The sequence below is a fragment of the Dama dama genome, chromosome 24 (genome assembly GCF_033118175.1).
Source record: "Dama dama isolate Ldn47 chromosome 24, ASM3311817v1, whole genome shotgun sequence".
NCBI lineage: Eukaryota > Metazoa > Chordata > Mammalia > Artiodactyla > Cervidae > Dama > Dama dama.
This window is the reverse complement of record NC_083704.1, coordinates 47,856,616-48,274,147: the sequence shown is the minus strand read 5'-3', so window position 1 is coordinate 48,274,147 and position 417,532 is coordinate 47,856,616. Positions and strand designations below refer to the sequence as shown.

Here is a 417,532-nt window from a genome sequence, read left to right as displayed (position 1 = left end):
TATATTCTTTAGGGTTCTCTCTTAGGGCTGCTTCTCAGTAGCCAATTCTTCATTTCTCCAATCTCTTGCTATAGTTAATAATACTTTATATTAACCTTTCCCTGTTCAAGTAACTTGTGGTTTCTGTCTCCTAGTTGGACCCAACTAGTCTTCACATAAAATAGTTTCAGATTTGCTAACTCATCTCCTTTTAAAAATCATAGAAAGAAATACTCAGTAATTAAACTATGATCTTCATGTACAGTTCTTTTCATCCTTAGTCTCATAGTATTCAGTCAAAATATTGTTTTTCAGAGTTACTTATGTTAGTCTTTTCTTCCCTAGTCTTCCTGAGGTCATATTATTTACTTGTAATACATTTAGATTCCTTACTGCCAGTGTTCCATTTGGAATTCTCTTCTCATCCTGGTTGATGTGAATGACCAACTTATTCTTGGACTATATGAACCATTACCCTGGTTCTATAAAAGGGTATAGGTATACTCCTATAGGGGGTTTCCCAGGTGGCACTAGTGGTGAAGAATCTGCCCACCAATGTAGGAGATGCAAGAGATGTGAGTTTGATCCCTGGGTCGGGAAGATACCCTGGAGGAGGGCATGGCAACCCACTCCAGTATTCTTGCCTGGAGAAACCCATGAACAGAGAAGCCTGGCAGAATACAGTACATGGGGTTGCACAGAGTCAGACATGATTAAAGTAACTTAGCATGCACAGAAGCAAACTTCTGTGAGGGTTGTGGTACCCTCTACCCATTTCCATTTCTTCCTTTCCATCCAGTTCACATCCACACACTTTCTATAAGCATCCAGTCTTTTCAGCTTCTGATTTAACCTTCTTGGAATTCTTTTGCCAGATGATATATGGGGGACTATAGATGAGTCTCAGCCTCTCTAGAGGGCAAAGACTTAGTTTCGTATTCCTCCTGTCTTTGCTTTGTTTGGAGGCTAAGGGGAGCTCATCCCAAAGCTTAATAAAAAGAAATATTTGCTGAAGCTTACCACTGAAAGTCATGTTGGAGTGCAAATTGGTCATTTTTATTAAAATATATTAATTTCTAGGGACTTCTCTGGTGGTCCTGTGGCTAAGATTCCAGCCTCCCAGTGCAGGAGACCTGGGGTTCAATCCCTGGTCAGGGACTTGAACCTGGTCAGGGAATATGGTCAGATCCCTTATTCCACAACTAAAGATCCTTCATGCCACAACAAAGACCCGGCACAGTCAAATAAATAAATAAATATTTTTTAAAAATGAATTTCTCATCTCTACCACATTGCCATTCCACTTCTCAATATTTAACCTTAGAGAAAAAAATCACATTTGTGCACAGGTAGATGTGTACAGACTTATTTTCTGCAACATTATTTTTCATGACAAAAAACCAAACCAGAAAAACCCTTAGTATCTATCAATAGAGACTTGGTTAAAAACATACAATAGGGATAGCCAACCTGGCACAGTATACGATGCCATGGGTTTGTTTGTTTTAACAAAGTAGAGTATGAGAAGCTTAGAAAAAGCTCTAAGACATACTGATCAGTGAAGGGAGGAACTAATTACAGGAAAATAAATACGGTAGAGTATCATTTATGAAAGCCAACAGATAAATAAAACAATACCACATATTTTAAGTGGGTACATATATATATATGTATACAAATCTGTAAGAAAAAGATTTAGAAGCATGCATTTCAAACTGAAAAAGTGATTTAATTTGGCAGGGGCTGCAATAGAGGGACTGGAGATTCAGAGGACAGGATTTCAAAAGGAACTTTGATCTGTATTGTGCTTTTTCAATAGTAATGTGTTCATGTGTTATTTGTATCATTAAAAACAAACAAAATGCTGACTACAGTAACTAAATCACAAAACCCTTGAAAAGGGCCTACAATCTACAGTAGAAACAGATGGCACAGTTACACAGTCAGTATCTGCCCTTCTATAGAAAAGTCTGGAAAATGACAAGGAGCTACCTCTCTCTCTCCCATAAAATATAAATTCTTTTCTAAAAGTTGCCTGAAACTAATGTTTGCTGTCTGCTAAAGCAAGTAATGTGAGTAATACAATAACTTAGAATCTACATGCACAGTGAGTACCATATACCACCCCCCACCTGTATTCTATAGTTAACATCTGACCAGACCTACTCTATCACATTACATCACTAAAGTGTTCAGTTCAGTTCAGTTCAGTCGCTCAGTCGTGTCCGACTCTTTGCGACCCCATGAATCGCAGCATGCCAGGCCTCTCTGTCCATCACCAACTCCCGGAGTTTACACAAACTCATGTCCATCGAGTCAGTGATGCCATCCAGCCATTTCATCCTCTGTCGTCCCCTTCTCCTCCTGCCCCCAATCCCTCCCAGCATCAGGGTCTTTTCCAACGAGTCAACTCTTCGCATGAGGTGGCCAAAGTATTGGAGTTTCAGCTTCAGCATCAGTCCTTCCAGGACTGATCTCCTTTAGGAGATCTCCTTCCAGAACACCCAGGACTGATCTCCTTTAGGATGGACTGGTTGGATCTCCTTGCAGTCCAAGGGACTCTCAAGAATCTTCTCCAACACCACAGTTCAAAAGCATCAATTCTTTGGCGCTCAGCTTTCTTCACAGTCCAACTCTCACATCCATACATGACCACTGGAAAAACCATAGCCTTGACTAGATGGACCTTTGTTGGCAAAGTAATGTCTCTGCTTTTTAATAGGTTGGTCATAACTTTCCTTTCAAGGAGTAAGCGTCTTTTAATTTCATGGCTGCAATCACCATCTGCAGTGATTTTGGAGCACAAGAAAATAAAGTCTGACACTGTTTCCCCACCTATTCCCTATGCAGTGATGGGACCAGATGCCATGATCTTCGTTTTCTGAATGTTGAACTTGAAGCCAACTATTTCACTCTCCTCTTTCACTTTCATCAAAATCCCAGAATACCCTGCTGCTTTGATTCTTTTCTCTGCTGAGCTGTAGGATGGATATTTGACCTGAGGAAAACAACTAATAGTTGAGGACAGAGTCCAGGTACCGCAAGGCATATGCTTTCTATTTCAACCATTTGATGACAGGTGAGAAAGGACACAGCCGCTCTGTATCAAGGTTGCTAAATGCATAACTAAAGACCCTGGTGGCTCAGACGGTAAAGAATCCATCCGCCTGCAACGTGGGAGACCTGCGTTCAATCCCTGGGTTGGGAAGATGCCCTGGAACAGGAAATGGCAACCCACTCCAGTATTCTTGCCTGGAGAATCCCCATGGACAGAGGAGCCTAGTGGGCTATAGTCTATGGGGTTGCAAAGAGTTGGACACAACTGAGCAAGAAAGCATACAGCAGAGCACACAGCACAAAGAGTATATAAAATACCTTCAGGTTTGTATTTATTTTCCTATGGGAAAAAACAAAAAAAAAATAAAAATAAAACTAGAGTCTTAGCCTTATTACATTAAAGGGAAAAAAAGATTAAGATGATAATGAGCCAGAAAGCTAAGTCACTAATCAAAGACAGAGACACAGATACAATTAGTGTTTTGGGCAAGTTGTTCTGAGGATTCTTGGCTAATCCTGAGACTTCCAGAGGCTTCGCATGGGGAGCTACATTTCAGCCGGGACACAGAAAGGCACTTCCTGCCACTGCTCTCTGGTTTTTTGTGTAGCTTGACTTAAGACCGTGCAAAATAAACAATGGAATTTTGCCCAGGCGTCACATTCCCTTCTGGGAGGAAATTACTACACTGGTGTTTCAGCTTCTCTGTTTTGGAGTATATTTTCTGGTATTTTAATTTTTAAATCCCCTAGTCCTTCTCCTGCCTTTTAGGAAAATTACTTGTGTTTTCTAACTTTATAGACTCAAAGCTGTACCTTTTGAAAGCCTCTCTTTGACTTAGAAAAGCTGCACAAACAGCAGAGAAATCAGGCCAAGAGAGATTCAACTCCCCCATCGAATGCACATTATCTAAGCACCTGGAATCATGCTTTTTATGCACAGGGAAAAGCACATTATAAAGCAGAGTGCATGGTGTGATTCTACTTGTGCAAAGAGCCTGTTATTCATGTGGAGAATGTCTGGAAGGAGAGGAGTATCTCGGGGCGGTGGGATGGCTGGCAATTAATTTCTTCTCTGTACTTTCTTTCCTGTATGGTTAACAGTTTAAATATTGAGAATATATAATTTTTATAATTAAAAAGAATATTTTCATTTTGAGGCAATAAAAATGGAGGGTAGGCAATATAATAACTGGAATAGAAGAAAATGCAAGTAGGAACAACAGGATGCAGTCGGACTGAGGTTCGTACTCAGAATCCTCACAGCCTCAGTTGCTGTTCTTTTCCTTATCCATCCCCTGCCAGACCACCATGCCTTCTGGCCTGCACCCTCCTCCAGGAGACTTCTGTCTCATCCTCCTGCCTTTTAAAAATCTGTTCTCCAGCATGTATACTATCTATGGTGAAACAGATCACCAGCCCAGGTGGGATGCATGAGACAAGTGCTTAGGCCTGGTGCACTGGGAAGACCCAGAGGAATCGGGTGGAGAGGGAGGTGGGAGGGGGGATCGGGATGGGGAATACGTGTAAATCTATGGCTGATTCATATCAATGTATGACAAAACCCACTGAAATGTTGTGAAGTAATTAGCCTCCAACTAATAAAAAAAATAAATAAAATAAAAATCTGTTCTCTAAAGAACAGCCAGAGTTATGTCCTTAAAGTGAAAATCTGATCTGTAGTTCCCCCCAACTTAAAACCTGCAGTGGTCTCCAGTCACACTAGCCAAAAACCCAATCTTGTTACAACCTTGAGGTCCTGACTGTTCTGGCCTTTTGCCCCTTGTCCTCTTGCTCACTTTGTTGATAGTTCCCGGAGCACTCTTTTGTGCCTCAGGGCCTCTGCATTTGATCATCCCTAGTCAAGGCTATGGTTTTTCCAGTGGTCACATATGGATGTGAGAGCTGGACTACAAAGAAAGCTAAGCGCAGAAGAATTGATGCTTTTGAACTGTGGTGTTGGAGGAGACTCTTGAGAGTCCCTTGGACTGCAAGGAGATCCAACCAGTCCATCCTAAAGGAGGTCAGTCCTAAGTGTTCACTGGAAGGACTGATGTCAAAGCTGAAACTCCAATACTTTGGCCACCTGATGCGGAGAGCTGACTCATTTGAAAAGACCCTGATGCCGGGAAAGACTGAAGGCGGGAGGAGAAGGGGACGACAGAGGATGAGATGGTTGGAGGGCATCACTGACTCAATGGACATGAGTCTGAGTAAACTCCGGGAGTTGGTGATGGAAAGGGAAGCCTGGCGTGCTGCAGTGCATGGGGTCGCAGAGTCGGACACAACTGAGCGACTGAACTGAACTGAAGTGATGCTGAGACAACTCTTCCCTAAGCTCCACACATGGTCAAGCCCTGCTCCCCAGGGTCTCTGGGAGTGGGGCCAGAAGTCTGCAATTTAAATATGTACTTCAGGGAATTCTCATGCACACTTATGGCTTCCCAGGTGGTGGCAGCGGCAAAGAACCTGCCTGCCAATGGAGGAGACATACGAGATGTGGGTTCGACTGGGTTGGGGAGATCCCCTGGAGGACGAAATGGCAACCTGCTCCAGTAGCCTAGCCTCCGTATTCTCATTACTTCCACTCTGTTCTTGCCTGGAGAGTCCCATGGACAGAGGAGCCTGGCAGGCTACAGTCCACGGGGTTGTAAAGAATCTGACATGACTGAAGCAACTTTGTATGCAGACACATTCAAAATTTCTGGCTTTTGATGAGCATTCAAGTGACAGGGAACTGAAGAACAAATTTCTGACACACACCTGGAGTACAGCCAGACTCTCTCTGCCCCTTGTGAGGCCACGAGGGTTGTCTGGGCTCAGATATTCCTCAAGAAGGACCTGGGTGTGTCTACTCACAGAAGGATGGGACTTTAGGGCCTCAAAGTACTTCCAGCTAAAGCTATTATGGCCAGAATTATAGCTAGGAAGATTCTGCAGTGGTGACTGTTACTCATCAATTAGTAAATTAAACATAAAGTATCTACAATAAAGTCACTTAAGGTAGGCTTGGAGATGGAGCCAGGAAGAGTTCTGAAGCAAATCCATTCAGACATCTGCCTCAGACACTTACTACCTGAGAACTAAAACTAGGACTCTGGAGGGCCCATGGAGGAAAAACCCTCAGAAGGTACTGGGAAAATTAAACAAATGCTCTCTGAGTTTATACTTAGGACAAGTTCCTGAGACAGGCTCAGTATGTGGTGAGGACATCACAGGAAGATGTGTCCAGGTCTGCCCAACCCACCTAAGAGGGCTTACAGCCCCTCAGAGGAGCTTATCATGGTGCAAAGTGGTTAGGGTTGTTTTTTTTTTTTTTCTCCAAGGAATTTACCTAGTCCTACCTAGCAGGCATAAACAGAAATCAGAACTTTACAAGGAGGCTGTGGCAGGAAAAGGAATGGAGAGTCATTACTTTGCTGGCCTCTTCTCTCTGTGCGTCCTTTGGGAACCCTCTCCCACCTACCCTGTGGTTCAAGGGTTGCTCGTCAAGGTGGTCCTGTCTCTCCCTGGGCCTTCTTGCCAAAGTCTTTGAGGGCAGGTGCTCTTTTCACTGGGCTTGCTAACCTGGCCCAAGATGAGCCTTGTGCTGGGAATTCCCTGTTGGCCCAGAAGTTAAGACTCTGTGCTTCCAATGCAGGGGGTGTGGGTTCTATCTCTGCTCAGGGAGCCAAGAACCCATGTGCTGTGCTGCACAGTCAGAAATATTTTAAAAAATAATTTTTTTAAAATGACTCCTGAAGCTATCTTGTTTCATTATGGCACCCAGCAGAGAAAGCCTAGGTGGTGAAGAGAAAGTGTCCTAGTGATATCATACAAGCCTCTAGATCCAGGCAGACCTGAAGCTGGATCCACTCCTAGTCTTCCCACCATAGGCACTAATCAATCTCCTTATTGCTTCAATTAGTTTGAGCTCAGTCTCTTCTCTTCTAATAGAAAGAGGCCTGACTCAGGCACTCACAGGCCTTTGTTTCTTTTGTTATTGTTCCAAGTCTCCAAATAAAAAATGTGCTATTGGCAGAAAACTGTCTTTGTAATGTGATAGTGAAAGCCAGTCTCCGAACATAGATGGGCAATGTTAACAATCCTACAGAGTGGGGGCGTCTGTAAATACCGGGCCAAGCACAACCCTCCCATTAGCAGCTCTCCGAGGCTGGTCTCCTGTGGGGGAGTGTTGCTGGCTCTTTTGACCAAACACTCTGCTCTCCAACTCTCTAACTCAACACCACAGAACTCATCATTCCAGCTTTCCTCCTTTCCATAATTGTAACTCCTTTCCCCAAGAGTGGGAAACCCAGCTCCCATTATCCTCAATATACTTACTTCCTTAAACCTGTAATGCACAAAAAATAGTTTCAGAATTGCTAATTCACACAACCTCAAAAAGCAAGTGTACTAACTAGATTCAATATTTGCTTATAATTTGTTGTCAATAGTCTGAGGGGATGTAGTCAGAACAGAGTGTGCGAAAAGTCATAATGGTATGCTCAGGCAAGCACAATTCCTGCTCTCATTCCTTCCACTCTGTTCTTATGCGCCCATCCCCTCCAGCCACCCCTACTCTCCGAAGGTAACCAATCTCATTTCCTGGATTATCCTTCCTGTGTTTCTTTTTTTAAAAATAAGTAGATACATCTGTGTTTTCTTATTTTTTCTTTTCACACTATAGATACTCCTTAGCACTTTTCTTTGTTCATAGTATGTATTAATTATTGTATAATAATTAATATTGTATATACATATAGTAATATGTATAATATCACTTAATAATATATATCCTGGACATAATTCATCAGATCATAGAGATATTTGATCTTTTTTTACAACTGTGTAGTATTCCACTACGTCTGCATACTACGTACATTATTCAACCATGCTCCCACGTATGGGCATTTAGGTGGCTTTCAATATTTTGCAATTACAAACAGTGTTTCAAAGAATAATCTTATGCATACGGATTTTTATGTTGTTGGAAATGTTTCTGGAGAGTAAATCCCTAGAAGTTGCATAGATGCATCAAATGTTAAACAATTATGTAATTTTCTTAGATGCTGTTAAGAGTTCCCTTTATATGGATTCTACTAATTTACACACTTTCCAGCAACATATGAAAGTGCCTATTTCCTCTAGCCTTGTCACCAGAATGCTGTGTCAAACTTTAAAATTTTTGCTAATCTGACAAGGAAGAAATTTTATCTCAGCAGAATTTCTTAAAAAACAATCTATTTAGTAAAAAAAAAAAATTCTGGTATATAATTCCATGAACTTTAACATATGTATAGATTTGTTTAACCACCGTCAGGATATAGAACACTTCCCAAATTCCCTCACGTTGTCCCTTTTTGGTCAAACACTCTCCCCACTCATAAATTCCAGACATCACTAACCTGCTTTCCATACCTGCAGTTGTGACTTGTCCACATGTTATAAATACACATTGTCATAAAGAGTCATAGAGTATATAACCTTGCGAGATTTACTTTTCGCTCTACATGATGTCTTTGAGATTCATCCATGTCACTGTGTGCACCAATAGTCTGTTTTTTGTTGCATCCTAATGTATGGATGCACCACAATTGGCTTATCCATTTATCCACTGAGAGACTTGGATTGTTTCCAATTTTTGCAGATTATGAATAAAACTGCTATAAATAAGTACTTTTTTAGGAAAATACTTAGAAATGGGATAGCTGAACCATAGAGTAAATATAATGTTTAAGAAACTGAAACTATAAAACTCCTAGAAGAAAACACAGTTGGTAAGCCCCTTTATCAGAGAAGGCAATGGCACCCCACTCCAGTACTCTTGCCTGGAAAATCCCATGGACGGAGGAGCCTGGTAGGCTACAGTCCATGGGGTCGCGAAGAGTCGGACACGACTGAGCGACTTCACTTTCACTTTCATGCGCTGGAGAAGGAGATGGCAGCCCACTCCAGTATTCTTGCCTGGAGAATCCCAGGGACGGGAGCCTGGTGGGCTGCCGTCTATGGGGTCACACAGAGTTGGACACGACTGACGTGACTTAGCAGCAGCAGCAGCAAGCTCCTTTATACTGGTGTTGATGATAACATTTTGGATTTGCCACCAAAAACAAAAGCAACAAAAGCAAACCTAAATAAGTGAGAATTCAACTAGAAAAAGCTTCAGGACAGCAAAGGAAACCCTCAACAAAATGAAAAGACCACCTACTAAATAGGGTAAAATATTTGCAAATCATATATCTGATAAGGGGTTAATATTAAAAATATATAAACAATTCATACAACTCAATAGCAAAATAAATAAATAAATAAAATGAACAATCTGATTTAAAAAATGGACAGAGAAAGTGAGTAGATATTTTCCTAAGAGGATATACAGAAGGCAAAGGAAGTAATCATTTTAAAAATTTTATTTTTGCAGTAATAGTGCAAAGAACCAATGTCATTTTTAAAGGTACTTACAGGGGATTTCCTTGGTAGTCCAGTGTTTAAGAATCCGTCTGCTGATTTAGGAGACATGAGTTCAATCCCTGCTCTGGGAAGATTCAATATGCCACAAAGAAATTAATCCTGTGCACCTGAGCTACTGAGCCTGAGCTCTAGAGCCTGCGAGCCACAACTACTGAGCCCACAAGCCACAACAAATGAAGCCCACGTGCCCCAGAGCAGGAAAGAACCCACTCCTGCAGCAAGAGAAGCCACTGCAACAAGAAGCCAAAGCGTGGCAACTAGAGAAAGCCTGCATGCAGCAATGAAGCTCATCGCAGCCAAAAACTAACAAAATATTAAAACAAAATTTAAAAAAATAAAGGTACTTAAAAGCTTTGTTATTAAATTTCTGAACATAGTTTGAAGTTTTGAGATAATTCATCAAAAAAGTAAAATTTTCCCTAAATTTCAATTTCCAAACTTACAAATACACACACACACACACACACACACACGTACACACACAACCATTTTGGATTTCATTTAACTTTGCAGGAATTTTTTACCTCGTTAAAATAGCTCTAAGATTTTTCTCTATCGTTCATCTCTTAGTAAGAATGGTTTTCAAATGTTTTAAAGCTTTGGTACCCTCTTGGAAAGCTAGGGCACAGTGGGAAAATGATGAAGCAATCAAAGAAGTGTAGATTATGAAAAAAACCTGTTAGCGGACCTATTGTTATTACTCATAGGATGATTATTACTTGCAAAACTATTATTTGCAGGGATTACTTTGCAAATTGCTAAGAAAAAGATGTTTTCATAACACTGGCAGTAACAGTAGGTAAGTCAAGTTCCTTGCCTAAGTGCCTAAGTTGCGGGCTAAATATGATCTGGTTCTCGCATATTTAGTAATCTTCAAACATTCCAAAGTTTACAGCACTTTCAATTCACTCTCCTCTCCTTTGCCCCATTCTATAATCTCCCTCTCTCTGTTCATCTCCACTTGCCCCCACTCTCACCCAGGCCCTCAACTTCAAAAGCACATACTGCACCTATAGATAGGTTGATTCCCTCAATCCAGCTGTTTTTTTTTTTTTAAAACCTGTGTCCTGCTTCTATCATCCTAAGCCAAGCTGCAACCCTAATTCTAGAGCCAAACATGGCTCACAATTTACCGCCATATCAAATTGAACTTCCTTGGGCTTTTTCTGTATCTACCCTCAACAAGCAGGACTGGCTACAAAATTTTAGGGGCTCAGTGAAAAATGAAAATGTGGCACCTCTTGGTCAAAGAACGTCAGCAGCAGAGCATTAAACCAAAGGCAGGGAGGGCCCTGTGTAACTGCATGGGGTTGCATGGCCCTGAAGTTGTCCCCGTCCACCCTAAGGAGGCCACTGTTCGTGCTGCCCAGCTTTAGAGTCTTCTCACATGTTGTTCCCTCACCTGGAACATCCTTCCAGCAGCATCCAGCTCCTTCCCACATTAAGCCTTACCCTTTTCCCATCGCATCCATGTTGGGCAACAAGTTGAGGACTAATCTTTACACATCTCTCTGGTTCTTCCCCTCCTAAAACCTACAGTAGTCCTAACCATTTACATACATATTTTGTCCCTAATTATATACTTCCCTGTGTTATTTTCTATGCCGTTCATTCACCATCTATTGTGGGCCAACTATTTGCCTTGACTGGGCACTCTCTCTCCCCCACCCTCCCTCCTCAACTGCACTAGGTACTGGGTATACTAAATCCCCAAACAGTGGAGATCTTGTTTGACTTGTTCATCACTCCAACCCTAGAGATTCACATAGTGGCTTGATGGCTCAAGGCAGACAGATACTGAACAAATATTTATTAAATAATAGTTGAATAGTCTTTTCTCTCCACCACATGGTGAGTTCCTAGAGACTAAGAAATGTTTTCATTTGTTCTAGACTGTTGATTGAGAACCTACTATGTGCCATACATTGTTCCAGACATGAAGAGACAGTTCCAGACAACTTCATTTATTCTATATTCCCTAGCATATTATCTCCAGCACATTATTATAACAAGAGCCAACATTTACTGAGTATTTTATATGCACCAGGCATTAGTCTAAGTTTTACCTATTATCTCACTTAATTCCCCCAATGATTCTATGAAATAGGTCCCATTATTATCCCCATTTTATAGATGAGGAAACTGAGGCCTGAAGAGATTGACTAACTGGTCCGAAGTCAAACAGCTGCTGTGGTTTGAAGTCAGATGACCAGACAGTATTCCAATTTCTTGACTACATGGCTATGCTGCCTCCAGTGAGTATGTTTTGACTGACTGACTTGATGGAACTAGAGATCAAGGAACAGCAGGGCTGGTGGCACCACAAATCCATAAATAACCATCAAAGGGGTTGGGCTTTATGAAAAACAACAACTCATTATACAACTCCTTGACCAACACCAGCTGTAATAGGTGCATTAATTTTGCAAACTTATGATACAGTAATAGAATATAAACTATGATATCATTTATTTCACTGAAATCACTCAGTCATAAAGTGCTAAGTAAGGGAGATAGCCCAGTAAGCCACCCATGGAGACCTGGAGGAAAAGAACACTAAGTTCCTAAATGTTGGTAACTCTTTACTAGACTGAAGGTAAGCAATAAACATATTTATTGGACTCAATAAAGCCTGTTGACACCAACAAGCTTACCAAGGCATTAGCAGGGAAAAAGGAAAAGGATGGAAATGAGAAAATAGGAGGGCAGAAAATGGAAAAGGTGAGTCTAATGGGATGCTGGGAGCCCCCAAGAGCTGCCTTGGCTGCTCTGCTGCTGTGGGTTCTTGCCCCAAGAGAAGGCAGAACAGTCAAACTAAGCATTAAATTTAGCCAAAAACACGTGGAGGAACTTTTAGTCCAATGGGGCTCAGTGAAATGGAGTCAGCAAGTCACTATCTGTCACACTTTGATTTGGATTCCACATCAAGTAAAGGGGCTAGCATACTAAAATTGGACTAAAACACAAGGCCCAGGTTGATTCTGTGTTGTGTTGTGTTTGGGAGATTTATGCCACTCATAAGTGTGTGATAAGATGCAAGGGGTGAAAGCAGCTATTAACACTGATTAACTCAAAAGCTGACCACCAGCACACACAGCCATTGTTTCCACCAGCACTCGTTAGTGATGGGCTTTGGCTGGCTGGCTTCACAAGAGACAAATGCCATTACAGGAGACGGAATAACCTTATTTAAGCAGTCAACAGATAATAGAGACGCTCCAGGTATTAGCCTGACTGCATTAGTTTGATTTGTTACTACTGTTCACCTTGTCCTGGCATTAATGGAGACAAAGGCTTGGAATTACTAGGAGCAGAGTTAAGCTATGGATTAGAGAGAGCCTGCGTGTTTTGAGGAAAAGATAATTTTATCTTGGGTTTTCATTTCCATTTTCATCTTGCTTGATTTTTCCTCAAAGTTAGTTTTCCTCCTGAATATCATCATACTCTCTCCAATATACTGACAATTAATTGCTAAAAAAGAAATTACCAACACATTATTTCCTTTAACAAGATCAGCCTTTATCTTTTAGGTTTTTGGAAATGATTTTAGGGGAAATATACTAGTTACTGTGTATATTATCTTATCTCTTGAATATTCTCACATATTATGAACTCACTTCACAATATTTTATTATAGTCTGTTATTAGTATCTGAAAATATAAAAGTATGCACATATTACATTCAGAGTTATTTCTTCAATATGACAATTTCTGTATTTATTTTTTTCTGACTTCTGAATGCTACTTGTTTCAGTTAAAAGTGCATAATTTCTATTATAAACAATTTCATTTATAAATATGTAACTTTGGTTAACATAATTTATTTCAATTATACACAAAATTGAATTTTAAAAGCACATAAATCTGTTATATTAAACTGTCACTAAGAAATACTGTTTCTTTCCTCACCAGACTTTTTTTAGTTATAAGTTCATATAAGTAAAAAGTAATTTAAGTACATTATTAGTTGTTTATCAAAGTTTGTGATGCTGTTTCATTTTTTTCTAAAGTCTGTAAGTTTATAAAGAATCCTCACACTTCTCGGTCTTGGGGGTTAGGTTTAATCTTCGATAAATTCTACGTAAACTATGATTACTCCTTGAAAACTCTCAATGTGTGAAAAGCTCTAGTTCAAAAATACTTAAAATATTAACATTGTGAAATAGTTATACATAGGACTTGCTAAGCCAAGCAAAGATTAAGAACAAAAGAGAACTATATGTCTGAAATTGCAAGATGTTGGAAAGATGCACAGACTGTCAACTGTGATGACATTTAAAAAATAACAGCAAAAACAACAAATACATATACGAGTGTATATATATGTATACATATACACATGCTTTTATATACAAAAAGGTGTATAAAAATGTTTAATGATCGTTATCTGTGAAGGAGGAGATTTGAGGGAGGTTTAACTCTACTTCTACACTACTTGAATTGTTTACAATATGTAAATATGACCTTAGTGATTAAATTAAATGGCTATTTGAAAAAGCTTACCCATCACATGACCCTTTCCCCTCCAACCCACTCCTGATGACTTCTAGTCCTCCACCTTAATATAATCTCATAGGAACCTATGAAGAGCAAAGAAGTACCCGGTGGATAAACTGTGACTATAACATATTTCATAAATAGGGGTCCTAATCTTATATTACCGAAAGCAATTCTTTATGTCAGAAAAAGCGGCTCCACAGTCTGACAGCAGAGACTTCTTCGGAAAACATTTAATGTCTCTGTTCTCCCCTTTACTTCCCTGCTGCCCTTCTCTTCCTCCTCGCTCTCCATCCAGCAACAGTGAAACAGGATAATCACAGCTTACTGCTGACACAGAGCTTACTGGGACACAGAGCGGTCTTTCCTCCAAATTGTTCTCAGTAAATGATTTTTTAAAAGCTCTAAAATCTGAGTCATGCTACTTTTCCTCATCAGGAAATGCAAACTCCTCTGATCTTTCTCATGCAATTAAAAAATGAAAGAAAAAAATATATAAAACAAGCATAGATACAGTAATTCAACAAGAACCTTCTACTCTGGTCCTTACCAGGAGAGAAAAGAAGAGCAGAGGAAAGAAAAGGTAAAAGGTAGAAAAGAAAAGGGAAGCAAGGGAGAATTCAACTCAAATGCGTTAAGTTGGAATACAGCTTCCAGGAAACAAAGTCAGCGTCCTCCAGCTTATATTAAACAGAACATCCACTCTGGCCTTCCATTAATTAAACGGAAAACAAATCCCCAGTTTCCCAGTAGGACTCCCTTGTGATGCATCTTATTCTATTCCTGTCTTTAACTGACGGGAACCATGGCAAACGCAAAGAAAATACAGTTTTTGTCCCAGAAAGTGCCCTGGTTATTTCCAGTGATAATGTCAGAACAGTTATCCTACCTCCTCAGTCAACGTATTGTTTGTAACAAAACATACAGGTGATTAACTGGAAACAGATATAAGTCAGATGATCATTCTCATTTTGATGAATGAAAGTAAAGCATGATATTGAGTGGACTAGAAAAATAACTACAACTTGCATTTATTTGTAGCTCAATTCTTTTGTGCAATCCAATACTAATGGCATGAATAAGACGATTGATGATTTTACATCTCTACTTTGGCATAATAACTTTGCTGAATAAAAAACTTGAAACTAGAGTGCTATAAGGATTTGTATTGATATATGGTGAGAAAATCTCACTGCTTTATGCCAGAAATAAAGAGAAACAAAAGATTCATGAATAAATCATATGCTATATTAAGTATAATCACATTTCAAAATGCATTTTGAACTTATTGAAATGAATCACATCTTTGTGCCATTCTTCAGACTATTTGACTTGAATTATTTTGTAAATGGAATCCAGTTGTAGAGTCAATTAGCTATGAGTTTACTGATTTCAACAAATTAATTTATTTGATTAAATTTGTTCACCAAAAATAACTGGCTTTTTCTGCAAATGTTTATTAAAATATATAGGAAAGGCCTTTATTATAACTAACAGTGCCCAAGTATAACAGGTACCATGTTATAACAGTAAGTATTTACAATATATTTTCCAATTAAAATGACAATACTCAGATTAAACACAGAAAACATAACATTTTCAACACTTGATATTTCCATTAATTCTTCATGTTCTGCAACTGGAAGATAATTCCACATGTTTAGTCTTCTATTTATTCCAGGAGATCTGTGTTGAAATTTTTTTTTGCCATTAGAAACTGTGATTCTCTATGGGACCTTTTCAGCTTTGCACGCCGATTTTGGAACCAGATCTAAAATTAAGGGAAGATAAAACAGACCTCAGAAATGTTATTTTATTATTAACATTTTCATTGCCAGAAGTAATAACTAAGTTTGAAAATTTACCTGGATTCTGTCCTCCTCTAGGTTCAGTTTTCGAGCTAAGTCTTCTCTGATATCAATGCCAGGATAGCAGTTTACTCTAAAGACATTTTCTAACACTTCAATCTAAGAATAAGGAAATAATTATTTAAAATGTTGATCTTTGGTCTGTCATCATAAAATAGACTTTAATTTGTATAGCAAAATAACTGCATTCAAATCTTGGGCAATCAATATGTAAGCTTTTTTTTTTTCAATGACTATCCAGAAACTGTTAAAGGAGAGAGAGAGAGAGAAAGAGAGATACGGTCTATTGTTTCATTAATAAGGCTTCTAAACTGAGATCCCAAAGTGGATGGGCTTTTTGCCGAACAGGGCACCAGTTAAAGCCTTTGTATTAAGATTATTGGCTGAAAAAACTTCCTACCTGGTTTTGAGTAAAAGCAGTTCTGGGTCTTCGGCCTCTATACCAACTCAACTCTCTTTTCAAAGAAAGTCTCTCTGAGGGTGAAAAGTAATCTTCGTATTTCAAAACACTTTCTTCCTGCACCGAGTGATCCACAGTTTGAGGTAATGAGATCCCATTGGGAAGAGTGGGGACATGTAGACATAGGTTAACTTCTTTCTCTAAAAAGAGAAAAAATAAATCCCATTTTAGGTGCCCAATTCTATATTCTACAAAGTTGTATAAGAAGTAATCTCAGAAACTTGTCTCTCACTTTCCTAGTAGAATTCTTCTAGGTTTCACAGAAGACCAAAATCCAAAAAGCAAACAAAAATGAGAGCCCTGTCTTGCTGACAGAGAACACATTCTGGCCTCTGAGTGTCATTGATTCTTCAGTGAGAAGATTTAGAATATATGATATGGCAAATAAACCCAGAGCTCTTCTGAAGTAAATGAAGGCTCCTGGCATTTCTCGTGAGTGCACTTCATACCTACTTGGATCTAAGGCCAATGTTCTTTTTATTTCCCATAACACTCAGATGGAGGCATTAAAAGTGCTAGATATTTCAATTATGTACTTGGATGAAAGTAAAGCTTTTCTCGAAGTCTATGTAATATGAAAAAAAGAAAAAAGGCCAAATTAAACACTTTAAACAAATTAACAAAGAAATTTAAAAATTAAGTTGTGGCATACCTGAAGAGCTGCAGGTGTCAGCCCAGGGCCTGTGGGGTTTCGTGGATGGAACACAGTCTTTCTTCTGGTCCAGTCCTAAGATACTCTCAATTGAAAAGGGGCAGGGTGAGGGTTTGCCTTCCCCAAGTCGAACACCTTCCTGAAGGCTAGGAGACATCCTTGCGTGGGCTGCACAGAGCAACAGCTCCAAGCCTCCCTGGCTGGCTCTGCCCCACGTGTCCGGGGCTGGACCTTCCTGCAGTTCACCTTATTGCTCCGCTGACAAGGGGGCTGGATTTAGAACGTCACTAATTAAAATCCTGTTTCAGAAAGTTTTAGCATGTCAATGCACACTGGCCCAGCCAGCAGCTCCAGGAGTTAATTGTTTATTTGTTTGCAAGTAATTAGCAACTAATGGCTACACCGCGGGGGCCACCTACAGGGACAAAAAGTGTTATCTCTCCTAAACAGAATGCGGACTTAACTTTCTCAAAAGAAATGATGCACACAGACTAGCACTCCTCTTTTATTTGAAATCATCAATGTATAAAATCATGCTTTTTATTCTGAAGTTTATACTTTCATGGACTCCAGTTACCTAACATACAGGCAAGACAGAAGAGCAGTCAAGTAATAAATAATCTAATTTAAGTGAATTTTCTCCCAAATAAATTGGAAAAATAATAATCTCTTAATGCTATTACAGTAATTCTGATGAAAATGCCTGTTTTTCACATGCATATGTAATAGTGACTGTTGTCAGTGAAAACACAATAGTATTTGGAGAGCAGAATACTGGAAAAGGTTGGCAATGTTATTAACACTGAGTGTAATTTTCTTCCAAGTGCCTGGATTAACTCACAAGGAACAGTTGCACCAAGTATTATAAATAATTAATGAGTTAATTCTCTTCTTTCATCTTTTATTTTAAATGAGATACAAGTTAATATGAAGATTCATATATAACTACCTCCAATCAACTTAAAAGTATGACTATTCAAACTAAAGGAAGAATTTCTCTCCCATCAGTTGTTTCAAAGAAAAATACATTGTTTATCTTTTAAAGAAAAAATTTTGTTGATATTTTGAGAGACTGGATGGTTCTCATGAGGACAAGAAGACTTGTGAAAAATAACCAAGAACAAAATATTTTCATTTCATCATCCTAAGAAAATGTGAAATTACAAGAGAAATATAGCTGCTAAATGAGAAGATTCTGAAGTGGCCACTTCTCACCAAAATTCTAACACTTTTAGTTCTTGTACTCTTTTGCTCCTCTTCTTTTAATACCTTCTTAATGATAAATTTAAGTGTTCAGTTTTATCCAGCATTCAAACAACTACTGGGCTTTCCTTGTGGGAAGAAGAAAAGTAGTGTGTCCTCAAGGAGGAAATAGCCTCTACAGGACGGAGTGGAACTTTATCAAATTTTGCCCTATCGTGATGTCACTTCCTATCACAATGTCATAAATATCAAGCTAAATTCCTCCTTACATGAGCTCCGGTGTGAACAAAGGATTCACATACAAAACATAACATGCACACAAGATGGAGTTATAAATATACAAGTAAAGCCATTCTGACAATGAATGAACTAGTAAACATATATACCTCATGGAGGTTTTGCCTATAGTGTCTTGGAAGGTAAACAGTGCAATGGTGGGGGTTCCCCTACTCTGGAGAGACCTGGAGAAAGAGATTGATTCAGGACCTTCCAGATTCTTTCCTTTCCTTTGAAACATTCACTCACTGATTCATCCCACAAACGGAAGAACATGTACTGCGTACCCAAAAACCCAAATAGGATCCTTGCCTTCATGTGCCCACAAAGCTCACGGTGGTGGCGGGGGGGGGGGCAGTGAGACAGGTGACAAACAATGATTGTAAATATTAATAAATAAATTATCTTGTACATTAACCAGTGATGAGGATAGAAAAAGAAGAAAGATGAGCCAGGAAAGCTGGTGAGTTAGAAGGCAGCCTTACTGAGACCTTGGACCCCACAGACTAGGGCCCTAGAGGCACACACTGCAGGATGCCACAACACAGGCTGAAGCAACTCCAGTCCCCAATTTCTTCTTTATCAACACAGACACTACAATATTTTTATTTATCCTGAGTTGATTTTATGTGGACTTAATACCATCTGACATCTGGATGAATATATGAAAATAAAAGATAGCAAAGAGTTTCTTTAAAAATGTGGAGGCAATGTTTTCTCATATATATCCACTCAACAGACTTTTACAGAGCACTTAACATGTGTCAGACACCATTCTAGGATTAGGAATGAACAAAAGCAAGGTAATTTCAGAGAGCGATAAACTCACTGAAAGGAATAAGCAAGGTGGTGGTGATGAAACATAATGGGGGCGGAGGTGGAGTGAGAAGAGGGTCTTTAAGGATTGATGGTCCAGGAGGCCTCTCTAAGGAGGTGACATTTTAGCTGAGGATAAGAGAATGCTAGCATGCCAAGATCTTGAGAAAGCGCATTCCAGTCAGAAGGAACAGCAAGTACAAAGGTCTTGCAGCTGAAAGGTATTGGAATATTTGAGGAGGAAAAGGGCAGTTAGCCAGAGAGCAGTGAGTGGTACCAGATGCTAGTGTTTGGAAAGCCAGGCCTGGCTGGATAACGGATGGCTTTATAAAGACCTATAAAGACCGTGGTAAGGAGTTCAAGGGCAAAGGGAACCCGGGGCAGGGTTTTAAGCTGGGATTAATATGATAGTCTGAGTTGTTTTTATTCACAACATTTCTGACACCCAATGTATATGGGCTTTTCCACACCAGCGATTCTCCAGTTCTCTGTAGACATCAACAGGGTATCCTACAATTCAATTCTGACCCTAACTACCCCACAGGTTAAGGGCTCAGTCCACCAAGACTATAGATACCACTCACAAGTCCCAGGTGGCCACTTGTACTTTTGACTCCGTTCAGTTCAGTTCAGTCGCTCAGTCATGTCTGACTCTTTGCGACCCCATGAATCGCAGCACGCCAGGCCTCCCCGTCCATCACCAACTCCCAAAGTTTACTCAAACCCATGTCCATCAAGTCGGTGATGCCATCCAACCATCTCATCCTCTGTCATTCCCTTCTCCTCCTGCCCCCAATCCCTCCCAGCATCAGGGTCTTTTCCAGTGAGTCAACTCTTCGCATGAGGTGGCCAAAGTACTGGAGTTTCAGCCTCAGCATCAGTCCGTCCAACGAACACCCAGGACTGATCTCCTTTAGGATGGACTGGTTGGATCTCCTTGCAGTTCAAGGGACTCTCAAGAGTCTTCTCCAACACCATAGTTCAAAAGCATCAACTTTTTGGCACTCAGCTTTCTTCACCATCCAAATCTCACATCCATACGTGACCACTGGAAAAACCATAGCCTTGACCAGACGGACCTTTGTTGGCAAAGTAATGTCTCTGCTTTTTAATATGCTATCTAAGTTGGTCATAACTTTCCTTCCAAGGAATAGGTGTCTTTTAATTTCATGGCTGCAATCACCATCTGCAGTGATTTTGGAGCCCCCCAAAATAAAGTCTGACACTGTTTCCACTGTCTCCCCGTCTATTGCCCATGAAGTGATGGGACCAGATGCCATGATCTTAGTTTTCTGAATGTTGAACTTTAAACCAACTTTTTCACTTTCCTCTTTTTTTTTTTGGAAAAAAAAAAAGTTTTTGAAAAACTTTCACTTTTTCCTCTTTCACTTTCATCAAGAGGCTTTTTAGTTCCTGTTCACTTTCTGCCATAAGGGTGGTGTCATCTGCCTATCTGAGGTTATGGATATTTCTCCCGGCAATCTTGATTCCAGCTTGTGCTTCTTCCAGTCCGGCATTTCTCATGATGTACCCTGCATATAAGTTAAATAAGCAGGGTGACAATATACAGCCTTGACGTACTTCTTTTCCTATTTGGAAACAGTCTGTTGTTCCATGTCCAGTTCTAACTGTTGCTCCTGACCTGTATACAGGTTTCTCAAGAGGCAGGTCAGGTGGTCTGGTATTCCCATCTTTTGAAGAATTTTCCACAGTTTATTGTGATCCACAAGTCAAAGGCTTTGGCATAGTCAATAAAGCAGAAATAGATGTTTTTCTGGAACTCTCTTGCTTTTTTGATGATTCAGCAGATGTTGGCAATTTGATCTCTGGTTCTTCTGCCTTTTCTAAAACCAGTTGAATATCTGGAAGTTCACGGTTCACGTATTGCTGAAGCCTGGCTTGGAGAATTTTGAGCATTACTTTACTAGCGTGTGAGATGAGTGCAATTGTGCAGTAGTTTGAGCATTCTTTGGGATGGCCTTTCTTAGGGACTGGAATGTAAACTGACCTTTTCCAGTCCTGTGGCCACTGCTGAGTTTTCCAAATTTGCTGGCATATTGAGTGCAACACTTTCAAAGCATCATCTTTCAGGATTTGAAATAGCTCAACTGGAATTCCATCACATCCACTAGCTTTGTTCGTACTGATGCTTTCTAAGGCCAACTTGACTTCACATTCCACTTCTGACTAACCAACAGTAAATTCAGAGTTCCCCTTCACAGGTTCAATTATTTGCTAGAACTCACACAACTCAAGAAGGCATGCTGTTTACATTTACTAGAAAAGATACAATTCAGGAACAGATGGAAGAGATGTGTAGGGCAAGGTGTGGGGGAAGGGGCACAGAGGTTCCACGCCCTCTCTGGGCACACCACCATCCCAGCACTTCAATGTGTTTGCCAACCTGGAAGCTCTCAGAATCCTGATCTTTTTTCAGTGTTTTTTTTTTTTTTTTCCCCAGTGGGTTTTTTTTATGGAGTTTCACACTTGATCTTAGCCAAAAGGCCGAGAAGCGATTATGGAGTTTCATCACATACACAAGATTGATTAATCATTGGCTACTGGTGACTGACCTCAATCTCTAGTCCCTTTCCCCTCCCCTGAGGTTGGGAGGTGTGGCTGAAAGTTACAAGCCTCTAATCTAGGTATGGTCTTTCCTGTGACCAGCCCACATCTTGAAGCTATTGAGAAGCCCACCAAGAGTCATGTCATTAGAATGAAAGATGCTCCTATCACTCTTATTACTCAGGAAATTCCAAGAAATTTAGTAGCTGTGTGTCTGGAACCAGGGACAGAGACCAGATAAATTTCTCTTTATAGCACAGATAGGATTTACAGTTTTAAAATCCCATCCTGGCTGCTACATAGAAAGAGACTGAAGAGTGATGAGTGTAACCAGTGAAATTGAAGATCAGCTGGGAGTTGTTTATTCACTACATTCTTACTGAGCATATACTAATACAAGGCATTGTTCTAGGTATGATGAGAAGAGAGATAACTGTCCCTGGGCAAGAGATGATGGCTAACAGTGGATCTGGGAAGTGGTACAATTCTTTAGGAGGCTGTGGGAGATGAAGTAATTGGATAATTAGTTCCAATTCTTTCATCCCCACAATATATTATATAGCTATCCCCTTGCTGTGGCCTCATTGTGGATACCGTGTACTTCCCAACCCTCAGCTTTGGGCTTGTCCATGTGTCTTGCTTCAATCAACGGCAAGTGTTGTAACTAGAAGCCTGAAATATGACTGGTTTGCCCTCCTGAGCTTCTGACATCACTGTGTGGTCATCCGTGGGGCAGCTGCTACCTCTCAGCCTAAGCCCTAGAATGAACACACGTGAAGGAGACCCCACCCCATCCTGCAGCCTGCAGCAGGCCAAGAGCAGGCAAACTCAGCCAAACACCAACTGACCTGCAGTTTCATGGGTGAGAAAAATAAATATTCATTGTTTATTAAGCTACTGAGATTTCTGAGGTTATCTGACATACAGCATTGTGGAGGAAACAGCTCCTTCATGTGGGAACAGAAAAACACATCTTGCTGGTGGATTGGTAGAAATGAAGGAAAGAGGCATTAAGGATGACTGTTTCTTGGCTTGAGCAAATGTAGTGTCATTTATTGGGGTGTGGAAGCCTGGACTAGGGGAGGAAAGGTTTGGGGAGAAATGAAGAGTTTCAGTTTGGATAGCAAATGGGCTACTGGATTTATGAGTTTGAGCTCAGGGTTGAATCTCTAAGTTTGTGCATCACTAGCACAAATCATATGTATTAAAACCATTAAAAGCCAGAGGTTTGTATGAGATCACCCAGCAAATGGCCTTAGACACAAGAAGGATCTTAAGACCAAGTCTGATGTATTTCAATATTTAGAAATTGGAGAAGATTGCTGGAGAAGGAACTAGAGAAGGAAACAGGTAGTATAAGCCAAGGGAAAAATCTGGAGATATGATAATCGACCCAAGAGAGGGAAAAAGGATCAAGGAGAAAGATGGCTATAACAATATCTAAGTGGTCTCACTGTGTCCATCTTTGATCCCTTATGGTTTTCTATCAACACAGTAGCCAGCAAGAGGGATTATTTAAAAACATATCCGTTCATGTCACAATTCTGATCAAAAAATGGCTTCCCATCTCAGTAAAAGTCAGTCTTTATAGTGTTATACAGGGTGTCACATGATCTGCCAGCTCCCCTTCCTGATCTGATCTTATGTTTCATCACATCTCCCATGCTGACTTTGTTCTGGCCACACCTCTTCCTGAAAACACAGATACAGTTCTGCCTCAGGCCTGTACACTGGCTGTTTTCACTCCCTAGAATGTTCTTCCCTCACATATTCTCACAGTTTACTTACTCTGTTACCTCCTTCAAGTATTTCCTTAAATACAGTTTTTTTCCAATAAGGCTTACTCTTTCAGTCCCTTAAAAAATTTCAGGAGTCTTGATGCCCTCTCTCCTGCCCTTTGTCTTATTATATATTTATCTTGTTTTCTGTTTATTGCCTGTTTCTTATCTTTAGAATTTTTGTTTGTTCTGTTTGTTCCAGCATCCACAACTGTGCTCAGCTAAAACTAGATGAAATAATAAGTGAATGATCAGCTGTGTCAATGCTGCTAAGAGGCTGGGTAAAAAGAAGACAGAAATGTATCCACAGATTTGTTAACAAGGGAGTTACTGTCAACTTTGGCAAGCTGGAAGGGTACAGAAAAAAAGTCAAATTTGAAGTAAACTGGAGAATGAATGAGATATTTCTGTTACAGCAATACGCTGGGCCATATTCCTTGAAAGACTCCTTCACTACAAAACAATTAGATCTTGTATAAAATATATCTCCACATGCAATGCTGAGATCTGAACAAGTAAGGGAAATTTTGTTTCCTCCCCACACGAAACAGTAAAAACCCAACAACCAAGAATTGAACTCAGAACTGGGAGCAGCGATCAGCAGACAAATGATAAATAAGAGGTAACCCACAAGGGCAAAAATCCTTAGCATCACTGAAACCAGGATTCTAACCCTCAGGCTAGTAGTAGGTAGGGGAATTGAACAGAAGATTCTCACTTGAGGTCACTTTAATATTGGTTCCCAGCAAAAGCAGACCAAACGCTCTCTGGGAGAAAGCCTCTTTAATTTAGGTCACAAAATTCCCACAGATTAAAACTAAGCAAATATAATCTCACAATCAAAGAGAAGCAAGCACATGCGGGCAGCCACCATGATAGGTATAGAGGCCAACATGGAGAGGAATTGAAGTTTCCTGTCAACAGTCAACATCCACTTGCCAGCTATGTGAATATGCCACTTGGCAAGTCAATCTTCCAGCCCCATTCAAGCCTTCAGATGACTAAAGCCCCAAATGACATCTGACCACAATCTTAATGGAGACTACAAGACAGGACTGGGTATCCAAGTTACACCTGAATTCTTGACATAGAGAAACAGTGAGAGGTATTAAATGAACACTACTGTTTTAAACCACTAAGTTTTGGGTGATTTACGCAGCACTAGATAATTTATCTAAAAAGCTCCATCATAGAAAACTGAGAAGGGGGAACGCGTAGGGAGACAAGAACAAAAGATAGAACACAAATTACGAATATTAGGAATAAAGAGGTGATACCACTATAGAGACTATATCAACATTAAAAAAAGAAGAATATAATAAACAACTTTATACCAGTAAATTCAGTAGTTTACATGAAATAGGCAAGAATGTTAAAAAAATATATGATTACAAAAACTGAAACAACATGAAATGGAAAATATGACTAGCTACATATCTACTAAAGAAACAGAATTGGCTATCAAATTCTTTCCCACAGAGAAAACTTCGGGCCAAGATAACTTCACTGGTGAAGTTTATCAAACATCTAAAGAAAATCTGACACAAATACCAATCTTAAACAAACTCTTTCAGAAAATGGAAGGGGAAAGACCCTTCTAAGTTTGTTTTATGAGGTCTGAATAACCCTGATAACAAAAAATTAAAAAAAAAAAATCATAGACAAATACCTCTCATGAACACTGACACAAAAACTTTAAAATATTAGCAAACTGAAGGTTGACACATATAAAAAGGATAATACATTATGGCTAATTAATGGCCACTATAACATCTTTACCAATGATTTCAAAATATAAACATCAAAATATACCAATCAAGAAAAGGGTTGTGAAACCTTCCATATAATCAATGCTCAATATCTTTCAACATTTATTTTGAAATAAGAAACAAAAGCCTGACACACTGACATTGAAAAGAGATTATAGGAATTGTAAAATTGGAAGTCTATATTTTAAACATCTGTATGTACAAGATGAAGTAAAAATGAAACGTTTATGTTTTATTTTGCTCTAGTAACTTGTAAATCAACTCAGGCTTTGCTAACATTTTCTAAGTATGTATTTCAACTAAATCTCAAATCATTAACCATCAGGAAAAATGCCCAATGTCTTAGATGTTTTGACAGAGTTTTCAAAAAACCAGTCATAGCACAATAAGAAAGAAAACCAGCCTGTGAGTATAATAAGAAAGAAAACCAGGCTGTGAGCATAAGAAAGAAATGCAATTAGCAACGCTTCATGACGTTAGCCTCTTACTTCTGCATAAGAAAAAACACTGTTCTATTTGAGACCCTCAGAATTTTTAAATGTGTTTTCTAAAGTATATAAAAGACTTTAGATTTTACTGTTAACATCTTCAGTATCCCCTAGAAAAGTGCCAAAGTAGATATTCAATTAATATTTGTTAAATGAATAAACAGATGGATGGATAGATGAGACTAGGAGGAGGAGACACTTGTAAATACACGTGAATGTTGTGTGTTTGCTATTGTTGCCATTGCTTCTTAATGTGTAAGCGTATTCCTAGTTTTCTATGAACTACTTATATATCACTCCAGGGTAATCCACAGATTAGACATTATGACATTCTGTAACTATAATTCAATAAAAGTGAGATGGGGGATTCCTTATTTTAAATTGGGGTATAAGAGTTGGACTATAAAGAAAGCTGAGTGCCAAAGAATTGATGCTTTTGAACTGTGGTGTTGGAGAAGACTCTTGAGAGTCCCTTGGACTGCAAGGAGATCCAACCAGTCCATCATAAAGGAGATCAATCCTGGGTGTTCATTGGAAGGACTGATGTTGAAGCTGAAACTCCAATACTTTGGCCACCTGATGTGAAGAGCTGACTCAATGGAAAAGACCCTGATGCTGGGAAAGATTGAGGGCAGGAGGAGAAAGGGATGACAGAGGATGAGATGGTTGGATGGCATCACTGACTCAATGGACATGGGTTTGGGTGGATTCCGGGAGTTGGTGATGGACAGGGAGGCCCGGCGTGCTGCAGTCCATGGGGTTGCAAAGAGTCAGACACAACTGAGCAACTGAACTGAACTGATAGGTGTTTTACAATGTTCTGTTAGTTTCTGCAGTACAGCAAAGTGAATCAGCTATATGCACGCATATATCCCCTCCCTCCTGAAACTCCCTCCCATCCATCCCATCCATCTAGGTCAACACAGAACACCAAGATGAGCTCCCTGTGCTATACAGTAGGCTCCCACTAGCTACTTGTGGGGGATTCATTTAAAATCTGACCTTAAAATTTTAAAATCCTGAGGCACAATTCATGTCTGTGATACTCTGTCATTCCTAAGGCAATTAGCCTTTGCTATTACTTGAAAAACATCGTATAATCCTCAGTGGTTACAAGGTTTAAAAGAAGAATAAGCTTTAGCCGCTTAATCGTGTCCTATTCTTTGTGACCCCATGGACTGCAGCCCGCCAGGCTCCTCTGTCCATGGGATCCTCCAGGCAAGAATACTTGAGTGTGTTGCCCTTCCCTACTCCAGGGGATCTTCCCGACCCAGGGATCAAACTCGGGTCTCCTGCACTGCAGGTGGATTCTACCATCTGAGCCACCAGGGAGTTGGCATTATTTCACACATACTTCTGTCCCTCCTGGCAACCATCACAGTACTCATCAAATAGAAGATATTAAATAAAGATTTGTAGAAAAGTTCACTCTATTTATATCATTTAGAAAACATTTTGGGCTTTTCTCAATCTCAAAAGATTATAGTTTCACATTTGTACATTTTCAAACCAGTCAAAATTGTTTTCTGTACAGTGCCTCTTGTATATATCAAGTTCTTGGTTTTAAAAATTTGATATAAAATTATCTAAAACATTGATGCCTTTTGATTTTAAAAAATTCATTTAATATTTACTATGGTACATAGAGTAAAATGATAGTTTCCTTCAATTCTATCCCATTTTTACTGTCCAACCCACTGGCCACCACTATTAACAGTTTAGTGCTCCTTCCTATCTTTTAGAATGCCTTGACATAAATAGGTAACTGCACACACATTTTTATCCACATGGTGCCAGACACACACTGACATGACATAAGCACATATAGCTCTATCTCATGCTTCAACAGCTGCCTGATGCTACAGTAAGTGGAAGAATCATAATTTATTGAACTCTTCCCTTGATAATGGCACTTGGGTGTCTCCAATTTTTTAAACTCTAACAAACAATGAATACCTTCTTAGCACATAGGCAGGAGTATTTCCATGAAAGTTTCTTTGAAGAATATATTTTGTCACCCAAAAATAAACCAGAATTTATTGTGAAGAAAAAAAGAATATGCTTTTTGTGAATTCTGCCATATTTCATTCCAAGAAATCTTTACCAATGAACACTCCCACCCACTATAGCCCCTGTCTTTATGTCTTCCCCAGATTGACATTGAGGACAAGAAAATTCAGTTCTAGGTTAAATTAGACTCAGGATTTCCCTAGACTCAGTAATCAAAGATAAAATAGTTCAGGATTTAAGGCTTCCAGGGGCTCAGGCCTACACGTTAGTGTCACTTAATCTAATCATTGTAGATTAAATTAGAGTTGTCAGTTAACTTGAGAACCTGATTGTCAGCTATAACATTGTTTCTGGAGGATAAATGCCATGGTTTTCTTATCAACTTAAAAACAAACGTTTAAGTCACAACAAACATTTATTAAACTCCAGTATGTACAAGGATGTACTAGGTAGCCAGGAGATGAAATGATTTCTGCCCTCAAGAAACTCATGATTAAGAAGGTAGTAATTAACATTAATTTTGTTAGGTGTCATGATGTGATTATGGTTACATTTACTAAAAGTCCTCTAAAAGATTCTACTTAAATATTTATAGGTGAAATTTCAGAATGTCTGGGTTTTAGTTTAAAATGCTTCAGATGGGCTTTGCTGGCGGTCCAGTGGTTAGAGTTTGCCTTGCAATGCAGGGGACACTGGTTTGATCCTTGGCCTGGGACAATCCCACATGCTATAGAGTAACTAAGCCCATGTGCCACAACTGCTGAAGCCCGCACACCTGGAGCCTGTGCTCTGCAACAAGAGAAGTCATCGCAAGGAGAAACCTGACCACCACAGGAAGAACAGCCCCCACTCGCCCCAACTAGAGAAAGCCCACACATTGCAATGAAGACCCAGCACAGCCCAAAATAACTAATAAAATACTTCAGAAAAACAAGAAAGAAAAGAAAGATAATTGAAGCAAGTGTTGTAAAATGTTGGTAAGGGCTGAATTGGAGTGATGGGTATATGTGGATTCATTGTCTCTAATGAATAAAAATATAATATCATGGGTTCATCATTTTCTCTACTTTTGTAAATACAAGTAGCACAATTCTCTTATTCTTCTAGGAACATCAATAAATAAATACAAAATTTCAATATAAGAAAATAATAAAGATGTATGCACAAGTTATGCATGGGAGCAAAAAGTGGCCCAAATCAGCTTGAGTGAAACTGAACAGGACTGATGAGTGCTAAGAGCCCAACTCTGGTGTCATACTACCTGGGTCCAAATTCCAGCACTGCCTCTTTTTAACTATTTGACCTTGGGTATGTAACTTAGCCTCTCTGTGCCTGTTTCCTCTATAATTAAATGGGGTATAATTGAGGATCAAATGAGATCAATCCTTGCAAAGCCCTTGAAATAATCCCTGACACATAGTAAATGCTATGTAAATTATTTGCTATCATTTATTACCATTATCAATGTTAACAGAAGGCTTTTCAGAGATGTCTTCAGGTAGAGATGTTTCAAAAAAAGGTCAGAGAAAAGCAACATAATGAAGGCCAATTAGGTGTAGGTATAGGGGTGTGTGTGTGTGTGTGTGTGTGTCTGTTTGTTGAGGGGAGTAAGAGGGAGAAAGTGATTGTGATTCCCACATTTCTAGTTTCTGTGACCAAATGGATAATGATATCAGCTGCCTGCCAGTGTAGAAGACACAAGAAATGGGGGTTTAATCCCTGGGTCAGGAAGATCCCCTGGAGGAGGGAATGGCAACTCACTCCAGTATTCTTGCCTAGAGAATCCCATGAATAGAGAAACCTGGCAGACCAGAGCCCATAGGATCGCAAAAAGTTGGACACAACTGAAGTGATTTAGCATGCACTCACACATCATTAACAGAAGGAGAAGAGGTGAAAGAGAGTTTACCACTTGAAAATTGTGTTTCTAATCATATAAACAAATGACAAAGTATTTAGCAAACTGAATTACCTCAGTGAAAATAGAGTTCCCCAGACTGAGAAGGTAAAAAACTAATGAAAATTGGCAGCATGCAATTTAAATAATAAAGGTTCTAAAAACACTGTAGGATAATTTATCTGGATTTGTAAACATTATTGCTATACAGTTCACACATATAACCTGTTCATGTTCACATATAACATGAACAAATGAGCTCATTTTACCACTAGAAGATAACTGGAAATAACATTTCCACAATCTAGCAACTCAGATATTAGTGGAATTGACTTAAAGTAAATATATATTTGTAAATGGTTATAATTTTAAAAGGCAGCTGTCATTTCATCAGTGTTTTCAGTAGTTCTTCAGTTAGGGTTTGTTTCATGTTTCCTTGTGATCTCTGAGGGGATGACACAGAACTGATGCTGTATTCTCATTATTTCCTATCAGGTAGCATATAATTTTGATTAGTCTCATTATTGGTAATTTTAACTTTCAGCATTTGATTAAGATGGTGTCTGCCGGGTTTTCCCACTAGAAAGTTACTCTTTCCCCCTTTATAATGTAGTATTTTTTTTGGTGAGGTTATTTCTAAGCCTATGCAAATACTTTGCAACAAATGGTTTTATTCATTTATTTATATCAATATGAACTCATGGTTTTCTATTGTATTTATGGAGTTATAATCGCATGACTTATTGTGATGCTGAAATTTCCCCTGATTTGGCTAATGGAAGCCCCCTTCAAGCGGACTTGTGTTCTTTCCACACATCATTTTTTGATGTGGGCCATTTCTAAAGTCTTTGCTGAATCCGCTACAACGTGACTTCTGTTTCATGCTTTGGTTTTTTGGCTGTGAGGCACGTGGGATCTCCCTGACCAGGGACTGAACCCGCACCGCCTGCACTGGAAGGGGAAGTCTTAACCACTGGACTGCCAGGGGAGTCCCTTGACACATCATTTTTGAGCACTTTCTACCTCCTAGCAGAAGGTGTCTCAAGTATATCTTATTCTTTTCTTGCTCCAGACCTAGAGTCAGCCATTTCTCCGAGGAGTCCTATTTCTTTTTAATGAACAATGGTGTTTGGAAGCCAAGATACGGACTCAGATGTGCATCCACTGTTATTGGGGCATCTCTGCTCAAAGGCCTTCTCAATGAAAAAGGTAGGGAATAAATGCAGGTATGTGACATATACACACTTTATATCCAGTTTACCCCTATACATGTATTGAAACCTGTGAGTTCACATGTGCTGTACTTAGTCACTCAGTCATGTCCGACTCTTTACGACCCCTTGGACCGTAGCCTGCCAGGCTCCTCTGTCCATGGGGATTCTCCAGACAAGAATACTGGAGTGGGTTGCCATGCCCTTCTCCAGGGGATCTTCCAACACAGGGTTCAAACCCAGATCTCTCTCACTGCAGGCAGATTCTTTACCATCTGAGCCACCAGGGAAGCCCATGGATACCTCTAATTCCAATCTAGCACTAGAGGGCCCATTCTAACTTTCCCCCCTCACATACAGTATTTGTAATTCCCTTCTCTGACAGTGAGAAACCTGGCTTTTATTATCCTCAATATATTTACCTATTGCATGTATCCCCCTACGTAACCCAACTGCCACTGCCACCATCCCTTCCCCACAGAGATGCAGCCAGCTCTCAGCCTGCACAAAAGCCCTCACCAAGCCTGAACACCAAACAGCCCTCTCAGGTGCCCTCACCCCATGTTTGTTCCAAAATCCTATTGCATGGGGGTTGTCTCCCCACCAACATGCCATTTTTGCCCATCTTTTGCTCTGACACCCTGCACAAGTTCTGGCACTGTACGCCAGGGCACTCCTTTGTGGGGATGCCCTCCCCTGCTTGCTGGATCCAGCACCTAATTCTGGGCCCCCGTGTCTCACCACCCTGCATAGACTCCTACTTTATTTGGTTCCATCTAATGGCTTTAAGGGCTTTCCTAAAGCCCCTAAAGTGGTAAAAAAAAAAAAATCTGCCTGCCAATACAGGAGACAGGAGACACAGGATCAATCCCCGGGTTGGGAAGGTCCCCTGGAGGAGGAAATGGCAACCCCCTCCAGTATTCTTGCCTGGACAATCCCATGGACAGAGGAGCCTGGTGGGCTATAGACCATGAGGTCACAAAGAGCTGGATGTGACTGGGCAACTGGGTATGCACACAATGGCTTTAGGGCTGAATTATTCAGAAAGGGAAGAGGAAAAACCATACACTTGTTTTTATATGAACTCACTGTCTTCTGTTATTAAGACATTATTTTTGACCCTATATTATTTTGATCATGACTTAGCTAAATCACTCATATAATTTTTCCTTTAAATCAGTATATTTCATAAAGTACTGAGTTTACTTAAGACAATGTTAATTTGTGCATAATTTATGATATCTCATATCAGTAGTTTATCTAGCTTCTCCAACATTTGTTTCAAATCACAACCTCAAATAAAAGTGTTTTTATCCAAAATCAGGGTAGAAGTCAAAATCCTCACTTAGGCCATTAGGCTTTACATGATGTTATCTCCTCTTCCTCCTCCCCAGCAGATTCCTCCACCCTGGCTCAGCCCTTTCCTGCCACTCTGATCTCTATGCAATCCTTCAAATAGAAAGGCCACTCCTGTCTTAGGGCATAGGGCCTCTACCCCGCTTTGTTTCTCTTCCTGAAACACTTTATCCTCAGATGTCCCCATCGCTGATTCCAGTGACTCCTTCACATTTTTGTTCAGATGCCACCTTTTCAATGAAGTCCACTCTGACAAGCTTATTTAAAATTGAAACTGCTCTTCACCTCATTTTCCCTGTTTTCCATAGCACTCCCCACTTTCTAATATACTATATTTCTTATATTGCATATTACGTTTATATTTCATTGTCCTTCTTCCTACCATCGCCACTAAACTGCAGCTCCACAAGGGCAGAGATTTTTAACATTTTGTTCATTACCTAATATTTATTGAATGAAGACATCCATCTCCCAGTTTAAAATCCCAAAACCAAATTTAGGGCACCATCTAGTGTTCTTGGAAGGATGTGCTGATTTACTGTGAGACCTAACTACATTGATGGTGGTTTAGTCGCTAAGTCAGGTCTGATTCTTGCGACCCCACGGACAGTAGCCTGCCAGGCTCCTCCGTCCATGGGATTCTCCAGGCAAGAGTACTGGAGTGGGTTGCCATTTCCTTCTCCAGGGGATCTTCCCAACTCAGGAATCAAACCGAGGTCTCCTGCATTGCAGACAGTACCAACTGAGCTACGAATAGTACTGGTATACTCAATTCTCAGTAACTCTTTTTCCTGCCCTCTATAAAAAGTTCTATAAAAAGTTAAAAAACAAACAGTAAAATGATTTCAATACTTTACCAGTCATGGGAAATAGATGGGGAGACAGTGGAAACAGGGTGAGACTTCATTTTTTGGGGCTCCAAAATCACTGCAGATGGTGATTGCAGCCATGAAATTAAAAGACGCTTACTCCTTGGAAGGAAAGTTATGACCAACCTAAATAGCATATTAAAAAGCAGAGACATTACTTTGCCAACAAAGGTCCATCTGGTCAAGGTTATGGTTTTTCCAGTGGTCATGTATGGATGTGAGAGTTGGATGGAGAAGAAAGCTGAACGCCGAAGAATTGATGCTTTTGAACTATGGTGTTGGAGAAGACTCTTGAGAGTCCCTTGGACTGCAAGGAGATCCAACCAGTCCATCCTGAAGGAGATCAGTCCTGGGTGTTCACTGGAAGGACTGATGCTGAAGCTGAAACTTCAGTACTTTGGCCACCTCATGTGAAGAGTTGACTCATTGGAAAAGACCCTGATGCTGGGAGGGATTGGGGGCAGGAGGAGAAGGGGATGACAGAGGATGAGATGGTTGGATGGCATCGCCGACTCGATGGGCATGAGTTTGAGTAAACTCCGGGAGTTTGTGATGGACAGGGAGGCCTGGCGTGCTGCGATTCATGGGGTCGCAAAGAGTCAGACACGACTGAGCGACTGAACTGAACTGAACTGAACCAGTCATGGGACTTACTGGCTTCTCTAACAGCAGTCTCTTCTCCAATGACTTGCCTATTGCTCCTGACAACTTCTGGGGAGTAGTAATGTCATAAAGGCCTATGTCTTTTAACTTTTGGGAATCTCCCCTCTCCCCACTACCAAAAAACAAAGACCAAAAAACAGAGTAATAGCCTCTGCTGGTTTTGTACCTACACCGTTTCTCCAGAATAACACAATATATATTGATTGATTAATTTTTTTTTTTTTTTTTGGCTGCAAAAGTCTCTAAATCAAAGTGATAAAACACTAGAAAGGATACGGTAATATTATTTAAAATACTATCCAGATTCTCTACAACAATGAGGAAAGTCTTCTGATTTAGAAAACAATGGTTTCTTTAGTTATGTTAAAGAGGGGGAAATGAAGAAAATGAAAGCTGCTTTAAAAGCATTAAAACATTTAAAATTTAACAGTTAAATAATAAAAAGAATACTTAGCTTATTCTTACTGAAAACTTATTGTGCCCAGCACTATACTGAAAGCTCATTAAACATCTTCTGGACTCTACCAAGTAGGTTCTCTACATTAAGCCCCACTTTTCAGATGACAAAATGGAGACACAGAGAAATTACATAACTTGCCTAAAGTCACAAAACTAGTAAAGACTGAAGCTAAGATTTCAAGTCAGCTAGGTTTGCTCCACAGTCCATGTCCATGAGCTCATGCTCATATTTTTATTCACCTCCCCAAAGAAACAGGAATAATGCTTCTTGGTTTCAAGGTTCTCAGATTGGTGAAAAAAATTAGTTTACAATGTCCTCATCTTCCAAAAATGAATCAAGGCGACCATAAAAGAAACAGCCATATACAATTATCCTAGAAATAAAGTTTCATTCTTTTCAGAGTTAAGAAGTAGAAGCTATAGAACTTGCCTTTCTAAGGATTTATGCTTTAGTCATATATATACAATCTAAGGCTGTGGCAAACAGCAAAAACAACAATAGTATTAATATTAAGATCAAAGGCCAGAGGGTGGCTTGCACTGGCACAATGAAGAATCTGATAGTCCTGGTTGCCCACCCACCTCTTTTTACAACACATTCCTCAGAACATTTTATTCTACTCCCAACTGCCCAAAGCTTTTCCCACCTCTACCACTGGTTCAAATGTTTTAGAGTAGATGGAAGTGACTCAGGATCCCCAATTACCAATTAATATACTCTTGAATTTTGTTCAACTCAGTTGGATGTAAGAAAAAAACCTGAATTATCTGTTAAAGTGAGTCTCATTAAGGAGTGATTTATTAGGTAACATCTAGAATTATTTGCAGTATACATTATGCTCTTAAAAGGAGTATGAATTACCCCAGAATTTGAGATTGATGGAGTCTTTCAGGAGATATTTTTAAGAAGTAGGATTCCCAAGCTCTCTAGATGATTCTGGAAATGGTGCCCCTCTTACCACCCTCAGCTAGAACTAAAGACTCTTTCCTAAATATTTACTTGACTCTTTAATAGTCTAAAATACACAGTTATTTGGATAAGGAAAATGGTTATCTTCCATTCTGCAGAGAAATTTTCAACATGCGGTTTGAGGATGAGCTGCTTTGGACTCACCTGCAAGATTCCCAGCCCTACCTCTGACCAAGGGCATCAGATTCTTCTGCTAGGCTGAAGATAGCATAATCTGTATTCTAACAACCTCCCCCAGATGACTTTTATGTGTGCGTAAGTTTGGTAACCACTAACCTAGGGGAATCATTTTAAAAAATAAAACACCACTGTCATTTTGGTTATTGGATCTTTTCCTATTATATAATACCACAGACCAGAACTCCAAGAAGTATCATGTAAAAACCTAATTATAAGAAGATCAAATATAATTTTAAGAGACTAATAATTAACAAGTCTACTTACCAAACTGTACATCTTTTTGTTGTAAATTATATGTGTGAAACGTCTCAGTGAATTCTTTGGCGGATGTCGTTTAATCCTGCCTCACCTTCCATAAAATTAACTAGCTGGCCAAAGTTTTTTTGCTATGCTACCCACACCTGAGTCTCTAGGAACCCCTGAGGCATACTCTGAACAAGCCTCATTTCCTCTATAAAAGAAATCGAGTTTGATCAACTGCACAGAACTTAGGCTGATTAAACTTATAATAGCTATCAAAGGAAACTGCAATCTTGCAACTTTAGCCGTGTTTTAAAATAGGAAATACAATTATTTTTCTGGATGAGCAGACTGAACAGTAGCCTAAAGCTACAGAATCCAAGTAGAAAGCCTTTTAAGAGTCTTTCTAGTTTTATAATTTGACTGAACTGCCTCTCCACACAACTGAATAGTCAACTTGTTTTTGTTTGCTTTTTAATCAGTTGAACCCAGGCAGAATTCCTTGACCCTCTCTGATAATATAATAGCCTCTTGAGAACCCTTTACAAAAATACAGTTTAGAAGCATGGAACATACAAAAAAGGAAACCATTTAACTTGACGATAATACCCCACCCAGGTAATTCAGATACCTGAGATAATTTTTCATTGGAATTATTTGGTTTGGCCAAGTTAACAGGTCAAACTTTAGTTATACCGTATAATTACTCTTCTTTCTTACACTTTGTTTTCATTTGTCACTTACTCCTGATTCTTATCAACTGTCACTAACTTTCTTTTCCTTCACTTACAATCTAATCACAGTTCAACCAAGAATTCACTTACTGTGAAAGTCTTCTTAATTCAGAGTCAGATTGCATGCCACTATGCTGATAGAGTAGACAAGAAATGTCCAAGGCCAGAGTTGTGTTGCTGAGATCTGTACCATGCCGCTGCCCGGTACATTCAAGGAGCTGGCAACCGGTAACACTGTAGGAACTGATTCCAAACCACCTTTCAGAAACTAAAGAGCTCATATACAGGGTGACTCATTCATAAACAATTTAAGGGGAGAGCTCTTACTGAAAGTTATTGAAAGCTATGAATAATCCCGTGAAACTACACTGCAAGTCTACTTGGGAAAACTTTAAAAATTTGATCTTATTTTTCCTTTAAGAGATCCTGGGAAAATCTAGTATTTTAGTTTAAAGTAAGTAACTTCCATTCCAGTTATTATATTTGGATTTGTTCCACCATACCTGGATTCATTCCAATTTATCTGTGGAACTGGGCAACTAATAGTCTTTATTCGACATTTCTTATATTTCTTGAATGAAAATGGGATGGACTAGTGGGATTAATGGCTGGGTCATGGGGTCATAAAGAGTTGGACACGACTGAGCGACTGAACTGAACTGATTTAGAAGACACTAGTAATTCTGCCATTTTCTCTGTATAAAGTTTCTTCCATGAAGAATCTGGACACAAAGATGGACAAAAGAGACAGCTCTAATCCAGATCAAGTTCTAGAAGTAGAGCTCACCTTATCTCTCTTATTAAAAAAAAAAAAAGATGCTGAAGAAGCTAAATATTCTTCCAAAACTTTAACGGAAATGCTAATCAGTTACTAACATAATAAATCAGTGTACCTGACTTTAAAAATATATTTTCACTTACGATTAATAAGAAATATGGAAGTCTGAATTGTGGCATGTCAGTCTCTCAAGAACAGGTAAGAACTGATGAAGTGGCAGCAAAGTCGGATTTTTAAATGAATATATTGATACCCAACTGCTCAGAAAAAATTCTTTTCGAGTCTACTATCCACGAATTTACCAGAAAGCCAAGTAAATAACACAACTAATCTCGCAGACATCTGAGTCAGCCAGCACCATTTTGCTGGAGAGGGGAGACTGGACGCTGCGGGCAGTTGGGAAGGTTATAATCTGAGGAAACTAAAGGCGCCTGCAGAGAGGCCTCTTTAGTGGTCTCTGACGAAAAATGTTGAGGGAGAAGTAAAACCGCCCCAATTTCCCCAGAACGGTCCTCACTCGAAGCTCTGGTTCCAGGAGACGCACGCTTTGCTGAGGTTAGACGGTCCCCTACGATTTATAGCCAATCGCTCGCAAAGGGTAGGTCTCTAGGTGCGCAAAGAAAGCCGCCTCAGCCGCCTTCGCCTCCTCCAAGTCCCTATCTCTCAGCCGAGTCGGGAGCAGCGAAAGGAACCTCCGGGCCAGCCCCGCTGCGCTGACTGGCGTCGTCGCGAGCTAATGAGCGCGCAGAGAGGCGGAGCAGGCAGGCCGGCGGGGCGGGATTTCCCGCGCAATCGCGCGGCCGCTCGGCCCCCGGCGAGGGCGGTGGAGCCAGCGAGAGAGGGCGGGTCGGGGTCAGCTGCTGCAGGCGGGCGGGTGCGGAGAGCTGTGGGCGGCCGCCTCGTCTCTTGCCACCGCCCTCCGTTTGCCACGATGCCGGGGATCGACAAGCTGCCCATCGAAGAGACGCTGGAGGACAGCCCACAGGTTAGGCGGCGGGAGGCGAGGGAAGGAGCGGGGCTGGCCGACTCCAGGCCTGGCGCGGCCGTGGCCGCAGGTGCCCGCCCTGGCCCAGGTGGGCGCCGCCCCCCAGTATCCCTGCCGGTCGCGGGCGGCGCCCGGAGCTGCCGAGGCCGGGCCGCCCTCCCGAGGCCCGCGTGGGACTGTGTCGCTGGGCCGAAAGCCGCGCTCGGGGTCTGGGAGTCGGCGGGCGGCGACCGAACCGACGCCGCCGTGGCTGGTGGGCCCCGGCGGTCGCTACGCGCGCGGGGCTCCCTTGTATTTGACAAAAGATGCTTTTTAATTGCTGTGATGTGAGGTGATAAATCCAGATCCTGGAATTTTCTTTTCGAAAACCTCTTCGGAGGAAATGCAGGAGGAGAAAAGACCCTGTAGACTCAATGATTTCTGACCAGGCTAGGAAAGGACATGGACAATTTTGGGGGGGAAATACTGAAAGTCTGTTGATTAGCTCGTGCGGAAAGCCCTCGGCGAAGCCCGTCACAGATCCCAGAGCCTCCGGGCCGAGTGTCGTGACCCTGAGTGCAACCGCTGTCACTCGGGCCGTGCACGCCGAGAGGTGGATGGCGCCTTTGCGGCTCCACGACTGCTGCGCCCGGGTTGCAGACTCGGCTCTAGTAAACTCATCAAAATAAAAGCCCCGTGTTTTGTGCATTGGGGATGATGCTGGGGTGGTTGCTGTAGCTTAAGACAGTCTCTTCCTTAAGACAGGAAGACGTAACAGGGACTTATGTTTTCAGTGCTGAAGAATGAAATCAGCTATGTTAAGAAAAACATGCTGGTGGGGGCTGGAACTTGGGCTGAGAAACTTCATCCCTAGGCCTGTCCTCTTACACAGTAAGGGATTCGAGACGATGTTGCTGTTGGGCTACCACTTAGAATGAAGATAGTTTTCCGAAATGTTCGTTTAGAACTACAGTTACACATATTTCATGTGTCTTGATGGTTTAATATGACTCCAGAAGAACAGGAGGGAGAGGCTAGATCCCACTTTCCTGTATGTCTTATCTGCCATGGATATGGTGCCAGTTTTGACTGCCAAGTTGGAGTTGGGCTCTGATTGTAGAATTGATTGGGTTTTTTTTTCACGCTGAAAGTTATCTTCACAGGCCTGATCCCTGCTGGTAATGTACTCTTATCAGCCTATACTGACACAAAGAGAGACCGACTTCTTGGCTTATTTTGACTGCCAGAATAATAGCCAGTTCACATATTTAATGACTTCTGTAGTATAAAGTTATAAGCTACATTTGTTTCAGATGTTTAGCAAAAATTTTCTGGGATGTATTGGTCAGGTACACTTTGTCATTTTATTTTTTTTATAAGACTCAACAGGCTGCCTTACCTTTCTTCTCTTACCTGGCCTGGCTTTTACAGCTGCTCATAAAGACTGCTCAGAATGGGTTACACAGTGCCCTTAGCCATGACTTACGAGGAGGGTATAATCTATTAACTTATCTAATTTCTTGAGTTTTCACACAGTAAGTTTACAACTTGAGCATTAGTTTTGTTTTGTTTTGTTTTTCTGTTTTTTACAAGCATGTGCCATATTAGTATTAATTTTTAATGAAATAGCCACATTGATAGTCTTTCAATTTCTAGAAGTAATAAATCTGAACTAGTTAATATTTATGTGGGAAAGTTAATTGGGACAACTGAGATTTAGAAAGGGAAGACATTGGGAAGCAATTCTAGGGGAAAACTTGTGGCAAGAAAGAAAGCCCTGGATTTGGGATTTAGGATATAAGGGTTTTAATCTTTACTGCCAGTTGGTACCTTCTACTTTATGGCAAGTCACTTAACTCTCTAAATTTCACCTGTTATAGATAGTGAAAGTTTTAATCTTTGTACTTGATTATAAAAATAATAGTTGTTTGCTTCAGAAAAATTAAAGTTACGGAAAGCACAGTTACCTGTCTAGTATTCAGCAGCAAACTCTGTTAATAGTTTGCTTTCTTTTTTGTAGATTTTTTTCTTTCTCTTACACCTTTTAATGTGATTGAGATTATATTGTGCATAATGATTTTTATTTGGCTTTAACTACACATCATAACTTAAGTATCTTCACACATTATTACATACTGAATAAACAACTCAAAGGTTGCGTGTTTCCTTGACTGACTTAATATGGTTGTCCTGTTGTTGGACTTTTGTAGTTTTATATAGAGAGCCGAAATTAATGCTTTGGGACATAAATTTTTGTTCTTATCTGGACTGTTTATCTAACATCAGTTCAGTTCAGTCCCTCAGTCATGTTGAACTCTTTGCGACCCCAGGGACTACAGCATGCCAGGCCTCCCTGTCCATCGCCAACTCCCGGAGTTTACTCAAGCTCATGTCTATTGAGTCAGTAATGCCGTCCAACCATCTCATCTTCTGACGTCCCCTTCTCCTCCCGCCTTCAATCTTTCTTAGCATCAGGGTCTTTTCAAATGAGTCAGCTTGTCGCATCAGGTGGCCAAAGTATTGGAGTTTCAGCTTCAACATCAGTCCTTCCAGTGAACACCCAGGACTGATCTCCTTTAGGATGGACTGGTTGGATCTCCTTGAAGTCCAAGGGACTCTCAAGAGTCTTCTCCAATACCACAGTTCAAAAGCATCAATTCTTCGGCGCTCAGCTTTCTTTATAGTTCAACTCTCACATCCATACATGACCACTGGAGAAACCATAGCCTTGACTAGACGAACCTTTGTTGGCAAAGTAATGTCTCTGCTTTTTTAATATACTGTCTAGGTTGGTCATAACTTTCCTTCCAAGGAGTAAGCGTCTTTTACTTTCATGGCAGCAGTCACCATCTGCAGTGATTTTGGAGCCCCCAAAAAGAAAGTTTTCCACTGTTTCCCCATCTATTTGCCATGAAGTGATGGGACCAGATGCCATGATCTTAGTTTTCTGAATGTTGAGCTGTAAGCCAACTTTTTCACTCTCTTCTTTCACTTTCATCAAGAGGCTCTTTAGTTCTTCTTCGATTTCTGCCATAAGGGTGGTGTCACCTGCATATCTGAGGTTATGGATATTTCTCCCAACAATCTTGATTCCAGCTTGTGCTTCATCTAGCCCAGTGTTTCTCATGATATACTCTGCATATAAGTTAAATAAGTAGGGTGACAATATACAGCCTTGATGTACTCCTTTCCCAATTTGGAACCAGTCTGTTGTTCCATGTCCAGTTCTAACTTGCTTCCTGACCTGTATACAGGTTTCTCAAGAGGCAGGTCAAGTGGTCTGGTATTCCCATCTCTTAAAGAATTTTCCACAGTTTATTGTGATCCACACAGTCAAAGGCTTTGGCATAGTCAGTAAAGCAGAAATAGATGTTTTTCTGGAACTCTCTTGCTTTTTTGATGATCCAGCAGATGTTGGCAATTTGATCTGTAGTTCCTCTGCCTTTTCTAAAACCAGCTTGAACATCTGGAAGTTCACGGTTCATGTATTGTTGAAGCCTGGCTTGGAGAATTTTGAGCATTACTTTGGTAGCGTGTGAGATGAGTGCAATTGTTCAGTAGTTTGAGCATTCTTTGGCATTGCCTTTCTTTGGTACTGGAATGAAAACTGCCCTTTTCCAATCCTGTGGTCACTGCTGAGTTTTCCAAATTTGCTGACATAAAGAGTGCAGCACTTTAGCAGCATCATCTTTTAGGATTTGAAATAGCTCACCTGGAATTCCATGACCTCCACTAGATCCGTTCATAATGATGCTTCCTAAGGCCCACTTAACTTCACATTCCAGGATGTCTGGCTCTAGGTAAGTGATCAAACCATCATGATTATCTGGGACGTGAAGATCTTTTTTGTACAGTTCTGTGTATTCTTGCTACCACTTCTTAGTATCTTCTGCTTCTGTTAGGTCCATCGCATTTCTGTCCTTTATTGAGCCCATCTTTGCATGAAATGTTCTCTTGGTATCTCTAATTTTCTTGAAGAGTACTTTAGTCTTTCCCATTCTATTGTTTTCCTCTATTTCTTTGCATTGGTCACGGAGGAAGGCCTTCTTATCTCTCCTTGCTATTCTTTGGAACTCTGCATTCACATGGGTATATCTTTCCTTTTCTCCCTTGCTTTTCACCTCTCTTCTTTTCACAGCTATTTGTAAGGCCTCCTCAGACAGCCATTTTGCTTTTTTGCATTTCTTTTTCTTGGGGGTGGTATTGATCCCTGTCTCCTGTACAATGTCATTGTACAGGATTTATCTAGCATATAGTCTAAGAAGTTGATAATAGAAAGGAGGAAAACTTTTAAAGCTCCTGATATAGATGTATTTATTAGATTATTTAATCCTAATCAAACGTGGCCTGCCAACTGCTATATAAAATAGAACTTGGAAGTTGTGAAAGACTACCCTGAATTACAGTTATTTTTAGTTTTGTTGTGTGCGCCAAGTTGGTTTAGTCATCTCCAACTCTTTGCGACCCTGTGGACTGTAGCCTGCCAGGCTTCTCTGTGCATGGATTCTTCAGGCAAGAATTCTAGAGTGGGCTGCCACCTTGGGGTTCTTCCCAACCCAGGGATCAAACCTTGGTCTCTTACGTCTCTTGCGTTGGCAGGTGGGTTCTTTACCACTAGCACCACCTGGGAAGCCCCTCTTTTTAGTTTTACTTTACAGTAACTAAGTATTAAAACAGAGGTATGTTTGCAAGTCCAAATCCAGATAATTGAACAAAAACATTTTTAGCTTTTATCTTGCTCAAACTGTACTATTCTGCAAAAGATATCATTTGTTGAAGTAGGAAATCTGAAGCCTATACTAGATACCTTATCCATGTTTATATATTGTTTTTAAGTGAGAAACTTTCTGTTTAGTAAGAACAGAAGTGAAGTGAAGTCTCTCAGTCATGTCCGACTCTTTGTGACCCCATCTTCTGTAGCCTACCAGGCTTCTCTGTCCATGGGATTTTCCAGGCAAGAATACTGGAGTGGGTTGCCATTTCCTTCTCCAGGCAATCTTCCCCACCCAGGGATCCAACCCAGGTCTCCCACATTATAGACAGACGCTTTACCGCCTGAGCCACCAGGGAAGTCTCAGTAAGAACAGAGATGATCTTTAAAAAATAATTGATTTGATGTGTAGATAAATATCAATGATTCACCCAAGCTAGAACTGGGAAGACAAACTTCAGTCTCAAATGGAGGCTTTTCTCTTTGGCATAATGTGAAATACTCATAAAATATGAGGCGTACTTTTTAAAATTCACATTTTTATATCTCTTATATTGAGATGCCTCTTATACTTGATGTTGTTTTACTTGTAATTGCCTGCAAATGTACACACTTGGTTATTTCTCCTAGTCACATGGCTGACCAAGTGCAACTTTTCAATGTTGAGCCAACAAATCAATTTAACAACCACTTGAAGGATTATCAGTCTTGTTTTTTGTCTGAAAATATTTCTTTGACAGCTGGTAAAATGAAGCAAGTGTTGCCATCAAAACTTGCTGACTGGATATCAATAGTTTGGAAGAAAATACTGAAGATAAAAGTGGAGCGCTTCTAAGAAATATTTGTCACCTGCTTGTGGTACAGAATAATACTGGATGTGAAAACATGGCTAGTGATGACTCTTTTTTTTTTTTTTTAGTGATGACTCTTATGTCAAAAAAATACAAGAGTTGAAATTACAGGGACTTCCATGGTGGTCCAGTGGTTAAGACTCTGTACTTCCAATGCAGGGAGCACAGGTTCAGTTCCTGGTCAGGGAAAGAAACATGCAGCATGGTGCAGCCAAAAAAATAAATAAAGTTGAAATTTTAGAGCTGTATTAATTTAGGCAACTTGTGTTTTCTTTTTTTGTGTTTACGTGAGAGTTACATATAAAATTCTGCCAAAGATCTGTTCCCATGAATATAAAGTAAAAACTTCAAAACATAAGAAAATCTGAATTCATAGCTTAATTGCCAGCATTATTTTGTTTGTTATACGTGCATGCTCAGTTGCTCAATCATGTCCACCCCATGGACTGGGGCCCATCAGGCTCCTCTGTCCATGGTGTTCTCCAGGCAAGAATACTGGAGTGGGTTGCCATTTCCTACTTCAGGGGATCTTCCCAACCTAGGGATCGAACCTGGGTCTCCTGCATTGCAGGCAGATACTTTACTGTCTGAGCCACCATAAAACTGGTGCAGCTCATAGTGGATGTCATCATCGATTCTATGAAATGGTACCATATTGATTGCATTTGTGTAAGCTACTAACTTTAAACAGTCATTATACAATTTTGAACTTGATATTATGAACTTAAAAACACAGGGAAGCTATTTCAACACTGTTTGAGGCTAAGAACATCTTTTTAAGTTTACTACCTGTTTTTGCATAATGTTTTATTCCTTGAATTAGAATGATCATTTTTTGAAGATAAAAAGAAAAACCTAAGTGGCAGATTTTTCTTAGGAATGGAATTACCTAAACAAGATTTCATGACATTTTCTTTTTTACATCTTAAAATAGCACTTGGGGAATGGGAGTAGGGCACTAGAGCTAAAAAGAAAAAAAAAAAATTCTGTCAGACTTAAGTCTCTGAAGCATAATTTGGTTTCTTTTCAGATCGTATAAATTTTTTTCATTTTTAAATCTCGGGGGCATTGGGAAGTACCGGACTGAGATAAGCTGGATTCATATACGGGCAGGATTTTGTGCTGCTTTTTTTTTTCTTCAATCATAGTGACTTAGCTGCTGCTTCTGAAAATAGGAAGCTAAGAAAGAAGTTGATTTTTAAAAACCAATTTCTAAGGCTAAGGTGTAAATGAACTAATTGTACAATAAAAGTAGACCCTGATGCTGGGAAAGATTGAAGGCAGGAGGAGAAGGGGATGACAGAGGATCAGATGGTTGGATGGTATCACCAACTCCATGGACATGAGTTTGGGCAAGTTCCGGAAGTTGGTGATGGACAGGGAAGTCTGGTGTGCTGCAGTCCGTGGGGTCGCAAGGAGTTGAACATGACTGAGCGACTGAACTGACTGACAATAAAAGTACAAAGTTGCTTTTTAGATTTTAAGCTGTAATTATCTCAATAATTGTTGAAATTTAATTCTTTGCCTGCCTATAAGATATAAAAAGGTGATCATAGTTTGCCTTAATATGCTGTTTCCTTATATCTAACAGTCTTAACATTTACTGACTGACAAGTTTTTACTCTGAAAGTGCAGGTAACTTTTACATGCCCATGCTCATTGTGCAAAAAAAAAAAAAAAAAAGCCTAACACTATAGAAATGTATAAAGAAGAAGAAAAAGTAACCCCAAAGTCTGCACTCAGAAAAAATCTTGTTAGCATTTTATAGGCCATGTTGGGGATGGAAAGGGGCATTGTGGTGTGATTTTGGATTGCGGTGGGGAGGGGTTTGATATCAATACAACTAGAAGAGACTGGAAAAAGAGAAATAATCATACTAAATTATCCTGAGAAAAGATATTTAAAATATTTATACATGCAGTACTGTTAATTTAGTCTTATCTGAGTCTGTAGATTTAGTCTTAGTTTAATTGCAAACTTTCTAATTCATAAAAATATACCTTTGTGGTTCTTTCTAAGGTTTCGTGACATAGTTGGAAAATCTCTCTGTTTTAATGAAGTGAAATTGAGAATAAAGAACTCCGACATCTTGGCATTTCTATCAAAAAAGAGAAAATAGATTAAAACTCAGAACTGTTAAAAGTTCTAGTATCCTATGATTTTTTCCTTCCTTTAGGGGAAAAAAAAAGATTTCCACTTGATTTATATAATGGTTAACATAAACTTACTGCTTTTATTTTATACAGACAAGGTCTTTACTGGGAGTATTTGAAGAAGATGCCACAGCTATTTCCAACTATATGAACCAGTTGTATCAGGCTATGCATCGGATTTATGATGCACAGGTAAAGAACTAAAGGCTGACTCAGTGCATTTATAAAGTGAATCTTGAAGTCCATGGAGACAGAAATAGTATGTCTCTTATTTACTGGTGTTTAGCCCTGTCTGTGTTGCAGAGTAATAAACATTTGTTGAATAGATGAAGGAAGATTCAGTATTTTGTGTTACAGAGCTCACATTTCCATTACTGGTGTATAGTTTGTAGCACTACAAAAGTGATGAAGCATCTGCTCCTCTTCCCCAAACACAGTAAGGACTTTCTTAGCGAAACTCATTGATGGTGATCTTTGCCTAAGATTTGACTGAAAATCCCATATTGTCACCAGTATTTTCTCTAATCATGTTTTTAATCTTATGTGATACTTCCCCTTTTTGAGCAGAGAACTTATAAGTAGCTAGCCTCTATCTAGTTAGAAGGTAATAAAGATTAGATATAGCTCCCAGGTATCAGAAGATGAATTTTAAAAGAAGGCAACTAGATTTTTTAGTTGAACAGACAAAAGATTTGAGGCTGTGTTTATGCACCTTAATTATAAGCTTTAACAGCAACCTGGGTCCTATGATAAACTCTCCTTGGGATTAATTAAGAGCACCAGTTTCTTTTTTTTTTCTCCTTAATTTCTCTTCTTTCTGAACTCAAACGTTCATTAGGTACTTTAAAGTTACTGTGATAGCTATTTATTTTTCTTAGTGATAGGTCTCTCAAGAATTTGATTTCTGACTACACAGATTAATGTGTAAAAGAAAAATTACATTTGTCATTATACTCATCACTGAAAAAAGTCTTTAAAAAAAAGTATTACCTTCCTATGGTTGTGTTGCTGAACTACATGACTAGGTTGACCACACTTTGGTTGTATGTTATTAAATGCTTCATGGTCTAGTCTCAGCATGTAGAGAACAGGGATAATCAGTCAACACTGTAGACTAACTTAAGATTTTGCAAAATAACATTATATATAGCTTACTTCTAGCTTTAACTATTAGTTTTTATTAGCTGAAAAGAAAAAGCACACGTCTGAAATACTGCTAAATTCCTTGATGGTATCTATTTCATGGTTTGAGTCTCCCTTTAAAGTGCTTTAGTTGTAGTTCCCTTTCCAGTTATTTAAGAGAACATGTTGTACAGTATTTAAGTGATGAATAAAAGTGGCGTAGGTATCTTCAATTAAAACTTATTTCTTTATCTGTACTGTTGTGTTAATTTGAATGTGCATGTTTTCCAGAATGAATTAAGTGCGGCAACACACCTGACTTCAAAACTTTTAAAAGAATATGAAAAACAGGTACTGTCTATGAAAGTTTTAAAAATATGATTTAAAATGTGTAGTGATACAGTATCTATATAGATAAACAGAATTTCTTTTCAGTAATCCTAAGCATTTTAGAACTCATAGAAGGTAATTTTGATACGCCATTGAAATTCCATTATGCACTTATGTCTAATTTTAATGACTTTATGTTAGAGACAGAGGTTATCTGATTTGCTTCTTTTTTCAAATGAAGAAACTGAGGCTTGCTCAAGGTTACACAGCTGGCTAGCAGAGGAACTGGAGCTAATTTTAAATCTCTGAATTCCTAGTGTGGTGTGCATTCCTATATATCATGTTGATTGGTTACTTAGCAGACATTTTAATTAATGTGTACTACTTCTATGAATTACACTGTTTTATAAAAATGATGTTTTTAGAGCTTATTCAAAATTTGTGAAGTTTTCTGAAGTTATTTAAAAATGAAAATTACAGTACCAGTCACAAAAGACAGAGCATTGGACCTTTACTTCATCTCTGTTTCTCACTTCTCAGCGTTTTCCACTGGGAGGTGATGATGAAGTTATGAGTTCTACTTTGCAGCAATTTTCAAAAGTTATAGATGAGGTAAATACTTACTTTATTTTGCTTGGATAAGTGATCTTATAATTAAGTTACTCAAGTTGTTTAGCTTTTATTGGGAACTTTTATTATGATTTTTATGAGTAAATCTCAATTATAAAAGATTACTATTTAAAGAAGGACCTTGTTTCCAAATCTTGGTGACTGTCTTATAAAAATAACACTATATATGTCTGATTAAAGCAAATTGTTTTCTTTTTTTTTTTTTGATTAAAGCAAATTGTTTTCAAGGAATAAATGTATAATTGTGCTCTCTTGACTCTCATGTAACATTCAGCCTTTCATTGTGTTGTTTGATGTAGGCAGGGAGAGAAGAGTTAAGCTGTTAACTGATCACAGGACTGCCAGGGAATTCCCTGCCTGTTTTTTAATTGGGTTGTGTTTTAGTACTATGTTTAGGAGTTCCTCATTCTAAAGAATACATGTCCCCTATCAGATACGTGACTGGTAAATATTTGCTGCTATTCTGTGGGTTGTTTTTCTGTGTTCTTGACCGTATCCTTTGATGCATGAAAGTCAATTCTGATGAAGTCCAGTTTCTGTTTTCTTTGGTTGCTTGTGCTTTTGTGTCATTGCTAAATCCAAGGTTATCACATGCTTTCTTCTGAGAGTTTTTAATGGAATATTTTTGACTATCACAAAATTATGTGATATTAGTGTTCCCTTTTTATGTACATGTTATCAACATCTTTTTTTTTTTTTTTTAAACTGCACTTCCACTACAGGGCAAGTGGGATCTTAGTTCCCCAACCAGGGATCAAATCTGTGACCCCTGTAGTGGATGCGCAGACTCTAAACTGCTGGATGCCATAGAAGTCCTTGTATCAACACCTTCTTACTAGATTTTGTGTAATTTCCATAATGCTGGTTGATTGTCTCTTTTTAGTTATTTGGGTTTTTTGATCTTTCTTTTACCAGCTTAGCTCTTGTCATGCGGTACTTTCAACACAGCTTGCTGATGCCATGATGTTCCCCATTACCCAGTTTAAAGAAAGAGATCTGAAAGGTATTGAACTAAAGCTTATGTTTACTTTCATTAGCTGTCAGAAGATCACTGCTTATAAAATATGTATTACTGTACACCTTAACCATTTATGACTGTAGCAAGTGTCACTTTTACTTCAGTTGTTAAACATTTATAGGGGCTCCTGCTAGATGTTAAGCTATATACTGAGGAGTACTGATATGAGTAAGATGCCACTTCCCTTGAAAAAGCTCAGAGAAAGAGATGGGTAAACATAATTATGGTACTCTGTCTCTTGTAATTTGGGATGAGCATGGTGCTGTGAAGGCTGGCTCAGAGGAGGGTATCAGGAAGGCTTCACCACAGATGTAACATGAGCATTAAACAATGAAGAAGAATTTGCCAAGAGAAGAGAGTCATTGTTTTATTAGAGGGACCAGAAAGCACAAAGTTACGGGTTGTAGAAATATATGGCTTGCTTTGAGAAATCCAGTGTGGCTGCAGTGTTGGATGTGTTGAGGCATGGTGGGGGACACCTCTAGAAATAGATTAGATCATGCTAAAGATGTTGAGCTTATAAGTAAAGAGAAGACAATGGAGGTCTTTAAGAAGTGGACCTATTCTAACTGTTTTTGGAGGGTGCTAGGAGGATGGACCTAGAAGTTGTGAAAGTGGAGTGAGGTGTGACCAAGGCCTCAGCTGGGACAGTGGCATAGGAGATGAGCTATGTGGGTGGGTTGGAGTGATGGGACGTATGGGGGCTGGCCCCTCTAACACTTCATGTCTCAGTAGCTTGTGGTGGGTTTTCCCCCCCCCATTTAGTATTATCAGGTGATAAAATGAGAGCTTTATAGACTTAACTTTGCTTTCTTACAATATACAATCTCAGACAGTCATACAGACTTACCTACACAATATGCAGATAGAATAAAAATATTGAGCTAATGTATCAGTGATGATAAAGTATTTAATGATACATGGAATAAAGATGTATTTTAGAGATGGAATTAAAATGTCTTTGTAATCTTCAAGAATAATCTTTTCCAAGGTCAAGAAACAAGACCTCTTTTCTCAGTCTAAGGGGACTGAATATCAAAATCTTGTCAATAAAATGTTTCTCATTCAGCATTTGAACTTATTAGAGTCACTATCAGAAGATCAGTAAGCTGGATTCTGGTACTAAATCAGGATATTTGTATATTTGAGAATTTGAAGTAGTTTTAAAATTTATTTTTCTGTCATTATAATTTGTGGCAAGTACAATTTCTGTGGTGGTGTAACAGTTGCTAATGAAAGTAAATGTTCCCTAGGGCTAGTTGAAACACAGTAACTTTTTCACTTTAAATGTTGAAGTTTGAAATGTTACTTGGAGTTTTAATTATAGCTTAAATTTCTAAACATAATTTAAGATAGTTCAGAAATATGCTAAACTTATTCTTGAACTTTTCCAGAAATATTGACATTAAAGGAAGTGTTTCAGATTGCCAGTAATGGTAAGCTCTGATTACTTTGTACAGTTATTTCTTGCAGTGGCCCAAATGATGCATTTCCTTATCAACATAAACCTGTAGCTAGATTTTATGTAATAATCAAACAGAAATGAACCGAATTAAAAACTTAAGTGAATATTATTTAAATCTGTTGTTATTTAAGTTGCACTGTTTGTCCTAGAAGAAAAATTTCAAAGGAAGTTAAATCTTGTGGTTTGTTACCTTCATGATACCTGAGAAGGTGGTATATATTTTTCCTTCTTTATTTTCCTGTATATTTCAAATTTTCTTTAGTGAGCATTTGCTGTTTTTGTACTAAAAATACTTAAAAAAAACTTTTAGTAGACTACTGTTTCCTTGAAGTTAAATGTTTTTACTAATTTAATAAATAGAAACACACTTTAGGGTGTTTCTGTGTGGCTGTGAGGAACATAAGGGTTCATTGATCACATAGTAGAGAATTCTTATTTTGCTTCAGTATATCTGTTGAAAGATGGACACGTGAAACCCATTAAAGCACTTATAAGTTTTGCAAAGTATTATTACATTGTTGTTGATAGTCATTTCTGTTTTCCAGATCATGATGCTGCAATTAACAGATATAGCAGATTGTCCAAAAAAAGAGAAAATGACAAGGTTTGGTACATATTACTCCTTCAGTATCACAGTTAACGGGCTTCCCTGGCCGCTCAGTGGTTAAGAACCTGTGTGATGACACAGGAGATGTGGGTTCAATCCCTGGGTTGGGAAGATTCCCCGGAGAAGGAAATGGCAACCCACTCTGTTATTCTTGCCTGGGAAATCCCATGGACAGAGGAGCCTGGTGGGCTACAGACCATGGGGTCACAAAGAGGTAGACACAACTTAGTAACTAAACAACAACAACACATCGCAATTAACAACTGTTTCATGAGATGGTCTACTTTTCCAGTTTAAAAATGCAGTTTGCCAGCAGTAACTTAGTGCATTTTGCTGTATTACTCTTAGTTTATTCTTTCCTGCAGTTACTTTAGAGCCTTTCTGTTAACTGTTAATTATCAGAGAATTATTAGTTGTCTTTTTAAACAAAATATTTTTCTGTTGATAGAATTTAATAAGTAAACATAACTATTCCAAAAGTGTAATTGATGCCCAGGTATAACATCATCCCCTTTCTCTTTGTATTTTGATCACATTGCATTTGTTTTGTTAAATATATGTACTCAAAAGTGGGTTCTGAGATACTGTGGTGGAAACGTTGAACTGTTCCATACTCAACTGAATGAAATTCTGCCACGAGGCCCTCCTCCTTTACAGAGAATATGTGTGTTATGTGTGGATGGATGGATGGATGGATAGATGTAGGCCTCCACCAGATATTTGTGAGGGAGGTAGCCTCTGTGCTGGGGAATTGTATCTGCAGCCTGGCCTGCATCTGCTGGTAGGAGCACAGTGACCACTTGTGGGGATCCACGGTTAGGTATGATGGACAGTGACGCAGCCGCTGTGACACAGAAAGCGGGTATTCTCTCCCAGAATCAGTACACAGGCTTGCTTTCTTTGACTACTCAATTTTGTGCAGATATTAATAAAATATATACATTTTAAGATCTACATTCGTCTGTTATTTTGACACAAAAAGGTAATTAAAGACTCTGAGGATGAATTTTATTTTACATTGCCTCTGGCTGTTACAGGTAATTTTTAAAAAATATTTCCACTAATTTACTTGAAAAATTTGTTGAGCACCTACTACATAATGGTGACTGTGGGGGAAACAATGTGAATAGGCTCCACTTCTGTCTTCAATGAGTGGATAATCCACATTTATTAAAGGCTTCCTGTATGAAGGCATACAGCGAGAGCAGCTGCCAGAATACAGGGATTAACACGGAGTTAAGTGCAGTAAAGAAGTCTTAACAAAATGCTGGGAGAGCACAGACAGGGCAGCGTATCTTCTGATTGGTAACTTGGGAAAGGTTATACTTTTAGCAGGTGCCATTTGCACTGAAGAGGAGCAGACACCAGTGGTTTGGGATTAGGGGAGAGGGCATTTCTAGAAGAAAAACAGCCTCTGCAGAAGCACATGGTAGAGTCTGGAGAGTGTAAAAGTTAAGAGCACTGGCTCTGGAGTCACACTGCTTGGGCACTAATCTCAGCTCTGTGGCTTATTTGCCTGAGGTCATACACTAGTTAGTTAATTTCCCTCTCAAAAAACTCAGTAGTGGTGAAGATGAAAGAGAATACATATAGATCACCTGGCTTTTAACAATTATTATTATTTCTTGCAATAATTATAATAATGGAAAGGTAATCATTTCAGTGCATCTGGAGCACAGGATGTATCGGGAGGAGGTATGACTAAACAGAAAGAAAGTAGTCATTTGGGGCCAGGTTCCTATGCTAATGACTGAAATATGTGTTATCGAGAGTAGGCAGCCACCAAAGGATTTTAAGCGAATGAGTAACAGCATGCAATTGTGTTAACAGAATTAAAATACTAATGGAAATATGAAGGGGACAAAGCTAGAGGGAATCCAAAGAAAAGGTACTGGAATAGTTTGCAGAGGTATTAGAAGAACCTCAGATAAGGTTGCGATTGAAAGTGGAGAGAAAGGAATACTTTTCAAAGATACTTTGTAAGTAGAATTGACAAGACTTACGGTAGGAGGAGGAATAAAAAATGAGTCCTAAAATTCTTGGATGATGGATGGATCCAGGAAAAATTAAAAGAGCTAAGTAGAGGAGCAAGTTTTATAGGGAGGATACTGTCTTCAGTTGTGTACATTTTCAGCACACACACACACACACACACACACATAAAGAACCTCCCTGGAGATCTGCTTCCTCTAACAACTGGGAGAATGAGGGGCAGGATATAAAAACTGGGGAGTCATTGGTGCATTGGAATATTCTTGGTACTTGATTTGGTATTCTAAGGAAAGCAGGAAAAGAGAAGAGACAGAATGTATTATGTAACAGGTGCTCAGTGAGTATTTATCATCTGAGTACAAGAGACATGGTTTAAGTGTGGGCGAAGGAAAACAAATATAAGAAAAGAGGCGCAGTAGGGAGAGAATGGTATGCTGTGAACTCAGAAAGGTCAAAGATTAACGGCTAAGCTAAAACCAGACTGTTGTTTGCTTTTCCTCCAGGCTTTAGTTCAGGCACTATACCATTCTCAGTTATTTGCAGAATTCTGCTTTTAATGTGCATTTTAAAAAGAAAGTGGTTGGTAGTAAAACAGGAAAACTATCTTATCCAATATTCTGCAGGATTTTTATCTCAGAAAATAAGAAAGCTATGTACAATTGCGGGCAATGCACTTTTTTCCTTGGATAGTCTCTTCCCCTTGGCCACTACTAAAGGTAACTTAAAATCAAATAAATAATTGTATTTTTATAAATAATTGTATTTTTAATTTTTTCACTCAAAGGTGAAGTATGAAGTAACAGAAGATGTCTACACTTCCAGAAAAAAACAACACCAGACCATGATGCATTATTTTTGTGCGTTAAATACTCTTCAGTACAAAAAGAAAATAGCATTGTTAGAACCTCTACTTGGGTATATGCAAGCTCAGGTGAATACTGTACTGTGTTTTGGTTTGTAACTGTCCTAAGAACTTTTTTTAAAGTTTGATTTTTATGTTAAATGTAAAGATATTACAAACTAAGGTCAAAATACTCACTTTTGTCTGTTTTTAAAGCATTTTTTAAAATGTCATCAGTGTGCTATCTTAAGGAAGTTAGGGAGAAGGGTTTTGCTTGCAAATGAAGATTTCACATATTTTTAAGGTAAATGAAACACACCTACCTTAGATTTAGACCGTGTCCGTCTCAGTTGAGGACAGGGAACAGAAAGCTAAGGGAACTCCGAGATGCTCCTATTGCTCAAGCTTCCACTCACTCTTGTTTTATAATAAATCTGAAAGAGAATGGACATGCTTGAGTTTGTCTCATGTTCCCTGCATACCTCCTGAGTTAAAATTAATGGATAAACTCCAGAGTATTCCAAGAGTTGTACATCAGAAAATTAAGTTTGAGTAACATAAGAAAAAATGGCAGTGCCCTAAAAGGAGGAGTTTATGAAATTTGAATATTCCTTTGAAAATGAGTGCTTATTATTCCTCTGATATAAAATGTATCTTTGTAGTAAACATAAAATAGTTTATCTATATGACTTACTTGAAATGTTTTAAAATATCTTTTCTAATTTTAAAAACTTACTTACCATATGTATGTGTTACTGTATAAGAGGATGCATGGTGAAATTTAAGTGTAGTTTCTTCAGTGACTCGATGCTCAGTAAAAATCATTGTAAACTACAACCTATTTTTACACAAATGGGAATAACCCTTTTTTACTTAACTATGTATCTTGGCAATTGTGTATATGATTCACTCTAAGTATTTTGTGTGTGTGTGTGTGTTTTTGTTGTTAACCCTCCCACTTCCACACCCTCTTGCCCCAGATAAGTTTCTTTAAGATGGGTTCTGAAAATCTCAATGACCAACTGGAAGAATTCTTAACTAATATTGGAACAAGTGTACAGAAGTAAGTATTTTCTTCCTTAAAACTGAAAATGAAGTTATGAGAATAAGCTAACCGCTAAATACCATAATCTAAAAATATTTAGCACTTAATTTCAGATGGACTGTTTTCCCTGCCATGGGAGTGTTTCTTGAGTGGCTTGTGGATGCTTCTTGGTTTTCTCACCATCTTTACCATAGCATTTGAACTCTGAATTTCATAACAGTGTCAAATCGGATGGTATTTTTATTGATTTGAAACTAGGTTTTGTGTCTGAATATAACAGGCACCTAATAGTAATTATCCATAAGTGAATTATCTTCACAATTATCTAAATTACAGAGTATGGATGGGAGATTATTAAATAAATCTTGCTTCCCAAGCCATGAAAGATTAGAGAGAGAAAGCAGTTCTAATCAGCTTCAAAATCTGAGCAGTCATGTGGTTAATCTGTGATATGGAAAGAGATGAAAATGATTACTGTTTAAAGGTATAGAACAGAGCAGTTTGAAAATTCCTCCAAAGTGAGTCATTTGGTGTGGATTCATTAGTTTTGGAATTTGGTATTGTTTTCAAAATATCTAAAGTTACAAAACGTAAAGCTGCTTTATAGCATGCTACTTTAACCAGCCATGCTACTGCAGTTCTTTAGGAAAACGTACAGAACAAATATACAGAGAAATGAGATAGGTGAGGTGTCCTTTGTTGTGGTTGGTAGTAAATAATCTGTTCTCTGTGTTAGTGTTCGCAGGGAAATGGACAGTGATGTAGAGACCATGCAGCAGACAATAGAGGACTTGGAAGTAGCCAGTGACCCCTTATACCTGCCTGACCCAGACCCCACAAAATTTCCTGTTCATCGAAACTTAACCCGAAAGGCTGGATACCTTAATGCTAGGAAGTAAGAAAACTATTGTTATTTTCATATAATGTGTATCAATTAAGGCAAGAGCAAGTCAATATACTATACAGTTGATATCTCCAAATTGTTTTGATTTTACTAAATATAGAATATTTTTACTAATACCACAGTTAGTATTTATGTCAACTTTTTGACAGATGAGGTACATGAGTAATTTTCAGAAGTAAAATTCTATTTAGATTTTTACCAAATAATTTAGAATTATTTTAAACAGTGAAACCAATTAGAGTTTAAATAAATGGCATACCAAGTGATTGTTATGATAATCATTATCATAATTTAAAATATATGCAATCACACCATCAAGTCAAATGTTAGATTTTACCTGAAGAAAGGATAAAGGAAGTTAACTCGCGAAGTAAAATAAATTCTTTTGTTTTGAATTTATTCCCTTGAATGTTGAACTATATTTTATGGAGCATCATTATAATAGCTATAATTTGATCATTTCCAATCTTGTTTTGGAAATATATACATGCTCACTCACATAAGGGGGTCAGCATATGTGAATTTATGACTGAAAAACTGATGTTTATGTTTTTTAGGCACCTTGGTGCCTTTTTGCCTGCAAAGTCTTTGTGATGGGCTTTATCTTGTGTCTGGCTTATGATGAGATTTTAGGTGTGTTGTTATTAAAGAATAAATGTACTTTCTTCATTTAGTAAAACAGGCTTGGTGTCATCTTCCTGGGACAGACAGTTTTACTTCACGCAGGGTGGAAACCTGATGAGTCAGGCCCGTGGGGACGTAGCAGGAGGCCTGGCCATGGACATAGACAACTGCTCAGTGATGGCTGTGGACTGTGAAGACAGGCGGTACTGTTTTCAGATCACTTCTTTTGATGGCAAAAAGTTAGTATGTTTCTCTACTATTAAAAAAAACTGTCATAGCTTAAACTACTGAAATGTGGGATAATTCCTTTGCATTTGGACAGTGTGTAGATCTTTTAGAATTGTTATGTATTAGGATTATTTCCTTTTTAATTTTGTAGAAATTAGTTGAATTTTCCTTTTTGACTTGCATAAATGATGTCTTAATATTTTGAGGCTGTCAAAGCAAGTTTATGTTGTAAAGACATGTGATTTCGTGTTAAGAGACTGGTTACTGAAAGTCCAGGTGTAGGGAAGTCAGCACAAGTTAGTATGAGGAGTTTCAACATGGGGTCAGAAAGTTTGAATTCTGAATCCACCAGCTACTTTGTAGTCTTAGACAAGTTATCTAACCTCTCTAAGCTTCATTTTTCTACTTGTAAAATGGGAGGTGGGAGGGTCTTCATTTCTATTTTATAAATTGTTATGAAGACTAGAAATCTAACATATGTAATGTGCCCATGTGTAGTAGGTACTATTAATAATATTTCAAAATGTTAATCATACATTTCTGATTATATTAATTATTTAGGCCATTTATGGTTATATGCCATTTTTAAAACTTCTGTTACCTTTGCATTAAACAAGACTCCCATAAAATAACTTTTAAAACAAATTTTTGAGAAGCTCAGAAAAAATATAAAAGGGAGTTAAAAAAAATATAAAAGGGAGTATGAAAAAACCTCACTAACCAGAAGCAACAATTAACTTCTTGGTTATTGCCTTACAGTTTTTGTATTTTATTCTAAGTACATTTTTTAAATAGTTGAGAAAATACTGAATGTTTATTTCATAGTCCTTCTGTAAACATATAATGGATGTCAGTTACAGTATGCCACTATGACACTAGATGTTGGGAGTCCCTCTGTTCCTTTGTCCAAATAACCTAACTGTTAATGTTACTGGATGTATTTATGTTTTTATATTTTCAGTTTTCTGCTAATGCTTAACATGATTTCCCATTTCATATTCCCAGTGTGATGCAAAATTAGCAAAAACAATTTTTTTCCTAACTCTTAAAATATTAACCTCTATAGATGAACCTAGCACCTATAATACAGAGTGAAGTAAGCCAGAAAGAGAAAGACAAATACTGTATATTAACGCATGCATGTGGAATAAAGATGGTACTGGTGAACCTGCAGGGCAGCGATGGCAACGCAACACAGAGAACAGGCGTGTGGACGCAGTGGGGGAGGAGAGGGTGGCATGGATTGAGAGAACAGCATGGAAACACATACATGACCACATGTCAAATAGACAGCCCGTAGGCATTTGTGACACAGGGAGCTCAGCCCAGTGCTCTGTGCAGTCTAGAGCGATGGGATGGGGTGGTGGGAGATGAGGGGGAGGTTCAGGAGGGAGGGGACATATGTGTGCCTGAGGCTGATTCACGTTGATATATGGCAGAGGCCAACACAATATTGTAAGGCAATTATCCTCCAAAAAAAAAGAAGAAAATATAAACCTCTGTAGAAACGCTGTATCTCCTTATGTTAGTGATTAATATATTGAAAAGTTTTACTTAATAATATTCAAGGAAAAATAGTAAATAAAGAAGTAAAATGAGTGTTTTCTATTAAGACTACTGACTTGTATTTGAAATATATGTGGTGAGTGTCAGAAAGTTGAAATGCGTTGTCTTAGTGTCGGTGTCCCTTTTCTGTACTCTGCCTGCTGAAAACCAGCACATTTCTTTTTTGGTACCTCTTGGCATAGACAGACAAAGTGAAGAGTTGTTAAAATCTAAGTCTGATACCTCTGGTAGTTAGTCTCCTTGGTTACATATTTTCTGTAGTGTTTTGTTTGTTGATACTGATTGGTTTTATGTGTATCTTTAAAGGTAAAAATTTCTCATTCATGTTAAAAGTACTTCAGAAAAAGTTGAATGTAAGACTTTCTTGGTTTTTTTTTTTTTTTCTTTTCAGGTCTTCAATTTTGCAAGCAGAGAGTAAAAAAGACCATGAAGAGGTAAAATTTTATCTATTCATATTTGATTTCTTTAGCACCACCTTAAGCAATTTTTCTGATGACAAGACATGTTGATGTGTTCATTTTAGAAATTTGGGAAATCCTGGTTAATTTTTTCATAAAGGTCAATTGTCCCTCAAGCAACATTCTTAAGTTTCACGTGGAATTTTGTAAGTGGACCTATAAGGAGAGACCTTAGAGATCATTGTTTGCTGTCCTTTTAGAAGCTCAGATTCAGAAATAGCCTTGTGACTGCTGCTCTCTGGCAGGCTGTTAGTATCATGAGGCTAGAGTTAGTTTATTCCCTTCTCTTACTAGCCCTCTGAGACAGTATTTGCTGCATTAAGAACATAGTAGCAGCAGATGTAGCATGGCAGTAAGCAACTAAGGCTTAAAACCTTGGGGAAATGAAAGAAAGAAAAACAAAAATCTGGGAGTGTTTATTCTTCCTCGTGACTCTTTTGTTTTTGGCTCCACTTTTACTTATAGTACACCAAATATGGAAGGTAAGTTACTACTAAGAACTGACAGTTGAAAAACTGTGTCTTGAGAAATCTTCAATGAAAATATACTCTTTAGTTGATTCTGAGCCATTTTATCTGGTATTACATAATTGTCTTGGTAGAAGACAATGTTGGAAATTACATAGAGATCAACTTTTATTTACTTCTTATAGAAAAGAGTAGGTATTAAAGCCTGCTTTTGATCCCTGAGGAATACAAATATATGTCTGCTCTTTGCAGGGTTTTTACCAAACAGAATAAATATTAGGTTAGTTTTATGAGGCTCCTTATGTACCAGAATCCTTGAGAGTGAAGCAGAGGATGTGGGGCGAGTGTTTTCTGTGTTATTTATAAACCTGAATGGGAAGTATGTAAAATACATTCACAAGGAATATATTTAGCTCTTAACTTTTTTTACATTGGTATTAATCATGATATCTGAGTCCAGACTGTTTTATTTGGTTGGGATTGGAGGAGGATGTGATATTAAAAAGATAATTACAGACTACTAAATTATAATTTAATATGATGGCTATATTTTTAATGAAATAAATATGGGATTTAAAAATAACAAATCTCTTCAGTGTTCTGTTATACCTTCAAGTATTATACATATATATGCTTTTGTATATAGGAAGGTATCTTATAAGAAAGATTATATGTTACTTCTACTAAAACTTCTATGTTAGTTAAATATTGAATGCTCTCTTTTAGAAGGGAAGCTCTGTAGAAAAAAATACTAATCATATTTTTCTGTTTTTTCCTCTTGGCAGTGGATCTGTACAATAAATAACATATCTAAACAAATATATTTAAGTGAAAACCCAGAGGTAATATTTTTATTTTATGGTATCCAGATCTAGCAAAATTTAGTAATTTGGTGGCTTATATGGCTTTTATTACATTTTCTCAAGTTCTGTAATCTTTTAACTTGCTCCTGAATGTTTTATAATGATCTTATGAATTTAAGAAAATCAGTGCTAACTGTAGAGGAGTCTTTTGCTTTTACTAACTTGATCTCCTGCCAATCTAGATTTTTCTTTCTGTTATGTCACTTGGAAACAACAAAAAATTAAAATGCAAATAGGATGATTTGTTTATTAACAAGGAAATTATTAACTAGGGACTACAAAGGGAATACAGAGTTTGGATTTGAATAATTCAGACTTACTGTACTTTTATCAGAAGTCAAAGTTTTAATATTTTTGAACTTATCCAGAATTATTTATGAGAGAAGAAATATTTAATAACTTTGTGATAGTGTGTTCATATTTTTGCCTAACTATAAGACACAGAAGTGCAAAAATGTTTTGTGATTATTTTTTCTAGTGTACATACTATTTTATTTAGCTCGTGTTTTAAATAAGTTTTAAATTATTTAATAAGTTTTAAAATATTTCTTATGGAAACTTTTTTCAAATCTAGCCTGAAAATATCCATATTAACTTTATCAGTAAATACACAGATATTTCTGAGCATAAATACATTCTGTAAAATTATGTAAACTTCAGCATCATAGTCATATACTTAATATTTTGTGATTATTTCTTACTCCTTTTAAATTTCTATACTTAGCAAGTTTGAGTGCACATATGCTAGGCACTGTACTAGGTGCTAGCAATACAAACCGTAATCTTAAAAAGTCTGGGAGTTAAAAATTTAAAGAAAAAACAATATTTCCTATTATGTATATTAATAGAAAAAAAATCAGGTTTTTCCCTTAGATTTATAGGAAGTAAGAGGAAACTTAAGTTATAATGTTGTGAAGTTAATCATACATATATCTTAATACTAAGGCTAGAAAATGTGGAACTACTTTAGTAACTTTTACAAAAGTACAATTTAAGTCAAGACCACTCTGAGAATTCAGAGTTATATTTAAACTGTTGGTTTTCTTGCTTTACTAACTAGTCGTTTTTTACAAAAACAGGAAATCGCTGCCCGAGTAAATCAGTCAGCTCTGGAAGCTGTCACCCCTTCCCCATCCTTCCAGCAGAGGCATGAGAGCCTGAGGCCGGCGGGGTGAGCTACCAGACCGTGGGTTATTTAAAGAGCTATATGGGCTGTTGAAAGTGTTAGCAAACACTTGGATTTTAGCAGTGCTAGTTACATTAGTACAAAATAGTTCTAGAAAATGTATTTTCAAATTGGTGAATTCACCAGCAAGAGCACTAAATAATAAGGATTCCAAATTTCCTTAGTGTTCATCCCTAGGTTAATGTGATTTATGTTTCTGAATTTAGTAATTGGAAGGAAATCTTTTGATAAAGTAGCTGTGATTTGGGATTGTACTTATTAAAATTTGTTGTCATCGCTTTATAAAATTATATTTTTTTTCTCATGGTTTCAGTGTTTAATGTCCAAGAGAAAACTAAATGTAATACCTTCTTGTTTTCTTCTCTGCTTAGACAATCTCGGCCACCCACAGCTCGAACCAGTAGTTCAGGATCCTTAGGATCTGAGTCCACAAATTTGGCTGCCCTCTCTCTAGATTCTCTTGTTGCCCCAGATACCCCAATACAGTTTGACATCATTTCTCCTGTGTGTGAAGATCAGTCTGGCCAGGCAAAAGCCTCTGGCCAGGGAGGCAGGTGGGTGATAGGTCTGTAAAGCTGTAAGGCTTATGAGTCCATTTCTGCAGTTGAGAGCCATCTCTCACATATCTTGTGCACCAGCTATGTTTTTCTTTCTGTAATTACCTAACAGAATTTTGATAGTTGAAGAAGAATCATGAAGGCTTTTCTCTGTTTTTGCCTCAGTTAAATGAGTTCAGATAATTTAGTTTTAGAAATACTCAATTCTGAATAGTTTATCAGACCTACTTCTAAGGTATTTACTCTTAAAATTACAGAAGAAAGGTGACAGTCCTGTGACAATAAGGTTGATATCATGACAATATTTTAATGTATGAGAGTAATATATATGTGCCATAGGTTTATTGGAAAATGTTATCTTGTGTTAGAATAAGAAATCTCCAGCAAGGTACTGAGACATTGTCATGCTGTGAATTATTAATGAATTATCTTTATTTATGTAATGATAAAACCTTGTCAAAGTAGTTAAAATATGTCTTTGGTTATGGATGAGGGAAATATGGCTTAAGGCAAATCATTAAGTAGGTTGGACACTTAATAAATTAATAATGTAGTAATTTGGGTATACATGACTGAGGCAAAGAAAGAATAATTTACATTTGCTCATAGGAATATACTTAGCATTTGATATAATAGGTCAGACACATATTAGGGAGATCAATTTCATGTTATCTGAAAGCCAGTGTTATCTTAGAACCACTCAGCTCTCTGTTTGCTTGTAAATCCCACTTTGGATTGTACTTTTCTTCCTTTATTGTGGGTGTGTCATGAGCCCAGCACACTTAGGAAGGAAGTTGCTTCCATCTCTGGTTAGCTGTTCTTGCATTCTGTTACGTGTGCCTTGAGAAATCAGGTCTAATACTAGAGAATGTTCAAATTATTGTAGTTAATTTGCATCATGTACTTAGAGGACATAACAGGTTTTTGGGTTTTTTTTCCCCCACAATCCAAGGAAATTTCTGGCATTTTTCTCATGTAACTAAAGTTGAAGCTAAATCAGCCATTTCTCTGTCCTAGTTTATTTAAATTCAGGAACTTTTGCAACATGGTTTATTTTGATGTTGATTTTTGTATGTCTGTGACTAAACATCCTATCTGTCTACATTTTCTGAAATATAGCAACTTTGAGTTCAGCCTATTAGTGTGAGGGCAGGGGCCTTCGTCACAAGTAAGTTGGTCATCAGTAGTGTTCTTAACAGGAAGGGGTATTTTTGAGCTTTTAAAAATGTGTGTACAAGGTTTCCTGACTTTTAGTTTTTAACTCTGGGTTCAGTGATTGAGATTGCTTCCCTGTGGCTCATGGTGACTGACCACTGGATCATAATTTTTTAAAATACTTTTCAGGCGTACAAATCCATTTGGAGAATCTGGAGGAGGTACAAAGTCTGAAACTGAAGGTAAAATAAGTGTAGTATTCTTATATTTTAGAGATTCTCAGAGCAGTAAACTGCAAGAAGAATTTGTTGTTTACATTTGTTCTGCTGTATGTTTTAACGGTATCTTTACTTCACAGTTTTTTCTTTTTATTCATAGTGCACTTAAAGCAACAGAACTTACTAAGACTTAAGATTTCATTATTCACACAGAATTATAGAATATCATACTTTTGACCTCATAGTCAGATTCTCATTGTATAAGATATCCTCTGACCTTTCCTAACAGCTGTTTTCTTCTGGTTCTGGAGCATAATTTTTTTTTTTCCTTTTTCCCATACTTATTTACTTCGATATAATTTCAAACTAACAGTAAAGCTGTCAGAATAGTAAAAGGAATTCTTTTAACTCAGAACCACCAGTTGCTGAAGCATAATCTTTTGCTGTAGGAATTTGAGATCTTACTTTTCTTGTAACATGAACACTGTAGTTAGGAGTTATTTCTGAGTGCTTCTGCTAGATTGAATATTTCATTGGAAAACCTAAAGAAGGCAGTGTATTTAATTTCCTAGGAAAAGACATGTGGGATTTAAAATTACATGATGTACCTTGTTTTGTTGTAGAGTCTATACTTCATCAGTTGTTTATTGTCCGATTCCTTGGTTCTATGGAGGTGAAATCAGATGACAATCCAGATGTTGTTTATGAAACAATGCGCCAAATTTTAGCTGCCCGGGCCATCCATAACATCTTTCGTATGACAGAATCACATCTATTAGTCACTTGTGATTGTTTAAAGTAAGTAGTAACCTGTCCCTCAAAAGACTGTGGGAATAAATATTTACTTAATTTTAGCATAATTAACATTTTTCCCTACATTTTATTTATTATTATAGGTTAATTGATCCACAGACACAAGTTACAAGGCTCACGGTGAGTTCTGCATGTTTAAAGCTTTAAGGCTCTTTGTACATATACACAATTTCCATCTGATAATCCTAATTCTGTATATTTGGATATGGAAGCATAAATTATGATTGATTATTTTAGATGGTTATAATTGAGTTTACGACCATGTCACCAAAAAATGTTGTAACATTCCCTGTAGTTGAAAGAATCAGTGCAGTCTGGTGTGATATTTAGTATTTATGTTTATCCATTTATATTTAGTATTATGTAGGGAGCATACAGCATACACTAAAGAAGGTAGCTCAGATAGTAAAGCGTCTGCCTACAATGCAGGAGACCCAGGTTTGATCCGTGGATCAGGAAGATCCCTTGGTCAGGAAGATCCCCTGGAGAAGGAACTGGCAACCCACTCCAGTATCCTTGCCTGGAAAATCCCAGACAGAGGAGACAGAGGAGCCTAGTGGGCTACTGTCCATGGGGTCACAAAGAGTTGGACACGACTGAGAGACTTACAAAGAAACTAACAAATTAAGGAATTAAAAGGCCAACATGGTTGAGTTTATTTTAAAATTATCTATTTTGAAATGGCTGCAGGTGTGTGCTTCTGTTTAATCATTTAATAACAGAAACCATATTTGTTACTGAATTTGACTTTGTAAAATGTGTTAATGACTAATAAATTCAGTATTCAACAACCTTTTAATGTTCCTGGCAATCCAAACCAAATGTGAGATTGTTTGTTCTTGGATTACCATTCCGTTAAGAGAAATGATTGACTCTAATGTTCTGTTTATGCTATTTAATAACTAAGTACATGAGTTTGTCATATATAGAAGCGCTGTTATAATGGTCTGAAAAACTCTTATGTTTGCTTCTGATGTTTTCCGTGCAGTTTCCATTACCCAATGTAGTTCTGTATGCTACACATCAGGAAAATAAGAGGCTTTTTGGATTTGTTCTTCGGACATCAGGAGGGAGAAGTGAAAGTAATTTGTCATCAGTCTGTTATATATTTGAATCAAACAACGAGGGTGAAAAGGTACATGGCTTTTCAAGATGTGTTTCTATTGTGAAATATGTGTCAAAGTTCTTACTAAGATTTTTGGATAAAACTCCCAAACTTTGTCTAGTCCAACTGAGTTGCTTCACCAAAGCCTATTGTTTTGAAGAGAGCTGAGCTGATGGGTTAGGCTATCTGACTCCACAGACCTGTGTCTTCCTGGCCATTGAGAGCTGGTGCAATCTTCTGGCTTCATTAACTTATCTTGGAAATGCAAAATATTCCCATGATCAGCCATTTCCAAATGTCTCCAGCTTAGAATAGCAGCTTAGAGTAGCTTAGAATAGCTGCTTGCTTTTGTTCTTTGCAGCTTTACCATCTTAGTGATGAATCTGAGATAACAAGAAATGAGGGACTTGAAAGATGTGAGAGCCAATGGTAGGAGCTCACAGACTGAAGAAAATACAGAGGCTTGGTTTTGGAGCTGGAACATTCTTAAATCAACTTTTGTTTGAAAAAGTGTATTATAATGACTTATGAAACTAGTTACATCAGCCATTTGGAGACTTGAAATTATCACTTTGATGTATGAACTGTCTGAGTTTTTCTTACTTTTTCCCCCTTTAGATTTGTGATTCTGTTGGATTGGCAAAACAGATAGCATTGCATGCAGAACTGGTAAGAATCTAAGATACTTAATTTTCCAAGAATATTAACTCAAGTAATATAAGATCTTTCATATTAACAAGTAAATAAAAATGATTTTGCTATACAAAGTTAACAATAGATGCTATTGCTGATATATAGCATTTAGAATTTGGATAAATGGCTAACATTAGGATGTAAATTTTTGGTGTGCTTTCTCATATAAATGCAAATAATAATTTGAAAAGGTTACAAAGGTAATATTAATTGAAAAGTTAGTTATTTCATATTTAATTCATTAGTTGTATTCATCTATTCTTCAGGATCGCAGGGCATCAGAAAAACAAAAAGAAATAGAGAGAGTAAAAGAGAAGCAACAGAAAGAACTCAGTAAACAAAAACAAATTGAGAAGGTATGCAGTCCTAATGTCTAGATCTTCTCTGACCAGATACGATGTTTACAAAGAGTTTCCTAAATTCAGCACTGTGACTTTCATATTGGAATTTTCAAGTGAAGGTTCCATTTCCATTCGCTTAGCTGCGTCATAAACCGATGATTCACAGCATAGCAGAAAAGGATGACATCTGTCTTCTTGGCTTCACTGCTCAGCTTGTGGGATCTTAGTTCCCCCACCATGAATGGACCCAGGCCCTCAGCTGTGAGAGCACAGAGTCCCAACCACTGGACCACCAGGGAATTCCTGACATCGGTCTTGTGATACAATGTTTACATTATAGTTGTATTGACATGTAGTGTGACTTCTTGTTCAGTCGCTAAGTCATGTCCCACTCTCTGCAACCTCACAGACTGCAGCACGCCTGGCTTCCCTGTCCTTCACTATCTCCCGGAGTTTGCTCAAACTCATGTCCATTAAGTCAGTGATGCCATCCAACCACCTCATCCTCTGTTGCCCTCTTCTAGTGTGACTTGCTATCTAGCAAGCAAACTAACATTCCAGTGAAGGTTGGAAGGTTGTCTCCTCAAAATAGGTCTTTTGAGAGGAGATATGTATGGCTTTCATCAATGGCAATTAAGTGTGTATGTCTGTATATACTTTCTCTAGTTTATAGTGAGAGATAATAATGGCCTGAATGTAAGTTGTTAACCGTAAAAATGCAGATGATGAAATGTTGACTTTGATAGGATTTCTAGAATGGTGTCAAAATATACTTCGGTGTTAACATTGGTTTGTGTAGTCTTTGTTTTCAGTGAATTGCCAGAATTATGCATACATATTTATGACAAAAGTATGGAAGTTGCTCTCAAGTATGTATGTAACTGCTTAGTTTTCCATTTGATTGCATAAAAATTAACTCAGTTTCTTTTCTGTCTTTTCCAATAGGACTTAGAAGAACAAAGTCGGTTGATAGCTGCTTCCAGTAGACCAAACCAAGCCAGTAGCGAGGGGCAGTTTGTTGTCCTTAGCAGTAGCCAGTCAGAAGAGAGTGATTTGGGAGAAGAAGGAAAGAAGAGAGAGTCAGAAGCATAAACTTATCCTTGCTTTTTGGTTGATATTTCTCCCCCCTTGGAATTTGTTGACAATTTCTGTGGTAAAATGGCACAAGGTAACAACAATGTTGAACTATCAAGGAGGAGACTAAAATCTGTATTTGCTTGTTTAACTTCATTTTTTAAACTAATATTGACCTTGATAATTTAGGTTTGCTTTGATTCTTTTTTTTTCCCTTAGAAATAATATACTATGCAGTAACTTTAAATTCCACATGTCTGAAAGAAACCTGTTCATATCCCTGAAGTAGATGGCTGAGGAATTACAGTTGCTCAAGCCTTTTCTTCCTTCCAATTGTGAACTTAGTACCTGGCATTGTAATTGGCTATGACCATAAGAAATCATTTATTCTTCAGCTTCAGATATTCATGGATATGCTCCCTCTCTTTCATTAGGAACATTTTGCTGGCAGTGAGGAAGCTTTTGACTGAATAGGTTTAAAATCCTTATATAGAGAATTTTTCAAGTTTGCCAATATTTTAACAATGTTAAATGTGCAATAGAACTTTTACAAAATAGAGGTTTTAGACTTAAAAGTTTCAAATTGTGGCAGGTGGTACTGTAGATTTCAGGGCATTTTCTTGGATTGCTCGCATTTCTCTGATGCCAGTGGGAAAGAAGCTTAAGTGTCTTCATTTCAAGATTGCTACAGCCCTTGGCATTTATTATCACATTCTTAGTTCTCAGGTTGGGACTTGAATTATTGCTGCAGAGCAGTAATGGTTAAAATAAGATTTTGGAATTTACTAAAAGGGAATTTTTTTTTGTTGTTCAAATAAGTTTTAGATTAGGATTCAACATGTAAAGATTGTTACAGGATAAATACATTGTATTTTCTGCATTGTGTGAAATAATTTTTATTGAAAATCAAGGGACATTTAGAAAGAAGTTCTATAGCAATTATGTTTCCTGCTTAAAGTAAAAATTCCTAGAATTTAGTTTAAAAATGTAATCTTTTAAATTTCAGACTGATACCCACAGTATTTTCATAATTCCATGTTTTTATAAAATACTGATCACCACTTTATATCCATGTAGGCAAATAATATGTGAGCAGAGAATAATTTGCACTAATTATTGTAAATACTTATCCTCTTCAAATGAGTATAGTAAAAGGTCTAATTCCATGAAAGACTGAAAAACAGTTGAGTGCTTGGTTGAGGAGAGTCAACCCAGGAAGGATTTTAACCTGGTGCCAAGGTTAAAATGACACTTCTCTACTGCCTAATTCTATGACAGAACTTGATTTTTTTTTTTAAACTTGGATTTTTAACATTGCTGATAGAAATTATGTTCCTGTGTTTCACATGTAAAAATACATATAGCCACATTAAATATATTGAATAAAATATTTTACATAGTCATATATTTAAAATTTTCAAGAGATTAGCCACTAATTTTACAAGGAAAAAAACCTTTTGTTATTTGACATATAGTTTTTTCTTCTTAGTTCTGATTTAGAAATGGCATATAGTTCTCAGCTGTTTCACAACGTATATACACTGTTTTCTGTAGGAATGGAATAGGTAAATTATATATAGGATTGTGGTGTTTTTTTAGCCATGTACCAAATGGGAATAATGATTACTTAATAATCATTATTTTGAAGCCTTATGTTACCAAAACATATAGTAAAAAAGTAGAAATTTATGGAATACTTTTTGAAAAGAGTTTATTTTGTCCTTGCTAAAGGGAATGCTTTCACAGTAGTTTGTGCATCATTCCTTTTTGTAGAAATTGAAATTTCTTCTGTGATCAGCATTTGGTTAGCCATGGCATATCCTGCTTTTAAGACCTTTTTGAGGATTAGTAAGCTTTCTGTCTCAGTAAGTCTTTTGTTTATACTATAAGGTTGCCACCTCACTTAGTTCAGGAGTAACTTGTCAGCCACCATGCAAGGAAGGTGGTCAGCATTAGGAGACAGTGTTAGCCAGGCTGGTGCTTTGCATGGTAGCAAAGCCTGCCCTTGGTGAGCGCTCTCGGTCAAAATGTAGATGAAAGGTAACGGTACTGAGACTTAGGGATGCTGGACAAATTTGTGGCTTTTCTTAAGTCATATCTTGTTAGGAATTTCCACAATAATACACTGGTGCCCGTAGCTCAGACCAGAGCGCATTCCAATGCCAAACAGGTCATGTGTGGGCTTAACAATGTTAGATGATTTAACTTCTGTTTCGTTACTGTAGAACCATGTGAACTATTCCATTACAGCAGATACTTAACCATCAACTTTAATAAATTTTGTGTTTTGTTTAAAGAAGGCTCCCCATGGATTTTTGCATAACATTCAAGCTGATCTTTGTTCCCCTTTGAAATCTCTTCAAGCTTTTGGATGCTCCGGTGGTAACGGCATTAGATTTTGGGATATCTCTCTGAGATTCAAACTTGCATTTAATGGATTAGACATTAGACATTAACAAAACTGATTCTTTAAAAGGAAAAGAATTTAAAAAAAAAAAAGGAAAGAATTAAGTCTACCTAATTCTGCTAGGTACTCATGCTCCCTGTGTCAACAGTACTTTTATAACTATGATAATAAAGTCAATAGATAGCAAACTAATTATTCCTTCCCCCTTGTAAAATTGAGAAAACTTGCTAACAAGGAACTGAAACTGTTACCTTGAACATAGTCCCCAGTCTAGTTTTTGCCATGACTATAATGATTACCTTGTGTTTAATTTCAAAGGAATTCTCAGATTCCACAGTATAAAGGTGGTAAATTTATGTTACTTTTATGCTTGAGAAAAGGGTATTAGGGTGTTCATACCATTCTATGTCACATGTCATCATGTGTGGTAAAGGCATCTGAGTTCATTTTGAGTTATATATAGGAATTGCAAGTATTTGAGTTGAATCCTCTTATACATGCTGACAGACTAAGAGCCTATGTTTTGCAAAATCTGTCACCCAAATTAATAAAATAAAAATATTAACATTGACTTTGATAACAGTCTCCAAGCATTCAAACTGTACTTTAAATATTCAAACACACTGATTGTAGCAAGCAAGTCTTTGACTTTATTTTTAGCAAGTTTGGCCTACTCTTCTTTCATGAGATTTTTTTTTTCTTCCATAGTAATTAATAATACATAAAAAATTGAAACTGGAACTATATTATACTTTTTAACTAATCTCTTGTGGCTGTACTCATATGTAATTTACTTAGGTTAATATGAGAACCAGGGAGTAAGTTATAACTAATGTGCAAAACCGCTTTGTATATTTGGTGATTTTGTAATGTAAGTGAATTGGTTAATTCTTATTTCACTGATACTGTTAATCATGTATATGCAATTAAAAATTATGCTACATTTCTCTTTAGAATTAAATTTGAAGAACCAGACTTTATGTAATGGTGGTATACATGTAGAGTGGAGAACTTATTTTTTCATTATGTCAAAATAAGTATTCCTGATAAGGCTTCAGGAAATATGCTGTTAGGAGATTTTTAATGTATAATAAAGTCCATGATTTTTTATAGTCTTTTTTGTATGAAATATCTGGTATATACTCTGAATTTTATTTTATTGCTCCAAGTAATTTCAAATGATGCTTATAAAACAAATGGACTTTTTCTTAATCTTTTATGATACTATTACACATCTATCTCTATTGCAATCCCATAACAACTAAAATGGGGGAAAAAATGTCACTCATGGGGAAATAGTACTAATTCATATCTAGTGACTTTTTTCCTTTTAGAAACATTACATTTCAGTAATTACCCTAGACACGTTACAGTGTATACTTGCTCTGCTTGGTCCTATTCAAAGGAATTCCTGTAGTTTAAAGGACCAGGTTATTGTGTACGTCAGCTTACGTGGGTTGGGCCTGTAGTTGTAATACTAATGAATATTCATCCGCTGTCCTCTCTGTGGTTCCCTATAACATTTACCAAGTTCTGTTCTACTGGCAGTTTCTGTTTTGTTTTGAATTTTATGACATGTATACATTCGTAGGAGGTCCAGGGAGCAGATGAAATTAACTTTAGAATTATATAATTTATCTAGGTGCATGTATATCCTAAATATATTTGTATATGAACATACATATAATCTAGCACTCATTTATAAACAGACACCACACTTTGATTAAAAAAATAAAAACTATTCATGCCAGCTAGTTTTGCAAAGTTTCTATGTGAAAACTGTATTATAAAAGTAATTTTAAGTCTGTACTTACTGAAATAGTCTATATAGCCACGAATCCCTACATCAGAAAATAATCATATAGCTTCAGTTTCCTTAAGAAGGACTATATTATGCCAAAAAGAAAAAAATGTATGCTAAGACTGAACACATAAACATCAAGCTGTAACTGACTAGGCCTGTGGCCATAATCCTGCCCCTCTGTTCTCTGTGTTGATGTGCCATATCATGGTACACAGGTGTGGCTGAATGAATGTCTTCTCAGTTTCTTTCCTCAGTTCCACATCCAGAAACCTGTATTTAAATGCAAGGTAGAATATATAGAAACAAAATTGTAAACTAATATTTATAACTGCTTCTATCAGTGAGCCATTCCTGTCTGTCTACTGGACTGGACTCAGTGTAGAAATCATAAACCATCATCCCTTTGAAACCAGTTTTTATTCCAGTGATCACGTGAACCAATAAATGGTAACCGTTAGCCAGGGTTTTGTGGAAAGAAGGAATCCATGTATCCCGTTAATGATGAAACTGCAATTGAAGGTTCTCTTTCAGCTGAATTACCTCAGGACTGCACTCTACACATAAACAGACACTAAGCTATTCTTGGGACTTCTGTATAGGAACAGCTAATTTCTAGGACCATGTACTTGGGTCAGCACTTTATTCATTGTCGTAACTAAGGCGTTTTATATATGTATTTCTCTATGAAAAGTATTACTATTAAGAATTATCTTGCATTATCAGAGGTGGCATTTATTATTTTGGGCATATAAAAATATGAATTCATACATTTAATGTAACATCAATTTAGCATTAGAACTGATAAGCTCAGTTAACTGAAATTTTTACTTTGGGTTTTATTTTTATAAAACTGCCTTTCATAAGGCTAGCCATCTATTGAGAGACTATGTTCAGAGTGACTCTCTGAAGAACCTAGACTGCATTGAGATTTTAGTCGCCAGGTAAAGTGAGAAATACAAGTCAGATTTTAAGAAAGAAATCTGCAGATCTGTACCTTTTCATCCAGAATAGTTTGATTACCAGGTTCCTGTGAAAATTCCTTGTTCATAAAGGTCGTACTCTTTGTAAAGGACATACGCCTTTAGACGGTTGGGTAATGGAAGAAATGACATGAAGACGGGGCAGCGCAGACGTAAACGTCCCATACACTTCCGGATCTTGAGGCGGCACAAATGTTTAAGAGAGCGAGGGTTTGCTAAAATGCAAAACAGGCACGTTATCCAAAAGGAGTGAGAATTGATTGATTTTTCCATGATCTTAGCAAATGCATTTTATACTTAAGCCACCAAGATTTTCCTTTGTTGTGACTAAATTGGGAAGTAGCTTTTCACTCTCATTGCAAATCTTGTAGCTATGGTCTCAGACCACGTCATGTTAGAGTCCAAAGACTGGCATCAATTGTAGGTCTGGCCTGTGAGACCTAAAGCTCCTACATCTACATGTATTAACCCCCTGTCCTGCCCCTCGGGGTCAGGCTAAAAACTAAAGATTCCGTTGGGAAATTAGATAAAAGAAATTCTTCTTAGTTTGACTTAGGTGCTGCTGTGAAACAATTTTGTTTGAAGGGGCATTTACTATCCTTTAGAGTCTTAGATCTTAGCATTGTCTCATCCCTGTTTTTAGTGCCATTTCATAGTTGTTGTCTTTTTAAAATATTTATTTGTTTATTTGCTTGCATTGAGTCTTTTTTGCGACTATCAGGATCTTCATTTTGTTGTAGCACAGTAGTGCGGCATATCGGTATGTGGGATCTTTGTTCCCTGACCAGGGATTAAACTCATGTCCCCTGCAATGACAAGCTGATTCTTAACCACTGGACCATCAGGGAAGCCCCATTTCATAGTTTTTAATTCCTGTGTCTAAGGTGTTCCATAGGATCAAGAGAAAATTATTATCTACATTTATAATAAATAATTATGTAACAGATTTCATCTATTGGGAAATGGTTAATAAGTACACATTAAGTATATACAATAACATTTTTTAGGTAGGAATAGTCTTTTTCTTGGTTTCTTTAGGTCAAGCTTTTAACTGAAGAGAACAATGTTCTGCAAAACAAGAGTTCAATTAGTATTTTTTGGTAAGAATGTTCAAGAAAGATACTTACTCAAGATAAAATGGATTTCTGACCAGAGCCCCTGTTTTTGGAGCACAGCTTTCAACTTTGAACAGATCCTAACTTGGTCAACATAATCAAGCATCACTCGAACAACCTTCCCAGAGAGATGCTGCAGCCATGACAAAGTTATTACTTCACAGAACTGAGGAAGAAAATCAGAACCATGAAAGTAAATGGAAAACTTACATATCTATGTTTTAACATAGTCATCAAAAGAACACTAAACTCAAAGTCAGGAACCAAAGGTTTCAGGTTCTTCATTTACAAACGAAGGTGTTGAACAAGAAAATATCTCTTGACTCTTAACAGTGGGAAAATGCATACATGCGTGCTGTCATTTCAGTTGTGTCCAGCTCTTTGCAACCCTACACACTATAGCCCTCTAGGCTTCTCTGTTCCTGGGATTCTCCAGGCAAGAATACTGGATTGGGTTGCCATTTCCTCTTCCAGGGGATCACTGGGAAAAATATTTACTACTAACTCCTGAACTTTGTAAGATGCAATGAGGATTTAAAAGAGACTGTTAGATAATATTTGTTACCCTCTTTGTTTGCCCACACTGCTGTCTGGAATAAAGATTACCTTTCCAGCTTCACCTGCATCTAGATGTGGCCACCTGACTATGTCCTAGCCAGTGGGATGTCAGTGGAAGTGTGAGCAACTCCCAGAATACTGTTAGAGAAGAGCGAAGTGTGCACTCCTCCCTGCCCGCCATCCTGCTCACCAGTGTGGGTGTGAGTTTCTCCTGTGAGTCATGGAACTGTCCAGTTAGAATGCTATTTACATTTGCCTTTATTTCATGAAAGGGGAATAAGCCATCTTATTAGAGCCACCTTTATGTGGGGTTTTCTATCATTCATAACATAGTCCCACCCTGATACTTGAAGCATAAGATGGTTTCTACCTTTAAGTGATTTACACGTCCTTAGACAAGATAAGATGCCCATGTAAGAATGCAAAGAATACTATATGAAAAGTCAGGAAGCCATACAAGATGACATATTACCTAAATTAACCAAGTTGTTCATTAATTATAACCTAAAAATAACATAAAATATTAAAATATTTGCTTTTTACTTTTCAGAATTGATCCCAAGTTTTTTTCCATTTTATTTATATATTCAGATTTTAACAATATGAATTCAAGTATTTATAGTACATCTACTCTGAGCATAGATCTATAAGCTGATGAACGTGGTGAACAAAAGCTTATATTCATGTATTTGTAGGGAAGACAGATAATCAGTAAAATATTAAAGAATTTCAGAAACTGGTAAAAGTTTATAAAAGCATTAAAGACAATGATTAGGAAGCAGAACCACCGTAAATAAGATGGGTAGGGAAGGGCCTCTCTGAAGAGGTAGCACTTGAGATAACCTTGTGCAGATGTTGCTTCATTTGTGAAATGCCCTGAGTAGAGTTAAATCACTTTTTCCTCTAAACTGTTTCTGTACTTTTTTCATCTTTCTGTCATCAGGTTTATCATGTACTTATCATATTAAAATCTTTCCAACCAGAGCTTCTGGGAAGAATGGAATTTTACCTGTTGCTGTAGTTCGGGGCCACCGATAATGACGACACAGGGCGACGGCTGCTGTGGTGTGTACTCACCATAGTGTCTTTGATGACTGTAGATGTCCAGCCTTCAAAGGCGTAGAAAGGATGACCTTTGTCTCCGTGAGGACAATCGAAGCATCGCTCGGTGTCATACCCGTAATTCAGCAGCATCCTCAGCATGACTTCGTCTTTCAGGGTATATTGCAGCGCCGATGGGAAATGTAAAGGGTTGACTCTGCAGAAGTAATTAACGTTGGCCCCGTGCCGTAGCAGCAGACTCACCAGCTCATAGTTGCCCATCCTGAGGGCTATCTGGAGGCAGTTAACTGGGTCTTGATTAGGCATAGCTCCAGCACTCAGAAGCAGTTTAACTGAAGAGAGGTCACCATTTGATACAGCGAAATACAGAGCCGACTTCCTGTGGTCATCGTAGTGTTTGCGGATTCTCTGGTCGAGCATGAAATTCACGTCAAATCCCTCCTGGATGAGAAGTTCCAGGCATTTGGGGTGTGCTCCTGCTGCTGCACAGTGAACTGGACTGATGCCACTCCTCTTGATGGCAGCAAAATCAGTAACTGGAACCAAAATCTTCAGAGCTCTGAGAATTTCAAAGTGCATTAAATTTTTTTTTGTTAAGATGCAGCATTGACCTGTTTGTAATTGCTTTATACTAGCACTGGGTGGCATTAGTATCAGGTAATATTTAGACCCCCCAACCAAAAAAAGAAAAAAAAAAAAAGGGGGGCATAGTTCCTGCATGCAAAATCTCAGATACCAGGTAAAGTTACAGGTCTAAATAAAAAACTCAGAATTATCCCAGTCAGTGAGACCCAAGGCTCCCTGCATTGCCAAATGACCTGATAATAAGATAGTTTTATGTCTCTTCGGTGGCTACAGAGGATATCTGAATTTACCAATTCCTAGCTGGTCCAGAGTTTCTTAATTTAAAAGGGGGTGTTGAAGTTGGAGGATCAGAGATGAAGAATATCAAGTTCCCAGAAACCACCCCCCAATCCCATAGCTATTAACTATTTCTGTTTGCAATAGTGTGGTTGAACTTACAAAAAGTGACCTCTGTCAGCTGCTACATGAATGGGCAGGTGACCTGAATTCTTAGGGACGTTGGCATCAGCTCCATACTCTAGCAAGAGAGTCACAGAGTCTGGATTTCCTCCGCTAGCGGCTTCAAGTAAGATGGAAGAAGAGTCAGAGGCCTGACCAAGAGCATTAGCTCCTAGGAGGAGAAAGAGTGATGTTATGCAGAGAGTCTTTTCACTGTATTGCTTAAGTATTCTTAAGTATAAATACATGTGTTGGCTTTCAGAGTAATTTCATAAGCAACGGTTTCTAACTTAAGAATCCCAGGAGAAATAAGTTTATAGGTTTTATTTTCAGACCTGCATACAAAAGCTTGCTTACCTCATAACACACATATAAGATGGCACTAACCGTCCTGTTGAACTATGTCACCATGAATCTAATGAAGATCTTATGGTGGAAAGGGTATTTGTTCTGTTTTAACTTGTTGCTAGGAGACTGTGCATACTAAGAGACACTAGCTGTTCTTAGTTGAAGTTGGAGACTGCTGATAGTTAAAAGTGCCCTGTGAATGGTATGGGTAATAAGGGCATAGACGCAGGCTGTCTTCTTGAAGATCTCAGGGCTGGGTCTGTGAGTGGGGCTGGGGTTGTGAGTGGGACTAGGAAGTGAAGGAAGGAGAGAGGAACTTTGGGTCAGTTTTGGAAGGCCTCTGAGTAAAATGGGCTTTCAACAAAGAGTAGCATTTGAATGGACAAAAGAAAAGGACACTCTGGTCCCCTTCACAGCTCATGTAAAAAAAGCCATGGTGACTTTAATTTAGTGTGGACTCCATAATCATTAGAATATAAAATGGCTGCCCCAGAACCCCGGCTCTAGAATGCTTTAAGAAGTGTCTAAGAACCCCCATGTATGAGTACTCACTATGTGCTAGTTCCTTTATGTACATAGTAATTTCTCAACTTCACAACAACCCTAGGAAGTAGATGCTAACGTCTTCATTTTAAAGATGAAGATACTGAGCTTCACTGAGATTAAATTACTTCACCAGAGATGCACATCTAGTCAGCAAGGTAGTCAGGATTCGTGCCAGGCGGGCCAGACCCAGGGCCTATTTCTATGATGATGCTATGTTACCAGTCTAGCAATGCAGGCTGGTAAACTAATGTGATTTGGAACGAGACAGTTGTGGGGTCAAAGCCTGGCTCTGTTCTTTAGTAGCCATGTGCAAATGACTGTACAGGGTCTTACCTAAGGGAGATGCCCCCTCACTGAGGTCAACCCATACTGGGTTTCTCTTTTTAAAGTTTAAGGATTTAAAATCTGTTGCTTCTCTTGTTTCTTTACATTTTAATCAATGATCTACACAAAAGGTTGCTCTTTTTGTGCAGATGAAGGATCCAGTGTTTACTTTGTTTTTCCAGCTGATGACCTGAGCCATCACTGACAGCACTCATAACATTTTACTTGAAATGTTTTATGGCCATTGATTGGGAACTAGCCTCTCCTTATATGATAGGAATGATTTTAGGTAAGTCTAAAAAGCAGAAAGTTGTTCTGTGCAGTCTAGAAAATTGGAAACCAGGACCATCTCTTGTTAGAGAAAGAAATAAGGCTTCTGGACACACATGGGGAGGAGAATAAGAAGATAATTATAATATTGGGACTTTATGAAATCTTGGGAAAGGTTTGCTTCTTTGAACAAAAGCTTTAGATAATACACTGCTTCTCACAGTGTCATCAATGGGGCATCTCCTCAAAGACAGTAAATGCCAAAGTTCTCTGAGCCAGGGTTTCTGCGAGTTAAACCGGGATCTAAGATGTCCATAGCTACAGCACTGGTGGCAGGAAAGGATGTGTTAAAGGGAAGTCCTGCAACTGGTACCATCGCTGAGCCTCACTTTCCTCAAGGGTAAAATGAGGATAATGCCTGCCTCACAGGGTTTGCAGAAGACTGTCTGAGGTAAAATAAGCAGCTTAATACCTGGTGCTGAGAAAGTAGTCAACATATGTAAGTTGCCTTCTTTCCCCTTCTCTCAAGAGTTTTGTTTATTACTAGAGAGGAGAACCGGGACTCACAAAGAAGAAATCAGGAAGACTTTCCTAATAATTCATCTGGTAACAGATTGGACTGCCTCATCACTTAGCTCAAGCAGAGAAAACATGTAGAGGTAGCTCAAGCAGAGAAAACATATAGAGGATTTTGTGAAGTCTTTCATTCTATGAATCTAAAAAAGAGTAGTAACACACAAAAATTAAACAGAGAGCAACCATCCTCTTAACGTGGTCAGGGAACATTAAGTAAAAGAGTAATCTGCAGCCTAGTAATTTCAGGGAATCTACTTCGAGCAAGTAAGAAGTATTCAATCCCTATTTTAGTTTTTTTTTCAGTAGCTAATATATTAACATGTACTTCCATGAAATATTAAATTAGCTTAAATGAAATGTTAACTTCTATTACTCTGAAGCTCTCAGTGAAGAGGTGAACACTTTGGTCATGTTACCCTGTAGTAAAAGTGTGCCGACGGTAAAGGAAAACCTTGCCTTTCTGCAGTAAGAGTTGCATGATTTCAGTGTGACCGTTTTGGGCAGCAAGAGCGAGAGGAGTGAATCCATAGGAGCTCTGTGGGTCGGGGTGTGCCCCGGAAGCCAGCAGGAGTGCCACTATGTCCCGTCTGCCCAGCTTGGCTGCTTCGTGGAGCGCTGTCCTCTTGTTGGCACACAACAGGTTGACGTTGGCTCCATGGCTGATCAGCAAGGAGGCCATGTCATAGGAGTCCTGTAGAACGGCTGGGAAAGTGGGAGTGAGGGAGGTGTCATGTTCAACAGGAAATTCAGGCCAGAGTATCTGATCAGCTAGTTTCCCTCAGGCTTCTTAAGGAGCTCTTCCTACCTGCCCCCCATGTGCCAACAACTTGTGCTAAGGAAAAAAATGAGTCACATATCAAGCAATATTAATAGTGTTTTACATCAATAGGACTACTTGCTTTTAAGTCATGACCAATTATTCATTATCTATTGGCTACTTATGGGCTGAAAAACAAGGTTTTCACATATCATCTTTATGTTCTCAAGAAAATAGGAAAAGAGACACAGATGTATAGGACAGACTTTTGGACTCTGTGGGAGAAGGCGAGGGTGGGATGATCTGAGAGAATAGCATTGAAACATGTATATTATCAAGTGTGAAACAGATCGCCAGCCCGGGTTGGATGCATGAGACAAGTGCTCAGGGCTGGTGCACTGGAAAGACCCAGAGGGATGGGATGGAGAGGGAGGTGGGAGTGGGGATCAGGATGGGGAACACATGTAAATCCATGTCTGATTCATGTCAATGTATGGCAAAAACCATTACAATATTGTAAAGTAATTAGCCTCCAACTAATAAAAATAAATGAAAAAAAAAAAAAAAGAAAATAGGAACTTAAGTATCCAGTACAGCCCCAGGAATGTTTGTAGTTGCTTTACTTAAAGAAAAACAAAAAAAGGCTATAATTAGGAAATCATTTTTAACCTCACACTTTGTAAACCAAATTCTCTAGCTGGTATTTCTGCATTTATGCTGTTAATTCACATTTGGATGATAATCTTTAGTCCGTTAAGATTCTAGAACTTAATTTATCCATCTTCCTATCCATTCACTAATTGTTGGCACCAACTGTGTCTGAGGAATCTTGCTAGGTGTCAGACACTGAATCAGGATGAATTCTGCTCACCGCTGTTTATAATGTGCCATATAAAGAGCTATAATTGCTCTAAGACTAGAAATATGAAGAACCCAAGGGTATTGGGTTTTTTTTAATTCATGGAGTTGGCACTTTCTGCTCTTTCATTCTAGAAACACATGTCCTTTGTTTTAGGAAATAACTTTCTTGACTTGTTTCATTGATGACATACTGCCTCCATCTTGTGTGTTCTCTTTCTACTATTTCTGTTATTCACATGTTACCCTTCTTCAATTGTCATCCTAGTTCTCTTATTTTTCTTTCCTATTCATTTCTTTTCTTCTTTTCAGTTATGTAAGGTAAAGCTTACATAACTTTATCTCATAGCATTTTAAAAAATTTCTACTATATTTTTAATTTTCAAGAGTGTTTTTTTGTTCTTTTTTTTTAGTAGTGTCCTGATATTTTAATAATTTTCATTGATTTTTCTGAGAAAATTAATGATAACTTTCCCTTACATTTTATTTTCCCTAAATAATCTGTTTCTTCCAAGTTGTTTATCTTTGCTTGTTGGAGAATTTTCTCAGATAGTCCTTGGATATCTGTTCATGATTAAGAATTGGAAACTAAAAATCTGGTTGGAAATTCTAAACACTGAGTCAACTGAAGGTTGATATGCCTGGGCCATTTGTTGGGCAACTTCCAATTGCACTATCTTTAGTTCTTTCTCCTTAAGCTGATCAGAGAAGCCTTCTCTTGGAGGGTGAAGATCTAGCTGTCAGCTTTCTAGAATTTGGTGGAGGAGAGCTAGGAGATCTCAGCTGTGTTTAATTCCTCCAGTGTTTTGAATCCAGTATTCCTGCCCTTACCTTATTGTCTCCAGTCCTGAGAACCTTTGCTCACACTATTCAGAGAATAAACCTCCAAAATTTTGCTGGGGTGGGGGAGGAATCTGACCCAGCAGGGTAGATTGGGAGAAGTAATCTAGATACCTGAGTACTGGTTTCTTCATAGTTTTCAAACCATTTTTCTATTTTAGCTGCTTGTTCTCCCTGTGTTGCAGGAGGTAACTATAGCCAACAGTTTCCAGGCCTTCTGATACAACTGCACTGGTTTTTGGCTTTCGCTGCTCCAGTTTAAGATTTAGCTTTCTTGTCACTTATTACTCATTGATCTATCTGCTCTTCTGGTTTTTAAAAATTATGTTACTGTTGTCTCCTCTTACAGTCTTCCATTCTTCTGCCTCTTAACCCTTTAAAACATTAAATGAACTGTACTTCTCCTGAAGACTCAGGAGGCAGCAAAATTAGTCATTCATATTTAATCTGCCGACTTTACCCAAACACTGGATGCTTCTTCCTATTCTGCTCCTCTTCTATATTTCTCATACCAAGATTAACTTGTTCAGCTGGGGTATCAGGCTAAACAACCAGCTCATAATTGGCAGACACTTTGCCTCACCTCGTAAGCCAGTTTATACAAAGCTTCTTGGGAGACAGATAACACATGTGGTCAGTTGGGACTAGTAACAGTGCTGCAACTATGCACCAAAAAACTGCCTGTGAAGCCCCTGGGTCTAGAGGAGACACAGGGCCACAGACTGTTCTCCAGAGCCAAGGTGTTAATTTACCTGTAAGAAGAGGTGAATTGCCTTCGACATTCTTGGTATTTGGATTGCAGCCATTGAGAAGGAGAAAACTAACGTTTTCTAAGAGGCAACTGCTGACAGCCAAAAACAGTGGCGTTTCACCATTGTGGGTCGTTTGCTCCCACACACTGAGTTTTGAGGCTGAAATAAATCCATTAGACCACACAGATTAAAATATGAAAATAAACTTTAAACTTATTTCTCAGAAGCTTCAAGAAGAATTGTAAAGGGAGTTTACCTTTCAGGGTGATTTCCAAAATGTTCTTATTTAATTGTACTGCAGCCTTATGGAGAGGAAGCCAGCCTATCTCATCCGCTTCATCAAAAGCTGAATGGTACTTGGTCAACTGAGACAACACATCTTCCTTACCTATTAGTATGTCAAATGAGGACATGTTCACATTTAGCACACGTACAAGGCAGCCCATACTGCTTCTGAATTCCATCATCAAGGTTAGTGCATGAGAAAAGGAAATTCTGGCACCACCTTTTATGAAAGACAAATGTAAATCACATAGGGCAAATAAGGGCTTCCCTGGTGGCTCAGACAATAAAGAATTTGCCTGCAATGCAGGAAATCTGGGTTCAATCCCTGGGTACAGAAGATCCCCTGAAGAAGGAAATGTCAACCCACCCCAGTATTCTTGCCTGGGAAATTCCATGGACTGAGGAGCCTGGCAGTCTATAGTCCATGGGGTCACAAGAGGTTGGACATGACTAGGCGACTAACACACATGCAGGGAAATAAGCGGTAAGGTCTTTAATCCAGCGTTCCATACCACCTGGGCCTGTGAATACCTGTCATCTTATTACACATAGAAAACAGTTCTGTTCACCGAGGAGCCCAGGAGCTCTTTACTAAGTTGTGGCTGAAGTAGTTTCTCTCAGGGAATGCCATGTCAGACTCCTGACAATCAGCTGTGGACTCCATAGTGTTCAGCATTTGGGAGATCCTGTTTCTAGGCTGCCTGAACTCAGACAGAAAATGCTGCTAGTTGTCACCATCACATCTTACCACGAGTTGAAGGGGATAGAATAAGAAGAGTACTTAACTGTCTCTATTGTTTCAACTATCTTCTTATAGTAAGCACTCAAAAAGCTGCAGGGGAAAAAAATATACATGAAATTCCAAAACTGAGGGAAAAAGTTAAGGATATAAAGCAAAAGGAAAGGGTAAAGGCAAAAGTAGTTACGAACTTATAATGAGGCCATAACTGAGGGATAATAAAATACTTCAAAATGTAGTATAACCCTTTATGTACTCCAGAGAAACTCCTCTCTCATATGTCTTCCTATCAGTTTCTTTAGGGCAAGAACTGTGAGAACCCAGATCACAGTTGGCCCTCAATTGATACTTGCTGAACTGAATCAAACCTGTCTAGGACTGAAATGTCATATTATCACATTAAAATTTAAATGGCCACTCTATAGTGTCACTGATTTTAGCATAAATTATTTTTTTAAAAAGTAAACATTTATGGTATAAGGTTTTTTTAAAATATTCATGGTCAGAATCTGTGCTCAAAAAACACTATTAGCAGTTTTTGTTTTAAGTAATATTTTTACTAAAATATTTAAAGTTTTAAAGAACAATTTATGGATCTTACATTATTTTTTAAATCTAGTAAATAATGATTGTCACCTTTCCATTTTTCTTTGATTATTCAATGAACCTAGCTTGAAGAAAATAAATTCCCTTAGACAATCTGTCCTGATTACAATCTGGTCAATCAAATTCTCTTAAACATTTAAAACTATACTTACTGATTTAGCATTGTATTAGTTTTCTATAACAGCTGTGTGAAATTACCACACACTGAGTGGCTTAAAATAAGACAAATTTATTATGTTCTGCAGTTCAGAGGGACAGAATGGGTCTTACTGGACCAAGATCAATGTGTTGGTAGTGTTGTGTTCCTTCGGAAGGCTCTACGGAAGAATCCACTTCTTTGCTTTTTCCAGCTTCTACAGGCCACCCACATTTCTTAGTTCACTGACCCCTTCTTCCATCATCAAAGCTAACAATGTTGGGCCATGTCCTTCTACCCAGCCATCTCTCAGGATCTCTTTCTTCTGCCTCTCTCTTCCACTTTTAAAGACCCTTGTGATTACATTGGGCCTGTCTGGATAACCTAGGATAATCTCCCTATCCTAACGTCAACTGATCAGCAATCTTAATTCCATCTGCAACCTTAATTCTCCATTGCCATGTAAGGTTACATAGTCATAAATTCTGGGGATTAGGACTGGACATCTTTCTGTTGGGGGCGGGAGGAGCGCTTTATTCCTCCTGTCTCAAGTATATGCTTGTTTCCTAATTCCTTCAAGTACCTGATCAAATCAGCAAACCTTGCTAAGTATCATACAATTCTTTCAAATCTAATAACTGAAATTTATAACTATAGTCAATTTTAATTTCTTTGAAACATTTCAATACTCTTGATTAAAATCTCTTTTACCTTTCAATGTAAAATCATGACTTCAAAGCTAATCACAAGGTTAATATAACAGGTAATCCAATGAAATCCAATTTCTTTATAAAACTTCTAACTATTTAAAGATTATTTTAAAGATTGTTTCTAAATTTAACACAAAAGTGTAGGAATAGTGTGATAAAGAACAAAGACTCTGAAGCCAGGCTGTCTGGCTCTTTACTTACTAGCTCTGTGACTTTGGGTTAGGTGCTTAACTTCTCTATGCCTAAGTTTCCTCACCTCTAAATGGGGATAATAATAGTACCTACCACATAGAGAGGTAATGAGAATTAAAATTTAAATGAGTTAATATTTATGAAATGCTCAAAAGTGTGGCACACAATCACTCCAAGTGAGTGTTACTTTAAAAAGTTTTTAAAAACCCAACTGTAGGTTTGATAAACTTCAACATCTCTACATTTAATTTTAAAATCTCTTGGAGTTAAAACACATTTATCCCATTTTACCTCCAGCAGGCAAATAGAGGTCACCATCCCAAGCAAACAGTTTATCACCCCTGATAACTACTCAGGGGCTTGAAGCTGCTGACCAGCCAGAAGCATTTGACTAGGTATGCTTGGCTGCAGAGCCAAGGGAAATATTCAGGGCAATTCTCTAGTTCTTGCCATCACATCTCACCACAAGTTGAAAGGGATAGATTAAGAAGAGGGGTCTATGGAGTCCTTTTCTAGTGCTGGCATGCCAGAATCTGAATCTGCACCCTTCCAAAAGGGTAGTCTCTTCTGGGCTTAAGTTTACACAATTATTCCTTCTGATTTGAATAAATACTTAACCCTATCCCACCCGCCCCACTAAGACTAACAACTTTCTGTGTCTTGGTGGATTTATACATTTTCTTGGCTCCCCAAAGACAAGATGCATTAGGGTTTTCTAGCCCTTCAAATTCTCATCTGTTTCTCCTTTTTGATTTCCAGTATGCCTCTCCTCACCCATATTTGTAACTAACCTCCTCCGACTATTTTCTCTACTGCCTAATTGAATTCTGAATTATTTTCTCATTTCTCTTGTCTGGTCAGACACCGTCTCATAGATACTATTTAAATGATGTCTCCTTGGATTCTGACTCTCTCTTCTGTTTTTGTCATTAACACTAGCACCATGCTTATGACAAGTCTCAACTGTTGAGTACCTATAATGCACTGCCAAAGAGATACCGTTACCTCTCATCCTCAGGTGACTGCTGTGTAGTTCCTGACTTGTGACTATCCTGTAAACTCTGCTGAATGATGAGCTGGGTGTCAAAGTCATCATCGATGTCTTCATCACTGGTGTAATTGTCCATGCGGAATGCAGACAGATTTACCTTAAAATCAAAATGAATCAAAAATATTTTTCCAGTTGTGGAAACAGATTATCAACTGATAAAAATTATAAATGGAATTCAAAAAACTAAAATAAATCATAGGATTGATAAATGAAAAAATGCAAAATTTAGAACACAAAATATTCATTTACAAATTTTTCAAAAACTCCAAAGAGTTTTCTGACCTGCCACAGATTCAACATAAATCAGAAATTTTCTATGAGTAACCATCTACTTAATAGCTTACTCAGGAAAAACAAGTTTTCACATAAAACTTAAGTTAGTGCCATTGTAACTATGAAAATGTTCATACTGATCTATTTTAAACTTAGCTTATGAGTTTTTCTGTTATTGTAGCATTCACTCAAAAGAATATCTTTCCTACATGCAGTGAGTATTATGCTAAAAATATTTTAGTAAATATTAAAAATAAACATGTTATAGGAATAAATGTGCTCTCATAACATTTGACTGGAATAGTGGGGGGAAAGCCCCAGTATATTTTATTAGGCAATATCTCAATGGCTTTAAAAGAACACTTCAGGTTTAACATAGAATAGGTTTGATCACACACCAAAGACGTTTTACCTTTTGTTATATCCTCTAGGACAGCACTGAAGTTTTCACTGTTAAGGATTAGCACGTCAGAATTTTCATTTATATTTAGGATCTCCACTCCCCAGCAGTGACTATTCCATTAATAGCTTTACTATAAATACTTGATCATAAGACAGTCTGGCACATTCCCCTTGTTTTTTACATGTGGTTTGGCTCTGTTTGGAAACATGGTCTCTTTTCTTCACTGCTGTATTCATGAAATTTAAAAGATGAAACATTTCATTCCTGGAAAAAAGTGCTTTTGCAGGAGGCTGACCATGTGAGGTGAACTCTTCCTCTGAGGACTCATGCACATAGCCATGGCAAACCAGAATCAATTTTTCATGTGAGAGAGGCCAAACATTTTGCTTTGACTGAATTATCAAAAATGACTGTCCCTATGGTCGTGATTCACTGGGAAGCTGCACCTACATTTTCTTTGGATTATAGAGCTGCAGCCTAGAATATCCAGAGAATCTTAAGGAAGGAATTAACTCCACACAAGATAATAAAATTCTGACTATAATTTTGTTTTGTTGAAATGTTTAAAAATGGATAATGCACCCTAGTATTATGAATGTGTACTAAATAATAAGAATAATAACTATTAAAAATAACAGAGCCCACCTGGCATTTCCAATTAAAAGTGAAGAAAATGCCAAGCAGCATGATACCACGTCCCGTGTGCAGGGTCTCCCTCCAGTCGTCCTACCGCCTCCGCATGTCAGCCTCAGTGCTTTGAGTTTCCTCTCCTTGTCACAGGGGTACTGTGAGAAAAACGCATCTGACGTTTTAAGAGTCAGACAGAAGGGGTTTAGTTCCGAAATTGTTTCAGTGTTTTCCTTATTTACAATTTATGTATTTTAAATGTCTGTGTGTAATCACAATAGTTGAGTAGAAAGTAAATTATTACTGAAGCTGATGAAATGACTTAACACTTGTGAAAAAGATAATTTTTGATATTAGTCAAAATTTTATCCAGCTAGTCTTCCCATATCTGTTTTTCACATATATATCAAACTAAAAAAAGGAACTAAATAAGTTTCAAAGATTTTCCATATGACTCCAATACACATTTCATGTTTTTCTTCACAGTTGTCTGTGGTCTCAAGAATCCGTCTGGAGGGCTGTACTCCAATCGAGAGTGGTATATCAGGGAGGAGAACAATGTAAAGACCATTCACAAAGATCACCTAAAAGAATTACACCAAGATACTTGGGTTTTATAATGCATATATTTTCAAGTAAGCAGAGGCAATATTTTTTGTAACTTCTTTCAGATGTTTTATTAAGATGTCCAATTTAGTCATCTAACTGACAAAGCAAAGCAACCCCACGTTTGATCCAGTGTTGAGTAGGTTGGTCTGTTTTCAACAACATTGCAATGACAAAGTTAGTAGAATGTCCTGTGGTGGAAAGAGTTCCTTTACGTTCACTTGTCTTGTAAAGAGGGCAGACATAGGCATTCGACTTCACGATCTTAGACTTTACAGCTTGAAGAAAAGGAAATACAGTCATTTGGTAAAGGAAAAACAGTCACTGGTACTAAAAGAACAACTATTTATCTTGTAATAAAATCTCAGATCATGATTATGATATTTGAATATTTTAAAGTTATTGTGTTGGTTTTTCTTTTTTATAGTTGGCATATAATTATGGTTGTGAAACAAGGTAAGTGATTTCAATATGGTACGTGATTTTACAGACCTGATCACTTAGCAAGTATGAAAACACTGGAGGACTTGAGAGATAAGGAGAAACAAAACATGGCATAGGGAGACGCAAAAAGAGAAACAGTTGCTTAGAGTTCTAATACAAGAAATCCACAAATTAGAAGAAACTGAAGTTACTATTAGTTTTCACCAGGTTATTACTTGGAAAACTACACTCACTCACAAAAAGAATCTCTACACAATCCTTGCAAAGCCAGATATGAGATATTAGGAATCTTTCTAAACTGAGGCCACATCATAGTTATAAATGAACTGCTTTAGAAATAAAAACACTTACTAGGTTGAGTGGTAATTGGGTGATTTGTAAATGTTTTCATTTACAGTTATTTGAGAATTTAGAAAAAATAGAGAGGAAGGACAAAAGAATGAGCCTCAATTGTTCACATTTGGTGGGAAAACGATGATGGCAAAAAGGAGGAAGCAAGTAGGTTTTACAAGGGGGCAAAGCTGGTGTCCACCCCTAGCGGCTTGGGTCACCTGGCTGGTTCCTAGGCCTAGGAGTTTCTTATAGTCAGAAAACTCTAGTCAATAACTGGAGACTATGTGTCAAACCTGTTTGTGCCTCTAAGATGTGTACAAAGGCACTTCAGAATCAAAATATTGATGGGAAGCTCTCAACTTGGAAAAAGGAGAAGTGAAGGGGAGGGGCAAAGAAAATGTTATATCCCATGTGATAAGAGCAAAAAGAGGCAAAATAATAGTCACAAAATAATAAAAACACAACACAAAAAGGGGGAACAATATATTTCCAATATAAACATTAAATCAGTATTTATTGTAATTGAACAAATTCTAATAGGTCTGAGCAGAGACTTATTTGGAAAGCAGTTAAAAATATCTATCATTATGCTCCATAAAACTCTACAAGTTTTGTTAGAAATATATTTACTTGGTTTTATCCATATGATGGGCATCAGGTCAAACAGAAGTTTGGGGTACTGTTCAGCAAGCAATCCACTGTGAAGAGAAATTGATAGATGTTAATTAGAAGTAAAACAAAATTTGCATCTTAGAAATTGTGACTTAGCCATTGGCTTTTAATACAAGAGAGGACCAGAGATATGCAGGGAAAAAATGTCAAAACAAAACCAAGTAAAAGGCAATGAAAAATTGAGAAAAACAGAAGACAATTATGGAAAGGTAATGTGTTAAATAGTGGACAAATATCAATTACTGCCACTTTAAAAGTAATGTCCATGAGGCAGACACTGTGCTGTTATATTTGACCTTCACAATCGTCTTGGCCCCATTCCAATTCCTATTTCACAGATGAAGAGTGGAGACTCAGAGAGGCTGAGTACTTTTCTCACAGTTACAGAGTTCTTAAGTGCCGGTGTCAGGATTCAAACATAGAGGTTTCCACCTAGAAAATGTAGTTTATCTCTCCTATGTTACACTGCATATTTGTCTGCTTGCAAGATGGAAAGAAGAATGAAATGAAAAGATGAATACATATATAAGAAAAAGTAAGTTAAGAGAAACGTCATGAGAATGAAGAAAATGAAAAGAGAGAAATAATGACATCAGCTATGTGCAGCTAACTCTCTTCATATCCCTGTCTTAGAACCATCTCTGTAGAACCACCTTCATGCTCCTTTTTTTAAAATTTATTTATTTTAATTGGAGGCTAATTACTTTACAATATTGCAGTGGGTTTTGCCATACACTGACATGAATCAGCCATGGGTGTACATGTGTTTCCCATCCTGAAGCCCCTCCCACCTCCCTCCCTATCCCATCCCTCAGGGTCATCCCAGTGCACCAGCCCTGAGCACCCTGTCTCATGCATCGAACCTGGACTGGCGATCTGTTTCACATATGATAATATACATGTTTCAATGCTATTCTCTCAGATCATCCCACCCTCGCCTTCTCCCACAGAATCCAAAAGACTGTTCTATACATCTGTGTCTCTTTTGCTGTCTCGCATACAGGGTCATCGTTACCATCTTTCTAAATTCCACATATATGCGTTCGTATACTGTAGTGGTGTTTTTCTTTCTGGCTTACTTCACTCTGTATAATGGGCTCCAGTTTCATCCACCTCATTAGAACTGGTTCAAATGTATTCTTTTTAATGGCTAAGTAATATTCCATTGTGTATATGTATCACAGCTTCCTTATCCATTTGTCTGCTGATGGACATCTAGGTTGCTTCCATGTCCTGGCTGTTGTAAATAGTGCTGCGATGAACATTGGGGTGCACGTGTCTCTTTCAGATCTGGTTTCCTCAGTGTGTATGCCCAGCAGTGGGATTGCTGGGTCATATGGCAGTTCTATTTCCAGTTTTTTAAGAAATCTCCACACTGTTCTCCATAGTGGCTGTACTAGTTTGCATTCCCACCAACAGTGTAAGAGGGTTCCCTTTTCTCCACACCCTCTCCAGCATTTATTGTTTGTAGATTTTTGGATAGCAGCCATTCAGACTGGCGTGAGATGGCACCTCATTGTGGTTTTGATTTGCATTTCTCTGATAATGAGTGATGTTGACTTCCTGCTCCTTCTTAAGCAACTTTCCCTGCCTTGACTTTTAACCCTTCCTTGACAGGAAAGTCTAACCCTGACTCTGGAAATAGAATATTATGCTAAGTAATGGATTGTTAAAGAACAGGGCTCCAAGGGAAATAATCTTTCCCTTTCTCTCTTATCTATCTGTCTGTCTACATAAACACACACACACACACACACACACACACACACCAAAGCATTGATTAGTTTCCTATGCTGAAAATTCAGTATTTATTTATTTTGGCTGTGCTACATGTCTTGTGGGATCTTAGTTCCCCAACCAGGGATTGAACCTGGGCCACTGCAGTGTAAGCGCCAAGTTCTAACCACTGGACAGCCAGGGTATTCCCTCATATTTATTCTAAATATTTATTTATTATGTCATCAAAATATAAGAAAAAGTTTTCCATTCACCAGTAGAAATGGGAACTTTACTATAACTGTAAATTATTTAAAAGTGAGGTGCTCCGACATATTACAAAACAGAAGGTAACTCATAAAACAGAAGAAGGAAAATAAATTCAACTAACTTTTCTACTGGTAAGTCCATTGAAATATTAACTCAAAATTGTTCAGAACCTAAAACCACTCACTTACTAATTGCTGCAGCCTGAATAATGATTTATGGCAAGAATTCTAATATTACTTATTACTTGTCATATTCTCTAGAAGAAGCCTTTTGGCTGTGGAGGATGGCAGGGATGAAGGGCAACAGACAGCTTATCTCACCTATGATTCAGCTACCACTGGAGAGTCTTTGCAATTGAAACCACTCACCTTGTTCTGTCCCAGCGGGCTCCATCAAGATACAATCCGTGGATATAAACGCCATCTTCTGGTGCTTCCTCAGAGGTATCAGAAGGAATAACCTGGAGGCAGAAACAAATGCTAGCAGAGATTTTCTCCCTAGGTAAATGTCTCATAAAGAAAGTATTACCTAAATTTTCAGAACACATTCAGAGAAGCTTGTCCATATAATAGCTTCTTAAACTATACTTTTTTCTCAGTGAAATGTAATTATAAAATAATACAGTTCTTTTAAAAGTATTTTATCTGGTTTTACTGTACATCATATTGATTTCCACTAAAATAGAAAAGCAGTGTTGAATTATCTGAATTGAATATTGAGATGTATAAAAATTCTCTCATGGAGACAGCAAGGCAAATACTATATACTTTCTTCATAAATACAAAGAATGGAAAGAAGAAGAATTATTTGCAGTGGGCAATAAAAATATGAATTCTTCATGTCCTCCTTGCTTAAATACATGCCTTTGATGTAATGATATGCTCTGGAATTTAAGGAGTTTACTGTACCTCAAATTCATATCCCAGTAAGTCAATAGGGATGGTATATTTTCTGGCATAATTCTGCATTGCTCCAGTTAAAAAGGCTTGGGTAAAAAAGAAGCCTGAGAGCCAAAACACACAAGGTTTTCCTGAATTATACCAGTCCTATAAAGGAAAAACAAACATTATTTATTATATCATTTATTTATAACATAATATAGTATAATATATATAATACTATATATTATTTTATTATATATTATTTATTATAGAATATTTTATATTATAAATATTATAATGTATATTATAAATATAATATTTATTATATAATATTTTATTATATATTTTATTTATATATTATATATAATATTATATATAATATGTAGTACAAATAATATAATATATATAATTATAATAATAGAATAGAATATGTAATATATAAATTATATATAAATTTATAAAATTTATATATAAAATAAATATATAAATATATTATATATAAATATATATTATATATAAATAAAAATAAATATAAATATTATATAAATAAATATAAAATATAAATATATATTTATATATATTATAATATATATTTATATATAAATTATAATATATAATAATATATAATATTAGATATAATATTATATAATAAATATAACAAATATATTTATTATATTACTCGAGAATTACCTGACATACAATTACTGATTCTGGTTTCTGTGTATGCTGCCCACACTTTCCATCACAGGACTCTCTTTCCTGACACCAAACATACAACCTGTGTTGGCCCTCCTACCTTTTATCCCTTCTAGTTACTCTTCTTGGGAAATTCAAACTAATTTTAACATTAACCTGAATAAAACAAACTTTATTTGTTGTGAAAGATTAAAATCTTCTGTAAAAAGACAAATGTAAGGTATTTGAGGGGTTACTATATTACTTAATCCCACTCAAAAGCAGCCGTCTTTAGAAATCCTATATATTGTCTAACTATAGCCCTCATGTGTTGATTCCAATTCCTTGATCCTCTTAACCTCCCTGCCTCCACACCATGATTCTGGCTCCACTTTAGATATACCGGTCTTCTTTCTGAATCACGTGGACCTCTTTTTGTTTCGTCCGTCTCTCTGCTCAATACATCTATAATGATGCTGCCAGAGTACACCTCTCCACTCATGGTTTGGATCAGGCTCAACATCTCATATAATACTTCAGTGATCTACTACTACCCTACCAAAGTAAAGCCCAAAACACCTCAAGTCTCCCATTCAAGAAACTTCATAAGCTGGTCCCAAATTGTATTTATATATCTATCCCTTTTAGTTCCCCTTTAAACATCTGACATTTTGATCAAATGGTGGCCTCTTCTCTGCACTTGGTAAACTTCTGTTGTTTTTTCTGTTTATCTTAAAGTGGCATGACTCTTATAACCCTCTATGGGATGAACCCCTCCTAACATTTCAATTGAAACACCACTCTGGTGGTGGAGCTCCACCTTCTGGAGTGGGCATGTGATTCATGCCACGCTGATCATACTCTAGTCATAGTGACTGATTCGGGAATGGACATGTGACCCAATCAAAGCCAGAGATGTACAGACTCTTGCTGGGACTTCTGGGGAAAAAGGTTCACTCTAAACAGTTTTGTGGATATGAGGTCAGAGCTTCTATTGCTATCCTGTTGCCATCAAACAAGAACATAGAGTGGAGTTAACCCATAGAGACTGAAGCCAAGCAATGAAGTGCAAGATGCCAGGATTTGGTAACTGCATTTGCACTCTAGGTCAAAAGCTGCCTGGAGTCACTTTACTCCCTGGATTTTTCAGTTACATGAGGGAATGAACTTAATTTTTGCTCTCACCAAAAATTTTACAGAAGCATCAGTCCTAAATGATATACTGTCTTTCATCCTACAGGTGTCTCTAAGCCCTCTTCCTTTATTTGCAGTGTCCAAAACCATTCATCCTTTAGACCAGCTCACATGCTACCTCATCCAAAAACCAACTGCTTTCTTATGTTAAAAAAACTCTCTCCCTTTTTTGAATTCCCAGAGCATTTTACATGTTGGTCTTTTATGACATATCCCTTACTATACTGAATTAACTTTTTCTTAGATACATAGGTTATCCTCTGAGGGCTATTGGCAAAATGAAGGCAACCTGGCAACTCTGTCTAACGACAAGATGCTTTTGACAAAGTGAGTCTCAATTCACATTTGAATGAACAGATGAATCAATAAAATGAACTTTGTCTCTGAGTGAGCAGCACACTATGGGAAGGAGTCAGCTTTGCTTCCTGGGAAGAAGAGAACAAACCACTGCCGGAGGTGTTGCAACTATACCAGCTGCCAGATCAAGAAGAGGTAAAGAAGGAGGTGGAGCTCAGTAAGGGTACAAGCCAGGCAGAACGAGCACCACGCAGGGAAAGCTGTAAGAACCCAGAAAGCAAGTACATAGAACATTCCTTTGCTCACTTCAGGTCTTCATTTAGCCAAGAATGTCACGAATGTCTGGGTCAGCTACTTACATATCCATAAAATCTCTGGATTAGCTACCATTTACTGAGTGTTTAGTGCATGCCAGGAGCTAGCTGATTTACATGCATCACCTCATTTAGTCCATAATTCAGTGAATTAGGTATTATTCCTCCCTCATTTAGTTCATAATTCAGTGAATTAGGTATTATTCCTCCCATTTTGCCAATGAGGAAATCAGGGTGCAAAAAGATGAGTATCTTCTTCAAAGTCACATACATACTAAATGTTGGATCCTGGATTTAATCTGAGATGCCAGCCAGTGTGCAAAAAGCTTTAAAAAAAAAAAAAAAGGCATAGGCTGGAGGAAGGGAAGATAAGCAAGGTGAACGGTGAGAGAGAAATGAGAAAAGGGGGGAAAAAATCTCCAGACCACTCATTTGTTTAATTTGTTAATTCTACAAATCATTAGGAGGTGAAAAGACAGTGTCTTCAATAAGTGTTACTGGGAAAACTGGACAGCCACATGTAAAAGAATGCGATTAGAACATTCTTTAACACCATATAGAAAAATAAACTCAATATGCATTAAAGACCTAAATGTAAGACCACACAGTATAAAACTCCTAGAGGAAACACAGGCAGAACATGCTTGCACATAAATCACAGCAGTATTTTTTTGAATCTGTCTCCTAAAGTAAAAGAAATAAAAGCAAAAATAAACAAATGGGACCTAATTAAACTTAAAAGTTTTTGCATAGCAAAGGAAACTATCAACAAAATGAAAAAACAACCTATTGAATGGGAGAAAATATTTGCAAATGATACGACCAATAGGAGATTAGTACCCAACATATGTAAGTAGTTCATACACCTCAACATCAAACAAACAGCCTAATTAAAGCATGGGCAGAAGAACTGAACAGACATTTTTCCAAACAGCAGATGCAGATGCTCAACAGGTACATGAAAAGATGCTCAACATCACTAATCATCACAGAAATGCAAGTTCAAAACCACAATGAGATACCACCTTGCACCTGTCAGAATGGCTATCACCAAAATGAACATAAATAACAAATGTTGGCAAAGATGTGAAGAAAAGGGAACCCTTGTACACAGTTGATTGGAATGTAAATTGATGCAGGCATATGGAAAACAGTATGGAGGTTTCTCAAGTAACTAAAAAGAGAGCTAACATATGACCCAGAAACTCCACTCTAGGATATATACTGGGGGGGGGGGGGGGGGGAAACACACTAATTTGAAAAGATTCATGCACCTCAATGTTCATAGCAGCATTATTTACAATTGCTAATATGTGGAAGCAGCCTAAAGTGTCCATCAATAGATGAATGGATAAAGAAGAGAGGCTATATATAAAAAAGAAGAAGAAGAAGACAGGCTATACACATATGATGGAATGCTACTTGACCATTAAAAAGAATAAAATTTTGCCATTTGAAGCAACAAAGATGGACTTGAAATACGTTATGCTAAGTGAAATAAGTCAGACAAAGAAAGACAAATACTGTATGATATTACTTATATATGGAATCTAAAAAATACAACAAACTAAGTAAATATAGCAAAAAAAAAAGCAGACACAAAAATAGAGAACTAGTGGTTGCCAGCTGGGGGGATGGGCAGCAATATAGGGATGGGCGAGTGGGAAGCACAAACTATTGGGTGGCAAGACAGGCTCAAGGATATTGGTACAACATGGACAATAAAGCTAGTATTTGGTAATAACTGTAAATGGAAAGTGACCTTTAACATTTTTATAAAAAGAAACAAAAATAGTCCAATGAAAAATTGATCAAGGAGATGAATAGCAATTCACAGGAGAAAATACTAATACAAATGGCAAGTACACTTACAAAAAGCAGCACAGACTCACTAAAAATCAAAGAAACTCAAATTGAAACAATAAGCTACGATTGACCTATCAGATTGGCAAATATTAAAAAGGGATGTTTATGAGAAAGCCTCTCTATCCACATCTTCACAAATTAGGCTGTTTTATTACTAGCTTCTGTAGTAAAACAAATAGAGATTTCATATAATAAAGGGGCAACTGAAAAATCATACATATAAACTTCTAAAATGTATTCTGGGGGCTCTCCCCACCAACTACCCCCATGTAAGCATCAACCACAGGATGGGGAGAAGCAGAGGAGTTGTGGAGGAAAACAGTGTGCTGCCTACATATGCTTCACCTGTGAGTTTGTGGGGTGAAGGGTTTAGAGATTTCAGAGCACTCACCTTTTCCCTGGCTTTATGAGATAAGAGATAAGATGCACTGATTTCTATATAATGGCTAATTATTGATTGATCCAAGCCTCAGGCTCTTTTTGTGATTTAGTGTCAGCATCAAAATCATAAGACCAAGTTGTGGTCACAGAAACCACAAACAGAATCTTCAGAAATATAACTGTCACGTATTACTTGAGTTTGGGTAACATAAAATTTTAATTTTCTACTTAGCACTTTGGAATACATATACTTCTCAATACTCTAAAATTTCAGTTAGATTACCATGAAACTACTTATCCATTTCATCTAACTCAGAGACATTCAAGTGACCACGGACAGTTTCTAGTATCTCTTCAGACAAGCAGAAAAATGAAATAGTATGTATAAATTATATATAACTTTTAACCTGTAAAAAGTTCAACCGGGCTAGAAAATCTGTGATGTAACTTCCTAGGGGTTTAAGACTTGGGTATGAGCGTTGCACCCATATTTCTGGAACCTTGCCAACAAGCAGACTGCCAGACAGTGCCTCTAACGCAGAATCCATCACGACCACACCCCTAATAGCTTTTTCAAGGTCCTGTAGAGTGTTGCGTATAGTTTTAATTAAGCTGCAAGGAAAGCAATTGTGTCATCATCATATATATGATAATAAATATCAATATACAGTCTATCCAGAAGAAAGAGCAGGATATCTTTCACGGCTTTATGGGAGTATTTCCCAAAATGTGGTCACCTCCCCCTTCATAATGTAAGGTAATTTTAGGTGATACTTGGATGAACATTTTTCATTTTAATTATTACATATGCATTTTTAAATATAGAAAATAATATAACTTGCATATCAAAATTGCCTTCTGGGTATTATCACTTAAGACCAGGCTAATTTAAACAGAGAATGATTTAAAGAAAAATATCAGGTAAATAATGTTGCAGGTGACGTGCAAATATGGGAAAAGTTATAAAGGGGCAATGCAATGGTTGAAACTTTGGAAACACTGCATAAAAATCTAAAGTGTATGTTCATTCATACCCTTATAAGTACTTTGCTTCCCACTTAGGCCCCAAATTCTAAGAACATCATAAATATACCTCAAGTGAGGGTTTTAGGCTATAAGCCTAAACGACTGAGAGACAATATGTTATTATGTACAAACACACATGGTCTTTGTATTGTTGTTACTGTTTAGTCGCTCAATCGTGTCTGATTCTTTGCGATCTCACGGACTGTAGCCTGCCAGGCTCTTCTGTCCATGGGATCTGCCAGGGAAGAATACTGGAGTGGGTTGCCATTTTCTTCTCCAGGGGGGTTCTTCCTGACCCAGGGGTCAAACCCATGTCTCCCACATTGGCAGGCAGATTCTTTACAAGTGAGCCACCAGGCAAGTCTAGATGGTCTTTGTATAAGAGATACTAAATTCATTAAGGCACTATAGGGTTTTAATATGTTTTATTTTAAAAAGTCAGTAAGTCTGGAAAGTTAAACTTGGAAACAGTAGAAAATTCATAACTAAAACAATTCTTCATTCCTTAAGCCAATATTGAGCTTTAGAAAATTCAATTTAAAAATTCAAAGCAAATAATCTGCTTGCTATTTTAGGGTACCTAACCAATCTAGATTAGATTTAGGAAGAAAGTGGGCAGAAAAATGACTAAATATGTATCTACATATAGGCTTAGATAATGGTCATTCCAGCTTTATTTCCTGAGGAGAAGAGCAATGGATGGATGAAAAATTATGATTAATGAATATTTTTAACCAGTAAGCAGATCTCTTTTTTCATTGTCATTTTTACATTAGAGATTTCTTAAAAAACTGGAAATAGAACTGCCATATGACCCAGCAATCCCACTTCTGGGCATACACACTGAGGAAACCAGATCTGAAAGAGACACGTGCACCCCAATGTTCATCACAGCACTGTTTATAATAGCCAGGACATGGAAGCAACCTAGATGCCCATCAGCAGATGAATGGATAAGGAAGCTGTGGTATATATACACCATGGAATATTACTCAGCTGTTAAAAAGAATTCATTTGAATCAGTTCTAATGAGATGGATGAAACTGGAGCCCATTATACAGAGTGAAGTAAGCCAGAAAGATAAAGAACATTACAGCATACTAACAGATATATATGGAATTTAGAAAGATGGTAACGATAACCCTATACGCAAAACAGAAAAAGAGACACAGAAGTACAGAACAGACTTTTGAACTCTGTGGGAGAAGGTGAGGGTGGGATGTTTCGAAAGAACAGCATGTATATTATCTATGGTGAAACAGATCACCAGCCCAGGTGGGATGCATAAGACAAGTGCTCGGGCCTGGTGCACTGGGAAGACCCAGAGGAATCGGGTGGAGAGGGAGGTGGGAGGGGGGATCGGGATGGGGAATATGTGTAACTCTATGGCTGATTCATATCAATGTATGACAAAACCCACTGAAATGTTGTGAAGTAATTAGCCTCCAACCAATAAAAAATAAAAAATTTAAAAAAAAAATAAAAATAAAACAACAAGAACAAAAATAAATAAATAAAATGAGGAAAAAAAAAAAAAAAGATATGCTCCCTTCTGGGGCAGTATGCAACTGGAGACAAAGGAGACAAATTCTAATGAAATGGCAAGTTTTGATAATTTTTTCTTAAAATTTTGATTCAACACTGGTGTATCTTTTTATCAGCTTTGGCTGGTAGCTTTCTGAATCACTGGGTGTGGAGCTCCTTACTTGTTAAATCTCTCCATCTCTTGTACTAGCACCGTGTTCATGCTCTCTTCGTATCTCACAGGATACTTGAGCAGTGCTGGCTCAATGTCAAAGTCACTTGGTAGCTAAGAGAATAAAATTTGAAGATCACATATTACTCTCAAAATGAACAGTTTCATTCAGCTATAATATCAGTAATAGTTGACATCAGGCACTTACTATGTGCCAAGAATTATGCCAGGTGCTTTCCGAATATTATGTAATCCTTGCCATACAGTTTCAGGTGGCCATAATTATCTCCATTTTACAGATGAGAACATTTAAGTACACAGAGGTGAAATAAATGCCTAAAGGTACACAATTCAGAGGCAGTCCGTTTAAATCCATAGGTCTCTAACACTAAGTCCCATGCTCTTTCCTGTAGGATATAGCACTGAGTAGAAGATATACATTTCTAAAAAGTTGTGTCATTTTCTTTTGTAAATTGGATTTTATTTTCCATTAATAAAACTGATATATCATTTCACAACTGTTTCATATTTATTTCAATAAATTATCAACAGGCTCAAAATAGCTTTGTTTACACCACAACCAAATAATTAGTGTGTAAGCGTAGCAAGGTTCCAGGGCTTAGGGAGAAAGAAAGTCATTGAGTATCTGATTTTAATGATGCATCTCAGAGATGGTTGAGAAGAAGTGATAACGAGGATTTTGGGGCTGTGAGCAAGCCCTGTGACACTGGCATTTGCACTCTTAAAGGAATTTCCCTATGAGAAATTTCCCTATGAGGGAGGTGCCAAACTAAAAAGTTGAGCACCCAGACTGTCCCCAAGTGATGGCCCTTGGTGGTGCAAAAGAATTCTAAGTCACACTAGGTGGCATCATTCAAAGTATGACACCAATGGTTGGTCGGCATAACCATTCTACCCCAATTAAGTCCCATGTGCCACTGCGAGGTAACTTCCTATTGGGGTCTTATAAGAGCCAGCCTTTTGGGAGGACAAGAACCTTTCCCCAAAGAGATAAATCACACAAGCAGAAGGGTCTGGGGGTGAGAGGTAGCAGTCCACAGGTAGAGGCAGGAGAACGTCAGTTTGCTTTCACCCTAGGGCAGCAGGCAGTGCTGCTCACTACTTGTCTCCAGTGGCCACAGCCAGACTAAGCTTCCAATTCTGAGTAGGCTCTGCTTCAGGAGTGGCGTAAGGCAAGGGTACCAACTGGGAGAGCAGACTCGGTGCCATCCGTGGACTTACAAGGCAGATGGAGCAAGGTGAGGCTGCACTCTTTCAGAGTGCCTGATGCTGAAATACGGGGATAATTATAGTACTCATCCTGGAGAAGAGTTGTGAAGATCTGTGCTTGGGGCTACAAAGTCCTCTTGCCGCTGCTGCTGCCAAGTCGCTTCAGTCGTGTCCGACTCTGGGCGACCCCACAGATGGCAGCCCACCAGGCTCTGCCGTCCCTGGGATTCTCCAGGCAAGAACACTGGGGTGGGTTGCCACTTCCTTCTTAGTAATTCTTTATTCAGTTTAAGGCAGAAAAAAGTGAGAAAAGAGAGCACCGTTCCATTCTACCAGGGCAAAATACACTGGAATGCAGTATGGTGGCGGGGGGCGGGGTAGCTGTAGCTGCTAATTTAGTGCTGCTCTTACCTCCCTGTGCCTCCTCGCTTCTGAAGGTATAGATTAAAAAGCATTCCATTCTTGAACCAGCAAGTGCAGAGTTTCCCCCATTTAAAAAAAGAGTAGGTCCACCATTTTTATTTAGAAATGATAAGAAATCATATATTCAGTAGCTCCACAACTCTAGTTACTAGGAACTCAATATTTGCCAGGCATTATGCAAAGTGCTTCAAATTAATGATACCCTGAATGTTCACAAGAACCTTACACAGGTGGTGCTATTATCACCACTTTTCCAGTTTGGAAACTAATGTTCAGAAAAGCAAAGTATCTCACTCAGGCACAACATTGCTACCTGGAGTTTTCAGATTGACATTTCAGTCCCGCTTTGATTTATGTTATATTCCAAGTAAGACATTTTAAGCTAAGTGTTACCTTGTTGAGAATATCTTTGGTAATTTCTAGTAGAATCTGGTCAGTGCTTCCTGAAGATCCTGTTTGCTTGGAGCCTCCTTGGGTGAGGAGCAAGGACTCAAAGAGGGTTTTCGTTTGCTGGAGATCTTTGGAGATATCAACATTTTCATGTAATCCAAATATCTCAGGGTGTTGAGTAAAAGGAAGTTTCTACCGGAAAATAAATTCAACAAGCATTACAGTTTAATTGGGTACTTTAATTCATAAGGTAGACACGTGCAGACTGAAAAGGGTTAATAATCAACTAAACATCAAACAACAGAGGGATCAAACTTTTCCAGTTTTCAGTAACTACTAGAAACAAAAACACTGTATTGAAAGCTGATTGTACCTAATACTTGTCTAATTCTATACATTATGGGGGACTACTTCACTATTTGCTTTTAAGAAAATCACACTTGAATCTAACCCTATTTTCAGTGATATCAGTTACCTTGATGAATTCAATGTAGTCATTATAAGTGCCTTTGGGAGGGGCAAAATAGTTTCCGCTAGGAGAAAACTTATAATGAGAGTTTTCGATTATGTGTGGGTTATAAAAGTCAGCCAGCATGGTTAAGAGGAGACGTCTGTCCCAGTCATCCGTCACTCTTCCTCCATAGTTACACTCTCCAGTCAGGTAAGAGATCGCTTCAAACGGAATTGTATCATATTCATTGATAAATAACTGAAACAAAGCAAAAATGAAATGAGAAAAACCATAGTGTGTTTCACTTCATTTCCATTTTAACATGGCTTTAAATACCTATCAATCAATCAATCAATCAATCAATCACTGATCAATCTATACACATGGAAGTGGGGCTGGAAGAACTATCATCAAGGTTGTTTTAAAGCCTCATGTTAAGGCCCTTATCACAGCAGAGAGGCAGAATATACATATCCTCTGGTTCTCTAGTTGGATTGATATGGTTGGTAAAACATGACAGAAATGATGGGAAAGTACTGGAGTTGGACAGACTTGAGGTTCAAATCCTACCTCAATGGGTAAATTTACTTCTTAGCTTTGGTTTTCTCCAAAACAGGGATAATACCCACCAGACAGTGTTGCTGTGAGGATTAGAATTCATGCAGATAATGTAAGTAATGTGCCTAGTTCAAAGTCTGAGTGAGTAGGAACTTATTGCGGACATTTGTTCTTTTATTTGTTTGTCGGAGGATGCTGACCAGCTCATGCATCTCATGTTTCACTGCAAGTCTACAGAAACTGAAAAAAAACTGGTCACTCACTTTCTCAATCTCCTTATCGCTAAAGCCTAGGCCTGTGGCCTGGGCTTGGAATCTCAGATGCAGCCATGCCGGACTGGAGTTCAGTGTGCAGAGAATCAGGGACAGCAAAAGATCTTTTTTGATGACATCAGAGAATGTGCAGCAGATGAAAGTCTCAGTGGCACCTAGGAGAGCTGCAGTGGCTAATATGTAACAGGGGTAGAAGCAACGCTCTTACCAGACATGGTATGATTCTAGATATGACACTGGATGCCATGGCTGTCCAGCCATCTTAGTGATTCTGTGACCTGCACAAAATTCTTTCAATAAATTCCTTTCTACTGTTTTTGTTGACTGATAGAGGTAAATTGTAGATCTGACTGAGAGGAAGCTAAGAGGAGAGTATAGTGAGGACCTATACAAAGCCAACACTAAGGAGGGCACCGCCAAAAGAAAGAACTAGGGTCTTTGATAGCAACACTTTTGTTGAAAAACCCACTCCAGAGTCTGTCTGTCCTCTGCAACTCTTTTTCACGTAGGATAAAAAGTTTCATTATGGATTAAGCCAGTTTGAATCAGGGTTCCCATTATTTGTGGCAGAAAAACTCAGATGGAAAAATATCTTTTATAAGCCAAAATTATAATTATTACTGCCATCCAGCCAACTATTCGTGTTGTTGGGAGAAGTGAATAAATTATTCTAAGCAAAGCGAATTGCCTAGGGCCTGGTACACAGTGATCCCCCATCAATATCAGTCTTTCTCCTTTTACCTGGAGTTGTCGAATACTGATGCGTAAGTCGGATTCATTAAATCCATATGGAATATTCCATCCAAGAGGACCAAATTTCTTTCGCTCCTGCACAAGGGCATGAAAAAAGCAAACTCCAAACAGCAACTTTTCCCAAGCCTTTAAGACAAAAATATGCAACAAGAAAAAAATTCTGATCAGATTTCCATTATTAAAATGGCGGGGGGGGAGCTGATGACCTTTCATTGTGAGATTCTATGATCATATATCTCTACAAACTTTTATTTAGAAAGACTATCTAAAACAACGCTTACTATAAAAAATATCAATCTCATGACTTCTACATCTTGTACCAACACGTATGCATTGCCCTTAGTCTGCCTTTGTACACTGACAGTTTGGAAGGCTGCGGATAGAGGCCTAAGCAGACCTCACTGCTGTGTCCACACAGCAAACGGCTCCCACACAGCCTCAGCGCCCCCTACATCAGCCCCAGACACAAACCCTGCTGAAACAGACTCCATGTTTTAAGAACTACTGTGGATCTCACCACAGCTGACTGGGTACAGGGCCACCAAAGGCAAGAGAGTGTCTGCTTGGAGCCATTCGCCAGAGGGGACAGAGAAAAGAATGAACAAGGCCTAAAATTACCAGGGGCTTGTAATCTGGCAGGAAAACTAGCCGGGTGGGCAAGGATCACACAGAATCTGATCAGGACTGTGGCCCTGAAAAGAATGAGTATTTGTGCTTTCAGGGAACAGTCCAGGGGGAAGAAGCCAGAATGTTAATAGTGGGCACTTTATATTAAAACAAACAAACAAAAATCTTATGACTTAACAAAACCCTCCAAAGCTAGACAAACTTCAATAACATTCCACATTATTAAAATGCAATAGTGCTGGAGAGACATGCCAAGATGGCAGAATACAAAGACCCTGAACTCATCTCCTTCCTGGACACACCAAAATTACCACTACTTACAGAGCAGCTATCTATGAGAACCTGAAGAATAGCAGAAAAGATTTTCCACAACTAAAGACATAAAGAAGCAATCAGAAGATGGGTAGGAGGATCACCATACTACCTTCTCCACTCTACTAAGTCCTCTTTCCAGCTAAACCCACAGCTAAACCTCCCTTTGTCCCAGAGTTACAAACAAAATTATTGCTCAGAACTGGGGTCACACAGAAAGCATCACCAAGCAGAAAGAAATGAGCTGGCTTCCAAAGAATTCGACCCTTTATCTGCAATATCATTCTTTTTCCAGTTCAAATAGGCAAATATGATAAATATCATAGTATGCGTTGTGTGTAAAAGGAGAGGATGGTTTTCTCTTAGTACTGATGCTTCCTTCCATGTAGGGAAACCTCAATTAATGTGACACTCCTGGATTTTCTATGTTCTTAAACTCACTGGTAGAGAGAGGAGTACCTATCTAATGGGTAAATTTGGGAAAAGTTAAGCAAAAAGATTTGCTCAGCTTTTCCCTTTTCTTTCTTAGATGTGAGCTTCCTGCTGGGAAGAAAGTTTTGCTCTGTTTTTCTAGGTAGACAAATCTGCTTCATTCTGGGTTCTGTAATATTCAGTTCATTTGTTCACAGGTATAAGCCAAATCTTCCAACCTAGTCTGTATCAGTAATCAAGGTTGTGATTTGGTTCCCATATATTTATACTTTTTTCCTGTTTCTTAACTGGTAAGAATTTGGGCAGAGAAGAGGAGTGCTACTTATTGGAACTGCTACTGTCCTCAATACCATGTGCAAAACTGTTTCACAAACAGATACACTGAAGAAGATAAAGAAGGCTGAGCGCCTAAGGTTGTATGTTTTACACACAGATACACTGAAGAAGATAAATAAAAGAAGGCTGAGCAAGAGAGCTCCAGAAAAACATCTACTTCTGCTTTATTGACTACACCAAAGCCTGTGATTGTGTGGATCACAACAAAACGTGGAAAATTCTTCAAGAGGTGGGAACACCAGACCACCTGACGTGCCTCCTGAGAAACCTGTATGCAGGTCAAGAAGCAACAGTTAGAACCAGACATGGAACAACTGACTGGTTCCAAATTGGGAAAGGAGTACGTCAAGGCTGTATATTGTCACCCTGCTTATTTAACTTACTTGCAGAGTACATCACCTGAAAAGCCAGGCTGGATGAAGCACAAGCTGGAATCAAGATTTCTGGGAGAAATATCAATAACCTCAAATATGCAGATGACACCACCCTTACGGCAGAAAGCAAACAGGAACTGAAGAACCTCTTGATAAAAGTGAAAGAGGAGAGTGAAAAAGCTGGCTTGAAACTCAACATTCAAAAAACGAAGATCATGGCATTTGGTCTCATCACTTCATGGCAAATAAATGGGGAAACCATGGAAACAGTGACAGACTTGATTATTTTGGGCTTCCAAATCACTGCAGATGGTGACTGCAGCCATGAAATTAAAAGACGCTTGCTCCTTAGAAGAAAAACTATGATCAATCTAGACAGCATATTAAAAAGCAGGGACATTATTTTGCCAACAAAGGTGCGTCTAGTCAAGGCTGTGGTTTTTCCAGTGGTCATGTATGGATGTGAGAGATGAACTATAAAGAAAGCTAAGCGCTGAAGAATTGATGCTTTTGAACTGTGGTGTTGGAGAAGACTCTTGAGAGTTCCTTGGACTGCAAGGAGATCCAACCAATACATCCTAAAGGAGATCAGTCCTGGGTGTTCACTGGAAGGACTGATGTTGAAGCTGAAGCTCCAATACTTTGGCCACCTGATGTGGAGAGCTGACTCACTTGAAAACACCCTGATGCTGGGAAAGATTGAAGGCGGGAGGAGAAGGGGATGACAGAGGATGAGATGGTTGGACGGCATCACCAGCTCGATGGATGTAAGTCTGAACAAGTTCCAGGAGTTGCTGATGGACAGGGAAGTCTGGAGTCCTGCAGTCCATGAGGTCACAAAGAGTTGGACAAAATTGAGCGACTGAACTGAACTGAGTGCCAAAGAATTGATGCCTTTGAACTGTGCTGTTGGAGAAGACTCTTCAGAGTACCTTGGACAGTTAGGAGATCAAACCAGTCAATCCTAAAGGAAATCAACCCTGAATATTCATTGGAAGGACTGGTACTGAAGCTGAAGCTGCAATTCTTTGGCCACCTGATGCAAAGAACGTACTCGTTGGAAAAGACCCTGATGCTAAGAAAGATTGAGGACAGGAGGATAAGGGGGTGAGAGAGAATGAGATGGTTGGATGGCATCACTGTCTCAACGGTCATGAGTTTGAGCAAACTTAGGGAGATAGTGAAGGACAGAGAAGTTTGGCATGCTGCAGTTTAAGGTGTCACAAACAGTCAGACATGACTTAGTGACTGAACAAACACTGAAGAGTGTTATTAATATGCCAAAACATTATTATTAGAATTTCCATGAAGATAGATTTTTTTTTTGGTGGTGAGGGTGTCTATTTTATTCTCACTGCCTTATATCTAGTACCTAACACACATATTGTTGAAACAATAAAAAATAATGTGAAAATAGATTGCTAAAGGCACTGCTGGACTTCTGTACAAACTAAGATATATTCATTCACTCAGTTCAGTTCAGTCGCTCAGTTGTGTCTGACTCTTTGTGACCCCATGAACCACAGCACACCAGGCCTACCTGTCTGTCACCAACTGCCGGAGTCTACCTAAACCCATGTCCATTGAGTTGGTGATGCCATCCAACCATCTCATCCTCTGTTGTCCCATTCTCCTCCTGCCCTCAATCTTTCCCAGCATCAGGGTCTTTTCAAATGAGTCAGCTCTCTGCATCAGGTGGCCAAAGTATTGGAGCTTCAGCTTCAGCATCAGTCCTTCCAATGAACACCCAGGACTGATCTCCTTTAGGATGGACTGGTTGGATCTCCTTGCAGTCCAAGAGACTCTCAAGAGTCCTCTCCAACACCACAGTTCAAAAGCATCAATTCTTCAGCGCTCAGCTTTCTTTATAGTCCAACTCTCACATCCATATATGACTACTGGAAAAACCATAGCCTTGACTAGACGGACCTTTGTTGACAAAGTAATGTCTCTGCTTTTTAATATGCTGTCTAGGTTGGTCATAACTTTCCTTCCAAGGAGTATGCATCGTTTAATTTCATGGCTGCAGTCACCACCTGCAGTGATTTTGGAGCCCCCCAAAATAAAGTCAGCCACTGTTTCCCCATCTATTTGCCATGAAGTGATGGGACTAGATTCCATGATCTTAGTTTTCTGAATGTTGAGCTTTAAGCCAACTTTTTCACTTTCATCAAGAGGCTCTTCAGTTCCTCTTTGCTTTCTGCCATAAGGGTGGTGTCATCTGCATATCCAAGGTTATTGATATTTCTCCCGGCAATCTTGATTCCAGCTTGTGCTTCCTCCAGCCCAGGGTTTCTCATGATGTACTCTGCAAGTAAGTTAAATAAGCAGGGTGATAATATACAGCCTTGATGTACTCCTTTTCCTATCTGGAACCACTTGTTGTTCCAAACTGTTGTTCCATGTCTGGTTCTAACTGTTGCTTCCTGACCTGCATATGGGTTTCTCAAGAGGCACATCAGCTGGTCTGGTATTCCCATCTCCTTCAGAATTTTCCACAGTTAATTTACTCAATAAATATTTATTTGAATATCTACTACATGCAAAGAACACAAACTGTTGGGAATAAAATGATGAACAAGATAGGTACAATTTCTGTCTTCTTAGGAAATGTGTAAAGTTCAATATTAAATAAAATATTTATGTTCTCATATTTTTCACTGTAAAACACATTTTAAAAGTTCCAGAGGCTGAATATTACCAGTTCCTTTCCTTCGCATCCACTGAAAAACTCAGGATCAGAAACTGGATCAGTGAGGTAAGATTGGAGGAGATTTAGCCGAAGACCAGTAGGAGGTTCATTAGTCATTTTGACTCCATTCTGTAGAATTGTTACTGGGAACTGAGACAAAACAAAGAGCATTACTCTACATAACCAACTCAAGTCTTAAAAATGCATACAGTAGTGGATTAAAAGTAGGTATAAGAGAGGACTCCAGGAATATTTTTAAAATCTCTTAAGGTTAAGCATTTAAGATATACAATGAAATAGTTAACCAAATATACATACTAAAATCCATAAGAAATAAACATACTTTTGGAGATGGGTAACTTGTGAGCCAAAGCCTAAAGGATGAGTTACAGACTTCAGGAGAAAAATCTTCACATATTTTTTCTAACATGGGCATCCAGGAGACAGCAAGGTGACAATTCTGTAGGCAAACCCAAGTTCCTTCCTCTATTGCTGCTTTAATCATCTTTGTTGCAATGGGTCCTTGTCCCTGTCCCAGTGAAATAGCTTGAAATTTATTTCCAGACATAGCTTTATCATTTGCAAATTTTAGCAGGCCTAAGAGGGCATAAAAATAAATGGTTTCACTGCTTATTCTAAAATTATAAAATATGCTTTATGTTTCAGTATATACAAGTATTTAACTGTGAAAAACTCTAGTTATTACTTCTCCTTATATATACCAAATTTACTAAGTGATTTATAATTATCCAGGAAATAGATACTGAACAAGATGATTTATTCATAATTTCTTAAAGTTGGCAGTAGGCTTTCCTGGTGTCTCAGTTGTAAAGAGTCCGCCTGCCAACACAGGAGACATAGGTTTGATCCCTGAGTCAGAACATCCCCTGGAAAAGGAACTTGCAATCCACTCCAGTATTCTTTCCTGGAAAAATTCCATGGACAGAGGAGCCTGGCAGGCTACAGTACATTGGGTCACAAAAGAATCAAACACAGCTTAGTGACTAAACAACAACAAAAGTTGATAGTATATGCACTTACTGGCCATGGGATCTGCTCCTGGAGACAACACAAAAATTAAGGGAATGGTGCAATTTGAATCCAAATAACTCTTTGTCAAATCAAATGGTGGAGGCTCTACAAACTTTTTCCCTAGTTTGTCAGTTACATAGTTAGTTATAGCTGGAGTTATCTGTTGAAGAGAGAAAAAATACAATCTTTAGAGTAATTTTTACTTCACAAAACAACTTTTTTTCCTGAAAACTGACAAAGAGCAAACTATGAGTCTAATGGACAAGAAAAACATGCAGTATATATCATAGACGAAGTACTAGTTTTCCTAATATATAAAAAGCACCTATAAAGTAATGGACAAGACTAACAATCCAAGAGAAAATGGGCAAAGAAGATAAACAGTTTATAGAAATGAATCTTAAACATGTGAAAGGAGGCTCAATCTCATTCAGTATAGCAGAAAGTGCAAACTGTCCCATTCTGTGTCTCCTTTGGGTAATAGAATCCCAAGTTCTCCCAGCCTTTCATGCAGCTAGATGTGGCCACGTGACCAAGTTTTGGTCAGAGAAATACAAATAGAAATTATATACAAAGCTTCCAGATCCTATTTTTATAAGGAAACTGTTTGCCTTCAACACTCTACTCTGTTCTATAGACGTGGTGTTTATGAGCTAGCTTCAATTTTGCTGACAAGGACCAAACTTCAGGAGACTTCTCTAGCATGAGAAAAGAAACTTGAGTCTCTGGATGATCTTAAGAACCTCTGTACCCTGCCAGCCCTCAAGCATTTGCTTAGGGCTGTTAGGAAAGATAGAAATTAACTTCTGTTTCATTTACGCTACTGTATTTTAGGTCTCTTTGTTACAGGAGCTTAGTCTATACCATAATACTTAAAAATAAGAAAAATACAGATTATAATTATATTAGATACCATTTTTCTCCTACCAGTGAAAGTGTTATTTGCTCAGTTGCGTCTGACTCTTTGCAACCCCACAGATTGTAACCCATCAGGCTCCTCTGTTCATGGGATTCTTCAGGCAACAATACTAGAGTGGGTAACCATTCCCTTCTCCAGGGGATCTTCCTAATCCAGGGACTGAACCCGGCACTCCCACATTGCAGGAAAGATTCTCTACCATCTGAGCCATCCTTATCAGATGGTTAAATAAATGGGACAACAATAGCCTCTGTGTACTCATCCCTAGATTGTTTATTTTTCACGGTAGGCTAAAACCTGTTAGCTCAAAAGTCCATTGGCACCAAATTCAAAATATTACATATTCAACTGTTTTAAACATAGCCTAAATAAGCAGATTTTTAGCCATTTAGAGCTTGTCTACTTTGCAACAGACAAAGGATGAGGTGGTTGGATGGCATCACTGACTCAATGGACATGAGTTTGAGCAAACTCAGGGAGACAGTGAAGGACAAGGAAGCCTGGTGTGCTACAGTTCATAGGATCGCGAAGAGTCGGACACAACTTAGCGAATGAACAACAATAGCAGATTCGACACTACAAAAGAAGAAATCACCACATTTAAAGACAACAATAGGAACTGTCCAACTGAGGCAAAGTGATACAAAAAAATTTTAAGTAATTAACAGAGTATCAGACACCTGTGGTATAATATCAAGTAGTATGCATGCTAAGTTCCTTCTCGTGTCGGACTCTGTATGACCCTATGGACTGTAGGGCCCCAGGTTCCTCTGTCCATGGGGATTCTCCAGGCAAGAATACTGGAGTGGGTTGCCATGCCCTCCTCATCAAGCAGTGTAATGTATATTTAATCGAAATCATGGGCAAAAAATATTTGAAGAAATAATAACCAAAGTTTTTCTCAAGTTGAAGAAAACTATAAACCTACAGGTCCAAGGACCTCAGTGAACCCATCTGAGCATCTGAAATGAAGGTTAAAGTACCAAATAATAGTAACTTTAAGCCTAGTGTTTTATAAGTGGCAGATTATCTAGGTTCCAAATAGAACCCATTTGTTTTTTACCTTATCAGGTCTTAAGCACCGAAGAATGATTATTTTCTGTAGCTCATTTAGCCTTGTATCCATTGGTGCTGGAAATTTAGCATTGTGTGGCTCCTTACTGTCATAGATCTCCCGCCATTCAGACAGATTGTCATAAAAATGATCCCTAATGGAAAGAAAAGCTTAACAATTATCCTTTCACTGAGAAACACTGAAAGAGATCATTGAATGAGGAGATGAATCAAGACAGTTTTAGAACTGTTTTTTAAAGATCACTAGATTACAGATTTACCCATCACCATTCGGTGCTAAGTCATCATGTTTAAACAAGTACCTGAGTCCTCTGAAGGCAGGAAATTCACTTGCACGACAAATTTCCTCCCAGCTTTTATCCTGTAGCCAAGTTGGATCAGGATTTTTCTCAGCACTCTTAAGACTTACTCCTCCAGTTAAAAGAAACATCAGTTCCTGGTATTCAATCTCTTTCTTTGCCCTGTGTTCCCAAAATAAGGACTGCTGTAAATTGTTTTAACATTAAATGAAGTCAATTTCTGCTTCTATAGTGTGGATAAAATAATCAGAACTGACTTATACTACTGCTGTTAACAACTAGAAAAAACAGAAAAAAAAAGTCAAAGAATCAATTATTTTTAGAAATTATAATAGCCAATGAAGGATTGTGGAACCTGAAAAACAGGGAGACAAGGTGATCCCTATGATTGCCTCAGCTATCTGCCTGGAGGCACTTTTCAGACTATAAAGCGAGCGGAGGGGGAAATCAAAGTCAGAAACTAGGAGTATCGTGGAGTTGAAAAGAAAGAGGTCAGAGGTAAGGAAGGCTGAGGTGACTGGAATTTGTGGGCAGAGTACCAGAGGGAGGGAAATTCATGGAAAAGGAGCTCCGGAAATCTGCATACACATCCTCTTGATTCTTTCATTAAATGCCAAGTTATGTATGTGGACGGTAAAACTCCAAGAACCCAGGCAAAGAATATCTAAGGAGCTGTAAACTAAGTAGCTATCAAAACTCACACAGGACTTAAGGTATGAGTTATTGCCAACTAGACTTGAATCTTGATTAAACACCAGGACAATTCAGTGGTGACACTGGCGGGATTATACCTTAGTAGTGAAGCTAACCTAGCTGTAGAATAAAGTCTATTCTAAAACTGCTGTAAGAAAGTGTAAAAAAGGGGGGGGAGGGCTTGAAAAAGTTCAACGATTCAGTATAATTTAAGTATATGCAAAGTAAAGTCTAGAGCAAAGTCTAGAGCTCTTAAAGAAATTAAAAAACAAACAAAAAAACAAAAAAACCACCAGCATTTACCAAAGTAAAACTCACAGCATCCATAACCAGGAGAAAAATCAGTATGTAGATACAGACATAGAAGTGGTAGAGATGATATGAGAAGCAGACAAGAATGTTGAAAGAGCTATTATAAATACGCTGAAGGAGTGAAAGTGAAACATGAACATGATGAAGAGAGAAGTGGGCAACATAAAGAAAATAATCAATGAAACTTCCAGAGATAAAGAATTAAAATCCGAAAGAAAAATTCACTGAATTTTTCTCAGGTTTATAAAAGCTGAAAGTATCCATTACCAGAAGACTTATACCATACGAAATGCTAAAGGAAGCTTCAAGGAGATGCAAATTTGAATCAACAAAAAAGAATAAAGAGCATCAGGAATAGTTAACTAGTAGATAAAGATAAAAGTTATTTTCCTATAATTTGTCTCTTTAAAAAAATAATTGACTATTTAGAGCAAAAGAGCAATGTGCTGCAGACTTTATAACATATGTACAAGTGAAATATAAAACAATAAAACAAAAGCTATAAGGGAGAGATGAAAGTATATTGTTTCAAGGTCTTTTATATATATATAATATATAATATATATATGTATACACACACATAAATATATATATACTTTTCTCTCTCTCCCCTTATACCTTTTACCTTATACCTGTCACATATATATGCAAATCAAAAGATATACTGTGACCCTAACAAATCACTAAGATAATAAAACATAAAATTATAGCTAACAAATGAACAAAGGAGATAAACTGGAACCACAAAAATACTCAAAGAAAAACAAAAAATGAGGAAATGCAATAAAGAACAGATCAGCAAAACAGAAAATAAAATCATAAGATGGTAGATTTAAATATAACTCTATTATCTCATTGAATATAAATAGTCTATAAACGACTTTATTAAGGGTAGTGATTATCAGATTGGATAAAACAAGTAAGCCCCAACTACATGCTATCTACAAATATAGTTTAAATATAAAACAAATAGGTTAAAAGTAAAAGTATGGAAAAATATATACGATGCTAACAGTACTCAAAAGAAAGCTGGAGGGTCTACAATAATATCATACAAAGTAGATTTCAGAGCAATGGTATTACTAGGGATTTTAAAAGGTCAAATCAATTTATCAGATGAACCTAACAGTCCTAATCATTTACACATCTACTAACAAAATGTCAAAACACAAAGTAGTATTGATGGAACGGCAGGAGAAATCTCTGCAGAGATTCCAAATCTCCCTCAATAATTGAACAAATAGAAAAGCAATAAGAATATAGAAGATATATAGACCATCTTAACCTTCTTGACTTTTTTTAGAACATTCCACCCAAGAACAGCAAAATTACACAGTCTTTTCAAGAGCACACAGAACATTTACAAAGACAGATCATATTCTGGACCATCTAATGTCTCATTCATAAAATTTCTGGACTAGGAATAACTATGGAGACAGAAAGCAGATGAGTGTTACTGGGGCTGGTAGTAGGAGCAAGAATTGATGAAATTGCCACAAGGAAACTTGTGGGGATGATAGAAGTACCATAAAACTGGATTTTGGTGATGGTTGCACAATTGTATAAGTGTACAAAAAAATCATCTAACTGTATTCTTATAATGGCGAGACTGCATGATATGTCAATAATATCTAATAAAGCTGAAAAAACAAAAGGGTATCTCTATTGAGTAAGAACATTAACAGTGTATTCCCTTTGTGTAAGAAAGGAAAATAAGAAAAACATATACAAATTATGTAGATACAGATATACATATATGCTTCACAAAAATTTATTTGAAATGGATCATAGACCTAAATGTAAAATGCAAACCTATGAAATTCCTAGAACATAGGAAAAAATCTAGGAGGCTTTAGGTATGGCAATAACTTTCTAGATACAATACAAAAGGCATGATCCATGAAAGAAAGAATTGATAAGATGGGCTTCATTAAACTTTACAACATTTGCTCTGCGAAAGACAGTCAAAAGAATGAGAAAGCAGGCCACACGCTGGGAGAAAACACTTCCCAAAGATGTATTTGATAAAGGACTGTCATCCAACTCAACAATAAAAAATGAACAATCAAACCGATTAATAAATGGACAAAAGCCCGTACAGACACCTCACCAAAAAGATATAAAGATAGCAAATAAGCAAACTTCATTATCATATATCATTAGTGAACTGAAATTTAAAACAAGACAACACTCCACATCTATTAGAATGGTGAAATCCAGAACACTGACAAGACCAAATGCTAGTAAGGTTGTGAAGCAACAGGAAATCTCATTCACTGCTGATAGAAAGCAAAGGATTACGAGATGTACACTATATGCTTGTTGGGTCTCTTCTGGGACCTGTTATGTAAAATGGGCTTAAACTTCCACTTAGGACCCATTTTCAAAGTAATTTTCACAGAGAAAATATGAATCAAGAAGGAAAATCTTTTAATAATTTAACGGTCCCATAAATAAGAAAGTAAATTACTCCTCTAGCACTTTATTCTGCTCAATATGTGCTGGCTTCTGAGTTCCTGCTTCTTTCAGAATGTGGGTCAGTATCAACATTCAGGACCCCAAGGACCACAAAGCCAAGATTCCTAAAAAGCTGAGGTGCCACGTGGAATATCTTGGAAGACAGTCTCTTACAAAACTAAATACAGCAAATGCCCATCGGCCATCTGTTTTACATATGGTAATGTAAGTTTCCACGTTACTCTCTCCACACTCAGGGAACTCAAACAGGGGCTCTGTATCATCCTAGAGGGCTAGGATGGGGAGAGAGAGAGGAGGGAGGTTCAAGAAGGGGGAGACATATGTATACCTATGGCTGATTCATACTGATGTCTGACAGAAAACAACAAAATTCTGTAAAATAATTATCCTTCAATTAAATAATAATTTTTAAAAACTTAATATGCTTATTCACGATCCAGCAATCACACTTAGTATTTAACTAAATAAGCTAAAACATACATGTATCCAAACACCTGTTCACAAATGGTTCCAGCAGTTTTATTCATACTTTTCAAAACTTGTAAGCAACCAAGATGTCCTTCAGTAGGTGAACAGATAAACCGTAGTATATGCAGACAATGAAATGTTACTCAGTGCTAAAAAGAAATGAATCATCAAGCCATGAAAAGACACAGAGAACCTTAAGTGCATATTAAGTGAAAGAAGCCAATCTAAAAACCCTATTTTTTTTTTTTCTTTTGGCCATGCCACACACCACGCAGTGGTATCTTAGTTCTCTGACTGGGACCAGCAGTGAAAGTGCCACACTGGAACACCAAGGAATTCCCTGAAAAAAACTATTTCTTGATATGAATGGTAGTTACACAGATTTTTGCTTTTTAGGAATTTACTAGACTGTCGAACATTTTTTGAGTTCTTTTGTATAACTCAAATTTTAAAAGTCGAAAATAAAAACACCAACACTGCTAGAGAGAAATGAACAACTAAATTCAGGACTAAAAAACAGAGTAAAAAAAACATGATATCCTTATGTGAGAAGCCACTGATTAGGTTTTCCAGGTAGGTTTTTAAAATAAAGAAAAAGCAAGTAACTTACAAAAGAAGATTGGCACACAATAAAAAGGAAAACAACAGCTTGTCCTTCTCGAATAGTGATCGGCATATATTACAGTATAAGTTGTATGTAAAGTGGTCATTTAAATATCTCAGGCGCTTTTCCAAAATTTTGGATTTGTTACTGAAAGGTTAAAAAAAAGGAAAATACACTGAGTCAAGTAAAGCTAAGAAAAAATAAGTTACACATGAATTAACATACAAGTTTTATTTGATCAAAATAACCACTGTTAAAAACATGAAACTACACACACACACATACATACACATGAATGCATATCAAAAAATGGTGAAATCTGAATAAGCTCTCTGGATTGTACCAATGTAAATTTTCTGGTTGTGATACTGTACTATAGGTATAGAAGGTGTTATCATTGGAAGGGAACCCTCATGCACTATTGGTGGAAATGTAAATTGGTACAGCCATTATGAAAAACAGTACAGAGGTTTCTCAAAAAAATTAAAAATAAAACTACCATACAATCCAGCAATTCCACTTCTGAGTATTAACCCCTAAAAAACTCCAAAAAACACAAACTCAAAAGATACGTGTGCCCCTATGTATACTGCAGCATTATTGTTTTTCTAACTGAAGTATAGTTGATATACAACACCGTAATTCAGATATATACACTTCTAAAAATGTTTCCAAAGTGGATGCACTATATTACAAGAGGGTTCTGATGACTTCACATCCTCACTGATTTGCTATTGACATTAATGTCAATTCTTCAGCTTGAATATCCGCCAGCATGTAGGGTGAGTTAACTCAAATTCCAAATCCCAGCTGGGAAAGCTTAGGGATTTCAATCACTCAGGAAAGACTGTTCTACCAAGATCCCATGTAGAACACACACGCTAGGCTCAAATCATATTTTCCTTCTACTTAACAAGTTACTTAATGCCAGACATTGTTAAAAATACTTTACAAATATTATCTTTTAATTCTCAAAACAATTCTTAAAGGTAGATACTATTATTATCCCTATTTTACAGATAAGGAAAATTGAGGCAATTACAGAAAAGTTAATTGTCTTGACTGTATTCATGTAGCTATTATGTGGCAGAACTGAAATTTAATCCCTTACTCCAGTCTAATTCCAAGATCTGTGTACATTCATTAAGTGGTTAAAGTGAAAACATCTAGCAAATGATTAAAAATGTGGAGCTGAAACTTCTTAGGGACCTCAAGGCTGGAGGAAGATAAACTGGAGTTGCTAGCAAAGATAGGTTATTGCCTTGGCAAAATATTTAAAAGAAAGGTGGGGAAAGGACTAAAGCTAATCCCTCTATGCTTAAATCTCGAGTAGGAGTGAAATAAAACTTAGAAGAGAGGTCTGCTTGCTTGCTTTCTCCTTCTTTCTTTCCTTCCTTCCTCCCTCCCTTCCTCCCTTTCTTCCTCCTTTCCTTTCCATCCTTCCTTCTTTCTTTCCGTCACTTCTTCCTACATTCCTTCACTTTCCCATATTTTGTAATGATCAACAATGAATATGTATTATATAAATAATAAGAAAAGTTATATATTTTAAATGGAAAGGATGGTGAAAATACAACCTAGAGAGAATGAATGATGCTAGAGAATGTTTACCTGTCATGAATAGAGTTGATATAAAGGTTCACAAACCAGATGAGAGAGTACTGGTACATGGGATCAATATTAGCCAGGTCTGCAATGCTAAAGAATAACACTGATGAATGTTTAGCAATGGGTCTATAACCTTCTCGAGACTCTGCTATTTTGAGTTCTGTTTTTTCTGCAATCTGCAAGAAGAGAAAAATCAAAATGAAGAAATAGGACATGTGTTTTAATTATGTATTTTTCATACAATGAAATTTATATTAAAAATATCCCCTAAGTTAATGACAAAATTATAGGGGCATGGATTACATGAAAGGGCTTTATTATGCTAACATCTATAAAGAAAGGGAAAGAAAGGAAGTAAGGAACTAGGGAGAGAGGGAAGAGAATGAAGACAGAGTGGAAAGAAGGAAGGTAAAAGAAAGAAAAATATCTTTACAGATCAAATGTGTAACTACCCATCTATTATCTCTTTCTTATTTGAGGAAGACAAAGCTGTCAATCTTTGCTTATTCTTTGCCTCAATCTGACATGTATCTACTGTTGTCACTCACCCTCTTTCAAACCTAGACAGCATACTATAAAGCAGAGACATCACTTTGCCAACAAAGTTCCGTATAGTCAAAAATATTATTTTTCTAGTAATCACATATGGGTGGCAGAGGTGGACCATAAAGAAGGCTGAATGTCGAAGAACTGATGCTTTCAAATTGTGGTGCTGGAAAAGATTCTTGAGAGTCCCTTGGACAGCTAGGAGATAAAACCTGTCAATCCTAAAGAAAATCAACCCTGAATCTTTGGAAGGACTGTTGCTGAAGCTGAAGCACCAGTGCTTAGGCCATCTGATGTAAAGAGTTGACTCATTAGAAAAGACCCTGATGCTGTGAAAGATTGAGGATGGGAGAAGAAGAGGGTGACAGAGGATGAGATGGTTGAATGGCATCACCAACTTAATGGACATGAGTTTGAGCAAACTCAGGGAGATAGGGAAGGACAGGGAAGCATGGTGTGCTACAGTCTACGTGTTGCAAAGAGTCCAGCATGACTTAGTGACCCTCTTTTATTTTAATAGGTCAGAGACAGAGGGAGAAGGAGAGAGAGAGAAAGTGTTGTATGCATGTATGGTTTAAGGCATCACTACAAACAAAGCTAGTGAAGGTGACGGAATTCCAGATGAGCTATTTCAAGTCCTGAAAGATGGTGCTGTTCAAGTGCTGCACTCACTATGCCAGCAAATTTGGAAAACTCAGCAGTGGCCACAGGATCAGAAAACGTCAGTTTTCACTCCAATCCCAAAGAAAGGCAATGCCAAAGAATGTTCAAACTACTGCACAATTGCACTCATCTCACACACTAGCAAAGTAATGTTCAAAATTCTCCAAGCCAGGCTTCAACAGCATGTGAATTGAGAACTTCCAGATGCTCAAGCTGAATTTAGAAAAGAAAGGAATCAGAGATAAAAATGAAAACATCGTTGGATCATCAAAAAAGCAAAAATGTTCCAGAAAAACATCTGCTTTATTGACTATGCCAAAGCCTTTGATTGTGTGGATCACATCAAAATGCGGAAAATTCCTAAAGAGATGGGAATACCAGACTGCCTGACCTGCCTCCTAAGGAGTCTGTATGCAGGTCAGGAAGCAACAGTTAGAAGTGGACATGGAACAACAGACTAGTTCCAAATAGGAAAAAGAGTACATCAAGGCTGTATATTGTCACCCTGCTTATTTAACTTATATGCAGAGTACATCATGAGAAATGCTGGGCTGGATGAAGCACAAGCTGGGATCAAGATTTCGGGGAGAGATATCCATAACCTCAGATATGCAGATGACACCACCCTTACGGCAGAAAACGAAGAACTAAAGAGCCTCTTGATGAAAATGAAAGAGGAGAGTGAAAAAGTTGGCTTAAAACTCAACATTCAGAAAACTAAGATCATGGCATCCGGTCCCATCACTTCATGGGAAATAGATGGGGAAACAGTGGAAACTGGCTGACTTTATTTTTTTGGGCTCCAAAATCACTGCAGATGGTGACTGCAGCCATGAAATTAAAAGATGCTTACTCCTTGGAAGGAAAGTTATGACCAACCTAGACAGCATATTAAAAAGCAGAGACATTACTTTGCCAACAAAGGTCCATCTAGTCAAAGCTATGGTTTTTCCAGTAGTCATGTATGGATGTGAGAGTTGGACTATAGGTGAAGCTGAGCACCGAAGAATTGATGCTTTTGAACTATGGTGTTGGAGAAGACTCTTGAGGGTCCCTTGGACTACAAGGAGATCCAACCAGTCCATCCTAAAGGAAATCAGTTCTGAATATTCATTGGAAGGACTGATGCTAAAGCTAGAACGTCAATACTTTGGGCACCTGATGGGAAGAACTGTCTCATGGAAAAGACCCTGATGCTGGGAAAGATTGAAGGCAGGAGGAGAAGGGGACGTCAGAGGATGAGATGGCTGGATGGAATCACCGATTCAAAGCACATGAGTTTGAGTAAACTCCGGGACTTGGCGACGGACAGAGAGGCATGGCATGCTGCAGTCCATGGGGTCGCAAAGAGTCGGACATGACTGAGCTACCGAACTGAACTGAACTGAACCATTTACCATTAATGGCAACAACAAGCAAAAACATTTAGCAAATATTGTTATTATTTTTAAAGAGTAAATAATAATTTAACTCAGGTTTCCAAGGCTTGCTCTATAGTATATTTATAAATAGCATTATATTTACATATACTTGAACCCTTAGTATGAACACATACAGATTTTTTTTATTAATTATCATTAATAACCTAAAATCAAACAATTTGTTGTTTTCTAACAAATAAACATTGTGAGCATATGATGTTAAAAAACTGAAGTGTAAAATTTGCTAAGAGGAGAATTTATTATCTGTAAAAATTTCCTGATATTTATATAGTAATATTTATATATATATTATACTTTCCTAGAATCCACCAGACTATATTTCAATCATGATGGCTTTTGTGGGGGGAAACTCTGAAACCTACAGAACAAATCCTTAAAGTTTCACTTGTGTTGTTTGATCTTATGGTTTGGGATAAAAAGGAAAGCTGGGTTTTAGACTATGTGCAAAGACTTGCTGTGAAGATGTGTTTTCTGACATTGAGTGGGTGGAATAGAAGTCATGGCCAGATACAGAGCAAGTTTTGAATCAAAATATATAGTGATTTCTAAATTATGTTTGACCTAGTCAAAAAGACATGATTAAATTTCTCTCTCTTTGTAAGATAAAGTATTTGAACAAATAAATATTGATATCTACTTTCCTCTTTGAGCCTAATAGAAAATAAGCTGATAAATGCTTCCTGTCTTTCCTTTCCCTTTGAAAAAACATGTGGTGAGAGCAAAGTGAGGAATGGGTTCTGTTGGGAAGGCAGACATTATCGAATATCTCAGCCACGGTCCCTAGATGAGAGGCTACTCTAAGACACTACTCCTTTTGGCTCTCTTGAAATGAAAAACACAAGCACAAAGCAATACAGTACACCCAAAGAGAGTCATTTCCATCACATTCACATAAAACTAAACCGATCCCAAAGGCAAGTCCTCTACCCCAAAACTGGGGTGAGTAAGGTAGGGTGCAAACTGAAGGATGCCGAGCAATTAGTGAAATTTCTACTTAGGATTCTTTTTATTTTTTAATTATCCCAATACTAAAAATATGTTTAGTTCATTGGGTGGGCCAAAGAGGATAGAAGGGTCTGAAAATCATTAAAGTAAGCCTTCTGAAGTCAGTCTGTATTATCATTTCATTGTGTAAACTTGGGGCTTAACTACTTTTTCTGGGCCCTACTTTTCTCAACTATGAAATGCTAAAATGACTAATAGCTAAGGCCCCTTTAACCTGTAACACTAGGATTATATTTTTTTTAAGACAATATAAAAATACCATTTAAAAAAATTTTTTAAATAAAAATACCATTTGGCTGCATTAGATTAACTTGCAACAAGTATGCTATTGTGCGAGTCTTCCTTCCTCTCCCTGCCACTCCCAACTCTCACACCTCCTCCCTCTCAGAGAGATGACGAGGCAACACCGGAAGAACATCCTCATCAGCTCCTAGAACCACTTACTGTCCAATTAATCGGCAATGACCTCATACATCTTAAGTTCCAACCAGGAACAGAGGCAAGCCAAGTTCTCAAACTGAGGTTTTAGGTGAGGAGTCAATCAAAACTTGAATGAACCTGACTCGCTTACCCTACCTATGGAACAACAAAAATTATACTAAAACTTTTTTTCACTCCAAATTTATTTCTTCTATTTATAGGTACCACATAGATGAAAAAACAGGTTTTGAATGATTCAACACTAAGAATCTTTAAAACTAGTTTAAGTGCTGTGGTGTTTTATGAATTATTTTCCTCTTCCCATAAGCCTACTACAGCACTTTACACAGGAAGTGGGAGCAAACTGGACTCCAAAGAATCAAAAACTTTTCTAGGATTCTTTTTTTTACCTGTTGTTTCTTGGTTATCTCGTTGGACATCAATTTAGCAGAGTCTAAGATTTTAATCGCACTTTCATCCTCTAAAATGTTTCCTTCTGAAGATGATAATGTTTCTAAAATTTTTTTCTCTATATCTTTCAGCTGTTTCTTATTAGCTGCAGACTGCAGAATCAGAGCATTTCGTTCCTCTTCTAACTCCGGTCTAAAAAGATGAAAACATCTCACCTAAATGTGTAGTATTTTATGTAAAGATTAGACATCACAATTTTGTAGGCATTTAAATATAACAATTTTGCAGACACATAACACAAATTAAGATGATTAACCTCTTTATCTTAAGGAAAAAAATATTTCCATGAAAATGATAATTTGAGAAATTCAAGCCAAAAAAAGCATTAATTATAAATATGTAAAATGCAGCAATAATATATACTATAATAAGTCTAAAAACATGTTAGGTTTATCCTTATGGCTTAGCTCATTGTGTGAGAATAAGAGCTGGAAAGACACTAAGAATATGAAACTTCTATTCTTTGGCTTAATCATATTCAGTCTCATTTTCAACATCTCTTCTACAATAGCAGACACAGAAAAGATGACTCATCATAAAAAAGATAATACAAAAGATGACTCATCATACTGGCTCAAAGTAAAAGACAGAACTGGCACTTAATACCTTAACAAAGACGGTATGAAACTTCAAACAACATAGTTCATGTTATAGACTATGTTATGACATGGTTCTGTCTTAGATATTATGCAAGTGGGATAAATACTGAAAATAACTAAAGTACTTCATGGTACATATTTTCACTTATAATTTGATTTCATTTAATTGACTACTTGATAATGTTATATTAAGCTTCAAGTTGAGTCAAAGATTTCCTTCAGGAAGCAATTCTTTTTTTTTTTTAATAGTTATTTAGTTGGGTGTGCTAGGTCTTAGTTGCAGCATGTGGGATCTAGTTCCCTGACCAGGGATAAACGATGGGCCTGCATTGGGAGCTTACAGTCTTAGCCACTTGAAGGGAAATCCCAGGAAGCAATTCTTTACTAGTAGCCCTTCCAGGGATCATAATATTTTTTTCTCATTTAAAAAAAATAACACATGCTAGTAATGGAAAAATACATAAAGAAAATAATGAGTTATCCATAATCTTACCATTCCTAAGGATTATCACTATTAATATTCTGGTGTATTCTTTCTCAATCTTTTTTTCATATATATGGATATCCATTCATGTATTAACTTTTGAAAAACAAATTATCCCTACCATATATAGTTTTATATCCTGCTTTTTCATTCTTGTCCTAAGTATTTTCTTATTTCATTAATGTTCTGTATATGTCTTTGAACACACTTCTGATTTTGTCCAAAACATACATTTCAAGAAACAAAATTTTTTGTTTCAAACAATCATATACAAATCAAAAGCCATAGCGCATCACCTAAATCCTATTACCCATACTAAAAGCCCAATATAACATGGTTGGCTTACAACTTATTTGTTATAGAATGATTGTTTTAAAGAATTCTATATTTGTTTAATCTATAATGACAAAGGAGATCAAACCAGTCCATCCTAAAGGAAATCAATCCTGAATATTCACTGGAAGGACTGATGCTGAAGCTAACGCGCCAGTACTTTGGCCACCAGATGTGAAGAGTCAACTCATTAGAAAAGACCCTGGTGCTGGGAAAGACTGAAGGCAAGGGAGAAGAGGGCAGCAGAGAATGAGTTAGTTAGACAGCATCACTGACTCAGTGGAAATGAATTTGAGCAAACTCCAGGAGATAGTGAAGGACAGGCAAGCCTGGCGTGCTGCAGTTCATGGGACTGCGAAGAGTGGGACACAACTTAGTGACTGAACAGCAACAATAAAATTTAGACAAGGTTTCGGAATAATCACATAACAAAAGTATTCAGTTCAGTTCAGTTCAGTTCAGTCGCTCAGTCATGTCCGACTCTTTGCGACCCCATGGACTACAGCACGCCAGGCCTCCCTGTCCATCACCAACTCCTGGAGTTTACTAAAACTCATGTCCATTGAGTCAGAGATGCCATCCAGCCATCTCATCCTCTGTTGCCCCTTCTCCTCCTGCCTTCAATCTTTACCAGCATCAGGGCTTTTCCAAGGAGTCAGTTCTTCACATCAGGTGGCCAAAGTATTGGAGTTTCAGCTTCAGCATGTCCTTCCAGTGAATATTCAGGACTGATTTCCTTTAGGATGGACTGGTTGGATCTCCTTGCTGTCCAAGGGACTCTCAAGAGTCTTCTCCAACACCATAGTTCAAAAGCATCAAATCCTGGGTGCTCAGCTTTCTTTATAGTCCAACTCTCACATCCATACATGACTACTGGAAAAACCATAGCTTTGACTAGATGGACCTTTGTTGGCAAAGTAATATCTCTGCTTTTTAATATGCTGTCTAGGTTGGTCATAACTTTTCTTCCAAGGAGCAAGCATCCTTTAATTTCATGACTGCAGTTAACATCCGCAGTGATTTTGGAACCCCCCCCAAAATAAAGTCTGTCACTGTTTCCACTGTCTCCCCATCTATTTGCCATGAAATGATGGGACCAGATGCCATGATCTTAGTTTTCTGAATGTTGAGCCTCAAGCCAACTTTATGGCCGACAAATATTCTTTTCTAGAGTATCTGAAAGTATCTAAGAAAATACATACCTCTCCTTTGCAACAACAATACCAAGTAATTGATCTTCAAGTCCTTCTGGAGTTATCATGAAATTGAGCAAAGATACCTTTGTAGCCAGCTCTGGCATATAATGTGGATTTCTCAACTTTGTGGTGATATAAAACTTGAAATCAAAGGAATACTCAATAATGACCTCACCAAGTCTGATGCAATCAATGCCACCTGTATTTCAGAGAAAAATGCATAATAAATCAGCCAAAGTTACATAGCCCTTCCCCTTCTGTTAAAACCCATCCTAGGTTACAAGTGAAACATCATAAAGTAATTTCAAATAGAATACAAGTGTTGCAAAAGTCACAGATACAGAGGCAAGTAAGCAATTATACAGCATGAATCATTAATTCTGGGGTAATATATTTTTTCTGGTTGTCATGGAGCCTTCTAAATTAAGATTCCTTTTGATCTTACTTCCTCTATTAATTTTCAATAATGGTTCCAAAATTATTTATATATGACTAAAGCTCTTTGTTGGAGAAGACTCTTGAGAGTCCCTTGGACTGCAAGGAGATCCAACCAGTCCATCCTAAAGGAGATCAGTCCTGGGTGTTCATTGGAAGGACTGATGCTGAAGCTGAAACTCCAGTACTTTGGCCACCTCATGCAAAGAGTTGACTCATTGGAAAAGACCCTGATGCTGGGAAAGATTGAAGGCAGGAGGACAAGGGGACGACAGAGGATGAGATGGTTGGATGGCATCACCAACTCGATGGACTTGGGTTTGAGTAAACTCCGGCAGTTGGTGATGGACAGGGAGGCCTGGTGCGCTGCGATTCATGGGGTCTTAAAGAGTCAGACACGACTGAGCGACTGAACTGAACTGAACTGAAAGCTCTTAAAAGACTAGAGTTTGACAGAGAAAAAATTTTATAAGCAGAAAGATATACAAGGTGGACAATGTTTACCTAAGGTTAACTCTGGTCCACATTAACCATTATTATTTGTAGTAATGGACTTTGTGTGGTCCTTGGTCATAAGATAAAGGAATTTCAGGCTGGATTCAACTTCCGTGTGTTCTCTACTGAACAACAATCTAAATAACAGTGACTAAGGCAATCAAAGGAAGGCAAGGTATTTATTTTAGAATATCTGATACTTGTTCAAATTTCTTTTCATGCATAACAATGACACAGAAGTTCTGCATCATTAAGATTATTATTAAAATTATGTAGTAGTTTTCTTCCCTCAAAGATAATCCAATCATCTTTCAGTTCTAGCAACTAATACCAATTGACTTCTACCTTGTTTAAAAGTTTGTCTAAGTAGTAACGGTTCCAATGATGGATCCAGTTCTTCACCAACATTTTCTAATAGAAGTGGAGTTCCAAATTGAATACAGTTTTCCAGTGTTCTCATATAGTCTGCATCTGATAGCTTAATAACACTAAGCTGATTTTCTTTCTCAGAGTTTTTGATCCACTTATTGGCTTGACCCTGGGGATCAATCATTAAAGGCCTAAAATATAATAAGAAAAATTTTGAGGGGACTAAATAGATGTTGAGATTTATCTAAAATTATATAATTTAAATAATAAACATCACCATCAATCTATACAAAGTGTTTCACATACATTATCAGGATAAATCTTCACAAAAGTTCTGTGAGGAAAAGGAAAAAGGCATTTCATTCTCATTTATTTTTGAAATGAAGAAATTAAGTATTTTGCCCAAGGTTTTAAGGTTAAGAAACCAGTTTAATGTCAGAAGTAGGATCTCATGAATGTATAAGCTGTGCTCTTTCCAGTTTAACACATGGTCTTCATAGTAATTATAACACATGTTCATCTGTTAACATAATATGAAAAATAATCCTATGTATCTGATAAGAATTTAAAATAAAAGATCTACTGGGCTATAACGGATTTCCTTAGGTTATGAGGAGAACCATAAACTAAGTTTCCAAGGTAAGTCTAGTATATATTTGAGATCTATTTAGGAAATTTTTTCTATGTAAGTATGGTAAAAGACTTTGTGTTTAAGAACATACAATTCAAAAAAAAAAAAAGAACACACAATTCATAGTTTCAGAGAATCAATATATTAGGTGCTTTCCTCTTCCTCAGTGATGATACTGACTGTCCTGGGTTCCTTTTGTATTCAGTACAATGCATTAAAATATTTTTTAAAATATTAACACAGAAAGGGGAATTTTCACTTCATATTACTTTGGCTTTCCCAGACATTCTCCTTCTATTTCAACAGTTTCTAGGGATAAAAATCCCATTCCCCTTAGCCTAAAAATAAGTTCTTTAATCAACTAATCCCAGATATCTCTTTTCTTTTATTTTCTTTCCTTTCCAAAAGACAAAACAATTCAACAACAGCTGTATGGTTGATTTCTTTCTCCACTCAAATTGTGCTGAAATCCTATTGAAAACACAAGAAGTCCAGATATCAGTTAAAAGTTACTTTGCTATTACAGCAAACAGATGAAAAGTGTTCTGGAAATGAGAAAGTTACTTTGCACACAATTGTTTAAAAGTTGCTAGTAGTTAGACTAGATGCTTTTAGTACCTTTCAAAGTCCTGTTTAAAGGGACATTTTTTCCCCCTCCTTTTTTTTTAAATTTTTTATTTTAATTTTTATTTATTTTTTTAAAATTAGGCTAATTACTTTACAATATTGTAGTGATTTTTGCCATACATTGATATAACTTTATTATTGGAAAAAATATGGTATTGTTCATTCCCCTACAAAAAGTAATAATTTCTGTAAATTAAGTTTTTCTAATGTTTATGTTCAACTCAATGGACATGAGTTTGAGTGGACTCTAGGAGTTGGTGATGGACAGCGAGGCCTGGTGTGCTGCAGTCCATGGGGTCGCAAAGAGTCAGACATGACTGAGGGACTGAACTGAACTGACTGAATGCTTATCTTGGTAATACCTAAATCAATCAGTGTTCTCAGTAATGCAATAATTGGAGATCTTGGTTTTCTAAAAGAAATCCAACTCCTACTTAATACAGTTTTATGTGAGTATTACAAATACAATTGGAAAACTGAGTTGTGTGTCTATCTGAAAAATAAGGCCATGCAGGGTTTTGTATCCCATGTGTACCTGACTGTAGGTATGAGAGTAATACTCAACTACGTTTGAGATCCAAAAGCAGGGCAGTCTAAAGAAAAAATCATTACTGATTTATGCTTCTAACAGCGGTAGTAATTTTGGGGAAAACATAGCTTTGCTGTTAAGTAGCCAGTGTTGTACTAGTAAAAAATAATAAAGAAGAAACAGTAAGCATTTTCTTTGTGGTTAAAAAGTAAGCAAAGTCAGAATTTGAAATATAGATACTAAAATGAGGTATTTGAAGAAAATAATTATTTTTAAAAACTAACAGTTATTGAGCACTTATCACATGCTAAGCACTTTCTTAGGCTTCCCTGGTGGCTCAGATGGTAAAGTGTCTGCCTGCAACGTGGAAGACCTGGGTTCGATCCCTGGGTCAGGAAGATCCCTTGGAGAAGGAAATGGCAACCTACTCCAGTACTCTTGCCTGGAAAATTCCATGGACCTACAGTCCATGGGGTCGCAAAGAGTTGGACATGACGGAACAACTTCACTTTCTTTCTCAAGCACTTTCTTAAAATTTACAATGAGTTTGGAGCAACTATTTATCCCCATTTACAGATGGGGCACTATTTACTCTCATTTCAAGAGAGAAAATGAGAGAGAAATATTTGACTCCAAATATCCTGATAGCAGAGTCTACACTACCCTCAACCACTGTGTAATATTATAAACAGACAAACCTTTAGAAATTATGAGCAAGCACAAGAAGAATTAGTAATCAACTATAGTTCCAGCAGCATGAGTAGCTAAGTAACCAATAGAATTCCTTCTGCTACCAAGTACTGGTGGATAAAATATGACATTTCAAAAATACATAGGTGACATACATTTGAACTAAACATACATAAGGAAGAAAAACACAGGTGCCAGGAAAATATCCTTGTATGTGTGAGCTGAAATGACAGCTAGCCCTGGGGAGAGTGTCAGTACTAATAACAAGGGCTCCTTGAACCCATATGTAGCAGGAAAGTAAAACTGAAATCCCTGTATTAAGCTTAAACCCACAGACGTCTTCGTGAATCATAGAAAAAAATCCAACTCTATTCATAAGGAGACAAGAAAGAAGTGTTCTGATTCTTGTCTCATCTTCAGCTTGGAAAAAGTTCTCTGAGAACCCATAACCATGGGTCAATAGTTTATGCAGGTTCAAGGGGCAAGTTTATACTATGTACATGATACAGGAAATTCCAGCTGGGAAACTTACATATATTGAGCCAATAACACTGGTATGAATCCTGGAAGAAGTAAGGACAAAATATACATTGTAGCTGGGGCAAGAGCAAAAGAAAAACTCAACCCTTGGAGGAGAGGTAGAAAAATGTCTTTGGCTAAAACATACCTTTACCAACCTTCACTAAGCAGAAATCCCTTAACTCTAGGAGGGGGTGTGAAACTCCTGTTCAAGATCAGCCAAGGCAGAATGCAAACTAAGCTGTCACAGGGAGGAGGGCCAGCAGGCTGAAAATATCCTACACTGAAGGCCCAATATGCACAGTGCCTTCGTAAGACTAGGACATCAGAGTAACAGACAACTCTCACTTTGCCCCCAAAAGAGCCTAACATGGAGTACTGAGCAAAAGCAATCTACCCCTAGGGGAACAACAAAAATAGAAAGAGACCCTGTCTGTGTCATGGGCATTCAGGAACAGTTGAAAGTTGAAGGTAAAACTCTTAACACAGAAAAACACTCCAGAAAGCTATCCCTCATTCTCAGCATAGACCCATGGTTAGATTAAGTTGACACCACTGGTCCCCTGAACTTTACCGGAGTAACAACAAATTGTGCAACTCAATTCAAACCTAGTTCAACTGATGGTTAGACTGACTCAAACCTCTGTACTAATGGAGCGACAGAAGAAGAGGCATGCCCATTTCCAGGAGTTAATATAATGCTCAGTTCCTACTGTTAGACTGAAAATACCTTGCATTCAATCAAATATTATGAGATATTTAGATAAGCATGGGAAAAAAACTCAAAGAATTCTCAAGAGACAAAAGAAACTAACAGAAACAGCCTCAAAGATGACACAAACATTGGAAATATTAGATTTGTAGTTTTTTAAATAACTGTGTTTAAAATGTAAAACAGCCAGTGAAAAAACTGGACGACATGCCTCAAGAGACAATCATCAGCAGAGGTGAACTATAAGGAAGAGTTAAATGGAAATACTAGAAATAAAAAATACGTAAACTCTATAGAATTTATTTCATGGGCTGCATAGACCCAATACAACTAAGGAGACAGTCAGTTAATACAGTTATGAACTTGAAGATAGTTTTATAGAAATTATCCAATCTGAAACTCAAAAAGAAAAAAAAGAGTGGTAAAAAAAAAAAAAAGAGTGGTTAAAAGCAGAAAAGGGCATCTGAAAGTTTTGGGTCATACCAAAAAGACTCACAAATGTAAGTTTTCTTCCCAGAAAGAGAAAAGGGATAAAATGAAGTAGATCTCAGAAGCTCAAAGAACCTCAGTCAGGAGAACTACAAAGATGAACACACACACATTCCAATATACTCATACATCACAATCAAACTGCAGGCAACTAAAAACAGAAAGAAAAAAAAAAAAAACTGAAGGCTGTCAGAGGAAAAAAGTTACAGAAAAAGGAACTAAAATTACAGCAGGCTTATCAGAAACTATGCAGTCTAAAAACAATGGGGTGACACCGTCAAAGGAAAAAAAGCAAAACCAGAAGAATCCAAAAACTGTCAACTCAGAATTCTAAACCCAGCAAAAAATATCTTTCAAAATGAAGATGAAATAAAGAAATAAAAAAGCTGACTGAATTAATTGCAATAGATCTATACACTGAAAATGTTGAAAGATACTTGTCAGGCAGAAAAAATATGAAATCAGATAGAAACATAAAGAAATAAATAAGTCTAAGGGAATTTCCTGGAGGTTCAGTAGTTAGGACTTGGAGTTTCACTGTTGTGACCTAGGTTCAATTCATGGTTGGGGAACTGAGTGACTGCAAGCCATGAAGTGCAACCGAAAAAAAAGAAACAACTCAAACTAAAATGGGAAAAAAAAAGGAAATAAACATAAAAGACATTTTCTTATATTTAATCACTCTACTATAATTACTGTCTAAAGTAAAAATAGTAACAATGTGTTATGGGATTCACGGCATGAAAAGTTTCCAAAGTAAGGTTTCCGAAGAATATAAACAAACAATACCTCAAACTTTCAGAATATAAGATACCTTTCTATCTTTACCATATCTTATATCCCAAAAGAAGACTGAAACTTCCAATACAGTTTTAAAGGTAGTAAATGTGATATCCCATTCCACATTTCACTTAACATACTAAGTAAGAATTAGGATTTGGAAGTTAAGTTGCCTGGGTTCAAATTCTGATTACACCATTTATTAGCTCAGTTATCTCACTAAATTTCAAATTATTAATTTATTCTGGGCCTCAGCTGTCTCATTTATAAAATGGAATAATAAGAAGAACTAACTCATAGGAATTTGTGAAGATATAAGGCATTTAAAATAGTATCTCATGAATATAAGAACTCAATATTATCCATCATAGTTTGTTTGGCATAAGGTCAAGAAAAGACTTTTATATTAGATGGCAGTATGACTAGATAACTATTTACAGGAAAGTATCTCTCAGATGAGAATAATTTCCCAAGTTTCCAAAAGTGATATAAATAAAAAGATAATAAAAACCATCTGCAAAGCTCATACAGTTATCCCACTATGATAGCAGCTATAAAAGATTTACATGAAATTGCATAAATCATTGTTACAGTATCATGAAAATGAGTAGAAATACCTAGCTAAAATCAATACACTGAATAGCTAAGAACTGGAAACAGCCCAAGTGTCCATCAACAGGAAAATACATAAACAATTATAGAGTCATGTAACTGAATAATACTCAGCAACAAAAATTAGTAAGATTATGCTGTGTGGAAAAAGCCTTACACCCAAGAGGGCATACAGTATGATTCCATTTATATGAAGTTCTAGAATAGGCAAAACTAACCTATGATGGAAAATAATCAGAATAATAATTTCCTACGGGGTGAAGGAGGGAATTTACTGGGATGGGACAAAAAAGACTGTGTTATACCCTGACTCAAACCCTTGCACAGGTGCATACTTTTGTTAGAACTCACAAGTTTGTGTATTTTTGTATATTTGTACTAAATTTTATATATTTCATTGTATGTAAATTTTACCTCGAAAGAAAAAAAATATTGAACTTTACTTAATGATATGCATGCTGAAGTATTTGGGAGGAAGTACATCCATGTCTGCAACATATGTAGAAATACATAAAAAAGGATGAGTTGATGGATGGATAGAGGGATGGACAAGAATAATGAAATGTTAACTGCAGGATCTAGGCGGTAGTAGCTATATGGGTGCCTACTCTGAAATCCTTTCAACTTTTCTCTATGTTCAAAAAGTTGCAAATAAAATAATTGAAAAATAAACACTTAATCTTCCTTACCAGCGCCTGGAGTTGTTAACAATCACTCCATTGTCTACAGAGAAAGTATCTGTAGGCAATCCAGCAATATTCCAGGCTCTGATTTTTACTGGATCACCCAAGGTCTTACTCAGTGAGAACTCCTCTGAACACGGGATTTTTTTCTCCTGTTAGAAATACACAGATTTATTTTTGACATTTTCTCTTATCTTGTTGATTAAAATATTTTTAATTAATATATTATATGTTGTTAGACAGTATTTAATAATTTTAAAGAACTGAAAAAACTGAATGAAAAATTAGACTATGGAAATATTTTACTGATCAAATAAGAAGAAAAAAAACTTCATATTTTCAGTCATTTCTTTCTTTCTCTATTTTTATTATCATCCTTTCCCCCCAAATACCCCAACATATACTTTAAATGTTCTAAAAAGAAACTCTTAAGAAAATATAAAACCACTACCTTGCACAGCATGCTCCAGTCCTCTGTACATGTCTGTCGAAAGCCAGAAGTGAAAGCACCAAGGTAGGCTATCACTCCTGCTGATACTAAGACATCACCAGTCAGATTTTCATATACTATCTGAAGGTCATCTGCAGCCTGAGACCATCTGGGAAACCAATCAAAGGCAAAACAGCCTCACCAAAGAGAATGATTAAAGACAGTAATGAAATGGCCAGGGGTTTCTAGTCCAAATTCTATAACAAAATGCCATGAAAAGTTGGGCACTTGCTTCTCTATAAAATGAGGAGGTTAGGTCCCTTCTAGCTCTAATATGCTATAATATACATTTATGTTTTACAAACAATAATTCACTTTTCATTATTAGAATATTATGCATTTCTTATAGGACTTGTTCCTTCAGGATAGGAAAACAGAAACAAACAAAAAAAAATCACCAGAATTTTGTCTAATAATTTTATTCAGGATGATTTGGCCTAGTGGCCCTGCTATTCGTTTCTGAAAAACAAAGGGACATTTGTAATTCATTACCAAAAACTACATTTAAGTTGTATAGCAGTTGGCATACTATAGCTAAGGTTGGTATCTTTTTCCATTTAATGAAACTTTTACCGAAAAAAGTTCATTTCAAAACCATCTAATTTGCACTATGAAGTATTGTCAAAAGTATGCTACTTTATCATGCTATTCATTCAACAAATTCAATTAATAGCTATGATAGTTGGCTGACTAGTATAAATAGATTAGAATAAAGCTAACTGGCTTTGTTATATCAAGTCAGTTATTTAAAATAAATTTAACAAAATGAACCATATATTCACTACTCCCTTCCAAACACTTTATTACAAAACATTTGAACATAAAATTGGAAAGAACTGCACAATGATCATCCACATACTCACCACTAAGATTAAAACTTATCTCTGGCCTTATTTGCCTCTTTCTCTCTCTCTTTTAACATTTGAAAGCAAGTTGCAAACACTATCCTTGACACTGAAATTCTGTTAGGAGAAGCCTAGCCAGGTGCTTTACAGAAAGTCCCACATTCTCAACCAGCCATTTAAAAATCAGTAATCAAAATAAACAACTCACTCCAATATTCTTGGTTGAAAAATCCCATGGACAGAGAAGCCTGGCAGGCTACAGTCCATGAGGTCACAAAGAGTCGGATACGACTGGAGCAACTGGGCATGGCATGGCATGGCAATCATAATAAATACCCAAAGAGAGTTGCATATTCAAGCCGGACATTTTAAATCATTGTTAAAATGAGTAGAAATCTGACCTCGATTTTTCTCCACCTAGCCCTCCAATTAGTCTGGAGGCTCTTTCAAGTTTCTTAGCACAAAGTTCCACCTGGTCTTCTAAACGAGCTTTTTCCTCAGTTTTCTCAAGAAATACTCTTTCTAAATTTTCCAAATGATGTTCTACTTCTGCTAGTTCTGCTCTCTTCTGATTCAAAAGCTCCATCGTCTCAGCTAAGGACTGCTGAGCTTCTGTTAAGCGGGCTTTCTTAGGAGCCACTACCTGTTTGGGAACAGTACACGCAGCTATTAACATGTACTATGTAACACTGACAATCAATATTATCCTTTCTAGATATCGTGAATTTTAAACATTTATTTATGATTAGAAATACACTTATTACTTATAAAAATAAATCATGCAAATTTAAAATGCCTTAAATCTTATATTTTCATATGCAAATAAAGTAAAATACATTTCTATATCTTATAAAATATATAAAATCATCCTGGACCAGCAAACTTCATCTATAAAATAGGCAAGTTACTCTAATAATTTTTCACAATATGTAGCAAAACAGCATGATATGTAGCAAAATATCTCAATACAATCAGGAGTTGCCTTTGAACTGTCCCAAAACAGAAAAACATGTAACAGAAATGACAAATGCTTAACAATACAAGAACGTGCTGCTTTTTTTTTTTTTTTTTTTTGGCATTTCTAAGGTTTTGATTTCTTTCCCAGTCAGCTGAGGATTACATTTGCCTTGAGGAGATTAAGACAGTAGCAGTAATACATAGAGAAATAAAGACTTGGTATTTAGCTTCACTACCAAAATTGAATTTCCCTCAACAAATTGTGAAAACTGATGCTTTGTTGAGAGAAAAACAATTTTCTAAAGTTTTTATTTTATTATGCTCAACAGTATATGAAGAATGGGGTATGGCAAACTTGGTTAGAGTGTACTATAATATGTTTCAAATAGACAGTATATGTCCATTTGAAAGAAGGGAGACCTAAGTCTACTGACACATTGCCATGAGTGAGCTGAAGGCTAAGAGGAAGACTGAAGCAAAGAATCAGATACTATTGACCTGCTTTCTCTCCTCGGGGCAGAAATCCTGAAGGGAGAATGTGTTAAATAAAAATTAGGAAGCTCTTGTTCCTACTTTGGACTTTAGAGAAGAGCTTGCTGGATATCTCCCTTCAACCTTTGCATAACAACACGAGGCAGGAGCATTGGAATTAAAATAGTGTGGAGGTACAGGGTGGGAAGTCAGAAAAGAACCTGAATACCTTAGATTCTCTGCTTTATAGAAAGAATCCAGAATATTCCACATGTCTTGTGGGACATGCAGAAACAGGCTGAGTTGACAGCTTGCAGACCTGCTGGGATTACTATGGGGAGGGACAAGATGTTCAAATGGAAGAACATTCAGATAGAATTCATTTTATTTCTTTAACAGGGGTATACTGGTCTACTCCTCTGAAATGAACAAAGTCCATACCTCTCTACAAGCATGTATGCCTCATTAGGAATATCTTTTCAATTGCTACAGCCTGATTACTCATTCTATACTCTAAAGTTTTTCTAAACACATAATATCATGTATTTCCATGGGCATTTTTATTTATATTTTCTGCTCCCCTTGGTAGAATTTTGCAAGTTACAGAGGGCAAGGCCAGTGCTTCCTTGGTCCTTTGCTAGTCAAATCTGCAAAGTGCTCTTTTTTTTAATTTATTTATTTTTAATTGAAGGATAATTGTTTTATAATATTGGTTTCTGCCATATATCAATATGAATCAGCCATAGGTATACATATGTCCCCTCTCTCTTGAAGCTTTCTCCCACCCCATGCAAAATGTTGTTAACCATTCTCTGCTCTCCTGTAATTTGGCCCCAGGAAGTACTCCAAAAAAACTCCCTATCACTGCTTGAGTCCATGCTTCTCCTCTTAACCCTACTGGAATTTCTTACTTCTGACCTCTGCATTAAGATTTTCATCTGCCACTTGGCCTTTGATGTTTTGGATTTTTCTTTGCTTCTGCTGCCTCCCCATAAAACTTAATGCTCTTTTGCCCCAGGTCCCTGTAACTATAGGTCAGTCTGGCCAGTTCTGTTATCTCCCTGCTCTCCTGTATACTGGTCCCAACTGGTTATGTCACATGTAAGCATTCTCTTCATCCACTAGACACTCAACTAACGTCTGATTATGCTGTCCACGGGGTGGCAAAGAGTCGGACACGACTGAGCGAGTGAACTGAACTGATTATGCTGGAGCAGGACAAATTCTCTGTGGGATCACTTTTAGAAACTTCTGAACTAGTAAATAAGGGCATAGATCTTTTATTATGAAAAAATTTATTTCAATGTTCCTTTTTTCACCAAATATTCATTAATACAATGAATTCAAAACACCCCTTTTTTTTACAACTGAAGAAAGAACTTCAATCCTAAAATGACAGATTAAAAAAAAAAAACCATTTAAAATCACAAACCATTTTATTAAATATGAGGGGAAATGAGTTAGGCTGAACTCAACAGAAGCTAACCTTAGAGTTTTCAAAGGCATTGGTTGGTTTAGTCTCTATGTTGTGTCCGACTCTTGTGACCCCATGGACAGTAGTCTGCCAGGCTCCTCTGCCCATGGGATTCTCCAGGAAAGGAGAGGAGCAGGTTGCCATTTCCTTCTCCATTTCAAAGGCATAGATTTTAGTTTATGGGAATATTTCAATAGAAAATGGATGTGCTGATCCGCAAAATACCTTTGCAACTCTGTCATACACTTCCATAGCCATGATCCACTTACACAGACCCTCAGCTGCAGAGGAAGCTTTAGCAACCTTAGGAGGATCAAATTCAGGGTTTGTTAAGTATTCACCACGAATCTTCTGCATAATAGTCACCTGGGAAACAAAGATTTAGATCTTAAAATTTCAACATATACCACACAATCATTAGATGAAAAATTGATCATACATAGTTTAAAAAAGAGTATATAAAACAGTTATGTTGTCTTTAAAAACCAAAGTCAGTACTTTGAGATATTTTTAAAATAAGCATAATTGCAGCAAATTTATTACAGGTAGACAAGATACGTCTTCTGAAAAAATTAAAAGACCTTTGCAGTTCGGGAAAACATATGTATGTAAACAAGGAAAAAGAACAACTAAACATAAATAAATAGAAGTTTGGATGAAAAATTATATACTTTTTATCTCAGAAATTTGTGTATCCAATTTATTAAGAAATAAACTATTATAAGAAGACACTTCGAGAACTCTTTCATGTCAATAATACACTAAAACAGTTAATTTATTCAATAACTTTGGATGGTCTGAAAGAGGAGTGGTTTTATGCATTATGAGAATTCATAATATAGTCATTAATAAATATCCCTTTACTATTTTAATTCTACTGACACTCTATTTGCTTACATTTTATATAATATTGAAAAATGTTAAAGATTTTATATATCTTGGCAAAATTACATTTATAGAAAAAAATCCAGTGAAACTCACCGGAATATTGTCCTTGTCATATTCTCTCAAATCTCTTAAGAAATTCATATCTCCCAGAAGTTTTTTGCTAGGTCCCCAATAATCTAATATCTATAAATAAAATTTACAGAAACATCATACGTACAATTAAATGTTTGATATAAAACTTTTCTTCTTGAGGTTTAAGGTATACTAATCCAGAGAAACTATACACTGAACTTTCAAAATATCTACTTACATGTCCTTGGAAATGAAATGAAGAGACTCCTCTCTCTGAGAACATGTTAAGTATAACAAAGGTTTAAAATAAGCATATGAATTTATATATTAAACTTATTATTAAAAATTAAATATTGAGGGTTTCCCTGGTGGTCCAGTGGTTAAGAGTCCATCTTGCAATGCAGAGGACAGGGGTTAGATCCCTGGTTCGGGAGGATCCCACATGCCACAGAACAACTAGGTCCGTGTACCACGACACGAGTACTGAGCCTACGCTCTAAAGCCCTTGTTCCACTAGAAGAAAAGCCACTGCAACGAGAAGCCTGTGCACCACAACTAGAGAAAACCTGTGCATAGCAACAAAGACCCAGCACAGCCCAAAAAAATTACTAAAATTTTAAAAAGTTTAATTAAAAAAAAAAAAACACTGACAGGCAAAAAAATATGATCACTTCTTTTTAGAAAACTTAAGAAAAGCAGCTGGTACAAATACTATCAAAATTTCATCTAAGAAAAAACATTTTTATTATTTCAACTTTTATTTTCCTTTAACTTGACTTTCAAATCATAAAGGTAGTGCTATAAACTGAAAGTCTGTGTCCTCTCCCCAGATTCCTATGCTAAAACCTACTTCCCAGTATAATAGTACTTGGAGGTGGGGTCTTAGGAACGTGATTAAGTCACGGATGTAATCAGTCCCCTTATAAAATAGAGGGCAGGGAGCTCCCTCCTATTCCACCATGTGACAACACCACAAGCGGACAGTACTCTATAAACCGCAACTTGTACCCTCACCTGACACTGAACCTACTGCAGGCTTGATTTTGGAGTTACCAGCCTCTAGAAGTGTGAGAAATAAATGTTTGTTGTTGATAAGCGACCCCAATCTATGGTAATTTGTTAGAGTAGCCCAAATGGACTAGGACAGGTAGCAAACATTTTTCTTACAGAAAATCCCCTCACCTACCTAGATTTTCCCAAGTGGAATACAGAAAAGAAAGCGGTAAGACAAAGATTACACACTGCTCACTCAGTTATAAGATAAAGAGCACGGTGCTCATGCTCATAAAATAAAAAACGTTAAATAACTAGCTGAACATTCTTCTTCTTAATTTCAGAAGCTTGATAGGGGTGTGTGTGGGTGTGTGTGTGTATGTGTGTGTGTGTGTGTGTGTATGAGAATAACTTGATAAGGTAAGAGCCTATTTTTAAATTTTTATTATCTCAATGGAGGACAGAATAGGCCCCCCACAAAAATCCCAATTCTCCAATTCAGGGATTTAAACCTAGGTATTGTAAAAACTTGAAAAGAAAAAGACAAAACCCTGAAAAGAAAATAAGTCTATAAATTTAGTTCAGGATAGATGTTATGCCTTCCTTTTTAAGGGATATACCTTTGAATAACAATTGTAATAATAACAGCTAACGTTTACTAATAAATGTGTAGCATTTATTATCACAGACAGCTTACTGTGTGAAAGGCCTTATACGTTAAGAGCTTGGTATGTAGTAACTAATCCAATCCTCACGTTAACTTTGTGAAGAAAGTACTATGACAATGCTCCTTTTACAGAGTTCCACAGAGGTTAAGCATCTTCCCCAGGGTCACACTGCTAGGAGGGTCAGGATTTCTGAATACAGACATTCTGGCTCCCAAGCACGTAGTTTTAATGACATCACAGTACTAGTTACCTCAGCAGAATTTCTTGAATGCTTGGAAACAACACCTGTATAACTATGTCACATTCTTGAGGCTCTTATCAAGAAAATCACAGCTATCTCCCTGTTCATTCAACCCCACCCCAGCAGAGTGGCGAATCCTGCATAGCCAGAAAAGGAGGTGGAAGCAACCGGGACTACATTTCTCTGATACTATACTGCCTTTGGGCTTCTGTGGTGGCTCAGAAGGTAAAGAATCCACCAGCAACGTGGGAGACCTGGGTTCAATCCCTGGGTTGGGAAGATCCCCTGGAGGAGGGAGAGGCAACCCACTCCAGTATTCTTGCCTGGAGAATCCCCACGGACAGAGGAACCTGGAGGTCTATAGTTCATGGGGTTGCAAAGAGTCGGACACGACTGAGCGACCAAACAGCACAGCATACCGCCTTCACTTTACCCTGGAATACATATACAATGTGTCTTCCTTGGACTGGGTACTATTGACATTTAATTTGATAATAGTTGTTGTAAAGTGTTCTGTATATTCATGAATGTGATATAAATCTGTGTCTAGTTATTACCTTGCCTCCAGTTCCTGAAGGATCCGAAATTTTTTCTGGTTTTATATCTTTCATAACACAAACAGCAGCCATAACTAGTTTAACACCAGATGGAGGATTCTTCATTGACTTCACGATTGTAATATCAGCTGGCTAAATCAAAAGAAAACAGGATGCCTTTAGGTCAGCCTACTTGTAAATAATGACTGTTATTTTATAATGTTGGAGAGTAATAATACCACTGATTTTCATGTGAAACTATAATTGTCTTTTGCTCTGTGTGGTTATAAAAAAAAGGTAACAAAAAATTGAAGCACAGTAAATCAATGTTTCTCAAGTGTTTGAGAGTTCTCAGATCCTTATGAGAATGTGATGTCAACTAAGAACATTTCTAATAAAATATTTTTGCACACATACACAAAATTTTTATACAACGATATACCAAGCCCATGCATGGAATCCATCTTAAGATAAAGGCTTAATTCCATATTTGCTTACATATTAGTTTTACCCACCAAAAATGAAAGAAGAGGTACTTTCCATTTCCAAGTTTATTGTCTAAAAAGGCATATATTGTTATGACAGACACAATAGATCCATTTATTTACCATCCTCTCTAATATCCTCTGACTTCCCTTGCAATTGCTAGAAAGCTAACAACAATAGATCTTAGTTTCCTACACTGTTGGAGCTGCAGGAGGTCATTAGGTTCTACCATCAGATCACTTCAGTGATTCTGCAAGATACTGAACTACTGACAGGTTGAGCTTATCATTTTGTCAGGTATTTTACATGAAAGTTAGGGCACTGATTAGGAAAAAAGGAGTAGAGTGGGGACTGGATCTCCTGAACTCCCATACTACACTGGGTCTCCCTAGCTAATAGAAGCTCATCTCTCTGATCTGTTTGGTAAGATTATTCTGGTTTTGCCTAAGGACCCTGTAAAGAGAAATATGCAACAGTCTAATGCAGACAGGTGCAACCCACGTCTACATTGGGAATGATCTTTAGGTTTTTCTGTACATGCATGACCAGAAGGCTGCAGAGAGGTGACTCCATATTCTATTTAACAAATGCCTCCTGGCTCATGTACAGAACCACTTTGGCCTCTTGGAGATTGTTCCATTTCCACTGGAATATCCTGAATGAAAATTATAAATAAATATACGAAAAGCAAAAGCATAAGATAACAATATATCAAAGAGGAATTGTTAAGAGTCAAATTTAATTCGACTGGACGATAACTATATAATAGCACCCATTGAAAATGAACTACACGGAATTAACCAAGTCTCTGTTATACAGTTACAGTTGCTGATAAAACACAAGCTCATTCCAACACTTGCCTTTAGTGTATCCAGTGCAGACAGGGCTGCTTCCAAGGCTGGAATCGCCTCAGCTAGATCACTTTCACATTCATTCTTCAGAGCTTGGGCTTCCTCAGCTTTTCCACTGGCTACCTCTTCATCAAATTTCACAAACTTTCTTTTTGCTTCCACTTGTGCAGATTCTATCTCGATAATCTAAGCAAAAGAGAAAAAAAAAAGAAAGACATTTGCTTAAACATCCTATTGTTTTCTCTATCCTAGAGACAAAAGAATATTTGAAAACTAGGACACCAAACATAATTTTGAAGGATAAAATGAGGAGAAATGTAAATATATGTGATCTATTTTAGTGAGGGGCTTCTTATCTTTCTTCAAAAACAACAGAACCCACAAGGAACCCAGTGAATCAACTGAAAAGAGTAACGTCCCAAAGATCTTGTCATAAATGACTTAAGGCTTATTATCAAAGCTGAATTTATGTATTTCAATTGTCTTTTGTCATCAATTTTTTAAAAATTCAGGACACTTTACCTGCATCATATTTGCATTTTCAACTTTTGCTTCCTCTAATTTGGGCTGTAATTGGACAAGTTCTGTTTTCATTTCACCAACCTAAATAGACAATCTGTCATTAGTTTTCATAACTACAATAGCTATGGAAGCCAAGCAGAGAAAACTGAAACTTAAAATCTGGGCCAGAAAAGCTTAACTTTTTTTTTTTCAGTTCTTTACATGATAAACAAAGCCATGAGAGTGTGGCCAGTTTTCTTCACAAAAGACTTTATTCTTTCTTAAGTATGACAGGGCAATGGAAGAATGCAGTTGTCATGGAAGAAAAGTCAGATAGAAAAATGGTAGCAGCTCTGGGTATCCCCATTATATTATGTGTATGGTGTACAATTCATTCAGACCACCTGCTCTGCTGCTTATATTAAAATAATGCTAATAAGTATTACTTGACTTATTTGGAAAAAAGTCTTATATTTAACCAGTTATTATAATAAAAAGTCAACCCTGACAGTGTACTTTCTCCAAATGTCAAAAACTTAAGAATAAAATTGGATGTATCTGAGTCTGTGCAGTCTGAGTGAACTTCTCTAAAATTCTAAAATTCACTTTACTCATCTGTAACATGAGGATCATAAAAGCGTCTACCTTATGGAGTTATTATGAGGAATAATTAAAGGAATGCAAATGAGGTACATAACATAGTACCTGGCACATAACATATTCTCAATAAATTGTATCTCATATTTCTTATATTTCCACTTGAGCAGCTCCTCAAATTTACCTGAGACTCAGCAAAAGCTAATTTGTCAAGTCCATTCACATAGCGCTGTTTTGCTTCCATTACAGCTTGTCGCCTCTTAGTCAACAGTTGTCGAAATGAGGCAATGAGTTCAAGGTAAGAAGTAGCAGTGACATAGTTATGTCGTCCTAACTCTTGCAAGAACCTAAAAGAGAGGCAGACAGCATTACAATAAACAATGGGTTTTACAAAGTAAGAAGTAAATTCAACATAGCATTAACAACAAATGTTTAAGAATAAAGGTTGATTTTATTCAGAAGCTGCTGAGTACTTAACTTTACACAGAACCACATCCTAATTTCTAGTCTGCAAAATATTAGTATCAAATAGCAATGATGTAGTATAAAAGCACAAATCAACAAAGATTTGTCTGAAGAGAGAACGATAGCAAGAAAGATAGAGGCCTTTTTATATGTTTCATATGCCAGGAGGATCTAACCCTGTAACAGACCCAAGATACTGTAGACAAGGAAAGAGGACCACAGGTAGGACAGCAAGAACAAGTCATCATTCCTTGCACATGTCACGTGTTGGTTAAATGGAGCTCGGCCAGAAATATAAGACTACTACTCATAACATAAAAACAATGGCTGCAATGATGATTCTTGGTGAGTACGTAGACTAGAGCCCCCTTCATGGTGTACCTGCCCAGGCCAAACATGCTAGCTGGCTGTAAAACTCTGGATAGGCAATATACCATGAGCACCTATGACATGAAGATCTCAGAGATGAACAGATGTAAAACTGATACTTTTAAGGTATCCACAGCCTACCAACCATCTTCCTTCTTGTCTAAGAACGTCCAACTAGTGCCCCAGCAGCAATGTTTGTTCTATGAAGCCTGCCACACTACACACAGCAGATCAGGCCAGGACTGGGCACTGGCCACAAAGAAGGCCAAATCACATTTTGGAATGAACTCGGACTAGAAAGCTGGAAAGAGCTAATGAGCTGGAACTGCAAGAAGTAAACTTGAGAATTGAGAGGCAGACAGTTTTCCTCCATATACACTGGAAAGTAGAAAATACAGCCTAAAAGAGAAAAGATTAGAAAGCAGATGCCACAAGAGAAACATGAATGAGAAACAGAGAAAAAGAATTCCTGGGTTTCTGGTGGCTTCTTAACTCGTGCTTCTAGTGATTTCTAAGACCCAACTATATTCTTTCCCTTAAGATACCCTGCTCTTTTGTAAACCTAGATCAAGTAGCTTTCTAATACTTAAAAGCCATAACTAATTAAGTGATTAAAGAGAATGATAAGGCATAGAAATCCTATTAAAATTTGCAGTTTCTCACAAAAGAGACACTTTAACATACAAGGCACTACTGTCATTTTAAAATTTATTAATATTAACCTTTCTGAAAGTCCCATAATGGAAGTGTGAAAATGTTTGCAGATTGGAACTATCTCTCGTCGTTCAACATCAGTGAGCTCCAGTGTTTCTAAGAATTTCACAGCTACACGTTCAAGAGCATCTTCAGGCCATGGCTAAAAATAAGAAAAAGAAAAACAAGTGAAATTTAAAATGATCAGTCACACTCAAATTATATAAATTGTCTTCCTATGAGAGAAGAACTTGGGGTTGAGAAAATTAAAATCTTAATAGGGAAAACAGAATTAGAGAGACTAAGGTCACAAGTAAATCAATGAAAGATATAAGTATTTTATACATTAAAATTAAAGATAACTCAATATAGGAAAGGTCAATAATACTTTACATATCAAAGATAGATCATACTGTTTCCCTATCTCTTCCACTTGGATGGCTAGTAGGCATCCCAAATTTAGTGTGACAATGGTACAGGCTGCTTTGTGGCCCTCTTAATACTTATCAGCCCCCTTTCCTTAAGATTCCAAATTTATTCTAGATAGCAATATCCCCAGCTATAATACTACATTTCCTAGACTCGTTTGCAATTCAGAGTGGATAATGACATATGAGCATCTATTGGGTGGGGACATCAGAGAAAGCTCTCTGGAGAGTTACACAGAGCTGGCATGGGTCTTTGTGCCCTACTTTCTATTATTCTACTTCTTGCCTGGAACACAGATGTGAAAGTTGGAGTTCTAGCAGCTACATTAGGCCGTATGATGACTCTGAAGATGGAAACGACATGCTGAGGATAATAAAGAAGAAAGAATATGGGATTCTGATAACTTTGTTAAATCACAAAAGTTCCGGTCTTCAGATTTTTCTTCTGTATGAGAGAGGGAAAAAACCCCTATGTGTTTAGTTTAGGCTTCTGTTACTAGTGGGCTTCCCTTGTGGCTCAGCTGGTAAAGACTCCGCCTGCAGCATGGGAGACCTGGGTTTAATCCCTGGGTTGGGAAGATCCCCTGGAGAAGAGAAAGGCTACCCACTGCAGTATTCTGGCCTGGAGAATTCCATGGATTGTATAGTCCATGGAGTCACAAAGAGATGGACATGACTGAGCGACTTTCACTTTCTGTTACCAGCAGCTCATCATAATTCCTACTGGTTACAACATCAAAAGTTGAACATTTCATTTTCTTCCTCACAAATTCACTTTTCTTCAGTACTCACCACTTCAGTGAGATGGTTCCTTTGCTTTTCGTGGCATACACCAAGGGTGCTTCTGGCCCTGGGTCTTTGGATTTGCTGTTCCTCTGACTAGAACCCTCCTAATCTAGATCTCCATGTGGTTCAACTCTCTCACATCTCTGTGCAAATGCAAATTTACCAGGTAGGTCTGCCCAAAGCACTCTTTCTAAAACAGCGTTCCTCCCCTCATTACTCTTTCCCTTATCTTGGATTTTTTCTTAGCACTTACCAATATTTGACAAATATTTATTCATTTGTTTCTGTCTGTCTCACCGACACACCACTAAAATGTAAAATCCACAAAAGCAAGGACTCCTACCTCACTGCTGTTACCGTCAGTGCTTACACAGTTCTTGTCGGTAAATATTTGAAATATTTACTCAATGAAATAATTTATGTTAAATGAGTACTTAATCTTCACTTGCTCAATAGAGTATTCCCAAACTTCATTCCATTTAGATTCAACAAGATGCCTGTAATTTTTTTCCTTTATAGTAGACAATATGCATTTTAAGATCAATTTTTTTCAGTGTTTGGCCCTCTACTCTAGTAAAAATCAAGCTTTTTGATAAAATATTCCATTAGTTATTTAAAAAAAGTGTTAAGCACGCATTACCAGTATATACACATTTATTAATTATATTCATATGTATTACTATACTAATATATTTTTAAACCCCAAAAAAGGCCTCTAAAGATTTGTTATTAACATAAACGAATTTTTGTAAAATATCAAGATAAGAACCATTTTCTGATCACATAACTCTTTTTATTCTGAAAAGCTTCTCCCCAAAGCTCCCTGGCAGACTTTAAATCCAGATCCACCGGTAAGGAACAGGTTACGAAAAGGCTCATGTGTAAAACAGTCAACAGTAAGAGGAGAGAGAGCACCAATGCTGACTTAGGCCAACCAGGAATGAACCCCTATTAGACTTTGCCTACTTGGGTAGCAATTTCCCAAACAAAACCAGAATTCTGTCAACAAAGATGGAGTGGGTAGAAAATGGCTGCTGATAGGTAACCATGACATCATAAGCTAATATTGCAAGTCATGACACATCATGGGAATAAACTTTATTATTTAAACAGTTGATACAAATCCATATTCTGAGTGAAAGTGAAGTCACTCAGTCGTGTCCAACTCTGCAACTCCATGGACTGTAGCCTGCCAGGCTCCTCTGTCCATCGAATTTTCCAGGCAAGGATACTGAAGTGGGTTGCCATTTCCTTCTCCAGGGGATGTTCCTGACACAGGGATCAAACCCGGGTCTCCCGCACTGCAGGTAGACTCTTTACCATCTGAGCCACCAGAGTTTTAACTAATGTCTCACCAGATCTTGTTAAATTGTCATCATTTGGGGTCTTAAGATGTAGCTGGCACAGAGCTTGAGCTAGCTCCTGCTAGTTTTAAGACAGTTTTTTACTGTCCACTTATAACTGCATTGTATATCTTCAATTTTCAGTTCATTGCAAGAATCCCTGAGGGTCCCTTGCATACTATCTATGATGTATGGCCATCTGACACACAAACTGAGTGGAAAAGGGAAGTAAAAGTGCAAGCTGCTCAGTTGTGTCCAACTCTTTGTAACTCCATGGACTACAGCCCGCCAGGCTCCTCTGTCCACGGAATTCTCCAGGCAAGAGCTGTGGAGTGGGTTGCCATTCCCTTCTCCGGGGGCTCTTCCCAACCCAGGGATCAGACCTGGGTGTCCTGCATTGCAGGCAGATTCTTTACCACCTGAGACACCGGAGGAAGCAATGCCAATTCACAGGAGATATTTCAGACACAAGGGAGTATTTCAGTCAATTCTACCCTTATCTGCTGAACTATTTCGGCACCTCTGCTAAGTTTACACCCTATTTCGGAGAACAGAGATCTATCCCAAAAGTCAGTGACTTCTCAACTATGTGACACATAGTAGATCACACTCACTTCCCATCATTAAAAGACGCAGGCCTCAAACAATGCCATCAGTGCCGCTGACACAGTTTCTGTATCCCCACTGTTTCACTGTAAAGTCTCGGTTCCTCTCTGTTATCCATTTAACTTCCCTTATCTATTTGTAACTCCTAGTTCTTTCTTTCTTAAAATTTCCCCCAGTAAGTATGAATCACATACGACAGAACAGGAAGTCTCATAGTTATAAAAAACATATTCAGAAATAGAATTGTACTTATAAGATTTCACAAAAGAAAAACTTTTAACTGGACAGGCTTTGTTTGGTTTTGGTTTGGGGCTACTTAATGAAAGCAATATTAAGATACAGTTTGCATAAAGGAAAACTGTTTCACATGACTTTTATTCCTGTATAAATTCTAAAACATCCACTAGCTGAAACACACTGCAGTCCTCAAAAGGGCAGAATTACTGTTTTTCAAATATACAATTGATAAAGATGAAAGAGAATAAAATGCATTAGTATTAGAAAATTATTTTTAAAAGAAACTATCCAGGGTCAAGCTATAGTCCACAATACATTAGGCATAAGACAAAAAAACCAATAGAAGGCACCATGAGTTACCCTTCTCAAGAACATAAATACTGAATGGTTTTACATGGGCAGTGATGATTTGCCCTGTTTAAATGAGGTTATAGCCTGTATCATTTGCTGCTGGCATGACTGAAACTGTCACCCAGCTAGTCTTCCTGTCTCTTGTTTTGCCCGAATCCGAATCATCCACCATAAAGCTTCCAAGAGTTTTGGGTTATTCCTAAAATGTAGATTAGCTAAATACATGTTAATGGCCCTGCAATGTCTTTGGTATAAAACCAAATTCCTAGGCACATTTACACATTCCTTTATAGCCTGGCACCCACTCAAAGCTCCAACTTAACTCCTGTTGCCCTCATTGCTAGTCAGCCACACCAAACTATTTAACTATTTGCCCAAATGAGCCACACTCTCCCCACTGTTGCTCCTCTGCATGTGCTATCTTCTTATGATGGTTAATTTTATGTGTGCCTATATATTTGGTCTAACATTATTCTAGTTGTTTCTGTGAGGTGCATTTTGGATGGGTTCAAAATTTAAATGAATAGACTGAATAAAGCAGACTGCTCTCCCTAATGTAAGTGGGCCTCATCCAATCAGTTGAAGGCCTGAATAGAACAAAAAGTCTGAACCTCCCTCAAATAAGGGGGAGTTCCTCCTGCATGATAGCCTTTGAGTGAGGACATTAGTTTTTTTCCTGCCTTTGAACTCAAGCAGAACACCTTTTCCTAGGTCTCAAGCCTGCTGGCCTTCAAACTGGAATGACACCATTAGCTCTCGTGGGTCTCCAGCTTGCCAACTGCAAATCTTGAAAATCATCAGCCTCCATAAAGATGTAAGCCAACTCCTTATAATAAATATATGTATAAATAGATAAAGATATATCTATTTCTAAATATATCTTTATACATATACATATGGATGTGTATATATATGTATACATGTACACACACACACACACACACACATATATATATAAGATACATTCTACTGGTTCCTTATACAAACCTCCTCTATGTAATTAATTCATTTTCATGCTTCAGAGACACACTGTGTTAAATTGCACGCTGAGACTATGGCTCTTTTATGTAACTGACTGCTCATTTGCTGGCTGTCTTTTTTGTCTTCCAGTCTAGTATATGAGATCATTTTGGGGATCATGGAATCTTCCAAGTCCCTGGTGCTGCCATTAGAGTAAGTAACCAAAAAACACTTGATAAATGCATATTAATAGAAGTTGAGTAAGATTTCTGTAAGAGTCCAAAAGATTTAGTTATCTCTGATGGCCCAGATGGTAAAGAATCTGCCTGCAATGCAGGACACCCAGGTTTGATTCCTGGGTTGGGAAGAGCCCCTGGAGAAGGGAATGGCAACCCACTCCAGTATTCTTGCCTGGAGAATCCCATGGACAGAGAAGCCTGGCGGGATACCACCCACGGGGTTGCAAAGAGTCGGATACAACTGAACAATTCACACACACACACACACACACACACACACTGCAAATTACAAACCTGAAACCAGTCAATGGTACAGCAATTGATTAGAGATGGGAACTGCCTCAAGCGATTTCGAAAGGCATCTCCAATGGGGCTAAAGGCCACTACGACATGAAGATTTTCTTTGCAGCGATTCACAAAGAAAGCAAACAGGGCTAAGGGACTGAGTTCACCGTGTTTATTGCCAGCCTGAGCCACAGGACGAACACCCTAGGGAATACCAGAAAAAGCCTCGTAAATAAAAACACATAAGCTGATAAAAAGATTAGTAGATATCGAAATATTAAGAATTTTTATTACTCCTCTTATAAATACCTTAAAATTTTTGTTTTTATATCAATATAATGGCTTTGATATAGCCTGTGTTATTAGAAGACTACTTTCAATTCCATAATTCTATAATTTAAAAATAAGTATGTGTCAAAAATTTAACTTATAAAAGTAGTCACAAAAAGTTCACCAAGATATACATATGGGACACTATAATTCAACATTGGTTTTAAGAGGAAAAAATTGAAACAACTAAAGCATCCAGTTAAAAACATTATAAAACATCCATACACTGTAATTTTAAACAACTGTTAAAGATAATGAGATACATCAACATGTGCTATGGCAAGATCAGCAAGAAAAAATAAATGCAAGGCCAAATTGTGCAAGAGTATGCATAATATGATCCTTTTTGTTAAATTAAAAAATACATAGGTGCATATTTGTAAACATACACTTTTTTATGGAAGCAAACACAAAGAACTATTAACAGTGGTTCCTTTGGGTGAGATGGACTTAAAGGAGAATGAAAGAGGGGATTTCATGTTTATTTTGGATATTCTTCTTGGCTTATATCATTTTTTTCACTTTGGACATTCTTTCACTATTTGAGCTATCTGACTTTATTCTTATAATGTTTGTATTTTTTGAAATGATAATAGAGTTTGGTAATGAGATTACTTCACTTGGTCATGTATGACTCTTTGTGACCCCATGGACTATGCTTGCCAGGTTCCTCTGCCTATGGAATTCTCCAGGCAAGAATACTGGAGTGGGTAACCATTCCCTTCTCCAAGGGATCTTCCCAACCCAGGGATGGAACCCAATGCATATCCTGCATTGGTAGGTGGATTCTTTACCAATTCTTTAGCCACCAGTGAAGCCCAATGAGATTATACATTACTGTTAATTTTTTTCCTTTATGTTGGATTGACCAAAAGTTCTTTCAGGCTTTTCCATAACAGTGCACAAAAAACCCAAATGAACTTTTTGGCCAACCTATTAATATCTCTACATGAAAAAGGCATCTTACACGAGATCTGGCATAATGGCTTTAGAACCAAACTTCTTGAATTCAAATTCCAGCTTGCAGCTGATTATCTATGTGACCTTGAGGCAAGTTACTTAATCTCTCTGTTATTTAGTTTCCTTATCCATAAAATGGGGGAAAGAGTACTTATCAATATATCAACGGGTTGTTGAGTGATCAAAGAGTTATTACATGTGAACACTTAAAACAGTTCTTGTCTCATAGGTACTTTTCAGCTTTTTATATCCTAACTTTCTCCTTCTTCAAAGTAGAAAAGGTTTCATACTCAATAAATTATCTTATAAACAGATTTTTAAAAGAAAATAAAATTTTAAAAGGTAGATTTACATTTTTTTCAATAGCAAATTTAGGAAGTGGTCACAATGATCATACAATTTCCAGTGTGATGACAGTGAATTTATTTCTAAAAGAACTCTCTACTCTAGATATGTGACAGATATAGATCTATGGGAAACTGTAAATCAACTTTGTTTATTCATCCTGACAGTAATTCTCAAATTAAGATTAGTATGATCAGTGTCAACCTGTGAAATTATGTTCGAGTTGTCTACCTCCATTACCTCTTGAGTTAACAGGGGGACATTCAGATACAGAAAGGTAAGGCATGGGTGTAACTGTAGAACAAGAGTCAAGAAAGGGCCAAGATGGTGACATAAACATAGGCATTATTTACACAGAAATAATAGTTAATGTAGTCTTCCCTGATGGCTCCCTGGTAAAGAGTCCACATGCTGATGCAGGAGATGCGGGCTCGACCTCTGGGTCAGAAAGATCCCCTGAAGGAGGAAGTGACAACCCACTCCAGTGTTCCTGCCTGGGAAATCACATGGACAGAGGAGCCTGGTGGGCTATAGTTTACGGGGTCACAAAGAATCGGACACGACTCAGCAACTAAACAACAACAATAACAAAGGTCAATGCTTCTAGAGTAGAAGTAGGGAATAACATCTACATGCACATAGAAATACTGATACTTCGGGAGCACAGCTGATTCTGGGAGCAAGAAAAAGAGTAGTTATTGAAGCAGACAGGAAACAAACTGAGGGATCTTTCACAGCAGTCAAAGAAAAACATTTTAAAAGAGGAATGATGAGTTATTTCAGAGATGAATGATAATTTTAAAAGAGAACTGAGAAAATATCACTAAATATGGTAAACAAGTCACTGTAAAATTGAGAAAAACTTTGCAGCAATTTAATTCTGCAAGAAGTGTGAACAGAACAGTGGAAAAGTAGCCTGGAAACGGAAGGCTGAAGCTACAATTGTAAAGCTGACATCAGAGACTGTGCTGAGTCTATAAGAGGTGATCAGTAGGCAGGACCAGGCCCAAGCTCTATAGATCAGTTATCATGAGGTTTCAAGTAAAATCTGTGTCAGATGGATGAAATAAGCAAAGTCGAAGACCTGGTCTTCAAAGTGCAGGGTATGCAAAGAAATTTATATAACTTATCTTGTATACCTTTTATATTTTTAAATATTAGTATAAAGCAACCAAAAAAAAAGAAAAATGGATGCACTTTGGTACATGTGAGTTCTGACCATGGCTATTTCCTTGTGGATAAATTGATATGGTGTTCCTAGGTTTGGGTGGAATATGAAGGGAATAAGTTCTTCAGGCTATTCTTGGATCATACCATAAAATAATAAGGCCACGGAAAAGCTTTGTAGCAATGCGATGAGAAGAAAGACAAACAACCATTAAAGTGAGCAGAAAAGACTTGCAAAGTTTAGAAAATCCCATTCTCCAAAGGGTCCCATTCCCTGGAAAGGAGTGTAGGGAATATATTTTTCCTATGGATTAGGAGAATCACCATTCTTAGGAACTTTTAGCCACAACCTTGATGCTACCCAGATACAAGTAGAGAACTTGGTTTTTTTTTTTTTCCTTTCTCCTTCCCCACTCCAGGCCATGAACTGGTGATGCATCACATTTACTGAGGGCTTTCTAAGTGCCTGACATTCCATAACTACCTCATTTCATTTGATGATGCTGTGTAGGAGGAACTATTTTGTGTATATAATACTTTCATTCCATAGATGAGAAAAGCAGGGTGCTTGAACTACCGGGGGAATCCGTTTTACTCCAGATGCTATCACTGGAGGCTGGAATGAAGCATCCTGGTATGAGTGCTATATTCTGTGGGTAAAAGTAGTTATGATAACAGGAAAGGGGAAACTATTAGCTGAAATCTTGTATGGGAAGATCTGAGAAATGGTGGTCGAAGGTCAGGACATCTGAAGTAGGAGTGGGTGCATCAAAAATGTATTTTTTTCTTTGTCAACTAAATCACAAAGCATGATTCCCAGATGTACCAGAATCAATACAAGTAGTTTTATTAATCTTTGAAGATTTTACTAACTAGTGGCAAACTATAAAAGTGAATCAGGTAGTGTTTGAAACCTATATTTTCTCATATCACTGTAACCGTAAGACATGATTGTATTTTATTTTTTGACATATACATACTACTCTGTACAATGAGAACCTACTGTATAGCACAGGGAACTCTACTCCATGCTCTGAGGTGACTTAAATGAGAAGGAAATTCAAAAAAGAGGGAATATATGTATATGTATGACTGACTGACTTTGCTATACAGCAGAAACTGACACAGCAGTATAAAGCACCTAATCTCCAGGTAAGAAAAAAAGACATGATTTTAAATCTCTAATCACTCATAAAACATGCTAAATAAGATCAAATGGATGAAACACTGTCATCATTATGGAAAAAGCTGAGTTAAAATAATTAAAATTCTGTCTCGTAATTATATTTCTACAGTTATAACTATTTACAAGTCACCAAAATGTACTAAAATATACATTAAGTTTATATTTATATATAAATATAATATATATAATATATATTACATAATACATATTATATAAATATATAAATATTTATATTTATATCCAAAATTCTCTGCACAAGCCATATTTATACTAAAGAACAGAAAAGTTTCAAGGTAACATTTCTGAGTTGGGAGCAGCACTCCCTGAAAAGCATTTACCTCCATCACTTCTTGTTTTTCATCTGCTGCAAAAATATTAGGTACTTCTCCAGTGTTGAGCACACTGTCGATGTCCTCTAGAAAAGCTTCCTCTTTAATCTGAGTGTCCGTGATTAGGAAGACTGTCTTCTGGCCCTTCAGGCCCACATTCCTTAAAAGGGCCTTAAAATAAAAATGTACTTAGAATCAGAATCTGGTGGAAATCCATTTTTTTTTTTTTTTTTGCTTTCCTTCCCCTTTCCTTTCTTTTGATAACAACATCTCGCCCTTTCCGGCGGTGACGACCTCCTCATGAGAACATGCCTCTCACAAAGGATCTTCTTCTTCCCTCTCCAGAAGAGGAGAAGAGGAAACACAAGAAGAAGCGCCTGGTGCAGACCCCCGATTCCTATTTCATGGATGTAAAATGCCCAGGTTGCTGTAAAATCACCACCGTCGTTAGCCATGCACAGACAGTAGTTTTGTGTGTTGGCTGCACTGCTGTCCTCTGCCACCCTACAGGAGGAAAAGCAAGGCTTACAGAAGGATGGTCTTTCAGATGGAAGCAGCACTAAAAGTACCCTGTATCAAGATGAATGGGAAACCATCCCAGAAGACACGTTTTGGATAAAAAAAAAATCTCAGTTTTACAGTAGTACCTCTCCCATTGGGGCTTCCCTTGTGGCTCAGCTGGTAAAGAATCTACCTGCAATGCGGGAGACCTGGGTTCAATCCCTGGGTTGGGAAGATCTCCTGGAGAAGGGAACAGCTACCCACTCCAGTATTCTGGCCTAGAGAATTCCATGGACTGTCATCCATGGGGTCACGAAGATTCAGACACGACTAAGCAACTTTCACTTTCACTTCTCTCATTCTGGTGGCACTGTCAATCTGGGCCTCCATTTTACCCATCCCTCCCGTGGGAGACTCCAACTGGCCAGTTTTCCAAGCCCCAAGGCACAGTCATTGATTCAGAGGTGGGCTTATGATTTAAGAGGGCCCATTCACAGTCTCACTTCAGGAACTAAGACGGATTTGAAAAAAGAAAGAATCTGTCCGTCTAAGAATGGAGATATAAAAGCCAGTTCTCCACACTCACTTTTAAGATGTAGACTAACTTAGTACACGAAGGTCAGAAAAAGTTTAAAAAGTCCAGCAAAGTCTCTCTTGTTTTGTTCCACTTTGGGTCATCTCTCTTCCAGGGCCAGCAGAATCACAGGCACATGTGTGTGAAGCCCCAAGTATGCCCTCTACTGTTCTATTGCTGACTGGAACAGCAGCACAGCTCTAAACTATTAAGATTTGACAACTTTGATGACATTGTCATCACCACTGAAGTTTATATCTAACAGTCTACTGAAAAAACACATTTGTCTGAAATAAGGCCTTTCTGAACTAGAATAAAGATAGAATCAGCAGCAGCATGGTAAGAATGCAGTGGATAAGCCTTAAGTTATAAATCCCACTCTGCGGTGCATACCTGTTCTCAACTTCAGTTTCCCCATCAGTAAAACACAGAGACAACCATACCTGCTACACTGAATTGTCATACTTGTAGAAAGAAAGCACATAGGTAAAGCACTTCAAACAGTGCTCAGCACATGCAGTAACTGCCTAGGGATAGTATTATCATCACCATTATCACCACTGCATTCAGCACACAGATAGCTATACAGGATGGCTCTCTCTTTACAGATAAAAGAATGCACGGATGTTATTTTAGACACTAGATTTCCTCATGATTTTACCTTCAGGTCCTCTCTCCACTCATTCATACCATAACTCTTTGAAATTTCTGGTTGGAAAATCTGCATTTTTGCCATGGATGTAGCCAGACGAGTCAAAGATTGACGACCACTTCCTCCAAGTCCGACAAGCAAAGCATTTCCACCAGACTGCTTCAGAATCCGACATATTCGTGATAAATGTTCCAATACATACCTATGACATATAAATATTATTATATTTGAAAATACGAATGTAAATGTTTATTTACCCATAACTACCGCTTTACTTTCCTAGAAGGATGGACTTTGCTGTCCCATATGTTACTATCTCAATTTTAAAGATGTAATCATGAATAAGTGTGGTATTTCAAATGCAGTTACAATTTGACCATTTGATGTAAAGGAAAACTATTTTAAGTACAAATTCACGAACTGTAATATATGTAAGTTACAAAAATAAAATGAAATTGTTAACTATCTGTACTGGAGTATATTATTTTTATTTAAAAGATTTCTTCAGAAATTCCCTTGTGGTCCACTAGTTGGGACTCTGGACTTTCACTGTCAAGGGCCAGGGTTCAATCCCTGGTTAGGGAACTAAGATATCACAAGCATGGCAAAAAAAAGAAAAAATTTATTCAACATTTTAATACTAGGATTTCTATGTGAGAAATAGAAAGTCAGTTATATACAAAATAATACATTCAAGAAAGGTATCCACACTAGTAATCAGGGAAATTAAAACTAAAAACACAGTGTGATACTGACAAAACTAACCAAATCAGGCAATCCTAAGTGTTGGCAAGGGTGAAAAACAATGGAAGTTCTTAAAAACAATGATCATTTCTGAAGATACTTTGGCAAAACTTAGTAAAGTAGAAGACGCTAACATATCATGACATAGTAATTCCACTTCTAAGAATATAGCCTAGAGAAATCCTTACACAGGTAACCAAGGAGACATGAATATTCAAACCTTTTTCATAATTACAGAAACTAGAAGTTACCTAGTTTAAAGTACTTAGTATCTGAAACAGAAGTCTATCTCAGAAGAATGATTCCATTGTGTTAAAATTATACACTGGAATGCAATACAGTAGTAAGAATTTGTTTTTTGTGAATTTCACAGTCTGGAATAAACCAACTTGCAAAGGACTATGCACAGTATGATAGCACTTATATGATTTTTAAACATGCGAAATAAGACTGCCTGCATGTTTAGGAACATACATGTGTGCATGCTCAGACACTAACTGTCTGACTCTTTGTGACCCCATGGGCTGTAGCCCACCAGGCTCCTCTGTCCATGGGATTCCCCAGGCAAGAATACTTGAGAGGGTTGCCATTTCCTCCTCCAGGGGACCTTCCCAGCCCAGGGATTGAACTTCTGCTTCCTGCATTGGTAGGTGGATTCTTTACCACTGAGCAACCTGGGGAAGCCCTTAGGAACACACACATGTAGTAAAAATCTAAAGAAACACATGAGTTTCTTTTTACCCCTGCAAAGTACAATGAGAATGCAGTGAGGGAGGGTTGGCTACACTAAAGATTTCAAATAAATTGCTAGAGATTTCAAATAAATTAATTTAAATAAATATTCAAATAAATTCAAATTTTAAAAATCTTTTTCTACATTCTAAACATTTCACAATAAAATTTTACAAATAGTAATTTTAAGCATCAATACCAAATACAGGTACCTAAAAATGACAAGATTCATTCTTGTTTTGTGAGTTTGATTATACTCATCTAAACACTGGTCCACAACGTCACTAAAATGATGAATATTTGGAATTTCAATATAAACTCTGTCATCTCCTTCAAGGTCAGGATTCAAATAGTCACCAAACATGAGATTTCTTAGGTCCTCTTCAGTTATCTATAAAATGGAAATCAATGAATTACAAAAGTTAAAATTTTTTCTAAAATAAACTTAATTCTTTTAAACATTCGGGTAATAACTAATATAGTTGTACAATTAACACCTGAAACTACATTATATCCTGAGGAAATAAAAAGAACTTTTTTCTATCATGTAAGTTTCCCCCTCCCCCCAACCCCAGAAGCTGGAAAAGTCATTCTAAGCACCCACTTAGCGAGTCGTTACTAAGGGACAGTCACCATGCTGAGCACCTTATATCTACTATTATCATTCAATCCCTAACATATAACTTCTATGTTATATATATAACTATTCTGAAATCAAATCTTTTCAAGCTAAACATCAATCTATGAGGAAAGTTAAAAAGAACATGATCGTGAAGGAGTAATAGCATTCTTTTAAAGATAAGTTGACTGTAATAATTCCTGCTATTAGACTGTTTTAACTTGTTTTTAAACACTAAATATACTCACTGGTGTATTCCCTTTCCTCAAATGTGAGAAGATACTATCAAATGATTCTTTAAAATGGTCCTTTACAACATTTTTGGTTAAAGTGAACAGCCAGAATCGGTCGCTGTCATTAACGAGGCGATCATAAAACACTCGGAGAACCTCGTGCACAAACAGACGGATCATGGTGTGCTTGCCCTCCACAGCCTCTCTCTCAATGAGCAAACAGCCCTGGATGACACGTGAAAAATCCCGCAAGTTGAAAGTGTAATGAGATTTTGTGGGAGTGGGCAAAAGATTTTCCATGGATTGTTTATATATCTGAATATGAAAAAAGCAAAAAATCAAATGCTTATAATCAGCAAAGCCAAAAACACTGTACTATAAAGTCAACAACAACATAATATGCTATAACAAAGAGTATATTATATAAAATATTTTATTTATCCTATCAGATTATATTGGCTTGGAAAATTGTATACTTCTGAGCCTAGCATGGCATATACCTATATATTTTGCTTTACAGCACTTGACCGGGAATTATAAAATTGAGGGAATTTAATATCATCTGATTCCATCCATGCCCAAAAAAGTGACAATGCTCTTATTTCCCAGTAATTATAGTTGTTCCATTTAAAGGTGAATGACCTGGGATTAAACAGTGAACAAAAATTTCTGTAGAAAGTGACATCAGACAATGTATTCTGAAGCACTCAAAATGAAGATGATGATGAAACAATTTTCTTTGACCACCACTGACTTCAAATCAACATATTCTCTCCCTTCACTTCTCTCTCTTGTTTTCTCTCTCCCTTCTCTTCCTTCTATCTTAATTGGCTATAATATCAAAATGAAGTATATTTTTACTACATGCTGAATTCATTTAGCTTATCATTCTCTTGAAGAAAGATAAATTAAATCTTTGATAATATAGAAAAAGATCCAAATAAAATTATTTTTTAATTTATAAATTTACTTAATTTACATCTTCTCTAATTCATCTCCCACCCCTAAACTCTATACATGGTAGGTGTTATCAAGTGTATCAAAGACAGAAAAAAAACAACAACAGAGGATCCTTTCTGTATTCTATTCTGCCTAACCAACTCCCTTCCCTTTACAGGATATATAAATACATAATACAAATATCATATTTTATAAATAGAAATACAAATATATTTTATAAAGAGAAGCACTTTTCTGTATCAGAATAAGTATAGTAATTACAATGGACTATCTTTTTGCTATTTTAGTTTCTCTATTTTAACAACACACTATTCCACCAGAACAGGGGCAGAAGAACTTTAGAAAGACCCAATGCTTTTGGAACTGATGGCATAATTCTAGGGGCTTTTTGCTTCTGGTTGCAGTGACCTCAACTTCCAGAAAGCCTAGTTCAATGAGATTATCACTAAACTACCTTAAATACATTTTTCCCCCCTTTTACCATCAGCTACGAGGCTGGCTCTGGTCTCTGAGCAGACGCAGGTAACACACATGGAATCAGCTAAGGGCTACTCTTTGTTTTCTAGTCCCACCCTTGTGTCCCACCTTTTTTTTTTTTTTTTCACTTCCACCGCTAAGTTATGCAGTCTGGCAAAAATAAGGTATTCATAAGCTGCTTAAGTTTCTTTCTTCTTCTTTTTTTTTACATATAACATGAAGAAAGAGAAGAGAGAGAAGGGAAATTTAATAAATACTAGAGTAGGAACCCAACAATTAAGGCAACACCTACAATGTGGTGGATACTAGTTATGGATGATTTCCTTATAACAACCTTTGTGAAATAGATATCAGCTCCCATTTTAGTGATTAAAAAACTAAGGTGAAGTTGCTTACGCAAGGCTAGATAGCTAAGAAATAGTAGTCAAGACTCAAATCCAGCTAGATTCCCCAATTTCAAAGCCTACAATGTTCCTGTTTTCAAACCTTCCTGACAGCGAAGACAAAAAAGTAGATGGCTAAGGGAGAAAAGAAGAAAAAAATACAAAAACCAACGGATCAAATGCAGATATGTGTAATATTAAAGACTTTGTTCTGCATTCGTTGCTCACCTCCATAGTCCCACTGACAATCTGGTTCCCAACTAAAAAGTACTCAGGAGGAAAGTCACGAGTCCTCAAGTAGAATGCTACAATTGATGAGAAGATTCGAACCATAGTTTCATCACTGAAAGTATTAATGGTGCAGATGTTGAAATGCCGAATAAAACGGGGAGTGACTGGATTTCTTCCACCACCTGGAGGGCCCATGGCAGCAATCAGCTGTATGTCAACCAGTACGATTTTACTTGTGTCCTTCAGGTCATACCTTGAAAGCACATAAAAATCCCAAAACAGTCAGTAATAAAGCCAACGAGATGGGCTGAAAAGTAGAGCTCCTTTGAAACTTTATCTGATTTTAGCTTTTCTAAAAGGAAGAAGATTAGACATTACTTGGAGTAAAAGAGAAGTTTTTTTAAGGATTCCTATAATTTTTACTTCTTTTTTTTTATTGAGGTATAATTGACATAACATTAGTTTCCGTGTACTACATAATGATTCGATATTTGCACATATTGCAAGATGTTCACCACAATAAGTTCAGTTAACATTTGTCACCAGATACAGTTACAAAAATTTTTTTCTTGTGATAACTTTCACGATTCATCCTCTGAGCTCTTCTCAAATATGTGATACAGTATTATTAAACTATAGTCAACAAGATGTACATTGTAGCCCCCTGACTTACTTGACCCCCTTTACCTATTTTGCTCTGCCCCACCTCAGGCAACCAATAATCTGTGGAGAAAACTTGTTTTAAAGCAGCACTCTGCTTTTCCTTTCACTGACACTGATAACGCTGTCCAGATTCTGGGTATCTAGAATGTCCCTTCCTCTTGTTCTTGCCTTTTTTTTTTTCCCAATTCTTCTTTCCATTTAACTCTCTGCTGTGTCTTACACTCCAAATCCAGAAATATGGATAAGAGATCAATCTTTTTTGTAGCCGTTTATAGGCAAGATGACTATATGTCCCACTTTGTCTAAGAAAATTCTTGTTTGTGCCTATCCTGTAGTAACTATTAACAGCCTCCCTTTTCTCTCAGAAATGTCCCTATTTAGACAATAAGCTATATACTTACTCTACTTACAGCTAGTTCTGATTCCTTTTTCTCATCTCAACTCTTATCTTCAGAGCACAGAAGGATATATAAAAAGAACCTATATATTTTTGTTACCTAAATAGACACCCACTAGGGAATATAAAAAAGGGTATAAAAATGACTCAATTTAGTTGGAACTGCTCAGAGTGAAAAGGTGCCTATTTCAAATAGATCATAAAGTTCTTTAACATTGAAGTTCTTGCAAAAAAGGGGGATGATGGTGGGAGAAATCTATACAGCCAGTGTTTAGTCTAAAAGCACCACAGAAAGTATGAAAATATGACCTTGTCTTTGGCAACTCTAATAACTGTCAATAAGGGACTGGTTAAATAAATTATAGTAAGATTCACAAAACTAAATAGTATTAAAAGCCCATAAAATAAATGAGATAGACAAATAATATGGATGCCTGTGTGTGTATGTTAGTTGCTCAGTCGTGTCTGACTCTTTGTGACCCCATAAACCACAGGCCGCCAGGCTCCTCTGTCCATGGAATTCTCCAGGCAAGAATGCTGGAGTGGGTTGCCATTTCCTTCTCCAGGGGATCTTTCCAACCCAGGGATTGAACCCGGGTCTCCTGCATTGCAGGCAGACGCTTTACCATCTGAGCTACTAGGGAAGCCCAATAATATGGATAGGTGAATGAAACATATAAATAATTTAGTTAAATATACTAAGTGCAAATAAGTTATAAAACATTATGTGCAACATGGATCTTTTTAAAAATAAAAATATATTTATATAGAAAAAAAACTCAGAAGAATAGAGAATACACTATTAACAGCGGTTATCTCCTGAAAGCAAGATTCCAGGGCATGCAATAACAAAAAAATATATAATCCCAAAATATGATTTAGTTTCATAAGTAATCTATCCTTGCCTTGAGATAAAGATTATAGCATATTAGGGATTAGGAAAATATTTTAATAGGAGGAAATGCAGAATTATTAATCCTAACTAAAATATACAATGTCATATGTGTTGGAAACTAATCATATTATTGTAAAATAGGGTGGAAGGAGTGGAAGAGTTATTCATGAAATTGCTGTCAAAACCAAGCCATCTCAAAGATATGGTAGTACCAAATAATCATAGATAATATAAGGAATTTAAAATGGTGGAAACATAGAGTGCTGGTTATGGTTACTTAGGTTGGAGACCATCCATAAATTCTCAGTGCTGGGTGATAGTAAAAGATATAATTGGTAAATTATTTTTAATAACTGAAAGTAGTAGCTTAAAAGGGCAAAAACTAATACATTATTAAATAAATATATTTGTGGATTATTCTTCCATGATATAAAAAAGTATAGGAAGGTATTCCAAAATTTTCCCTATAAGAAAATCTGAACAACCATTTTGTCCCATTAAGTAATTTGCAAAATTGTATTATTTTGACGTGAAAAAATAAAAACAGAAAAAGAGAACAAGAAGTTACTTCAACATGGCTACTTAAGACTTCAGGTAAATACTTACCAATTCCCACAGTCAAAAAATTGTCGTAATAATTCAATAGGAGGTTGAGCTCCATATTTCTCCAATGCAGGCATATTCATGTCATCTATAAAAATTATACACTTCTTTCCCATAGGTGGTCCAAAAACTCCTTTGCGTCTTTTATCCAATCTAGCCATAATAATGTTCTAAAATATAAAGAAGAAAGTGTAGTATATTTAAAGCCATACTAAACACCAGAAAAAAATTAACAGTTTAATTATGTAAGGTAATAATGTCAAGCATTACCATGTTATCCATTTAAATTTATTCATTTTCAGGGCTATATGAAACTTCATATTCAACATTATTCAAAGAGCATATAATGAAACCCTTCTTTGTGCTCAGAATTGTTAGGTACACACCTATATTTACATTGTACACACATGCACACACAGAACTTTTTCCACAACAGACACCCCAACATATCTATTAACTTTAACTTAAATAAAAGCACTAAACTTGTAGTATTTTGAAATTAGAGAATTATATAAGCTTATAACAAAGAAAATGAGCACCACAGGTCAGAAGACAATGGACAGATATAATTCTAGGAATGGAAGATAAAAATGGTAATTAGAAAAGATCTCATGCAGTACTTTCATCTTGGCACCTCTAGGAGTAAAAGGTGGGTCACACAATAAAAAGTCTATGGTTTGAAAGATCTTTCACTGACAGAACTTCAGTAAGCAGCAAATGCCTCTAAAGCCCATCTGGGAGAGTACTGAAAGAACAAGTTAAAAACCTCTCTCTCTACTTCCCTCCCTCCCTCCCTTTTCTTATACTTCATACTTCTCCAGTTAAGAAATCAACTGTTGCTTCTTGGGCTTGGGGAGAAAAAAAGCTGACAAAGCTCAACAATTCAGTATTAATGCAAAAATGTTCTCTTGAAATTTGTCCTTAAAATTTAATTTTTAAAAATTAAAGCCAAAAATAAGATGTTTGAAGTTTTATTTAAATTCATAGAAGATTTACTAAAATACAGTTTTATTATTCACCTTGCTGTAATTAACACAACACTGTTAATCAACTATACACCAATAAAAAAATTTTTAAACTACCAAGCTGTTTATAAAGAAAAAAATACAGTTTTAAATGCTAATCAAATAAGGAAAAAAAGTAAAAATGATAGATCCATATTTCTAACTTTGAACTAACCTGAACCTGGTTGGCACTGGTCCGTGCAGAGAAATTAACATAAAAAGGAAAGTACAGGTCTTTTTCCAAGTGATTCATCAGCTTATCCTTCACATACACAGATTTTCCTGTACCCGTTGGACCCACAAAAAGTAGTGGCCTTAATGAAACAATTAACATATCATCAGAAGGAGAAAAAGTCAGAATACATTTATTTCAACTAGAGAAGGCTGGAGTTAGTTGAAAACATAAATAATAATCAAATCATCTTCACCCAAAAACTCACATTTTAACTTATCATTGTCATTTCATAAAAGACGGATAAAAGTAACAACTAGCACACATTTTTGCTTACTTTCAAAACTTAAATAGTAACACTATTATTTGGACAGGTGTAACATTGTTATATGCTAAAACAAGTAGTCACATGCTTAACTTTTCAGAAAAAAAAAAAAATAAAGCCAGCGTTTGTCTCCTCAGAAAGTGCTAGCTATATTTGTACTTTTTAAATCGAGATACAGGTGAGTGTGGAATATTAGGATGATGACAAAGAGAGAGGTTGAAGCTGTTGTGCAGTTATCTCAATACCACAAGGTTTCTGGTAAGAAAGTAAATGGCAGTGAATTCTAAAAAGCAACAGCTGTATCTACCCGTCAATAGCATTTTTGAATCAAGTCAGTGTTACTAACTGAAAATACCCATCTAAAAGCAAACTCTAAGGAATTCTCTATTCTAATAGCTTCAAGTAGGGTTTCTCATTTTTGAGTAGTCTGAACTAATTTAAAGGGAAAAAACTCCTGAGTTTATGTTCACAGAAACCTGGAGAACTCCAGTTTGAGACATACTGAAATAAAAATTAAATACCATCACTTTTAAGTGATAACTTGGCACCACACACTACATGAAGACAAACACAAAGCCTGGCATTAAAACTGAACAGCGGTATTCAGTATGCAAAAAGTAATCTGTATGACCAAAATTATGATAATATTAATTTTAAAAATTATCATTGAAGTATAAACATGAAATCAATGCTACAAACAAAAAAACAGATCATTTAGAATTATAGTGATGCCTGAGAATTCATCTACACTTTCCAGTCTGAGTAACACTCAGTGTTCCGAAAAACTACTTATTAAAATAATTTACGAAATAAAAAACCTTTCTTAACTTAGGGTCCATGAGCCAAACTGAAGAAATTCTTACAGTATTCAGAACTTAGAGGACATAAAGGCTGTATCTTTACTTTCACTACCCTTCACGAAAATGGAGCAACTTATAATAGTACCTGTGTGCTTGTCATCAACAGACATTACAGATGTTATACTAAATATAATTGTTAGATATCTCAAAAGTATCACTTACGCCTATTACTTCTTCAAAATTATGATCCATCATCAGACTCACTGCTAGATCTTATTATTTAACATGTTAATAAAGAAGCACACATATTACAACTGGAATTCAAATTTTTCAATATGTTAATAAATGTATTTTAATATGTGGTTTCCTTTATATCCTATGTTTTTACTTATTCATTTGAAAGCACTATTCTGACAACTGGTTCATGGAACAAAAGAATTCCTATACTAGTAACTCCTGAGAATTGACAAATACGTAACATGCCTAAAGTAAAAGTGCAAGTCGCTCAGTTGTATCCCACTCTTTGCAACCCCATGGACTATACAGTTCATGGAATTCTCCAGGCCAGAATACTGGAGTGGGTAGCCTATCCCTTCTCCAGCAGATCTTTCCGACCCAGGAATCAAACTGGGGTCTCTGCATTGCAGGTGGATTCTTTACCAGCTGAGCTACCAAGGAAGCCCAACATGTCTAAGGAAGACTTTAATCAGTTCAGTTCAGTTGTTCAGTCGTATCTGACTCTTTGTGACCCCATGGACTGCAGCACACCAGGCTTCCCTGTCCATCACCAACTCCTGGAGCTTGCTCCAACTCATGTCCACTGAATCGGTGATGTCATCCAACCATCTCATCCTCTGTCATCCCCTTCTCTTCCTGCCTCCAATCTTTCCCAGCATTAGGGTCTTTTCAAATGAGTCAGCTCTTTGCATCAGGTGGCCAAAGTATTGGAGTTTCAAGCTCCAGCACCAGTCCTTCCAATGAATATTGAGGACTGATTTCCTTTAAGATTGACTGGTTCGATCTCCCTGCAGTCCAAGGGACTCTCAAGAGTCTTCTCCAACACCACAGGTCAAAAGCATCAATTCTTTGGTGCTGTTAATATTTTAAGATTTTAATATTAGCCTCTAAATGTAAAAATGCAACCATGGGACAAAATAGGGACAAAATAATGTTTCTATTTCATTCATAAAGTTGACGGTTGGTCCATAAAGAAGACTGAGTGCCAAAGAATTGATGCTTTTGAATTATGGTCCAAGGGACTGCAAGGAGACAGACCAGTCAACCTGAAGGAAATCAACCCTGAATAGTCATTGGAAGGACTGTTGATGAAGCTGAACCTCCAATATTTAGGCCACCTGATGCAAAGAGATGACTCATTGAAAAAGACTCTGATGCTGGAAAAGATTAAAGGCAAAGGAGGAGGAGGTAGCAGAAGATGAGATGGTTAGATAGCATCACTGATTCAATGGACATGAATCTGAGCAAACTCTGGAAGATAGTGGAGGACAGAGGAGCTTGGTGTGGTACAGTCCATGGGTCACCAAGAGTTGGACACAACTTAGCAACTGAACAACTATGCTCCCTCATAAGCTATTTTTCTTTCTTTTTTTTTAAATAACACAAGATAAAACTGTCATAAATTTCACTCAGAAACAGGTTCTTCATCAAAAACAAACAAATCATGACATTCATGCATATTATGTAAGCTTGTCTAACTCAAACATTATAAAATTAACGATAAATTATGCCAATGTTTTAAGAGAAACATAACTGTGAAAGTGTTATTAAGGAAATTGGTATGGATACGCCTATGGTATGTGCTAGGCTGTTCATCTTTTTTGATGTGCTCTTCTGATTTAAGTCTGAGTCTTTTATGTTCATCTTAAATGATGAAGAACCGGCACAGGACATATTTGAATAATGCCAAACGAGAGAATCATTGTTAGTCTGATTCCTAAGGAGAATGGTGAGCCTGTGAGTAGAATGGTTTTTTAAGAGTAACATTGTAACTGACTTTTAGTCCACAATTACAAATAAGAGAAATAAAATATGGCTTATGAGGCAACAAAGTAGGATGGCAAAGATTTGGAGCCAGTGACAGGAAGTCTGGATTTCAGATTTATAAGAGTATCAGATGTCACTATGGAAATGTTGGTGGGTAGCTCAGTGTCTCAGTTATCTGAAAATGGATTCTGAAGTTCACTTAAAAAATCCTACGATCCTATAAGAAAGGTACTGCAATATTCAAAATGCATGTTATAACAGTTTCTTACTTTGCATAGGTAATACTCAAATCCATTAGAAATGTATATCTAATTGTATCCATGGTAGGGACTATGATATCTTGAATCTTGACACGTTTATTTCCTAAACTAATACTTTTAATTAGTTCATTCCAGTGGATCCAGCGACCTCGGTTTTTCAACTATAAGAGAACATAAGTTTCAAAATATTATAACCATACACTTGCTATCTAACAGGCTCTTTTTAACATAGTTATCATCAATGGTTTTTAAAACTTTATTTAGTCTTTTCCTCCTTTTTATTGTGAAATATTAGATTCATCCAAAATAATGTATACAATGTATTTAATTCATGAAGCAGACTGACAAGCACCCATGAATCCACCATCCAATGTAAGAAATACACGTTTAGTTTTAGTTTTCCTTTTCAACGATAACCTGAAGAACTTAATGAAACCTAGTTATCACAAATTCAACATATATAAAATTTCAGATATTTTTGCCTCTATGTCCTCTTAACACTCTAATTTTTCCAAAATGCCTTGAAGATGTCCTTGTGCATATATCAAGAATTGATCTGACAGCCACTCTGATGTGGCTGAAGTTACAATTAATAGGACTTTGGCTTGATGTTTTCATATTTTAAAGCAAATGGGCAATAATCTCAAGAGAAACAAAATATCAAATAAACTCATTATATTTGTTTCTCTAAAATTATTCTGTTTGGCATACTGATCCAGGCTGATATCCAGCCAGGACATATTAGAAAGGCTGAACCAACTGACACATGATTGAACTTCTGAACCATGGGCTGAAGATCTGCTGTCTTAACACTCTGAGTGATCCTGATTAGGGAATCCACGCTCCCCCACTCAGATATCTTCCTCTCCAGGTTGTCCTGCACTTCCCTGGAGGTCCTAAATGTCTCTCACCGACTTCTCACCTTTCATCAAGCAACAAAAGAGTTAACACCTGGCAAAAAAGGAGGTCTCTTAGGCCCTGTTCCAGGGCTATGGCAAGCATCTAAGAATTTTTAAATATTTTCTAACAAATTGTATATGTATATGTATCTGGATTGTGGTAATTTTGCAAGTTTGAGTGAACGATTCTTTAGTAATCCATGTTCTTAATTTCTGAGGTTTTATCTTTTATTTTTATCAAAGCTATAGATGCACGTATTTTAGAGTCCAAGTTTACAAGGTTAAGGAAAAAGAGCAGTTTCCCGGTTATTTTCTCCTCTCCAACAGCCACTTACCTTTGCCTCTTTCAGCTAGATATTGTGATATTTACCTTCAACTGTTTTTTTTTTTTTTTTTTTACATGCAACTCTTAAAGAATATGCTTGGGTTATCATCTCTTGATTTTTTAGTTTTAAACGTTATTTCCTTGACTTCTCACTGTGACTAATGTGAATGAAACTATCTTTCCGGTCTTCTTCTTAAAATTCCGTGTTAGCATGGTTTTAGAGAGACCTTTCTTCACTGGCAATCAGGAGAGTTGGGTTCAAGTCCCAGCTGTGCTACCCAGTAGCCTTTCTAGATTTGCTTTTTCATCTACAGACTTTGAGATTCAGGTAAAATTGTAATAAGGCTCTATCAGACCTTATGGCTTTGTGAAGTAAAATCTGCATGAATCAATTACGTAAATTCTAGCTGTTTAAAATAATCTTTTTGTGAATTCTTTTTTAAATAAGAGAAAACAGATTTAACATAAATCTGAAATTATAAAATATACTTCAAGCAAGTGGATCTATACTGTCCACAAGTTATCAGTACATTAGTCGCTCAGTCGTGTCCGACTCTTTGCGACCCTGTGTGCTGTAGCCCGCCAGGCTCCTCTGTCCATGGGATTTTCCAGGCAAGAATACTGGAGTGGGTTGCCATTTCCTTCTAGGGGGGATCTTCCCAACCCAGGAATTGAACCCAGGTCTCCTGTATTGCAGGCAGATTCTTTACTCTCTGAGCCATTGGGAAAGCCCAGAAGTTATAGGAGGAGAAACGAAAGAGAAGGGACTAAAATGCTAACCACAGGAGTCAGTAACTCTAGGATGGGAACCCAGTTTTGACCACTGATCTAAGACTTTGTGTTCTATGGTTTATCATAACAAGCGTCTTACATCATACCTCATACATGTAGTCATAGACTAGGCCTTTTTCATCAAAGTTGCATTCCCATTTACCCACAGATTCAGGTATTGGGTTGTTTTCATCTTTTCCCGTTAGGGCTATTCGTATGAAAACATCAAAAACGATGCGACCATCTGTATCACAGCTTCCTCCAATGGACCATATCAAAGAAAATATAAAGCAAGCCTGTTTGTTTAAAAAGGAAAAAGTTTAATTTAAACTAATTATTTAAAAGAGACTTTTAACAGATTGAAATTTAATATATTGAGTTCTACTTAACCTACTTGGAAAAAATTAGATTTACAAATAATGTGGAATGGAGCACATCTCAGTCACATAAAAAATCATTCCTCTGGCAATATTTAAAATGCTGTCTAAATTTAAAATGCTCATGACAAATGACCTAGGGGTTTCTCTTTTAGTGGGTTTATCTTCAAATATATTCCTTCTGGTTAAAATGATAAATGTACAAGAATATTTACTGCAGCACTGTTTGTGGTAGCAAAATATCTGAAGCAACACAAATAGAGATCAACTTAACTGGAATAAGCTACATACAGTGGAATATGTATAGCTGTTTAGGGGGAAAAAGGTACCACAATACCCATATGGAAAGATCTCCAAAATATATAGTGAGAAAAAATGTAAATCAGAATGCATAGTATGTTAACATGTATAAAAAATGTGTGTGTGTGTGTTAGTTGTAGTCGTGTCTGACTCTTTGTGTCCCCATGGACTGTAGCCCACCAGGCTCCTCTGTTCATGGAATTCTCCAGGCAAGAATACTGGAGTGGATAGCCATTCCTTTCTCTAGGGGATTTTCCTGACCCAGGGATCTGACCTGGGTCTCTTGCATTGCAGGCAGACTATTTACCATCTGAGCTACTGTAAAAGAGGGTATGTATCAAGTATCTCTAGCAGGTTACATGAGGCGCTGGTAATAGTGGTTGCCTGAAGGGTGGCTGGGGGACTGGTATGGATGGAAAACCTACTTTTGTCTTGATTTTTGCTCTAGGTACATGCCTTCTCTAGATAGAGAAGTGTATCAAATATGTTTTAAGAGAAAATTTTCTGTGGCAACAAAGTAAAGGGAAAACAATGAGAGGGAAGTGCTATTATCAGAGTAGAAGAGTAGACAGATTGCATAGAGGAAGTTAAGGAATCTGAGAAAAGGTGGTGGACAGGAAAGTGGCATAGATCAGGGGAGAGAATAGAACACCTCTTTCGTTTGGCTTCTGGAGAGCCTGATTCTCTGGCATTCTCTGATAGGCATTAACTAACCCAGACCACTGACTCCTTCCTACCTATATGCTCTCCGAATTCTGCCTGCAATGCGCCACCCAGCTGGTTGGATGCCTGCTCCTAGTCTTTTGTAGTCACTCTGTTACAGCTTACACTCTAGCTTAACATTGAGACAAGATCAATTTACCTAAAGTCCATATTGGTTTAATATTAAGTCACTCCATTGTTTATCAAATTGTGATCTTTCATAAATAATAGGGCATTTTTATTTATTCTGATGTATTTAACTTTCTCTAAATTGTCTTATAAATTAGAATATCAGATCAGGGCAACTTTAACGTCTTCTGGTATTCTTTTGGTGCTCACCAAAAAATAGCTCTGGGTCTTGTAATGTCTTTCTCAAGACAAGCAACATTTGCCAGAGGCACTTTTTATTCTATAACTTAAAAAACACAATAAATATAAAACCAACCATAATCCAAATACGAATGTGCTTGCTGGTAGGATCATTCTCTACCACGTTACAGAGCAGTACTTCAAAGAGGCGTGTGAGAGAGACAACCACATTGCTATCGCTTGTTGGAATCAGTTCCTTCAAAGTGAAAAGAATAAGATACTTTACTTTCATCTTATATACATAATGAAAGAAAATAAGTGTTTCACTTAAAAAAAATACCTTTCACAGTCTCTATAAAAGTTAAAGAATTTAAATTGTAGGAATGATAAAAATCTCTCAAATATTTTAATCTAGCATAATACATTACACAATTGTGTGAAACATATTCCTATTTTGAATTCTCTGAAAAATGAAAATTAGTAAGAGAATAAACAGTGCTCTAGAGATAGTAGAAATGAAGCTTATAACAGTTATTTATTCATCTATTTATTCAACAAACATTTATCAAAAATACAATCTACCTGTATATCAAGCTAGGAGACATGAAAATAAAACAAATGATCTCTGGCAAGAAGTGATATTGAAATTAAAGACAACATACTAATGGTCCAGAGGTATATGAAAAGTCAGTTAACCTCACTAATCAATAAGGAAATGCAAATCAAAACCACAATGATATATCACCTCACACCTGTTAGGATGGACATTATCAAAAAGATAAAAGATAACTAGTGTTAGCGAGAATGTGGAGAAAAACAATCCGTGTGCACTGGCTGTGGGAAGGTAAATTAGTCCAGTCATTATTAGTGTAAAGGTATGCAGGGTCCTCAAAAAACTAAAAATAGAATTACTGTATGATCCAGCAATCCCCCTTCTAGGTATACACTCAAAGGAAATAAAATAAGTTCCTTAAGGAGATATCTGCGCTCCCATATTCACTGAAGCATTATTCACAGCAGCCAAGATATGGAAACACCTAACTGTCCACTGGCAGATGAATGGATAAAGATATTGTGGTACATATGTAATGGAATAATATTCATTCTTAAAAAAGAAAATCCTGCCATTTGCAACAACATAGACAAAACTTGAGGACACTATGCTAAGAGAAATAAGCCAGATACAGAAAGGAAAAAACTGCATGATCTCACTTATATGCATGATCTAAAAGTTGAATACATAAAAAGAAGCAGAGTAAAACAGAGGTAACAAGTGGGGAGGAGGTGGGAGAAATGGGGAGATGGGCGAACAGTACAAAGTTATAGTTATGCAGGATGAATAAGTCTAGAGATCTAATGGACAGCATGATAACTACAGTTAGTAATACTGTACAATTTGTATCAATACTGAAGATTTGCTAAGAGATAGATTTAGGTGTTCTCATCACACACACACACACACACACACACACACACACATACACACATATGTGTTAACTATTTGAGGAGATATGGTAATTATCCTGACTGTGATAATCATTTCACTCTCCAGGCAAGAGTACGGGAGTGGGTAACCATTCCCTTCTCCAGGGGATCTTCCCGATCCAGGAATCAAACCAGGGTCTCCTGAATTACAGGAGGATTCTTTACCAGCTGAGTTACGAGGGAAGCCCATTCATTTCATTACATATATGTATATCAAATCATCTTGTACACTTTAAGCATACATATTAAAATTAAAAACAAGTAAATGCCGATGGACAAATGCATGCACATGAATACAGACACATACACACAGAGAGACACATGAGTACAAGGATAACTAGGGAAATGTAAATAAGATCAGTAGATGTTATCAATGTCAATATCCTTGTTGTGATATAATAATACAGTCTTGCAAAATGTTGCCATGGGGGAAAATCAGGTGAAGTGTATATGGGATCTCTCTGTATTATTTCTTACAACTACATATGAATCATGGATGGTCATAATCAATCTTTTGATTTTTTTTAAAGTGGATATTATATGTCTAAGTAGAAAAGATTTATTTATCCTACCATTCTGACTTTAAACTTAGTCAAGTTGAATGGAAAGTAAAGAAATTAGAGTAGATAAGAGAATTATAATGTTACCTTGCACTTTTTCTTACGGAGGTTTAAAGTGGGCTCTATTAACCAGTCAAAAAGTCCTCTCAGAAGAGCTTGGTGATCTGGTTCCTGCAGAGGTCCTTTCAGTGAATTCAACCATGAAGACACAAGTGGTTTCCATCCCAACTGTGAGGGCTCCAAATAAATCATGCCACAGCGGCTTACAGTGGCAGGCTAGAGGAAAAAAAACAAATTTTCATCTTCCAATCTGCTAGTTATTAAAGAATTGTTTGCATCACTTATAAGGTCCTTCATGATCTGGCTCCTGTCTTCCTCCATAGCATCACATACACTAGATGAAACTATCTGCAGTTACTGATCCCCAGATATGTCATGGCTCCAAGTCTTTTCAAGACATCTTGTCATGATTTGGAGTGCCAAGCCCCAACCAATCTCCACGGAAAAGTCTTACCCCTCAAAACCAGATCAAACACTCAAACATTTTCCCACATCCTCTTCCTCTACCCATTCCTCGCTTGGGCACTTGCCCCCTCCATATCCTTAGAGCACTAACATGTACCTCTATATCAGGATACACACACACACATATATATTATATATTAGTATGCTTCTCATCCTCTCTAAATGAGCATACACTGTCTTATTCATCTTTGTATTTTTTGCGCCTAACTCATTTTCTGACACATAGTAAAAATGACTTATTCCTGAAACTAACACAACACTGTAAATCAACTACACTCCAATAATTTAAGACTTAATAAAGAAACAAACAATACATAAAAAAAAGACTTATGACCCAGTGAACAGATGAATAAACTACTATTATATCAAATTATAAACTTACTGAGGCCTGGGAAAGGTCCATTGCTTCAAAGATGAGGCTCATTTGAGGGGACATCTGAATGATTTCTCCACTCATAAGGCAAAGCTGAAAGCAACAATTTTTCAAAAGTTTATTTTAAAAAATCTCAAACTTCTCAGAAGTTTATTCTATTTATTAAAGTACCTCTTAGGATATAATAGGATAAGTCTTAGGATGGAAGCCAGAAAATCTTAAATCTAAATTCTAAGTCTAGCTCTGTCCTCTCTCATATAAGGAGGGGAGACAGGAACTACATGATATATTGAAAAAACTATAAAATCCTATACTAATGTCAGTTTTTGTTATTAAAAAATTACATGAAATACCACAGATTTTATAGTTGTAAGACTTTTTTATTAATAAAAAAGAAATAGAAAAAATAGAGAATACTATGAATATTCATATACTTATCTTCTAGAGTTAACCAATGGTAACATTTTGCCATATTTGCTTTGTCTTTTTAAAAAGTATTTTAAAGATCATTACAAATATCACATTTCACATCCAAATAAGTCAATATTAATCTTTTAAAATAAGGACTTCCCTGTATAACCACAATAACATTATCACATCTAACACAATTACCAATAATTCCTTAATATCATCTAATACTCAGCCAATACTCAAATATTCTCAGTTGTATCAGGAATGTCTTTTCAACTGATTTATTCAGATCAAAATTCAATCAACGACCATGCATTGGATTTGCAGTCTCCTCTGGGTCTCTTTTAATCTAAAACATTCCTCTTTAATCAAATACGTAAAAAACTGAATTTATCAACTGTGTCTTTTCTGCCAAATAACTATCTTATTATTATTAAAGCTATTCTATTTTCTCAATCTCCTTGGCTTCCACGTTTGTAATTGTCATTAACTTCTAATAATGTCTCCTATCTATACAGCTCTCTCACTCGTTGACTCCTACTAAATTTGCTCTTCATTTTCACAGAGATTTTCATTCCCCTGTTGTTTTCACTTCTTTCATTAGGTAGCTTCTCTTCTATGATCCAGCATTTCTAGCATTCTCCTGTCAGTATACTTAAAGTTTTTCTGTATTTCCAGTCTAGCCACCTGAGCTACACCCACATCTAAAGTGCTTGACTGGTAGAGAAAATCTCACAGAGGCAGACCTTGGCACTAAACTTAGAATTCATGGTCTTCAAGTCTATCAGGTTCTCCGTAACACCCAGATATGCTTCTTCGTTTTCCTAGGCAGCTCTCTTTTCCATTTTTCTTGATGGCTAATTTAAACCTTCCCCTTTCTCGTGTGTACAAAGAACCACCGTCTACCGCTTCACGAAGAAAAAAATAAATCGCCAAAAGGATTTGCCAAATCTTCCAAGACGTCGGCAATTCAGGTTGCCGCGGTGTCGGGGGCCACACCCGGGCTTCCTGCCTCTCCCACCCCAGCCAGCCTGTGGCCACCGGGCCCCTTTGGCCCCATCCAGAGGCCGGGGGCAGCCCTGGGCTGCCAGCGCGATGTCGCCAGTCGAACCACGGTGGTTTGCACCCCAGCCACATTACTACCCCGAACTCCCTCCCAGCCCCCGGCCCCACCCACCTTCCTTCCCTCCTCGACCTGGCGCAGAGCCATCCCCCTGCCTCTGTCTGGCTGTCTCTCCTCCCCTTTCTTTCTCAAACAGACATCTTTGTACCGCAGCCCCCAGGACCCCTGCGCCCCTCCCCAGACCATGGACTGTTCCGCAGGCCACTGATGCTGCCCGCAGTGAGGGGGCCGAGACGGCAGCGCTATCAAGGTACCAAGAGACAGGTTCGCCTTCCTGTGACTGGGGGAACCCCAGATCTAATGAGAAGATGTCAGCAACTCAGGTTTCCTGGCCGTCCCATACAGACTATATTGCCAAGTACAACTTTCACGCGCTACCAAGAAAGACCCTCCCTTTGGCAAAGAAGACGTGCTCACCAAGTGGCCGTCACCAAGGACCCCAACTGGTACAAAGCCAAGAACAAGGTGAGCCACAAGGGCATCGCCCCAGCCAACTACGTCCAGAAGCCGGAGGGCGTGAAGGCAGAGGCATGGAACTCAGCTTCGCCGCCTGGTTCCACGGCCAGACCGCGCGGAGCAGGCGGAGCGGCCGCTGTGACCACCAGACAGGCCCGTCCTGGTGCGGGAGACCGCCGGCTAGGCCGGGGACGCCAGCGCATCCTGGACCAAGCCAGCAAACTCAGCACCCACGAGGACCTCAGGCAGCTGGAGGAGCACTGCACGTCAGATCAGACGGCCAGGCCAAACGTCACGGAGGGCACCGAGGCGCTGAAGGGCCTGAAGGGCCTGAAGCTGGTGCAGGCCACTGGGAACGGAGAGTGTGGAGGCATGATGCTGGGCAACTACCGAGGGAACGAACAAAGTCGCCGTTAAGAAGGACGCTCCCGTCCGGCCCTTCCTGGCTGAAGCCTCGGTCCCGACGCAACTTCAGCGGACACCTGTGCAGCTTCTGGGCCTGACCCGAGAGGAGGAGGCTGGCCTACATCGTCGCCGAGAACACGGCTGAGGGGGCCTTGGGGACTACGGGCGATGGCTCAGTCGGTACCGGGAGGAGACTGTCTCCTCCGTTCTTCCTAGACGTCAGCGCGGCCGTGGGACGCCTGGCGGTGCTGGTGTCTGAGGGACCAACCACGTGGCCCGGGGCAGCGGCTCTGGCCTCAGCGAGGAGGCCTCCAGCACCCAGGGCACCCGCAAGCTGCCGGTCCAGGGGGAGGCGCCCGAGGCCCTGACAGAGAGGAAGTTCTCCACCGAGTAGCACGCGTGGCGTTTCGAGATCCTTCTCTGGGAAATCCACTCTTCCGGGCGAGTGTCTTACCCAAGAATCCACCCCTGAAGGACGTCGCCCCGCGGCTGGAAAGGGCTACCAGACGGACAGTCGCCCCCGACGGCCACCCGGACGCCCTCGCACGGCCCTCCTCCCCGCATTTCCGAGGGCGGCGGGAGCGCATCAAACCCACGAGCTGCACCTGGGGCTGCCGGCCTCTGCTGGGGCCCAGACCTGCGGGGGCTGAGCCCAGAGAGACCGCACAGCTGGCGCCCCCGCTCGCTGGGCCCAAACCCGAACTGAACCCAGCAGCAGGCCACTGGGCCTCTTTCCTGTGGCTCCCGGAGACCCCGCCGAGGCCCCGCACCTTCTCTCAGGGACCCACCAGTGGGGCTTTGGGAGCCCGGCCCCGGACCAAGAAGGGAGGAGGCTGAGGCGCAGGGGGCAGACGCCCTAGCCCTACCGTGGTCAGGCTCCCCCTAGCCTCCCATCTCTCGCCTTCTTACGGTTTTATTCCTTTCTTTTCTTTTGAGATTTTTTTTCCCCGTGTTTTTTTATTATTTTTCAAGATAAGGAGAAAGAAAGTACCCAGCAAATAGGCGTTTATGAGACGTTTGAGTCTTATTTTTCCTCTTCTGCCTATGAGGGTTGGGGAGACTAGGCCCGTCTTTACGGATCCATCACCCCAGCCTCGTTCCTTGCCCCACGTTCTGTGTCCAGGTCGCCTCTGTAGCCCCACGTCTGCCCTTGACCAAGTGCACGGTTGGCATGCTCCACATGCAAACGGTTGGTCAGGGGCTGGGAGTCACTGCAACTGCCACCCACCTACTGCCTTGTGAGATGGAATCCTAATATATCACTCCATGAGGACATCAAGAAAAAAACAATTTGCCTTCAAAAATTTCCACTATTAAAGCCACACATTCACCTTTCCTGCTCCCCTCTCATCTGATATGAAACAATCCTTCCACCAGGCTCTGAGTCCTTCACTTCAGTTCAGTCGCTCAGTCGTGTCTGACTTTGCAACCCCATGGACTGCAGCACACCAGGCCTCCCTGCCCATCACCAACTCCCAGAGTTTATGCAAACTCACGTCCATTGAGTCGGTGATGCCATCCAACCATCTCATCCTCTGTTGTCCCCTTCTCCTGCTGCCTTCAATCTTTCCCAGCATCAGGATCTTTTCAAATGAGTCAACTGTTCGCGTCAGGTGGCCAAAGTATTGGAGTTTCAGCTTCAACATCAGTCCTTCCAATGAACACCCAGGACTGATCTCCTTTAGGATGGACTGGTTGGATCTCCTTGCAGTCCAAGGGACTCTCAAGAGTTCAAGAGCATTAATTCTTCAGCACTCAGCTTTCTTTATAGTCCAACTCTCACATCCATACATGACTACTGGAAAAACCATAGCCTTGCCTAGATGGACTTTTGTTGACAAAGTAATGTCTCTGCTTTTTAATATGCTGTCTAGGTTGGTCATAACTTTCCTTCCAAGGAGTAAGAGTCTTTTAATTTCATGGCTGCAGTCACCACCTGCAGTGATTTTGGAGCCCCCAAAATAAAGTCAGCCACTGTTTCCATTGTTTCCCCATCTATTTGCCATGAAGTGATGGGACTGGATGCCATGATCTTAGTTTTCTGAATGTTGAGCTTTAAGCCAACTTTTTCACTCTTCTCTTTCACTTTCATCCAGAGGCTCTTTAGTGCTTCACTTTCTGCCATAAGGATGGTATCATCTGCATATCTGAGATTATTGATATTTCTCCTGGCAATCTTGATTCCAGCTTGTGCTGCATCCAGTCCAGCGTTTCTTATGGTGTACTTTGCACATAAGTTAAGTAAAAAGGGTGACAATATACAACTTGAATGTACTCCTTTCCCGATTTGGACCCAGTCTGTTGTTCCATGTCCAGTTCTAACCATTGCTTTCCTGACCTGCATACAGATTTCTCAAGAGGCAGGTCAGGAGGTCTGGTATTCCCATCTTTTGAAGAATTTCCCACAGTTTCTTGTGATCCACACAGTCAAAGGCTTTGGCATAGTCAATAAAGCAGAAATAGATGTTTTTCTGGAACTCTCTTGCTTTTTCAATGATTCAGCAGATGTTGGAAATTTGATCTCTGGTTCCTCTGCCTTTTCTAAAACCAGCTTGAACATCTGGAACTTCACAGTTCACGTATTGCTGAAGCCTGGCTTGGAGAATTTTGGGCATTACTTTATTAGCGTGTGAGATGAGTGCAGTTGTGCAATAGTTTGAGCATTCTTTGGCATTGCCTTTCTTAGGGATTGGAATGAAAACTGACCTTTTCCAGTTCTGTGGCCGCTGTTGAGTTTTCCAAATTTGCTGGCATATTGAGTGTAGCACTTTTATAGCATCATTTTTTAGGATTTGAAATAGCTCAACTGGAATTCCATCATCTCCACTAGCTTTGTTTGTAGTGATGCTTCCTAAGGCCCACTTGACTTCACATTCCAGGATATCTGGCTCTAGGTGAGTAAGCACACCATCGTGATTATCTGGGTCATGAAGATCTTTTTTGTACAGTTCTTCTGTGTATTCTTGCCATCTCTTCTTAATATCTTCTGCTTCTGTTTGGTCCATACCATTTCTGTCCTTTATAGAGCCCATATTTGCATGAAATGTTCCCTTGGTATCTCTAATTTTCTTGAAGAGATCTCTAGTCTTTCCCATTCTATAGTCTTCCTCTATTTCTTTGCACTGATCACCGAGGAAGGCTTTCTTATCTCTCCTTGCTATTCTTTGGAACTCTGCATTCAAATGGATATGTCTTTCCTTTTCTCCTTTGCTTTTAGCTTCTCTTCTTTTCACAGCTATTTGTAAGGCCTCCTTAGACAGCCATTTTGCTTTTTTGCATTCCTTTTTCTTGGGGATGGTCTTGATCCCTGTCTCCTGTACATCAGGCACTCTTATCAGATTAGTCCCTTAAGTCTATTTCTCACTTCCACTGTATAATCATAAGGGTTAGATTGGTTATGAATGGCCTAGTGGTTTTCCCTACTTTCTTCCATTTAAGTCTGAATTTGGTAATAAGGAGTTCACGATCTGGGCCACAGTCAGCTCCCGGTCTTATTTTTGCTGACTGTATAGAGTTTCTCCATCTTTGGCTGCAAAGAATATAATCAATCTGATTTTGGTATTGACCATCTGGTGATGTCCATGTGTAGAGTCTTCTCTTGTGTTGTTGGAAGAGGGTGTTTGCTATAACCAGTGCATTCTCTTGGCAAAACTCTATTAACCTTTGCCCTGCTTCATTCTGTACTCCCAAGGCCAAGTTTGCCTGTTACTCCAGGTGTTTCTTGACTTCCTACTTTTGCATTCCATTCCCCTATAATGAAAAGGACATCTTTTTGGGGCGTTAATTCTGAAAGGTCTTGCAGGTCTTCATAGAACTGTTCAACTTCAGCTTCTTCAGCATTACTGGTCCGGGCATAGACTTAGATTACTGTGATATTGAGTGGTTTGCCTTGGAAACGAACAGAGATCATTCTGTCGTTTTTGAGATTGCATACAAGTACTGCATTTCAGACTCTTTTGTTGATTATGATGGCTCCTCCATTTCTTCTAAGGGATTCCTGCCCACAGTAGTAGAAATAATGGTCATCTAAGTTAAATTCACCCATTCCAGTCCATTTTAGTCCTCTGATCCCTAAAATGTCGACATTCACTCTTGCCATCTCCTGTTTGACCATTTCCAATTTGCCTTGATTCATAGACCTAATGTTCCAGGTTCCTATGCAATATTGCTCTTTATAGCATCAGACCTTGCTTCTATCACCAGTCACATCCACAACTGGGTGTTGTTTTTGCTTTGGCTCCATCTCTTCATTCTTTCTGGAGTTATTTCTCCACTGATCTCCAGTGGCATATTAGGCACCTATCCACCTGGGGAGTTCATCTTTCAGTGTCCTATCTTTTTGCCTTTTCATTCTGTTCACGGGGTTCTCAAGGCAAGAATACTGAAGTGGTTTGCCATTCCCTTCTCCAGTGGACCACATTTTGTCAGAACTCTCCACCGTGACCCATCCATCTTGGGTGGCCCTACATGGCATAGCTTAGTTTCACTGAGTTAGACAAGGCTGTGGTCTGTGTGATTAGATTGGTTAGTTTTCTGTGATTGTGGTTTCAGTCTGTCTGCCCTCTGATGCCCTCTCTCAGTGCATACCGTCTTAGTGGGGTTTCTCTTACCTTAGACTTGACTAAACTGATTAACCCTGTCTTCTGAATCATCACTATTTCTTGTCTGTTTGCTTTCCCCCTTAGTCCAATCAATATGACTGAATAATGAAAAAAAAAATAAACAACTAACCACTTATGATAAAGTACTGGAGTATATGTTTGAATGTTAATTAAACTAGTTTGCTTACTTAGTAGTATAATTATTTCATTTAGATATAAAAATAAATTGTGGTATATTGATACAGTAGAATACTAATACAGATATTAAAAGAATAATAAAGAAATAAAATGGAACTACAATATTAATATCATAGGTTGTTGTATTGACCAAAAGAAAGAAAACATTATATGGTATGATTCTATTTACATGAAGTTCAAGAACTGGCAAAACTAGTTTATCACAGCACAAGTTAGAATAATGATTGTGCCTTTGGGAAGACGTACAGATTGCATAGGGACTTAAGTGAACCTTGTAGGAAACAATAAATTTAAGGTATTTTTATTTATAATTTGGTCATCTGGGTGTATGTGTATGTAAAAAAATACATAAGACTCTAAACTTTGGTATGCATTTTATACTTTACATATGTTATCTCTCAGTTAAAATAAATATAAGACTTCCATTTTCTTATTTTTTTAAATCTCACAGGTTCTAAGGTTATGTACCACATATAAGCACTGAAGCAGTCTATGTTTTCAAAAAAGAAGGGTTTTTGTTTTCTTCTGAAATACTAAATTTCTATAAGAAACCTTAAGAGTATAGTCACATAACTTATTATCACATTACTATACCTTCCTGCTAATGCAGTAATTTTAATATACTTGTATTTTAATTTAAAAAAAAACTAAGCAAAGAATTTACCACAGCATAGTTTTCATTGAAAAGATAACATAAACTTTTTCAATTTGCGGCATCCTTCATTTTAAATATTGGGATTTAGTTGTTGGACATATAACATGCTTAAGCATGTCTGTATCTGCTTTGTTTTTTTTAATTGTGGTAAAAAAAAAATAACATAAATTTACCATGTTAACCATTTTAGGTTTGCAGCTCAGTAGCGTTAAGTATACTCATACTGTGCATCTGTTTTGCTTTTAATCATGATGGTTTACCTTTTTATTATCATCCAGTACTGTGTTCATGCTCTCTATCCACAAAGTGTCAATGGGACCATCAAACACAACCCATTTCCGGTCAGGTGTTTCTGATAAGGCAAATTCTCTAAAAGTGTTAGCCACAATGCCATCAGTCCACTGAGGAGGAAAAAAGGAAGAGTTGGAAAGCTTCCTTTAAAAAAACTATAAAGTGATAACATAAAAATATTTCAAATGTCTTGGCTTAATGTGCATTGTCAATAAGAGTAGAGAATGTTTCTACTGTGGATTACCTCGTGGGACACTGGGTCAAATTGTCCAAAAAGTTGGCCCATAGTAATGGATTTGGGGTTTACAGTCCTATAAATGACTTTTTCTTCCTCTCCATAGCCACGTTCATTCATAAGAGTTAGAGTATCAGCCAGCATATGCAGAACTTTTGTTTTAGCAGCAAAAGGCTCTCCTACTAACATAAAACTATGAAGGAAAAGGTCATTATACAATAAGATTCTCAAAAATAATGGTAAGTTAAATTTTTTACCTATATACTTGTATATAAACTTTCACCTTATGATAATTACTACATATAATTTTTGAAATTATATTACTTTGTCTTGGATATAAGGTGGTTACATTTAACTGACCTCTAAATCAAGTTCTCAATATTAAAACCTTTATCTACAAAAGAGAATAAAAATTTTCCAAATGATGAAAAAAAAAATTTCCAAATGAAAATGGAAACAACTGCATACTTAAGAAAAAAAAAATTAATGACTTGAGGTTTCCTAAGCAGGGAGGTGGAGAGGATTCACTTTTCCTCATTTTCACTGACTACAGTGCTCTTTGCCAAATACTCTGAATCTCCTCTCTGCTGGAACATAGTAGCGTTCCTTGCTCTCTTTCAGGACTACTAGGTGACTAAGGAATAATAAATGGAAATGATGAGTGTTACTTGGTAGAGGAGAGATAATTGCCCATAAGGGACCCTACAGAGCTCTCTCTTTTCCCTCTAGCAAGCTGTGACCCACAATGTTGAGACGGTGGCTGCTCCAACAGCCTGGGACCTGAATAATTATGATGAGCAGAACCTCCAAGTTAAATTATACTGAAAACAGTATGATTGAGAAATACACCTTTGTTCTCAAGTCACTAAGATTTGGGTACAGATTGTTTCTCTGGAATAACCTAGTCCGTTCTTACTGATAGAAATTGGTACCTAGAAGGGAGAAAGGTATTCTTGCCATGATAAAAAAAAAAAAAAAAGAGAGAGAGAGAGACTAAAATAAGGGGCACTGGCTTAGAGGCTAAGTTGTGGGTGGCAAATTAACTGTTAACAGAGGCTAAAGGATTGGGAATTAATGCTATGCTGTGGAAAATTCTGAAAGAGATGGGAATACCAGACCACCCGACCTGCCTCTTGAGAAACCTGTATGCAGGTCAGGAAGCAACAGTTAGAACTGGGCATGGAACAACAGACTGGTTCCATATAGGAAAAGGAGTACGTCAAGGTTGTATATTGTCACCCTGCTTATTTAACTTATATGCAGAGTACATCATGAGACACGCTGGACTGGATGAAGCACAAGCTGGAATCAAGATTGCTGGGAGAAATATCCATAACCTCAGATATGCAGATGATACCACCCTTATGGCAGAAAGTGAAGAAGAACTAAAGAGCCTCTTGATGAAAGTGAATGAGGAGAGTGAAAAAGTTGGCTTAAAGCTCAACATTCAGAAAACTAAGATCATGACATCCAGTCCCATCACTTCATGGCAAATAGATGGGGAAACAATGGAAACAGTGGCTGACTTTATTTTGGGGGTTCCAAAATCACTGCAGGTGGTGACTGCAGCCATGAAATTAAAAGACGCTTGCTCCTTGGAAGGAAAGTTATGACCAACCTAGACAGCATATTAAAAAGCAGAGACATTACTTTGCCAACAAAGGTCCGTCTAGTCAAACCTGTTTTTCCAGTAGTCATGTATGGATGTGAGAGTTGGACTATAAGGAAAGCTGAGCGCCAAAGAATTGATGCTTTTGAACTGTGGTGTTGGAGAAGATTCTTGAGAGTCCCTTGTACTGCAAGGAGATCCAACCAATCCATCCTAAAGGAGATCAGTCCTGGGTGTTCATTGGAAGGACTGATGTTGAAGCTAAAACTCCAATACTTTGGCCACCTGATGCAAAGAGTTGACTCATTGGAAAAGACCCTGATGCTGGGAAAGATTGAGGGCAGGAGCAGGGGATGACAGAGGATGAGACGGTTGGATGGCATCATCGACTCAATGGACATGAGTTTGCATAAACTCTGGGAGTTGATGATGGACAGGGAGGCCTGGCATGCTGCGTTCATGAGGTTGCAAAGAGTCGGACATGACTGAGGGACTGATCAAACATTTGGTAAATTTATTCCTTGAGATAATCTGGGAGATAGATGATAAATCTATTGAAATTGTGGTTTTAGGGGGAAAAGATAGTAAACAGAGAATTATTAGTATATATTGGTGGCTAAGGGATGCATTTAACAAGGAACTACAAAAAGAAATGAGCTCAGGAAAATATGGCCACTTTGCAAGCAGGAATGAAAGTAGAGAAAGCTGAGAAATAGAGACTTGAGATGATTCATGAATGAGGTGATTTATTCTCATCTGCAATCAGTAAGAGATAAGTTGAGAAAAATCTTTGAACAACAAAGATCAACTTAGCCTAGTATATAAGTTGAGAAAATCTTTGAACAACAAAGATCAGCTTAGCCTAGTAGCAAAGACCAAATCAAGAGCAGGGCCACTGTATCACTTCATTATAAGATATGCAAGGTTAATATGGTTCCCAGCAATCATTTCCAGATGGTGAAATAATTAGGGAAAACAGATTAAGGATATGGGCCTACCAACTAAGCCAGATAGGTTCAAGGATACTACAAGGACGTTTAGAAAGGTGTGACTTAATAAGGACTACTCTGGTGGTTCCTGGCACACCTGGAATCAAATGGAAAAAAAGTTTATTAAGTTTCTGAGAGAGTTAACTGACAAAGAAATCATGAGTCTAGGCTAAAACACAATGTGAATGTTTAAGATGTAAAAAAGACTCTTAGTTACTGAATGCATGAGGGTTGACTGTACTAATTCCCTCTATTTTTACATATGTTTGAAAATTTATATAATACAAAGAGCTTAAAAAAAAAACCTGCCTTTAAAAAATCATGACCTTTGAGACATCAACTTTGTATAGGTAGAGAGCCAGCTGAAAACATTTTTCAGCTCTCAAGGAAATTTTCTCTATTATCCACCTCACATGTGACCAGGGAAGAAAATGAAGAGGGGAGACCCCTCACAAGGTTGAACCAAAGTCCACAGAGGACAGGTTCCTGGAAAACCCCTCTTGGGTAGCAACGTCAAACAGAAGTATACCCAGGTTTTATGGGGATCTCAGTTTATACAATTGGTAGGGGAGGCTGTCTCAGGAGGGGGGAAAAAAAAAAAAAATATATATATATATATATAATTATGAATATAAAATGGCCAGAGCCACTTAATGATACCCTTTACAATAAATTATGTATAAAATGACTCTGACTCCCTGGAAGGGCCTGTACAAACTACTGAGGTACTTTCACAGTCAGTCTGGCTCTGGAATTAGGGTCCAAAAGCCCTGCTGAATTTCAGAACTGCTACTGACAAGTACCGGCTTTGTCTCTTCAGTTTCTGAATGTGAGTATTTGCTCTGGTAATCATGTTCTGGTAAACCCACTATTATAATGCTGGATGTGTGCAGGGCAGATAACTTGTTTTTCTATTTTTAGATCTCTGGAGCAAGAGAAACAGCTTTCAAATCTGATACACAGACTATCACATATCATCTAGAGATTCTAGACTTTGAGTCTGGTTCCTTGGTTGGAACTTTCGGGTTGCCTCCTTGGGAGAGTAAAAGTGTATTTAATGTTCATGAAGTAGAACAAATAACGTATTTGATGATCAAAGGGGCAAATTGTGGAGGGTCATTAGTGCTACATCACTGAATGAGCACTCCTTTCCAATCTTCTTTGGACATGTAGCGTGAGAGAAATACAGCATTGTTTTTAAGTCACTGGAATGGAGATTGGTTGGGGTAGAGTGGGGATGGAGGGTTGCTCCCTACTGCACCTAGGAAAATTTGCTGACTCTTTGGTTTATAAATTTTAGTTGTTTTAATAGTTTAACTTAAAAAAATAACAGCTAACTATGGCATCTAACTATCTATAATCTTACCCGTGTCTAACGATCATCATCTCATATGTCTGAATCATTTTTTCAAGAAAAAATTTAACAGGCTGAAGATTATGTACTTTGCAGGCTTCATGAGCACATTCTAAAAATTCCTAAAATAAAAGAAAAATGGAATGCATTTCTACAAAATGCTATTGTAAATCATATCATTCATGTCTTATAAACATAAATTTTTCAAGAAATAATAAAATTGTGTCTTCTTACATTTGTAAACTATTTCTTAAACCTTTTTTTTTTTAACTTAAGAAAGGAAGAAATGGAATTAAAATACTTTAAAAAATTAGTGTTTCCCATTATAAGTTATCAGTGATCATGGCACCATAGCATTGGGTGTATGCTGCATGAAAACAACTTGTCTTATTAGTTTTTCCAGAACTCCACTTTTGATTAGGATATAGAAGGACATGCTAAACAATCCTTCACACTATGGTAAATAGAAACACACAGAGGTTACAAAAATCATAAAAACTGTAAACACACAGGAGCATTTTGGATACACAAAAGTCTAAAGGAACTAAATTTCAGAAATGGCAAACCATTCCAATATTCCTGCCTAGAAAATAACACTGACAGAGAAGCCTGCTGGGCTACAGTCCAAGGGGTTGCAACAAGTTGCTCAGTTGGCCACAACTGAGCAACCGAACATTGAGTACAAGCCTAAAGGAACTAAATTTCAGAAAGGGATGAGCCTTTCACACAGACCAGCTGCTAGTTTTACTTCTAGAAGCAAGTAAAGACAGGTAGGCATTGGACTGACCTGCTATACTGCAGAGGGAGTTTGCTGAAGTAAGGAGAAATTGACAGTATTTTAATGACTGTGTAGGCTCCTGTGACATATAAATCTGGAGGAGTTTCAAACATAAAGCTGGTTTTTCCACTGCGTGTGCTTTTGCTGAGTGTGAAGTGACACAAGAAATCAAGGGCTTAGCTACAAGCCCCCACAGAAAGAGATCTTCTTAGTCTTCGGAATGCTAGAGGAAGGAACCTATCAGAGACTAGGACAACTCTCACTCTAAAGACATTTGAAATCAGAGATAAACTAATGATCGATACTTGTGCAACGAGACTCTGGCTCAGGTCAACTCCTGGTTGAAAAGATCAGCAGCTCAACCTAGCTATCTTACAAAGAAAAAAACATGGTTTCCTACAGAAAAATACAACCAGTTCACCCTCTTATTTTCTACTCAATTTTTAACAGACATAAGAAAAAACAGCTGTTGATCAGCAGGGGGGAAAAAACATAGTAAATAAAATAACTCACAGATGACTCAGATGTTGTAATTAGCTGACAAAAAAATAAAATGACTTTTATAAATGTATAAAAGAACATAGACAATATTACAAAAATAGATGAAAAGATGAAGAATTTAAGCAAAGAAATGAGACCTCTTAATAAAATCAAAGTGGATAAAATAAAGCTGAAAAAAATAAAGTAGATAAAATTAGCAGTTCATTGGAGAGGCTTATTGGTAGACCGAACAAAACCAAAGAAAGGATCATGAATCTTAAAGACAAGTCAATAAAAGTATCCAAACTAAAGCACAGATAATAAAAACAATGAAAAACAAAACAGAAACAGATCATAAGAGACATGTGAGACAATATAAAATGGTCAGAAATATTAATTCATGTAACTGGAGCCCCAGAAGGACAGGGGAGAGAAAACTGGGTAGAAAAAATACTTTAAAAGATAATAAGAATTTTCTGGAGAAAGAAAGTAATACACAGATAGCAGAAGTGCAGCAAATACCAAGCAGGATAAGTATAAAATAAACAAAATTTGGCACAGAGTCAAGAACGGAAACAGAGAAAACATTTAAAACAACCAGAGGAGAAAGAACACAGGACATTCAGCAGACACAAATAAGGAAAAATAGTGGACTTCTAACCACAACAATTCCCCTGGGACCTGGCCCAACCCTAGACCTGAGCGGACTCAGCTCCCATCGCAGACTGGGGTGGGATTGAGGCTGCTCAGGAGGCCGTGCCAGCAAACGAGCCCCGCTTCCATCAGAACTTGGCGGGGGTGCCCCCTGAATGAAACCACCACCGAGGATACAGGTGGGCCCTTTCCACCTAAGCCGAGCCTCAAGCCGCCAAAGGACGGTGAAGAGGCGCGCCTGGAAGAGCTCCAAGAGGCGTAGGGCTCCAGGGCTCCCGGGGCTGTGGTCCCTGATTACAGCCAGCTTGCTTACAGTCGCCCCAACAACTGACACTCAGGACCCTCGGCATAACACTTTTGCAGGGCTTGGGGTTTGACTGAGGTGGTCGGGAGGAGGCGAAAGGGTAGAGGAAGGGGGCAGAGGTAAAGAGACACAAGCCCATGGGCACCTTCCACTCTCCTTGACAACCCAGGAAGGATGGCCCAGTGAACATAGTGGTGCATGGAGAAGTGCTGCCGCCTTGTGGACATCTTCTGGAACTGCAACGAGAAGACTGATGGCAGAGTACTTAAAGGTTCACAGGAATGGGGATGCAGATGACCTTCCCCACCAAGAAAGGTCCATGGCGGCACCTAATGGAAACCTAACTCAAAATACAGCCGACTCTCCACATGCATATTTCAACAGCCACATTTTATTCATAGTCTTTGTCACAGAGAAAAATCATCTGAAACGAAAATGCTTAGGATCTCTGAGGAGGAGAAAGACCCCAAGACAAAGACACCCAGGGATCCTCTGGCAGCAATCATTACAAAATCAACACTTCAAAAAAGGCTCCCTGGGTCTGGGGAGTGGGGTGGGGGAATAGGGAACTCTCCAGTGCTGAGGTGGGACTATAAACTGGCAATAGTCACTCTGGAGAATAGTCTGGATGTTCATTTAAGAAAAGAAAAACGGAGCTACCAAAGATAGTGTATCTCTTCCTGGAAGGATACCCAGAGAAAAGCATCCTTGCAAAAGTCACAGGCACTGTATTGGTCGTGTCTGCATTATTTACAATAGCCAAGGCAGAGGAATGACCCAAGTGTGAGGACAGATGAACAGAGAAAGAAGGCATGCCACCCATACCAGTGGACAGTGACTCAGCCCCAAACACAATGAAATCATGCTGTTTTAAGCAACTCACTGGGCCAGGAGAGGCTCACACTAAGCCCAGTGAGGCAGACAGAACACAAGTATGACTGATTTCACTTACAGGTGATAGCTAAAACATGATTGAAACCCAGCAGTGTCCCACACAAAAATCAGGCTCACAGGCTTGCACATGAAACATACCACTGCCAAGGCATAGATGGGGAGGTTGGCAGGGGGACGCAGGGAGCAGGATCAATGAGGAGGCCCCAAACTACTGGAAATGCACATAAAAATATATCATAGCCGAAGACCCACAGAAGAGCCCAGGAAATTTGACTCAACACTGCAATACCATCATGGGATGAGAATCTGCAAAACTATAGGTACAGGCCTATGTAGAAGTGAATCAGGGAGCTGAAGAACTCAAACAAAGAGAACGATGCATGTCAACTCCACTGCAATAGAATATCCAAAACAGAAAAGAAAGTAAATGAAACAGTCATAAGAGCAAAAAATGTCTACTCTATTCTCCTGGACCCGAGTCACCTAGGCTGGCTTCTTATCCTTAGACCTGAGTAGACTCGGCTCCCAAAGCATGAGTGGTGTGAGTTTGAGGCTGCTCAGGAGGTCGTGCCAGCAAATGATTCCCACTTCTATCAGAAGTGCCGGGTCCCCTCAAATAAAACCACTGCTTCGGCATGCAGGTGGGCCCTTCTCAAGTCAGCCAAGACTCGTGCCTCCAAAGGACAGTGGAGCGGCACGCCAGGAAGATCTCTGAGAATCTTCGCGCTCCAGAGCGCCCCGTGGTGTGGTCCCAGGAAAAGCCAGTTTGCTTAGAGCCACCCTAGCTACTGACCCTCAATACTCTTGGCAAAACGCTTTTGGAGGGCTCGGGCTTTGGCTGAGGGGTGTGGAAGGAGGCAAATAGGTAAGGAAGGGGGGCAGAGGTAAAGAGACATAAGCCCTTGGGTCTTTGTTCTCCCCCCGCCGTCCCCACCCTGTTCCGTTCTCATTTACCATCAGGAACACAACTTTGTCTAAAAAGGCTCCAATTCTATTTTCCAGATTGGGAATGGGAAAGTACCCCCATCTTGTGGCCATTTCTCATAACAGCAACTTGACTCCCTGCTGTTATCATAGTTAACATCCACAAGATTTGTATTGCTGCAAATATATAATACCTGCCCCTGAAGAAATGTCCTCACAAAGATCATGGATAAAGAATTTTTGAATGGGCTGGATTTCAAGAAGAAAATTCAAGAGGTACATTTTATTTATACTGTTGTTAAGAAAAAAGCCAATGATAAGCCAATTATTGCTGCTGCTAAATCGCTTCAGTCGTGTCCAACTGTGTGCGACCCCATAGATGGCAGCCCACCAGGCTCCCCTGTCCCTGGGATTTTCCAGGCAAGAACACTGGAGTGGGTTGCCATTTCCTTCTCTAATGCATGAAAGTGAAAAGTGAAAGTGAAGTCGCTCAGTCATGTCCGACTCTTAGCAACCCCATGGACTGAAGCCTACCAGGCCCCTCCGTCCATGGGATTTTCCAGGCAAGAGTACTGGAGTGGGGTGCCATTTCCTTTTCCAAGCCAATTATTAGACAGTTGCAAATTAGAATCTGCGACGAGTTATCAACTGACTCCAGTTAGAATGGCCATCATCAGCAAGTTTCCAAACAGCAAATGCTGAAGAGGGCATGGAGAATATGCAACCTTTGTACACTGCTGGAAGGAATGCAAATTGGTAGTGCTGTAAAGTACAGTATTTTGGTTCCTTCAAGCAGGAAAAACAAAGCTATCATTTGATCTGGCAATCCCACTTCTGGGAGAATACCCTGAGAAGACCATAGTTCAAAAAGGTACACACAGGGGGAGGAGCCAAGATGGTGGAGGAATAGGACGGGGAGACCACTTTCTCCCCTACAAATTCATCGAAAGAACAATTGAACGCAGAGCAAACTTCACAAAACAACTTCTGATCGCTAGCTGAAGACATCAGGAGCCCAGAAAAGCAGCCCATTGTCTTCGAAAGGAGGTAGGACAAAATATAAAAGATAAAAAGAGAGACAAAAGAGCTAGGAACGGAGACCTGTCCCGGGAAGGGAGTCTTAATAGAGGAAGTTTCCAAACACCAGGAAAACCTCACACTGGCGGGTCTGGGGGAAATTTTCGAATCTCGGAAGGCAACCTAACTGGGAGGGAAAAATAAATAAAACCCACAGATTATGTGCCTAAAAGCAACTCCCAGTAGAAAAGTACCCCAGACGCCCACATCCGCCACCAGCAAGTGGGGGCGGAACAGAGAGGAGCCGGCGGCATTGCTTAGGGTAAGGACCGGGCCTGAGTGCCCTGAGGGCAATCGGAGGGGGCTTTTGTGAGATTCCAACTTAAACTGTGGGATAGCAAAAGAGAGAGAGAAAATTAACCGCCCGAACACACTGCCGGCGTTCACAGAACAAAGGGTCTGAGCAAGTCCAGAAAAGAGCTAGCCTATGGCGGACCGGCCCAGCCCCGCCAGAGGCAGGAGGCAGGGGGGAGGGGAAGGGGGAAAACTCAGCCCCAAAGACAGCACCCCCTACCACACTGCAAACAGGCCTCCAGTTTCTAACCAAAGACTTCCTGAGATTCTGGATGGTCGACATCCCCCAGGAGGGTCGCGGCTAAACTCAAGGTGCACGCACAGAAACTGAGGCTGGGGCCGCGGAGGGGAGAAGGCGCACCGCACCCGGGGAGAGTGCACCCGCCAAGCTCCTGGCTGTCTGAGCTGCTCGGGCCGGGGAAGGCACAAAACGCAGGCGCAACTGAGTCCGCGCTTTTGTGGAATACCTGAAAACTGGAACCGCACGCAATGCAGGGCATGCTCCATATAGAGCAGCCAGGAGCCTGAACAGCGTAGACTGGGAAAACAGCGCCCCCCACCTCCCCGCAGCATGACGGAACTAGCGAACCTGAGCAAGAGACCACCTCCGCCTGCCTGTGTCAGGGTGGAAATTAGGTACTGAAGAGGCCGGCAAACACAAGCCAAATAAACAAACGGAACCGCTTCAGAAGGGACCGGTGCAACAGATTAAAATCCCTGTAGGTAACACCGACTACACCGGAAGGGGCCTCTAGATATCGAGAAGTGTAAGCTGGAACGAGGAGCTATCTGAAACTGAACCAAACCCACACTGACTGCAACAGCGCCAGAGAAATTCCTAGATATATTTTTACTTTTTTTTTTTTAATTAAAAAAATTTTTTTTCTTTTCTTTTCTTTTTTATTTTTTTCTCTTTTATTTTCTTTTAAAATTCCCTATTACTCCCCCACTACTCCTTAACTTTCATTTTCATATATTTTTACGATTTTTTTAATTAGGAAAAAAAATTTTTTGTTGTTTTTTTTTTCTTTTTTTTCTTTTTCTCTTATTTTCTTTTAAAGTCCTCTATTACTCCTCTACTATTCCTTAATTTTCATTTTCATTTCACTTTATCCTTGCAAAAAAAAAAAAGAGAGAGAAGCCCTATTGTTAAACTGAACTTCATATACATCTCTAAAATTTTTTGTTTTCATTTTTAATATTGTATCTTTAAGAGTCTAACCTCTACCCTAGATTTTTAATTTTTGTTTTTCAGTATGTGATATAAATTTTGGACATTTAAGAATCCAATATTCAGTTCCCATTTTTATTCACGAGTGTGTTGATTATTCTCTCCCAATCTTGACTCTCTGTTTTCTACCTCAGAACACCTCTATTTCCTCCTTTCCCCTTCTCTTCCCAATCCAATTCTATGAATCTTTGTGGGTGTCTGGGCTACAGAGAACACTCTGGGAACAGACAGCTGCGTAGATCTGTCTCTCTCCTCTTGAGTCCCCCTTTTTCTCCTCCTGCTCATCTCTATCTCCCTCCTCCCTCTCCTCTCCTTCATGTAACTCTGTGAATCTCTCTGGGTGTCCCTCATGGTGGAGAATCTTTTCACCATTAACCTAGAAGTTTTATTATCAGTGCTGTATAGTTGGAGAAGTCTTGAGACTACTGGAAGAATAAAACTGAAATCCAGAGGCAGGAGACTTAAGCCCAAAACCTGAGAACACCAGAAAACTCCTGACTACATGGAACATTAAGTAATAAGAGACCATCCAAAAGCTCCATACCTACACTGAAACCAACCACCACCCAAGAGCCAGTAAATTTCAGAGCAAGACATACCACACAAATTCTCCAGCAACGCAGGAACATAGCCCTGAGCGTCAACATACAGGCTGCCCAAAGTCACACCTAACACATAGACCCATCTCAAAACTCATTACTGGGCACTCCATTGCACTCCAGAGAGAAGAAATCCAGTTCCACGCACCAGAACACCGACGCAAGCTTCCCTAATCAGGAAACCTTGACAAGCCAATCGTCCAACCCCACCCACTGGGTAAAACCTCCACAATAAAAAGGAACCACAGACCTCCAGAATACAGAAAGCCCACTCCAGACACAGCAATCTAAACAAGATGAAAAGGCAGAGAAATACCCAACAGGTAAAGGAACATGAAAAATGCCCACCAAGTCAAACAAAAGAGGAGGAGATGGGGAATCTACCTGAAAAAGAATTTAGAATAATGATAATAAAAATGATCCAAAATCTTGAAAACAAAATGGAGTTACAGATAAATAGCCTGGAGACAAAGATTGAGAAGATGCAAGAAATGTTTAATAAAGACCTAGAAGAAATAAAAAAGTCAATTAAAAATGAATAATGCAATGAATGAGATCAAAAACACTCTGGAGGGAACCAAGAGTAGAATAATGGAGACAGAAGATAGGATAAGTGAGGTAGAAGATAAAATGGTGGAAATAAATGAAGCAGAGAGGAAAAAAGAAAAAAGAATCAAAAGAAATGAGGACAACCTCAGGGACCTCTGGGACAATGTGAAATGCCCCAACATTTGAATCATAGGAGTCCCAGAAGAAGAAGACACAAAGAAAGGCCATGAGAAAGTACTAGAGGAGATAATAGCTGAAAACTTCCCTAAAATGGGGAAGGAAATAGCCACCCAAGTCCAAGAAACCCAGAGAGTCCCAAACAGGATAAACCCAAGGCGAAACACCCCAAGACACATATTAATCAAATTAACAAAGATCAAACACAAAGAACAAATCTTAAAAGCAGTAAGGGAGAAACAACAAATAACACAAAAGGAATTCCCATAAGGATAACAGCTGATCTATCAATAGAAACCCTTCAGGCCAGAAGGGAATGGCAGGACATACTTAAAGTAATGAAAGAGAATAACCTACAACCTAGATTACTGTACCCAGCAAGGATCTCATTCAGATATGAAGGAGAATTCAAAAGCTTTACAGACAAGCAAAAGCTGAGTGAATTCAGCACCACTAAACCAGCTTTTCAACAAATGCTAAAGGATCTTCTCTAGACAGGAAACACAGAAAGGTTGTATAAACGTGAACCCAAAACAACAAAGTAAATGGCAACGGGACCATACCTATCAATAATTACCTTAAATGTAAATGGGTTGAATGCCCCAACCAAAAGACAAAGATTGGCTGAATGGATACAAAAACAAGACCCCTATATATGCTGTCTACAAGAGACCCACCTCAAAACAAGAGACACATACAGACTAAAAGTGAAGGGCTGGAAAAAAATATTTCACACAAACGGAGAACAAAAGAAAGCAGGAGTCGCAATACTCATATCAGAGAAAATAGACTTTCAAATAAAGGCTGTGAAAAGAGACAAAGAGGGACACTACATAATGATCAAAGGATCAATCCAAGAAGAAGATATAACTATTATAAAAATATATGCACCCAACATAGGAGCACCACAATATGTAAGGCAAATGCTAATGAGTATGAAAGAGGAAATTAATAGTAACACAATAATAGTGGGAGACTTTAATACCCCACTCACAACTATGGATAGATCAACTAAACAGAAAATTAACAAGGAAACACAAACTTTAAATGATACAATGGACCAGCTAGACCTAATTGATATCTATAGGACATTTCACCCCAAAACAATCAACTTCACCTTTTTCTCAAGTGCACACGGAACCTTCTCCAGAATAGCTCACATCCTGGGCCATAAATCTAGTCTTGGTAAATTTAAAAAAATTGAAATCATTCCAGTCATCTTTTCTGACCACAGTGCAGTAAGATTAGATCTCAATTACAGGAAAAAAATGGTTAAAAATTCAAACATATGGAGGCTAAACAACACGCTTCTGAATAACCAATAAATCATAGAAGAAATCAAAAAAGAAATCAAAATATCCATAGAAATGAATGAAAATGAAAACACAACAACCCAAAACCTATGGGACACTGTAAAAGCAGTGCTAAGGGGAAGGTTCATAGCATTACAGGCTTACATCAAGAAACAAGAAAAAAGCCAAATAAATAACCTAACTCTACCCCTAAAGCAACTAGAGAAGGAAGAAATGAGGAACCCCAGGGTTAGTAGAAGAAAAGAAATCTTAAAAATTAGGGCAGAAATAAATGCAAAAGAAACTAAAGAGACCATAGCAAAAATCAACAAAGCTAAAAGTTGGGGTTTTTTTTTTTTGTTTTTTTTTTTTAAAGTTGGTTTTTTGAAAAAATAAACAAAATTGACAAACCATTAGCAAGACTCATTAAGAAACAAAGGGAGAAGAACCAAACTAACAAAATTAGAAATGAAAATGGAGAGATCACAACAGACAACACTGAAATACAAAGGATCATAAGAGACTACTACCAGCAGCTCTATGCCAATAAAATGGACAACTTGGAAGAAATGGACAAATTCTTAGAAAAGTATAACTTTCCAAAACTGAACCAGGAAGAAATAGAAGATCTTAACAGACCCATCACAAGCAAGGAAATTGAAACTGTAATCAGAAATCTTCCAGCAAACAAAAGCCCAGGACCAGATGGCTTCACAGCTGAAGTCTACCAAAAATTTAGAGAAGAGCTAATATCTATCTTACTGAAACTCTTCCAGAGAATTGCAGAAGAAGGTAAACTTCCAAACTCATTCTATGAGGCCACCATCACCCTAATTCCAAAACTGGACAAAGATGCCACAAAAAAAGAAAACTAGAGGCCAATATCACTGATGAACATAGATGCAAAAATCCTTAACAAAATTCTAGCAAACAGAATCCAACAACATATTAAAAAAATCATACACCATGACCAAGTGGGCTTTATCCCAGGAATGCAAGGATTCTTTAATATCCACAAATCAATCAATGTAATACACCACATTAACAAATTGAAAGATAAAAACCATATGATTTTCTCAATAGATGCAGAGAAAGCCTTTGACAAAATTCAACCCCCATTTATGATTAAAACTCTCCAGAAAGCAGGAATAGAAGGAACATACCTCAACATAATAAAAGCTATATCTGACAAACCCACAGCAAGCATTACTCTCAATGGTGAAAAATTGAAAGCATTTCCCCTAAAATCAGGAACAAGACAAGGGTGCCCACTCTCACCACTACTATTCAACATAGCTTTGGAAGTTTTGGCCACAGCAATCAGAGCAGAAAAAGAACTAAAAGGAATCCAGATAGGAAAAGAAGAAGTGAAACTCTCGTTGTTTGCAGATGACATGATCCTCTACATAGAAAATCCTAAAGACTCTACCAGAAAATTACTACAGCTAATCAATGAATATAGTAAAGTTGCAGGATATAAAATTAACACACAGAAATCCCTTGCATTCCTATACACTAACAATGAGAAAACAGAAAGAGAAATTAAGGAAACAATACCATTCACCATTGCAACAAAAAGAATAAAATACTTAGGAGTATATCTACCTAAAGAAACAAAAGACCTATACATAGAAAACTATAAAACACTGATGAAAGAAATCGAAGAGGACACAAACAGATGGAGAAACATACCGTGTTCATGGATTGGAAGAATCAATATTGTCAAAATGGCTATACTACCCAAAGCAATCTATAGATTCAATGCAATCCCTATTAAGCTACCAACAGTATTTTTCAGAGAACTAGAACAAATAATTTCACAATTTGTATGAAAATACAAAAAACCTCAAATAGCCAAAGTAATCTTGAGAAAGAAGAATGGAACTGGAGGAATCAACCTGCCTGACTTCAGACCCTACTACAATGCCACAGTCATCAAGACAGTATGGTACTGGCACAAAGACAGAAATATAGATCAATGGAACAGAATAGAAAGCCCAGAGATAAATTCATGAACCTATGGACACCTTATCTTCAACAAAGGAGGCAAGGATATACAATGGAAAAAAGACAACCTCTTTAACAAGTGGTGCTGGGAAAACTGGTCAACCACTTGTAAAAGAATGAAACTAGAACACTTTCTAACACCATACACAAAAATAAACTGAAAATGGATTAAAGATCTAAATGTAAGACCAGAAACTATAAAACTCCTAGAGGAGAACATAGGCAAAACACTCTCTGACATAAATCACAGCAGGATCCTCTATGACCCACCTCCCAGAATATTGGAAATAAAAGCAAAAATAAACAAATGGGGCCTAATGAAACTTAAAAGCTTTTGCACTACAAAGGAAACTATAAGCAAGGTGAAAAGACAGCCCTCAGATTGGAAGAAAATAATAGCAAATGAAGAAACAGACAAAGGATTAATCTCAAAAATATACAAGCAACTCCTGAAGCTCAATTCCAGAAAAATAAATGACCCAATCAAAAAATGGGCCAAAGAACTAAACAGACATTTCTCCAAAGAAGACATACAGATGGCTAACGAACACATGAAAAGATGCTCAACATCACTCATTATCAGAGAAATGCAAATCAAAACCACAATGAGGTACCATTACACACCAGTCAGGATGGCTGCTATCCAAAAGTCAATGAGCAATAAATGCTGGAGAGGGTGTGGAGAAAAGGGAACCCTCTTACACTGTTGGTGGGAATGCAAACTAGTACAGTCGCTATGGAGAACAGTGTGGAGATTTCTTAAAAAACTGGAAATAAAAAAAAAACAAAAAAAACTGGAAATAGAACTGCCATATGACCCAGCAATCCCACTCCTGGGCATACACACCGAGGAAACCAGATCTGAAAGAGACACATGCACCCCAATGTTCATCGCAGCACTGTTTATAATAGCCAGGACATGGAAGCAACCTAGATGCCCATCAGCAGACGAATGGATAAGGAAGCTGTGGTACATATACACCATGGAATATTACTCAGCCATTAAAAAGAATTCATTTGAATCAGTTCTAATGAGATGGATGAAATTGGAGCCCATTATACAGAGTGAAGTAAGCCAGAAAGATAAAGAACATTACAGCATACTAACACATACATATTGGATTTAGAAAGATGGTAATGATAACCCTATATGCAAAACAGAAAAAGAGACACAGATGTAGAGAACAGACTTTTGGACTCTGTGGGAGAAGGTGAAGGTGGGATGTTTCGAGAGAACAGCATCGAAACATGTATATTATCTATGGTGAAACAGATCACCAGCCCAGGTTGGATGCATGAGACAAGTGCTCGGGCCTGGTGCACTGGGAAGACCCAGAGGGATTGGGTAGAGAGGGAGGTGGGAGGGGGGATCGGGATGGGGAATACATGTAAAACCATGGCTGATTCAAGTCAATGTATAACAAAACCCACTACAATATTGTAAAGTAATTAGCCTCCAACTAATAAAAATAAATAGAAAAAAAAAAAAGGTACACACACCCCAAAACTCACTGCAGCACTATGTAGAATAACCAAGACACCAAACAGCTTAAATGTCTACCAAACTCTGAATGGATAAAGAAGATGTGGTCCATATACTTAATGGAATATTATTTGGCCTTAAAAAAAGAATGAAATTATGTCATTGCCCCAACATGGAAGGACATAGAGATGGTCACACTTGGTGAAGGAGAATGGCAAATATCAGACAGGGAATGGCAAATATCACATGATATCTCTTTTATGTGGATCCTTCAAAAAAGTGCATGATAGAAATCAACTTCTTTGCAAAATAACAACAGAGTCACAGACTTGGAAAGTAGACTTGTGGTTTCAAGGGGCAGGTGAGAGAGACACGTGGAGGTGAGAGATCATTTAGGACTTGTGAATTAACTTTAGACACTACTTTAGATGAGCAAGAGAGACCTACTGATAGCACAGGGATCTCTCCTCAATATTCTGTAATAAAGTATACGGGAAATGACTCTGAAAAAGAATGGATATATGTTTCCATATTTAACTGAATCACTTAGCTGTATATACGCATGCTAAGTCACTTCAGTTGCATCTGACTCCTTGAGACCCTATGGACTGTAGTCCGCCAGGCTCCTCTGTCCATGGGATTCTCCAGGCAAGAATACTGGAGTGGGTTGCCATTTCCTTCTCCAGGGGACCTTCCAGACCCAGGACTTGAACCTGCATCTCCTGTGTCTCCCGCATTGGCACAGGGGTTCTTCACCACTAGCAGCACGTGGGAAGCCTGAGTTGTACATCGGAACCTAATGCAACAGTGTAAATCAACTATACTCCAGGATAAAATTAAATGACAGAAGAAACAAGTCTGAGTGAGTCTTGTTTGTATTAAGCCTCTATTTCTGTGTTGCCCCCAAAAGATTTGGAGCTAGAGCTTCTCATGGACTCCCTCTTTCAAACTCCATTTCTTTTTCTCACCATCTTCTTCAGCTTTTGCTCCCTCAACTTACCCTGTCAAAATAGAAACCCCCAAATCAGTTACCCCAGTAGGATGCCATGCCCTTCTCCAGGGAAATTTTAGTACTTTATGTTATATGATACCAGGGTTAACAAGCACCATTGCTTTCCCCAATAGTGCTCCAATCAGGTGCAAAGTTAGCCCCCACTTTTCCCCAACCAGGCTTTCACCCTCTCTGGGAGGTAACTGATGGGAACAGAGGGATTACTGGAGAACATGTCCCCTTCTCACGGGGGTGCCTCAAAACCTACAAGGAGAAATTTGGCAGTTTTCCAGAGAACCCTGAAAAACTAAGGGACACATTTATCAGGTTGAGATTGACATTCTGTTAGTTGCTCAGTCATGTCCAATTCTTTGCAACCCCATGGACTGTAGCCCTACAGGTTTCTCTGTCCATGCAATTCTCCAGGCAAAAATACTGGAGTGGGGAGCCATTCCCTTCTCCAGGGAATCTTCCTGACCCAGGGATCGAACCCGGGTCTCCTGCATTGCAGGCAGATTCTTTACAATCTGAGCCACCAGGGGGAGTATATTTAGTAGTAAATATTATAAATCACAAGGTAGAATGTAGGAAATAAAATGTGTTCTCTTATGGTAACATTATCTTTGACCTGAAACTTGTTAACCCTGGTATCACATAACATAAAGTACTAAAATTTCCCTGAAGAAGGGCATGGCATTGTATTTCAGTACTGTTGCCTGGGAAATCCCATGGACAGAGGAGCATGGCAGGCTATAATCCATGGGGTTGCAAAGAGTCAGACACGACTGAACAACTAGGTACACACACTAAAATGTACTCTTCCTTATTAATCAGAGTGGCCAAAATAGAGGTTTATCTTCCTAACAGAATAATTCACTCATTTAATGAAACTCAAAAAACTACTGAGTCACCAGATGCATTTATTTGAAGAACAAGTCATTCTCAGAGGTTTACTTACATTATAGTCAGCTTCAGGAAGTTTAACACCAGGAAATAAGTCACTAGTTATTCCATTAAATAAGGGTATATCATGTGACAAAAACTTTGGTTCATTTACATCTTTAATTGATCGAAGAAGCTAAAAATCAATCAAAAAGTGCAATACAGATTAATTGCCAGTATTGGCCCTCCTCTTGCCCCTACCTCACCAAAGTCAAAGTTTGTTTTATATTATTTCATGGAATCCCTATACTAAAAAGCCAGTACTACACTTATCAAACAGAAAGGTCCTTGGATTCCTATAAATTATAATGAAAACCAGAATCTCAAAACTGTCATTTCAACCCTACATAAAAAGGCTCAAAGCAATAACTCTTATCTGCCTATCTATAGTTCACAATCAACCTTGCTGAAAAAAATAATCTTTTTATGGAAACTTACACAACGTATATATTTAATACTTACAAGTATATCTTCATTTTCATTTGGAAATTTTAGTTTTAGGTTTCCAGCGGCTATTAAAACTGCTTTTACTGCTCGCATTCCATAGTCATAATGAAACTGTGATGAGAGCTGCTCCGAGCAGAGCCTATAGGTCATTACTATCTTCACAGACAGAGGTTTTGCATTCAGAAATCCATAGGAGTAGAGGGAGATTTCTGCTATGAGGGCATAGTTTGGAACCATCATAGCCACTGTTCTGAAAAGAACCTGAAGCATAAAACAAGTGAAATATATTATTTGCATAAAGGAAACAGGTTTTAAAGCCAAGCACAATCACCCAAAGATAAAGGGCTGACAGTCAAGTTTACTCCCCCCATGCAGCAACTTTTTCATTAGCTCTTTAATTTGTTCAGTAGCATTTCAGCAGTTTTATGTACTCTAACATTCAAATATTTTTTTAGACATTAAAAAAAATCTTTACAGGTTTATCTTAGAGCAAATGGAAAAGGTAAAAGGGAGATTACAAATACATGTGAGAAAACTGTACCATTTTGAGCAGATTATGCTGATTACCGAATTTACACTCTTTAGAAAATATATATTACCTTAAGATTATCTGGTAATTCAGAACGTCCTGCATAGCCGGGATTCATGGTAATAGCTACAAAACAGTTTGGATTGAGCTTAAGTTCTGTCCCTTCAAAAGTGAACACTTCCAGCTTCTGCTGAATGGCTCTCTGAATGCAAAGGATCTGTTGCGCTACCACTGACAGCACTTCCAACTCAATTCGATTAAATTCATCGAAGCAAGCCCAAGCACCAGAAGAAGCCAGTCCTTTAAAAAACTAAGGACAAGAAAAACCATGATTTTCATAGGAAAGCGCATCTTTTTAACCTTTTAAGTCAAAATTGAAGTGTGAGTGTTAGTTGCTCAGTTACGTCTGACTCTCGGCGAGTCGACTGTACTGTCCGTGGAATACTCCAGGCAAGAATACAGGAGAGCATTGCCATTTCCACCTACAGGGGATCTTCCCAACCCAGGGATCGAACTCTGGTCTCCCACATTTCAGGAAGATTCTTTACTGTGTGAGAAACCTGCAAAGCTTTTAAGTCAAAACTGAAAGTTAAGCTCAATAAAAACCCCAAAGGGATAAAAACAATGCCTTTACCCGTTAAAAAAAAAAAAAGAGTTCAAACAATGCATAAACCACAATCAGTGTTTAAAATATGAATTTGCTTCAGCTTATGCAGTTAGACCTTACAATAAACTACTTGTAATATTTGACGTGTAACTTTACCTTTCCCATTGCTAGGTAATCGAGCCCGTCTGAGCAGTTGAACACCACACACTGTACGGCAAGAGCTTTAGCCAAGTCCTTGGTGGTTTCCGTTTTCCCTGTACCTGCTGGCCCTTCTGGAGCGCCTCCAAGGTTTAAATAGAAGGCACCTATCTGAAAAGAAAAATAAATGTGAAAAGAAATCCATGCTTAACTGCAAACAAACAAAAACCCTATCATAGGACAATTGCGTATATGAATAAAATGGACTCAGTCTTATTTGTAGCTTCAGAGGCAGTAATGCAATTACACACATCATTGGTTTTTAGAACTCATTTCTGTAGCTGCACCAAGAAAAAGTGGTTTAAAGGATCTAAAAAAAAGTTAAAATGTATGAGAATCTCCTTATCGTCTAATACTTCATATGTATTCCATTTGCCTTTTTAAAAACAAAGAGAATCCAGCCTTGAAGTGTTAACATTTGATCAGAAAAGTTTAATTAAAAGTGCTTATGGGGGGCTTCCCTGGTGGCTCAACGGTAAAGAATCTGCCTGCTAATGCAGGAGGCACGGGGGTGATTCCTGATCTGGCAAAATTCCACATGCTTCGGAGCAAGTAAGCCCATGCACCACAACTACAGCTTGTGTTCTAGAGCTCGGGAGCCTCAGCTTCTCAAGCCTGAGTGCCCTCGAGCCTCTCTGCAGCAAGAGAAGCCAACGCCAGTGGGAAGCTGGTGTACCGCAGCTAGAGAGTAGCCCCCACTTGCCACAACTTGCCTGTGCAGCACACCAAAAATAAAGAAATAAACATTAAAAATAACATGTCACTTAAAAAAAAAAAAGTGCTTCCAGAAATGGTTGTAGAGACCAATTATGACAATCTTGATAGCTAGCTGCAAAGAGAGAAAACACCAAAAACGGAGGGTAATGCATGGAGGCCCACTAGTGGGAAAATAAAGAGATGCCCTACTATATACTTTTGTCTATGATTCACCCTGGTAATCATTCCACTCTTGGTATGTTCTTCATTTTCTCCATCCCCAGAACACCTCTCTGTATTCTCTAACCAATAGTATCACCTTCATTGTGAAACTAGTTACCAGTTATCCACTGATGCATGGTAAACTGTGACCTGCCTTTGCCTATGGACTCCACTTTTATTGTTTTCCCATAAGCTGGCGTATCCTCCAAGCGTAGCCTGGGCACTGGGGTGGTCACCCAAGCTGTTTTTTACACATCTGGAGTCTTCTGTGTCAAATCAAGCTTGAGCTGATTCAGAGGGTTAAGACCACCCATCCTCCATCTAGACAGGGGCAAGTGTCAGCTCAGTGACCTTTTGATGTCAGAGGCCAAAAACTCCACCCTCAGAGCAAGCTAACTCCACTCCTTTCTGAGCTTTGCAGCTATGAAAACGCCTGTGGCCTGGCTGCATGCGAGCAGAGAGACAACGGCCTCCCCATGCTTCCCATACCTCAGCTTTATCCCATGAATACCCTGAGCCCTGAGCCTTCAAGGGGGGAGATCTAAGTTGTTTTCCTGTCTCCTTGCTTGGTTGCTCTGTGAATAAACACTTTCTCTGCTGCAAACCTCAGCATTTCAGCGTTTGGCTTGCTGTGATGAGTTAGGCAAATGAACGTAGTTCAGTAACACTCACATTACAGTTAACTAAATACATTTTTCCCCCTCTCAATTAGTTTTTAAGTTCCTTAAGAGTAACATCAGCAGTATCTGAATTCTTTCTGAGTCCGCACAATGACTATAACAATGGGTGGAAATCCTTAGAAGCGTACAAGTTACAGTCAACTCTCTCTAACTGTGAAGTTTGTTTCATGAAAAACTCTATGAGAGTTTGTGAAACTTAACTACTTTTAGATAAAATAGGGTTAAAGGGCCAAGACTGTATATATGGCGGGATAGGGAGTATACGGGAACTCTCTATTCCTTCTGCTTAATTTTTCTGTGAACCTAAAACTGCTCTAAGAAACTAAACATTTTAAAAAATAATGAATAGACCTATGAAAACCTTAAATATTTTTCACATTTACAAAAATCAAACAACAGAGACAGCTTATTAAATAAATGCAATATCAATGATACTTTACCCATCATACATTTGTAGTAAATGCTATACTGTTAATGTCCATTAATGTGACTGCTAAAAACCTCAGTCTCTCCTTTCTTTATAAAAATTTCCCCAAAATGCTTATAAATGTGTTCCCTTTATTATGGATATTAACTACAGTAGGAGATTTTTCCAGTGTTTAGTGTTGTATACAAGTGTTAAATGTGATTTTGATTTTATGCCTCAAAGTTGCTAGGGTCCACCTTACAAATATTCACAGCTCACTTCAGTGAGCTCTGAGATAGGACACAGCAGCTTGAGATTCATTTACTCAACAAATCCTAGGGAGTAACTTATGTACTTGTCCATCACTAGAGTAGAGGACAAGACAGACACAGTCCGGCCTTCAGGTAGCTTCTTGAGAAAGAGGATTTGGTGAAATATTTTATCACAGATGCACTACAACTGTACTCAGATTCTTTTACTGGTCATTGCTTCCGTCCTTCCGATTGCTGTGGGTGTCATCTACAAGTAGCTCACAACTGTCCTTGTCTCCTGAGATTTGCCCTCAGTCAGGAGTTCCCTCATTCACAAACATCTGAATGCTTATTCACACCCCTAGCCTCAGGAGGGACCCATAGCTGGTGACAATAAAGGGATAGAAAAGTTAGACCTCTTTGCCTTAAAGTGAAGTATGTCTGTGATGCCATTCATGCTCCAAAGCTCCCCGTGAGATTAGGCTAGGCTGTACATCCACAGAAACCACATCCTTGCTTAGCTTCCCCCTCTGCTTTCTTCATTTTCTTACAGGCTTTTACTGAGAACATTCCCTAGACAATCATTTGCCCAATAATCCCCGTTTTATCTCTGCTTACAGACAACTCAAAGACTTTAACTTACAAGTGGATTGATGTGTCTTTTTTTGTTAATGGAAGGATAATTGCTTTACAATATTTTGTTGATTTCTGCCATACCCCAACATGAATCAGTCACAGGTATACATACATCCCTTCCCTCTTGAACCTCCCACCCCATCCTGCCCCTTTAGGTTGTTTCTTGAGTCTCCCCCTCAATTCCCGGATAGGGTTGCCAGGTTTAGCAAATAAAAATACAGGATGCCCAGTTAAATTTGAAAATCAGATAAACAATGGATAATCTGTTAGTATAAGTATGCCCATGTAATAATTAGAACATACTTCTACTAACAAATTTTTCACTGTTGATTGGAAATTCAAATTAACCTGGAAGTCTTGTATTTTATCTAACAACACAATTCCCAGAGGTGTTTTGTTTGTTTGTTTTGTAGTCATGGCTTTATCTTCCATAGCTTCCCAACAAGGGCAGCCCTCAATATCACCTGCTTACATTCAGCTCTCCCTCTCCTATTCAACAACACTAACTTGGAGTTCTAAGGCTCAAATATCCTTCCTTCATCTTGTCATCTCTCCCAGAACTCCACTGATGGAGAGATGGGAGAACTCCATCCATCCCAGAACTGATGTCATTTTCTGAAGCTCTGGCTTTTTCTTTAAATCTCCAGTACCTTCCTTTTTCTAATTACCCCCAAAGGGAGTGTGGCTCATGATTTTCAAACATTAGAATTCAAACACACTCATATTCTACCAAAGCACTCAGAAGTAAATATTCATTATTATAACTTCACATAAAGGGAATTTGAGATTAGGAAAGGAAGCTATCCTTCCTTTGACTATAGCTATAGTCTACTATACAGATAAGAGAATGAAATTAGGATAGCCATGTTAAATTTGGACAAGAAAATATGACACCAAATCAAATAGCAATCTTTAATGCGTAAATTAAAATAATTTAAACACATACCAATGTTCTGTAACATCTGTCAGTTAGAGGAGTAATGACAAGTCGAGGTGAGTTACCAAGATATTCATAAGCATATTTTACGTTGCAATTAATGATACGAACTCGAGCGTTTTCATACTCCCAATAATACCGGAGCTGAGCAAGCCACTGGAAATCTGTATCGTGTGAGACGCCTGGAAGGAATAAAGTAAAACAAGACACATAATCCTGAAATGGAAATAATTTGAAAACTAGATATTTTATCATTGTTTACAAAAGTATTAACATTAAAATAATTCACATTTTCTAATTTGTAGAAAAGATCATATAAAATAAATTCTGCTGAAAAAGAAAAAGACATATAAGTTCTTGTTTCTAGAAACTATCAATATTTTATCTTCAATATTAAGAAGAAGTCACATACCCATATCAATCATGTCCATGACCACATCTCTAGCATGGACATCGATAGTAACCAAAGCCCCCAGAGTAATCCTGGTCTGCTTCGATAGTTTTCCTCTTACCAGCTCCACAATATCATTTAGTTGATTCTGAAGCTCCTTATAGTACTTCTTTAATCCCTACAAAATAAAAAAGCAATTAAACTAACATTATATAGTAGCAAAAGTGTGCATTTTATACATCTACTCTCTAACAATATGATTCTGACTTCACAATGTAGCTCAGTATAAAAATGAATTCTAGAACAGAATAACTTTTGTCTATGCATAATAAAAATTAAGAACAAATTTTTAAGTAATTGTGCCATTTTAATGCTACACATAAAAAGTGAGGGAAGACTGCCCTTGAAAATGATAAATAAGCTAACTAAAAATTTTTTAAAAAGCATAGCGTGTAGAAAAGAATGCTATTTAAAATAATGCTTTACCTCCGTTCCACCACTTATAACTTCCTGTGTCTCAGAGGTCCAGAACATTTGAGAAACACAAAGTACCACTTGGCCAGGCCACTCTCGAACCCAGTCTCTTCTTGCAGATTCTGGATAAGCCTGGATAATTAAAGTGTATTTCTAAGTTTAAAAGGTGACAAGAGGAAAAAAGCTTAATGATTAACAATAAGTAAGTATGGTATCGGTTACATTTGTAGGCTAGAATATATTCATGAAAAATTTTAGAAGACTATTTAAAAGATCTGAAATTTTTTTACAAGTCATATTTTTAAAATATTTGTTTATTGATAAAAGAATAGAAAGATGAGCACCTATATGTCAATAATCAGTTATCTCTGGAAGAATCTGTCGATTCTTTGGAAAGCTATTTTCCATAGGATTTTTATGTTTCTTTGCTGTGGGGAGTTGTCAGTTTTCTACATAATATACACATTACTTCTATTATAATGAGATATGAGGGTTTATTAAACTTAAAAAATAAATCAGTCTAGCAATTTACATATATTGATGCCAAGATTTAACTGAAAAGAAGACTACACCATCTTGTAGCTAGACTGACTTAGTAGCTAGAACCCTTGTATTATTTATCCATAGTTTTTATAAAAACTTGTATGACCAGTGTATATAATTTGAACAATTACATATTTGTCCAGTTATACACAATTGAACAATCTATGCTATGAGTTCAAAGTATACTTTCATTTCTTCCAAAATGTCTTATGTTCAAAATGCATTTAAATGGATTTATTGGAGGGGTAGTCTTTTTAAAAATAACTTGTGCCGCCTGGTGCCCTGTGATGACCTAGAGCAGTGGGATGGGAGGAGGGGAGAGAGGCTCAAGAGGAAGGAGATACAAATATAATTATGACTGACTCATGTTGTCGTACAGCACAAACCAACACATCTTAAGGCAATTTTCCACCAATTAAAAAATAAAAATAAATAAAATTTTTAAAATAACTTGTTTCAAAAGTAAATGATAATAGAACTAAATTAAAAGCTGGAAAAAAATGCAAAGTATAAAGTTGATACTAATGGAATTTATATCCATGTGAATACACATTATTTATCTATTTATATGCTGTGTTGCATAGCTTGTGGGATCTTAGTTCCTTGACCAAGGATTGAACCCAGGGCACGGCAGTGAAAGCACCACGTCCTAACCCCTGGACCACCAGGGAATTCTCCGGAAACTATATTTGTAATACAATGACACCATCTTGGATATAAGAATATTAAGCATAAGGATGAAAGTGAAAGTGAAGTCGCTCAGTTGTGTCCGATTCTTTGTGACCCGATGGACTACACAGACCATGGAATTCTCCAGGCCAGAATTCTGGAGTGAGTTGCCATTTCCTCCTCCAGGGGATCTTCTCAACCCAGGGACTGAACCCAGGTCTCCCGCACTGCAGGCAGATTCTTTACCAGCTGAGCCACAAAGGAAGCATAAGGATATAAATATTAACTATTAAAATGCATTTTTAGTAATATTTATGAAAAAAGTGAAAGTGTTAGTTGCTGTCTTGTCTGACTCTTTGTGATACCATAGACTGTAGCCTGTCAGGCTTCTCTCGCCATGGAATTCTCCAACCAAGAATACTGGAGTGGGTAGTCATGCCCTTCTCCAGGGAATCTTCCCAACCCAGGTCATTCTTTACTATCTGAGCCACACTAAGGAAGTCCATGACATTTTAAAAATACCAAACATTTATAATATTTATAAATATTAATGAATAAATGCAAATAACAAACTAACCTAGGTTTCAAAGAAGGTTAAGTTTCAAAGAATGGATGAGCCATTGCTAGGTACACAGAAGGTAAGTTTCTATATGGATTAAGGAAATACTTTCATGGATAATGTTGATTTTTTTCCTTTGTGCTTTGGAATCAGAGATAGAAAATGGAGAGAAAAAGTCAAGATTTATCTGCAGGAACTTTGAAACTGAACAGAATAGACACTATAAGATGATTCTCATAGGGCTCTTAGTGAAGGAAAAAGGAAAAAGGATTCTTACTCAAAGTGAGTTGTTGGATACAAGGCTGCAATGCCTTTTTTTTTTTTTTAAACATATATTTATTTGGCTGAGCCAGGACTTAAGTTGCAGCTTGTAAGACTGCATGTGGGATCTAGTTTCCTGCCCAGGGATTAAACCCAGGCCCCCTGCACTGGTAGCTCAGAGTCCTAGCCACAGACCCACAAGGGAAGGCCCTGCAATGCCTTTTAAATGGTATTTTTACTGTACAACTGTTCCTTTGTGGCCCTAGAGGAAGAAACATGCTGAAATTTATTATCATTCAAGTATGGTTAATTGAATTAGCCTAAGTGAGGTGCATGTAGTGCCTACGTGCTATATTTCTCTCAAATATTATAGATTCTCCTTTAATGTTTGTTTATCTCATTTTGAGTTTTTAAGTAATTGTCTGAGATTCTTTCTGACCCTAGGGCCTTCCCACAGGATACCCTAGATGGTCTTCCATTTGCTCTCTATTTGGTTAATTCCTACTTACCCTTTGGGTCTTGGTTTCAATTTTACTTTCTCTAAGAGCCTATCACTAGTAACCTACCTTCTCCACTCCAAATTAGATACACCTTATTATTCTTTCTCATAGCACCTTTTTTTTTTGGAGCACCTAATCGCACATTATTATAAATTCTTACTACCATTATTACTTTAATAATAATGTTAGGAACAGAGTAAAAAAAAAAACAAACAATAAATGGCTTAAAAGAGTAAGACCCTTAAGTGTTAATTTACTGGTACTCATTCAAAAATCTCCTAAAAAAAAAAAAAGGAGAATTACAGAATATAGGATATACATTAAATTCTAGGAAACACACCAGCCTGGCTGCAGCAATCACATCATGAATACTTCGAAGCATCAAATCTTCTACTTGAATGAGCCACTTTTCCACGGCACCTCGAGCTGCAGACGTGGAAATTAGTGCAATCAGCTCCACTCGCTCACCTTCAGAGCTATACATGGCCTTAATATCCAAATTGGGAAGGAACTCCAATTTGGCGATGCCTTCAAAGCATTTTTTCAAGTGAGGCTGAACTCTAAGTGGATCTTTGGTCTCTGACAGAATCTCTAGCATTTCATCATTAGATAAGAAGAAAAAACTAGGGAAAACCATGCAAAGACAAAAGCTTTAGTTATAATTCATTGCACCTCAGAAAATGCTTTAATGATAGCACAATTGATTATTCATCATACCGAGGGAAGAAAAGTCGTTTTTTTTCAAGATATGCGTTAAGGCCTTTCATAATTTTCTCCAAAAGTTCATTGCAGTTCTGCAGTTTTTCCAGTAAACCTGTTAAAGAAGTAGCAGCAAGAACCTAAAAGAGACCCATTCATTCAGGTCAGAACTTATATACTAGATATAATGATAAGATCTCAACATTAACTTACACCTCAAAAATGTTAAGATGTCAAAAGACTTATGAAAATTGCCAGGAAGTTTTTCATAATGTAAAACTATTAAAATTCAGTAAATCACAAGTATTCTTACCCAAAGTTGATAGTTGTAAATGAGAAATTATGATTGTCATACATATTTTCATTCTTCCTGTATTCTTTTGAATGATAGGGGAAGAATATGCTAGTTTTGTTTGTGATTTAATTTTTACATTTACAACTGTCAACTATAAACATTCTATTTTTACACTTTTAAAAGGTTCAATAAATTAAAAGAAGAAAACCATCTCATGGCACATGAAAATGTCAGTGTCCACAAACAGTTACATTATTGCATGGACACATCCATTCAGTTACATACTGTCTTTGGCCGCTTTCTTGCTACAACAGCAGAATTGAGTAGTTATAAAAAACACAGTAGGTCTCATAAAGCCTCAAGTATTTACCATGCAACCCTTAGCAGAAAAAAAAAAAAACAACTGATTTCAGTTCTCTAAGAAATAATGTCTTAGAAAGGTTCTAAAATCAACACGTAAGGGAAATCTTTCAAACATAAATTTTAGTACTATTGACTCTCAAAAGCCCAGCACAGCTATTTTTTCATCCAGTATTGAAATAAAATGCTATTTATTAAGTTGGGTACCAGATTTTTTTTGTATATATATATATCTATGTGTATGAAAAATACCCGGTCTGCCTTTCAGCATTAAAATCACATTCAACAGGGTACTATACTCACTAGGAGAGACACATAGCAAGTGAGACCAGCTGAAAGAACTGCTGACTCTTTTTCCCATCACTGCAAGCATATAGAGTCATGGAGTAGAACGTCAGTTGAATCACCTGCATGACTCACATCCATTCATATTCATTCTCTCTCTCTCTTTCCCTCTCTCTCCCCCACCCTCTTGCTTTCTTCATTTTATTTTACTATTTATTTTACAAGAGGAAGCATGGAGTATACACTCTAGAAGCCAAGTAAGTTAAAGGCACATTTGAAGCAGCTCCACTATGCATACTAAAGGATTATGAACAGTGTATCTTAAGAACTGAAAAGTAAAGTTACTTATGCTCCCTTTTATTTTCCTGAGTTTTCCAGTTTGTACACAATGAGTAGGTTTTATTTCTGTAGTTGGAAAAAAAGTTAAATGCCTTTTCTAATAGCCAGAAATAAAGGTTTCCTCTTTATTTGAAAGAGAGAAAACAAATGCTTCACCTTTGGATCTTTCGCACAAAACTTCATGATATCCCTCCAGTGTCTGTCTACCGTCTGAAACTGACGCCCTTCTTCTGGCATCTGTTGCATGATATCCTCAGAGCAAAAAATGGGCTCCAAGTATAGCCAGTGAGCTTGTACCTTTAACCATTCATCAATCGTTTCTTGTATTCGAATCAAACGGTCTTCCCAGGCCTTAAAGGAAAGCATATTATATTGAATTCCAGTTATTAAAGGAAACCTATAAATTATAACAAAGGCTATGCATTTTAAATTCACTGTTATTTTTGAATCAGTGCAAAACAGCTCAAAGTCACTTGTGGGTGTCTCACACTGGCTTTGAAAAACTAGGAGGTCTGAAGATTTCCTAAATCATTGAAACTCATAACTGTAAATGACTATAGTTATTTAGACCAATTTCCTAATTCCTAGGTGAACTGTCTCAACTTTAAAAAGCATCCAGAAATATATCCTGCCCCACACCAGTGGTTATCAACCTAGGGGCTATTTTGCCCTCACCCCAAAGGACATTTCACAATGTCTGGAGGCATTTTCATTTGTCACAACTAGTGGGGTGAGGGTTCTACTTATATCAAGTGGACAAAGGTCATGGATGCTGCTAAATACAGGACAACTTCCACAACAAAGAATTATTTACCCCAAAATGTCATTAGTGCCACGCTGAGAAATGTCAACACAATTTGCTCTACGTCAACACTATTTGGAGGGGGGAGTCTTATTACCACACATTTCCAAGAATCCATTAGATATTTCATTAGCCAAGCATCATGTATATAATCTCTCTTTGATTCTTAAATCTATGGCTTGAGATCCTATATATCAAGAGGTTGGCCTCACATTTTTGTTTGAAAACCTCTAAGAGAGCTTTCAAATTTGTCTTATAAATTCTCCCTTGTCAAAGAAGAAGTACTTGCAAAAAACATCTTATCAGGAAAGGGTTAAATCAGCTTGAATCAAGGCAAGATGTGCAGTGTTATGGCCTTTTAGAAGAACATAACTCTTTGTCTTCTCCAAATATTCAAAGCTAAGGTGCCCCATAACAACACTATGCCTAAATTAAAACCAGACTGCTTTATTTTGAATTTCAGCTTTGTCATTTTTAGCTGTGTGAACTTGGGTAAATTTTCTATCCTTGGTTTCCTCATCTATGAATACTGATAATAATGTGCTCTGCGGATTAAATGAGTTAATAAATGTAAAGCTCCTAGTGTAGTACCTGGCACATATTTAGAAGTCAATACATACTAGGGAGAAAATCCAGTTGTTGTTGATCTTTTCTCCCCTTTATATAGTCTCCAGTTAGAATATTGATACCAAAGCTCCTAGTTATTATAATTTATTTGCTTTCTGTATTTACCCACATAAACTATAAGGTCATGACATTAAATAATCTTACAGTCTCAAATATCACTTGTTTTCTTAAGTGGAAAATAATTCATTAATTATTCTAAAGGGTTCTCAAGCTAGTTCTCAAATACAAAGTACTATATATAGAACTTCACTACAAGTTACAAGAATATACTGAAACAGGGCCTAGGCTATCTAAAGTTAGATTAAATAATACCAACTGTTTTCCTCCCAAATCTATCACTGTCATTGGAGAAGATTTTTCTTAATAAAATATTATTTGTTTTAATGATTTTTCTTAATAAAACATCATTTTCAAAATCACTAATGTCTCATCTGTTCTATATATTTTCACATTAATTTTAATGTAGATATCTGTTCCTGTACTTCGACAAAGCTATCCAACAAATTTACTTATTCCCATGAGAGTAAATATGTAATAAATTTCAATCTTTATAAATGACCAGGAGTTGATTATCACATTTAACAAACCTTGATCTCCTTTTCAAATGGTTTGATGAATGGTGAGCCTCTCATTGTCTGAGTTTTTATAATTTGATCATCAAGGAGAGCCTGAATCTCATCTACTGAAGAAAGAATACAGACTCCAGTATCACGATATAAACTTATATGAAAAGTAATACCATCCCAAGTTTCCATCATTGTATGCATGGCTTTCTCTAATGAAAATTCCTAAACAGGATAAAAAAGAAAGAATGGGATGATGAATAAGGAATCTTATTTACTATATGTATGGACTTTCCCTAGTGAATTTAGTAAGCATTTGGTGCATTTTTGTAAGATATTCTGCAACTGTCTTTAAGTTAGAAAAGGTTTTAAACAACTATACAATTCCTACGGTGAATGACAATGTAGTTTTAAAAAATTCACTCGTTTTCAAAGCTGTCAGTATCAAAACAGACAACAGTATGAAAGACCTGCTGGATTTTCCCTGAGGTGCCTTTTTTCAGTCTACAGTCCGAAGATGTTTTCAGTGTATTCAAGAAGACTACAGGGCCATACTTACTCTGCCTAGAATACATACATATCACATGCCACATACACAGGCATCCATTTCCATTCTTAACGGGAAAAAATACATATCAAGATTAGCATATCATCCATGCATATCAGAATGTGGCAGAATTAAGAAGAGGTCAAAGGAACCATTTCTACTCCAGATTCAGGACAAGGGAATCATACAGAAGTACAGACTTTGTGGGGGAAAAATATGAATGGCCTTCTACCACTTTTCCCCAGGTTCTCTCACTGCTATCCCAAACTATACATTCAACTACAACTAAAACTACGATTATTTAATTAACAAACTCATCAAATAAGGTATTTCAGTTGATCTGCATATTTACCTTGCTTGCACCTGCACTTATCACTTCAAATTTGTCCAAGTATGGTGCAAGGTTTAATTTTAAAACTTTCTTCAGTGTAGTTCCAGAGTCTGGAGTTAAGTCATAGCCTACAATTTCTGATAACTGCTTCCAATGACGTGCTCTCATTCCTGGATTGCAAAGGATAGAGACAGTAGGGATGTAATCCTAATGATGAAAATAGAAACAATAATGAGTCACTCACCTGACTTTCATACTCATAAACTTGAAATTATGTAATATATTTAATGAGCCCATTTAATATTTAATGAGTTAGATTCAGGAGGGGAGAGAAACTAACAAAATTATTCTAAAGTTCATCTGCACAAATAAACATGTAGAAATAGCCAAGAAAACTATAAGGGTGAAAAAAGGAGGGGTGGTGGTAAATGTTCTGTAAGATATTAAAGTATATGCTAGAACTATAATAATTAAAATTATCACAGTATTATAGAAATACAAAGTCATGTTTATTCTATAATTATATGGAGAAATATGTAGCATAACATAATATATATATATATACACACATACAAGGCATAAATGGGAAAAAAGCTTGCACCAAAACATCAAAATATAACCATCTGGAAATAAAAAAATACTCAACAAAAACTCTTGATTCATCACTTTTGATACTGATATTAAAACATTTCCTTTACAATCAGGAACAAATAAGCACACCCGTAATACTTCTAATCAACACTGTAGTGAGTCTCTCAGGCACTGAGGTAATATAAATAAATAAAAGCTACAGAGCAGGAGTGGGATCAAGATGGCAGCGTAGGAAGGCCCTGAACTCACCTCCTCCGATGGGCAAAGAAGGAATGACAATGAAATAGGCAGATGGGGTGGAGATGCAGTCTGGTCAGAAACCAAACCCCGGGTCAGTGACACACAGTGAAAGGAACATGACCGCTGCAGAGCTCCTCTCCAAGGGGCACGGGGTCCAAGGCCCACTTTGGCCCCCGCTGCCTGGAGGTCTGGCCCTGGGAAGACAAGCCTCCAGAATGTTTGGCTTTGGAAGCCAGTTGGGCTTCCATTCAGGAGAGACAGAGGGTTACAGGAAACAAAGACTAAGCTCTTAAAGGGTACAGGCAGAAGCCCACATGGTCCACGTTCCAGCAAAGATGCAGAAATTTGAGAGGCACCTGTGTCAGACCCACTTGCTGATTTTGGAGAGCCTATCGGAGAGGCAGGAGGCCTCCAGGACTTGCCCTGGGGACAGAGATGCAGGTGGCAGCCATTGTGAGGATCACCAGCAGGTACCACTTAGGAATTCTCCCTCGAGCCTGTTAGTGCTGGGCGCTTGCCCTGGCCACTGGAGGGCCCACAGCAACTGTGCACCACCAGGCTACACCGTCAACACAGAGAGAGGCTGCCCCACCCACAATGAGCCTGAAGCAGGGGCACTGCCCAGCGCACGTCAGCCTCACCAAGAGACGGCCATGCCCACCAGGGCACTGACAGCAACTGCATGAGTCACAGCACTGCAGCCAGACAGGCCAAGGGCCAGCCCCACTTATACCCTCAACAATCTTCCACAACATAAGGAAGCATGTGGTATGAACAGGAGACACCCCTGGAGCAGACAGGTCTAGGCCAGAACGGAGTGTGCTGCTGGGCCATATAGGATGTCTCCTGTATAATGTCACTTCTCCAAGATCAAGAGACCTAACAGTCCTAGTCAATATACAAACATGACCACAGGGAATTAGGCAAAATGAGGAGACAAGAGGAATATGTTCCAAGCAAAGTAACAAGACAAAATCTCAGAAGAAGAGCTATATTAAATGCAAATAAGCCATCTACCCAATATAGAGTTCAAGGTAATATACAGATGCCCAATGAACTTAGAAGAAGAATGGACAAACACAGAATTTCAACTAAGAGTTAGAAAATATAAAGAAGAACCAGTCAGAGCTGAAGAATATATTAACTGAAATGAAAAACATACTAGAAAGTATCAACAGTAGACAGGATAATACAGAAGGACAGATCAGTGATTTGGAAGATGGAGTAGCAGATATCACCCAAGCTAAGCAGGAAAAAAGAAAAAAAGGATTTTAAAAAACAATGATAGTTTGAGAGACTTCTGAGACAATATCAAGTGTACTCACTTTCATGTTATAGGGGCCCCAGAAGGAGAAAATTGAGAGAAAGGAGGGGAGACTTCTTTGAGGAAATATTAGCTGAAAACTTCCCTAATGTAAAGAAGGAAATAAATATCCTCCTCTAGGAAGCACAGAGACTCTCAAACAAGATGAACCCAAACAGGTCCACACCAAGACACATTATAATTAAAATGACAAAAATTAAAGAGAGAATCTTAAAAGCAACAAGAGAAAAGCAACTAGTTATGTATTGTACAAGGGAACTCCCATAAGACCTTAAGCAGACTTTTCAGCAGGAACTCTGCAGAAGGAAGTGGAACAATATATTCAAAATGATGAAAGGAAAAAACTACAACCAAGAAAACTTTACCTGGCAAGGTTATTTTTCAGATATATCTTTATCTCTGAAGAAGAGACAAAGACTTTCACAGACAAGCAAAAAGCTAAAAGAGTTTATTACCACCAAACAGATCTTACAACAAACGTTAAAAGAAATAAGTATAAATAAACAAAACTGTAAAAGGAAAAATCTCACTGGTAAAGGCAAACCTGGAGAAAAAGTAGTTAATTAACCAGTCATAAAGCTAGGAGGAAAGTTAAAAGACAAAAGCAGTAAAAATCATCTCTATCTGCAATAGCAGTTAAGGCAAAAATTAACACATGTAAAAATGATAAAACATTTGGAGAGGTTAGTAAAAATGTAAGGTATTCAAACTTAAGAAATCATCCACTTAAAATAGACATCTATAATAGGTTGTTATAAATGAACCTCCTGGTAACTACAAACTAAAACCATGTAACAGTTACCACAAAAAGAGAGAGTCAGTGTATCACTGAAAACCTCAAACAGGAAATTTTAAAATACCATGAGACAAATGAAAATGAAAACATAATATTCCAAAATCTATGGGACACAGTAAAAGCAGTTCTAAGAGGAAATTTTACAGCAAACAAGTCCACCTCAGGAAATAAGAAAATTCTCAGTCTAACCTTAACCTGAAGGAACTAGGAAAAGAAGAACAAACAAAACCCAAAGAGAATAGAGGGAAGGAAATAATGAAGACCAGAGTGGAAATAAATAAAATAGAAACTAAAAAGAAAAAAGAAAAAGATCAATGAAGCTAAGAGCTAGTTCTTTTAAAAGATAAAATTGATAAACCTTTTACCAAACTCATTAAGAAAAAAAAAGAGAGCCCAAATAAATAAAATCAGAAATGAAAGAGAGGTTACAACTGATACCACAGAAATACAAAGGATCATAAGAAACTACTGCAAATAATTATACACCATAAAATAGAAAACCTAGAAAAAGTTAATAAATTCCTAGAAACATAAAATCTTCCAAGACTGAATAAGGAAGAAATAGAAAATATGAACAGACTATCAGTAATGAAATTGCATTAGTAATTAAAAAATGCCTAAAGAAAAGCCCACGCAAGATGGCTTCACAGGTGAATTCTGCCAAACAATTAAAGAAGGGTTAACACTTTTCCTGAAACTATTTCAAAAAATTGCAGAGAAAGGAATGCTTCCAAATTCATTCTACAAGACCAGTTACCACATGGATACCAAAACCAAAGACAACACACACACACACAAAAATTACAGGCAAACATCACTGATGAACATAGATGCAAAAATCCTCAACAAAATATTAACAAATTCAACAATTAATTAAAAGAATCATACATCATGATCAAGTGGGATTTATCCCAGAGATACATGGATGATTCAATATCTGCAAAGTAATCAATTTAACCACATTAAAGAATAAAAATCATATGACCATCTCAATAGATACAGAAAAAACTTTTGACAAAATTCAATATCCATTTATAATAATAAAAAAAACCTCTCAACAAAGTGAGTATAGAGGGATCATATCTCAATATATTAAAGGCCATATATGACAAGCCCACAGCTATCATCAAACTCAATGGTGAAGAGCTGAAAACATTTCCTCTAAGTTCAGGAATAAGACAAAGCTGCTCACTCTAACCATTTTTATTCAATATAGTATTAGAAGTTCTAGTGACAACAGGGAGCGCAAGTTTGATTCCTGGTTGAATAACTAAGATCACACATGCCCCAGCCAAAAATAAAGAAAGAAAATAGCAGGGAAAAAAATTATTGATACTACTAGTGGTATGGGACAATTCATCTTCCATCTCAAGCTGACTTTCAGAGATTATGGTGGTGCACTGCTATGAAGACAGGAATAATGGATGCTGCTGCTAAGAAAGGAAAAGAGGAATATCATCTGGATAAATTTAAAACATGACCAAAGGCTTAAATGCTGACAATAAACTATAACTAAAATCTAACTGAAGAAAAAAGAGAGAAAATAAAAATTACTAATATTTGGAATGAAAAAGGAATTACTCCTAAAGATTCCACAAACATTAAAAGATGATAAATAAATGTTATGAGTAACTTAATGGCAATAAATTTAATAGCTTTCAAAAATGGAAGATTTCCTTGAAAATTACAATTTACTAAAACTGACATAAAATTAACACAAAACCTGAATATTCCCATATCTATTTTGAAAAAATAAAACCACTTTCAAAATCCTCCCCATAAAGTTCCAAGTCAATGGTATCACTGGCATATGCTTCTCCAAAATATTTTTAAAAGAAATAATAACAATTTTATTTGAATCTCTTTTGGAAAATAGATAGAATTTCCCATTTGTTTCATAAGGTCAACATAATCCTGATAACAAAACTTGACAAAGATATTACAAGAAAATTAAGACCAACATCTCTCCTGAATATAATCTCAAAAATTCTCAAAAAATATTAACATACAAAGCCTAGTCTTCCTAGTCCTGTTTCCAGACTGATTATGTCCTGGAAATCAGTAAGAAAAAGACCAACTATTAAATAAAAAAATGGACAATGATAAGACCAAATAGTTCACAAGCAAAGAAATAAAAAATATTCTTAAATATATTAACTTATGCTTAATACTTTATGTAATAAGAAAAATGTAATTCTTCTAGTAGGTTACCAAAAACCCAAGTATGATGACACTCTGTTATCAAGGTTGGTGCAAATATATATTGGTAAAACCCATACAGAAGGTAATTCAACTATAGACTTGAACCTGAAATTTACTCTTTGGCAATTTACCTTGCAGTTCTCACTTCATACTTAGAAATTTTTACACCAATGTATAATATTTATAGGTGTAAAAAATAATGAAAAAACTCTATATACAACAAGAGAAGATCTCTAGGATAAATTAACCAAAACAATGGGGGATATAATACATACAGTATGTTAATTTTATGTAAAAAGATAGGAGGTTTAGAAAATATATTCATATCGTTATATGTGTTAAAAAAAAATTTAAGTATACAAAAGAAAGTAATAACATGGCAAGGAGATTGTTCAGGTGTAACTTTTTTATATTTTTAAGCCATGTATATTTATTAATTATTAAAAATAATTTTAAGTAGTTTAAAGTTTTTTTCAGGCAGCTATGCTGAAGATCCCATGACAGTTTGCACTCTGAGCATACTGATGGTGGAAACGTTGGCATTACCACTAGACTAGAACCACTGCCACTCTGCCTTGGGAAGCTGGATGCATTATTTACTGCCACAAAAACTGTTATTATCCTCTCTTTATGAGTGAGGTGACTGAGACATGAGCGGGTAAATATCTTACACAAGTGGCATATTGCCATTACGAAGCACAGAATTGTGATGTAAACCTAGGCAGTATGACCTCAAAGCCTTCTCAGGTAACTGGTACTCTGCGCTGCTGCTCATAGCATAGGCTAACTTGTTTACTCAGTAATTTTTTTATTCTCTTCATATCAGTGTACCTGGTCATTATAGTCTTCTCTATTTGTCAAGCATGTTCTGGCATGTTCTGTGAAGGGACTGATTATGACGGCTTCCTCAGGACAGAATGAGGCATGTATTAAGAAATAGATCAAGTTTTCTGGATTTAGCTTTGGTTTTGCTTTCCGGTGTTTCCATTTCTCTTCATTAGCACTTGCTGCAAACAGCTCCAGCAGGGCTTTCTAAAATGCCATTAAACATGTTCCTACCTTAAAAACTTTTATCTGCTCCATTACCGTAGTGCACATAGTAATGGTCGGATTCTCTTTTGGTTCTTCTTCAAGTTTCTCTTCTTCCAGAGATCGTCTTTTTGCTGCTTTTCTTTTTTCCTGTAATTCCTTCTTCTGTTTTGTTTGGAAAAATTTCAAAGTCTTAAAAATTTCCCGGGAAAATTCCTCTACATCAGTTTCCATGGCTTCCCCATTAAGGTCCAAAAACCCTCCATCCATCCACCTGAAAAAAAAGTAATATTAAACTCAGAGACTTTTGGTGTGTTAAGAGGCCTTAGGCTAGGTCCTTCATTGTGTAATTGAAACAAAAGCAGTCAACCACTTTTCTCAGTCACACAGAGCTGATGACAGAAATAATACTAAATCCACCCCTTGAGCTATGCTGCATGTGCTAAAATATCAATCAGATTGTCAGTGGACAACTAATGGTACCCAAATAAAATGCTGATTTGACTCCATACTTCTAATTTTTGGTGTTAAGCATGAGTCAAATCAAGTAACTGCATTAAAAATGAAATCAAATCTGGAAAACCCAAATGAGACTTAGATATTATATTAATAAGGTTAGGTGGTACCCTAGCAACACTTGACGCTTCTCCTATATGATATTTGGTTTTTCCATCAAATGGACCAGTAAGTCCTACTTTTAAACACTTAGCCAACAACAACAGCAATAAAAATCAACATACGTTTTATAAATCTTTTTATATCTTTGCTGAACTGTTTATTACATTACAGAAATTACCGTTTTTCTGTTCGTTGCCACTTCAAAACTAAATTAAAAAACTTCTGATAGGGCTCAATGTTAACTTTTAATTTATCCAGTTCAGGATATTTTGTCAGTTCCCATTTGAAAAGTTCCTCTTCTTTATTAATAAACTGAACTGCTTCTTCAGATTCCTGAATACGTTTTTGCAGTTGTCTTACATCTGTCACATACTGAAAGCAAAGCATTTTTTATTTCAAGAAATACCCAAGAAAAGTTATAAAAATAAGATTAAACAATACTTCATAGGCTATGTCCTTGCATATATATATATATATATATATATATATATAGCACTTTATATATCAACTTCACAGCAATACTATGACAGAAAGCAAAAAATGGCTATGTCTACTTAACAAAAAGAAAACTAACCCACAAAAAAGATTATATAATTAGCAGCAGTTCCAGGCCTACAAGTCAGGCCCCTTTTTGCCTAAGTAAGCACATGCTTTTCTATATTATACAAACATGCCTGCTAGCGTGCTAAGTCGCCTCAATCGTGTTTGACTCTTAGCGACTCTGTGGACTGTACCCTGCCAGGCTCCTCTGTCCATAAGATTCTCCAGACGAGTAGACTGGAGTGGGTTGTCATGCCCTCCTCCAGAGGATCTTCCCGACCCCGGGATCAAACATAAGAGGATCTCTTATGTCTCCTGCATTGGCCAGACAGGTTCTTTACCACTGGTGCCACCTGGGAAACCCTATACAAACATGTCCTATACTTATCTACCAGCCTGCCACAGCTACTGTCTATATTTATCAGACCTGTTGCATGCGGTCCAATTCTGCAAATTCTGCAAACTCTTCCATGCGCCGTGATTCCTTTTCTATTTCCAAAATCAGTTTCTCTCTCTTTGCTATTAGTTCATTTTCTTTTCTATGTTTAGCATTCTCAATGAGCTTTAAAAGAAAACAATGAAATCATGTTAATTATTTTTCTACAAAGCAAAGAATGATCAAATGAGAAGTCTGAATGCTTTGTACAGTAACAAAAAAAAATCAGCAAAGTAAAAGTAAAACATTATACAAAAATAAAACATTGACTGATATGAAAGGAAAAGAATAATAAATTACACAGAAAACATCTTCTGTATCGCCAGAGCGACCATAATAATTCTTATTTTAAATAGGTATTTTAACTGTTTAACAGATTCTGGGAAAATAATAAAACCTACCATATATCAAGCATTTCTTATGTCAAGAATTATTAAACACTTTACCTACATTACCACAAGTATTATATCCTCATTTCAGAGATGAAGAAATTTAAGCATAGGGATTAAGAGGCATGGCCAATGTCACAAGATCATGAAAGTCAAAATCTGGATTAGAACGTTGGCTTATCTGACTGAAGTGAATGCTTTTCATTTCTATACCATCTCACTTCCCAATTTAGGAAAAGCTAGCTTAAATTAGGGCTTTTTCAAAATTTGAACTATATTCAGTATCATATAAAATCCTGAATCTGTAACTTCCTCCTGGGAAAGTTACTTAACTTCTCTGAGACTCCAATTTTCTCAGCTATGAAATGGGGGAAATAAGAGCACCTGGGATTTTTGTCAGTATTAAATGATTTAATAAATGGAAAGTACTGAGCACAGTGCTTATGATTATTATCCTTTTAGTAATTTCCTTTTTTAAAATTTATTTATTTTGGCTGTGCTGGGTCCTCATTGTGGCTCAAGGGATCTTCCCTGGGGCATGCAAACTTCTTAGTTGTAGCTTAAGAACTCTTAGTTATGGCATGTGGGATCAAACCTTGGCCAGGGATCAAACCAGGGTCCCCTGCATTGGGAGCATGGAGCCCTAGCCACTGGATGACCAGGAACCCCCCTATTATTAATTTGATAGTAGTTCTAACTTTTTAATGTCAGTCCCACTTTTTAAAACCTTGTGGGTTAAGCCAGTCTTAAGCCTGCTTTATTGACTACGCCAAAGCCTTCTACTGTGTGGATCACAATAAACTGTGGAAAATTCTGAAAGAGATGGGAATACCAGATCACATGACCGGCCTCTTGAGAAACCTGTATGCAGGTCAGGAAGCAACAGTTAGAACTGGACATGGAACAACAGACTGGTTCCAAATAGGAAAAGGAGTACGTCAAGGCTGTATATTGTCACCCTGCTTATTTAACTTATATGCAGAGTACATCATGAGAACCGCTGGGCTGGAAGAAGCACAAGCTGGAATCAAGATTGCCAGGAGAAATATCAATAACCTCAGATATGCAGATGACACCACCCTTATGGCAGAAAGTGAAGAGGAACTAAAAAGCCTCTTGATGAAAGTGAAAGAGGAGAGTGAAAAAGTTGGCTTAAAGCCCAACATTCAGAAAACTAAGATCATGGCATCTGGTCCCATCACTTCATGGGAAATAGATGAGGGAGACAGTGGAAACAGTGTCAGACTTTATTTTTGAGGGCTCCAAAATCACTGCAGATGGTGATTGCAGCCATGAAATTAAAAGACGCTTACTCCTTGGAAGGAAAGTTATGACCAACCTAGATAGCGTATTAAAAAGCAGAGACATTACTTTGCCAACAAAGGTCCGTCTGGTCAAGGCTGTGATTTTTCCAGTGGCCATGTATGGATGTGAGAGTCGGACTGAGAAGAAAGCTGAGCACCGAAAAGTTGATGCTTTTGAACTATGGTGTTGGAGAAGACTCTTGAGAGTCCCTTGGACTGCAAGGAGATCCAACCAATTCATCCTAAAGGAGATCAGTCCTGGGTGTTCATTGGAAGGACTGATGCTGAAGCTGAAACTCCAATACTTTGGCCACCTCATGCAAAGAGTTGACTCATTGGAAAAGACCCTGATGCTGGGAGGGATTGGGGACAGGGGGAGAAGGGGACGACAGAGGATGAGATGGCTGGATGGCATCACCGACTCGATGGGCATGAGTTTGAGTAAACTCCGGGAGTTGGTGATGGATAGGGCGGCCTGGTGTGCTGCGATTCATGGGGTCGCAAAGAGTCGGACACGACTGAGCAACCGAACTGAACTGAACTGAAGCCTGCAGGGCCATAAATGTTGCTAATCCCAAAATCATACTGACACATGAAGTTACTTTTTAAAAGTAGATGGCAAGGGACTCCCCTGGTGGCACAGTGGATGGGAGTTTACCTGCCAGGAGATGTGGGTTTGATCCCCGGTCTGGGAAGATTCTGCACGCCTCAGAGCAACTAATCCTGTGCCACAACTACTGAAGCCTGTGAGCCCTACAGACTATGCTCCACAGCAAGAGAAGCCAAAGGAGAAGCCACCACAACTAGAAAGTAGCCCCCACTTTCTGCAACTAGAGAAAGCCTACATGCAGCCAAAAATAAATAAATATAGCAGTGTGTATATGTCAAAAAAAAAAGTAGATGGCAAGTATGTATCAAAATGAAATGAACCTTGTACTTAAAATATCAGAATACAAAAATACATAAGGAAAAATATATTTACCTCATCATTTTCATCAAAGATGGGATTAATTTTCCAAGGCCACATAAGAACAGCTGAATTTAAAGCTAAGTCTTCTGGAGGAAATAGAAATACATCTAAAAAGTAACTCATCCGGCGTTTGGATTCCTACAGAAGAAACTCCAGATATATTAAACCATGTAGAAAATCTAAGTGAGTTAAAGTGAAAGTCGCTCAGTCATGTCCGACTCATTGCAACCCCATGGACTATACAGTCCATGGAATTCTCCAGGCCAGAATACTGGAGTGGGTAGCCATTCCTTTCTCCAGGGGATCTTCCCAACCCAGTCTCCCGCACTGCAGGCGGATTCTTTACCAGCTGAGCCACAAGGGAAGCCCTAAAGCATTATGAAAAAGAGAAACAACAATTTCTAATACTTTTTCAAATTTCAATCTGACTCAGATTATTAACTGATATTTCATATCACCCAAATCACATGGGTATTTCAATAACCATAGGATTATTTATCTGGCTTCATAGCACACAATTGAAGACGTTTATAGCAAGAGCATTTAGTTTGCCCCCTGGTGGCTCAGATGGTATAAAGAATCTGCCTGCAATGCAGGAGATCCAGATTTGACCCCTGGATTGGGAAGATCCCCTGAAAAAGGGAATGGCAACCCACTCCAGTGTTCTTCCCTAGAGAATATAATAGACAGAGAAGCCTGGCAAGCTACCGTCCATGGGGTCACAAAGAGTCGGACACGACTGGAGGACTAACACACACACAAACACATACCAAAATAAAAGCTTTTTAATAGATTTCACTTGCAATTGACTTAAGATAAAAGTACTTGATTATCCATGTATATGACTGAAATTGGTGATCAAATATGCGGCTTTTTTCCAGCAACCCTGTTTTTTTTTTTAAGGATTTTACAGTTTTATTCTTATGTATTTAATTTTTGAATCTTTGGTGACAAAGATTTTAATATCTTTAATTTTGTTTTGCATCTTCAATAACAGTACCACTTCTTTTGTCTACCATTAGCATATAGCAATTGTCCAGAAAGAGTTTAGGAGTGACTGGCAAAAAAAAAAAAAAATTCTTTAAAACCAATAGATTTACCTGAATAAGACATTAAATATCTTTACTCCTTATAACTTGCATTGATCTGTACACTGTGCTGTAATTTTTAAGAACTGAAATATAGATTCAAAGGCTAATTTAAGAGTTTTTGTTTGAGATACACATAGGATGTACATGTATATAATTTATGTAATGTTCAGAATGCATTATATATGTATTATATTGCACATAGAAATTAACCCAATAAAACCTGATTCATATAACTAGCTGTATTAATAGATTAAAGGAGAAAATGCATAAGATCATACCAATAGATGCAAAAAATAAAATTCAACATCCAATCATAATAATGCTTTAAAATTAATTTTTATTGGAGTATAGTTGATTTATCATATTGTGTTAGTCTCCTGTGTACAGCAAGCCTGTATACCACTGGATCACCAGGGAGGCCCCTGCATCTCACATTTTTAAACAAAAATTAGAGTATAATATAGGTGAATAGGTATATAACCTTGTGTTGGGGAAGGCATGAGCATATGTACTACTAAATGTAGAAACTATAGTATATGTGCTGCCGAAGCGAACACTAATGGAGAAACTATAAAAGAAAATATTTTTTAAACCTTTGTTAAGGATGCACGTATGGAGGAACTAAAGGAAAAAAATGATTACTGTAGAAACCTGGTTGACACCTCTAGGAGGTGGAGAAAAGGAAGTAATTATGGTCAGAAAGTCATATGCAAAGGATTTCTAGGGTGCTGGCAATAACCTATTTCTTCACCTGGGTGGTGGCAACATAGGTGTTCACTTTATAACTTTGTTTAACCATATGTTTTATTCATTTTCAATATGTGTACCATATTTCACAATGAAAAAAAAATTTAATATGTAAATTAAAAAATTCCTACCTTGATCCGTGACACCAACTCCTGAATTCCTACAGTTCGGGCTTTTTCTACATAAGATATAAGCTCCATCATTTCCTCTGTTGTCTCAGGAACTTTTAATGCATGCTCTTTAACTGCTTCAAATTCACTGCAAATACTGACATAATACCTTGCTTTATTATAGGTACAGTAATTAATGCTATATTACACTCAATTATGATTACTATAAAATAGGAACTGTGACCCTAAAAACAATCGGTTAGGTATCTTAAAATATTTAAGTATAACTTAACTGACACAACTCAGGATACACCATAGATTTATAAAATCCATAAAATTGAGACAACATTTTCAGTGTGAAATAGAGCATGCTTTGGATCGATCAGGCAGCTCTATATCTAAATCCTGCCTCAGCTGCTACTAGCTTTGAGTAATTACGTGAATTTCATAGGCTTAATTTCCACACTTGTAAAATGAAGTTATTAAATTCATCTTGTGGGACTGTTGTAATACAATAATGAATAATGAATGCAAAAGAGCCCAGCACATAGTACACTCTCAGTTACTGGTAACTATAATGTCGGTATAATCATCAGCTTAATTATCACTAGTAGTAGTAATGTCCCTTGTGAAATATGGCAACTGAAAAGATCAAATCCCTGCGTACATTTTAAAATCCGTGATTCTTTCAGAAAGTCTATGTTTGTATGAATCTATTAATAGATACCCTATACCTATACCCATTATTTAACTAAGATATATTTCATAGAATTTTTCCCTATGCTTTGCAGTATCAGTATTGTCATGCCATTGCTAGAAATATCGGAGAAACTCCTTGCAAAAACAAAGTACAAAAGAGGTAAGTGATTTTAAAAATAAATTTTGGTTCATGCAGGTATTTCATTTATATTATGTGATTATACTTATTCAGTCATTTAATAAATAATTGAATACCTACAGTATGCTAACCAAAGTTTTAAGCATTGGAGATATAACACCAAATAGATCAAGTCCCTACCATCATAAAGCTTACATTCAAATTGATGAGAGAGACAAAAAATACATAAATACATAACACAGTGTTAGGTAGTAAAAAGTTCTATGAAAAAAAAAAGTAAAGGGTTATAAAGAATGATGGAGTATAGAGAAGGAACCAGTATTTTATATAAAGTGACCAGGAATGATCTCTCTAGAGAGGTGATAATTCAAAATGAGAGAAAGAAAAAAAGAGTCATACAAATATCACGGAAAAAGCTTTCAAGGAAGAAAAATAACAAAGATAAAAGCCTGAGGTAGCAAAAACCTTCAAATAGTTTAGGAATGGCAAGCAGAGCAGTGTGAATACAAAAGAGAGGATAGAACATGAAGTTGTAGAGATGAACAGAAATCAGATCACATAGGGCTTGATAGCATTTTTTTAAAGCTTTTTTTTTTTGTGAATCATTTTTCAAGTCTTTATTGAATTTGTTACAATATTACTTCTGCTTTACCTTTTGGTTTTTTGGCCATGAGGCATGTAGGATCTTAGCTCCCTCACCAAGAATCCAACCCACACCCCCTGCATGGGAAGGCAAATTCTTAACCATTGGATCACCAAGGAAGTCTGACAGTTAATTTTTGATTATCAATATTTTAGGAGTAGCTTCTGCTGGGAGTCCACCTGCCAATGCAGAGGACATGAGTTCGATCCCTGGTCCAGGAAGATCCCACATGCCAGGTGGCAACCAAGCCAATGCGCCACAACTACTGAGCCTGAGCTCTAGAGCCTGTGCTCTGCAACAAGAGAAGCTACCACAGTAAGAAGCCCGCTCACTGCAAGGAGGAGTAGTACCCTCTCGGTGCAATATAGAAAGCCTGTGTACAGTAACAAAGACTCAGCACAGCCAAAAAAAATATTAATAAATCCTTAAAATTATTTAGAAAAATAGTTTTTTAGAAGGATGTATTAATGTTGTGAGCAACAGTTAGAACTGGACATGGAACAACAGACTGGTTCCAAATAAGAAAAGGAGTATGTCAAGGCTGTATATTGTCACCCTGCTTATTTAACTTCTATGCAGAGTACATCATGAGAAACGCTGGGCTGGAAGAAGCACAAGCTGGAATCAAGATTGCTGGGGAAAATATCAATAACCTCAGATATGCAGATGACACCACCCTTATGGCAGAAAGTGAAGAGGAACTAAAAAGCCTCTTGATGAAAGTGAAAGAGGAGAGTGAAAAGGTTGGCTTAAAGCTCAACATTCAGAAAACTAAGATCATGGCATCTGGTCCCATCACTTCATGGGAAATAGATGGGGAAACAGTGGAAACAGTGTCAGACTTTATTTTTTGGGGCTCCAAAATCACTGCAGATGGTGATTGCAGCCGTGAAATTAAAAGACGCTTACTCCTTGGAAGGAAAGTTATGACCAACCTAGATAGCGTATTAAAAAGCAGAGACATTACTTTGCCAACAAAGGTCCGTCTGGTCAAGGCTGTGATTTTTCCAGTGGCCATGTATGGATGTGAGAGTCGGACTGAGAAGAAAGCTGAGCACCGAAAAGTTGATGCTTTTGAACTATGGTGTTGGAGAAGACTCTTGAGAGTCCCTTGGACTGCAAGGAGATCCAACCAGTCCATCCTAAAGGAGATCAGTCCTGGGTGTTCATTGGAAGGACTGATGCTGAAGCTGAAACTCCAATACTTTGGCCACCTCATGTGAAGAGTTGACTCATTGGAAAAGACCCTGATGCTGGGAGGGATTGGGGGCAGGAGGAGAAGGGGACAACAGAGGATGAGATGGCTGGATGGCATCACCAACTCAATGGGCATGAGTTTGAGTAAACTCCGGGAGTTGGTGATGGACAGGGCGGCCTGGTGTGCTGCGATTCATGGGGTCGCAAAGAGTCGGACACGACTGAGCAACTGAACTGAACTGATTAATGTTGATGATGCAAAAAATGGACAGATGATTCTACTGTGGTTGCTTTCTTCTTACTAGAGCAGAATCTGAGTCCCTTTGGAGTAACAATACAATTAAAAGAAAAGGAGGTGGAAGTTCCATGGCAGTCCAACGGCTAGGACTGCGTGCTTCCACTGCAGGAGGCACGGGCTCGATCCCTGGTCAGGGAACTAAGATCCCCCATGCTCTGTGGCACGGCCAAAAGCAAAACAGAAAAGGAAAGAAGGCAAACAAGATTAGTGAGAGCAAGTTTGCCCAAGCAGATACTAAACCAAACCGTGAAGTAAGAAAACTTCTCTTTAATAATTATTCATTTATTTAATAAATTATGCTTAACATAGTGGTACACATTTCCTCCTTTTAAAGAAAACTATTTATTTATTTGGCCACACCTGGTCTTAGTCGTGGTATGCGGGATCTTTCATTTGTGGCATGTGGGATCTAGTACCCTGACCAGGGATCAAACCTGGGCCCCCTGCATTGGAAACAGAGAGTCTTAGCAACTGGACCACCAGGGAAGTTCCCATTTCCTTCTTTTGATGTTATCTAATTCACATATGGAACTTAGGAAGAAACCAAAGCATGAACAAGGCAGAGGAAAATGGAAAACTTTTCAACTGCTCTTCTGCCATGAGTTTATAATAAGACAGTTACTTATTGAAAGTAATAAAATTTTCTAGAAAAGTGACCAATATTACAAAAATAAACACCAAAAAGTCGTGTCAAACATAAATCATTTTTAAAATTAACTATGGTATTGTAACTCAATGGGATTATTAGAAAGGAAATATCTAATACTTTACCATCTTCAACATCATTGTGTAATAAAATTTTATACAAAATATGGCTAACCAATACTCAACTTTCTGACAGTCATATTTTTTTATTGACTTGAAAATATTTATTGATGTGAAACCTCCCTTTCTTGGGTACCTATTCTCTGCCAAGCATGGGGCTAAATCCTTTACAAATGTTATCTGTGATCCTAACATCAGTTCTGCAAGGCAAGGTATTATTTTCCATAACCGGCACAGCAGGAAATTGAGGCTCAGGGAAATTAAGTAACTTGCCTAGAGTCATAGAACTATTTCATGGTAGAGCCAGGATTCAAATCCAGGTCTCTGATTTCAAAGCATATAATTTTCTCACATTGCTTCTGGGAAAATAAACAGCTAACATTTCTTGAGTACAGTGTTCTAGGCACTGTGCTAAGTGCTTTATATAAATATTAGTTTTAATCCTTATTGAAGTTGGAGAAAAAACATTATAAGCACTTATATTTTAATCTTATATTTTTAAACAAGAATTGCTATTAGCAAACTATTTGGTTGGCCAAAAATTCATTTGGGTTTTCCTATAAGAAGGCCAGTGGAATTTTTTTTTTTTTGACAACCCAATATCTCTTTTACCCTAAAATTCTGAGTTTTACAAGTGATTCTACTTACCTTTCATTTTCTTTCCTATGTTTTGAAGCTATATCATTTAGCAAAATGTTTGCAAAGGCTCTTGCTTTGTTTGTTAGGCCTGTCTTCAAATCTTCACAATCCAAACGCACCATAGGGAAATGAACCCACTGAGGTAAAAGCATTATTTCTGAAGCAAAATTGAAAATTTTTCCTATAAGCTTTAAAAAAGGATTTAAAACAAAAATGATTAGAATTTTCAAATTCATCTGTGATTTGACAGTACAGTATTATGGTGAAATTCTTAATTATATGCTATAAGTATAAATCCATTTATTTTTGCTAAGGGATTAAATGTCTTTCCATTGTTGCGCCAACTTCTCCCCCTCCCCGTCTTTTCATTAAGGAATTTACCAATTTAACAGTAAATATCCAATACAATACCATTTATAGCATCAAAAATATCTGGACATGTCACAAGGTGAAAATCCCCTCAGTAACTATTAAAAAGAATATGATCAAAGCCACCTATCTTTCAGTTTAAAAGCAAATTTTTATCATGTGACAATTTGTGTAGCTCACTAATACTTGCTTGGGCCATTACTAATACCTCACTGAAAATTCTAGTTCAATCTTCAGGAAAATAAATATAAGAAACTTTTTGGTGTTGGTCAAAATAATCCAGGAGAGAAACACTGTGCCCTGCTGTTACCAAAGTTCCAAGATATTGCAATTTATACAAATTCTTAATACCTAGACACACTGGGATAATTTTTCTTATTTAAGCAAAGTAGTGTGGAAGAAAACCTGACAAGTTATATTGTGACAAGCTTTATGGAAAGTGAAACGTATGTCTCAACTTTGGGCAACTTTGACTTAATTTCACAAACCATCTTTAATGTTGCCTCTTTACTTTCCTCCTCCCCTCACCTCCACCCCCAACCAAAATGCCTCATATTCCTTTTACTCTTCCCTAAGGAGACTTTTTCTTCATTTTCCTCTCTCTGAAAGCTACTTTATTTTTCTAGTCTCCAGTATTTAGTTGACTGTGCTTAAAAATTTCAATGTTTAAGGGAACTGAAGATATTAATTAATTGGTTCAAAGCCTACACAGAGTAGTCTTGGTTCTTGGTTAAAAATATACCAAGTAGTCAGTTGAACTGACTGCACCAGAATAAGGAGAACAGATTCTTTTTTATCCTCAAGGGCCATCACCCATTTTTTCTGGGATGTAATTAACAGATATGGAAAATAAAAGGTCTAGATCAAAGAAAACATGACACGTTGGAAACAATGCAAATGTCTGAATGACTTCAGGAACCTTTGCAGTAATATTAAACAGTCTAAAATACATAAAACTAGAATTCCAGAAATGAGGGAAGGAGACAAATTTTTTAAAATGAAGCAATAATGTGTGAATATTTTCCAAGTTTGATAAGAACTATACAGAACTAAGAATCCCAATATTCTCAAGGGGAAGGAGTACAAAAGAAACAACAAAAAAAGCACTTCACAGTCAAACAGCTGAGAAGCAACAAAAAAGAGAACATCTTAAAAGAAGTCTTATTTTAAAAACTACAGAAAGAAACCCAGAGAAGACTTCCAACATGACAACGTAAGGAGTTCTGTGGACCTGGTCCCCAGTAAAAGTGGTGAATATTAAAATGTGTTAATTGCTCAGTTGTGTCCAACTCTTTGCAACCCCATGGACTATAGCTCTCCAGGCTCCTCTGTCCATGGAATTCTCTAAGCCAGAATACTGGAGTGGATTGCCATTCCCTTCTCCAGGGGATCTTCCTGACCCAGGGATCAAACCCAAGTCTTTCGCATTGCAGGCAGATTCTTTTCCATCTGAGTCACCAGGGAAGATCCTCTGGAGAAGGGAATGGCTACTCCCTCTAGTATTCTGGCCTGGAGAATTCCATGGACAGAGGAGGCTGGGGGGCTACAGTCCATGAGACTGCAAAGAGTCGGACGCGACTGAGTGACTAACACATTATTTTGAAAACAAGGATTTAGGAGAAGGAAATGGCAACCCACTCCAGTATTCTTGCCTGGAAAATCCCACGGACGGAGGAGCCTGGTGGTCTACAGTCCATAGGGTCGCAAGAGTCGGACACAGCAACTAAACCAGCACCACCAATTTGTTTTTTAGAACTAAAAGTGTCCATCAAAGTGACAACACTTCAAAGATTTAATTGGAAAGTGTTTTAAATTGGCTTTTTTAAATGATGAAGAGAGAGAGACAGAGAGACAGAAGGCTCCATCAGTAAGTCTCACCTAATGGGCAATGGAGGTTTTCTGGGCAAAGTCTCTGTAAATAGTAGCTTCATTTGTTACCTAAAATACCATTGCATTTAGTGGTGTAAAGACTGTATTTTGTTTTCAACTTAATATAGTTAATGACTAGAACTAATATTAACAATTGACATTAAATATTTTTCTGGAATTTAAAGAATGCCACTGTTAGAAGAATAGTCTATTAATTGGTTTTCAATATTTAACCAAAGACTTAAAACAAATCTAGATGAAGGCAAAAAAAAAAACAAAACAAGGATTTAATTTAAAACCGCTGAAAACAGTCATAAGAGTATACAGAAAATGAAGAAACATCTATTGGTGAAACTTCATGAAAATTTAGAAAGAAAAGTGAGACTCTGTGGTATTTAAACCTGGATTTCTCCCTCCCTCCCTGCTGCCAGCTCAGAATGTGGAAACTCCACTCCAGACAAGTGCAGTCAAGAACAGAGGGCTCCCTCACCACCCAGGTTTCAGTTGGATGGCTTAACTAGTTTTGTTAAAACTAGGTTCTTGGTGAATGTAATTGGAAGGTGGGAACTCCCTTGTACCACACAAATACCACTCATGGAAGGGAGGGTCTATCTTGGTCATGGTACCACTGAGAATATGGAGACACCAATCCCACTTGCCCTCGCTGGGAAGGTGGCAGCTCCATAGCAGAAAAGAGACAAGGCTAACCTCAGGTTAGTACTCTCTACTCCACTGAGCCTGGGCTTCCCAGGTGGCCCTAGTGGTAAAGAACCTGCCTCCAATACAGGAGACACAGGAAATGTGAGTGCAATTCCCTGGGTTGGGAAGATCCCCTGGAGAATGGCATGGCAACCCACTCCAGTGTTCTTGTCTGGAAAATCCCACGGACAGAGGAGCCTGGCAGACTACAGTCCATACGGTCACAGAGTCAGACATGACTGAAGTGAATTAGATTGCATGCACTCTATTGAGTGCTCAACTTCTTCAGTGGGATTATCACTGAGAGACGTCTATCACTATCCCCATTCCCAGCTCCAAGGCCTTGGCTCAGACATTTTGCCTGGAAGCGAAGGAGAAGCATGTCATAAAATAGATACCTCCTAATCTTTTCCCAAAGGAATTGACTTCAGTTGCAATAGAACATGGAAAAATTCAAGCCTAACTGCCCTCAAAAACAGTGGAGGTTTTGGTAGGGAGAAACTGTAAGGAAGATTCAGTGATTTGGTGAAGATTCAGGCTAAATCATAGACCAGCTAGCTTGAGACAAAGAGCCAAGGAAGGAGACTGTTGGTAAGATCCCTCCCGTGGTAGAATAACTATCAAACACTGACTCTGGAAACTGCTTTTTCAAGAGAGTCTGAATTTGATTACAGTAGAGCAACTTATACCTCTATGGAACTGTTGAAAACAATACAGCAATTAACCAGCAGTAAGTGAAGACTAACAGCAATGTATAGCCAGAGTAAGAGAGAACAAAGACATTTGAAACTGTGGCCTTTCCAGGATGACTTTTGGCATACCCAACACTGTGGCTCCCTGAGGAGCAACACTTGGTACTTCAGAGGGTGTGGGGAGCGAAACAGACTTCACTAAAATAATCTGCCCAGTCTCTAAACAAATAAACAAGCAAATAAAAATAGCAAACTGGAAGGGAGACCAATGTCTAGAGTTGCTACAGTATATTACCTAAAATGTCTGGATTCCAACAGAAAATTATGAGACATACAAAGAAACAAGAAAGCAGGACCCATTCACTGGTAAAACAAAACAAAATTAAAAAAAAAAAAACACAGTCAGGGACTTCCCTAGCATTCCAGTGGTTAAAACCTGAGTTTCCAATGTAGAGGCCATGAAAGATCCCCACAGGATGCAATGAAGATCCCGCGTGCCACAGCTAATGCCCAAAGCAGCCAAATAAATAAAAATAAATATTTTTTAAAGTATTAATGGAATTTTTCACAGAACTAGAACACAATTATTCTAAAATTTGTACAGAAACACAAAATACCCTAGATATTGTATTCCTAACTACCTATTCTTCAGCTGTACATGTGTACTCACTCACTCAGTTGTGTCCAACTCTTTCCCAACCCATGAAATATAGCCCCACCAGGCTCCTCTGCTCATTCTTCAGCCATATGGGGTCTATTCAACGCTCTCTGAACACCTCTAAATACTTTTGTCCCTGTCTTATGTTACATTTCCTCTCTTCTTCACCTATAAACATCTATTTCAAAGCCCAGTCCGCTTTTCACTTTTTCTAGAAATCTTCATAAATATACCGATGCAAAAGTAGCCATTCCTTCTTCTGAAGTTCCATACCACTTTGTCCCTTTCTCCATTCTAGTACTAATTTCAATATATTACAGCTTGGCTTCCCTGATAGCTCAGTTAGTAAATCCTCCAGCAGTATAGGAGACTCCAGTTCGATTACTGGATCGGGAAAATCCCCTGGAGAAGGGCTAGGCTACCCACTCCAGTATTCTTGGGCTTCCCTTGTGGCTCATCTCGTAAAGAATCCGCCTGCAATGAGGAAACCTGGGTTCAAACTCTGGGTTGGGAAAATCCCCTGCAGAAGGGATAGGCTACCCACTCTGGTATTCTGGATTGGAAAATTCCATGGACTCTGTAGTCCAGGGGGTGGCAAAGAGACAGACACGACTAAGCAACTTTCACTTTCACAGTTGTTATTTCTATGTCTGGTTTCCATGTCCAATATAAGCTTTTGAGGATAATGTTTATATATTATTTACTTTTGTATAACCAAAATATTGTTATGTGTCTGAATGTGATGAAAAGTATTTTTGTTGAATCAATGAATGAGCTAAATGAATAAGGGAATTATTAGATGAACATATGAGTTTACTAGAATGATGTTTTGAATAAGAAATTCTATTAACTCAGACTGACGCATTTATTTTTTAGAATAAAAAATCTTAATTTTAAAAATAAATTTAAAAAAGTATTAATGAAAAACAGAATTAACACATACCTCTGTGTATTCATCAAAAGTATGATCCTCTGCCTGAAAAGTCTCCATCAGCTTAACAGCAGTCCCATCAATGAGCCAATTGTACTTTTCAACTGAAAATCAATAATCTAATTTAAATCTCAATAACACCCTTTTAAAAAGATAAAGTGCTTTTTATATAGTCATAGACTAGAGCAGCCTATTTAATTAAATATCATTAATAAACTAATAACATACATTAACAGGAATAGATGTAATAACATAAAATAAACCTAACAAGCAAACCAGATTAAAAGTAAACTTTTAAAATAAAAACAATAGTTTATATAAAATAACTTAGAGGTACAGATAAAGCTTCCTTGGTGACTCAGACAATAAAGAATCTGCCTGTATTGTGGGAGACCTGGGTTCGATCCTTGGGTTGGGAAGATCCCTTGGAGAAGGGAATGACTACCTACTCCAGTATTCTTGCCTGGAGAATTCCATGGACAAAGAAGCCTGAGCCTGGGGGGCTACAGTCCATGGGGTCACTAACAGTCACACACAGCTGAGTGACTAACATTTTCAACACTACTCTGAACTAATGCTTTTAAGAGCTTCCCAGATGGTGCAGTATTTAAGAATCTGCCTGCCAATGCAGGAGATGTGGGTTCAATCCCTGGGTCAGGAAGATCCCCTGGAGCAAAAAATGGGAACCCACTTCATTATTCTTGCCTGGATAATTCCATGGACAGAGGAGCCTGGAGAGCTACAGTTCATGGGATTGCAAAGAGTCGGACATGACTGAGCGACTAACTTTTTCACAGATAAGCCAGTTAATAAAAGGTTTTGGTTAACAGAATGTCAAATAACAACTATTTATCCTGACCCCATAACATACTTCAAGAGATGATTAAGCTGAAATTGTTAGAAATTACCTTGTTTTTGCCCTTGATTTAATTTTTTCCTTATATCAACATCCTTTCTCTCTGTGTTTTGATTTTATGGCCCTGCTCCAGTTAATATTCACCCTTTGGACTGAATAATAGAATTCAAGTTTCTTGGGTTTGATTCATGACTCTGTCAAAAGCCATGCCTATGCTCACTTCTTGCTCTCTCTGGTCTTTCATTACAGATCCAGATAACCAAATATCTGACAAAATTCCAGTAAAAATAAAATGGCATTCTTTTATCACAAAAAAAGAGATATATTTGTGTCATATATACCGTATGTCTCATAATGTTTTCTTGCGCCTTCTAAGTTACGATGTACTGCCACCTTCAGCGTATCAAGAGCCCATTGTAACACGTGTTCAGGAAGTTCTGTGTCAAGATTCACAGGTGTTGAAGTTCCTGATAGCCAAGAGGGTACTGTTTGGACATTCTAACAGATATAAAATGACAATTCATGAAATAAATATCTGTACAGTTGATCTATATGTAGATCTTATATTATACTTAAATTCATTTCAGGTTTCAATGGTTCAGGAAAAGATAACTTGATGCAAAATAATGATTTAAAATATAAAACCTTAGTTGGCTTAGTTTTTTATCATTCAACAAATATCTATAAGGAATTATAATGTTGAAGTGGTTATATCAGAAAGCTCTAGAAAGAATACACATCACTTGGATCTTGCCTTTAAGAAGTTCACAACTCAGTAGGGAACATGAAACACATAAAATATCAATTGGTAAATATATATATATTCATAACTACATAATAAAAATTAACATACATATAGATAAATTCATAACTACAATAAAAGTTCTAAAAAGAAAAATGTCATCTCAAGCCAGGAAACCTTCTCAAAGAGAAAGCACTTTTAACTTACAAAAATTTGGAGGATGAAAAGAAAACAAGTTAAGTACATATACATTTTATAGAGCTTATATTCAACTAAAAAGTTTTTAAAAGAGCCATATGACATCACCTTTATGACAGAAAGCAAAGAACTAAAGAGCCTCTTGATGAAAGTGAAAGAGGAGAGTGAAAAAGCTTGCTTAAAACTCAATATTCAAAAAACTAAGATCATGGCATCCAGTCCCATCACTTCATGGCAAATAGATGGGGGAAACAATGGAAACAGTGACAGACTTTACTGTTTTGGGCTCCAAAATCACTGCAGATGGTGACTGCAGCCATGAAATTAAAAGACATTTGCTCCTTGGAAGAAAAGCTATGACCAGCCTAGACAGCATATTTAAAAGAAGAGACAATAGTTTGCCAACAGAGGTCCATCTAGTCAAAGCTATGGTTTTTCCAGTAGTCATGTATGAATGTAAGAGTTAGACTATAAAGAAAGCTGAGTGCCGAAGAACTGATGCTTTTGAACTGAAGTGTTGAAGAAGACTCTTGAGAGTCCCTTGGACTGCAAGGAGAGCCAACCAGTCAATTCTAAAGGAAATCAGTCCTGAATATTCACTGGAAGCACTGATGCTGAAGCTGAAGTTCTAAAACTTTGGCCACCTGATGCGAAGAATTGACTCATTGGAAAAAACCCTGATGCTGGGGAAGATTGAAGGCAGGAGGAGAAGGGGACGATCAAGGATGAGATTGCTGGATGGCATCACCAACTCGATGGACATGAGTTTGAGCAACCTCTGGGAGTTGATGGACAGGGAAGTGGTGTGCTGCAGTCCACAGGGTCGCAAAATGTTTTACACGAAAGAGCAACTGAACTGAACTGAAAGAAATCTGATGAGTAGAGTCACAGATGTAGAAAAAAACCTTTTGGCTACTACAGGGTAAGGGGGTAGAGGGATAAATTGAGAGGTTGGGATTGACATATACACACTAATACATATACGTATGTATATGCATATATATATAACTAATGAGGACCTCTGTATAGCACAGGGAACTCTACTCAGTGCTCTGTAATGCTCTGTAATGCTCTATAGTGCTCTGTAATGATACACATGGAGAAAGAATCTTAAAAAAAAAACAAGTGGATATACATATATGTATAACTGATTCATTTTGCTGTACATTTGAAATTAACAACACTGTAAATCAACTATACTCCAATAAAAAAATTTTTTAAAAAGAAACCCAATGAATAAGGATAAAGACTTACCTGCAGAGCTTCAGCTATTCGCTCAACCAAACCAAAGACAACATCTTCCAAATCTTGAAAAGTAGGATAAAATTCCATTTTATCATCATCAAAGGTCAATTCCATCTTAAATATGGGTAGCCCTCGTTGATCTTCTGGGTCAAAGAGTTTTACAAATCCTTCTACAGTTCTCTTTAAGAGATCTTTTAGCTGCATGATACCGTAAGTTATTACTACTTTAGAAAGTAGAAAGCTTTAACTAAAAGTTTAGATCAGTGAGCTAATGCTTATAATTAATTCATTTTACCAATTCATTTAGTCCTGAAAATTATCTTCATTCATATGTTCTTAATACAGTTTAAAATAGAACAATACATGCAAACTTTAATTTTTCTATAGAATATCAACAGTCTTAAATGTCAACTTAGAATCTTCCACATTCTTTAGTAATTTTGTCCCTGGTACAGAAAAAGTTCCAGAAGACCCAACAGCATGGTAAAGACTGAGGGGTGGAGAGGCCTGAAACCCAGTTTGGGGGGTGTCATGAGGTGACGGGCTTCCCTTGTGGCTCAGCTAGCAGAGAATCCGTCTGCAAGGCAGGAGACCTGGGTTCGATCTCCAGGTTGGGAAGATCCCCTGCAGAAGGGAAAAGCTACCCACTCCAGGATTCTGGCCTGGAGAATTCCATGGAATTCACAAAGAATCAGAGAGGACTGAGCAACTTTCACTTTTCACTTTTACTTTCAAGAGGTGATATGTATTTGGGGCAAGTGAGGGTGATGTACTAAAGCTAGCTCCTACAATTACAAGAGCTAATTGTTAAACATTCAAGAATTCTGTGAGCCAGATACTAAACTCTTGGATGCCTGAAAATCACCATGGTAGGAATATTTATACCATGGAAATTGGCAACACTACACATCAGGATTTTTTCTCCTGGAGCATCAGATTTCCAGCATATCATTACTTGAGAGTGAAGCCACTGGAACTTAGAAATGTGCACTGTAAATTACCAAAGGATGAATAATACTTTCTTATGTATAACCAATTATTAGAAACGTAAACAAAGTAGACAAACATAGATTTAAATAAACTTCACAACATTTTTCATCTCTTAACTTATCATATAATCATAGTCCTCTTAAGAGGATAAAGGCAAAAAGGAAATCATGTATATTTATTACAGTGTTACATATCAGATTTATATATATATGTATACACATATATATTACCTTTAAAAAGGCAAACTTTATGGAATCTTTGGAGATCTTTACAAAAAGGAAAACTTTTTATTCAAAATTATTTTTCTAGGGCTATATTTTTCCAATAGTAAAAATTCAAGGAGCCAATAAAATAATTGTATAAAATTCATATCCTCTGTCATTTAAAAATGATCAATAACATTTCAAATCAAGATTTTACTAAGAACAAAATGATAATCAATTAACTTGGAATTTCATAAGTTCAAAAATACATTCTCTAGGATAGTCCTTTTATTAATTTACTTTAATAAAGCTATAGATAATTAGCTTATAGCCCTTAAGCATGAGTCCAGTAATCACTCATAATATTGACACATACTTGTAGAGTTACCTCTCATTTTATACTGCTTCCAGAAATGAAGTATTGCTCAGCTAAACTAGTAAAAGTCTCTCTTACTTTATTTCAAAATAATTACATAGCACTATACCTCATAAAATATTAAATTAACTTTAATAACATTATCATTTAAAATATACAAAATCTGTTTACCTGATTTGACATAAGTGTGGAAACGCAGTTATAAAATGCATCGAGTTTCTCAGGTTTAATGCCTTCTAGTGCCTCCTTCTTGGTGAAGAGATTTATAACCTTTGGGTACCAAGTGTTCATTATCTTCTCTTCTGCCTTTCTAGCTTGTATTGATAAATCATTTCTTAGTGATTCACAATCAATTGGGCCTTTACCTCTATTTATGAGAAAAAGAATGATTTAAAGCAAACAAATTGGTCATGATACAAAATGAGTGAAGCAAGTAAGATAAGCTAAAAATTTTTTAATGTAAAAACTCCTAAATATTTATCAGTTATAAAAATTATGTAGTCAAAAATATAAAGACTCAAGCAGAAGACATTCAAATTTCAAATGTTAATTAATAAATATGGGATTTTACCTAATTCCAGTTAAGTCTAGCAAAACTGTATTGGCAAATGTTGTATAACCAAGGTCCAGTAACATTTTCATGGTTGGATGAACAATGTGCAAATTAGCTAATATTTGGTTTCTTGTCTGCAGATAGTTAGAATGCCAAGGCTTAGAATAATCCAGGCCTCTGGAAAAGCAAAACACTGCATCAAAACAGGATTCAAATGACACATTCTAAATTTCAGTAAGTAATATTTATGGCATAGAAATAGTATCAAAGTGAGAAGACTGGGGAATGAGAAGAGAGAAATGTGGTCAGCAATGGGAAACTCAGTAGATAAGCATGTAACAAAAATACATCAAGATCTTGAGAGTTCATTATCTTCAGAGAGAATAAAGAGATCATTGGTGCATAAGGAAGGCTGATGGGCCATGCATGAGTTCCTTAACTTCCCCTGTGCTCTGGCTCAGTTACCCTATATAAACAAACTTGGTCTGTAGGACTGGGAAGAAGAGATGGAAAAATCTGTCTGGCATACTCCAAAGCTTACTTATAAAAAACCAAGTTGAGTTATACATCCATAAAGTTTCTCATAAGTGTATAGTCAACAACTAGGTAAGTCCAATGTAGAGGATACATTTAGGGGAGGAAAAAAACAGTATTACAATTCTTTTACATGTTTTCAAAACACTTTGAACTTCATAATTTTAGCCTTGACTGTAAGATCGATCAGTTTATTTTCAGTCTATTATCAAAACCTAGATGCAGTACTGCTTTTTAAAAGATTTACTCACACAGGGGATTCAGGTAAAGGGCCACCTTCATCTTCAAGCCAATTAATATCAGGTTTCACAAGAACACTCCTCACTGAAAAAAAAAAGACAGACAGTATTTTATAGATAGATAAATACTTCTTGAAAATCTTTGCAAGAACTAACTGAAATCAAAGTTTCAACTTTTGATAATGAGTAGTATAGTTTAATATACATCAAAATGAGTATAAGAAAAAAGTCCCTTGCTTGAAAGAAAATTAAGCTTTTGGTACTATTTTGGCCCTACTTTGAAAGTGAATTTAAATACAGTAAAGCTTTAATAAGTCCTCAACTATTTTCATCTTATCTATACCAAGGTCACTGGCATAATAACTTAAAAAATTAATCCAATTAAAAATTTCAAAGGTTATTTCTCTAATAAATCTCCCCAAACACACTAATATTTTCTTACAATCCTATAAGTAGCATAACTACAACCATAAAGACAAAGTAAAAAGTTTAAAAAGTATTAGTTAATAAGCACATTAAAAATCACAAAAAGTGCCCTTAAAAACGGTGCCCATAAAAAAAAAAAAAAAGAAATGGTGCCCATGAATTACAAAGATTTGATTAGATTATAGGCTCAAAATAAAAACTCTAAAAATACATACAGCTAAACATATAATGTTTATTACTTATATTTCTGCTTTTGATTGGGATAGGCAGGGGAACAAGCAAGCTTGGTGTGTGTTAAATGCAACTTACCCAAATATCTCTTCATGCTTTTTTCAAAATCACTTGACACTTCGTTTATGAGACTTTGAACAAGTTTTTCTCGTTCTTTCCCTTCCTTCAAAGACTCAGGTACCAGCATTAACATGTGATCCAGCCATTCCTGCTGAATAGGTACTATCGGACTACTCTCTACACATTGCTTCAAATAAATATAGTTGAACTGAGAATATAATAAGAAAAAAATAAATGTTCTAAATAGTGTAGCCTTTCAATGATATATGTGCAAATGTAGCACTTCGGAATAAAAATATTATAAAAAATAACATGCCTTTAGAATAAAAATATTTTACCCCAAAGTATGACCTAAAAAGAAACTATTTTATATATTTATTTATGAGTTCTCTCCAAACTAATGTTTTTAGTATACTCCTCACGTTCTCAAGGCAAAACAAAGATCCTTTGTCTAACTTACTATTCCTTCATTTAACAAATACTCATTAATTCAACAAATATAAAGGTATTGTTCCAAATGCTCAGGATTTAGTAGTAAACAAAGCCCCAATCTCTTGGAGATAATATTCTGGTACAATAGCATCATAATATGATTTCATAAATTCTCCTATAACAAAGAGTAGTCTGACAAAAATAGACATAAACAAATGGAAAAATAGTACCTGAGCTTGGTAAAGATGTTTTAACATCACAAAAATTTTAATTTGTCCCCCAATCAATTTAATGCAATACCAATAAAAGTACACATATTTTTAAGGAACTGGACAAGTTGAGCCTAAAGTTCAAGTGGAAAAATAAACATGTGAGAATAGCCAAGAAATCCCTGAGAAAGAAAATTTACAAAGAAGAACTTGTCTTAGGAGACATTAAAACATACTATAAAGTCTCCCTAATGAGAATAGTGTGATGTAGGTACATGAATAGACAGACCACTGTGAAAAAAACAAACAAAAAAAAGAAAGTCCAGAAATAGATACAATACATAGGAAAATGTAGCATATAATAAATGTAGCATCCCAATCACTGAAGCAAAGATGAAGATTTTAATAAATATTTCTGGGACAACTGGTCAGCCATTTGGAAAAAGATTAATTTAACAGATATCTTCCAACATACAGAAGAATAAATTCCACATAGATTAGGAATTAACTGAAATAATAAAACTATACAAGGCCTAGAAAAAATTGATAAAATTCTTCTATGTTTGAGTGTAGGGGAAAACTTTATAACTATGATTCAAACTCCAGGTGTAGAAAAGAAAAAAGTAATTAACAAATTCTGACTGCATAAAATTAAAATGCTTGCATGGCAAAAACCCATCATAATAAAAGAGGTCAAAAGATAGCTGACAATCTGGGAGAAAATATTTGCAACATATATCTCAAATAAAATGGAAAGAATGCTTAAAAATTTAGGAGATGAGTAAAACTTGAGGACATTATGCTAAATGAAATAAGCCAATGACAAAAAATACCTTATGATTTTACATACATGAGGTATTTAGAGTAGTTAAGTACATAAAACAAAAAATAGAATGGTACTTGGCAGGGACTAGGGGGAGAAGGAAATGGGGAATGTTTAATGAGTGTAGAGTATCAGTTTTGCAAGATGAAAATATTCTGGAGATTGGTTGCACAACCATGTGAAAATACTTAATACCACTGAACAGTATACTTTAAAATAGTTAAGATGGTAAATTTTATGTTATGTGTATTTTACTACAATTTTTTTTAAGTTTTAAATAAAAGGGTGAAATAAATAGAAAAATGAACAGGAGAAATGAACCACAATTTCGCAATAAAAATATTAACAAAAATGGCTCTTAACCATATGAAAAGGTGTTTGATCTTCATAATTAGAGAAAGCAAATTTAAACTACATTGAGATACTATTTGTCATCTTTCAGACTGACAAAAAATTAAAAATATGACCTCTATAATCTGTGGTAAGACTATGGTGAATCAAGCACTCTCACCAGTTGCAAATAGGAACACAAACTGGCACAAACCTTGAGAGAAACTTTGCCGTTTCTAACTACACTACATGTTGATCCAGAAGTCCCACTCCTAGAAATTGAAAATGTACCTCCAACAATATGAAAACACACTTACATGAGGTTATTCATTGCAACAGAATGCTAGAAATATTTGAGAGTGGCTGAATAAATAACTCACTGGTGTGTTCTGTGCAGCAGTAAAAAAGAACGAGGAAATCAAGTGAGCACATCTTAAGCCTTAAACTTACACAATGTTATACGTTGATTACATCTCACTGAAGCTGGGAGAAAATGTAGATCTCTATAAATGTACATGGGGTGATTTCTGGGGTGTACTGTGAAGTTAAAAAGCAAAAGAATATAGTATGGTGCATTTTGTGTAAGATAAAAAGGAAAATAAGAACATTTATCTACTTCTTCATGAAATATTAAACGCAGAAAGGATAAACCAGAAATCAATGTCATCAGTTATTTAAGAGGGAGTGGGTATTAACAGACAGAAAGCACTGGGTGGAGAAACAGGGTAGAAGGGAGGAAGGATGTGTCTCTGAGTACAGATTTGGATGCAGTTCTGACTTTAAAATATGCTAGTGTTTCACATGCTCAAAAACATGAATAAAGAAAATCAGTAAGGATGAGAGTAAAAAGCCAAAATGATAAAGAAAGAAACAAATGAACCTAAATGGATTTCAAATTAAAAACATAATCACATCGAAAGGAGTGTAGAACTAACCAAACTAATTTTTGAACACAGTATTTTGACATACGCCTTCAAGCTAAGTACATAAAACTATAGACAAATATTGAACTACAGTGAGTAGATTTCTCACATGAGTTGGCAATTTAAAAACTGTTTACATGTATTATAGAATTTAGTAAAATAAGTAAACATATTATGGTTCATAAAATTCATGTTTCTGAATGTGACAGAAGGGAGTAACAAACGAAGAGGGAAAGGCTAGAACTTTCCCTGCAAAGAGGGACGGCTAGAATTCTATGATTTTGAATTGGAATAGGAGGCATCAGCATAAACTCAAGGCTTTCAAGATAGACAAATGACAGAGGGAAGGACGGATGGGTAGATATGTAGATAAATAATTCCCTGCCTCTTTCTGCTGAAGGAACCAAGAAGCAACTACATCTCAGTTACATAGTTTACACTTATGCCCCAATTTCTAAATGCCATTCTCTACTAAAAAAGATTCAAGAATCCTTGGAGAAATGACGATTTCAGGATTAGAACAGGAAAAGTACCGTATAAGGCTGGAACATCTTATTGTGTTGATGGGATAAGCTAAAAAGAACATAAGAGGCAACTTGATGTGCTCCCAGCGGCCAAATTTGGGGCAGCTGAACATCAAAACAGACCACAATAACAACACATTAAATTCAATAGCTAAAATAAGACTCCATAGCCCAGGCATGCTAAGTTGCTTCAGTTGTGTCCAACTCTTTTCAACCCTTTGGACTGTAGCCACCAGGCTCCTCTATCCATGCAATTCTCCAGGCAAGAATACTGGAGTGGGTAGTCATTGCCTTCTCCAGATCTTCCCAACCCAGGTATTGAACCCACGTCTCTTACATCCCCTGCATTGGCAGGCAGGTTCTTTACCATTAGCGCCACCTGGGAAACCCATAGCCCATATACTGTTATATAAATGAATGAGTGAAGAAAGAAAAAAGACCAAGTTCTTCCTTAATACAAAATTCCAACTAAAAAATATACAAAGAATGGTGAGAAAACTACTATCTGGCAACCACCATAGTAATCATTGTTGCAGGCAAGAATATTACTATTATGAGAACAAGTGAATATACAGGAGAATACTTTGTACTCATTGTGCAATTTTTTATAAGTCTGAATTATTTCAAAATAATAAGTTTTTAAGGAATGGCCTGGTTGGACATTTTTTCATCTAATTGACAAACTATTTTTCAATTAGTTGCTTGCTCAAAAATTTTTCTAGAGGGTTATTTTCTATGTCTATTCCACTAATACACTGCTTGATCTTAAAGGTCTTGTGGTGGTCCCCAATCTCTTAACAGACTGACTCTGTCTAGTTATGAACCTGATCTTCTCTTCACTCTTTCTCTTTCCTCTCTCCCTAGGTGATTCCACCTAGTCTCATGACCATAAATATAAGCTATATATGTTGATGTGTTCTAAATCTTTATCTCTAGAACTCAGTTCTTTCTGAAATATTCAGCATAATCAAAAGACATCCCTTGATCTCCTAGCTTCTAATCAGATTAGAAAATAGATCAGAAACTCAGTTTTCTGATCTGAGTCTCAGCCATCTCAATAAACAGCACCAATTACCCCATTATATATATATATATATATATATATATATATATATACACACGTATATTTGACGCTTACAACTGGAATATACATTCTTCCTTCAGCAAAGAGATACCGATTTTTCTAAGTGAAACCACATGCTTCAAAGTGTCTTTTGAAAACTTCCTACTTTAGGTCCCCACTATAGTCTCTTCATACTTCTGTCACAATACTTGTTGTATTTAACTGAATATAATTATTTATATTTTTTAATTCAACAAGCATTTATTGAGTATCCACTATTGGTACTCAATAATATAGTTGTTAAAGACACAAAGATGTTCAAACAGAAGCAATTCCTAGCCTCAAAACTAGAAAACAGAGCACTGTAATGCATAAAAAGATCAAGGGAATATCTAAAACAATGTGCTAAGTAAAATAATAAAAATAAGCAGTGTATTAACATAATAGGAGCAAATAAGAATAAGTTTCTTCTTACGGAAGAAACTGATAAGTTCATTTTTTCTGACATGTTGAATTTGAGGTATTTGTGCATCAAAATCTATGGGAGTCATCAAAATATGAAAGGTACTTGAAATCAGAAGAGAATCATCCAGGAAGATCCAAGGAAAGAATAGCAAGCCACAGTCAGACAAGGAAGAGAAACCCATGAAGATGACAGAGAACAATATTTAGAGAACCAGAAATATAAGTATAAGGGCATTTAAAAGAAACGAATATTGAGCAGTGTCAAAAGTCAGCTAGAATTTTCACTATTTCTTTTTTAGCCATTCTAATGGGTATGTAGTGATTAACTTGTCATAATTTTAATTTACATTTCCCTAATAGTTAATGATATTGAGCATTTGGTGTGCTTATTTGCCATCCATATATCCTCTTTGGTTAAAATGTCTATCCATGTCTTTTACTCATTTTCTAATTGAATTATCTTTATACTGTTGAGTTTTGAGAGTTCTTACATATTTTAAATTCAAATCCTTTGTTGGATATGTGATTTGTCAAAAAGTTATTGCAGTATGTAGCATGTTTTTTCATCTTCTTAACAGAGTCTTTCACGTAGAATAGTTTTTAATTTTGATGACAGATGTTGATGTTGTTTTAGTCACTAAGTCATGTCCAACTCTTCATGACCCCACGGACTGTAACCCACCAGGCTCATCTGTCCATGGAATTCTCCAGGCAAGAACACTGGAGTGGGTTACCATTTTCTTCTCCATGATGACATATAATTTAGTGGTTTTTCCATGCATTGTGCTATTTAAAACTGAGGTACAATTGATTTATAATATATATTAATTTCAGATGTACAACATAATGATTAAAATTTTTATAGATTACACTCCATTTAAAGTTTTTAATAAAATATTAGCAACATTCCCTGTGTTGTACAATGTATCCTTATAGCTTTTTTATACACAGTACTTTGTACCTCTTATCTTATCTACCCCTCTTTTCTACCCCTATCTTGCTCCTCCTTCCTTTCCTTTCCCCACTGGCAACCACTAGTTTGTTCTCTATATCTGTGAGTCTGTTTCTGCTTTGTTATGTTCCTTCATTTGTTTTATTTCTTTAGATTGCACATGTAAGTGAAAACTACAATATTTATCTTTCTCTGCTTGACTTATTTCACTTGGTGTTGTAAAAGGAAATTATTCATTCTTTTACATGGCTATCATAAATAATACTATTGTGAACATTAGAGTGCATTTATCTTTTTGACTTAGTGTTTTTGTTTTCTCTAGCTATATACTCAGAAATGGAATTGCTGGGTCATATGGTAGTTCTATTTTTAGTTTTTTGAAGAACCGTCACAGTTTCCCATAGTGGCCACACCAATTTATGTTCCCACCAGCAGTGTACAAATGTTCCCTTTTCTCTACATCCTCACCAACACTGGTTGGCTGTGGTCTTTTTAATGACAGCCATTCTGACAGGTATGACGTGATATCTCATTGTGGTTTTCATTTATATTTCTCTGATGAGTGAATGATGAACAAATGTTGAGCATGTTTTCATGTGCCTACTGGCCATATGTATGTCTTCTTCGGAAAAAAACGTCTATTCAGGTCTTCTGCCCATTTTTTAATCAGGTTTTTTAAAATATTTATTTATTTGGTGGCATCAGGTCTTAGCTGTGGCATGGGGGCTTAGTTGCCCCACTGCATGTGGGACTTAGTTCTTGGCCCAGGGATTGAACTCATGTTCCCTGCATTGGAAAGCAGATTCTTAACCACTGGACCAACAGGGAAGTCCCAGGCTGTTTGTTTTTTTTATATCGAGTTGTATGAGCTGTTTATATACATTATCAGTCATATAATTTGCAAATATTTTCTCCCATTCAGTAGGAATATTTCATTTTGTTGATGGTTTTGCTGTGTAAAAGTTTTTAAGTTTAATTAGGACCTATTTGTTTATTTTTGCTTTTGCTTTCTTTGCCTTAAGAGACAGATCCTAAAAAATAGTGATGTTATTTATATTAATGAGTGTTCTGCCTATATTATCTTCTAGGAGTTTTATGGTTTCCAGTTTTACATTTAGATCCTTAATATGAATTGTGCTTTTAATGTTATGTCTAAGAATTCTTTGCCTACTCCTAGATATTCTTCTAAAAGTTTTCTTAATAGTTTTGTTTTACATTTAAATCTATGATCAATTTTTAGTTAATTTTTGTTCAAGGTGCAAAGTTTAGGCTGAGGTTTGAAGGTTTTTGTTGTTTATTTCTCTTATTGTTTTTTTAATGAGTGTCCAATTGCTCCACTCCATTTGTTGAAAAGATTATCCTTTTTCCATTGAACTGATTTTTTGCACTTCTGTCAGAAACAACTGTTTATAGCTGTGTGTGTATATTTCTGAGTCATTATTCTGTTACACTGATAACAGGTATTCAATTATGTAAAAATAAAAGGTTTTAACAAGTTACCTGGAGGTCTAGGGAGAGAAATATTGGAAAAACATCCTTTCGTTTGGCAACTAGTGGTCATTAGTGAAATCAGTGATGAAGTGGTGAAGTTCCTAGAAGCCAGATTGCCAAGAGCAGTGGCATTAAGCGTGAATGATTATTTTATACCCAGCTACCTACTTTGGATTGTAAGTCAGTAAAGGCAAAAACTGTAGAGGAAAAAATGAGGATGCTAAACACATACACCCAAAAATAACTTGCCATTCACCCAGCCTCACATTAAATATTTATAAATGTTTTGGGGTTGTTTTTACTAGGGTTCTTAAACCTAATAAAGGGACAGATCCACAGCCAAAGTCTCTAGAAAAGCTGGGAGGCAGAGGGAGGAGAAGAAAACTTTAAAAGACAGAAAAACTTGGAATAGCTAAAATGAGGTTCTTCCAAAGATATGCAGTCGGTAGAAAGGTACACTTAGTCCTCTATCCCGAGAGGGAAATTGAGGGATTTAGAAAGCCTGCAGCCCCATTTGGGAATATGCTTCATATATTCCTCTTTTGTGTAACCAGCTCCATAACTTTCCACATCCTTTACTGCTAAATAAGTTTTACATGTTATCACCTTTCCAACAAGCACATCACGGTTCCACTTTGTCACCCATGCAGTCAGTGTCTTTTTTTTTAATTTCTATCATCTAGCATGTGTAGCACACAACAGATTCTAAATAAGCAGACATCCTTACATCAGTATCAGCACGATAAAAATGGAAATGCATTTCCTTTATGACTACCACTTTGAATATTTTTTTCTTTGGGATAAGAACAAAAAAAATATTTACAATTAATCCTCAAATAATGAATGGCGACAGGAATGTAACTTGTAAAACCTGCACTGTCATCATGACATGCTTGTTCCCTTAGGCAGAGGAAATAATCTGCTTCTAAATTTCTTCTCTAGGATGGAATATAGCAGGTGGTCTTAGAAGGAACTACTTTGTAACAGCTTGAACATTTTCAAAACAAGAAATATAAAAAATTCAACTCACTCCTTTCTTTTTAATTTCACTGGTCATCTGTCAAAAGCAAACAAATAAGATATAATTAAATCAAGAAAGTTTTTAAAGTAATTTTACTATTTTTAATACAGTTTTAAATATACACATTATTCTTTAAAAACACTAGTTATATTGAGATTGACTTAAAACAATAGTTAAAATAGTATATCATTATAGTTTTTAAAGAGAAAATATAAACCTACAGTTGGAGGATAATCTGGCTCTGGTGATGGAGATGTTCTTTTACCCAGTGTTCTGTCTAAATTCCTTTTGGCTCCTTCAATTCTGAAATTTACAGTTAGAAAAATGTATGACTCTCTTGAATATAACATTAAGATATATTAAAACATTATTATTTGAATATTTTTTCAATTATACTTGAGAGATATTCAAGAGTTCTTTATCTGACTTAATTTTCTATAAGAAATAAATCTTAATTACCATTATCAATGAGTCGTTAATTTTCATATTATTCATGTGTAATGTAAAAGGAGACTATAAATAATAGCCCATAATTTTCAATTATAACATCACAATTTTTAAGTTAATCTGATATGGGCCCTTATATGTATTATCTCTATTCAAACGTCACCCTGTCAGAGATTTCCCTTACCCTTTATACTAAGTAGCACATCCTTCACTATCCATCCCTTTTATCCTCACTTTCCCTGCTTTGTACTACTTAGCACCATTTGACGTATTATGTTTTATTATTATGTGTACTATACATTCCCTTAACCTCAATACCCAGAATAGTATCTGCACATAATCAGTCAGTTCAGTCGCTCAGTCATGTCCGACTCTCTGCGATCCCATGGAATGCAGCACGTCAGGCCTCCCTGTCCCATCACCAACTCCTGGAGTTTACTCAAACTCATGTCCATTGAATCGGTGATGCCTTCCAACCATCTCATCCTCTGTCATCCCCTTCTCCTCCTGCCTTCAATCTTTCCCAGCATCAGGGTCTTTTCAAATGAGTCAGTTCTTCGCATCAGGTGGTCAAAATATTGGAGTTTCAGCTTCAGCATCAGTCCTTCCAATGAATATTCAGGACTAATTTCCTTTAGATTTGACTGGTTGGATCTCCTTGCAGTCCAAGGGACTCTCAAGAGTCTTCTCTAACACTACAGTTCAAAAGCATCAATTCTTCGGTGCTCAGCTTTCTTTATAATCCAATCTCACATCCATAGATGATTACTGGAAAAACTAGAGCATTGACTAGACAGACCTTTGTTCGCAAAGTAATGTCTCTGCTTTTTAATATGCTGTCTAGGTTGGTCATAACTTTTCTTCCAAGGAACAAGCATCTTTTAATTTCATGGCTGTGGTCTCACCATCTGCAGTGATTTGGGAGCCCCCAAAAATAGTCTGTAGCTATTTCCCCATCTATTTGCCATGAAGTGATGGAACCAGATGCCATGATCTTAGTTTTCTGAATGTTGAACTTTAAGCCAACTTTTTCACTCTCCCCTTTCACTTTCATCAAGAGGCTCTTGAGTTCTTCCTTGCTTTCTGCCATGAGGGTGGTGTCATCTGCATATCTGAGGTTATTGATATTTCTCCTGGCAATCTTGATTCCAGTTTGTGCTTCATCCAGCCTGGCTTTTTGCGTGATATACTCTGCATGTAAGTTAAATATGCAGGGTGACAATATACAGCCTTGACGTACTCCTTTCCCTATTTGGAACTAGTCTGTTGCTTCATGTCCAGTTCTAACTGTTGCTTCCTGACCTGCATACAGATTCCTCAGGAGGCAGGTCTGGTATTCCCATCTCTTGAAGAATTTTCCACAGTTTATTGTGATCCACACAGTCAAAGGCTTTGGCAGAGTCAACAAAACAGAAGTAGATGTTTTTCTGGAACTCTCTTGCTTTTTCAATGATTCAATGGATGTCGGCAATTTGATCTCTGATTCCTCTGCCTTTTCTAAATCCAGCTTGAATATCTGGAAGTTCACGGTTCATGAACTGCTGAAGCCTGGCTTGGAGAATTTTGAGCAATACTTTGCTAGCATGTGAGGTGAGTGCAATTGTGCAGTAGTTTGAACATTCTCTGGCATTGCCTTTCTTTGGGTTTGGAATGAAAACTGACTTTTTCCAGTCCGGTGGCCACTGCTGAGTTTTCCAAATTTGCTGGCATATTGAGTGTAACACTTTCACAACATCATCTTTTAGGATTTGAAATAGCTCAACTGGAATTCCATCACCTCCACTAGCTTTGTTTGGAGTGATGCTTCCTAAGGCCTACTTGACTTCACATTCCAGGATGTCTTGTTCTAAGTGAGTGATCATACCATCGTGATTATCTGGGTCATGAAGATCTTTTTTGTATAGATCTTTTGTGTATTCTTACCACCTCTTCTTAATATCTTCTGCTTCTGTTAGGTCCCTACCATTTCTGTCCTTCATTGTGCCCATCTTTGCATGGAACATTCCCTTTGTATTTTTAATTTTCTTGAAGAGAGCTCTCGTCTTTCCCATTCTATTGTTTTCCTCTATTTCTTTGCACTGATCACTGAGGAAGGCTTTCTTATCTCTCCTTGCTATTCTTTGGAACTCTGCATTCAAATGGGTATATCTTTCCTTTTCTCCTTTGCCTTTTGCTTCTCTTCTTTTCACAGCTATTTGTAAGGCCTCTCAGACAACCATTTTGCCTTTTTGCATTTCTTTTTCTTGAAGATGGTCTTGATCCCTGGCACATAATAGGTGCTCAATAAATAGTTTTGAATGTAATAATTTATTATTCATAAAATATAACTTCTTTAAATGAAATTATATTATCATATAATCCATTCATCTGTCACCAAACAGATACTTACTGAATGTTTATATATGCAAGATATCCTACTAGGCCTTATTAAAATATTGCAGTGAGAAATTTCAAGAAATTTACAAGCTGAAAGGGTGGGAGGATAAAATCAGGACACCATATAAAAAGTATGAGCGGGGGGGAGGTATGAGACACTGATGGTTCAGAGGAGGGACAAGTTCATTCTACCAGAAGGCATCTATGAGGGTTATGTGAACCAGTTAGCATTTGCTATAAGCTTGAAATGAAGAAGAGGATCATAGGTGATGCAGTTTTCTTGGGCAGGTAGATCTGAGCAGACAAAGACCCTAAGAAACAGGGAGACAAGGCATCAATCAAAGGCAAAAGCTGAGAATAAGGAGTTGTCCAATCTGCCCAGAAGTTATGGAACAGATGGAGATAAGTTTGCAGAAGTGGATTGGAATATCGAGCTAAGAGTATCAAATAGCAAGCTTTTTAATTTAGTAGGCAATGGGGAGTTACTGAGATTTTTTTTTTAAAGCATCGGAACATATTTAGGAAGACAAATCTACCAGTTTATAAAGGCTAAATACACTAGAAGAGAGGGCCAAAGCAGAAAGTATATGAGGAAAAGAAAAGAGACCCAAGTAAGAAGACTGGGGGATGTCAAGCATGACAGGAATGATGAAGAACAAGTCAAGATGGCAACGCAGTCATGGTCAGAGGCAAAAGGAGAACCAGAAATTGAAGCAAAGGATGACCACCAGAACCACATAAGCCAAAACTAGTAAATGCCATAGACAAATATCTTTTCTGTTCATGGCTCTATCCACACCACTTAGTGTCCATCAAGGTCAATAAATACCTGTTGAATGGATGATCAGAATAGTGGATTTGGGAAAGATTCCACATGTCTAGTTCAGTACCTTATTTGCTGTGTGAATACTCTCAAAAATATCAAACTGTACCCCAGGATGATTGAAGGGAGATGATAGTCATCATTTTCTAAGGTAGCCCAACTTATTGCCATATTCTTAGAAACAAATTTCTTGTATTTAGCTGTATGCTTTTAACTTCTGTACTCTGGAGCTATATATACAAAAAAAAAAACCCACATTCCTCTTCTATATTACCCCTCCAAAACTTAGTGACACCTATTCAGTTCCTTTGACCATTCCTGTCAATAAGTTACCATTTATGATGAGTTTATCACATCCTAGGCATTGGCTTCATTGACTGTGCTAAAGCCTTTAACTGTGTGGATCACCACTAACTATGGAAAATTCTTAAAGAGATGGGAATACCAGACCACCATACCTGCCTCCTGAGAAACCTGTATACAGATCAAGAAGCAACAGTTAAAACCAGACATGGAACAAAGGACTGGTTCAAAGCTGGGAAAGGAGTACATCAAGGCTGTATATCGTCACCCTGATTATTTAACTTATATACAGAGTATATCATGTGAAATGCCAGGTTGGATAAATCACAAGCTGGAACCAAGATTTCTGAGGAAATGTCAACAACCTCAGATACGCAGATGGTACTACTCTCATGGCAGAAAGTGAAGAGGAACTAAAGAGCGTCGTGATGAGGGTGAAAGAGGTGAGTGAAAAAGATGGATTAAGAAAACTAATATCACGGCATCCAGTCCCATCACTTCATGGCAAATAGATGGGGAAAAAGTAGAAACAGTGACAGATTTCATTTTCTTGGGCTCCAAAATCACTGACAGTGACTGCAGCCATGAAATTAAAAGACGCTTGCTCCTTGGAAAAAGAGCTATGACAAACCTAGACAGCATATTAAAGCAGAGGCATCACTTTGCTGACAGAGGTCTGTATAGTCAAAGCTATGGTTTTTCCAGTTGTCATGTACGGATGTGACAGTTGGACCATAAAGAAGTCTGTGTGCTGAAGAATTGATGCTTTCAAATTTTGGTGCTGGAGAAGTCTCCTGAGAGTTCCTAGGACAGAAAGGAGATCAAACCAGTCAAACCTAAATGCAATCAACCCTGATTATTCATTGGAAGGGCTGATGCTGAAGCTGAAGCTCCAATACTTTGGTCACCTGATGTGAAGAGCCGACTCACTGGAAAAGACTCTGATGCTGGGAAAGATTGAAGGCAAAAGAAGAGGGTGGCACAGGATGAGATGGTTAGATAGCATCACCAACTCATGAATTTGAGCAAACTTGGAGGCAGTGAAGGACAGGGAAGCCTGGCATGCTGCAGTCCGTGGGGCCGCAAAAAAGTCGGACACAACCTAGCGACTGAACAACAACAGGCCCTGACTTAAGATCTTTATAAGAGTGGATCTCATTTAACTCTCAAAGAAACCCTACAAGACAACCACTATATTCCCATCTTACAGATAGGAGGAATAAGATAAGTAAAGTTACTGACTTGCCAAATTTACATTGCTAATAAGCTGCGGAGATGGGATATGAATTCAGGCCTGTCTAATGCCAGAGTCTATACTCTTCCCCACTAAACAAGTCAGTTCCCTTCAAATTAGGCAGTTTCAAGACTTCTCACTCTCCTCAGTAGCTATAATGGTTTATCAATGTCCCTCTTAAAATATAAGCCAAGAATTCAAGATGTTGCTTGACCAGTGCAGAGTGAAAATTTTTCTTTTCCACATTCTAGACATTCTTCATTTATTAAAACAGTGTAAAACTGAATTAGATTTCTTGAGTAGCTTCATTTCCCTGTTGAGTCTTATGAAGCCTGACTAAATTAAATTCCAAAGGCTTTCTCACATGGAGTAGAAAACATACTTGGAATACCCTTCTTCCTATTTTCTTTGTTAATTGTCAAGGCTCAGGCCAGACTTACCTTTATCTGTCACTATCTCCCTGAGCAGCCTTGCTCTCAGTAATCAATACTTCCAGGGAATTTGCCTTATCCTTTGATATGCCAGTTGGCACTAGCTACCTTGCACTGTAACAATCTCAACATAAATATGTCTAACTTCCTTGAGCTCTTTATATATAAATACCACTCTTTAATATAGCAATAATTTTCTGGAGTATGTTTTCTCCTTCTGCTATAAATAATCAATAAAAAAGAGCTGAGAAGAATACAAGAAGGAGCCTTTTCACTCCCTGTTTTTCCTTTTTGTGTTAACAATCAAAAGCAGATAAATAAAACTGGATTATTTCAAAGGACTGTGTGAGAGACTATGTGTGGTAAAGAAGAGAAAGGTTGGTCTGAATCAAGAGGGAGGCGGTGGCCAAGGAAGAAGTGGCTCATCCCTGGGAAATCTGGAAAGCTACAAAATAATTTTCTATCTTTGCTCAGTCAAGTGTTCCCAGGACCTGCTCCCAGCAGGGGGCCCAGTTCTGCCCAGGACTCCGTATATCCCATTTTATTCCTGGAACTCTATCCACAGATCTCACCTGATTTCTACTCCTCCCCAGGTCCCTGATACTCTAGTGCCACTGACAATCTGTCAGTTCTTAAAACACACTGAAATCATTCCCATTTCAGGGCTTTCATGCTTGCTATCCCCTTTGCTGGAGTGGTGTTCCCATGTTTATTTAAATGACAAGCTTCTTACTCTTTAAATCTCTAAATATCATGCCCACAGGAGTTACCTGCAATGTTCCTAGAAACACCTTCTCTATCCCACTGTTTTATTTCTTCACAGTATCTATCACCATCTAAAGGGTTAATATAATCTTTCTATTTTTTGCTTTTATTGTGTTTACTATCTGCCTCCTCCCACCAGAATATAAGCTTCTGAAAAGACCACAGTCCTTTATGTTGTGTTCTCGATGGCCTTTCTAGTAACAAGAACAGTGTCTGTGAAACAGTAAATACTTAATATCTGTTAAACATATGTAAGAGAAATATGTATTATAGAAAGGGTTAAAGCTGCACAAAAAGGATTAGGAGAAGGATTTCCAGAGAAGGTAATTCAAAACCTAAGCCTTGAATAAACAGTATAAGTATTCAGGCAGAAAAATAATCTCCAGTGAATAAAATGTGAGGAAGCACCTGTGAAATTCTTTTTTCACTAAATGTAAAATATATAATATTATTCATGGAACTTCAAGTGGTTCAATATGACACTCTCGAGATTATGAAAGGTTCTGGAGCAAGAACAACATGTAACTCCTAAGGAACTCCTTTTTTCTCTAGTCTAAGTCTACTGAAACATTGATCAGGGTCTTAGAAATGAAAGGGGTAAAAGGTATCTAACAAATCTATACTACCATTAATATACCTTACACATTTGGATTTAAATATGACTAGAAGGTTGACTGACTAATAAAAATGTAATTCTAAAGAAGTTATATGACTAACGGCAGTGGTGGTTTGGTTGCTAAGTTGTGTTCAACTCTAGTACCATCGGCTGTAGCCCACTCTTGCACCATGGACTGTAACCCACCAGGCTCCTCCGTCCATGGGATTTTCCTGGCAAGAATACTGGAGTGAGTTGCCATGCCCTCCTCCAGGGGATCTTCCAGACCCAGGGATCAAACTTGAGCCTTCTGTGTCTTCTGTGCTGCAGGCGGATTCTTTATCTGTTAAGCCGTCAGGGAAGCCCCTAACTTATTTTAACTAGCAACAAAATGATCATAACAATAACAGAGAGAAAAAACGTAGTCAGTTGTGAAAATATATATAAAGGAGTCAGACCAAAAAGGGAAAGAGAACTCAGAAGGATAAGCAGAAATCCACCAGAGAGAAATTCCCTGTTTTATAGTTCAGTGTTAAGCTCAAATGTGACAGGTGAGTTCAACGACTTTTTCTTTTTATTTATTCCCAGAGCCCAGCAGAGTCAGGTACCTAGGGAATTCTCAGTAAACGCTGAATTGGCTGAACCATCCTTATCACAGCCTTTGGTAGCTGGTGCCTACATTAGATGTGTTTTTTGTTAGTTTGTTTTTTGGCTGCGCTGGGTCTTCGTTGCCATGCCCAAGTTTTCTCTAGTTGTGGTACATGAGCTTCTCATTGTGGTGGCTTCTCTTGTTAAAGAGAAGAGCTCGTGGGCTTCACTAGTTTTGGTGAGTGGGCTTAGTACTTGTGGCACACAGGCCTAGTTGCCCGGCAACATGTGAAATCTTCCCAGACTAGGGATCAAACCCATGTCCTCTGCATTGGCAGGCGAATTCTCAACCACTGGAAGACCAGAGAAATCCCTAAACTAGTTTTAATTTCCACTAAATTGGAGGGGAAAGGGCAGGATTTTAGACTCTATTTTCTTCTGTATAGAAAAAAATGTTAAGTACAAGTAGTTTCAACATTTTTTACTAAGTGTTTGCTCAAGGGCAATGCTATTTGTAGAGGCCCAGTTACTTGTTTTTACTTTCAGGGACCAGTATGATTATCATATATCATGAGGAGGAATAGTGTGGTGTTCAAAGTATGTGAACTCTTGGAGAAGGAAATGGCAACCCACTCCAGTATTCTTGCCTAGAGAATCCCATGGACAGAGGAGCCTGGCGGAATGTAGTCCATGGGGTCACAAAAGAGTCGGACAGGACTGAAGCGACTCAGCAGCAGCAGGGATCACGCTTCTGAGTGTTCCCACCCCTCCCTGGGTAGATCCCATAAGCAAGAGCACCCCCTGCTCTGCCCGCAGCCCCAGGGCACCAGGGGAGGAAGTTCTAGGCTCTGTGCACTAAGTTCTGGGTACCACACCACTACCAGACACGTGTCACCTGCACGGGCGACAGCCACTCTGCCCTTTTCATTTGGTCCCAGTGATACGTCCAGAAATGACATAAAAAAAAAAAAAAAAAAAGTATGTGAACTCTAGGACTAGACTGTCTGGGTCCAAACCCAAGTTGTGAGGCCTTCGGGCAAGTTACTTCTCTGCACCTCGGTTCACTCATCTACAAATAGCGGTAACAACAGTACCCGTCTTATAGGGCTGTTGTGAGAAGTATAAGTAAAACAATAAAAACAATGCTTAGAATAAACACTGTAAGCACTGTACAACATTCATGCTCATTACTATTACTTTTTCAATTGTTTTCCTAATTGAATTTGATAATGGTATTTTGCTCATGAACAACCTAAATAGTTAAGACGTTTTATGAGTGTGCAAACACTGATTATTTCACTCAAATTCCAAATAAGGATTATTTACTAATATGCTACTTACACTAACTGATTAATTGTCTTCTGCTGCTCCTTGGATCTTCTGTAACTCAGCAACTTACTTTGTGCTGGTGTGTCAACACCTATGTCTTCAGAGGGACGAACAATGGGAGGTAACTTCAAGTTCAGAGCCTCTTTTTCTGCTGCAATGGCAGCTTTCTTTGGATCTGACATCTTGGTCCCCTAAAGATTAAAATACTCTGTACTGTGAAGAGAAAAAGTCCATAAAGCCATTATTGTAAAAGCTAGTCTCGATCTATTTATTACATATCTTACATATCACTCTCAAAAGTTCTAGGTCTCTTTATATCTTCCTCCCAAGAATGGCAGTTGAGATAAATGGGTAGAGATTCCTGTTAGAGTCCTACCATTCCCTGCTGTAAAGAAATGAAGCTTTCACTTGCTGTGAGTGAGGGCTTCCTCATGGATGAAATTAGGGAACTGGATTAGATGCTCTCTAAATACCCTTACAGTTCTGAAATTTTGAGTTCAAATTTTCCCTAAAATGCAAATCACAGCAACAAAATCCAGCAGTCGAGGTATAATCCCTTTCCCCCAAAAGCTGACACTTTACATCGTTAATATTTTTAAACATCAGTATTTTATCTTAGCTTTTCCTCCTTCCTAGAAAGCAACACTATGATCAAGCAAAATATAGGCATACTAAATGCCTAAGAAATCGGAAATGTCATATAAGTGCTGAACAATGAACTGTGATAGCAACTGCATTTGCCGAGGATGCCCACAAAACTCGGGGAATCCTGCCTTGAAAAAGAGACGATTTGGGCGGGTATCCAATTCAAAATCTCCTGCCCTGGGAGGAGGGTGAAGAGAAAAGTTGAGGACAAGAAAGTACCTGTCTGATTGCTTTCACTTCTTCCGGCTGTTCGGGTAAGAGGGAAACGTTCAGAGAATTTCTCCAATGGTGAAAGGAAAAAAGAAAACGATGGGTGAAACGTCCGGAACCCCACAGGCTCCTGCCGAGCTGGGCAGTCGCCGCGTAGAAACAAAGTTGTCGCCATGGAAACCGTCGCGGTCGCAACTGGATAGAAGGGTAAATGTTGCCTGGAGAGGCAGTTGCTGAGCTGCGACAGATTAGGATTATCATAACAATAATTCATTACTCGAGTAAATGGAGGGTGGGTGAATGAGATTTTTTACTTAACTGCCTTCCCTTGGAAGGGGCGGTGGAATTGCTGGAAAACAGATTTATGTAAAACACTCACTGTCAAGGAGGAGCAAGTCTTCAAGTGTCCCATAGCGACTTCCCTGTAAATATTATAACTAATCAAGAATTTAATTTATCTTCTTTCTCTATTTGCTAAGACCGCACTTTTCCTTCAGGAAATTCTTGGCAGAAAAAGTGTGCACATTATTTGAATATGCGTGCAGACAGAAACGTGAAACGTTGCTATTTGAGACTGCACAATGGATATTCCATCTAAGTGATGATAGCCTACACAAATACCACGAGGATAAATAAAATCGGTAGATGAATAAAATATAGTGGTGTATTGATGGCATAGTCATTCAATAAATATTTGAGCATCTTCTATGTGCCAGTGAGCATGTAAAGAATTTCATTTTTTAAATGAGAGTACAGCCTATACTGGCACACAATAGTTCCTCTAAAAAGCATCATTTGAGTCAGTGAATGAACAAATTGAAATTCCTCAGACCTTGTAAAAGCAGCCTATCTTTTTGTAGAAAACAAAACACTTGGGTTTTTCTTGTCACAGTCTTTTTAAAAATTTTATAATGAAATATAGTTGATTTACAATGTTGTGTTAGTTTCAAGTGTACAGCAAACTGATTCAGTTATATATCTGAATATATTTTTTTAAATATTTTTCCATTATGGGTTATTAAAAGATAATGAGTACAGTTTCCTGTGCTATACAATAGGTCCTTGTTGATTGTCTATTTTATATATAGTAAATGTGTATATTTTAATCAAACTCCTAATCCATCCTACCCCTTTACCTTTTGGTAAGTGTAAGCTTGTTTTCTGTATGTGTGAGTCTATTTCTATTTTGTTAAGTTCATTTGTATCATCTTTCAGATTCCACATACAAGCACTATCATATGATATATGTATTTTTTTTTAACAAAAACTTGGTTAATTTCATGTGGTTTTTCAGTTGGGAAAGACTTCTTTTTTTTATCAGTATTGGTTTTATTATTATTCTTATTTATTTTGCTGCTCAGGGTTTTAGTTGGGGCATGCAGGATTTTTAGCTGCAGCATGCAGGATCCAGTTCTCTGACCAGGGATCAAACCCACTCCCTCTGCATTGGGAGCACAGAATCTTAGCCACTAGACCATCAGGGAAGTCCCCTCTGTGATGGTTTTTTGACATGTCATCTGGTTAGGGTAAACTACAAGGACTGAAAGGAGGACAGTAGCTTTTTATATTCTGCACACACCTTCGTCCAGTTATTCAAACACTAATCTACTGCTGTGATGCAGAGATTTTCCAGATGTGATTCAAGTCCCTGACGTTACACGAGGGAGATTATGAGGGCCTCACTCAATCAGTGGAAGTTCTTTTAAAAACTTTTAGACATGCCCTGAGTTAGACTCCAAACAGCAGCTTGGTCTACAATCACTCTCCCCTCTCTGGCTCTCCTCTTCCTGACAGCCTATCCCTACAGATCTTGGACTTGCTTCACTAGCCCCCAAAGTTGCATAAGCCAGTTAGTTTCCTGTAATAAACCACATATATAAACATACAAATACTGGATATGTATAAGGCATATATATAATCTACTTGTTCTGCCTCCCTCATTAAATCTTGACTAATACAATGCATATCTTTTTTCAAACAGCTTCTTATAGGTATAATTTAAATACTATAAAATTCACCACTTTAAAGTATATAATTCAATGGATATTTTTAGTGTATTTATAGTTGTGAAACCATTAACAGGATCCAGTTCTAGAACATTTCTATCACTGCAAAAAGTTCCCTTCAGCTCATATGCAGTCAATCCTCACTCCCACCTCCAGTCTTAGGCAACCACTGATTTGCTTTTGGTTTCTATTGGTTTACAATTTCTGAAAAATTTCATATATATGGAATCTTATGTGTTTTTTTGTGTCTGGCTTTTTTCACTTAATGATGTGCTTGAGGTTCATCCATATGTAGTATGTGACAGAAATTCACTCCTTTTTATCGCTGAATAGTCTTCCATTACCTGGAGGAGGAAATGGCAACCCACTCCAGAATTCTTGCCTGGGAAATCCCATGGACACAGGAGCCTGGTGGGCTATAGTCCACGGAGTCAAAAAAGAGTCGGACACAACTTAGCAGCTAGCCAAACAACAACAGTCTTCCATTAAATGAGGATATCACATTTGGTTTATTCATTCAGAAGCTGACGGACATTTGGATGGTTTCCTCTTTAGGGCTACTATGAATAATCCTCCCATGAACATTTGTGAACAAATCTTTGGATGAAATACACTTTTATTTCTCATTGGTAGGAATTCCTGGGATAAATAATAAGCCTATTTGATCTTTTAAGAAAATGTCCAACTGTTTTCCAAAGTGGCTGAAAGATTTTACTTATCAAAAAAAAAAAAAAAACCCAATGATTCTAATTCCTCCACTTTCCTTGTCAACATTTGATATTGTCTGTCTATTTTATTACAAATATTGGAATGGGCATACAGTGGTATCTCATTATGGCTTTAATTTACATTTCTCTAAACACAAATAATGTTGAATATCTTTTCATGTGCTTATTATCCATTAACATATTTTTTTATGAAATGTCTATTTAAATCTTTTATCCATTTTTAAGTTGGGCTATTTAGCTTTTCATCATGAAACTGTAAGAGTTCTTTATATTCTGGATACACATTATCAGATATTTTGCAAATATATTCTCTCGGTCTGTAGCTTGTCTTTTCATTTTCTTAATTGTGTCTTTTGAAGAGTAAAATTTTTTCATTTGTATAAAGTCAAACAAGATATTTTTTCTTTAACAGATTATGACTTTTAGGTTGTTATCTATGAAAGATAGGTAAGATCATGAGGATTTTCTGTGTCTTCTAGTTTTTGGTTTTACATTTAGGTCTATGATACATTTAGAGTCAATTTCTGTATGTGGTAAGAGAGGCAGATTCAAGGTTTTTTTTGCATATAGATATACAGTTGTTCCAGTACCCTTTGTTGAAAACGCTGTCCTTTTCTTACTGAATCGCCTTGACATCTTTATTGAAAAATCAATTTACCATAATGTAAAGGTTTATTTCTGGACAATCAATTCTGTTCCTTTGTTCTATGTGTCTATCTTTATTTCAGTACTACAATGTCTTGGAAAAATGGTTATACAGTTGACTCTTAAACAAGACAGTTTTGAAAAAAAAAAAAAAAAACAAGACAGTTTTGAACTATCCAGTTATATACAGATTTTTTTCACTAAATGTATGTTACAGTACTATGCACAATCATTGGTTGACTGAATCAGCAGATGCTAAACAGGATCTGGAGAACTGACTATAAAGTTATACACGGATTTTCATCTGTAACAGGGTATGGAATTAACGGTGCCCTTAATTCCACATGTTGTTCAGGGGTCAACTATAGTTTTAAATTTGAATAGTGTTAGTCTTCCAACTTTGTTCTTCTTTTACAAAAAGTAGTAATTTGGACTATTCTAGATACTTTGTATTTCCATATAAAATTTAAGATGAGCCTATCAATTTCTGCAAAAGGTAAATCTGGAATTTTATTACATATTTTGCTTTGAAAGAAAGGAAAAAACATGTTCATTATCTAAACATATTTAATTTGCAGCTTAAAATGCTTCCTTTAAAGGCTCTATTTCTGAGTCTAAGGCTTAGAACTATTATTTATAACCAGATAATTATATTTCACAAAACCTTAATTATTTAAAAGCACCAATGTAATGACACTAAAATGTGATTCTCCAATACTACACAAAAAAATTTTTTTCTGTTTCTTAATAGAAATGTTGGCGATGCTAAGAGAACTTATGAAACTTACTATGAGTCTAACTTATGAGACTTACTTATGAGACTTAACTTACTTTAACCTATGTGTTGTTCATTTCAAAATTTAAAATGGGTGTGCAGGAAAAAGAAAAGAGTCTATATGCTGAAGAGTTCTTTATGGAGCTAAACTGTGTTGTTTTACATAAGTTCTTTGATTTTTCCCTTCAAAATAAGTTTTTCTTTACTGTTACATTAAGATTAGTTATACTTATATTAGGGGCTTCCCTGGTGGCTCAGACAGTAAAGAATCTGCCTGCAACGTGGAAGACCCAGGTTTGATCCCTGGGTTGGGAAGATCCCCTGGGGAAGGGAATGACTACCTATCCCAATATTCTTGCCTGGAGAATTCCATGAACAGAGGAATCTGGCGGACTATAGTCTGTGGGGTCTCAAAGAGTCAGGCACAACTGAATGACTATCACTTTCACTTTTACTATACTTACATTAATTGATATAGCTGCATCTCAATTTTAAAAATGAAAAAAAGATACAGCCGTATTATGTATTATACATACTATGCTGTACAGTATTATTAATATATAATATAATAAGTTACACTAAATATTTTTTAAAAATAGCATTGTTGGTGGGAATGTAAAGTGATACAGCCACTCTGGAAAACAGTACAGAAATAAAAGTTACTCCAAAAATTAAAAGAACTACCGATTCAGCATTCTACTTCCAGGTATATATACCCACAAAGGAAACAAAATCAAGATCCTAAAAAGGTATCTGCATGTTTAGTGTCTAGTGCAGCATTATTTGGGCTTACCAGGTGGCGCTAGTAGTAAAGAACCCACCTGCCAATGCAGGAGACATGAGAGACCCTAGGTCAATCCCTAGGTCAGGAAGATCCTCTGGAGGAGAGTGTGGCAACCCGCTCCAGTATTCTTGCCTGGGGAATTCCCATGGACAGAGGAGTCTGGCAAGCTACAGTCCATAGAGTCGAAAAGAGTTGGACATGACTTGAATTAACTTAGCATATATGCCCGCAGCATTATTTACAATAGCCAACACATGGAAACAACCTAAATGTTAAGTATCCATCAATGGATGAGTGGGTAAAGGAAATGCCAGATATGTAGATATGATATTGATGTATAGATATATTTAACAGATACATAATATAGTATTATTTTTCAACCATAAAAAAGGAAATCCTGCCATTGTGACAACAAAGGATAGACTTCGAGGGCATTATGCTGAGTGAAATAAGTCAAACAAAGCCAAATACTATATGATTTCAATTATATGTGGGCTCTAAAAAAATTTGATTCACAGATACAGAGAACAGATGGAGGGGGCTGGATGAAGAAAATGGGTGAAGGTGATCAAAAAGGTAAAAAGTTCCAGTTGTAAGATAAGCAAGTTCTGGGATGGAATGGACTGTACAGCATGGTGACTACAGTATACGTGAAAATTATAAAAGAACAGACCTTAAAAATTCCCATTACAAGAAAAAGTTGTAACTACTGAGGTAATGAATGTTAAACTTACTGTGGTAATCACTTGGCAATATACACATATGTCAAATCATTATGTTGTACATCTTGGACTAATACCATCTTATATATCCATTATATCTCAAAACTCAAAAAAATTTTAAAAGAAACAAATAGAAATTGACCCGTTAGAAAGCAAATAGGAACTATTAAAATTTGAATATATAAGAAAATAGATTATCATGTAGTGATTATCACCAAGTACTACTCAAAATTTCTGAGTGCTATCACTCAAAACTACAGTTTCATGTTGATCTTAAGTTTCTAAAAAATACAAATATATTAATGATTTATGCCAATTTATTAACTGAAGGTAATGACAAGAAACTGTCTTCACATGCTAATCTCTGCAGATATATTTATAAGTAACAAAAATAATTCCATCAACCATAGCTTTTGATTAGTAAAAGTTAGCTTGTGTTTCTTGGTCTGAATTGAGAACGTATGAATAAAATGTTATTTTTTACACTTCTTTTGGTATCAGGGAAAACAATATTGGTTCAGTCTTCCAATCTCAAATTTCAATTATGTAATTATAACTATGCTACCATTTAGCCTCATAAAAATTTAGCTTCAAACACACAACTTATTATTTTTAAGTCTTTTGAGTTCAAATTAAACTTTCTATGTGAATTCGAGACACTTACAGGAAACTTGCAGAAACTTTCTCTTGAAAGAAATAACAGCAGATAATGAAAAGCGAAGATACTGAACGATGGGTATACTACATTCCTTTAGTGTAAAAAAATTGGGGGAAAGGGTATAAATTCATAAATGCTTGCATATGTATAGGAGTCAGAGTGGGAATATCACCATTTTTCACCGCGGCTAAGTTTTTACTCTATGAAAAATGTTTTTTAACTCAAAAAACAAAAAAAAAACCCTGAAAGTATGACACTTCAAAGTATCTGTCTCAAACTGGGATTAACACTCTGCTACAGAGTTAAAATAGATCAGATTACTCTAAGGAAAGTCACATTTTCAAATAGGGTTTTTGTTTCGGGGTTATTTTGTTGTTGTTGTTTTTGGCGCACCTCACAGCTAGCAAGACCTTAGTTCCCTCATCAGGGATTGAATTCAGGCCCTCAGCCGTTAAGGACTACCCTGGTGGCTCAGACGGTAAAGCGTCTGCTTACAATGCGGGTTCAATCCCTGGGTCGGGAAGATGTCCTGGAGAAGGAAATGGCAACCCACTCCAGTATTCTTGCATGGAAAATCCCATGGACGGAGGAGCCTGGTAGGCTATACAGTCCATGGGGTCGCAAAAAGTCGGACACGACTGAGCGACTTCACTTTCACTTTCAGCAGTTAAAGTGTGGACTCCTAACCACTGGACTGCCAGGGATTTCCACATTTTCTAACAGGGCTCTTTCTTTAAATAGACTTGATATTCTTTACATGTCTTTAAGGTTGACTGAGTTCTGCAAAGTTGCATGAACAAAAATGCCAGTTCAAAGTTTGTATTTGCTAATGTGGGTGCTACGAACTGGAGTACTGAGACTTTCTTCAGGTAGTCAGCTGATATAATGTAATGACTTTTATCCTTTCAGTGTAGCCCCACATTACATACCATCAGGTATCCAGTCACCTTGGCAAATGCTTGCTGCCTTGGGAGAGGGGAGGACCAGAAAATAAATTTCAAACTACTGCAAAATTCATACTTCTTTTAGGAAAAAGTCTTATTTTCCTCACTGTAAGCCAGGGGGAAAAGAGTATGGCTTATTATTAGACACTCAATAAACATTCTAGTTTGTAGGAGACGGGAAAGTGGATGCAAACAAATCCTTTGCCGTGACGAGAGAATTCTCAATTTCGTCTTTGAATCATGAGTTGTTTTTTTTTTCCCCTTCATCACTTAATTATATTTAACACAAAATTTGTCCCTTGAAATACTTTTTTTCATGTGGTTTTCAAAGAAACTGCATATTTCTCATTTCCTTTTACTCACTGGCTATTCTGTCTCCTGTCATTCATTCAGCAACGCCTCTTTGGTCTTGAGCACATAACTTAATCTCTTTGGACCTCATATCTGTATGTTTTCAGCACAGTCACTGCTCCCTAATTGGGAGCTATTATGTACCGTTCGTAGTTACTACCACAAAAGCTCTGCTTCGCGCGTCGGCGCTGGCTCGGTCAGAGGCGAACCCACCACACCTCAGAAGAGGGTGAGCAACGTTGGGAATGCTGCTGAGAACTAAGCAACATTTTCCACACCTGAACACACGCTGGCAATGGGTAGAGTTCCCTACGCCCTAGCACAAGGCAGCACCAGAGAGCACCAGAAGACAAGCGGTTAAAACCCAGGGACCACGCCTATCTCCTCCCGGGAAGCGAAACCCGTGACATCACCCCCACCACTTCCGGTTTGAGCGCGCCTTCTCTTCTGCCTGCCAACTGCACTTTCGATAAAATCGTGGAGTCTAATATTTCCTTCTGGAACCTCTATATTTTCTTCTTTTTTTCCATCCTTATGACTCTAGTTAAAGATAAAATTAAGCCAGATGGATTCGAAAAAAGCGTGGCTGTGGAGAAAAGGAGCAGGTGAGCTGCCCTGGCGAAAGTGCGTGGCAGGAGCTCAGTGGGCCTTCTCTTCGCCGGCCGGAAGTTGAGGGACTGAATGGATCCCGGAACCGGCGGCTGCGGCTTCTCCGTCTTTACTTGACACTTGGCGGTTGCTTAGCCGCAGGTCTTGACAGCCGCTGGGCCGCCAGGTTCATGTGGAGGCTCCCAGGCGTCCGCGCCGCGCTTCGTGGGGTCCGCACGGCGGTGGAGCGGCGCAGTCGGACCGAGGCGGCGTCTGAGACCTCGGTGGGCGCGATGGAGCGCGCTGTGGTGCGCTGTGTGCCTTCCGAGCCTAAGCTAAGCCTGTCATTCGCGCTGGCCGACGGCAGCCACAAGAACATGCAGCGCGACCAGAGCGAGCCGCTGGGTCGGGCTCTCAGCCGGATCGCTACCAATGCCCTGAAAGGCCACGCTAAGGCAGCCGCCGCCAAGAAGATCAGGAAGAACCGGGCAAACGCAAGCAGTGGCGTGGCCTGTGCTGGGCCTGGGCCTGAGCCGGCTGCAGCCTGCGAGCCCGTGGTGAAGCTGTACTACCGGGAGGAGGCAGTAGCTGAAGACGTGCTCAATGTGGACGCCTGGCAGGACGGTGCGGTGCTGCAGATTGGTGATGTCAAGTACAAGGTGGAGCGCAACCCACCCACCTTCACCGAGCTACAGTTGCCGCGCTACATCATGGCCGGCTTCCCGGTATGCCCCAAGCTCGGCGTCGAATTTGGGGATCCCACCGGCTCCCTCTTTCGCTGGTACAAGGAAACCAAACCCAGAGCGGCGGAGCCTGAGGGCGGAGGCCCCTCGTCATCGTCTCCCTCTTCGCTGTCTCCTGGTTGGACCGAGACGGGTGTGGACGAACGCGTCTACACCCCGTCTAATGCCGACATCGGGCTACGGCTCAAGCTTCATTGCACTCCGGGCAATGGGCAGCGCTTCGGGCCAAGCCGGGAGTTGGAAAGTGTGTGTCCAGTGGAGGCTGGGCCCGGCACCTGCACCTTTGACCACCGGCATCTCTACACAAAGAAGGTGACGGACGACGCTCTCATCCGCACAGTCTCCTACAACATTCTGGCTGACACATACGCCCAGACTGAGTTCTCGCGGACGGTCCTGTACCCATACTGTGCCCCTTACGCTCTGGAACTCGACTACCGCCAGAATCTTATCCAAAAGGAGCTCACGGGCTACAACGCCGACCTCATCTGTTTGCAGGAAGTTGACCGCTGCGTGTTTACAGACAGCTTGGTGCCGGCCCTCGAGGCCTTTGGGCTGGAGGGCGTGTTCCGAATCAAGCAGCATGAAGGCCTGGCTACTTTCTACCGAAAGTCCAAGTTCAGCCTCCTTAGCCAGCATGACATTGCTTTCCATGAAGCCCTGCAGTCCGACCCACTTCATAAAGAACTGCTGGAGAAACTAGCTTTGTATCCAGCAGCTCAAGAAAGGGTGCTCCAGAGGTCTTCTGTCGTTCAGGTAAAGTGACTCCGCCAGTCTCTGTACATACTCGTTCTGGAAGGGGTGCCAGGGGTGGGGGTGCATATAATAGAGATGAAACTAGACCAGACTCTACTGAAAAGTGTTTGCTCTTGAATCTTAAGCACGTCATTTAGCCTTCATTCATTCATTCATTGAGCAAATACTGAGTACTTGAAATGCGCCCTGCGCACTTCACGTTATCTGGAAAAAAGACGTGCTTACGGTTTCGTGTATCTAGCTAAATAAGATAATTTGGTAGCTAATATTTTCTTATTGGAGAAGGCAATGGCAACCCACTCCAGTGTTCTTGCCTGGAGAATCCCAGAGACGGAGGAGCCTGGTAGGCTGCCGTCTATGGGGTCGCACAGTCGGACACGACTGAAGCGACTTAGCAGCAGCAGCATTTTCTTATTACTTACCAAACACTGTGGTGACACATTTTGAAGAACTTTAAATTTAAGTCTCCAGCATCTTTTACGAAGAGCTCCATAAATATTAGCTTTTAATTTTGGCTCATAGTAATCCTGCTGTTCCTGTTTTATAGATGTTACTCTACAACTCTGTCCATTTATTAGGTAACTGGTTTTGTTCATATTAAGAAGAGTAGCTTCCATTTTTTGGTACACACTGTGTACCATGCACCTCTGAGTAAGCTCATTTAACTGAATTCACACAATGAAATGTTCTCTTTGAAGTGGATGATATTGCTTCTTTTTCGCTCATGATGAAGCTGGTTTAGGAAAAAGAAATGTCACTTTCCAGGTCACACTGCTATAAATGGTACAGTGGGTATTCAAAGCTACTTCTGCCTGACTCCTATGCCTACACTTACCACTTAAAAACACCGTCTCCAACCTTAGTGTTACCATCTGAACTGTATTCATGCTACCTCTATATGTTGGGTTGTTATTAAAATATTATAATATGATATATAATATCAATATATAAAAATATGAACCCATTCATGTATATTCCAAAATTTTAAAGTTAAGTTTCATACTTTCGATCATACTTCATCAGCAGGGAAGGATTTGGAATAAAATGTCAGTTCATCATATAGTCTTAGATTTTTTAAAAAAAATTTTCAGAACAGGAAACAGAAACTGAAGTCAGCATTTTCTGTTTATCTTAGGTTTCTGTTCTTCAGTCTACAACAGACTCTTCTAGAAAGATATGTGTTGCTAATACCCATCTCTACTGGCACCCCAAAGGTAGGTTTTGTTGATTTTCACAAGTGGCTTGAACATGGTAACTTAAAGTTAGTAAAAGCTGTTTTACACAAATACATCTTTTTTTTTTTCTTTGTTTTGTCAAAATATAGTTTACACACAGTGCTGTACAATTTCAGGTATATGGCATAATGACTTATGTGTATTGCAAAATGATTATCACAATAAGTTAACATCCATAACCTCATATAAACACCCCAAAAAAGTTGTTTTCCCTTGTGATGAGAACTTCCGGGATTTACTCCCTTAGTAGCTTTCAAATATACCATACAGTGGTATTAATTATAGCCATCATGTTGTGTATTAATTACCCAATATCATTAATCTTGAAACTTGAAATTTTACATTTAACCACCTTCCTCCAGTTCCTCCCCACACATACAAATAAATATCCTGAATGTTACCCAGATATTTGTAGGTTTTTAATTTTTTTAAAAGGCAGGTTAACATTAGTGTTTTTTATATTCCTAGGTGGGTACATTCGTCTCATTCAAATGGCAGTAGCCTTGGCTCACATTAGACATGTCTCTTGTGATCTGTATCCTGGCATACCAGTTATATTTTGTGGGGACTTTAATAGTACCCCATCAACAGGAATGTATCACTTTGTCATCAATGGCAGCATTGCAGAGGATCATGAAGACTGGACTTCCAATGGGGAAGAGGAACGATGCAACATGTCTCTTAGCCATTTCTTCAAACTGAAAAGTGCTTGTGGTGAACCTGCTTACACAAATTATGTTGGTGGCTTTCATGGATGTCTGGATTATATTTTCATTGACTTAAATGCTTTAGAGGTTGAACAGGTGATTCCATTACCTAGTCATGAAGAAGTTACCACCCACCAAGCCTTACCTAGTGTTTCCCATCCCTCTGATCACATAGCACTTGTATGTGATTTAAAATGGAAATAGATTTGTGTCTAATAGAATTTATGAATCAGAGTTTATGTATAACTTTCAAAGAGGAAAATTAGACACTAAGGTAAAATATTCTTATCCTATTAGTTATGTTCTAGTGTCTTCATTACATGACTATCATAATGTTTGCATAATAGTTTCTCTACCCTTTTTTCCTACACTTGGAGGAAAAACAAAAATATTTATGGCTAGTAGGAAGAACACTGTGTACATTTTATAAGTACTTTTTTTTTTTTTGCTAATTAAGAATTTTGTAAAGAAAAAAAAACCTGAATAATCTTGTAATTTTTCTATCATAACACACTTCAGATTAAATGATGTATATATAATTAGGGGGAGAGCACATACAAGTAGAAGTGAGAGGACTAAGTTCTAACACAAGGAAGGAATAACATTAGGGCCTATCTCTACCTCAGTTTGGATGGCAATTTCATACAACTTCAGAGCTTTAACAAAAAAGTACACCATAACCAATTCCTATTGGTTTTCATCTTTTGTTTTTCAATTAACATAAGGTATTTTCACTGTCTTATTTTTAGGATTTAGTTTTTAGGGTATGGCATAAATGGACATACTTATGGTCCCATCCTTACTGCAGCTTATCTTAACTTTTAGGATGCAAGCACAGTTTAGTATTCAAAGTGAACAGTAACATTATCAACTTGATCGTATTGTCTGTAACACTCTTACCCATGGAAAATGTTCATAAATCAACAGGGTATTTGACCCTATCATATTAGGTATTAGGAGAATAGCACAATGCATTACTTTTGAAAAACTGCCTACTGATATGGGCTTGAAATAGTGGATGAACCATGGAGTATTTCTGTGCTGCAAGTATTATTGAAATTCTTGGTTTTTCTAAATAGGAGAAGGGAGAGTAGTAATGGGGTTTTTGAGCATCTCTGGAATAAACTTATAGACTTGAACATTATATTATAGCTTGAGTTACAGGAAAACATTGTATATGTAATTTATATACTGTAAAATTTTTTAAAAATATGAAGCCAAATTCTTGAAAATTACAAATTATAGTTTTACTGATTAGAGTCTAGCTGATTAGTAACTAAGTTTTTCTAACTCAGTTATCACCATACTTTATTTGTAATGCTTTAGCTGCAGCCTCATGTTCAGGATAACCATAATGTCATCTTGTATTTCTGCATTTAACTTAGACAGCTAGAGCTTACTTCAACCAGAGCTCTGATTTTCCAGTCATGAAGCCCTTTGTTCCACCTTCTTTAATCTCTAAGCCTGGTAAGAACTTTCCTCTTTTGATGAAGTAGCCTGCATTTTCATATTCTGCTCACTATCCAGTGTATTGTTTACTCTTAGTAATTTTGAAAATGAGAGGGTTTTACCTGCACTTCAGATTGAACCTTGAAGTGCTTAAAAGTACTTGAAGCAAAAAGTTAAGGTGGCAGTTTTTGGGGATCTTGTTTAGAAAAAGCTATAAATGAGAAATTGAAGCTACCAAATTGTGCCTTCCTAAATAGCATTTTAAAAGCATTTTAACATCAATTTACAGATACACAATATATTGAAGCCAGAATCTGATTTTTTTGCAATTTTTTTTTCCGTTTAAAATTTGGTTTTGATTTCGTTTCAAACAAACATATTGACAGGACTTTGACAGTAAGCTGAGAAAACAAAAAGCTGAGAAACATAAAGTGTAATATGACGTCCTCATGCCCATGAGAAAAACATACAAGTCCTGTATTATTAATAACACTACAGCTAGCTATATTGAACTCTGGTCACAAAAATTCTACATACTATTAAACATCCACATCCTGATTCTTCAAATTTGGTATTTGCTGACTAGACAATGATCATGCAGGCATTTCAGAATATTAGAATATAGAGTATTATTTTGAAGTGCCATATACTCTGGTCAAATCTCTAGTACACAGCTACATTCATACGGTTACTCCAAAGTTGTGCTGTCACGGTGGTGTCCCACTCTGACCCCCATGGACAGGCTCTTCTGTCCATGGAATTTTCCAGGCACTACTACTGGATTGGATTGCCATTTCCTTTTCCACGGTATCTTCCTGGCCCAGGAATCAAACCTGCATCTCCTTCATTGGCAAGTGGATTCTTTACCACTGTGCCACCTGGGAAGCCCAAAGTTAGGGAACGCTAAGAAAACTGTATAAATAGCATACCAAAATGTCCTTGTATATGAGTTAGAATAAAGTGTTATTTCAGAAATTTTTTAAGTGTTTAAAGCCATCTCTGTGATTGAATTTTTCTATTACATTTGGGTTTTTTAGTACATGTAATTAAATATGAAAAGTTGAGCGATTCTGGTGAATCAGATTGTACTATGTAACCAGCAAGGTACAATGTACTAGCAAGAACTTGTTTTTGCTATAGGACTTAATGTTTTGAAATTTTATATTATTGATTACAAACTATAATACTTAAGAACACTATAGAATACATTATTCCTGTTAAATGAATTCGTAAACAGTTGCCACTCAGACATACAAACTGGTAGTTTATAATTTGTTAGCAAACAAACCATTTCTGACTATAATGTGATGTTCTTTAAATTCTAGAAACTAAAATCAGTTGTTAAAAATTGTCAAGAGTTTTACTCATTGGTGACTTTTTTGAGTCATCAAAATGTGGTTTCAGCTCAAGGTGGATCTCTGAGGAATAGAACTCAATTTAGAGAAGTCCAAAGAACGCTACTGTGGGGAAAGCTCCCTGGGGGAAACTGATAGCTTTAGATCTCGTATTTTCCAGCTATGAAATGCAGGCAGAAATTTCTTACAAACTAGTCTGAGAAAAAACCAAAACCCATATATAATGAAAAACAGAAGTTTGCACTATTAGTTTATTGTTAAGACCCACATGACAACTGAATAGGGAAAATCTTTTCTCTAAACAAGAGCCAACTAGTTTTCCAAACGTAATACAAAATTTAAATCCCCACCTTTAAGTGTGGGAATTTGCTGGTGGTCCAGTGGTTAGGACTCTGGGTTTTCACTGCTGAGGGCCTGGGTTCTAGCCCTGGTCAGGGAACTAAAATCTCGCAAGCCAGGCAATAAAAAGAAAAAAAATGGAAAGTTTCGAAAATTTTAACATTTTGCTCAGTATAATACTATAGAAATGCAATTTAGATTTCATTTCGGAAGGGGAAACAATATTAAGAGGTTTAACTGATTTTGGTAATATTCAAATTCTGTTGTCCCACTTTATGAGAAAGTACATGCTTTAACATTGAAGGTTTAAGAGCTATTATTAACTTGGGTGATTTTTTTAGACACTAACTTCAAAATAACAGTACTACATTCTGAGATGATAATACCAGAACATTTTTTAAACTGAGGTGAAATTCATGTAAGACTAACCATTTTAAAGTATATAATTCCATTGTATTGAGTACATTCACGATGTTGTGTGGCTACCATCTGTTAACTACTTTCAAAACATTTTCATCACCCCCAAAAGAAATCCCATACCCATTAATTTACTCTTACGCTCTAACCCCTGGCACATACTAATCTGCTTCCTGCCTCACTGGACTTCCCTATTCTGGATATTTCATATAAATGGAATCATATGTTACATGACTTTTTGTCTGGCTTCTTTCAGTTAGCCTGTGTTCATCCATGTTGTATGCATCAGCATTTCATTCCTTTGTATGGTGGAATATTTCATTGTATGGGTACACCATATTTTGTCTGTACAAACGGACATTTTGGTTGTTTCTACATTTTGGCTATTGTGAATAAGGCTTATAAACATTTGTGTACAAGTTTTGTTTCAACAGCTATTTCAGTTCTTTTGGTTATATTCCTACCGAGTAGATTGCTGGTTCATATGGCGGTTCTACTTAGAAACTCTCTGAGAAAATGCCAAAATGACTTCCAGAGCAGCTGCAACGTTTTTTACATTCCCACCAGCAAGCAATACACAAGTTTCAGTTTCTCCACATTCTCATCAACCCATTTCACTTTTTAGTCATGCAAGTGGATGTGAATTGGTATCTCTACCATTTTTAACTTGTCTAATGATGTTGCTTCAGTCATAAACTAATCACAAGTGTATCACCCAATCTGTAATTTTTTCCCAGAGGACTCATCTTGAACTTTTTACTTAAAACCTTGTCAAGCAAGCAAGATCAATCTCATTCTTTCTTTTGAAGAAATTTGGGAAAACAAACAAAAAAAAAGTCTGGAGTATATATAAATTAGAAAAAAGAAGCCTAAGATGACCAAAAATAATCACCTGAAAAATGTGAGTCTACTTCATTAAGTTTAGAGAATGAACTTGCTTTCTCATGTTGTCTTTTAAACGGTTTAGCCTTGCTCCACTCTTACCTACTGCTTTTTAAACCCGTTTTGGTTCACAGTAGTAGATAGTAATAATGTCTATCAATTCCTGAGAAACTGAGATGGCCATTGCTGATTGTAATTTACCAAGTTTATAATACATAATCATTAAAAAAAAGCCTAAACTCTGCTTATTGAAAATCTCAAGTTTTGAAAATTTACCTTAAATTCAATGTAAGCTTTAAACACACATTAAAAACAAAACACTGAACTAATATGACACTGAAAATTATATGCAGAAGACTATTTTGCAAGTTGGCCATCTTCAGTGTATTGAATCATATTGAAGCCAGATGATAAAATAGTATTTTACATATAAATAATTTTTAAAATGTAGGCCTTGAAAATACTAAATCTTTCAGCTTATTGGCTGATGCCACCCTCAAAATAACAGCAACTGCCAGCTGAATTCATTCTATGATAAGACTCAAGGTCATTCAAAATTGATGTTAACATTGTGTTAAGCTTTTACTCACAATTTTCAGTTTGCTTAAGAAACTTCACTAGAAAACAAGCTGAATCACTAATCTCCATCTTCTGCCCATTTTGTGTTGATTGTAGGTCACAGGTTTTATATAATGTAATCCCTTCTTTGCCCAGTAACTCACTTTAATGATGTTACACTAGTGTTGTATATCTCCCTAAGGTACTTATTTCTAGTTGGCATTTTTGCTGATTTCACTTCATTTGTATTCTTTTATGACAGAACATGGTTCAACAGGGAATTGGATAGGCTTTATTTAGTTGGCCTTCTTGTACTGAATGAACAATATACATACTTCTAAAATATGTTGCATTTAAACTTTATTTTTCCTATAGAGTAATTTGAAGAAATAGTGTATCTATCCAGGGATAAAATCATTTAGAAATAACCCCACTTTTTGGAAGAAAACCAGCTTTAAGTGTGGCGTTTTAAATAATTAAGGCAAAGAATATTTATGCTAAAGCTGTAGAATTTTTAAGTACTATAAATAATGTAATTATGTTACCCCTTTTCATATCCTTTCATTACATACCTAAAATCTGGCTTTTTGCATCCTGGCTTGGGTCCCTTTTTTTCATCCTAAAGAATCCCACAATGCTTTGCTCTTCCAATATAAAACTGATCTTTTTCTCTTGAAGAATTGTCACTGCATGTCAAGTCAATTGACAAGGACTGGCTACAAAAAGAAACCCCACACTCATCAGCAGACACTCCCCAACCCCCATCCCAGGTCCTGGCAAACACTTAGCTTTCTGTCTCTTCGAATTTGCCTATTCTATACATTCCACATAGATGAAATAACAGGTGTCTTTTTTAACTGGCTTCATTTATTTTTAAGGTTCTTTCAAATTGTAATATTTATCAGTAAGTACTTCACTACTTTTTATGAGGAATAATATTCTTTGAATGGACATAATCACATTTTATCTATTCATCAGCTGATGGATACTTGGATTGCTTCTACATCTTGGCTTCTATGAATAGTACTGTACATTTGTACTCAAGTTTCTGAATGGACATGTTTTCATTTCTCTTGGATATATATCTAGGAGTGGATCTGCTGGATCATATTAAGTGTTTTAACATTTTGAAAAACTGTCAGACTGCTATCCAAAGCAGTTGCAGCATTTTGTATTTTTGTTCCTGAGAGCCAGCTCCCTGCCTGCAGATGGAAGTGCTAAGCCCCACACCACCAGTCCATTTTAACAGAAAAAGCATACCAGGAGAACAGCACAGAAACCCCTGACTACCAGAATATAACATTTTAAATAGTTTGTGGAAATAACTAAGATAAAGGGTTATTTGTCCAAAAGTAACACAGTGAGAAACAAAAGCAGCCAAATAACTTTCCATAGCAGTAAGTTCTGTACCTAAATACAATGTCACAATGTATATGCTAGAAGGAATTTATCAAATGTATGTCTGAGCTTAAATAATTCTCGGGTAAATTTTAACACTAAGTCCTAATCAATTATTAGTGTTCATATTACTGTAGCCTTTAAAGTAAAATATTTAATTACTTTAATGAGATTAAAAATGTAAAGCTAGGGAATTCCCTGGAGATTCAGTGGTTAGGACTCCTTGCTTCCTCTGCAAGGGGCATGGCTTCATCTCTGACTAGACAGCTAGGATCCCACATGACTTACATGGTGCAGCCAAAAACGAAACAGAAACCAGTGACATTAAAAACAAGAAGTCAGCAGACAAAACCAACTACACCAAAAGCTGGTTCTTTGAAAACATGAATAAAATTGTTAATTTTCTAGCCATACTGAGATGGACACATTACCTATCAGAAATGAAGAAATTAAAGTGCGGTCATCACTTCCCAGCAAGTATCTGGAAATAATTATTACTACATACGAGTAATTCTGTATACACACTAAAGAAAATGAAGTCTCAGTAAATGAGACACTGATAATCTGGAAAATTAAAATGTTCACTGAATTATTTTCAATGACTACCTAAGGTAAAGGGGGGAAATCCATGGAAATAAATCTGCAACAAAATAACATCACCACAGAAAAGCAAGTGAATGATAGGTTAAGATAAAAGACAATGGGGAATATCATGGACAGAAAATGGTTCTATCCTCAACTAATGCTGCTAGCCAGCTTTTAAAGGAACCACAATTCCTCTTGTTTCTGTTAACATACTTAACAATTACTAGATAGAATACTTTATAATCTATGGGTATAATCAACTGTTCTGTATAAGATGAGGGTCACAAAGACCTCTTTTTGATTGATTAACACTAAGTTTAAAATCTATGTAAACAGTAAGCACTGAATATAGGTACTGATCATGTCAGTAAACCAGGACAGTGAAAAGTGATTTTGTAAGCCTGCATTGTTTTAAAAAAATGTTAGCACAGTGAAAGGCATTTTAGGGATTCTTTCAATTTACACTTCTTCCCAATTATTTACTCACTTCTAATGGAAAAAAAAAAAAAAAGAACTTCTCAATTTAAAAACAAAACCAAGAAACTACCGCCAAGACTGAAGAAAAACATATTTCTTAGGGTAAAAATATGCGAAGTTGGCAAGTTAATGTTTTCTTTGAAAAGCAAAAAGGGGACTTCCAACTTTGGTTGGTCCACACTTCCAACGCAGGGGGTACAGGTTCAGACCGGCCCTATTCAGGGAGCTGTGATCCCACAAGCTAAGCAGCACAGTCAAAAAGTAAAATAAATAAGAATAAGCAATCACACAAATCTTTATAAAACCCATTTAGTGAAAACTAGGCAATTTTAGATTCCTAGTGCAGTCATTTTCAACAATGGTGTAGTAAGAGCTGCCATATGCCAAGATTATATGGATTCTCTTTATTCTGTCTTCAGAGTTCATTAAAGCACCCTTGACTTAACTTGGTTTAGTTTTTAATTAATACAACAGTGTTAATTTAACTATGATCCCATCACTGAACCTACTGTAGTTTTGCATCTCCTAGTTGAGCCCCATAAAACCACTCACACTATTTACCCTGTCCAAGTTTTATTCAAGAAATAAGACCTTTCTTATTCAGAAGGAAGAAGTTAGAGAAGTTAAACTTACAACAAATGACACAAGTTTAGCATACATTTTTCCTCCCAGCAACCCATTTGACAATCACCAACTATTTTTTTCTAATTTTCTTTCACTTTGTCCAGTTTTTTTTATGACTCAAAAATAGACATTATTTTACAAGCATGTATTTGGTTTTGAAAATAAGATTCCAATACATAACTTTAAGCCATTAATAATCATACAAATGCAAGCTCTATAAAATATATAAATTATAGTAAAAAACCAAGTTACTCATTGGGTTACCAAGTTGAGTTCTTAGTAACTTCATAGATTAAGTTCATGAGGTATATACCTTATGACAGAATTAGTCACTTTCTGCAGAAGTTATGAAATTTGTGATGCTAAAAAATAAAGTGCTTGTGAACTTTGTTCTCCTACATAGGAGAGCAGCATCACTAACAACCTATGTATTATGCCATGCAAACAACACTTGGATGTTTTTTAACTAATGTGAGCTGTGAAACAAATACATGCATATATACTTTGGGGGTAGTTCATTTTATTACAGGTTTTTACTCTTGATCTGACTTTAGAAATGTACAGCATCAAAATGGTATTTTATCAAAGAACACTAACTTTTTGAAGTTGCTCCCCACTCTGTTATACACATGATTAGCAACCTGTATTTTACTTCCAATTCAAACAATAAACTCAGTGGGATCTGTATGATTCTTCACAGTATGTAATAAATGCAAATCAACTCTGCTAAATAAGAAAAATCCATTTCAAACATCTTCAAGACTCAAGAAAAACAAACACCATTACATGTTTTTATCATTTTATTAGGAATAATTCCAAATGGGTTATGAAGAAAACTTATTCATTGAGTTTGATGAGTTTTCCAAAAACTCTTAATGAAGATATGTTCACCAATAAACAATAAAACATCAGCAGAACTATCATATACTGGGCAAAGAGTCAGGCTGATACCAAAAGCAACATGCAACATAAAAAAGATACAATATAAAGGAAGACAATCTGCTGAGGATTAAAAATCATCTCCATATGCACTCTTTGCATCTAGCACAGAACTAATTATCAAATCCAAACCACACCAAGGTAAGCTTGGCTGATGAAAGCCAGGAGTCAATAACAATGGGGGGAGAAATAGAAGTTCCTCAGTGCAAGATCTGAATAGTGTTTTGGAGCATTTCCCTGGCTGGTACAAGCAGTATTAAAAAATCTTTTTGGCAAGGGGGGGAAATAAATACAAATGGAATGCTACATTTTTTTAAGTCAGCAGACTGTCCCAGGAATGATAAAGGTATCATTAAAGTAGCAAGGGGTAACTTTAAAACATTATTTCTTGTGGGCTCAAAAACAAAAAAAAACCAAACATTCAAAATGGATTTATTTAAAGGTGTCACATTAGCTAAGTCCAGGCATTTAGGCTTAAGGGAAGTAAAATTAAAAGAGGACACTTTTTTTTTTCCCCAAGTTAAGGAGAATCTCTTTAAAACCAAGCATATTGCTAAATGGCAACATTATACTTGGTAAACGATAATTGGCAACAAAATAAGTTTAAACGCGGTAATATTCTGCCCAAACCAGTCCCAGATACTGTTTAATAACCAAGATGCAAACTAATTTTGTTGTAACAAGCCTAGACCAATTCTATCAAACATGTCCTTGGTTAGATATCCAGCTTCATTTAACGTTTTGAAAGCTCATTTGACAGCCAGTCAAGTCCCTCATACAGACCGGTTCCTTGTGTAGCACAAGTGGCTTGAACATACCACTGTAAAGAAAGAACAACAAGAAAATGCTTGATTAATATAATCAATGTTTAACATTTCTTATTCAGAAAATTATTTTCCAGGGGAATTAGGAGGTACCATAAATGTATAGAAAAAAGGAAAAAAATACATAAAGTCATAGAAACTAAAGTTGTCAGAGAGTTAAAGTATTATTATATCTCACAATGACTAATTTTATATCTAATAAAATATAAAAAGCATATAACTGCTGAGGATTAAAAATCATAAATCATCTGCATATGCACTCTTTACATCTAGCACAGAACTAATTAGCTATCATATCCAAACCCAACAAAGTAAGCTAGGCTGATGGAAGCCAGGAATCAATAATGGGCAGAGAAACAGAAGTTCTGCTACTCATTCATTACGTTTAACCAACTACTACTTTATCTGAATGTTCACGGCAAGATTTGTATTAATAACTAATAATACCCACTTGGCCCTTGTTTCTCATAAAACTAAGTTCAAAGTAGAGGAAGCAAAATTTTCAAAGAGTACGGATTGCTAATATTTCAGAGGCAAGCTTTTCCAAGAATTTCACTGTCTTTAGTCTCATGCACCCCAAAAGTTCCACTCTTTAAAATGTCTACAAATGTTATCTTCAGTATATCAAATGCCATGAAAATATACAAATACCAGGAAAAAGACCTAGAAAGTAATTTAATTATCTTTATGGGATGATTTATTAACTTTCTTTATTGACCAAGTTTATTTTGCTTAAAATAAATACTTTGTTTTAATGTTGCAAAGTCACTTCAAGTCTACCATATGCTGCCAATTATTACTTGAACACCAAAGACCCTAATAACCTAGAAGGCTGGGAAAAAGCATGAATTCATATCTCCTCAGCATGGAAAACTGGCATCGTTTAGTCTGTCTTATTTAAATTAGCCTGGGGCATGTTAAACAGTGAATACAGTTCCTGTCATACCACAGTATTTGCCTTGTTGACAAGTTAATGAAAAACTATTGTAAAGCACAAGCTACAAAAACAGTTTGTGATATTTTTATACATAAAATAGTATATTGTATTTTGCTAATACTTAAATAACTGATCTAAAATGATAAGCTATTGGAGAGAAAATAGATTTTTTATAATTCGAAACTCAAAACTTGTTTAATATCATAGGTATAGTCCCCACACAAGTTTAATGCTACCATGAAAACAGTACCAAATAGTATTTAAAATAGAGCTGATAAATATTGGAGTTTTAAAAAGAAAATCTCACCACAAAATATGTGCTGCAGAGTTATATAAAAGATAGGTCTGAAATAAAGCCTAAAGGAGCTTATTTTTATATAAGCAAGAGTCTCTTATAGGTTTTTTTCGGCTGCACTGCAAGGCATGAGGGATCTTAGTTTTCCCAACCGGGGCCTGAACCCATGCTCCCTGCAGTTAAGAGTGGAGTCTTAACCACTGGACCTCCCGGGAAGTCCCTGTAGCTTTTAAAAAGATGTGCTCACTAGCTGTTTCAAAGAGGACAAGTAAGTTATAAATGTTTAAACTAAATACTAGCTTAAAAAAGTATCCTAATGATTGAAACTCCAAATACTTACTGTTCTGTTACGAAGGGACTGAAGACCTAATTTATCTGTCATTTCACTAATGGCCATAGCATTCGGCAAGTCCTGTTTGTTTGCAAAAAGCAGCAACACTGCATCTCGCAACTCATCTTCCTGAAGCTAAAAATAAAAACTAAGACTTTAATAACTATCAAATCAAAATTCAATTACTGTAACAAACTAGGTAAAACACTGTCTTCCTACATATATACATTATTTATTCAACATTAAATACATTATCAAACATCAAACCAATAATCATACACCTACAAGTAAAACAAAACTATTCTCTTAAGTAAATCACCCTACACTTTGTTAAGGTAAATCATTCATTCAGTCTTGACAGTCACCCACAGAGGATCAGGACTGGCAAGGACAAGAAACACACATAGGAATAAACATTTATGGGAGAACTTTATGGTATTTAATTGTAAACTTATTTACATGGTGAGTCTTTCTGGACTTTTATACTTTCTAGTCAGCAGGATCAAACAATGGGAAAATGATATAGTGATTAGGGCATAGTAGTATCATGAAAAATACAATAATAATACCAAAAGCTGAAGCTGGTAGGAATCAAACACCGATATGAGACAAAACTCGGAAACGTATGCTAAGTACAAAGCGACAGAACCTTTTAAAAGGTTAACAAAAAACCATATGTGTATATACGGGGGAGTGTGGAGTGGAGGGAAGGTATGGGGGACGAATACTACTGTTTATAGGATTTCTTTTGGAGATGATGAAAATGTTCTAAAATTCAACTGTGGTAATGATTATACAATTTTATATACTAGAAACCATTGACTTCCATATATCAAATGAGTGAAGTTATGGTATGTGAATTATATCAATAAAACTTTACCAAAAAAAGATGGGAAAAAAAAAAAAGGAAGAGTAGAAGGGGTAATATTTAACTGAGACATAAAAAGCACCAGTTTAAAAAAAAAAAAAAAAAAAAAGCACCAGTACACATATACCAGCACTAGGGTTTTATAAACTTCACTCAACATTCTTAGGAGCAGTGAATGATAATATTTCAGTAAATATTTCACAGCTATAAGTCTGAAACCATGGCAAAGTTCCTCAACAATCCCCCCCCCAAGATTTTTAATAATATGAATATATGAAAATATTAATCTAATATATGGCAAGGCCAAAATGCCATCATCAACCAAAATGCTATATCCTTTAGGTGGATTTTTTTTTTATCATGGTTGACATTACAAAACATTTTGAAGTTATATATTATAGGTACAGTATAGAGAAAACTGAACCCAATGACCTTGGGAACAAGGATTCCAAGGTCATAAACACTTCAAAACTGGAGATTCACCCACACAGCATTCTACAAACTGGGCTTTCCTCCCAACTTGCTGAAGCAGTCACTCATTCATGAGTATAAATTTTCATGTGCAGTCTTAACAATCTGTGAATACAGTTCCTCAAGTTTCTTTCTAAGCTCACTGATGTAATCAGATTACAGTTAAAATGTACTGACCACTAATATCACCACTGTCACCCAGAAAATAATGTATCTTGGAAATAATAAATTTAAAAATATTCTCACCATTTTCTGCAGCTCTTCTGCTCCTTCCTGAATTCTTTCACGATCATTGCTATCTACCACAAAAATAAGACCCTGAAAAAAATTGTTTAAATAAATTATAAGTTAAATTTAAAACACACAATAAACATGAACCCTAAATATACAGGCAGCAAAACCATATTAAGAGTTAAGTGCTAGGAAGAGTTTCCTTACTTTAAAAAAATAAAAGAAAAGAGAGCAATAAAAACTAAAAACAGATTTGAGCACTATTTGTGATTTTTAACTTATCAATGCTATTTCCAAAAAAAAAAAAACAACAACACAACTCTTACTCTTTTTTCAACCACACTAAAGAATAAACTTTATCCCTTTCCCCTGCCCTTGTAAGTTTAAGTGCAGGTGAGTATTAGTAACAAAATGGCCACAAAGTGGGCACAGAAGTAGTATAAAGGAAGGACAATCCAATTTAGATCAAAGGACAATCCTAAAGATTCAATTTACTAACTGAATTAGCTTACTCGAAGGCATGCACAAAATGAAACTAAAAAAAGAGGAAGGAGGGCACTTCAGGAGTTTTCATATGGTTCATATAAAAAGAAAGTCTTACTCTAGAATGCTGCCTGCCAGTTCCAGAATCAGGGCAAGAAAGTTTTAAGCCAAATATATCAAGAAAAATTCAAGAATGACTTGATCAAGTAAGAAATTCGTAACAAAAAAGAAGATAGTAACCATTCTTAAAGATATTCATATATTAGAATTTTATACAACAAAAGAATTAGAATTTTATACTAATTGGGAAGGAAGTAGTTGAATTAAGATTCTTCCAAAAACTTTCAAATGGAAAAGTATACAATTTTAAGTTAGAGACAGGGCAAATTTGTTAAAATCTATCCCTATTGTACCAAGTATTATTATTCTCCCCACAACCTGACCCAAGTATTTTTAATCTTCTGTCACTTTATCACAAACTGTCTTGTGCTACTATTTGTGTAAGTCACCACATTAAACCCACTGAGGGATTAATCCTCTCAGTATTATCATAGAGCTTGCTAGGTACTATGCCAATAAGTATTTCAGGCTACGGACATTAAGTGTCATATACTTTCTTTTGGTCTAGAAAACTTCAAGCCCATTTCCTTTATCACTGCAGGAAATCACTTTAAACAGCCTACCCTTTGAAAAAAATTTTGATGCTTTGAGAGCCATTATATTATAATGGGTAGATTTTGTTTTCTTGGGCTCCAAAATCTCTGTGGTGACTGCAGCCAAAAATTAAGATGCTTGCTCTTTGGAAGAAAAGCTATGATAAACCTAGACAGCCTATTAAAAACCGGCAACATCACTTTAGCTGACAAAGGTCCATATATAGTCAAAGCTATGGTTTCTCCAGTAGTCATGTACGGATGTGAGAGGTGAACCACGAAGGAGCTGAGCACCGAAGAACTAGTGCTTTTGAACTGTGGTGCTGGAGGAGACTCTTGAGCGCCCTGTGGACTGCAAGGAGATCCAACCAGTCCATCCTAAAGAAGAGCAACCCTGAATATTCACTGAAGGACCGATGCTGAAGCTGAAGCTCCAGCTCCAATATTTTGGCCATCTGATGTGAGGAGCGGGCTCAGTGGAAAAGGCCCTGATGCCGAGAAAGACTGAGGACAGGAGGAAAAGGGGGCAAAAGAAAATGAGATGGTTGGATGGCATCACAGACTCAATGGACCTAAGTCTGAGCAAACTACAGGAGATAGTGAAGGACAGGGAAGCCTGGTGTGCTGCAGTCCATGGGGTCACCAGGACCCGGACACGGCTTAGCAAGTGAAACAACAATGGCATAGTGGAAAAACAACAAATTCAAATCTAAGCACTGGTTATTAATTATATAAATTACCTAATCTTTGAACATGCCTCCTATTCTATAAAATAAAATACTAACAACTTTTTAAGCCTATTAAAGATTAAACATAATCACAGAGGTATAAAAGAATCTAACATTTGTATTTGGAATATCACAGGCATTTAGTAACTGTCTCCTTTTCCTCCTATCCTGAAAGTTAGTCCTTTTTAGAACCTACTTCTCTAGAAGAGGTAATGCCTCTAAAACGGATCTAATTTTATCTGGACTACTAACAATCTATTTCTGTTGTTTAAAATGCAAACAACACTGTCAGTCCCAACATAACATTGAGAGGAAAGGTTATTTTAGAATTAAGTTTAAGTTATTCACTTCCTGAGACAGCATAGAATCCAGAGGGTAGAAAAGTTAGGATTCTAAAAATGGCTAGTCTAAGAAAAGACTACTTAAAAAGCTAAATACTTATTTGTTTAGAATAGGAAAATAATTTCAATTTACAGAGAAGAGGAATTTACTGCAATAAACAATGTGTCATGGACTGTTAATGTAAGTTAGAGAAAGTATGGTTAAATGGAATAATTAGCTTCTAAAAGAACTGATCATGAATGTTGCAAAAGAGAGCTTTAAGAGGTTAGTGGTGATTACATCAGGTAATCATAAAGTTTTCTCCAGCAGCCTTGAGGTCCCTGGGAAGAATACTTGAACTTTCAATTCTAGGGTGGTCCAGAGAGGCCAGGATTAAGTCTAATTACAAGTTAAAAGTAAATTAAATAGCAGTCTAAACAAGTCAAGGAATACGACCAGGGTTACCTTTGGTCAAGAGTGAAAGGCTTAAAAACATGGAAACATCTCTACGTCCATCAACAGATGAAAGGATTAAAGAAGATGTAGCACATATATACAACAGAATATTACTCAGCTGTAAAAAAAGAATAAAATAATGCCATTTGCAGCAACATGGATGGACCTACAGGTCATCATATTAAGTGAAGAAAGTCAGAAAAAGAAAGACAAATACCATACGACACCACTTTATGTGGAATCTAAAATACAACATAAACGAACATATCTACAGAACACAAAGAGGCTCACAGACACAGAGAACAGACTTATGGCTGACAGGTGGGGGTGATGAGGGGGGACTGGGAGCCTGGAATTAACAGATGCAAACTAGTATATATAGGATGGATAAACAAGGTCTTACTGTATAGCATAGGTAACTACATTCAATGTCTCGTGGTAAACCACAATGAAAAGAACATGGAAAAGAATATATGTCTATATAACTAAGTCACTTTGCTGTACAGCAGAAATTAAAACACTATAAATCAATTATACTTCAATAAAATTATAAAAATTAAATAAATTATAAAGAATTAAAGGTTTAGGATTACCAGTTTTATTTCATACCAAATTTATTTCAAAAGTGTGTTCTCTACAAAACTGCCTATGACTTACTTTAAAACAATCCAAAAGGCAAAATATGTAATTAAGGAGTATCAATTAAACAATACTGTCCATATCCTAATAACTGAAGTTGAGTGATAGATATGTGGGAGTTTATTATGCTATTCTTTACATTTGTATATATTTGAAAACTTTCACAACAAAGTTTTAAAATATAGCTCATATTAAAACATGTTCTAACCACAGCTATGTTAATGAAAAGGCTTCCTGTGGCTCAGATGGTAAAGAATCAGCGTGCAATGTGGGAGAACCAGGTTTGATCCCTGGGTCACAAAGATTCCCCCTGGAGAAGGGACTGGCAACCCACTCCAGTATTCTTACTTGGAGATGATCATGGACAGAGGAGCCTGGTAGGCTACAGTGCCCGGGGTCAGAAAGAGTCAGACACGACAGGGCGACTGATACTTTCACTTTTATGTTAATGAACAGAAACACTTATTTTTTAATAAAAAGTATGTCACTTACTTAACATGACATGCTACTTAAACCTGGTTGTTTCAGCCACTCACTTAAGAGTATTCACTGCTACCTGGTGGCAATAAACCTCACTTGTATACAATGTTGTAAGAGGGGGAATCAAGAATGACATCTGCACCTCTTAAACATAGGAAGTGCTTGTAACATCACACATTACTTTTTTTTTACAAACCTTTATCAACTCCAGTAGTAAACAAAAACTAACAAGAAACCCCTCATGTGGTAGAAATCACCAGAGTTGGGACCTACTTAACTGAAAATGTAAAATAAGAACCAGCTCTCCAGTCTTAATTAAGTCATTCCAAGCTTCAGTTTCCTCATATATAAGAGTTAGACTACCACAGTGGTTCTTAAGAGCAAGCAGTTTTGTCTCCAGGAAATATTCTGCAATACATGGAGACATTTTCGGTTGTTGCAACTGGCCTGGGTAGGGGAGACTGTGACTGGGTAGATTACGACTAGTGGATAAAGGCCAATGCTGCTGCCAAGCGCTCTACAATGAACGCAAAGAGCCCTCTCCATAGTCACTAACAAAGAATTAACCACCCTGAAATGTCAGAGATGCTACTGCTGGAAAACCCAGTAATGGAGCCGAAGGTCCCAAACCAGCAGTATTAGCACCATCACCTGAGAATTTGCTAGGAGTGAAGAATCTCAAGCCTTAGTCAGGTCCCACTGAACTGACCTGTATTTTAACAAATACCCAGGTGATTCATATGCAGATTAAAGTCTGAGAAACACTACTAGTTTATGTTGTCTGGTTTATGTTGCCAGAGATTCTGATTCAAGTGGTCAGGTGTTATGCTCAGGTTTTTGAAGCTTTTAATACTCTCCAGATGACTTTAATACGCAGTCAAATTGGAGAATTTCTGCTCCACAGGATCACTAAAGTCTCTTCCACGTCAGTATTATACATACTACATAATACAAAAATACCTCACAAATCAACAGAGAAGCTCTAACTTAATATATTTTTTCCTCACGTATTTTAATAAACTCTTAACTGAGTTAAATGAAGAACTATTAATTGCAGTACATTCATTAAAAACGACAATGACAGAAAGCTATACTTTTAGAAGAAAGATCTTACTTCTAAGATTCTACACTAAGAATGAAACCAACAGAACTACTGATGACATCTAATTCAATCTTGAGAGCCACCCCAATCCACCTTCCAAAATATTACTATGGTAATTATGTACCTTTTCTACCCTAGGTAATTTAGTCTGTAAAGGTACGAAGGAGAGAGTCCACTGAAGAACATGGAAGTACTGATAAGAAGAATGCCAACTCACAAAATGAACATGAATATCCAAGTAAACAGTATATATTCAACTTTACAGCATGAAACATATAAAGAGAAGTTATAAAATGTATACCATTCCTTACTTACCTGGGTATTCTGAAAGTAATGCCTCCAGAGAGGCCTAATTTTATCTTGACCACCAACATCCCATACTGTGAAACAAATGTTCTTATATTCTACTGTTTCCACATTAAAACCTACATAGGAAAAAGAAAAAAAGACAAGACCACTGAGCACAATGTCATTCAGAAAACAACCCTTTGATTGTGGAATTCCCCCAGAATTGGTTTTTTGTTTTTTTTTTTTTAAAGTCCTAATACATAATCAACAAAGATAAAAACCCAAGACAGTTACAATAATGCATACATGTTATTAATGGTATTTGTCCAAACCCACACAATGTACCAAACCTTAAATATATGGACTTCGGATGATTACCATGTGTCAGTGTATGTTTATTAATTGATAAAATAAGTGATATTGATGATGGAGAGGGCTATGCATGTGTAGGTGAAGAGTACATATGGGAAATCTCTGTAGTTTTCAATTTTTCTGTGAACCAAAAACTACTCTAAAAAAAAGTCAAAATTAAACTGTATTCTATTTCACTTTATAATACATTATTATTATATAAATAAAAATCACTTTAAACCTTCTTACCAATGGTAGGAATGGTGGTGACTATCTCCCCTAACTTCAGTTTATACAGAATGGTCGTCTTGCCAGCAGCATCCAATCCAACTAGAAAAAGACATTACAGATTTTAAATCTAGACCAAAAAGACACACTAAGAAACAATTGTACAACAAACTTTTAGTTTGAAAGCAAAAGTTGACTGGTCAAGGCACTAATGAGTTAGAAATGAAATCACCTCATTTCTAACTCCCGAAGACTACACTTCCTAAAAATGCCATTTCCATTTTCCTTTCTAGACCTAGAGAGACAGCATGGGGTCACTTAAGGAAAGAGGTCAGAGAAATTAGCTATAAAATAAAGGGACCTGATCAAGTAATCTGAGATCTCTTTCAAGTCCTCATTAATTCCATGAAATACTACCATTTTAAAAAACACAAATTAGAAATGGGATCAGAGAACACATAAGAACAAATTAAGAGCCATCTTTAAGATTGACAAAGTCAATTCCCTTTAATATAACAAGAAAATTTTAAGTAAAGGTCTTAATGCTGGAGGAAAAACAGTCTATAACTATGCCCTTCTTAAATCATAAAGATGAGGCCAGCTTTACCTGTATCTTAATCCATTTCAACATCAAATGTGCAGAAGTGATACAAAAGACTAGTTAATTTGGGTTGTGAAAACTGCCCTGTCATACTCATCTCCAATGTAATGCCTAAATTCTTAAAATTCCTTTGAGGCAGGTGGATATAAGTAGGGAGGAATGTACCTGCTTCTGAGAAAAATCCATGCTACAACAAAAATACACAGAAGAGAGTGAAAGGCAAATTAAATGTTTAAGTATGAATCTTTGAAAATCTGCACATACTACATTATCTGCTAAAGCCTTCAAAAATGGGAGACCAATATCTAATAACCTCATTGAATGGATTATTCATCTAAGGAATCACATTTGGTCGCCTACATTAACACTATCACAGATTTTAAAATCAATTCAACTGAGTATTGACTTAAGCAAGGATATTTACTTCGGAGTATGACTTAACAAAGGAAACCCATGCTGATTAAAAAAAAACAAAAAACTGAAATCACCTCACTTATCTAACTTACATTCCTGTGCAAGTAGTTTAACTTTTATCAGTTAGTCCAAAATGAAATCAAAGACTAGAGTAGGCTACTCAAATTCCTTCTACCTATATAACAATCCTTTCTGCTCTGTATCCTACAATGGGGAGAGCTTTAAGATCTCCCTAGAATTGCAAGGCAATTATACTCCCCTAAAATTAATAAAATATAATATTTTATTATTTTATTAATAAAATATAATAAAATTTTAAAAAGAAAAAAGAGGAAAGTATGAGAAGGTATTTCATCAAAGAGAGATATGAAAACTATTAAAAACAGTCAAACTGAAACTCTGGAGTTAAAAAGTACAATATTGAAATGGAAAAAAAAAACACTAGAAGAGTTCAGCAGCATATCTGAGCTGATAGAAAAAGGAATCAGTGAGCTTTGAGATAGGTCAACTGAGACTATTCACACTGAGGAAAAGGAAAAAAAATAATGAGGTAAACAGAGTATCAGAGACCACAGGGACACCAATCAGGGATGCCAACATGTGCATAATGAGGGCCCCAGAAAAGGAAAGAGACAGAAAGAATATCTGAAGAAACAGTGACTGAAAACTTTCCAAAGTTGATGAAAAACACTAATCTACACACCCCAAAAGCTGAAAAACTCGAAGTAGGATGAACTACAAAAAAATTAACACTCAGATTGTAAACAAAGTGCTGAAAGCTAGAGAAAGAAAGAATCTTGAAAGCAGCAAGAGAGAAATGATTCATCATGTACAGAAGACTCTCAATAAGATTAAATGCTGATTTCTCATCAGAAACTATGGAAGCCAGAAGGCAGCAGGATGTTATATTCAAAGTTATGGAAGAAAGAACATCCATCAGACTCCTACGTCCAGCAAAACTATCCTTCAAAAATGAGAAAGTAAGACATTTCCCAAATAAAAACTAAGAGAATTTGTTACTAGCAAACCCATCCTACAAGAAAACACTAAAAGGAGTTTCAAACTTAAGTAAAAGGACTCTAGATAATAATGTGAATCCATATGGAGAAATAAAGAGCACTGGTAAAAGATTAAAAAAAAAAAAAGAAAGGAGTTGAATCTGGGTCTCCCGCATTGCGGATAGATTCTTTACCATCTGAGCCACCAGGGAAGCCAGGTAAAAGATAACTACATATTAAGTAAAAGGCAGTTAAAAAAACAATCTCCATGGAGACTCAGGCATTTTATGCTCTTTTCCTCCTGTATCCTCTAATCACTCTGTTCCCCATTTCTTCATACTGAAACTGTTTATTCTGTCCAAAATATCATGACACTTAAAGTGAATACCCACACTCTAAGCCCTCACTTATGGGCATAAGAAAAACAAACCATTAACAGGAACTGCTTTATCCTCAACTAGGGATGGATGGAACCTGTGTTACTCCGCAGAGCAATGCGGAGTCTTAATCACTGGACTACCAGGGAAGCCCCTGTTTTATTTTTCAACTATGGAACAGTAGCAAACATATCAGAAAACATAACTTTAAAAGATACACAAGGAAACAAAAGCAGCTACCTTAGAGTTTAGCATTTTCAATAAAAATACAGAGAACGAAGGGGTGAACAACAGGATGTTTTCATTGTTGGAAAAAGCTAAGTATGCTGAATCTAAATTCTTTTCAGGCAGTTTTTATCAAATTTTCAAATAAAGCAAAATTCACCTTTAGCTAAGTGCAAATACCATTAGCCCAAGTCAGAAGAACTAAAACTGAAATGATTAGGAAAAAAACTTGTGGGGACTCCCTGATGGTCCAGTGGTTAAGAATCCTCCTCCCAATCCAGGGTACACAGGTTTGATCCCTGGTGCAGGAACTAAGATCCCACATGCCAGAGGGCAACTAAAACTGTGCGCCACAACTACTGAGCCCAAGTGCCAAGAGCCCGTGCTCTGCAATGAGAAGCCACTGCAATGAAACGCCTGTACACCGCAACTAGAGCAGCCCCCACTCACAACTAGAGAAAGCCCGTGGGCAGCAATGAATACCCAGCACAGCCAAAAATTAATTAATTAAAAAATAAGTTTTTAATTTGTGTTTAGTTTGGAGAACTCATGTATACACCTGTCCTCACTGGAGGTCCAACTAGACCTCAAATCTTAGTTTAAAAACAATTTAAGTCCAAAAATATTGACAAGGAATGAAAGAAATCCGGGACAAATAATGATTACATTACATAACTAAGTTATAGGAAAGCATGCAGGTAATTAACTTTTCTTTAAATGACAATTTATACCTGTTTGTATGCATAATTGATATTTTTCTACTCTAAATACTTAGAACTTTTTTATACAATAAACATGTATTGATTTCATTAAAAAGAAAATATTTCCCAAGTAATGTCTTTCCTTTATTAAAAACCATTGGGACTAGTGAAAACTCATCAGGATGACTGCTGAAGAGACTTAATATTTTATATGCTTATTTAAATTGAAAAAAGAGGAGAACATTTACAAAAATAGTGCACCCATAAAGTTTTTTTAAGCACCTGTAAGCTATTTTAAAAATTTTAAGACAAGAGTTAAGTGGCTCACAGCCACATACAAGACTCTAAAATCACAAAGATTATCTTTTTTGAGTTGCATCTAAAATAAGTGTTGTATAAATGCAAGCCCTAAGTTTTGAGGTATTTTTATCACGAAGTTTAAGATGCACAAATTAATGTATATCATCACTCATTATATAGTTCCTTACTCAAAAAATGTTGGTCTAACAATTCTGTGCCACTTTAGTGATTTCTTAAGTATGTATTTTCTTACTGTTGCAATATTTGGCAATGAGATTTCTCCATGAAATGAAGCTATAACCAATCCTCAACTAGCCAAGATAAGACTAATCTGTACAGTCCAGTAATGTCCTCCCCCTCCCTCTCACCCTCATAAACAAGTCACTGTTTTGAAAGATACACTGGAATTACTTATTCTCCTTGACTGGACCTACACTTCGATGGAACAGTCAAAAGCAGCAAAACTGTCCCCCAAATCTTTTGGCAATCATTAGAAATACTTTTATTTTAAGTTAAAGAAAATAGATTACAATTACCTCAACTTGGGAAAAAACCAAATGCAAAAAAGAAAAAAGACTGAAAAGAAGCAAGTATATTTTCAGTAAGTAAAGTTTCAGTTAGGATATTTTTCTTCATGTTTTATCTTTCAAATTTTCTACAAGGAAGCTAGAAATAAAACTTCAGAATAATTTTTAAATAATTAAAAATCAAGTCCTTATTGTGTTCCAAACACAATACCAGGTAATTCCATACATTTTGTAATTTAACCCTCACAATAACTCTCCATTTTTTAGATGCAAAATCTGAAATCCAGAAATGTTCTCAGAATCACAGGAGTAGTAAGAAACACAAGATCTTTTCGAGAAACTAGATCCATACATAGATGCAGGAATGTGAAAAGGTGTAGCTGCTTTGAAAAAGTTTGTCAGTTCCTCAATATGTAAAACATAATTAAGAATGACCCAACAATCCCATTCCTAGCTAATTTACCCACGAGAATTAAAAATATATGCCTCCACAAAAACTGCATGAATGTTCACAGCAGCATAATTTGTAAGAACCAAAATGTGAAAACAACTACATTTCCATCAACTGAAGAATGATAAACTATGGAATATATCCATACAGTGGAATTACTACTTGGCCATAAAAAGGAATGGAGTACGGATACATGCTATAATGTGTCAGTATAATGAACCTTGAAAACATGTTAAGTGAAAGAAGTTAGACACTGAAGGCCACATATATCCTGAACAAACAAGACCATAGCAACAGAAAGCAGAAAAGTGGTTTGCTGCAAGAGGGAGGGGTGAGGAGCAGGAGTGACTGCTAAAGTGGTGGGGTTTCTTTCTGGGCTGATGAAATGTTCTAGAATTAACACAGTGGTAGGAGTTCCCTGGTGGCCTACCGGTTAGGATTTTGGGCTTTCACTGCAATGGTCCAGGTTAGATCCCCTCTCAGAGAACTAAGATCCCACAGCCACCAAAAAAAAAAAAAGATGGTGGTAATGGTTATACAACTTTGTGGATATATTAAAAATCACTGAATTATACACTTTAAATGAATATTATGTGAATTACATCTCAATTTTTTAAAAATTAAAAAAAATGTTAGGTCTGATGCCAGAGTATTCATATATCAACATTCTTCCCTCAGGTTTTATTGGTGGACCCAGAGTACATTAATATTTTATCTAATTCCTCAGAGGTTTAGTTATCAAAACTGACACTGATGCTAACAGGTGTGTAGGAAAATTATAATGAGCTTGGGTTTTGCTTCTACCCAACAGCTCAGGGATGTCAGCACTTTGATTACTGTGTTATTAATTAGTAGCAAATTATCAGTCTCTGACAGAAATACTTCATAATAACGCATGAGGGTGCACCTAAGCATGGCTGCATCAACTTCTAATGGCATGCTGCTGCTGCTGCTAAGTCGCTTCAGTTATGTCCGACTCTGTGAGACCCCAGAGACGGCAGCCCACCAGGCTCCTCCGTCGCTGGGATTCTCCAGGCAAAAATACTGGAGTGGGTTGCCATTTCCTTCTCCAATGCATGCATGCATGCACGCTAAGTCAACTCAGTCATGTCCAACTCTGTGCGACCCTATGGAAAACAGCCCACCAGGCTCCTCTAGGCAAGAATACTGGAGTGGGCTGCCATTTCCTTCTCCATCTAATGGCATAAAGCTAAGGATTTTTGCCTCTTCTATCATTTCCCTCTATCATATAACTAATCAGAAGACCTCCCCCCTTTTTTAAAGGCTGGCAATTATGTTTTCAGTTAATGACCTAAGAAAAAGGTCATAATAAACTAAGTCAAAAAGAACACAAAACTATATACCACAACTACAATTCCAGAGAAACAAAAACTTCCTCTTAAAGGCTAAAAGTAAATATAACAAATAATAATAGTGAAATGGTGGAATTATAAGGTATCAATTATTCCTTTTCACATCTTCTAAATTTAACAAAAAGGACATTATTTTTAGAATCAGGACCAAAAAGTTTTAAATTACATAGTAAATATATTTATAAAATATGCTAGGGGAAAGTGTGAAAGATCACGCTCTTTAAAGTAGTATTTTTCAAATTGGCTAAAGATCTTTCCTCCTGAATCTCTTTGGTCCAAAAAAGCCAATCACATGTAAAATAACAAATCTACACTTGATTAGCAATTTTTTTGAAAGCCAACACATTTTCAGCTTTTCAACAGGCAAGAAATTGCAAGTTTAAGAGAGCAGAATTAATAATTCCTCTACATAACATAGTTTTCAAATATAAACAACATTTAGGGAGTCATTTACCAAAATTACATCTCACCACAAATTAAAATATGGAGGTCATACTGAAAAGAAGATAATAAAGGAACTACATGAAAAATCTAAGGTGGTAACTAGCTGACTTTGAATTTAAGCTCAATAATAATCATTCACATGTGATTTTCCCTTTGGAGAAAAATAATTTCTATTTAGCTAACTGCTATCTTTCAATAATACTTTAAAATGGTAAAATCTGAAAAAATCACTGACTCAAGAAAGCATGAATTCTATCTAAGCCATATAAAGGAAAAGGAAGAACACATGCCTGTCAGAGAACATTAATAATGGAAAAATAATCTTTAATTAGTAATTCTAAACTTGGATGGGGCAGACACATTAAGATTATTTATGCTATCCCTCATTAAGCTAGATATAAAAATCTAAGAGAGATCAAACTCTCTAATCACCTATTTCACTATCCATACACATACCCCCCATATGGTTAATGCTTCATTTGATGAGTTACCATAAAAGGTGACCTTGTGATTTCACTATATTTAATCAAGGAAACCTAATTATCCTGAATTAAAGTGTAAAACAAGAATAGCAAACCTGACTAATAGAAAATTTAACATGAAATGACTTAAATAATTTAAAATCATGACTTCTACTCCCTGCACAAATGCACAAAGTTACTTTTCTTCTTCCACTTTCTTTCAATCATTTCTGGGGAGTAAGGGCGAGAAATGTTCCCCTAGCACATATCAAAATTTTAAAGTGCTTAGACCATACATAATTCTACGTTTCTTTTCTGAAACTTTCAGCCATTACAAAAGACTAATAAAACGAAAAACAATTTATTTACAAGAAATCTTAAGTAAAATATTATATACTCCATTTCAAATATAACACACTACACTTCCCAAGAACAGAAACACACACTAGGTAATCTCTTTAAAGAACACGCTGGAAATTCATTTATGACAGTCCAAAGGTCTCCCATTGACTTCAAATACTTCGGACTGTAGATTTTCAGGTACTTTTAAAAGCTCAAATATGCTTACTCTCCTAAAAATAATTCTTTTTAATAACTGAAATCTGATAAACTTTGAAAGAGAAAACACTTTCATTTATCTCTGCGAATGAATTATCAACAACTGTTTCAGGGATTGTGAGTAAGCTGGAATTAGTGTTAAGTGAAAAAAGAACCAAATGGGCATACCCTTAACCGTCCTGTATCTTGAACCTTGCTTCGGGGAATTTTCAAATAAAACCTCCCCCTACTCCACTTCTCTAGAGAACAAGCTAATGAAACAACAAAACTCAACGTTTAAATTTATTGAGGCTCCTCGTAGTATTAGTTAGGTTCACAGACCTAAGTTGTGATATAAAAACTACTCACAGTAGCATCGGGGAGGCGCTGCTTACATCACTCAACTGACAAGCCCCTTCTCCATCAGAAGAGCAAAACACCGATCCTAAAGAGCAATTTTTTAAAAGCCCGCCTTCCATAAGAATTTTTTAAAACACTCGTGTAATTACTACTGAACAGGGTCTCCCTAAAATTCTGAGTCATGATGTTCACTTACTGAAAACTTGTCACTAGCTTAAAAAAAAAGTTTCTAAGCCTTCTCCTCCCCCACCCCCCGCCACCTCATTAAACTTTAGCCAGCTGAATAGAAATTACTTTGAAAACTCTCTGGTAACCAAATATATTTAGCCCTTGAGACTGGCCAAAAGAAACATTCATGATAATCTCAAGTTTTCAAGGACATTAATAAAGAAAAGAATATGTGTGTGTGTGTGTGTGTATATATATATATATATATATATATATATATATATATATATATATGAGGCGGAATCCAGAGCGAAGCAAAGTTTAGCGAAGAGACAGCGCGCTGAGGACTCCGGACTCCACGGAAAGCTAGGTGCTCCGGGCCACCGCACTGGGCCTGGTCACTTCCTGCCCGGGCCGGCTCAGGGCAGTCGGCGACTGCTCGCTCACAGCACTGGGAGTGTGCAGAGTGTGTACACGGGGCGGAAAGGGGGAGGAGGAAGGTTGGAGTCGCCGGGCCTTCCCCTCCCTCCCGACCGCTGCCCACACCCGGGGAAGAAGGGAGCCAGATCGCTCTCTCAGAATGGGCCTCGCCAGCCTCTTCCGGACTCGCAAGATCCGAGAGTTCGCTACCCTCACATCTCCGCCCAGGTGTGTCCGGCTTTCAATAAGACGAGGAGAAAAACGCCAAACTCGGAGGAAACCTTGCCCGCGGCCCACTTCCAACCTCTTCAACACATCTGCGGCGACCGCCCACCCTTCACCCCATTGTTCCCCTTTAGGAATTCCTCCCGACCCCCAGCCCGCCGCCCCTCCCCCACCACAGCGGGCAGGGGAAAAAAAAAAAAAAAACAAAAAACAGGCCCCGAGGCCACCCCGAGCTTAGAGACCCGTCCGCCCCACCCGGGCCTGGTCTCCTTTCTCAGGCCCTTACTCACCCATCAAAATGCGCATCTGCTTCTTGCCGAAGAGGCGGGAGAAGAGGGAGGAGATGGTGAGGCCCATGGCGGTAGTGGCACTTGCAATGGGCACGAGCAAAAGGGGTTTGGGGCGTCCCCGGGCCTTCTCCTTATACGCTCCCAGAAAACTCAGCGAGGAAAGAGCTGCTGAGGAAGAAAGACGGCTGCGGGGACGGTTCGCTAGCCGGCGTGTCCGAAGAAGCTCCGGGACAGTGGGGTGAGGACCTGCTCCACGACTGGCGGGGCAGCTCCGGCTCCGGCGTTAAAGCTTCGGCTGTGCCACGTCACGAGGCAGCCGCGGCGACTACGGCAGCGGCCCGGCCCCTCCAACGCGGACAGATTCGCGTCACCGCCGCCCCATCCCCCTGCGCTTCCGGCGCTTCGCGAACCACTGCGCCTGCGCAGGAGAGAGATTGGCCATCTTCGCTGACGTGCGCCTCTGGCCGGCGTAGTCCCCCGGACGTGGCTGGGCGAGGCCAGCTAGCCTCCGTGTACTGGACGGCGGACGCAGTCCCACAATGCCTTGCTTCGTCAGGTCCAATCGGACTCAAGGAGAGACGTTTCGGCCCAGAGAGATGCATCCTGGTGGTTGTATTCCTTCCTTCCGTAAAGGCGGGCTGTGCAGTACGGCTTAGGTAGTGAACATCGTTCTTCCGTGCGTTGCGTGTCCTCTTCCACGCAACGCGCGTTTGGAGATTTCCTGGTCTCCGAAGGTACACGTTTCACCCGGCGAATCAGACACTTGCCCTAATGGAGGCGTGAAGACAAACCTTGCTTTCTCAGGAGATAAGTTGTTCAAAACCCAGTGCGCAGAGAATGAGGCTGTAGCAACCCGTTATGAAGCGAGGCCTAAACGCTTCGAACCCGCCAACGCCAGGTCATAGTAAAGGTCCCTAATCGTCTGTCAAGACAAAGAGCTCCAAGACATTTACGTCCTCTATTGCAGGTTTTTAAGAGAAACCAAGGGGGAAGGCTTATTTTTCTTCTCTTCTCTCCAAAAAGTAGCATGGAAGATTTATTCCCGATGTTGAAGTGGAAAGCCTCATTTCAAAAATATGATCTTAATGTTTTCCTGTCTACAAAATAAAGTATATATCTTGTTAAAAATATAAAGTTCCCCACAATCTTCTCCACCTCCCATGTATTTACGCCATACCACTGGTGCAATTTAGGGTTAGCTGCACCCCCCCTCCCCACCTCTACGCTTATGCTGGGGCTAAAACGTGCTCACTCACCTTTCAGATCTGTTTAACTCCCTTGGAACATTCTTGACCTCCTGACTAGACAAATGACTCAAACCATCTGCTCTTCATAGTTATGATTCCACGTTTGATATTACTATTGATAACCCTCTTCCCCTCTCCCGCTTGTGTAAAAACTCTAGAGAACTGGACCCTAGTCTGTTTTTATATTACTTTGTAATCACTCAAATATAGTTGAATGACTGAGGGACAGCTGAATAAATTATGGTATATCCATACTATTTCTGAGAATACTCTCCGTATTTAGAATGAAAGATGGGGATACAGTGGAAACAGTGTCAGACTTTATTTTTTGGGCTCCAAAATCACTGCAGATGGTGACTGCAGCCATGAAATTAAAAGACGCTTACTCCTTGGAAGGAAAGTTATGACCAACCTAGACAGCATATTAAAAAGCAGAGACGTTACTTTGCCAACAAAGGTCCGTCTGGTCAAGGCTATGGTTTTTCCAGTGGTCATGTATGGATGTGAGAGTTGGACTGTGAAGAAAGCTGACCGTGAAAAATTGATGCTTTTGAAGTGGTGTGTTGGAGAAGACTCTTGAGAGTCCCTTGGACTGCAAGGAGATCCAACCAGTCCATCCTAAAGGAGGTCAGTCCTGGGTGTTCACTGGAAGGACTGATGCTGAAGCTGAAACTCCAGTACTTTGGCCACCTCATGCGAAGAGTTGACTCGTTGGAAAAGACCCTGATGCTGGGAGGGATTGGGGGCAGGAGGAGAAGGGGACGACAGAGGATAGATGGCTGGATGGCATCACTGACTCGATGGGCATGAGTTTGAGTAAACTCCAGGAGCTGGTGATGGACAGGGAGGCCTGGCGTGCTGCAATTCATGGGGTCGCAAAGAGTCGGACACGACTGAGCGACTGAACTAAACTGAACAACTATAAATTCTAATGAAAAGGTCTCCAAAGTACAGTTACTGTAAAACACCAAATAATTACTAAGTACAGTAAAGTGACATCTGCTCTGCTGCTCAGGCAATCTGTGACTCTCTGAGGCCCCATGCACTGTAACCTGCTAGTTTCCTCTGTCCGTGGAATTTTCCAGGCAAGGATACTGGAGTGGGTTGCCATTCCCTACTCCAGGGGATGCTCTCCATCCAGGATGAAACCAGAGTCTTGCATCTCCTGCATTGGCAGGTGGATCCTTTACCACTAGCACCACCTGGGAAGCCCCACAGTAAAGTAACATAAAAATGTGTGTGTGTGTGTGTGTATGTAAATGCAGAACAATAACTTTGAAAAAGAATCTGCAGTAATGACATTTAGTGGTTACCTGTCTAACTAGTGGTTACAGTGGTTACAGTTAGTAAGAGGGAAGGGCACCTTCCTAGAGTGTGAGGGAACCAACTTTGGGGGTGAGAATTAAAAGAGAGTTTTATCTATACTTTAAAAATTCACTTTATTGAGATATAATTTACATGCAACAAAATTCTAAGTGTACAGTTCTATGAACTTTAACAAGTGCATACAGTACTGTAGACAACACCATAATCATGATATTAATTGTTTACATTACCCCCCCCCCCAAATTTCTCATGCTCATTTGTAGTCATCCTCTTCCCTCACTTCAAGCCACTGGCCAAACACTGATGCTGTCATAACAGATTGCCCTTTCCAAAATTTCATGTAAATTTTACAAAGTAATACAGAACGGTCAGAGTCTTGTGTATGAACTCTTTCTCCTAGCAAAATGATTTTGAGATTAATTCATGTTACAGCCTGTACCAATACTTTGTTCTCTTTAATTGCCAAGTAATATTCCATTGTGGATATACTACAGTTTCTTTATCCATTCATCAATTGATAGCCCATTTGGGTTGTTTTGAAGTTTTGGACTTTTATGAATAAAACTGAACATTTGAATACAAGTATCTGTGAATCTATTAAATTTAATTTATTTTTACAAGATGAATTTATTCATGCACCATTTAGATTATTTTTTAAAAAAAAATTGAATTTGATGAATAAGTTCATCATTGCTTAAAATTTATTCTTCCAGATTTTACTCTATGAAAACTAACTTTTCTATATAAATGTTAATGGGATTTTACACTGCTAAGCAACTTCTTTTTCTATTTAATAATATACTGTGACCATTTTAAAATATCAGTATAGATTTAACTCATTCTTTTTAAGGGTTGCATTTCATTATATGCATGTAAGATAACTTATTTAACTAACCTACCAAATTATAAAACTTCCAATAATTTATCTTACCAAAATTTCCCTCAAGTTTCCAAATGATACTCGTAAGATATTCATTATTCATTACAGCATTATAATGGAGAAAACTGGAAACATCAACTTTTTAAAAGAAGTATTTTTTTGGCACATGGTTTGTGGGATCTTAATTCCCCAACCAGGGATTAAACCCACACCTTGAGTGCAGAGTCCTAACCACTGGACTGCCAGGGACTTCCCAAAAGAAATACTTAAATGCCCCTTTCTTTCTTTTTCTCTGGTTACAAGTCCAGCTATTCTGATTTTTCTATTGCAGCTTTAGCTGCAATTTTACAAACTTACAACAATGATAAATTAATACTTATTAGACACATTACCAGGATATTTAATTTCTTTTCCTAATTGTGCTGTCCTAGGTGGTTCTGTAGTTGTTTATTCCAGCTGGTGCATTCTGCAGGATGGGGCTGAATAAGAAACACCTGCCAAAAAAAAAGAAACACCTGCAAAGTTTCACAACGAGTAAGCTTTATGTTGTTGAAGACCTATTGAGTAAAACCCCATCTGGTAGAACTACCCTTTAGAAACTAATATTTTAGGAGTGACCCTGGGCAATCAAAACCTAAAACTTCTTTATTCCGGTGGATATGGTAAAGCCACTTCATAGATTACAGTGGGTTTATTCGGTTCCTCCTGTTTAAATTCTCAAATGTTCCAATAATAAATTCTTAAGCAAGGTGAAAATAAATGTGATTATATATACATTTGAAGAAAACAAGGGAAATGCAAAGGGGAAACAATTGATTTAATATAATCAGATTTTTAAACTCTTTAAAAGCAATTTAATAGACATGCTTATTAATGTCTAGTGTGCAACAAAATACTATTTAATTTTTTAGTAACTGCAAGTCTATGCAATTACCTCAGAGATCCACATATTTGCCTAGAATTTAACTTAAAAGGAATTATAGACTGTCTTCAAGAAGAAAACTTCCTCTTCACTGGAAAAACATGTAAAGAATTGCTTAGCAGTTGAAGAAATAAAAATTGCATTTTTGAAGCTTGCTAGATTAAAAAAAATTGTATCCTTTAAGTAGCTTTTATGAGCTTCCCTTGTGTCTCAGCTGGTAAAGAATCTGCCTGTAATGCAGGAGACCTGGGTTCAATCCCTGGGTCAGGAAGATCCCTGGAGGATGAAATGGCAACCCACTCCAGTATTCTTGCCTGGGAAATCCCATGCACAGAGGAGCCCGGCGGGTCCATGGGGTTGCAAAGAGCTGGACAGCACCCAGTGACTAAGCATGCCTGTCTGCTTTGAGGTTTATAGAGAATTCCTTTAAACAGTGTTCACCTGGAACTCCCCTGGCAGTCCAGTGTTAAGACTTCACCTTCCAATGCAGGTGCTGCAGGTTTGATTCCTGAACAGGAAGCTAAGATCCCATATGTCTTGTTATCAAAAAACCAAAACATAAAAAACAGAAGCAATATTGTAATAAATAAAGATTTTAAAAATTTATATATATATAATTAAACAATGTTCACCTGATTCCACCAGTCTTCTTAAATTGATTTTCTAAACTTCTCAAGACTAATGAAATGGGTCTCCTTCCTCATAACTTCTTCCAAAATGTAATCCACATTTTGGTTAGTTAAGCAAGACAGCTGAAGAGAATTCTGATTTCTATCACTAGCCTCTAAAACATTAACCAGAACATCAAATGAAGATGTCAGAGTAGATTTTTCAGATTTCCACTTAAGATTTGCTAAACATCAAGACACTAATGGAAATTACAAAACAGGATGTTAAATGGTCTGCTGAAATGTCTCCATTGTAAAGATAAGGATAATCAGGGTCAGAGAAGTTAAGTAACCTGCCCAAGGTATCACAGCTAATAACTGGGACAGGAAACCATTTCTTCTCCTGTCAACACCTTATTTTTAAAAGTGAGGAAGTTGAGCCCCAGAAGAAAAACTTGCTATCATTCACTGATCACTTACCATGTACCAAGTGCTATATACTTCATTTAAAATCCTAACAACTTTGAGGATTGTATTATAAGGTTGCTCCAACTCTAAAGCTTATGCTTTTAAACAGCACACTACACTAAGTATTGCTTTCCTCATCTTTGATTTTAGAATGAGAGCTTTCCAGTCTCACATGTGTTTATTTATGTTCTAGTCTGTTAGATTTAATAATGTAATTATTTTTGCTGATTATTTATGTCCCACTAGAATGCAAGCTTAAGGAAACCATTTCACCTCCTCTGAAATTTTCAAAGAGTATGTATTCTATAAATAGTGCTAATATTCTCTCTTTTCCGGTTATCGCGGTGTAGGGAACCATGAGCAGCAAAGTCTCCCACGACACCCTCTACTAGGTGGTGCGGGAAGTCCTGCACTGGAACCAGCGCAAGCGCATGAAGTTTTTGGAGACTGTGGAGCTTCAGATCAGCCTGAAGAACTATGACCCTCAGAAGGACAAATGCTTCTCGGGCACCGTCAGGCTTAAGTCCACTCTCTGCCCCAAGTTCTCCGTGTGTGTCTTGGAGGACCAGCAGCACTGTGAGCATTGTGATGAGGCCAAGGCTGTGGATATCCCCCACATGGACATTGAGGCGCTGAAGAAACTCAACAAGAATAAGAAACTGGTCAAGAAGCTGGCCAAGAAATACGATGCCTTTTTGGCTTCAGAGTCTCTGATCAAGCAGATCCCCCGAATCCTGGGCCCAGACCTGAACAAGGCTGGCAAGTTCCCTTCTTTGCTGACCCACAATGAGAACATGGTGGGCAAAGTTGATGAAGTGAAGTCCACGATCAAGTTCCAGATGAAGAAGGTGCTGTGTCTGGCAGTGGCTGTTGGCCACGTGAAGATGACAGATGATGAGCTTGTGTACAACATCCACTTAGCTGTCAACTTCCTGGTGTCATTGCTCAAGAAAAATTGGCAGAACATCAGGGCCTTGTACATTAAGAGCACCATGGGCAAGCCCCAGCGTCTGTACTAACGCATAGCTTAATAAACCATACCAAACCATCCAAAAAAAAAATAGTGCTAATATTCTAATATTTAATTGCAACAGTGAATGTTACTGAGCACTTACTATAGCTAAGCATTGTAACATGCTTTTAATCCTCTCAACAATTTAATCCATGTCACTCACTTTGTTCAACAATGACTCAGCTCTTAAAAAAAAAAACAAACTCAGCTCTGCTTCTAGTACACCTGTTAGTCGTACAGTAATATAATTTTTTGCCTTCATTTCTCAACCTCTATAAACTCCATTTTTATCTCATTCTCTGATTATAATCCATTACTTATCTTGTTAAAAGTTTGTGTCCTCTGAATATTGTTATTTGTCTGCAATAGTGGAAGACTATCCATGCTTCTACAAAGAATCGAGTCCATCACCTACTTTCTCTTCCAAAAGGGGAACAGTATGTGAATTCCCAGAATCTTTGGACAGTTTGGCCAAACACGTCACCTCAGTGCCTTTTAGACTGTTAAGTCTTCTTTAAAAAAATTTTTTTAAATTTATTCCATTTGTATGTGGTGGGAGGCTCTGTTTATTTGAATCTATACCCTCATCTTACCTAGGAGTCAGTGTTTTGTTTTTTAATTTTGGTAGACACCGCTGACTTGGAAGAATATAGAGTCCGCCTGACTTTATTTAGTCAACAATCACCTACTTCTCCAATTTAAAACAATTCTCCTGCTTTATTTGCTTCTTAAAAGGAAGTGCAGTCACTCATTGGTGTCTGACTCTTTGCAACCTCATGGGCTGTAGCTGCCAGGCTCCTCTGTTCATGGAGATTCTCCAGGCAAGAATACTGGAGTGAGTCGCCATTTTCTTCTCCAGGAAATCTTTCTAAGCAGGGGTCGAACCCAGGTCTCCCGCATTGCAGACAGATTCTTTACCATCTGAGCCAAGGGAAGCCCCTGCTTCTTAGAGGTGATTTTCGTTGTATACATAAGTCAAATTCATTTACGGTTTCTTACTGGAAACTTTAAAAACAGGGAATGCCAAGGACTTGACTAGCTTCCTTCGAAGTATTTATTGCAGTCACATTCCTGACTTCCAGAAGAACTAATGCTGTGGTTTTCTAGAAACTTTAAAGCTGAGTGATTTTTTGGCAGGACTATCTTGAGACTGTTGCAGGAAGGGAGACCCCTTGCAGGACCCAATAAAGGCCCCCTCTCAGGCCCTTGAAATGGTCCCCCTTCCTACAACAAGACCACTAATTCTACCAAGATTTGTATTTACCATCTAACATTTATAGAAGTTTCACTCAGTTGTGTCTCACTCTTTGCAAGCCCATGGCTTCTCTGTCCATGGAATTCTCCAGGCAGGAATACTGGAGTGGTTAGCTGTTCTCTTCTCCAGGGGATTTTCCTGACCCAAGGATGAAACTCTGATCTCATGCACAGCAGGCAGACTCTTTAACGCCTGAGCCATCAAGGAAGCCCAAAGAAGCAGCAAAAGGGTCAAAATGAAATCATTTGTGTACTCACAGAACCCACATTCCACTACAACAAACTTAAGACTGAATTGCAGTTTCAACCCCTCCCAGAAATGTGACCTTTAAAACAACCAATCTAAAATGTACTCATCAACAATAGCGAGGTAATCTGCATGATAAAGACCCCTGCCAGTCCTTTTCTTCCCCAAAAGAAGGTGGCCTAAAACTATCCTTTCTTTTCTTTGGCTAATATCTTCTTGGCTCACCCTCCTTCTGCCTATAAAAACCTTCCATTTTGTACAGCCCTTCAGATTGTCCTTCTGTTTACCAGTTGGGATGCTGCCAGATTCAAGTCATGGAATTGTCAATTAGATCTTTTACAAAGCTCAGCTGAATTTTAGTTTTTTTTTTTAACAGATTGGTGGCAAGACTGGATCCGAAGTGAACTTCCAAAGACAGTAAGAAACAGAGGTGCAGCCGTGCAACTCTTTTGAGTTTGTGGTCTTTCTTGCCCTTTCCAGTGACCATCAGTCAGTTCCTCTCCATTGAGCTGCACTCTTGTTTTTTGCGTTCCTACTCCAGATCTCATTAGCTTTCCTTTACAGAACAGGTCAAGCTGGTAGAGGCTTCTGCCCTAGGCCAACCAAGCCTGTGGCCTTTCAGACAAAATTTCCCCAGGAAAACCCCAGCCCATAGATCCTTCCCCCAACTTAACATTGGGGACTTCTGATGGCAGCTGAGTTTTCCAGTTATTTGGCATCAATTCATAGCCCCCATTCCTTGAGGTCTGTTCGTTCGTTGCTTTCCCCAAACCAGACTTCCAAGGGAATTTTTGCTGGTTACTGGCCAGAGTCGGATTCGGTCCAGTGGAAGGCCTCAAGTAGCTGTTAAATAAAGGCTGGTTGCCAGTGGGAGTCTTGGAAGTACTCAGAAGCTGATTAGTTGGACTCTGAAACACCCAAACACAGGGCTAAATGAAATATGGTCCTTTATAGACAAAGAAAAGACCTTGATGCTGGGGAAGATTGAGGGCAGGAGGAGAAGGGGATGACAGAGGATGAGATGGTTGGATGGCATCACCGACTCAATGGACATGGGTTTGGGTGGACTCTGGGAGTTGGTGATGGACAGGGAGGCCTGGTGTGCTGTGGTTCATGGCGTCGCAAGGCGTCGGACACGACTGAGCGACTGAACAGAGCGATCGTCAAAGAGTTGAATGAGCCACCTTCCAGGATACTTGCTTATCTTATGTTTAAGAACTATGCTCCTGGAAGGTGCAGATATTTATCCAAGTTTTACTAAAAATAACCTATAATTGCAATGACCATTATGAGGAATGTTCCAAATATATAAAATCATTTTAAAATAGCCTCATTGAAATATTTGTTGCAAAAGGCTAGTGCAAAATTAAACACCAAAGGTATCTAAAAACACTACCTAGGCCACACCCATTATAACCTCAGAGGGCTTCATCATCAAAACACTGGCCCCCAAACTTTCAATTGTAATCAACTAGAACACCGGGAAAAACTGTCCTCAAAAGCCCTATGTAAATTCTTTAGGATCAATTTAAAAGGCCCCATATGGGTCCCTTTCAGAACCGATGAAACTCTTATTAAAAAACTTCTGGCAAACTGGTATGTATTTTCTCAAACAGCTGAGGGGAAACAAAATTAAAATGGATGAGGTTATTCAATACCACCAGAAATATTTGTCCTGGATGAAGCCTGAGAATATACTTGAAAGGACTTGGTAACTTTAGTATTAAAAATTTGGCCAAATGGGAGAAGCTGATGTTCGGGGCCTGCTAGGCATTTTATTTGGCCTTCTCTTCTAAAGTAACTGTACCCAAAGGGAAAAAGCCATTCCAACTATAGGTGAATGGGTGTGTCAGTCCTTTCTGGTAATCCTAAACCCCACCCCCGCCCCAACTCATCTTAAAATGCTTGTAGACATTGTGACATTGTCCTATAGATAGGCCCAAACTCCATCTTGTAGGATACTTAGATACTTTGTGTCTTTGTGATATAGATTTTAGGTCCCATTTTTCCTTAGGACCTAAAAACCATACTTCGTGATGCAAATGTCAGGGAGGTAATTCTCATCAAAAGGGAGGTCATTTTACAAAAAACTTGTGACTTTTACACAAAAACTATGAGGTCTCTGTGACCATGGGTATTTATGTTTATACATGTCATAAATGTGTGATATTCTCTACATCTGGATGGTATTATCAAAATTAATTTGTAAAGTGCTCTATTTGACTATTTGATTGGCTTAAAAATAAGTGTGTATACATGTATGTATATATCAGTCAGTCATGAATCGCAGCGTGCCAGGCTTCCCTGTCCATCACCAACTCCCAGAGTTCACTCAAACCCATTTCCATCGAGTCGGTGATGCCATCCAGCCATCTCATCTTCTGTCGTCACTTTCTCCTCCTGCCCCCAATCCCTCCCAGCATCAGGGTCTCTTCCAATGACTCAACTCTTCACATGAGGTGGCCAAAGTATTGGAGTTTCATCTTCAGCATCAGTCCTTCCAATGAACACCCAGGACTGATCTCCTTTAGGATGGACTGGTTGGATCTCCTTGCAGTCCAAGGGACTCTCAAGAGTCTTCTCCAACACCACACTTCCAAAGCATCAATTTTTCGGTGCTCAGCTTTCTTCACAGTCCAACTCTCACATCCATACATGACCACTGGAAAAACCATAGCCTTGACTAGGCGGACCTTTATAGGCAAATTAATGTCTCTGTTTTTTAATATGCTATCTAGGTTGGTCATAACTTTCCTTCCAAGGAGTAAGAGTCTTTTAATTTCATAGCTGCAATCACCATCTGCAGTGATTTTGGAGTCCAAAAAAATAAAGTCTGACACTGTTTCCACTGTCTCCCCATCTATTTCCCAAGAAGTGATGGGACCAGATGCCATGATCTTAGTTTTCTGAATGTTGAGCTATAAGCGAACTTTTTCACTCTCCTCTTTCACTTTCATCAAGAGGCTTTTTAGTTCCTCTTCACTTTCTGCCATAAGGGTGGTGTCATCTGCATATCTGAGGTTATTGATATTTCTCCCGGCAATCTTGATTCCAGCTTGTGCTTCTTCCAGCACAGCGTTTCTCATGATGTACTCTGCATATAAGTTAAATAAGCAGGGTGACAATATACAGCCTTGATGTACTCCTTTTCCTATTTGGAACCAGTCTGTTGTTCCATGTCCAGTTCTAACTGTTGCTTCCTGACCTGCATATAGGTTTCTGGAGAGACAAGTCAGGTGGTCTGGTATTCCCATCCCCTTCAGAATTTTCCACAGTTTATTGTGAGTATGTATATATACATATGTATAATAATATATAATTTACATATAGCTAAAATAAAGACCGGATAATCGAAAACTCAGAAATATATTAATAAAAACTAACCCTAGGTGCATTCCAGGTTTGTGTGATCTAAGATAAATAAAAGCTAGTTTAAATTCACTGGTGTAATTAAAACAGGCATGTTTGTAGTGTAAGCAGCATCAAGTATAAAACTTTTTATTTTACCTGGAGTAACTGATCAGGTAGATTCATGTTGTCTCTGTTAAAATTTTTGTCAACAGGAAAGTAATTGAAGTATGACTGTTGGAAGCAAGTAATAGATGTAAGATTAAAAGGTTTTAGGTGAACTCTTTAGCAGTAATTATATTTTAGGTGTCCTTAAAATATTTTCCCAAATCTCTTTGGTAACTAGAAACTTTAAGGATTTCATAGGTTAAATAACAGAGGTTTACTGAATATCTGGATCATTTCCAAATGGAATAAAATACTGATACTTTAATTACAAAATACACATTCAACTACTTTCGGCTACCTACTACAGAAAATCTAAAGAAAAAGAAGCACATGATTCTAAAAATTAAAGTTTCCAAGGGTTAAAAATTATATAAAAAATTATAATTAATGCATGTAATTAAGACAACTAGAAGAGTTCAGCTCTGTATGTAAGGACACCATGATGTATTTTTGTTTAAGGAGAAGTTTGAGGAATAAAGATGCATCTTTGTTGAAGGAAATGAGAGTAATTTTGTCTAAATTAGATCTTCTGATTATTTCAGAAGAGAGTAAGAGAGAATCTTCCCTTGTATAAACAAATTGGCTAAAACTGAACTATAAAGGTTTTTAAATTATGCTCAATATTAGTAGTATAGTTACATAAAACTAAACTTGATTTCATCTGATAAAGGGATGTTTTATTACTACTTTGGCCAAATAGATAATTAAGTATTGTTTCACAATGATCTGTGGTTCTATTTAGTCAAGTGTACAAACTTTTGTTAATCAGACAGCTTCCCCAAATCAAATGCTATATAAAGTTCTTTTAATCTCTAGTTATATTTGAGATTTCTCAGGGGGCCCCTGAAAAAGCTCCTATAATTTATTCTCTCACCTCATAAAAAGGGAGATGTTATACTAATTCAGGCTTACATGAAATGTTAAATTACATAGCTAAGTAACATTAAGCCTTGTTTATCTTATATCTGTATAGATATGGTACAGTTCAGTCACTCAGTCGTGTCTGACTCTGTGACCCCATGGACTGCAGCACACCAGACTTCCCTGTCCATCACCAACTCCTGGAGCTTGCTTAAACTCATGTCCATCGAGTCAGTGATGCCATCCAACCATCTCATCCTGTCGTCCCCTTCTCCTTCTGCCTTCAATCTTACTCAGCATCAGGGTTTTTCAAATGAGTCAGTTCTTCGCATCAGGTGGCCAAAGTACTGGAGTTTCAGCTTCAGCATCAGTCCTTCCAGTGAACACCCAGGACTGATTTCCTTTAGGATGGACTGGTTGGATCTCCTTGCAGTCCAAGGGACTCTCAAGAGTCTTCTCTAACCACAGTTCAACAGCATCAATTCTTCGGCACTCAGCTTTCTTTATAGTCTAACTCTCACATCCATACATGACTACTGGGAAAACCATAGCTATGACTAGATGGACCTTTGTTGGCAATTGATGTCTCTGTTTTTTAATATGCTGTCTAGGTTGGTCAGAAATTTTCTTCCAAGGAGCAAACGTTTTAATTTCATGGCTGCAGTCACCATCTGCAGTGATTTTGGGGCCCTCCAAAATAAAGTCTCTCACTGTTTCCATTGTTTCCCTATCTACTGAAGTATTCCAGAAACTGAATGAAATTCCTGTAAAGTCTGATTATGTCCTGGCATGATGCTGTCTGCCCCCAAAATTGAGGCTCACACTAAAAGGACTGAACTTGAGTATCAGGGAAACGTCCTCGCTGCAAAGGCAGTAGCAACAGGGTCTGTCAAGATTGTGGCACACGTGGATGAGGTCCATTCTACTTCGGCATTAACAAGGGAGGCCAGTGATAGGGCCATAAAACCTGGATTACCGTCCTGGATTGTGTCCTGCCAGTATGGGTAACGTTATGAAGTACATTTTCTAAAATCTACTGCTTTTATGGCTGTGTTAGAATTCATGGAATCCTATGGAAAAGAGGGGGGAAAATAACAGGTTTTGTTTTTTCGAAGAGCAAAGGAAATTAAAAGAAAAATAATCTATTCTCCTTGTAAAAGGACACAACTAGCAAGATTTTCACTGGAATATCATGTTTGAGAGAAATATACGTAGTCTTATATAATCAGAGCTTGCTTGGGCAAGCTAATATTTTATTAACAAGGTTCTGGCAAAACAACCTTGATAAAATTTTATGGTCAATCACTGTTTCTTGCTGCACGTGTATAAATAATCAGGCTGAAGTTAATACAAATTTAGCTTTACTCTAATTACCTATAGTAAAAAATGGGGGTAATTATAGAGAGAAAAATTATGTTTGTTCCTTTATAGATAGTAGGCTCTAATTTTGCTAACAGTCTTTGAGGTGTTGTTATACAGCTATAGACTGGACTCCCCTGGCCTATAGTATTGCCTATGGTCTTGCTGACTGTTCATAACACCACCTTTGGGAAACATAAACTCACTCCACAAGAGACAATCATGGTCAGACCAATGTCTATTGGTATACCACCTTCTGCTGATCCTTTGTAGTCTCCCGCTAGTATGACCATCTATTGTGTTACTCTGGAGCCTATTACCAACAGGTTAAAGAAGCTTTCCCTGATTTCCGATTTAGGGAAACCTTACTGGTCACTGTCTGGAGCCCAGTGACTGGAATAACTCTGGAGATGTCATCAGAAGAAAACTGCCCTCGAGTTCCATTGAAAGCGAACTTACCAAGTGCTCTGGCCACTCACTCTGCTGCAAAACCAGAAGGCAGTGAACCTTGTATATCTGTATCATATAGCTAAAGGAGACTCCAACTGACTTTTGGTCCTGTACAAACCCTGGAGACCTCCAAATCAAGTTGAGAAGGATGACACTGTGGTGACAAGTGGACATGGATGACAAGTGAACATCGATGTAGACTGCTTCCATCCAAGATGCCAGACAGGGCAAGACTTCCCATTTCAGCTGAACTCAAAACCGGTTTTTCTCTTTCCTTTATCCTGGCACTGACCTGGAAAGATAATTCCATCAGCCACAGCTTCTGGGCCATTGCCAAGGAAGGTAATCTTTAGAATTTATAAAAACTTCTTACTTCAGGCTAGGGGGGAAAAAAATTAATTGACTCCTGGCTTTAAACAGGCAAATGAAACAATTCTTGCAGATGAATCTATTCACAATGCCACCTTAGCGACAGGATTTATTTTTTTGGGTGATTGTCATCTCCTTGGGCCATGAAGGCCCAGGTGGCTGGTGCACGGCCGGGCGGTGACACTTAGTAATCTAACTATGGCTCTAACTGTTCTTGAAAGGGCCTACCAGGAGGCACTTATGATTCAGGGTTTGCTTTTTTTGGCAGGTCCCTACTTCCTGGTTAGGAATAAAGGCAAATGAGGCTATGATCAGGAACCTCTCCTTAACTTTTGAAATCCAAAAGTTAAGAAATCTGCAAGAAATCCACTGCTAAGCAGTAGCTTCCCAGTAAAGATCCTTCGACTCTGGTGGAGGTTGTTCTCGATAATAGAGTAGCCCTCAATTATTCTCTTGGCAAGATAGGATGCATTTGCACTGTGGCTAACACCACCTCTTGTACGTGAATTAACACTTCCAAAGGAGTTAAAATTAAGTGACATATCATTAACGAAGCCACCTGGCTTAAGATGACTCTGAATGGGGTCTTTCTTTGATTGGTTTGGGTCTTAGAGACCATAGCTTCAAAGCACACTCCAAACACTGGAAATTATCCTACTTACCATAATGATAATAATCCCCACTGGTGTTTTGTATCCTCTCAAAGGTTTTAATGCATATTTGCAGCTACTAACCTCCATGTGAAATATCTCCCTAAGACGATAACAACAGAAAAGGAACAAAGATAGTAACTAATATAACAATTATGAACCTGGACCTGTGAAATGTCACAGGGCTTAAGCAAAAATATCATGACCCATGGATGCAGAGCAGTGGCTGAGAGGGGCACTAATGCCTTATTTTTATTTTTTTTTTTTTAGTTGGAGGCTAATTACTATTTTTTTTTTTTTAAATCACATCTCAAGTTATGCTGAGAGTATGATCAAAAGGGGGTAGTTGTTAAAGAAGCAAATGCAAAATGGAGTCATCTGTTTCTCCTTACCCACTACAACAAACCAGGACTTAATTGTTGTTCCAACTTCTCCCAGGAATGACAGTTTATTTAACAATGGTTAAAGACATGAAGGGGCTTCCCAGGTGCCTGAGTGGGTAAAGAATCTGCCTGCAGTGCAAGAGACACAAGAGATGAGGGTTTGATCCCTGGTTGGGGAAGATCCCCTGGAGGAGGGCATGGCAGCCCACTCTAGTATTCTTGCCTGCAGAATCCCATGGACAGAGGAGCCTGGCGAGCTGCAGTCCATGGGGTTGCAGAGAGTTGGAAACAACTGAAGCGACTGAGCACAGCAGAGCACAAAGACATGAAAGCGGAATGTCTAAGACTGCTATGTACCATAATACCATCAAGATCATTTTTCATTTCACAAAACCTTCAGCTCCATCTATCCTGATTGTACAAATATTCCAAATGTCTTGCAATTACACGCTACAAAACAGAAATTAATTTACTCAAAAAGATTTTTCTTCCAAATATTAGATTTACTGACTCGTGTAATTCTATCTTCACGGTAAATGATGGTTGATAGTTGAATTAATTATCTAACATTAAATTCAAATATATGCATGGTTCTTAAACATTAACATGCATCAGGATTCACCAGAAGGATGGTTAAAACCAGACTGTTGGAACTCTCACTTGTAATCAAGATCAAGTAACGAAGACCAGATTTACTCTCTCACCTAAAAAAAAAAAAAAGACAACATTTATGAAACAAGGGTTTTCAAGATACTGGACACCGAACAATAAAAGGAAAATAATTCCTGAAAGACAGAAAACAAAGTCTGAATCTGAGACTGCCCCAGTTTACTGCCTTGTTGAGTGTTTCCAGGCCACACACAGCACAGGAGGGGGAACAGAGGAGTAGGCTGGCAAACTCCTGAAGCTAAAAGTCTGAGGAAATCAAACTTTAAGGCAGAGAGGAAAGAGCACAGAAAAAAACCTTGTACACAAAGAGATCTGCAGAGTGCTCCCCAAAGAACTCATGTGCTTCAGAGCTAAATACCCAAAGCCAAAGAGGGACTCATCAAATGATTAAAGAAAACACTGCCTGTTCCCATCAGCCAGATTAAAAAAAAAAACACACAATTCATGGGATGGTGAGGAGAGTACTCAAGGTCACTCAGGAGTGAAGAAGAATTAGTTCTATACTGAACACTACTTCAAACCTACCTAACAAGTCATAAAAGACCTGAAAGGACCAATTGTTTCCAAATAGCTTAACTGCATGTGTGCTCAGCTGAGTCTGATTCTGTGATACCATGGACCATAGCCCACCAGGCTCCCCTGTCCCTTGGGCTTTCCAGGCAAGAATACTGGGATGGACTGGTATTTCCTACTCCAGAGGATCTTCCCGACCCAGGGATCGAATCTGCGTCTCCTGCATCTCCTCACTGACAGACGGATTTTTCACTATTGAGCCACCTGGGAAGCTTAACTGCATCCTAGAGCAAAGCTCAAAAAATTTCTAAGAACACAAAAATATCCACATCCAACAAAGTAAAATTCTGGCATCTAACCTAAGATTATTCAGCATACAAAGAAGCAGAGACACATGACCCATAATAATGAGGCAGTTCATCAGAATGAACTCAACTAACAGAGATGTTATCTTAAGTACGGACATAGAAGACAAAAGAAAGACATAAATCAAGCTTCCAGAAATCAAAACTACAACGTCCGAGATGAAAAATATACTAGATAGAGTTAACAGCAGGTTAAACAATATAAAAGAGAAAATTAAAGGCATAGAAATACGAAAGTATCCAAAATGAAACACAGAGAAAGAAAAGTAAAACAAAAACATAAGCATCAGTGAACAATGATAATCTCAAACAGACTAATACATGAATAACTGAAGTTCCTGAAAGATGGGAAGAGATAGAAAAACTACTTGAAGAAATAGTGGCCAAAAGTTTTCCACATTTGATTACAACAATAAAACCACATGAGCCATGCTATGTAGGGCCACCCAAGATGGACAGATCATGGTGGAGAATTCTGACAATATGTGGTCCACTGGAGAAGGAAATTGGCAAACCACTTCAATATTCTTGCCCCGAGAATCCCATGAACAATATGAAAAGGCAAAAAGATATGACACCAGAAGATGAGCCCCCAGGTTGGTAGGTGTCCAGTATGCTACTAGGGAAGAATGGAGAAATAGCTCCAGAAAGAATGAAGAGGCTGGTCCAAAGTAGAAATGACTCTCGGTTGTGGATGTGTCTACTGGTGAAAGTAAAGTCCGATGCTGTAAAGAACAATATTGCATAGGAACCTGGAATGTTAGGTCCATCAATCAAGGTAAATTGGGTGTGGTCAAGCAGGAGATGGCAAGAGTGAACATCAACATCTTAGTTCATAGCAATCAATGAACTAAAATGGACAGAAATGGGCAAATTTAATTCAGATGACCATTATATCTAGTACTGTGGGCAAGAGCCCCTCAGAAGAAATGGAGTAGCCCTCAGAGTTAACAAAAGAGTACAAAATGCAGTACTTGGATGCAATCTCAAAACAACAGAATGATCTCGGTTTGCTTCCAAGGCAAACCATTCAATTTTCTTGCGTTCCAAAATCACTGTGGATAGTGACTATAGCCAAGAAATTAAAAGATACTTGCTCCTTGGAGGAAAAGCTATGACAAACCTAGACAGCATATTAAAAAGCAGAGACATCACTTTGCTGACAAAGGTCTGTCTAGTCAAAGCTATGCTTTTTCCAGTAGTCATGAACAGATATGATAGTTGGACAACAGAGAAGACTGGGCACCAAAGAACTGATGTTTTTGAATTGTGGTGCTGGAAAAGACTTGAGAGTTCCTTGGACAGCAAGGGGATCCAACCAGTCAATGCTAAAGGAAAGCAACCCTGAATATTCACTGGCAGGACTGATGCTGAAGCTGAAGCTCCAATACTTTGGACACCTGATGTGAAGAGCCACCTCTCTGGAAAAGACTTTGATGCTGGGAAAGATTGAGGGCAAGAAAAGGGGGCAACAGAGGATGAGATAGTTGAACGGCATCACTGACTCAATGGACATGAATTTGAGCAAACTCCAGCAGACAGTGAAGAAAAGAGAAGCCTGGCATGCTGCAGTTCATGGGATCACAAATAGTCAGACACAGCTTAGTGACTGAACAACAACACATAAAACCATATATTCAGGAAGTCCCATTGACCCCGGACAAGAAATCTGAATAAAACTACATCAAAGCAAAAGCAGCCAAGGAAAAAGACTTATTAACTATACAGAAACAAAGATAAAGATGATATATTTCTCGGGACGTCCTTGGCAGTCCACTGGTTAAGACTCCGAGCTTCCAGGACTTCTCTAGTGGTACAGTATATAAGAAGCTGCCTGCAAACGCAGGGACATGGGTTCAATACCTGGTCTGAAAAGATTATATATGCTACAGATTAATTATGCTACTGAGCCTGTGAGCTGCAACTACTGAAGCCTGAGTGCCTAGAGCCTGTGCTCCACAAGAAAAGCCACCACAATGAGAAGCCCGTGCACCGCAATAGAGTAGCCCACACTTATCACAACTAGAGAAAGCCCACACAAAGCAACGAAGACCCAATGCAGTCAAATAAATAAATAAATGAAAAAGACTCTGAGCTTCCAATGTAGAGGGTGAGGATTTGATTTCTGGTCAGGGAACTAAGATCCCACATTCTACATGGTGCAGCCAAAAAATGTTTAATTAATTTAAAAAAATTTAAAAGATGACATATTTCTCACTGGAGATAATGCAAGCAGGAAGACAGTAGAGAAACATTTTAAAATAATGGAAGGGAAAAAAGGAAAGCCTAGAAATCTATATCGAGCAAAAAAAAAATTCATTACAAAAGAAGGTAAAATAAATATATTTTCAGATATAAATATGCACTACAAGGAATGTTAAAGAAAGTTCTTCAGGCAAAAGGAAAATGATACCATAAATATCTACACAAAAAGACCTACACAAATATATACCATAAATATCTACACAAGGCATAAAGAGCACCAGAAAAGGTTAAGTGTAACAGCATATACGTAAGAATGTTTTGTCTTACTATTAACACTTAAAAAAAAATAAAACTATTTAAACAAAAATAACAATAAGGTATTGTGGTATTTGTAACATGTACAAAAATAAAATTCATGAACAGTAATATCACAAAGGCTGGAAAGAGCCAAACAGAAGTATACTATTACCACATGCGTATCCTGTATGTGAGGCAGCATAATGTCACTCGAGGGGAGACTCCTAAGTTACAAATGCATACTGTTTAATTTTTTTTTGGCTTTGCAAGGTCTTTGTTGCTGCGCTCAGAGTTTCTCTAGTTGCGGCAAGTAGAGACTCCTCTCCGTTGTGTTGTGGGAGCTTCTCATTGTGGTGGCTTTTCTTGTTGCAGAGCACAGACTGTAGACACACGGGCTTCAGTAGTTGCAGCTTGCAGGCTCAGGAGCTGTGACTTGTGGGCTCTAGAGCACAGGCTCATTAGTTATGGCACATGCGGTTAGTTGCTTCAAGACAGGTGGGATCTTCCCTGACCACGGATTAAACCCATTACGCCTGCATTGGCAGGCACATTCTTGACCATTGGACCACCAGGGAAGCCCCAATACTATAAATCTTAAAGCAACTGCACTGTAATAAAAATAAAGAGAGTTATATCTAATAATCCCAGAAAAAAGATAAAATGAGGTAATAAATAGTCCATTAATTCAAAAGAAGAAAAAAAGGAAAACAAGAGCAGCTAAGACAAATAGAAAACAAATAGCAAGATAATAGATTCAAATGTAACCATAGCAATAATTAGTAATTGTAAATGCTGTAATTATACCAACTAAAAAAATAAAATCTGTGAAATTGGATGAAAGAGCAGGAACTAGCGAACTCCCTGGCTGTCCAGTGTTTAGGGCCTGGTGCTTTCACTGCAATTGCCCCAGGTTCAATCCCTGGTCAGGTAACTAAGATTCCACAAGGTGTGCAACATGGCCAGGGAGAAAAAACCCAAGAACTATATTTACCTATGAAAGCATTTTAAATATAAAAACACAGGTAGGTTCAAAGTATGGAAAAGATATATCATGCTAATATTAGTCATAAGAAACCTGGAATTCTATTAATATCAGATTAGACATGTGAGCAGAGTATACACAGATCTAACAATTATGATCAAGATATTTCTATAGCCTTCTCTTAATAATTGACAGAACAAGAAGGCAGAAAATCAACAACATGAACTACACTCTCAACAAACTTGACCTAACTGACATTTATATAACACTCCACCCAACAACAGCAATATACACATTGTTCTCAAGTGTACCCGGAACATCTACAAAGATAAACTGTATTCTGGGCCATAAAACAAACCTTAAATTTTCAGATCATACCATGTATATTCTCAGACCACATTAAATGACTTTGAAACCAAGAAGAAAGAGATTTGAATTCAAAAGATCTATAAATATTTAAATAAAGGAAATAACACATGTGGGACTTCCCTGATGGTACAGTTGCTAAGCCTCCATGCTCTGAATGCAGGGGGCCCAGGTTCCATCATCCCTGGTAATGGAACTAAATCCCACATGATGCATCTAAGAATTTACACGCCACAACTAAAAAAGATTCTGTGTGCCGGAACTAAGACCTGGCACAGCCAAATAAACAGTTCTTTAAAAAAGGGAATATAATAATGCTTCTAAATAACCCATGGATCAAAGAAGCCCTAAAGGAAATTATAAGATATTTTGAACTGAATGAACATAAATACAGAACATAACCAGAATTTATGGGATGCCACTAAAGCAGTACTTAGGGGAAAATGTATAGCACTAAAAACCTATGTTAGAGAAAAGGTCTCAGATCAATGACCTCAGCTTCTACTTTGAGAAACTGAAAAAAAGAAGAGCAAATTAAAACCAAAGTAAGCAGAAGAGAGGAAAAACAAAAGTAGGAATAAATGAAATGGAAAACAGGAAAACAGAGAAAATCAGTATAACCAAAATCGACTTTTCTAGAAGATGAATAAAATTAATAAGCCTCCAATATCAGGAATGAGAAAGTTTACGTCATTACATTATTAAAAGATATTAAATAAATATTAAAAGATATTAAAAGGCTAACAAGGAAATACTATGAACAATTTTACACCCATAAATACCACCACTTAGATGAAAAGGACGCAGTTCATGAAAGACACAGAAAACCAGTGCATACTCAAGGAGAAATAGATGATGTTAACAGCTTTGTATCTATTTTTTAAAAACTGAAACTGTGAACACCTTCTCACAAACCATTGTTTAATGAAGAAATGATACCATCGTGACACAAACTCTTTCAACTCATTCTAAGGCATGATACCAAAACCAGACAGACATTACAAGAAGACTATAATCCAGTACCCATCATGAACACAGATGCAAAAACTCTAAACAAAAATTTAGCAAATCAAACCCAAAACTGTATTAAAAGGATAACATATCAAGGCCAATTGGGGCTGAATCCCAGAAATACAGTTGGTTTAACATTCAAAAGTCATTCTGTGTTAACATATAAATCATATTCACAGACTTAAGACAAAACCAAACAAAATGATATGATCACCTTGATAGTTCAGAAAAAGCATTTAACAAAATCCAAAGTCCATTCCTGATAAAAATTCAGCAAACTAGGAACAGAAGACTTCACCAACTTCATAAAGGACATCTACAAAAAACCTACAGCTAATATCACACCTAATAATAAAAGTCTGAATGCTTTGAGATTAGGAATAAGAAAGATGTCTAGTCTCATAAATATTACTCAACATTCTACTGGAGGTTCCAGTCAGTGCTGTCAGGCAAGAATACTAAACAGAAGCCATCCAGATGGGAAAGGTGAAGTAAAACATTCTTTATTCACAGACAGCATGATCTCCTATGTTAAGAATATGATGGAGGGCTTCTGTGGTGGTTCAATGGTAAAGAATCCACCAGCTAATGATGAAGATATGGGTTTGATCCCTGATCTGGGAAGACCCCACATGCCTCAGAGCAACTAAGCTCATATGCCACAACTATTGAGCCGATGCTCTAAAGCCTGGCAGCTTCAACTACTGAAGCCCACGTGTCCCAGAGCCCAGGCTCTGCAACAAGAGGAACCACTGCAGCAAGCCCACACACCGTACCTAGAGAGGAGTGCCCACTCGCAGCAGCCAGAGAAAAGCCTGTGCAGCAATGAAGACCCAGCACAATCAAAAACAAATAAAAATTTGTAAAAAGACTATGATGGACTATGCCAAAATAAAGCTACTAGAATTAATGAGTTTAGTAAGGTTGTGAAAAATCTCACATACTTACTCTAACATACAAGTATATGTTAGAATTTTGAGCTGGACTTTGTAGAGAAAGGTTAAAAACTGAATTTTATAAAATGACACCATTTACAACAATATCAAAAATACAACAGGCTTATGGTTAAGTCTGACAGGAGATGTGAAAGATTTGTACCTTGAAAACAACAAAAACATTGCTAAGAAATTAGAGAAGACATATATAAATGGAGACATGTATTTTGTCCATAGATCAGAGGACATTAAGAATGTACCCAAAGATTTAATACAATCCCCATCAAAATACCACCAGGAATTTGTGTAGAAATTCATAAATTTCTGCTTCTTCAAAAGACACTGTTGTGAAAATGAAAAAAGTCATAAGCTGTAGAAAAATTTTGTAGGCCACATATATGAAAAAGTAACTTCTATCAAGAATTCAACCACTAGAAATTAAACAACTCAGTCTTCAAAAACAGCAAAGATTCTTAACAGATACTTTATCAAAGAACAGATACAGATGACTAATGGAAAGTACACGGAAAGATGTTCAACAGCACAGGTCTTTAGGGAAATGAAACTTACAATCCCAATAAAACAACAATATAAGTCATTACAATTGCTAAATCTAAAAATGTTGGGCATACCAGGTGTTGAGTAGGATGTGCAAAAACTGGAACTCTCATATACAGTTGGTAGAAACAAATTAGTACAACCACTCTGGAAAACAGTTTGGCAATTTCTTGAAAAGTTAAACATTCACCCACAATTGATTCAGCTTCCAAGGTGTTTACCCAAGAGAAAAGGACATATGTGTCCATACAAAGACTTGTCTATGAGTGTTCACAGGAGTTTAACTTGTAACAGACAAAAACTAGAAAGGACCCAAATGTCCATCAATAGCTGAGTGGATAAGAATTTTGTATTACAATCATAAAATGGAATACCACTTAACAATAAAAACAAAACAATCACCTATTGAAACATGCAATATGAATGAATCTCAATTGTGATGAGAGAGGGAAGTGAGATCACTCTCTGCCCTGGGAGCCACTTTTCCTGCCACAGCCCCTCACTCCCCTCCCTTGTCAGGAGTGCCTGTGAGTGGATCACTGTCTGCAGTAGTGATGAAACAGCTGAAGATGCTGACAGATTAGAGCCTCAGCAGCTTGGCAGCCTCAGGGCCCTTGACCTGACTTATCCCTAGGCATAACTTCCAAAGAAGTGCCATTTCAGGGACACTGACACAGCATGCAAATTTACTGGGGCTGGGGCTGCCACAGTTGGGATGGCTGCGATTAGGACTTTGTTTGGGAGCCTCATCATTGGTTATGCCAGGAACTCTTCCCTGATGCAACAGCTCTTCTTCTATGCCATTCTGGGAGGTCGTGGGACTTCTTTTTCCTGATGACAGTCTTGTCCATCTTCTCTGCCATGCTGAGGAGTCCTCTCTTTCTCCCACGTCTAATCTGACCTGTATAATCCTTTTCCTACACATCCCCAGTGAGCCTGGGGAAAGGGGCTGGTTCAGGGTTTAACAGAGGGGAGACAAACAAATACTAGCTTAAGATGTTAGGGGAAAAAAAAAAAAAAGCCAGATCAAAAAAAGAGGTATATACCATGTGTAAAACACTAGAAAACACACACTAATCTACAGTGACAGAACACAGATCAGTGATTGTTTGGGAAGGGAGGCAGGATGGAGTGCAAAGAAGCATAAGGAAATCTGAGGTAGGGGTGAAAAGATATGTTCCCATCATGACTGTGCTGATGGTTCTATGGGTGTATTCAAATGTCAAAACATAAAATTGTACACTGTGTTTAGTTTACTGTACATCAATTATACCTCAATAAAGCTGTTTAAAAAAAAATTTCTGGGTTCTATCACCAGAGCCTTTGGCTGTAAATTATTTACCCATTTCGTTCAATCAAAACCAATCATTTCATAGGTAACTAATGAGAAACTACTATATAGCACAGGAAACTCTACTTAATACTATGTGGTGACCTAAATGGGAAGGAAATCCAAAAAAGAGGATGTTTGTATACGTACAGCTGATTCACTATTCTGTACAGTGGAAACTAACATAACATCGTAAAGCAACTATAAGTGAAGCTGCTCAGTCGTGTCCGACTCTTTGGGACACCATGGACTGTAGCCCACCAGGCTCCTCCATCCATGGAATTTTCCAGGCAAGAGTACTGGAGTGGGTTGCCATTTCCATCTCCAGGGGATCGAACCCAGGTCTCCTACATTGCAGGCAGACGCTTTACCGTCTGAGCTAGGGAAGCCAATAAAAATTAATACCAAAAAAACCCAATCATTTCAATAGCTCCCTTCACTCACTTAATAGAAAGTATAATAACTCCAGAATATAAAGTTACTATTTTTCAAAAGCATCTCAATATAGAAGCAATTTATACTACAAAGTATTCATCCTGGTGGATATGGAAAAATATGAAAAACAGTAAAAAAGATAAGGGACTCATAAAGTTTAGCTTTCTAATGGCTAGGCAGAAATGGAATGATGACAAAGACAAGAACATACAATGGAGAAAAGACAGTCTTCTTTAGTAAGTGGTGCTGGGAAAACTGGACAGTTAAATGTGAAAGAATTAGAACATTCTCTAATACCATACACAAAAATAAACTCATAATGGATTAAAGATCTGAATGTAAGACCAGATACTTTAAACTCTTAGAGGAAAATATCTGACCTAAATCACAGCAAGATTTTTTTAAATCCACCTCCTAGAGTAATGAAGATTAAAAAAATAAATAAATGAGACTTAATTAAATTAAGTACAGCAAAGGAAATCATTTACAAAATGAAAAGACAACCCACAGAATGGGAGAAAATATTTGCAAAGAAGCAACTGACAAGGGATTAATCTCCAAAATACACAAACAGCTCATGCAGCTCACGATCAAAAAAGCAAACAACTGAATCAAAAAATCGGTAGATGACATAAGTAGACATTTGTCCAAAGATACATAGATGGCCCAAAAAGCACATGAAAGGATGTTCAACATCACTATTATTAGAGAAATGCAAATCAAAATTACAATAAGCTATCACTTCACACTGGTCAGAATGGCCATCATCAAAAAATCTACAAACAATAAATTCTGAAGAGGGTGTGGAGAAAAGGGAACCCTCCTACATGGTTGGTAGAATGTAAATTGGTACACCACTATGGAGAACAGTATGGAGCTTTCTTACACTAGAAATACAGCTACCATATGATCCTGCAATACAATACCTGGGCATATACCCAGAGAGAACTATAATTCTGAAAGATACATGGACCCCAATGGTCATTACAGCACTATTTAAAATAGCCGGGATATGGAAGCAACCTAAATGTCCACTGATGGATGAATGCATAAAGAAGATGTGGTTCATACCTTCTTTGAAAGATTACTGGACTATTACTCAGTCATAAAAACGAATGATATAATGCCACTTGCAGCAACATGGATGGACCAAGAAATTGTCATACTGAGTGAAGTTAGAGAAAGACAAATATCATATGGTATCACTTACATGTGGAATCTGAAAAAAAATGGTACAAATGAACTTATTTACAAAACAGAAATAGAGTCACAGATATAAGAACAAACTTACTGTTACTAAAGGAGAAAGGGGAGGGGAGGGGTGAATTGGGAGACTGGGATTGACACACACACAGTGCTATACATAAAACAGATAACAACAAGAACCGACTGTATAGCACAGGGAATGCTACTCAATATTCTGTAATGCCCTTATAGGAAAGGAGTCTATGAAAGCGTGGACATGTATACATGTATAACTGATACACTGTGCCGTACAGCAGAAACAAACACAACATTGTAAATCAACAACACTCCAATAAAAATTAATCAAAAAAAATAAACAAAAGAACCCAGGCCTAGTGATGACACTAGCAAAATGGAACGAGACCTAAGATAATCAGACAACATTAATCTTAATTTGAAGAAAAGCATAGCATGGTATTCAACTAACGGGTAAGAGAAAGGATGGTGTTCTAAAGTCCAGAAATAACACCAAAGACTAGGATACAGCAGAATCTACTGCCATCTTTTTTTTTTTTTCTCAACATTTGTGCCTCATGAGATAGGCAGTATTATAACTGCAAAATAAAAGTCATAAACTTTTTTCATTTAATCAACCATCAACCTTAAGCTCATCTTACTAAAAGCTAGTTAGATGCAGGATAAATTTTAGGAATCATGATTCTGTATCTTGTATCAAACTCTTTATCTATTTCAAATAAACAAAAAGAATAATTGGAAAAAACATTCTTGGAGCTCTATTAACAAATGCTAATTGCTATTGATATTATAATAAATACCATAATCCAACCAAGTTGTAGGTGACATATAAGTTCTATATGTTTAATATGTGAAGAGATAAATTATTTGTGATAATTTAATCATTATTATGAGTTAACATTTTTTTTTCTTCTTCAACTATCTGTTTTTAAATGACTAATACTAGAAAGTTAAATTTTTTCCCCTAAAGTTATGCTTGAAGAAAGTAAAAATCAGGTGTATAAAAACAAGTGAGTTAAGTTATGAGCAAATGAGAAAAAAGGACACATTTTAATGGTATTTCTTTTAAATGTAGCAACATATTGTATAGTCTACTTTGAAGGATGTTACCTAGTAATTTCAAGAAGGAGGAACATCTAATATATTTTATTAAAAAATAAAATCCAAAGAATAGTATTATATACTAGCTACTTGCAAAAAAGAGGAAGAAATGAAATTTGAGATTTAAGGTTAAAAAAGAAAAGGTAGCAAATGGAGAATCTAACAATACCTAGATTATTAAGCTAAAATTTTTTTCATCAGAACACTTCACAAAAATCAGTACGCTGGTAGAAAAGATATGAAATCACTTAATTATGTGATCTGTTAATAACATAGAGCACTCGCCAGTTCATAATAAAGTAAGTAGAAAAAGGTTTTCATTTGAATTCAGAAAAATAAGTTAGAAACTAAAAGGAATCCAGTAATGCAAAAGTCCCATTTACCCTGCATTTTTTTTCAAGCATTCCAATCTTACTCAGAAATAATACAAAATATCCAACGGCTTTAAAATCCAAGGCCTTTAATTAGGTTTTCAGTAATGACCATAAATGCCTTCTCAAAACCCCTTTCACTGAAAGCAGAAGGTACTAGGCATTACACAACACCCTGAAAGCACTGATTCCTTCTGATGCTGGTGAGGTGAAGATAAACATTAAATGGCAGGGTCTAGATCTTAACAAGGTCTCCTCAGAAAAAAAAAAAAAAAAAAGACAACTTTAAAAACCACACAAAAAATTAAGTTACCACTCAGTCTTTGTCAGGTTCCCAAAGCAGTTTTAACTTATTTTTACAAGTACATAATTTGAAATTAATAGATAAACCAGGTAAGTAAGATATGGTTTTCAATATGTGTTAGGTTTTCTGTTAAGTATAGTAAATATGCAGATACAATTATTATGCTAACTGGCATCCTTTGCTTCTCTTTAGCTGTGCAAAATAAACTTGAAATGATACATCCTGTAGTGGTATAATTTAAAAGATCCTTGATATGACACTAACAACTTTCCAACTCTGGTCACAAACTGCATATAAATTGTAAGATTATTAAAATACGCCTTTTTGAAAAATAATAAGATGACCATTTATACCTAAATAAGGTTTCCCAGGAAGATATTAAATACTTTAGCATATAAAAGTCGCTGCCCCTTTTCCATGAGGACAACTGTTGCTTCACAAAATAACTCATGTGATCCAAGGCAAATGACTTCTTTCAAATGCAGTATTCTTTCCATGACTTTGAGGTATGCTTCGAGAGACTTACATCCATGAGAAAAGGGCACATTTGGATAGAAGACCACAGTTACATACACCAAGGACCCATCCTTAGGCTGGGAGTGCCCTTAAGAGTTATATTTAAAAAAAAAAAAAAAAAGAGTTATATCAATAGAGACTAAGAGATAGCTCCTGAAGCCATTTCTTCTAGGACCTACAACCAAATTTGGATATGTAAAGGGTAATTCACATATGTGCTACGTCATGGATGCCTATTTTAAATAGTGGCTTCTTCAAGACACTCCTATTCAAATACCAAGGGAAAGAACCTTATTCTACCAAACCACAATCTTCTATTTTTGGCAAGGTAGTATACTGTAAACAAAACAGAAGCAAACAAAAACAACAACAAAACTAGCTTAGATACAACAGTGATTCAGGCAAAAGTTCCCATGTCAACAGCAGGGAAAGTAATCTGAGAAGTATTAATTTGGGGGGGCAGGGAAACCCTACCAAACAAATAATGCTAAAAATCAATCTTAGAATCACTCAAATGACTATCACACAAAAGGTATAAAAATGCCTTTAAAAAAGGAACAGTTCAGTTTATAAAAATAGCTGATATGAGGTTTATAATTAGAATGTCTTTGAAAGACATCCAAGCCAATTAACTCAGGCTCAATTAGTAAAGGGTGAGAGGAAATAAACTCTTCCATAATTAATACTAGATGCCTTCTTCCCTTCAGTGAAACTAAGATTACATTTGAAAATGGTATAGAAAATAATGAAATGAAACGTACATGACAGTTCAAAAAAACACCAATGCCACTAATAGTAAACACAATAGGAGGCAAAAAATATATTTTTAAGCAATGATTACTCAAAAAATGCCTTATAAAAAACTACATATTATAATAAAGTTAAGAAAAAGCTTCAAGACTAGCAGCTGGGCTTCTGTGAAACATGTAGGACCACGGAAGGCACTACAAAAGCATTAATCACTTCTAACTACAGTCTGACAGTTCAGTCTTTTCCTTCTTCTTAAGAAGACAGCCAGTGTGAATGTTATTTTTATATCCCCCTGAGTTTTTAACATGATTGGGCAAAGAAGCACCAATTTAAAAAAATACCTGCAATGCCAGCACTGCAGTTTGGAATCACTTAAACTGATGGCCCCACAGGTCTCTCATAAGAGCACTTTAGAACATGATTAAAAATATAGAAATGCCTTTCGGTGTTTCAGTATTAAAGTGGAACCACCACAGATATCTGTTTTTAAAAATAATGCACTAAAAATGTCTGTTTATACAGTATAGTCTTTCAACCCTGTAGCGAGCATTCACCGCTATTTTCCACTCCGAGAGAGCTTGTGCATCTGGTTGAAATGTCAGTATGCTTCATGGTGTACAATCCTTTTGGCTGGGAAATCTTGGCAAATATCATGTCATGCTTGTTTTGAGCAATATGCCTTGCAGGTCCTCTGGCAATGCTAAGATAATTGCATCTATGTGTGTCCGTAACTTTTCCATAGTGTCAGGTTTCACAGGTAAATGCTCTCGATCAGCCTGTAACTATACAAGGAACATTTGGGAAGCATTTAAGTTATCTTTTGCGTCTGGATTAACACAGTATATTCTCTAAATAAACAGTTTTAATGGTCAAAGATTTGAAAACTTCAGACTGAGACCAGAATTAACAGAATCTATTTTTTAAAAAAGCAAAGAACATGACACTTTAACAGTACAATTGTTGAGTTAAAAAAAAAAACTTCTATGTAATACTAACATAGTAATACCAGCACAGACCATGTGGTATTAAATATACATCAGAATGTTTTCTGTAGAGCTCATTAGACTCCATGTAATTAACTATATATATATATATATATATATATATATATATATATATATATGGCTTCATTATGATCTGCTTGAGTGACAAGTATTTTCAGTCCAGTGACCATCAACCGACCAGTCATAGGTCCTCTCATTTAAAAATTTACTTCTGTGATACATCACAGACTACCACCTCAAATGAGAGCAAAATAACCTCATGGATCTTTGGCCGTTTTAGCTACATACCAGCTTATTTTTTAGCTTCAATACAAGGTCCACTGTTTCTACTTCTGTGTGTTTCTGGGTCCAGAGAAGTAAGTCCTAGAAGAATAAACAAATCCCAAATGAATAAATACTCAAAATAATATTGAAATCATGCTCTTTTAATAGGCAAAGCTACTGGGAAGGAAGGACAGGAACAGGGTTTTAACCCAGACACAGAGTTACAGTGTAAGAATAATTCTGTACATGATATTTATTCTGACAGTGAGAATCAGATACTTTTTGATGTTAGCCAGAATGACTGTCTAATATTTGGAAGTAAAACAGTATGTAAGAAATTCCTTTCTGAAGTGCACCTTTTAGATCAATCAAGAAAAACAAATTTGGAACTTAAGATACAATACTAACCCCCACCCGTAAGTAGTGAGTAATTTATAAGGAACATCAACTAACATCAAGATAATTGTGAATATGAATATATTACTGGATATAGACTTTGTATCTTCAAATAATCTCTTCCTGGGCTTATCTGTGGTTATCTTCACGGTATTCTTTCTCTGAAAGTCACTGTGAATTTATGATTAGAAAGTTAAAACTGAGGCTAACTCACCTCAAGCTAAACACACTTTGAGACTATCCTTTGTATATTTAACAAAAATTTATTTCACTTGTCTGTAGGAACTTTCATTGCAGGGCACTTGTGCAGCACAGGCTCAGTTGCTCCGCAGCATATGGGGTCTTAGTTCCAAGACCAGGAATCAAACCCACGTGCCCTGCACAACAAGGCGAATTTTTAACTACTGGACCATCCGGGAAGTCTCTATCCTTTATATTTTTAAAAGTACCTTAACTTAAAATAGTCTGCTGACAATTTATAGAATGTGGAAAAGTCCAAATACAGGAAAAATGTATCAATAATAACTGGGAAAGGTGAATAAGGCACGGTGGAAAACGTATCAAGTTAGACTGCTTGGATTTGAATCCTAACTTCATCCAGTGGTATGCTATTTAACAACCGGTTCTCCAGGAAGTCTCTTAGGTTGTAGCTTTGCCAGTTTCTGTGTTGTAAGTATTCCTCTGCAGCTGCTTTCAAGCTACCATTCTGAGATCCCTGAATACAGAACTAGGAAGAGATGCACACAAGTCGCTCTTGTGAGCCAGTGCAAGTGGGCTCGAGCACACTGCTGGTTTCACTACTTAGCAGTGATGTGATCTGAAGCAAATCACTTAATTTGCAATCCTCAAATGTACCATAATGCAGATCATAACATATCAACTTCAGTGAACTGCGAAGAGTAAAAGACTTTATCCACTTAGAGCATCTGCACAGTCCCTGGCATATCACACATGATCTAGAACAGTTAGCTATTATTATTTATAAAGTAGTGGATATAGATAGAACATTCCAATCTCTATGGAGTTATCTTCAATAGCTGTTAACCATCACACAAACACACTGTTTTCTAACCTCTTCACAAAGAGCTTCCAGATGGAGTGCCTCCAGTTTCTGGGTCATTTCCTTCCTCCGGGTCTTGAACCAACCATCAAAATTTGGAGATTTGAGAAAATGCCTATAAAAATAAGTTTTTAAAAAACAAAGTTTGATATGACTTAACTTCCTCTCCTTGATACCTTTTCTACCTATAGCTAGGAAAACCATATGAAACAATGAATTTTTTTTTTTAAAGAATTATTTAAGTCCAGTTTTTTGTTTCATTTTTAAATAAAGCTCTATAGATGGATGAAATAGAAAAGAAAAAAAAAAAACGGACTAACCGATAAAGTCCAATCCAGTCGCCTTTTATTCTAGAGGTCAGCTGAGGTCCTGTTTTCTCAAGTGTTTTCATAAATTCTTCTGGAAGAAACTGTCTTAATTGGGGTGGACTCTAGAAAACAGGACATACTCAATTTAAAAATTAAAAATGGATATAGTCATGGAAGTTAATTGTAGTTAGAGAACTGATATACGAATTTAATAGGATATAGTTATACCTTCCATGGAGAAATGCTTTTCTGCAGAGGCATCAAGCTTGCCACATATCTTTCCTAAGTCCAAGAAAAAAAAGTTAGTCAAAGTCAGCTGTTCTTGCCCAGAGATGTCTTCAAAAATGTTTAAACTGACCCTCAAAAAAAAAGTGGGCATGGGACTTCCATGGTGGTCCAGTGGCTAAGACTCCGCTCTCCCAATGCAGGGGACCCAGGTTCAATCCCTATTCAGGGAACTAGATCCCACATGCTGCAACTAAAGATCCTGAATGCAACTAAGACACTGCCAAATAAACAAATGAGTATTTTTAACATTTTATTTAATTTTGGCTTCGCTGCTGTGTATGGACTTTCTCCAGCTACGATGTGCAGCTTTTCATTGTGGTGGTTTCTCTTGTTGCACAGCACAAGCTTTAGAGCACATGGGCTTCAGCAGTTTTGGTTCTCTGGCTCCAGAGCATGGGCTTAGTAGCCCTGTGGCATGTAGGATCTTCCCAGACCAGAAATCGAACCAGTGTCCTCTGCATTGCAAGGTGGATTTTTAACCACTGGACCACCAGGGAAGACCCAAGAATAAATATTAAAAAAAAAAAAAGTGGACGCTTCCTAGTTTTTTATCATATGCTCTTTCAATGGAGATCAACAACACCATCACTCTTCTCAACAGATACACTAACTTTAGACTCAATTGAAAAGTCAGACTTTTAATAAAAATTTAGCTAAATCTATGATAATCCAAGGAACTACTTATTATTACCTTTTTATTTTTTTAAGTCTTAATTGAATTTCTTACAATATTGCTTCTATTTTATGTTTTAGCTTTTTGGCCAAGAGGCATGTGGGATATTAGCTACCTAATCAGGGATTGAACCTATACTCTCTGTACTGGAAGGCGAAGTCTTATACTACAGTGGACCACCAGGGAAGTCCCAGAAATATCTATTTTTAATGATAATAATTAACCTTATCAAGTAACTGTGTGCCAGAAAGTTTACTCAGCATTTTACATGCATGATCTCTTTTAATTTTTGCACCCATCCCTTGTGGTAGGTATTACTGGGAAACTGAAGCATTGAAAAGCTAAATAACCTGCCTAAGTTCATACAATTTGAACTTGAATTCAGGTCTACTTGATTTTAGCCCATGCTCTTAATTAAGCATTACAGTCAAGTAAGTAAGCAGATTGAAACAGAACAATATAACCTGACATCTGTAGACCGAGAGAGAACATTTCTTCCCAAACTATAATAGCAAAGATTTCCAGGTTGCCCTCCTACAATATTCTTAGATTACATTAGCAACTATATGAGTCTCTCTGATGCAGTCTCTGGACCAGGACTACATCATGTTATTACTTTATACTGTGAGGCATCTTTTAGTAATTTAACATGATACTCCATTGAACTTCACTGAATAACCATATCACCTAGTCATTTATTTCATAAATATTTATTGAGCTACTATATGACAGACTGTGAGGAAAAGATAATGAACAGGACACATAAGGAACTACATCATAGAACTACATGCTAACAGATTTATCAAATTATGCTCAAGAAAATAATATCAGAGAAAGAAGTTCCAGTAGAACATTTTAAGGTGCAAAATGCAACAATTATATAACATTTCATAATGATTATTTTTTAAGATTCACAATCCTGAAAAGTATTTAGCAAAAGTGTAATTAGCCACATTTTACACATAAAGAAATTGAGAGTCAAGGAGAGGAACTGACTTACCAAAATTACACAATTAATTACCAGAACCAAGAGTCTGGGTATCTTGCAAAGAGCTCTATTTTAACCACTACACACATAAGCAACCAAAACAATTTAAGATAAGGTTTTGGTGGGTGGAAAAAACATCATGTGCTCTTCAACAAATCATTAAGTTAAGCAAATACATATGCTCACTTACTAATGGAATGATGAAGCTTTGTGTCAGTTCCAAAAAATAGCGTCGGAGGATAACACTTTGAGCTTCAGAAGGACGCTTCTGTTGTACACCCTTAAAAAAAGGAAAAATGAGAACCTAGACTCTAGTGTCAGAGAATAGAAAATAATGAATGATTATAGAAGCTTAGCTGATATATAAATTTATGGATTTTTATTTGATATGAAAAAAACCTAGAACTTCATCTTGAAGTAATTTAATGTGAAATTCACTATGCAATATCCTATTAAAAAATCCTTAGGACAAAATATAAAATATTCATCCCATCCTTTAAAATATTAGCTCACAATGACTATCTTTATTTCACACTTGCTGTATTAATACTATGTATTTTCCAAAAAAATGCTAACTATCCCAATTGTCAGGTACTAAGCTACCTCATAGTACAGTCCATAATTTTTTCATTGTAATTCCTAAGTTTTCAGGAAGACTGGCACTAGTTGGTGGCTGAAGCCCCCATATTTCTAGCCCATAATTGCTGCTACATTAGTCTCCTAATTTTTATGAGGCATTCATTCAGAAGAGAGACCTCTTTTCACGTGATTGCACATAAAGCACATATTGCCTTACTGGATATTGCATACCTGAGTAAGAACATTTAAATTAATACATGAGCAAGTAATCACCTTCTGTAATTGTTTTATGATATCTTCGTCTCTATTTAGATATGGCTTATAAGAAGTATAAACTCCTAAGAAGTAAAGAAAAGAAAAGAAGGTAAGCAGTAGGACCTATTTACCCATATAGTATATATTTAAAAACTAGTAAAAGTCAATACCAGGTTTAGAATCCAGAGTCTTTAGGTTCTTCAGTTTTTTCACTTTAACCTGCTTAGGTATTTCACCTGAAGGAAATATCATAAAGATTCTTGTAGTTATTTGAATTTCACATATCACAAAACTGGAATGTTCTAAGACTGATAATCCACTGGCTGTTATTTATTAGTCAGGGATGTTGCAGCTAAGGTATTCTTGTTAACATCGATTGATATTTAAGAGTTTATTACTAGTACTTTAAAACTGGATAAAAGGATCACTGGGTTATAACAGCATTATTAATGTGTAAATTATATTAAATGGATATTTGATTTCATTAATACTGATCATTACTTTAAAATTTCCCTTCTCATCACTCAACTTAAGCTTTAAAATCTTTTGTGCTAAGTATATGGAACATGACTAAAATACCATTTTGAATATGATGTCAAATATAATGCCATTTAAGAGTAAACAGAATTGAAAGCAACTCCTAAATTAATACGCAGTTGTAACATTCAAGGTTTGTTTCTTTTTCTGGCACGGCCCCAAGTTCTGCTTCTGCAGTGTAGAAACACTGCCACCAGGCGGTGACAGAGGAAGGCACAGCCACAAATCTGAGCCACAAGTGGACTCGACTCGGTTACTGACCAGGGAATGCACAAAGGAGTACGACATAAAGCAGAGTAAAGACAGAGGATAAAATGTGCATTGCTGAATATTTCTCCTGGGTAGAAACACAATCTGAAGATATGTGCGGCAAGGGAAGAGAAGAAAGTGAGCTACTGAAGCTGTCTGGAGGAGATAAAGACAGGAGACTTTGGGGACAGATTGAGAAAGAATACGAGAGTCCAGAAACATTCAGATTTCTGGAATGTTTTTGATTCTTTAGCTCACAGTTTTTACTTTATCAACTTATTCTATATATTCCCACATACTAATTCTTATGAGAATGTCTCTCATCTTGAATCTTATCTTGTGGTTTTGCTTTCCCGGGTTCAGAGGAGCTTTTCATCAGATTTCTGTTAAGATGCAGATATATAATACATATTTAATTATACAGATAACTAAATTCAAGTCATTTATCTGCCTCTGACTCTAAGAACCCAAAGAATATCATGTAGTTTGAGTAAATCTAAATATTTATATGCCTACTTTCTGTTTCCTTCTGCTTCAAATCACAAAGGACTTTGCAATTCTTGTATCCACTAATGCCATTTATTATATAATTTCCTGAAATTCCCCGTGCACAAGGAGTCAAATATCAGGGAGGAGAATAATTCAGCAGTAGGTTTTACATATTCTTTACATTCAGTAAGTGCTAGGTAATAATGAAAATGAGTAATCCATATCAGCATTGCTTTTATATTTAAGGGCAAAGACAAGAATATCACCTGTGCAGCAATGTTCACTAGCCACAATTCCCCTCTGATTCAAGGAACCTCATCAGATGCAAAATGTATACGGAACTCTAACCCTAGGCACCATAATCCTTACACTGTAGTACACAACAGACATACAGAAAACTAGTCATAAATATACACAGTCTATTGCCAAAAAAGGTTAAATGATATTTGTCAAATACGTCTGGAAAATAAAACAAGAATGCCAGAAAATGAACTAAAGTCTTACAATTATAGATGTTTATTTTAATTAAAAAATACTTATTCAATGTCTGTTATGTACAAGCACATAAAAGAGGGGTTTAACATTGTTAATAATGTATTGCACCTCTGCACATTTGCCTAAGAATCTTCTACATTTGTGTTAAATGTTTTACCTTTCATGAAATCATCAAACCCAATTTCTAGTTAGAAATTCAGTTTATAATTTGATCCAATATTCAGTAGTAGAATTACTTTCTCTTTGAGGAATACTTGTTAATAAGTACCATTATCCTAGCATTATGTTTCTTCATTTAATAGGATTTGGGTGAATTAAAACTGGGTACAATCCATAAGGAGTAATCCCTTTATTAACGACTCTTCCACAGGATTAAAACTACACACACACACACACACAAACACACATATATATATATTTCTGATAAAGCTACAAGCTTCTGGGCCCAGAAGAGCAAAATCTCAGTTTCACTATGCCTTCCCAGCTAATTGGACAGAACATACTTTTTCTGCAGTTTTACTGATCCACTTCGATAGTCTTGAATTTTCAAAGTGAGGATTCCAAGCAGACCTGTTAAGCTTTATAACTTGTGGAGAAATTTGCAATGGTCTTGGTCTCAAGATCAATGGGCAGAAAGGAAAAATATCCCAAGAAATATACCCAATACTCATAAATTAAAAGATAAATGGATTTTCATGCAACGAAGGAAAATAATGAGAAGCTGGACGTCGGCACAGTTTAAAGGTTTTGTGCATCAAAGGCTCTACTATCAAGAGAGTGAAGACAACCCACAGAACAGGAAAGTGTGCTTATTTTTCTTTGTATAATAATAATAATAATAATATGTGTAATATTCTTATGTGTAATTATGTATCACTCTGTGTAATATTATTATTATGTGTAATAGTAATAATAAAGGACTATATACCAAATGGGATTTACTTAAGGAATGTAAGGTTAGTTTCACATTAAAAAAATCAATTAGTTCAATATACTTTATTACAAAGGACAAAAACCACATGATGATCTCCACAGATATAGAAAAAGCATTTAACATTTAACACCAATTCATTATACTCATTCTCAATAGAGTAGGAACAAAAAGGCACTTCCTCAACTTGATGAAGGACATTTATGAAAAACCTACATCTAACATCATAATTACATCTGTATATTGAAAACTAAAAAATGTTGCTGAGAAAAATTAGAGAATATCTAAACAACGGAGAGACATTCTAAGTTCCTGGACTGAAAAACTCAGTATCTTTAAGATGGCACTTCTCCCCCAAGTTGATTATATATTCCCTGTGTAACCAAATATATTCCTATCAAAATTCCAGTTACCTTTTTTGTTTTCTGCCCAGTGGGCAGAAATTGACAAGGTTATCCTAAAATGTATATGGAAATGCAAATAGCCAAAATAAACCCAGAAGAGACAAAACTATTTTGAGAAAGAATAGTAAAGGTGAAGATTTATATCTCCTGATGTCAAAACTTACTATAAAATTACAGTAATCAAGACATACCGGTATAAAAATAAGATCAACGAAACAGAAACAAGAGCCCAGAAATAAACCTTATATTCATGGCCAATTTTCAAAAAAAGGTATCAATGCAATTCAATGGATAAAGAACAGTCTTTTCAACAAATGATGCTAAGACAACTTGATATCAATGTGCAAAAAAAAGATGATGTTATACCCTGAACGCCACATCATACACAAAAATGAACTTGGAATGGTTCCTAAATATAAGTGCTAACACAATAACATTTTTAGAAGAAAACATAGAAGAAAATCTTTGTGACTTTAGGCTAGGCACAAGTTCTTAGATAAACATCAAAGGTCAATTCAAAAAAGAAATAAAGAAAATTGATAAACTAGACTTCATCAAAATTAAGTACTTTTGCACTTCTAAAGACATCATTGAGAAAACAAACGAGAAGTCAAATACTGTGAGAAAACATCTGCAAATCATGTATCTGAGAAAAACCTGTGTCCAAAATACATAAAGACCTCTTATAACTAAAGAAGACAAAGAACCTAATTTTAAAATGGACAAAAGATTTAAATCAACATTTCACAAATAAGATACACAGGTGACTAATAAGTAGATGGAAAGATACTCAACATCAGTAGTCACTAGGAAAAAGCAAATTAAAGCCAGCATTTCAAACCCACTAGGGAAAAAAAAAAAGGAAGAGATAGTATCAATGTTGGCAGGGATGTGACATGAAGAGACAGGAACCCTCATACACTGTTGGTAAGAATGTAAAACGGTGGGCCACTGCGGAAAACAGTTTGCAATTTTCTTAAAAAGTTAAGCACGCTTATCAGTTCATGCCAATTTACCAATGATCTTTGCAAAAGCTTCTATTAATAATACTTACGTCCCCAACAGACAACCTTTTCTCACTGAAAAAGGACAATAAACAGTAGTCTACTATGTTACAATTAATCAAATGGTCTAGATTAATAGGACTAAAATAAGAAAGTAAATATCAAGATTAAATTATGATAAAAACCAACTTTCCATATCTTCTCATAGATAAGACTCTGGTCACTGCTGTGCTCTGAATTATCAGACAGAACACTAATGAAATGTCAAAGGATAACGACATTGACATTTTCAGAGTGCCATGTGTCAAGTACTGTGTTTAATTCTCCCAGCAGACAAAGAATCCAAGGCTTAAAGGGCCGTTCTGCCTAAGGTCACACAGATCTGACTGTCAAGGTAAAGTCCTTTGCCCTTTCCATTTCATAAGGCTTCTAAGGATTTCAGTCTAAGGTTGAGTCTAATATTTGTAAATAACAGGATTTAAAACGTTATTTCCTGACTCTAATATGTCTATCAGATTTATTTATATTCCAGGAAGGATATTTTATAAAATAATCTAAATAAATAATGTATTAAATAAAATACCCATGAATACCAAAAGAAAAGTCTTTATAAGTAACATATCATAAAATCATTAAAAGAACATTTTAGATAGCTCACATCTTAACTATCTGCATAGAAAATTAAAGAATGTCCAGTGAGAAAATGTCAGAGGTACCACTAAACTGTCATTTAGGTTAACAAAATTGCCAATGGTTAGAATTTATATACTCACTTAATAAACAGTCATTAAACATGAATGGAAAGGTACCACGGAAAGGTGGTGGTGGTTTAGTCGCTAAGTCGTGTCCGACTCTTGCTACCCCATGGACTGTAGCCCACCAGGCTCCTCTGTCCATGGGATTCTCCAGGCAAGAATACTGGAGTGGGTTGCCATTTCCTTCTCCAGGGGATCTTCCCGACCCAGGAATCGAACCCCAGTCCCCTGCATTGTAGGCAGATTCTTTACCGACTGAGCTACAAGCGAAGCCCACGGAAAGGTACTACATGTCTTTTTTTTTCAATGAAAGCACAACTTGGGGCCACTTCTTTAATCAGTATCAGTACCACAAAAATGTATGATTCTTGTTTTCAGTTCCTAGTTGAGAATTTTGTGTTAAACTGAGTAACTTGAACTTTCTTTTAAGGTTTTATTCAAGCAGTGCTGGAAAAATCTTATTTAATTGGGCTTATACTACTAAATATATAGAGAGTAGCTCAAATTTTTGAGGTTTCATTTTGTTATAATTAATTCATATAACACTGTAGGTGCATTTTTGGTAGGAGGATATGATGGGTTACACATATAAGAACCTGTATATTTTAACTGGAAGTCATGCTCTTCTCCACTTTTATTCCAGTTGCCTCAAAGAAGTTTGCCATCAACATAACTAAAAAGTAACCAAGCAATGAAAGCAAACAGGAAGAAATAAACCTGCTCATCCACATTACACACTAAAACAAGAACACCAAGAACTTTACCTGCAGGTTTAAGGTCTCCTATTCGAATAATGTGTGGCCAGTGCTGGAGTGTTTTTGCAAAAAAAGGGTTGGTTACTCCTAAGATGACTGAGGGCCTACGTAAAAACAGAACAAAACCAGAGTCACCAAAAAACGCATGTTCCATCAGTTTACAATTTATTTTGGGTGAACAATAGATAATCTTTTTCCTTCACTGGTACTATGTATCAACTACATGCCAGGTACTATTTTTGGTATGAGGTACATAAAGATGAAAAGACATGGCTTTTCTTACACCACACAGGAAAAAGGGTATACATACCCAATTATAATATCAGAAATTAGAATACAGTGAAGGTGATATAAAATGTGCAAGAATTACAAAGGAGAAACTATATCTGCCAGGGGATTAAAGGACAGATTCACTAAAACAATGACATGTGTACAGAGATATGAAAAATGAATAGGAGTTTTGTTTTGAAGTATAGTTGATATATAATAGTATATAAGTTATCACAGGAACTTTTTGTCAAGGGTATAAAAGAAAAAAAAGTGATACATGAGAATGAATAGTATGTGCAAAGCCATGAAGTGAGATCATGGTCTATTTGTAAAACTACATATAGTTCAGCACTCTTAAAGCACAAAGCTGGAAGCGTGAACAGTTCGAAATGAAAGCAGATGGGCAGATGCTACCCCGATCATTAAGTACCAACTTTATATGCTAGGAAATTTAGATGTTATCTTGCAGGCAAATAGAAGCTACTAGAGAACCAAGTAGAGGAATGTTGCATAAATAAAAATGTACTTACTAGAAAGATCACTTGGTTGGGGGATTTGGAAGATGCTCTACAAAAAGGGGAAGAAGTTTGGGAAAAAGAAACAGCAGATATGAAAAAGACTAGAAATAGTAAGACTAGGAAAAGAGCTTTGGAAAAAGATAGCAAATTCATGACAGATATTTTAGCATGTTGAACTGGCAGAATTTGGGTAAACTTTATGTGGAGCATATTAAAAAGGAGAAATTTATGACAATTCAGGTTTTTGATAACTAAGTAAAAAGAAGTACCATTCCTGAAAACAGGAAGAGGCATGGAACGAGGGGAGAAAATGAGGAGAAAAAAAGCTATCAGTCTGAACATGTTTAGTTTTGGGTGCCATTAGATGTCCAGGTGGCAACACAGTAAAAAACAACAAAGACAAAAACCTGGAGAGAGGTCGAGACCTTGCAAAGATCTGAACTAGGAAGGTAAATTTCAGTCATCATTATGTAGGTGTTAACAGAGACTGTGGGTACAGATAAGACTGTTCAGAAAGAATTATCGGTCTGAAATCAGAACCCAGAACACAATACTGGGGAGCACCAACATTTAAGGGGTTGGCAGAGGAAGAGAAGTCTGCAGAGAAGACAGCGCACCACCAGACAGTCAGGTGAGATGGCATCAAAGATTAAAAGTGTTTTCAAGGTCAATGGATTGAATGTCACGAGAAAAGGGAAGGCAGGAAAAAAACAGGGCAATAATGTGTCCACAGGCTCAAGGCAGTGAGAAGGGTCTTCTTAACTTCAGCAGAGACGGAGAAATCAACTTGCAATGAACTGAGAAGCAGCTAGGAAACCAAGAAGTGGAGGCAGTAAATGGAAATTTTTATTGTTATTCTAGAAACTAGGCTATGAAAAAAAGGTGAGCAATAAAGCAAGAGCTAAGAGGGAAAGGTAAGATATTTTTTTTCCCTTTTTATAGACTGAGAAGAATTTTTATATGTTTGCATGGTGATTTAATGAGGAAGGGGAAGAAAGAGGAAGTTACAGAGCAAGAAAAGATAACATGCTGTAAGAGGTCGTGAAGTAAAGAACTAAGATAGAACTAAAAGCATAGTTGGGTAGCTAGCTATTAATGACAATTATGGCTTCCACCGGTAAAGCAGATCATTTACAGAAAATAAGATACTGACTCTTGAAATGTGAAATTATTACCAGCTGCTCCTCAAAAGTACCTTTACAAAATCAATCTGGCAGTAAGTTCAAAATTTAAACTTTTAAATTATTACCAAAAATAATTCTAAATACTTTGGTTATAAAGGTTAATATTTGGTCAATAGAAGTTATTTTGTTTACTCACGGGGCTTGAGTACGGGTAGTATATTCTTTGAATTCACTATCATGAATAGTGAAATAAGGTCGGAAATCACTGAAGTACTTTAATGGAGAAATACAGCTGTGGAGCAAGAAACACATGTAAACAAAGGACAGAAATTAAAGGCCCTACACAGTAACTATAAAACCTCTACACACAGTTTACCCCAGTGAGATCACTTGTCTGTTTCAATAAATGGTAAGCTTGTTTCAGGACAAATGGTGATATGTAATTACCGAGTGGCTAAAATACAGAAAACACACTGGATTCAAGAGAAGTTGGGGTGAAATTCTGACTCTGTCATTCACTAACTACGTGCCTTTTACTAGACACTGAACATTCGCACTACTGATATCAGGTGCGAACTTTATGTGAGTGAATGAGCGTGCCTATTATTCAGAAAAAAAACAAAACAAAACATGGTTCCAGCCCTAATGGAGCCTGAATTAATTTTCCCACGAATAAACGGTGCTATAACGAGTACTACCTTCTCACAGGTTATTGTGTAGATCAATGCAATGAGTGTGCAAACAATCACAGATGGTAAAGTGTTGTAACTATCACCATCAGGAACCAAATATACTCACTTAACAAGTGCCAAAACAGTCTCTGAAGACTCTGATGGTGACGGTGCCATGACCACGAGGGGCTCCCCCAACAGCACCAGCTCCCAAAGCATCTGACTATGAAGGAAAACTGGGCAGAAACACCTGGAAGGTGTTTACACAGAAGAGACAGTCTTACTTATCCATCCAGGGTTTAAGTTCCTATACAGTGATTCTAAAAACTTCATATTGATACAACTCTTATAGCTCTGAATACCTTGAACTGATACACAAATCTGTTTACACAGAATATGGTGATGCATAGAGATATAAGTTCCTTTTATCCACATAAAATATATAGTGATTTTATTCCAATTTTTACAAAATTAAATGTAATATACTGACACACAGAATGGCTAATAAAAGCATACAAGATAATTATTAAATTACTATACCATACGGTATATCTAGTTTATTAATATTGCTTTGTTACATTTGAATTTCTTAAGTATGCTGAAGGAAACAAGAAAAAATTAATTTTCTAAAGGATGTTTACTAGATGCACTTAATTTCAATGTCAATGCTTTCAACATTAAAGGACGGATGAAAAGAAATCACAATGGAGTGGGGTTCTAGTGCCAAATAACAGAATGATTTCCTAGGAAGATCCTCTCCCTACAGAAATGCTGCACATTTTTAGAGTAGCCCTGGAATTAGATAGAAGCATGTAGGAACAAAACTCTGGTACATTACCTAGCCTAAGTTACGTCTAGTAACTTTTACTAATTTAGCAATTTCCTCCTAGCTGGGTCAAAATTTTTCCTAGTAGATTAGAGGAAAACTACTTATCTATTTATAAAAATCACAACTGATGTACCTAGTTGAAAACATATACACAAAAGAAAGAAAAATAAAGAGAAAAAAACACAAGTACCTTTTAAGTATAAAAATAAAAAACAAATTTGTGAGCTGGAAGTTGGGGAAAGTTAATTTTAACTACTCAAAGGCAAGAAAAGATATGTGAAGGAAAAGCAAAAAAAAAAAAAAAAAAAACTCACAAAAATAAAAACAATACAAAAGGAAAAACTTATTGATGGAGAAGGCTGGGGAACACCAAACTAATGAAATGATCAAAGTAAGCATTATCAGTAAGAAGGCAAGCTTTGGTTATCTCCTCACTAAAGACAGAGAGCCTGAAGATAATCACAGGTAAAGCCCAGACAAACCTAAGCTGAGGGATGTCCTGTAAAACAATGGTCCTGTAATACACAAGAATGTCAGGGCATGAAAGGAAGACTGAGGAAATGTTCCAGACTAAGAGAGACTGAAAACACATGACAACTGAATGCAACAGACAGCTCTGAACTAGATATTATTGTGATAACTGGTGACATTTGAATGTGATCTTAGTAGGAGATGGTATTATCATTATTAATTTCCCAATGTTTATGGCTGCACTGAGTCCTTATTTGTAGAAAATAGACACTAAAGTATTAAGGGAAGATTGCAGCATCAGGTCTTCAACTGACTATAAATTGGTTCTATGAAGAAAAAGTTTTCTGTACTGTACTTACCACTTTCCTGTAAATTTGTGATTGTTTCCAAATTTTATATAGATGTATAAATTTTATATAAATACATAAAATTTTGAAATAATCATGAGCTTCCAGAAAAGTGGAATATATAAAATTTATAAATTTTTAAAACATATAATGTATATAATTATATATAATTTTAAATAATTTATATATATATCACATATATATATAAAATTTTAAAATAAGCAAAGGAAAAATGGAAAAGACCTATATGAAAAATATCTGACCAACTGACTTAAATTGCAGGATGCCCTTAAGGCATCAAAGTTGCAAACTAGTTCTTCTCTGAAGTATAGTAATATGTTATTCAGTTCAGTCACTCAGTTGTGTCCAACTCTTTGCAACCCCATGAACCGCAGCACACCAGGCCTCCCGGTCCATCACCAACTCCCAGAGTCCACCCAAACCCATGTCCATTGAGTCGGTGATGCCATCCAACCATCTCATCCTTTGTCGTCCCCTTCTCCTCCTGCCCTCAATATGTTATTAGTAAGGGCACAAACAGATAAGAAGTAAAGTTACAAGATGAAGCACTCTCTGAAAGCTCTGTATTGTACTAGTAATATCTGTTATACCAAGTAGTTTTTATTGAGAGGGAGATAAGTATTAAATATTCAAGAGAGGAAACCTCTAATAGACACTGGTGGTACGCATTAAATTAACTGCAGTGTTAATTACTATAGTGAGGGCTCTGTAGGAAAATGACAGAGCTAAATGTCTAAAATGCTAAAATCTTTCTTTAGTACCACTTTTATATTCCCATTCTGGAGAATCATGCTTTATGCTCCCAATCCACCTGGCAAGTCCCCCAAAAAAGCCATCCCTGGGAAAAAAAATATCATTTACTATTCTCACACCCAACCAAACAAAAAATAATTTGTTTCTACCATGTAATACCCTGTCCATATACAAATTTTCCTAGGAGTCAAAGCAAATGATGTGCAGTCAGGAATGAATCATTGATTTACAACATGTGAAACATAATGACTGTTTTTTCCAATTTTTCCCACATTTGATATAGGAACATTCATTTTCTAAAGAAATTAATAACAATATCATAAAGCAAATGAGACAAGGAAGTTAACAAAATTTTTTATTCTTTACCTGAAAAGATCCACTTCATGAACAGTAGGTAAAATAACAGATATATGAGCATCTCCCTAAGAGATAAAAAAGACAAATAGACAAGATGTCACTGAAATTTACAGAAACTGGTTTTTAAAATCTAACTCATGATCAGTAAGACATGTTGCCCTCTCTGTCTTTTAGGATTCTCTTCCTCCAGAAGCAGCCACAAAGAGAATGGGTGTTATCAGTCTCCCCCAACACAGCAGAAGGTCAAGAATTACACAGATTCCACAGATAAAGCATTAATCCCATAGTCAGATGTCAGATTAATTCTCAACTGTATGAAATACTTCCATAATACTAGTTGATACATACAACAGGCAAAATTAGTTTTCCTATTGCTCTCCATTTTTATTTAATTCAAAGAACAATGGAAGTGCTAATATACCAGTTAAATAATTTCAAATGAAAAATTTATCCCCACCCACAAACAAATGTAACTGTGGGGAAAATGAAAGGCAATCATAACTACAGAATCCTTTTGATTAAGTTTCCTCAAAACAGAAGTCTGTTGACCATTCTTCTAAGATTAGAGGTTTTGTTAGAATCAAACCTTGTTTAATCTTTTTCAATAGATAGTTTTTTCCTTGTCCTCACAATTACAGTATAAATTCTGAGTTCTCCAGTGTCTACCAGAGAAAGAACAACAACAACAAAAATCAGAGCAACATTAGGAAGTTTATTATCAATTCACTAAAAATTATTTAATGGGATATTTCAGTGATATTCAGAAATGTAACATAAATCTAAGAAATTCTAAATTTGCTAGTTGAAAATTTCTGCTAAAGAGACTATATATATGCTGGCTTATTCTACCGCAGTACCATACTACCTGCTGAGTTAACTGCACTATTTGAGTTGTACCAGGCTTGTCGTGACATGTGGGAATCCGGACCTGAAAGAGAAGAAAATAACTCTGGCTACAAAAGAATGACCTTTTTTTATACAGCAGCCACTACAAGGAGGGATCGGAAGCACTCAGTCTATCCTGTAGCTGAAAGGTATACTCAGCAATGCCTAAAAAGCCATGAAAACAAAACACTTAGGTCAGATTCAAAATAAAAGTTGTATATATTTTCAGTCACAGCAGAAGGTAAGTGAACCAAGGTCTCCACATTCCCACACACACAGAAATCACTAACCCACTGAGAAGCAAATGTGCTGAAAAACAGAAAAGAACATCAACTACATACCGCTTCCTGCTTATTGTTCCAGTCTTCGCTTCATTAATATACACACACCCAAACACACCCTCTCAAGCTTGCCAAACTACGGGATCTATCTCACAGGGAACCATGAGAACTCTCAGCCAAGAGCAACTTTTGCTTATTTAGGAGGGGGAGAAAAACAGAACAGAAATTGTACAGAAATGAGGACATTTAAAGAGAGAACATTGCCAAAAATAAGTCCAACTTGAAAATGAATTGCAAAAGCACTTAGCGCACACTTACACAAACCTTGAGAACAAAATGTTAATTCATTACATTAAAAACAAAACACAGCTTCCCAGAGAACAACACCCAGAGACGGACATGTTAGCCTGAAATGACCCATGAAAACGATTTCATAAGACTGAGAATCAATGGCTTTCCTAATTTCTTTTAAATTTTACTAACTCACACTCAATTCTACAAGTGCTCTGCGATACCATCCATCTCTGGAGGACCAGGAAGCTGTACAATTCCAGGAGGCGGCATTCACATTCACAAGTATTACATAAGAATAACACCACCATCCTCACACCCGACAGGATGAAAACAGGACTGTGAGCTGCGGAGTTGTGTAACAAACAGTTTTGTGCAGCAGGATAAACTGTGGTATCTCTGCAATTCCTTACATCAATGACAAAGAAGTGAAAGCAGCAATAGGACTGAATGTTATTAGGAAGTTAAAAAGCAAAATGCATGTGTGAACTTCCTACAGTTCTTTAAAAAAAGAGACAAATGAAATACAGGCTATCATTACCTTCATTACTACCCCCATAATAGGCAGGTATAATGTTTTCCCTGGCACTGGTGCAGGCCATCGATCAACATCATTACAAGCTGAAAATATAGTAAAATATTTCTTTAGTATAAGTGGAAATACTAAAATATTAAAAATGGAACATTAGAAATTAGAACTCCACTTTTTGCTTTCTATATGGCAGAAAAAAGACACTGGGAAGGATGGAAGATAAATGGCAAAAGTACTGAAATAACTTACATTTCACAAGATACACACCAACGTTCTAGGATATAAATTGGCTAACACATGCTTTGACACTAAAAGGTTTTAAAAGAAGTTTTCTTATTTATTACTACTAAAATCAGCTACAAAAGCACACAACCTAGCAGAAGTCTTCTTTCTGTATCAAGTGACATAGGGTTTCTGTTTAATAGTACTGTAAGTATCAGAATTGGCAACTCAGTATTTGTTCATTATCCAAAAAATAAGCATCATCTGTATTTCAAAAGGAGATAACAAAAAATAGCATCTTTGTTGTTTGTAGGTAAATATGCCAGAAGCATAGTTTGACATCTCTCCATCACATAGCCCTCAAAATTCTTAACTGATTTTTTTTCACTCATTTCCAGTAAAAATTTTAAAACTCCTTTATAGAGGAACATAACTCATTCAGTGTTTAACTTACCTGCTTCCAAATAAGGTTCATTCTTCTCAAAATATTCTGGTGCTATCTGCTTGAGCACAGTGTGAAAAAAATGAATATAAGGTAGCTTGCTGATCAAAACCAAGGACTGGAAGGGGAAAAAAAACAGTATGTTTAATTTCCCTATGACTATAATTTAAGTTTGTAATTTCTTATGCAATCAATTACTAACAAGCCAAATTCAGCAAAAAGTATGGATTTTAAAATAAAAAGGCGTTGACAGTAGATAGTTAAAAGGAATATAAAACCAGAGGGGCAGAACACTGAAGTTTAACCTTATTACTACATTTTACTTATTACTACATAAACACATAGTCACAGATTTTTCTGCTCTCCAGGAAAAAGAATTTCCTATAAACAAATCAATATCATGGATAATTTCAAAGCCTAGCTACTATTTTTGTCAGCAAAGCAATATCAGGAATTAGCCAGATAAACTCTTCCTAATAAAGAAAATGCAAATGATGATGCTGTTTCAAACTAAAACCTATGACTGTTATATTTTAGGGCTCAATGGCTTTAGCCACATTCTTAAAAATTGTCACTTTATATTCTGTGATCACTTCAGATATGGATTATGTTGATTTTTTTTTTAAATCTATTTTTCTTGAAAATTACTTTTCACCTTTCCATCAAGCATCAATACATGGCCAGGGCATGTTCTAGTTACAGTAGGTAACAGTGTGTCCCTGTAGGCTGGGATCAAACTGGAACTAACTGATATATATATATACATATAGATAGATAGATAGATAGATAGAAACTAACTGATATATATATATACACATATATATATAGAAACAAAAAAATTATACATTTAGAGTGGGAGCAGTAATGCCTAAGAGGTTGGTCAAGTATATTTAGCGGCGCTTCGAAAAAACATACTGCAGACTTTTATTCATTGTAACTATATCACAATCTGTTCATTCTTTCACTTACTCTAAAATGTGAAAATTAAACAGATTCTTCTGAGTTTTGACAGTTTCATACAGTAACTGTAACTTACTGTCAGGAATCTAGCACATAGATAGCAGAAAGGCAAAATTCAATAGCAGTTAAAAATTTAAGGGCAGATGTCTACAATCCAAAAAAAAAAATATAAAATATAAATTCCAGTATGTTTAAAGATGAAGTATGAAACTTTAAAGACTGTTCATTCTAATAATTTCTATTCTTCTAACTACAATGTAAAAATGTTTCCACTAATATATATGAAAATTACCTTCTGAAAATAGCCTCTTTTTAGAGTTTTATCTCGAACTTGTCGAAAATACACATATCCATAAAAATAGGCAGGATCTTTCTATGAAAGAAGTGACAAATTAAAAACATACATATATATCAACTCTTTACTATTAATGGCAAGTTCCTTTATAAACTCAAACTGAGATATGAGGTGTACACAAAAAGCTAGTTATACTTTTCCACCAATGTAAACAACAATCATGGTAATAACTGACAGATAGAAACCTGCTAACTTGCCCAAAGATGAAATAATTATAGCTTAATGTACAAAGCTAACATACAGATTTATCTTCTACAGCTTAATGTTTATATTATATCTGTGGTAGTTAACAGAGTTGAAAATAATCAAATTCTGCTTTCCCCAATAGTACACTTAATGTTTTAAAAATCTGCCTACAATTTTTGAGGTATTCTAATACAAAATTTCAAGAGAGAAATTAAAAGGAATTAAACACTAATCTGAATCTTATATATACTGTTATATTTTTCACCCAATAATAATGAAACACTGGAATGTTTATCAACATACAATTTGAAAGGCAATTACATTCCAAAAAAACTTGCCAAGTTTTTATATCCTAATGGAATAAACTCTGGCCCAGTTCCTTGTTATTCTTTAAACAAATATTTATTGACCACCTACTTTGAATAAGGCATTGTGTTAGAGAAGATAAAATGATGCCTAAGACATAGTTCCTTAAGAAGATCACAAACTAAGAGAGAGAGGAAAAGTACAAAAATGACTATTAGGTAAAAGGAGGGCAGGTACCATGAAAAAAGCACAAAGTAGTTTTCTTTCCCCTCTGCCAAGGGGGAAGAGATTACCCGCTTATGGTGATCAGTAAAGATTTCACAGAGGCAGATGTTTCTGAATGACAAAAAAACACAAGCTACCTCAGGGAAAAGCTATAGTTCAATTTAGCTAAAATATGACACATGTATAGAAAGAAGATTAAGCTGGAAACTCAAAAGGTAAAGTTTTATCTTGGAAGGCCTAAAAAGTGAGAACCAGGAAACAATACTATCATTAGCTCTTTATTCATTAAGCAATAGGTAATCATTTTAGATTTGTTTTATGTAATATATTATGTACACTTTAGCTAGGAACACTGTATACAATATATTGCACTGAAAAAGAGAGGAGATGGGTGTCTTTGGGGAAATTTTGTAATTCTCAGTAGCCCTCAAGTTTGCAAAAGGAACTCTCTCAGAACAATATAGGGAGGATTAATAAGATGTGCGTGTTCAGTCGCTTCTGACTCTGTGACCCCATGGACTGCAGCACCCCCTGCTCCTCTGTACATGGGACTGTCCCAGCAAAAATACTGGAGTGGGTTCCTCACCTAGGAGATGTTCCTGACCTGGGGATCAAACTGTCTTCTGCATTGGTAGGTGGATTCTTTCCCTCTGAGCCACCTGTGAATCTCATTAGTAAGATAATATACGCTTATTGATACAATACCAAGAAGATAAAAAAGCTATCAGCAGCTGAAAGAATATGTTTGTAGTGATAGCCAAGGTCATGGAAAGGATGAGATGGCTATAAGAGACATTTTAAAGGATTTTAAAGACATTTTTTTTTTCAAAGGCTTTGTTTACTGGAAGAAGATTAGGGTCATTGGTAGAACACGGAAGGTAAGCTGTAAATATTTATTTGAGGGAAAAGATGTCAAGTTCTTATTGGCTGTGCTAGTAGGACATCCAGATAGAATGATTCTTCATGCAGTTAAAGTGTGAACTACTGTACCACACAGAAATTCCACACTCTGGAATCACCTGAATTATTAACATTGTTTTTAGCAGACAATAACTGTAAACCAAAGCTCATTTAAAAATCAAAAAGAGACAACTATAATTGTACTGTAAAGCCCATAGGGATTACCTAGGGAATCTTTAACTCTGGGTGATATTCACCCTGCTTCCACATCTAAACAAAAAGCTATTAACAAGTGAAAGAAAATTACCTCAACATTCTAATTTCTACTATTCACAATGGTGTTATAATATGTTTTTTTTAATTTTTTTTTTCATTTATTTTTATTAGTTGGAGGCTAATTACTTCACAACATTGCAGTGGGTTTTGTCATACATTGACATGAATCAGCCTATAATACGTTTTAAGAACAATAACTTTAAAAACTCTCTTTCACTCACGTACTAAATCCCAATGAATTAGACTCACATAGGAAATCCAGCAGTATAATACAGTAAGAAAACAAAAGCACAGTATTTCCGAATGCTGTAAGCGGTAACTCAGTTCTAAAGTTTCCTCTCACATGGACATTATTCTATTACTACTTTTCCAACCTTTAAGTAAACTGGTAAATCTTTGTCAAATTGATCCAGGAGACAATGCAGTGACACCCTCCTCCCAGAAGACTGTCGAAATCTAAAACAAAACTGGGTATCTCCAAGACAACCTAATGAAAACAAAAATGAAAGAAATTAAGGACAGCACAGTATAACATCAGTTATCCAGTTTCACTATATTTTAGAGCTAAAGAGGTCCTATCAATTATTGAAACCCATTCTATCATGTTTTAGAGAAGAAAAAGGAGACCCTGACAGTTTCCGTGATTTGCTCAAACCCATCTTTTCTAGTTAGAGGCAAAGTCATTAGTAAAACAAACATCTTATGTCCCTCTACTGTTTTTCCTATTCTGTTTTCTCCATGTAATTAAAACTTTTTGAAAACTGTGTGCATGTAATGTTGACTCACAAACATAATAATGGGCAAAAGAAACTAAACACAGAAGAACACAAATTGTTCAAATCCATTTATATAGTTGTTTTTGTTTTAAAAAGCAGGCAAACTATAGTGTTTCGGAATGTACAGCTGGATGATAAAACTACAAGGAAAAGCAAGAAACCTGACACTGTAAGAATCAGTCTAGTGATCTGCAAAGCTACATGCATCCCAGTGTGCAGAGCTGCATCATTTACACGCCAAGGTATGGGTGCAATCTAAGTGTCCACCAACACATGAACAGATAAAGATGATGTGACACACCCACGCACACACATATATACACAATAGAATATTAGCCAGAAAAAAAGAATGAGTTGCCATTTGCAGCAACATGGATGGACTTGGAGGGCTTTACGCTGAGTGAAGTAAGTCAGACAGAAAGACATATACTGTATGATATCCTTTCTATGTGAAGGGGAAAAAAAAAAAACTGTAAGCAAAACTAACAAAATAAAGCAGACTTGCAGATACAGAGGACTAATGGTTGGTTACCAGTGGGGGGGTGTGAGGGGGGATAGAGGCATTGGGAAGGTGGGGGATATAAACTACTGGATGTGAGATAGGCTATAATGATTATTGTACATTAAAGGGAATACAGTCAATATTTTGCAATAACTGTAAATGGAGTGTAAATTATTAAAATTACATTACAATGTTTTAATAAAAAAAGAATCAAGGATAGTGGTTACCTTAGGAGAGGGGGAAGGAAATAGTGTTTGGGAAGGGACATGAGACAACTTCTGTGGTATTGGCAAAGTTCTATGTCTTGACCTTGTGTGAGTTTTATATTTCACAATGAGAATTAAAAAAAAAAAAAAAAAAGACATAGCAGACTCAGGAAGGTTCAAGTAATAGACTTCCCATTTAAATTATTTCAATTATAAATAAAGCTTTAAAACTTTAATCATTTTAGCAAACCTCTTAAAACATTACCTTGTCAGGCAATAATTACAAAAAACTGTAAATGCTCTAAAAAGTAAAAGACACAAGAAGTAGTTTGTCATTCAGATTCTTCCTAGTTACTGTATTTAGAACTAATAAGATTATATTAAATACAGAATGTGCTCAAGAGTTTCTTACTATTATTACATACAGAAGTACTTCTATTATTAGTATATTAGCATTACACACAGAAGTACTTCTATTTCTTTAGCACAAGAAGTTCTCAAAAAAGAAGGGAAAGTGAAAGTTGCTCAGTCATGTCCGACTCTTTGCAATTCTCCAGGCCAGAATACTGGAGTGGATAGCCTTTCCTTCTCCAGGGAATCTTCCCAACCCAGGGATCAAACCCACATCTCCTGCATTGCAGGCAGATTCTTTACCAGCTGAGCTACAAGGGAAGCTCAAGAATGCTGGAGTGAGTAGCCGATCCCTTCTCCAGCAGATCTTCCCAACCCAGGAATCAAACCAGGGTCTCTGCATTGCAGGCAGATTCTTTACCAACTGAGCTATCAGGGAAACCCAACTTTATATTACGTTTAAGTGTTTTAAAAACCAACTCAGTTTATACAGCTACATGTATTACAGAAACTAGTATTTCTTTGGTGGAGATGGGAAGAAACAAAGAGAACTGGAGAGAGTCAATTCAGTTTTTTTTACTTGTTACAGCTGACGGTTTAAAATAAGGAAAACACATGAGACCGGAAATAATGGAAAATACTCCTAGCATTGCTTTAGTCCAACGGATTTATACACAGACGGTTCAGTTTTTCTCTTTAGAAGACAGAAAGATCCACTGAGAAGTACATACTAATTTCTCTGAGACACTTAGCAAGATATAGCAGAGAAAATGCAATGGATTTTAAGAGAGAAGTATAGGTTCTGAAGGGATGCTGAGCTTTATGGAAAGAAAGTAATGAAGTTCCCACAGGCCTTCATCCCTACCCACCCAGCTCCATTCCCAAATCATGGGCATGCTGTAAGAATTTTCCAGTGACCAGCTGTACCTGCAAATTGTACAGAATTGGTCAGGAAGCTAGATCACCAGGTCACAAAGGCGTTAGCCACAAAGGCTTTAGCCAATGTCTCTGTGAACGGAGGTAAATGGTTCCCATTTCATATTTCAGAAGTCTGTCCCTTCACACACAAAAGGTTACTAAAGGAATATCAACTCTTTACCTGGGCAGACCTTTGTTCTCTATCCAGACTTCACTATTAATGGGACAGGAAAAGAGGCATTACGGATTGGCAACCAGGTTGTTTATATTTGCCTTTCAGAAAATGATACTGTGGAGGGTGGGGCAATCCTGATACCCTACAACCTCATCAAAAATAAATCTACCTTGTTAGTATGACCCATCCAGTTTGCCTATTTTTTTTTCAGTTTGCCTATTTTTAATAATAGAGTGAACCCCTACATAAGAAATATAATGATTACACATGAACGATGGTTAACTATGACTGTGAACGTGAGGGAAAAGTTACAATCTGAGGAAGAAGGAGCCACGATCAATGGGAGCTAGTCCCAGGTCCATCAGTAATTAGCCTTATACAGGTTACTTAGCCTAAGTGACTTGTCAACAAAAGTAAGAGGCATCATAACATGATCTCAAAAGTCACTTTCAGCAGTTATATTCAATAATTCTAAAATAAAACTCCACAACCAACTATGATTCTACTGAATTCCAAGCATCTTACCCAATATATTCACTAAGAAAATGAAAGACCTATAAAGATCCAAAAAGACCTAAAAGTCATGCAACGTGCACCAAAGCTTTCTGGTTATTTACAAAAAACGGGAAAAAGTAAACGGAAATTACTTTTTCTTTATTAAAATCAAGGAATAAAGAATTTACACAAATTTTAAGATTTAAATGGCAACTCTCCAAAGAAAATATACCTTTACATGGCTTCTTGATTAAGAACAACAAAAACCCTTTCCTTGATAAAGTAGCAGGTAATAAGGAAATGGCAGATTTGCTCAGCAAACCCCCAAAGCCTGAGGAAAATTCTACTTTAATTAATCTAACATAATCTTTACTAGCCTCGAAAACAATGAATAATCTGACGTTCTTTACACCAAGAAAGTTCCTGTAGCCTTCCTCCAACATCCTTTTCCAAACAAGTTGTTTGGAGCAAAATCAAACAGAATTCCAGGTCAAAACTTTGTCGTTATTTTGTCTGCTTCAGAAGTGGTTCCACCCACCCTCAGCTTTCAATGCATGAATTGAGCACCAATTTCAATGAGTGCTCCCTCTGTGGTAGGCACTGTCATGAACATTTTAGATACATTAACTCAATTGGTCTTCATGTTTCTCAGGTAAGTTCCCATTGTTAGTCCCGTTTGTCAGGAGGAATCCGAGGCACAGAAAATTTATATAATCATCCGAAGAAATAAATCTGCTAAATGGTAGAGTAAGAAGAACCTAGGAAGTCTGAATCTGGAACTGATACTCTTGAACATTATTATATCATACTGGTTCTTGCAAGTTAAAATAGACCTCAAAAACACCACTTCCAGGGTACTCTTTCTGCCCCCTTCTGATGCCTATATCAGAAGCTTTCTCTATCTCCTTTATACTTTAATAAACTTTATTAAAAAACAAAAACAAAAAACCACTTCCACTAATATGAAATATCCAGAATAGGTAAATCCATTGAGACAGAAAGCAGACAGGTGGTCGCTTGGGGCTGGGTGGGGGGAGGGGAAGAGGAGGACAGGGAGCATGAAGTGGGTGATAAACATTTTCTAAAACTGACTGAGATAATAACAGTTCCACAACTCTGTGACTGTACTAAAAATCACTGAATTGTACATTTTCAAGGGTGAACTGTATGTCATAAATCTTTTTTTTATGCTACTTCACTGCCAACTGGAGCAAATCAAAAGTTTCTCTTCTCCTCTCAAAAAACAAAAATCCCTTTAAAAAGTACACCTCTGACTGAAGAGTTGCTGAACTCACTGGTTTCTGGGCCAGTCCTGTCAGTTTCAGCAACTCCCATACAAATGCTACATGGTATGCCACAAACAGCTCTCCTCCCATTTTAAAATTATCAAGGGCACAGGTGATTTTATCTTCTACATCTGCCAATCAAACCAAGACTGCAAAGCTACAGGTAAACAGAAGACACTTTCCCGTATCAAAAATATTACCTAAGATTTGAGAAAAAAACTTACATATTTTTTCCTAAAGGGAAGAGACAACTTCAGAGTATTTTTATTTTAGCAGAAAACAGCTCTAGAACAGATCAGAGTAAGACTAATAAAAGAAAACATGAGACTTTAAGCATGAGCCCCATTCCTGGCCTTCAACTCTATGTAGTTACTCTCTCTGTGATGAGAGTTGGAAATGCTGAGAAACAGGAGTTTAGAGCAGAGCTTCTCAAAGTGTAGTCCACAGACTGACTCTTGTTACAACACATGACAAAATAAAAACTCAAATTGAGAGTACACATTTAGAAACTCTTACAGCAATTTGATATATCCATGACAAATCCGGACTTTCATTTTGTATTTCTTTGGTTTTTCCCCCTTTTCATGGTTCTAAAAATTCATGTATATAGCATTCTGCAAAAGCACTGGTCCACAACAGATTGGAAATTTTTTAAAAATCCAAATGGTCCTTCAACACAGATGAGTGTGAGAATGTGAGGAGCACTGCTTTCACCACTAAGTGTAAAATAAGTGTAAAATACATGACGATATCCCAGCTGTTTACAGAGAAAAAAAATAACCTGTTGAGACAAATATTATCTGTACGTCTAATCCATCCAGAATAAGGATTAATCTTTCCCTTGGATTCATCTGTACTTGAAACTCTCTACTAATGCTGAGTTTTCCCTCTGGTCGTGTTTAGAACATGGTGATTATAGTCCTTGGGTATTCATCACAACTTAAGGCTCAGGAATGCATATATCCAAATGATATTAATAGTAAATAATGAGAAAGTAGCTGACAAATATTTATCAGACAGAAAACATCCTTTAAACATAGGCTCCTAAAGACAAAAGCCATTCAAATGGAACAAAAGACTGAAACCTAAAAACAAACCAAACTTTCTTCTAAAGTCACAGTATCTAAGATATGTGTGTTGGTAGTGGGGAGAGGAAGTGGACTGCCAAATCCTCCCATTAAGAATCCCCAGTTCTCTGTCATCTGTAGAATTTACCATAAAGTCTAAACGCTGTTTTGCTTCCTTTCTAAGTGTGCACCATGGAACTAAAGCTGGATTATGATTCTCTCCTAAAGACTGCTCTACTCCGTCTTCTGCAACCATACAGCTATCTTGGGAAAAACCAAATCCATTCCAAAGTTGGCATGGTACTGACTTCAGCTTCCATTTAATGATCGCAGAAGTGAAACAAACTATTTGGACAATCACAGTTGAGAAGAGCGATCTCAAATATGTACAAAATGCAGAGTCTCTTGCTGTCTAGATTAATATTCATCTGTTAAGATGGCAAGGCGCTGATTTTTAAGATCTTTTGTCAACTTTACTTCTAAGCACCAACCATACTTCGAATACTTCATTTGATGTGCAGCCTATAAAAAGGCATTACAAAACATACATAGGTCATTCAAATGCCTAACATACCCAACACATTCTTCTTTTTGGCCCCATGGAGTCCTAACCACTGGACCACCAGAGAATTCCCTGAACAAATTCTCATTTTCACATATTTACACTTGAGTTTACCTTCCAATAAGAAAATGACTCATACAGAGACTAACTACAAAACTACAAAAGAAGACTATCCAATTAACGTCTTAGTTTTTATGCACATGTAGAGAGGAAAGTTATGACCAACCTAGATAGCATATTAAAAAGCAGAGACATTACTTTGCCAACAAAGATCCATCTGGTCAAGGCTATGGTTTTTCCAGTGGTCATGTATGAATGTGAGAGTTGGACTGTGAAGAAAGCTGAGCGCTGAAAAATTGATGCTTTTGAACTGTGGTGTTGGAGAAGACTCTTGAGAGTCCCTTGGACTGCAAGGAGATCCAACCAGTCCATCCTAAAGGAGATCAGTCCTGGGTGCTCATTGGAAGGACTGATACTGAAGCTGAAACTCCAATACTTCGGCCACCTCATGCAAAGAGTTGAGTCATTGGAAAAGATCCTGATGCTGGGAGGGACTGGGCGCAAGAGGAGAAGGGGACGACAGAGGATGAGAGGGCTGGATGGCATCACCGACTCGATGGGCATGAGTCTGCGTAAACTCTGGGAGTTGGTGATGGACAGGGAGGCCTGGCATGCTGTGATTCATGGGGTCACAAAGAGTCGGACATGACCGAGCGACTGAACTGAACTGAGAAAGGTGAAAGAGGGCCATGAGAGCCAGCCATGATCTGAAAGAGAAGAGTGTGCAGGGTAACCCACTGGGATTCCAATCACATAAAGTCTATTCATCCTGTAATCCATACAACTCAGCTGACCCTGAATCTCGGAAGTCCAATTCAACACTCACTAAATCAGAACTACATGTGTGCGCTTTGTAAGGAAAATGTCATAGGAAATAAGGAGAGAAACTATTACGCCTCTATCATTCTTTCATTAACAGGCAAAACATACAAAAAGAGTCCGATAATCCAGATCACAACAAAAGTCCTCCAGGAATTTCTCAAAGCCATCTTTTTTTTTTACTAAATTATTTTTTTTTCTTACATATTTCATGAAAGCTGATTTCAAAATGTATAGGAAAAAACTCTGGAAGCATTTATAAGGAAAAGAGAAAATGCTTTAAAAAACTAAAATGTCAAGTCTCCCAAATTAGATTATCTAAACTAAATTAACAGGATATTAGAAGTAACCACAAAAGGAAAAGGAATCTGAAGTGCCTTTGAGTCACAGGATTGTAACTGTGCAGTCTAAGAAGTTGTGTTCTGGTCACTATAAGCCTGAAAAACTATTTTGAAAGTGAAACACAAAAGGCAACCTGAAAGATTTCAACAATTAGGGTCACACAAAGAGAGAGTTTTGAAAGAGACCAGCAAAACCAAGTTTAAAAATAGCAAACACTTACAAAGTACTTTCTATAGTCAAGCACTATTCCAAATGCTTTATATATACTAACTCATATAAACTTATGCAAATAACTGATGGCCAGGCTTTATAACCATGTTTACCCTGATATTTTTTAAATCCCTACTTTTACAGAGTTCTTGGAACTAAAAGAAAACTACTTACTATAAATCCTCAAACATACTAATGTTGCTGATTTTCAAGCTCTCCATTATTTGAACAGTTTATTGTTCCATGCCATTTTACCTCATTACAAGTTAACAGTTACTTTAAAAGTTGAACAACTAACACCAACATAAGTAAGATGTGACTAGACATCATAAACTAGGAATCAAAATCACTAATCCATTAGGCTGAAAATGACTTTGCATTCTACTATGCTATTTTAATTAATTTTCACATATTAAGAATAAAATTAGTATTCTCAATATAAAATTCAACAGAAACACCACATGAAAAATAGTTACCTGAATTTGAATCTGGAAAAGACAAATAGCAAATATTGGTTTTCTGAAAAAGAAAACAAAAACTATATATGCTGACACATATACACCAATAAAAACAGAAATACAACAGTAAACAACCTAGAGCAATATATTTACTTACTTCTTTATCAGTAAGTTTGGAATGCTGAGGATAGATTACCTGGAAGAAAAAAAAAAGAGTTAAATTTTGCTAGATAAATATGTGAAGTATATATTATAAACATTAGGAGGTACTTCTAAAATACTAGTTGGCTATTATCAAATTGTTTTAAGAAATAGTTCACAAATTTAACAATGAAACACAGGAGAAGCTGGGCGAATTAAGTAGGGTTTACATTTGGCAAAAAAAAAAAAAAATTGTTTTAAATCAAAGTTATCTCTAAAACTTGGGTGAAATTTTGAGTTATCAAGAATAATTTACCTGTGGAGAAAAGGAAACCCTTCTACACTGATAGTGGGAATGTAAATTGGTATAGCCACTATGCAGAACAGCATGAAGAGTCCTTAAAATATTAGAAATACCCTATGACCCAGCAATCCCACTCCTGGGCATATACCCAGAGAAAACCATAATTTGAAAAGACACATGCATCCCAATGTTCATAGCAGTACTATTCATAATAGCCAGAACATGGAAGCAATGTAACTGTCCATCAAAGAGGAATGGATAAAGAAGTGGTATGTATGTACAAAGGAATATTACTCAGCCAAAAAAGAAACAAAATAATGCCCTTTGAAGCAAAACAGATGGACCTAAAGACTATCATACTAAATAAGTCAGACACAGAAAGGCAAATATCATATGACATTGCTTATATGTGGAAACTAAAAAAGGTACAAATGAACTTAATTACAAAACAGAAGTAGAGTCATAAAGAAAACAAATATATGTTTACCAGAAATGGCAGGGGGAAGGGATGAACTGGGAGACTGGGACTGATACATACACACTACTACATGTAAAACAGATAACTAATAAGGACTATGGGCTTCCCTGCTGGCTGAGATGGTAAAGAATCCATCCGCAATGCAAGAGACCTGGGTTCAATACCTGGGTTGGGAAGATCCCCTGGGGAAGGGAACAGCTACCCACTCCAGTATTTTTGATAAATATATATACAAAATTTTTCCATCTTTTTCATATCTACATGATCATTATTACCCTGATAGCTTAGTTGGTAAAGAATCCACCTGCAATGCAGGACACCTGGGTTCACTCCATTCAATCAATTGACCTGGGTTCAATCCCTGGGCTGGGAAGATCCCCTGGAGAAGGGAAAGGCTACCCACTCCAGTATTCTAGCCTGGAGAATTTCATGGATTGTATAGTCCATGGGGTCACAGAGAGTCAGACACGACTGAGCACCTTTCACTTTACTTTCACTTTCAGTAAGGACTACAGCATAGAAAACTCTACTCAGTACTCTGTAATGGCCTATATGAGAAAAAAATGAGTGGATATATGTATACATGTAACTGATTTACTTTCCTGTATACCTTAAACTAGCATAGCATTATAAGTCAACTAAACTTCAATACAAAGTTTAAAAAAATTTACCAACTGAATTGCCAGCAACTCAAAATTTATGAAGTCTTTTTTTCGTAGCCTAAAACCTAAAGAGAACTTGATCTATCAGCTGGTAGCTACTTCAAGAAATAATTTTCAGTTGATTCCAAGAAATACAAATCATTACTTATTGAAATTAAAAGGAAAAAATAATTACCTGCAGTTTAAGAAATCTCAGAGGCCACCTTCCTGCCATAAAGCCTATTCCGACTTCTCCAATCCCTTTTAATAATCAGAACACATTCCTAAACAGCTCCGTTTAGTGCCTGCAGTGACCACAGCCACCTTCTGCGGGAAACTCCTGCCTCAGAGCCCCCACAAAGCAAGCAAGATGAAGCCTCAATAAGCACGAGCAAACACCAGACCTAGGGGCACCCACTCTACACATCAATCAGTCAACTGCCCAGATGTGGCTGGGCAGGAAAATTCTGCCCAAAGACCAGTGCCAAGTTGGGCCAGTACAGATTCTCTGGAATGTGAAGAAAAGAGGGCTACTCTGAGGAGCAGGTTAGCTAGTGGCTGATAATCAAAAGGTGAAAAAAAATACACAAAATGTAGCCGAACTGTTTTAATACTGGCTTGCTAATGTGGGGATTCATGGCTTCTCAGTTCTGGAAGAATCCATGAGTTCTTCTATTCCCCAGTTGCCCAAGAGTCTGAAAATCTTACATTTCCAGAAATAACATATAGTAATAGCACATAATGGGGCTTCCCTCATAGCTCAGCCGGTAAAGAAGCTGCCTGCAATACAGGAGACCCGGGTTCGATTCCTGGGTTGGGAAGATCCCCTGGAGAAGGAAATGGCAATCCAATCCAGTATTCTTGCCTGGAGAATCCCATGAACAGAGGAGCCTGACAGGCTACAGTCCATGGGGTCGCAAGAGTTCGACATGACTTAGCGACTACAGAGGGAGAGAGAGATAGCACATAATAAACCATATTAAAGTGGTTTCACATATTTATTTCATTTATTTAGTTCTCACAATAATAGACAAGGCTAGTAAAATGGTATCACCATTTTACATATAAGAAAACTAAGGTAAGATAAAAAGATGAGAATTAGCATTTTCTGAGCATCTTTTAGAGTTTCTAATTTTCATAACAACTCTGTCAATTCTTCTCATCTTTACAGAAAAGGGGACAAGTACACATTAGCTACATAACTCTCCTAAAATTTATTCATTTAGTAGGTGCCAGAGCCAGGCCTTGAACTTAGGTCTGTCTGATATCAAAGTACACAAGCCACCACTCCTCATCCCACCCACAGTGGCACTCATTAACACGCAATCGCAACCCTCTTCCCCCACCGCCAGGATGTGACATATACTCTTTCTCAATTCAGGGGTATGGGGTGGATCTACGGAGCTGATATGTCACATGAAAACACCCAGCTGGTATGTTACATGAAAAGACCCGTTTTATTCCTGGAATAGAGAATGACACCAATTCAACATTTGCTCTGTTTTGCTTTGTATCCCATGTTGTGACCAACCTGACTTAACCTGTCTCCACAACTCATGAAGGTAAGAAACTGGTCTGTTTTGTTCAACTCTCTCTTCACACCTAGAACTGTTTCTGGTGCATAGTAGACACTAAAGAACTATTTCTCCAATCAGTGGATATACTCTCACATTAGTTCTATTTGACAATTCAGTATTTAGTAAAATGTTGTCTTCTTTAAGTGTACATAGATCTCCCTTGCTTCACCTTGAGATCACTTTCCTTTGTCACCTTTAAAGAAGAAACGGCAAATTTATAATCTATTTAGCCATATTTATGAAAACCTCATTACATGTAAATTACACTAGAGTTTGCTGGTCTAAAACATACTGACAAGTTTAGTGGTCTGTAACAGCTTCATCTGAGGCTCTAAAATCACTTTTATGTGAATGCCCTTCAAATTTTTATTTCCTCAAATTAAAACATCAACTGAAAAGCAAATACACAAAGTTAGCTTTTTTGGTGTTACATGAAGACATCAACCATGGTTCCTTTGGATTTTGGTTTCTTAAATATCAGCATGATAACATAAAAAACAATATTGCTATCTTTTATAGCAGTATAAACAGTACCCACATATAGCAGTACCTTAAATATATATATATATATATATATATATATATATATATATATATATAATACATGTATGTATGTATTTAAGGGGCTTATATATGCTATATATATTTATTAATAAGTAACTTTTTAAAAAGATATGAAAACTGTATAATCTATCAAAGTCTGCCTTTTATGGAATTCCCTGCTGGCCCAGTGCTTAGAACTCCACCTTTCCACTTCAGGGAACCTGGGTTCGACCCCTGGTCGGGGAAGTAGAATCCCAGAAGCCGCACAGCTAGGGCAAAATATAAATAAATAAATAAAAAGTCCACCTTTTAAAAACTCGGATTGTACTAGACTGTCAAATAGTATTTAGAATTTCATTTTAATGTATTCTGTTAGAACTAATCAGTGTCTTATTTTGGAACAAATATGATATTCTAGAAGAAACAATGCATATTTATGTGCTATAGCTACTGAAATGGCCACATTGTACTTAAGATCAGAAAAATTCATACTTAACTTTAAAAATCTCAACTCCCTATTTTAAAAAACAAAAGAAAGAAAAGTAACCACCACCAAGTATTTAGAAGTGCACAAACTGCCGCTGTTACTAGAATTATTTTCTACATACATACTCCGTTTTGTTTTTTTTTAAAAAGCTTAAATATAAATTTGTGCTTTGTCCCTCAGTTGTGTCTGACTCTTTGTGACCCCATGGACTATAGCCCACCAGGCTCCTCTGTCCATGGGGATTCTCTAGGCAAGAATACTAGAGTGGGTTGCCATGCCCTCCTCCAGGAAAATATGTGTTTGGGCAATGACTATTAGCTTGGTCAGTTAGCTCCTGATACCTATATGAGAATTAACCAACTGTAGCTTGGCTCCAGGACATGGAGATGCCTCTCACTTGAAGTTTTCTCACTCCATAGCTCAAGTAAAGGCATCTCTGTCCCCCCAGCCACTGGTATTCCTAGGAGGCATCAAAGGGAGACAGAGAGAATCAACTAAATGTCAGTCTGGTTTTGTTACCTATGTTAAGATCTCCCATGTTACAACAAAAAGGGGAGAGAGGTGTGGTCAGTTAATAACCCGAGAGAAAATTGAGTTTTATTTGATATAATTATTAAGGCCTAAATATGGTAACAGGCTGGATGAAGCTCAATCTGGAATCAAGATTGCCAGGAGAAATATCAATAACCTCAGATATGCAGATGACACCACCTTTATGGCAGAAAGCAAAGAGGAACTGAGGAGCCTCTTGATGAAGGTGAAAGAGGAGAGTGAAAAAGCTGGCCTAAAACTCAACATTCAAAAAAGTAAGATCATGGCATCTAGTCCCATCACTCCACAACAAACAGATGTGGAAACAATGGAAACAGTGACAGACTTTATGTTCTTGGGCTCCAAAATCACTGTGAACAGTGACTGCAGCCATGAAATTAAAAGATGCTTATTTTTGGGAGAAAAGTTATGGCAAATCTACACAGTGTATTAAAAAGCAGAGACATCACTTTGCTGACAAAGGTCCATCTCTAGTCAAAGCTATGATTTTTTCAGTAGTCATGTATGGATGTGAGAATTGGACCACGAAGAAGGCTGAGCACCAAAGAATTGATGCTTTTCAACTGTGGTGTTGGAGAATACTCTTGAGAGCCCTTGGACTGCAAGGAGATCAAACCAGTCAATCCTAAAGGAAATCAACCCTGAGAATTCATTGGGAGGACTAATGCTGAAGTTGAAGTTCCAATACTTGGATCACCTGATGCAAAGAGCCAACTCGTAGCACTCTGATGCTGGGAAAGGTTGAGGGCAAGAAGACAAGCAGGTGACAGAGGATGAGATGGTTGGATGGCATCACTGACTCCATGAACATGATTTGAGCAAACTCTGGGAGACAGTGAGGGACAGAGAAGCCTGGCATGCTGCAGTCCATGGGGTCACAAAGAATTGGACACGACTGAGCAACTGAATAGCAACAAAATATGATCACATATTTCACATCATGATATGACAGAAAAAAAATATGCCTAAGAAAAATATTAATATATCTGCTGGAAAAGAGTATTACAAAATGTTTTAAATGGGTGTATTCAAAGGTACGTCTCTCTGATACTTGCCCTTACATACCTACCATTCCCACCTCAGTATGAAAATAATCATGGTCCCAGGAGGAGGAAAATTAGGAATACCAGCTAACTTACCGCCAGTATCACTTGGACATGGAAAAAATTCATTCCTGCCATGCACCCAAGTTGTGTGCAAATGGGTGTCAACCTGACGTATGTGAGTGACTACATGTTTGGCTCTACTGCATGACCTTGACTGGTATTCCAGACCTGGAAGAGGCTGCATTTCCCCAGACACACCTGCCTTGATCTCTTACAGAAACATCAACTTGTATATAGACATCATCATGACCTTAAGGAGAGCATGAATTCGAAACACAATGAGAATTATGTCTTCAATGAACAAACAATAAAGTGTATTGCAAATGGAAACTGTTTATAGGCAAAAAAACAAGTCTACATTTTGCAACTGGTATTATCTTATGTAATTGTTTTAACTGGCTGAAAAATATTTTAGGATGTAGTAAACACAATATGATATCTCTTTTAAGAGCCTTTTAAATATGAAAAATAAAGCAATGACACCCAGTAGCAATAAGTACACCCAAAACCCAAATGTCAATTGCTAAGTATCATTCTTTAGTAAAAAAGAATCAGGGCTCCTTGGAGAGGTAGCTGATAACAGGGCTAGGGCAGGAAAAATAGAAGATGAGCCTAGAGCATCTTGTGGTGCCAGAAAGGGAAGAAGTGTTTAAAAAGAGGGAGGCGTGCTTTTCTGGACACAGAAACCAATCTGAAAGAAGAAAAAAAAAAAAGCTACCAATGCCCAAAACTGGAAAAATTTGACCAAAAACGTAAACAACAGTAGTAACCCAAATAATAAAATAAGTATCCTTGAGTCCATACTCATAGATAAGATGGAGAGACAGATGGATGGGTGGATGGATGCAAATCATAAATCTGACAAGGATTTATGGCTACAAGACTCCAGGATCCATAAAGAGTTCTTACATTTCAACAATAAAAAGTCAAATAACCCAATTTTTAAATGGGCAAAGGATTTGAGTAGACATTTCTTCAAAAAAGATATACAAAAGGCCAATAAGTGCATGAAAAAACACTCGATGTCATTACTCATTAGGGAAGTACAAATAACATTACAGTAAGACACCAACTCACACTTCTACAATGGCTGTAATCGAAAGGACAGACAAAGTGGTAGCAAGGATATGGAGAAATTAGAACCCTCATACATTATTGATGAAAACAGAAAAAAATGAAGTCATATTGGGAAACCATTTAATGGTTTCTCATAACATTAAACATGGAGTTACCATATGTCTCAGCAGTTTTATTTGTAGGTGTATAGGTTCAAGAGAAGTGAAAACATACATTCACACAAAAACCTGTATATGAATGTTTATAGCAGCATTATTCATTATAGCCAAAAAGTGGAAACAATCTAAATTTTTTTAAATTTTTTTTAAAATTTTCATTAAATGAATAAATAAAATGTGATGTATCCAAATAATGGTATAAAACTCAACCATATAAAGGAACGAAGTACCAGTACATTCTACAACAAGAATGAACCCTGAATACATACTAAGCGAAAGAAGCCAGACACAAAAGGCCACGTGTTCTATGATTCCATTCATATGAAACATACAGAAAAAGAGAATCCACAGAGGCAAAGCAGATAGTGGTTGCCAGGGGCAGGAGGGAAAGGGAAATGGGTTGTGACTGAAAGTGGACCTAAAGGAAATTTGAGGGCAGTAATAATATTGCTTCTTGATCTCTACTGTAGTGATATGGCACATTCACTTTATGAAAATTCACCAAAATATAGACTTAGGATTTGTACACTTTTCTATATGTATGTTACACTTCAATGAAAATGTTTACTGATTTTAAAAAGTGGAAAAAATGGCCAGAAATCATAGTATCCTCAAGTCTAAAGTTTCTGCTTGCTGAAGATCTAATGTAAATTATGCTACTAGAAAACCGGATCAGTTTGAACACGGAATGGACAGTAAAGTACTTCTCTCAAAAAAAAGAGTAAAATTTATAGTGTGTAAAATAGGTAGTTAGTGGGAAGTTGTTATGGGAGGAGGGAAGGGAGGCCCAAGAGAGAAGGAATATATATAGATATATTTTATATATATATATAACTATGACTGATTTGTGTTGTTGTATTGTTGTATGGCAGAAACCAACACAAGAGAGTAAAGCAATTTTCTTCCAATTATAAAAAAAGTTTTTTAAAGAGTAAAGTTTAGATACAGTTTTCCATATTTCACATCATTCATCATAGTAAGTATAAAACATAAAGTACTGGTGAAAGAACTAACTTGACAGTAGAACTTCCCAAATTATTTCCAGATTATATAATTTAATAACTGAATCAGAGATTGAAAAATGAAAGCGAAAGTGAAAATGTTAGTCACTTAGTCATGTCCGACTGTAGTCCACCAGTCTCCTTAATCCATGGAATTTTCCAGACAAGAATACTGGAGTGGATTGCCATTTCCTTCTCCAGGGGATCGTCCTGACCCAGGGATCGAACCCGGGTCTCCCGCATTGCAGGCAGACTCTTTACCATCCAAGCTACCAGGGTAGGAATTGGAGATTACTACCACCAAAGAAGCCTTTGTAGAATCTGGAAGCCTAAGAAGCTCAAGAGGTCACTAAGGTTTTAAATCTCAAATAATAGAGCTACATCAAGTTACCATGAAGTGCTACTATTACACAACGAAATTTAAAGGTGATTATTGGTGGTGGTGGTTTAGTTGTGTTTGACTCTGGCAACGCTGTGGACTACAGCTTGTGTCCATGGGATTTCCCAGGAAAGAAGGCAATTTCCTTCTCCAGGGCATCTTTCTGACCCAGAGATGGAATCCAGGTCTCCTACACTGCATGCATTTTTTTTTTTCTTTTTTTTTTTTTCTCCATTTATTTTTATTAGTTGGAGGCTAATTACTTTATGATATTGTAGTGGTTTTTGTCATACATTGACATGAATCAGCCATGGATTTACATGTATTCCCCATCCCGATCCCCCCTCCCACCTCCCTCTCTACCCGATCCCTCTGGGTCTTCCCAGTGCACCAGGCCAGAGCACTTGTCTCATGCATCCAGCCTGGGCTGGTGATCTGTTTCACCCTAGATAATATACATGTTTCGATGCTGTTCTCTCGAAACATCCCACCCTCGCCTTCTCCCACAGAGTCCAAATATTCTTCATTGACTGAGCCACCAGGGAAGCTAAAGGCCATTATTAATACCCTGCAAATCCTATCCTAACATTCACTGTGGCATGGCCTACCTTCCATGCTAGACTGTAATCTCAATGAAGGAAGAGATGATCAAGGCTTTATCTCCAGAACATACCAATGTTTGGATATGGCAGGTGTCCAATAAATATCTGAATAGATGGCTCAATGGGACAGTATAACATGCAATTACACACACTCATTTCGATTAAAACAGTGAACATGCTGAGGATCAAACACTGAGGCTGTAAGTCACCAGAAGAGAGAAAGAAACAAAGAAAACCTTGCACATAACTGCCTTTATCCTTCTCAGAAAATCAACAGAAACTTTCCTAAGATACAGAAAACTGTGATGGCTACTCTAGGTTCTACCTTGCTAGGGGATAAGAATACATAAGCGGTGACTCAAAAAAAAAAAAAAAAAAAAAACAGAAGGGAAAGAAAGGCGAGTCAGTTCTGCTAAATGTTCTTTTAAAATCGGCCTAAGTTTACCCAAGAGCAGAGCTTTATCTTCAATTTGTTAGGGAAAAAAAAAAGGTTGGGGGAGGATCAACAATCAAATGATTATAAACTGTCCTGCTTTTTATAATTTAACTGACTTGAAATTCTCTTCATCAAAGAGGTGAAATACAAACTATATGTACATAAATAGGTTATGTCATAGATAATCAGCAAAGTGAAACCTACAAAACTTGACTCCCAGAAAGTGCTTTAAATACTTGTGACTTACACAAGGTTAACTTGGATGATTCACATCCAAAACTGTGTATTTTTTAAATAAATTTAAGGCAAAACAATAGGAGTGACAGAATAGCCAAGATAGTCCCACACTAGTTATTGAATGTGTGAGGATGCTAATTATAAAAATCAGCTAACATACTGGGCGTGCATTAAATGACAGACATTAATTTTTACGTGCTTTTAATCTCACTTAGTACCTCCGATAACATTTGCAGGATATTATATTCCCATTTTATAGTTGGGGAAAATGAGACTCAGAGAACTGAAGAAATTGGCCAAATATCTGTTAGCATATGTTCAATACCCCAAGCTTGTGCTCTCTGCACTAGATTGAAATTCTGTCCAACAAGTTGATAGGTCATGGCCTTCAAGAGGGGGAAAGCCACCAATGATTTCTCAACTCTTATAAAATCGCAGGCTGGAAGGGTTCAAGAGGTGACCTCCTATGATGTTCTGTGAGTTCACATGATTTGCATGTGAGTGTGTATGTGGGCTCAGTTGCTCAGTCGTGTCCGACTCTTTGTGACCCCATGAACTACAGCCCACGAGGCTCCTCTGTCCATGGGATTTTCCAGACAAGAATACTGGAATGGGTTGCCGTTCCCTTCTCAAGAGGATCTTCCTAACCCAGGGATTTAAAGGCTCCCCAAAATGAAGACTATCTCTAAGGAAGAGTGTACAGGTGGCAAACAACTCTTCACAATGTGAAGAAAAAAAGAAATTACTAAATATCTAAATTAGGGAAAATGGTTAAATAAGTGGTGGTCCATAAAATTATATTTATGAAGAATCTTTAATGTATGGCAAATTGTTTACTAGAATCCTTATCAATAAAGGCAGACTCTTTAAGCAGACCTGTTTGGGAGACTGCTGCCCAGACCATGCTTTCAAGTGTCCCTTCCCTTTGCTGGGGAGAACCTCAGTGGCCACTACTGAAACCTGTCTCCTTACCACAGCTGACTAAACAAAAGGGAGCACCTGACCCACGCTGAACCAATCAGATACTCTAGTATTTGAACTGAGCTTCTGCCTGGTTCCAGAATACAAAAGTAGAAGCTTGGCTAAAATCAGTATGAAGGTAACCCAAAGTCAGGTGAAATGGGGGAGCAGAAATTGAGACCCTAGCAGAGGAAACCAGCCTCAGCACAAAGAATGGAACAGACAGGCAAAGAAAAGCAGAGACAGAAGACCACACAGCTCCTCAGAGACAAAAGCAAAAGCCTGAGGCTTTCCAAATCCCATGAGGCTCAACCCTGCTTCCTGCAACTGGGTTCCAAAAGACTCCTTACAATCAATTTCTCTATACTTAAATTTGAGAGGATTGCTGCTCTTAATATTCAAATTTGTCCTTGACAGATACAAAATTATGTAAAGAAAAAAAAAGCATTAACAAAAATGCCAAATATCAATCTCTTAGTATAGTTATGAGTGATGCTTTCTAGTATTTATAATTTCCTTTCTTGTCAGATTTTCAACAACGAGCATATTATTACTCAATCAGGAAAAAAAAAAAACCAACCATGGAATAAATGAGGCAATTCTAAATTCAGATAGTGAAGGCTTTACCATATAATCAGGTAATTTCACAGAGCTGGAAGTGACATAGAGCATATAAAACCAAGAAGATTTCAAACCTTGTTTCACAGGACCCATGGTGTCACAGTGATGATGCTAGGGCCACCTCTGGGGAAGAGAAAGAAGCTGAGCACACCTCCTGTAGTCAACACCTTTTGCAGTCTCTTCCCAGCTCAAAAGAGCCCCTTCACTGTTCCTTTCTAGGTCAGGGTTGCCAGGGAACATTTTATGCAACACAGACCACTACTCTAACAACTCAGGTCTTCAGCTGATTGTAGCATGGTGAGAATCTGCCCCAAACCAGGCCTGAGTATCTTCCGCTGGTATTTGGAATGGGAATGACATTTACTCTCTTCATTGAAGTGGCTGAAAAGGGCAACTTAGCCATAAAGATCACAGAAGCAGAGAAGTCAGTTTGCAATGGAGCATAAAGCGTGAACAAAATCCATAAAACAAGAGCATAAAGAGGAGGCTCTCCTGGTTTTGGATTTTAGCCATTTTCTCTAAGTCCCTTTAGGTTTGTACCTTGGACTACTTGAAGTACCTCTGTGGCCTTAGCAAGTGTGCCTTTTTTTTCCCCTAAGCTATAGCTTAGTTTCTGTTGTCCAAAACCGAATATATACACACAGGCCCCATTTCAACCAGATTAGCCACTAAGGTATATCTGATTTTTTTCTTTTACACAGAGAAAGTTCCCCAATTTAAAACAAAACAAAACCGATTCTAGTACTTCAACTTCATTTTTCTGGTGAGAAAACTAAGGTTTAAAGGCCTCATCTCCACAAAGCTAAACGTAGGGCTTTTCTTCATTGAAAAAGAGATTTTCAGTGCTTTCCAAACAAAGACTTACATAGATCATATTGAATCCAAGGTACTATTCCAAATGCTTCATCAACATTAAGTTATTTAACCCTCACAACAATGCCATGATATAGGCACTGTTAACCTGTCACAGAGGAGTGTAAGGCTCAGGAAAGCTAAGTAACATGCCCTAAGTCACACAGATTCAGGCCTAGGTAGTCCAGCTTTAGAATCTAAGTTCTTGATCAATATTCTACTTAAGCAGGGATTTAAGCTTAAGTGGCATTGTTTATGTATTTGTTTAAAATTTGCAAATCGTAATTTCTGTCATGGCAGAACAGACTTGTTAAGTCTCTCTCAAGCTTAAGACTCAGTAACTGCATTTTTTTTTTTTTCCCCTGCACAAAGGTTTCTTTTTATTCATAACATAGGCAAAGTTATTTAAGTCAATAAATTTTTAAGGATTTTCACACGTCCTGATTCTTTCCACTGCCAGTCACCAGAGTTCCTCCAAAGTTGTCATCTTCAAGGCAGCCCTACAAAAAGTTCTGCTCAATCCACAGCTGTGATGCCACAGCTGTTTTAGTTGGGCCTCTCTGATCTTCAGTGGAGTGCACTTCAAAGTTTGCCACCTGTAATCTTTAAGATCCAATTTCCTCAAGCAGTTCACTATAGGATCCTGTTTAGGGTCAGGAGATGGGATATCTAGTTCTCTAAAAGCTTATCAAGTTCAAATCATATTAATTCCTAAGTTATCACACCCTAGAATATGCCAATACCTAAGATAAAAAAAAATTGTTAGGTTTTTCATAGTTTAATTGGCAGCTATGTCTTGTAGTTCTTTCCCACAGATCTAACAGGTAGTTCTATGAGTAAAGGAAACTACATAGTTACTCTATGAGGCGTTTCCAACGACGTAGGTTTATAGAAAAAGCCCCATCGGGATAGACCTCAACAGTAACTGCATTTTTGATAATAGGACTGAAGTGGAGGATATACTGTCCAAACTTAGTTTTTAAGCTATTTTTCAATTAACTTCCCTTCTGAATCCCTATAGTTGTACATTATAGGAAGTAGGGCTGGAGCTATTAATCCATCTACCCAACACAATTCTATACTTACCTTTTTTGCCCCATTACAGCCACCCCTCCTGTCCATTTTTGGCCTTGATATGGTGGTAATGGGGCTTCCCAAGTGGCGCTAGTAGTAAAGAACCTGCCTGCCAATGCAGGAGGCATTAAGAGACACAGGTTCGATCCCTGGGTCGGGAAGATCCCCTGGAGGAGGGCACTGAAATTTACTCCAGTATTCATGCCTGGAGAATCCCAGCCAGATGAGCCTGGCAAGTTAACAGTCCATACGGTTGAAAAGAGTTGGACACCGACTGAAGCAATTTAGCATGCATGCATGGCCATAATACAAAAGTGAAATATATATTTCAACTATTTTGTTATAGTGTTAATTTATACTTTTCTTCATTTTAAAAGTGGCAATATTCTACACTTTTCAGGAAAAGAAAACAAAATTAAATTGTGTTGCCTCTTAATGTATTTTTCTTGGAATCCTTTATTAGGGAAACTTCCCCACCCTCACCCTACACTTTCTAAAATCAGTGATTCTTAATCTGAGGGCAAAGGATCAGGAGGTCCATAAAGGCTCCCCAGACAGTTAGTAGAAGCATATACAAGATTTTGTATTAGTATTTTCCTAATGGTGAGAGCTCATGAAGTTTGTGACTTATTTGCATCTTGGATCTTCAGAAAAAAATAAATGAAGACCACAGACCTAAAGAAATGGGAAAAGTGAAAGTGAAGTTGCTCAGTCGTGTCCAACTCTTTGCGACCCATGGACTGTAGCCTGCACCAGGCTTCTCCGTTCATGGGATTTTCCAGGCAGGAGTACTGGAGTGGGTTGCCATTTCCTCCTCCAGGGGATCTTCCTGACTCAGGGATCAAACCTGGGTCTCCCGCATTGCAGGCAGATGCTTTACCCTCTGAACCACCATTCAGGGTAAGGAAATAGGAAATGAAATTCAAAATAGTCTCAACAGTCTCAGTGATTCACATTTTTTGAGTACCTCAATACTTGCTAAGTATTGTTTATTTGGTCAGAAAAAATACAGAAGTGTTATAAAGAATGCCCAAATGGTGAGTCTAAATAGATCTCTTTTAACTATTTAAAAATGTAATCTACTACAGCATGTTTTCTAACGAAATTGTATTCTACTATATATATAGCTTCAGGTTAATATGTCAATGTAAATGATAGATGATTTATAAATCTCTTCTTTATAGCCTTGGGAACTGTTGTTTTCATCCTAAAGTGCTGTTTATGTACTATCAGTTTTTTTTTTTGGTACTATCAGTTTTTTATTGAAGTGTGTCATGTGCCAAGCACTGCATTTAGCCCTATCCTCTAGTGTGATTGATTCTTGATTCTCTTCTAAATTGTAGTCTTCATCTACAAATATAGGCTAGAGTATATTCTTCATGTATGCCCAGAAACCAAGATAATACCTAGATCTTACAATGGCTGAGCGGGTGAAGAATCTGCCTCCAACGCAGGAGACACAGGAGACGTGGGCTCGAGCCCTGAGTCAGGAGATTCCCCTGCAGATGGAAATGGCAACCACTCCAGTATTCTTGGGTAAAAAACCCTATGGCCAGAGGAGCCTGGCAAGCTATAGTCTAAAGGTTGGCAGAGTGAGACACAGCTGAGCAACTAAACACAAGCACACAATGTGTACCAAGCTGCATAAAATACAGACAAGACAGGCTGACTACACACTCCACATTAAGAAATACATCCCGGGACAATTTTCATAGACAACACATGCCACTGAAGTCAGAATGAGATGATTCATTAAAATCTGTCATTGCCACCCAAACAGAGACATCTTCTAAGCATCGGTGGTTCTTTTCTTGGATGCACAAAGACAAGGAATCCCTTATGCTACACAAGGGGCCCTAAATAATGTCAAGAGTAGTTAAGATTATAATGCCTTTTAACAAGGCGCAAGAAAGATGGAAAACTCGACAAATTCACAAACGAACGATTTTCCTTCTGTTCGTCTTGATGGTAGCTTTCAGGCCGTTTCAGAGGCAACATTAAGAAGTAACAGAAATGAGGAACAAAGGCAGGAAAAGGCGAAAACCTCTGCTGAGATAAGCATTATGGCTCAGGCTGAGTGGAATGCTCTAAGAGTCGCTGCAAATGACCAAAACAATCTGAGTCTAAAAAAAAAAAAAAAAAAAGTTGGTTGTTTGAGGTTTGGCTATTCTATTATAGTTCACCATATGTCAGGGACACTGTTGGCTTCTTGAAAAAGTCCCAAACATCCTGCCTGCGGTCTTCTCCGGGAGCCGCTAACCATTCTAGTTACTCCTGTGACACCGGGTTAAAAGAAAATGAAAATACGACCATCAGCAAGTATTTAGGAGGGGCCTACAGAGAACTTTTCACCCTTAGCCACAGCCCACGAGCCTCCCACGGGAACTGCCTCTGGACCGCAGCCCGGCTGACAGCGGAGGGGCTGCCGGCCACGCCCGGATGCGCAGCGGCCGGGGTCCAGGCCGGCCGGCGGGTCACACGCTCTGCCGGAGCCGCCCCGGCGCGAGGACAAGGTGGGGCCGGGCCTCACCTCCACGGCTTGGCCCAGCTCCAGGTCGAAGCCCACCACACACACGCAGTGCAGCCAGGCTGAGAAGCCGTCCCAGCGCAGCAGGCCCCGGCCGCGGCCCTCGTCCTCTTCATCGTCCTCTGGCGTGGCTCCCGCCGCCACCGCTGCCGGCGCCTCGCGCTCCTTGTCCGCCGCCACCGCCTCGTCCAACGGCCCTCGGGAGCCGGGCCCCGAGCCTGCCAGGCCCCGCAGAGCCATCCGCCGCGCCCCCGGCCGTTCGCGCCGCCTCCTCAGAGGACCGCGCCGCAGAGCGCGCTGGGCTCCGCGCAGGCGCAGCGGCAGCTGTCGCAGCCGCGGGGGACGGGCCCGGCCGGGGAGGGGCCGCGGCACACGTGACCCTGGGAGTCCGGCTCTGCGCGCGTCGTCTGGTCCCGCCCCCCGAACTTGGCGACGTCGCGCAGGCACTTGACTGGAACTGTCAAGCCCGCTCTAGCCTCCTTGCTTTAAAGCTCGTCAAGCCTGAACCAGTGTATCCTGAAACCTTTCTTCGCAGTCCAACGACTAGGGAAACAGTTATTCTTGGAATGGCACCGTTCGTAATTATAAGGTATTACAAAATTGTTAGAACATAGTGGTAACAGTGGCTAACATTTATTGAACACTTACTCTGTGACAGATGAAGGGCCAAGGAAGTAGTTACAAATATTACTTCATTGAATCTAGTGGGTAGACATATACTAGATATGTATACGTAGATATGTATGTGTACATATACATATGTATGTGTACGTATACATAGATGTATACACATAGATATGTTACATCTTTTTAGATAAACTGAGGTTCTGAGAGGTTACCTGACTAGTCAAGCAAGTATTAAAACTCTGATGCAGGTTTGCAATGCACACAGGCAATTTGCTGTGTGTTCATTCAGCAGTGTCCTCTCCACAAAGTCCCCTCCCATCTTTCTCGGCCTGGTTTCCTGTGACTCACTCAACACTCACTCATCTCCGCACCTTTCTGGAGCACCTCTACGACAACCTCTGGATTACTGTCTCCCAGCAAGAGTCTAGTCTCCTGAAGCTTAGTATTCTTGGAGATCAGCTTTGGACTGGGTAAGCAGGAGGCACTTGGTCTGTTGACTGATTATGGATCCACCCTGGTACTACTACTGACTGGGATTCATAGTAGGAGAATGGAAGTAAGTAAGAAACACGCAGTAATGCTCCAGTAGGAAAATGAGTAAAAGACAATGGATAATAACTCACAATAAACGTGTTTTTTCAAAAACAGCACAGTATTCATGCTTTTACACACTTTATCTTTAAAAAAAAAATATTTATGTGGCTGTATTGATCTTAGTTGTGGCACTCGGGCTCTTGCTGTGGTGCAGGGCCTCCAGAGCACTTGGACTCAGTTGCCCTGGGCATGAAGCATGTGAGATCTTAATTCCAGTGTCCCCTGCTTTACAAGGCGGATTCTTCTTCTTCCTTATTTGTGACCATTTCTGCATTTTTCCATTGTGTTTAATTTTTAAAACAATAGTTATTTTTTTGGCTGCGTTGGGTCTTCTTTGAGGTGCGTGGGCGTTCTCATTACGGTGGCTTCTCTTGCGGCGCGTGGACGGTAGGCTCCGGCTTCAGTAGCTGCAGCGTGGGGGCTCTAGAGCTTAGTCGTCCAGAGGCATGTGGGATCTTCCTGGACCAGGAATTGAGCCCGTGTCCCCTGCATTGGCAGGTGGACTCCCAACCCCTGGGCCACCAGGGAAGTCTCTACACAGATTATTTTATCTGATTCTCCTAACAGCCAAAAAGATGCATGTGTGCTAACTCGCTTCCGTCATGGCCAACTCTTCGCGAACCTATGGACTGCAGACCGCCAGGCTTCTCTGTCTGTGGGATTCTCCAGGCAAGGATCCTGCAGTGGGTTTCCGTTTCCATTCCCTCCTCCAGGGGATCTTCCCGACCCAGAGATCAAACCCACATTTCCTGCATGGGCAGGCAGGTTGTTTACCATTAGAACCATCTGGGAAGCCAAAAAGATACGTCCTATTATTATTCCATTTTACAGATAAGGACTCTGATGCTCCTCAAGATGTCAACAATGTCACAGCCAGTAGGTGGCAGAACAAAGACTTAAAACCCAGATCTCTCTTTGACCCTTAGTTCCTAAGCACTTTGCTGCACCACCCACTCAAATTTACCCTGTTTTACAAGAACTGTTTTGTCCATACCCATAGGATTTTTAGTTGAAATAAGTGTTAGCATCTCTCTCTTCAAGGAGAAGTTCTAATATCCTCAGACATCAATAGTGCTGTTTGCTGGAGACTTTCTTTAGGACAGAAAATGAACTAGAAACATTAAACTTAAAGACCAACTCTGGCCAAAGCTATCTGCCTTCCTACTCAGAACCACTGTAATTGAGAGAAAAAATATATTCTGCATTTAAGTAAGTCTCTAGACCTACTGTTAGGAAAGGACAGTAACAGTTTTTAGTATTAAAAACAGTATTAGAACACTAGAAGTCAAAAGTTTGGGATTTTAGCACCTGCTCCATCCACGATCATGGTAGGCAGACTGCTCCAACACTCTGTTTGTGTAGTGGTAAAGTAGGAATGATCATTCTAGCCTAATTACATAACCAATTGTGGGGAAGAGTCAAACTATCGCAATGCACACACCTTACTGGACACTGCCTCATTATTAATGATTAATGAGCTCTACACACCTATTGTTCCACAAGTCTGTTTCTTTGCCATTTGCTGAAATGCTACTTTATAATTTTGGATTAAGAGCAATCTTTTCAAAATGTAGTATTCTGAAAACTATTAAGAGGACCGTAAGTTTGATGAGAAAGAAAGAAAACCAGGCCTTTAAAGAATCTTAAAAGAGAAAAAAAAACCTCCTTGGGAAAAAACAAATAAACACTACTACTCAAATCTTTGTACACAAAACCCACAACCACCAGGGAAAATAGAAAGTTCCTATGACTTTTTTCCTTCCACCCTCATAACTTCAATATTTGGCCTTCAGTTCAGTTCAGTGCCTCAGTCATGTCCCACTTTTTGTGACCCCACGGACTGCAGCACACCATGCTTCCCTCTCCATCACCAACTCCTGGAGCTTACTCAAACTCATGTCCATTAAGTCGGTGATGCCATCCAACCATCTCATCCTCTGTCGTCCGCTTCTCCCCTTGCCTTCAATCTTTCCCAGCATCAGGGTATTTCAAGGAGTCAGTTCTTTGCATCAGGTGGCCAACGTATTGGAGTTTCAGCTTCAACATCAGTCCTTCCAATGAACACCCAGGACTGATCTCCCTTAGGATGGACTGGTTGGATTTCCTTGCAGTCCAAGGGACTCTCAAGAGTCTTTTCCAACACCACACTTTAAAAGCATCAATTTTTAAGCACTTAGCTTTCTTTGTAGTCCAACTCTAACATCCATACATGACTACTGGAAAACCATAGCTTTGACTAGATGGACCTTTGTTGGCAAAATAATGTCTTTGCTTTTTAATATGCTGTCTAGGTTGGTCATAACTTTTCTTCCAAGGAGCAAGCGTCTTTTAATTTCATGGCTGCAGTCACCATCTGCAGTGATTTTGGAGCCCCCCCAAAATTAATTCTGCCACTGTTTCCATTGTTTCCCCATCTATTTGCCATGAAGCTATGGGCCCAGATGCCATGATCTTAGTTTTCTGAATGTTGAGCTTTAAGCCAACTTTTTCACTCTCCTCTTTCACTTTCATCAAGAAGCTCTTTAGTTCTTCTTCACTTTCTGCCATAAGGGTGGTATCATCTGCATATCTGAGGTTATTGATATTTCTCCCAGCAAACTTGATTCCAGCTTGTGCTTCATCCAGTCCAGCATTTCTCATGATGTACTCTGCATATAAGTTAAATAAGCAGGGTGACAATATACAGCCTTGACATACTCCTTTCCTGATTTGGAACCAGTCTGTTGTTCCATGTCCAGTTCTAACTGTTGCTTCTTGACCTGCATACAGATTTCTCAGGAGGCAAGTCAGGTGGTCTGGTATTACCTTCTGTTTAAGAATTTTCCACAGTTTGTTGTTTAGAGTCAAATTAACATAGCTTCTATGTTTAATACTTGCATGGAATCTAAGGGGAAAAGGTTACGAGTGCTTTCTTCCTTATTGAGGTTCTGACATTAGAACCTTTGAATCTGTAAGGCTCTTAGATCAGGTTGTCTCTCCAAACCCTTCATCCTATTCATGAATTTTGGGTTTTTTTGGTCAGCCAGTTGCCATTCTAATACCCCTTATTAAGGTAAAATTCTCCGAGCCAGGCTTCAGCAATACGTCAACCGTGAACTTCCAGATGTTCAAGCTGGTTTTAGAAAAGGCAGAGGAACCAGAGATCAAATTCCAACATCCGCTGAATCATCGAAAAAGCAAGAGGATTCCAGGAAAACATCTATTTCTGCTTTATTGACTATGCGAAAGCCTTTGAATGTGTGGATCACAATAAACTGTGGAAAGTTCTGAAAGAGATGGGAATACCAGACCACCTGACCTGCTTCTTGAGAAATCTATATGCAGATCAGGAAGCAACATTTAGAACTGGACATGGAACAACAGACTGGTTCCAAATAGGAAAAGGAATACATCAAGGCTGTATATTGTCACCCTGCTTATTTAACTTATATGCAGAGTACATCATGAGAAACACTGGGCTGGAAGAAGCACAAGCTGGAATCAAGATTGTGGGGAGAAATATCAATAACCTCAGATATGCAGATGACACCACCCTTATGGCAGAAAGTGAAGAACTAAAGAGCCTCTTGATGAAAGTGAAAGAGGAAAGTGAAAAAGTTGGCTTAAAGCTCAACATTCAAAAAACTTGACTGGTCCCATCACTTCATGGCAAATAGTTGGGGAAACAGTGGCTGACTTTATTTTGTTGGGCTCCAAAATCACTGCAGATGGTGACTGTAGCCATGAAATTAAAAGACGCTTACTCCTTAGAAGGAAAGTTATGACCAACCAAGATAGCATATTAAAAAGCAGAGATATTACTTTGCCAATAAAGGTCCGTCTAGTCAAGGCTATGGTTTTTCCAGTAGTCATGTATGGATGTGAGAGTTGGACTACAAAGAAAGCTAAGCGCTTAAAAATTGATGCTTTTAAAGTGTGGTGTTGGAAAAGACTCTTGAGAGTCCCTTGGACTGCAAGGAAATCCAACCAGTCCATCCTAAGGGAGATCAGTCCTGAGTGTTCATTGGAAGGACTGATGTTGAAGCTGAAACTCCAACACTTTGGCCACCTGATGCAAAGAACTGACTCCTTGGAAAATACCCTGATGCTGGGAAAGATTGAAGGCAAGGGGAGAAGCGGACGACAGAGGATGAGATGGTTGGATGGCATCACTGACTCAATGGAGGTAACTTTGAGTGGACTCTGGGAGTTGGTGATGGACAGGAAGACCTGGCGAGCTGTGGTCCATGGGGTCACAAAGAATCGGACATGACTGAGCGACTGAACTGAACTGAACTGAACTGAAGGTAGTCACTGCCTTGCAAAGTTGCTATTTTCTGCGTGTTCATGAGGGCTAGAAAGTGCTTCCTTTTATGGAGACAAGATCAACCGCTTTGTAATGTACACTCATTGGTCTAAGTTGTGCTTGCTGAGATTATATAGAGGAGATCAACCCTTCTACATGATAGCCCTGTAGATATTTGAAGGTGGTTATCCCACATCCTTAGGCCTCTAGTTTCCTGAGTAAACTACCCCAGTTCCTTTAACTATTCCTCAAAGGATGTAGTTTCTAGGCCATTCATCATCCTGTTACCCAACTTGGACATACTGCAGCTTGTCAACATCACTCTTAAAATGCAGTGCCCAGGATGAAACACTATCCTTCAGGTGTGATCCGACCACTGCAGGGTGTACTCTGGGACTATTACCTTACTTGTCCGAGCCACCAGCCTTCTATTAATGCTGGTTCAGACCACATTTGCTAGTTTTGGCAGCCAGGTCACATCACTGGCTCAGGTTGCATTTACTGTCAACTAAAGCCCTGGGTCTTTTTACATGTGAGGAGCGCTTAAGTCAGGGTAGTCTGCTGTAGCCAAGAGCATGACTGGATTCATGGCTCTGCTGCTCTTCTAATATTACCAACAATACTGAGAGCAGGATTAAAAACATTCCAGACTTCCCTATTCACCCGTAACCAAACTCCTGGCATTTCAGCAATTTTCATAGTTGAAGAAGAAGAAAGAAAAAAAAAGAAAGGGTGAACTTTAGATAATGGTGTGAATTGCAGCGCCAAGGTCTTTAGATTTAGTTTTACCAAAAGGACCCGTAGAGGATCCAAATGCCCTAGATATCCACTTATTTGGGCAGCCAGAGGACTTCCCTCCTGATCCTGAGCTAAATGCTGTTGTAGCTACTAGGGTGTAGCTACTAGGGTGTAGCTACGCTTGTAGTGGAAAGAAAATAAACAGAAATACAGAAACTCAGGTGCCAATGTGTTATCAACAGAGAGTTGAGTTTACTGCCACTTGTCTCAGAGACAGAATGATCAAATTCACATTTTGAAGGGAGGATCCAGGCAAAGAAGACAAAATATATTGTTAGGTGCTTCCTAAATAGTGCTTGTGAAAACTTTAAAAAAAAAGATGAAGAGCTTTGGTTTTTCATCTTGATGTTCTTAATATCTATACATGTGACAGGTACTCAGTAAATATTTATTTTTTAAAAATTTTGTTGTAGTTGATTTATACAAACTTATAACTTTTTAAAAAGCCATTCTTCTTTTTTTCTTTTTTTGGCTGTGTTGTATCTTCATTGTGGCACAGACTCAGTAGTTGTGGCCCACAGGCTTGGTTTTCCCAAGGCATGTGGGATCTTAGTTCCTCAACCAGGAATCAAACCTGGATCCTCTGCATTGAAAGGCAGATTCTTAACCACTGGACCACGAGAGAAGTCCCTAAATATTTACTGAGTGAATGAAAACACTAAAAAAAAAAAAAAACAACTTTAAGTATTCTTATTTTACAAAATTTTCCTTTCATGATAAGTTCTATGAACACATGAGAAGTTAATATAAAAATATTTCTTAAATGTAGTTGATTCTTAGCTTATGAAAAGTAAACATAGTAACACCTCACTGTATTTGAAGGTTATTTTATACCTGTGTGACCCAGTTAGTGCCAGGAGTCAGGTTTGAAAGGCCCATTACAAAATGCCAAGCAGAAAGAGCAACCAGTGAAGTTCATGCTCTTTAGTCAGAGAGATGTGAGCCCATCACTCAAAATATTTTGACAAAGTCTAAATAATTCTAATAGATGTGCTAGTCTGATTTTTTAGGGCATACTAAGTTGCTTCAGTCATGTCCGACTCTTTGGCACCCTATGGACTGTAGCCCACCAGACTCCTCTGTCTGTGGGATTCTCCAGGAGAGAATGCTGGAATGGGTTGCCATGCCCTTCTCCAGGGGATCTTCCTGACCCAGGGATCGAACCCACATCTCTTCCATCTCCTGCATTGGCAGGTGAGGCGACTTAACACACACACACAGGATCACCTGGGAAGCCCTGGTTTTCCAGACTAAGCAACAAATAAGGGTGAAGAGGCTGCTCAAGGCTGAGCACGAGAAGAGCAGAAAACAAAAGTCTACAGGTTAACAGAATGGAAGAAAAAGGGAAAAAGAAGTCAGAAAACAAAAAATATCAGAAAGACACACAATGAACTATTTAATCATTGGTTGCCCCATTAGGAGTAGAAATGCTGGGGAAAAAAGTGCTGGTGAATAGAAATAAGGAGCTTTAATCACAGCAGGATCCTCTATGACCCACCTCCCAGAATATTGGAAATAAAAGCAAAAATAAACAAATGGGACCTAATGAAACTTAAAAGCTTTTGCACAACAAAGGAAAGTATAAGCAAGGTGAAAAGACAGCCCTCAGATTGGGAGAAAATAATAGCAAAAGAAGCAACAGACAAAGGATTAATCTCAAAAATATACCAGCAACTCCTGCAGCTCAATTCCAGAAAAATAAATGACCCAATCAAAAAATGGGCCAAAGAACTAAACAGACATTTCTCCAAAGAAGACTTATAGATGGCTAACAAACACATGAAAAATGCTCAACATCACTCATCATCAGAGAAATGTAAATCAAAACCACAATGAGGTACCATTACACGCCAGTCAGGATGGCTGCTATCCAAAAGTCTACAAGCAATAAATGCTGGAGAGGGTGTGGAGAAAAGGGAACCCTTTTACACTGTTGGTGGGAATGCAAACTAGTACAGCCGCTATGGAGAACAGTGTGGAGATTTCTTAAAAAACTGGACATAGAACTGCCATATGACCCAGCAATCCCACTTCTGGGCATACACACCGAGGAAACCAGATCTGAAAGAGACACGTGCACCCCAATGTTCATCGCAGCACTGTTTATAATAGCCAGGACATGCAAGCAACCTAGATGCCCATCAGCAGATGAATGGATAAGGAAGCTGTGGTACATGTGCACCATGGAATATTACTCAGCCATTAAAAAGAATTCATTTGAATCAGTTCTAATGAGATGGATGAAACTGGAGCCCATTATACAGAGTGAAGTAAGCCAGAAAGATAAAGAACATTACAGCATACTAACACATATATATGGAATTTAGAAAGATGGTAATGATAACCCTATATGCAAAACAGAAAAAGAGACATAGATGTACAGAACAGACTTTTGGACTCTGTGGGAGAAGGCGAGGGTGGGATGTTTTGAGAGAACAGCATCGAAACATGTATATTATCTATAGTGAAACAGATCACTAGCCCAAGTTGGATGCATGAAACAAGTGCTCGGGCCTGGTGCACTGGGAAGACCCAGAGGGATTGGGTAGAGAGGGAGGTGGGAGGGGGGATCAGGATGGGGAATACATGTAACTCCATGGCTGATTCATGTCAATGTATGACAAGACCCACTGCGGTATTGTAAAGAGATTAGCCTCCAACTAATAAAAATAAATGAAAAAATAAATAAATAAAAATTAAAAAATTAAAAAAAGAAATAAGGAGCTTTGCTTTTATTTTGCACAATTCTGTATTGTTATTTAGAGAAGGCATGTATTGCTTTCATTAACTAAATATTAAGAGGTAACGAGAGTGTAATAGAGTTGCTTATGATAGTGAAGAATTGGAAACTACCTAAATGTCCAAAAAGAGGAGACTGACTGAAAAATGTCATATACCCATTCAATAGACTATTATGCAGTCATTTAAAATGTCATAGAAGAATATTTTGTAGCAGAGAAATGTTCAAATTATATATTTTTAAGTAGAAAAAGGTAGGTCACAAAATATAATAAATGATCCTGTTCGTATAGACTATATGCAAAAAAAAAAAAGACATTGGAGTTGGAGAAATTTTTTGCTTGGAATTAAATATTTGTTTTATTTTATCTGTGTAATATCTAACTAAAACCTTTCTTTATGTATATATAATAAGAAAACAACTGAAACAGAAAGAAAAAGAAGTGAATTGCAATGTTTTCACTAATGTCTTTCTGGCAGAAATTGCTATGGCCACTGTGGTGATTAATTTTATGTGTCAACCTGACTGGGTCACGGAGTGCCCAGATATTTGGTTAAATATTATTCTGGGTGTGTTTATGAAGGTGATTGTAAATGAGATTAACATTTGAATTGGTAGACTTGAGTAAGGCAGATTGTCCTGCCCAGTGGAGGTGGGCCTCATCCAATCCATTGGAGGGCTGAAGAGAACAAGGAAGGCTGAATAAAGGAGAATTCATTCTCTGCCTGTCTTTGAACTAAGACAACAGTCTTCTCTTACTTTAGGTAGGACTCACACTCAAACTGGAACTTAAACCTTCAGCTCTCCTCATACTCAGACCTTTGGACTCACACAGGAACTATACCTGTGTTCTATACCTACTATACCTACCTAACATTGCCTCACCTGGGTCTCCAGCTTGCCGCTGCAGATCATGGGATTTCTCAGCCTGAACAACCACATGAGCCAATTCCATATAATAAGTCTCTCCCTCTCCCTCTCTCTGTAGTCATGTCTGACTCTTTGTGACCCCACAGACTGTAACACACCTAGCTTCTCTGTCCTCCACTGTTTCCCAGAATTTGCTCAAAATCATGTCCATTGAGTTGGTGACGCTATCCAACCGTCTCATCCTCCGTACATATATTTCCATCCTATTGAATCTTTTTCTCTGGAGACTAATGAATACAGATTTCAGAGTTGAGAGTGGAGTGCTACTGTAATAAATACCAAAAAACATTGAAGTTGCTTTGAATTGTGCAAGGGGTTGAGGCTGGAGAAGTTGTGACGTGCATGCTAGAAATATGACCATTAAGGGCAATGATTCTGGTGAGGATTCACAAAGAAAAGGGGAGAGCTGGAGGGAAAGCTTCCCTCTTTTTATAGAATATGAAAATCATCCATAGAACATTAGTAAATACATGGGTGGCAAAGGCTATTCTGCTGAGATCTCGGATGGAAATGAGGAACACGTTACTGAACAGTGGAGAAAAGGTGATCCTTGTTATAAAGAACTTGGCTGAAGTATCTTCTAATGTTTTATGGAAGGTAAATCTTGCAAGTTGTGAAACTGGATAGTTAACTGAGGAGATTACTAAGCGAAGTGATGAAAGAGCAGTTTGGTTCCTTCTGACTGCTTAGCATTAAAGGCAAAAGAGAGAAATGAGTCAAAGCAATGAATTGTTAAGCAAAAATTAACTAGAACTTTAAAAGTTGGAAAATTCTCACCCTGTTTATACTAAGGGTGTGGCCAGCAGTTTGATTAGGAGACTAGTATGGGTGTGAACCACATACAGATCAGCTACCCCAGCACAGAAGGAAGGAAGGCTGTCAGACTTTTTAGACCCTACAGAACTGGACTGTGGAGCTAGGTAGCTGCACATGTGTGCTGTTCTTCAAGGCAAAAGAAGGATGCCCACAAAGGTGATTCAGAGATCACTGGAGCTTCCTTCTCAGGTTCAAGGGTGGGAGGTTTGTTGCTTCTGATTCAGTAGGCTAAACAGCGGCCATCTGGAGCTTGGAGGGTGGGACCCCTCACAACTTTGGGACTGTGACCTCCCCCCCCCCCAACCTGTCATAGCGGCAGAGGCGGGACCACCCCATTGGGTCTGGAAAGCAAAGGATCAAACCAAAGAGGATTATTCTCAAGCCTCAAGACCTAATATTATTTACCTTATGAGATTTTGGAATTACTTGGGATCTGATACCCTCTTCTTTCTTCCAATTTCTCCCTTTGAAGAAGTCTACCCTGTACATGTCTCACCACTATATTCTGGAAGCACTTAACTTATCTGATGTCACAGGGTCAAAGCTAGAGAGGAATTTTGCCTCAGGGTGAATCATACCTCCTGTCTCACTCATACCTGATTTAGATGAGATTTTGAACTTTCAGACTTTAAAGTTGAAGCTAGAATGAATTAAGACTTTGGGGGCCATTAGCACTGAATGAATGTATCTTGCATGGAAGAGGGATGGAAACTTAGGGAGGGGTCAGGAGTGGCATGTTATGAACTGAATATTCCTGGGCTGATGCTCTAACTCCCTATGTGATGGTATTTGGAGCTGGAAGATGATTACATTTATATGAGGTCATGAGGGTGAGGGCCCTTGATATGATTAATGTCCTTGTAAGAAGAAACCAGAACTTTCTCTCTGCCATGTGAGGACACAGCATGAGACGGGGACATCTACAAGCCAGAGTGCCCTTACCAGGGAACTGAGTTAGCCAGCACTAGAACTGTGAGAAGGAAATATCTGTTGTTTAAGTCACCCAGCTTTGTTTTAGCCACCCCAGTTGACCGAGACAGTCCCCTGATATTCATTATCCCCCTTTTCTTTAGTTATGCAGCCTGCTTTAATTTGGGGGTGGCACTGAGCCCATCTAACAGATTATTTCTTAACCTCCACAGAAGATACATGTGACCATAAGATGAATAAGATTGTATGCAAGAGTATTGATTAGAACATCTGGTTATACTCTTTTAAAAGTACACAGGAAAGAAAGGAGGTATATATAGATAGATATAGACAGATAGCAAGCAGGTCTTGCTCTTTCGTACTCCTCTGCTTCCTTCTACTGCCAACCTGGACATGAAGCCCCAAACTGCAGCAGCCATTTGAGGACCAAAAAGAAAATATTAAGAGACTCACATCCATAAGGCACCAAACTAATGCCTGCAACAACCTGCCTCTGAACTTCATAAAAATTAACCCTTATCTGTTCAAGCCACTGTAGTTAGATCAAATTGTAAGTCATAAATGACATGAGTCAGCTTTTGCATTAAAACTTTAACAGTGTACAAAGCTACATCAGAAAGCTTTAGGAGTTAGATGCTAGAAACAAGTTTGTCTTTAGAGTTGACTTCTCAGTTCATTACTTTTATATAAAAACAGAATTATACTTTTATATGAAAACAGAATTATTAAACTAAAAATTTAGTTTATTTTGAAGAGCTAGGATCTGTTGTTTGTTGTGAATTCCCACTGCTCCTACTTGCCTGTTACCCAGTTTTCTTCTGTTTAAGAGTCCCAGTTTTCTGGGAATTTCCTGGGGATCCAGAGGTTAGGACTCCACAATTTCACTGCCTGCTGAGGGTTCAGTCCCTGATCCAGGAACTAAAATCCCACAAGCTGCGTGGATAGCCAAAAAAAGAAAAGTTTCTAGTTTCCCATCAAGAAGCCGCCCCATGATCATATTCTCACCCCATGAGGTTCAGCAGGAGGTAATTGCTACCCCTGAACTCCTGTGTGGGCATACAACCCAATCCTAGCCAAGCAGTGTATTCCATAAACCTAGAACAATGATGAATGCATGACTCAAACAATGCAATCAACTCTGAGAGTCATTACAACGGTTCTGAAAGAGGCACTGTCCTAACACGAGCATTACTGGGAAACTAACTTGGAGCTGTTAGCAGCCTTACCACCATAAATGAAGAAATGACCCCAGAATGAAGACAACAGAAAAAAAAAAACAACCAAGCAAGAACTGGAAAGAGCAGGACTGAGTCTTATTCAAACGATTTGACCCTGGTTTTAGACAAGCCTGAACTTTTCAGGTACATGTCAAATAAATTTTCCTTTTTGATTGGACTAGTCTGAGCTAGATCTTCTGACACTTGCAACTATAGGAACCTTGACTAATATAGTTACACATGGTAAATAATCCTGATTCATTCCATTAGCCTTTTATCACATCAAGTTGCTTGTAGGAAATCGTCCCTGTGAATTTGTTTAACAAAAAAAGCAGTATGGTAGAATACTAGTTCACATAGTGCATTGGTTCTGGTTTTTTGTATTATAAAATAATCCACAAATTATTTTCTAATTGGAAAAAAAAGGGGGAGAAATACCATTACTATCATATAATCATATAATCACCACCACCAGCTACCTAAAAGATAGGTGTGTGTGTATATGTGTATATATATACAGAGAGAGAGAGAGACAAAGTTAGGAAGCAATTTTCATTGAAAAATAATCTTCAGAAAAAGGATAGTTCAATTCATTCTCCCTTCCTTTAAATATTTAACTTATAAAAGTTATAGTCTTAAATTGTGAGGGATAGCAAGCTGAATATGATGTTTTCTAGGACTGTACAATTTAGCAGAGCAGACCAAACATGAATGCTATTAACAGTTATACACCATTTTCTAAGAATTAGACAATAATAGGAAAAATATCCGGGGGAGGTAAAAAAAATTCTATCATATTATTATAGCTATTAGAGTTCTTAGAGATCCAACAGTTCTTTCAGCACATGGTTGAGGAAATTGTGGAGAGCCAGTGGCTTATTTCCCATAGCAAGTCCGTGGCAAAATCCTGCTGGGAGCCAGACCTCCTTAGACACAGTCCAACATTCTTTCTTACTACCCCGCCCTACCTCTGTTAGGAGAAAAGCAAAATACCAGGAAGTTTTTCAAACTATAATTTTTCCTCTGCACAATCTGAAATGGAGAGGAAAATCTCAAAGATCACAATAAAATAATCTTGATTCTCTTTTTGTCATGTACAGAAGCAATCCAGAAAGGCTGTGCGTCAGCTTTGAGACTTTGTCTTTGACTTCCTGTCATGATTTTTTTCTCATTGACTTTTTTTTTAAGTCTAATCTTGACTGTGCAGCAACCCTGCCTCATAAAAATCCAACCAGCTTGTTTTGAACATGTTTATTCTCTTCTCCATTATGGGCAAACTAATGAAGTCTGACAGAAAAACTAAAATTACCTAAGTTAAACTTAATCCAGAAAGTCTTCTTTGATATCCCAACTGGGCAGTGCCAGCTTGTGCAAAAGACTAAGTACACTGCAAGCTCTAATTCTTGTGTGAGTAAGACTTACATCTAAGGAAAGTAAGAGAAATAAAGAGACTCCAAACTAGAACTACTGTTCCTAGATACCGTCTAGTGAAGAGCTTACAAAGAAACCAGTTCTTCTTAAAAAGAATTGCTGTCAAGTGTGTATTTTTGCAGAGTTGCTGAGATGGCAACCCCTACAAATGATTTTTTATATGGAAAATAATTTTCAAGAGCCAGGATTGCTGCTTTATGGGTTTGTTTGTTTGTTGTCAAATAATAATATATACTTTGGAGTCTCATCCTCTCAGTTTTAAATATGTGCTTTGAAGTTTCATTCATAAATATTCAGTGACAACTTGCTGAGCTTACAAAATGAGCAAAACAGATGTAGTTGCAGCATGGCAGAGCTTTTAGTTTATTGGGGGAAAGAGGTAAAAAAGAAAAAAAAGTAAATAAGCAAACAACTAAAATGATGATGAATTACATATGAAGAAGTAAATATTGTGATAAGATACAGATTAATGGGGGTGGGCAAGACCTACTTCAGAAGGGCTTGATTAGTCTGCTAGGGCTGAGTGATATGATAGAAATAAATATTTGATTTTTGTTCCCGTTTGCTGGCATACAACCCCTGAAACCCTTGGAATCTCTGGAGAGATAAGAGGGACTTTTGTATGTTAATGAGATGACTGGTGACTGGGAGCCCCAAAATGACTGGTGACTGGGGCTGGTTGCCAGAAAGATCAAGGCATAATCAGAGGGTTGCAACTTTCAGTTCCACTGAAGGGGAGGGGAGAGGTGCTGGAGATTGCCCTAATCACCGATTGCTGATGATTTAATCAGTTGTGCCTTCATGATGAAACTTCCATTAAAAACTCCTGAATGATGGGGTTCAGAGAGCTTTTTTGGTTGGTGAATACATGGAGGTGCTAGGGAAGACCGTGGACACTCTGCTCTTCTTCCCCCCATACTTTGCCTTGTGTGTCTCTTCCATTTGGCTATTCCTGAGTTGTATCTTTTATAATGAACTAGTAATAGTAAATTGGAGAAGGAAATAGTAACCCACTCCAGCATTCTTGCCTGGGAAATCCCACGGACAGAGGAGCTCGGTGGGCTACAGTCCATGGGGTCGCAAAAGAGTCAGACACGACTTAGCGACTAAAACAGCAAAACAAGAAACAGCAATAGTAAGTAAATATTTCCCTGAGTTCTGTGTGCTGTCCTGGCAAATCACACACCTGAGGAGAGAATCGTGGAAACTCTTAATTTCCAACCAGTTTGTCAGAAGTACGTGGGACTGGGACTGGTGTCTGAAGTGGAGGCAGTTTTGTGGAACTGAATCCTCGACCTTGTGGGATCGGAAGCAAACTCCAGGTACATAGTGTGAGAATAGAATTGCTGAACACCCATGTGGTGTCTGAAGAGTTGGCAAATTGGTTTAGTGTGAGGAAATATTCATACCTTCAGTATTAGAAGTGTCATGAGTAAAAAGCTGTTCAGAGGCTGCTGTAACAAAATACCACAGACTGGGTGGTGGCGCTGGGGTAAAGAACCTGCCTGCCAGTGCAGGAGACATGAGAGACTGGGTCCCATCCTGGTTCGGGAAGATCCCCTGGAGGAGGGCATGACAAACCACTCCAGTATTCTTACCAGGAGAATCCCATGGATAGAGGAGTGTGGCAGGCTATAGTCTATAGGGTGGCTAAGAGTCGGACACGACTGAAACGACTGAGCACACATGGGTGGCTTGAAACCTGAAATTTATTTTCTCACAGTTCTGGAGACCAAAAGTACAAGATCACAGCACCATAGGGTTTGTTTCTGGTGAGGCCTCTCTTCCTGACATGTCTTTTTGCTGTGTCTTCACATGGCCTTTGCTTAGTGTGTACAAGAAGAGAGAGAGAGAGAGAGAGAGAAAGAGAGAGAGAGAGAGATCTGGTGCCTCTTTCTCTTTCATAAGAACACAAATCCTATCAGATTAGGGCTCCATCCTTAGAACCTCATTTAACCTCCCTAAAAGCCCCAATTCAGTCATATTTGGGTTAGGGCTTTAGCTATGAATTTGGTAGTGGACACAATTTGTTCTATAACAGAGGATGACCAGAGAAGGCCTTTCAGAGGAGGTGACATTTCCACTGAGACTTAAAGGCTATAGGAGCTTGTTATGGGATGAGCCAGAAGAGGGTCACAGAGAAGAAACAGGTGCAGAGGTAAAATGTGCATTCATTATACTGTTTTGAGAATATTGAGTTATGATAGAGAAGAAAAGAAAAGCAAATGGGATAAATGAAACTCAAAAGATGTGCTACATATAGATAAGTCGTTAGTGGGTAGAGCATGTGTGTTACGTGTAAATAGAAAGCAATTAAAAGATCAAGAGTAATATCCAAAAGGTTCTAAGTATACATAAGGCATGTAAGCACTAAATAAATATTCATGATACATTAAATATATATGAGATATTTAATGTCCAGGATACACTAAATATACATGAGCACTTAATATTTATGAGGTCTTAATCCAGCCATCCATGGGTAATAACTATTCTGGTCCATGTGTCCTCTGCCCAAAATACAAAAATTCATAGCTGTTCAGCAGGGTAATTGGCAAAGTCTAGCTCTTGGTCAGATGTGCTTGTCCCTATGTCTTTCTTGTGAAGCAAGTGAATACCATTGGCCCAGGGCACCTTCTGTCTGTTGGCCCTCTTGTTGGGCCCTCTTGCTTGAACTTCAACTCTGGCTCATGAACAGAGAAGGCTGACACAGCAGAGAGTTCAAAGATGTAAAAACATTCCATAACCCATAACATTTTTGTAGGTATTGTTACCATTTTAATGGGGCTTCCCTGGTGGCTAAGACGGTAAAGAATCCGACTGCAATTGGGGAGACCTGGGTTTGATCCTTAGGCTGGGAAGATCCCCTGGAGGAGGGCATGGCAACTCACTGCAGTATTCTTGCCTGGAGAATCCCCAAGGACAGAGGAGCCTGGTGGGCTACAGTCCATAGGGTCGCAAAGAGTCGAACACGACTGAGTGGCTAAGCACATTATTTTAATATTTATGTTTTTGCACAGGATCTTAGCTGCATGCAGAATCTTCATTGCAGCAAGCAGGATCTTTAGGTACGGCATGTGAACTCTTAGTTGCAGCATCTGGGATCTAGTTCCCTGACCAGGGATTGAGCCTGGGCCCCCCGCATTGGGAGAGTGGACTTTTAGTCACAAGATGACCAGGGAAGTCCCTACATAGCCCAGGATTTAAGCAGTGTGATCCTTTTGCCTTTCTCGCATCCTTTCCTAATAGTGTGTTAACTTCCCATTTCTCTTTTCCTCTACCTTGTGCTGTGTGTTTTAAATTGCTTTGATAAACTATGTGATTCGAGCATTTAGTTTTATCTGTTAATTGAAATTAATTAGAATTAATTAAAATTAAAATTCATATCATCAGTTACACTGGTCATATTTCAGGTGCTCAGAAGTTATGTGTGCTTGGTGGACATTGCAGAAGAACATTTCTGTTATTGTGGAAAGTTCTATTGAGCAGTGATATTTTCAAAACTCAGAGGAAGCCATTGTGGCTGGAGGGTGATGCCGAGGAGAGTGATGAGAAATAAGTTTGAGGGGAAAGAGTTGTTGACATCACGCAGGGACTTGTGGACCATGGTAAAGAATTTGCATTTTAGTCCAAAATACAATACACATAATTAGCTTTATATTTTATGAAGATCCCTTGTGGTATTGCCTGGAGAATGGATTAGAAGATGTGCAGAAATGAGTTAACATAGAAGGCCTGACTACTATCGTTTGAAAGCGTGACTTTAAAGATTGCCCTTGGCAGGTGTCTGGAAACTTGGATTTTGGGAGAATTCCCACAACCCAATTGTTAAGAGTGGTTCACTTTGCTTAAACTGTTTGTATAAAAAAATGTACTGTCTGTTGAAGACCTGCTTTCCTTTGAGGAATATGGAATTTTGGTACCTTTGAAAAAGAACATGGGAGAAAGAAGTGAGAACACATTTCAGGATTCTTGCCTGGGAAATCCCATGAACAGAGAAGGCTAGCAGGCTACAGTCCATGGAGTCACAATGAGTCGGACATGACCGAGTGACTAAACAGCAGGCAGAACATGTCTATGTGATTTGCCCCCGGTCTCTGGATACCAAGGTGTTTTTTTTTTAATTATGTATTTATTTGCCTGCATCTAGTTGTAGTTTCACCACCTGGGATTTTTGCATTGCATCATGTGGGATCATTCATAGTGGTGTGTGGGCTCGGTGGTTGTGACTCACATGCTTAGTTGCCCCATGCTATGTGGGATTGAACCCACATCTCTTGCATTGCAAGGCGGATTCATAACCACTGGACCTCCAGGGAAGTCCCTAGATGCTGAGTTTTAAACAAGCGTCCCAGGTTGGCAACATTTTATTGTCACAACTTTCGCCAGGGTAATTAAGTACATACTGTGTAATTCTAGTGGGATAAGACTCCCAGGAGTTGGCTGATTTTGCTTAGTACCCCTTTTCTGTAACATGAGTATGATTATATGTATTCTGAGTCCTGTTAAGTCTTCCTAGCAAATTATTAAATGTGGGAGGTGGTCATGGGGACCCCTGACACAGAAGATAAAGAGACTAACAGTGAAGTGGAAAAACCATTTAAGAAACAATTTCAATCATCTGTGCAGGTGAGAGATAATAATGACTTGACTAGAATGGCATCAATTTGGCTGATGTTAATAATCAATCTTCAGGTGTTCCTCACCCCTTGATGCTTACATAAATCCCAACAATTATGGAATCCAGAAAAATTGAACCAAGAGCTGTGACTCTAACTCATGGTAGGTTGGAGATATTCACTACACTCATTTTCTCCTTGAATCTGTGAAACTCTTACTGAGGGCATCTACCCTCTCTAAACCACTGGAATTTTTATTGTAGATCCTAAGGCTAAATTTGCTTAGTGTTGAGAGCCCAGGCTTCCATACTCAACTTCTTCATCTCCCATGACAGAACTATATACAGGATCAAGGCTCATGTCTCTGTTAGTCATATACTAATATATTCTCTTACAGTAAGTGCTACAGTTTTACATGGGTAAGATTTTTCTTCCAAGCTAAACTGTTTGCTTTATAATTTATACTTCTATAGGCCTCACTTTGCTGAGCATAAAGAATGCAATAAATATTGTAGATAGGTATAAAAAAGAGATTACACAGTTTCTGCCTAAGGAAATTATTTACAACTTTCCAAGGAAATATAACCAAGAAAGAGAGACCCAGATATGACCACAAATCAACGAAGGGTAATAAAACTGGAAATGAGAAAAGGAAGTGCTATAGGTGCTCTAAAAGAATAAGATTAAATCTTGCTGAGGGTTCCAAATAATATACATAGGGACTTCTCTGATGGCCCAGTGGTTAAGAATTTGGGCTTCTACTGCAAGGGACTTGGGTTCAATTCCCAGTTGAGGAACTAAGATCCTGCATGCCATGCAGTACAGCCAAAAAAAAAAAAAAAAAGGATGCATAGAGATAGACTCATTAAAGAATGCCCTTGAAGTCTTGAAACCCTTTGAGAGAGAAAAGAGATTTTTAGTTTCTAGTTTTTTGAAGGAAGGCTTTTAAGATCTAAAACAGCACTGTTGGGGGTGGATGCAGAAGTCCCACCTAGATCCCTGATCAGGGGTCAAACTTATGCCCCCTGCAGTGGCAGGATGGAGTCCTAACCACTGGGCCACCAGGAAGTCCCTTATTCTCTCTTGATCCCTCTTCATTATGATTCAGACTTTGTTTAAATGTTATTCACAAGAGGTGTCATTTTATTACTGTAACATTTAATATCTGTTAATGTGGATTCAAACTGTGCGATTTCATTTCATAATTGTTGTGCAACTAGCACTGCCATTCTTTCACTCGATCTTCTCACCTTTCATGTCCGTGGTAGAAACCCTTGAGGTGGTCTGTAGCGATGAAAAGGTAGACCAGCAAGCTGCAGGCACCAAGTGCCTGTTTCAGCACATATCCGGTCCTTTACCTCTTAGGCCCTAGAGAATGGTATAATAAAGTCATGTTTAGCTATATAATATAAAAAACTGGTAAATAATATATCTGCCATTCCCCCCTTCCTCTTCCCAGGTACTTTTCCCATAGGACTGACTGAAACTAGCTGTCCTGATATAAGACATGGGCGAAGAGGAAAACAGTGACTTTAAAGAAGCATCAGACATAAGAAAAATAATTTTTTCCATTGCATAAGAAAATACTCTGAAGCAGAGAAATAAACATTATTTGATAGAAACATTTAACTTTCATTTGCACATTAAGACCAGTAACTAGTAAAACAAGAAATTCTGGAATGCTATTTACATAGTTTTGAAAAAGAGGTAGCAGAACAGTATTTGTATGGGCTCTCTTGCAAAAAGAGCACTAACAATAGGATCAGAACTAAATTACTGTATTTCAAATAAAACAGTGCATGGCTGGATAAGGGAGTGGAGTCAAAGTTGGAAAAGGGATTCAATACCAAGAAGGGGGAGCTATTCAAGCTGCATTTGTTTCCGCAGCCAGGAGTTCTCTGATGGTTCTTTGATTGTTGGTGAAAATGTGAAAGTCAGTCGTGTTCGACTGTTTGTGATCCCACAGACTAGTCCATGGAATTCTCCAGGCCAGAATACTGGAGTGGGTAGCTGTTCCCTTCTGGGGGGATCTTCCCAACCCAGGAATTGAACCCAGATCTCCTGCGCTGCAGGTGGATTCTTTACCAGCTGAGCCACTAGAGAAGCCCTTAATTGTTGATATGCATCAGATATTAGTTGAAAAAGCGGGGCTTCCGCGGTGGTCCAGTGGTTAGAAATCTACCTTTCAATGCAGGGGACACCCGTTCGATCCCTGGTCTGGGAAGATCCCACATGCCATGGAGCAACTGAACCTGTGTGCCACAACTTCTGAGCCTGCACTCTAGGGCCCATGAGCCGCAACTAATGAGCCCATGTGCTACAACTACTGAAGCCACGCAGCTAGAGTTCATGCTCCGCCAGGAAGACACTGGCCACTGCAATGAGAAGCCCACTCGATGAGAAGCCCACACAGGTGCCTAGAGAGCAGCCTCCACTTGCCACAACTAGAGAAAGCCCATGTGCAGCAACAAAGACTCACAACAGCCAAAAAATAAAAATTAAGAAATCTTCAAAAAAAAAAAAATCCTATGATGTTAATACCCCAAGAGGGCATCCGCTGTGAAAGAGAACTAGACAACCAGAAAAAAAAAAAGAAAAAGTGGTTTGCAGTGCTTTTCCCTTAAAGAGTCAGATTTGGTAGATGTAGGTAGGATGTGGGGGGCAGGGGGCTCAGTGGTAAAGAATCCACCTGCCAATGCAGGAGACGCAAAAGATGCTGGTTCCATCCCTGGATTGAGAAGATTCTTCTGGAGGAGGAAATCATAACTCACTCCATTATTCTTGCCTGCAGAATCCCATCAACAGAGGAGCCCGGCGGGCTACAGTCCATGATGCTGCAGAGAATCGGGCACAAACTGAGCAACTGAGCGTGCACACACACACAGGCAGGATGGGGAACCTACATTTTTAAAAAAAAACTCTAGGTTATTCAGATGTAGGTGATCTGAGGATTGTACCTTGAGAAATGCTAAACATTTAGAGCATCGCTGCTTCAGATTTTCTATACAGAAGGTAGAGTGTGGAAAGCTCTCCAGTTGGAAATGGTGGCTAAGGGGACTTTTCCAGAAGTCTGTTTATAAAACAAACATTCTGTATGTTTATTTGAGGTAATGAGGGCCCCGTGGGGGCCACGGGTGCAGCCATTGGTTAAGGGATGCTTAAGTGGAGTGCTTCTTAAACATGAATGTGCATATTTATCACCAAGAATCTTGCTAAAATGCAGATTCTATTTCAGAGGGGCTGGGTGGGTCCTGGAAATTCTGTATTTCTAAAAAACTCTGAGGTGATGCCAATGCTGCTGGTTCCAGGACTGCTCTTTGGACGGCAGAATTTTAAGTGAGAGTGGGGTTATATAATGTAAAGAGATATAGTCAGAAATTGCACGTCAAGTGGAAAACCAAGACATGAAATACAGGCACAGTCAGAAGACTTAATCCAAAGGTTGAGCAAATTAGAATCATGCAAGGGGAAATAACTAAGAGTGAATCACCAAGGCTCTGGCTCTTAGCCTTTTTCTTCACATGGGGCATCTTTGGTGTCTGCATAAAAAGAGTGAGTGGGTGTGGATGATCATAGATAAGGTTACAGGCCAGGTTCCAACAGACAGAAAGGTCCAACAAAGTTTCCTAAAGAAACACAGTTTTCTCCAATTAACAAACACACCTCCCACAAACTAGAAAAATGCAGCTTTGCAACACAGGATAACTGATTATCAGCACAGAAGTTTCAGAAACCAAGATTTTATCATATCTTCCTCTGCTGAAAATCCTGGATGGTTCCCCACTGTTAGGGACAAATCTAGACTTCTGACCCTTGAATTCAATTCATTCCACATTTATCCCTACATTTCCGATACTATCTCTCACCTATATCTAGGTTTCTCACACTTTTTTTGGTGCAGGTCGCACCTAACTACAGGTGTAGTAAGCCTCTACTCTAGTCAATTCTTTGCTGAAATATCCTTTTTCTAATATAGTCTTCAAAGTCTCATATAAATATAATAATGATGATATAACAACTATCTGTATTTACAAAGTCCTTACTGTTCCATAAGAACTACATTATTAGAATGAATAATTCTGAAAAAAGAATGTTTATTATGATTGTCCATTCATATGTTCAGCAAATAATTATTGAGCCCCTGATGTTGGGTTCGTTGGTGGCTCAGCAGTAAAGGATCCGCCTGCCGGTGCAGGAGACTTGGGTTGCATCCCTGGATAAGGAGGATCTCCAGGAGAAGGCAACGGCAGTCACTCTGGTATTCTTGCCTGGGAAATCCCATGAACAGGGGAGCCTGGTTGGGCTACAGTCCATGGGGTCGCAAAGAGTTGGATATGACTGAGCGACTAAACAATAGCAACGTGTGCTTGATACTGTCTAGGCACGAAAATCTAAATAGACAAGTCCCTTCCTTCAATAGGCTCTTATTCCAGCTGTGAAAGTGAAAGTTGCTCAGTTGTGACCAACTTTTTGCGACCCCATGGACTGTACAGTCCATGTTATTCTCCAGGCCAGGATACCACAGTGGGTAGCCATTCCCTTCTCCAAAGGATCTTCCCAACCCAGGGATTGAACCCAGGTCTCCCGTGTTGCAGGTGGATTCTTTACCAGCTGTGCCACTAGGGAAGCCTATATTCCAGGTTTATCCAGAGATAAAGAAGTAAACATACTATATGTCAGTGATAAGTGCTGTGGAGAAAAATGAGGCAGACTCAGGATAGTGATAAAGGTAGTTGAGCAAATACTTGCCTGGAGAGAAGAGTCATCCTGAGGATAGAGACAGAGGAAATATCTAATGCAAAAGGCATGCTTGTCATGCTATGGCAAGGGGAGTGTGACTGAAGAAGAGGATGGTTGGAACTGAGAAGTGGTCAGAGAAGTGGGGGAGGTGGTGTTAAATCATATAAGAGGGCTTTCTAGGTTAGTATTTTGCCTTTTCTTCAAAGTTAGATGGAAAGCCACCATCTTTTTCAAACGATTCACGGGCTATTGCCTTAAAAATTGATGACAGGGGAACAGGGGCAGAATCAAGGAGACCTATTAGGCAACTACTGGAAAGATCCAGGTGACACATGATGGAGGCTTGGCTCAAGGTGAAAGCACGGGAGCTGCAGAGAAGTGGTCAGGTTCTGAATCTATTCTGAAAGAGGCAGAATATGAGTGGGAGTTAATGAATTAGAGGAGCTAAAGACAAAGTTTCTGGTTTCTTTTAACTGGCAGGACAGAGTTGCTGTTTGTTATCTTAGAGATAAAGAATTTGGGGTTTCGAGAGATTACCTAACTCCTCCAAAATCAACTGTCTAGTTGTCTGTTAATAGGTTTATGTGGAGAAATTGAGTGGTATTTCTTCCTTTTACCCATGTCCTCAAGAAAATAGTTTTCATTAGTATAAAGATAACACTAAGGCTGGGGAGGAGTTGTGGAATTTTAGGATTTCCGAGTATCTCCATTCTCAGAGACCCAGGAAAGAACAGACCCAGGTTGGGATGGCTGCAGGATGTCTCAGTGACATGTTGTCAAGCACTGAGACCGTGAAAGCAGCTTTAAAAGTGCTAGGGGTCATCTTGCCTACCTGCCTGGAATGGAAAAGACCTCTGGAGGGGCTTTCTCTGGCCAGACGAAGGAGGATCAACAGCTTAATCCCAGTCCAGTTTCCTAGGACCACTCATACCCTAGAGGTCTTTGTTGTTGTGTTGTTCAGTCGCTAACTCTTTGCAACTTTATAGACTGCAACACACCAGGCTTCCCTGTCCTTCACTATCTCCTGGAGTTTGCTCAAACTCATGTCCATTGAGTCAATGATCCTTTCCAGCCATCTCATCATGGTGTGGTATGAGGACCACTCATACCCTAGAAGTCTTACATGGTTCACTGTAGTGGGAAAAAGAATCCCAGAAATAATTCTTGTCCACCTTGATAAGTGGGGATTCTGAGCCATGTTTTATTTGAATGAATGAATTGATAAACATATAAACAAACAAACAAAAGAGATAAGACAGAGATGTTTACCATAGCATTGCTAATTAAAGGAAAGCCTTGGGACAACCCAAATGTTCAACAGTGTGGGAATGGTTAATTAAACTTTGGTATTTAGAGAGAGTGTGATACTGTGACTCTGTTTAGAAAGCTGGACCAGATCTATATTTATGGGTATGGAAGGGTATCCACAACCTGTTTCAAAATGAAAGGATCAGGAGAACGTTATGCAGGGTATGAGTCTGTATAAATCACACTCTGGGCATACATACGCGTACACAAATACGTGTATGAAGAGATGATTGGAAACTGGTTCACAAAATTGTAATAATACTTTTCTGTAGCTGGTGAGGTTTATGTAATTTAGTTTATTGCCTGCTTTTCTGGATCAACTGAATTTTTTAAAATAAGCATGTCTCAATTATGCAATCAAAAAGAACTTTTTCATCTTAGGAAAAAAAAAAAATCTATTACCCAGGATTTTGCAGTTTTACCTTTAACTGTGCTGTAAAACTCTTTTATCTAAAGCTAAATTTAAAATATTCATTAGACATTTTGCACCTTAGAAAATTTCTATTAAGCCTCCATTTCCATCAATTAAATGATGAAAAGTTAAGTACATTAAGTGGTGCCTCTTGATGCTAACCACTAAGCACTCAGCTCCATTTACTTATTTTTAACATTACTTTTCTTGGGCTTTCTTGCTAACAAAAATTAAGTGGTAATTTTTAAAAACCGCAGTTATTTCCACAAATAAGATGACATGAATTCCACTGATGATAATTTTTAAAATGTATTTATTTATGTTTGGTTGTGCTAGGTCTTCACTGCTGCATGGGCTTTTCTCTAGTTGCAGTGAGTGGGGGCTACTCTCTAGTTGTGGTGCTCAGGCCTCTCATTTCTGTGGCTTCTCTTGTTGTGAAACATTGGCTCCTGGGCACGAAGGCTTCAGTAGTTGCAGCTCGTGGGTTTGGTAGTTGTGGTTTCTGGGCTCTAGAGCACAGAATCAGTAGCTGTGGTGCATAGGCTTAGTTGCTCCGCAGCATGTGGAATCTTCCTGGACCAGAGATTGAACCTGTGTCTCCTGCATTGGCAGGCAGACTCTTTACCACTCACTGAACCACCAGGGAGGCCCTGATAGTAATGTTTACTGAAATAATTTTGAAACAGCCAAAAGAAAAAGTACTGTTTGAAGTCTGGGATTTTAGCACATTTATCACAATGATCCTTCTTCTCAAGGTGATTACAAAACTATATGACCTGCAAGTTACTTTTTCTTTAGTCCTTGAAATTCTAGTGCTATGGACACTGCATTTATCTGTGTGATATTTCTGAATACATAGCTCTTGGATAAGTAGATCAGGTCAAATCAGGTGAACTGGTTGAATTCCAGCTCTTGGAGTATTAGGTACTAGGCCAAACTTAGGTCTTAGAGATGAAAATCTCTATTAGTTGAAAAAAAAATTTTCAAAGACAGATGGCTATTGACAGTGAACTCAAGAACAGCACCATGGCTATAAAACGTTCAAATAAAAAACTCAAGGACTCTGCTACACCTGGTATTTAGTCACTAAAGGGAGAGGTTTTATTTTCTTTTGTTCACAGAGAGCAGGAAGAGGAGAAAGGGGAAAAACTGAGGAAGTGAAAGATCATGAAACTGACACAGATGTACTGGAAAATAGATGAAAACAGAATCAAATGTTAATTCATAAAAATTTAAAGTCAGTGATGTAGAAATGGAGCATAGATTATATGATGTTTTACATGATGAAAAAAGTAAATGTAAAAAGGAAACTTTTGGGGTGCGACAGAATATGTTTTTAGACTCTTCTCTCTCCTTTAGTTTCTTTATTAGTCATCAGATTCTGCTGATGGTTGAATTCCCAGCAAAACTGTAAGATATTACAAAATGTTCTTCAAGTTATCCTCACTACCTGTACCTGGTTCTAACTTCATTCCTCTAATCCTATCCTAGGTTATTACTGTAAATCTTATTTCTATCTTTGAAAACTTATTTATTTATTTTTGGCTGCACCGGGTCTTTGTTGCTGCCCATGAGCTTTCTCTAATTGCAGCAAGCGGGGGCTACTCTCTATTTGCGGTGTGTGGGCTTCTCATTGCGGTGGCTTCTCTTGTTGCAGAGCACTGGCTTTAGGATGCTTTGGGGTGTGTGGGCTTCAGGAATTGCAGCACTCGGGTTCAGTAGTTGTGGCACATGGACTTAGTTGCCGGCATGTGGAATCTTCCTGGACCAGGGATCAAACTCGTGTCTCTTGCATTGGGACATGGATTTTTACCACCAGACCACCAGAGGAGTCCTATAAATCTTATTTTTAAATGGCTTTGTCTCAATGAAAGACAAATCTAAAACTCCAAATTGTATTTTGATTTCATTTCACCCATGGAGTTACTTACATTTTAGTAAGGAATAATTGTATGAAAAAGCCTTCAAAATTTAAGCGTCCATCTTCAGCCTGAGTTTGTTCCCTCTTGGGTTCCATGCCAGACCAGTATTTCTAGTTGTCCACAATACATGTTTACCTGGACGTCCTACCCACCACTCAGACTTCTGAATCCCACATCTTCCCTTTTTCTCATCCCTCACATTCTGAAAATTCTACCTCCCAAAAGCCCTCTGAATCCATTCCCCCTCCTGTGTTCACAAGCTAAGACCTCAATACAGGCAGTAACCATTTCTCATCTGGACCTGCAGTTGCTTCTAAATGGTCTTTCTGCCTCCAACCCATCTTCCATTCGGCCATCATTCTAAAATGTACAATTGATCATGTCCACGGCCTGCTTAAAAATTCTTCAGTGGCTCCTCATTGCATTCAGGATAAAAAACAAATACATGAACATGGCAGCTGGGGTCCTTTGTGAGCTTGTTCCTGTCTACTCCTCTAATCTCCCTCTACCTCTTTCTTTAAATATACTGCACCCCAGTCATACTGAACTGATTGTTGTTTTTTCAAACAAGCCATGCCTCTTACTTCTGGCATTATAGTCAGGCTGCTCCTTCAGTCTGAAATGTTTCCCCTTTCTCTACTTTACCTCCACCTGCAAGCTCCTTCTTATCTTTGAAGACTCACCTCATCCTCTTTTCTTTCTGAAAACATTGCTGACCTATTTAGGCAGAGTTTCATGTAGACATTTATTCTGTAGAATCTACAGTATAGTTTTTTTTCAATTGATTCGTAACAAATTGTCTCAAGACTTAGTGGCTTAGAACAATAATAAATATTTATTATCTCTTATAGTTTCTCTGGGTTGGGAATATGGAAGCCACTTGCCTTGGAAGCTCTGAATAGGCTGTTCTCATGAAACTTAGTCAAATGACAGCTGGGCTGCAGTTATCTGAAGGCTTGAACGGGGCTGGAAGATCCACCTTCAATGGCTTACTCATCTGGCTGGCAAGTTGGTCCTGGATGTTGGGCAAGGCCTCAGTTCCTACTCTTGTGGGCCTCTCCACAGAGTGGCTTTCAAGTCTTCATGATATGGCTGCTGGCCTACCCCAAAGCAAGCAATTCAAGAGACCAAAGCAGAAGTTGCAAATCTTTTACAAACTACCCATGAGAGTCACCCACTGTAACCTCTGCTATAGGCTGTTGTTCACATGGACTGGCCCTGGTTCATTGTAGAAGAAGACTACATAAAGACATAAATATATTTAAAAAAATAATGATCTTTAGGAACCTTCTTGGAGACTGGCTATGGCATACAGAGTAACAAATACAGTTCATGATACCTTACTAGCCAGTGACTACCAAATAAGATCATATTTACCTTTATTGTTCAAATTATGATGGCTTAAGCACTCATGGTCTGTTTTTTGGAAGAAGGAACCTCCTTCTCTTCTACATTTCTTTTCTTTTTAAAATTTATTTATTTTGGCTGCACCAGGTCTTTGTTGTGGCATGTGGGAACTTTAGTTGCAACATGCGCTCTCTTAATTGTTGCATGTGGGATCAAGTTCCCTGAGAAAGGATCAAACCCAGGCCCCCTGCACTGGGAATGTGGACCACTGGGGGAGTCCCTCTTTATATTTCTGGTGTAGCTCTTCTTTTCCCAGGAACAGTCCTTCCTGTACTTCTGCCCCAACTTTCTGGACCTGCTGCAGCTGAACAGTGGGCACTGCTGTCTTAGACAATTGACTGTGCTCATGGCTTCTACCATTGACCTTGAGAAGTGCTTGATATTCTTCCAGGAAAGTAGAACAAGATCAAGAACACAACTGAGACCAGGTCGTAACAGTTAGCAAGTCTTTTCAGAAGGCTTGTGAATATCAGAAAAGAAGTGAAATAGACCGAGTGACTTATACTGCTATTAGTAGCAGCTACTCTGAGAGGTCCACAGTCTAAACTTATCCTCAGAATGGTACAAACCTAGGTCCTCTGGAAACTACCATCAGCAGATGCCCTATGTCCTACAAAAAACAAAGTGCCACACAATGTCATTAGTCTAATTTCTCAGGTCTGGGATTTTCAGTCTGTAAATACCACTACAGGTAGAATGCCACGATCCACGCCATGACATGCTGGGCCAGGCACTCGATGTTTGCTGTTCACAGCCTGCTCTCCACCACTGGGGGAAGAGAATAAGCCCATGCACTCTTCCAGCATTCCCTTTCCTCCCACTTCTATGACCCTCCCAAACAAAGAATAATCCAAAGAATAGTCCTCTGTATTCTACAAGGGTATGTGTAATGTTTACGCATAGGGTAGTCTAAATCCACAGTTAGGGGAAAACATTTCCTTATAGAAATCATAATTCATCAAAGCATAAAACTACTGAGAGAGAAAGTAGCATTGACATATATATACTACCATGTATAAAACAGACAGCTGGTGAGAGGTTACAATATAACACAGGGACCCCAGCCTGGAGCTCTGTGATGACCTAGTGGGGTGGGATGGGAGGAGGGGAGGAGGCTTAAGAGAGAGGTGGTGTATGTATAATTATGGCTGATTCATGTTGTTGTATGGCAGAAGCCAACACAACATTGTAAAGCAATTTTCCTCCAATTAAAAAAACAGAAACAAAAACTACTAAGAGACGTCTTGTTAACAGCCTGAAACATCTACATTTGCTTTACTTTTAATTATTTCAGGCTTTCTACAAGAGCTAGACTTGGGTGGATTGCTTTATATTTACATATAGAGACTCCATCAGGATGTTTCCCAGCATTTAGGGAGAGTCAGTACCCAGGGGAAATTGGATCCTATGCTTTTAGAAGGTAGTTTTCCCAGCTGCTTTACTCATCAAGGTTAAAAAATAAAATCCTGGCTTCTGCCAGCCTGGTTATATCACCTGCCGTAATTACTTCTTGGAAAGCATGTCTCCTCTTCATTAGAGAGCCCAGAGGTCAGGGAGCAAAAATAGGAGCTGAAGGGAATAAATAATGCCTGGAAATAGAAAATAATGTCCGGCAGATTGTCATGCGGAAACAGTGGGCTGTCATGAAATGACAAGAGATTTTGATGTAAGTCTACTTTATGGTGGATGCTTCCCTTATGGTGGGGTAACTCAGTGAACTTCTCCGAGCCTTGCAAATGATGTAAAATGATAGTAATAATCTCTACCTAACAGAGTCGAGTATTAAATGAAGAAAATACATGATCAAGTCCTGGCAGGCAGGTCATGCTCCAGCTCCAGCACTGGATGGTAGGAATAGAATGGCGAACAAATAAAAATGAGTCACTGTCTTCACTGAGAGTCCAGTCCGGAAGGGAAGACTGGCATTAAACAAAGAACTATCTAATTATGATTTGTAACAACTTGACCTATTTTAGGCTGGCATGGAATGTGGTCTTGAGGTAGTGATGCTAAAGGTGGGGAGTCAGGGTTAGGGAGAATGTCTCAGGCTTCAGTCAGAGCATTCTAGGCTGCTGGAAGGTGCTCAGTAAATGGGAGCTGCTATAATAATTACTATTATTATCATTATTAATTTAGTAAATATTTGTTGAGTATCTACCATGTGTACTATGCTGCTGTGCATACTGAGGATATGCTAAACGTGTAAATTTAAGCAAATATCTTCTTTGAGACTCATTAGGTTCTGTAAATCGGGGACATTAAGAGTACCCACCTCTTTAGTCTTTCTTTGAGGATCCAAATGAAAGAGTGTATATAAAGTGTTTAACAAATTGCCTGGCAAAAAGAGAAGATAATGTATGTTAGTAATATTATTCCTCAGTAGTCAGGGCCAGCTATAGAATTTGCAGGGCTCAGTGTAAAATGAAAGTACAGGGCTCTTTGTTTAAAAAGTAATAAGAATTTCAGGACAGCAATAGTAAAACATTAAACCAAGTGAGGGGCCCTGTATGACTGCATAGTAAACACAGTCATTAAGACAGCCCCGTCACTAGTTATGTTATATATATGTATTTAGATGCTTAACTGTCTGAGAAGCTTGAATTTTTTGTGGGGGATGGGGGCAGACACAACTTCTACAACTGTCAGTTGAATTTAGTTTATAAGAATAAAATATAGGCATGTTCATTCAACATATCAATATATCAATAGATAATTGGTGATATTTTCCTCAAACTTTTATTATGAAAAATGCTAAAGTGCAAAATTGTAAGAATTTCATAATGAACACATGTATATATACATCAACTAGATTGTACAATTAGCATTTTATTATATTTGCTTTATTATATATTCATCAATCTATTCCTCAAAACTTCTGTTAATCTATATTTTTTTTGGTGGATTTCAAAGTAAATTCCAGATATCAATATCACTGACTAAAATCCATTTTTTTTCCTTTTGATGTAAAATTGACATATAGAGGAGCATGCTAAATGTGTTGAATTTTGACAAATACATATACCTCTGTGACCCATACCTTTAGAACATTACCCACCACCCTAAAACCTTCCTTCGTACCTTTTCCAAGTTAATCTCCATCTCCAACTTCCATAAGAGACAACTGCTGTTCTGATTTTTTTTTCTGGAGCTTATAATTTTCAAAAGTACTTCATAAGTACTTAGCTTCAGTGCTGTCTCAAATGGGTGCACAGAAAATTCTGCAGACTCAAACAAGAAAGACAATTCTAGAATACTGTGTTGCAATCAACAAATATTTGTTGAGTCAAAGAGTAAAACTATTGAAATCACTTGAATGCTTTTTCTTTTTCTTTATTTATTTTTCTTTTTGGCCACGCTGGCAGCTTATTGGATCTTAGTAGTTCCCCAACCAGGGATCAAACCCAAGCCCTTTGCAGTGAAAGCACAGTCCTGATAACTGGACTGCCAGGAAATTCCCACCTTTTTCTTTTTAATAGTTTAATTTTCTGGTAAAAATTATAATAATGTATACTTCAGAAAAGTGTAAATAATATGGAAAAATAAAGAGAGGATATTAAAAACCACCCATCGTGGAGGAATAAGCATTTAAAAATATTCTATGAAATTTCTCCCAGATATCTGTGCATATATACATATAGTGATCTGTGGATGAAATTTAATAAAAATGGTTTCATACACATGTATGATCCATTTCTATCACTGAACTGTACTGGGTTACAACATGAGCACATTTTACAGGCTGATTTATGATTCCAAAATGCCATCCAAAGAGGAGGCACGGATTTACATCCACTGATTGTCTATATTTTAAATTCTTAAGGATGGAAAATAAATGTTTGTTTTATATTTTTCCTTGAGGGTAGAAAAGAGAAACAGGTGAAGGGCTAATAAGTGCCCCTGAAAGCACATCAGTCCAGTTGAACTCAGTTTAATAAATAATTACTAAGCAAAGATAAGAGGGCTTCCCAGGTTGGTGCTAGTTGTAAAAAATCTGCCTGCAAATGCAGGAGATGTAAGAGACACAGGTTCAATCCCTCAGTCAGGAAGATCCCCTGGAGGAGGGCATGGCAACCCACTCCAGTATTCTTGCCTGGAGAATTCCATGACAGAGGAGCCAGGTGGGCTAGAGTCCATAGTGTCACAGCCAGACACAACCGAAGTGACTTAACATGCATGCACGCCAAGTTAAGACTAGCTGCTGGGAACAGAAAAGATAAGGCATGAACCCAATATGTAGAATTCTCATACCCTAACAGGACAATTTCTTTGACTACAGGAATTTATCCTTACTTGAGCCTACATAATGAGGGAGGATCATAAGGATCTACTCCCAAAGGAGCACTGAGTCCTACATTAATTGGTACAAAACTCAAAAGATATAAGTGAAAAGCAAGTCTCCCTCCTGTCCTTCTTTCCTATATCTCTCACCCAGTGTTTGATTCTTTAGGGTTTACCACTGTTACTGATTTCCTGTGTCTCTTCCCAGAAAATGCTTTGCATATATATAAAGGCATATGCTGAGCAGGCAAAAATATTAATTGTCCACTCATCGCTTACTCATTCAAGCAATTTTAAAATACAATTGTATGATACCTACACATAATTTTGCATGTTGCTCTTAAAATTATACCTTGGAGATTGCTCCATATTTATTCATACGGAGATGCTTTATTTATTTTTAGCTTGGAAATCATTACATAGCCACTCTTAGAGAGTGTCTTCTTTTTTTTTTTTTTTTAACTATCTACACAATATACCACTGTGTGAATGTAATTTAACTGGTACATTATTGATGGACCCCAAGTTTAGTCCCGATATTTTGCTAATATGATCCTGCAGTGATTGTGTGAATCATCTGACTTTGAATCAAGTTAGTAAGTACTTGGTAGAGACATTTGTTGGGTTATAGATGAATATTTAAAAGTACAAAGCATTAAATATACATGTCGTGTCTGAAGTATATTCCCCTAAAACCACTGTTAAAACAAAACGAAAGCCTAAGAGCCAACAGGAAATCTCCACCCACTTAGTCAGACTCCTCAGGAGCAGTAAATAGACAGGCCTATCCAGTGTCTTCCAGGTTCACAGAGGAGCTTTGTCACACTACTAGTAGCTCATTGTTGAGTCCATGCTTTGGCACTAAGAACTTCCCCTAGAGAGTTTGGATCTAGCAATATAACATACAAATATTCACTTGTCACACAAATAATTCATCAAAAGGCCTTGGGACACACAAACGCAGAAACAGATTTCCTCTTGCCCTTCCCATTGATTTTTTTTTTTTTACTTCATTTTGAAATAATTATACTTAGAGAAGAGTTTCAAGAATAGCTCAAAGAACTCCCACACACTTTTTATTCAAATTCACCACTTTTTAACATTTGGCCACTTTTTAACATTTGGAGAACTTTTCCTTACACATACACATACACATATACATACATGTGTATTTATGTATGTATTTACATGAGATTTTTAAAAAATGGATTAGTTAAGAGTAGGTTGTATATATATGCTCTTTTATCCCTTGATATATCCCCTAAAAATGGGGATAATCTGTTGATTTTGAGGAGAAAGACTGACCTGGCTACCTTCTGTTCTTTTTTGAGAATCATTGACGTTAAGAGCTAGAAGTAACCTGAAAGTGTCCAGTTTACCTCCTTTACACACAGGGAAACCCAGAATTAGCAAATTAGTCAGTCAAAGTCACACTGCTAACATCTGCAAGGAGATCCTCTCTTCTGACTCCTTCCTCTCTACAAGCCACTTGGTATCACCTGCTCCAAACCATTCAATAGGTTTTATAAATGAGGAAACTATGGCCCAGAAAGGGTATATGATTTGTCTAAGATCACACAAGAAGTTACTTTCCTGGATTCCATAGGTAGGTATGCCTTCCTGTATGGGGCTCAAGAAGAACACTAATTTTCCTATATTTACACTCAGTGCATAAGCTGATGAATGGACATCTCATGCTTTTGCCTGCCCAGCAATCCTTCCCCCTCCTTCTGTCAACAGCTTTGGGAAACTATCCTTCTCCCATTGGATACAGAGTTAGTGGGACTGTACTTAAAAGTACTGCACTTTTCTGGCTATGAAATGGGCATGTAACCCAGCCTCAGTCAGTCAGCTTCTCTAGGGCATTTGAATTTTTTTTTTTTTTTTTAATAAAGAACAGACTTTTTCCACTTGTTTATTTATTTTTGGTTGTGCTGGGTCTTCGTTCCTGCTCATGGGCTTTCTCTAGTTGCAGTGACCGGGGGCTCCTCTTCGTTGCCATGCACAAGCTTCTCATTGTGGTGGCTTCTCTCGTTGCAGAGCACCAGCTCTAGGGTGCTTGGGTGTCAGTAGTTGCGGCACACAGGCCCTAGATCACGTGGGCTGCCATAGTTGTGGTTCGCAGGCTTTAGTTGCCCTCAGCATATGGAATCTTCCCAGGGCAGGTATTGAACCCTTGTCCCCTGCATTGGCAAATGGATTCTTTTTTTTTTTTTTGGCAAATGAATTCTTATCCACTGCATGGACTGTGCCCACCAGGCTCTTCTGTCCATTGGAGCCTCCAGGCAAGAACACTGGAGTGGGTTGCCATTTCCTTCTCCAGGGATTCTTCCTGATCCAGGAAATGAACCCTGGTCTCCTGCATTGCAGGCAGATTCTTTACCATCTGAGATACCAGGAAAGCCCTATATCCACTGCACCTCAAGGGAAATCTGGGCATTTGAATACTGAGGAGAGAGCCTCAAGGACTGAAAAAGACTGAGTTGATAAGGAGGCTTAGTTCAGTCGCTCAGTTGTGTCTGACTCTTTGAGACCCCGTGGACTGCAGCACGCCAGGCCTCCCTGCCCATCACCAGCTCCTGGAGTTTACCCAGACTTATGTCCATTGAGTTGGTGATGCCATCCAACATCTCATCCTCTGTTGTCCCCTTCTCCTCCCACCTTCAATCTTTCCCAGCATCAGGGTCTTTTTAAATCAGTGTATTCCTCACATCAGTTGGCCAAGGATTGGAGTTTCAACCTCAGCATCAGTCCTTCCAATGAATATTCAGCTCTCATTTCCTTTAGGATGGACTGGTTGGATCTCTTTGCTGTCCAAGGGACTCTCAAGAGTCTTCTCCAACGCCACACTCCAAAAGCATCAATTTTTAAGCGCTCAGCTTTCTTTGTAGTCCAACTCTCACATCCATACATGACTATTGGAAAACCATAGCTTTGACTAGATGGACCTTTGTTGGCAAAGTAATGTCTCTGCTTTTTAATATGCTGTCTAGGTTGGTCATAACTTTTCTTCCAAGGAGCAAGCGTCTTTTAATTTCATGGCTGCAGTCACCATCCGCAGTGATTTTGGAGCCCCCCAAAATAAATTCTGCCACTGTTTCCATTGTTTCCCCATCTATTTGCCATGAAGCGATGGGCACGGATACCATGATCTTAGTTTTCTGAATGTTGAGCTTTAAGCCAACTTTTTCACTCTCCTCTTTCACTTTCATCAAGAGGCTCTTTAGTTCTTCTTCACTTTCTGCCATAAGGGTGGTATCATCTGCATATCTGAGGTTATTGATATTTCTCCAGGCAATCTTGATTCCTGCTTGTGTTTCATCCAGTCCAGCATTTCCCATGATGTACTCTGCATATAAGTTAAATAAGCAGGGTGACAATATACAGTCTTGACATACTTCTTTCCCTATTTGGAACCTGTCTATTGTTCCATGTCCAGTTCTAACTGTTTCTTCCTGACCTGCATACAGATATCTCAGGAGGCAGGTCAGGTGGTCTGGTATTCCCATCTCTTGAAGAATTTTCCACAGTTTGTTGTGATCCACACAGTCAAAGGCTTTGGCATAGTCAATAAAGCCGAAGTAGATGTTTTTCTGGAATTCTCTTGCATTTTCGGTGATTCAACGGATGTTGGCAATTTGATCTCTGGTTTCTCTGCCTTTTCTAAATCTAGCTTGAACATCTGGAAGTTCACGGTTCACGTACTGTTGAAGCCTGGCTTGGAGAATTTTGAGCATAACTTTGCTAGCGTGTGAGATGAGTGCAACTGTGCGGTAGTTTGAAGAGAAGGAGGCTACTTACTGGTTTTTGTTGATCATCAGCTCTGCTTCCCATCCTTCCTGAGACTCGCTTCTTCAATGTTTATTTCTTCTCTTAGCTACCCATGTCTTTCCAGTACTTTCCATAGGCTTAAGTTGGCCAGGGGTAGTTTCAGTTGTTTGCAAACAAAGGACTCTAACCACTAACAGCTGATTTGAAAAAAGTTTTGCTTTCTACAACACTTGCTGAAACAGAACTACGACATAGGTTGAATAGGAAAAAGTTGGGCCTGGGTATACCCTTCCTCAAAGTTTAGCATGAAAGGGCTTTTCAGGCTCAACACTCTGCCATTCAGTCTAACTGACGACATTCCACATTCCCATTCCCTGAAGTATGTGAACGTGTTCCTTCACAGAGCAACCTTTCTGTTAGTTGTCGTTCTTAGAAATATCTCCAGCAAGGAGGCACCACTTGTGGTTATTTTAACTCATTGCCCCCAAAGTGTCCATCTGGGTAGAGTGGTGAAATACAATCTGATTTGAGCACAGTAGTCCAGGGTGGGCTCCCTGCCTGATCGATTCTAGAATTTGCCACCAGTAGGAAGTGAAGACACCACTCATTGTCTTTCCTGATCACCTGAAAGGACTTTTGGAAGGAACTCACTCATATACAAGGACACACTGGTATCTCCAGAATAACATTCAGACGGTGTAGTCTGAGTCTTCATCCAGGAAGAAAAGAAAAAAATCTCCAAGAAAGCATGATCATCTTCAAAGAAATTCACAGGTTTTGTTGAAAACAGCTTAAAATTTTTTAAATTTTTATATTCTTAGAATAATATATATATTATATATAGTTAACATTATATATAGTTTATTATTGTTAATATTATTATACAGAGCAATTTAGCTTCTCATTAGCCACTCAAGAACCAGGCTTTTGCATGACTAAAGATCTAGTCATTTAACAAATACTTTCAGGTCAACTCTGTGCTAGACACATAGCAAAAGCAAACTGCTTCCTTACTCTTAGAGAGTTTACAGTCCAGAGGGACAACAGACCTTAATCAAGATGTTATACTTGTACCCCATTACAAAGTGTTATAGGTGCTATGAAATGGTAAGTACAAAGATCCGGGAGAGATGGAAAGTAAACGGTTTTCCTCAAAACAGATTCTGTCATTCCAAACGAATTTCTTAAAAAGGCTAGAGGACAATCCCTCCCCCTGCTCTCTGAATCTATAAGTGGTCTGTGAGTGTACCAGCCCAGCCCTGGTCAAAACAACCGTAAAAGATCTAGTCCCCCTTTCAGAGCCAAACTCGGGGGTTCTGCCTTTATTTTCTCATTGTGTTAATCATTATTGTTTTCAAAACCAAATAGAAGAAGAAATCATTCAGTCAAAATGTCCATTTTAAAGGCAAATACAAATGGGAAGATATATTCATTTTCTATTACTGCTATAACAAACTACTGTAAATGGAGTGGCCTAACACAATTTCTTAAAATTCTATAGACGGAAGTCCAACTGGGTCTCACTAGGATAAAAGCAAGGCATTGGCCTTTCTGAAGTCTCTAGGAGAGTATCGGTTTCTTTGCCTTTTTCCAGCTTCTAGAGGCTTCCGTCATTTCTTGGTTCGTGGCCTCCCTTCCTCCATGTTCAAAGTCAGCAACAGGTTGAGTCCTCATGTCACATCTCTCTGATTTATTTGCTGCCTCCCTCTTCCACTTTTAAGGACTCATGTGATTAAAAGTAGATCCATCCAGGTAAACCGTGATAATCTTCTCAGCTCAAACTCGGCACCCTTAATTGTACCTGCAAAGTCTCCTTTGCCTTATGTAACCTAATGTACTCTTACTTGTAGGTTCTTTGGATTAGAATATAGACATCTTTGAGAGGCCATTGTTCTGCCTACCACAGGAGGCATGGAAAAATGTTGGTAAGAGTAAAAAAAGGAAGAGATGCTCATTCTTTGTGGACAAAGAAGTACAAGGTGATGGCATTTTTCTACATATGGTGGTTACCTCTGGGCAGTGGAATTATAGGTAATTTTTTTTATACTTCTCTGCTTTCCAAGCTTTCTACATTATAAATAAAATACTTTTAAAAAAACACTATATTTTAGTTATTTAGAAGAATGTCTATTGTAGGGAAGTGGACATTGAGACATTTCAGAATAGTGTCATGATTGCAACTCACTGTGAAAAGTTTGGTTTGTGTGTGTGTGTCTCACACATACACACACACACAGATACACGGAAAAGGCAAAATGGCCAAATGATAAGTCAAAAAGGAGTATGTACGTGCATTCATTGTAATTGTAGTTTTCCTGTACATTCGAAATGTTATATAGTAAAAAGCAAAACTCAAGTGGACAGAGAATGTATGTTGATTTCATATTCTAATTATCATTTTCAAGAATAACAAGAGTCTAAGAGTGAGAAGATAAGTTACAAAATCAAGGCATGGTTTCTCTGGCACCATCTTTGCTGCTGATACCAAGTTATATAATTCGATTCCAGGAGTTAGAGACATGGACCTGACTGGTTTCACTTGAAAAGTTCTCATTTCTATAGGAATGCTTGTTCACTGTTAACAGCCTACTAATTTGTCCTAGTATTTCATATGTTCTCCTTGTTAGCATGCTGGACTTGTATAGAGCAGATTGGGTTCTCAAAACAATATGCCCAGTGTGGGACCAGCTCTGTAATTTGACGGGCACAGTACAAAGTAAAAATGAGTGACCCTTTGTTTAAAAATGTATTAAGAATTTCAAGACAACAGAGTCCTTCTCAATGCATAAGTTCACACACTTATGAAATCAGCCCTACACAAAGCCTAGCAGACTCCACCAATGGTCTCCTCCCATCAAGTCTTATATGCTGGGCAAGCTTGGTGGGAATAGGCGTGGAGGAAGAGCAGGAACTGTAAACTCATTTTACTACATAGTCTCTTTACTCCTTTTCAACCTAATGTCTTAGGAATGCTTGCAATCAAAGATTCCATCTATGAAGTCTGTGAATTATTACCATTCAGTGAGATGCTTTTGACTATTATCAATGACACTGTTGTATAGTTATAGAAACAATGCATTTATCTGAAATAAAAGCTCTAATGTAGCTTATTAAAAGGAAATAAAAATAATTATATTACTATTAAAAAGCAATGATTTAAAATGTTAGTCTTCTCAAAATAAAGAATATATTTTAAATATTTTTTTAAAAAATCACTAGATGAACAAAATCACCATGTATAAACAGTCTCTGATATTTTAATTGGTAACTAAGTTATTTAAAAACAAACCCAACCCAGAGGAATCAGGTGGAGAGGGAGGTGGGGGGGGATCGGAATGGGGAATACATGTAAATCCCTGGCTGATTCATGTCAACGTATGACAGAAACCACTACAATATTGTAAAGTAATTAGCCTCTAACTAATAAAAATAAATGAAAAAAATTAAAAAAAAAATAAAATAAAAACAAACCCAAATATACCAGTAAAAACTGAGAAAGAAAATGCCTCATGTGGCTTTTTGACCCATCCCTTTTATTCTTAAGCATTTGCTGCATTCCAGCTAACATTCTTCAATTGATTATAAAAAGCAAGAGAACACTCCCAGTAATCAAAAGGGGACTTACACAAGAGTGACCAAAAAAGTACGGTTTCTTATCTTCTTCTTTCTCCCCCTAATCCAAGCTTTTTGCTATTGATATAAATATTTATCAGATTTACCAACTGAACAACAGCAACACCAATCATATTTATCACGTTTAGGATTAAGGCTCCTAATGTTGATTTTTCTATTTCTGATAATATGGTATTTTTAAAAGGGCATGCCTCAAATGGGCTTAGAAAAACATCTGGAAGGATATAGCTAATAAACTGTTAACAGTAGCTAGGCCTGGGCTGAGGATTTGTGATGAAGATAGAATTTTTACTTTCCTTACTTTTGCTTATATGAATATATGCAATGAATGTGTGTTCGCTTTATCAATAAAAAAAATCAATAAAGAAATTTTTCAAAAAGAACAACAAATACAGCCTATACTTTAGGTCTAGCATGGCGATTTAGAATCAGTCACTTAATCTCTTTAGTCTCAGTTTCCCTACCTATAAAATGGGGTTAGTACCACGCAGAGATGTTATGAGGAAAATGTATGGTAAATACACTTTCAATAAATGTTCCTTCTCTGAGCCTCAGGTTCCTTGTCTGCAGAATGAGGGAACTTGGTTAGTTGTCCATGATCTTTCTGAGAGTTAATCTTCGGATCCCCTCTTTTTATATTCACAGAAAAAGACTGCTAGGTGAAAAATAAATCTCTTTACTTGTCTGCAGGTAATTGTTTTTCTTTTTATTTTCCTGAAGAACCAGGAAGCCAAAACACCAATGAGCAGTACCTCTGGAATGTTTGGGTAACTCCACCCTGGGCACCTGGGAAATGACAGAGTATTTCCACTCATTAGAATCTCCCTGATCGGAAGGGGGTGGGGTGGTGAGGGGAGAGCTTTTCTTACTGTGAAGAAGATTAAACTTCAGTTTCAAGAAGCCAGTGTGTGCTATTAAAAATAGTATACCCTCTCGATTTTAATCTTTGACTACTCCAGTTCTCCTCTTTAATTAGTTCGCTTACTTATACGTGTTTGCAACTCAGATACTCTCCTTAAGCAGTTATGCAAATTATTCACTATATCATGTGTCATTGGTTAAAACTCAATTCAATGATTATCGAATGCGTATTAAATGAGTTTACAGAGTAAACTCTGTAAGTTGAGTTGTCTCTTACACATCTGAAATGCTAATAATTGCCTATATTTCATGGTACTAGGGAAATAATTTTTCAATTCTTCCTTTCTTTTCTTCGATTGAAAAGTAGCATGGATCATAGCAGTGGTAGTAGTGATCAGTTTATTTAAAAAGTAAAAATAAAAGAGGAAGAGAAAGCTACCTCATTGGGAAATACTATCATTCCACATTTCTCAAAACATAACATGCTTTTTATTTAATTAAAATATTGT

At 37.7% G+C, this 417,532-nt stretch overlaps 8 protein-coding genes, 2 long non-coding RNA genes, 1 other non-coding gene and 2 pseudogenes across 16 annotated transcripts; 6 read left to right on the top strand and 7 right to left on the bottom strand.

Annotated features, from left to right (window-relative positions):
* Positions 1–15,302: 15,302 nt before the first annotated feature.
* Positions 15,303–37,912, bottom strand: HESX1 (HESX homeobox 1). 4 transcript variants are annotated; one of them, XM_061128320.1, is made up of 6 exons: positions 37,743–37,912; positions 36,538–37,169; positions 16,964–17,233; positions 16,252–16,451; positions 15,849–15,950; positions 15,303–15,754 (listed from the first exon to the last, which is right to left on the bottom strand). In XM_061128320.1, exons 3-6 carry the CDS (start codon positions 17,118–17,120, stop codon positions 15,656–15,658), a joined length of 558 nt encoding a protein of 185 aa, XP_060984303.1. In that variant the 5' UTR covers positions 17,121–17,233; positions 36,538–37,169; positions 37,743–37,912; the 3' UTR covers positions 15,303–15,655. The 4 variants fall into 4 exon arrangements, with proteins under 4 accessions (XP_060984303.1, XP_060984307.1, XP_060984305.1 ...); XM_061128324.1 differs by lacking the exons at positions 36,538–37,169; positions 37,743–37,912 and adding an exon at positions 37,369–37,726 and having other exon boundaries at positions 16,964–17,048; XM_061128322.1 differs by lacking the exons at positions 36,538–37,169; positions 37,743–37,912 and adding an exon at positions 35,738–36,526 and having other exon boundaries at positions 16,964–17,262.
* Positions 37,913–38,039: 127 nt separating this feature from the next.
* On the top strand, positions 38,040–70,728 carry APPL1 (adaptor protein, phosphotyrosine interacting with PH domain and leucine zipper 1). 2 transcript variants are annotated; one of them, XM_061128317.1, is made up of 22 exons: positions 38,041–38,210; positions 45,998–46,096; positions 47,318–47,377; positions 47,897–47,968; positions 48,902–48,989; positions 50,399–50,440; positions 51,015–51,073; positions 53,853–53,999; positions 54,890–54,972; positions 55,691–55,849; positions 56,533–56,721; positions 58,668–58,710; positions 59,987–60,043; positions 61,144–61,235; positions 61,622–61,804; positions 63,152–63,204; positions 63,804–63,978; positions 64,077–64,113; positions 64,982–65,128; positions 65,717–65,767; positions 66,058–66,147; positions 67,078–70,728. In XM_061128317.1, the coding sequence occupies exons 1-22, from the start codon at positions 38,157–38,159 to the stop codon at positions 67,222–67,224; spliced, it is 2,127 nt and encodes a 708-aa protein (XP_060984300.1). In that variant the 5' UTR covers positions 38,041–38,156; the 3' UTR covers positions 67,225–70,728. The 2 variants fall into 2 exon arrangements, with proteins under 2 accessions (XP_060984301.1, XP_060984300.1); XM_061128318.1 differs by lacking the exon at positions 66,058–66,147 and having other exon boundaries at positions 38,040–38,210.
* A 484-nt stretch (positions 70,729–71,212) lies between these two features.
* ASB14 (ankyrin repeat and SOCS box containing 14) lies at positions 71,213–85,221 on the bottom strand. Its single transcript, XM_061128319.1, has 9 exons — positions 85,100–85,221; positions 82,499–82,543; positions 81,683–81,816; positions 81,427–81,585; positions 78,676–78,921; positions 76,156–76,327; positions 75,148–75,691; positions 73,525–73,678; positions 71,213–72,612 (listed from the first exon to the last, which is right to left on the bottom strand). The coding sequence occupies exons 1-9, from the start codon at positions 85,219–85,221 to the stop codon at positions 72,434–72,436; spliced, it is 1,755 nt and encodes a 584-aa protein (XP_060984302.1). The 3' UTR covers positions 71,213–72,433.
* On the top strand, positions 73,658–75,735 carry LOC133045823 (uncharacterized). Its single transcript, XR_009690359.1, has 2 exons — positions 73,658–74,283; positions 75,054–75,735. It is a non-coding gene; the product is annotated as an uncharacterized LOC133045823 (long non-coding RNA).
* Positions 85,222–87,107: 1,886 nt separating the features above from the next.
* DNAH12 (dynein axonemal heavy chain 12) lies at positions 87,108–259,691 on the bottom strand. Its single transcript, XM_061129188.1, has 73 exons — positions 259,522–259,691; positions 250,840–250,921; positions 250,628–250,654; positions 242,404–242,593; positions 241,681–241,753; positions 240,914–241,072; positions 240,514–240,709; positions 238,783–238,971; positions 236,930–237,086; positions 235,745–235,836; positions 230,524–230,702; positions 226,156–226,291; positions 224,199–224,324; positions 221,515–221,649; positions 220,726–220,919; positions 219,960–220,203; positions 213,769–213,954; positions 212,894–213,094; positions 211,034–211,228; positions 209,617–209,738; positions 209,240–209,522; positions 206,380–206,499; positions 205,915–206,071; positions 205,512–205,684; positions 201,633–201,785; positions 200,940–201,179; positions 200,356–200,601; positions 199,910–200,029; positions 185,230–185,339; positions 181,275–181,458; positions 181,000–181,140; positions 172,900–172,983; positions 172,080–172,268; positions 170,084–170,203; positions 168,367–168,555; positions 166,274–166,425; positions 162,879–163,017; positions 161,703–161,869; positions 159,139–159,394; positions 157,106–157,405; positions 156,451–156,629; positions 154,772–154,964; positions 153,045–153,206; positions 148,728–148,922; positions 143,513–143,646; positions 142,141–142,303; positions 141,381–141,461; positions 140,868–141,044; positions 139,543–139,674; positions 137,105–137,194; positions 136,349–136,489; positions 133,623–133,864; positions 132,338–132,485; positions 131,893–132,038; positions 125,591–125,805; positions 124,322–124,514; positions 121,643–121,835; positions 117,160–117,332; positions 115,555–115,695; positions 110,997–111,155; positions 110,684–110,828; positions 108,711–108,861; positions 108,013–108,266; positions 107,679–107,819; positions 102,885–103,022; positions 101,338–101,571; positions 100,866–101,054; positions 98,830–98,933; positions 96,505–96,709; positions 91,398–91,535; positions 90,858–90,949; positions 88,462–88,529; positions 87,108–87,332 (listed from the first exon to the last, which is right to left on the bottom strand). The coding sequence occupies exons 1-73, from the start codon at positions 259,689–259,691 to the stop codon at positions 87,142–87,144; spliced, it is 11,883 nt and encodes a 3,960-aa protein (XP_060985171.1). The 3' UTR covers positions 87,108–87,141.
* Positions 153,344–153,598, top strand: LOC133046266 (small ribosomal subunit protein eS27-like). The gene has a single exon (XM_061129187.1). It carries the CDS (start codon positions 153,344–153,346, stop codon positions 153,596–153,598), a length of 255 nt encoding a protein of 84 aa, XP_060985170.1.
* Positions 174,733–176,122, top strand: LOC133046166 (tyrosine-protein kinase CSK-like; annotated as a pseudogene).
* Positions 259,692–268,626: 8,935 nt separating the features above from the next.
* On the top strand, positions 268,627–275,985 carry PDE12 (phosphodiesterase 12). Its single transcript, XM_061128315.1, has 3 exons — positions 268,627–270,064; positions 271,200–271,278; positions 271,768–275,985. Exons 1-3 carry the CDS (start codon positions 268,757–268,759, stop codon positions 272,208–272,210), a joined length of 1,830 nt encoding a protein of 609 aa, XP_060984298.1. The 5' UTR covers positions 268,627–268,756; the 3' UTR covers positions 272,211–275,985.
* A 5,460-nt stretch (positions 275,986–281,445) lies between these two features.
* Positions 281,446–299,947, bottom strand: ARF4 (ADP ribosylation factor 4). The gene is made up of 6 exons (XM_061128316.1): positions 299,588–299,947; positions 290,737–290,817; positions 290,164–290,273; positions 285,002–285,073; positions 283,426–283,551; positions 281,446–281,849 (listed from the first exon to the last, which is right to left on the bottom strand). Exons 1-6 carry the CDS (start codon positions 299,652–299,654, stop codon positions 281,763–281,765), a joined length of 543 nt encoding a protein of 180 aa, XP_060984299.1. The 5' UTR covers positions 299,655–299,947; the 3' UTR covers positions 281,446–281,762.
* A 5,432-nt stretch (positions 299,948–305,379) lies between these two features.
* LOC133046265 (large ribosomal subunit protein uL1-like) lies at positions 305,380–306,077 on the top strand (annotated as a pseudogene).
* A 4,688-nt stretch (positions 306,078–310,765) lies between these two features.
* Positions 310,766–314,860, bottom strand: LOC133045816 (uncharacterized). Its single transcript, XR_009690358.1, has 3 exons — positions 314,769–314,860; positions 313,747–314,029; positions 310,766–312,998 (listed from the first exon to the last, which is right to left on the bottom strand). It is a non-coding gene; the product is annotated as an uncharacterized LOC133045816 (long non-coding RNA).
* Positions 314,861–327,570: 12,710 nt separating this feature from the next.
* On the bottom strand, positions 327,571–375,946 carry DENND6A (DENN domain containing 6A). 2 transcript variants are annotated; one of them, XM_061128312.1, is made up of 20 exons: positions 375,708–375,946; positions 360,109–360,147; positions 359,970–360,012; positions 352,099–352,211; positions 349,769–349,849; positions 348,529–348,634; positions 347,862–347,941; positions 346,729–346,791; positions 345,873–345,928; positions 343,213–343,335; positions 342,611–342,706; positions 340,512–340,606; positions 335,054–335,119; positions 334,902–334,966; positions 334,240–334,329; positions 332,329–332,382; positions 332,113–332,222; positions 331,805–331,907; positions 330,361–330,435; positions 327,571–329,850 (listed from the first exon to the last, which is right to left on the bottom strand). In XM_061128312.1, the coding sequence occupies exons 1-20, from the start codon at positions 375,942–375,944 to the stop codon at positions 329,719–329,721; spliced, it is 1,827 nt and encodes a 608-aa protein (XP_060984295.1). In that variant the 5' UTR covers positions 375,945–375,946; the 3' UTR covers positions 327,571–329,718. The 2 variants fall into 2 exon arrangements, with proteins under 2 accessions (XP_060984295.1, XP_060984296.1); XM_061128313.1 differs by lacking the exons at positions 352,099–352,211; positions 359,970–360,012; positions 360,109–360,147.
* LOC133046329 (small nucleolar RNA SNORA18) lies at positions 372,893–373,023 on the bottom strand. The gene has a single exon (XR_009690467.1). It is a non-coding gene; the product is annotated as a small nucleolar RNA SNORA18 (small nucleolar RNA).
* Positions 375,947–417,532: the final 41,586 nt, after the last annotated feature.

Excerpts from the sequence above, each read along its gene's own strand:
- HESX1 (XM_061128320.1), bottom strand. The coding sequence starts at position 17,120 with ATGTCTCCTAGCCTTCAGGAAGGTGTTCGACTTGGGGAAGGCAAACCC. Across the intron at positions 16,452-16,963 it reads TGACACCTGCAGCTCTTCAG|AGAAAGAAGTTAACCTATGT; the intron begins GTATGCCACAAC and ends TTCTCTTTTTAG. Across the intron at positions 15,755-15,848 it reads TAGAGGAGGACAGAATCCAG|ATCTGGTTCCAAAATCGGCG; the intron begins GTAAATTTTCAA and ends CCTTAATTTTAG.
- APPL1 (XM_061128317.1), top strand. The coding sequence starts at position 38,157 with ATGCCGGGGATCGACAAGCTGCCCATCGAAGAGACGCTGGAGGACAGC. Across the intron at positions 46,097-47,317 it reads ATCGGATTTATGATGCACAG|AATGAATTAAGTGCGGCAAC; the intron begins GTAAAGAACTAA and ends CATGTTTTCCAG. Across the intron at positions 66,148-67,077 it reads AACAAAAACAAATTGAGAAG|GACTTAGAAGAACAAAGTCG; the intron begins GTATGCAGTCCT and ends CTTTTCCAATAG.
- ASB14 (XM_061128319.1), bottom strand. The coding sequence starts at position 85,221 with ATGGACAATTACACCAGTGATGAAGACATCGATGATGACTTTGACACC. Across the intron at positions 82,544-85,099 it reads CAGTCACCTGAGGATGAGAG|CTTTTTGAGTGCTTACTATA; the intron begins GTAACGGTATCT and ends TTTCCCCTGCAG. Across the intron at positions 75,692-76,155 it reads GCTGACAGAGGTCACTTTTT|AGCTCTGAAGATTTTGGTTC; the intron begins GTAAGTTCAACC and ends TGAAATTCTCAG.
- LOC133046266 (XM_061129187.1), top strand. The coding sequence starts at position 153,344 with ATGCCTCTCACAAAGGATCTTCTTCTTCCCTCTCCAGAAGAGGAGAAG.
- DNAH12 (XM_061129188.1), bottom strand. The coding sequence starts at position 259,691 with ATGTCAGATCCAAAGAAAGCTGCCATTGCAGCAGAAAAAGAGGCTCTG. Across the intron at positions 141,462-142,140 it reads TAGCTTTTGCTGAGTCTCAG|GTTGGTGAAATGAAAACAGA; the intron begins GTAAATTTGAGG and ends TTGTCTATTTAG. Across the intron at positions 90,950-91,397 it reads TACTGGGATATGAATTTGAG|GTTATTCCTTCTGATACCTC; the intron begins GTACAGTAAACT and ends TTCTGCCTCCAG.
- PDE12 (XM_061128315.1), top strand. The coding sequence starts at position 268,757 with ATGTGGAGGCTCCCAGGCGTCCGCGCCGCGCTTCGTGGGGTCCGCACG. Across the intron at positions 270,065-271,199 it reads AGAGGTCTTCTGTCGTTCAG|GTTTCTGTTCTTCAGTCTAC; the intron begins GTAAAGTGACTC and ends TGTTTATCTTAG. Across the intron at positions 271,279-271,767 it reads TCTCTACTGGCACCCCAAAG|GTGGGTACATTCGTCTCATT; the intron begins GTAGGTTTTGTT and ends TTATATTCCTAG.
- ARF4 (XM_061128316.1), bottom strand. The coding sequence starts at position 299,654 with ATGGGCCTCACCATCTCCTCCCTCTTCTCCCGCCTCTTCGGCAAGAAG. Across the intron at positions 290,274-290,736 it reads CACCACCATTCCTACCATTG|GTTTTAATGTGGAAACAGTA; the intron begins GTAAGAAGGTTT and ends TTTCCTATGTAG. Across the intron at positions 283,552-285,001 it reads CAGAAGAGCTGCAGAAAATG|CTTCAGGAAGATGAGTTGCG; the intron begins GTGAGAATATTT and ends TTTTATTTTTAG.
- DENND6A (XM_061128312.1), bottom strand. The coding sequence starts at position 375,944 with ATGGCTCTGCGGGGCCTGGCAGGCTCGGGGCCCGGCTCCCGAGGGCCG. Across the intron at positions 343,336-345,872 it reads CATGAAGTGGATCTTTTCAG|GTGTTTCTGCCCAGTTTTCC; the intron begins GTAAAGAATAAA and ends AACACCTTCCAG. Across the intron at positions 340,607-342,610 it reads ACTACCCGTACTCAAGCCCC|GCCCTCAGTCATCTTAGGAG; the intron begins GTGAGTAAACAA and ends GTTTTTACGTAG.